The 576,716-nt window shown below is 41.3% G+C and overlaps 1 protein-coding gene across 1 annotated transcript; it reads right to left on the reverse strand.

Moving 5' to 3' along the window:
* Window positions 1–32,809: 32,809 nt before the first annotated feature.
* Window positions 32,810–364,474, reverse strand: SI (sucrase-isomaltase). The gene is made up of 70 exons (XM_082249620.1): window positions 364,339–364,474; window positions 343,677–343,774; window positions 337,665–337,782; window positions 335,351–335,460; window positions 322,180–322,334; window positions 316,179–316,350; window positions 311,849–311,948; window positions 298,581–298,693; window positions 297,203–297,328; window positions 293,912–294,043; window positions 293,168–293,284; window positions 291,930–292,043; window positions 288,868–288,952; window positions 282,304–282,421; window positions 273,241–273,412; window positions 259,481–259,597; window positions 251,211–251,365; window positions 240,006–240,090; window positions 239,431–239,487; window positions 238,633–238,757; window positions 232,682–232,770; window positions 229,182–229,231; window positions 218,233–218,400; window positions 216,799–216,960; window positions 213,622–213,828; window positions 210,298–210,452; window positions 205,841–206,009; window positions 203,915–204,011; window positions 194,425–194,537; window positions 194,221–194,346; window positions 188,540–188,668; window positions 186,291–186,401; window positions 186,123–186,185; window positions 179,111–179,227; window positions 175,783–175,867; window positions 174,501–174,639; window positions 173,275–173,408; window positions 172,955–172,989; window positions 167,145–167,261; window positions 166,057–166,205; window positions 165,882–165,966; window positions 161,945–162,001; window positions 159,538–159,668; window positions 158,509–158,597; window positions 158,094–158,143; window positions 143,912–144,082; window positions 140,802–140,939; window positions 131,475–131,675; window positions 127,404–127,558; window positions 123,797–123,965; window positions 115,530–115,626; window positions 97,321–97,433; window positions 97,116–97,241; window positions 92,097–92,225; window positions 91,162–91,272; window positions 70,055–70,117; window positions 66,856–66,972; window positions 64,180–64,264; window positions 62,955–63,093; window positions 57,042–57,175; window positions 55,634–55,668; window positions 55,431–55,547; window positions 53,526–53,674; window positions 45,037–45,121; window positions 41,657–41,713; window positions 38,374–38,498; window positions 37,042–37,130; window positions 36,770–36,819; window positions 34,751–34,915; window positions 32,810–33,017 (listed from the first exon to the last, which is right to left on the reverse strand). Exons 1-70 carry the CDS (start codon window positions 364,463–364,465, stop codon window positions 32,946–32,948), a joined length of 8,115 nt encoding a protein of 2,704 aa, XP_082105746.1. The 5' UTR covers window positions 364,466–364,474; the 3' UTR covers window positions 32,810–32,945.
* Window positions 364,475–576,716: the final 212,242 nt, after the last annotated feature.

Consider the following 576,716-nt stretch of genomic DNA (forward strand, 5'->3'; position numbering starts at 1 on the left):
CATGACCTGTGCCATGACCTGTGCCATGCCCTTACCATGACCTGTGCCATGCCTATACCATCTCCTGGACCATTACCTGTGACATGCCTGTACCATGACCTGTGCCATGCCTATACCATCACCTGTGCCATGCCTATACCATCATCTGTGCCATGCCTGTGCCATGCCTGTACCATCCCCTGTGCCATGACCTGTGCCATGCCCTTACCATGACCTGTGACATGCCTGTACCATAACCTGTGACATGATTGTACCATGACCTGTGGAATGCCTATGCCATCACCTGTGCCATGCCTATACCATCATCTGTGCCATGCCTGTACCATGCTTGTACCATCACCTGTGCCATGCCCTTACCATGATCTGTGCCATGCCTATACCATTTCCTGTACCATGACCTGTGACATGCCTGTACCATGACCTGTGCCATGCCTATACCATCACCTGTGCCATGTATATACCATCACCTGTGCCATGCCTGTGCCATGCCTGTGCCATCACCTGTGCCATTACCTGTACCATGCCCTTACTATGACCTGTGCCATGCCTATACCATCTTCTGTACCATGACCTGTGCCATGCCTGTACCATGAACTGTGCCATGCCTGTACCATCACCTGTGCCATGCCTATACCATCACCTGTGCCATGCCTATACCATCATCTGTGCCATGCCTGTACCATCACCTGTGCCATGACCTGTGCCATGTCCTTTTCATGACCTGTGCCATGCCTATACCATCTCCTGTACCATGACCTGTGACATGCCTTTACCATGACCTGTGACATGCCTATACCATCACCTGTGCCATGCCTATACCATCATCTGTGCCATGCCTGTGCCATGCCTGTACCATCCCCCATGCCATGACCTGTGCCATGCCCTTACGATGACCTGTGCCATGCCTATACCATCTCCTATACCATGACCCGTGACATGCCTGTACCATGACATGTGCCATGCCTACACCATCACATGTGCCATGCCTATACCATCATCTGTGCCATGCCTGTACCATCACCTGTGCCATGACCTGTGCCATGCCCTTACCATGACCTGTGCCATGCCTATACCATCTCCTGTACCATGACCTGTGACATGCCTGTACCATGACCTGTGACATGCCTATACCATCACCTGTGCCATGCCTATACCATCGTCTGTGCCATGCCTGTGCCATGCCTGTACCATCCCCTGTGCCATGACCTGTGCCATGCCCTTACCATGACCTGTGCCATGCCTATACCATCTCCTGGACCATTACCTGTGACATGCCTGTACCATGACCTGTGCCATGCCTATACCATCACCTGTGCCATGCCTATACCATCATCTGTGCCATGCTTATACCATCATCTGTACCATGACCTGTGCCATGCCTATACCATCTCCTGTACCATAACCTGTGACATGCCTGTACCATGCCCTGTGCAATGCCTATACCATCACCTGTGCCATGCCTATACCATCATCTGTGCCATGCCTGTACCATGCTTGTACCATGACCTGTGCCATGCCCTTACCATGACCTGTGCCATGCCTATACCATTTCCTGTACCATGACCTGTGACATGCCTGTACCATGACCTGTGCCATGCCTATACCATTACTTGTGCCATGCCTATACCATCACCTGTGCCATGCCCTTACCATGACCTGTGCCGTGCCTATACCATCTCCTGTACCATGACCTGTGACATGCCTGTACCATGACCTGTGGCATGCCTATACCATCACCCGTGCCATGCCTATACCATCATCTGTGCCATGCCTGTGCCATGCCTGTACCATCACCTGTGCCATGACCTGTACCATGCCCTTACCATGACCTGTGCCATGCCTATACCATCTCCTGTACCCTGACCTGTGTCATGCCTGTACCATGGCCAGTGCCATGCCTGTACCATCACCTGTGCCATGCCTATACCATCACCTGTGCCATGCCTATACCATCATATGTGCCATGCATGTGCCATGCCTGTACCATCACCTGTGCCATTACCTGTACCATGCCCTTACTATGACCTGTGCCATTCCTATACCATCTTCTGTACCATGACTATGCCATCACCTGTGCCATGCCTATACCATCATCTGTGCCATGCCTGTACCATCACCTGTGCCATGACCTCTGCCATGTCCTTTTCATGAGCTGTGCCATGCCTATACCATCTCCTGTACCATGACCTGTGACACACCTTTACCATGACCTGTGACATGCCGATACCATCACCTGTGCCATGCCTATACCATCGTCTGTGCCATGCCTGTACCATCCCCTGTGCCATGACCTGTGCCATGACCTGTGCCATGCCTGTACCATCACCTGTGCCATTACCTGTACCATGCCCTTACTATGACCTGTGCCATGCCTATACCATCTTCTGTACCATGACCTGTGCCATGCCTGTACCATGAACTGTGCCATGCCTGTACCATCACCTGTGCCATGCCTATACCATCACCTGTGCCATGCCTATACCATCATCTGTGCCATGCCTGTACCATCACCTGTGCCATGACCTGTGCCATGTCCTTTTCATGACCTGTGCCATGCCTATACCATCTCCTGTACCATGACTTGTGACATGCCTTTACCATGACCTGTGACATGCCTATACCATCACCTGTGCCATGCCTATACCATCATCTGTGCCATGCCTGTGCCATGCCTGTACCATCCCCCATGCCATGACCTGTGCCATGCCCTTACGATGACCTGTGCCATGCCTATACCATCTCCTATACCATGACCCGTGACATGCCTGTACCATGACATGTGCCATGCCTACACCATCACATGTGCCATGCCTATACCATCATCTGTGCCATGCCTGTACCATCACCTGTGCCATGACCTGTGCCATGCCCTTACCATGACCTGTGCCATGCCTATACCATCTCCTGTACCATGACCTGTGACATGCCTGTACCATGACCTGTGACATGCCTATACCATCACCTGTGCCATGCCTATACCATCGTCTGTGCCATGCCTGTGCCATGCCTGTACCATCCCCTGTGCCATGACCTGTGCCATGCCCTTACCATGACCTGTGCCATGCCTATACCATCTCCTGGACCATTACCTGTGACATGCCTGTACCATGACCTGTGCCATGCCTATACCATCACCTGTGCCATGCCTATACCATCATCTGTGCCATGCTTATACCATCATCTGTACCATGACCTGTGCCATGCCTATACCATCTCCTGTACCATGACCTGTGACATGCCTGTACCATAACCTGTGACATGCCTGTACCATGCCCTGTGCAATGCCTATACCATCACCTGTGCCATGCCTATACCATCATCTGTGCCATGCCTGTACCATGCTTGTACCATCACCTGTGCCATGCCCTTACCATGATCTGTGCCATGCCTATACCATTTCCTGTACCATGACCTGTGACATGCCTGTACCATGACCTGTGCCATGCCTATACCATTACTTGTGCCATGCCTATACCATCACCTGTGCCATGCCCTTACCATGACCTGTGCCGTGCCTATACCATCTCCTGTACCATGACCTGTGACATGCCTGTACCATGACCTGTGGCATGCCTATACCATCACCCGTGCCATGCCTATACCATCATCTGTGCCATGCCTGTGCCATGCCTGTACCGTCACCTGTGCCATGACCTGTACCATGCCCTTACCATGACCTGTGCCATGCCTATACCATCTCCTGTACCCTGACCTGTGTCATGCCTGTACCGTGGCCAGTGCCATGCCTGTACCATCACCTGTGCCATGCCTATACCATCACCTGTGCCATGCCTATACCATCATATGTGCCATGCATGTGCCATGCCTGTACCATCACCTGTGCCATTACCTGTACCATGCCCTTACTATGACCTGTGCCATTCCTATACCATCTTCTGTACCATGACTATACCATCACCTGTGCCATGCCTATACCATCATCTGTGCCATGCCTGTACCATCACCTGTGCCATGACCTCTGCCATGTCCTTTTCATGAGCTGTGCCATGCCTATACCATCTCCTGTACCATGACCTGTGACACACCTTTACCATGACCTGTGACATGCCTATACCATCACCTGTGCCATGCCTATACCATCATCTGTGCCATGCCTGTGCCATGCCTGTACCATCCCCCATGCCATGACCTGTGCCATGCCCTTACCATGACCTGTGCCATGCCTATACCATCTCCTATACCATGACTCGTGACATGCCTGTACCATGACATGTGCCATGCCTACACCATCACATGTGCCATGCCTATACCATCATCTGTGCCATGCCTGTACCATCACCTGTGCCATGACCTGTGCCATGCCCTTACCATGACCTGTGCCATGCCTATACCATCTCCTGTACCATGACCTGTGACATGCCTGTACCATAACCTGTGACATGCCTGTACCATAACCTGTGACATGCCTGTACCATGACCTGCGACATGCCTGTACCATAACCTGTGACATGCCTGTACCATGACCTGTGCCATGCCTGTACCATGACCTGTGCCATGCCTATACCATCACCTGTGCCATGCCTGTACCATGACCTGTGCCATGCCTATACCATCGCATGTGCCATGCCTATACCATCATCTGTGCCATGCCTGTGCCATCACCTGTGCCATGCCTATACCATCACCTGTGCCATGTCTATACTATCACCTATGCCATGCCTATACCATCATCTGTGCCATGCCTTTGCCATGCCTGTACCATGACCTCAAAGTCACACAGTTTTTACAGCGTTTTTTGCCGCAAAGCAATACCTATTACATTTTTCTTTTTGCGCCCCCCCCCCCCCCCAAAAAAAAATTTGAGCACCAGCCGCCACTGGTCAGAGTCATCATAGAGTAAACTCAAGGCCTTGAAAAATGTTTTGACTGACCCTCAGGCTGGGTCATCTGTGGGCAGACTTGTCCAAGACTGGGAGTCCCCCTGCAACTATGTAATAATCAGGTTACTCAGCTGTGCTTCAGAGGCAGAAGAGCATGCCTAAGCTTAAATTGTAGCATACAACTATTTTTAAAATTGGAAAACATATGGGGGTCACCAGAAAAAAATGGCCAGGAGGGTTAATCTTGGGCTCTGGCTTCTGTGTCACTGCTGGAGATGTGTTTGCCTGCATAGACAGTTCCTGGACTTGGCCTGTCATCTCCTCTGCAAATAAATGAGCCTGTGTAGAGTCCATCTTCACAAAAACATTTTCTTGTTAAAGGCTTGTAAAAATGTCACGCTTACCTCTAACGCAGGTGGTCAGACACTATAGTTAGCTAAGGTAGGTATTGCAATTAAAGCCAGGATGCTGGAATGAGACCAGCAGCTATCAAAGAACAGGAGAATATACACGCTCCTGACAGGTACAAGCTGAACCAATAAAACTATTTAGAAATATCTCTACCTGAAATTTGTCTCTAAATTATATGATTGGGGTTGCCTTACAAAGTAACTCCACTTCAGATAGTTAGGAAGCACATTCCTACATTTTGCTACTGTGAAGAAATAGCTGTTTGCTTCACCAGGCTAATTGCATACTGATTCTAAATAAGAGTGAATGGGTCATTATAATCAGCTGGTGCACATTCAGTGTTTCAATGAGGAAAGCTGCAGGGTCATCATCCTTTTTGAAGTATTTAACTCCTGGGGAGTATCTAACGAAAAACCTAAATTTCTATTTCAGTGAATGCCTAAAATTTGACTTGTATCCTAGTACAGACTTCTGAGAAAATGAGTGAACCAATCACACGAGTAGAACATGACATTTCTTGTACACCAGCAGTGCACAGAATGCCTTCAGGTTGCCATATTTCATTGGATTTTACAGAAAATGATGGTTCCTGTCGATTGAAAAGGAAAGGTGATGTCTAGTGTAGCAATTGTATATGATATATTTTTATTTGATATACTGTATCTATTTTTTAAAAAATGCAGTTAATCTTTAAAGCTATATATAGTTTTACAGTTCTTATGGACACCATCAAAATCACTGAATTGTGGCATCACTTAAATTGCATGTGTAATTATTTTGCTTTTACATTATTTGTTGGCTTACATAAAGTAGCAGCAACCCAATATGATTGATTTTAATACCAAAAAAATAGTCTTTATTAGGTACGTAGCCATCTCTAGTGTGTGTTAGGAGTGAGGGTAGGCAAACCATACTCTGACTAACATTTAAGCTGGTGAGTCCTAATTGGGTCAGGGTTTAATAGAGGTCAGGGCTGGGTGACTCATCCTGGCAGCTCTCTGGTGCCTCCCCCTGGTCTACAAGGTTGGAGAATCTTCTAGAACTAGAGGGTGGGGGTTGGGATGAGCTGCCTTGAATATTTATGAGTTCCCAGCCAATCCTTAGTAGTGGGCTGTCAGGGGAAAGAGTTCATCTGATAAATAGACATGGGCTATGTCAGCAAGGGCAGTCAGGTGGAAGATGGAGATGCAGTGTTGAGGAGGCCAGTGGCCTTGAGGGGTACCCCCTAGTCTGGGAGGGGTGTCCTGCTTGGGTTGGGGCTCAGGTGCTGGAAGGATCCTGCTAAAACTCAAAGTGGGAAGTCTTCTAGTGCAACACTGTTGGGGACTAACAAAGGGGGGAGGGGGGGAGACTGCCACATGTAGCCAGTCTCCCTTGAAGACATCTGTGTGCTTAAGTCTTCAGCCCTTCCCTTAGAGATCTCTTGAGAGTCAGCCGGGTGGACTGGTGAAGAGTCAAACCAGTGGACTGATGTGGAGAGGCAGCCAGGAGGGCTGGTGAAAGGGGCAACTGCGGTCAGATGAGTTGGCAGTGCCTGAAGAGGTGGTGCTGGGATCAGTGGCTGCAGAGGAGAAGTAAAATTCTGTTTAACTACAATGGAGCTACACTTAAAGGGGCCTAAGAGTTCCTGCCTGTAATGAGCTGTTGCTGAAATCTGACTAGGAACCTGTCAGATCATTTTTGGGCGATTCAACTGGAGCCAGAAAGTGTTTGGGGTGGTAAGGGGTCCTCCTATAGGTGGGGTGGTAAGGGGTCCTCCTATAAGAGGAGAAGAGGCTGTACATAGATGTAAACTGTGTGCACAATTATTAGGTAAGTGAGTATTTTGACCAAATTATCATTTTATGCATATTGTCCAACTCCAAGCTGTATAAACTTGAATTCTTATTGGATTTAAGCATATCAAGTAATGTAAAAAAAGGAGCAAGAAGTCAAACACTGTATTGGGTAATCAATCTCACTCACCCAGCGCTGTATACCAGAAAATTGATATAAAAAAGATTATAAAACAAATCCCTAAAGGCTGAAGCTGCTGCTGTAACCAAGTAATGTGCATTTGTGTAATGAGGGAGGGTGTGGCCTAGGGAGATCAACACCCTATATCAAGGTGTGCTTAATTATTAGGCAGTTTCTTTTCCTCAGACAAAATGGGCCATGCAGCACTCTTGAAATTGCTAAGATATCACAGAACCATCAAATGCTTTGTTGCAAATTGTCAACAGGGTCAAAAGAAACGTGTTGGGAAAAAAAGATCCACACACAGAGAAATTGTTTAATCCCATTAGCGGTATCCCCGACGTGACTCGGGTGGATTTTTTATACTACTATCGGTATCCCCGAGTCACGCTGGGGTGGATTGCAGAGCGTGCAGCGGTGTCTCTTACCTTCTCCTGTCGATCCAGCGATGATCTCCCATTGCTGTGATCGCCAGCCGAGATCCATGCCGCTCGTCCGTCGGTATGATGACTTCCTGGTTCCATTCCCTGCAGCAGCAATGGTGCATGGGAGCGGAACTGGGGGGGAAATTCAAATGTTACACAAACACATAACATTTATATTATAATATATATATATCTATGTATGTATATATATATATATATATATATATATAATGGAAAATTGTTACCAATACTTACCGTCATTTTCCTTTCCTGGCTCTGCGTCATGCCATCATACTACGGGTCAACTCCGCCCCATTGACCCCCATAGGTCATCCCTTTAAGAGCATAAAAGGCAGGCAGTACCTGGTGGAGGTGTTCTGTAACAGCTTGCGACGGACCAGGGAGGGTTTGTGCTGGCATGACGCAGAGCCAGGAAAGGAAAATTACGGTAAGTATTGGTAACTATTTTCCATTTTCCTGGCTCTGCGTCATGCCATCATACTACGGGACTTAACTAGCCCAAAACCCAGGGTGGGAAGAATAAATTACAAACACCAGGTGATGCTGCAGAGAAAAAAACATTTTAATGTCTTGCCAAAGCAGAAGACAGTACTGAAGCTCCCATATGAGCATACTGAGAAGACATCACATCCAACGTATAGTGTCTTATGAAGGTATTAGGAGATCTCCAACTTGCTGCCTTACAGACGACGTCTGCCGATACCTTTGACCAAGCTGCCCAGGAGGATGACACTGCTCTTGTGGAATGTGCTCGGATCTCTTGCAGAGGGGGGAGGCCTTCCATGGAGTAAGATGTTTGGATTGCTTTCACTATCCAGGTAGAGAGGACTCTTGGAGGGGCTGGCATACCCATCTTGGGACCCCTTGGAAACACAAAAAGAGCTTCTGTCTTTTTCCGGAACGAGACCGTTCTGGTCAGATAAGTCTGTAGGAGAGACTTCATATCCAGATCATGCCATCTAGACTCTTGCAAGGCTGATTCAGAAGATAAGAAAGCTAGGAGAATTAGATTCCCAATTAAAATGAAAATCTGACGAGACCCTAGGAAGGAACTTCAGAGAAGGTCGCAACACTACTCTGTCCGGTAGGAAGGTGCAGAACGGCTCCTTGTGGGAAAAAGCTGCAATGTCTGAGACTCGTCTGGCTGAGACTAGTGCCGTCAAAAAAACTGTCTTCAATGTCAGGCACCATAGAGGGCTGTCCCAAGCCGGGAAAAAAGGGCTCTTCAGCAACCCTGTTAATACCACTGGTAAATCCCATCTTGGAAAAAACGGACGAATTGGTGGGCGTATCTTGATTGCCGCCCGGAGGAACCGGGCCACTAGAGCCTGTTTTGACCATAAGATATCGGTAAGAGCCGAGAGAGCCGAAACTTGTACCTTAAGTTTGTTGAAGCTTAGTCCCGAAACGAGGCCAGACTGCAGAAAGTCCAATATAGGGGGAACGGAAACAAAACCCCTGTCGAACTGAGAAAGCCTTGAATCTCAGCCACACCCTATAATAAGTGGCCTTAGTAGAATTCTTCCTGGAAGACAGAATGGTGGACATTACCGAGTCCGAAAGATTCAGGGTTCGGAGCTTGCTCCTCTCAAATTCCACGCAGTCAAGGCCAGACGGGCCGGATTGGGGTGTGTCTAGTCGTTGTAAATGAGGAGATCCCTGGCCTGAGGGAACCTTATTGGGGGACACGCCGCCAGATGAGCAAGGAGGGAAAACCACGGGCTCCTCGGCCAAAACGGAGCTATTATAATTGCCGGTACTCCCTCTTCCATGATCTTCAGCAGAGCCTTGAGAATTAGAGGAAATGGTGGAAATAGGTAGACTCGTTTGAAGTTCCACCTCTGAGATAGTGCATCCCGGGCCAGAGCTTGCGGGCAGAAGAAGCGGGAGAAAAACTTGGGTACTTCACAGTTGAACGGTGTCACCATTAGATCTATTTCGGGAACTCCCCATTGGATGAAAATTTTTGACAGATATTTTGGATTTAGCATCCATTCCGCACTGTTCGCAAAGTTCCTGCTCAACTGGTCTGCTAGTGCATTCTGGGGACCCGGGAGATATGATGCGGAGAGGTCTAGCATGTGGGTTTCGGCCAAAGAGAAGATCTCCGCAGTTACCGGGAGGAATTGTAAACTTCTTGTCCCCCCTTGTTTCACGATGTACGACACCGCCGTCGTATTGTCCATGAGAGTCTGACCCTCCTGCCTTGGATTATTGGCAGAAATGTCTTCAGCGCATCCTTGGCCGCTGTTAGCTCTAGGAGATTCGAGGAACATGGTAATCTCTGGTCCCAAACTCCCTGTGCTTTCAGTTGTAGGCAATGCGCCCCCCAACCCTGGAGACTGGCATCTGACGTGATTGTGATCCAGTCTCCAGGGTTGATGGGCCTACCCAGTGAGAGGTTGCTGCTCCTGGTCCACCACCGGAGGCTGTTGGCCACAAAGCAAGGAACTTGGAACTTCTGAGAACCCCGGCGCCACTGGCTGAGAAGGCATAACCGGAACCTCCTCGTGTGCCACTGTGCCCAAGGCACTGCCGGAATACAGGCCGTCAGACGGCCCAAAAAAGTCATGCCGTGGCGAACTGTGATTTCCTTGGAGGACATAATCTCCTTGGCCTCCGCATTGACTCGCTTGATCTTTTCTTCTGGTAGAAAAATCCTGTATTGGACAGTGTCGAACACCATGCCTAGGTAGACTAGGCACTGGGACGGAACAAGCTGGCTCTTCTGCACACTCACCATCCACCCGAATTCTGATAGGGTTTGCAAGACTTGCTCTCGGTGGTCTACGAGAAGATCTCTGGAGTGGGCCATCACCATGATATCGTCTAGATAATGAAATATGCGAATTCCTCGTTCGCGTAGATGGGCAACAATCACCACTAGCACCTTCGAGAAAGTTCTTGGGGCCACGGGCAGGCATCTGAATTGGAAATGATTGCCCTGGAAATGAAACCTGAGGAACTGTTGATGACTTCGGGATACCGGAATGCGGAAATAGGCATTTTCGAGATCGATGGATATTAACCAATTGCTTCTTTGTACAACTGAAGCAATGGTTTTTATTGACTCCATGCGAAAAGATTCTTGCTTGATAAAGGTGTTCAGGAACTGGAGGTCCAGGACGGGATGCCACCTGCCTGATGCCTTCTGGACAAGGAACAACAGGGAATAAATCCTGCTGCCTTCTTCCAATCTTGGAACTGGCACTACCGCCTGTAGCATTAGTAATTCTGACACGTAGGACTCCAGCGTTGTCCGCTTCGCTGCAGCTGACGGAACCCTTGTTGAAATACAAAAAGTTTGTCGGAGGCTGATCCTTGAAGAGAAGGCGAAGTTCTCTGTGAACTACCCCCAGAACCCACGCATCCGATACTTCCCTCGCCCAAACCCTGCCAGCCTTGCCCCTACTGGCAACGTCTGGGCGGGCAAAACTTCAGAAGGATTTTGCCGCTGTCTTGAGGGGTTGAGGAGCCTTGGTCCTTGTTCGATCCAAATAGGAGTTGCGAGGTCGCCACTGAAAGCGGCTAAACTCTCTTCCCGGGCGATATGATCTTGCATCCCTAAACTGCTCACGTGGCTTTCTATTCATGCGAAAGGACTGCCCCCGGCGTTTCCGTTCCTGTGGATGAAGGCCCGATTTTCCTCCTGTCACCCGACGGATCGCATCCTCCAGTGTTTTGCCAAAAAGTGTGCCCCCTGAAAAAGGAATAGAACACAGACCCTGCTTAGAAGCCGAATCTGCAGACCAATGCTTCAACCAAAGGGCCCGTCTGGCAGTGACTGAATGAGTCATAATGCGTGAAGTAAGCCTCACCATATCCACAGCTGCCTCTGCCATGAATTCTGCTGATAACTTTAGGCCCTGGAGGCTCGACACTAAGGATTCTTCATCTGATTGTAACCCTAATGTTGTCTCAACATCCGTGGCCCAAACTCTGACTGCTCTTACATAGAAACATAGAATGTGTCGGCAGATAAGAACCATTTGGCCCATCTAGTCTGCCCAATATATCTGAATCCTATGAATAGTCCCTGGCCCTATCTTATATGAAGGATAGCCTTATGCCTATCCCATGCATGCTTAAACTCCTTCACTGTATTTGCAGCTACCACTTCTGCAGGAAGGTTATTCCATGCATCCACTACTCTCTCAGTAAAGTAATACTTCCTCATATTACTTTTAAACCTTTGCCCGACCGAAGTCAGGGCCACTGCTGGTCTACAGGCCGCTCCTGCTGTAATGAAGACCTTCTTGAGGTCTGAGTCGGCTTTTCTTTCCATGGAATCCTTGAATGATACTGACTCTTCTAATGGCAGTGTAATATGCCTGGCTAGATGCTGCAAAGAGGCATCCACCTTCGGAGGCGAATCCCATGACAATATTTCCGACGCCTGAAACCGGTAAAGTTTATTCACCCTATTTTGAAAAGGCGGCCTTCTATCTGGTTTTTCCCATTCCTCCTGCATGAGCTCCTTTATCTCTTCCATAAAGGGGAACTTAGGAAGATCTTTCTTCAAATAAGGGTAGTACTTCCTGTGGTCCTTTGGGGCCGCAGTATCTTCCTCCCAGTTAATGGCTTGTTTGACTGCTGGAATAAAAGAAGGAACTAGGGAGAAATCAAAGGAAAAAGATTCCGATTCTTCCTCCGCCAAATCTGCTTCCGAATCGGAAATAATAGCCCCTGGTTCAGATGAATTCTCTTCCTGAATCAGACGGTGTGCAAGCCTCTCTCTCCTGGATATAGTAGGAAGCAGACCCTGCACACTCTCCTGCACAGCCTCTTTAATGTACCGCATAATGTCTTCATTAATGACTTGGCCACCCTGGGAAGCCTCCCAGAAGCATGACTCACAAAGCCTCTTGGCCGGCATTGACACACCCTCACAGGCCCAACAAATACTGGATATCAGACTGCCTGGGGTAACCAGCTTGTGACCTGCCCGTGAATCCCCCCGATGATGGCTGGAAGATGGGCCGGGTGAGGCGGAGGGCGACCCTTGCTGTATATGGTGTCGCTTAAACTTCACCTTGGAGTGAGGTGCTTGCGGTGACAAGGAGTGGTGACTACTAGAAGAAGAAACGATCCTCTTGCGGCCTCTATGAGAAGAGCCTCTCCCCCTGAAAACAAGGAAGGATCGCTCAGTATCCATGAGAAATGAAGCATCATGTGAGAAAATATGCAGCTGTCCCTACCTTTCTGAAGTCTTCAGTGCCTTGTTTTCAGGAGCTGGAGTACTCATCCTGGGCTGAGAAAGGAGCAAGGAATAAAGAAGCTCAAGAATGCATCAGAGAGAGGGAGTTTGAAGAGCTGTAGCAGGAAATATCTGCACTCACCAACTACTGCAGATGGATGGATGGACGGATGGATGGATGGATATGAGCAAGACCAGACACAGTCCACTCGACAGAGAAGGAGAGGAGAGGAGATGAGACAGAGATCTTCCTGCAAACATATTGTAACTTCCCCCCTGCCCCCAGGGGAGCGTTCACTCACCTACAGCTGAAGATCTGCAGTCTGTGGCAGCAGCAGGAGAGGAGACGCTTGAATGGCCATTTAAAGGAAGCACCCTCTGCTCCTCCAATCAGAGCCCCTACCGCACCCTCCAATCGGCAGGTCCGAAAACCGGCCAATCAGAGGCCGTGCGATGACGTCATCACCCAGCGCCGCTGTAAAATAGACAGTAGGAGACTGGGACGGAGGGGAAAAGAGAGAAGGGGCGGGCGCAACCTAGCCAAGCTGCTCCTATAGGAAAAGTGGCAGCTGGAACGCATACTGATACCAGGAAGTAAGGAAGCTTGAGAGAGAGAGAGAGAGTGAAAGAGCCCAGGATAACAGTTACTTACCGCAACGGATGCCATGTGGATGCCATGCTCCGGCACCAGGAGCGTCCAAGATCAGGGGGATTTTCCCCCAACAAGAGGACCTTCTGCCGTGGGACCACTGGCAGGGAAATGAAACCAACAGGAATGTCCGGAGTGAGAACAAAATAAGAACACCTCCACCAGGCACTGCCTGCCTTTAATGCTTTTTATGCTCTTAAAGGGATGTCCTATGGGGGTCAAGGGGGCGGAGTTGACCCGTAGTATGATGGCATGACACAGAGCCAGGAAAGGAAAATTACGGTAAGTATTGGTAACAATTTTCCATTATGTATATAAAATTATATTATTGTTTAGATTATAATTCATGCATTATATATTATATATATATGTATATATATATATATATATATATATATATATATATATATATATATATGTGTGTATATATATATATATATATATATAATATATTATATAATAAAATTATATTATTGATTAGATTATAATTCATGCGTTTGTGTTTCAAATTTATCACATCTGGGATGTCTACTAGAGTCTTGTTTTGGTCAGGTTTAAGTCAGTAATTACTAAGAATTGTAGGCCTATAATACATAACGCCAAATTTCCATGCAAAAGATTGTACCGCTTTTGGTACATAATTCCTGACATAATCATACTGCCAGGAAGGTTAACAGAGGATTGGGGAGGAACGGACTGTCTTTTGGTTACTTTTATTGATTTTTTACTCTTTCAGTTGCACCACATAATTATTTTGTATTCTTTGATTTTACTGGTTTAATTTTGTTTTTTGTGCGTTATGGGTTGATTTACTAAAGGCAAAGAGACTGTGCACTCTGCAAGTGCAGCTGCTCCAGAGCTTAATAAATGAGGTATAGCTTCACATTAGGTAGCACTAAGGTAGAGCTTCACTTCCCTGCAAGGAAATAAAAAAAACAGCATTTTTGCTTGCACATGATTAGATGATTAAAGTTAGCAGAGCTTCTCCTCATTTACTAAGCTCTAGAGCAAATGCCCTTGCACATTGTAACTGCACTGGCAAAGTGCACAGTGTATTTGCCCTTATTAAATCGAAGCATATTATGTGATAAGTTGATTAGTTCACTTTATTCACAATTTCAATTTATAGTGGTAGCTCAGCATATTTTGCCAATTTTGCTAGCTTTGTTATCTGCAGCTTGCCAGTGCTTGCTGTGGATACTTTCTTAGATACCTTCTAGTTAGACAGCACTGGGTACATATATAAAACATCTGACAGGGACACAAACCTTATACCTCAGCAGCAGTCTTGAAATTTTTGCGATTCGGCACTGCGTGAATTTAAAGGACAATTGTGTGGTCGTGCGACGCTGTACCCAAATGAAATTGACGTCCTTTTTTTCCCACAAACAGAGCTTTCTTTTGGTGGTATTTAATCACCTGTGCGATTTTTTTGATCATGCGCTATAAACAAAAAAAGAGTGACAATTTTGCAAAAATAGCAATATTTTTCACATTTTTTTAATATGAATCCCCCCCCCCCCCCAAAAAATGTAAAAATCTAAATTTTTTAACATTTTAGGCCAATTTGTTTTATGCTACATATTTTTGGAAAAAAAAATCGCAAAAAGCGTATTTTGATTGGTTTGCGCAAACGTTATTGCGTTTACTAACTAAGGGAAAGTTTTTTATCATTTTTATTGTTTTTTTTTAGCGAATAATGGCGGCGATCTGCGTTTTTTTTGCGGGACCGCGACATTGAGGCGGACAGATCGGACCCTTGACTGACATTTTTGACACTTTTGGGGGTACCAGTGACATTACTACAGTAATCAGTGCTATACATATGCACTGTTACTGTAAAAATTACACTGGCAGGGAAGGGGTTAACATTATTTGAGAAGGAGGGGTTAAGTGTGTCCCTAGGGGCGTGTTTCTAACTGTGATTGGATGTGGCTTGTGATGTAACAGCAGAGATCTATGGTCCTACATAGCAGGACCGTATGATCTGTGCTGTTACACAGGGGAGAATGACAGATGGCTTTGTTTACATTAGCCGCATGCCTTTCTCCCGGTGTAACCGACGATCGCGAGTGGGAGTCCATGAGCGAGCGGGAGTGGGAGCGCACCTCCAGCGGCGCTCGCTTGCTCCCTATAGCCTCACAGGCTAGCGACGTAGTACTACGTCACTTTGCCTGTGAGGGGCTGACTGCCGACGTAAATCGTCGTTAGGCAGTCGGCAAGTGGTTAAAGATTGACGGTATCCAATCAAAACATGTCAGTATAGGCAGGAGGTGACATCACTAGTACAGGCGAATTGCTGAGAGTGTGCACTATCATCAGAGTTTTTTTACTATTGCATACATGCTGGTTGCCAGTAGCCAGGGCCCAGCCTGTTTGTATTAAGTTGATTAGTGTTCTTCTTCCTTGGTCTACTTCTACTATACCAGTCATTAGGAGAATACATGCTTGCACTGTATTAGCAACATTGAAGTAACATAGCTCAGAAGCAACATGCAGCTGCCTATATAGAGTGAGTGTCTTGTTTTATTGTTACACACGTTACTTATTACTTTATGTCCCTTTTTGCACAAAGGATTGTGTACGAACGCTGAAGGAATTGTTTATAGCATTTTTCTAAAAGTGCCTGAGTTTCCTTTCTAAATGAGTCAATAGGTGATTTTCCCAAACACTCCTCTAAAAAAAAAAAGAACTGGAGACCACAACGGAACATATGCATTTGCATTTCAGAATTTAGTGGTTCCAGCTTTAATGTTTTAAGTTTCATATATTTTCAAAAAACAAATGCCCTGGAGAATAAAACAGGTGATGTTGCAATTTTTTTATGTTACACGATATTTGCGCAACGGTTTATCAAGCGCAAATTTTGATGAAAAAAATACAGCCAAAATAATTTTAGTCATAAACACAATATAATGCCCCTTTTTAGTAAAACATAAGGAAAGGTGAACCTCTGCAACTGATCACAGACTGAAAAGAATAAACTGACAGGGATGGTAATCTTTCCCTACTATCAAAAAGAAAAAAAAAAAGTTTTGAATGTACATACACTTTAAATTCTATTATTTCTTTTACTAATTTCACTGGTTGCTATGAAAATACAGCACCTCATTAGCAAGACAAAAACCAAAGATAAAATAATTTTCCTCCTAACACAGTATGATATGTTTGAATAGGATGTAATTATTTCATTTTATTTATTTTGCTGCTTGTAGTTCTGTCAGAAAAGAAAGGTTTTATTTGAAGCTGTCATTGTACACCTTCTGCAATTTTATCAAATACACAGTAAAACCTCCAAAAATGTGAGTCTTTACATGATGTCCACTAATAAATGGTTTTAAAGCTCTAACAATGTGTTTGTTTTCTATCAGATAGACCCACGTTTTAAAGGATTACATCAAAGCAGATGTGTATTTTCAACTTATCAGCAAACTACTTTTTCTGACAGACCTTATTCACTGGAGGAATCTCATAATATTCTTCTTTGAAGTGTTTGTACCCTTGGTTGTCAATTAGCTGCAGAAACTGTCATTCTTTTTTACCAACATCTTTTTTGATGGGATGTTTTCAAGGAAAAAAATATTTGACAAAAATGTCACTTTTCCAGGGGTGCTTTATGTTTCTGAAATATTCTTTAAATATGTTATTTCAGTATCTAATGCATATTTAGGTCAAGAACATATGTTGGTTCGGGATTCATCTTGCTGACAAATAGAAAACACTGCAGGCAGAAAACTTTGATTTTGCAAAACAGTTGCATTTCCTTTCAAAATGTTTTTTATTTTTTTATTTTTTTTATTTTGGCCTTGTAAATAAGTAATCATTTCTATGTACACCTTTGATATGATAACATATCCCTACTTGAAAGAGCAAATGTATCTTGCAGTCAGATAATATTGATGTGGTACCATTTGTTGTAAACATTCAAATTGTTTATTACCATACCTAGAGAGGAATATACTATGTATAGTTTTTTTGTTCATAAAACTGTAGCAGTTGTGATCATTATTTATTATTTTAATTTTTTTATGTCTTTGATATGTATTATTACTTACAGAAAGATTTTAATTCTTTCTTCTTGGATACAGCCTATGGTACATTTTATGCTTCTATTTTTACCTGTATTTTTATATGTATGCATGTTTTTTTTTTTAAGTCATAATATAAGTAAACTGATTACTACACTGCAACATGATAATATACAGGTGCATCCCAAGATTTTTGAATATCAAGAAAATGTTAAGGAATTTAATTCAAAAAGTGAAATTCATATACAGGTCCCTCTCAAAAAATTAGCATATTGTGATAAAGTTCATTATTTTCTGTAATGTACTGATAAACATTAGACTTTCATATATTTTAGATTCATTACACACAACTGAAGTAGTGCAAGCCTTTTGTTGTTTTAATATTGATGATTTTGGCATACAGCTCATGAAAAACCAAAATTCCTATCTCAAAAAATTAGCATATTTCATCCGACCAATAAAAAAAAAGTGTTTTTAATACAAAAAAAGTCAACCTTCAAATAATTATGTTCAGTTATGCACTCAATACTTGGTCGGGAATCCTTTTGCAGAAATGACTGCTTCAATGCGACGTGGCATGGAGGCAATCAGCCTGTGGCACTGCTGAGGTGTTATGGAGGCCCAGGATGCTTCGATATCGGCCTTGAGCTCATCCAGAGTGTTGGGTCTTGCGTCTCTCAACTTTCTCTTCACAACATCCCACAGATTCTCTATGGGGTTCAGGTCAGGAGAGTTGGCAGGCCAATTGAGCACAGTAATACCATGGTCAGTAAACCATTTAACAGTGGTTTTGGCAGTGTGAGCAGGTGCCAGGTCGTGCTGAAAAATGAAATCTTCATCTCCATAAAGCTTTTCAGCAGATGGAACCATGAAGTGCTCCAAAATCTCCTGATAGCTAGCTGCATTGACCCTGCCCTTGCTAAAACACAGTGGACCAACACCAGCAGCTGACATGGCACCCCAGACCATCACTGACTGTGGGTACTTGACACTGGACTTCAGGCATTTTGGCATTTCCCTCTCCCCAGTCTTCCTCCAGACTCTGGCACCTTGATTTCCGAATGACATGCAAAATTAGCTTTCATCCGAAAAAAGTACTTTGGACCACTGAGCAACAGTACAGTGCTGCTTCTCTGTAGCCCAGGTCAGGCGCTTCTGCCGCTGTTTCTGGTTCAAAAGTGGCTTGACCTGGGGAATGCGGCACCTGTAGCCCATTTCCTGCACACGCCTGTACATGGTGGCTCTAGATGTTTCTACTCCAGACTCAGTCCACTGCTTCCGCAGGCCCCCCAAGGTCTGGAATCGGTCCTTCTCCACAATCTTCCTCAGGGTCCGGTCACCTCTTCTCATTATCGGGACTGTGGACCTCGCGCTTATGGGGTGTGTAATATTATCCAATTAAGTGCTTATAAATTAGCTGCCTGCTGCAAAGAAAGTGCTAGTGCTTTGAATGAGTGAAGGTCAGTGATTGCAGCGCTGCTATTTTAAATAGAAAATAAATAAGTGAGTGTTCATAAAACAATTATCCTGAACTTAGAAAATGGTAATTAAACCATTCATGTAAACCATCAATAAAGTGCCATTCAGTGCAATTATTGTGCAAAATACCGATCAATAAAAAGTGCAGATATTACAATGTAAAACTCCAAAAATGCAAACTAAGTGCAAACAGTTCTTTGAGGTAGCAGAAGCAGGATGCTTATTCTTGCAACTTCGGGGTCTCCCCCTTAGGGTATCTACTTACCACTACGTGGTGATTTTAAAGCAGATTAGAGTGGAGTGAGCTGTTGTTTCTTATTTGTCTCCTGCAAAGCTGTTTGGACTATGTTGGAAGCGATCCTTCTTCTTTAAGTGGTATTCTCAGGTGTCCTCATAAAATAAAGAATTGCTGGACATAGTGAGGACCGTTTAAACTGTATATTTATTAACCACTTAAGCCCCGGAAGATTTTACCCCCATTCCGACCAGGGGGTATTTTGCGATTCGGCACTGCGTGAATTTAACGCACAATTGCGCGGTCGTGCGACGCTGTACCTAAACGAATTTGACGTCCTTTTTTTCCCACAAACAGAGCTTTCTTTTGGTGGTATTTGATCACCTGTGCGATTTTTTGATCACGCGCTATAAACAAAAAAAGAGCGTCAATTTTGCAAAAATAGCAATATTTTTCACATTTTTTTATATGAAATTCCCCCCAAAAAAAATGTAAAAATCAAAATTTTTAAAAATTTTCGGCCAATTTATTTTATGCTACCTATGTTTGGTAAAAAAAATCGCAAAAAGCGTATTTTGATTGGTTTGCGCAAAAGTTATCGCGTTTACTAACAAAGGGAAAGATTTTTGTCATTTTTGTTGTTTTTTTTTTTAACGCGTAATGGCGGCGATCTGCGATTTTTTTTGCGGTACTGCGACATTGCGGCGGACAGATCGGACCCTTGACTGACATTTTTGACACTTTTGGGGTTACCAGTGACATTTCTACAGTAATCAGTGCTATACATATGCACTGTTACTGTAAAAATACACTGGTAGTGAAGGGGTTAACTTTATTTGGAAGGGAGGGGCTGTGTGTGTCCCTAGGGGCGTGGTTTCTACTGTGATTGGCTGTGGCTCTAGCTGTAAGGACACTGATCAACGGATCTACATACCAGATCCGTTTTATCAGTGTCTTTGCAGCGAGGAGAATGACAGGCAGTTTGTTTACACAAGCTGCCTGACATTCTCCCTCTCCCCCGCCGATCGCCGAGTGACCGGCGGACATCGGGTCCGCTGGTCACACGCGCGGGGGGGTCCGTGACCACGCGGGAGCGGGAGCGCGCCCCGGGGGGCGCGCGCTCGCTCCCTAGACCCTCACAAGCAAACAACGTAGCCCTACGTTAGTTTGCCTGTGAGGGGCTGACCGCCGACGTAGATAGTCGTGCGGCGGTCGGCAAGTGGTTAAGTTAAAATACAATGGAATACTCACAAACATACAACATGAAAAAGCCTGTAAGTGCCTATGCTAGGTACGGTGGTGTATCGCTCCTCAGCGTTCTCCTTTCCGACCTGAAGTCACGTGGCTGCCTCTCGGCCAATGGCTATACGCGTTTCGCTGTGAACACAGCGTCATCTGTAGCTGGCTAATTAGAGGTGCCATCTGTATTATATAGCCGCGCTAAGCTATCCTTCCGGTGTGTTGAATATTAGATTATGCTTGTTACATTTAATAGTGTCTGGCTTTGCTGGTATTATGACTCCGATGCAATGTATCTTTTATTGGTCTATTCAGATTATTTGTTGTATTATTGCTGGAATACCTTTCTAAATTACTAAATATAGCCTCTCTTGCGATAACAATACCAGATATGTGCTGAATAAATAAATGAATAATTCTAATTGTTGAATCGACCCCTAGTGGTCTTAATGGGTAATTGCTACCACAGATTGTGTGGTAGCCATACATACGTCAATTTATATCCGATTATTAACCAATAAAGTGCTGCAATCTTTCTATAAATAAATAAATAACAAATTGGAACAACTATGTAGTTATATATAAATCTAAGTTAATGTCAATTAAAAAGATAAATTATCTGGATATATTAAAAAGTTTAAAAGTCATTTATAAAACAATTAATATCTATTTCTACGTTTAAACCCTTCGGTGCCATACTTCCTAGTTTGTGTATCCACCATGTTTCGTTCTGTGAGATAGCTCTTGTCATGTGTGTGCCCCTCCAATGTTTGACAATAGTATCTATTCCACAGAATTTCAACTTGCTCGGATCTTTGTTGTGGCAGATGCGGAAATGGTTGGACAAACTATGCTTTTGGAATCCATTTTTTATATTTTTGATGTGTTCTCTTAATCTGATACGAAGTTCTCTTGTTGTGCGTCCCACGTACTGGAGACCGCATTCACATTCTAATAAGTACGTAACATGTGTGGTTCTACAAGTAATAAATTTATCAATTTTAAATTGTTGCCCAGTGACTGTGGATTGGAATTGTGTTTCCTTTCTTCGCTTATTGTTTTTTCTGCATGTGCGACATATAACACAGTCGCCGCATCTATAATATCCTTTTTGGTCTAAGAATGTATTTAATTTTTTTGGAGGGTCTGGTATATTTTTTGCCAGTTTATCCTTTAAAATAGGAGGTCTCCTATAAATAAAATGTGGTTTTTTGGGTAAAATTTTACTAAAGATTGGATCTCTCAATAAAATAGGCCAGTGTGTTTTAAAAATATTTTCCAACTGTTTATATTGTTTGTTAAACTCTGTGCAGAAAGCCATTTGGTAAGATTTGTGCGTTTTTAGTTTTGGTTTTAAGAGTTCCTTTCTATCAATTTTTAAAACTTTGCGTTGAATCTGCTGTAAAATTGTTGGTTTGTACCCTTTATCCTTAAATCTTTTAATCAGTACCCCAGACTGTGTAAGATAGTCTTGCTCTGACTTACAGTTACGTTTAATCCTAAGCAGTTGTCCTTTCGGTACTGCTGATAGCCATTTGGGATGATGGTTGCTGTTTGTTGGAATATAGCTGTTCCTATCAGTGCTTTTAAAAAATGTTTTTGTAGCCATTTGATTCCCTGTTTTGAAGATAGTTAGATCTAAATAATGTATCTCTGACTGGTTTATAGTAGCTGTAAACGAGATTTGATATTTGTTGTCATTCATGCGTTCTATATACTCTGCAAGAGATTCTTTAGATCCTTCCCATATTATTAAAATATCATCTATGTAGCGTTTGAAACCACGTAGCTGTGGGTGGGGGTTCATAAAAATATATTCCATTTCCCACTTACTCATAAAAATATTGGCTACTGTGGGTGCGTACTTAGCCCCCATCGCTACGCCTTTGATTTGTTTAAAAAAGTGCTTATTGTGCCAAAAATAGTTATTGCACATTGCCAATTCTAAAATATCTAAGATAAAATCAATTTGTGCTGGGGGTAGGGATTTATCTTCTTGCAGAGCCCATTTTACTGCTGTCAGAGCGTCTTTTTGCTTAATATTAGTGTATAGTGAATTCACATCCACACTTGCTAAAATAGTATTGTCAGTTGTACTCAGGCTTTCAATGTAATTAATTGCATCTTTGCTGTCCTTGAGGTAAGATGTAGTTTTTTGTGCAAGGGGCTGTAAATGGTAATCTATATATTCTCCAACTCTTGCGAATATGGATTCGATTCCATTTATGATCGGACGTCCTGGCGGTTTGATCAATCTTTTGTGAATTTTTGGTACTTGATATATGATGGGCATTTTAGGAGCCTCAGGTACCAAATATTTCAATTCTTTTTTGTTGAGTATGTCATCTTTATACGCTTTTTTTGTTTTTTTGACCAATTTAGCTTTTAATTTATTCAATGGATTGCTCTTTAGTTTGATATAAGTCTCACTGTCATGAACAATGCGATCCAACTCTTCTATGTAATCTTGTTTATCTAAAATCACAATTCCTCCCCCTTTGTCCGCTGGTCTTATTACAATATTTTTCTTTTTTTCTAATGCCTCTATGTTTTGTTGTAACTTCTTGCTGCCAGGGACAGGGTGAGTGGGGATATTTTCAATGTCCTGTTGTACTAACAGTTTGAAAACCTCTAAACATTGATTATTACTGGGTTTCGGGTTAAACGTAGATTTATTTTTTAAAATACTATGTGTGACTCCCGTTGGTGATGATATGGTAATTTCTTTGGTGTCATTTTTGTTGGCATAAAACTTTTTGATATTCAAAGTTCTTACGAATTTATGCACATCAATGTATGCTTGAAATTTGTTTATGTTTTTAGGAGGGGCAAATTTTAATCCTAAGGCTCCATGTACACGGGACGTTAGAAAAAACGTCCTGCAAAGCTATTTCTGACGCCGGGAAAAAGCAGCTGTTAAACGTGCTTTCAGTAGCTTTTTCCATTTGCGTTATTGCACGTTTGGCCACGTTGCTTTTAGCAGCGTTTTTCTGCCTCCATTCAAAATCAATGGCTCCCTATGGGAGCCTATTGATTTGAATGGAAGGCGCACCGCAAGTCAGATCAGGATGATCCGACTTGCGGCGCGACCTGCACTGTGAGAATCTTAAGGGGGAACTCCACCCAAAAATGGGAAAAAAATTGCGTGGGGTTCCCCCCCAGGTTCCAAACCAGGCCCTTCGGGTCCGGTATGGAATTTGAGGGTAGCCCCACGCCGAAAAAACGGCGTGGGGTCCCCCCCAAAATCCATACCAGACCCTTATCCGAGCATGCAGCCCGGCAGGCCAGGAAAGGGGAGGGGACGAGCGAGCGGCCCCACCCCCCCTGGACCACACCAGGCCACATGCCCTCAACATGGGGGGGTGTTGGTGCTTTGGGGCAGGGGGAGCTCTGCACCCCCCACCTCAAAGCACCCTGCCCCCATGTTGATGAGGACAAGGGCCTCATCCCCACAACCCTGGCCGGTGGTTGTGGGGGTCTGCGGGCAGGGGGCTGATCGGAATCTGGAAGCCCCCTTTAACAAGGGGGCCCCCCAGATCCCGGACCCCCTCCCTGTGTGAATGGGTATTGGGGTACACTGTACCCCTACCCATTCACCCCATAAAAGATAGTGTATGTAAATAATGACAGGAGACGTTTTGGAAAGTTTATTAAAAATCTTCATCCGGCTCTTCGGGGTCTTCTCCTCTCCGGGGGTCTTCTGCTCTTTTGCTGTCCGCCCTTCTGCTGTCCTCTCTTCTTGTCTTCTCCTCTCCGGGGGTCTTCTGCTGTCTTCTCTCCGTGGGGTCTTCTGCTCTTTTGCTGTCCGCCCTTCTGCTGTCCTCTCCTCTCCGGGGGTCTTCTGCTGTCTTCTCTCCGTGGGGTCTTCTGCTCTTTTGCTGTCCGCCCTTCTGATGTCCTCTCTTCTTGTCTTCTCCTCTCCGGTCTTCTGCTCTTGTGCTGTCGGCTGTCGGCTCTCCTTCTTCCTCCGGTCCTCCTCCGACGACGTCTCCAGCGATTATGCCGGCCTCTGGTCTCTGCAGCTTATTATATAGCCATTAGGGGCGTGGCCGCCAGATGACATCATCGGGAGACCACGCCCCTTGTGTCACATGTGACGTCACATGTGACACAAGGGGCGTGGTCTCCCGATGATGTCATCTGGCGGCCACGCCCCTAATGGCTATATAATAAGCTGCAGAGACCAGAGGCCGGCATAATCGCTGGAGACGTCGTCGTCGGAGGACCGGAGGAAGAAGGAGAGCCGACAGCCGACAGCACAAGAGCAGAAGACCGGAAGACCGGAGAGGAGAAGACAAGAAGAGAGGACATCAGAAGGGCGGACAGCAAAAGAGCAGAAGACCCCACGGAGAGAAGACAGCAGAAGACCACCGGAGAGGAGAGGACAGCAGAAGGGCGGACAGCAAAAGAGCAGAAGACCCCACGGAGAGAAGACAGCAGAAGACCCCCGGAGAGGAGAAGACAAGAAGAGAGGACAGCAGAAGGGCGGACAGCAAAAGAGCAGAAGACCCCCGGAGAGGAGAAGACCCCGAAGAGCCGGATGAAGATTTTTAATAAACTTTCCAAAACGTCTCCTGTCATTATTTACATACACTATCTTTTATGGGGTGAATGGGTAGGGGTACAGTGTACCCCAATACCCATTCACACAGGGAGGGGGTCCGGGATCTGGGGGGCCCCCTTGTTAAAGGGGGCTTCCAGATTCCGATCAGCCCCCTGCCCGCAGACCCCCACAACCACCGGCCAGGGTTGTGGGGATGAGGCCCTTGTCCTCATCAACATGGGGGCAGGGTGCTTTGAGGTGGGGGGTGCAGAGCTCCCCCTGCCCCAAAGCACCAACACCCCCCCATGTTGAGGGCATGTGGCCTGGTGTGGTCCAGGGGGGGTGGGGCCGCTCGCTCGTCCCCTCCCCTTTCCTGGCCTGCCGGGCTGCATGCTCGGATAAGGGTCTGGTATGGATTTTGGGGGGGACCCCACGCCGTTTTTTCGGCGTGGGGCTACCCTCAAATTCCATGCCGGACCCGAAGGGCCTGGTTTGGAACCTGGGGGGGAACCCCACGCAGTTTTTTTCCCCATTTTTGGCGTGGAGTTCCCCCTCAAGATTCTCACAGTGCAGGTCGCGCCGCAAGTCGGATCCGACTTGCGGTGCGACTTCCATTCAAATCAATAGGCTCCCATAGGGAACCATTGATTTTGAATGGAAGAAAAAAAACGTATAACGTGGCTGAACGTAGGTTCATCACGTTCAGTCACGTTTAGTCACGTTCGGCCGCGTTTCTGCGTTTGAAACGTCGGGAAACACACGTTCGAACGCAATATAATTGCGTTCTAAAAAAAGTCCCTGAACGCAACTGCCTGCAAATGACTGTAAACTACCATGTGTACATGGACAGATAAGATAACATGGAGCTGCGTTCAGGGACTTCTGAAAAAAACGCCCAACTGCTCCTAAACGTCCATTTCCAGCGTCCCGTGTACATGGAGCCTAAATCAAGTATACGGAGTTCCTCGTCATTAAAAGTTTCTTTACTCAAGTTATAGATTCCTGCTCCTAGTTGTTCCTTTTTCTTTTGTTTTTTCCCCCCTCTACATCCTCTTTTCTTTCTGGGTTTTGTGGGTAAGGAGGTGGATTGTAAAATGGCGGTGGACCCTGTTGGTATCCCCTGGGTCTCCAATAATATGGGTTGCCCCTTGGAGGGCCCCAATAAGACCCTCTGCCTCTGTTGCCTCTCCATGGTGGTCTCCCTTGTCCTCTGTTCCAAAAATCCCCTTGATATGGGGGTTGGTGTTGATACCCTTGATGGTACTGAGGTGGAGGTCTCCTCCCTCTAGGTGATGGGGTATATTGGTTTAAAGATTCATATCTGTTTTGTGTATCTACATTATACTGTGGTGAATCCGTCTCGTGTTGGGGCGTTTGGTTGGCATATGACGTACTAGCTACTGGAGTTTGTGTTGGAAAAGGAGAAAAAATATTCTCTCTTTCTGGTGAGGAGTCTCTGGAGGGAATCTGCTCATCCTCCAGTAACTCCTGCCATTTGTATATATTCCCCGCTTTATAGTCATTGAGGTCTCTCTGAAATTTTTTTATTTTTTTCCTTTGTGTGTCTTTATCTAATTTAGAAATGAATTCTTGTGTGCTTTTCATTTTCTCTTTGTAATCATTTGTATTAACATGCGGCTGTAAAGCTTCTTTCAAGTTTAGGATCTTGCTTTCCAACATTTTAAGTTTGCTTTTCCGTCTGATTAATATTAGATCTAACAATTTTTGCTCACATGTATTAAAGAAGGTGTACCAGTTATCATTCAAGTCTTTATTATCTAGACCATCATTGGGACCCAAGTCCCAACGTAGTCTTCTGGGTGTCATTCCTTCTTTTATGTACTGTTCAAGTGTGGTGATATCCCACCACACTCTTACCTGCTTGTCTAAAGTGTGTTTTAACGTTTTAAAACTTTGCCCCATATCAAAGGATGAGGGGTTGCCGGAAAATATTTCTTCGGTATTAATTTTCCTTTTACTTATGAAGTCAAAAAGTTCCATAGCTGCTGAGGTTAAAGTTTTACAATGGAGTGAAAAACTGAAAATATCGGGACTGTGGACCTCGCGCTTATGGGGTGTGTAATATTATCCAATTAAGTGCTTATAAATTAGCTGCCTGCTGCAAAGAAAGTGCTAGTGCTTTGAATGAGTGAAGGTCAGTGATTGCAGCGCTGCTATTTTAAATAGAAAATAAATAAGTGAGTGTTCATAAAACAATTATCCTGAACTTAGAAAATGGTAATTAAACCATTCATGTAAACCATCAATAAAGTGCCATTCAGTGCAATTATTGTGCAAAATACCGATCAATAAAAAGTGCAGATATTACAATGTAAAACTCCAAAAATGCAAACTAAGTGCAAACAGTCCATAAAACAGTTCTTTGAGGTAGCAGAAGCAGGATGCTTATTCTTGCAACTTCGGGGTCTCCCCCTTAGGGTATCTACTTACCACTACGTGGTGATTTTAAAGCAGATTAGAGTGGAGTGAGCTGTTGTTTCTTATTTGTCTCCTGCAAAGCTGTTTGGACTATGTTGGAAGCGATCCTTCTTCTTTAAGTGGTATTCTCAGGTGTCCTCATAAAATAAAGAATTGCTGGACATAGTGAGGACCGTTTAAACTGTATATTTATTAAGTTAAAATACAATGGAATACTCACAAACATACAACTCATTGTGCAGCGTTTTCTGCCACACTTTTTCCTTCCCACAGACTTCCCACTGAGGTGCCTTGATACAGCACTCTGGGAACAGCCTATTCGTTCAGAAATTTCTTTCTGTGTCTTACCCTCTTGCTTGAGGGTGTCAATAATGGCCTTCTGGACAGCAGTCAGGTCGGCAGTCTTACCCATGATTGCGGTTTTGAGTAATGAACCAGGCTGGGAGTTTTTAAAAGCCTCAGGAATCTTTTGCAGGTGTTTAGAGTTAATTAGTTGATTCAGATGATTAGGTTAATAGCTTGTTTAGAGAACCTTTTCATGATATGCTAATTTTTTAAGATAGGAATTTTGGTTTTTCATGAGCTGTATGCCAAAATCATCAATATTAAAACAATAAAAGGCTTGCACTACTTCAGAGTGTGAATCTAAAATATATGAAAGTCTAATGTTTATCAGTACATTACAGAAAATAATGAACTTTATCACAATATGCTAATTTTTTGAGAGGGACCTGTATTATATGGATTCATTACACACAGAGTGAAATATTTCAAGCGTTTTTTTTTTTCTTTTAATTTTGATGATTATGGCTTACAGCTATTGAAAACCCAAACTTCAGTATCTCAGAAAATTGTGAAAGAGTTCAATATTGTAGACTCATGGTGTCACACTCTAACCAGCTAATTAACTCAAAACACCTGTAAAGGTTTGCTGAGCCTTTAAATTGTATCCCAGTCTGGTTTAGTAGGTTACACAATCATCGGGAAGAGTGCTGACTTGACAGTTGTCCAGAAGACAGCCACTGACACCAAAGGGTTGAGACCTGAAGAAGGAGGCCACGCCTCTGAAACGTTGTCCTTAGCAACCCCATGAATGTCATGTCCTGGGTCCTGATCGGCGATCTCCCCTCTGTGTAACTGCACTGTCGGCTACAGTATCCGGCTCTTGCAGAGTGTGCAGCGATCGGCTGGACCGTGCACAGGCGCACCGCATTGAGTTACCTTGAGTCATTCGAGGTGGTTGGCTTAGCCGGACGTTATCCACGTACTAGTGCGGGAACAAACAGCTGAGCCGCCGGAAAGGAGGAGAGTACCCTATACACATCAGATTGAGGGATATAATTTCCATGCATGTCACTACACTTGTTTATGAGTACCTGTTTTTATGGCTTTAATTATTTTCATTAAATGGTGTTACACTAGGGCGGTGTGCGCTCTCTTTCTTTTGTTTTCTGTCTTGAAAGAAAGTACATTTTGGAAATCAAGGCCCCAGAGTCTGGAGGAAGAGTAGAGAGGCACAGAATCCAAGTCGCATGAGATACAGTGTGAAGTTTTCACAGTAAGTGATGATTTGGGGAGCCATGCCATCTGCTGGTGTTGGCCCACTGTGTTTTATCAAGTCCAAAGTCAGTGCAGCCCTCTAGCCGAAAATTCTAGAGCACTTCATTCTTCCCTCTGCTTACTAGCTTTATGGAGATGCTGATTTCATTTTCCAGCAGAACTTGGCACCTGCCCACACTGTCAAAATTACCAATACCTGGTTTAATGATCATGGTATCACTGTGCTTGATTGGCCAGCAAACTCGTCTGAAGCCCAAAGAGAATTTGTGAGGTATTGTCAAGAGGAAGATGAGAGCCACCACGCCCAACAATAAAGATGAGCTAAAGGCTAATATCAAAGCAACCAGGGCTTCCATAATACCTCGGCAGTGCCACAGGCTGATCGCCTCCATGCCACGCCACATTGATGCAGAAATTCATGCAAAAGAAGCCCCAACCAAGTATTGAGTGCATATTATACTGTACCTGGACATACAGTACTTTTCAGTAAGCCATTTTTATGTAATATTCTAATTTTCTGAAATACTGAATTTTGGATTTTCACTAGCTGTAAGTCATATTCATAAAAATTAAAAGAAAGAAAAGCTTGAAATATATCACTCTGTGTGTAATGAATCTATATAATGTATGAGTTTCCTTTTATGAATTTAATTACTGAAATAAATTAACTTTTTGATATTCCAATTTTTTGAGATGCACCTGTATATTGTTGTTTTTATCTTAATTTGAACTAAGCTTTCAATCTTTTGTTACACCTATGGAAACTCTGTACTGTCATGGAAGCAACAACAGAGTTTTTGCTGCGGGGGAAAAATAGATCAAACACAATGATTTTAATTATTAGCTCTCCCAGGGGTAGCCATCTATGACCAATGATGATTTGCAGCTACACCATTTTTATATAGTTACATAGTAGGTGAGGTTGAATAAAGACAATAGTCCATCCAGTTCAACCTGTGTAGGTGTGTGTGGCTGTAATCATCTTGCATAGCCCTGAATGTTCTAATCCTTGAGATGTACGTCTAAGAGTCTTTTGAAAGCCACCATACTTCCTAGAATATAGGGTAAAAAAAGTAATATTTCCTAGTTCTAGGAAAAAATAAATATAATCTGCTGGGCCCATAGCTAATACCAACCATTAGATGTGATGGCTGCATTCATTTTCTTTTTTAGGCCCCCCCCCCGTGTTTTCACCTGGTGATCAAGCCAGTAACACACCTCCTCAGATTCAGAATTCAGATTTGAAACACTTTTTTTAATCCCAAAGGGAAATTACTCCTGTATTAGAGTGCCCCACTCTGGATGAATGAGCACAGGGGGCACGTTTGGACAGCAGCATTGTCAGTCTGGGAAGCAGGGTAGTGTTAAATATACTAACCAATTAAAGCCAAACTTCAGCTCACACTTTATAATAAGTTACAGCAGTTTCTTTTTCCTTTTTCGATCAAGGTTTTACATGAATACATAAAAGCTGATCATTGTAAGCACCCCTGCTAGTGTTAAATGATTTTTCTCATCTCTGTAAACTAATACATCTGGAAGAGAGATGGCTCTTTTGAAAAACAACTACTAGCTGAATCACCAGATGAAAATAGAAGAAAGAAAGCTTGCTTGTAACCCTATAAAAAAAAAAAAAAAAACATGCTCCTGTCCCTTTAGACATGATATACAACTTAGTGCTTTTGTAGTGCCATTTATTCCTTTCCATTTTGTACAATACCTGGTTGATCCTGCCTGTTCCTATGTTCCCCTCTGTAATCTGACCACGCTTATTACGGCTGCTGATCCATACTAGTGTGGTCAGTTTATGTCTCTTCATCATACTGCTCTCTTCTCAGCATCTCTGCATCTCTCCATCCCTCTCTTCCTGTCATTTCTGTGGTCTGTGTGAGAGTTGATCTCCTCCTGGGCACTCCCCTCTCCTCCTGCCTTCATGGAGCTATTAACGGTCTTGAAGTTTTTGTTTTATGAAGTAGTCTTCTCAGGTAAGAGTTCCCTGCTGTAGTTTTCCTTGACTTAAAGCTTGGCCAGGTTTGCAAAGTACATATAAACTTCATGTTAACCACATGACCTACAGAAGATTTACCCCCCTTCATGACCAGGCCATTATGTAACAAATGTCTTCATAAATTTAGGCTAATATGTATTCTGCTACATATTTTTGATAATAAATCCCAATATGCGTATATTGATTGGTTTGTGCAAAAGTTATAGCATCTACTAACTATGGTTTATATACTGGATTTTTTATTTATTTATTTTTACTAGTAATGGCAGAGATCAGCCACTGATAGTGGGACTGCTATATTGCCGCGAACCTAATCGGACACTAACTGACACTTTTTGGAAGCCAGTGACACTAATACAGTGATTAGTGCTAAACATATTCATTGTCACTGTACTAATGACACTGGCTGGGAGGGGTTTAAATAGCTAGGGCAATCAAAGGGATGAATGTGTGCATAACCAGTGTTTTGGTGTACTATGTGTGCTGCTTTTACTAAGGAAACTGATACATGTATTCCCTGCTTTGTTTTTCCCTGCTTTCTGTCCTGTGAGTCTTCCTGATGATTGGCGGGTGCAGTCACCCATTGGCTAATCACAGCACAGCCAAGTTGCTGGCAGGGCACGCCCCCTACCCGGAAGTGGCAAGTCACGTACCTAGTATGTGATCCGATGCAGCAGAGCTGCCTTGCCACCATACATGTACAGTAAGTGATACAGTCGGCAAGTGGTTAACCAAACACTCACAAAGTGATACTCTCTGTAGAAAACACAATCAAGAAAGCTATGTACATACTCTAATTGCACTGGAACTGTATCGGTACTGTGCCCAGGAGCTGCTGACTGCACGTGTTTCCATGCCCAGGGAAAATGAAAGTTTTAGATGTGCATGATGACATGTAATTATACATGTCATGCCTGATCCACCCCTTTTGATCAACACTATTGTGCCAAATCACTCCATTTCTGTGCAGTTACTAGCCTGTGCTGTCCCAAAACACCTAGGAACACAAGGGAAACTTCCACATATCCAGCCACAGAAGAACTCACCATTCCTTGTCCTAGTGCCAAAAGGTTCATTCTTCACCCCTCACAGTGGGTGTGCCCCAGAGGGCCTTAAATGGACTCTACTCCCACCAAGGGGATCACTGCCATGGAAATGTACACCATCCTGCCAGAAAAGTTACTGGATACTGAGTACCCCAGAGATTGCTGCCCACAGGATCCAGTGCTTAATGGCAAAATTACAGGCCATTCCATCTCTTGTATGCAGGCTCAGGGTCTCAGGTGACTGATCTAGATGAAGCATTTACTTTCCCTAGAAAGGACATGCAGAAAAGACCATGAAATAGGAGTTACACCTACTGAAAAAGGTCTTCATAGAGACACTGCAGGCATATTCATTATCGAGGACACTACCTACAGCCTGAGGCTTAGCTTCGATAGGCAGGGTAATGCCTGGGCAGGGAATTCCTGTCCTGTCTTTTTTTTTGGCCAATGTCCATTTATCTGAAGGTAGCAGCATAGGTAGTCATAAACATGAAGCACCCTGTGTCTTGTGATGTACAGAAGGCCCTTCTGTCACCACTTCTCCATTAAAACCTAACTATACTTTCCCAAAGATAATGTAAGGCTCCCTTGATCTTAGTTTAAGGTTAGGAGCTCCATAGCAGAGGTGTTTACTGTTTTTAACTGGTTCAGTGCTTCACAGTGCTTTCTTTATACTCAATTTATACAAAGACAAAAAATCAATAGATTTGGTCACTAATTTTATTTGAGCAATATAAATTTAGTCAAAGAAAATGTAAGAAATCGTTTTATGGTATAAACATCTGTCATAGAGGAGATTAGCTGAAAATGCTATATTCTTGGATGCTCTTTTCAAATGGAGATTTTCAGAAAGAAGAGCTCAATCAAGTTAGATATTCCATGTAACACTAATTGGGTTTGCCAAGTTATATTGCTTGTTTGTGAGATGGATTTCTAAAACCTGGAAGAAAGTAAAGGATAAAAAATGTGTTACATTTCAAAATTCATATTGCTGATGTAAATGTCTAATCCTAATAAAATACTCTTATCAGTTAAATACAACATTTGTGTTGTTTAGACTGAATATAGAAAATCTATGCTTATTACAAGTTCATATAAGTGTCTACCTGGCACAATAGAAAGTTGGTGATATACTACAGTCATTCTATCTATTAAGTCACAAAGATCCAATTTGTAATAGTACCTGGGGCTTCCCTAAACCCTGGGTAGAAGTCCTAGTAAGCCAGCATGAATTTACACCAAAAAAAGCATAGACCATGTTGGCATGTCAAAAGGAAATTGTGCCTGGTCCTTTTCAGGCTACATACCAGTATATCAATATATATTTTCTTTTTTCTGTAAATATAGATTATATAGATATATGTATATATATATATATATATATATATATACACACACACTATATTACCAAAAGTATTGGGACATCTGCCTTTACACGCACAAGAACTTTAATGGCATCCCAGTCTTAGTCCATAGGGTTCAATATTGAGTTGGCCCACTCTTTGCAACTATAACAACTTCAACTCTTCTATGGACTAAGACTGGCATTAAAGTTCATGTGCGTCTTAAAGCAGGCTTCCCAATACTTTTGGAAATATAGTGTAGATACACACGTGTGTGTATATATATATATATATATATATACATATATATATTGGTTTATTTTAGCATTTTCAAGTAGTCTTGTAGCAACGTAGTAACAGGCAATCTGGTTCATTTGTGCGACAATCATACATCTATTGGGTCATATTGATCCTTTAGGGTGGTAATAAGCATTTTCAAGAATCAGGAGAGCTTCTTAATAAACCCATACATTTTCAAATGATCTGCTGTGGTGCTAATTTATGTTCTGGCATTTCATAGCTGAATGACAGGGGGAAGTTATAATGTGCAGGAAGCAGCAACATGAAAGAAAAAGGCACCAAGATTATCTATTTGAATAATATTAAAACATTTGCAAAACAGAGCACTCATGTGTATACACATACACAGGTTTATGCACCTGAATACACGAGGTCTTTACAGATCATAACTTGTCATTTTTACTCAGAATCTTTCTGCCAGCAAGATCCTGCATATAAATATTGGTAAATGATTATGTCCTTGTGCAAGAGGCCTTGGTGTTAGAAGGGGCCAGGCTTAGTGACGATTGGGCAGAAGTCAAGTACACATGTACAACCTGGGCCTGAGATTCAGTGATGCTACTCAGAGACACAGGAATTGATCGAAGACTTACAAAAGAACTTCAGCACTATTCCTACCTAATGTTTTAGGCCAGGTTACATTTATTTAGTACAATATTTTACGCCAAGGTTAAAATTTATGTGTGCAGTGGGAAGTTTGTTAAATTTTATATTCCAATACCATCTATTAGTTTTACACACCTGTAGTGCAAAACCACAATGACTCCATTAAAAAAAAAAAAAAGTTTTTCTAAGACTATCCATATATATATGTTTTATCCAGGAAATTTCATTACACATGTGCACACATTTCACTAATCCAATGATTAATTGGCACAACAAGAGCTATTTTTCCCTACTGCTATTCTGTGGGTTTTTTTTATCAATCAGATGTCAGTATTTCTTATATATTGCACGGTATACTTCTAATCATCGATGCCAAAAACAAATCAGTGCTCCCATTATTCCAGTTTTCTCAGATAGTCCTTACCCCGTTAGCTGCTGTAAAAGTTGAAATTGCTTCTGTACTGCCACCATATGTAACCGACACAGTTGTGGCATTTGTTCCAGGGCCCCAAATATAAACATGTCCAAGAAGTAAAGGATTTGTTGGGGATAAATAAGTATTTGTTGTTATTGCACTTGACACTGTGTTCTATGGAAAGGCAAATAAAAGTAAGACAAAAAAAAGGTTAAATTGCATACTTATTGTGTATCTAAAGACTTAATTTCGGTTATCAAAAAATAGCAACATTTTATTAGCACAAGTCATATTTTATTGTTTATCTTTGCAAGCAAGATTAGTTTTACAATTTCAGCTCCCCACCTTTTACAAAATAGGGAATTAATCCCACTAATAAGCTGGTTCAAATTTCTTTCTAGCACTCATACTGTAAAAGTACAATGTGTTGTATTACTCAGCAGTAACATATTAGCAAATGAGTGCATAACTAACTGTTGGTTTTTGCAGTATAAAAAGAAAAACAACAGGCTTCTTCTCTAGTTATCCAAGTGTCTCTTATGGGTTCTTCAAATGAGGGAACCTACTGTATATTTGAACATGCTTCAGTTATAAATAATAAAGCAGTAAACAGACAAAGCCATTTTTTAAAAAAAAAACTTTTGTTAATTGGGACACAAGGCCCATCCAAAGACTTGCAAGTAATGGAGTTTAAAGAGCGATGTGTAAAAAAAAAAAAAAACAAAGACCCTTGTTTTAAAGGAGGAGGATTTCTCTGCATATATTTTTTTACATCAACATTACTGTCTAATTGAAACTTTCCGAAAGTGTTAGTATACCTCCTTCAAAACACCTTAAAATCTTAGATATCGGAAAGATGCAAGTTTTTACAAAGGTAGGGTAAATATCTTGTTTTGTAGTTATGGCTGGTTTCTCAAAACAATATTTTCTGGGTTACTTATTTAATATAAAAACATATGCATGTAATGTTGCTCATACCAACAATACCTTAAAGCATATCTAAATCTTGCTGACTGGGGAAGGAGCAAGTATGCACGGCAAATGTTCACATTATGGCACACTGAACTGCTAGAGTGCCATCCTCCAGCAATGATAGATCCAAGCTCTAATCCCTGACACATTCATTGCACCACCATCTTAGCTGCTGATTCTTCAGGGTCTTCAAGTATTGTCTTAGCTATTAGGTAATCACTTATTATGTAACAACTGTGTATATATATGCAGAAGTTACATTGTCTCTGATGCCCACCTCTAATGTGGAAAATGAGCTTGGATGTAAACTGCACAGTGAATGTTCCATGCAGTGTACATGAAGAATCAACAATCACCAAGAGCATGGAGGAAAGGATTCTTCTTAAAAGTTTGAATGACTCTTCTGTCAAGAAACTCCCAACAAATGTTTTTACTATATGGCTTCCAAAGAGGTTTATAGCTCTGCCCTATCAATAGGCTCTACAATCAGAATTGTAATACTACTAGGTTTAACTAAGAATATTAACAGAATGTATTAGTATTTGCATGTGTATCACTTAAAGCGGAGTTCCACCCAAAACTGGAACTTCTGCTCTTTTGTTTCCTCCCCCCCTCCGGTGCCACAATTGGCACCTTTCAGGGGGAAGGGGGGAACGGTACCTGTTTTTGACAGGTACCCTTCTCCACTTCCGGGATACGGCACTGCGGCGCCGTCCCTCAGAAGTTTGGCCCCCTCCTCCCTCCTCTGCCACAGAGCCAATAGGATTGCACAGCGCGTTTCACGCCTGCATAGTAGGGACCCGCCCGTGAAGCGGCAAGGGTTCCATTACCAGCAATGGCGGCGGCAGCACCCGACAGCCGATGGATACTTTGGCTGTGGTTCCGACATTGCTGGACTCCAGGACAGGTAAGTGTCCTAATATTAAAAGTCAGCAGATACAGTATGTGTAGCTGCTGACTTTTAATTTTTGGAGGGGGAGGCGGAAATCCACTTTAAGCAGCTTTCTGTGATGATAACTGTCATTTCAATCATTTTGCAGCAGCATGATTATATACCTTATCAGCATTGAATGTTCCCAGAAAATATTCCTTCTTCTCTATTGAGTCTGCAAGAGAAAATACTAGCAGTCAGGCTAAATTATAACATAGATCTTGCCTTTGTTTTACCTTATTGACATTTACCACTTCTGAATTTTAAATTCCACAATAAACTGCTGCCACAACTCATAAAGGCTGCTTTTCAGGCAAACTAGAAATACTAAAATATTATTTCTCTTCTATTTTCAGTAAGAATCTTCAATTGTTTTATATTCAGCATTTGCACTTACCTATGCTTTCTCCATCATCCCAGAAAAGATTGCCATGTGCTTTTCCATAATCATCCAAGGCTACCAGAAGTCCCATAAACTTCTTACGACTGCAATTATAACATGAAAATAGCATGGGATATCATAGCTAAAGCTTTTCACAGCTTCAAATCATATTTTCCTATTACATATGTCTTCATTTTTGCCATATTATGAAATAACGTCCTGATGTGTAAAGGATTACATTTCATCCCTAGACTAAACAAGCATTTAGTCCTTTCAGTGTGGAAGGGAAGTAGAGAAGGGGGTTATTGATACTACCACAGGATCGATTTTGTCTCATTCTCAGAGTTCAGTCAAATCTTATTTGAAAAGTCTAAAGAAAAAAAGAATGGTTTAAAAAGAAAAAAAAAAAACTTCCTCAAAAAAAGGGGTCCATAACCTAAGGTCACTAGCAAAAAAACTGGAGTCTCAATGATGGGTTGGGTTAAATGAGCATGCACTAAAATCAGCCCTAGCAATGTTATTTGCCAGTGCTCTGTATATAACCTATGGTCTATGACTACAGTCCTGTACTGTGCGAGTAAGATATACTTTTTTATTTCCCTTGCTTGTGATTGGGTATTTTTTGCAAAGGGAATTCATCAAGTTCCTAAGCTAAGGGGAAATGCCCTTGATGAGTGTACACCCTGTTTGCCTTTAGTAACCAAACCCTGTATGTATAAAAGGCAAGATAAATGACTCATGACATTCTTCACTGCCGATTAAGTTTGTTGTACTTCAGCAAATAAGTCAGGCATCCTTGCACCCACACTGCTGAAACTTTATAGTCTTAAGGGGGTAATCCCAGCTTCTGTTTAATAAACAATAAAATATGTTTATAAGTGTGGTAATTCATTTTCTTTTCTGACTGTCATGATATAGCTAGTTGTAGTCTTTCACATTCAACTGAACTTGTTCGGTAATGTTGAAGATGTTTCTCAGCTTATCCAAGCAGATTTTTTGTATTCCTAAAAGTAACAGCAAAATACTCAAGCTTTTAAAGCCACGTGGTTACTTCAGCTATCCTAATCCAATCACAAAAGAATTTGCCAAGGCATTTTGCATTAATTAACCTGAATTACCCATGGGACTCTAAATAATGGTATGTTTTTGACACTTATTGTTGTTTAAAATTACTAGAACTGGAAAAGCTGCTTAAATAAGCTGCATAACCTCTAACATTACAGAAGAAGGCCTGTTAAAATGTGACCAACTACTACTAGCTATACCATGACCTGGATAAATAAGAACTTTCTTAGACCTAGTGCCATGATATTTGTTTTTGAAGCTATAGCTGTGGTTTTCACTCACCTGTAATCAGTATTGTTGGCTGTTTCCTGCCATGGTATGATGTATCCACCTCTAACATGGAGATTTATGTATTCCAGTGGAGCTGGCAAATTCACCCATGCACCTCTGGCTTTAACTTCTGCACCCTATGATAGCAAATATGTATGTTAAAAAAGAAAGCCAGAGAAGCAAAAATTAAATTTCATCTCCAAAATATAAAAAGTAATACAATTATCTACTATCATTTCACATGATGCATACTGAAAAATAACATTTTGAAATCTGGTAAAATCAATAAAGTTGTATGCTTAAAAAATAACTGAAATTTGTATGTTGCCTGTGTTAAGTAATAAAAAAAAAGACGATTCCTTTTTAACACATAATGCAACATCATGTAATACACCATGAAGATATACTGTAGCTTTAATATTAATATATGTAAAAATATTATAATTATAGTATGGGGCTGATTTACTAAAGGTATATAGGCTGTTCACTAGGGAGTTATCCCCAAAGCTTAGTGAATGATGTGAAGCTCTGCTGACTTCCATAATCACATTAGCAAACAAGAATGCAGGTTTTTTTTTTTTATTTCCTTGCACATGATTGGGTATTCTGAGCAAAGTGAATTTTCACCACATTCACTAAGCTAAGGGGAAATACCATAGCAAAGTGAACAGCCTATTTGCCGTTAGGACATTAAGCCCTGTGTGTCTTGTATTTGGCATTTTGTATTTGTAGGATGGTTCTGAACAAGGAACAAGCCCTATTTCTGTCCAGCGATGTCCACGAGTCACTCTGCCATCTTGGACTCTTCCTCCTCATTGGCTGAGACACAGCCACGGCACCATTGGCTCCCGCAGCTGTCAATCAAAGTCGTTAGCCAATTAGGAGAGAGAGGGGGTGAACGGCAGCTCCGTGTCTGAATGGACACTGGGAGCTGTGACTCGGTTTGGGTGCCCCTATAGCAAGCTGCTTGCTGTGGGGGTGCTCAACAGGAGGGAGGAGCCAGGAGAGCCGAAGAGGCACCTGAGAAGAGGAGGATCAGGGCTGCTCTGTGGATATCCAACTGCACATGGCAGGTAAGTATACCATGTTTGTTATGTGTCACAACTTATTTTGTGCTCTCCAGTTTTAGTAAATGGAATACCTGGCCTGGGGTAGGCAGTTCAGAGGGTGATGTCTTTGGCAGTAAGTGGAAATTATTAGGTGGCTGTAAAGCCATAAAAAATCACTTTAAAAAAAAAAAACAGACAGTCAGCTTGCCAACTACAGTAAAACATTGGATTGTGAGTAACTTAGCCTGCAAGTATTTTACAAGACAAGCAACATTTTTAAAATACATTTTAACTTGATAAACGAGCAATGTCTTGTAATATGAGAAGCAACTGAGTAGAAGCCTGCGGCCACACCGGGTACAATTTAAATTAGTGTGACTTAAAGCCCAATTTCAACCACTACTTCAGCACTACTTCTGTGAGATTTGTAACGATTTAATATGACTTCGGTGCTACTTCACATCTAAGTATGCAAGTATCCAATGTAAAGCTGTCCACATAGATTGTCCACCACCGACTCTCACCGCTGTCAGTTTGCAATTGTGACCAGGAAGACTACCCTGTAGTAGAGTGATCTGAAAGTGAGCCTTGAAGCACTCATGGAGCGAAGTGTGGAAGGGATGGCATCAATGGCGGTGGCAGTGTGGAGGACTGTCTATGTGGATAGCTTTACCCTAGATGCCTACATATTTAGATGTGCCTGTTTTAATCATCAACCATGTAAGTTTCTAAATGTTGTGCTTTCGTGAAATGTAACCATATTTCTACACTTAGAGGCGCCTCTCTTCTGTTTTATAATCTATAGCTCCTGCTGGATTCTGCTTTAAGCATTCCCTATTGACACTTTTTTTTTTTTTTTTTGTGGTTGGGGTTGTGGAATGAATCATCTGAATTTCCATTATTTTTTATGGGGAAATTTGTTTTGATATACAAGTACTTTGGATTATAAGCATATTTCTGGAAAAAAATGATGCTCCCAAGCCAAGGTTTTGTTGTATATAGAAACCAGAAATGTGTTTAAAAGCTCATGCTGCTGCCCATGTAAGCATTACTCAGTGGCAGTGAAATGTTTAAATGAAAATAGAGATATAAAAGGTCTCAGGATCATTTGGGACATGGGTTGTTTTCTGGATATTATGAACCTGTGCTCTACAACATTATACATTTAATAAAGAACAGTGGTCCTTGTGTAGATTTGATTGTTTAATACCATCCTAAACTTTAATAAATGTATGGAACCGCCAGGGTTTAAGTGTGTAAGGGTCCATTTTATTTGCCTTTGGATGTTGTCTAGAGTTTGTCCTTTGTTTATTTAATCCAGATGAAAGACCCCTTTTAGAGATGTGAAAGAAAGCTGTATGAAAGTATGGAATCATCTTATTGAGTTCTAATTTTCCCTATAGGGGGTTAAACAATATAGGGTTTTTTTTTCTTCTTCTGATTTACCATACATATTTTGCATTTGGTGCTGCATATTTAGTTTTGTGATGGTTATTCACTGTTCTTGTGGTTTATTGGTTTATTCAAAGTGCAGCATCATTTTTGCAGCAAAATTGATGACCCCTAAATAACTGAAATAGACATAAATCTCCCAGTTTACCAAATGGGTCAAAGAAACAAACCCCTTTTAGCAATACCATATAAATTATGGATACTATATTGTTAATTAAAATAAATGCTGTACATATGACAAAATGATATAACTGAATTATGTTTAATATGATTCTTTCCTATGATTGTAAGCACCATCTAGAGGCCACAATGCTGTATGATTCCTGAAACACCAGTAGATGGCACTGAAAATCACAGGAGATAATCATATTAGACAAAATATGGCAATTTGTTTTGTTACAGCTGTGAAAATGTTTGCCACATTCACACAGTGATTTTATTTTTTTTAAACCGACCTTCTTAATCCAAAAGTTGTTTTCTTTATGCGCAGTCTTAAAGAGAAACAACTCATTTACTTATCCCACACGGTGGTGTGTAAAATCCTTTAATACTGCTAGTAAATGCTTAGGTCGGCATTGTCCAAAATACCAGTTTGGTGTGTTCATTCTTGCAGCTTTACAGCAGCTTTAAAGTTTGTAAACAGTTAATCAGCGGTGGTGTGAACAAGAATTTCTTTGTTTATTTCAAGAGTGACATAGAGGAATGTATTCTTTTTTGCCAAGTTATTTATGTATTTATTTTTTTTAGCAGAAAGGACAGTTTTACAGGAGGCAAAGTAATTATTTAAGGCTTACCGTGTGATAGTCATACCAGCGAGTGTTTGGTATATATGCGTTGACTGATCTTTGTTTCTAAAATGTATAAACATATAATAGTAACAGTATTAACAAATGAATTAGCTTAAACCACATTCAAATTGAACACTAATTTATTATTTGGGTCCAATAAGTTTAAACAAAGCTTTTCAGATTACAGTAAGACCAGGCCTGTGCTTCTATCATTTACGTTTTTCTTGCACTTGACAAGATAAAGATATATATCCACACCTACACACTATGGTCTTTAACTGGGTCAAAGTAACAGTCTCTCATCATAATAAATAGACACATTATTTATTACAGGTATGTACTGTATATAGCACTGTCAATTTACACAGCACTTTACCTATGTAGCACCCTCCTAGGGTGTGTTGTCCTGTCTGCCTATCAGGGGGGCCTGATCAGTTAGTGAGGCTGTCATGTGTTTCCAGGTGTAGTCTGTTGAGTCTTGGGAGTCTCCCCACTGCATCCAATGAGGGCTCTTGTTGGACGGTGGAGGAAACCTGACCAATAGCGCACCAGGGTTTATAGCTGTCCCAGTGGGTGGAGTTTGCCACAATGCACCCTGGGATTGGGTATAAACCTGGCGGGAGCATGCGACAAGAGCGTCTTTGGCGGGGAGCAGAGTCCCAGGAGGAGGCTGACGGCTGTGAGGGTGTCCTGGGCAGTCGGCCTGAAGGACCAGAGGTTGAGCTGGGCTGCAGAAAGGGATACAGAGTGTTGCTGACCAAGTGGAGCTGCTGGGCAGAAGTTTCCAGGAAAAACAGTGTTGTGAGTACTCGAAATCTGCCTGGGGGTCTGCCTAAGAGAGGGGGCCACTCCAGAAGGTCAAAGGGATCCAGGAGCCAGCTAACCGGGAGTTGTGGCATAATAAGGGGGTGCCAAGTGTTAAGCCCTGAACATAAGGAAATTAAAGGGGGCGTCAGTGTGGGCCCTGAAGTGTTCAGCAGTGCAGCAAAGGTGTACAAGTAGCTACCTCAGGAAGGAGTACCTAAGGCAGCTAAGAGAGGATTTCTTTAGTTGAAGCTCAGTTACAAGAGTAGTTCAGCGTTAACTGGCTTCTGGCCAGCGTTAACCAGCATCAAGACAGCATTGGCGGGCATTCAGCCAGCGTCAAGCAAGCGTCAAACAGTACTTCTTAAGTGTCTCCGCCAAATTGTGCATAGTTGAGTTAAAGGAGTATCCCACTCATCCCTTCTCCCATCCAAGTTCCTAAATAAATCAAAAACCCAAAGATACTGGACTGGTCATTGTCTCAGTGCTCACACTTGGAGAAACATGCTTAAATGCTTAAATATAGTGTTGTTGTTAGCGGTAACCCAGGGGGACCCATATCCTGCAAAACGGCTGGGAATTGTGCTACACCTATATATTTTATATATTGTACATTCACATTAGTTCCTGCCCTCAAGGAGCTTACAGTCTAAGGTCCTTAACTCACATTCATACATGCCTGTAATAGGGCCAGTTTGGACAGAAGTCAATAGTCAATCAACCTACCAACATGTATTGAGTGTGAGAGGAAACACAGGGAGAACATGCAAACTTCAGGCAGGTAGTGCCATTGGATTTGAACCAACAACCCTAGCGCTGCAAGGTGAAAGTGCTTACCACTTAGTCACTGTGCTGCCCTCACATATTTTTTTAAGTGTATGTTTTAAAACCACTGGGTATTTCTACCTTAGTTGATCATACCCTGTACAATTACTCTGCCACCAAAGTGTACCTCCGCTACCAGACATCTTTCTGATGGAGGGGGGATTTTTAAGTGAATACATTAAACTTTTTTTTTTCTATATCCTCGCAAGTATCTGTACACCTAGACTTAGCTGTAATTAGGGGAGGATGAGCAACCCTAGATGCAGTCTGTGTCCCCCATTAGGAAGATCAGAAATCTCTCCAATGGGAATACCAACTGATATAAAACATTTTTTATTCAATAAACATAGTTTTATCTACATGGACTTAATAGGGATTAAATACTCTTTTAACTTAACCAATAATTATAATAAAATAAAAACTCCTCAAGAAGACAGCCACCAATAGTCCTTAACATAGTCTTAAGTTAGGTTATCATTTCTGTCTGTTTTTTTCTGTCATAGCGACAACTCTTCCATTAATTTCTTGTTCTACTGTCACAAGGAAAAGGTTGTTTTATCACTCACCTCTATCACAGACAAAAATAGAAACTTAATAAAAGCATTTACTCTTCCCAAGTCCCCCCCCCCCCCCAAAAAAAAAAAAAAAAATGGGGATGGAGTTGGGTTTTAAGGATCAAAGGACATGTTTAGGATTTCATAATAATCCCCCGCAAGGACCTTTTTTTTTGGGGGGGGGGGGTGGGGGTTGCTTAATATAGAGTATTTATGGACTAGATAAGGAGATTTTTTTGAAACCCTAAATTGGACAAAACCAGGAAATGAAAGTTTGGTTAGGGACAATGTAAGATGTTAGATTACTTCTCAAACAGTGAAAACTATTCCACATTGACCTTTACTAGGTGTCTCACTGATTTTGCTAATAGGCCAAGAAAAGGAGTCTTCATGCTACTAAATGCACTGTAATGTTATATAAATAGAAGAGCTGGGAGTAATACCCCCACCAAAAAGCCTAACACAAGGGGAGAAGAGCTGAGAATTCAAATACAGGTATCCTTTTTGCCAGAATATCCAAGAGATCTTAAAAGAAAATTTATATTAGTGACAAAATCCAACTAAAAAAGTTGGGTTTAGTCACTTTTATTGGAAATGGAAAACCATAAAATATATAGCAACACTATTTCTGTATATCATCAGCTGATTCTTCCTCTGTATAAAGGACAGTCAAAGTACAGCCTTGCAATGTGTAATAAATGGGCTGTACAATATACAGTATATCAGTATAGAAAGTGCAATTCATCACAATCTTTAGTGTTCTGGCAGAATTTTATAATTCCTGGTAATTTATCGCCCATGCTAGTAACAGGGATTCATTTTAAGATATAAAAACAGGAACTAGAAAGCAGACCTGGCATGTGTTGCACAAAATGGTACATTTGGATATGCCCCCCATACTTTATTAGAGCTGTAAATGTTACGTGTGCATGAGTCTCAGTTCAGTAAAGGGTACTAAATGGAGAATATTTAGTGATGCTCAGAGAACACACCTGGACACTTTTTTGGCTTAAACCTAGGCATTAAGTAGTTGGCATGCACTCATGCAGGTTTGAGTTTGAATAACACCTGGAATCTGCATGCTCTGGCCATGTTTCCTGTAAGTATCCTGCTCCCTCCTCAATTATACAAGGACATATTATGTGTTTTTTTCCTGGTGTTTTGATAAACATCACAGTTGCATAATGTATTATTTGTACTTACATCCTCTAGAGCAGGGCTGATCATAAATGCCGGTCCCCATAAGAACTGCTTGTGAACATCCCAGGTTACTTTATCAGATGTAAACCTAATAAGAGGAATAACAGAAACAAATTATGTAGGATTTTTGTCTACGTGTAAAATGTATTTATTTCTTAGAATACACTGCAGGATACGTGATGGTATTCAGAGACCACATTTTCTTTAGAAGATGTGGACAGTGGCAACCAAAGCTGTAAGACAGCCCAGTAAAACCCCACCCACTCCCAGCATGCCTCTATTTTGTTAGCAAGCAGTAATAAAAGTGGAACATAAACAGCAAAGGGGCAGGACCTGTGTCCTGAAATGTACTTTAAGAAAAGGATTTTAAACAGGTAGTACAACATTCCAATTTTCTTAATCGTACATTACAGGACATGAGATGGCATTCAGAGATGGTGGGATGTACTGTTTGGCATACAGAATGAGGTGGTGTGGAATAAGGAACATAAAGCATGGCATATGGAAAAAGGCGATTTGGAATAGTGAATATACAGCATAGTAAATTAAACCACTTAAGCCCCGGCCCTATTCCGGACACTTTATGTTTACAAGTTAAAACCAGTATTTTTTCCTAGAAAACTACTTAGAACCCCCAAACATTATATATATATATATATATATATATATATATATATATATATATATATATATATATATTTTTTTTAGCAAAGACTCTGGAGAATAAAATGTCGGTCATTGCAATATTTTTTGTCACACGGGCTGAGATGAGTGGGGGTGCCATTCAGAATGAATGGCAGCCCCACGCGTTTCCTAAGAACAGTGTGATTTTACTGAAGGTAGTTGCAGGTGTGGGAACAGAGGGGAAATAATTTCTCCAATAGCACCTAAATTTATGAGAATTCCTATGAAAAAAGTCTGAGTTTCCAATCAGAGAAGTCAGAGAACTGTGCTGTAAATGATGAAGAGTTGCAACATGAATGAAAGATTTGCAGAGTTGCCTCAATTAGGGGGCATTTCCAAGTTGGTTGGAAATTTTGTGTATACAAACCACAGTACGGTCTGTAATGGGTGAGTAGAACAGTCTTGTTCTATGTTAACCCCATGCCTCGTCATGTGCACAGAGGAACCAGTCAGAGATTTTCAGCATGTGACAGGCATAATAATAGTTTTTCAGATTATTTAAAGCTAGGCTGCTGTTAGTTTTAGAGAGATGCAACATGGTTTTACGGATTTGAGATACCTTATCTAGCATGTCTAGGCAGATGAAGTAATTGAATGCTGCCTCTAGTTGTTTGAAAAACTCAGGGGGAAGACATATAGGAATTGTCTGAAAAATGTAAAGCAGACGTGGTAATATGTTCATTTTTTTTAATTGCCATACAGCCTACATGTTTTTCAACGTTTGAATATCCTGTTTTATCCGTGGCAATAAAGGTGTATCGTTTAGGTCATACAAACTTCAGACTACGATCGGAATCTTAAGACCAAGTAGAGTGATATAAGATGTGATCCATCCAAATGGGTATTGGTGTTGCAGGACTTGGGGTACTGGCCCTGAAAGGTAGGTTCTCCTAGTTATGGATTTGTTATGGATTTGTTGAAATGTATTTTAAATTGGAGATTAGTGATGAGCCGAACACCCCCCGAACACTGCGAACAGGGAAAAAGTTTGTTAGAACATGCAAACTCCATTGAAGTCTATGGGACTTGAACATGAAAAATCAAAAGTCCTCATTTTAAAGGCTTAAATGCAAGTTATTGCCCCACAAAAATTGTATGGGGGTCCGGGTACTGACTTGGTGGACATGTACCAATGCAAACATTTTTTTTAAAAACTATAATTTTTACAGGAGCATTGATTTTGATAAGGCTTAAAGTGAAACAATAAAAATGAAACATTCCTTTAAATATCGTGCCTGGGGGGTCCCCTTAATCTGCCTGCAAAGTGGCGCATTTGTGCAATGTATGTAGCCTGCTGCAGCGATACTGACATTTCTAAAGGAAACAATGTAATTTAAAAAATGGTGTGCGGTCCCCCCCAAGATCCATATCAGACCCTTATCTGAGCAAGCATCCTGGCTGGACAGGGTAAGGGGGGGACGAGCGAGCACCCCCCCCCCTCCTGAACCATACTAGGCCACTTGCTCTCAACATGAGAGGGTGCTTTGGGGTGTCTTCCCAAAAACCCTGGGCTGTGGCGGTCTGCAGGTGGGGGGGCTTATTGGAATCTGCCCCCCAGATCCTGCCCCCCCATGTTAATGTATATAAAATAAAATATGAATATAAAATTAAATAAAAAAAAATTGTGCCCCCTCCCCCACATGTAAATCCATCGTCGCCCGCCGCACCCAAAAAATAGAGAAAAAATAGAGAAAAAAAAAAGAAGCTCCTGCTTCTCAAGATGCCTCCCACGTAATGAGCTGTTTGAGTTTGACAGCTCTTTTATAGGAATCTGATGGCACGAGCACCCCATAATGCACTGCTCAGGTACAGTGAATAAATTAATGACATCATCAGAAGGGGCGGTGCCACCGGGTGGTGTCCCCACCACTATCCTATAAAAGATCTGTCACAACTCCAGCCGTTCATTATGCCGGTGGCATCTCAAGAGGCGGGAGCGTGTTTTTTTTTCTATTTTATCGGGTGCGGTGGCGGGCAAACTTTCCGCAAACAGCCCCATTAGTTTGTATGTTCAACGAACACACAAGCGGCCGATGTTCGAGTCAAACTTACGTTCGACTCAAACTAGAAGCTCATCCCTATTGAAGATAGATGAAAAAAGATCAACTTTCCTGAGTAGGTTGGGAAGGATTATCTGAACGTCGGTTTAAAAGAAACAACATGTCATCCATGTAGGCATCAGTTTTATACATTTCCTTACAGATTTGAAATCCCTTAATGTCAGTTTCAGATCTCTGTGTGTTCCTATAGATTAACTCTAATTATTACATGCAATGGTGGCTCTATTGGATGCTGCAAGAGAAATGGGCCACCCTGAAACAGGAAACCTGAGTAAGTGATCATTGCACCAGCTAAAACTAGAACATTGGTAAGGATTAAAATATAAAGAAGCTGCATACTCGGTAAGTGATTAAATAATTTGCTGAAAACACAAAAAAAAAAAAAAGGTCTCATGGCTTCAACCGGTGTTTTATGAACATATTTTAGCTAAAGGGTTCTATGCATGTGCACATAAAGGAGATTTATCCTGGAGATTAGGCAGATAACATCGATCAGGCCATCCACACAATAGACCAGGGACCACTGACATGAGTTCCAGCTGCTGAAGGACAGAAGGTTCCAAGAGGATGGAATGCAGGTTGTTGGGCAATGGGCATATCCTTAGCCCAGACGGAATATATGGTATATGGACATAGCCGCAACAGTAGGCTGCAACAGGGACAGTTCACTTTTTGAAGAACCCTCCTTTCATGGGGCAATATTGTGCAAAATGCTTAAGAGGAGCAAAAACCTTTTCTGGATTAGGCTTAGACACCTACGGTTTTGTATATGGACAAAAATAAAGAGACACACATGGCAGGAAATGTAGGCTTTTAAAAGGGCTTCTAGCCTTTTAATCAATGGATCCTTGAATGCTGGAATGTCAGCCTACTAAGACAGCTTTTTAAAGAACTCTTCCTCCACAGGGTAAAACAGGTCCAGTTTTTTCTGGGTCCAGGCATGTGTGGACTGCATCATTTAAAATGGTGTCCTTAGGATTTGAAATTATTTGTGCATGTACCTCAGGTACCAAGTCATCTACCATAGAAAAGGTACCACCTCAATATCTTCAGCTGGCCATGCCAAGAAGCTGAAGCTATTGGGAAATCTAGGAGATTCTGAAGCAGAGGATGTGAAAACACGTTTGTGGCCACTGCTTTTTGAGTCAGCTCTCTTGGCTGAAATTTTCCTCAAACTCTGACACAGTGGCAATTAAATTCCTCCATGAAAAAAAACAGAGGAGGAAATTCCCCCTGAAAGGATTATAGAGGACTGTTGTAATTCAGGCAAGGGGCAGTGATACAAGCAATCTGTGTAAGGTCCCTTACATAATACACTGCAAGCCACTTCAGAGCTGCTGCCTTTGCACTTATGATCCAGGAAGCAGGAATGGTTAAATGCCGACCGCAACATTGTCAATGAAGGCAACAAGGATCCCAAGGACATTTCGAGGATTATTACATGGGTGTAGTCTGCTCAGCTTTCAGGAAGTGTCAAGTCAGCTGTGCACCCTCTGGAAAATGGCAAACCCATAGCCAGCTATCATCTGAGTTGTAACTATGGTACCAAAGAGTGTTCACTTAGCTCCTTGACCACAACAAACCACATTACAGAGCAACCTTGCTCCTTCCTCACAGCACAGGCTGGGTATGGCCTCCAAGACTATGCTTAAGATCAATTGATCAGGAAAGCTACAAAATGAGCCCTAACGTGTCTGCAGCAATTTATTAAATCTTGATAGAAGAAAACTAATCTTGATAACAATTAAAAATGGTTTACTTCTCCCAGAGGAGAGAGACGATAACCATCCCCTAAGAATACTGGCAACAAACTGTGGCATGCCAGTAGAGGGAGGGGTTATACTGGACTGTCTCACAGCTTTGGTTGCCAGTGTCCAAATCTCCAGAAGGTGCCAACATAACTCTACATCTCTGAAAACCATGTCACAGGTGCTTGGGAAACATAATAGTGCTCAAAAGATTAGATTTTGAAGACAATAGACCTAACTTTGTAAAGCTTATGTGCATATATGGACAAGCAGATTGTGTTGTAACATTTCTATGCACTTTTAATCCTTTCAGACATATGCACACAGCCTCCAGTGGCTTGCTTAAAATAAAATGTAATTTTTGGGTCTGACTGCTGTTTGATATTTTACAACCAAATCTGAGGCAGGAACAAAGCCACTTGAAGTGCATACTGATATCAATGAGTGACAGCAGTGAACACCAGTAAAATCAATCAGATCACATCGGACCGATTTGACATGTCAAATTGCATGCCAAATTGGAGCCTATTGCCAACAATAGCACCGGCTGAATCGGTGCAACGCCGACTTTGCGGCGCTGCACTGATACCCAAAAGTAGTTTCTGCACTACTTTTGGTGACTTTGAGGGCTATTTCAATAGAGATCTGTGCAGGGACCTGCACAGATGTCTGTCAAATCGCCCCCAACCTCGCACTGATATACGGGTTTGAGATCGTGCGAGCTCAGCTGAACTTGCACGCTTTCAAACCCACCCTCAGTGTGAACAAGGGCTAAATGTCATTGTGCACAATTTGCTTGGGGTATTACAGTGCACTTGCACAGATATGTTCATTGCCATGGCCTGGGCTTATACCTGATTTTCTACTCTGATAAATGAATGATAAATTTGAGCTAAAAACGCAAACAATGATGTATCGATGCTCTTGTTTCTTTACTTCAATAAATCATGCTAGATCTGTCTCCAAACTTGCACAAAAATTAAACAATATACATTATGCGACAACAGGAACTCAAAGGTCACACGCCATTATAGTATACTTTTAGGGATGCTTAACTAGACAAGCAAATTTATAAAAGGACAGATTCAAAGATGTGTAATGCGTTTAATTGATATAAGCCTTTCCATATTCAAAATCAAAAGTAAATTGCTTATCCTTCAGATGATTTTATGCACATTCTGTGTTTACACTAAAACCGTTTATTCTCCACCAAAGAGTCTCTCTAAAGGACTGCTGCTAAAGAATGCAAGAATATTAGGTCTCTGAAACCTACAACAGCACTCACGACGTGATCCATGTTGGTGATATATAGACACCTAGGCTCAAAGAGCCATTATATATTTTATTACTCTTAACCATTTACATGTCCATTTGAATATTAATGATCCATTCCTTTTCCCTATATGCACATCAATTTCAACATAAATCCTTGATATTGACTCCAATACTCAATTTAATAGGAAGGACCAATTGACATATTTTGGCTTTTAGGTATATTTGATGATAGACCATGTGAGTAAAAAGATAGAGCTTCATGGCCTCTTGCTATTTAAAGAGGAAGTAAACTTCCATCTTTAACTTTTACCTTTTGGTATGCCTATACTAAGGCTTACCTATAGGTAGTGTAAATATCTCTTAAACATGCACTGCTTAGGAGATATTTACTGAGCTAGCAACCAGTTACTTCACTGGTGCATGCGCTCTGAAGGAATGGCCAGTGTGACGTGACTGGCAGCTCATGCATGCCTTTTTGACTATAGTGACAAGAAAATTCATAGGAGCAGGATTGAAAATGTTTCTAAAAAAAACCAAAATAATAAAAACAAGAATTAAAAAGAGCGAATATGGTTTTAATTCATGAAAATCCATTCCCTCCAAAACTGAATGTTAAAAGAAACCTTTTTTTAGGTACTTTGTACGACATTCATTATGTCATCATATGTACGAATCAAAATTCAATTTTAGAAATGTCAATGCACAAAAAAATGTACCCACTCAGTAGAAGAGTAGCAGGAGGTAAAATCATTATAAAAATAGTAATATAAACATTGAAATGTATAAAAGGTATATTCATAACACAATAAAATGTGTCTTTTGTAAGACTTAACATTTTTTTGGGGTCCAAATCTTAGGATAGGCATATTATAGTCAGCCAGACTGAGAAAAAGGGAGGGGGAAGTGGGACTTCTTCACAAACCTTCACAATTATCCTAGTCTAGAGTGCAAAGTGGAGATTCTAGAATGCAAGGTTGAGTTAATGGATGAATGCAAGTAGGCCATTGGAAAGACTTCCAAAAAGCATATGTTTATATATTTATATATATATATATATATATATATATATATATAAATATATATATATATATATATATAGTGCCTTGCGAAAGTATTTGACCCCCTTGAACTTTTCGACCTTTTGCCACATTTCAGGCTTCAAACAAAGATATAAAACTGTAATTTTTTGTGAAGAATCAACAACAAGTGGGACACAATCATGAAGTGGAATGAAATTTATTGGATATTTCAAACTTTGTTAACAAATAAAAAACTGAAAAATTGGGCGTGCAAAATTATTCAGCCCCTTTACTTTCAGTGCAGCAAACTCTCTCCAGAAGTTCAGTGAGGATCTCTGAATGATCCAATGTTGACCTAAATGACTAATGAAGATAAATAGAATCCACCTGTGTGTAATCAAGTCTCCGTATAAATGCACTTGCACTGTGATAGTCTCAGAGGTCTGTTTAAAGTGCAGAGAGCATCATGAAGAACAAGGAACACACCAGACAGGTCCGAGATACTGTTGTGGAGAAGTTTAAATCCGGATTTGGATACAAAAATATTTCTTAAGCTTTAAACATCCCAAGGAGCACTGTGCAAGCGATAATATTGAAATGTGAGTATCAGACCACTGCAAATCTACGAAGACCTGGCCGTCCCTCTAAACTTTCAGCTCATACAAGGAGAAGACTGATCAGAAATGCAGCAAAGAGGCCCATGATCACTCTGGATGAACTGCAGAGATCTACAGCTGAGGTGGGAGACTCTGTCCATAGGACAACAATCAGTGGTATACTGCACAAATCTGGCCTTTATGGAAGAGTGGCAAGAAGAAAGCCATTTCTTAAAGATATCCATAAAAAGTGTTGTTTAAAGTTTGCCACATGCCACCTGGGAGACACACCAAACATGTGAAGAAGGTGCTCTGGTCAGATGAAACCAAAATCTAACTTTTTGGCAACAATGCAAAACGTTATGTTTGGCGTAAAAGCAACACAGCTCATTACCCTGAACACACCATCCCCACTGTCAAACATGGTGGTGGCAGCATCATGGTTTGGGCCTGATTTTCTTCAGCAGGGACATGGAAGATGGTTAAAATTGATGGGAAGATGGATGGAGCCAAATACAGGACCATTCTGGAAGAAAACCTGATGGAGTCTGCAAAAGACCTGAGACTGGGACGGAGATTTGTCTTCCAACAAGACAATGATCCAAAACATAAAGCAAAATCTACAATGGAATGGTTCACAAATAAACATATCCAGGTGTTAGAATGGCCAAGTCAAAGTCCAGACCTGAATCCAATCAAGAATCTGTGAAAAGAACTGAAAACTGCTGTTCACAAACGCTCTCCATCCAACCTCAATGAGCTCGAGCGGTTTTGCAAGGAGGAATGGGCAAAAATTTCAGTCTCTCGATGTGCAAAACTGATAGAGACATACCCCAAGCGACTTACAGCTGTAATCGCAGCAAAAGGTGGCGCTACAAAGTATTAACTTAAGGGGGCTGAATAATTTTGCACGCCCAATTTTTCAGTTTTCTATTTGTTAAAAAAGTTTGAAATATCCAATAAATTTCGTTCCACTTTATGATTGTTCCCCACTTGTTGTTGATTCTTCACAAAAACTTCTACACAAAAATACTTTCGCAAGGCACTGTATATATATATATATATATATTGTATAACTTGTTTCAAATAAATTCAGAAAATACAACTTACTCATGCAGCAAGGGGCGGATAACAGTGCTGCCTTGAGTGTGTGCTTCAAACATCAGAGTATATAGATATGGAAGAAGCTTGTATCTGATGTTCAGGACATCTCTCGAAAGGGTTTTAAAGTTTTCATCAAAACTAACAGGATCTTGCCTCTAAAAGAAATACAGAATAAATAAATTCATAAGAACATTTTTATTGGAAGAAATAATACATTTTAAAACATCAGTTTATGTTATTGATTACAATTCTAGTAATAATTTTGCAAGGCTACAAAGTTGACTTGGGATAAACCACATTTAGGTACATGTGTGTGTTATAAGATAATGCAGTTTGGAAAAAAGTAGAATGGATTCAGCAGTGGAGTTATTTAAAGCGGTAGTATACTCAAAAAAAAAAAAACCCCTGCAAGACAAAGGCATAATGAGCTAGTATGCATAGCATACTAGCTCATTATGAAATACTTACCTTAGAACGAAGCCCCTATACGGACCCCCGGACACCGCTGTGGGAGCGGACATGTTCCCTCGGCGTCTCTACCGGGTTCGGCGGCTCCGGCGCTGTGAGTGGCCGGAGCTGCGATGGCGTCACTCCCGCACATGCGTGCGGGAGTTTCACTTTCCGGCAACTTCCCGGCAAGGAACTCTGAAGGTCCGCCGGACCTTCAGAGCGCATGCGCCGCTAGCGTCAGCGGCTGCATGCAGTGCAAATATCTCCTAAACTGTGCAGGTTTAGGAGATATTAATTGTACCTACAGGTAAGCCTTATTGTAGGCTTACCTGTAGGTAAAAATTACAAAAATCGGTATACTACCACTTTAAATAGAAATGTCACTTGAACTTTGTGCAAATCTTTGTGAAATTTTTCACTGGCTGGTTGTATATATGTTGAAAGGCTTTTACATGGTCCAGCTATTTTTTAAGCACATATTTTAAGCACATTTAAGGAAATAATCTGTATTCTCTCTCAAAAAAAAAAAGATTTATATATACTTAAATTAAAAGTCCAGGTGCTTACCCACAAATAAATCCATTTAAATACAAAACTTGTTTAGAGGCATGCACAGGTCTTGTGAAGGAGGAAGATCAAAAACAGCAGTGCTTTTATTGTCAACATTACGATGAAGGTCCTTAAGAAAAATGGACTAAGCTTCTTTAAACCTTTTTTGATCTTCACCCTCCGCAAGACCTGTGAGTGCCTCTAAACCAGTTTTGGATATATATATATATTATATATATATATATATATATATATATATATATATATATATATATATAAAATATATATATATATATATATATATATATATATACACATACTGTATAAATATATTTATTATTATTACTAGTAAAAACAATAATAAAAAAAAATGCCATAAATCTATCTGATAGTTTGGAGACGCTATAACTTTTGCACAAACAAATCAAAATACACTTATTAGGATTTTTTTTTTACCAAAAATATGTAGCAGAATACAAATTGGCCTAAATTGATAAAAAAAATTAGATTTTTAAAAAAATTTTTGATTGGGAATGTTTTATAGCCGGATGTAAAAAATATTGTTTTTTTTTTTTTTCAAAATTGTTGGTCTTTTTTTGTTTATAGTGCAAAAAATAAAGACCGCAGAGGTGATCAAATACCTCCAAAAGAAAACTCTATTTATGGGGAAAAAAATACATCAATTTTTTTTGGGTACAGCTGCGCAATTGTCAGTTAAAACAATGCAGTGCCATATCACAAAAAATGGCCTGGTCATTAAGGGGGTAAAACCTTCTGGAGCTGAAGTGGTTAAGGAAGATTTTACAATAAAGGTCTAAAAGTATAAGTTGCAATACCAGATTACACATGGTTAAACAAATCATATACAGATTCAGAGTTATGTTACCAGTTTTAAATAATTAAGTGACTCACGATGTAATCTTTCCCATTATGATTTCTAGAATATGGGTAGAATGCACCCAGCTCCATCCAGCGAGCACACAGTTCGTATGTCGTATCTCCAAAGAAGCCACAAATATCTGCACCAGTCTACAAAAATACATACATATAGATAATTTGGTAGAATTTTCAAGAGATTATTTTTTATAATTTAAAATAAAATAAAATGTTCTTACATAAGATATTCCAAAAAGACTGAACTCCATCATGCCTGCAAAAAAGAGCAATATGTGCATAGCATACTAAATAATAAAGGTATATATTATTCATAAAAATATAAGAGTATATGTCATGACTAGCTTGCTAAACAAACATTTGCCAAGTTTTGCTTTTCTTTTAGAAAATAATATTTTGTTATTTTCCCATTCTGTTTTGTATACCAGTACTGTTTATGCCCCCTCAGCACTTTCAGGTGCTTTCTTTCTACATTCCAATGTCAGCTGCACATCATTGCTGTGGACCAGCTTCCTTATATTGACAATGGTGAACCATGCCTCAGCAATGTGCATCAGTGTGGTTGCTTGAAGCCCCACCAGGGAAGCCTGTGCCAGGGTTACAATGCAGAAGGACACAGTTGTCATCCTATAACAGGTATCTGAATGAATACCTTAATGGTAGGATCACCAGCAACTATTTTAATGAAGGCTGCAGATTTAAAGACTAAAGCTGGATACACACTATCCAACTTTTGTGGTTAGATTTCCTTCAGATTTACCTTTTCTATGTAGTGCAAGGGCCTGCCAGATTGCATACAAATTGAAAGTGTTTAGGTTTGACCTCATATTATATGGTTTTGGTAAGTCTAAAGGAAAAAGTCTTCAGAAAATATTATAGTGTGTATGGCCCACTCGTTGACCTTTTACTAAAAAACAATAAATTCTCTTTTTTTTTTTCAGGTTAAAAAAGCAGCAGATCATATAGGCAATTTTAGGCTTCTGCACACCCTCTCCCTGTACGGGCTGTCAGCTTGCAAACTGGAGTGAGTGTGAATGGACTACGAGTGGACTGATCAGTATGTTTGTGGCCTATTCAAACTACAAGTCCATCTGCTGTGGTGGAAGACAGGACTTGTAGTTTTCTCATTCACAGATTCTTGTGAATCAATGACAAGACTGTGTTGGCAGGGGGCAGTTTTCAAATTGTGACTGCTGGGGTTGGGAGAGATTCCCAATCCTGCTGTCGTGGGGGGGGGGGGGGGCTGGGGGGTTGCAGTGTGAGGGGTAGGTCTGTAGCATGTTATACCTTACACCATAAATATGGGTGTAACGTGTAAAATTCTCCAGATGTTGAACTTATCTGTTAAGATTATTGAAAATTGCTTTTGAAATGACAAAGTAACATGGTAAAGCTTTTGTGGGATTTTATTTGAATTTTTATGTGACTAGGTTGAATTACATTAATTACAGGTAACATTTTGTTGTCTTTGCCTTACAAACTACAGACCAAATTTCAGTAGTAATAAACAAAATTGCTTGTGCAAAATGATTTATATTTATTATTTGTTTTTTTCCCTTGCAGCCATTACCAATATCACTATAGTGAAAGGTGATTTTAGAAAAATACTACATTCTGAAAATGACTTACCAATGATAGATTTGTCTATCTGATCCCAGGCAGCAGTATTATCTCCAAGCCAGTGTCCTATCCATTGCCCAACTGTTGGGAAGGTGGAGCGGCTAACAATTATTGATCTTTTTCCTGTTATATTACGCACAATCCTATTTGCACAGAATGTAACATAAATTAGCAGAAGTATAAAGCCAATAATTATTAACAAATTAATAAAAGGACAGTAAATTTGCTTTTCAGCTGGCACTTTTTTATATGCCTTAAATAAATCTGCAGTTTACTCACTTGCACCCACTACTTTGGAGGTATATGTAGCAATGCTGTATAGTCAAATAACTATACAGTGGTTAGTACTAAATATCAGTATAACATTAAGAGATAATATTTGGTTTCATCAATATAAAAATGCCAACACACGGTCAGAGTTTTGTTTTAGGTCCATGAATATTAGATTTGCATTTTCCTTTATTAAACTGTGCTTGATGAAAAGGAACATTTTATGCACTAAAGTCTATTTTTCAAATTTTTATTAATTCCACCAATGCAAACAAATCAGACAGTAGCACGATATAGCAAAAGGATTCAGCAGTTTCTATTGTAAGTAGTATGGCAAAATTATAGATATATGCATCAATTTAGAAAGCCGTTTACTTGAACTTGTTCATAAAATAAATACCTACCTAATGTAGGTATTTGTGTAATCTGTGACTACATGCTGACTGAATATTGACATATTCATGTGAAATTTAATGTATGATGGAAACAATCTTTTCTATTTTTTGAAACAATAGGTGATTAGGGGAATATTCTAGTAATGAGTAAAGATTTACCTATCTGTTCTAGTATGAAAAATAAAATAAAAAAACTTTCCAGCCTAGCTTGTAAAAACTAGAGAAAAAAAAAAAAATCCTCATTAAAATGATATTCAACACAATGAGTATTGAATTAATTGCTTTTCAAAAAGACCACTTCTCCCAAAATTTTGGTTACTACATATAGGTTTCCATTTGAAATTTGAATTTGCATGAATGCTGCTTAGTTTAGTTATCTATTTATTTACTGCATTTGTGCATCAATTCCAGCATAACCATAAACCATATGGCTTTGAATCTGTCTGCGATTCCACCAATTTATAATATCTGACCTGCATTGGAGCTAATTTTAAAAGATAACCTTATTTGCACCAAAAACTGACTATAGATCAATTGTAAAATTAGTAAATGCACTTTTTTTATTAATAGAAAGCGGCTCAATATTCATCTATGGGTGAAATAATGAGGCTGGTTATTGCACTCTCATCATTTCTAAATCTTGGCTGATAATGGAACATTGGTTCTGTGCCAGATATAACCTTCTTTCAATCAAGAAAGGGAAGTGACCTTGATATTTTCTTTTATTACAGTTATATTTAAATTAGCAAAGATTTTCAGGTCATGGATACCCATAAAATGCTTCTTTTTTCAGCTTTTGTTCATTGGAGTGAAAATTAAACATCCCTAATGTACAGTCATTAAATCTTATATTAACTGCCAAAATACTAATTTTAGAAATGAAAATTAGCAGTGACTCAAATTTTCTATGGAAATAAAGGCTTATGAATAATTGAAAGAATCACAGTACAATAAATGCATATGTGCATATAGCAATTTAAAGGTAGTTTGTGTATTTATTTTGCAGTCCAAAACGTATTGTACCCAGTAAAAAAGAAACTGAATGAGCCAAATGACTCAGTTGGTAGAAATTAAGTTATATTATTAATGTTTCTAATTATCACACTACCTGAGGCAGAATGTTTTAGTGATTGATTATTTTGATTACTTGAAGTAATCAGAAGGTAATCAGGAGGTAGTTTTACCAGGAGAACACTCTAAGAGTACCAATATTTGAACATACGTTTGGATTATATAATGTGATGAGATATGATGGTCGAACATTTTGTCATAATATAATTTACTTGTAGGCTGCTAGGTTTTATTATTTCCTGATTAGATTGATTAAATATAGCTGAAATCTAATTATGCCTGTTTAAAGGAATCAGGGGGTTGAATTTATTCTGGAAAAAGATAATGGGAATTTTGGACTTGTTATGTAAACAGATATAAGTCAAATAGCTAGGAAAATAGTTTCATCAGGTATCAGAAAACTCCATTATTGCCTACAGATATCAGATGCTTATTATTATACAGGATTTATATAAGGCCAACAGTTTGTGCTTTACAATATCAATTAAAGCAGAGTTCCAGTCACCTGTAGAAAAAAAAAAAGTCGGCAGTTACAAAAACTGTAGCTACTGACTTTTAAAAAACAGCCACTCACCTGTTGCATGTTCCAGCGGTGTACTCACCCCAGTCGGTCCCACCCGCTGTCTTCGATCCCCGGCATCTTCACTATGGGCACCTGGCTGTAATAGCTTGTGGCTTCAAAGCCGAGTGCCCACTGCGCAAGCATGGGTAGCGCTGCGCATCGTGAATGGTGGATGCAGTCTTCTGGGACGTGTCATTGTCCCAGAAGACTGCAGGGGGAGGGAGGGAGGTAGGAGATTTTTCCAGATTGGAAATTCTGTCAAAAGTGCCAATTGTTCAAGAGGAGTGGGGAAAAAGTCCTTAAAGCGGAACTTCCTCATTTGGGTGGAGCTCCGCTTTAAAGAGTATGATGAATAATCATCATACTTTTTCATAATTATTTATGAAGATTCACCTTCATCTTAGGGCTTCTTCACATGGGCACCGAGACCTGTACAAATGTATGTTTATGTTATGGCTATGTTTACGGGAGTGGCAGATGTTCTTGGCAGCAACAGGTAGCAGCCTGTTAAAATTCAATAAGAGGAGCAGATCTTTCCACATATAAAGAGAAGAATACATTGCTCAGGACTAGATTTGTCTGTGTCTAGGGCCATGCATTACCATGGTACACATGCATTGTTGTTTGTTTGTATTTAAATAATTTTGCCCTTTCCTCACGCCATACTTAGGGGATGCTATATGTACTTAGTCCACCATTCTTCTTCATGCTTTAGTCTCCATTCATCACATTTGCTGTATTCTGCTGGAGCTGGGCACACTATGATTTTTTGACCTGATTTGATGTTAATCTATTATGATCTTCACAAGTTTTTGGAATAAAGGCCTCTACGGTCTGTGGGATGTTATTTGGAGGGGTCACTGTCTGCCAAGCTACTAACTAGACTGCATGCTAAGCTATCTCACCCCAACTGGATAAGTTCTAGAGATCACACTTTGAGTGGTTAAATTGCTAGTGCAGAACTGAAAAAAAAATCTAGTTTAACTCATTTTCGCTCCAAACCAAGAATCCTTTATAGATCCAGTCAAAAAGCATCTACAGCTCTGGGATATACTATGAAATGTGATGTCACCCAGGATATACAGCAGTTTAGGACAGTGCAGCCATTGTCATACAAACCTGTGCAGGCCTGCAAGCTAATCACAGCAGCTTACAGCCTACAAGAGAGCAATAATCCAGTGTATTTCTAATGGGACTGTTATACAAGTCATGGGGGGGGGGATTTACTAAAACTGGTGGACACTGAATCTACACAAGTTTTTGGATTAAAGCATTCTATGTTCTGCAGGATATCATTTGGATAGAGTCACTGTCTGCCAAGCTACTAGACTGTAAGTTACGTTCTCTCACCACAAATGGAACAGTTATAGAGATCACACTTTCAGTGCTTAGAATGATGAAGCAGAACATTCATCAATTCCTTTGCTGATATAAACATGTGGATGTGCAGAAAGGGCTGCACAGCTAATGTGTCTGTCAACCTGTCATTTACTAGGCTTCTGGCCATGGCTGTACAGACCATCTGTCACTCACATAAGCATGGTTATGAACACACTTATAAACACATGCTGAATGCTCTGTGCATTTTGAAAAGCCCTAAAACTTTATGTCAGGGCTAAATACTGTAGGTTTAGAAAATACCTGTTGCTCTGCCAAAAATCCAGTATGCTTCTAGTTTGAGCTGACAACACAGTGTCTCTTCTGCACTAAAACCCTCACCAGTGTTGTCAGGCCTGCCTGATGGACCAGAAAACTCAACCTTTCTACCCCACCCATTTCTGTCTCACGTGTACATATCAATTTATTTACTAGTAAAATGGTGCAAGTGCCTTGACTCCCAAGAGCTTAACTAGACACTGGGGTTTATTTACTAAAGCCAAATAGACTGTGCATAAATAAATAGATCTTAATAAATAGATACAAAACATAGGCATGACGAAAATTAAACAAATCAGTAGATATACAGTAGGTACCGGAAAATAAAAGCAAATCTTGACTTTAACCACTTCTCTACCAGCCTATTGTGGAATGACGTTCACAAGGTGGCTCTGTTATCCTGACTGGGCATCGTATGATGTCCCACGGGGGCACGCAGAGAGCCGATCGGTGGTGTGGTATATCACTCTGACACCCCACATCACTGATCTTGGTAAAGAGCCGATGACGTAGGCTCTTTACCATGTGATCAGTTGTGACCAATCACAGCTGATCACAGCGGTAATCAGGAAGTGCCGGTTAGCAGCTTTCCTAGGTTCGCGTGAGCAGAGGAGAGCGATCAGCAGCTCTCCCAACAGGGGGGGGTCTGCTCTGATGATCAGCACATTGATTATCAGTGCAGCCCCCACCAGAGTTGCCAATCACAGCAATCGATCAGTGCCCATCAGATTTTCATCAGATGTCAATCAATGCCTAAAAAAATGCCAATCAGTACCCAACAAAAATGTCAATCAGTGCCCATCAGTGATGTCTGTCAGTGCCCATCACAGATGCCAATCAGTGCCCATCAGTAATGCCTATCAGAGCCATCTATTAGTGCCCATCAGTGCCACCCATCAGTGCCCATTAGTGCCACCTATTAGTGCCCATGAGTGCAGCATATCATGGCCCATCAGTGCCGCCTGTCAGTGAACATCAGTGCCACCTAAAAGTGCCACCCATCAGTGCATCCTGTCAGTGCCCATCAGTTCTGCATATCAGTGCTACCTATCAGTGCTTCATATTAGTGCCTCCTCATCAGTGCCACCTTATTAGTACGACCTCATCGGTGCCCATCAGTGTTGCCTCATCAGAGCCTATCAGTGCAGCCTCATCAGTGCCCGTAGGTGAAGGAGAAACAAAACAAATGTTGGTCTTTTTCAATTTGTTTAGCAAAAAATAAAAATTCAGTGGTGATTAAATACCACCAAAAGAAAGCTCTATTTATGGGGGGAAATGATAAAAATGTAATTTGGGTACAGCGTTGCATGACTGTGCAACTGTCATTTGAAGTATGACAGCGCTGAAACCTGAAAATGTATCTGGGTAGGAAGAGGGTGAAAGTGCCCTGTATTGAAGAGGTTAAACCTTGTCAGTCCCCTACCATTTCCAAGGCTGTCTATTGTTAAACAAGACTGCCCATCACATTAAACCACTAATTGAAAAAGGCTTAGAAGGCAATAGAGACAGGATCAAATTTGACTTTTAAAGGAAAAGTTGAGATTTGCACAAAACTTCAACTGCATACATCTTTGGATCTGTTGATTTTTTGGAGCAATGAACAATGAGAAAGGTGAGTATTTATAGACTTTTTTTATTTTTTTATTGTTTTACTATTTATATTTCACAACACATTGACTTTAATTCTATCAATTAACAGCTACTTAAAATTGGCGGAAGTGATGGTGGGGGGAATCTTTGAGTGTCCTGAAGTGTCATTAGATATTTTACACATCATATTTTATGCATCTATATATTTGTTCTAGAGCTCAGTAAAAGCTTTATATTATGTTATTGTGATATTGAGAATAGAGAAAGAGTGGAGATAAAGAAAAAGAAAGGCAGAAATCACAGATAATTAAAAAATGTAAACAAAAATATAAAGAAGCATAAATAGGAATATTAATCAAATAAACTAATTTGACTTACTCAAATGTTGGCCTTGCATGTGACCATCCATACAGATTGTGCACATCATAGTGCCTCACTGGGGTGCCATCAGGAAGGAATTGTTGACTGTCCATGCATATTGTCTTGTGATGCAATCCCATATGTTTTGATTCCAAAACTACAAAACAATATATGTTAAACCAATATCTGTATTTAATTCGATTTTTTTACATCAGCACATTTAGAGCACATTGCATTGTTTTTTATGAGTTGTATGTTAAGGTTCAATGTTAAGTTCTATGTTAAGGGTTAAATTACTTAAGCTTACCAAAGCCACGTTTTTTGGGTACAGTGGGGAAAAGTTGAAACCCTTGTCCCAAAGGCACACTCCCTCCCATCAAAACAGGCATATTGGTAGTATAGTGTTTACCTTTGGTATACTTGCAATGCATTTTCCAAAACAAATATTTTATCAATATCTTAAAATAAATTAGATACTGGTGCTGTGGCACCTCCATTGGCTCACATGTCCACATTTTTTGGCAGTGTCCACAGATACTGATACAAAATACTCTTTTATGATATATGTGATGTAATAAAGTAGTTAAATTGTATTTTATATTAGACGCTTTATGCTTTAAATATAACATCTGTTTTTTTACCTCTTTTTGTCTTTTCTGCGTGAGATATATTTAGGAATGTGGCACGCTCATCCAAATTTAGGTTAACTTTGTGTATTCTCAAAAATACAATTATACAAGCAATATCAAACCATTTCTATATTTAGATTTTTCAGAAAAAGTAGAAAAAAACATTTTTAGCATGCACCTCTGTTTCACAACATGCTGGAAGATATACACACGCACACACACACACACATATAGATATTTATGCTGCATATATGCCAAAGCCACCTTTAGAATTTCAGCAGGTCTCCTAAGCATAGAGCTAAAAAATAAATAGACAGTCCAGTCAATTATTCACGCTGTCTCTTTGATCAGCTGCATCCCTAAACAGAAGTGCAATGGAGGATCAAGGGTGGAGTTCCAGTGCTGGTTAATCCAGGGGAACAACAACATCAATCAGGCAAGGATTTTTAATCCATCCCATGTCCTCTCTTTTCCAACAAGGAGTGCAGGTTTGTTGCAGTGTATCCCTTAACATAAGATTGTTTCTCAGGTGATGGCTACTGCCAAATTATTAACACGTAAGATTTTTAAAGCAAGTGCAAACTAAATAGCTAATATAAAGCAAAGATTTTTACATGGCATGTAAGGGGGGAAATTCAAAGTGTCGTTTCGGCAACCAGTGACTGATCCATGAACAAAGCTTGCTGGTTCATTCATGTCCTGAAAACAAAATATACAAAAAATACATAAACACACTAGAACACAGGAGCTCCCATTCACAAATATATGCAAAAGATACATAGAATGTCAAGTCTAGTTGAATTTGTAAAAGATTAGAGACTATTAATTTAGCAAAGTTAATGCTACTGAATAAGATTCTCCACATACATTAGAATTTACTTTACAAAGTGAGCATTCACTTTGCTAAGAGAACAGCCTCTACTATTTTAGTAAGTCAACCCTATTAAAGCGGTGCTCCAGGTTCCTTCAGAAAAAAATTAAAAGTCAGCAGCTACAAATACTGTAACTGCTGACTTTTAATATTAGGACACTTACCTGTCCACAAATCCAGCAGTGTTTTCACCCGAGCCAATTTTTCAATCTGTTCTCGGGTGCTGCCACTGCCATCTCGGCTAAGGGAAACTGGCAGTGAAGCCTAGTGGCTTCAAACCCAGTTCCCCACTGTACATGCACGAAGCATGCTTTGCTTTGTGAAAAGCCTGGTGGCGGGTGAAGCAGGAGGGGGGCAAACTTCTGGCTGAGTTCACTGCGGCAAGCTCAGCCGGAAGTGTGAGTGGGTTCCTGTCAAAACCAAGTAACCGTCCCCCCCGAAAGGTGCCAAATGTGGCAGCAGAGGGGGGAGAGGAGGCAAACAAGTGGAGCCTCCCCTTTTGGGTGGAGCTCCACTTTGGGTATTTGCAACATATGCATACACCACATCAGAGTTCCATTTCAAGTGTACTAACATATATAGCTGAATTGATGGAAAAATGCAAACATTTTTGGTGTTACTGATGCTACTTGCTAACAAATTCCAATCACATCAATATACTACTAAAGACACCTATAGGTACTCCTTACCAAAGATCAATATTGGCAATCACATAAACACCCAAGAAAACAGTGCTGTCCTCCACCAGAAATAGCTCCAAGTTTTCAAACGTCATCTGTGAAGAAACAGCGTAAGGACACGGCGTACTGACATCATCTTACTGCGATCAGGAAGTGCGGATGTGCGGAGCCATCTGGCCGGAGGCTTATACAAAACGATCACTTGTACTCCTGAATGTGAGTTTACCCCCTTTCTTTTTTAATAAAATTATATGCGGTTTTACACTATGGAGCTTCTCCTTTTTTTTATGGCGGTGATTACCTTGGGGTTATTCCTTTGAGCTATTTGGTCTAGAGCCTGCAACAAATAGAGGAGTTCTAGATACAAGTGCCATCATCTTTGGAGCTTTAGTTACCTGCAAGTGTTTACTACTTTTTTGTTTGGTAAGAGGCGATTTCATCTGATGGAGGACAGCACTGTTTTCTTGGGTGTTTATGTGATTGCCAATATTGATCTTTGGTAAGGAGTACCTATAGGTGGCTTTCTTTATGGGATCCTAATATCCTCTGATGTGTTTTTTGTGCACACCCATTTTGTGTTCTGGTAAGCAGCGCAACAATTGGTGGAGGTTTCACTCATTTCACTATTTGAGCACCATTTCCTTTTTCTAAACACTGGATAACCACATTGGTGTCATTAGTTTAATTTACCAATTTTTGTTGGGTTTTATGCTATTGCGTTTTTCCTTTTTTCATTATTTATGACCCAATGATCACACCATTATCACAAGCCTTATTGGTTTCCTTCTTCTATCAAGTGGATAAGATTTTGGTCCTGCTTTATTGTTCACCTTTCTGGTAAGCATATATCCATGAGGAGCCTGGTTTTAGAATCACGAATTGCATTACCTACAATTTATAGACTTTATATGGACTTTATTTGTTCCATTCTAATGTTTAGCGCGACTTAATTTATATATTGTTTCACTGGGGTGTGGTCACACTTGAAGTTGCAGCTTTTCTTTTTTTCTTTTCCACTAGCACGGTTACTATTTCTATTTTTCAATATACTAATATTTGATAATAATTATAACTTAAAGTTAATAAAAAAAAAAAAAGAAAAAGAAGCACGCTATTCAGAAACTGAATTTTAGAGCTGGGTTCACACCTCCACAGCAGGGGTCCCTGTATTAGGTCTAAATTCGGTCAGGAATTTTGGCTGAATTTGGACCTGAAATGAACCAGAAGACGCACGGAACTCCTGTGAAATTTGGTCCAGTGTAAATTCTGCCTCATAGTTGCTAATGATAAGTGCACCATGGAAATATAGCACATCTAAATTGGGAACCTGAATATTCGAGCAGCTAAACTTACTAATAATTGTTACACATAATAAAAAAGGATACTGGATAAATGCTACAAGTAATACAAATAAATTGAATCAAATCTTTAACTTTTTTAGCTTTGGCTTACCAGTTTAAAAGCATGTACAGAATAAGTCAAATGGAGCTCTACTTTCATGATTGGTAAAGAATAAATTTGTGCATTATCTACCTCTGCTTCTAATGAAATACTATGGGGTTCTAAAAATAGACTGCTTTTCTGCTGGAGCGAGCAACCCATCGGTAATAAATATCCATTAGTATGGAACATCCCAATAGTCTTCTGACTTTTAAAACAAATTTGATCAGCATTTCTATGGGTTTCCTTTTGTCATATACTCAAACAATGTAAATGTAATTAATAAAACCAAAACTTACAATCCATAGGCCATCAAACCTAATATATTTTTCTCTGAAGTCCCGCACTTCTTGTTTCCACCATTCTGCAGTGACATTCTTGAAAAAATCTGGGAATGCTGTGTGGGCTCTAAATCGCTAAAAGTAAATAAATAAAAAAAGACACAAAGATAAAAATAAAATCATTACCCTAAAATCTGTTAATTCGGTTAAGTGTATATGTGAATACACTCCAATCAATATAGGAGTATTTACATATACACAGCTAGATCTGAGGATTTTTGAACAAAATGCTAGTTTAAACTGCAATATACATTTATTGATAGGGTTCCATAAGTTATACAAATTACACACTAAACAGTATTTACAAATCGATATACACTATAAGTACACTGGGTTACATGATATATACAAATTACACACAAAACCATATTTACAATACAATGTACAGTACAAGTATGAAGTTAGTTTACCTCTCAGCTTCAGGTGTGGTCATACTGATTGTTTGTGTGTCCCAGCACAAAGAGAAAGCACAGCTTTGTAACAATTCATCATATCTCTCTCTCCTTTCTGCACAGCGGCTAACATAATGCACCCTAATTGGTCACTATACCTAGCAAGCTTATTCAGGGCACAACCTGATTGGAGGATTCAAAAGGATGCTGTTTATAACCCAAATGAGATGTGATAAGGAAAGACAATTGTCAGACCTTTGAAGTGGAAATATTTACAGTGACACCAACAGGGAAGCTAGGAATGGTTTGATGCTAAAACACACTAAATGATTTAAATATATTCCCATCTAATTTAAATACATTTCTAATTACAATATTATTTACATACTGTATGTTAATGAAGATGTCACATAAATTCATTATCTAACAAATCCAATCAATATACACAATATGTAATACATTTTGCTTGCTCTATTTATGTAGGTCACTAATCACTTATAGGTAGTAAAGAATCTTCTGATTTTTTTTTTTTTATTAAACTGAAAGGTGATGATTATTCCTTATAATAAACAACTATCATCTCAACACATTGTGGCATATACGTTATACTAAAGGAGTAAAGCTTGTTCACGTTGCAAAGTGAATTTTCACTACATTTGCAAAGGTAAGTGAAAATTCCTTTGCAAAGTGCACTTACTTCCTTTAGTAGATCAGCCACATTCTGGGGAATTCATAGACATCCCTTTAGAACTCCCATTGTGCCTCAGCATGACAAATGTTGCTGCAGGTGATAGATTCATGTACAGTTACATAAATTTAGGACAAACTTTGAATGTGGAGGCACAATGAGGCTTGAGTGCAGCTGAGCTTCCTCCAGTGCTGCAACCGTGTAGCTAGAGTCTGAAGGAAATTCAGAGGCACAATTATTTTATTGGGTCATTTACTGTGATGGGCAGCAGATAGTAGACAGATTTATAGCCGGTAGACAACCTGTTATTGGATATAGAATTCACATACTGTCTGCTGTCAATCATAAGTATATAGGGGACCTGACTGAAAAATTAGTGTCTCCACTTCCCTATCAGGCAATGACCTCTTTCAGCATCACTGGTGATGGTACAGAAGACAAGCCAACAGAAACCTTGACAATTTAGAGATGGTCCTGTTCACCTCCAATTTTGTTACCTAAGAACCGAAGGCAATTCTTTTTGAAATTACTGCAGCCATAGTGCCACTTTTTAAAAGTAAGATTTGAACTATTAAGAATTATCTGAATCTTCTGCACATTTCAGGAAAACTACAGAAACTAGTGTCAAGGATTTTTGAAGCTGGTGCAGATCACTTTAAATTGCTTTACCACCAGGAAAGTGCTTTATTGAATGCCCCCGATTGTGTGTTAATCTATTCTGCCATTGGGGTTTATTTAACCACTTGCCAACCGCCCCACACAGATTTACTGCGGCAGGGAGCCTCGGCTGCGCAAAATCACGTTGATCTATGTGTATTTGTGCACGCGGTCTCTGATTAGACACAGCGGGAGTCAGGCAGTGGGAGGAGCGGTGGCAATCACTGCCGGCCTCCCGCAATCATCAGAGAAACTGACAGAAGCCCCGCCTACTTATGTAAACAAAGCTAAGCTAAAGCCCAGAACTCTCTGTGCCTGTCACAGAGCCCCCCCCCCCACAGTCAGTAACCAAGTTAGGCATACATTAACCCCTTTTATCACCCCAGTGTTAACCCCTTCCATGCCAGTGTCATTTATACAGTAGCAGTGCATATTATTTAGCACTGATTACTGTATTAATGTCATTGGTCCCCAAAAAAGTGTCAAAAAATTTCTGCCGCAATGTCGCATTCCCGCTAAAAATTACTGATCACCGCCATTACTAATAAAAACAAAAATAAAAATAAATAAAAAGTCCAAAAATCTATCCCATAGTTTGTAAACGCTATACCTTTTGTGCAAATCAAAAAAATACGCTTTTTGGGATTTGGTTACCAAAAATATGTAGCAGAATACAAATTGGCCTAAACTGATAAAAAAAATTTGATTTTTTAAATGTTTTTATTATATTTTTTTGTTTATAGCGCAAAATCTAGAAACAGCAGAGGTGATCAAATACCACCAAAAGAAAGCTCTATTTGTGGGGGGAAAAAAGTACATCAATTGTATTTAGGTACAGCGTTGCATGACTGCACAATTTTTCATTGAAGTAACGCAGTGCCGAATCGCAAAAAATGGCCTGGTCATTAGGGGGGTAAAACCTTCCGGAACTGAAGTGGTTAATAAAGAAGCATTTTGACTTTGCAAAGGTATTTTTACAAAGCTTAATGAATGAGGTGATTCTGTGCTGACTTCAATCATCCAATTGTGTGCAAGCAAAAATCATGTCTTTTTTTTGCAAAGAACATTTTTGAAACATTTACTAGGCTAAATGAAAGTTTCCTTGCAAAGTGAACATGCAATATTACTTGTACTTAATCAACCCCATTGAAAGATTCATGGATACAAATAATAAAAGGTGGCTGAGGAAATGGGGGTTCCAGCCTTCTGTGTCACCAAACAAATATATTTGCAAAAATAGGCTTCAACTTTAGCATTAGCATTGAAAACAATAATGAGTAAGCAGCTATGATTTTTATGCCACCATTGCTTTCTAAAATGAATACAACTTCAACTATTCAATTCTCAGATTATGTAGGTGTCTACATTTATCCTATTGCTAGGTTATTATATTTAGGATGAACAGTGTTAGGTTACATACCTGAACTTGTGTGTCCCAGTCAAGTGAATTATCAACTTCAACATTAGGCAAATCTGGCCAGACCTGAAAATACCATAAGACAAAATCAAAATGAGACAACCTCGTTGGTTTTTCATGTAAATGGAGTTTCTATTTCTCACTCTAGCTTTCTCACCTTTATTTTCTTCCTCTCTCTAGCTCTTTCTCTTTCTGTGAAGTTTATTTACTAAATGAGAAGAGCATTTTTACTTTGCAAGGACATTTTCCCATTGCAAATTCCCATTCCCATTTAGTGAATAGGTATCTATGCCGACTTCAGTCATCCAATTGTGCAAACAAAATTCTTTTTTTTTTTTTCATTTTCTTTGTATATTCTTTGCAATGTGAGTTATACTGTATTCACTAAGCCCCTTAGTAAGAAATCTACTGCAGAGTGAACATGCTTTATTTCTTCAGTAAATTAACTCCATCTCTCTTTTACTCAAAACATTTTAAATAATTATTTTTATGATTGGGTCTCAACTGAGGTATTTACAACTTTCTTGCAATATGTCAGTTTATAACTTAATTAGGAGAAACCTGAAAATCCAGTGTACTTTCAGTCTCTAGGGAATTGCACATTTTCAATAGTACTTCAGAAATATCTATGCAACCGATCCCCCTGGGTTGTGAAACTATTTTATAGCTGTTTCTTGAAAATTGGAATTAAATGGTGTTTTAATATTAATTTCACTTAAATTCTTTTTATTGTTGGTACAGTTTCTGGTCTTTAGAACACAAATTTGAATCCACCTGAAAACTCATATTTGAATCAATATGAATTGATTTCCTTACTAATTTTTTATATATGGAAGAAACAGAAAGAAGTGAAATAAATTCATGTGCCAGTGCGCATGCGCAGGAGCTCCGAGATGGCGGCTTAGTCCCGGAGCTCCGCGCCTCTCCGGACAGTGTCAGCCCCTACTCCGGCACACTGCGCTCGGTCGCCCCGCCACTTACACCACCACCGCAGCTACGATCAGCGATCCGGCCCTGCATGTCTGCGGAATCCCGCAGGGAGGTCTCCCGCCGGCTGCTGTTCAATTCCTCACAGGGGGATCCGGACAAGATGGCGGCCGTCTCCTCTCTTCCCTCAGCCATCCGCAGTGACCAGGAGGTAGGGGACACTTCCAATACTCCTTTTACTATCAGACCAGCCACCCCAGAGCCCTGGCCCTCCCCAGCGACCCCCACCAGTCTCCCTCAAGCACAGCTCCTCTCACCAGCCTCCACTGCATCCCTGCTGAGCGGAGCCATGGAACAATCCCCTGGGCAGCCTGGCACAGTATCACCTGAGGCCCTGGCTCTACAGCATCAGCTAGGCCTCCACTCTCAGAGCCACTTCCCTGACATTTCCATGCTCATGCATAGATTTTCTGAGATGCTGGCTACTGGACTGGCTCATAATGCCGCGCAGATCACAGGATCTATCAAAGCTGACCTACAAAATTTAGGCTCCAGGATTGAGGCCATAGAGAATACTGTCGACCATGCCATGACAAGAACCAATCAAAATACTGCTTGTATCCAGACTCTTCAGGAACAATTGGACACTGCTTTATCCAAATTGGATGATTTGGAGAACAGGAGTCGCCGTCTAAATTTCAGAATAAGGGGGATCCCTGAGTCTGTCAAAGATATCCCCGATACAGTTAAAACATTTATCAGAGACGTTCTCCCAGATATTCCGGACCACCGCTTGGAGCTTGACAGAGCACACAGAGCACTCCAATTGCCCCGTAAGGACGGTCTTCCCAGGGATGTCATTGTGAAAACCCACTACTATGGGGTTAAAGAGGAGCTCATGAGGAAGAGCCGGGACAAGGAAAACCTCTCCATCCAGGGTCACAAGATTCAACTTTTTGCAGACCTGTCTCCTATGACCATTCAGCGTCGCAGAGCCCTGAAACCGCTGTTGTCAATTCTCTCTGCAAAATCTTTGAAATATTGGTGGTCCTTTCCCTTCCGACTGAACTTTCTCTTACAGAACAAAACCTACGGCTTTTCGTCCCTTCAAGATGGGGAACGCCTGCTTCTTCAATTGGGACTCATTTCCAGAGATCCTTCCCCCTCCTCCTCTCACCCGACACGGGAATCCTCCAAGCGACCTCCGCCAATCAGTCCTTCATCATCTGTTTGGAACAAGCAACAACATAAACGCCACCGTGATGTCAAGCCTCCCTGATGTTCCTGATTGATCCAGATTGTTACTCCAACCATCCTTAGTGGAGTGAGTGAGTAGAGTGAGTTCTCTCTCTCGCTGGACATTGTCTGTCGGAATTTTTATCCTGTGCCTGATTTTCATTTGTGTATTACCTTACAGTTTGGGGGTACCGATTTATGTTTGTTACTCTTTTTTCATATTGACCGGTCCCAAGTTATTGTGCCGTGATCGCATGTCTTGCCTTCACTTTTCCCTTTGACATACTATGGTGGCAGAGGCCTCCCCCTCCCCGTGTTCTTTTCCTTTCCCTGTTTCTCCCTTCCCCCTTCCTCTTCCCTCCCCCCCTTCCTTAGTCCCCCCCTTCCCTCCTCCCTCCCTTACCTTCTCCCTCCCTCCCCCTTGCTCCTCCCTCCCCTTTCCCCTTTATGCGCTTTTGCTCTGCCTCAGGTCGGGGTGACCACCATGTTTGTTCTTTTTTCTTATAATTGTCCGGGTGGGGGCTCCATGCCCGGAGAGGTTTTAGTGCACACACCCCAGTAGGAGCTTGGAAAATTTCTTTTTTTTTCCTGGCCCCTACAGGACAGCACCCTATCTGGTATAGGGTGCCTTTACGATTTTGGTTAGGGGGCATGGGACTTATCCCCTGCCTCCCTAACACCATGCTAGGCTCTGTCCTGGCATGTTTTTTGCCTTTCTCTCCCATCCTTACTATCCCTTTTCCTTCTTTTCTAATTCTCCTTCTCTTTTTCAGCATCACATGGTCTGATCCCATCGTTCAATTGAGCTCTCTGTTCTTGTCGCAGCCTTCTAGACTCCAGTCCGATTCCACCGACTACTGTTCCGCAGCTGTACACCGCGGCGCCCGAACCTCGCTTCTCCAATGACGGCAACCGTGAGTACCGATTTCTCTCTACAGGTGGCATCACACAATGTTCAGGGCCTCAATTCTCCAGTGAAAAGGCGAAAGGCATTCCAACATTACCATTCCCAGGGACTTGAGGTTCTCCTGCTTCAGGAAACCCATTTCCCGGAGTCTTATAGGCCTAAATACGTCCACCATAAATATCCAGTCTTTTTCCTGGCTAATGCACCCTCTAAACAGAAGGGAGTAGCAATTTTTTTTTCAAAAACTGTGGCCTTTTCACATACTCATACCATAGCGGACCCCCAGGGGAGGTACATTTTGGTGAAGGGTTACATTGGCGGTGTTTTATACACCTTTGTTTCCTTCTATGCTCCTAACAAGGGTCAGGCGGCTTTTTTTTCTAGGGTGCTCCCTCTTCTCTCCACCCATTTCGAAGGTAGACTCATTTTGGGAGGTGACTCCAATTTAGCTTTCGACCAAGCTCTAGATAAATCTAAACGAGGACCTCAACGCTTGCGCAGACCCCCTAAGCAAAGTCTTCGAGTAGCCAAGCTTCTCCATTCCTTGGGTTTAGTGGACATCTGGCGAGAACTTAACCCCTCCGCTCAGGACTACACCCACTTCTCAGCTCCTCACAATACACTCGCCAGAATTGATCATATTTTTGTCCCTACCATGGACATCCCCTCAGCACTTTCTTCGGTAATTAGAGACATACCCTGGTCTGACCATTCTTTAGTGTTCCTTAAACTCAAGAGCACACCCTTGCGTACTGGCCAGTCCCCATGGCGACTGAACGAATCTCTTCTCCACGAACCGGTGTGGAAATCCACTATAGGAAAAATGATCCTAGAATATTTCGCCCTTAACGACTCACAAGACATAACTCCCTCCTCCCTTTGGGGAGCCCACAAGGCTGTCATCAGGGGCCATCTCATTCAAGTGGGGGCTAAACTCAAGCGCGAACGACAGTTCGAAATTACTGAGCTGGAACGGGAATTTAAAAGGCTGAGTGGGGAGCATAAACGTAACCCGACCTTGACTTCTCTGGGCAAACTCGATGCGGTTAAGCTTTCCCTTAATTTGGCTCTAACCACCAAGGCAGCTAAGAGTTTACAGTGGCAAAATGCACGCCTGCTGGCCACGCAGGATAAAATAGGACCTAGGCTTGCTTCTAAATTGACTCCGAAATATAGGATTATTTCTATGCCCAAAATTAAGGCTAGGTCCGGGGAACTCACGAGGAATCCTGCCTCGATTATGGCTACTTTCCAATCCTTTTATTCTACCCTGTATGCTGACCCTAAGCCTTCCCAGGAACATGATATCGAGTCCTTTCTGGGACGGGTCCCTCTTCCACAACTTAGCAAGAAAGCACGCTCCCTGCTAGAAGAACCTTTTTCCGAGCAGGAAATTCTAATCGCCATTAAAGCTCTACGCACCAATTCCGCCCCGGGTCCCGATGGCTTCTCTAACATATATTATAAGACATATGCTGATACACTTGCCCCTTACCTGGCAAGATTCTTTAACTCCCTCAGAGGCACGGAACCTCTGGACCAATCCATGAATGCAGCTTTTATATCGGTCATCCCAAAACCGGGTAAGGATCACACAGACGTTAGTAATTACAGACCCATTTCCCTTATTAATAATGATCTCAAGCTCCTAACGAAAATTTTAGCTACTCGCCTCTCCAGCTTCATTCATTCTTATATTCACAAGGACCAGGTAGGCTTCATCCCAGGCCGACAAGGGACCGACCAAATTAGAAGAGTGATTGATGCGGCTACTCTCTTGCGTTCAGGCTGGGATGGAGCCCCTCCCCAAGAGGGCTTCCTACTATCCTTAGACCTACACAAGGCCTTTGACTCGCTCTCTTGGCCGTTTCTCTTCTCCACATTGGAGAGATGGGGTTTTGGCCCCTCCTTTTTGGCCATTCTCCGGGCCTTGTACTCCCACCCCTCAGCACGAGTCAGGCTGCAAGGCCTTTATTCTGATTCCTTTTCCATCCACAGGGGTACACGGCAGGGGTGCCCTCTTTCACCCCTTATTTTTGCTATTGCCTTGGAATCCCTAGCTATTGCCATCCGTCACCATCCTGATATACGTGGCATACACTGCGGCAATACAGTGCATAAATGCGCTTTGTTCGCCGACGACCTTATGCTGTTTGTCACGTCCCCCCTGATCTCGCTCCCCAACATCATATCACTCCTCCATAGCTTTGGGGCGGTCTCGGGACTGAGGGTGAATATGAGCAAATCCCTGGCTCTGAACGTCAACCTTCCACAATCCCTGGTCACTCGCCTAAAAGAACATTTTCCTTTTTCCTGGCATTCCGACTCAATACCCTACCTGGGGGTACATATCACTGCCTCGATTTCTGATCTGCATTCAGCCAATTTTCCACCACTTATTAATAAACTGAAAAAGGACCTAGAGGACTGGTCAAAATTTAACATTTCTTGGCTGGGAAGAATCAACGCAGTCAAGATGACCCTGCTCCCGCGTCTCTTATATCTATTTCGCGCTCTCCCCATTCCGCTAGTGAAGTCACAAGTTACTTCCCTTCAATCACACATATTTAAATTTATTTGGGGCAGGAAGGGTCATAGGATCAACAAATCCACGCTTTTTAGGTCTCGTAAAAATGGGGGTCTCGGGGTACCGGACATTTGGAAGTATTACTTAGCGGCCCAACTGGCACAATTTTCTGTTATTTATGTTAAAGGAGAAAAACCTGATTGGTATTACATGGAAAGACAGGCCATCCCTCTCCATACTGTGGACTTCTTACTTTGGAGCCCTCCTGCCTCCCGCCCCCCAATCCTGGCTCCTACTCTTTCACATTCATTTGCTCTTTGTGACCTTATTCATAAGTCCATAAAGATTTCCTCCCCCTGGGGTCCTCTCAAACATATTTTTCATAACCCTGACTTCCCTCCTGGAACTAACATTGAGGCTTTCAAATGGTGGACGGATAAAGGCCTTTATAGAATTGGACACTTTTTTGATGCCAGAGGTCCTCTTTCCTACTCACATTGTTTAGCTAATCTGAAGATGCCGCCTGCGGAGCGATTTCGCTTCTCTCAGATCTCACACTTTTTGCGCATGCTCCAGAGGGGATCTTCGGGCCCCCTCACAGTAACCCCCTACGAACAATGGTGCTCCAAAATTCAAGACATCAAGGGAGGGATTTCCCTCATTTATGCCTCTTTAATTTCTCCCGAAAATAAAACCTCCTACATGCTGAAATGGGAACAAGACCTGAATGTAGACTGGGACCTGGATGCTTGGCATACCTGTGTCGGAAGAGCCTTTCGTGGGATCCACATGGTGGGCCTCATGGAGGCTAATGTTAAAATTTTGCTGCGATGGTACATGGTCCCTTCTCGCTTGGCGACAATTTTCCCTAGCTCGTCCCCGGTCTGCTTCAGAGGCTGTGATCTTATGGGGAGCCTGTTACACGTTTTTTGGGAATGCCCAAAAATCCGTTCTTTTTGGAATCGGATGTTCCACACAATACGACGCATTACGGGGGTTTCCCTTGAGCAATCACCTTTATATGCCCTCCTAGGTCACCATCCTCCCAGGGTCCCCAAGCACACTCGGACTCTCATTTCTTATATATTCCTAGGAGCTAGAATCACAATAGCTAAGCATTGGAAACAGTCTAAGGTCCCCTTCCTGGTTGCGAAGCGTAAAATTTCATGGATGATGACACAAGAAAAGATGTACAGTATCTTGAATGATTCCAGGGCTATATTTGAGTCAGTCTGGGAACCCTGGGCGACATTTGTGAATGTAACACTCTAAGATGGGCTCGGTCGGAAGGACGCCTTTTTCCTTGGGGTTTCCCCCTTTTCTTTCCGTTTTGATACTCATCTATGGGTTGGGTGGGGTCGGACCATGGGATTGTTCTCCTCAACTCTTTCTTTACTCTCTCCCTTTCATCCCCTTCTTTTCTCCTTCCCCCTCTGATATCTCTCTTTCTACTCTTCTTCTTCCTACCACTTGTTCTATCCTGTTCCACGTTTAAGTCTGTTTATGAGGCATATGTGGTACCTCGTACCATAATTACACTAGTAGTTATTGACTAATACATGTTTTTTATTGGGGTTTGGCGGATGTTGCCTTTCCTCCCTTTAGGTTTTCAGAGACAAAGGCGGTTTTCTCTCAGCTGTCTTTAGCCACTTCTCTTTGGGGCACAGTATGAGCCCATTAGGGGTGCCCCGGGGCGATCGGCTCTCTATCTATCTTGGAATTCAGCCATAATGAGAATGTTTTTTATTGATCAGCAGTTTTTCCAGCACTTGCTGGCCTTGTTTTCTTGCCATGTCTATTAGTTCTTGTACTGTTCTGCACAACAGTTCATATGTAAGCAAGTTATTACTATGCCTCGTTTGTTATTGATCTTCTGTTATCTTTTTGAAAATTTCAATAAAAATTATTGAATATAAATTCATGTGCCAGATCAGACAAAATTCACAAATATCGGAGAACGTGTAAATTTTCTTAAGTCTGGCCTAATTTTTGTTTGAGTGACACTGTGGCATTCTAATGCACGTGTTGCAATGTGCTAAAAGGCATGTTTCCAACTTTCTAAAATAAAACTAATGTTTTCCTGTGCTCAGGTTTATCAATATTCCAAACAGAAGCAGCCAGTACAACAATTTGTTGGTATCACATTTCAACATGCAATAAACCAGGAAAATGCCGCATTTATAAATGAAATTGCATAATATGAGATGTAATACAAGTGAAAATTCACATAAAAATATATATACACATGTGTATATAAATGCATGGTGTATGTGACAAACACACAATAAGCAATATGAATGACATTAACACACACACAACAGTCTGTGACCAATCACAATGTGCCCAAGGATAAATCTAATGTTGAACATGTGAAAGCAAGACCTTAATGACCTTGATCCTTCAGTGCAAAAAGCCCAGTCTCTTGGTCTTAAACACCTCCACCTGAGACAAGGCAGCCAACATGTACTGCTTACCAGACTGACATGACCCCCAAAAATGAATGGTTATTAGTGCTTGACGGATCAGTCCCAAGCAACCAGGGAAAACATCACGTCTCCCTATATGGATATGAGGCTCATAAACAGCAAAAACAAAAAGGAAAGCATAGCCTCATAGTGTAGCAAGAAACATCCTTTATTAAAAAGCTAAATATATGCACTAACATAATTAATTTATGTACCATTTTTCCATAAAATGTATAATAAAAGTTCAACTTTGGCCTTAAAAACGAGTGTACGGTTCGATCTCAGTGCTGTAGTATAGTACATTTTGAAAAGGACAACATCTCTATTTTGTTCATGTTTTATGGTGCTGGAAATCCCATAGAAGTTAATGGAAGCTCACTAAAGGCAGATAACATGTGTTACGTTTCCAAAATGTATTAACAAGCCTTAGGCAATGGCTGATATCCCAATTCACTCCAAATTCTAAATTGAAAAATGCATTGAAAAAGCAGAACACCACAAATCAAAACATGTCAATACACAAAGAAAATGCACATTGACACGTGACAATGCACCTGCCTAACCTTACAGAAAACACACACCTACATGCTTAGATCTAAATGGGTTCTAAAAGACTTTGAGCCCCATTTAAACAGTGGTCATTTTGTTCCTCTAGTTGTACAGATTTAAACAATTATAGCAACATAGTAACATAGTAGGTAAGGTTGAATAAAGACACAAGACCATCCAGCCCAACCTGTGTAGGTTTTCGTTCATTATCATTTCCCGTATCCCTGTATGCTGTACTCGCTAAGATACACGTCCAAGAGTTTGTTAAAACTATCATCTGAAAATTATATTTTATAGAATGTAAAACCTGTGTGGCTGTACACGTTTTTGATTGGGATGCTCATAGATAGAAAAATATACAAGAAGTTTGTGAAAATAATAAAAAGTACAGTACACTTAAAAATCAATGCACTTAATTTTTGAGAAAAGTTCACAGAAATGTACTTTTACTGCAATTGTAATTTGTATACAATTTTGTATACAAATTACACATGTGCATGAAGAAAAAAATAGCTTAGTTTAGTTTAGATTTGTTAATCTAGTTATTTAGTGTTGGTAAATTGGGTTGATGCCTTCAATTCATAATCGGGATTCATATTCAGAATTCATATGCAGATTTAATTTTATGTCTTTTTCAAATTTTCTTTGAATTTACAATTTTTTTCGATTTGAAACGTTCGAATCAATAAATTTCAAATCGGTTGAATCAAAAATTTTTTTTTTCTATTTGAATGCGGCAAAGTTAACAAACAAAAAAAAAATCTTCATCAAATGATTACAATGACTCTTTATATCATCTTTGGCTTAACAAAAACAGCATTATTTCAAAATGGTACTCTAATAACACACATAGTCTTTGATTTCAGAAACATTTTTACAGTTCGAACGTAAAATTAGATTTGAATTTTAATTAGAATTTCAGAAATTCAGATGAATTTTGTTTTATTATTCTGAGCATTCGGCAAACTTTATTTCTACTATAATTTGGGTATTAGGACATATCCGAATCTCCGAATAATTAAAAATTGGTCCCAATATTTATTCAAAACGAAATGAACCACACATGTCTAATACAATTTACAATTTGTATTTTTCCACCAAAAGTAAAACTTCAAAGGGTTGAATAACCACATGAGCTTCACCTTAAAAAACTGGTATTTGGCTTCCACAGTGGTGTGAACATCTACCTAGTAGAACTTAGTAAATCTGTGAAAAGAAAACCAGGTAGCAGCCCTACAAATTTTAATAACAGAAACTTGACACTCCAGATGTAATGGGCCTTGAGTAGGAAAGGAGGAACCTTGCCCTAATGCTATAGGCTTGAGAAAAAAGGTAATTCATTCACCTAGAAAAATAGATTTAGAGGCAGACACATCCTTGGAGTACCCTTAGGTAGTACAAAACAAATTGTCAAAATAAAATTGTAGACTTTGGATATAGAGATGTCCCAAACTATTCGCCGGCGAACAGTTCCTGGCGAACATCGCTTGTTCGCGCTCGCCTCGGCGGGGAACATATGCGATGTTCGGTCCGCCCCTATACATCATCATTGAGCAAACTTTGACCCTGTACCTCACAGTCAGCAGACACATTCCAGCCAATCAGCATACCCTCCCTCCAAGACCCTCCCACCTCCTATAAAAAAGCAAGGACAGCATCCATCTTAGATTCATTCTGAAGCTGCAGTGTTAGTTAGAGCAGGGAGAGTGCTGCTGCTGCTGAATTAATAGGGAAATTGTTAGCTAGGCCAGTGTTCTGTGTCCACTCCTGCTCTAAGGACAGCATCCTGACAGCACCCCAAAAAGCCCTTTTTAGGGCTGGTACATCAGTCTGCTTTTACTTTTTATATATATATATATATATATATATATATATATATATATATATATATATATATATATTGCAGTTGCCTGCCTGTCATGTGTGAGAGGCCACAGACCCACAGACTGTACTGTGTGCACACAACTCATATCGGGTGGCACAGACCCTTGCAGATAAAAAAAGTCATTTAATTTTTTCTCTGTAATATAATTGCAGTTGCCTGCCAGTGAGTGTCAGCTTCCACAGACTGTACTGTGCCCACTGCCCACCACTCATATAGGGTGGCACAGCACCTTGCAGATAAAAAAATGATTTATTGTTTCCTCTGTAATATAATTGCAGTTGCCTGCCAGTGAGTGTCAGGTCCACATACTGTACTGTGCCCACTGCCCACCCTTCATATAGGGTGGCACAGCACCTTGCAGATAAAAAAAATAATTTCTTTTTTCCTCTGTAATATAATTGCAGTTGCCTGCCAGTGAGTGTCAGGCCCACAGACTGTACTGTGCCCACTGCCCACCACTCATATAGGGTGGCACAGAACCTTGCAAATAAAACATTCATTTAATTTTTCCTCTGTAATATAATTGCAGTTGCCTGCCAGTGAGTGTCAGGCCCATAGACTGTACTGTGCCCACTGCCCACCACTCATATAGGGTGGCACAGCACCTTGCAGATAAAAAAGTTATTAAATGTTTCCTCTGTAATACAATTGTAGTTGTCTGCCAGTGAGTGTCAGGCCCACAGACCGTACTGTGCTCACTGCCCACCACTCATATAGGGTGGTACAGCACCTTGCAGATAAAAAATGTATTTATTTTTCCTCTGTAATATAATTGCAGTTGCCTGCCAGTGAGTGTCAGGCCCACAGACTGTACTGTGGCCACTGCAAATGGACTGTTTGCGGTTGTTTGCGGTGCGTTAAACGGGGAGTTTGGTCTGTCAGAGTTTGGTCTGTCACTGTGAAGCGGGCGTAACCCTTACACTACCTGATCGATACAACATCATACCTGATCGTATTCACACACTGGATGTTTTAAAGCACGTTATTCCAAACAATTTAGGAATGTTAGGTGATTTATGCCCTTTATGAATTAAAACCCGACTCTGCGTCAACTACGTAATTTTCCATGGGAGTTTTGCCATGGATCCCCCTCCGGCATGCCACAGTCCAGGTGTTAGTCCCCTTGAAACAACTTTTCCATCACTATTGTGGCCAGAAAGAGTCCCTGTGGGTTTTAAAATTCGCCTGCCTATTGAAGTCTATGGCGGTTCGCCCGGTTCACCCGTTCGCGGAAGGTCGCGTTCGCCGTTCGCGAACGGAAAATTTTATGTTCGCGACATCTCTATTTGGATACATTTGAACAGCCTGAACATTCAAGGGGAAAAGTAGCTTCTCCTTAGAATGCTTAGGATTAGGATGAAAGTACTAATCAAGTGGAGTGGGGAAACCACCTTAGTTAGGAGAGTACAGAGGCCTCAACATCATCTATCTAAACATCCTAATTTTCTGACCCCACCAAAAATTTCTGTGATTTACCTTGGATAATCTGCATTACTTATTATTTCAGCCTGTTCACAGTTTCCAGAGTGTTTACCAAGGTGTTGGCTCTGGGGTTGTTGAGAACTCATGGCAACTCCATCATGGGTTACCTATACTACCTACTCCTCACAGATCAACTGGCTCAGAAGCTCACATCATATGTCCAACATATGGTACAGGTCTTGGAAAGGTTAAGTTGGGGGGTGAACCTTCTGAAGTCTGCTTTTGTTCCAAAATAGCATCCGTAGTATTTACTCTTACTTTCAATAATTTTTATTTGAAATAACCAGAAATGATTACAGAGAAGGACACTGCATCAAAATTACGTCATTGAGGCATGAACAGATTAAACCATGCAAGAAGGTAACAGTTGTACATTTCACAATAGTTTTAACAAAGATGTATATCTAAGGTACCACTTGGGAGATAATCCAGTCTCTGCTGAAAACGGGTCACAGGAGTGAAGCACAAACTTCACGAGATTCGGCTGAACATCTCCCTAAGGCTTGCTTCCATTAGTGAAACATTCACTATACCCTAAAGGACCTATGAAAGAGACTGATCCAGGTGTCCACCTCCCAGCTGGGTTCAAAATCACATTCCTAACTCAGTGCATATGAGGGTTTTTCTGTCATCTTTTTCTGGTTTGGAAATGACTGAAATTTAGGCCATATTAGCCACAGTGTCAAGGGTAGATCCCTTCCAAAGAGAGTTAAAGAAATGGGTCAAATACGGTGAGAGCGAGGATCCAAAAGTCTTGTAGTAGCAAGAGGAGAAACCGTCAGGGCCCGTAGCTAGTCCCATCTTAAGGTTTTTGATAACCCCCAGAACTTCTGCTTCAGTTACAGGTTTCTCAAGATCTGACCTGTGATCCCATTTCAATTTGGGAAAGAGGATGCCATCCAGGAATTCAGATATTTGGGAAAGATGGACTCCCCTGTTTGCCCTATAAAGCTTGGAATAAAAAATCATGGATCTCAGCCATAATCCGTTGTGGATTCTACGTTAGTGTCCCCCATGGAGGAACCTATTTTGGGTAAGGAGAAGGAATGTGCTTGGGGCGTCAGTCTGGCAGCAAACCTGGGACCTATTTTATCTTTATAAAGGTAGAAACAAGCACCAGACCACCAAACTTTTTTCAGTCTGAGTGGTAAGGGCCTTGTAGTATTTACTATTAGTCCTCAACATAGCTCGAGCAATAGGTGGGAAAGATGACTGCTGCATTCAGTGCAGTTCCTTATGCCCAGTTTCACTCCAGAGATGGTCAGATCCATCAATATGATAGATGCCAAACTGGCTAGGAAGGTGCCTTGGATAGTCTTTTGGTTGGGGGAACATAGTCCTCAGAGAACAGAAGTTGCAATCAATATCCTGGAACTTTGGGCCATTCAGCTGGCTTTCCTGCACTGGTTGGTCTACCTTAAGAGTCTCCCATCATTGTGCAGTCAGATAATGCCACAGCTGTGGCATAAATGAACCATCAAGGAAGTTGTGATGCTCAGGAAGAAGCAGGCCTGATTATGTTTTGGCCAGAAATTTACATTCTGGCCCTCTCTACTGTGCAAATTCCCAAAGTGGAGAACTAGTAGGTAGTTTTTCGCAGTGGAAGAATGAGCCCTTCACTCATAGGTGATTCTCAGGCATTTGCAGTGGATGCCCCGGTGACTCCTTAGATTGTAAGCCTTAATGAGCAGGGCCCTCTGATTGCTCATGTATTGAATTTTATTGTAACTATACTGTTTACCCTAGCATTGTAAAGCAAACTGCTAGCACTTTATAAATCCTATATAATAATATTAATAATCAGGTTTCTCTGATCTTTACCTCTCTTCAATCCAACATATTCCTGACCTGTTGCATATGATAGTGGGTGACATTCCAGTTATTCTGACTGATCCTGCTTAGCAAAGAAGAATCTGGTTGCAGACATCATACATCTCTTGGCAGATTTGCTGTCTATCCTGCTTTATGGTTGCTAGCTTTGATGGCATGGCAGTTGAACGCCAAGTCCTGAGGGATAAGGGTGTTTCTGATGTGCAGGCAGATATCCACTGATACCGGGAAGTTCCTTTGATAAAGCAAAGCAATCATTGACCTGGTAAACTCATTTCTGTATTTTTGTACTGGAACTTGTTAAGACCCTTGGTGAGGAGCTTGTTAGTTCCAGAATATAGTAGACATTCTCCATTTGGCTTGGGAACCATAAACAGGTTAGAATAGAAACCGTTAGATCTCTCTAGCATGGGTGCAAAGACCCTCTTGGACAGCAGCATTTCGAGAGCTGCAAAGAATATTGCTCTTTTTGTGGCTCTAAAGATACCCCTCAGCGCATAAAGTACAGAGGGGGAAAGTAGTGAAACTCCAGCTTGAAACTTGGGACAACATGCTGCAGAGCCAATTGCCTGACTCCCTAAGACCATATGAAAATGAAGGCCAATAAACATTTCCCCACCCTAACAAAATGGGGTGCTCCTTCACTGTGAAGTGGTCTTGCAGAACTAAGACATAGGCTTCTGCTTAGAGCCCAAGGCTTGTTTCTTTTTAAAGGAACTATTCTTGGATTCCAAAGGAACTTTTTTTGACCTATCACATTTGCGTTGTGCTTTTGGGGTTAGATTGTACTTTTTTCCTCACAGTCACCTTCTGAAAGAAAGTGTCCAATAATTGTCCAAGCAATCACTCACACTTAAAAGGGCAGCCTATCAATTTGCTTCTTCCAGAGAAGTCCAGACGACTAACACTTGAGCCACAGGATCCTTCTGATGTGGACAGACATTATGTCGACCGGGAAAACCTTACGTAATCTTCCGCAGCATCCACTGAGAAACTTAATGCTCTCAGAAAATCTTTTAGGAGCTTCCAGATGGATCAGATTCTCTGTAACGGTGTTTACCATTTTTACAAACTTTGAGGGCTTGGCACACTTCCGCTACAGTCCCCGCATGCTGCAGAGTCCCTTCTACTGGGTAGAAGGATTCCTAAAGAGGGCCAAACCAGTGTGAACACTTGAGGGCTGACCTTTCAAACCAGAAATTGATACAAAAATTCCCTCCTTTGATGCAAAGGAACTGGAGGACTGGGTCCCTGGGACAGTGTAAATACCAGATACGGTCAGGGATTCAGAGGTCATGTGACTATAGGTAAGCCATTACAGGAAGAACTGTGCAGGAGGTCATCCCTACCTCATAGAGGGATTCAGGAGCCTACCCATCATTTTTTGTCCTACCACTGTGTCTGCATTAGGTCATGGCTTGCTGAGGGTTAGTATGGCTTTTATGTCCATTAAATAGCATGGCCATCCAGCATAGAGGAGTGTCTGCACAAGTCAGAACACCTAAGTGGCAAGTCAACCCCAACAAACAAGTATCCCAATACTTGCTGTGTTCGGGGGCCAATGTGCTGTTGGCTGCTGTGGTGTGCAGTAGGGATGATCGAACGGTTCAGGTCCACCATCGGTTCGGCCCGAACATTGGGTGTTCGAGGTTTGGCCGAATTTAGAACTTTTTGCCCAAAAAGTTCGGAATTCGGCAACCAGAACCGACCAAAATGCAATGCTTCAGGAAATGGGCTTTAAAAGCCCGTGATTGGACCAGAACCATTAGCAAAAGCCAATTGAGGGGGCAGGAGAATGCTAGGAATGTGATTGGAGTGACTAGGGGGTCCCTAGACCAATCATTAGTGAATACGCCCCCCAGTATATAAGATAGCCCCCGCCATATTCCTAGCATTGTTATACTGGACATGGAAGAGAGTGGAAGCAGTTCTGTTAATTTTACTTTAAAAGTGTCATTTAGCATTTATTAGTGTGAGGAAAGGGATATCTAGTGTAGTTAGAGTGCTCCTTTACACTTAAGTTAGCTTCAAAAATTTAGTTTCTGTAGGGAAAGTGTTAAGTGTAAGGGGACCGTAGTGTAGTGTAGGGTTAACTGACAGTGACTGCTATGGAAGGGTGACAAAACCCTTCCATAGCAGGGTGACCGCTATAGAGAAATGATCATTTCTCTGAGTTGCTTCGGGACAGGAATATGGCTTCTCACCAGCAAGCATTTTTCATGCTGCAGGGGTTGCCACTGCCAGTGCTTTTTTGAGGACATGTTTGATGTCAGACATGACATCTGAACATGTGTATAGGGGGTATATATACACATATATGTCTGTATATATACCCCTAGACATATATAGGTGTGATAGTAGCAGAAATATATGCTTGCGCTAATGAAATAATTTACAGTAATGTATTTCTGCTACTATCACACCTATATATGGCTAGGTGTCTATATACATATAATTATGTGTGTATATATACCACTATACACAAGTTCAGATGTTTTGCCTGCCTCAAAAGAACCCAAAAAAATGCCAAAAAACCGCTAGCGTAAAAAAAAAATGCCCAGGTGTGTTTTTGCTGGCATTTTTTGGGGGGTTTTGGAGGCAGGCAAAACATCTGTACTTGTGTATAGTGGTGTATATACACACATACATATATTTATATACACACCTAGACATATATAGGTGTGATAGTAGCAGAAATATATGCTTGCGCTAATGAAATCATTTACAGTAATATATTTCTGCTACTATCACACCTATATATGGCTAGGTGTCTATATACATATAATTATGTGTGTATATATACCACTATACACAAGTTCAGATGTTTTGCCTGCCTCAAAAGAACCCAAAAAAAGCCAAAAAAACGTCAAAAAAAAATGCCCAGGTGTGTTTTTGCTGGCATTTTTTGGGGGTTTTTGGAGGCAGGCAAAACATTAGAACTTGTGCACAGTACCACTATACACAAGTTCAGATGTTTTTCCTGACTGCAAAGAACCCAAAAAATGCCTGCTATAAAACCGGCAAGGTGTGAAAACTCCTGTGCTGAAAGTGTTCTAATACAAACAATCTTTTTTTTATGGTTCTGGACATGCTACAGAGCTGAAACTTCACATGTACACTTTTTAGACCCCCCAGATACGAAATCCAAAAAAATCAATCAAAAAATCTCTTTTTTTTTTTTTTTAATTTTTCAATAATTGGCTTTTTTATCAAAAATGACAATTTTTAAGAACTTTTTTTGTGTGATTTTGTGTCTGGGGGGTCTAAAAGGTGTACCTGTGAAGTTTCAGCTCTGTAGCATGTCCAGAACCAGAAAAAAAGATCATATAGGTGTAAAAGGAGGGTCCCACATCCCTGTTCTACTGAAAAATTATCTTTTTTTTTTTTCATGGTTCTGGACATGCTACAGAGCTGAAACTTCACATGTACACTTTATAGACCCCCCAGATACTAAATCCAAAAATCTCTCTTTTTTTTTTCAATAATTGGCTTTTTTATCAAAAATGACAATTTTTAAGAACTTTTTTTTGTGTGATTAATAGTTAATGGGGCATGACCCAGAACCCTAGGGACTTTTTAGGGGCATTTATTGGGTTTTAGGGCTTAAAAATTGTGTTTTTTGATTACCGAAGTTCGGGTCCCATTGATTTCAATGGGGTTCTGAAATCCGGGCCGAACTTTCGGGAAGTTCGGATGTTCTGGCCGAACCAAACTTTTCAAAAGTTCGATCATCCCTAGTGTTCAGGTGCTGTGGCTAAATATAGCTGAACCATTGCATTGGAGTGTGTGTCTGGAGAAACATCAAAGTGGCAGGCAAAGCATGTCATCAAGCATGCTTACCATAGCAGTCCATCCCTTTTAAACATTGCCACTGTGCTATATTTCTCTGTCTGTAAAAAGCAAACTACACAGCTCCAATGCACATGAAACATTGAAGGGAAAAAACTACCACATCTTCTACCACTGAATAACTCACTAGTCTATGCAACAGGATCATCATGGCAGGCACACCACACAGGGCTGCCATCGGGAACTTGATTCCTCCATAGGATTCACTGCCCTGGAACTGCAAATTGCCCTGCCAGTGAGATTACCTGATACATAGTACCCTGGAGATCACAGCTCACATAATGCTGCACTGAGAGGCAACATTAAGCTCATCTGTGCTTTTGCATGTGGCGTCCTAGTACAGTTCCTCTTGGTCTCTGTACATAGGTGATTGATTCGGGTAATTTTATTTTCTACTTTAGCAGGGGTATTTAGAATAGACCAGAAAACAAGGGACAAAACCAATGAAGAAAAATCTTCAGAAACATATGCAGGCACATCCATCACCTAAGGGCACTAGCTAAAAACTGAGGCTTAGCCAGGCTGGGAGGGGTTTTAGCAGGAAGGGAATTTTTTGACCAGTGCACTATCATCTGAAGGTGGCAGAAAAGCCTAAGTAGTCATAAGTAGTAGTGTCCTGTGATATACGATTAAGAGTATATTCTTGCACAAAGTCCAATTTAAAGTTTAAAGTTCAAACTCTACATTTCAGAATCTGCAGAGATGTTTCCCAAACCCTTTAGAAGCAAAACACATCTTCATACCTTGGACCCACAGTGCAATGAATCCAGTGTTGCTTTCACAGTCTGAAAAATGTGGGATTTTGGGGTTTGTGCATTGGTGATTTTGAACAAAGACCGTTAGAGCATAATAAAATAATTTATTAAATAACACTTATTGAACCACTTCCCCTCTAGAGCATTTTTCTTTTTTCACAATGCAAAATAATTTTTGCTATAAAAATTACCCAAAACCCCCAGAATATTATATATTTTATGAACTCAGGGGGACCTTATAGAATAAAAACATACTAATTGCCCTGATCATTTCCGGGTTTAAACTACACAGAGGAGTCCAGGGAATAGATGCTCCTCTGGCTCTTCTGCCTGACATCCTTTTTTCACATTATGTAGTCTGGGGGTCCCGAGAAGAGCAGGAGAGACCAGGAGTGACCAAATGGGGCAGCAGCACCCATGAGCACAGTAAAAGCGATCAGGTGGTCCTAAAGTCACAGACATCACTTTTACACAAAGGCGTGGAACCTGGCCAACAACACATTTTGGATGGTCTAGATAAGTCCGAAATGGTAAACTAGGTAAAAATGTCTCTCTTTACCAACAATGTCACTGACAGTTAAAAAAAACTGAAAGGGATTGCTCAATAGAAGCATGCTATGAAGAGTCACACATGGTAAAATTTTGAGTGAAGTCTATATAGATAGCATGACAAACAGTCCCTGTAGGTCCAGGGCAGAGTCATGGGTGAAGTTCCACTTTAAGATAAAGTGGTGGTAGTGGTAGATCTATCCAGCAGTAGGTAGGGGGTTATGCTTGTCAAACCCTTTTCTATCCTGGAGCATAATTTAATTTTCACTGGAATAAGCAGGGCTTTGTGGTGTGTTAGTAAAAGACTGCATGCAGGCTGGGCTAGAACATCTTTCAGATCTAAGGAGACCCAAATTGTCTTACAGCTAGTTAGAATGCTGTGTTCTGTATTGTGCTGGCATCAACCCCCTGCAGTATAAACATTGGTGCTCTGTGTTTGATGCAATGTTGATGTATAAACACAGGCAGGAAGCCTTTGAATGCAGTTTGGCATCTTGACTAAGAGCTGGTTCACACTGGAACTCGCATGTGTGCACGCACACATTCTCGTGCAATCCCTCCTGATTTGACAGCCCATTCATCTGAATGAGCTGCTAAACATGCAGGGATGTGGAAAAAGTAGTGCAAGCACTACTTTTGCAAATCACACCACACCAAGCCATATGTTACTGTGGAACGATGCGGTTTGGTGGCTGGAAACACTCTGCGTTTGTGAAATGAATTTGGGGTACCATTAACAATTAATGTGAACTAACCCTAACTCTTTTCTAGCTCTAAATTTGAATCAGGCCCCTACGGTAGATATTTCACAACACTTACAGCACTTTCACACCTTGCCACACTTGTGCATTATGTTAATATACCTAATGTATGTTGCATGACACATTAATGTACTTTGTCGACAGCCTATTCAAAATAAATTAGCTGTCTAAACACACACAAGTACAGACAAAAAATGTTAATGCAGCATTTCTTAAATACAGTGCATTGTGGTAGTGTATTGCCATGAACTGTGGTGCATTGCAATTAAAGTCCTGCTGCTTTAGTGAGTTGTGGTACCATTTAAAATGCTAACATTACATAATGTTCCTTAACCACTTGCCGACCAGCGGCCGTACTTATACTGCGGCAGGTCGGCTCTGTCCCGTGAAAGGATGTACCTGTATGTCGCTTCGTGAGACAACTAGTGGGGGTGGGCGCACACGCCAATTGGCCACAGGGGGAGCCAATCCGCGGGTCAGGTGGACGCTATGTTCATCGGGCACCTGCGATTGCTCCCTGTGGAGACAGAACGGCGGTCTACCGGTGTAGACACAGCAGACCGCTGTTCTGTCAGTGATGAACACAGGGATCCTGTGTTCCTCCTATTTAGGAACACAGGTTTCTGTCTTCATTCAGCATGTCCATCCCCCACACAGTTAGAAAACACCACCTAGGGACACATTTAACCCTTTGATCGCCCCTGGTGTTAACCCTTTCCCTGCCAGTGTCATTAGTACAGTAACAGTGCACATTTTTATCACTGATCACTGTAGTAATGACACTGGTGCCCCCCCAAAAAATGTCAAAAATGTTAGTTAAGTCTCCGATCTGTCCACCGCAAAGTCGCAGTCCTGCTAAAAATTGCTGATGGCCACCGTTTTTAATAAAAAAAAAATTAAATAAATAAAATTGACATAAATCTTTCCCCTATATTGTAGACATGATAACTTTTGCGCAAACCAATCAATATACACTTAATGGGGATTTTTTTTACCAAAAATATGTAGCAGAATATATGTTAGCCTAAAACGATGAAAAATTTGATTTTTACATTTTTTCTATTGGGAATGTTATATAGCAGAATAATAACGCAAAAAATAAAAATCGCATTGGTGATCAAATACCACCAAAAGAAAGCTCCATTTGTGGGGAAAAAACAACATCAATTTTATTTGGGTACGGTTTTGCACGCCCATGCAATTGTCTGTTAAAATAACGTAGTGCCGTGTCGCACAAAATGGCCTTGTTATTAAGTGGGTAAAACCTTCTGCTCCAGAAGTGGTTAAAAATGTGACTCAGCCCCAAGTCATGCTTCAAACCTACATTTTTCTTTTTTTTACCATAGAATTGTGAACATTCCCCTTTATCAACTGAATTTCATAAATACCTTGCCCCACACAATGTCACTCTTGTCATCCCATTTTATAAAAACATCTTGATCTCTTCCTTTTGTAAAAGCTGGATAAGGCGCAGTCTCATTTCCTGCAATTGCTGGATCCTAAAACATGGTTTAAAAAAAAAAAAGATTTTTTATTTATGAACCATAAAGCCAGTATGTCTACTAGTATTTTTTTCTTCTATAAAACAAGGTCAATGTCTAAGAAACCCCATTAATTTTCATTCCACCTTTAGGGCCTGTTTACACCTCTGTATTTAGGGTGCCCTATACCAGATATACAATTATTCTTTAATTGCATGTAGTACGGTATAGTCTTTACCAAAGCATTTTAATGTGCAGCATGTTAAAAGGCATTCAAAACACTAAATGTAAAGTATTACATTGGAAAACATGCTTAAAAAGGTACAGTGACAATAAAAAGTATGTAAACCCCTTGAAATTAACTGGTGTTCTGCAGTAATTTGCTATCAAATGTGATCTGATCCTCATCTAAGTCACAACAATAGACAAACACAATAGGGTTGTTTAGGGTTAGTTATTTAGGCGGGTTAGCATAATGGTCAGGCAGATAAACTTTCATTAAGTAGTTATATGTAGTAGCCTCTACATTTCTCATATGGCAGATTTACTATAAAAAGAGTATGTGACCAAGTAAGAAAGTAAAAACATGCAAAATTAAAAAATTTAAAATGTAAGGTAAAAAGGCAATATTAACACAACTGATGTATGTCATATTGTCTATAACGTGAAAGCGTTCTTTGAAGGGATTACAAACTTACACATAATTATTTGAATATATGTGTTTTTTCCGTAATGTTAAAGGATTTAGTTAAAATGCTGTAATGAGGATTCTTATAGTTGTGTAAACAGTATTGCTACAAATGCTGGCTAAGCAATCCATAAATACTTCACATATGCCATACCAGCATGATGATGACTTTCATTCCATCCAATCGGATTTTATCGAAGATGTCAGGGAGTCTTGAAAAATTTTTGCCCAAAGTGAAATCCATTTGCCTTTCCATGTAATCAATGTCAGCATACTGCACATCCTAAGAGGACACAATACATATTCAGTGCACAACAATGAGCTTTTACAGTAATGCAAAGATTGTGACAAAGTGTACACTATGAATAAGAATGCATAGTTTAAAAAAAAACTACAATATATAGACAATACAATGTGCAATATCTCATAAAACCCACAGGTATCTTTCATTAGTTTGCCCATAATAAGCTATTAAAAGGTCACAGAGTAAAGTTCTTTACAGTATCTCCTATCAAGAAATAAAATACTTAATTTAGTAATGCATAGGGATGGGTGAATATGCCCAGGTAAATTTGTGCAGGGGGATAAATCACCAAATTCCGTTTGAAATTTTGTGAAAGGTAAACTTAGTAGCGAGTCCCATCAAATTCAATGGGGGTACATCTTGAAACTAAGTTCTGGCCATTTTAAAAGGCTAGTAGGCAAGCTACTGTAATAACAAAATCCATGAAACTGGACACTGCCACAGAAATTCTGTGCAAATGCCAAAGCAGGAAAAAAAAAATTACAGTGCAGACAGGCTTCTGTTCATGAGGCTTCGAAGACTACATAAAAAATGAAGGCAATGAACCAATGTGCTAACCAATAATTAAATTCAGTGAGGAACCAAATACAAGTAAAAAAATATTAACGGGCAATAGCAGCAAATTTCTGCAAGGTCACCACATACAATAAAGCTCAAATAAGGAAAAAAACAGTGTTAATGCAAAAAGCAACATGTGACATATAAGGACCAATAAATAAATCCAAATGCTCAAATCCAATAATGTGCATACATGAATAAAGTGCAAAACATGCTAAAAGTGAAAAACAGGTGAAAAATAAATCACGTATAATGAAAAATATTCTCAGGAGATATTAATAATCAAAGTCCATATAACGGTGAAAAAATATATCAAAGTTCATGTAAAGTCCACAAATATTAAGTGGTGATAATCAATAATAAAAAAAGGTGTCTTCTGTGCAGAATCTTGAAGAAAACGGGCACTTATCCAACCTATGAGTGCAATGGTCGCTCACCTTAATAAGGATGGATCTGTTATGACATTCAGCATAATGTTTAGAAATGCAGTGTTTTGGGTAACTTTTTGTATGTTCTGAATATGTTCTCTCAAACGCTTCCAAAAAGGTTACTTTGATTATTAATATCTCCTGAGAATACTTTTCACTTTTATTGCATCTATTTGTGATTTATTTTTCATCTGTTTCACCTTTAGCATGTTTTGCACTTCATTCATATATGCAAATTATTGGATTTGAGCATTTTGATGTATTTGTTGGTCCTTATTCGTCACACGTTGCTTTTGCATTAGCGCTGTTTTTTTTTATTTAAATGTACATAAAAAAACAAGCAGCTTATTATGGGGGCAACCAAGCCGAGCTGCAGCTCTGTGTATTCATTCAGACATGGAGCTTCCTTTTGGCCCTGCCCCCTCTCTTTCCCGATTGGTTAACTGAATTTGATTGACAGAAGCGAGAGACAATGGGGTTTAGGTAAGTAAGTATTAATATTCTCATCCCCCTCTCTTTTGCCTTTGTGAATGCCCTGGGAAGGTGGACAAACCAAAGGGGAGGCACCAGAACTGGTAGTGGAACGGTAATGCAGGGTGGATTGGGACAAGTAGGTGTCTGATAAACCTACAGACAGCATCCAATCTCCCAGATTTATCAATCATAGAATTGAATAGAGGTTCTCTATCTTTCATGACTCCAACTTTTTGTGCTTGTTGAGTTTTTTCAAGTTTAGCACTGGGAACAGATTGCCTGAGTTTGATTTTTTTTTTTTACTAGGAACAGAGGTGAACTAAATCCTCATCTCCCCTTGGCATTTGGAACATTCACGATGGCTTGTTTTTTATTTAATCTGGCTACAAACTGGACTAGAATGATTTACTTTTCCATCAAATCTGGTAGCCTGGCTGGCTGGAAGAGATAGGAAGGGGGACATCCCTTAAACTTCCACCAATGTCACATCACTATAGCTAATGTGGCCCACTGATCCTGAATATTTTCCATCCAGGTGTGTGTGCAAAGCTTCATATGGCTCTGGGTACTTCTCCAGTTCCTTTCGTAATCTTTTCCAGTCCATAGGATTTTGCCTCCTGGGTATCTACCTGGGAGTTGCAGCATGCATGCTGGACCTTTTTGATTTTTCTGTTTTTTTGTCAGATGATATCTCCCCTCACCTGCCAGTGGTCAACTTTGTGAAAGCTGTATCTTGTCTACTCCCAAATAGATTGGATCCATCATCTGGTATCGTGCACCAGTTTTATTTTTAAGGTTGGGTACGCCGACCATAGATTCAGCCATAATGCCCTCTTGCTGTGACTCTGGGCAACATCGCTCTTGAAGAACATCAACTGATGTCAGCTGACGCCTCTGCCACAGAGTCTCCCACCAATTTCAGGTCTTACAAAGCTATTACCATCTTGTCTCTCTCCACTTCCTACAGAAGGGCTTTTTTAAAATCAACCATCCAACTTGATATTGCTCTGCCTACCTCTTCCAATGTTATTGCTGGTCTTCAGGCACCTGCAGATGCTAGAGTATGTAAAAGCACTTCAGATCTAGATCTAATTTTCGGACTATGGTGTCTTTGATCGTAACCAAAAGGTGACGTGTTTTGCCAGTGGCATTAATGATGCATCCACCATTGGAGGAGATAGCAGTAGGCTGACCTTTGGCTCTTTTAGGGGTTAACGTTTTGACAACCTGTTGTTTATACAGGCCTTTTCCATTCTGGATTAACTCCTCCAGTCATTCAAAGAAGAGAACTGAGTACTTTCTAACCTTGTGGAGAGTTTCCTCCACTTCACCCTAGGCAATTGCGTCCTTAAAAACCCTTGCAAAAGGCTCTATTGGGCAAACGTCAAAGCCTGTGGTCCCTTTAATGTGTTCATCCTTCAACAAGCTTTCCAATTTGGACACCACCTACTGGCTCTGGTTGGAAGTGCTAGGCAATTCAGCCACTAAACTGAGGAGAACAGGCTTCATGTATCATTTATCTTAGTGAATTGATTCCATCAGGCATTATCACTATGTATTTTTATACAAGTGTTGAAACTCTTATTTATTTAAAGTGGAAGTGGACAGTGAAACATTTGGCAGTGAAACATTTTGAGAAGGCAACCATCTCCAATAATATAAGGATGTACTCCTGAATCATAACTATGCTTGCACACATTTTTTAACCCTTTGTATTAAGTAAAATGGCACAAGTAGTCTTTTAAAAGACAGATGTATGTTTATTTATGACACCTTAAAAGTTTAAATATTATAAGGAAGGATCCCAGGATAGCAGAAAAAAATAGACAAAATGTTCTAACCCTGCCTATTCCCATCTAATTAAAAATAAAAAGTTGTGGCACTACTAAATCCTGAAAACTACGTATAATGTTTTGTAATTTTGAATGCATTCAGTTCCTAACCATGTTGCCCCCTTTACCCCTGACTGTGTAGTAAATATTTTTCGCAACTGTTCAGACCTGGCTACCTATTTTCATACATCCTGGACCTGTCTGATGGCTCAGTTATTGTAGAAGTGAGTCATAAAATGTTAGCAACACTGTTTTTCTTCTCTATCACCATGCACCCAGATGACTCAATGCCTAATCTCAAATCAGAAGGTCTCTGGAAACAGTTTAAACTTATGACATGTTTTGATGGCCACAAAGCAAACTATAGAGAAGGCTTAGCTGTCCAGTTCTCGTTGACTTAAGTTAAAACTAGACTTAATTTGACATTTTCCAGTAGTTCAAAAAGTTCAAAAAGACTCATGGGCCTCACACTCACACTGCAGGCAATTTTGACAATCATCTGATAGACGTGTGACTTTTCTCTTTTGTAGACTAGGAACCTGGATCAGAAGCAGTCAGTAACCCCCCCATTGCTCTGCCTGTTTCTTTCCTGCTAATACTTATTTGCTTGAACTGCTCATGTTCAAACTATCTTTGGATCTATGATCTAACTTTATATTGGTCTTTCAACTGCATATTGAAACTTTTTTCGTTACTCCTGATATAGCCAAAAGGGCTTCATGTTATGTCATTTTTAGATATACAGTAGAATAGGTAATGAAAATGTATACTTTAACTCTTAATAAAAAGAGCTGAACAACAGGGGAAGAAAAAAACAAAAAACAAAGCAGAAGTTACAAAATAAAACAGTTTTCCCCTTAAAGTACGGTGTAATACAAGCCATAAGGTCCTTGGACACACATCTTGGGGTATTTGGCTCGATTGACACTGTGATAGATAGATAGATAGATAGATAGATAGATAGATAGATAGATAGATAGATAGATAGATAGATAGATAGATAGATAGATAGATAGATAGATAGATAGATAGATAGATAGATAGATAGATAGATAGATAGATAGATAGATAGATAGATAGAATATATTTCCTAACAAATTGCTGAGATAAGATACTAGTCACATAGGGTGTACTATTTTTAACAGACCCATACACTTGCACTGTGAGAAGAAATAGTAAAGCACAAACATTGTATAACTATGAAAAGCAAAAAGCAGAGTCTTCACATGTAGTGTAAAAATATGGTTAGCGCCATGTACAATTATATTTACAAGTTTAACACAGAAACAAGGTGTTGTAAACATTAACCGATACCTATAAGATTATTTACATCAAGCTTCTCTTTTTTACATTCTTCTAAAAAAAAAAAAATAAAAAAAAAAGGAAACTTCTTTTACTTTAAGTGTCATTTTCTAATGAGTACTCCGTTTTCATACAATTATATAAAAAAGATCATACTGGTCATTTATTAGTAAACCAACTCTATCTATTGCATATATCACTTTTATGCTAATACTAAGAATAGTTGTTGTTATACCACTGGTAACAATTTCTTATCAGACCTTAGCATTACTTACATATGGAATTTGGGCTGCCACCATGTCCTTATACAGTTGTTCTATTTCACTGTCACTCTTATATCCATAACGGCATAATTGGAAACCAAGAGACCAATAAGCTGGCATTACAGGGCGTCCTATGAGCTTTAAAAAAAAAAAAAAGTTAGAACCTTACTTGGAAAAAGAGCTGTACAAATAAGTATTAAATGTTTTGTATTCTTACTTTAGTGTACTGCTGAACTACACTTTCTGGAGTTGTACCCAGTATGATGAAAAAGTCTAAAATTCCACCAATTGTACGATATGTTATAGCTGGGGTTGGCTGCAGGGTCACATCTGCAAAATACAATATTCATTTGCAAATTAGTCATAAAAAAGGAAACAATATTAGGACAGATTTTACTATGTCATGCGGAGAAAAGTATTATGTTATGTGGTCAGCTGTTTGATCATTATATATACCAATTTATGTGGTCCGTTTGTGAAAAACTCCATCTTTGATAGGAAAAGTGCACTTGCAGGGACATATGTTTCACATCATCTGATTGTGCATTAATGGAATGCATAATAAATAAACTGCTGCAGTGCTGCACTCACTCATTGCAATAAATCACTACTGCAGTGCAGTCAGTGCAAAACTGCTAGAAAAAAAAGCTAAACAAGACAACATCTAGACAACAGCTACACAGTGGATTGGACTGGAGTCAGTGGACAACCTCTGCAGTAGGGCACTGACTGCAACTGCAGCAGTCAGTGGAAAACTGCTAGAAAAAAAGCTAGGCAACAGCTAGACATTGGATTGGACTGGAGTCAGTGGACTACCTCTACAGTAGGGCACTCACTGCAACTACAGCAGTCAGTGCAAAACTGCTAGAATAAAAAGCTAGGCAACAGCTAGACAGTGCATTAGATTGGAGTCACTCAGTGGACTACCTCTGCAGTAGGGCACTCACTGCAACTACAGCAGTTAGTGAAAAACTGCTAGAAAAAAGCTAGACAACAGCTAGACAGTGGATTGGATTGAAGTCACTCAGTGGACTACCTCTGCAGTAAGGCACTCGCTGCAACTGCAGCAGTCAGTGCAAAACTGCTAGAAAAAAAGCTAGGCAACAGCTAGATATTGGATTGAATTGGAGTCAGTGGACTTCCTCTACAGTAGGGCACTCACTGCAACTACAGCAGTCAGTGCAAAACTGCTAGAAGAAAAGCTAGGCAACAGCTAGACAGTGGATTGGATTGGAGTCACTCAGTGGACTACCTCTGCAGTAGGGCACTCACTGCAACTGCAGCCGTCAGTGCAAAACTGCTAGAAAAAAAGTTAGGCAACAGCTAGACATTGGATTGGATTGGACTCTTTGCAGTAGGGCACTCACTGCAACTACAGCAGTCAGTGCAAAAGTGCTAGAAAAAAAGCTAGACATTAGATTGGAGTGGGCACTACTCTTTTCAATACTCCCAGTTAAGTAGACCAATATTATAATGCAGAAAGCTGAACATTTCAGCATGCCCATGGTCATCTGTTAAAGGTCCTCTGTTTTGTTCTTACAATGCTGCCACTTCATAAACATGCTCAGGAGTAGGGTTGAGCGGACACCTAGATGTCCGTGTTCGACGGGTTCGGCCGAACTTTAAAAAAAAGTCCGGGTCCGTGTCCCGGACTTTTACCGAACTTTTCCCGGACACCGAACCCCATTGAAGTCAATGGGGACCCGAACTTTAAGGCACTAAAATGGCTCTAAAACACCAAAGGAAAGGGCTAGAGTGCTGCAAATGGCAGCAAAACGTAATTAAGAGCATGGCAAGTGCTCTGCAAACAAATGTGGATAGGGAAATAACTTAAAACAACAAAAAAAAACAGAAAAATAAAACAATGTTCTTCTTCATCTCTGAAGGACGAGGCCCATATGGAGTAGGAGGGAGGTTGAGGTGGTGGTGGATGTGGCGGTGACATAGGCGTGCGCACAGGGTGTGCTGGGTGTGCCTGGGCACACCCTAATCACCTAGGGCACATAGCATTGCCAGTGAGGAGATGGGAAAGATCTCCCTGGGACCTGCTCTGCTCTATTTCTCCTTGCCTACAGGTACATGGCCCCGATACATTACTCTCCCTGCTGGCAAACACATGCATGTGTATTTCAACTTTGGGGTGCACACCTTAATGCAATAGGCTGCGCACACCTATGGGCGGTGTAGGTGGAAGCGGCGGTGGAGGAGGACCAGGGCCGGATTAACAGCATCATGGGCTTGGTGCTGAGGATTTTGAAGGGCCTTAGGGCCGTGCCTTGCCATGCACCCAGAGGAGGAAGGGTGCAGCCATGCATGCCTAATTCAACATGGGATGCTGTCTCTGAAGCCCATAAACACATCCATGCATCGCCAACTGTCCCTCCTTGTCCGGCCTTCACGCTGTGTGGGGAGGTTCTGAGGGTGCTGCCTGGGGAAGCGAGCATAGAAGCCAGACTTCTGTGTTTACAAGTGACAGAAGAGCGGTAACAGTGAATATGGCCAACCCGGGGCCTATATAAAAGGTAGGGGCCTGGAGCTGCAGCTCCAATAGACCCTACATTAATCTGGCCCTGAGGAGGAGGACGAGGTAGCCAACACTGCTTCTTTTCACAAATTTTAAATGAGGGTACACCCCAAAAGAGTGAGAAAGAGCAAAAATGGAACAATGGGTGGGTAAGGTCGGTATCCATTGCTATTCTGCATAAGGTACGGAAAAGTCCCGTGGGATCCATGCCTGGTTCATTTTAATGAACGTGAGCTTGTCCACATTGTCTCTGGACAGGCGGCTGCGCTTGTCTGTTATAACGCCCCCAGCCGTGCTAAATACCCGTTCAGATAATACACTGGCTGCAGGGCACGCCAGCACCTCCAAGGCGTAAAGGGCAAGCTCAGGCCATGTGCCCAATTTGGAGACCCAGAAGTTGAAGGGGGCAGACCCGTCATTCACTACATGTAGGCGTGTGCACACATACTGCTCCACCATGTTGGTAAAATGCTGCCTCCTGCTAAGACGTTCCATCTGAGCTGCTGGTGCTGCTGTTTGTTGTGGCGTGCTGACAAAGCTTTTCCACATTTCGGCCATGCTAACCCTGCCTTCTGAGGTGCTGGCGGTGCCCTGGTTGCGTTGGCGACCTCCTCCTCCTCCTCCTCTGCCTTGTGCTTCCACTGTGGCCCCGCTGTCAGATGGGAATGCCAGCAGCATGGCGTCTACCAGCGTGCGCTTGTACTCGCGCATCTTGCGATCGCGCTCCAGTGAGTGAATTAAGGACGGTACGTTGTCCTTGTAACGGGGATCCAGCAGCGTGGCCACCCAGTAATCAGCACAAGTTAGAATGTGGGCAACTCGGCGGTCGTTGTGGAGACACTGCAGCATGTAATCGCTCATGTGTGCCAGGCTGCCCAGAGGCGACGAAAGGCTGTCCTCTGTGGGAGGTGTATGGTCCGTGTCCTCTGTATCCCCCCAGCCACGCACCAGTGATGGCCATGAGCTGGCCTGGGTGCCACCCTGCTGTGAACATGGTTCCATCTCCTCCTCCAGCTCCTCCTCCTCCTCATCCTCCTCATCCTCCAGAACTGTGCCCCTGCTGGACAATTGCGTCCCTGGCGTTTGCGTGTGCAGGAACCCACCCTCGGAGCCCCTTGCGAATGACTGCCCTGAAAGCCTTGGAAATGTTACCTCTTCATCCTCCTCCTCCTCCTCATCCTGTGCCACATCCTCTTCCATCATCGCCCGAATTGTTTTTTCAAGGAGGCATAGAAGTGGGATAGTTAAGCTGAGAACGGCGTCATTGCCACTGGCCATGTTGGTGGAGTACTCAAAACAGCGCAACAAGGCACACAGGTCTCGCATGGAGGCCCAGTTATTGGTGGTGAAGTGGTGCTGTTCCGCAGAGCGACTCACGCGTGCGTGCTGCAGCTGAAACTCCACTATGGCCTGCTGCTGCTCGCACAGTCTTTCCAGCATGTGCAAGGTGGAGTTCCACCTTGTGGGCACGTCACATATGAGGCGGTGAGCGGGAAGGCCGAAGTTACGCTGCAGCGCTGCCAGGCGAGCAGCAGCAGGGTGAGAACGCCGAAAGTGCGCACAAACGGCCCGCACTTTCTGCAGCAGCTCTGACATATCGGGGTAGTTTTTAAGGAACCTCTGCACCACCAAATTCAGCACATGCGCCAGGCAAGGGATGTGCGTCAAACCGGCTAGGCCCAGAGCTGCTATGAGATTTCGCCCGTTATCGCACACCACCAGGCCGGGCTTGAGGCTCGCTGGCAGCAACCACTCATTTGTCTGCTGTTCCATGCTCCTCCACAACTCCTGCGCGGTGTGTGGTTTGTCCCCCAAACAGGCAAGTTGTAAAACTGCCTGCTGTCGTTTACCCCTGGCCGTGCTGAAGTTGGTGGTGAAGGTGTTACGCTGTCCGGATGAGGAGGCGGTAGAGGATGAGGAAGCGGAGTAGGAGGAGTTAGGAACAGGAGGCAAACTGAAGCGCCCTGCAATCCTCGGTGGTGGAAGGACATGCGCCAAATTGCTATCCGCCTCAGGCCCATCCGCCACTGCATTTACCCAGTGTGCCGTTAGGGAGATATAACGCCCCTGACCGTGCTTACTGGTCCACGTATCCGTAGTTAGGTGGACCTTGGCACAGATGGCGTTGCGCAGTGCACACCTGATTTTTTCCCCCACTTGGTTGTGCAGGGAAGGGATGGCTTGCCTGGAAAAGTAGTGGCGGCTGGGCACGACGTACTGTGGGACAGCCACCGACATAAGGTTTTTAAAACTGTGCGTCTCCACCAGACGGAATGACAGCATTTCAAAGGCCAATAATTTTGAAATGCTGGCATTCAGGGCCAGGGATCGCGGGTGGGTAGGGGGGTACTTCCTCTTCCTCTCAAGTGTTTGGGAGATGGAAAGCTGAACGCTTCCACGGGACATTGTGGAGATGGTTGTTGGTGACCCAGGTGGTGGTGTTGCTGACAGATCGTCTGTTTGCGGGGTGGCAGGTGCCGGTATCACTACAGATGTGGCTGGAGCGGCCGAGACTGCAGCAGAAGAGGAAGCAGGATGAGCCAGAGACGTTTCTTGGTTTTGAAGGTGTGTACTCCACTGCAGCTCGTGCTTTGCACTTAGATGCCTGATCATGCAGGTTGTGCTCAGGTTGAGAAGGTTCATGCCTCGCTTCAAGCTCTGATTGCACAGGGTGCAAACCACTCGTGTCCTGTCATCAGCACATTTTCTAAAGAACTTCCACGCTAGAGAACTCCTTTGAGCTGACTTTGGTGCGCTCGTTCCCTTGCTGCGTTGGGCAGTAGCGGGCGTAGTGTCTAGGGCACGGCCGCTCCGCTTCTGCACCCTGCTCCCTCTTCTGCTGTGCTGGTGGCTCTGTGCGACCACCGCCTCTTCCTCCAAACTACTCAGTTCACCTGCATGACGTTCATTCCATGTGGGGTCGAGGACCTCATCGTCCTCCACATCATCTTCCACCCAGTCTTCACCCCTGCCCTCCTTGTCGGTCTCCACAATGCTGAACGCCGCAGCAGTTGGCACCTGCGTTTCGTCATCATCGGAGACGTGCTGCGATGATCCTTGCATGTACTCATCTTGAGGAATAAGTGGTTGGGCATCGCTGCACTCAATCTCTTCCACTTCTGGGGCAGGGCTAGGTGGATGGCCCTGGGAAACCCTGCTGACAGAGTCCTCAAAAAGAATAAGAGACTGCTGTATGGCTTGGGGCTCAGACTGCTGGCCTGATTTGCAAGGGGGTGAGGTGAAAGACGGTTGGACATTGGCTGCAGGTGCCAACTCTGACCTTTCTGCAGTAGACTGGGTGGGAGACAATGTGAAGGAACTGGAGGCACTGTCAGCAGCAAACCAATCTACTATCGCCTCAACTTGTTCTGGCCTCATCACTTCTAGGGGCGTTTGATGCCCTACCAAATACTGATGCAGGTTCTGTCGCCTACTCACACTTCAGGAAGGTGTTTCACTTGTGCGTGTAGCTGGCACAGATCGACCATGTCCTCTCCTTGCAACAGGAGCTCTACCAGCAGCACCACGACCCAGGCCACGGCCCTTATTTGACGGTCTCCTCATATTTCTGTAATTTAAGATCTTGCCCTAGAAAGGTTTTTATTGAATAGCGGAATAGAAAATATGATCCAAAAAAAGTGTATGTATATCACACGTACACAACCACACTAGGCCCCAATTACTATTGTTTGTACCCCTAAAAGGCTAGATGAGGAGTAGGGGGAGTATGGAACAGGCAGCACCCTCAAACCTTCAGAAGTATGAGATGAACCCCAACAACTTGGAAAGGTGGATCTCTCTCACACGTACCGACACAGACTATCCCGCAATTCAATTGATCCTCAAAGGTTTTTATTGAATAGCGGAATAGGAAATATGATCAAAAAAAGTGTATGTATCTCGCACGTACACAACCACACTAGGCCCCAATTACTATTGTTTGTACCCCTAAAAGGCTAGATGAGGAGTAGGGGGGGTATGGAACAGGCAGCACCCTCAAACCTTCAGAAGTATGAGATGAACCCCAACAACTTGGAAAGGTGGATCTCTCTCACACGTACCGACACAGACTATCCCGCAATTCAATTGATCCCCAAAGGTTTTTATTGAATAGCGGAATAGGAAATATGATCAAAAAAAGTGTATGTATCTCACACGTACAGAAACACACTAGGCCCCAATTACTATTGTTTGTACACCTAAAAGGATGGATGAGGAGGAGGAGGAGTATGGAACAGGCAGCACCCTCAAAGCTTCAGAAGTATGAGATGAACCCCAAAAACTTGGAAAGGTGGATCTCACACGTACCGACACAGACTATTCCGCAATTTAATTGATCCCCAAAGGTTTTTATTGAATAGCGGAATAGGAAATATGATCAAAAAATGTGTATGTATCTCACACGTACAGAAGCACACTAGGCCCCAATTACTATTGTTTGTACACCTAAAAGGATGGATGAGGAGGAGGAGGAGTATGGAACAGGCAGCACCCTCAAAGCTTCAGAAGTATGAGATGAACCCCAAAAACTTGGAAAGGTGGATCTCACACGTACCGACACAGACTATCCCGCAATTTAATTGATCCCCAAAGGTTTTTATTGAATAGCGGAATAGGAAATATGATCAAAAAATGTGTATGTATCTCACACGTACAGAAGCACACTAGGCCCCAATTACTATTGTTTGTACACCTAAAAGGATGGATGAGGAGGAGGAGGAGTATGGAACAGGCAGCACCCTCAAAGCTTCAGAAGTATGAGATGAACCCCAAAAACTTGGAAAGGTGGATCTCACACGTACCGACACAGACTATCCCGCAATTTAATTGATCCCCAAAGGTTTTTATTGAATAGCGGAATAGGAAATATGATCAAAAAATGTGTATGTATCTCACACGTACAGAAGCACACTAGGCCCCAATTACTATTGTTTGTACACCTAAAAGGATGGATGAGGAGGAGGAGGAGTATGGAACAGGCAGCACCCTCAAAGCTTCAGAAGTATGAGATGAACCCCAAAAACTTGGAAAGGTGGATCTCACACGTACCGACACAGACTATCCCGCAATTTAATTGATCCCCAAAGGTTTTTATTGAATAGCGGAATAGGAAATATGATCAAAAAAAGTGTATGTATCTCGCACGTACAGAAACACACTAGGCCCCAATTACTATTGTTTGTACACCTAAAAGGATGGATGAGGAGGAGGAGGAGTATGGAACAGGCAGCACCCTCAAAGCTTCAGAAGTATGAGATGAACCCCAAAAACTTGGAAAGGTGGATCTCACACGTACCGACACAGACTATTCCGCAATTTAATTGATCCCCAAAGGTTTTTATTGAATAGCGGAATAGGAAATATGATCAAAAAATGTGTATGTATCTCACACGTACAGAAGCACACTAGGCCCCAATTACTATTGTTTGTACACCTAAAAGGATGGATGAGGAGGAGGAGGAGTATGGAACAGGCAGCACCCTCAAAGCTTCAGAAGTATGAGATGAACCCCAAAAACTTGGAAAGGTGGATCTCACACGTACCGACACAGACTATCCCGCAATTTAATTGATCCCCAAAGGTTTTTATTGAATAGCGGAATAGGAAATATGATCAAAAAAAGTGTATGTATCTCGCACGTACACAACCACACTAGGCCCCAATTACTATTGTTTGTACCCCTAAAAGGCTAGATGAGGAGTAGGGGGGGTATGGAACAGGCAGCACCCTCAAACCTTCAGAAGTATGAGATGAACCCCAACAACTTGGAAAGGTGGATCTCTCTCACACGTACCGACACAGACTATCCCGCAATTCAATTGATCCTCAAAGGTTTTTATTGAATAGCGGAATAGGAAATATGATCAAAAAAAGTGTATGTATCTCGCACGTACACAACCACACTAGGCCCCAATTACTATTGTTTGTACCCCTAAAAGGCTAGATGAGGAGTAGGGGGGGTATGGAACAGGCAGCACCCTCAAACCTTCAGAAGTATGAGATGAACCCCAACAACTTGGAAAGGTGGATCTCTCTCACACGTACCGACACAGACTATCCCGCAATTCAATTGATCCTCAAAGGTTTTTATTGAATAGCGGAATAGGAAATATGATCAAAAAAAGTGTATGTATCTCGCACGTACACAACCACACTAGGCCCCAATTACTATTGTTTGTACCCCTAAAAGGCTAGATGAGGAGTAGGGGGAGTATGGAACAGGCAGCACCCTCAAACCTTCAGAAGTATGAGATGAACCCCAACAACTTGGAAAGGTGGATCTCTCTCACACGTACCAACACAGACTATCCCCCAATTTAACTGATCCCCAAAGGTTTTTGATTAAATAGCGGAATAGAAAATATGATCCCAAAAAAGTGTATGTATATCACACGTACACAACCACACTAGGCCCCAATTACTATTGTTTGTACCCCTAAAAGGCTAGGAGTAGGGGGGAGTATGGAACAGGCAGCACCCTCAAACCTTCAGAAGTATGAGATGAACCCCAACAACTTGGAAAGGTGGATCTCTCTCACACGTACCAACACAGACTATCCCCCAATTTAACTGATCCCCAGAGGTTTTTGATTAAATAGCGGAATAGAAAATATGATCCCAAAAAAGTGTATGTATATCACACGTACACAACCACACTAGGCCCCAATTACTATTGTTTGTACCCCTAAAAGGCTAGGAGTAGGGGGAGTATGGAACAGGCAGCACCCTCAAACCTTCAGAAGTATGAGATGAACCCCAACAACTTGGAAAGGTGGATCTCTCTCACACGTACCAACACAGACTATCCCCCAATTTAACTGATCCCCAAAGGTTTTTGATTAAATAGCGGAATAGAAAATATGATCCCAAAAAAGTGTATGTATATCACACGTACACAACCACACTAGGCCCCAATTACTATTGTTTGTACCCCTAAAAGGCTAGGAGTAGGGGGAGTATGGAACAGGCAGCACCCTCAAACCTTCAGAAGTATGAGATGAACCCCAACAACTTGGAAAGGTGGATCTCTCTCACACGTACCAACACAGACTATCCCCCAATTTAACTGATCCCCAGAGGTTTTTGATTAAATAGCGGAATAGAAAATATGATCCCAAAAAAGTGTATGTATATCACACGTACACAACCACACTAGGCCCCAATTACTATTGTTTGTACCCCTAAAAGGCTAGGAGTAGGGGGGAGTATGGAACAGGCAGCACCCTCAAACCTTCAGAAGTATGAGATGAACCCCAACAACTTGGAAAGGTGGATCTCTCTCACACGTACCAACACAGACTATCCCCCAATTTAACTGATCCCCAGAGGTTTTTGATTAAATAGCGGAATAGAAAATATGATCCCAAAAAAGTGTATGTATATCACACGTACACAACCACACTAGGCCCCAATTACTATTGTTTGTACCCCTAAAAGGCTAGGAGTAGGGGGAGTATGGAACAGGCAGCACCCTCAAACCTTCAGAAGTATGAGATGAACCCCAACAACTTGGAAAGGTGGATCTCTCTCACACGTACCAACACAGACTATCCCCCAATTTAACTGATCCCCAAAGGTTTTTGATTAAATAGCGGAATAGAAAATATGATCCCAAAAAAGTGTATGTATATCACACGTACACAACCACACTAGGCCCCAATTACTATTGTTTGTACCCCTAAAAGGCTAGGAGTAGGGGGGAGTATGGAACAGGCAGCACCCTCAAACCTTCAGAAGTATGAGATGAACCCCAACAACTTGGAAAGGTGGATCTCTCTCACACGTACCAACACAGACTATCCCCCAATTTAACTGATCCCCAGAGGTTTTTGATTAAATAGCGGAATAGAAAATATGATCCCAAAAAAGTGTATGTATATCACACGTACACAACCACACTAGGCCCCAATTACTATTGTTTGTACCCCTAAAAGGCTAGGAGTAGGGGGAGTATGGAACAGGCAGCACCCTCAAACCTTCAGAAGTATGAGATGAACCCCAACAACTTGGAAAGGTGGATCTCTCTCACACGTACCAACACAGACTATCCCCCAATTTAACTGATCCCCAGAGGTTTTTGATTAAATAGCGGAATAGAAAATATGATCCCAAAAAAGTGTATGTATATCACACGTACACAACCACACTAGGCCCCAATTACTATTGTTTGTACCCCTAAAAGGCTAGGAGTAGGGGGAGTATGGAACAGGCAGCACCCTCAAACCTTCAGAAGTATGAGATGAACCCCAACAACTTGGAAAGGTGGATCTCTCTCACACGTACCAACACAGACTATCCCCCAATTTAACTGATCCCCAGAGGTTTTTGATTAAATAGCGGAATAGAAAATATGATCCCAAAAAAGTGTATGTATATCACACGTACACAACCACACTAGGCCCCAATTACTATTGTTTGTACCCCTAAAAGGCTAGGAGTAGGGGGAGTATGGAACAGGCAGCACCCTCAAACCTTCAGAAGTATGAGATGAACCCCAACAACTTGGAAAGGTGGATCTCTCTCACACGTACCAACACAGACTATCCCCCAATTTAACTGATCCCCAGAGGTTTTTGATTAAATAGCGGAATAGAAAATATGATCCCAAAAAAGTGTATGTATATCACACGTACACAACCACACTAGGCCCCAATTACTATTGTTTGTACCCCTAAAAGGCTAGGAGTAGGGGGAGTATGGAACAGGCAGCACCCTCAAACCTTCAGAAGTATGAGATGAACCCCAACAACTTGGAAAGGTGGATCTCTCTCACACGTACCAACACAGACTATCCCCCAATTTAACTGATCCCCAGAGGTTTTTGATTAAATAGCGGAATAGAAAATATGATCCCAAAAAAGTGTATGTATATCACACGTACACAACCACACTAGGCCCCAATTACTATTGTTTGTACCCCTAAAAGGCTAGGAGTAGGGGGGAGTATGGAACAGGCAGCACCCTCAAACCTTCAGAAGTATGAGATGAACCCCAACAACTTGGAAAGGTGGATCTCTCTCACACGTACCAACACAGACTATCCCCCAATTTAACTGATCCCCAAAGGTTTTTGATTAAATAGCGGAATAGAAAATATGATCCCAAAAAAGTGTATGTATATCACACGTACACAACCACACTAGGCCCCAATTACTATTGTTTGTACCCCTAAAAGGCTAGATGAGGAGTAGGGGGAGTATGGAACAGGCAGCACCCTCAAACCTTCAGTATGAGATTGTGTTCACTGTACCCCACAAAGATTGAGTTCACTGCACCCCACAATGATTGTGTTCACTGCACCCCACAAAGATTGTGTTCACTGCACCTCACAAAGATTGTGTTCACTGTACCCCCCAAAGATTGTGTTCACTGCACCCCACAAAGATTCTGTTCACTGTACCCCACAAAGATTGTGTTCACTGCACCCCAAAAAGATTGTGTTCACTGCACCCCAAAAAGGATGTTGTTCACTGCACCCCAAAAAGGATGTTGTTCACTCCACCCCAAAAAGATTGTGTTCACTGCACCCCACAAAGATTGTGTTCACTGCACCCCAAAAAGATTGTGTTCACTGCACCCCAAAAATGATTTTGTTCACTGCACCCCAAAAAGGATTTTGTTCACTGCACCCCAAAAAGGATGTTGTTCACTCCACCCCAAAAAGATTGTGTTCACTGCACCCCAAAAAGATTGTGTTCACTGCACCCCACAAAGGATTTTGTTCACTGCACCCCAAAAAGATTGTGTTCACTGCACCCCAAAAAGGATGTTGTTCACTGCACCCCAAAAAGGATTTTGTTCACTGCACCCCAAAAAGATTGTGTTCACTGCACCCCACAAAGGATTTTGTTCACTGCACCCCACAAAGATTGTGTTCACTGCACACCAAAAAGGATTGTGTTCACTGCACCCCAAAAAGATTTTGTTCACTGCACCCCAAAAAGATTGTGTTCACTGCAGCCCAAAAAGATTGTGTTCACTGCAGCCCAAAAAGATTGTGTTCACTGCAGCCCAAAAAGATTGTGTTCACTGCAGCCCAAAAAGATTGTGTTCACTGCAGCCCAAAAAGATTGTGTTCACTGCAGCTCACACACAGAAAAATGGATGTGGATCACTGACACCTGCCTATCTCCAATCCCACACCACACAGCAATATCGATTGTAGTTTGTAGAACACAGTTTCCCTAAAATTCAGCAGACTCTGTCCCTAACAGGATTGAGAAGAGATCGTAGATCAGGATTGAGTGCAGATTCACCCCACCCCCCACACAGCAATATCGATTGTAGTTTGTAGAACACAGTTTCCCTAAAATTCAGCAGACTCTGTCCCTAACAGGATTGAGAAGAGATCGTAGATCAGGATTGAGTGCAGATTCACCCCACCCCCCACACAGCAATATCGATTGTAGTTTGTAGAACACAGTTTCCCTAAAATTCAGCAGACTCTGTCCCTAACAGGATTGAGAAGAGATCGTAGATCAGGATTGAGTGCAGATTCACCCCACCCCCCACACAGCAATATCGATTGTAGTTTGTAGAAGACACTGACCCTATATAATTCAGCAGACTCTATCCCTAAAATGCCTACAACTCGCCCTGCCTAAACACTCCGACCTGTCCCTCAATTCTATCCGGACACAAATGGTTTTTTCCTGCCTATCTTTCCCTAATCAGCAGCCAGCACGTTGATGTGTGCTCTGTCCCTGAATCTAAGCAGCATAATGACGCCGCTGCGGCTGCCTCGAACTTATAAAGACTTGGTCACATGCTTCAGACGGCCAATCACAGCTACTGAGACATTTGCAGGCATGGCTGGGATGGCTTAAGGCACACCAGTTAAACGATTGTTGATTGGCTGTTGAAAGCCCGCCATGAAAAGAGCGCCAAAGCATGCAAAACCCGGAAATAAAACGACCGAACACGGATTTTTACCCGAACATACAGTAAAGTGTCCGTGTCCGTGTTCGGGTACAAAAAATCCAATTATTCGGTACGAACACGAATAATACAGTCCGTGTTCGCTCAACACTACTCAGGAGGAGTGGAGGGCAGAGGAGCAGAAAGAGAGAGGTATCTTCTAGCATGGGAAGCAAGTCTTTTGTAGCATGCCTCATTTTCCTTCCGCCACTGAAGAGAATGACTTCTTCTGTCAATTACTGCTTCTTTCAAATAGAGATGAAGTTCATCATCCAGGCTCATATGTAGTTGCAGATTCAGAAGAAATTGAATCCTCCACATGAGGCCCCAATAAAACACTGAAAATGTCCTGATATATTTAACAACGATGACGAAGATTCTCTTCTGTCTTTTGATGTATTTTTGGACATTTTTCTGTTTTTGCAGAATGCTGCTCTTCATAAAAATAGTGTTCTGGACTTGTCTTTTTGGCAGGAACCTCCTGCACCTTCTCTGAAATATCTTCTGTCAGCCATTGTTTTGCCTAAGCCAATACATCATCAGAAGAGAGAGCATGGTTCTTGTATCGAGGATTCAAAAGACTTGCAAGCACAACATTTTTAATCTATTCATGCTTCTCAAAACATATATCATTCAAAGCTCTTTGGCTTGACAGACCATCATTTGAAAGTTGGAGGGTTTTGTGTGCCATGACACTGAGGTATGACTATCAGCAAGCCTCATTCCTTTCCACATGTTTGCTCCACTGTCTCGAAGTTGCTCAAGCATCACTCGGTCTTTGTTGATTCCCCATTCCTTAAGCATGCCTAGAAACATGTCTCTACTGTACTCAGCTGTGTAGGATCCTTGCATCACTTTTGTATTCAACACAAATTGCCTTTTTGTCCATCTGCTGTCAATGAAGTGGCATGTAAGAATCATTAGTGACTCTGAATCTGTTTGTGACCAGCAGTCCGTCGTGCATGAGAGTAAGTTGCCAGCATTCTATGGTTGCAGCATAGTCTTTACTTTGTCAATGACCTTTTTCTGAAGCTTTGCCAGCATTTCGGTTTGATAATACTGCTCACTCTTCAGTGTGTAGCTTGGCTCAAGTACGGACATCAACCGCTGAAATCCTGAGTCAGACACCATTGTAAATGGCTGGTTATCAGTGACAATCATCTCTGTAGATACTCTGTCCAGCAGTTGGGATCTTCAATCTGAATCTAGACAGTGACATGTGTTTTTTTTTCACAAACATATCTGTTGTCTGGGATAGTGGAGGAGGTATTGAATCAAAATCACATTGATATCCATTTTGTTTTTTCTGTGCTGCATGATACAATTCAATATGATGAACTCCTAGATGGGCCCAAAGATTTGACATATTTTTGTTTTTTCAGTTACTGATTCCATGCTTATATTGTTTGTACATGTTTTGCACACTGCTGCTTTTCCTGGAGAAGGTTGAGATGAGAAATAGTCCCAGACCACACTTTTACTTTTTCTCTCCTCATCCATCTCCATTTCAATTTGAAAGACACAAAAAAGATTTAAAAAATGGCTTGCTGAAGTTGCTGCTGCTGCTGGCTGGCAGTGTGGGTGGTTACTTGCTGGCACCCTGTTGTGGGTTGGTGGCTGATGGCTGGCAGTGTGGGTTGCTTGCTGGCACCCTGTTGTGGGTTGGTGGCTGACGCCTGGCAGTGTGGGTTGCTTGCTGGCACCTTGTTGTGGGTTGGTGGCTGATACCTGGCAGTGTGGGTGGTTGCTTGCTGGCACCCTGTTGTGGGTTGGTGGCTGACGCCTGGCAGTGTGGGTTGCTTGCTGGAACCCTGTTGTGGGTTGGTGGCTGACGTCTGGCAGTGTGGGTTGGTGGCTGACACCTGGCAGTGTGGGTGGCTTGGTGTCACCCTGTTGTGGGTGGATTGCCTGCCAGAACACTGTGGTGGCTGGCTTGGTGTCACACTGTTATGGGTGGCTGGCTTGCAGGAACACTGTGGTGGCTGGCTGGCTTGGTGTTACTCTGTTATGGGTGGCTGGCTTGCAGGAACACTGTGGTGGCTGGCTGGGTTGGCGTCACCCTGTTTGGGTGGCTGGCTTGCAGGAACACTGTGGTGGGTGGCTGGCTTGGTATCAACCTGTTATGGGTGGCTGGCTTGCAGGAACACTGTGGTGGATGGCTGGCTGGCTGGCTTTGTGTCACCCTGTTATGGGTGGCTGGGTTGGTGTCACCCTGTTATGGGTAGCTGGCTTATGTTATGGGTGTTATGTTATGGGTGGCTGGCTTGTAAGAACTCTGTGGTGGGTGGGTGGCTGGGTTGGTTTCACCCTGTTATGGGTGGCTGGGTTGGTGTCACCCTGTTATGGGTGGCTGGCTTGCAGGAACACTTTGGTGGCTGGCTGGGTTGGTGTCACCCTGTTCTGGGTGGTTGGCTTGCAGGAACACTGTGGTGGTTGGCTGGCTAGGTGTCACCCTGTTATGGCTGGCTGGCTTGCAGGAACACTGTGGTGGCTGGCTGGCTGGCTTGGTGTTACCCTATTATGGGTGGCTGGCTTGCAGGAACATTGTGGTGGCTGCCTGGCTGGCTTGCAGGAACACTGTGGTGGCTGGCTGGGTTGGTGTCACCCTGTTATTGGTGGCTGGCTTTCAGAAACACTGTTATGGGTGGCTGGCTTGGTGTCACCCTGTTATGGGTGGCTGGCTTGCAGGGACACTGTGGTGGCTGGCTGGCTTGGTGTCACCCTGTTATGGGTGGCTGGGTTGGTGTCACCCTGTTATGGGTGGCTGGCTTATGTTATGGATGTTATGTTATGTTATGGGTGGCTGGCTTGCAAGAACACTGTGGTGGGTGGGTGGCTGGCTTGGTGTCACCTTGTTATGGGTGGCTGGGTTGGTGTCACCCTTTTATGGGTGGCTGGCTTGAAGGAACACTGTGGTGGCTGGCTTGGTGTCACCCTGTTATGGGTGGCTGGCTTGCATGAACACTGTGGCAGCTGGCTGGCTGTCTGGCTGGCATCACCCTGTTAGTGGCTGGCTTCGAAGAACACCGTGGTGGGTGGGTGGCTGGCTTGGTGTCACCCTGTTATGGGTGGCTGGCTTGGTGTCACCCTGTTATGGGTGGCTGGCTTGCAGGAACACTGTGGTGACTGGCTGGGTTTGTGTCACCCTCTTCTGGGTGGCTGGCTTGCAGGAACACTGTGGTGGCTGGCTGGGTTTGTGTCACCCTCTTTTGGGTGGCTGGCTTGCAGGAACACTGTGGTGGCTGGCTGGCTTGCAGGAACACTGTTGTGGGTGGCTGGCTTGGTGTCACCCTGTTATGGGTGGCTGGCTTGCAGGAACACTGTGGTGGGTGGCTGGCTCGGTGTCACCCTGTTACGGGTGGCTGGCTTGCAGGAACACTGTGGTGGCTGGTTGGCTTGGGGTCATCCTGTTATGGCTGGCTGGCTGGCTTGGTGTCACCCTGTTCTGGGTGGCTGGTTTGCAGGAACACTGTGGTGGCTGGCTGGCTTGGTGTCACCCTGTTCTGGGTGGCTGGCTTGCAGGAACACTGTGGAGGGTGGCTGGCTTGCAGGAACACTGTGGTGGGTGGATAGCTTGCAGGAACACTGTGGTGGGTGGCTGGCTTGGTGTTATCCTGTTCTGGGTGGCTGGCTTGAAGGAACACTGTGGTGGGTGGGTGGCTGGCTGACTTGGTGTCACCAAGTTATGGGTGGCTGGCTTGCAGGAACACTGTGATGGGTGGGTGGGTGTCTGGCTGGCTTGGTGTCACCCTCTTCTGGGTGTCTGGTTTGCAGGAACACTGTGGTGGGTGGCTGGCTGGCTTGGTGTCACCATGTTATGGATGGCTGGTTTGCTGAAACACTGTGGTGGGTGGCTGGCTTGGTGTCACCCTTTTGTGGGTGGCTTGCTTGCTGGAACACTGTGGTGGGTGGCTGGCTTGCTGGAACGCTGTGGTGGGTGGCTGGCTTGCTGGAACACTGTGGTGGGTGGCTGGCTTGCTGGAACACTCTGGTGGGTGGGTGGCTGGCTTGCTGTAACACCGTGGTGGGGTGGCTGGCTTGGGGTCACCCTGTTGTGTGGGTGACTGGCTTGGTGTCACTCACTCACCCTGGCCTGTTGTGGGTGGCTGGCTTGCTGGAACACTGTGTGGTCATTGGTCACATTGGCGGGTGGCTGGCTTGGTGTCATCTGGGTGGCTGGTTTGCTTGATCGCTGGAACCCTGTTGTGGGCTGGGTGGCTGGATGCTGGCTGGCTGGCACCCTGGCCTGTTCTGTTGTTGTAGGTTGCATGGCTGGTGGCTGGCACCCTGTGGTGGGTGGCTGAGGGCAGGGCCTGTGGGTGGATGGATGGATGCCTGGCACCGTGACCGGACCGGACTGCAGCTGGCTGTACACGAGGCTGTCTGGTGTTCTTAAGGCAGAGAACGTGTGCATCGTACGGTGAAATGGCGTCACGTATGGGCCGCATAGGCGTAGGAGGCGGTGTTAGAAGACAGAACGCGTGTGCGCAACATACGCAATGACGTCACGAAAATATCGGCAATATCGATTAATCCAAAGGCCGATTCCGATATATCGGGGAAAGTGCATATCGGCCCTCGATATATCGGTGTTGCCGATAATCGGTCGATCTCTACTTTATTTACCAACTGAAATCATCTGAACCCCATGTATTGTATGTAGCAATGATCAAAAATTTAGGTCTAAACCGCCTATAGGCTAACCTTCCTGTATGTGTTAATTTGAGAAACAAATATTGGTTCAGCTTTAAAATGTAAAAATTATCATTTTGTATTGGTAATGTGTTTCAAAATCAAAATTCTCTCTTGTGACTACTTTTTCCTGAACTAGAATGTGGAAACCATATTTGTTCATTATTTTATTTTATATGCATTTCTAATCAACAGCAACAAACTCTAAGCATGGGACATTTGTTTTACAAGGCTGCAAAAGGCTGAAAAAAAATCTACTATTGGATAAAGGAAGTGTGTTTTATCAACCTTACCCATTGCATTGCTGTTAAGCAAGAACACTCCATAAGCATTTCCATCTTCTTCAAGTCCCATGTAGAATGGATGAACTCCATATGCATTTTTTTTGTACTGAAAACATAAGCATCAGAAGTGAAGTATGTGATATATAATTAGCCTATAAAACACACAATCAATGTACTTTCCTTCAAATTAACCTGAAAAAATGCTAATTTTGAAGATTATTGGTTTACATGGTATGAGGATGGGCTATACGAAGGTAAACATTACAGCACTACAGAACTGTGCTTGGGTTGTAAACTTCATGTGGCAGCATCATTCTGCATTTAAAGAGAAACTTTATGGTACTTTCAGAAAATATGCATTGGGGGGGAATTTTATCAAGCATTTGCAACACTTCCCTGGTAGTATGGTCTTATGAAAATAATGAAAAAGTGTATTAAAAAAATAAAACATATTCTAAAAAGTAAAGGCATCTGTAAAGGCATTTAAAGCATCACTTATGGAGGTTTTTGGGTATCACATTGTTTCACTATGTTGAGGTGCACATCATTTTACAAAACAAAATTTGGTATTGTACATGGTTTCCTAAAAGTCTCCATACATAGGAAAAAGTAACAAACTTATATTATGTTTTATATTTAATATGTTTAATATTTATATAATTTCTTTTATATTTTTTTTTATACACAGATACCCTAAAAGAATGTTATGTAAAAGAATGTGTGTAAAAAGATGTGGCCTACATATATTTTGTGAAATTTTGTAATTAATATTTTGTAACTAAAGGTACATTTAGCTCCAACTTTCTATTTTCCCTATGTATGGAAACTTTTGAGATACCCTGTACTGTGTGTTTACAATAAAATTAATTGTAATATATATATATATATATATTTATTTAAATGCAATTGATAAACAGTTGAGCAAAACGTGTTAAAAAAATCTAAAAACCTCTCCAATGCCAAAATGGTTAAACAGATCTATCCACTGTAGTTCACACAGTTTCCTGCACCATTATAATGGCGCAGGAAGCCTAGTTAACAGCCTGCCGCCCTGTAGCAGTAAATGTGCTATAGGGCGGCTGCACTGTGCAGGACCACATATATTTAAACATGATCCTGCACTTCTGGGTAGGGTGACGTCATCTGTGACATAAGGGGGCGGGGTCTCCCGATGACGTCATCTGGTGGCCACGCCCCTAATGGCTATATAATAAGCTGCAGAGACGGGCATAATCACCGGAGACGTCGCCGGAGGAGGACCGGAGGAAGAAGGAGAGCCGACAGCAAAAGAGCAGAAGACCAGAAGACCGGAGAGGAGAAGACAAGAAGAGCGGACACGGAGAGGAGAAGACAAGAAGAGAGGACAGCAAAAGAGCAGAAGAACGGAGAGGGAGAAGACCAGATGAAGATTTTTAATAAACTTTCCAAAACGTCTCCTGTCGTTATTTACACACACTGCCTTTTATGGGGTGAATGGGTAGGGGTACAGTGTACCCCATTCACATAGGGAGGGGGTCCGGGATCTGGGGGGCCCCCTTGTTAAAGGGGGCTTCCAGATTCCGATGAGCCCCCTGTCCGAAGACCCCCACAACCACCGGCCAGGGTTGTGGGGATGAGGCCCTTGTCCTCATCAACATGGGGGCAAGGTGCTTTGAGGTGGGGGGTGCAGAGCCCCCCCTGTCCCAAAGCTCCCACACCCCCCCCCCATGTTGAGGGCGTGTGGCCTGGTATGGTCCAGGGGGGGTGGGGCCGCTCGCTCGTCCCCTCCCCTTTCCTGACCTGCCGGGCTACATGCTCGGATAAGGGTCTGGTATGGATTTTGGGGGGACCCCACGCCATTTTTTCGGCGTGGGGCTACCCTCAAATTCCATACCAGACCCTAAGGGCCTGGTTTGGAACCTGGGGGGGGGAACCATACTCTGTTTTTGGCGTGGAGTTCCCCCTCAAGATTCTCACAGCGCAAGTCGCGCCGCAAGTCGGATCACCCTGAAAAGGGCAGAAAAAACGCTGCTAAAAGCTACTGTGGCCAAACGTGCAATAACTGTAATGGAAAAAGCTACAGAAAGCACGTTTTTACAGCTGTTTTTTCCCGGCGTCAAGAAACAGCTTTGGAGCTAGTTTTTATGACGCCCTGTGTGCATGGAGCCTTATATATAAACAAACTGCTAACAATTCAATGGTGAATATAAGATCCATTTGTACTACCGGAATGTATACTAAGTGCCAGTTCACATTTGTGCGATGCGGGAATGCTGCGAATATACAGAGTGTTCCTGCATCGCATCCGCACCCCTGGCAGTTCACACTGCCATATGCGATATGCTGGGGGTGTCAATTAAAAGTTAACGACATCCCCCAGATCAGATCGCATATCGCAGTGCGATCTGAAAGTTCGCACAAAATTGGATCGCACTAGTGTGAACTACAAAATGCGATCCGATTCTGCTGCGGACCAAAAAAAGGGTCCTGTGCATCTTTTAGTGCAATTGCGGTGCGAATTCAGCCATACAAACTGTATGGCTGAATTTGCACCGCACAGAGATTGCATGCAATTTTAGGAGCAGTGCGCTCCGAATTACATGCAATCTCTGTGATCTCACAAATGTGAACCGGCACTTAAACTCAAAACTTCAGTGACACAATGAAAAAAAATAGTATCAATACATAAAAAAGTGTCCATGTGTTAAATAAACAATGCAAAGTCCATAAATCAAAATATGAAGTGATGAATAAACTTGTTGGTCCACCAGTGCAAACTATATATTAATGTGCTGTTCTCGCCTCCACCAGTATGCTCAGGCCCCTGTTTCACCAGCTATCATGGCATATCTCACATATCTCCATTGACGTGAGGATCGCGGGATTACATCAATGGATGGGCTCCATCCTCTATATGCATTACATCAAAGCATAGACTTCTTCAGTAGGGATGTGTGAGATATGTCATGATAGCCAGCACTGCTTAAGTGCTATGCTTGTGAATGTTTTAAATTTATAATTTGTGGAGCATTAAACTTTTACCAAACAGAGAGCACTAGATTCTGCGTTTTGTTCCTCTCTATATCCAATAACTTCCAAGTGGCATCAGGGCTCAGGGAGCCAGCAGAAAGGAGTAGGTTATACAGAGGAGCAGCGCACCACCAGCACACCAGAGAGATCTCTATCATATTCCCAGAAAGGAACTGCTGATTTTGACCCACTGGTGAAACAGGGGTAAAAATATGAGGTGAGTGGCCTGAGCATACTGGTGCAGGCGAGCACAGCACATTGATATATGGTTTGCACTGTGGTGGACCAACAAGTTTATTCATCTCTTCATTTTTAAATTTATGAAACTTGGATTATTTAACACATGGACCCTTTTTTTTCGTATTGATACAATATTTTTTTTCATTGTGTCACTGAAGTTTTGAGTTTTAGTATACGTTCCGGAGGTACAAACAGATCTTATATTCACCATTGATGTGTTAGCCGTTTGTTTATATATAGGTAGCGCAGCACCGTTTTCTGTTTATTAATTGTATCAAGTGGAGTGAAAACGCTTTTTTGGTGACAGCAGCAACTTGGTTAACCTCCTTAGCGGTAATCCCGAGCGTGACTCGGGGTTGATTTTTCATATCAGGATCGGTAACCCCGAGTCAAGCTCGGGGTGGATTGCAGAGAGCGCAGCGGTGTTCTCTTACCTTATCCTGGCGATCCAGCGATGATCTCTCATTGCTGAGATCGCCAGCCGAGAGTCCCGCCGCTCCTCCGTCCCTCCGTCGGTCTGATCACTTCCTAGTTCCGTTCTCTGCAGCAGCAATGCTGCATGGGAGCGGAACTAGGGAGGGAAATTCAAAAAAAAAAAAAAAAACGTTGCACAAAACACAAAACACATTTTATATTGTGTATATATATATATATATATATATATATATATATATATATGCATATATATATATATATATATATATATATATATATATATATATATAAATATGCGCATATATATACCGGTATATATATATATATATATATGCATATATATATGTGTATATATATATATATATATATATATATATATATATATATGCACACACACATATATCTATATATAATATATAATGCATGAATTATAATCTAATCAATATAATTTTATTATATATATTATATATTAAATAATAAAATAATATTATTGATTCGATTATAATTCATGCGTTTGTGTTTCAAATTTATCACATCTGGGATGTCTACTAGAGTCTTATTTTGGTCAGGTTTAAGTCAGTAATTACTAAGAATTGTAGGCCTATAATACATAACGCCAAATTTCCATGAAAAGAATTGTACCGCTTTTGGTATGTAATTCCTGACATAATCATACCGCCAGGGAGGTTAATTATTTAAATTTTCTTCACTATTATTGCGCTGATTAAGGACTTGTTACTGTTTTTTGTTTATAGCGCAAAAAATTTAAAAAACGCAGAGGTGATCAAATATCACCAAAAGAAAGCCCTATTTTTGGGGGAAAAAAGGACATCAATTTTATTTGTATACAGTGTCACACGACTGCGTAATTGTCAGTTAAAATATAACAGCTCTGTACTGCAAAAAATGTCCTGGTCAGGAAGAGGAGTTGAAGTGGTTTATTCCCTGGTAAGTACTTATAAACTGTTAGACCCCAACTGTAGACTTTAAAGTTTCTGTTCTAGGATCTTTGAGAATAAATAATTTTACAGTAAAAGCAGCTAAGGAAGTCAGTTATGAGTTGTTTTAAAGGTCTTTTACTGCTTAATATTATGTAAATACTCCATCGCCTGGACACAGGTACACTTCAGGAGAAAAACAGTGTTGTTACATAATCTTATTTAAAAACTTGAAATGTATAGGATTTTTTTTTTTTTTTTTAAACATTTTATTGAGGTAAAATGGTATGACATAACAATTGAACATCATTTTTAGGCAGTACAAAATGCATCAAAAAGAAAAGCAAGGTAAACAGCAACAGGATGCACCATGAATAAGGTTGAGTAAACAAACCACGACGTAAACATACAGTGAAGTACAGTAATGTACAAGATCATCACAAGTCAGGCAGTGTAGACCGGTTAGTAAAGTGAAGACAATCTTGGTCCCCATACTCTTGGTGCCGGGCCATGGGGATAACACAGAAACAAAAACAACCCATGGCGACCTCCATCACGATTGGGCGTGTGACAGATAAGGCACCTCCAAGGGCAGTGGTGGCTGCCCCCACATGTCCGGACACCCCCATGGGGGAACATGCTGTATCCGGGCATAGGGGGCACCCATCAAAAACGTGTATGCCGTCTCGGGGTGGGTAATTCCGAAGAAACCCACATCAGGGGTCAGTGGAGGTAAGTGTTCTGGCCCATGGGCGGAGTCGGGTCTGCAGCTTGGGGGGGGAGCAAAGGCGCATCCGGGTGTGGGGGGGCGGTAGGGAGAGGAAAGAGGGGGTAGGAGGGTTGAGGGAAAAAACAAGAGGAGAGGATGTTAGATATGAAGAAAGAGAATAAAGGGAGAGCGAGGAGAGAGATACTCAGATGGGGGGCATGAGGCCCGTGGTATCCGTGAGAGGGACTCGACCAAATAAGTGTAATCATTGGCCGACGGGAGAAGATGTCCGAAGCGTCCCGCATCCGGTAGAACTTGCTTAGCATCTAGGATGTAGTGGTCAGTATCTGGAAGTCAGGAAGAGTTGTAAAGTGTATCCAGGAAGCCCAGGTCGTGTAATATTTGTGGTGGGTATCCTTAGCCTGCGCAATAGTGTCCTCCATTTCTGCTACCCTCTGAACCCTCTTCAGCCATTCCGCAACTGTGGGGGGGGAAGTAGAGCGCCAATGACATGGCACACACATCCTAGCTGCATTGATGAGGTGTAACGTGAGGGACTTTTTGTAACTGGAATAGGGTATGGACGTGTGATGGAGCAAATATTGCGCCGGCGTAAAGTCGGGAGTGTAGGTGGTGATTCGGGGAATCAGAGAGTGTACCTCCCTCCAGAACGGCTGGACGACAGGGCATTCCCACCAGACATGCAAAAGGGAGCCCGGATGTAGGCCACATCTCCAACATGTAGGAGAGTTAGCTGCTGAGAACTTGTGCAATAATTCAGGAGTTCTGTACCACTTAGCATAGAGTTTGTAGCCAGTTTCTTGGGCAAGAACATTCAGGGAACCCTTGTGCATGTGGTAGTAAATTCTCGTCCAATCGTCCTCAGAGAAGTCTTTGCCAAGGTCTCTCTCCCATCTAGACCTAAGTGCCTCCGTGTGTGCGTGGGCAGCCGGAAAGAGCATAGTGTACAGTATTGATATCAAATGACGATGTGGCCCCGGCGCCTCACAGAGTCGTTTGAAGGAGGTAAGGGAGCGGGTCCAATCCGCCACCGATTGTGCGCTGTGTAGGAAGTGTCTAACCTGTAAAAAGCTGTAGAACGGGATGTCAACCGACGGGTATTTGAGGCGAAGGGCTTGGTGTGTAAGAGGGCGAGAGTCGACAAAAAAGTGATGCGCTTGAAAGGGCATGTCTACGGTGGGCCCCGTGAGTGGGATGAAAGGGAGATCAGGTGGGAATTCTGGGGAGGCGCTTAGGGGTAGCAGTGGGCTAAGTTTCGGAGAAAGATCCAATTTGCGGCGTATCGTATGAAAAAGGCGCAGGGTTGCACCCGTAACGGGGTGAGCCAGAATTGAGCGTGGAGTCTTGGACGGCGTCACCCACGGGAGATGATGCGCGGGGATGGTAGATACCGCAGACTCCAAGGATACCCAGGCCTTAGAGCCAGCATGAGCGTGCCAGTCAATTATCCGGGTGAGGTGACAGGCCCAGTCATACTTAAGCAGGTGCGGCAAGCCAACCCCCCCTTCCGCTTTGGAGCGAGTGAGCGTATCCCACCGTATTCTCGACCTTTGGGACCGCCATACAAAGTCTGAACATATACGCTGGTAGGACTTGAAGAAGGCCGGAGGAACATGGATAGGGAGGGCATGTAGAATGTAGAGTAGACGGGGAAGAATATTCATCTTCACTATTGCGACCCTGCCAAGAAATGTATAGGATTTTTATAAAATAAGATTTTAACTTTTGGGCTGCCACAACCCAACTGTTCAGCTTGCCAAATTTTGATTTAAAAATTAAGAATGAAGTCTTGTGTATGTAAATGTAAAAGAGGAGCAGCCTGTTACCAGGGTGGGCCTTAGAACCTCATGGGTGTACCTCTAAGCTACAATGATGTGGCTTCTGGCCCATGGCTATGCCATGATCACGAGAAATGTCAGCAGTCATAGGGCATCCTAGTAGCCTTAATTATATAGTAGCTAAAGCCCATTTTCTTTACTGAATTCCAATAGGTTTTGGCTGACTAAAAGAACACCAATTCAACAAATATAGAAAACTAAGTAACCAATGCTACTTACAAACTGCAAAGTAAAATATTTTTTATTCATTGGAAATCATTGCTGGAAATGTTAAATACATTTTACTGGAAAGGGAACGGCTAATGTTAACATGATTTGCAGCAAGATTGGAAAGCTTAAATCTGACTGTGACTATCAGCTTACAGTCATATTGATTTGCAGTTTTAAAAATAGATGTTATAGACTTATCATACTGTCATCAACTCCAGTATGACAAAACAGATTTACTAAGAGTTATTCCTAACCATTATACTATGGGGTAATGCTTGAATTTGATGTATACATACTGTAACAGATGTGTTAAAGCATATCCTAAATCCCTTAAATATTTTTGCATTTGGTTACAATATGGCTTTATTTTACAGTTTAGAACATAAAATAAGGATTCAAAATTGTAACTGTAGGACTGGGCTGTTAAATATGACATGCTGACATGGGCCTCTTGATAAAAATTCCTGTGTGTCCTACTGACCGTGGCTGATGTTGACCTATGAGAAAATATCATACTGCCTTTAAGAGAATGCTGAATCTAAAAATGTAGCACAAATACTGACATAAAGCATTTATAAATGGCATATTGTAAAGCCTGAGACTTCAGGAATATTATCTCCTGATGACACCTCTTTTACGGTCACCTGAGAAATGTTTGCTTGGCATCAAAACAAATTTAACAGCTCTTTTTGACTTATGAAGAAAATAGAACTTAAACTGTACTCTTCTGCAATATTATGACATGTTGGGTAGTTTCTGACAGCGACACATTTAGCAAATTGAAATGTTAATATAAGCCATGTTAGTACATAAGATACATAATAAAGGGTGATTTTATATGGATGGAACTAGGGATACATGTTTAATGGTACTTACTGCAGGAGGTTGGTCTTTAGCAAAGTATCCCCAGGTGTGCCAATCCAGGTCAATTCTGTATGACTCATGCTCTGTTTCTCCAAGTCCATATATATAAGAAGATGGCAAGCGATTTGAAATTTGGATAAACATGTCTGAGAAGGTGAATCCAGGGAGCTGAGAATTCCAGCTGAAGAATAAAAAAGTCATTTGTAAAGTGCTAATTTGTACCCTTTAATGGACCCTGTTGCCTGATCTGTGTCTTAACAATACTTTCTTCTTCTTTTCTTATTCCTTCGATAGGTCTCTCCTGTACTTCTCTTTCCCTCCACTTTCCCATACCTTGGTTTCTTATCTTTTTTTTTTTTTTTCATATTTTCTCCTGATTTTTTTGTCCTGGAACATGCTCCCTAGAATTGTGGGCAGATTACCTCCCGGCGGTGTTGAGCCCACTTGGGCATTTGGCAATCACTCCCATTAGGGGGGATAATTTATACCTCATTAACAGTACCAAATTTACAATTCCCCTTTTGGTACCTTAGATTGATATCTTGGTTAATACTTTTGTGAAATATGCCACTCCTACCATCTCGATTGGTTTAATTTGTTCATGCATAAATGACGTTAATTTCAACGCAATGTCCTTGTCTATAATCTTTTTTGGATAATTCTAATAAAAAATACTGAAAGTATAAGTAATTTGTAAATTATGTGCATGGTATTCCTATAAACTGTTTCATGGGGCTATGCATTTTACACTCTTTTCATTAGTTTGATACAAAAGTGGAATCCCTGAGCTTTTTTTCCTGTTCTTTTTAGGCTTCATGTACACGGGAGGTTTTAAAACCTTTATGGAATGCTGGAACTTGGCAGCTAGTAACCAACAGTTAAGAACGTCCGTTTTGCCATGTTTAGGCGCATTTAGCGGTGTTTGTTTTTAGAAGCGTTTTTACATTGCAAAATGGTCAGAAATATATCCCCATTGAAAGCACCTATAAAGGAAACGCTTATAAACGTGAGGTACCGCGTTTATACGTGTTACAAGCTGTTACAAGCATTTGGCATTTCAAACGCCAATAAACTTCTGTCTGATGGCATATTTTTGCATTAAAAAAAATGCCACTAAACTCAACTACCTCTAAACGACTATAAACATACTCAATGTACATGGACAGATAAGATAACAGAGGAGAGTTCAGGGGCTGCTGAAAAAAATGCCCAACTGCTCCTAAACGTCCGTTTATCAGCAGCAGTGGGAAATTACATGATTACATAATCTATCTTTCATTACAATATCTATGACAACATTAAAAAATGGCATCTTGGCCAAGTTAAAATAACCATTTATATTTTACTTCAGCTTTGACACATAATGCATGTCTAAGATTAAATAACTAGGTTGGTCAAATTTGTATTAAAAAATATTATTACATATTCTATAACAGCACATACATTATAAAACAGAATATAATTAGTTATGAGGTTCCGGTCGGAAGTGCATCCTGTGGGTTGGAAATGTGCAGTCCTGGTGAATTTTTGTAGCAAAGCCCCTGCCTGTGTGACCTTGTCTCTAGTAAATTTGGACTTTGAATGGCTATTTAAAATTGTCCTACTGCTGGACAATTTTACACTCCTGCATCACTTGTGGTTTCTAATCATTATAGTAAAACTCCAAACTGTACTCTTTTTGTCCAGTACATTTCAGCAAATCTCCCAAATTAAAAATATCCTTTTGCTGGCTAATTTTACACTGCTTAAAAGAGATGTATGTCTTTTTTTGTTTGGTTTAGATTTATACTTACCTAGGTGGATGCAGCAGCGGTCCGATGCTGCATCTGTCCCCCGGCACCCCTAACACTGAGAACAGAGCAATCGGAGGTGTCTTACCCTGCATCTGCTGCTGCTCTCTGCTCTGCCCCTTCCTCAGTCACTGAAGCGATGGGCTGAGAGGCTAAGCCTGGTGCTGGTCCAGGCATGTGGTCGGATCTCAAATCTATGGTCGTGATGACGCTTTAGCCACCAGGATCGTGTGGGAAACTGACAGGCAGACTCCTGCCTGTCAGGTGAAAGCATTCGGGTGGCTGAGATGCCAACCGATTGCTCACACACACCCCCCTGCACATGTGTCCCTGTCATATTTTCTGGGCTCCCCTTGCCCATCTGCGGGTGCCAGCTGCTGGGGTAAAGAGGAGAGGAGTGGACACATGTCCACTCTCCTCCCCTTCCTGCTGTGACCCATAAAGCGATGTCCATGAGGTCAAATTCCACAGAGGTCTTCTGTTGTAACCAGGAGTATGCAAATGATGTAGTCCTAGGTGTGTCTTGTCTTTGTAGACAAGTACTGTATTTTCAAGGGTTGACAGAGGTCTGGTGAAAAGGTTTTAACTGTTATATAATAATTCCAGAACAACATACTCAAAGAGGTACTGTGGATTTTTAGACTTGCAAATGAAGTCTAGTCAGTTTAAGGAAAACTTCAAAATAGCTTTGGTGAGGCAGTTCCGACACAGCAAGGCTTCCCAATCTTGGTTGACTGTCGTACCATGTTCTATGAACTTGTACTGAACTATACCCTTGTGCTTAAAAAAATAAACATCTGTCCTTTGTATTTTTGGCTGCCCACTTATTGCGGAGACATCTTCCCTCCCCTCCCTAACTTTCTATGCCATTTAAAAGCACTTGATTTCTTCATGGAAGGTTCACCATAAGGTTGTTGTAACAGAGATAAAGTTTCATTAGCATTTTTGCCAATTTACATGCAAAATGTCATGCTAATCTGCTGCTTCAGATTCCTGTCGTGCATTTTCGGTCAACAGCTAAGTTAACAGGTCTGCAACCCAGGCTAGTGCAGGTTGAAAGATGTCAGAGCGTAAAGTGCAAATGGCTGTGACACTCACTGCCATAGTGCAATGTTGTGGGCATTCCAGCAATGAAATTGTCACACCTTGTACATTTGTCACTCCACATTCATAAGTGCGCTTTATATGAAGAGAGTGTGCTTTTTTTTGCACATCTTTTACAAAGTACTGGTAGTTTACTTAGCTTCCAAGGAGACTTATGTAGTACATATAGGAAAAAGACCTTAGAATATAAGATCCAAGGATGTGAAGACTTAAAAAGAACCTGTAAATGTAGAATGGTGGGAGGTGTCATTACTAATGCAAGCAGAGGGACAGAGGTCATCTGAAGTGTGGTTTATCGACTGCTTGATCTCACATAGTGGGCCTAATTTACTTATACAGTATGTAAAGTCTAGTGAAGATAGGATGAAGTGAACTGATCCTGGGCCAGTTTTCCAAAAGTGGAAAACGTGCTGTATTAAGCGTGTGTGCTTTTTACTTTAGTAAACCTGTCCAGGATCACTGTACTTCATTTTTCTTCTTCACACTTCATACTTCAGTAAATCAGTCTCCCTTATGAATGCACAGTATGTAAGCAGTCAGGTAGCAACTGTCAAAGTTCAGAAAACTTTGGAAGTAAAAAAAGGTTTGGTGAGGGGATACAAATCATTATTAACACAGTTATAATAATAAAGACTCAATTAACACATACATTTTTTTTAAGTAAGTGCATTGATTTTTTTTTATACAATAACTACAATGTGTGATTTGTAATAATAAGTACTTACATAACTGTTCCAGTGCTCCGCCTTCTAATCACAACTCCAAATGGATTGTTGGCGATTTCTACATCATACAGTCTTTCTTTCTCTGTACTCGTTGGACTGCTTGGGATATTTAGTGGAACTGGAACTTCATATCTTTTGTTGTTTGGATCAAATATCTGTAGATGTTAAATAGAAGTAGATAAACCTCTTTAAACACTTGTTAAAATATTAGACATTTAATTATCTATATTGTTTTATTACCCTTGCCAAGAAGTAAAGCAGCACATAGATGATTTGATTCTCTTTCCTTCCATCATGATTTCTCTCGATTTCCCCATCAACACAATCAGTGTTGATGGGGGAAATCTCCTCCTGCAGAGCTATTGTGGCCTGCTGGCTGGGGAGGGGGGGGGGGCAGGGAGCCTTCCTGGACACAGAACACAATGATTACTGCTAGTGGCTATAGCTGCTGACAGTACTTGCATGTTTAAAATCCTACAGGCTGGTTGTACCCAAGTCGATCGATGGATTGATTTGGGTACAATCGGCCTGCCCATGCATGGATCGAATCTCGGCCCACCCATGCTGAACCGGATGATTTTCAATCCATGTCTGCAGCTGCTGCACTTTTGCATTGGTTTGGACTTAAAATATATTGTTTTTAATGAGCTTGGGGGGAGTTTCATAACACACTGAGCATAAATTGTAAATAAAGTTACAAATAGCACATGCATGAACAACTGTGTGTGACTTTTCCAAAAGGTCTCCAACCTATTGTCTGTATACAGAACCTGGATTCTCCATGCCCACAGCCCAGAAGTCAAAACATTTTCACACCCCTCTCTTGGTATGTCATTATGCACATAGCATTCACAAACGATGATTGATATATATATATATATATATATATATACACACACACACAGTAGCTCACAAAAGTGAGTACAACCCCCATATTTTTATTAATAGTTTATTATATCTTTTCATGTGACAACACTGAAGAAATGACACTTTGCTACAATGTAAAGTAGTGAGTGTACAGCTTGTTTAACAGTGTAAGTGAGTGCACCATTAAGGTAAAATGTCCAAATTGGGCCCAAAGTGTCAATATTTTCTGTAGCCACCATTATTTTCCAGCACTGCCTTAACCTTCTTGGGCATAGAGTTCACCAGAGCTTCTTAGGTTGCCACTGGAGTCCTCTTCCACTCATCCATGACGACATCACAGAGCTGCTGGATGTTAGAGACCTTGCGCTCCTCCAACTTCCGTTTGAGGATGCCCCACAATAGGGTTTAGGTCTGGAGACATACTTGGGCAGTCCACCACCTTTACACTCATCTTCTTTAGCAAGGCAGTGGTCGTCTTGGAGGTGTGTTTGAGGTCTTTATCATGTTGGATAGTGCCCTGCAGCCCAGTCCCTGAAGGAAGGGGATCATGCTCCGCTTCAGTATGTCACAGTACATGTTGGCATTCATGGTTTCCTCAATGAACTGTATCTCCGGCAGCACTCATGCAGCCCCTTACCATGACACTCCCATCACCATGCTTGACTGTAGGCAAGACACATTTGTCTTTGTACTCCTCACCTGGTTGCCACCACACACGCTTGACACCATTTTTGCTAAATTTTAGTATAGTTCAGTGCAGAAAAAATGAATGATGTTCTATTTGTTTAATCTGGGCTGGAACGCACTGGAACGGACTGCACTGGTGTGAACTATGCCATTGGAATCTATGCAACCTAATGTCAATGCATTTTTGATGTAGAAAAAGAAAAAACGCACTGAATTGCATCTGATGTGAACCGGCCCTAAAACATATAAATAGTGACTGCACTGTACCCTTTTAGCAACACCCAAAAAATATAATACACCGTGTAACTTCCTGAAATGTGGGCAACATACAAAAAAACATAAATAGCCCGAATTGTAAAGTGTCCCAAAAAACTGAAAAGCAATGTGCAAATATTACAAATACCATGCAAAAAATACAAACATTGCATGAAAAAATTCATAAAGTGTCCAGCGCTATTATTTCTTATATTAAAGTGTCCTGTGCAATCAAGTTCATTCATTCAATAATAAAGTATTCAGTGCATTTCAAAGAGTAAAGTGTTCCATATAGTTAAACGAGCACAGGTGCAACAAAATCCACATACAATCCATGTATACATGTGGCAAAGTAGCTCATGGGACATTTTGGCATGCTGCAGGTTGCATGTTTTTTACTGTGCGTTTTGCTGCATTTTTCATTTGTTTTTTTCACATGGCAAAATGTGTGTTTGATTCCACGTTTGGAGAGCCATTAACAATTAATGGCACTGAAAGCATGACTAGTTCATTTAGGTGTATAAAGTTGGCCATACACTATACAATCTGACTGTACAATCTCCTTTAGATTTACCAAAACTATGGAATAGGAGGACCCACCTATCTATGCATTCACTCTGTATCCTATCAGGCCGGCCCTTGCACTTCATCAGGAGTGTCCAATGTGCAGCTCCAGAGAGTTTAACATGTGGCCCAAGCCCATCTGGAGGGATGCGGTGTATGATGTGCAAACATAACAGCTGTGGCAGCTTACATTGACAAGCCAAACAAATGCACGCGCTGAGAGATGCTGGGATGCCATGCAAACCTATTCGATGGGTGAAGGGTGTGTGCTAATGAGGTCAGCTGGTAAACTCCTGTGTCTTACTGGCTCTTCCGTCCCAAATCTACATACTAGGAAGTCATGAAGCTTTCCATGGAACACAGCATGAGCTAAGGTAAGGCCTTGTTCTGAAAATCTAAGAAAGCTTTTATTTTTCTGCAGCCAATGAATGTTAATGGTATATTGGTACATGGGGAGCTTCAATTTTAGGGAAAAACAAGATTAACATAGCCTTTAATAAAATAAATTATAGCACTTGAAACTTTATATCTTTGCAATGAGTAAAGTGTCCCATATAGTTAAAAACTAAATACAAAATAAAATTGCAGAACTAATTTTGCATTTTGTTTTTTTTTTCTCGTTGGTGTGGAGACACGCAGTATTGTTGGCAGCTACCCCCAGTGTGATTATTTATTATTAGTGAGGTGATGGTGTGCTATCTGTGCTTATATATTTTTGTCCCATATAGCTAAACAAGCTCAGGTGCAACGAAATCCACGTGCAAACAAAGTTTATCCAGGAAAAAGTGCTTGTGTTCCAAAATAAATCTCTCCCCCAATCTGTGCGACCACATTTGTTTGCATGTGGAATCTGTTGCCCCTGAGCTTGTTGAACTATTTAGGGCACTTTATTCATTGAAATGCACTAGATACTTTATTGAATATACTGTATTGCACAAAACACTAATATAAGAAATTATAGTACTGGATACATTATGGATTTTTCATGCAATGTTTTTATTTTTTGTATAGCATTTGTAATATTTGCAAATTGTTTTTCAGTTTTTTTTTTCACTCTTTTCAATTTGGACTATTTAGGTTTTTTTTTTTTTTTGTATTTTGCACAACTTACAGGAAGTTATTTGTATTATATTGTTGGGTATTGATAGAAATGGACAGTGCAGTCACCATTTATAGGTTATATTTTTAGTAACAACAGTTTTCCCCATTTACAGATATATATTTTTTGTTTGTTTGTTTCTTAGGGGACATTTTGGCTGGTATCTAAGTCTGGTTACAAAGCTAAAATGATACAAGGACATTAACTAGTTACTAGTTACAAGAGCTCTGCTTGCTCTAGCTTTCACTAAATACATTTGTTGTAAATTGTAATATAGTAAATACATCATGAGGGGAATTTACTAAGAATGGAGCAGAGAGAATCTAAAGCAGCTGTTCATGGTAACCAATCAGTTCTAGATTTCATTTTCAAAGCTTAACTGAAGAAGCTGAAGCTAGAAGCTGATTTGTTACTATGCACATCTGCTCCAATTTTAGTATAATGTTTAGACAAATATTATGAAACAAATAAAATACATTGACATTAGAATTTTGAGGAGCTTATATTATATTCATTTATAAACGAAATGTGTAAAATGTCATATGTGATAGCTCTTTCATCTGTTTATCTAAACTATTAACAATGTAACTCAACATTACCTTAAACTGCAGCATATTATCTTCATGGAAGGTGACAGTTAGACGAAGGTCATTTATTGATGGAGAGCTATCATAACGTGCAGATGCTGTAGGGTTCCCTAAATTTGCTGTTATTCCAGTAGCAGTGTTTTGAATATTGCTGGCTGTATATCCAAAGTTATCCGGATAGAAGCAGTTTGGTACTTTAGGATTACTAGAGCTCTATAAGCAAAACAGCAAGACAGAAAAAAACAAAGTGGTAAGTACACAAATGACATACCTGTGGCTTCTTGGCACAAACAATGTTGATTTAGATATTTTAGACCATTGTAACTATGCATATACCATAACTGGCTGATGTTCCTGGAAGCTGGAAATCACTGAAGTAGACACAGGTACGCCAGTGATCTTCATTTGCTTCTGTGTCCTGTACAGAGCCGCTGCCCTTACTGTTTACTAAACAGAGGAGGTCTGTTGCACAGCACAGGCAGCATTCAGAGAAAGCTTTGCATTTTCCAATCGAATGCAAAACATTATTTTATTGAATGAGGTGGAGAACCAAAATGATAACACTGCTGTCTCCACCACGTCCAACCGGAGAACACTTTGAATTCAATCAGAGAATGCAAAGCCTTCTTTAAATGCTGCCCATGCTGAGCAGCTGCCCTCCTGTGTTCCGAACGCTTGGCATGGGTCCTGGAAGCAAGTGTAAAATGTAAAAACTGTATTGAGGTGTAGGAACTAGGGATGAGTTCAACCGCTTGCCGACCGCCGCAAGTACATATACTGCGGCGGTCAGCTCCGTGCAGGCAAAGTGATGTATGGGTACATCACTCACCTGTGAGCCAATAGAAGGCAAGCGCGCCGCCGGAGGCGCGCTACCGCCCCCGCTCGTTCACAGACACCTCCGCGCGAGTGATCGGCGGACCCGATGTCCGCCGGTCACTCGCGATCATCAGTTACAGAGGGAGAAAGGCAGGCGGCTAATGTAAACAAAGCCGCCTGTCATTCTCCCCTGTGTAACAGCAGAGATCATACGGTCCTGCTTTGTAGGATCGTAGATCTCTGCTGTTACATGAAAAGCCACATCCCTGCACAGTTAGAAACATGCCCCTGGGGACACACTTAACCCCTCCTTCTCCAATAAAGTTAACCCCTTCCCTGCCAGTGTCATTTTTACAGTAACAGTGCATATGTATAGCACTGATTACTGCAGTAATGTCACTGGTACCCCCAAATGTGACAAAAATGTCAGTCAAGGGTCCGATCTGTCCGCTTTAATGTCGCAGTCCCGCAAAAAAAATTGCAGATCGCTGCCATTACTCGTTAAAAAAAAAATACCAACAAAAATGACAAAAATCTTTCCAGTAGTTAGTAAACGCAATAACTTTTGCGCAAACCAATCAAAATACACTTATTGCGATTTTTTTTACCAAACATATGTAGCAGAAAACAAATTGGCCAAAAATGTTAAAAAATTTAGATTTTTACATTTTGTTGGGGGATTACATATAAAAAAATGTGAAAAATGTTGTTATTTTTGCAAAATTGTCGCTCTTTTTTTGTTTATTGCGCATGATCAAAAAATCGCACAGGTGATCAAATACCACCAAAAGAAAGCTCTGTTTGTGGGAAAAAAGGACGTCAAATTCGTTTAGGTACAGCATCGCACGACCGTGCAATTGTCCGTTAAAGTCACGCAGTGCCGAATCGCAAAATAGGGCCTGGTCAGGAAGGGGGTAAAATCTTCCGGGGCTTAAGTGGTTAAGGTTCAGCTTAAACACAAGTTCGGTGATCTGATTGGTGGGAGCTGAACATAATGTATAATAGCATTATTAATTATGCTATTATACATGGCAGCTTCCAATTGTCAATGGGGGTTATGCTCGTCTTACTCTCTCCTACCAGACTGTATGCTGGAAAGGGGTCCAGTATGGATGTATTTTAGAATTTTGCATTTGGTTTCCCCTTAAAATTTAAAACAGACATAAAGGACCTAATATGAATAAGGGGGAACCCAATGGGAGTGCACGATCATCTTTCTCCCTTTCCTGGCCTGCCAGACTGCATGCTGGAAAAGGGTCTCGTATGGATTCTTTCTTGAATTTCACATGGGGTTTTCCCTTAATTTTTAAACCAAACCTGAAGGGTCTGGTGTGAATAGGAGGGATCCCCTACACCATTTTTTTCTTATTTATGTGTGGGGGTCCCCCGTTAACCACTATACCAGACTCTTATCTAGGATATGGGTCTAGTGTAGATGTATGAAATTCCCAGCTGCTTTATTTGCAGAATGAAGTGCCCAGGGGATGTACTTTTGCTAGCAATTAGAACACATTTTTTTCTTTATAAATGTCAGTGTTGCTGTATAAGGATTTATACATCACACAGATGTGCATGGTCAGTTTAGGAAAGTGGAAAAATATTGTTGGATTCATACGGTTATTGGTATTGCTATGCTAAAATACTGGTATTGTCGTAAGTAATCTGGTTCCCAGGCAGGCAGCTTCCACACCCTAGGATCTCCATGGTCTCCCTGGCTTGTAATGTAATGTAACAAAAATCTAAATTGGAGTGCCGCACCACTGCTAAAAAGTTCCAGAAAGGACTTTATTCCAATAAAGTTAGAGAGCATTACTAAGAGTATGTGTTTCAGGTGTTCAAAAATGCTCTCTTCATCAGGGCTTGAGACTGACAACTAAATACTGTAAATGGACTAGAAGTGCACAGGATCTTTAATGGTATTTATGACTCTCACTCCTATCCTCTCTTTATTACTGCACTCATCAACTCCAGCTCATTTTGAACCCACAGTCCCTTCATATAAATCACACATATTTCCTCCCTAACCCTTCTGCTTCTCCTAACGTCTGGAGATATATCATCATGGCCCTGCATCATTTACCTTTGACCAAACACCCAAAGCCCCTCATTCGCTGGCAGCAGCCACAATCCACACAATCTAGTCGCTATTCCTCGACTTCCCAGAACCAGCCTAACCTTCTCATTTGCCCTTTGCAATGCCTGCTCAACCTGTAACAGATTCACCTCTGTCCATGCCCTTTTATCACTAATTCCTTTAAACTAGTTGCTGTGACTGAAACCTGGCTTCAAGAATTTCACTGTTCCTCTCCTGTCATCCTCTTCCATGGTGGTCTCCTCTGGACTCTCCCAGCATGGAAGGGAGGTGTAGTTGGAATCCTTCTATCTCACCAAAGAACCTTTCAGGTTATTCACTTACCTACCTCTCCTCATTTAAAGCCTACTGTATTAATCTATTTTCTCCAGTTTCTTCAACAATCACTGTGATCTATTGGCCTCGTAGACTGGTGTCAAGCTTCTTGATTAATTCTCTGCCTGGCTACCCTAGTTTCTCTCTTCTTCAATTCCCACAAATATTCTTGGCAACTTGAACATTCCTGTTAACGTTAACACTCTGGCTACTTCTAAACTAGCTGGAGTTGCTATGGGATCCCATCGCTGATCTGCATCTCGCTCTCCAAGGAAGCTCCATCCTCAAGCATCCATAAACGTGGATGTTATGTCTCGCCTGTCCCTGCTCATGAAGACATAATGGACTGACAACCTCTCTACAAGCAGAGGACACTTCCCCCTTCACTCTCCTAGAGCATCCTCATGGGACTTCCACCTTATCGTAACTATACCCTGAAACCTCAGGTCTAATTGCAATATTCAATTACGTATTTTCGCTTAGCCTTTCCTCATATACCATATGTGAATTTATCCAAATTTCCTTATGCCACCTTCCTTCCCCACTCCCCCTTCCCTTTTACCCTTCCCCCATGCCTACCCTTTTCTCTCCCCTTTCCAATTGTACCCTAATGGTATTTTCTCTTTCACATATGTTTATATGTTTTATGGTTTATATTTTTGTGTAGCCTGAGTCACCGTGTCCAATTAGGAACATAGTGCTTCACAGATCACTCAGGCTGTATTTGTTGATTGTTTTTGCCATTATTTGCAGTTACTTTTACTTCTTAACATACTAACTGCCTTGGCTGGTTTAATGGCTGTTTGCCCCCCCCCCCCTCCCCTGCCCATGCAGTAATGTTCAAACTGAACTTTGAAGTTTATTAGTTGTTCACAAAATGTTGCAGGATGCCCTGCTGGCACCTTTCTTCACTAATGTTGGCCCATTTGTCAGATATGTTCCAGGGGACCACATACAGCTACCTAGGTCTCCTGCGGCATACCGTTATCAGGTTCTGCTATCTAACACATTCGATTATCTTGTTATGTTGGCTGTAAGAATCTTGGAGACTGTTCACTGCTCCCCCCACAAAGTCCACATATATCCCAATAGGGTATTCCACAGATCCATCTTTGTCATTGGTAGTTATTTTGCTGACTTACCAGTGGACATCTTTTCCACCCCATTAAGTGACATTTAGGTCTTTTTTGACCCTACTTAGTTCTCTCTTGTGCCCCTTCCTTCCCCTCCTCCTTCTTTAACCCTTTGCTGTGGTCCACTCTGCTATTATTGTCTCTTCCCTCTCTTACCTACACTCTTCCCCTACCCTTACTCCACCTTTCATACCTCCCCTCTAGGGGCATGTTGTCAGACCTCAGGCCATCAATTCTAGATAGTCCTTATACCTTCTTTATCTTGGTTATGGCAATGCTAAACATTCTTGCACTCAATGTCCAGGGCCTCAAAACCCCCAACAAGCGCACCAAGGCTTTTCATTCTTTTGCATCCGCTAAGGCACATGTGGTTTGTTTACAGGAGACACATTTTACAACTCAGTCCATGCCTAAATTCTTGGCCGCCAAAATCCTCAAGTGTTTACAGCCTCAGCATCCTCTAAAATTAGAGGGGTGCTCATTGTATTCCATCGCACTACACCCTTTATACTCCTGGCTGAGATCAGGGACCCAGATTGACGCTACCTCATCCTGACTGGGCAACTACTTGATAGCGAAGTTACAATAGTTTCATACTATGCCCTCAACAAGCACCCACCCTCATTTTTTTCCATCTGCTAACAGTTCTTGATTCACATAAAAGAGGCACCCTCTTAATCCGCGGTAACTCTAAGCAAGATTTTTACCATTTCCTTGATGAATCCCCAGTTACTTCCTCTCCTGGTCATACCCGCCTCTCTTTTTAGCAACTCCTTAACAAATTATTGCTCTCAGATGCCTGGAGAGACCAAAACCCTGCATGTCGCCAATATGCCCACATCCGCATAAGGTATTTTCCTGCATAGATCACATCTTTCTAACAGTTGGTTCCTCCCTTCTCCTGGCCTCATCTATTTTCCCAATATCCTGGACAGACCACAGTGCAGTACCCATGCCACTTTTCTCTCTCATCCCTAGGCCAACTCACACCGCCTGGTATATTAATAAGAAACGTCTGGCCTATCCAACCAAACGATTAGACATTGAAACAGCCCTCAAAGACTACATAACGAATATGTCTATTGACACATCTCCCCTAACCTTAAGGGAATCCCACAGGCCAGTCATCGGAGGGGTATGTATCAGTCAAGCTTTCTATCACTGTAAGGAGAAATGCCTTCAACACAAACATTTGGAGGATACCTTCTTTAAAGCCTCAGTGGCTTTCCAATTCTGCCCCTCTCCCGAATCTAAAAGTGATCTTGAAAAATCACGCCTAGAACTGGACCTTTTTTTGACAGAAGCGGCAGAAAAAACCTGCAAAGATCTAGACACACTTTTTACATGAAGTCGAACAAACTTGACACCTTCTTGGCCCTAGCGCTTCGCAGAGCCAAGCATACCCCCGAACCCATTAGGCTTAAACTATTTGCTAATACGTACTCCAGCTACCCCCTAAAAATCATAAGGAAATTCCACAGACACCTCGCACAACTCTACTAAGACCCCAAAACCTTTAACCAGGCCCAGGCGGACTATTTCCTCTCCTCTCCTCCCTCCATATGCCCGCTCTCACCTCTTCTTGTCGAAAGAATCTCAACTGGCCTATTATAGCTGAAGAAATACGCTTATCAAATCAATTAAACTATGCAAATGCCCAGGTCCCTATGACCTTTCTACAACCTACTATAAGAAGTTTGCTCACCTCCTCTCCCCCCTCTTAGTAGGAGCATATAACTCCCTCTGGGATGGGCACTGTTTTTGTGCTGAATCGCTAACGGCGGCTATCTCTATGATCCCCAAACCCCACACAGATGATTCCACCTGGTCTAACTTTGGACCCATTTAAAGCCTTAACTTAGACATAAAAATCCTTGCAAAAATCCTGTCAACCCATCTCAACTCCTATATTGACTCTTTAATACACAGAGACCAGGTGGGGTTTATCCACTCTCGTCAAGCTAGCGATAATGTTTGTCGCACAACTCTCCTGACATATGCTGCTCGCACACGCCACATCCCATCTTGCTTCATCTCCCTAGACATCTGCAAGGCCTTTAATATGCTTTCCTGGCCTTACTTGAACTTCATCTTGCGCTAATGGAGGTTTGGCGTGCATTTCTTGCAATGCACTTCAGCATTATACTCGAACCCACAGCCTGTCTCATATGCTGGCTTTCGCTCGCATTCATTCACTTTAGAACGTGGCACAAGGCAGGGTTGCCTATCTCCCCACTTCTCCTCGCCCTGGCTATCGAGCCCCTAGCCCTCCTTATCCACTCGAACCTCAGCCTAGATCTAGGTGGTCACCAGCACAAACTCTGCCTTTTCACGGATGATATCCTTGTCTTTATGACCTCCTCCCTAATCTCTGCCCCTAACTTGTTAGACACACTCTCCAGTTTTGGTCAAATCTCAGGCCTTATAGTTAACCCTCAGAAATAGACAGCTCTTAACATATTACTGAACCCTCTCCAAACCCACCTCAGTAAGGTCATCCCTTTTCCATGGGTCAATAGACACATCCCCTACCTGGGTATTAAACTTACCGCCAATCCCTCAGGCCTCTATACAGTGAACTATCCCCATATGCTTTCCCACCTCGCAGCCCTAATGTCCAATTGGGCCCGCTACCACTATCCTAGATGGATTGAATCACTGCTGTGAAGATGTCCATTCTCCCAAAACTCCTCTACCTATTTTGAGTAGAGTAGTATTCTCTCCCTATCACAGTACCCTCACACTACCTGCAAATTATGCAGCGCCACACATCTTCCTTTATCTGGAAAACAAACTGAGACCTGACTACCTAAACCTACTCTATATACTTCTAAAACTAGATGAGGCTTATGAGTACCTAATTCTCTGAAATACTATTATGCTGTGCAGCTGGCCCAACTCCCAAAATACCATGCCGCTACTGAAACCACATTATGAGTAGCCATAGAATCAGTGGACTGTGACCCCCTCTCCACAGCCAATCTCCTTTGGTTGGCCCCAGCCCACCGTAGATCCATTACCAACCCGATTATGAGACATAGCCTCGTTTTCTTGGATAGACTTAAGACTCGATTTGGCCTCCAGTCTCCTCATCACTTACACTCTTTTCTTCGCAACCCTTCCTTTTATCTAGCCTGGTCCTCCCTGGCCTCATTTACGGCCTAATCAAGGTCTGGCCTCATCAAGGCCCATCAATTCTTTGTGTCCACCTCTTTCAAACCCTTCTAGACATTCTGTGAGACCCATAACATTCCCTCCTCTGAACTCTTTTGATTCCTACAAGTCAAACACTTCTTTACACTTTATACCCCCTCTGATCCCTCAGACTAAGGTTTTACATCTTTTGAACGGGCGTGTAAGTCCGACCCCACAGGCGTTGGCTAATTTCGGATTATACCTTCCTAGTAGCCCCAAAAACAGTGAAACTACCAGATAATGTTAGCAGATGGGAAATAGATCTTAAACTTACGCCACGCTGATTGGTCATCCATCTGGCAGGCGATTAAACCTTCCTTCCCAAACATTGCCACCTTAGAAACTAACTTCAAGGTCCTTACTAGGTGGTACCTAGTCCCCTTGCAGGAACACACCCCTACATTTTGTCAGATTGTCTCATAGCGCAAGCCTTCTGGTCAGAGATTTTCTCAATCCTATCAAAACATTTTGCCACATTCCTATCACCGAATCCAACAGTGGCAAATCCATGTCCTTGATTCATCGCCAATTTAAGCTACTGCTCCATGTCACTTCTGCTGCCAAGCAGACCATAGCAAAAGCCTGGCAATCCTCTACCCTGTGTGTACTCGCAACAAAGCATATAATCACCCAAACTATGATCCACGCTAAGATAAAGGCAGCACTGTTGGATAAAATTCCAAAATTCGAGAAGCTCTGGAACCCATAGGTGACCCATTTCTTACCCCCTGCTTTTGATGAGACCCTATTGCGCCCATAAACTTTTTAACCATTTGGGTTTGCCAACATGCCCAATCCCCCTCCCTAGGGGGTCCCTCCCCTATCTTTCCTGCCATCTTCTCCCTCACCCCTCTAACCTCACCCCTCTTATCTTTTCCCTTGCCCTCCTTAGCTCTCCTCTACTCCCTTGTCCCCTATCTTTCCCTTTTCCTTCCAGTCTTAATCCCTCCCTAACCTTTCCCTGCAGCTTCCCTGCCTCTGGTTCGGATTCCTAATCAGGTTTACCCCCAAACATGCCCGCATCATCCTCCCCGTTCTACAGTTTTCCTGATCTGGTGCTCTTTGACACTCTCCTCTATTAGTGTGCCAATCTGCTGCCTCAATTATTAATGGCTGGGCATGGCACAAGGAGTAAAAACTGAACCCCCCCTCCTCCTTTCCCTCTCCCCACCAGTTCCCTACCCTTGCCGTTAATGTGCGGGTTGCCCATAACATTTCCACTTACTCTTATGCATCTTAGGGTAGATTATCCTTCCCCGTTATCTACTGAATGGCCACATGGCCTAATTTGATCATTTCAGAACTCCACTTAATGTCATATTGTACTTGCATTGTACCTATGGCACTAACACTATTACTTGCACCTTTACACCGGAACCTATTGTTTTTTTCATTAAAATAGTTTGAATAAGAACTTAAAGGTTGGCCGTGTTGTCTTCCCCTCAGGGTAGAGTTTGTTCTCAGATGGGGTGTCTGGGGGTGCTAGACAATACTCCGCAGCTTACATTCGGCACCCGGAATTGCTTACATTGTTCACGCACACTAGTATTGTTGTCCTGTCATTTACACCCTTTCATGTGATACTATTTACTATTTACTAGCTCCTAATGTATAACAGATACTATCCAATTTTTTTTGTTCTCTGTGATAAACCTCAATAAAAATATTGAACAAGAAAAATAGCTCTGGCAGCAAATGAGTTAAAAGTTGAGAGCCATAGAAAAAAACAGATAAATCTATTGTTTTACCAGCCACTTTCATGGATTCACTTACTAAATAAATACCTACCTTCCAGGTGCAACCACGCCTTTCACAAGATTGTTGACCGGCATTTTCTTCAGGATGGCAGTCAATTCTTACATTATCATTGAAATCTAGAGTATACGATTCTCCAAATGTCAAATTAAGTCCAGTGATATGACCAATCTGAGAACACACACATTTTATTATTTTCGTCTCAAGTTATTCCTTATTAACATAAAGCAAAAATGCTACCACAATCTATTGGCATAACAAAGAAAAAAATGAAGTACACTACATATCTGTATGTATTCTACTTGGAGGTCTCGGATAGGTCTGAGAAATGAATTAAAAGCTAAACTCTATGCACACAGCTTCAAAGTTAAAACTACTGTTATGACCAACAGATAAGAATTCTGTCTTGTGATCTTGGCACCTCTTCACAGAAGCAAATCTTGGACAAATTTCCATTAGAAAAAATGATCTTGTCTAGGACCCATTCCAGACTGACTGAAAAATGAGGGAACAAGCAGCAATCTGGAGAGGGCAGTGCTGCCTACTCCTGACAGCACTGATCTAATTGTGAGAAGAGAGATAGATCCGCGCTTAGGATATAGATTAGTCTGTAGGTAAAAGCTTGGCTGCTGCCTACCTCAAAACCTGTTCAAAGAAATGCACAGTAAAGAATTAAAAAGTATGTGGAGGCAGATGGCGCTGCCAGCAAAGTGTAAGGCGGAAGCAGGAGAATCCTGAAGTGTATATACTCAGGTTAGGCTTGAAAACAACTACTATAGGTAGGATAAATATATAAATGAGCTCTAAAGTACAATATAAAAAATATGCATATATATATAAGTCAATATAAATTATATAAAATCCCAAAATAAATAAGTGACTACTAGTGATAAATTAACCACTTGCAGTCTGCTTACGGTAATAGTACTGCAGCAAAGTGGCTCGTTATCGTCTGACGACGTAGCTCTACGTCATCAGACACTCCCCTGATGGCTTGCTCCCGCTGTATTAAGTCACAGCGGGAGTCGGGCCAGGGGAGGAGCAGCGGCGATCGCCGCTGCTCTTCCCTGATCATCGGGGATCTAGTGTGGAGATCCGCCCGCTTGTGTAAACACAAGTGGGCGGATCTCCTAAGTGACAGGCAGGGTCAGAGTGCAGGGTTCAGCATAGCTGAACCCTGGATCTGTCCTTGTGTCACTCAGTCACCTCCCCCCACACACGTCAGTAAGCACCAGGCATACATTAACCCCTCCCTCTCCAATAAAATGAACTTCTCTGCCAGTGTCATTTTTACAGTAACAGTGAATATATATAGCACTGATTACTGCAGTAATGTCACTGGTAACCCCAAAAGTGTCAAAAATGTCAGTCAAGGGTCCGATCTGTCCGCCGCAATGTCGCAATGCCACAAAAAAAATCGCAGATCGCCGCCATTACTCGTTAAAAAAAACCCACCAAAAATGACAGAAATCTTTCCCTTAGATAGTAAACGCAATAACTTTTGCGCAAACCAATCAAAATACGCTTATTGTGAATTTTTTTTACCAAACATAGGTAGCAGAAAACAAATTGGCCAAAAATGTAAAAAAATTTGGATTTTTAAATTTTTTTGGGGGGAATTTCATATAAAAAAATGTGAAAAATATTGTTGTTTTTTCAAAATTTACGCTCTTTTTTTGTTTACAGCGCAAAAAGTAAAAATCGCACAGGTGATCAAATACCACCAAAAGAAAGCTCTGTTTGTGGGACAAAAAAGACGTAAATTTCGTTTGGGTATAGCATCGCACGACCGCGCAATTGTCAGTTAAATTTGCACAGCGCTGAATCGCAAAAAGTGGCCCAGACGTAAGACAACAAAATCCTCTAGTGGTAAAGTGGTTAATAAAGTAACTCAGTGTCTCCAAGAATTGCACAGATCAAATTGTGCAAACAACAGGTGCAATAATAAAGTGCTAGCGTGCCTATATATATATATATATATATATATATATATATATATGTATATATATATATATATATATATATATATATATATATATGTACTGAAAATACATATATAAAGATCACTAAAAAGTGACTGTGGGTAACCAAAAATTTATAATATATAAAGTGATTGTCTTAAAAACAAAAAGAGGAAAAAAAAAACATGCGATACCAAATCGCAAAAAAGTGCAAGTTGAATCATCCAAAAGTGGTGAGATATATAATAATAAGAAGTATTCAAAAATAGTCCAAATCACACCACGAAGAAATATATTAAAAATTATATATATCCAGTGCACAGTGATATGTGATAGTCCCAAATCGGGGTGCTCCAATAAGGTGTTTAGTGGTGTAGTTTGCCAGCAGGAGTGACTGGTATATCTTCAGTGCTCCTTTCAGTGTGGCCAGTGTGGTGGGTCAGGGTGCTCCCCACTCTCCCAGGACCACACTTACCAGATGTAGTAACCCCTACAGGGGTATTGCGCCTTTATAATAAATAAAGTATGGCTCCAATATCCCTCATTGGTCATCAAGTAATACGTCTGGTCAGTGGCATCAAATATGGGTCCTAACATCCAAGGATAGATGTGAACAGTACTGGGGGTCCTATACTGTGTAATTTCAAGTGGCTAGGTATGATCCGGTTAACGTATGAGGAAGAAAAACTTGTATAGTGTAGTACTAAGTTATAACTTCAAAGTTTAATAGTAAAACGGTACTCACATAACAGTAGTTCAATCAGGCATTAGAATCAGACCTCTCGTTTTTTACTGATTCTAATGCCTGATTGAACTACTGTTATGTGAGTACCGTTTTACTATTAAACTTTGAATCTCCAAATAATAGAGGGCATATATATGGTCGTCTGCAATGTAAATCACAAATTAGATTCAATTACTTAGATGTGAATCAGCTAGTTTTAAAGATAAGACATTTCCAATGCAAAACTCTACTGGTCAGTTTAAGCACCTAGTTCAGAAAAATGTATGCATTGGCTGCTGTCATGAAACATACAGGTATATATATTCCTAAAATTCCAAGAAATGTATTAGGTTAGGAAAGAAAACATTGAAAAAACATACGCACAGATTAAAAGAAATGTAATATTGTCTAGAACTCAATAATTTCGGGTTGTAATCTGCAGTACACATTATATTTACCTTCTTGACAGCATCATAGGAAATGACATGGTTAGACGTTTGCACAACACCATTCTTTCTCACAACAATTTTCTCTATTTCTTTTGGCAATCCCAATATTTTAATTTCATCAAAGTTCAGATTATTTGGATCGGTATAATTTTTATGGGTTACCGTGAGTGCTATTGAATTCTATAATAAAGAAAAAACAAACCAAACAAACCAAACATAAATATATGCACGACAACAAAGTAATATGAAAAATACTGTTTTATTCTCTTTTGTCACAATGTTATGATTTCAGACAGAAAACTCATTAGCAGAAGGTTTTTAAAGCAGGCCATGATAATGCTTTATCTGATTTTATAAATGATACATCTAAAAAAAATAGATTTTTTTTTTTGTTTACCTGTTAAATCCATTTCTTGGAGTACATCACATGACACAAAGGAATTCATAAGTTCATACTACTTGGATTATATTGTTACCTTTAGGTGCGTGGACACTGGCCAAAAAAACGGCAGGAATCCCTGACCAGGCACACCCCCTTCCAAATTAGTTAAACCTTACTTTTCAAATGTATAAATTGAAAAATATTACATGCAGCAATAATCAATAATCAACCACAATGAAGCATCTGGCACGTGCCTCACTACCACATCATAACAATATATAAATCATAAAGTAGTGCAGCGCCTTTGATAGCTACTAAAATAAACTACATTACCCTATCGAATATCTAATTCTCCCTTTAACCACCTTTATTGGTTACCAAAAATCAGTAAATCCATACATTTATACATACAGTTTACTTATTTGCTAACAAGAAATCTACAAATGCATATATGAGCAGTATCTCACAAAAGTGAGTACACCCCTCAAATTTTTGTAAATATTTTATTATATCTTTTCATGTGACAACACTGAAGAAATTACACTTTGCTACAATGTAAAGTAGTGAGTGTACAGTCTGTATAACAGTGTAAATTTGCTGTCCCCTCAAAATAACTCAACACACAACCATTATTGTCTAAGCCGCTGGCAACAAAGTGAGTATACCCTTAAGTGAAAATGTCCAAATTGGGCCCAATTAGCCATTTTTCCTCTTCGGTGTCATGTGACTTGTTAGTGTTACAATGTCTCAGCTGTTAATGGGGAGCAGGTGTGTTAAATTTGGTGTTATCGCTCTCACTCTCTCATACTGGTCACTGGAAGTTCAACTTGGCACCTTATGGCAAAGAAGTCTCTGAGGATCTGAAAAAAAGAATTGTTGCTCTACATATAGATGGTCTAGGCTATAAGAAGATTACCAAGACCCTGAAACTGAACTTCAACACAGTGGCCAGGACCAAGCAGCAGTTTAACAGGACAGGTTCTACTCAGAACAGGCTTTGCCATGGTCGTCCAAAGAAGTTGAGTGCACGTGCTCAGCATCACATCCAAAGGCTGTCTTTGGGAAATAGACATACGAGTGCTTCCAGCATTGCTGCAGAGGTTGATGGAGTGGGGGGTCAGCCTGTCAGTGCTCAGACCCTACGCAGCACACTGCATCAAATTGGTCTGCATGGCTGTCGTCCCAGAAGGAAGCCTCTTCTAAAGATGACGCACAAGAAATCCCACAAACAGTTGGCTGAAGACAAGCAAACTAAGGACATGGATTACTGGAATCATGTCCTATAGTCTGATAAAACCAAGCTAAACTTATTTGGTTCAGATGGTGTCAAGCGTGTGTGGCGGCAACCAGGTAAGGAGTACAAAGACAAGTGTGTCTTTCCTACAGTCATGCATGGTGGAGGGAGTGTCATGATCTGGGGCTGCATGAGAGCTGCCGGCACTGGCAATATGTACTGTGACATACTGAAGCAGATCCCCTCACTTCAGAGACTTGGCTGCAGGGCAGTATTCCAACATGATAACGACCCCAAACATACTTCCAAGATGACCACTGCCTTGCTAAAGAAGCTGAGGGTAAAGGTGATGAACTGGCCAAGCATGTCTCCAGACCTAAACCCTATTGAGCATCTGTTGGGCATCCTCAAACCGAAGGTGGAGGAGCACAATGTCTCGAACATCCACCAGCTCTTGTCGTCATGGAGGAGTGGAAGAGGACTCCAGTGGCAACCTGTGAAGCTCTGGTGAACTCCATGTCCAAGCGGGTTAAGGCAGTGCTGGAAAATAATGGTGACCACACAAAATATTGACACATTGGGCCCAATTTGGACATTTCCACTTAGGGGTGTATTCACTTTTGTTGCCAGCGGTTTAGACATTCATGGCTGTGTGTTGAGTTATTTTGAGGGGATAGCAAATTTACACTGTTATACAAGCTGTACACTAACTACTTTACATTGTAGCAAAGTGTAATTTCTTCAGTGTTGTTACATGAAAAGATATAATAAAATATTTTAAAAAATGTGAGGGGTGTACTCACTATTGCAAGATACTGTATGTAAAAACTCTGTGAAAGACTATTTTTTTTTTTTTGAGGAAGTCTTTACCGGATGTAAGGTGTGGCTTTCTGTGTGTGCTTGCCGATTCACTGTGTGTATCACAAGGGATAGGAGTGCCGAGAGGAAGTAATTGGAGATTGCAGTTAGAAAAAGGATTTTCTGTCACTGTTAACGGTTTAAGTTCATGTGAGTGTTTTTAACCTGTTTTTTAATAATAATTGGGTATGAAGAGCAATATGGTTGTTTGATTTTTATTGAGAAAAAATCCCAATGAAACAGTTGCATGATTGAAATGCTGGGAACCAAGTTAAACTGCCTGGAAATAGCTGTAATTAGGGTCTGAGCCATTTTAGACCTCATAGAATTTAGAGGTCTGACTTAAGTGTGACCTTACATCCTCACTTGATGGTGGTGCCACACTGCACTTGGTGTGGAAGAAGTCATTAGTACAAAAGATAGGGGATTCACAAAGTGGTGTGTGAACACAGAAGAATGCATGTGTTTGTCTTCCGAGTGCTACTGAGGGTTATTTGATTACTAGCACATTAATATGGTGTATATGGACAAATGAATATTTTTTTGTTAGAAAAGTAATCACACACTGTTATATGAGCATTGAGGGATATTTTTTTTTTTTTTTTTGTATATGTATGCATGCTTTAGATTTAATGTTAGCACATGACCACATATGTATAAATGATTTACTGGTGTTTGATAGCATACAAAGGAGGCTAGAGGAAGAATTATAATTTTGAGTTATATGATTTGTTTTAGTAGATATCACAAGAGTTGCACTACTTTATGACTTATAAGTCTCAGTATTGTAGCATGCAATGAGGAACATAGACAAGAAGGGAGGGATCTTTGTGTCCCGTGATGTAGTCCAAGAAAAGGATTTTACAGGTATCCTAAAAAAATCCTAATTTCCTAATCGTACCTCAAAGGACACATTCAAATTCAAGACTACTTGGGATGTCCCAAAGCAATTACCATGAGGAATGGGCACACAGCAACAATGCCAAATATGGTAAAAACACAAAACAGAATAGAAGAAACCTTTCTAACACTACAAAGCCACCTGCAAGACCTTCCACTCAAAACTTGCTTCTGCAGAGGCATAAACATCTACCTGGTAGAAATTAGTAATAGTGTGTGACCAGGTAGCAGCCTTACAAATTTGAACAACAGTAGCTTAATGCCGAATAGGCAGATACGCACTAACACTCCTGTAGGAATCCGCTGCCCTCTAATGTTAGCTGCTAATATCACCATGGTATGAATATTTATATATTACCACTTCCTGTTCCTGGCTGGCTTTAAAAACCCCACATGAAGGAAGTAGATAGACAGGTTTTTGGAAATTGCATGTGTACACGCAAGGGCTGCTACTGCTGCTGTATTTTCGTCCAGACCAAAACAAGAGACTTTTAGGCAAGTTTTCCCAAGTTCTACTATAGCAGCCCATAGTTTCTCGAGAATGTATGTTAATCCTTTGGACAGACATATCTCTGTCCTAAATTTTGTTTTTATCAATTTAAGTTAGTATTTATTAGGTTTTTTAACAAGGTGTACATAAACCTCTATGGAAAAGTTTCAACATATCCACAAAAATAAGCCAAAGCCTGTACCTGTAAGACATTGTTACATTCTTGACATCATTAGGTAGTGTACAAAACCAACAAAAAGTACAAAGAGAAAGAAAAGTAAAGAGTAAAACAAAACCTAGCTTGAGTCGGAGTGTATCTCACACAAGGAACATCATACCTAATTTATTGCAATAATTTCACAGTAATGATATAATTGTCATACCATTCTTTCTAAGGATTCCATTTAACAACAGTGGTCTTCAAAGAGTCCGTGGCCAGTGAATACATTTTGTTGTATGTGTAATGTTTGTGAACTAAGGTTATTACCTCTGATGTTGTTGGGATTAGGGGAGATTTCCAGTGATGTGACCTGCTGTAGGAAGCTATAAGCTCCATCAAGAGAATAAAAATTATGAGGGACAGAGGACAACCCTGACGGGTGCCGTTAGCGATATAAAAAGGGTGGAATAGCATACCATTAACATAAACTTTAGCTGAAGGCACATATAGAATAATGGCTGTCAGAGTATAACCAGAAAAGCCAAATCTTTTAAGGACTTCAACCAGATACTGTCAGTGGTTAGGGTTAAACGCCTTCTCTGTGTCCAGCGCAAGGAGCAGAGAAGGCACTTTTTTTTTACAATTTAAATTTTTATTGGATTTTGAATAATACAATGAAGTACAAAACAGTGGTTTACAATACAAAATAAAAGTGTATCAATGATACAATGTTGGGAAGTTTAGTCATAGAGCCTCAGATAGCACATAATTGGGTTTGCGTATAGCATATCTTATCTTTACAGGGTACAAACTAGTACAGAGGAAGGAAAAAAAATAAGGAAGTCATAGATGCAATGTAAAATACTGTTATAAGAGCATATCCTTAAGATTTAGTCCAAGAGGACCATAGTTGCCATAGTTTTTCAACATTTTTAAATGTGTTTATACGTAGTGATAGTATTTTTTCACATTTGTAGGTAGTGTTGACAGATTCAACTACTTCTGATAGTTTAGGGGCTTCATCTGATTTCCAGTGGTTATTACCATTTTGGAGGCTTTGAATATGTGAACAGATAGGAAGCAGTAATGGGGAGGAATTTTTCCAATGCCTATGTTAAGTAGTGCCAGAGCTGGTTTTGGTGTAGATAGAATGCCAGTGACGGATGATATAAGACTAAATATCTTATTAGAGAAACTTATGCCTACTTGCCCACATTTGCGCCAGCATAGGGTAGATTGGGAAGGAAAGAACTGAGCTAGTTTGAATGGTGTGAGATACCATTGTGATATTATTTTGTGGGAGATCTCCCAATGATTTATGCATCATGAAACAGTATAGGTTGATATTAAAGATTTGAGCCAGTCTTCCTCTGAAAATGTTGTTTGTAAGTCCTCTTCCCATTTCATCATAGGGCTAGTTTTCCAGAATGTGGTTTTACTGTGTAAGGTGTTGTACAAGAGTGATATACATTTAGGGGTGGATGGTGCCAACTGTGTTGCCCAATAGTAGTCATTTAGGTCGACCATCCCAAACCCATCCACTCTTCTATGTTTGATCAGGTGGGCCCACGAGCATCTAGGGCATATGTTTTGCCAAGTATAATTTTTAAGGAGGTTAGTGAGAGATTTTAGGTAAGAAAGGGGTATCGGTATGGAGAGTGTACGAAATATATATAGAATTTGTGGAAGTACCATAATTTTAAATGCGGCTAATCAACCTACCCAAGACAGTTCCTGGTACGTTCTTTGGGACAGTTTTTTAAGTCGTTTTTCCATTAAGGGTGTATCGTTTGCCTCTGCTATCGATGAAATGGATAGGGTTAGGGTTATACCTAAGTAGGGAATCCCCCCAGATGCCCACGTGTAGGGGAATTGTGTGATTAGGTGGGTTTTGGTATTTGTTTGCACCCCCAAATCTAAAATTAAGGATTTCGTAAAGTTCACTTTATAGTAGGAGATGTCACTGAAAGCAGTCAATGTTTGGTGTGCAAAGGGCAGGGAGAATAGTGGTTTAGTTAGGGACAGGATGACATCAACTGCAAAAAGGCTTATTATATGGGATCTGCCTTGGAGTTTAAACCCTGAGATATATGGATGCGTGCCAATAGATTCCGCTAAAGGTTCAATCATGAGGTTGAACATAGAGGGGGATAGGGGGCATCCGTGATGGGACCCGGATGGAGATATGGCAGGACTTGAATAAAATACCGTTAATGAACACTTGAGCTGAGGGATTAGATTATAGTGTCAGTATGGCAGAAAGTATAGACCCCTAGAATCCAAATTTCTTCAAGGTAATTGACATATATTGCCAGTGGACTCTGATTCATAGGTGGTAAGAAACATTTTAGTAACAAAAGCATGTCAATGTATAACCAACTTGTGTTCCAACGGGAACAGTATAGCAGGTGTACTCCTATTAAGAAGCATAAAAAAGAAGCCCTTTTCATATAGGGGCTTCGGGCAGTCTAACTGCAACAAGAGTAGGGGTTTGAGTATGCTGGTGTGTACTCATAGAAAGGACCAGGGCTTGCCTATAGGTTATGTGTGGGTTGATAGGCTCAGGAGCCTCCAGAGGTAGATGGTTGTTGCTTCAGCGGGACCTCTGACCATGCTGGAGCTGTGTTTGGTCTGGGCGTAGACCCAGTGGCGAAGAGGTTGGTGGCCGAATTTTCCAATTTTTAAGTAGGGTAAGTCCTTCTTCTAGGGAATGAATGGTTTTTGATGACCCTTCATGAAAGATTACCAGGCTGGCGGGATATTTCCACTTGTAGGAAATGTCATGGTTGTGCAAGGCTTTCATTATTGTATGCATGTTGTTGCAGCATTGCATGGTGAATTGCAAATAATTAGGGAAGATTTGGAGGTGCCTGATATTTTCTGGTTTTCCTGAATGCATCCAATAACTTCTCTTTAACTTGGAAGAAGTGCATGCGTATTAGAACATCGCGGGGAATGTTGGTAGATGTGATGGTTTTGGGATGCGGTGTACCCGATCTATTGTAAGGTCAGTCGAGGTGAGGTTTGGCACAGCTGCGAGGAAGGTAGCTCTGATAAAATGTGGTAGTTGAGATGGGGTCGTCGATTCAGGTATACCTCTGACTTGTAAGTTATTGCGCCTGGACCTGTCTTCAAGATCTGCTAGTTTAGATTTAATCTAAGTTATCTCTTCTGAGTGCGCTTCTTGAGCATCTACCATTGTGTTAAAGGAGTTGGATGCATTCAGACACAAAAAAACAGCACTAAGATGGGGAGCAAGAATATTTTTCCCCACTGTACCCATCAGGTCCAGGAGATTTACCACTGGGTAGGTTAGATATGACCTTGAGAATTTCTATTTTAATGAAGGGTGAGTTAAGAACCTCCAACTGGGAGGCTGATAGTCAGATAGGGAGGGTTGGTCATGTTTTGCCCAGAAGGGTGGTGTAAGTGGGAGATTCTGATTTTGCTTCTATGGCCTTGAATTTTCCCAGTTAAAAAGTTGCCAGCCTTGTTACTACATACATAGTAGGTCATCTTCATACGTCTAATGGCCCGCTCGTGTACTTTCAAGAGCTCCGAGCGGAGGTCAGATCTGAGGGTAGAAAAGTTGGTGCTGAGGGTGGGGGTTGGACTGGATTTTGTGACTCTAGGTTTCTTATTTCTGATATGAAGGATTTTATGTGCTGTGGCCTTCTTTTCCTAAACCTAGACCCAAGCTTAATGAAGATTCCCCTCATAAATGCTTTATGAGCATTCCATAACATAAACGGGTCAGATACTGAGCCTGTATTCATGTTGAAGAATTTGGTTAATTCTTTTTCTAGGGTTGTTTTGGTTTCTGGAGTTTGTAGAAGGGTTTGATTAGTCCTCCACAGGTAAGCAGGATGTGGGGCCAACGAGTCTCCAATAGTCATGAGAACAGAAGCGTGGTCCGACCAAGATATGTCCTAATTGAAGAGTCCTGTATCCTCTGGAGGAACCATTTGTCTGTCAGAAACAGGTCTAGACGATAAAGGGGTTGTGAGCCACAGAAAAATATGAGAAGTCTTTTTCAGTAGCGTGTAGACAGTGCCATATATCAAACAGATTCTATGTACACAAGACTGATTGTAGAGATAGAGCTCCCTGCTTTCAGGGGGTAGTAGAGTCTAGTTGTGGATCCAGAGGAATGTTGAAGTAGCCGCAAGCAGAAGGGAGAATTGTTTGAGTTTTTCTACTTTTTTCCTTAGCTTGTGTAAATAATGTAGCTGGTGGGTATTCAGAGAATATTTGTGGACGATGATGTATCTAGAAGAGTTGATGTCACATATCAATATAATAATATATCGTCCGGTTGGGTCTATAGTCACAGAGATCAAATGAAACGCTAGGGTGTCTTGTATGGCAAACATTACATCTCTCTTCTTAGCAGGTATTGAGGCGAGTGTGACGTGTGGAAAACTGTTGTGTTGACACTTCGGGGAGATAGTTCATGAAAATGGGTCTCCTGTACACACAGGATATCAGCTTTATGTTGCAGAGCTTCTTTCCAGAGTGATCTGCCTTTTGCAGGCTTGCGACTAAAGAGAGTAAGCTTTCATAAAGATTTTATTTTTCCAGAAGCATTTGTAGCAATCTAATGTTGGATATATAACAGGTCTTTCCATCAGAGTGTGGATTTGTATAGGGATTCCACTCATGTGATAGATTATCCGACAGAAAAAAAAAAAAAAAAAGCAATCAAAAGAAAACGAAAAATTGAACTTAGCATAAACAACGTACTTAACATAGAAGAAAAATGGGGATCAAAGATCCGGTTGCATTATGGAGTAACAAAGCTGCTCCAGAGAGTGGGGGTAGAAGTCCACTAACTAAGGCATCAACGTGAACCCAGAGAAAATAATTGCACTAATTAGTGCTGGTTTAAGGTGGACGGAAGGTAATGGTTTTCAACAATTGTATCCAGTGGTAAATGGTTAGGAACCCTGACGGAGATTACCTCTTTTAGCTGATGGGGGGTTATCTGGAATTATACCCCAGGATTTTAAAAGCTGTAGGCTGAATTCCAGTGGGGAAATTGTATGGTTCTCGCTTTCTCTGTACACCATTTGCTTCATAGGGTTACCCCATTTGTATGTAATAAAGTGATTCCACTGAGCTTTGGTAATAGAGGTCAGTTTCCTCCTCAGCTGCATCGTATATTGTGTAAAATCCACAAAAAGTTGCAGGTTATTATACGGTTGTGGAAAGGATCCTGAAGAACGAGCAGCAAACATTAGCTTATCCTTTATATGAAAAAAATGATGTCTTATCAGCACATCCCTCGGTATATGCTCTGGTATAAAGGAGGGTTTCAGTATACGATGGATGCGATCAATGACCAGATCAAGGACAGGCGACTCAGGCAGTAAAGTTTTGAACAGATAAAGGTCTTATTGTCTCAAATCAGACGATGCAAGAAAAAGTATGTGAACCCTTTGGAATGATATGGATTTCTGCACAAATTGGTCATAAAATGTGATCTGATCATCATCTAAGTCACAACAATAGATAATCACAGTCTTCTTAAACTAATAACATACAAAGAATGAAATGTTGCCATGTTTTTTATTGAACACATCATACAAACATTCACAGTGCAGGTGGAAAGGGTATGTGAACGCTTGGATTTAATAACTGCTTGAACCTCCTTTGGCAGCAATAACTTCAACCAAACATTTCCTGTAGTTGCAGATCAGATGTGCACAACGGTCAGGAGTAATTGTTGACCATTCCTCTTTACAGAACTGTTTCAGTTCAGCAATAATCTTGGGATGTCTGGTGTGAATCGCTTTCTTGAGGTCATGCCACAGCCTATCAATTGGGTTCAGGTCAGGACTCTGACTGGGCCACTTCAGAAGGCGAATTTTCTTCTGTTTAAGCCATTCTGTTGTTGATTTACTTCTATGCTTTGGGTCATTGTCCTGTTGCAACACCTATCTTCAGTTGAGCTTCGGCTGGTAGACAGATGGCCTTAAGTTCTCCTGCAAAATGTCTTGATAAACTCAGAAATGAATTTTCCCTTCGATGATAGCAATCGATCCAGGCCTTGGTGCAGCAAAGCAGCCCCAAACCATGATGCCCCCACCACCATACTTCACAGTTGGGATGAGGTTTTGATGTTGGTGTGCTGTGCCTCTTTTTCGCCACACATAGTGTTGTGTGTTTCTTCCAAACAACTCAAATTTAGTTTCATCTGTCCACAGAATATGTTGCCCGTACTGCTGTGGAACATCCAGGTGCTCTTGTGCAAGCTGTAAACATGCAGCAATGTTTTGTTTGGACAGCAGTAGCTTCTTCTGTGGTATCCTCCCCATGAAATCCATTCTTGTTTAGTGTTTTACATATTGTAGATTCACTAAAAGGGATGTTAGCATTTGTCAGTGACTTTTGTAAGTCTTTAGCTGACACTCTAGGATTCTTCTTCACCTCATTGAGCAGTCTGCGCTGTGCTCTTGCAGTCATCTTTACAGGACAGCCACTCCTATGGAGAGTAGCAGCAGTGCTGAACTTTCTCCATTTATAGGCAATTTGTCTTAACGGGGACTGATGAACAGCACGGCTTTTGGAGATACTTTTATAACCCTTTCCAGCTTTATGCAAGTCAACAATTTTTAATCATAGGTCTTCTGAGAGCTCTTTTGTGCGAGGCATCATTCACATCAGGCAATGCTTCTTGTGAAAAGCAAACCCAGAACTGGTGTGTGTTTTTATAGGGCAGGGCAGCTGTAACCAACACCTCCAATCTCATCTCATTGATTGGACTCCAGTTGGCTGAAATCTCACTCCAATTAGCTCTTTGAGATGTCATTAGTCTAGGGGTTCACATACTTTTTCCACCTGCACTGTGAATGTTTACATGGTGTGTTTAATAAAAACATAGCAACATTTCATTCTTTGTGTGTTATTAGTTAAGCAGACTGTGCTTGTCTATTGTTGTGACTTAGATGATGATCAGATCACATTTTATAACCAATTTGTGCAGAAATCCATATCATTCTAAAGGGTTCACATACTTTTTCTTGCAGCTGTATAAGATCATTTATGGTATGATCAACTGCAGTGCCAATGGAGTGAATCTCCTCAGTAAAACGCTTGGTTAATTGCAGTATGTCTGCATGAATAGAGCTTCTAAGAGAAACTAGCATGTCTTTTAGAGTTGTATTTGATTTTGCTGGTTAGTAGTAGGGAAGGCTAGGATAGAGTCAGGTAACTCTGTAGTAAGGTTCAATGAATCAGGACATAGGGAGAACTCATCCATAGAGGCTGCTTGCTCATCTGGCTTTGATTTAGCTGAGGAAGGTAGAGGTGCTCTGCCCACTCGCCAATGGAAACTGGTTGCTGCCCTGTAAGGAGGAAGGAGAGCCAGCGCCATCCTGCTTCCCCCCGCCAGCCTGACGAAAGAAAGCCGTGAGTTTCTGCGGCCGAGACTGGTCTTTTCTTTTGCGGGTCATAATTCTGCTAGTGCGGGAAGTCAGATCGCTCTGAAGATGCTTGGTGCGCTTTTCTGAAGAGTCACGCCGGAGCCCCGAGGCTAAGCGTCCATCCTCTCATAATCAGTTTAATTTAAACATAAAGTGGTTTTCCATGCATTTAACAGAGTCAAACTTACATGCAGGACAAAGATTTAAAAAATAAAAAAAAAATGGAAAAAGGCCCATAAAGACCAAAGTACAGTGTTAAACACATGGGAGTATCATTCTGAAGTAAATCTGACACCCAAATATCTATATAATATAGAATAGGCTGACCAATGTCCCACAAGTAACAGTAAATACAGCATTCTCAGAAAAAAAAAATAATAAAAGGACGCATCATGTATATAGAGCTAAACAATTTTGCATCAAACTTACGTAGGGTATTAAGAAGGAGGTATGTATATCAAACAAGATATATCTGTGCCTTTTGGATTTCCATTCATCTACAGTTGGCAGATACCCATCGTAAAGCAATCCGTTTTTGTGCAATAAAGAGTAATCTTATGACCACTAAAGTTAGCTTAGTATTCAATATAGTGGATTCAACATAACCTAGGATACATAAACTGGGAGAGGAGCTAGGATAGTACCATATAGATTTACCATTTAAGGTTGATATAACCCCATTCCAGTAGTGTCTAAGCTTTGGACATCTCCACAATAAATGACCATGTGGGTGGTTGCATTTGGCACAGTGCGAGTTCTCCCTGAGACCTATTCTATACAGAAAATATGATGTGAGGTACACTCTATTCAAAATAGAAAAAAAAAGCTGTCACTGTATGGGGGTGATGTACTAAAACATGTTCACACAGAATCTAGTGCAGTTCTGCATAGTAAACAATCAACTTCTAACTTCAGCTTGTTCAATTACAGGGTTTGTAACCCTAAACCATTGCCTTGCTGCCAGCCCCTCTCTTTTAATCTCTTATGCTGCATTGTATAACTGTTTGTAAGAAACAATGACTCTAAATACCTTTTTAAGAAGTGTCTTTAGGCCTGCCACGTGACTCCCAACTCATCTGATAACACAATCTGGGCTACAGCAAGAGGAGCGGAGCTCTCTCTCTGACGTCAGCCGGGAGTCATGTGACTGCTGTGCTGGCTGCTTGGCTCCTCCTGTTTTAGCCCTGGATTGTGTTATCATAGCGGCCGGGAGTCACATGACAGGCATAAAGACACTTCTCAAAAAAGTATTTAGAGGCATTACTTGTTTCTTACAAGCAGTTATACAATGCAGGATAGGAGATATACAGAGAGGAGCTGGAAGTGACATTTGACTGGTTTATTATCAGCAGACACACAAATTTGACAAGCAGAGAGAAGAGAATCGAAGAGAGCTACGGATGACGGAGGCACGGATGACGGAGGCACACAGGCTGACCATGGTGGTCAGGGCTCTATAGCCATGATTATCGTGGTCAGCACAGAGAGGGGGAGACAGGAAGTGGCAGGATCAGCCAGGTTTTTTTACAGTTTCTAGAGGGGCAGGTTAGACAGCACAAGCACTGTGCTGTTTAACTTGCTATAAAAGAAACAGGATCTCTATATATTTTTTTTTTTTTTAGGGTATTTAGGGTAACAAACACTTTAAGTTCTGACAATAAAGCCTGGAAGCTGATTGGTTTCTATGCCCAGCTTCATCAGATTCTGTGTGCATCAGTTTTAGTATATCTCCCCGAGTGCGTTGGAGAGAGTAAAACTGTCTGGCCACTCTGCAATACTTCATCCCAAAGTTCATTAGAAAGGAGACCCAGATCCTCCTCCCATCTGCATTTACTGGGGAGAGAAAATTTAAGAAGAAATTTTGCTAACAACCTCCTGGAAGGAGGTCTACAGAATTGTCCCAATCCTCCTCTTCTTCAGGATTTTAACCAAAAACCTCATCCTACTACCAAAATAGAGGAGGAGAAGGAGAGGGCTCATGTTTGCATCCCAGAGGTTTCAAGATTAGAAAAGGCTGCAAAATTCCTCTCTTGATGCAAAGGAGGATTGTGCCCCTGAGAAAGTGGAAATATCTGATACAGGCAAAGATTCAGAGCTAATCTAATCCTAGGGAGTCATTGCTGGTGGAACTGTGCAAGGGGTCCTCCCTACATGATAGCCATAGCTTGCTGGCAGTCTCTAGGTCCTAATAATCTGCAGAAATCCCACCCCTCCCCCCTTCTGAAAGGCAGGCAAAAGCTAATCAGGTGTCCACAATATTTGCTGCACTTCATAAGCTGTATCCCAAGGAATTTCTGGCTTTATTGAGCTGCAGCTGTCAGACGTGCTTCTTTCATAAGCAACAAGTAAAAAGGCACCACAAAGAAAATGTGTATGGTCTACCCCTTTTGAACACCACTACTTTGGTGAAGCCCTCCTCTCTTAAAAAAAAAAAAAAGCAACACCTAGGTTCAGGAACACCTAGAGAAAAATGCCACAAACTCCACAAAACCTAGGGGCATTCACCAATCCAGTAACATGGCCAACAGGCAAGTCTTCACCCATCATGATGGGGGTACCCGCAAGGCCTTCAGGGACTTTATTTTCCTCCAGGGAGATCACCCTGCCAATGAGTCCACCTAGTTTGTGATACTCATGAGATTGCTGCCTGCAGGAGTTAGCACTGACTCTTGAAAGGGAAAATAAAGTTGTCTGTTCCTGTTTTATTCTTAATTTAAACAATATTAATATCTCATATACTTACAGGTCTTGCATGGAATTCATACAAAACATAAATGCCATGTTCAATTGAGTCTAAAAAAAAAAAAAAAAAAAGAATAGACATCTGAATTTAAAAAGGTATATTGTAAACAACAATATTAACTAACCAAATAAAATCAGCACAGAGAAAAGGGGAAAAATAAACACTGTGCATGAATGTGGAGGTTGTGATTTTTGTGAACATTTTGGATTGATAGCCAAAATGTGTGTAATCAGCTCACAGACTATAGTCTGTGCATGTTATTTTATTTGCAGTTAAAATATGTATAAATGGGTGATAAAAACGTGTTTCCTATGTGTAAACAGAATAAAATAATTTTATTTCTAAAATGTACACTATATGCCAGATAATATACTTTTTATTATAATCTCAAATACCAGATCAGACTGAAACCTACCAATGCTGTTACCATCATCCCAGAAAAGATGTCCATGTGCAGTCTCATTGTTATCCAGAGCAATCAGAAGTTTCATAGGGTTCAAACGACTAAGAAAAAAGAAAAATGAAACAGAAAAAGGTAAATTCAGAGAACGTAATTAAGTATAAAACTTTGTATTTTTTTTTTTTTTTTTTGTGCTTGGGACATACACTAGCCATTGAAATAAAATATTCTGATCAAAAAATGGACCCACGCACATTTTTATCAATTATCCTATCACAAGCTGAGAGGTAATTTGTAAACTTCACTGTAGATATGCATGCCGTTTATACTACTAAAGAATAATACAAGGAGCACATAGCTGGAAACTATTCTTGTTTACCTGCAATTACTTAAAATGTATATTAAGATAAAACAGTTTTGAGTCTTGGATAGAGTAGGAAATCAACCCTGTTAGGTTTATATTAAAGTTTATGTCGCAATTGGGGAGATTCAATCTGTCTATTTGTTCTAGTAACCTATGTCATTGGAACCAAAAGTAATTAAACATCCAAAATTTTGAGCTGTCACCAGAATAATTAAAATGCAATATTTTTCCCTTTTCACTTTAAGGACTTTACAGGGGTTTTAGCCCTTCTCACTCAATCCAAAATGTAAAAAAATAGCTTTATATACATTTTACCTGAAGCTATGTATTCCCTTACGAAACACATCTGAATCTATATATCTATGCAATCTATCACACTAAGACAACTTGTCAGGCGACTTGTCAGCCTGACAAGTCGCGGACCGTTGCGGTCCATTGTGTGGTACAGGAACGGTTTTAATAGGAGTGACACAAGTCGCTCCGACTTAGAAAAAGGTTCCTGTACTACTTCGGGGCGACCTGGAGCAACTTGCATAGACATTCACTTTATGAAGTCCGTGCAAGTCGCACCGAAAGTCGCACTGCACGCGACTTCACAGGTCGCCCCCGAAGTCGTGCCGCTTCAGTGTAAACCTGACACATTCATTCATTTTCTAGATTTAATCACAACAGATATTTACCTAAGATGTGTGTTAAATGCAGGAGCCTGTTGTGGTAAAATGTATCCACCACGCACATGAAGGTTAATGTGGTGAAGAGGGGCTTGCAGTGTTTTCCACTGATTACTTGACGTAACTTCTTTTCTAGCACCCTTTAGATAAAAAAAAAAAAAAACACTGTTTATAACATGTTCAAGAAACTGTGTATGCAAAGCAATGATTTTTACATGAATTCAAATATAGAATATTTTTTTTATTTCATGAATTATAGGTAGTTTCCAAAAAGTAAAGAAATTGTGTAATCAACAATAATTTAGAAAACATCTCTGCTATTTAAAGTCGCATCATCTTTAAAGTAGTTCCTGCGCTACTTTGGCCTGATGTTCATGTGACTTGAAGGCAATAAACTTCAATGTAAACCCTCGAACATTGCACAAAAGTCGCACCTGCATGATATACATGCAACCTGTGGAGGATTTGTGAAAAGAAAAGAATGCTGGCAATGACAAATGTAAAAAAAAATGTGTGGGTTCCCCTACAAAATCCATACCAGACCCTTTTCTTGTGTGCAGCCATTCCTTTCATAGATATCATTCTACGGCAAGAGAGCTGAGGCTAGCACCCTTTTGTGGAGTCAAATTCACTTAATTATCTCACCTGGAGTGGCACATTTCTTGCTCACATTACCCTTATCTGAGCATGCAACCACGCAAGTCAGAAAAGGGGGAGGAGCGAGCTTGCGTGTGCCCCCCTAAAGCACCTTGTCCCCTCTTCCCAAAGGGGCCTCTTCCCCACAACCCTGGCCAGTGGTTGTCAGCTTATCAAAATCTGGTAGTTTAACAAGGGGGCCCCCAGATCCCGGCCATCCCCCTCCCCCCATGTGAATAAATATTGGGTACATAGTATCCCTACTCATTCACCAAAAAAAAAAAAAAAAGTTTTTTGCAAAGAATGACAGTAGATCGTTTTTTTTATTTATTTATTTTTTCAGTCGGCGGTAGCAGCAGGCATCGTGATTGATGATGGATCTACACTGGAGGAAATTAATTTTGATTATTTAATAAAGGACTTGTCAAAAACATGTGTTGTGTTTTTATATACTTTTTTACAATTTTTCGGTGAATGAGTAGGGATGCTATGTACCCCATACTCATTCACATGGGGGGGGGGCCGAAACCTGGGGTCCCCTTGTTAAAAAGGGCTTTCAGATTTTGAAAAGCTCTCCACCTGCAGACCACCACAACCATCAGCTCGCTCACTTCCCCCTTGCCTGACCTGTCAGCCCGCATGCTTGGATAAGGATCTGGTAAGGATTTAAGGGGGGGGGGCTTAAAATCCATACCAAACCCGAAGGGCCTGGTATAGATGGGGGTGTATCAGAAAGACTGTCCGTGGCCATGTATTGAGTATCTTCACCAAGAATCATGCTCTGTACTTCATTCATTACACCATATACAAAAGACTTCCTTATAGAGGCACTCAACACAAAATAGTAAACAACCAATTTGAGGCTGATTTACCAAATCATATGAGTTTATGTGCCTTCAAATCAATGCATATGTAGAACAGGCCCCTGGACTTTATCTATGCAGTACTGTTATGATTGTTGGATGAACAAACCCTTTAAAGGGTTCCTTTATGTTTGCATTTAAAGTTAACATGACTCAAGTGTCCTCAGCAGATTTACAAACACTGTTCAGATTTGAAAAAAAGAGTGTGTCATACCTTGTGCTCTCTCCCAGAGCCTATCAGAAAAACTCCTAATGTGAGCGAGCCTCCCTGTGTTGCCTAAATGGCAGGAAACTCCATATGTTGAGCCTGTGTCCTCAGCACCATAACTATGAACGCAGTCTACCTCTGTCACAGCAGTAACTGAGCTCAGTGTTGTGTGATAGCGGGAGAGAGAGTACACTGCACATGTGTGGGTTTGGAATGTACTAGAGCACTTGTTCCTGATGTGCTAAGATTTTTTCTGACATGCTTGGGAGAGACTGCATACATCTTACAGGTATGATACCTAAAACAAGATCCTATTTTCAAAGCTGAAAAGTATTATTACCTCGAGACTCTTGTTTGCATGGTAACTTTTAATGGCCATATTAACTAGATTTCCAGACCTAGTTTTAAAGAAGAACCCGTTGCTCTTCCTTTCATGGAAAAAAGACACCTCCTTTATACTGTTGTTTTTATTTCTAAAAGTATGACACAGTGTGCAATGGTAATAATATTTTACTCCTGTATTTGATTTGTTTAGTCACATACTGTACAATGTTTCTCCTGCAGGTGTAGCAAAAGGGAAATGTGACAATCTGATTTAAACAACCTGATCAATCTCAAATTATCCATTATTTTCCCACAGTACTATGGAAGCATGTTTTTGGAATTTAAATTCAGGTACTGTATATTTTATGCTTAAGTACACACTTACCGTGTGATAATCATACCAGACTGTGTTTGGAAAATAGGCATTTACAGTTGTTGCATCCTAGGAACAAAGACATAAATGAATAAGGTATCTACAATATTTTGTATGTAACTTGATATTTAAAATATACTGCATTGTGTTCTTTGTAGAAAAAAACAGGCAATTTATCCTCTATAATTACTAGTGTTGACTTGATATTTACAATACAGTGCAATGTGCCTTTGTAGAAAAAATACAATTTAAAAGAGAAGTTTGGAAGTTGAAAAAAAAACAAAAAAACATTTATACTTACCTGCAGTATTGGTCTGATGCTACATCTGCCCACCGCTGCCTCAAAGACCACTGATCACTCAGTTCTCAGTCTTCAGTGAGAAGAGAAATGCTGACTGTCCGTCCATCTGCCCCTCCATCGCTCAGTGGAGTGTCGAGTTGTAAAGAGGGCAGGAGCAGCTGGCTCAGGCTCTCAGCAGCTGGCTGAATAGTTTTGCCAGTTGCCGGTCCAGGTATTTGGGTAGATCCAGGCATTGAAGTCAGGATCGATCCAGAGCCCACTGTCAGCTGAAAAACGGGTCACAGGAGTGCAGAATGATCTGCACTCCTGTGACCAATAAGAGAATTTACTTCTCCTTTAAGGTAGTACATAAACATTTTTCCTGGTAACCCAGCTACATGCTTTGTGTTATCTTCAGGTCAAATGTGTGCACAAAGCAAATTTTACAATTATAGTCTATGTTACACTGGCTATGATGACACTAGGAATATACTTTATATCAGCTCTAAAATACGAAGTGCACCACTAGCCAATTTCTGTTAATGAATAGACCATAATAGGCCTTATGGAACAATTATGTTACTTCTCAGCAGAGTTGCTGGCATTATTAAGAGTTAACATAAAAAATATATATGGGTAAATACAGCAATGCTGAATAATGCCAATTTGCTCATGTGATGTTATATAGATAAAATATTTAAGACATACCATTACTACTGGCAAATACTAGAGTATCTAGATTACCAGTCCAGACTTAGGCACATAGCCCTTTATGCTTCCCTAACATTGTGAAAATAAATGAATTATGAATGATAATGCAATATATTGAATACATAATGCTTTACACAATCTTTTGAAGAGGGAGGGCCACTTAAGTGATTTAGTAACTGGTCGTGGGCCACAATGAACTATAGTGTTTTACTGCCCACCAAAATGCAAATGTAAACAACCCCATACTGTCCTGAGCCCCCTAAAAGGCTGCTTTCCCACTAATGCTCTGCAGTTTACCCACACCGCGGTGCAGCGCAGTGCACCTGCGTCTTTCCTGAGGGTTAGCTGCTTTTTACCATTTATTATGATATCTATTACATTCTTCTGTTGTGGTGCACTTGCTGAAAGGGCAACAAAACACCTATATTCAGGAGTTTCCATGCACCTTCAGAAAGCGCACCAAACCTGCAGGATATAAAAGAAGTCTGTGGCTCAGTGCAGCTAACCCATAGGAAAGCCACAGGTGCACTGCACTGCACCTGCGGATCAGTGTAAAAACAGCCTAAAAGTTGTTAACTCTTTTATGGGTGATAATATGCCCATTGTAAATGCTATTATGCCAGTGTATGTGTTGTTTAATGCACCAACCTTCTTTTCCTCTTGCAGCTACTGCTGGCATCGCTCTCTAAGCTGATAAAAAAGGATAAAAGGCAGATTGCACTTGGTATTACTCTGCATGGGACAGGAGGCGGCACTGCAGAGGAAACATTGTCTTATGCGGCTCCTAAACATTCCACGCCTGCCTGCTCCCTCAGCTGTCAGAGGAATGGCTGGTCAGCAAGCCCAGATTGTGATCAATGAGTTGCCCACCCTGGGAATGAGGTTTCCTGGTTTGAGGCCCCGCAGGCCACGTGTAAGCACCCCTGCCCTACACAGTGTTCTGTAACTAATTATAAAAATGCACTTACTGAAATTTAAACATAAGCATGGTAGATCTGATTAGCTTGAGAAGCCACAAAAATGTTGTCATCTAACATGTGCATGCAAAAGTTTATTTTTTTAATTTCCATTGTTTGGGTATTCATTGCAAGGTTAATGTTCACTTATAAGCCAGACATACTCCAAAATGCTTTTCTGTCCTTTAAGTGCAAATCTGTTTAGAAGTGAACACACTCTTCCCTTTTTTTAAATGAGAAGTATGGCCACAGCTCTTTTGGCCATACTTCTCCTGTGGGTCATATGAATGCACTTAGTTCTGCGCTCCTGTGATCCAGATTCAGCTGACAGCGTGATAAAGCCTGCTGTCAGCTGAGGTTACAGAGCAGGACCAGGTTTGGCAGAAATCCCAACAATAATGTCCGGATCCCCCCACATGCCTGACAGGCAGCTAGCTCTGCCTTTCTGCGTGCTACTGAGATCCTGAGCCAGCCACTCCTGCCCCCTCCTCAGCCTGGCTCTCCAATGTCAACAGCTCTCTGCTCACTTAAGAATGAAAACTGAGTAATCAATGGCCTTTGACTGCTCAGTTCTTGGTGTAGAGGCAGTTGGGGACAGTAGCAGCATCAGATCGATGCTGCATCCACATAGGTGAATATGAAAGTTTTGTTTTTTGTTTTTTTGCATTTTTTTTCCTGCACGTCTCTTTTAAATCAACCCCAGTCTGTTCTATTCAGTCAGTTTTTCTTTTTCTGTTTTTTTTTTTCAGTGAGCATGCATTTTTCAGGCATGACAAAGGTGAATGATAACAAAATGAGAAATGGGGTAAAAAAAATGTTCATCTGGCATTAACTTAAGAACAGTCATTATTACAAGAGCAGGCCATTCACTCTTACTAAATTTAATATCAGCATGCAGTACTGACAAAAACAAAAAAACAATAAAAAACACAGATTTTGGTTTACTTAACTCTTTTGCTTCCACTTCCTTGCACCCCAGAAGGCAGTAGTGATGCAGCCCTGGCTGCACAGATGCCCCCTGGGAAGATAATGTCACTAATGCCTTAATGGAGATCCCATACTAAGCTGCACGATCTCACAGTATTCTGATGCTGCACATGTTTGACATGAAGCACATAATGTCATGCTCCTCATCTCATGCATGCACCATAAAGGCATTAGAGTAATTTGCTATTAAGGAAAAAAAAATATTCTCCCTGAGATCTCGGGGTAAGAAAAAGAAAAGGTGCTATGTCACATGGCACATGCACAACATGAAGCACATGATGTCATGTGTTCCTTCCCATGCATGCACTGGACAACATAATTTTCAAAATAGTGTGGGAAAATGGACATTGCCTGAATAGGGACAGCCTGAACAAGAATCCACAAGATGGAAAGGTAGTTTGGACATAGGTAAGAATGTTTGTTTATTTATAATGTATTATATTCAGTATTATTGCCATTTTTGTGGTGGTCCTCTTTAAAAATGTGCTTCATATGTGTTTGAATTCATTTTTTGGCCTTGTTCACATGGGCGTACCTTAGCCTACACCTGTGTAAGGGCAGTGTTTGCACACAGGATGCACTAGTGTTCCCTGCATTCATTTTCAGGCAGTCCCATTCTTGTCAACTGGGAGCAGCGGTTGCAGGGACACAGCCGCTACTCCCAATTTAACATCTGTGTGGGTGCGGGTCCATGCGGGTGAAAAGGGCTGTGTGCACGTGGAACACAGTACACCTGCGCATCCCTTTCAGGCAAACACAGCCATGACATGGGTGTAAGCTTAAATACATCCAAGTCAACTAGGCCTTTAGAAAAAAAAGCAAACTATATAAACTGCTCTTTAAATTCATCATTTTCAAACACATTCAGAATGCATGGCAACTGCCAGATCATTACATGTAATATTTAAACTCCTTTGCAAACAAGTATTTAGAAAGATGTGTCTACTATAGAATTAAACTTTACATTGATGTACAATTAGCCCTTAAATGTCTGTGTAAAGCTTAAAGGTCCAACCTGTTCAACCACAGCGCTGATCAAAAATGCTGGTCCCCATAAGAATTGTTTATACACATCCCAGGTGTTCTTATCTTCAATGAATCTAATAAGGAAACAGAATTTGTTATTGTGTTAACAAATGTTTGCATATTTTTCATCAATAATGTTAACATTGTCAGCAACAGATACTCACTCATGTAGAAGGGGTCTCACCACAGTGGATCCTTTAGTGTGAGCATCAAATAATAATGTGTACAAATAAGGTAAAAGAGTATATCTAATGTTCAAGACATTTCTTGATAAGTCTTCAAAGGCTGCATCAAAGCTTACTGGATCTTGTTTCTGGAATAAAATGTAGTACTACATAAATTAAAACATACATATTTACATGCATGCATTTTGTATACAGTCCAACGGCACATCAAGTCCTCATACCATCTGTACCATATTTCTAACTGACTCTAAGTCTTTTTACCTGCATCAGGTGACCCATGCCATTTCTGGCTATTGAGTGTTATACACTGATCCCTGGTCTTGACAGAAAGATGCACAAGTGAACCCACAGCAACTAATTGGAAATCTGATTTAATAAACTGATATTTGTTAACTGGCCTAGTAAGCTGACATCTGGCATTTTGCATTGCTACATTAATGCCCCCTAGCTGGACCAACAAAACAGAATTCAACTTCACTTATGAACTTTATGTGTTGCCCCATAACAATTTATCTGCTTTGATCTAAAATCTTTCCATTTGGACTTAATTGTTGAAAATATGATTCTAACTATTTTTTGGCCGGATTATTAGCGAATGGGCCCATATGGCTATCCCAGCTAATTTAAAAAAAATTTGTTATGGCAGTATATATTTTTTTTTTTTACCACAAATAGGGTCTTCTGTTAAATTTTACATATTTCGTTTGTCACAGTAAATGTCACAAATAAAGACTTAGCATGAATGTCCCAGCACAGCCACATTCCCAGACACTGAAAAAAGTTCTCTAGATATCAACTATACATCCTACTATAATTATTACAAATGAAAGCAATATTTGCAGTATGATTTTACAGTACTGTACATTTACTGTTATCCAACATTTGGTCCTGACAATTGTTTATAAATCACTTAATTGTCCATGCTGAATTATTGAAATAGTGACTGCTGTCATAGATAATATTCAGTGCTTGAAAGATGATGGGGTTTTCTTCATCATTTCTGAGCTGGGAAATAGTAAATGTGATCAATTTCTCTATTTATAGGAAAGAAATGTAATATAGTATACCTTCCATCCTTTTCCATTGTGGTTCCGCGAGTATGGGTAAAATGCACCAAGCTCCATCCAACGGGCACATAACTCATATGTGGTATCTTGAAAGAAACCACAAATGTCTGCTCCAGTCTACAAATATACATCCAAACTGTGTTATTTTAAACCGTTCTGCTAATTGAAGAACAAATTGCAAATTTCAACAAAATACTGTATATTTAAACAGTGTACCTTTACTTTAAAACTGGTCTGTATGTTTGTAAAGGTCATTATTGGGTACATTTATCTCTTTGGATTTAAAGCTATTTATTCTAACAATTACCAACCCCTTCTATATAATATAGAAAAAAAATTTGGAGGGCTGGCATGCTTGGGGTGTATTATAATCATTAGAATGAATATATTGCCGAGAATCCTCAAGTTATTTATTATAATAGTGCAAACAATGTACAACAGAGGTTCCAAAAGCACTGTGCAAACAAGTCATAATACAGTAGCAAGTATTGGAATAAATTGCATTACAGTAAGGCACACAAAGAACAAACAGTACATTTCAACAGTTCAGGGGTTACACCAAGTTACCCAGGGTTTCCATAGTTTTTCAAAAGTGGAGAGTGATGCAAATCAGACTGCCAGTGAACTTCCATATAGGTAATTCATTTTAATTAATGCAATAGCTTCAGGTGGGTTAAGTTTCAGCTGTGTCCCACGGGGCCCACAGGGTAGAACATGCGGAACTATGGCACAGTAATTATTCAGGAAATTTTCAATCCCTAGGTTCAGCAGGGCCAGAGCAGGACTAGGCATTGTCAATAGGCCAGTGTTTTTGGAAGTAAGCTGGAAGATTTTCTGACAGAAGCTAGTCAAGTATTTTCATGATCATAGGGTGTTAAACAGTGTTCCCACATGACCGCACCCCCGCTAGCAAAGTTGGGAGTTGGAGGAGGAGAATTGCGCCTATCAGTAAGGAGAATAGTATCAGCAGAGCATGATTCCACCAGCGTTTTCTTCTATCATTTTGTAGACTTATAATGACCTATTTATGGCAGGGGAAGCGCCCTCACCTAGCGAATAGTGGATTGGGCCTCCCTGATCTCTACTTGTATGATAAATCAATGTCAATGTTCTGCATCCTTAACTGGAATCACAACACTGTGGATAAATTATTTAGTTCCCATAGAGAAGTCTTTGGCAGGCCACAACCTAGCCGGTGCACCATAGATTCTGGCTAGTTGGATTTCTCCACTCACACTGAACACATTCAAAATCTGAGCTTAATGTACAGTATCTGGAGACCTGTCTCCACCATTTCAACCTTTTTTTTATTCAGAAAAAGCATTATTAACATTAAGCCAGTACAACATAGCCAAGCAGTTTGTTCCGTAAAAAGTGTACAGACAGACACAACTTAAACAGCACTAATTCACATTAAATATGCATGTACATGCGAGATCTTTGCCTTAAGTTTACTAACATAACCCCAAACATATTACGGTTTTATATGTGAATCACCAAAATTGGATATTAAACAACATTCAATCCTGACAGCCTTTCCATAACTAGATCTGCCGGAGCAAGCCCAGGGACTTTCAGCCACTGGGCCCATAACTATTCATACTTTCTTGAGCATCCCCTGTTTTGGTAAATAAGCTTTTCCATCCCTATAGTGTTGCCCACAGCCGTAATCCATTCCTTGTAGGAGGATTTTCAGACTTCCAGTGCACCATTATAAGCTTATGTGCCAAGAACAGGGTTCTCACAATAGCCGCTTTAGTGTAATTCTCCCAATCAAATTCATCCAATATGCTAAGTAAGCAAGGCTTGGGATCCATGGGTAAGGAAACTTGGTAGACTCTGTTCAGAGTGTCCTCCACCCCTTTCCAATACATATGCAACTTGGGGCATCTCCATAGTAGGTGTATAGATCTCCATGGTCTCGCTTACACCTTGTGGATATTGAAGTTGGTAATAAGCCTATAACATGCAATCTCTGGGGTGTGAGGTATACCCTCATGACAATGTATAGCTGGGTCAGTCTCTGCGTCACATTTAATGAGCTTGTCGCCACTGTTTGTAGAACTTCCTTCCATTGGTCCATTACTCCTGTAAGCTATTATAAGAAAAAGGGAAGTAGTTGGAGCCGGCGCTACCTATTAAATATTTGGTAAAATAGTGGTGTATCCAAAGCATAGGATATCACTTTAAAAATTATGTGCGGAGTAAAGTGCCAGTGCAAAGGCAACACGGTCATCACTAGTTTCTGCTATGGTGTTAGGCAGGAAAAAGTGATGCCATATGCAGACGACATGATGATACTGTTGGGGGGACACAGATAGATCTCTGAGGGAAACTATGGCCACAATCATGGAATTTGGGAACTATTCAGGACTCAAAATCAATTGGTTCAAGTCAGCCCTGATGCAGATCGATGAAATAGGTACAAATCAGGGGAACCCAGATAGCCCTATCCCAACTACCCCTTCCTTTAAATATTTAGTGTGGGTGTACCGTGTGGGTAGAATATATATAGTTGGATTATGAAAAACCACAGAGTGCTGGTGAAAATTATTTAATGTGAAGTGACAGAATACTATATGATAATAAATAGGTTGTAAATATAAAACCAATAAATAATGAATAAAAAATAGTCCAGACACAATAAAACTGTGCTTAAAAATATATGTGAAAGTGAATAAAGTGAACTTCAAGTGCTTGTGGTTCAACTCTCCACTAGAGGTCGCACTCACCCTTAAACGGAAAGGTACAAATAGTGGCTGTGAGGATATCCACAGGGGGGTTTAGTATCCAAGTACAAAATTCCCAGATCTGGCTCCTGAGAATCCTTACGGATAGGCGGATCTCATCTGGGTATTCAAGCATAAAAACCCCATAGTGCAAAACATCTGAACTTGTGTATAGTGGTATATATACACACATAATTATATGTATATAGACACCTAGCCATATATAGGTGTGATAGTAGCAGAAATATATTACTGTAAATGATTTCATTAGCGCAAGCATATATTTCTGCTACTATCACACCTATATATGTCTAGGTGTGTATATAAATATATGTATGTGTGTATATACACCACTATACACAAGTTCAGATGTTTTGCCTGCCTCAAAAGAACCCCAAAAAATGCCAAAAAAACGCTAGCGTCAAAAAAAAATGCCCAGGTGTGTTTTTGCTGGCATTTTTTGGGGGTTTTTGGAGGCACAGTACCACTATACACAAGTTCAGATGTTTTTCCTGACTGCAAAGAACCCAAAAAAATGCCTTCTATTAAACCGGCAAGATGTTACAGCAGCGAAGCCAACCCCCTGAGCTGAAAGTTTTCTAATACAAACTATCTTTTTTTTGATGGTTCTGGACATGCTACAGAGCTGAAACTTCACACATACACCTTTTAGACCCCCCAGATCCGAAATCCAAAGTAAAAATCAAAAAATCTCTTTTTTTTTTTACACAAGTTCAGATGTTTTGCCTGCCTCAAAAGAACCCCAAAAAATGCCAAAAAAACGCTAGCGTCAAAAAAGAATGCCCAGGTGTGTTTTTGCTGGCATTTTTTGGGGGTTTTTGGAGGCAGGCAAAACATCAGAACTTGTGCACAGTACCACTATCACAAGTTCAGATGTTTTTCCTGACTGCAAAGAACCCAAAAAAATGCCTTCTATTAAACCGGCAAGGTGTTACAGCAGCGAAGCCAACCCCCTGAGCTTAAAGTTTTCTAATACAAATGATCTTTTTTTATGGTTCTGGACATGCTACAGAGCTGAAACTTCACATGTACACTTTTTAGACCCCCCAGATACTAAATCCAAAGTCAAAATCAAAAAAGTCAATAATTGGCTTTTTTATCAAAAATGACAATTTTTAAGAACTTTTTTTGTGTGATTAATAGTTAATGGGGCATGACCTAGAACCCTAGGCACTTTTTAGGGGCATTTATTGGGTTTTAGGGATTAAAAATAGTGTTTTTTGATTACCGAAGTTCGGGTCCCATTGATTTCAATGGGGTTCTGAAATCCGAACCGAACTTTTGGGAAATTCGGGTGTTCTGGTCGAACCGAACTTTTCAAAAGTTCGATCATCCCTAGTCCTTACCCTGCTTTAATGCCATATTCATTTGTAGCCTATATTTTACCCAGGTTTAGACTACCATAGAAGTGCTGCTGTGATAACAAGTATTTATGGGATGGGCAAATTCAGTGTATATATGCCCCAACAAAGAACGTCTCTTACTTGTTTTCTTTTGGTCTTTTAAAGTTGAATTCCAATCAAATACTAACCAAGCTTAAATCTACTCCCACCCCTATTCTAAGCCTATCCACCCTGGGAAAGGAAAGATCTGTATACTTACTTATTCTGAGGGTGCTCCGGTCTGGTTACATGATCTGGTCCCAGCACCAGCTTTAGTGTAAAGGAGGGACAGCCAACAATGGATTGGATGCCCCATGGTAAGCTGGTAAGCAGGCTCTGCAGTCGTTGTCAGCAATCTCTCCTCTTCACTGAAGCTGACCGCTGGAGAGATCATGTGACCAGACCAGATTGCCCTCAGCATAGGTAAGTATAGACTTCTTTCCTGGGTAGGGAAGTTAAAAAGGCTTAGAATGGGATCCAGTTTAAATGAACATTTAAGCATTGTGTTATATCTGTGCAAAAATACCCACTGATCCTGCCAAAAATCCGGAGCTGTCATGTCTCAAGAAGCCTAAGCAATGTTCCCAGTTCTCCTCTGTGAAACAGAGAAAACAGCTGCACTACAGTGTATTATGAAGATGAAGTCTAGTTTAGAGACCCTGTAGCTCAGCAAAAAGAGAACTGGTTAGGGCTGACACCATTCTTTACGATTTTAGTACAGCAATAGCAGTGGGGTTGATTTGCTAAAACTGGAGATTGCAAAATCTGGTGCAGATGTGCATGGTAACTTCAGCTTGTTCAATTAAGCCCTGAAAACAAAAATGAAAGCTGATTGGTTTATGTACAGAGCTGCACTAGATTTTGCACTCTCCAGTTGTAGTAAATGAACCCCATTGTGTGGTCAGTCCATAACAGAAAATTAGAAACTGGATGTGTTTCTGCCAAGATCAACAGGTATAATTTTGAAATTGCAAAATTTTGAAAAAAAAAACATGGGAAATGTGCATGCATGTACTCCATATGTTTTTTTTCTTTTTCCTGCCCTGGCTCACACCTTAAAATGTGTGTTACCACCAACCTTTCATATTCCTGATATGTGCCTGCTGTGCCATGTACTTGTATGAGAAAGTATCCTGTTCTCTTTGTATTGCTTCCTTTGTGTGAAATCCTTGGTGTTCCTGTTAGTATCCTTGCTTTCCTGTTAAAAACTGACCACAATAAGCAGGGTGCACACCATGGTTAGTTATCTGGCTGTACTGGGAACCCCCAGTATGCCCTCCTCCAATGATCAGACTTGTCCTGACATGCCCCTGATGCACAGCCATTCACTGGGAAACTCACTGTGCTGCTACTTCTCCTCCCTGAGAACAGAGGGAATGTGATTACTTATAAAAAAAGGGGAAAAAAGGTATTTAAAATGTTTTTTTTTTTATATCTATACATACATGTTTTACCTTTCATTTCTATTTTAAACTGATTGGGTTGTTTTACAAGGTGATTGTTTACAATCACTTTACGTGATCTTATCCCAATGAGTCAATTTCTAAAAATAGGACCAGGAAGTTATGTTTTTAGTAACAGTCCAGAATTGGTTTATATAGCTCAATACTGCATATCTGGTTCTCTGTTATGTTATTTCAGAAGGTATGGAACACAATATATATATTTTACTACTTACATAAGAATATCCAAAAAGACTGAAATCCATCATTCCTACAAAAAAGAAAGAAATTAAGATAATGTGCAGCCATAATGCATTTTCCCTAATAATGTATTTTCAAATTAGCGCTCATTATAAAATGAGCACAAAAATAAACTGAATTTATTAGGTAGATGATTTAAGAATATAAATTTGTAACTAATAAAATTATATAAAATACATTTTAAAATCTGCATACAAAAACAACAAATATAATATTAAATTGAAAATATGTCTATTGCCCTCAGGGCAAATAACAGAAACCTAGCTCTGGCAGAATTTATTTTCAGGATGCTTACCAATAATAGATTTATCCACTTGATTCCAAGCAGCGGTGTTGTCCCCAAGCCAGTGTCCCACCCATTGTCCAGAGGTTGGATATGTGGACCGGCAGACAACTATTCCTCTTTGTCCTGTAAGACTGCGTAGAGAGCTGAAAATAGAAATGTTTTTAGCTTCTGTGTTTAATCAGCTGCCTAGCTTAGGACTGGACTTTAGATTTAGCACAAAGGATGCAGGATCATCTCTGATCTTTTAACAACATGCATTTCAAAAACTGATGGGAGGAGAGGGAAACAGAATGTTACTTCAACTAGACCAACTGGTTGATTTTTGCTCATAATATGTAATGGGAAGACTCGTACAACTGAATTGTGCCAAAGTGGAATTTAATTGCAATAACCACACTCTTGCTAGCATATATTGATCTTTTCATTCACAAGGTCTTTTAAAATTACCTTATGATTTTCTATAAGTTATACATACATTTTTTGTGACTCAAGTGTGGAGTTGCAATGGCATCACAATCAGAGGTGACTTTACTTTCAACACAAAGGACTGCGGAAACAGTCTCAGTGAAACAAATTAATTACACGTTTGAGGGTGAAAGTATTATAAAGTGTATTGTCACTAGATTAGCAAATTAGACTCTAAAACAAGTTCTTATGTAACAATTACACTTAACGGAATATGTTACCTTGCTTTATTATTCTATGTTGGATCAGAAGTTTTGTTTCCTGGACTCAGCACTGTAGTGTACTCAAACTGCATCTATTTTAGATAACCTGTATTCTTTATAAGATTTGTGTTTTACCAAACTCCTATATGAATTTTCTGCAAACATATGTTTCTGTAACTGCTTTGACCATCATTTTAAGTTTTTGGAGCAGTTCAAATCTCACTAAGAGGATTCTACCAGCACTGTGCTGCAGAGTTTTCTCATATGATTTGGAGTACTCAGAATTCTCTGGGACTTCTTTAGTGGAGGACAATGTCACCCCCTGCACCATGGAAATCAGGGAAATTGTGAGTATTATATATATTTTTTTTTATTTCCCTTACAGGTCTTGTTTATACCTTTTTGTTAAATCTTTCAGCAAAGAGAAAAGAGGGATGGCAAAGGTAAACAGCGGGCCTAGCATATAGTGCAAGGCCTGCTTTAAATCAATTCAGTACAACAAAAAAAATTATAGGTAACTATGGCTAAAAATGTTGCATATTATTGTTTTCATTTTTAAGGACTCACTCAAAAGTTGGTTTGGAGTGTGACCATCCATATAAATTGTGGACATCATAGTGGTCAACTGGCTCTCCAGTAGGAAGATACTGTCTACTTTCCATGCATAAAGTCTTGTGTTCTAAGCCCATATGAGATGATTCCAAACCTAAAAAGTCATAAGAGGTTCAACCATTGATTTTTTCATAAACATTGATTGATTTCATTGATTTTTAACATTAATTAACGATTTGTTGGTAAGGCAATCACATAGAAAAAGTGAAAGGTATTGTAGATTCTTCAAATGCACTTTAAATGTAATTCAAATGGTCAGGATGTCCGAAAATGTATGCTTAAAAGAATAATGCAGATTCAGATCTACCAACTCTTTACATATCTCCCAAATACTCAAGTGCTGAGATCTCTGAACATATGCCTTTAAACTATCATGGCTATTATACTGGAGTCTTGCTTTCTCTTTTAAATTTATGTAATATTAATGATATTGAAAATAGGAGACTATTTTATCTTTAGAATGTACATCCTGCATTATACCTACTACCAAAGTTGTTTAGTAAACAGCGGTGTATATATGCCATATATACAGTATAGGCAAAACATCAATTACAGCTTCTCTGGTCAATCCTTGGATTGTGTGTCAATAGGAAGGCATGGATGCTAGCAGGAGGCAGATAAGGCCTAAACATGGAAACCAAGGCAAATAGTGTCCCTGAGGTTCCTGAATAAGAACTTGGAGCTATGTTAGTGCCTGGGAGCACTTACGTGGATATAATGGATTGTCATGCAGGGGCCTAAAAAATCAAACTTAAAGATATGGAATCTTAACTACTTAAGGGGATCTTCACTTAAAAGGATACTAGGCAGAAAAACAACATATTTGTTTATAAACTGGTATAAACTGGTGATTTTTTTCCTTTGTTTTTCTACTGGGAACAAATGTATTGGGTCTGGCAACATACCTAACCCAATAACCGCTTTGTTGGTGCCAGTAGTTGATAAGAGCCTAGTCCCTGTAAAAATAGAGTTGGAGTTTGGAAGTGGTCCTATTTTTGAACCAGTTCCTTTAAGCACTGACCTAAAACTGATTGTAGTATAGGCTGTTATTAACACAACAGGTGGCCTATACTGCTGTTACCATTTTGTTCAGTGAGGAAAAACCTAACAAATTGGACTCCTGGACTGGATTCTTAAAAATGTGATTATCTTTAAACATGAAACAAAACTGTAACTAAGATATACACTATATTGCAAGAGTCAAATAATAAAAAAGTAAATCAGAAATGGTTCATACGTGGCATATATGGAGGTTTGTTTAGGGCTACATTTCCACAACCATTGACAGATCCGTGAACAAAACTAGCAGGCTCATTCATATCCTAAACAGAAAAAGTAATAACAAAGACTGATTAACTTGACAGGTCTTTGCTTCTGCAAGCTGATTCACCCCAAGCACAAAAACATTTCTTTGCATAATTACATGTCAAATGCTGTTGCTATGCTGGATAACTTTTTTCACAATCTGAGATAAGGGTTTCCCCAAAAGTCTTTTTCAAGTTAAATTTAAATTTACAAATATTTTTTTTACGTATTTGTATAGATAAAACTATGGTGAGCATACTGGCTTATCCATATGTCTAGAAACTAGGCATAAGGTAATGATAAAGCTGTAAATCAGGTAATAGTATATGCCATATTATATACAGTAGCACAGGGATAATCAGTAGCTCAAAGAATATATTTTGAGCTAGGTTATATTCTTGCCTGAAGTGATCCCCTTGTTGGTGCAATTGAAAGCAGCTTACTTAGAAGGAGAGAGGCATACAATTAGTCCTAAATTGAGCATGGGTACAGGTGACTAAAGAAAAGAGAATGATTAAAAATGATTTTTTCTGCTGAGCTCCAAGAGCAATACAAATTGGATCTCTGTAGGCCTGTTACCCTCTAAAACCCTGTAAGCTGGAAGCAAACTGGTAAGTGGTTCTTAAAATCAAATTGGCACTTTCCAGAGAACCCCAGATTCCAGTGTACCAACCAAATTCCATTTGTGTCAATAAAGCAGGGCAATTTTGTGGTCAGTGAAGTCACACCTCTGATTTGCATACATGAGTTACAGGTGTTTGACTCATGAAATACAGAAATAAGAGGGTCGACACAACAACAACTTTTCAGAAGAAAAGGTTTGACATAGCAATCTGTTCATTCTCAACAGGACAGCTTTAGTTTCAAATGTATAAAAAATGGCACTGTTGTATTATTTTAGCTCTTTTCAAATAATTTCTACTTGGGTTACACTCATCTTGCATTCTTTCTGTACTGATTACAGCTACAGACACAATACAATTTACCCTCAGTTGGTGAAATCCAAAATTCTTAGTGACTGCACTGTTACCAGCATGATTTCTCTAGAGCACATGGACAAGTCTAATGCTTCTAAACCATCAGCATGGGACTCATGCTGAAAGGCTAATTTCTTGCTAGAAACTAATAAGGTCACCGAAGCTGCTCAGAAGCATGCTGTGCTGCTGATTGTCACAGGACCTAAGACATTTTCAATTATTCACTTCCCTGTGTGTCCTGCTAAATCAAGCGTCTGATCTTTTGAGGGAATTATTGGACTTCTGAAGACTCACTTTTACCTGCTTCTGCTGTAAGTATAAGTAGTTTAATTTTAACAGTCTCAGTACATAATAGCATCGCTTTAGATGGAAGAGAGAAGTAGCACATAAAGATATTTTTTTTAGGTTTCTGCGTAGATTCTTCTTAACTCCTTTAAAACATTGAAAATGTAAATATAAATATTCTAAGACTCTATTTACTATCTCAGGTTATGCATTTTTATCACATAATCAGCATATAGTATTTTTCCTTGACATCAAATATCCCTCATTTTGTTACTAATACCACCACCACCTTTGCATCTATAACAGGTTCCACTATTCTTGGCAGGCTTTGCAGAAGATTTAGCGATTTTGTGTTTATAGGAATTTGTGGCCATGTTGGATAAGGAGATCTGATTCAAAGATGGTGTTCCAATGTATCCCAAAGGTGTTGAGGTTAGGACTCTGTGCAAGCCACTTGTGTTCCTCCACAAAAAAAAAACATGTTTAAATATGAAAATCTCTATGGACCTGCTTTTGTGCAAAGGGATACAATCACGCTGGAGCAGAAAAAGGCTTTGACCATAGGCGTGCGCACAGGGTGTGCCGGGTGTGCCTGGGCACACCCTAATCACCTAGGGCACGTTAGCATTATTGCTCTGTTTGCCAGTGAGGAGATGGGAAAGATCTCCCTTGGACCTGCTCTGCCATAAGAGAAGTGCCACACACTTCTATTTCACTTTGCCAGCAGGGAGAGTAATGTACCGGGGCCATATACATGTAGGCAAACACATGCATGTGTATTTAAACTTTGGGGTGCACACCCTAATGCAATAGGCTGCGCACACCTATGGCTTTGACTCTGTATGTTGTAGCATTACCAAAACCCTTCACTGGAAAAAATGACTAGTACAGTACCCCTTAATGGAAATGTGTTGGCCATGTAAATATGTGTAAGGGTCAAGTGTCCACAAAGTTTTGGTCATAGAATGTATTTGGGAAACTAGCATTTGCAGAAATAAAGGTTATCTTTGGTAACCTATGAATTTTCTGTCCTTACAGTTTTTTTTTTTTTTTTTTTTTAAGAATTAGCAGGGTAAATCCAGTTTAAAATGTTACATGGTAGCACAACCTTGTGATAAAAGATTACTTTTATGGTGAAATCACAAAACAACTTGTATTATGCTCAGTATAGATCTGGTGTGATGGAAAATGTGGTACACACCATGTGTGGTTTTTAACAAAGAAATTAGTAATTTAAAAAAAGTTTGTACAATGTTGATTATAATTCTCTGTATTGTTTTCTTCTTCTGTGACCGCTGCCTATTTGTACCACAGGATGCTAATAGTTTTTTAATCATAAAAGCTCTGACTGATGCACATAAACTATTAAGAATAATTTGCAGGAAACAATAAGGTTTTCTGTAATAGCATTTTCCTTCGTTAGTTTCTTCTAATTTAGATGTTTTTAGAGAATGTTTTCATCTGAGAATTACAGTACATCTTCACTCTTATACTCCCTTGGAACATAGTGCTAATTATAGAAAATTATACAACTGTGGGGGCGTTATGATTTATGATATAGAAAGCTCAATATGGTGACTTCTTTATTACCAAGATTCCCACACACACACCATTTCTAAGTACTTCTACCACTCTTTCCAGTTAAAGGCCCAGTATACCTAAAGTAAATTATGTTTGATAACATCGTACAGTAACTGTTTAAACACCACGTGATGTTCACATGCTATGTTTATACATTATATGGTTAAAACTGGTTTAAAGTCCAGAGACTGTTTCTATCTATATTTATTGCAGAGAGAGGGTTTAATATAACAGTGGTATTATGAAGAAAAAGAAAAAAAGAACGTATCAGAAGATTATTTGCCTAAAAGGGCTAAAGATAGTTCAAATTTTGAAGTGAAATGCAATGCTTTATATATATTTCCAACCAGTTCATTAGATATATAATATTATTACAAATGATTTGATGAAAAAGGTGTCACTATCAGTTTTACTTACAATCCACAGTCCGTCAAACCTAATATGGTCCCTTCGATATTCCTCAAGTTCCCGGTGCCACCACTTCGCAGTTCGTTCAAGGAAGAAGTCAGGGAATGCAGCATAAGCTCTATAAAGCTATGAAAAAAGAAAAGCCTTACATATCACCAAATTCTCTGTCTCAAAAAATCGTAAAGGTTGTTGTTCTAAAAATGTACAGTTTGAAGGAATAAGATGAGGAATTTGGCTTAAAGTGGTTGTAAAGGTAGAAGGTTTTCTATGCAGTAAGGTAAAAAAACCTTCTGCATGCAACTTCCCCCACAGTCCCTCTAAAAACATACCTGAGGCCAATTTTGATCCAACGATGTGCATGAGAGCCGAGGCTCTCTCCTCATTGGTTCAGATACAGCAGCAGGAGCCACTGGCTCCTGCTGCAGTCAAGCAGACAGTGATGAGGTGCTGGGGGTGGGGCTGAGTCCTGTCCATGGGACACACAAAGCAAGGCTCAGGAGCAAGCACGCACGGGTGCCCCCATTGCAATTGGCTTGCTTTGGGGGCACTTGGTGGGAGAATTGAGCCCAGGGTGGCAGTGGGGGACCGAAGAAGAAGTTTGAGGCTGCTCTGTGCAAAATCATTGCACAAAGCAGGTAAGCATAGCATGTTTCTTTTATTTTAATTAAAAAGAAAAGGGCCAAATCAGGCCTGGCTACAGTAGACTTGATCATGGATAGATTGCTTAGCTGAACCTCACTTTTTCAGTATTTATTTTATACTGTATGTGGAACCTAGTCGAAGGTGAATGAGATCTGTAGGGATGGGCCGAACACCCCCCTGTTCGGTTCGCAGCAGAACTCCCGAACAGGGGAAATGTTCTAACCCGAACGGCAAACCTCATTGAAGTCTATGGGAGCCGAACAGGAAAAATCAAAAGTGCCCATTTTGAAGGCCTATATGCAAGTAATTGGCCATAAAAGGGATACAAGGGTCTGGTACTGCCCTGGTGGACATGTATCAATATTTGTATTTTTATTAAAAAAAGAAACCACCCCAAATAAAATAAAAATTGGGCGTGGAGTCCCCCAAAATCCATACCAGACCCTTATCTGAGCATGCAGCCCAGCAGGTCAGGAAAGGGGAGGGGACTAGCGAGCGACCCCCCCTCCTCCTGAACCATACCAGGTGACGTAGTGGGGTCGCCCTGCTTTTTGCCTATATAAGAAATGTCAAAGGGAGAGTAGGTATATGGCGGGAGGCCTCCCAGGAGGCAAGAGCGTTTTGAATTATTTGAGTCCGGTGGGCGTTGTGATTGACGATAAATTAACATTGAGGGCCGCTATTCATTTTTTTTTTTTTTAATAAAGGACTTGTCAAAAACAGTTTTTTGTGGTTATTACTTTTTGACAACTTTGTGAATTAAAGATGAAATAATTTTCATATAGTGTAAAAAAAACTCCTCCAAGTGAAAAAACAACGCACTCCGTGGTACCACACCAGTGCCCAAATCAAAGGCTTAACCCTCACAATGAGAAGTCATATAGCGCTTGAGAGTGGTTAGCTTAGTTCCTGGATACAATTCACCATATATAGTCAACAGCCACTCAGAAAAATTTGCATGAAAAAAATGGAAATGCTCCAGATAATATAAAATCAATGGTAACCAATATTTATTAAAAACAATTAAATTCACATGTATAAAACAAACAGAGCTGTACAGTACAAATCAAAATCCCCAAGAGAATATACAGATAGCTTCCAGATGTTGTGAAGACATCTTGGCATGGGCCTTACCTCTTTCGTCAAAAATGACATCTTCTGGAGATTTTTAATTTTTATTTCACAGTAGGCTTTTTTGTTTGCATGGACATTGAACTGTTATCAGTTCTGTTTTTGTTTTATGAGCGCTACACTTTTGTATGGGTTTATTTGATATTACTATTTTGTATCTAATGGATATTTTGGTGTACTTCTCCAAACTGAAAAGAGGCAATAGAGGAGCTATTGGCATTATTGGACAGTTTGGAGGCTTTTGATTATCTTGCAGCATGAGACATGCAATTTCACCTGCTTGGTTGGATAATTATCTCTTACAGTGTCTCACAAAAGTGAGTACACCCCTCATATTGTTTTTTAAATATTTTATTATATCTTTTCATGTGACAACACTGAAGAAATGACACTTTGCTACAATGTAAAGTAGTGATTGTACAGCTTGTATAACAGTGTAAATTTGCTGTCCCCTCAAAATAACTCAACATACAGCCATTAATGTCTAAACCCCTGGCAACAAACGTGAGTACACCCCTAAGTGAAAATGTCCAAAATCCATCCCCACAACAGCCCCTATCAGCTCCCTGGGACCCCCGCTGTACCCTGCCACCACAGGAACTGTTCTGTAAAGCCCATAACAGCTTCTTCCACCTCGGGCCCACCTTAGCCAGCCGCCATCTTGGACCAGGCCGCACTCTCCACAACAGGTTCTCAGCCATCTGCTCCCATCTGCTGTATGTACCCAACCATCGACCCCTGCAAAGCCCTAGGGTGCCTGCCTTGTCCCCGTGGAGTTGGTCATCCTTTGCTTTTTCCCGCAAAGGTACCCGGAAACGGCCATGCCAGGCCCACGGCCTGCACTACCTACCCCGCACCACAGTCTTTTCACCTGAGGTCACCCGCTGCTTCTGTCCGGCCTTCAGAACTATACTTACTTTGGACCCCTCCCCAGACTGTACTACTGATAACTTTGCCTTGCATCCTGATCATTGCAATTACCAGTCACACGTTTCTACTATGGTCTATTAGCCCGTGGTGCGGTTTCAACATGGAACCATGCAGCCGTGCTTAGACGGAGCTCCAGCAGCCCCCCCAGCTATTGACCTCTAGCAATGCCTTCAAAGACCCCTCATCTATGCCCTCTGTCATGCAAACGTCCTGGGAACTCGTCCTCTTCAGCCTCTGGCTCCATCAAGCGATTTCTCTCTGCAGCAGGGCCGAAGCCTCCGTGTTGGGTAGAGCCTCTTCTATCCACTCCGCATTACCTCGAGAGTGCTCCCCTTCCTCCTCATACTTCTTGGATCATATGGAGGACCCTGCTTCTCCCGCAGCCTCAGACATGTCCTCCCTACTAGAAGGTCTGAAACAAGAGATAGGGGGCATGTTCCGCAACCTAGAATGTTCTCTGAAGAAAGAAATAACAGCAGTCCGCTCTGACATGTCCCACCTGCTGACCAGGGTGGAAGACACAGAGTGGCGACAGGACACCCAGGAAGGCACCATTAAAGAATTACAAGACAAGGTGACACAGTTGGCAGTGGCCCACCGTTCTGCACTCTACAAATTGGAAGACCTCGAAAATTGCAATCGCAGGAACAATCTACGTATCCAAGGTTTACCAGAGGCTGCCAGGGACAATGACCTTGCAGACTCGGTGAGGGGCAGCTTCAATTCCATTTTGGAATGCCCACCTACTGAGACTCTTCGTTTTGACCATATACACCATGTCATACGCCCTCGCAATTTATCTACTGAGAGAGAGACCCGGGACAGCAGAGGCTCCAGTGCACATCGCTGGATCGATAGAAGACTCAGGTGAGTGTAGCACCCAGAAGGTTTTATACCTTCATGCAAAGAATGTATGAAGGTAAAAAAACCTTCAGCCTTTACAACCACTTTAAAGTGGGTCTTCTGGAGAAACAAGCTTTGAAAAAAGAAGGTGGAAACGTAAAGAAAAAGAACAGGATGAGGACATGGAAAAAAGAAGCCATGTGCCAATGTGAATAGGCAGCAAAGAAAGGGACAAAATAAAAAGAAGGGGAAGGAAAGGGGTCCAATGAGGGCTGGACAGGGTACTAGGAAGGAACAGAGGTCAGGGGGAGATAGCAGAAGGACTATGAGGGGATCACTAAAAAACAGTAATCACAGAAAGATAAACCAAGTTTAAAACAAATTAAGCAGCTTAAAGAAAAGGATGATTGGTTGACAGAGTAATTTCCATGTAAGTAGTATAAAAGCTATACAGAATGAAGGGGGTCCTTTTGAATAACAATTTGGTAACAATAGGAGTCTCAGCAAGTCTCAGAATGGTTAAAGCCACAAAAGTTCCTTTTGTAATTTAAGTAGGCAGGTGTCAGGGATGAGCTTGCAGCAGCTCTCTTCTCTGTTCTCAGGCTGTTCAGCTGTCAGTTAATTGTCAGCACTCATTGTTTCCTCTGTGGCTCACCTGGTTATCATCATCTGCTTGTCAGTCCTGCCTACAGTCAGCCTCTTCTGACTATTTAAGCTGCCTTCACCTTGTCAACTTTGTCAGTCCTGCCTTCACCTTGTCAACATATCTGGAGTTTCTCTGCTGTGTTCTTGTGAAAGACTTTGCACGGCTGACGTCCCTTCTGAGTTCCTGATCCTGTTCCTCTGCCTCTGATTACGTTGATTTCTGGTTTTCTGATCACTGGCTTGTCTGACTTGCTGTTTTGGCTTCCGACCCCTGGCTATGTTTTGACCACATTTACTGTTCTGTACTAATTTTTACTATTACATTAAAGGTGTGATTTTACTGCATTTTCTGTTTCAGTCTGACTCATGGTTCCTGACAGTAGGAGGGTATGTAAGAGCAGGCAAGAAAATTGAAATATCCATCTCCTATCTCAGGGAGATGCAAGAACAGTGACATGTTCTATTGGCAGCGTATGTCCGGGCGAGTGCAGTTTGTGTGGGCAGGGTCTAAGTGCAGGCAATTAAACCAGCAAAGAATTGAGTTCAGGTTTCCAGCTTTAGAGGGGCCAATAAGTGACTCACTTAATAAGTTAGGTGAGGGTGCCACAACAAAAATCAGTAATCAGTCTAAACATATGAACTATGCAGTAAGTCAGTTAAACAATAAAGATACCTGTTGCACCATCCAGGGAGTTCCCAAGAAGGATGTCTGTTGCCATGGAGTCAGAAGAGAAATCGGAGGCCAAACAGGGGGAACCAGATCTGACCAGTGTTCAAATTTCACAGTAGGTACATCAAAGGCTTTCAGGAATGCCAGCAGGTCATTAGGAGTGTGCAGGATGTTTTCTACCACCCCTCTTGAGCTGACCATACATGGATCAAAATTCAGACGGTTCAGCTCTATCAATTGGCATCTCATGAACCAGCTTGTTCACAAATATTTCCTTAATCAGCAAATGTAGACAGTTGGCTGCAGCACTGATCAGTGTATTCTGATGGCGTGGGAGTCCTGCTGTCAGAATACAATGATACAGCAGGTGGGGAACCTGCATTTACCTCAAATGTGTGGCTAGGGGACTGAATCATGTATAGCCAGCCTATGTCAACAGATGGAACTGATTTCTACACCTGTACTGATTGTTGGTGTTCTATAGTAGTTTGTCTGCTTAGGGTATGACGAGAAACATTGGGAAATATCAAGACTTGCGCACCCTTAAAATCTAGGATTTCGTTATCCCCGATTTAAGTGAGGAACTTTTCCTTTTGTTTGTAAAAATAGACTCAACAGAGAATGTACCTAGGTTGGTGGATTCCTTATTCCTGGATTACACTCAGGTACCAGACAAGAAAATGTGGCCACAATCTTCAGGAATTGTTTGTTTTTCCTGACGTGTCTATTTTTGTTCTTTATTTTGTGTGACATACTGTAGAATACATTTTGTATAGTCAATTCCTCTGCACTAGTGCAAGCTTTTGTAGTCATATATTTGGTGTAATAAATGATTGTGAGCCCAGAGAGGTGAATCTTGTTTTGACTTCAGCTCTGTGGATTCCTGACTTTAGCTGTTATTTAATTAAACTTTCTCAGTTTGTTAGTCATACGTGCATCTAACAAGGGGCGGGGACACTTGAAAACATTGTGAAATAGTATTGGCATTGGAAATAAATGCCATTTATTGAGTAAAAACTAATTAGGGTGCAGTAACTCTCTTGGATCAGTTAATATGGGACAGTTTGGAGCCTTTTGGTTAACTTGCACCCTCTGCACAGGTGACGTGCAACTCACCTCCTTGGTTGGAGACTATATATATATATTTATTTATTTTTCTTGTTCAATGTTTTTATTAAAATATTTAAAAAGCTTACATACCAACAAAAGCACCAGAAACACTTAAGAATATGGGTAATCAGGGGCGTAACTACAGGGGTTGCAGGGGTTGCAATCGCTACCGGGCCCCATGCTCCAGGGGGCCCGGTAGCAAACCAGTGGGTGAACTTCCAGAATCGCAAAGGTCACACTTGCGACCGGACCCTGGCATTGCACCACTGTGGGGAGGCCCCAAGATTGCAGGAAGGGGGCCCACAAGATTGCAGGAAGGGGGCCCACTGCAGAACTTGTGAAAGAATCCTGCTGTGGGACCGTAATAAAAGGCCATGCAACAAGTGTAAAGAGCCCCAGGATTAGTGGGAAGAGCCCTGGGCTTGAAGGTAAGGGCCCCGGCCAGGGGTCTGGGGGGCCCTTCATGGTTTCTTGCATCAGGGCCCTGAAGGTTCTAGTTACGCCTCTGTGGGTAATGCACATAATCTGTGTACAAAAGTCATACAAAAAGTCATATGAACCAACAAGGCAATGAAAAGTGATGACCGAGTAATTGGTCATAGTTGGAAAAAAGAATGGAGGCTCAAAGTCTCCAAAAACACGTAATATTGGTCCATGAATCTGGAGATATAATACCAACAGTTTAGCCAGGAATGAAGGTCATGTGCTATACACATGGGAAAATCCCTAGGATCATACTAAAGAAACAGTGAGAAAATTTAAAAAAAAAAAGCAAATAATGAAGAAGAAAAAATGAAAAGAAGAAAGGAGAGGTCACTAGCTCAGACTAAGTCATGGTCGCAGTTTACAGCCTAAACACAAACCTGAGCGTCAGGGCTCAAGGAGGGAAGAGCCAAAACCAGGTGGAAGGAAATGGTCTACCCAGGTATTTATTTACTTTTTATATCCATATTATAATGTATATAAACTCAGTTCATTTTATAAAATATATATAGAATTCCAAAGAATTATCAAGCCTAATAAATTTACAGAAAAGTAATGGTTTATTACCTTCACTTGTGTATCCCAGTCCAAAGACTCATCAACATAGATGTCAGGTAAATCTGGCCAGACCTTAAACCAAACAAAATATGACTTAGTATAACAATCAAAATAGGCTCACAGAAATATTACATATTAATACATGAGCTTCTTCCCACTTGACATATTCATAAATACCTTTCCATATACTATATCATTGCTATTTGGCCATTTGATGAACACATTATCTTGAACACCTCTGGTAAAAGCTGGATAGGGTTTGGTTTCATTTCCTGAAATGGCAGGGTCCTATAAATGGTCCATAAAAAAAACAAAAAAAAAAACAAACAAAGGAAAGTGAATTTAAAGAATTAATTATTATTTCAAATTAATAAACTGGACAAATTTGTAATAACATAGCTGCTGCTAATATAATATGGGTCACAGCCGAACTCCTGGCAAATAGCTAAAAACACAGTTGAAATACATATAAGAGGGCTGTCATACCTTCTCAAAGATTTGCATTTCTGTTCATTCAGCTATGGAATGCTATGGAATGCATACAGCCCCGCACACATCCCAGCCCTGTCAGGCTGAGCCAGAAATGACAGCTCCGTCTCCGCTTGCAGTGCGGAGAGGGAGGTGTCACAGCCCCCGCTGCTCTCTATGGGGGATCGGATGAGAGCGGGCCGCCTGTCCACTCTCATCCGATCCCTGTGAGAGGGCCATGTTGGTATTGAGAGACTAAAGAGGAGATCCAGTGGGGAAAGTGGGGAAGAAAAGTTGCACAGGGAGGAGAGAAATGCTGAGATTGAATTCCAGAAAGGTTTGATATGCGTGCAGTCCCACCAGATATGTTGAAGTGATCCTATTCCTTGACAGCCTCGCCAGCATAACGGAGACGAGATGGGATACATAGTTGCCAGTCTAGAGGGGGTAAAGTACCATTTGTGGAATAGTTTTTGTAGAGATTCCCAATGGGATATGCACCTTTAAGCTTTTAATGGAAGGAGCAGTGCTCGGTGCCACACATGTGGGGGTGGTGAACTGGGCACCATCGAAGACCAAAAGACCATAGATGAAGAGGATGCATTTTGTGTGGATTGTAAGAGCGTATTGTATATAAGGGATATGTCTTTAACTGCAGGTTTGGGAGTGTTGTAGAATTTCATGATTGGAACCAATATGGAAGGTTCAGACGTCAGCTGAATTTTGGAGAGGAGTGAACGAGTCCTTAGGTATGGGAAAAGGGAGTTGGGCGGCAAGTCAAAGGACTTTTGAAGGTCATAGAAGGACTGTATGCCAGAGCTTGAGAGAATGTGGTTTAGGTTGCTTAGACCTCCATTTTCCTGTTTTTGCAGGCACTTAGATGCCCTGTTTCTGGACTCCCTTGTCTTCCCACTTTGAGGTTGTGGGGTAGACTTTCTGCCCATCTCCTCATGTACGTGTGCTGGGGACTGGCATTGTATTCCCTCTTTCTTCTCCCCTCCAGTTGGGGGGGTCAAAGTGATATGTGGGCTTCAATCGATGTCCCTATGGATGCACCACAGTCCATGGTGCACAAGGGTAGCGGGAGGTCCAGCCCACACATGTGCAGTCTCAGGGCGCCTGCATCATGTGTGATGTCACCCGCAGCACAGTTGAACATGCCAAGAGTATATGAGGGAGCTTGGGTGGCCCTATTATGGCATAACTGTGATGCATGGTGCAATTCTTCTCCCAAATACGACCCAGGTAACACTATATGGCATGTTAGACAACATTGTGGAGCATCTTTGATGGTCATTATTCTACTTAGTATGTGCTTATGTATACTTACAGGCAGATTTATTGCATATCCATGTTGATAGTTATATCTATGCTATAGGGGTGGGTGGTGGTGACCACCTACTATTTAGAGTAGCCACACATAAGAATTTTCTCTTATGCACCTACTAAATCCAAATTTGTTATCTATGTAGAAATATTTACCTGCAGATGAACCCCTGGCAGGTACATTAGACTCTAAGCCCTCCTATAGATGATTATTTTTTTTTTACTGTATATAGCTCAACATCTCTAAGAACACCATATGCTTAAAAATATTTTCATATTATGGGTTGCCTACTCTCTTTCTCTTTTTTTCTGTGGGGTCACTGGAGCCCCTCCTTTATTCCAGTGACTTGCAAATAGGAGTAGGGGTGTATTGTCTGGGGCAAAGCAGTGGACCTCTACATATTATTATTATTATTATTATTATTATTATTATTACTATCCATTTTCAATTGTAGGTTTTTCTTACTATAATATTCTTGCATCTTTTATTATTAAGTAATTGTCAATTATTAAGCCTGGGTTTAAACTATAAATAGAAAAAAAAATGCATATCCTTAATTTTTATATTCTTTTATTTATTTATTTATTTTTTTTCAACTGTCTCCCCTTTTGTTTACAAGCACATCACTCACCAAGAGAATAATAAATTTCATTCCTTCTCCTCTTATTCGGTCAACAAGGGCTGGCAGCCCCGAGAAGTTGGCACCAAGTGTAAAGTCCATTTGTCTCTCCATGTAGTCTATGTCAGCATATTGTACATCCTGTAGAGTCAAACACAAATGCACTTTATAAGATATAACTTTATTTCAAATATAAAAGCACTTCAGATTAAGAGTTAAAAGGTATAATGATATATAATTTATATAAAAAAAAAAAAAAAACCTTCTTTCTTTCTTTTTTCATCAAACCTTCTTAACTAGCAAATGCACTATTAAAACATATTTATTTATATACCTAAACTTGGATGACATTTTGATGAATGTATAATACTCACAATATTCCCTCTGAGTCTTGAGTGATCCCCGCTTGGTCCATCTTGTGCCCTCTATTCTCTGTTGTTTCCCTCCTCCCCCTCTCTTTTTTTTTTTACATTTTATTTTATCTCCCCCCTCCCCCATCTTCCCACACCCCCTCCATGACGAGAAGCACACATCCAACGCTGAGGACATCCCTCAGGCTCCTCTCTATTAATGCCCAGGGATTCAATGTACCGGAGAAGCGATCACAACTTCTTGCAGAAGCACGCAGACTGCGGGCTCATGTGCTACTGATACAGGATACCCATTTCAAGGAGGGTGATGTTCCCTCGTTGTCCAACAGGAGATATCCTGTGTGTTTTCACGCCCCCACCGAGGGGTCCAAAACCAGAGGGGTTTCTATCCTCTTTTCACACCAAGTTGCTTTTCAAGCTGAGGACATCCGGCGGGACCCGGGTGGCAAGTTTCTTTTTGTTAAACTGCGCTTGAATTCCCGCCCGGTCACTATTGCAAATTTATATGCTCCTAACAGCAAACAGGTACTGTTCTTCCCCTCGGTTTGTTAAGAGCTGCTAGACTTTGCTTCTGGGATGCTGATACTTGGGGGGGAATTCAATGCCCCTCTTCAACCTCACCTGGACTCCTCCACTGGCACATCCGTTCTTCCTTACCGAGCCTTGCGCCAAATTGCTATTCAGTTACAGTCGCTGCGACTTTAAGATTCCTGGAGGTTATTGAACCCCGAGACGAGAGATTACACATTCTGCTCTGCACCTCATGGAAAATTCTCCAGAACTGATTACTTCTTCCTTTCCCAGCCTGATATCCCAATGCTGACTTCGGCCACCATTGAACCACAGGTTCTTTCGGACCATAACCCCATTACGATGACCCTCACGTTCCCGCTTTTAGATACGGACGCAAATCCTGGCGCCTGATCCTTCTTTGTTGAAGGATCAGGCGGTGACCGCAAACCTTCGTAATGTCATATCTTCCTACTTTTCGGAAAACGATACTCCGGACTGTAGCCCACTCGGACAGTGGGAGGCGCACAAGTGCGTACTCAGGGGGAATTTTTGTCCCTCTCAGCCTCACACAAGAGAGCCAGACAGGTGATGATCGATGGCCTTTACAAAAGGCTCGGCGACCTTGAGAGGGCTCACAAATGTTCTCTTGCCGCTGCTACTCTTGCTGAACTCACGGAAGTTCGCCGTGAGATCAAGGAGATCCTAGAGGCTCAGAGTCACTGTAGATTAACCTTGGGTCATAAGATTTTCTACGAGCAGGGGAACAAATGTGGTCGTCTTCTGGCTCGGGCGGGCCAGGCCCAGAGGAAGTCCTCCAATATACATTTCATAAGGGAAGATATAGGCTCGAAACATTGCTCAAACGCGGATATTGCAAAACAATTTGAATCCTTCTACCACTCGCTTTATAATCTGAAATCTACATCTCTGTCTCCGGCATCGTCGTCCCATCGCCAGGAGGCCCTGAAGTCTTTCCTCGAGATGCACGGACTACCGCCCCTCCCCGCCTCAGCAGTATCCGCCTTGGAATCACCTCTTTTTGAGGAGGAATTTGATCGGGCAGTCAAGGAAATGAAACCGGGTAAATGCCCCGGCCCGAATGGCTTCTCCTTGCAATATTATCACACTTTCTCGGATATCACCAGACCGCACTTCTTGAAAGCTTTCCGGTCCTTGGCCGATGCTCCCCACCGCTCTTCGTCTCTATTGGAAGCACACATCACGGTGCTGCCCAAGGAGGGTAAAGATGCCGCTCTGGTGGGGAACTACCATCCCATATCCCTTCTGAACGTGGACGTTAAGATCTATGCCAAGATGCTGGCTAATTGCCCTCTCCCTCATCTGCCCTCTCTTGTCTCCCTGGACCAGGTGGGCTTTGTCCCGGGAAGGGAGGCTAGGGACTATCATTGGATGCAGAGAAGGCGTTCAACAGAGTGGCCTGGAACTATCTGATGTCGACCCTGGAGGCCCTGGGCTTTCAGACCCGTATGCTTTCGAGCATTCGGGCTCTATACACTAATCAGATAGCCAGGGTCCGTGTCAATGGCCACTTGTCGGACGCCTTCAGCCTTACGAATGGCACCAGGCAAGTGTGCCCTTTATCCCCAATATTGTTTATACTTTTGCTGGAACCCTTCCTCAACATGATCCGCTCTAACCCGGATATTCAGGGGATCCGTATTGCAGGCACCGCGCACAAAGTCGCAGCTTTCACGGATGACATGCTGCTTTTTCTTTCATGACCTCACCTCTCCCTTCCGCTCCTGTTACGCGACTTGGAACAGTCAAGCTCCTGTCGAACTTACAGATCAACTACACTAAATCTTTGGTTCTCAATGTGTCTCTCCCCCAGGCAGAAGTGGATCATTGTCGGTCCAATTTCCCTTTTAAATGGGCGTCTGAAACTATCCAGTATCTGGGCATTCTTATCCCTCATGGACTGTCCGACATATTTTGTGTGAATTACAAACCTCTCCTGCCTGAATAGCATCGGCTCTAATCTTCATGCGTGGGGATCCCTTCGGGTGTCATGGTTTGGACGAGTGGCCCTCCTAAAGATGACCATCCTCCCAAAGTTCTTTTTCAAACAATCCCGATCCATCTTACAAACTCGTTTTTTGCCTCATTTAAATCACATGCCCTGAAATTTGTCTGGGGAGATAAAAGGCCTTGGGTCAAATACACCCAGCTCACGGCCCCCAAGGTGTGTGGGGGTTTGGGGCTTCCTGACTTGCCCACATACTACAAGGCCTGCATTATGGGCAGGGTGGTTGACTGGAACTTACATTCATCCCTGAAGGCGGTTGTGGGTTTGGAAAATGCGCTCTTGCGGACCCCTCTTCATTTGCTTTCCTGGTTTCCCTTCTCAGCTCTCCCAGAAGAGCTTAAGGGACATCCCCTGATTGGTCCCCCATTGAAATTGCACTGCGCCTGGTGCAAAGCCAGGAAGATTGACCCAGCTTTTGGCCCTTTGACGTTGCTTCGCCTGAATACTGCTTTTGAACCGGGCATGTCTGCAAATCGTTCCTTCGTGATATTTGGCCGCACGGCGATGTCCTTGCCAAGTACCTTTTCCACAGGGGCTCCCAACTGTCCTGGGAAGCTTTAAATCGATGGCTTCAACCCCATTCTATTCCCTTATGGACGTTCTTCCAGATCCGCCATTTTCTTTCCGCTCGCCACCCCCTGACTCTTTGGACTAGACCCTCGTCCAGTATTGAAGCCATTTGCGAGCGAACCGGCCCCCAGTGGCATATTATCTCTGAACTGTGCCGCCTCCTCTTAGTGGCCCCGCCTGCCTCCTCATCCTCTTTTGTCCAGGCCTGGTCCAGGGAGCTGGACCTTCCTTTCATGGACGCCGATTGGACCTCCGTATGCCGCACCATCCAGCAAGCCTCTGTTAGCATAATCATCCAGGAAAATGGCTATAAGGTCCTCACGAGATGGTATCGGACTCCTGACCGGATTCATAAATTCTGCCCCGCTGTCTCTAGTGCCTGTTGGCGATGTGAAAATGACTTGGGCAGGATGCTCCGCGTATGGTGGTCCTGCCCTGTCCTTCAACCTTTCTGGGCGGAGGTACATGACACAATTAAAAAAGTAACGTTGAGGGATCTGGACTTTTCCCCGATGCAATACTTGCCACATTGGGCACCTTCCTGGAGGCACTCCTACAAGAAGTCCTTGGCCATGCATATGGTTAACGTGGCCAAGCTGTGCGTACCGTGCCATTGGAGATCAGCCAATGTTCTCTCCACCAAAGAATGGTTCCGTAGGCTGAATCATATAGAACAAATGGAGGAATTGATTAGCATCGCACATGACTCTTTCACTGACTTTATTGTTACCTGGTATGATTGGATCCGCTTCAAAGATACCGATGCTTATACCACAATTATGACCCCAGCTTAATACCAGGTTGCCCGTCTGACCTCCAAAGAAGTCTTCTCGTCCCTGTTATCCTTCCCTCCTTCTTCCCACACCCCTTCCCCTTTTTTTTTTCTCTTTTTCCTTCTTCTCTCTCCCACATCCTAGCTTTTGTCTCCTGTCTTTCATGTTGCTATCTTTCTCTATCTTCCCCTTCTCTTTCTATTTCCATTCTTGAGGCAGCCTTTCGCCTCTGGGCGTCTCTCTGGGCCATACCCACGTCAAGCTATCTTACACTGCCAATCGGCGGGTGATTTGTTTCTCCTCTGGTTTTTCATCATCCTTACCATCTTTCGTAGGTTCCCTTTGCTCCAGGGATCTGGCACACATCAACCTGGCTAATTATCGCTGTCTTTGTGCCGCAGTGGCACCTTATTGCTGTCATGCTTAGCCGTATTGGTTGCCTATATTACTCTAACAGTTTGATGTTTTGATTTTGTATGCATTTACTGGAGCTCTTGCCCTGGAACCGACTATGAGGAATTTTCCTTTAAGCTGTGTAGTATGGCCTGTATCACTGTTCATTTTATTTGCTGTTCTCTTGGTTTTTATTCTGTTTCACATGTCATTGAGCAGTTCTTTGTATTCACTGATTCTCAATAAAAATTTTATGGGAAAAAAATCTGCCTTCTGAGAATTTTACCAACCTCACCTCAAAATATCACCCAAATAGTCTTCTTAACTTCTCCCAAGACCTTTTGCTCTCTAGTTTTCTTGTCTCATTTCATGCTCATCTCCAGGACTTCTTCTAAACGTCTTCCCTTCTCTGGAACTACCTACTTCAATCTGTCTGGCTAACTGCTACTCTTTCTGCCTCTAGGCAATCCCTGAAAACACATTCCTTTAGGCAAAACATTTTATTTTTGAACAGATCCTCCCCACACAGTTATTGCCTTTTGTATCATTTTCCATCTCCTATTAGATTGTAAGCTATTGTGAGCAGGCCCCTTTTAAACCCTTTGTCTTAAATTGCATTGTAACTGTAGTGTCTCTTTTTTATCAATCCTGTATAATAATATTATTATTAATGTGTTAGCTTGAAAGGACAAAATCTATAGAGTTCCTCGATCCTATATCAGAAGAATATGCAGATTCCTATTCCTATTCCTAATTTTGTTATTAGAGACAGACAACTGTGATGCTTTTTTTTTTTTTTTTCTTTTCAAAACTGGTAGTGGCACCAGAAAATGTAAACATGACACATGGGTTGTATCTGCCCATGTTCATTGCTGTCAGCTCAACCTTATGCTTTTATGGTGGTCTTACTCTTCAGCATTTACCAAAAACTGAATTATTAATTTTCGGTCAACTGAAACTTAAATGTTTCTGGAAAAATAGAAAGACAGATCGGACTGCTTGCTAATGTGTAATTTCCATACTTACATAGGGAATATTGGCCCGTTTCATATTTTCATATAATTCAGCAATTTCTGTATCATTCTTGTATCCATAACGACACAGCTGGAATCCAAGAGCCCAGTAGGATGGCATTACTGGGCGTCCAACAAGCTGAGAAAAAAAAAAAGACTGTATAGAAGTTCCTGTATACGTACTAAACTATTCTGATCAAAATAAAAGGCTACTTACTGCTGTGTATTGTTGGACAACATCTTCTGGTTTGGGACCCAAGACTACATAAAAATCCAAAATTCCTCCAATAGTGCGGTATGTTAGAGCAGGTGTTTCCTGTAGTGTCAAATCTGACAGTAAAAAGGTAAATGTCACAGATTCAGGAAATCATAGTAATAAGTAATACTGAATTAAAAAAAAAAAAAAAATATATATATATATATATATATATATATATATATATATATATATATATATATATATATATATATATATATCTATATATCTATACATCTATATACAGTATATATCTATATGCAGTATGTATATAGATAGATAGATAGATAGATAGATAGATAGATAGATAGATAGATAGATAGATATAGATATATAATTTATATATCTATAATATATACTGTATAATAATATATTGTAAATAATATATTGTAAATATTTTATTATATCTTTTTATGTGACAATGCTGAAGAAATTACACTTTGCTAGAATGTAAAGTAGTGAGTGTACAGCTTGTATAACAGTGTCAATTTCCTGTCTCCTCAAAATAAATCAATACACAGCCATTAATGTCTAAACCGCTGGCTACAAAAGTGAGTATACCCCTAAGTGAAAATGTCCAAATTGGGCCCAATTAGCCATTTTCGCTTCCCGGTGTCATGTGGCTCATTAGTGTTACAAGGTCTCAGGTGTGAATGGGGAGCAGGTGTGTTAAATTTGTTGTTACCGCGGGGGGCATGGCGACCGCCAGACTGAATGGCCGCTTAGCAAAGGAGCTCCGCTGCACGCTCGGCTCAATCCGCATCTACGGCCCATCAGAGTGAGTGTTTCTACCTCACAGACACACGGATCTTTAGGGGAACGCTCCCTGCAACCGACGGACATGGCAAGACGGAAAACAGACCTGCCGGCGGTTCGTAAGCTGTCTGATTTCTTCTATCCGGCGGCCTCGGGTCACACACAAAATGGCGCCGGAGCCTCGCATCGCAAGAACGATACCCGCCCTCTAGTGTCTACAAGCCCCGGCGCAGCAGTGACGTCACCAGCACGCCGAGACACAGACGATGCTGGCAAACAGATGAGGCTGGCGCGCTCTGCCGATTCCTCCCCCTCCACTCCATCTACCCACAGCCCGGCGAAGTCGAAGCCGTGGTGGGAGGAGGGGCATCGCACATCTCGCCCCACGAATATGGAGGTGAGTGACCAGGACTCTGCCACGCTTAGTGCATGGTCATTTGTCCCTGAACCGGACCCCTTTGCCTCTATCCCCACAACAGGACAACCTATCTCCGATAGTGCCTTAAAAGACATGCTATCCATGATGCACAAGTCCATGCAGGCTACAGTATCTTCCTCCATTGCATATTGCCAGAAAGAGTTGCATGGCCTAGGAGAGAGGGTCAATACAATTGAATGGAAGATGGATGAGTTTACCGTATCATACAACACTCTAGTGGACTCGCACACTGCCCAACAAAATGATATCAGCCGCATACAGGCCAAACTTGTGGACCTGGAGGATAGGTCCCGACGCAATAACCTGAAACTACGCGGCATCCCGGAAACGGTTATGCCTAACCAGCTTCCTAACTTTGTGCGAGATCTTTTCCAACAAGTTGTACCTGCATTGACAAACTCTGATTTGACTATAGACCGGATCCATAGAATCCCTAAGCCCTCTTTTCTCCCCAATGATGTTCCTAGGGACGTCCTGCTCCGTATCCACTTCTTCCAAGCAAAGGAGAAGATCCTGGACGCATTCCGGCGCAGGGACCATCTACCAGAACGAGCAGCAGCGGTCCAAGTATTACCCGACTACTCTCAATACACCTTACAACAACGCCGCAACCTCAACACTGTAACAAAGGCCCTGCGCAACCACAAGATAATTTACAAGTGGAAATATCCGGCGAAACTGTGCATAACCCATCAGGGTTCCTCTTCTCAGGTCACCACCATCGAACAGGGAATGCGCCTGCTCCGCCAATGGGGTATTGTCCCCGAAGACGCAGGTCCATCGATCGCTACAGCTCTACCTCCATTACCTCCCCGTGTACAACCTGAATGGCAAGTTGCATCCAGATCCTCAAGATCTCGCAGCCGCCACAAGTGACACTCACTGTAAGATTTAGCCGGGCGTGCCCGGCCCTCCCTGCTTCTAAGGTGCACACCCCACCGTGCTCTTTTCCCCCTACAGTTTTTGTAGCTACAGCTACCCTTTTGGCCTTGAGGGGCCATGTCCTTTTTATTCCTAGACTGTTTTGTTTGTTTTGTTGTTGTCTTCAGTATTACCAATATTGCCGTACCACATGATGTGCCTTTTCTCTGCCCATATGCAGTCTTCACCTTCCTCAGCTGTTCCCGGACGAACATACACACCAAGTTGCTCGCTTCTACCATGCCCATGGAACTTCACAGCAGGACTTCCGTGATTATCCGCCTTACAAACTCGCATTGGTCACCTCTACAGCCAGGTTTGGAGAACTTCTCAGGTACTGTTTTCATAGCCCTTTTATCCCGTATCCTCCACTGGGTGTACCAGACTCTCCTCACCCTACCAAGTGCCACTTGTCCCCTTTGCTCCCGGCCCATCTACGTCCGCATGGACCCTTTCTGGAACTTAGATGGCTGTTAAATTCCTTTCCATGAATGTTAAGGGGTTGAACCACCCCGCAAAACGTCACTCGATGTGGAGGGAGGCTGGCGCAGCTACAGCCGATGTTTTGGCGATACAGGAGACTCATTTCCAGATCGGGCGCGTTCCCCGCTGTACCCACCCCGACTACCCGCATGTGTTCCAGGCTTATTATACAGCTAAAAAAAGAGGGGTGATGCTGGCTTGTCCTTCTCCTTCTCTAAGTTGGTGGAGGACAGGGAAGGCCGCTTCCTGATTATCAATTGCACTATCAATCAATGCCCATATACTATTGTCAATGTGTATGCTCCTAATGTACGACAATTGTCTTTCCTACGCAAATTGTGTTCCAAGGTATCCAAACTGACAGTAGGTAAATTGATAATGTGTGGGGACTTTAATCTGGTTGCCGATCATGCCCTGGACTCATCAGCTAGGCTCAAATCCAAGCCCCCATCCCTAGCTTCATTGTTACACTCAGAAGGCTTGCATGATGTTTGGAGGTACCAGCACGCGGAGGAGAGGGACTATTCCTTCTTTTCCGCGAGCCATAACACATACTCCAGAATAGACATGTTCCTTGTGGACTCTGCTACGTTGCCCTTCCTTACAGACACCTCCATATCCTCCATCACGTGGTCAGACCACGCTGCGGTCCACATGACCCTTTCTACAAGCCCACCCTCTACAACCTCCTTTATTTGGAGGTGCAATAATTCCCTTCTTTCAGACCCAGACTCCCTAAAACACCTACGAAAGCACCTGCGAGATTTCTTTCTCAACAACAATGTCTCTGACACTTCCCCCTCCACCCTGTGGAACACGCATAAAGCGTTCATCCGGGGTATGTTAATTCAAGCAGGCTCTAGACTAAAAAAGAAACGTAATGCTGCCCTTCAGCGCCTCACTGAGGAGATTCACTCCCTTGACGAGCTGAACAAAAAATCCCCCTCCCTGCACCATGCCTCTCGGTTGACTTCCCTTCGCACCGACCTCCGCAGATTGTTGACCGAGCAACATGACAAACTGCTGGCACGATTACGCATGACCTATTATTCATCACACAATAAAGCTGGCAAATTCCTCTCTTCTCGCATTAAAGCCAGGCGAACCCGAACTAGAATTGATTCCATTATACACCCTCACACTAACGAGAAACACTCCCATCCCCAAAGTATCGCAGACGCTTTTGCGGACTATTATAGTGCCCTTTATAATTTAAATACTGACATCTCGACACCTCAACCCACGGATGCGGACATACAGGCCTTCCTCCATCACCTGCATCTCCCGTCCTTATCTGCGGACTCTTTGTCATTTCTTAATGGTCCCATCTCCCCCTCAGAATTGTCGAAAACTATTAAGTCAATGCCTTCCAATAAATCTCCGGGGCCGGATGGACTGACTAATGAATACTATGCGGTTATGCAAGATATCCTTTCCCCTCACATGCTATCCATTTTCGCACAAGCTATAACCATGGGTTCCCTGCCATCTGAAATGCTTCAGGCAAACATTACTACTCTACCCAAACCAGGGAAAACACCCAATACACCGGCAAACTTTAGGCCTATATCCCTATTCAACACAGATATTAAAATCTATGCTAAAATCATAGCGAACCGCATGGCCACAATCCTCCCCACTTTGGTAGGGGCGGATCAGATGGGTTTTGTCCAGGGTCGGCAGGCCCCGGACGCTACAAGACGCGTGATTAACTTGATGCATCATGCGGAGCGCGCTCGAACGCCTTCTCTGCTACTGTCTATAGATGCGGAGAAGGCGTTCGACCGCGTTCATTGGGGGTACATGCATGCCGTTCTACAGAAATTTGGTTTTTCGGGCCCTATCTTATCCGCCATCCTTGCTCTGTATTCAAACCCCTCCGCTAGAGTACATCCTCCAATCCTTCAGTAACGTTTCTTACTACAAGGTTAACTTTAGCAAGTCAGTGATACTAAACATGGGAGTGCATCCTACTGCACGCTCTCACTTACAGGACACATTACCTTACACGTGGACCACTCACCCCCTGCATTACTTGGGTATTGATTTGACCTTCCCCACGTCTAACATGGTCACTGTGAATGCTTCCACCCTCATGAAATCGCTTACTTCAGATATTGCTAAGCTCAAATCGGTCGAACTGTCTTGGATGGGGCGCATAGCCGCATTCAAGATGGTCTGCCTGCCTAAGCTCCTATACCTGTTCCGCACTCTTCCTGTCCCCTTCCCTAAAAAGATCATTCTTCCCTTTTCCAAAATGTTGCATGCGTTTATATGGCAGAAGAAGAGGGCTAGATGCGCACGTTCCCACATGATCAAACACAAATCGGTAGGTGGCCTAGGGCTCCCTGACATACTTGATTACTGCACTGCCTCCCACCTTGCATCTCTGCGCCACTGGTTTGCAGACCACCCTACTACACCATGGGTCTCTGTTGAGTCTACCCTTTCCAAAACAACTACCCTCTCCGACCTGTTACTCGCTGACATGTGGAAACCGCTAGATATCCAATGTCTGCCCTTGCCCACTCAAGCCACACTGGCGGCGTGGAGATCCCTTCTTAAACAGCTTCCTGCTATGTCCCAGACCATATCCGTCCAGCTCCCAATATCCACGATACGTACGCTACTTCCTTACACAAACCTCGCAAACTTTCAAGCAGCAGGGATAAAAACAGTGCACCAGCTTCTCCAGTCCAACTCCCTTAAATCGTTTGAGGCCTTACGCTCGGAATTTGGCTTATCCCCACATACGTTGTACTCGTACAACAGCATAGCAAGTCTCGTGCGCAAACATCCCCCTCCGCAAATCAAGCTTCCCCTATCAGTGTGGAACTTCCTCACGTCCCCTTCTTCCTCGGTAAAAGGTATCTCGCTGTTCTACCACACCCTTGGTGACAAACAAGCCTTTTCTAAATCACCCCACATGTTGGCGTGGGAGAGGGAACTACAAACATCTTTCTCCGAGTCCCAGCGGAAAATTGCCATTTGTAGCTCTTATAAATTCACCCAATGTGTGAACCATTGGGAACAAGCCCAAAAACTCCTTACCCGATGGTATCTGACCCCATATAGACTCTCGAAGATCTTTGACTCCCATAGCCCTACATGCTGGCGCAATTGTGATCAAATAGGGTCACTGCTACACGTCTTTTGGTCCTGCAAGGGCCTATCTAGTTTTTGGAGAAAGGTGTTTGAGATCCTATCCACCACGACTGGTATTCTCAGGAAACCTGACCCTGCCCTGGCCCTGCTCCTGTTAGGCTTAGACTCGTTTCCACCCCCCCTAAGGATGGTCTCTGTACACATATTGGTAGCGGCCAAGACGGTCATAGCACGGTACTGGAAACAGCCCACTGCACCTCCACACATGGAAGTCACTCGCCAGGTGAACCTGCAGTGCTCGCTGGAAAAGGCATATGCATACTCTAAATCCCGAGGCCCTAAATTTCATGCTGAATGGCAACCATGGGTACAAAGCCCGTACTTCTCCCCAGTACCTGGCTGAGGTTGAGCACACAGACTAGTTTCCTTTTGGTTTTTCATGAATAGTTTTTCCGACTGCATTCCTATATGACTTTTGAATATACTATGCAATCTGTTCTCTTGTAATGTTATTCCATTTGCGCGCGTAACGTCCTTGTTTTTTGGGCTGCATGTGCATGCTTTTTCCTTCCTCATGCTTTGATACGGCTACTCACTGTTACTGTTATAATCTGAATTGGTTAATTGTATGTTTGTTTTTCTTTGTACTTCAATTTCAATAAAAATCTATTGAAAGTAAAAAAAATTTGTTGTTACCGCTCTCACTCTCTCATACTAATCACTGGAAATTCAACATGGCACCTCATGGCAAAGAACTCTCTGAGGATCTGAAAAAAAGAATTGTTGCTCTACATAAAGATGGCCTAGGCTATAAGAAGATTGCCAAGACCCTGAAAGTGAGCTGCAGCATGGTGGCCAACATACAGAGGTTTAACAGGACAGGTTCCACTCAGAACAGGCCTCGTCATGGTCGATCAAAGAAGTTGAGTGCGTGCTATCAGCATCATATCCAGAGGTTGTCTTTGGGAAAGAGACGTATGAGTGCTGCCAGCATTGCTGCAGAGGTTTAAGGGGTGGGGGGTCAGCCTGTCAGTGCTCAGACCATACGCCGCAAACTGCGTCAAATTAGTCTGTATGGCTATCAAGCCCACAAACAGTTTGCTGAAGACAAGAAGACTAAGGACATGGATTACTGGAACCATGTCCTGTGGTCTGATGAGACCAAGATAAACTTATTTGGTTCAGATGGTGTCAAGCGTGTGGGGTAGCAACCAGATGAAGAGTACAAAAGACAAGTGTGTCTTGCCTACAGTCAAGCATGGTCTGGGGCTGCATGAGTGCTGCCAGCACTGGGGAGCTACAGTTCATTGAGGGCACCATGAATGTCAACATGTACTTTGAAATACTAAAGCAAAACATTATCCCCTCCCTTTGGAGACTGGGCCTTTGCAGTATTCCAACATGATAACGACCCCAAACACACCTCCAAGATGACCACTGCCTTGCTAAAGAAGCTGAGGGTAGAGGTAATAGACTGGCCAAGCATGTCTCTGTGGGGCATCCTCAAACGGAAGGTGGAGGAGCGCAAGGTCTCTAACATACACCAGCTCCGTGATGTCATCATGGAGGAGTGGAAGTGAACTCCAGTGAAAACCTGTGAAGCTCTGGTGAACTCCATGCCCAAGAGGGTAAGGTAGTGCTTGAAAACAATGGTGGCCAGACAAATATTGACACTTTGGGCCCAATTTGGACATTTTCACTTAGGGGTGTACTCACTTTTTGCCAGCGGTTTAGACATTAATGGCTGTGTGTTGAGTTATTTTGAGCGGACAGCAAATATACACTGTTTTAAAAGCTGTACACTCCCTACTTTACATTGTTTATTATTGAGTTGGCCCACCCTTTGCAGCTATAACAGCTTCAACTCTTCTGGAAAGGCTGTCCACAAGGGTTAGACGTGTGTCTATGGGAATGTTTGACCATTCTTACAAAAGCGCATTTCTGAGGTCAGGGCTCGCAGTCTCCGCTCTAATTGATCCCAAAGATGTTCTATCGGGTTGAGGTCAGGACTTAGTGCAGGCCAGTCAAGTTCCTCCTCCAAAAATACTCACTCATCCATGTCTTTATGAACCTTGATTTGTGCACTAGTGCGCAGTCATGTTGGATCAAGGAGGGGCCATCCCCAAATTGTTACCACAAAGTTGGAAGCATGAAATTGTCGAAAATGTTTTGATATGCTGAAACCTTAGGAGTTCCCTTCACTGGAACTCAGGGGCCAAGCCCAACCCTTAAAAAACAACCCCACATCATAATCCCCCCTCCACTAAATGATTTGGATCAGTGCAAAAAGCAAGGTTCATAAAGACATAGATGAGAGGGTTTGGGGTGGGGGAACTTGACTCACCTGCACAAGACCTCAACCCGATAGAAAACCTTTGGGATAAATTAGGGCGGAGACTGCGAGCCAGGCCTTCTCGCCCACATCAGTACCTGACCTCAGAAATACGCTTCTGGAAGAATGGTCAAACATTCCCATAGACACACTCCTAAACATTGTGGACAGCCTTCCCAGAAGAGTAAAAGCTGTTATTGCTGCAAAGGGTGGGCTAACTCAATATTGAACCCTACGGACCAAGACTGGGATGCTATTAAAGTTCAAGTGCTTGTAAAGGCAGGTGTCCCAATACTTTTGATAATATAGTATATATAGATTTTTTTTTCAGTTTTGTTTAGATTATGCTATTGTAGACTCAGACACTTAAAGCATAATTCCAGCTTTCTAAAAAAAATCTAAAGTGCAGCTGTGAGCAATGGGTTTAATAAGTCATTATGTATGTAAAGCTGTGCAGGAAACAATGAAAATGGTAAAGTTGGAAAACTGACTTTGCTTGGAAACTTTGTGTGGGTCTAAGATGCAGTATGAAAGAGAGGGATGAGAATAACAACTATAATTTTAGGTAGTGGGTGTTCTGGTACATTATTGCTATGTTTGAATGAAAAACTAAAACCTTTTTCATGTAGACCACCTCATTTCTATGAATTTTAGGACTAAATGCAGACCTTGCAACCCAAGCAAACTTCACCAGCATGTTTCCCTCCTCCTTGCTAAGATGCTGCATTCAATTTAAAATAAAAAAAATAAAATAAAAAACTATAGGGAGAAAAGGTTAGATAATAAAGTTATCTTTCCCTAGTTCAACGGATGACATCACTAACCAGCTCGCAAGATTGCAGGGAATACCAAGAACTCCAAATCTCACAAGAAGACATGCAACACTGCAGAATCATCTTTCATGTTATTTAGGCTACTCAACATTCAAGATCTGATCAGTGATGTCAATCTCGTCTATGTAAAAAAGGTCAGAAGAAAGGGGAAAGGTATATCCACAAGCTTTGTGCTGAAGTTTACTTTTACTATCGTAGTAAAGTGTGTGTGTGTGTGTGTGTGTGGGAGGGGTACACTAAGCAAACAGACCATGCTATTTAGTTGAAAGGTCCACATTAAATTGCCATTTCATGTAATAATATTATCTCAGGTTCTCTATTATATGGTCCATCCATATGTTTTACAATACACTTGTCCATGCGCACAGTTTAACACACCTCTCAAAATCATGGGAATGATACTTTCCCAAACTGATGTGTGAGTGCTTGAAATAGATCAATCTTCTAAATTGCTGCAGCTTAAGTTTAATTTGTTCCATGTTTTCACTTAATCATTGGTGTCAGTTTGCTTCAATGTAATTGTTGTAGGGAAAAAACAAGCACTTTTTTTTTTTGGCATATCTCCTATATAAGCAGACTTACCCATAGCATTGCTGTTCAAAAGAAAAACACCATGGGCATTTCCTGTGTTATCAAGCCCCATATAAAATGGTTGAACACCATAGGAGTTTAGATGATCCTGGAGAAAGAGTAAAATTAAATATATTTGTTAATTGTTTGCATATTTACTTTTAAACATACCCAAAATCTTTTGCTTTTCAAGCTTGTATACAGTACATCTTTAAAATAAAATATCACAACACCACAAGGGTAAATGGAGTTGCTAATTCTCAGTGCTCACTGTCTCACTACTAATAGGGTGAGGGTGTGTATACCAAAACAAATTAATCAAAAACAGATATCACCTGTAAAGAACATACCGAAAAGAGTAGGTAATGAAAACACCCTTGCAGTTTTAGCTAATAAAATACACAACTTTATTGATTACAGGGATAAAAAACTCAATGAGATAAAAATGTATATAATTACCCTTTCTGCATGTATTGTCACACTATCTTTAAAAAAAAATTCAAGTTAAAAAAAAATGTATATAATTACACCTTCCAATGATTGGGTAACAATGTTGTCAGCCCAGGTACATCTATAAAATACCAAGAAATCATGTATTACTAATAGTGCATTTTATATAAAATCTGCTTTTGCTGCCCCATCAATGTGAATTGCATTTTCACTCTCCCATATTTCACTGGGAATACAATGCAAAAAAAATAACATTTGGTGACATAGTTTAAATGTGGTGCTGTAAGTTTATCTCCACTTTTGTTAGGAAAAATATAATCTCCATGTTTTTTAAATACATTACAAGGATTTTCATTGCAGAGTTTTACCTGCTGACGGTTAGCTAAAACCTTACCATTCTAGTCACTTCCTACTTCCTGAGGGTTAAATGGATGATGTCCTTCATAATCAAGTGAATCAGTGCCAGTGTTATAATAAGATTAAAGTGTCTGGAAAAGTTGTGCGCCAATCATATGAGCCTGAAGTTAAACTATGGGGCATCTTCCTCTCTATATTGCCATTGGGTGCTTTGGAGATAGCAGCTGATTGACATTAAAGCCCACAGAAAATGAATCTATACTGTTTGGTTAAATAACCCGCAGGTCTATGTAGTAGCACAGAGTACAGTTATCCAGAATTCCTTAGATTGTATGTATAGCGAACATTTTTTTTATATTTTTTAATAGAGTAGCAAAGGGTTCAAACCCCTGCCAGTTAATTTTTCAATGTCAGTGTACAGTTGGAGAAATTTTCATTTATTTGCAGTCCTAAAATGAGGGGAATTTCTCTCTTCGACGGCTGTCCCCAGAACCGATGGACCTATAAAAACATCTCCCCTTACCTTTTGTTCTGGGGACAAAATGTTGCATGTCCTCTTTCTTTCCAGATGGCAGGATATATATCCTCCCAAAAAGGACATCGACAGCAATAAAAACTTGAGAGAAGGCAAAACCCTTTCCCACTATATCACAAACTTTAAAAAAGTAATCCAGAATATCTTAAGTATTCTACATGACTGTATTATGTGCTAATAAATAAACCAACCAGTTTTCTAATTGTACTGTGTGGGTTCATCTTCTATGGAATTTGTATTGCAGTAAACTTAATAAGACTGTTGGGGTTGGGATGTAACACAGAGTGAAGCGTGCAGGATTCCCTGGTGGTAGCAGTTTTCCTATTCATCATTTATTTCCAAAATAATTTCTGTAGCAAGGATAAATTAAACACCACTTGTACACAAAACTAGATTTTGCCTTTACCTTATGATTGGCATAATGGAGAATATGTATTTATATGCTAAAAACAATACAGTATAAAAAAAAATCAAAGGACACAGATAAAACATTTTACACTAATATGTTTACATCTGTTTCTTTATTTCCTCCCCATCACTAAAATGTAAAGTTATACACTGCTGTATTGAGCGTTCAACACAATATATCCACTTACTCCGGGAGGCTGATCTTTAGCAAAAAGACCAATAGGTCTCCGCTTCATTTCTTGGCGGAATGTTTTATGTTCTGTTTCTCCAAGTCCAAAGACATAATCAGAGGGAAGTCGTGTAGAAATCTGAATAAACTGATCTTCAAAGGTCATTCCAGGCAAATCAGAGTCCCAGCTGGTGAACACAATATGAATATTACACTATATGTTACATATCATAGGCATATAGATTTCAATGCTCCTACTAAACAAGAACAAAATTATTTGAAGACCCAAAATATAACTATGGAATGAAAGTCCGCCTACGATGTCTGCCTTCCTTTGTATTGAAGGGCAAATTTCCTATTACAGCTCTGCCTTAATCAACATTCCCAACAAAAAGTTTGTTTTTATTTTTGGTTCCCTCTGCAAGTTACAAGAGTGTTTCAGATGGCTCTCCATTTTTCAAAGTATATAGGAAAATTCTCTGTGAATGCCTAGGTTTTATCATTTCTACATAAAATTATGTGGAGCAACAAGTTCAGTAAGCCTAGGTTCACGTTGATGCAGTGCAATTTTAATCCAGTTCCCAGTGCGATTTCAAGGGGCTGTTTTACTGAGATGCGATTTTTGTGAGTTTTTACTACTGCAACTCATCCTAGCTGTCAACAGCAGGGGCAGGGATGGGTCATCCATTGTTAAGAAGCAAACACCCACCAGCATCCTAACAGTGATTCATTCCTACTGTCAGCAGCAGGGATGAGTCATGCGTTGTTAAGGATCCCGCACCCGCCCCCTTCCTATCAACAAGGAGTCATCCCTGCTGTCAGCAGGATTCCCCACTAACAGCAGAATATAAACAAAAGAGCTGGCATTAACCCCTTGCTGACCGCCCCACGCAAATATACTGCAGCAGAGCGGCTCGGCTGCGCGAAATCACGTAGATCTATGTGATTTTGTGCACCCAGTTTTGGCAGCATAGGTGTGTCGCCGAAGCCACGCTGTATAGACACAGCAGGAGGCGGGCCATGGGAGGATTGGCTGGAATTGCCGCCGGCCTCACGCGATCATCAGAGAAACTGACAGAAGAACCGCCTGCTTATGTAAACCAAGCAGGCGAGTCTTCTGTCACACAGGCAAAGAGAGCTCAGGAGTTAGCTGAAACCCCGATCTCCCTGTGCCTGTCACAGAACCCCCCCCCCCACAGTGAGTTAGCACAGTTAGGCATACATTAACCCCTTTGATCACCCCCATGGTTAACCCCTTCCCTGCCAGTGTCATTTATACAGTAACAATGCATATTATTTAGCACTGATTACTGTAATAGAGTCACTGGTCTCCAAAAAGTGTCAGAAATGTCAGTTAGGGGTCCGATCTGTCCGCCGCAATGTCGCAGTCCTGCTAAAAATCACTGATCACCACCATTACTAATAAAAAGAATAAATAAAAAGTCCAAAAATCTATCCTATAGTTTGTAAATGCTATATCTTTTGTGCTTTTAAATGCTCCTAAAAAAAGAGTTGAAGCTGTAATAGCTGCAAAAGGTGGGCCAACTCAATATTGAACCCTACAGACTAAGACTTGGATGCCATTAAAGTTCATGTGTGTAAACGCACCCCAATACTTTTGACTGTATAGTGTATCTCTGTCTTCAGATGACTGGGGAGATTGCATTGTAAATGCTCTAGATCGCTTACTGTTCAATGATGGTATTTTACACTTACCAAACTGCATTCTATTTTTTCATTAGTCTCTCCTGCCTGTTTTCAGAGGGCGTCATTTCCCAGGCTCCTTCCCCCATATTTTTTGAGATTGTGAGAAGATATCACATATTTGGTGTAAACTGGAAGCTTTTTCTACAGCTGTAACTGGTAATCCTATCACCTTACCTTAGCCAGTTGTTTACTTTTTGCTCCTATTCCAGAGATTTCTATCCCTCGTATGCAACTTATCTATACTATTTGTGTTTCCATACACAGGCTTAGAGCTAGCTATTGGATATCTTCCTTAGTTCCCATAACACATTTGAAACAGATAGTAGACTCAATTTGTCGTATTGGAAAAAATATTTCATACCCTATACAGTTCTATGCCTTTTTTTAACACTAAATGAGATCCCTGGTTTGAACATTCTTATGTCCTTCACCTTACTGAACATTAGCTAAACCCTAATTAACTGCTCTTAAATGATCAGTCATTCACTGTTCACTCCTACAGCAGCTCTCTATATGGACATTTTGCATTCTTTATTTATTTCATAGCATTGTCTCGCCTTCTGTGCTTATGTTTTATTAACACAATTATTATTCCTCTATTATTTGTTTCTAGATGTATTTTTAGAAATACCCTTTTCATTATAGTGTACAAATGTGCTGTTTTTCTTGTAACACCAATTTTCATTTAAAAAAAGTTTGTAAACAAAAAAAAAAAAAATGAGCCACTGCTTAGAATTCTGGACTATTCTATATTAATTATAAATTATTTTCCAAGAATACAAAATGGCAAAATGCCACATTCTTGCATTTTGAATATTAAATTAAGCTTTTGGTCTAGTGTTTACTTTTTTTTTTTTTTTAAATCGTTAATAAAGGATTTTGTATTTATGAAAATAACTTTTAAAGTAGGGGGCACCAATGACACAGGTGTCATAAAGCATTATGGTTTTCTTAAAGCAGTAGTATACCGCTTTTTGAAACTTTTAACTACAGGTAAGCCTATAATAAGGATTACCTGTAGGTACAATTAATATCTCCTAAACCTGCACGGTTTAGGAGAAATTTGCACTGCATGCAGCCGCTGACGCGAGTGGTGCATGCGCTCTGAAGGTCCGGAAGACCTTCAGAGTTCCTTTTCCGGGAAGTGCCAGAAAATGACTTCATGGCGGCTCCGGCCACTCACAGCGCCGGAGCCGCCGAACCCGGAAGAGATGCCGAGGGATCATGTCAGCTCCCACAGCAGTGTCTGGGGGTCCGCATCAGGGCTTCGTTCTAAGGTAAGTATTTCATAATGAGCTAGTATGCGATGCCTACTAGCTCATTATGCCTTTGTCTTGCATGTTTTTTTTTTTTTTGTATACTACCGCTTTAAGGGAAAATACAGTAAACATTTTTGCTTTTTTTTTTTGCTTGCATATTATCTCTCTCTCTAATTACAAGTCTAGATATATTTTATTAATCCTTAAAAAAAATAGGAATATATACAAAACACTGTGCATTTACCCTAATTTGAAAAAAAAAATGACAAGACATCACTGATAGATAACAGATTAGCTAGAAACAAATCCTGTACTATCTTACTGGCATTTAATGCATCAGAAGTAAATATTGTTTATAACATGTGTATGATTCAGCTGTTTAGACGGTGCTAAAAAGACTATTTCGTAAAGTATATCAGCTCTAAGCATTTCTATCAACATCTCTAATCCGAGTGTCTCAAACATTTCAGACTCAAAGGACAGATGATACAAGCAATAATCCCCCTGGATGGAAGTCTAATTTCTTTTTGTTCTGAATTTGAGTGAAAGAGAGAGCCTGACATTTTGCAGAGGAATCAATTGATTTCAAAGCACAAATGAGCTTCTTAGGAAATGCTTGGAAATATTCCCTCTAGCTTACTAATGGTTCCCTAAAATACTGTACCTCTTCAAAAAATAGTAGCTTAATTAATTTACTTAAGAAAACACTTTTATTTCAGTAAAATTGTAAATATTCTAACTAGTAAACTCCAAAAGTGTATTAAATAAGTGTCAAAAACAGGTCCATGTTACCCTGATTTTGCCTACAAAAGCCAGTGATTAAAACGTAAAACCCATCATAAATTCTATTTATGTTTTTTTTTTTCTCATATCTTAGAAGATCATTTGAACTTGCTGGTTAATAACTAACATTTCTTCCTATCATTTTATAACATAATGATCTGCTCATGGCTGTCCTTTGGTTGCAGATAGTATATGGCTACAGTGTGTAATATATTTTGAGTTGTTGGAGTTGCTCTCCATCGCCATCTATTGAGAGTTCCTGGCACTGAAACACTGTCACTGTAGCCTGCACACCTGTCCCTCATTAATTTTCAATTAAAGAAACTGTACCTCCACATATGCCTGACTATATAGTGTTTGGATTGCTCTGGATATTTATCCTTTGCCTACATTTGGATCCAGCCTTCTGTCTTCTTTGCCTCTTTGGATGTTTGACCACATATATGTCTATTATTTGCCTGAACCCTTTTCCTTTATATGTTTTCATCTTCAGATCTGTACTTTTCCTGATTTTCTGCTGGTTGGCTATCACCACTAGATTCCCCATAAGTTGCACCTTGGGGCTTAACAGCACAACATTCACAACACTAGTGGCCCTGAAGAACACCTTCAGGCCCAGGATTGAAATGAGTCCAGCACTTATGTGACCAGGCAAGTATGCTAATCGTATACTGAAGACATAAAGTTTTTCTAAAGTTCTTGTCAGCATGTCATTTAGTTTACTTACATGACAGCACCATTGCTCTTCCTTATAATGCGAAGTCCAAATCTTTTCTCTTTAACCACAACCACCTCATACATTCGCTGATCTGTACTACTTGGACTGCCAGGTAGATTCAGTGGTACTGGAACTTCATATCGTTTGTTATTGAGATCAAAGATCTATGAAAAGTTGATAGGATAGCAATGTTAAATTTAATAACGTATACCCTGACATCAATTTGAAATATCTTTCCAATTCAGAGGCATTAAATACACTGCTCAAAAAAATTAAAGAAACCCTTTTTAATCAGAGTATAGCATCAAGTCAATTAAACTCCTGGGATATTGATCTGGTCAGTTAGGTAGCAGAGGGAGTTTTTGATCATTTTTAGCCTTCTTTTATGTTAATGAAATTAACAACAGGTGCACTAGATGGGCAACAATGAGATGACCTCCAAAACTGTAATGGTTTTACAGGTGGAGGCCACTGCCATTTTTTTTTCCCTACTCATCTTTTCTGAAGGTTTTTTACTAGTTTTGCATTTGGCTAGGGTCAGTGTCACTACTGGTAGCATGAGGCAATACCTGAACCCTATAGAGTTTAAACAGGCAGTTCAACTCTAGCAATTTATACCATTTAAAACCATTGAATGGCCCCCCATGCTCCCTTGCCTGAATACAATAGAACACCTCTGGGACATTATGTTTTGGTCCATCCAATGCCACCAGGTTGCACCTCAGTCTGTTCAGGAGCTCAGTGATGCCCTGGTCAAGATCTGGGAGGCAATACCCCAGGACACCATCCGCTGTCTCATTGGGAGCATGCCCCAATGTTGTTAGGCATGCATACAAGCACGTGGGGGGCATACAAACTACTGAGTGCCATTTTGAGTTGCTGCAATTAAATTTGTCATACTTTGATGATGTCTGATGATGTCATACTTTGATGAAACCGGTAGGGGACCGGTGATCGTCTGCTTTATGCACACCCTTTAGTGTCCTGTTACTTCACTCAGGAGACCGGGCTGCAGCTACCGCACATTTCATCTGGAGATCCCAGCAAGACCATAACTTGATGCCTATATGTCGTGATTCACATGTGAGTGTAAAATCTACTTCTTATTAAAGTAATATCTTGAACGTATTACACCATGCGAGGTCTCTTTTTCCTACATGTGACATGACTATATGTCCCCACGAGAGGATATTGTTTGATGGTACTAAGGCAGTTCTTTGCTGGAGGTGATCCTTTACATGTACAAGAATCGAGGAGTGCTGTGGAGTGTGAGGAGCCCTTGTTGCAAGCGCTATATGATCTCTGTCATGGGGATCATATAAGTCTGGTAAGAGGCTATTACTTTGGGTGTTTTGGTGAAGGTCACATCTATTCAACACACCACCTGAGCTTCCTGTTGGAAGTTTTTCCTCTCCACGGACTCTTCTTTCACTGTTTTTCTAGTGTACATTGATACATTGTGACACTATGTATCTAATATAGATTGCTCATTTTTTTGTGTTTTCCACCAAGCGCTGCATACTCTTGTTTTAATTAAATTTTAGCAAAATGGACTGGCCTGCTGCATCATTTTTTTTTCACTTTAATTTGTGGGTTTGTCTTTGGATTCAGCCCTCTGTAGGTTGATAATTTTAATTTCCATCAAACGATGTGGCATCCTTTGTTCCTAACACATTACCCAGTCCATATCAGTATATATAGCCAGCCATGATATTTTTTCCCCATTGAGATCTGATGTGTTTTCAAAGTATTCCTTTAATTGTTTTGAGCAGTGTATAGTTATATAGTTACATAGTGGGATCATTTTATAATATTGCGCAAAGAACAGCTGTATGCAGTAATCCATTGAATCCAATCTGAAATAATCTCTCAGCAGCCTAGAATGAACTTGTAAAAAACAAATAAAGAAAGCATGATTGTTATCTTTTTGGTAAAGGATAATCCGATGTTACTTTGGTATAGTCTGCAGGTGTGATGGCTACATTAGTTTCCTTTTTGTCAAGCTAAAAACATTTCCAGCAAGTGCAAAAAATGTCCGTTGATCTTGCTAGAAATTCAGTGTCATTATCATAGTGTTAATTTCTGTGGACTAATTAGAAAGCAAAACAATAACATTTTTGTTCTGCAGACTACTAATATTATCATCCTTAACATAATGGAAAAAAACAAAACCAGACATGTTTGATGTGCAGTCCTTTACAGCCAGGAACAAGAAGTATTATTTGCAGGAATATGAGGTAAAAATAAAGCGCTAAAGTCTGAAAAATTCAAAGGAATACAGCGATAAGCAGTTATATTAAATTTGTGTTTTTATGCTTAGATATCCTTCCCTCTCTTCCATGTGACTCACTGATGCAGAACAAGTATGTATAAATCTGGTGTCCCACCATTTCATTAACTGCATGCTTCGTGATTATTTCATATCAGTGACCTAGCCAGTAGTAGAGAAAACTTAAGTATAATAACTGATGCTTGCACCGAAAAAATAAAACAAAATTATCAGTGGTAGCTCCCTTATATCTATTAAAAGGTTTGCTGTAAATACAATGAGGTTTGCCTAAAAAATGTAAAAGGCCAACCACTTAATGTGCAATAAAGTAGGGCTAAACCTTAACTGAATGATAGTTTGCTAAGCACTGTATTGCAAACATGTATTTTTGACCTTTTTTGCATCCTGTCCTAGAACTCAGTACTGTTAATCTCCTCCATCCTCCTTTAGACACTCCCCTGTCTACATGCACTTTAATACTTTGGACCTTATAGTAACAAGTAACAGGGCAACAATGCAGGAGCACAATTAGGAGATGGCTGTCACTCCATAATAGAAAATATCTAAAAGAAATTACCTTCATAGCAAGATTTCTGTTTTTTTTTTTTTTGTTTTGTTTTGTTTTGTTTATTGTTTTAATAAAGACTATTTCAAGACTTGTTTAAAAAATCTGAATGCAACTTTTTACATACTTTTAACATGATAAAGTCGATTTGAAAGTTTAGATATTGTGTTTATATCTACTTTTCTTTTTTAGGACATCCAAATATGGAACCACAAAGATCTGTGGTCAAAAAGGGTAGACAAAATTATGTGGAGAACACATGGCTAAAAATGTGTCCCTACATAGTAGTATCATAATGTTTCCTAAGTTAATATGCAAGTTTAGAGATTGGCTTTAGATCTACTTTTCTTTTTTAGGACATCCAAAAATGTGGAACCATAAAGATCTGTGGTCATAAAGGGTAGAAAGAAATGATGTGAAGAACACATGACTAAAAATGTATCCCTACATGGTAGTATCATAATGTTTCCTAATGTAAACAGTTAAAAAGTACACTTACCTTAAACTGCAACATATCATTTTTATGGTATGTTACTTGAAGACGTAGCCTATTAATTGGTGTAGAAATCGCCCTGTGACGTTGCACAGCTCTGGGAGGCAAGGACAAGTCCACAATAATACCATCTGAGGTAGTCTGCTCATTGTCAACAGTGTAGCCATAATCTTCTGGATAATAACACCATGGTATGCCAGTACCAGTAGACTCCTGAAACAGAGAAGTATTTCATATAGTGAATGGCAAGAAACACACGGTTTCTTTTTTATTGTCTGTAATTGCATGTGAATGTGTAAACAGGGAAATCCGCAAATATTAATGCTGCCTTTTCCAAAAGAATCAATAAACATCAAATTATGTTCATCAAGAGCAAAAGCACCAATATGGAAACCTCTTGGTTATCTTGGTCTTACATGTCTATCTGAACCTTAAATGTTTTTACTAGTATACTCGAAGACTAAGCTCACTTTGTGGGCGCAATGCATTAGAGGCAGGGAACCAGATGGATTGTATACTGTAGATACCATGTGTGTCATTTTCAAGTTAAGAGAGCACTCGTTTGTCATTTACAATCAACTACAAACTAGTTAAAGAAAATCTCTCTTGAAACGCATGTAGCAATTCCAATTCAGAGATGTGAGTTTATGCTTCCACCTTCAAGAAATCTGAACACAGGCAAACAAAGCTGACAGATCACTAAGCTATGTGTAAGTAAACCTATTTTTCTATCACAGCAAAATATTTGATGGACCTTGTGGCACAACAAATAACAAATGGAACAAAATGAATGAACTCACCAATGATCTACTAACTGCCAAAACCAATGGCCACTACTCCATACTCTTACTACTTGACCTCTCTGCGGCCTTTGACACTGTTGACCACCCGCTCCTTCTTAATAAACTCTGTTCCCTTGGCCTCCAAGATTCTGCTCTATCTTGGTTCTCCTCCTACCTATCGCAGCGCTCCTTCAGTGTTACCCACAACTCTACCTCCTCCTCCTCCCCATTGTCCCTTTCTGTTCCCCAAGGCTCTGTTCTTGGACCTCTCCTCTTCTCTATCTACACCGCCTCCCTTGGTCACTTGATAACCGCCCACGGTTTTCAATATCATCTCTACGCCGATGACACTCAAATCTTTCTGTCTACTCCTCACCTCACTCCTTCAGTCTCCTCTCGCATTGCTAACTTACTTACTGACATATCAACATGGATGTCGCACCACTTCCTCAAACTAAATCTCTCTAAAACTGAGCTGGTAATTTCCCCCCCCCCCGTGCCCCCCTCCATGACTTTTTCATCAAAACTAGTTATGCAACCATCAATCCCTCCCCTCATGCCAGGGTACTAGGTGTAATCCTAGACTCTGACCTGTCCTTTCAGCCCCAAATCCAATCATTGTCAAAAACTTGTAGACTTCACCTTCGCACCATCTCAAAAATTTGCCCCTTTTTAACAACTGAAACCACCAAGCTACTCGTTCACTCCCTTGTTATTTATCGCCTCGACTACTGCAACTCCCTTCTCTTAGGCCTACCACTTCATATACCCTCTTCAGTCTATCATGAATGCTGCTGCCAGGCTTATCCACCTTACCAACCGCTCAGTGTCTGCCTCCCCTCTCTGCCAATCCCTACACTGGCTCCCGATTGCCCAGCGAATTCAATTCAAAATACTAACCATAACATACAAAGCCATTCACAACTCTGCCCCGAGCTACATCACCAATCTTGTCTCCAAATATCACCCAAACCGTCCTCTCCGCTCCTCTCAAGACCTCCTACTCTCAAGCTCCCTTGTCTCCTCCTCTCATGCTCGTCTCCAGGATTTTTCCAGGGCCTCCCCCATCCTCTGGAATGCTCTACCTCAACTTGTACGGCTATCTCTTATTCTAGCTGCTTTCAGGCGATCCCTGAAAACTCATCTCTTCAGGGAAGCCTATCACACCTCCAACTAATCTTCCATCAGCTCATTCCCTACTGTTATTACCTCTTGTACCACCTGCCCCACCCTATTAGATTGTAAGCTTTTCTGAGCAGGGCCCTCTTAATCCTCTTGTATTTTATTGTATTTTAACTGTATCCCTCTAACATTGTAAAGCACTGCGTAAACTGCTGGCACTATAGAAATCCTAAATAATAATAATAATAATAATAATGTTGGATTCATTTGTTTTGTTATGATTCTGAGATTCTGCTGGATTCACCTCTTTCCAACCCAACACAATAAGTAGGAAACGTTTTATTTCATTTTTATACCTTACAGTATTTATTGCAAAATGTTTTGATTTCCACTTCCTTGCAAAATGTTTAGTTTTCACTACCCTGCCACTTCCATCCGAATAAAACAAATGAATCCGAATGAATACATATTCATTCGTTATGTTTATGTTGAATTCATTTCCTTTTTTCCCAACTGGCTTTGTTTGTTGGGCCGCACATATACAAAATAAACTCTCAAGTTCAACCCCAAAACAAAAAGAATCTTATTAGAATATTCAAGCCATGCTTACTGAACTAAAAACAAATGGATCCAAATCAATTTAGATCATTCGTTATGTCGTTATGTTATTTGGCATTCTTTAAACATTAACAAAAGGCCCAAGCTATCACATCATGTCATCCGAAAGAAATGGATGAATACAAACAATTTCATTGCTTTTAATATCATTTATTTTGGATTCGTTGAAATTTATTTCAGATTTGTTGAAACTCATTATTATTGTGAACTGGAAATTCAGATGTATTTAGTCCAAATTTAGATTTGTAATGTAACGAATTGCACATGTTTAAAAAACATAATATATTGCAACTTACTAAGTCTTTGATAAGTTTACTGCATTATTGTTCTTCAGGTTAAGAACATTTTTAGCAAGTACAAAAAATCCTATTGTTTTTGCCAGGAGAAGGGAAGGCGTTCACAGCCCAAATCAGGAGATCAGCCCAGGATGACAACATTGATCCTCCATAGATACAGCGCAGTGAGTGAATATGGTCATTACAGGACAAGAAGTATGTTACTGACAGGGTCACCAGGTGTATTTAGGGAAAAAGGATCCCAATGCAACCAACATATCTAAGGACTGGTGAACTGCAATATAATAGATTTTTAGGAGGGGGGGGTTTAAACACACACACTTTAATACTAGTAATAACCAATTATAATATTTATTATTACATACTTCCCAGATGCAGCCACGGTCATTACATTTTTGTGCATCAGCACCAGATTCAGGGTAGCAATCAAACTTTTCTGAATCAGTTGTACCTCCAGGACCCAACTGATCCCATTCCACAGTGTATGATTCTCCCAGTGTCAGTTGGAGACCGGTTATGTGTAGAACCTACAGAGAGAAATTGCAGAGTAATTCCTAACCTTAAACCTAATATTTATTTTTTTATGATTAGAGAGCATAGGCAGTGTACTTGTTAAGTTAGCCTAATATTCCACAATTTATACTAGGATAACTGGAATAATATTAAATAATAATAATAATAATAATAATCATAATAATACTAACAACAATATATGCAACATTATCTCTGATTCTTATCAAAGTCAATTATGTGAGATTGGCCAATTGCTTCCTGGGACATTTACAATGTATCGTAGTGGGACATTAATAAAAAAGGTTATTTAGATGCTTTTGAAACATGTATTCTCATAGCATATTTGTGTATTGTATTATTAAAAGAACACATTTGTTACTAACACAGAGAAACAATGTGGTTTAATACATGAACTATATTAATGGGTTAATGTTTATTAGGGAAGTTTGCTCAACTTTGATCCTTAAATGAGAAGTATGGCTTTTTTTTTCAAAAATCATACTTACCTAGGTAGATGCAGCATTGCTCCGATGCAGCAACTGTCCCCCGCCCACTCTAAGACTGAGAACCGAGCGATCAAAGGCTGCTGATCGCTCGGTTCTCGGAGCTCCATGAGCAGAGAACTGGTGAGTTACCGGCTCTCTGCTCTGCCCCTTCCCCACTCACTGGAGTGCTGGGCTGTGGAGGGGGCTGGAGTGGCTGGCTCAGGCTCTCAGCGACTCACTGAGAGGCTGAGCCACGTGCTGGTCCAGGGTTGTGGGTGGATCCTGACTGTGCCTGGAACAGCTCTATGATGTCAGCCAACAGCGGATTTGCCTGCTGTCTGCTGAAAATGGGTCACAGGAGTGCAGAACAAATTGTAGTCCTGTGATCCACAGGAGAAGTACAGCCGAACAAACTTTGGCTGTACTTCTCCTTTAAGGGTCAGTATCAGTGCAGGATTTACCTAATTCCAAGAAGTGTCACAAAAACATGAATTATTAATCTATGTAAGAAAACAGCATGAATGAATCCTACCTGTAACTATAAAGGGAGCTGAACAACATTGGCACTGTTAGTGGGCTATGAGGATAGGAGCTGAGCACCATTGTTTTAGAATGTGTTACCTATGATTTAGAATAGTATGCTATACATAGAGTATGGTGTATAAGTACTAAACTGGACAAGGACACTGTAAGAAGATTTTGAATAATAGGGGGGCTTTGAACAATCAAGAAAAGTTAATTGGTCTCCAAATGTCAATGTTTATGCCAATAAATATGTAAAAAATGAAGATTATTTCTTGCCTTGTAGGAATCATATCTGAAGGCATGGCCTGAAGACTGAATGACACCACCTTTTTTTACTGTGACACTTGTGGTACCCGTGGGCAGTCCCATTATTTTTATTTCTTCAAACTTTAGATTGTTGGGGTCTTTATATACAGCTTGTTTTGCTTCAAGTGTTAGAACATTCTAAAAGATAAAAAAGAAGAAAATAAACCTGGAATGGTTAAATAAATAGTATTGTATACATAAATGGTATATACATTTTCAGGCAATACTGTCAATAAATGCACTACTTTCCAACCATGTTTGATACAGCTCAAGAAGGGATGAGCAAATATGAGAGATTTTTCTTAAATTTTAAGAAAATTAAATACATTTAGCTAAAATTTTGCCATTTCCAGGATGAATTGGAGTCAACGAAAAAGTGAAATCAAAAAAGTTTGCATTATTTGGATTTTGCAATTGGTTTGGCAATTGATTTTCAATTATTCTAAATGTTTACAGAAGCTCTTTTAAGCAACCTTGAACCTGTTTTGGAGCCAAAAAATATTAGCATTTATTCTTTGCTTATATACAAAGTGATGTCCTCCCTTTGACAGCCCTGTCAAGAGGAATGCCTCCAGATTATAATGCATTTATTCTTTACAATTTTACTATAGGTTTTACAACAAAGCAACTGATATGTAGGTTGATAGATAATACCCCTCTGCAATTTTAGATCCTGTATATAACTTGTACTCTAACTATTATACAGCAGTATTGCTTTCACTTCAGCTTTTTTATATCATAAACACCACTCATAGACTTAAAGCATAACTTTACCTTAAAAGGGAAGTTCCATTGATAACGCTTTTGCCACCTATTTTTGGCAGGTACCCACTCCTACTTAAGCTGCAATTACCTAAGTGATTGCAGCAGAAGATCTCACCCCCTGCCAACCTCCTGGAATATGTCACAGGCCCGAGGAGGATGTGGGACCATTCACAGAGTTCAACAAGGTTTGCACATTCACAGTGGGGAGCCAGCTGTGAAGCCACAAGGAATCACAGCAGGGTTTCCACAGTCAACATAGTAGCGCCAGGGACCTGAAGACCGGCAAAGAACAGGCCTGGTGAGGACAGCTCTGATCCCTGGACAGGTAAGTGTCTCTTTATTAAAAATCAGCAACTACTGTTACCTAAACCGGATCGGGATCACTCTTCATGGGCTAATTTTCGCCCAATTTCGCTTATCAATATTGATATGAAGCTATTAACCAAAATACCGGCTACGCGCCTAAATTCCTTCCTTCCTCGCCTGATCAAGAAGGATCAGGTTGGCTTCGTGCCCTGCCGGCAGGCTGGGGACGCTATTCGGCGAATTATTCAACTACAGCATTTTGCTCTTCAACGACGTATACCCACTATGCTTTTATCCCTAAACGTGACCAAGGCTTTTGATACCCTGTCTTGGCCTTATCTCATGACTGTTCTCCGCTGCTTTGGCTTTGGCCCCTCTTTTCTGTCCTGGCTCGCTGCCCTCTACGATTCCCCCGTATCAAATATTATGGGTTCGAGTCGCTCCCTTTTTCCATTGGCCGGGGTACGCGGCAGGGGTGCCCGTTGTCCCCCCTGCTGTTTGTCCTGGCCTTGGAACCCTTAGCTGAAGCTATACGTACCCATCATGACATCTCGGGCATTGAAGTGGCAGGCTCCCCGCATAAAATATCGTTATTTGCGGACGATATCTTGCTGTCCCTTACTTCACCTAGAATTTCGTTACCTAACCTTCTGGCTTTGTTAGATGAGTTTGCTGTTTTCTCTGGCCTGCATATCAACTCTGCCAAATCGAACGCGATGTCAGTTACTTTGCCTCCTGATGAGCCTTTCCCTTTAAATGGCACCCTGCTTTACCCTATTTGGGTGTTAAATTATCTCCCACATATGAAGGTCTTTATGCGGTTAATTATCCGTCTCTTTTTCACCATTTGACGTCCTTACTTTCCTCTTGGTCTCACCTTTCCTTGTCCTGGTTTGGCAGGATCACGGCCGTTCGTATGACCTATCTTCCTAAACTATTGTACTATTTCCGTGTGTTGCCGGTTCCGATCCCCTCTCATATCTTACGTATTCATCAACGCAAGATTCTGAAATTTATTTGGGGCTCTTCCAGACCCCACATTAATAAACGCGTTCTGTATGCTCGGAAGATTTCTGGGGGGTTCTCGGTACCGAACTTGAAGGCATACTACACTGCGGCGTCGATAGCCCCTCTCTCTCACTTACATGACACGTTCCAGTTGCCACTATGGGCCACGATTGACCTGGTGGATGCCAGTCCAGTCCCCCTTTCTTCTATTCCTTGGCTCCCTCCTAAATTTCGACCGCCGGACTTGCGCCCTTGCGCCCTTGCCTCCTCCATTCTCTCCGCCTCTGGGACTCCGTCAAGTACTCCGCTAACTTGATTTCACCCCACTTACCTTTACTGCGTCTCTTCCCTTGCCCTATGTTCCCACCTGGTCTCACTAATCCGCGTGTGTTTTCTTGGTGGACTGACCATGGCTTTGTGGATGTCCACTCGTTGTTTACCCCCACGAAGATACTTCCCTTTGGGGCCCTTCGCTCCTCGCATGATATACCTTTGCGGGAGCATTTTCGTTATATGCAACTCCATAATTTTCTTCAGCAACTTGTTAAGCATAGACCCTTACCCTATACGCTTACGCCATTTGAGAGCATCTGTAGGGCACGGCCCCACTCGCCGGGACTCATATCCCTTCTATATGCTTCTATTATCGCCTGCGATACACCCCCTTTCACGGCCTATCATTCTAACTGGGAACTAGAACTGGGGGGCAGTCTGGACAAGGAAGATTGGCAGCACATGACGGCGGCTCTCTCTAAGTGTTCCCGCAATGTCTTGATTCTGGAAAATGCTTACAAGGTATTTTACCGATGGTACTATACTCCGGCCAGACTGGCTAAATTTATACCCGCCTACTCCCCCCTGTGTTTCCGGGGATGCGCTCAGGAGGGGACTATGGCGCATATTTGGTGGACATGTCCCAGGGCGCGCAGACTGTGGATTAGGATTTATGCCTTACTCCGTAATATTTTTCAAGTCACCCTGAAGAAGGATCCGTATGAGGCTCTCTTGTGCAAGCCTATACCTGATTTGACTCGTGCACAGCGGCAGTTGGCTCAGCACTTGTTTACGGCTACGAAATTGACCATTGCTCGATCTTGGAAGACCCCGTTGCTTAGTTTTGAGGCAGCCAAAAACCGTATGAATGATATTCTCGTTAATGAAAAGTTGACTGCGATAGTTTCTGATTCTCACGCTAAGTTTCTTAAGGTGTGGGACCCCTGGATCTCTACCGTTGCCCCTTCTAGATTCCAGACCACCCTTCTCTCTCTTTAAATGCCTCCTGGGCGCACACCCCGCAGGGCCTGTCCCCCCCCCCCTATTCCTCTCCCCCTTCCTCCTCCCCACCCCTTCTTTAGCCTTTCTCTATTGTCGTCTCTCTTTTTGTTTGTCCTACTTTCTCACTCTTCCTTTCTTTTTTGTCTTTGTCTCGTACTGTTGTTTTCCTTCCCGGCTTGGTACTCTCTGGTCCAGCCTTTGTTTGCTCATTGGAACGTAATGAACCTTTTCCTTATGATGACCTTCCTACATTGTGACATAATAAGGGACTTTAGGTCCCCTCCTGTGCTCTTCTGCTTGTTGATGTTCATTATTTGGTCCGTGTTGTTTCCCGGTTGGCGCACGCACTATGTCTGTAACATGTTCTGCCAATATCTATTTCTCTGCGTTCCAGTTTATTCTTTACTCATTGTACACATGTATCGTGTATTTGATGTATGTTAATGCCTTTTTTTCAAAATAAAAACTTTTGTACAAGAAAAATCAGCAACTACACTATTCAGTTTTTGCCTTACCAATAGCAGATAAAAAAATGCATGACCATCAAATTATATGGAACCCTTCACACCAGTCAGTTGCAGGTCAGTTGTGTTTTTAAAAGTCCTGCATCCTTCATTTTTGGTGCGGTTAAAAAAAAAAAATGCCCCAAAAACTCACCTTCCCATTGAAATGATTCAAACATTCATCAAAAACATATTACCCACGGTATGTTTCTTGAGTCGTGTCCTTTTTGCAATGGTGCAAAATGCACTACAAATGTTGTGAAAACGCATATGCTCTTTTTACTGTGCTTTTGCAAAGGAGCAGAATGAAGGCAGCCTAAATCTATGACTAGAAAACTTGCACATCTTTTTAGGTTTACTGTTCCAGGTTTACTCCCTCTATAATGTATGAATGTATAATAAATGTATAATAAATGCATGTTCTACTCTAAAGGTACATACATTTACATTTATCCACATTGAACTAAATTTTCCACAGTGTTCCTCAGTCAAACATTACGTTAAGGTCTGCTTTTAGGTTTCACTACATAGCTTGGTGCCATCTACAGATTGTCCTTTTATTTTCCAAGCTCTATATAATTAATGAATAGGTTCAAAAGAAAGTGTCCTACACACTGAACCCTGGGGTTTACCACTAACAACATTGGATCATTCACAGTATGAATCAATATTCACTACTCTTTGAATACAGACTTTAACCACTTGCCGACCAGCCGCCATACTTTTACTGTGGCAGGTCGGCTCTGCCCTGTGAAACGATGTACCTGTACCTGAGACAGCTAGTGGGGGCGTGCGCCAATTGGCCACAGGGGGAGCCAATCAGCGTGATGCGATGTCCGCTTGGCACTCGCCGTCGCTCCCCGTGGAGACAGAACGGCAGTCTGCCGATGTAAACACGGCAGACCACTGTTCTGTCAGTGATGAACACAGGGATCCTGTGTTCCTCCTATTTAGGAACACAGGTCTCTGTGTTCATCCAGCAAGTCCATCCCGCACACAGTTAGAAAGCACCCCCTAGGGACACATTTAACCCTTTGATCGCCCCTGGGTTAACCCCTTCCCTGCCAGTGTCATTAGTACAGTACACTTTTGTACCAGTGCATATTTTTAGTAACATTACTAAACTAAACTACTAAACTACTAAGTAGTAACAGTGCATATTTTTAGCACTGATTACTGTAGTAATGTCACTGGTACCCCCAAAAGTGTAAAAAATGTCAGTTAAGTGTTAAGTGTCCGATCTGTTCGCCGCAATGTTGCAGTCCCACTAAAAATTGTCACTCATGTTTTGTTTAACAAAAAAAAAAAAATCTCTCAGGTGATTAAATACCACCAAAAGAAATCTCTATTTATGGGGAAAAAAAGGGCATCAGTTTTATTTGGGTATAGCGTTGCGCAATTGTCAGTTAAAATAACGCTGTGCCGTATCGCAAAAAATTGCCTGGTCATTAAGTGGGTAAAACCTTCCAGTCCAGAAGTGGTTAAGCAAGTCTTCTATCTGTTTCTAATTGTTTAAAATGTTTTAAGCCTTTATTAGCCTTCTGGGGGGAACAGCGTCAAATACTTTCGCAATGTCTATATGCTACATCCAAAGTTTCACCGTTGTTTAAAAGTGTCACTAAACCACATTATAAAAAAACTACAATGGTGTATTACATGCTGTTCATATTCACTATGGGATTAGTTTTCTCTATTCTGCAAAAATCCTGGTTGATTCTGCTGCTCTCTAGCTCCACCTTCTGTCTATATCCCCAATTCAGCTAGGGATTTTGCAGCTGTGGTGGTAACTCACACATGTGGGCTGTCAGGAGACTAGCTGGAGGAGAGTTGCCCATGGGCCTGGCACAGTGGGCAATTTCCAATATGGAATGTGCGTACATGTATTGCAAATGCAAGTTCGCCATGGCGCAGACATGTGCAAGCCGACATACAAATTCACGGCAGATCCTGGTGCCCTCTGGTCTTTAAAAGAGTGACTGTGGCACATGGACTTTGTTGACTGGCCTTCAGCTTCCTGCTTCCTGTTCCCCTGCTTTGCTTATGATTCTGATTACCCGTTACCGACGCTTGCTCTTGATTCCTCTTAGCTCTAAACTTGGATTTTCCATGGATCTGTTCTTGTCTCCTGTCCTGTGTATGACCCAGTATGTACCAGTTCAACATGAATTCTTTTTATGAGCTATGAATTTTTTACATGTCAGGTCTTCCTATCAGATGTTCTCAATGTAATCGGAAATTGTTATCATATACTTTATGATTATGGAATGTTTACAATGATTTTACAATACGTTTATGTACTTTATGTATTATTTCTTAAAAGTGACCTGCCTTATTTAAAGTCCCATAACCATTATAGTTTTGTTTCTATGCACATTAGGGATGGAGGCATGTTACTGTGGATGATGCAGGGTCACAATATTCTCTCTATGTAAAAATATATGTGGGTGGAAGACACCCTGGTCCCCAGTGATCTGTCGCACCACTATTATATATTATACATAATATCTACATTCTGGTCATATTGTTAACAGATCTTACTCTTGTACTATTCATGTACATTGTCAAGCATTTTTTTTTACATATTTTTCATATACACATTTTTGCCTTTTCCTTTCTCTTGTCATCTAGTAGTGAGCCCAGTCAGTGGGTAGGTGTTACTGGACCTTTGTCTATATCCGGGGGTTGCAATGCACGGCTCGTCACCTCCTCCCTAGTCCTACATTTGGCTTTGTTGGGTTGTGGGCATGGCATGTCTAGTTGCGTATGGGCGCCACGCTTGCTCACCCCACTCATGGTGTCCTATGGCACCACGATGCAAAGACGATTTTTGTCCATCTGACACCGTATAAGGAGGAGGGGGTTTGATGTGGGCCCATTACCGGCGCACGCACCGGATGTGAAGATTTTTATCCCTGCCTCCCCTCCAGGTGATGGGCATTTGCGTGACGCTGGCGGGGACCCGCTCTGGGTCTGGGGGCTACTAAGCGGATGTGGGTTAGGGGACCATTCTTGTCACTTCTTGTCACCTGGATGAGCACTGGGATCACATTCATTATGGTACTATACACCTAGGAATCCTAGGGTGATATTTATTTACAGGGATTACATTTCCTATCATTATTACACACATATGAATCTTAGGGGGATATTCACTCCCTAATACATATATTCTAATTGTTTATTTTTTGAGCACTATTTGGTTTCATTTTTTCACTTGGTGCACGATTGGGGTGCTTCACCTTCTCCTTTACTATCTCACTTTGTCCCATCCACCTTGTCATCTTCTTGGTCTCAAGAGGTTATGCTGTTATCTTTTCAATACTTTGGTGCTTCCCCTTGATCTGTTGGACATATCACCTATATAATATGATCAACACTTTATTGAGTCTACACTCTAGATTATTTTATTTTATATAAACACATATATTATATTTCTCAGATCAGTGTGGGCTAGATGTGTTCTCATACTGTATGGATTGCACCTTATAAACCTGGCCTGTCCTCTGGAAATTCCCTTGGCCTAGCAGGTTTTCCTGCCACAGCCCCGGGATAGACATTCTGTCGATGCCCATCTCATTCCTCTTTAGATGCTGGTTCTCGCTCCTTAAGCTCACTTGTAAGTACTTAGGTTTCTGGCCACTCAAACCTTCGTTTGTCTTGTTTCCCCCCCCCCCTTTTTAGGGAACTATTTATTCCTATTTCTATTACATATTTTTTCTTCTTCTTATTTACATTTATAGATACCTTGTTGCATCACACTCCTGATGAAGTGGACATTCATCCACAAAACGCGTAGAGTCTTAGGATGCCAAGATATTCTGTTTTTTTATACCTGTGTCAATCATGCATCTATATGTATTATGTACCAGTTAAGCATGAATTCTTTTTATCAACTATGGATTTTTTTACATGTCAGCTCTTCCTATCAGATGTTCTCAATATAATCGGAAATTGTTATCATGTGCTTTATGATTATGGAATATTTACAATGATTTTACAATAAATTTGAAACTATTATGTACTTTATGCATTATTCTTAAAAAGTGACCTGCCTCATTTAAAGTCATGTGACAGCTGTATATTGATTAATTACAAAAAAGTACTTAAATGTTTTTTTTTTTTAAATATAATTTATTATAATAGTTACAGTGCCAGCCATATACAGAAATAGAAGGGACAATTTAAATTAAATAGTGTGTGTTTAGTATTACTTTACGTTTTTGCTTACTTTGTAATTAAAGTTAAACCCAAGCAGTTAAAAAACTCCATGCCCCACCCCATGTACAACTCGGGGGCACCTACATACTAAAACATTGATTACACTACACATGTTATATATCACCATACTTGCCAGAGTAATAGCAGTACTTCATGTGACATAAAAAAATTTAGACATAAAAAAATTTAGACTACCACCATTTTATTCTCCAGGGTCTCTGCTTTCAGAAAACATATACTGTTTGAGGGTTTTATTCAATCTTAAGGCCTAAACAGTTTTTCCTTACATGCGTGAAAAAAATGCAAAGACAGCTCTGGAAGACTTGTGTTTACCATAACTTTGTTTGTAAAACAAATAGTACTGCAATTGCCAATTTTTTTGTAATATGGGAATCTCATGACTTGCCATAGCCCTCCTCCCATATTCCCCCCTTCCACCCCCCCCCCATTATTGTCTGACTCTTTCAACCTTCCCATAAATGTTCACCCTAGCTCAGCAGATCCCCTTTTATATATGTGCAAATCATCTTTAGCATATAGTAAGTAGTACAGTAAGTTGTACCCCAATGAAAAGACAGCCCAGTGTGCTAGAAACACAAATCTCTTCCTCTTATACAAAGCATTTAGTTATGCACTTAGCTCTTTTAAATTCGTTTTTATTCCATGTTGCGCATGACACAAAAAATAATCCATAGAATGTAACCTTGGAGGTCCTTCTCTTCAATTTGTAGCTTTGTTCATTAACCACTTCCATACCGAGTCATGTAAAATGACGTCGGCAAAGTGGTTGTAAGGATCCGGGCCGCCGTCATATGACGGCGCCCGGATCTCCCCTCTACTGCGCGCCCCCGGGGGCGCGCAGCTCGGCGATCGGGGGTGAGGCTCATCCCTCAGACATAGCCCATCCCTGATCAAGGTAAACAGCCAATAGAAATTGGCTGTTTACCACCTGATCGGCTGTGTCAATCACAGCCGATCATATGAGCGGCTCCAGCACGAGCCGCTCGTTCTCTCTGCAATGCGCGCCCCCGGGGGCTCGCAGAGCAGCGATCAGGGACTAGGCTCGTCCCTCGGACAGAGTCGATCCCCGATCTAGGTAAAGAGCCAATGAAATTGGCTCTTTACCACGTGACCGGCTGTGTCCAATCACAGCCAGTCACAAATGTCAACAGAGAACAGGGTAACTAGCTGTCACCGTGTTCTCCTCCTCACACACTGATCCTGTGTGAGGAAGAGAGTGTGGTAACAGCTAGTTACCAATTACAGTGCACCCCAAACACACTGATTCCCCCTCCCCCAATAAAGAGCACCTGTCACTAGCCCATCAAAGTACCAGAGTACCTGTCACCAGCAAACCTTTTGAGAACGCTCTGATTGGCGGAGCGAAACGCGTCAAGCCGTCCGAACACGTAGTACGTCATTTCCGGCTGCAACCTCTTCGGGCTTCCGGCTTCCGGTTACACGGGTGGAACGCACGGCCATTCGTTTGGCGTCCCGTGGGTTTGCTAAAGGCGGATTGATTTTCCACATATTGTAAGTGTATCTTTATGTTGCGTGTATAATAAACTTTTGGAACATATTGCACGATGATGGCCCTTTTCTTTTCATGATATTGGGGAGCATCAAATATTCAAAATTTTTGCTCTTTTTTTGCATATATCACGAAAACAAAAAAACCCCAGTTGTGATCAAATACCACCAAAAGAAAGCTCTATTTGTGTGAAAAAAATGGTACAAATTTTGTTTGGTTACAGTGTAGCATGACTGAGCAATTGTCATTCAAAATGTGAGAGTGCTGAAAGCTGAAAATTGGTCTGGGCAGGAAGGGTGTCTAACTGCTCTGTATGGAAGTGGTTAAATAGATTTTTAAGGATCATTCATCTTTCATTATTCTTTTTTTATTCCCAACATGGACCAAGAAAGCTAAGTCATGCCCAGTCTCTCCCAGTAATTTGTATAGCCGGTCCACATCATGCTGAACCCTGTCACCAGGGAGCTAGCAAGCAATTGGTTTGAAACAATTTGGGTGGCAAATTTGTCCTCCTGATCATAGAGTTTCCGAAAACCTCCAACTGTCTAGTCCAGCATTATCCTCACCACTCCTACTAGAAGAGCTGTTCCACCTTTGAGTTTGTCACCTACCTGCAGATCTTCATCCAACTTGACACATTTTTTTGGGTGCTCAAACACAGGATTGGCCTTCCTTTCCTGTGAGCCCCTGCCACAAACTACAGTAACCTTGCTTCCTACCAGATCATCCGTAATTTCTCTTTCGCATCAGCCCCATTAACTGCCTGCTGAGTGAGCAAGGTTCACGGTTCTCCTCAGTGTTGCAACTCGCCATTTTAGATCTCAAATGTGAGCTTCCAGGAGGGCAACCTGCCCACGTCTGTCACAGGATTTATCCTGGAGCTGTTGCTCTAATTGTGTATACTGTATATGTTCACACTGAGCATGGAGGAAAACCATCAACCTTGCTAGCACTCAGTATCCCAGTTACAATAGTTAGATTACACACAGGAAGTTTTAAATGTTACTTATAGGTGAAAACCCATGTGTTTTAAACATCACCTAAATCAAATTCCTTTAGTACAGAATCCCACTGTGAGAAAGTTTAAATGTGATTTGAGCAGCTAGTTATATGACAACTGTGGATACTTATCCACTCCACTTAACTAGCAAGCTTAAAAAGCTAAGTAAGTGACCAAAAAGGAGAGATATCTCACCAGATGAACAGATCCTATTTTTTAGCTGACCTAATTGAATCTTCTTAATTCACAATCTCACATTCCGACCTTTGATATAATTAATTCACTAAAGAAAAAATCAGGGAAGAATACTTACATTGGATACTGAAAAATCATATAAAATGTAGTTTCCTTTTTCTATGGTTTCTATAAAAAAAACAAACAATACAAATATACTTTAGAAATTATGAAAGACAACCTAAAATATTAGGAACTGTATGTGGTTACTCTCTTCCCTCAGCATGCTGTGGTCGAGCACGCCCCATCCAAAAAATCTCAACCAACATGATAAAATAGGAGATTAATTCATTCTGTTCTTTGTATAAAATATTGTTAGTCTACATGACTAATGGGAGGGGATGGACACACAATGTTTAGAATTACAGGCAGGGGAATGCTTATTAGAAACTCTTATGCTTCATGCAAAGAAAGAAAAATTGAATTGTGTCTTGGTTTTGTAATTCTTTCAACAACTCCTTCTTAAAAATGTTTTCTGCTTTTTCCATAGACTGAAGTTTGTACAGAGAATGTATCCAAATGTCTAAATGCAACTGTGAACACATAAGCAAAAATCATAAAATAATATATAATATAGTACAATATTTTATATTGTAGTGAAGTGTTATTAGTTTTGACCTATTTTACAGACTATAAATATTAAAATTCAAATGTAGGTACCTTAGGTGAATATTAGCAAATTTAAAAATTTAAATAAGAAGCTTACAGGTTTCCTTAATGTAAAGTTAGTGAGACTGTGCTACCATCATGCAGTATGGGTTATCATTTAAGTAAATCAATTTAATTATTCTGCTCTGTAGTGTGAAAAAAGCAATGCTTCATACATACATAAACTGAATTACATGCAGACTATACAGGCTTAAATACCCATTGCAGATAAATATGTTCAGCTGCCTTCCTTCCTCCACACTATTAAAGTAATCATTCAAAAATGTCCTATAAACTGGCTAGAAAATAGAAAGGATAAAGAGGTAATCGCCAGTTTTGTAAACAGATATTTTAACATATTTTATTTGGAACTGTATTTATTAATTTCAAGATTATTTTAATGCAATTATGAATACTTAGGAAAAGTCATATGGGACTCCACTTCAAATAATGATTGTGATTATGATTATGATTATACTATGCTCTATTCTTCTAACTGGGATTGGGAGTTAGGGGAAGGGAGATGGAGGGGGGGGGGGATATGGGATATCTGAACTATTAAATGAAACATGTGATATAAAAAACAACTGCAATGCACTGAAAACTGAAATAATACAAAAGAGTATACTGTAAATGGGGCTTTTTTTTCCCTCAGAGAAAAGTGCAGGTACTCCCTCCTTCCAAGTCAACCCAGCAACAATAGACCCCCTCCCCAGAAAAAATAGATCCCCTTGAAGGAAGCATCAATAGACCCACCAGCACACCCCAGCACCCCTTCCCATTACATACATTAAAGTAGGACTATAGGCTAAACGTTTTTTTTTTTTTTTTTCATTTTGGATAGAGCAAGGGAGGGTTATAACCCCTGTCAGATTTTTTTACCATCTGTGAAGATGGTAAAAAAAGATTTCCCTTCACTTCCTGTCCCATTGCCAAACAGGAAGTGAAAGGAAATTCCCAGGTCACCAGAACAAATGTCCCCATTGGACGATTTCCCCTCTATTACTTTTCTGTCACGACCCCTCTCTTTGAAAGTCGTTAAACTGCCATTCCTTCCACCCCACCCTAACAATTGTTTTGAATCAGTCATATATTGTATATAATGGCCTTTTGTGACACCATCCAATATCCCATCCTTATGTTTCTTATTCCTTATGTTTCTTATTCAGTGCCATATTGCAGATTCTAGGGGAACTGTCTCCCTACCACACACAAACCCGGGAGCCAAGACAGAGAGATTGTTTTATAGCATCCAGCCAGTAACTCTCTACTAAAATCCTGTGCTCTTATTGGTTGGTGATTGCAACAATAAGCCCACAATCAAAGATGTAGAGAAACTTGTGCCTGGTCAGTCCATCAAGGAATAACATAGTTGGAAGCCCCACCCTCTAGTAGCAAGAGGTGTGAGCACAGACTCCCATAGTGGCATGGCACCCCCCGATTTGAGAACCACTGTCATAAATCTTGATTGGCACCAGGAGCATAGAGCAAGACTAAACCTGGATCTGGTTCTTTTAGAGAAACTATCCTATTTGCTTGCAGTGCAGCTGCAGTGTCAGTGATTACAAAGGTCAAGTGCCTAAACGAGTAAACTAACTTGACCAGAGTTCTCTGCCGAAAGAAAAGAAAAGAAAGAAATGTACCATAATTTGACACAGATGGCATGTTTAGCCTAATGTAATTACTGTGGGGGAGTAACTCTTGTAAGCAGGATTTGCAGGTGCAGCACAGACGGTTCTTAGAGTAAATCAGGAGTGTTTTATTCACATTTCAGGAACACAAAAGTAACAGTCCTTTTTGGTGTTAATTCACACCCAACAAACAAGGAAAACGACAGTCTTTGAGGCAGGTTTAAACACCACAATAAATCCATTCACCTGTGTCTCTTTGGTGCTGCTCACACACAGTAATAGATCGGTTCACCTGTTTGTAGCCTTTCCGGCCTCAGCACCGACTTCTCCAGCCTTCTGGTGTGTGGAGATCATTCTCTCCCACCTGTTAGGCTGTCTGCCTTATAAACCTCAGGCAAGACCCGGCCTGGAGCGTGGGGAGCAGCCACCCACCCATACCTTAACTGCTCCCAATAAGAGCCGGCCCGGATTCGGCTTTGCAGTCACACTAAATATAGAAAAGTGTCAAGCAGCACTAGCTGCTGCTGACACAGAATTACCGGCTCTTATCTCACCGAGGCCAGGAACCACGGTGACACGTATCTTCCGTCGATCACGGATCCATGTGCCCTGCCACATTACCCACAAATATTTTTACATTTAGGCCTCTTTCACACGGCCGCTCCGTATGTCCGTATATCACGCCATCCGTTTGAGGGTGATATACGGACATAATGCATGTCAATGGGATTGCGGATGTCAGCGGATGACCATCCGCTGACATCCGATTTGCGTCCCTTCATGTTCCGTTTTTTGGAATGGAACAGAACCCTATTTTTCTTCCGTTTAAAAAACGGAACGGATGCAAAATCGGATGTCAGCGGTGTCATCCGTTGACATCCGCAATCCCCATAGACATACATTATGTCCGTATATCATCCGCAAATGAATGGGATGATATACGGACCGGATGTGTCATCCGTATCCGTGAAGAAAAAAAGTGCCGGAGCGGAGATAAAAAACGGAGCGGCCGTGTGAAAGAGGCCTTACTGTAGGTGTATAAGGAGCAGCAGCTGGACTCGGCTGCTCTATGTGTTTTTTTTTGTTTACTAATACTTTTAAGTTAAACTTTTGGAAAATGTATAGGAAATCTTAACTATTGCCATCTGGTAATCTAATTTTGAATATACTGTATACATACAGTACGTAGTCAATATATGAAAACAGGACATTTATCAGAATACTTAAATGGAAGCAAAAATAAAAAAGGCAACTTTATTGATGAAACTACAAGGAACACTAAATTATTTGCAGCATGTACCTCTAGAGTCTAGATCATCCCAGAAGAATTCTCCGTTGGCTTTCTGTGCATCATCCAAAGCAATTAAAAGGCCGAGGGGATTTTTACGACTAAAACAAATTGACAATAAAAGGTGTTAATATCATTTGCATTTTAAAAACAATTTTAGCAAGAAATATTGCATTTAAATAAGAATAAATAGGATTTAAATTAGAAGGAACAGGAAGCAATAAATGCATGTACTCTATATTTTATAGGTTTTGGTAAAAAAATCGCACATATTAGGATTTTTTTTTTCAATAAAATAGGATTTTTGGACTTACTGTAAAATATATTTCTTGGTGTGTAATAGGACACAGGATTTCATAGACTGTTAGGTTATAAAACAGCCTACAGGAGGATTTTGACATTCACAAACAAAAGTAAAAAAGTGACCAGCCTCAGTTTGAAATGGATTCTGCAGTACAACAATGCAATTTTACTTCCGCTGAGGAACACAGGAATTCACAAACTGTTAGAATGCCCAAAATTAATCCAGCTGAGGTGTGGATAACAACGGGAAAACACTAACAGGCCACCAAGAAAACATAACTGGGGTTTTTTGCAGCTCACAGAGCCACCTCAAGGGCCATATCCCCATGGAATATTTGGGAAAACATGTGAATTGAAGACCAGGTGTCAGTTTTGCAAAACTGGGAAACAGTAGCCTGATGATTAAAAACCTAGGAACCACTCATAAATCTAGAGTGCACATTGGTGGTAAAGAGTGGATCCTGATTCTTAAGCCCATAAGATTGAATGATGATCTGTCTGAGCTAACAAGAAATTGTGGAATTGGAAGCTGGTTCCCCCTTTACAGGGACCATAAGGGGTGGCAAAGAGAATGCCAGTCTTTCTAATGGAAAAAAGTGGCTGTGAGGCAGACATGCACAGCACAAAATATATCCAAGCAATGAAGTAGGATCTCCTTCTGATGAACTGGATTACTTTTTGAAAAGTTTCCTGTGAGTCTTGTCTGTCACCGCAGCAGAAGGCTTGTAGTTCTGAATGAACTACGAGGGCACTGATGAACACCCTTGTAATTCATTCTGAAAACTTACAGCTTTCAAACAGACAGATCATATGGAGGTATGGGCTGAAAGCTGTGGGCCTTGTCTGGAGAAGACTGACATTACACCCGTGATCCACTGATCTCAGATGCAATGCTTTCCAAGCCCCATTCCTATAAAAGGTGAATTTATACTTTGAGAGAAGTTGTGCAAACATCAAAATGCTTTAATGGACGGGTGCTAGTCTGGAGGGGTGAGCATTCCTAGGCAGACTGCATGCAATCCGTCCTAAGTAATGCCCACAGGTGATGCTGTTCTTCCATCATTGAAACTGAAATCCAGTGAATGAAAGAGGAGAGCCAGAGACAGTCAGGTTAGAGAGAATAGGCAAGATGAGGCTGGATGCCATCCAGTGCAGAAATGGGGTGGAATCTATCTGATTTGCCGCAGCATCTAATGCACGTGATGAGAAATCACACTAAGCATTTTTAGTACAGCAGAAGAACCTGTACAACTGAAGAAGAGTGAAGGTAAGGTTGGATTTCAGCTTCAAGGAATTGAAGCAAGGTAACCACCATGAACGCCAGGTAACTAGCATTGGTTGAATTAAACTTCAGAAATGGCAGCCTTCAAATTTTTCTAGCGAAAATTTTCTAGTTTTTTTTTTTCAACACGTGTTTAGGGAAAATCATTTAATAACACTTACATCTTAAATAATATAGAGCCAAAATCACACTCAACCTAATTTACTGAACTGGGCATGTATACAGACCAACTTGTGTGAATATACTCAGGCTAATAAAAAAAAAATACTGGTATTTAAGAATTTTAATTTGCATTCCATAACTACTGTATAGGTTACTATATACACTATTGTACATTTTATTTAGCACATATACTGTATATCCTAACAAGTTTGACAGTAATGTTATATATTTTTTCCAGGCAAGAAAAGACAATATTATTTGTAACAAAACCTTTTTTATGAGTGTCTAGTAGTTAAGGGAGATACTGGAAAATTCCTAAGACAACTTCTAAATCTTCCAATTACCAAACCAATGTTTTATAGGATCGTACCTAATTCTTATCTTTTCATGATCTGTAAAATGTTTTTTTACCAGGCTATGACAGGATAATAAAACTGTTCACCTTTCTCTGAGACATTTAACTCTGGCCAAATGTCAGGCTTGACACGTAACATTTCTTTTATTGTTGTGTTTTGGGATTATGCCTAGATCAAGTTCAGCTGCACAGGCAACACCGATACGAAGAGCATGTACATTCATCTCAACAAAACTTTTCTTCTCCTTTTTGCCCATTAAGTAGCTTTTTTATTTGCAAATGCCTAACAGACCTCTGGGGATGATTAATATCAGTCTGCTTGGAAATCTTTTTTTGTATTAAAGTCACTGTGTAATGCTGAGATGCTGACATAATGCATAATATTATATCTGTTTGACTATGTAAAGCAATATTTTATATAACTGTAAGAGAATGATCCTCCTAACATAATTACTGATAAGATGCATTAGCATTCTACTAACTATTGGGGATGAATTTGTAATAAATCTGAATCATCTTTTAAGTTCTTTTTACACACACTGTCACTTGGGTCATTTATGAAAAAATTACACACTATAAAAGTGAAACACTGAATATTATATGCTCATTTTTACAATAGATTTACGTTTTACTCGTGGTACTGCACCAAATCAATTTCAAGCATAAGTCTGATAGTTGCCATTTAGACTGGAAGCGAACTAGAGAACACTGAGTGCTTGTTCACACCTATTTATACACATGTTGCGCTAAAAAAGGCATTTATCCATGAAATGTGCATTGCAATGTGCAAGAAAACACAGTGTCTGCATATTTATTTTCTATGGGTTCTTAGCAAGATTAAACACACAAAATGTATCTGACTCAATTTTAGCCAAAGCAGCGCCCTACAACATATGTATCCACATACAGTCAGGTCCATAAACATTGGGACATCGACACAATTCTAATCTTTTTGGCTCTATACACAACCACAATGGATTTGAAATAAAACAAACAAGATGTGCTTTAACTGCAGACTTCCAGCTTTAATTTGAGGGTATTTACATCCAAATCAGGTGAATGGTGTAGGAATTACAACAGTTTGTATTTGTGCCTTCCACTTTTTTAAGGGACCAAAAGTAATGGGACAGATTAACAATCATAAATTAAACTTTCACTTTTTAATACTTGGTTGCAAATCCTTTGCAGTCAATTACAGCCTGAAGTCTGAAACGCATAGACATCACCAGACGCTGGGTTTCACCCCTGGTGATGCTCTGCCAGGCCTCTACTGCAACTGTCTTCAGTTCCTGCTTGTTCTTGGGGCATTTTCCTTTCAGTTTTGTCTTCAGCAAGTGAAATGCATGCTCAATCGGATTCAGGTCAGGTGATTGACTTGGCCATTGCATAACATTCCACTTCTTTCCCTTAAAAAAACTCTTTGGTTGCTTTCGCAGTATGCTTCGGGTTGTTGTCCATCTGCACTGTGAAGCGCCGTCCAATGAGTTCTGAAGCATTTGGCTGAATATGAGCAGATAATATTGCCCGAAACACTTCAGAATTCATCCTGCTGCCTTTGTCAGCAGTCACATCATCAATAAATACAAGATAACCAGTTCCATTGGTAGCCATACATGCCCACGCCATGACACTACCGCCACCATGCTTCACTGATGAGGTGGCATGCTTTGGATCATGAGCAGTTCCTTTCCTTCCCCATACTCTTCTCTTTCAATTACTCTGGTACAAGTTGATCTTGGTCTTATCTGTCCATACGATGTTGTTCCAGAACTGTGAAGGCTTTTTTAGATGTTGTTTGGCAAACTCTAATCTGGCATTCCAGTTTTTGAGGCTCACCAATGGTTTACATTTTGTGGTGAACCTTCTGTATTCACTCTGGTGAAGTCTTCTCTTGATTGTTGACTTTGACACACATACATCTACCTCCTGGAGAGTGTTCTTGATCTGGCCAACTGTTGTGAAGGGTGTTTTCTTCACCAGGGAAAGAATTATTCGGTCATCCACCACAGTTGTCTTCTGTGGTCTTCTGAGTCTTTTGGTGTTGCTGAGCTCCCCGGTGCATTCTTTCTTTTTAAGGATGTTCCAAACAGTTGATTTGGCCACACCTAATGTTTTTGCTATCTCTCTGATGGGTTTGTTTTGTTTTTTCAGCCTAATGATGGCTTGCTTCACTGATAGTGACAGCTCTTTGGATCTCATATTGAGAGTTGACAGCAACAGATTTCAAATGCAAATAGCACACTTGAAATTAACTCTGGACCTTTTATCTGCTCCTTGTAAATGGGATAATGAGGGAATAACACAAACCTGGCCATGGAACAGCCGAGCAGCCAATTGTCCCATTACTTTTGGTCCCTTAAAAAGTGGGAGGCACATATACAAACTGTTGTAATTCCTACACCTTTTACCTGATTTGGATTTAAAACAATAAAAACAATAAAAATCACATAGGTGATCAAATACCACCAAAAGAAAGCTCTATTTGTGGGAAAAAAAGGACAACAATTTTATTTGGGTACAGCGTCGCACAACCGCGCAATTGTCCGGTAACACAGTGCCAAATCACAAAATAGGGCCTGGTCACTAAGGGGGCAAAGCCTTCTGGTCTTAAAGTGGTTAATAGGAGTATCTGCAGAATACCTCTGACTGTAGGAAACACAAAAACAGTCACAAGTTATAGAATGAAACCCAATATGTCTGGAAAAGTGATGTTAAAAAAGGAAAAACATAGTTTCAAACCATGATAACATTCGTGACTTTGATGCCCAAGTTTATTAAGCGTGGATGCTGAATGGCACACGACTTGCTTTTTTCCCATTAAAATGATGACGATATTCATGTCAGTTATTTGGAGCTTCTGTTGATTTTCAGGGTTTCCTTATAAAAAAAAAGCAGCTGGAATGTTAGGCTTTGTTACCATGGGGCATACATAATCATCCACCTCTGGAGGACCTTGTTTACTTGCATGGGAATGCACAGGTGTCCCATGCATACTATGCAGGAAGTCCCATTGCTGTCAAGTGGGATGCAGCTGTTGCATAGACACAGCCACTGCTTCCAATTTGACATCTGTGTGGGTGAGTTCAGGGCCATGCACCCACACATGCACAGATGAGCATTGGGAACATTGGGAAAAGCATCTGTGTCCACCAGGCAGCTGCTGTGTCCCAACTGACAGAAATGGGACTTCCTGCACGAGACATCTGTGCATTTGAGTGCGAGTAAACATGGCCTTTAATGGGCGCATAGTTATGTACGCCCCATGTGAATGAGGCCTAAGTGGCCACTGATGGCAAACGCTTTTATTTCTAACTGTTTTATAAATCAACCCCAACATATTGAAGCTATGCTGCTGCAATTTGTTGTTAAAATCAGCATGCACAGAACATAATGACCACAATGTTGCTTATTTTAACACAGTCTACTTAAAAAAAAAGGAAGAAAAATAGTATTGCTAACTTAATGACTACAGAGGGTACAATCTGAGTTCCACAAAAGGTACAGCATTTTCTGTTATAAAGAATCCATCCAGCATTTGTTCTCTGATATCTGAAATTTAAGTTACATTATGTACTTTCTTTTCTAAACAGATGAGAGCATTAAGCAATTGAAGTTGGCCACAGAATGACAACAATAGTCTGTGATTAAAATGATAGAATGAGTCCAGAGGAAAGTTATATGAGGATACATAACAGACAGACTGGCAGAGGAAGCTGGTCTGAGGCCTTTCTCCTGCAGGTGCACAATTATCACAGATGATGATTGCATCTGACAGTCACTGAATTAAGTAATAGGAGTGTTATTGCTTGAGTGTGGTGCCAATAATAGCCACCACGCACCAATCAAGCTTGTTTTTATTACCTGTATTCTGTAGTGCTAGCTGGTTGTTGAGTGGGGAATATGTAGCCTCCTCGAAGGTGAAGCCCAAGTTTGTCTGCTGGGAGATACATAGACACGCGCTGCTTTCTAAATGAGGACTTTGCACCCTGTGAAAAGATGATTTTATGATATCGACAGTATGTTCACGTATAACTTCTTTTCAACATCACTGTGACCATAGAAATGGTAAAAGTGTGCACAACATTGACAAAAACTACCTTTGGAATTTATATGAATAAAGTCCAAATCTATCATCATCAAAACTGGCTCAGGACACGAGGGACCTGAGGGTGTCAGGGAAATACACAGGACGTTACTCCCAGAATTTATTTTAGTCCCATTAAAGTTGTAATATTTTACTTTCCAGTAAAAAAAAAAAAAAAAATGCCATATAATTTACTTATTAAACAGCCCTACTGCATAACTAATTGAAAAAAAAGGGGGGAAAAACTCTTAAAAAAAGAAAGAAAGTATGCTTACACATCTCAGGATTTACATATAAATATATATTTTTACATTTAGATATGTCTTAATCTTGGTATCGCCAGTGGGCAGAGCATTTAGCTATCAACTATATCATTCTTCTTAAGGGTTATTTTATGATTGCTGAAAAAATGAACAAAACTTCAACACTGTATATGTACAAATACAATACTACTGTATACTGGGTGTGTTATTAGGTCAGCTATTACAAGTGCCATATTATATTTTATATTCTATGCAGGAGACTATGGATTACAAATGAAATGTAATGCAAATGAGCAAAAAATGTTTGTTTACCGTCTCATAGTCATACCACACAGCATCAGGGATGTAAGCATCGGCCTGTTCTGAGCCCTAAATTAGCAAACAATAAGAATGCAGATTAAGAGATATATGGTTTAGCTTTGTAAAGTATATTATATTCAAATATGATTTGGTTTTGTATATTATATTATACCAAATTGCATGTGTATTTAGAGCCATCCAGAGTCATCAAGGGACGTCAGTAAATTACTACAATGCTAATAAGCAATGTCTGTATGAATATTGAAATCTGCCTTAGGTATAGTATTTTCTTGCATATCTGAATAGGTCAATACACAGACACTACACAGAGACTACACGGGTGTCACACAAAAAAGGAAACACATGCTAATTGTGTTTGTGTTCAGTTATACTTTGCTCAAGTTTACAGTTTCTATATAGCGCAGTGCCTCTAATTGCGTAGGTGCTTTTAGTAGTAGGTCTGCTCTAAATCAATTGTATATGAGTTCATTTAACTGAGGAGCTCCCAGATTTCAATAAAATAGAAAATTGAATGATGTTTAATGTACTGTATATGTTAAACTTTTAGCATGCAAAATTTGACATACCGAATTAAGAATAGGTGTAATTAGAAGACCAGGTCCCCAAAGAAATTGTTGATCTATTGCCCATGTTTCACTATCAGAATAGAATCTGAAAAAAACAAAGGTTAAGGTGAGTTTAGTAGCTCTGTAAGGCTAATTCTACATATGTACAGCCGTATTAATAGCATTACTGTGCAAGTGCTTGGGGCACTTCAGACAATCCAGGACTTTCACTGCAGTGAACAATGTGCTTCATGGCAGGTAATATACCAAAGTTATACTTTAATAAACTTCAACATTCAGCACAGAGATGCCTAAATAGGGCATTTTATACATGCCCATAGGTTTTATTTTCTCCCTGACATTGCCTAAGTATACAAGGGCCATTCTATCTCGCCCTATTTAGAAGCTCTCTAAATGCCCCAGTTTCTGGCTAAAAGACTTAAAGTGGTACTAAACCCCTTGCTTTTACTTTTACCTACAGGTAAGCTTATATTAATGTTTGAGAGCTTTGCACATTATTTCTGGTAGGCCAGTAATACAGAAATACATAAACTCTGAATCCTGGTTATCCTTCCAGTGTAAATAAACTATGCTTTGTGTAAATTGCGTTCTTGCTTTCCCAGAGTACTAAAGAAATACTGACACTTTAATCCCATGGTTATGAGTTTTGTTGGGAGATGAAATGTGCATATTTAGGATTCATTAAAAAATGTATTTGTAGAGGGGCGTGGTCGCGGCAGAAGAAGATGGCCGCATAAGCAGACGGCTCCATACACCAGCAGCGTACCGGAGCTAATTGCGATGCTTCTGAGCACCAACAACTGCCACTTTCAGCTGCCAGAGGGGTCAGGCACCCATGGGCTTTTCATCCCACAAGAGGAAGGACTGATCCCAGCCTGGAAGGATGTTAGACTTTTTTATGCAGCCCCCCCCCCCGCAGCAAGAGTCAAGATGCCGCCAGAAGCTCCTCCAGCTTTGCATACATATGGCACAGTCACTCCCCAAGCACTCCCCAACCCCACGGCCCCACTCTGCTTAAAATGGGCACACTCATCTACAGCATCTACAGAAGGGATTATTCTCCCAGGCTTCCTCTACTAATGACCAACCAGTCCTAAACACCACACTAAAAGATGTTGGTGTCCTTACGTTGCACTATACACTCAGATATCATGTCTCAGGCTCAGCAGTTTAAATGTGACCTCAGAGATGTAGGGGATAGGGTGAAAGACATCGAAGGAAAAATGGGGGAATTTGCGTCAACCTTTAACAAGCTGGTTGACTCGTACAATAAACGAGATGAGGATATGGCCTGCATCAAGTCAAAGCTGGTGGATGTTAAAATATGGGGAATACCCAAATCAGTCAAACCACCTGAGCCAAAAGCAAATTTTGTTAAGATCCTACAAGAGGCGATACCAGATGCGCCCTTGGAGGGATTGATAGTTGACGCATTCATAGGCTACCTAAGCCGAAACATATCCCGGCTCATTTACCAGGAAACACAATTGCCCGCATCCATTATTTTCCCATCAAAGAGAAGCTGGTGGCTTTTGCCAGAGATACTGATCATCTACCAACCTACCTTCAGGGACTCTCAATCTTTGTTGAAGAAGTGGCACTTCCTGAAGAGTGACCTGCCTATTCCAGGTTCGTCACACTCACCTGCTCGTGACCCTCAAGAACTTCAGGTAAATCTAATGACTGAGCCCCAGTGAACTACTGACTGCACAACATTAGATTTGGCTCCAGTGAGCCCATATAGTGTAACCACTAAACACCGTTTTTCTTGGCACCCTTTATTCAGCAGTTTTTGATCCACCCAGAGTTTAAAAAGGAAAAATGTTCTTATCTATTCTGCTGGACTTTGCATTTTGTTCTCTTTGCCCATTCCTAGTATCCTAGACCTACCTCTCCATCGCCATTCAGTACAAACATTGCTTTAATCTGGTCCATTTACTCCCTCTGCCAACCACATTACAGAGCTATGCCTGCCATTATTTCTAACACTTCTATTTCTCCAACACTTGGTCAAGAAAATCTTCCTGACGCATCTTTTTTTTTCAGATTGATGAAGCTTACATAGCTAAATCCTCCATAAGATCCTAGTGGAACGTGACCCTGCTTCTACAGAACTGAGCGAAGCCTGTAACATGCATTTCAAACTATCCTCTATGAACGTAAAGGGTCTTAACAGTCCCGCCAAATGCCACATGCAAAGAATCACTCAGGCTTAAGTGTGATGTACTTAGTCTGCAGGAGACTCACTTTAAGGCACAACATCCACCAAAATTCCTGCATAAAAGCTACCTGTACATTGTCTGCTCCAATGTACCCTCTAAAAAAGGGGAGTCTTAAAAGCAATTAAAGACACCATCACCTTCCAACTTGAACTAACAACTTCTGACTCACAAGGTTGCTACTTGGTGCTAGTGTGTACGAATAATGCCACCAAGTACACTATCATAAAGGTATACCTCCCTAATGTGATAACTGTCTCCACTCTGAGAAAAATCTGGAAGAAAGTGCAACCACTATGTAAAGAACATGTCATCCTCTGTGGAGACTTTAATTTTGTTCCCTGAAAATTGATGGATACCTCTGACCGGCTCGACAACCACTCCAACAGAGCAATTCTAGCTCACTTTCTTAACACTTCCTAGTTGTATGACGTGTGGCGGTGTCAGCATGCAACAGAAAAGGACTATACCTTCTTTTTACATGCCCACCATACATACTCATGTATAGATCTATTTATGGTGGACACATTTTTGCTTCAAAATGTTAGCAGATCTGATATAGATTGTATAACATGGTGGGACCATGCTCCGGTGTCTATCACGGTGGGAGGGACCCCGGTGAAGACGAGGGCTGGTGGCAAAATGATGTCTTATTGATGTTACATCCTGAAAATAAGCTAAACATACAAGAATTACTTATGGAATCCTTTAAAATGAACACCCTCTCTACTGGAGACCCTTTTATCTGGTGGAACTCACACACGACCTTTATTCAAGGCCATTTGTTTAAAATGAGCTCAAGTGCACGGAGGCGCAGAACGCGGCAGCTTGATCACCATCAGCATTCTATAAAACATCTAGAACAGGCACATAAGCAGAACCCATCGTCCTTAGCTCTCTTTTGTTATCCCAGCATCACAATAGAGTTAAACATATGCAATCTAATTGGTATCATCATGGCAACAAAGCTAGCAAACTTCTTTCACAACAACTGCAAGATAAAAGGGGTTAAGCAAACCATTCCTATTTCATCCCTCTACTGGAAAAAAAAATGATCTTCTAGAAACTGGGTATGCTTTTACTGTGTACTATGGATCCTTGTACAATCTCCAACAGGATTCCTCATTCCCCAACCAACCACAAAGAATATTCCAACAGTTTTAGACTCGGTCTCCCTCCCTAAATTTTAATCAGAGGAGATGAGTAAGCTTAATCAGCCTTTTAGTACTAAAGAAATCACAGATGTCATTCAAACCCTCCCCTACAATAAATTCCCTAGACCAAATGGGTTCTCATCAGAGTATTATCAGATGTTTCAAACCATATTGTCCCCACATATGGAGTCAGTGTTCAGTGCTGCCGTGTCAAAGACCTCCTTCCCGTCTGAAATGTTGGATGCAGCTATTGTCACCTTGCCCAACCCTGACAAAGACACAGAACTTTAGGCCTAAATCACTACTTAATACAGACCTATAGATCTATGCCAAACTCATAGATAACAAGCTTTTCAGTTATCTGCCGTCACTAGTAAGACCTGACCAGGTGGGATTGTACCAAGATGCCAGCCTCCTGACACCACTATTACACCGAATTGGAAAAAAGGCCTTCTTTGCTCCTTTGTTTGGATGCAGAGAAGGCCTTTGACAGAGTCCATTGAGGCTATCTCTCACAGGTTTTACAAAAATTTGGATTGTATGGGAGAATTTTCTCAGCAAACTTGGCATTATACACAACCCCCTCGGCCCATGTATACAACGAAGGCCTATTCTCTAAGAGCTTTTCAATTACCAATGGTACAAGACAGGTGTATCCGCTTTCCTGCTTAAATATGCACTGGTAATGGAAACCCTTTGCGAAAAAGATAAAATCTCATCCCCTTATCAAAGGGATGACGGTTAAAAGATGTGATTACGCTTTTCACTGATGATATTATACTGACTCTGGCCGACCTGGCTCCATCCCTTTCTGCAGTACAGGAACTGTTATCAATATTTAATTTGGTATCATTTTATATGGTGAACAAATCCAAATCTAACATTCAGGGTCTTCATACGTATACCTGTACAGATGAAAGCTCTCCTCCAGGCCACCCCATACCCGTGGGCATCCTCCTCGCTCCAATATCTGGGAATAACCCCTAACCTCACCCACATCTAACCTATATAAAGCCAACTACCTGCCGGTACAAACAGCTATCCAACAGGGCTTAGCTAAAATGCGAAAACAATATTTATCATGGGCAGGCAACCTCACTGCTTTCAAAATGTTAATCCTTCCCAAACTCTTGTATGTGTTTAGAGTGCACCTTATACAAATTCAACCAGCCTTTTTTGTAAAGAGATACATTGAATAATAACAAAATACTTATGGATAAACAGGAAGGCACGCTGGGCCCATACAATTTTAATGAAGCATAGGAGGGTGGGGGGAATAGGTCTACCTGACATATATGACTATTATATAGCCACTTTACTAGACCCCATTAGGTTCTGGTTTCAGAACACATGCTCAATCTACTGGTGTTCACTGGAAAGGGAATGGGTAGGTATAGAAAATTTGTGGACACTACTACTGGCAAGCGCTCTCCCACAAACTCATGTGATTAAGCCTCCAAACCCTGTAATTTCAGCAACATTGGTGGCATGGCAATACTTCCTTCACCACAGTTCTGAGAATAAGCAAGCCCAAAAGATACATTTACAATTGGAAGTTTTTAAATTCCTCTTTAGAGTTGATAGAACACCTGGATGTCCGGGTTTGGCGGGTCCGGCCGAACTTGAAAAAAAAGTCTGGGTTCGTGACCCGGACTTAACCCAAACTTTACCCCGATCCCGTACCTCATTGAAGTCAATGGTGACCCGAACTTTTGAGCACTAAAATGGCTCTAAAAAACACATGGAAAGGGCTAGAGGGCTGCAAATGGCAACAAAATCTTCTTAAGAGCATGGCAAGTGCTCTGCAAACAAATGTGGATAGGGAAATAACTTAAAATAACAGAAAAAAAACAGAAAAATAAAAAATAATAATCTTGAATGATGTAGGAGGAGGACGAGGCCCATATGGAGTAGGAGGTTGAGGTGGCGGTGGATATGGCGGTGTAGGTGGAAGCGGCGGCGGCTGTGGAGGAGGAGGACGAGGCCCATATGGAGTAGGAGGTTGAGGTGGCAGTGGATGTGTTGGTGTAGGTGGAAGCGGCGGTGGAGGAGGACGAGGTAGCCAACACTGGTTTTTGTTTTTCATTTTATTTATTTTTAAATTAGGGTATACCCCAAAAGAGTTAGAAAGATCAAATACAACAATGGCTGGGTAAGGCCGGTATACATGTCTATTCTGCACAAGGTACGGACAAGTCCTGTGGGATCCATGCCTGGTTCATTTTAATGAACGTGAGCTTGTCCACATTGGCTCTGGACAGGCGGCTGCGCTTGTCTGTGATAATGCCCCCAGCCCTGCTAAATACACGTTCAGATAATACACTGGCTGCAGGGCAGGCCAGCACCTCCAAGGCGTAAAGGGCAAGCTCAGGCCATGTGCCAAATTTGGAGACCCAGAAGTTGAAGGGGGCAGACCCGTCATTCAGTACGTCTAAGCGTGTGCACACATACTGCTCCACCATGTTAGTGCTGGGTCGTGGTGCTGCTGGTGGAGCTCTTGTTGCAAGGAGAGGACGTGGTCGATCTGTGCCAGCTACACGCACAAGTGAAACACCTTTCTCAGCTGCGAGCACAGAGGATCTGCCAGCAACACCACCACCTGGGACACCAACAACCATCTCCACAATGTCCCGTGGAAGCGTTCAGCTTTCTATCTCCCAAACACTGGAGCGGAAGAGGAAGTACCCCCCCTACCCACCCATGATCCCTGGCCCTGAATGCCAGCATTTCAAAATTCCTGGCCTTTGAAATGCTGTCATTCCGTCTGGTGGAGACGCAGAGTTTTAAAAGCCTTATGGTGGTGGCTGTCCCACAGTACGTCGTGCCCAGACGCCACTACTTTTCCAGGCAAGCCATCCCTTCCCTGCACAACCAAGTGGGTGACACAATCAGGTGTGCACCGCGCAACGCTATCTGTGGCAAGGTCCACCAAACTACGGATATGTGGACCAGTAAGCACGGTCAGGGACGTTATATCTCCCTAACAGCACACTGGGCATATGCAGTGGCGGCTGGGCCTGAGGCAGATAGCAGTTTGGCGCATGTCCTTCCACCACCGAGGATTGCAGTGCGCTTCAGTTTGCCTCCTGTTCCTAACTCCACCTACTCCGCTTCCTCATCCTCTACCGCCTCCTCATCCGGTCAGCATAACACCTTCACCACCAACTTCAGCACAGCCAGGGGTAAATGACAGCAGGCAGTTTTAAAACTTGCCTGTTTGGGGGGAAAACCACACACTACGCAGGAGTTGTGGAGGGGCATTCAACAGCAGACCAATGAGTGGTTGCTGGCAGTGAGCCTCAAGCCCGGCCTGGTGGTGTGCGATAATGGGCGAAATCTCATAGCAGCTCTGGGCCTAACTGGTTTGACACACATCCCTTGCCTGGCGCATGTGCTGAATTTGGTGGTGCAGAGGCTCCTTAGAAATTACCCCGATATGTCAGAGCTACTGCAGAAAGTGTGGGCCGTCTGTGCGCACTTTCGGCGTTCTCACCCTGCTGCTGCTCGCCTGTCAGCGCTGAAGCGTAACTTCGGCCTTCCCACTCACCACCTCATATGTGACGTGCCCACAAGGTGGAACTCCACCTTCCACATGCTGGCCAGACTGTGTGAGCAGCAGCAGGCCATAGTGGAGTTTCAGCTGCAGCACGCACGCATGAGTTGCTCTGCGGAACAGCACCACTTCACCACCAATAACTGGGCCTCCTTGCGAGACCTGTGTGCCTTGTAGCGCTGTAACATATGCAGACTAGGCCGCAATTTTTTTTCCCCCTAAATGGGTTTTTATTGATAAGCGTAATACAACAACAGTATCCAATGGGTGTATCTCACTGTAACATATGCAGACTAGGCCGCAATGTATTTTTTTCCCTAAATGGGTGTTTATTGAATGGCGGAATAGAACAACAGTATCCAAAGGGTGTATCTCACAGTAACATATGCAGACTAGGCCCCAATTTAATTTTTTTCCCTAAATGGGTGTTTATTGAAAAGCAGAATAGAACAACAGTATTGAAAGGGTGTATCTCACACGTACAAATACAGACTAGGCCGCAATGTAATATTTTTTCCCTAAATGGGTGTTTATTGAATAGCGGAATAGAACAACAGTATACAAAGGGTGTATCTCACAGTAAAATATGCAGACTAGGCCGCAATTTTTTTTTTCCCTAAATGGGTGTTTATTGAATAGCAGAATAGAACAACAGTATACAAAGGGTGTATCTCACAGTAAAATATGCAGACTAGGCCGCAAATTATTTTTTTTCCCCTAAATAGGTTTTTATTGATAAGCGGAATACAACAACAGTATCCAATGGGTGTAGCTCACTGTAACATATGCAGACTAGGCCGCAATTAATTTTTTTTCCCCTAAATGGGTTTTTATTGATAAGCGGAATACAACAACAGTATCCAATGGGTGTAGCTCATTGTAACATATGCAGTCTAGACCGCAATTACATTTTTTAACTCTAAATGGGTTTTTATTGTTAAGCAGAATACAACAACAGTATCCAATGGGTGTAGCTCACTGTAACGTATGAATGGAAAATTAATTTTTTTCCCTTTAATTGGTGATTTTTGAAGAGCAGATTTGAACAGCAGTGTCTAAACGCTGTATGACAGTGTCACAGTAAAGTATGAATGAAAAACTGAAAAATATATTTTTTTCCCTAAATACTGAAGAATAATTATTTTTCCCTTACATTGGTGCATTTGAAGAGCAGATTAGAAAAAGCAGTGTCTAAACAATGTATGTCAAAGTAAAATATGCAGATTAAGCAGACACATATGCACTGAGCTTGCATTACATGGCCGCTACACACTGCACGCCTAACAGGTTGGATACTGTTTTTGTTCTATTCCGCTATTGAATAAAAAAAAAACCCATTTGAATGAAAAACTGGAAAATCATTTTTTTCCCTAAATACTGAAAAATAATTATTTTCCCCCTACATTGGTGCTTTTTGAAGAGCAGATTAGAAAAAGCAGTGTCTAAACAATGTATGTCAAAGTAAAATATGAAGGAAAAAAGTTTTTTTCTTTTTTAAATGCAGATTAAGCAGACAAATATGCACTGAGCTTGCATTACATGGCCGCTACACACCGCACACCTAACAGGTTGGACCCTTTTTTTTTTCTATTCCGCTATTGAATAAAAAAAAAAACATTGAATGAAAAACTGGAAAATCATTTTTTTTCCCTAAATACTGAAAAATAATTATTTCCCCCCTACATTGGTTCTTTTTGAAAGCAGTGTCTAAATAATGTATGTCAAAGTAAAATATGAAGGAAAAAAAGTTGTTTTCTTTTTTAAATGCAGATTTGCACTGAGCTTGCATTACATGGCCGCTACACACCGCACGCCTAACAGGTTGGATACTGTTGTTGTTCTATTCCGCTATTGAATAAAAAAAAAACCCATTTAAATGAAAAATTGAAAAATATTTTTTTTTTTCCATAAATACTGAAAAATAATTATTTTCCCCTTACATTGGTGTTTTCTGAAGAGCAGATTAGAAAAAACAGTATCTAGACAATGTATGTCAAAGTAAAATATGAAGGAAAAAAGTTGTTTTCTTTTTTAAATGCAGATTAAGCAGACACATATGCACTGAGCTTGCATTACATGGTCACTACAAACCGCACACCTAACAGGTTGGATACTGTTGTTGTTCTATTCCGCTATTGAATAAAAAAAAACCCATTTGAATGAAAAACTGAAAAATATTTTTTTTCCCCTAAATACTGAAAAATAATTATTTTACCCTTACATTCGTGCTTTTTGAAGAGCAGATTAGAAAAAGCAAAGTCTAAACAATGTATGTCAAAGTAAAATATGAAGGAAAAAAGTTTTTTTTCTTTTTTAAATGCAGATTAAGCAGACACATATGCACTGAGCTTGCATTACATGGCCGCTACACACTGCACGCCGCCCACCTAATAGACTGAGGTTTTTATTTTCTCCCTCCTCCTCCTCACTGGGCTCAGGTCAGGGCATAAAGATTGTGCACTGCACCCCCACACAATACAATATGTAGATCTCTGTCTGATTAAAGAAGATTCTTCCTATTCTTTCCCTAAAAGCAATATCCAGCCTGCCCCTACAATAATCTCTGATCTCTCCCTCAGGGCAAAAAGATTGTGCACTGCACCCCCACACAATCAAATCAATGTAGATTGCTGTCTGATTAAAGAAGATTCTTCCTTTTATTTCCCTGAATGCAATCTCCAGCCTGCCTCTACAATAATCTCCTATCTCTCCCTCAGCAGCAGCATCAGGAACCTCTCCCTAGTATAGTTATAGCAGAGTGATGTGCGGCGCTATGTGACTCCAGCTTATATAGGGTCTGGGTCACATGCTGCACTGGCCAATCACAGCCATGCCATTAGTAGGCATGGTTGTGATTGCTTCTAAGGGCACACTAGTTAAACACTTGCTGATTGGCTGCCTTGCACCTGTTGAAACCGCGCCATTAAAACCGCGCCAAAACAGCAAATAACATTACCGAACAACGGACAGTATCCCAAACATACAGTGAAATGTTTGGGTCCGTGTCCGGGTACCGAATACCCAAAAGTTCGGTACGATCCCGAACAATACAGTCCAGGTTCGCTCTTTCCAGATACAGTACTCGCAGAATTGATAAACAACGGGTTACACAAACTGTCAGATCTATTTCATAACAACAAACTTACTCCCTTTGGAAGGCTGTCATCCCAATACGCTCTGTCAGACAAGTGTTTTCTAACATATGCTCGGGTGGCCTCATATCTCCAAACGCATCCTATCACAGAACTGAATGTTCTCAGAGCAGTCTGGCTGCACTGGACATGATCAGCTCCCAAAGCTAAGGGAATCTCCCTATTCTACAACTTAACTAATGCTAAACTGCAGTTTATTAAATCCAACCCCCTACACAAATGGGACTTAGAATTACAACATAATATTTCTAACCTCCAGTGGCAAAAGGCCATTAATATCAAACTGACATCCTCACGATGTACAACAAACTGGGAAATGGCACAAAAACTCCATCTCAGATGGTATTTTTCAGCCTTTACTGTATCCAAAATACAACAAAAACATCTCTAATTCATGTTGGGGAGGCTGTGTTCAAATTGGCACTTTATACCAAATGCTCTGGTAGTGTCACAACTTGAGACGTTACTGGAACTGCAGCAAAGTTTAACTGATCTAATATAGCCCCGAATGTAGGAGAAGTCATAAGGCACGTGGCTGAAACTTATGCTCTAAAACTAATTATAGCATACAAGGAGAGTAGACTGACTAAGTTTTATAAACTTTGGGACCCCTGGAGGACATATAGGAAGGACGTTTAAAATTCACCCTATATGGACTTGGCATGGTACAGTTGTTTGAACGCTTAACTTCTTTTTACTCTTTATTTTTTGTTCAGTTAATTAGAGTGTTGAACAGGGTGTAATATGCCTTAGTAATGGATAATATTAATATTGAGGACAATAACATTTAGATAGTATGGCCGGCCAAACTCAACTTTTATTTGCTGACCTTCAGCTGCCTTTCTCTCGCTATACCCATTGAATCCACTGATGGACTGTTCCGTTTGCTACACTGGTTTTTGCGTGTACCTTTTGAATCTATGGTTGTATTGTACCAATTACTGTGTATGTGATTTGCAGTCGTACCGTTCTTTGCACTTATTTGTTGATTTTGAAAATGCTAATTAAAAAAATCTGAATTAAAAATGTATTTGTACATATTAAGACAATGGTCATTCAAAGATAAATTGTGCTTTAGCAAAATCTAAAGTTCTTGAAAGTTGAAATGAAAGTTTTTAAAGACTTACTCATGGAGTAGAGGCCTCACCACAGTCTCTCCTTTAGTGTGAGCTTTGTAAAACAGAGTGTAAAGGTATGGTAGCAGGGTGTAGCGGATGTTTAGGTAATGTCTTGATGAGTTCACAAGAAGAGAATCAGCACCATAAGAAGCAGGGTCTTGTGGCTGAAAAAACAGTAGATAACCAAAACTAGCTTCATTTAAAAATCCAAAATCATAATACAAATAAAGCAAATTGACATATACAATATGTAATACAGTGCTTAATAGAGTAATGAGAACTAAAATACAGTTAAAAAAACCTTTTTACTGCTCGCCAAGGATTATGGTAAAGAATAGGTACAAAATCTTAGTGGTTAAAACAAAGTAATATTAATGAACAGTTACTTACAAATAAAAGGTAACAGCTGCCTAATATTACAAATTGATAGGGATCAATACAGCCAGGTCCTTAAAGTGGTATAAAATCTAAAACCAAAAATGGAAAATGTTGTAGCTTACCAATCGTTAGATATAATGACTGTATTCGATTTTAGGCTTTTTTTCCCTGTTTTCACCTGGTGATTTGGCCAGTAACACACCTCTTGTATTATACAGATGCCACCCTGGATAAAGGAGCACAGGGGCACCTTTGTACAGCAGCAACTCCTGCTGCTTACTCCAGCGTACAATTTTGAATCAGTTACAGCAAATATTCCTTTTTTATTCTTTTGGGATAAAGGTTTTACATAATTAAATAAAATCTGATCATTTTAAGCACCCTTGCCAGTGTTCAATGGTCTATCTCATCCCTGAAACTGCAAGAGAGCTTTTCTACTGAAAAGCAACAGACTTACTGTCTGGATCACCAAAGAACACCTAAAAAACAAAAAAAAAATACAGCCATCACATCTTAGAATTGGTAAGCTAAAATATGTTTGCTTTTGGGTTTAATACTAAATTAGGGGGGAGAACAGGAATTATCTTCATAAAGGAAAGCCACTTTTATATATACACTCATTGTCCACTCTATTAGTTACACCTGTTCAATTACTTGGTAACACAAATTGCTAATCAGCCAATCACATGGCAGCAACTCGATGCATTTAGGCATTTAGATGTAGTGAAGATAACTTGATGAAGTTCAAACCGAGCATCAGAATAAGGAAGAAAGGGGATTTAAAAGACTTTGAATGCGGCATGGTTGTTGGTGCCAGACAGGCTGGTCTGAGTTTTTCAAAAACTGCTGATCTAGATTTTCACACACAACCATTTCTAGGGTTTAAAGAGAATGTTCCAAAAAAACAAAAAACTATCCAGTGAGCGGCAGTTGTGTCGATGAAAATGCCTAGTTGACGTCAGAGGTCAGGGGATAATGGGCAGACTGGTTTGAGATGATAGAAAGGCAACAGTAACTCAAATACCCACTCATTACGACCAAGATATGCAGAATTACATAATGAATAATGAATGCACAACACATGGAACCTTGAGGCAGATGGGCTACAGCAGAAGAAGACCATGCCAGGTGCCACTCCTGTCAGCTAAGAACAGAAAACTGAGGCTACAATTCACACAGACTCACATAAATTGGACAATAGAAGATTGGAAAAACTTTGCATGTTCTGATGAGTCTTGATTTCAACTGCGACATTCAGAGGGTAGGATAAGAATTTGGCTTAAACAACATGAAAGCATGGATCTATCCTGCCTTGAATCAACGGTTCAGGCTGGGGTGGTGATGTAAAGGTGTGGGGGATACTTTCTTGGTACACTTTGGGCCTCTTAGTACCAATTGAGAATAATTTAAATGCCACGGCCTACCTGAGTATTGTTGCTGACCATGTAAATTCCTTTATGACTACAGTGTACCCATCTCCTGGTGGCTACTTTCAGCATGATAATGCACCATGTCACAAAGCTCAAATCATCTTAAACTGGTTTCTTGAACATGACAATGAGTTAACTGTACTCCAATGGCATCCACAGTCACCAGGTCTCAATCCAAACGAGTACCTTTGAGATGTGGTGGAATAGGAGATTTGATTCATGGACATGCAGCTGACAAATCTGCAGCAACTGATTGATGCTCTCATGTCAATATGGACCGAACTCTCTGAGGAATGTTTGCAACACTTTGTTGAATTTATGCCAAGAAGAATTAAGGAGGTTATGAAGGGGAAAGGGGGGTCCAACACGATACTAGCAAGGTGCACCCAAAAAAGTAGCCAGTGTGTATATATATATATATATATATATATATATATATATATATACACAATGCCTTGCGAAAGTATTCGGCCCCCTTGAACTTTTCAACCTTTTGCCACATTTCAGGCTTCAAACATAAAGATATAAAACTGTAATTTTTTGTGAAGAATCAACAACAAGTGGGACACAATCATGAAGTGGAACACAATTTATTGGATATTTCAAACTTTTTTAACAAATAAAAAACTGCAAAATTATTCAGCCCCCTTAAGTTAATACTTTGTAGCGCCACCTTTTGCTGCGATTACAGCTGTAAGTCACTTGGGGTATGTCTCTATCAGTTTTGCACATCGAGAGAATGAAATTTTTGCCCATTGCTCCTTGCAAAACAGCTCGAGCTCAGTGAGGTTGGATGGAGAGCGTTTGTGTACAGCAGTTTTCAGTTCTTTCCACAGATTCTCGATTGGATTCAGGTCTGGATTTTGACTTAGCCATTCTAACACCTGGATATGTTTATTTGTGAACCATTCCTTTGTAGATTTTGCTTAATGTTTTGGATCATTGTCTTGCTGGAAGACAAATCTCCGTCCCAGTCTCAGGTCTTTTGCAGACTCCATCAGGTTTTCTTCCAAAATGGTCCTGTATTTGGCTCCATCCATCTTCCCATCAGTTTTAACCATCTTCCCTGTCCCTGCTGAAGAAAAGCAGGCCCAAACCATGATTCTGCCACCACCATGTTTGACAGTGGGGATGGTGTGTTCAGGGTGATGAGCTGTGTTGCTTTTACGCCAAACATAACGTTTTGCATTGTTGCCAAAAAGTTCGATTTTGGTTTCATCTGACCAGAGCACCTTCTTCCACATGTTTGGTGTGTCTCCCAGGTGGCTTGTGGCAAACTTTAAACGACACTTTTTATGGATATCTTTAAGAAATGGCTTTCTTCTTGCCACTCTTCCATAAAGGCCAGATTTGTGCAGTCCTATGGACAGAGTCTCCCACCTCAGCTGTAGATCTCTGCAGTTCATCCAGAGTGATCATGGGCCTCTTGGCTGCATCTTTGATCAGTCTTCTCCTTGTATGAGCTGAAAGTTTAGAGGGAAGGCCAGGTCTTCATAGATTTGCAGTGGTCTGATACTCCTTCCATTTCAATATTATCACTTGCACAGTGCTCCTTGGGATGTTTAAATCTTGGGAAATCTTTTTGTATCCAAATCCGGCTTTAAACTTCTCCACAACAGTATCTCGGACCTGCCTGGTGTGTTCCTTGTTCTTCATGATGCTCTCTGCGCTTTAAACGGACCTCTGAGACTATCACAGTGCAGGTGCATTTATAGGGAGACTTGATTACACACAGGTGGATTCTATTTATCATCATTAGTCAATAGGTCAACATTGGATCATTCAGAGATCCTCACTGAACTTCTGGAGAGAGTTTGCTGCACTGAAAGTAAAGGGGCTGAATAATTTTGCAAGTCCAATTTTTCAGTTTTTTATTTGTTAACAAAGTTTGAAATATCGAATACATTTCGTTCCACACTTCATGATTGTGTCCCACTTGTTGTTGATTCTTCACAAAAAAATTACAGTTTTATATCTTTATGTTTGAAGCCTGAAATGTGGAAAAAGGTTGAAAAGTTCAAGGGGGCCGAATACTTTCGCAAGGCACTGTATATATATATATATATACACATATATATATACACACACACTGTATTATCAAAAGTATTGGGGTGCCTGCCTTTAGACACACATGAACTTTAGTGGCATCCTAGTCTTAGTTAGTAGGGTTCAATATTGAGTTGGCCCACCCTTTGCAGCTATAACAGCTTTAACTCTTCTGACAAGGCTGTCCACAAGGTTTAAGAGTGTGTCTATGGGAATGTTTGACCATTCTTCCAGGCACTAATGTGGATGAGAAGGCCTGGCAAGCAGGCTACTCTCTAATTCATCCCACAGGTGTTCCATCAGGTTTAGGTCAGGACTCTGTGGAGGCCAGTCAAGTTCCTTCACCCCAAACTCGCTCAGGAAATAGGTTGTAGCATCTTATGCCCAAAACTGGAATCATGGGAGTCTTGAACATCATTTCCCTAGGATGCTTCAGACAGGACATAAAAAATGGCCTTAGGCCTCAAGACACTCTTGTCCTTGTGTAAGGCTAGAAAGGGTTTTTACAGGATAAAGCAGCCAACTCAGAGACCCTTTTTGAAGAGGAGATAGCCATAGCAAAGCATCCCTTATGGGTATGGTCAGAAAAGGGAATGTCCCTGATAGGCTCAAAGAGCAACTTTTGAGGAGCCAAGAGAACTGGCTTAAGATTCCAATGGGATACAGGGAAATGAACAGGACATGTGAGTTACTACCAAAATGAACACCTTAACTAGAGAGTAAAAGACCAAAGGTCCCTGAAACAGAATTGCCAATGCTGTGATTTGTCCCTTAATGGTACTCAAGGCCAGTTTCTGGGACAGGATATGTCCCACAGAGTACTTTCCAGGATGAAAGTTCCCACACCAAGAAAAGCAGGCCCTGCAGGAGTTAACTTACTAGCCTTCAAGAGGGTAGGGATGAATAAATCTGAAAGGCCCCTGCCCTCAGGACCATGGCTTCAACAGCCATGTAGTTTAAGCCAGCATCCAAAAAGCAGAATGATTTGGAAGATTTTGCAGATTGTCTGGCAGGAGACTGAGATTGAGTCAGAATACCATGTCCTTCTGAGCCAAAAGCATAGATCAGACATAAAAGCATAGATCAGATTACGCTGACCCACCACGCCATTTACTCAGTAGCATAGGGCTGAAGACAAACGTTCCAGCTGACCATGAACAGAGGGATCCATAAGGATGGAGCTAAGGTTCCTGGCCATACTCTTAGACCAGACAGCAATAATCTGGTAGACTGCCAAAATCACAGATGCGGATTGCATAACAGGACCCACGAAGGCAAAGATAGCCTTAGGGATGCCTGTCAATCTTTAAGATACTCGGTCTTCAAAACACTGGGTTATCTTTCACGAGTGAATCAAGGATTTTGTTTGAATAAGAAAGAGCAAAATCCACTACAGAGATAGCCCATATAGCATATTTGTTTGTTTTTTTCTAATAAACTATTTGTATTTAGTTTTTTTGACCACCTGCATGTCCCCTTTAAATGTAATTTGAAGTTTGGGCAGGAAGTGTATTTAAACACGGTCCAGCTAGGGGGTGCCACGTCCTGAAGAAGCTGGCCTATCAGCGAAACATGTAGACACTTTGCTCTAGTGCTCCAGATGCCATTGATCACGTGGGTCATTATTTTCACCACCAATTTGGGAGCGTGCCACCGGAGCAGCCACAATAGGAGCAGTAGGAGATGTAATGTAGAGCGGTGACTACACATCCGGTTTCAAGAATTGTGGGTTTGCATTCATGATATATTCTGATGAGATGGTGGTGACATACTGAAGGCATATGAAAGAAGGAGACTCGGATATACCAGGGACCAGGTTTGGTTTGGCTGTGACTATTCCCACTCAGACTGAGGTATAGGATTGGCTTTTTACACTCGGACTGTTAGGTTTATGATGGAGTGTAGACCTTGAATCCAGACCCATACACTATGGGCTAAAGCCTATCAATCTGAGTGGTCATCCTGCTGAATTCTCTATATTTTGCCTATCAGTGCTGTACCCTGCTGCAACTATTCAATTGCTCTGCCACATATCCTCCTTTGCTGTTTATCTGCTGCTCTCACTATCCCTGCTGCTCTGACTGATATATTCTGCTCACTGGCCACTTATGCTGTTACTAGATATGATGAGTTTATGACGCTCCGGTCTATGGTTAAAACTGCTGCATTGACAGTCACTGCTGATGTTCCAATGCCTCTTACCTATTATTTTGTGCTACAGCTGCTGTATTTAGCCTTACTGTATGTCTTGTCAATTACCTCTCATTAGATGGACACCTGTTGTCTAGCAGCCCAGTCCATTGTTAAGACTTTCACTTCTCTGGGCTGTGCCTGAATTACTGCTTCACTATATGTATCCAGCAGGTTTAGTGTCCATGATAAGCTATTGTTTGGTGCGCATTCACTGTCACAGCATCATTAGAACACTGATTACCTATATTTTTGGTGGCCATATTCATTGATCTGTATTTGTTCTATACTTGCTGCACCATTCAAGGAGTAATTTTTGGTGAATACCATGCACCTTTATTGAATTATTGCTTATTGCTTTACCAACATTTATGATTTGATTTCCTGTGTATGTGAGCGTGTGGCATCTGGTGCACCGTGTGGTCTTTTGTTTTTAAGACAATGTTGTCTTTTTTAATGGTGATGGCGGGAAGGTGTTTTGTTTTACATAGATTCTCTACATGTTGCATTTGCTTATATTGTATTTAAAATAAAATGTGATACTTTTTGCTACACTTTTGCTACTATTGTAGGTTGATATGTTTTTGTAACCTTTCCCCGGTTGCTCATCAGATATGGTGCTTTAGGCTATTCTTTCTATTTGCCTATTTTCCTTGTATGCTGTTTTTTTTTTTTTTTTTGCCATAGAGCCCCACTCTTTAGTCTACTGTATATTTAAGAGTGAGTGGGTAGGTTACTAGAGGGTGTTCACTACATCCTAATTTATTAGCAATTCCCATTTTCTTTTTTTTTCTAATCATATGCCTTCTTCCTTCTTCCTTAGGACATTATTGGGCAAAACATTTGGAGGAGATCAAAAAAAAAAGAAATTCCTCATGAAGCCAGGCACCATACAGGACAGGATCAACCAGCACATGGACCAGAAAGGTATTAGCTGCTGAAGGTAAGGGAATTTTAAACAACACATACTGGAAATCTTTGGGCCAGCAGACTCAGGCTGCTCTCCTGCTAAATAAAAGGCTCACAGCTTAGCATTGGTTAAGGCTAGCAATAGTGTCCTTGAGTTTTTGAAACAAATTTCTGTAGCATGCATATGCCTCAGAAGGCGAAGAATCTTTCCCTTGTCTCCTCCTGCTGCACTGTATCTAGCACGAGGGCAAAATTGAACAGCAATTTTTCCATTACTACTGTACATGACAGCTTCCTTTTGATCGTTGTTAGGGAATTAGTGGATGCTGCACAGGTTCAGTGCAGTGCCAGCAAGTAAAAAAAAAAAAGGCACAGCACAACAGCACCACAGCACCACACCATGCATCCCCCAGCAGGAAACTGACAAAAAAAACAGCATAAACCCTGCCCTCCTATAACACCCTAGGATACATGTTTAAAGGGCTTCCACCTTGTATTCAGTAGCAGGAATAAGGAAGATTTAACCCCTTCCTGCCTTTGCCCTCCCCGGTGGGCAAATGCCAACCAACCAGGTTCTGGACCTATAAAGCACCCTGCAGCTAACCCCACACACTGCACTACAAACCAAGCAGAGCATCCACAGCAGGATCCCGAGAAGAAGAAACACTACAGAACCACATCTTTCACTAGGAAGGGTCCAGGTACAATCTCCCAGGGCTCTGCCAAGTCAAGTGATCCAAAAGCTGCATAGAAAGCAGCAGTGTCTATGGTGCAGCTGAGTGATGAAGGAACAGTCTTCAAAGAAAAGAAAAATGGAACATGAAGTCCATCATCTGAGGACACTAGCAAAAAACTAGACTAGCTGGCAGTAGGAGGTTTATATAGGTGATGTCCCTGAAGCCTCTCTTTTTGTTTGTGTCCAGTCACCGAAAGGGAGCTGCATATAACCCCGGTATAATGATTTAAGAACGCTCCTGTCCTGTACTATATGATAAAGAAATCATTTTATAGGGTGTATAGTTATACAGCCTACAAAGTTATAACTATAATTTATAGTTATAAGTTATAATATTAATGATTTCTTGTTTTGGACAGGGTGGTGAAACACAGAGCTATTTTTATTCCTGTTTATTGGCCCTTTGAGGAGATTTACCCCAACTTTCTGCCACCAGGATAGTATGTGATGATAAATTCACCTAATGGCAAAATACACAACAGTAAAACCCCAACAGAAATTCTAACCCAACGCCATTCTGCTAAAAACAAAGCTTGACTGAAAGAATATAAAATATCCAACATGATATTTGTTTTAAAAGTCAGAATTACCTTGTAGTTTTCAGCATTGTGATTTCTAGCGAATGGATAAAAAGCACCAACTTGCATCCATCGTCTGCATAGCTCTTCAGAGCAATCATCAAAAAAGCCACAAATGTCAGCTCCAATCTAAAAAGGTAATGATAAAACACATATATTATAGTGTAACTAATCAATATTTTTCACACCTACTCACAGCATATTGGCTTGCAATCAGACAAAAATATGAGTTCTGTTTATTAAATGCCTAATATTTTGTGAATTTTCTCAAATATGATCACAAACAAAAAAATGAATTGATTTTACATATTTTACTACTGGAAAATATGTATACAGTATGTACCCACAATCATCTAATTTTCTAAATAAATATTTGATGTGAAGTTCAAGACCTGTTAGCAGCTTAATAACTTTGCACGGAATACTTCCTGACAATATGCATGAATATGTTACAATATGAATCAGCAGTATACAAAATTTAAAAACGTTATCACTAAAAGCAATCTTTGAGCTCTTTTGACTGGTCCTAGGTCTGAGTACAGCATTTTCACAAGTTCACATGTGTACAGAGGAGTAAGGTGTAGGGGCAAGGTATTGTCTCTATGCCATGCATTTTAGGACTATATGTTATCTTGGGATTCATTCTAGATTGCACAAATGTGAAAAAAAAAATGGAAAATCTTTTTCTGTGACAGCAGGGTGCGCACTGTGCATGCGCGAGTCGCGCGGCACATTCTGGATTGGTGGATGCAGTCTTCTGGGACCTGTCAGTATCCCAGAAGACTGCAGGGGAAGGGAGGTGAACTTCTGTTGCCGAGCAAACAAAAGTGGGAGCAGGTATCTGTCAAAATCAGATACCTGTCCCCCCCCCCCCCGGTCCTCAAAAGTACCAATCGGAAAATTGTGCAAGAGGAGTGGGGGTCTAGTCCTTAAAGCAGAACTTCCCCTTTTGGGCGGAGTTCTGCTTTAATCTTACCTAAAACCTACTGACCCTGACCTTGACCCTGGCATTAACCTAGACCAGGGGTCTTCAAATTACTGCCCTCCAGTTGTTCGGGAACTACAATTCCCATCATGCCTAGTCATGTCTGTGAATGTCAGAGTTTTACAATGCTTCATGGGATGTATAGTTGGCTGGAGGGCCATATATTTTTAGGATCCCTGAGCTAGACCAAGCCATGATCTAGCAATTTTTATCTTTATTTATTTACTTTTTACACAGGCTTTGGTTTTTTGTTTACATTTTCTCTGTTTGATATGAGATACGAAGTACCTTTTTCTCCATTCAGAGGAGAAATTGAGTACAGGGTCAGGTTAAGGCTCGTTCACACCTGTATTCTTTATGAAGAATGAAGCAAGGGTTCATTTACACTGGAAAGTGGTGAGGGAAGCCCACGTTCCATGCACATTTCCCGCACCGCATTCAAAATGCACTGGCTGTGCGTTCTGCTGCAAATGTCAAAATAATCCTAACAACACCCAAAAGCAGTGCCTGCACTGGATTGCATGTTGCTGCAGTACAATGTGATCTGGTGCAGTGCTTTAAATAATTACACAGCACTGAGTTGCACAGGAATCAGTGTGTACACCAGCCCTTAATGTGCTTATAGCATTTATGATGTGTTTTTGGCACATTTTTGAAACATTGAAAAATAATTAAGAATACTTGTTTAATGCCAATCTAAGTGTTATTTAACTAGTGGCATGTGCCTAAAAGGTAAGCATATAGAAGACATGAACGGCTTTGAGGTGTGGTTAGGCTGTGGTGTGATAGCAAGGACAGATCTAGGGGTGGCTGGGTTGGGCTATGCTCCCCTAAATTTCAGTTGTGCCCCCCCATGATGTTCTGGAGCGGGATCACCTGTCTGCAGAGCTCTTCTGAAATTCTCTCCCGGTCTTTGGCCCGGGTACCGACACCACTTGCCAGTCACAGTTCATTGCACAGTGCCACTGCATAAGGAAGGAACTCAAAGCAGGGAGCGTGCTGTGTGGTTAAAAAAAAAAAAGCCTGCACTGGTGGCTACCTAGTAGAGCCATGTCGGCTGCTGTGTGGAGGATCCAAAAGATAAAATCAATTCAAAGGGTATCCATAATACAGTCAGAGACAAGAGATGAACGCATAGTAGTTGACGCGTTTCACGGATAAACGTCCGCTTAGTCGCATGGTTACGACTTAGCTTGCATGTGCTCCCACTGTGGAGACTCTTTAAAATTCATTAGAGTTAGGACTGCAGGTAACAGGGAGCCTTGACGTGGCCCTGCAGCTTTCACATGCGTTTGCAAATGTGTGCTAACTAAACCCCTGTATTGACGCAAACTGTTAGACAGGCCAATTTGGTTGGTAAGCAGACTGGTTGGCAAATTGAACTGGGAATTTTATCTTTGTTTCATGTGCGTTGCCCTTCCATGTGTTCTTTGCTATGAAGGCCAGTTATAGGTGGGGGCAGAGGCCATTTTCTTTGTTGTATATGTGTACTGGTGAGTGGACATACTGGTGCCTTTGCTGTAATACTATCAGCTGGGCTTCCATTATGCCCCCAATTACCTTTCAGGAGGGATGGGCCACCTCCAGGCTCACCTGCCCCCTATCTATCCATTAGCTTGCATGTGCTCCCACTGTGGAGACTCTTTAAAATTCATTAGAGTTAGGACTGCAGGTAACAGGGAGCCTTGACGTGGCCCTGCAGCTTTCACATGCGTTTGCAAATGTGTGCTAACTAAACCCCTGTATTGACGCAAACTGTTAGACAGGCCAATTTGGTTGGTAAGCAGACTGGTTGGCAAATTGAACTGGGAATTTTATCTTTGTTTCATGTGCGTTGCCCTTCCATGTGTTCTTTGCTATGAAGGCCAGTTATAGGTGGGGGCAGAGGCCATTTTCTTTGTTGTATATGTGTACTGGTGAGTGGACATACTGGGTGCCTTTGCTGTAATACTATCAGCTGGGCTTCCATTATGCCCCCAATTACCTTTCAGGAGGGATGGGCCACCTCCAGGCTCACCTGCCCCCTATCTATCCATTAGCTTGCATGTGCTCCCACTGTGGAGACTCTTTAAAATTCATTAGAGTTAGGACTGCAGGTAACAGGGAGCCTTGACGTGGCCCTGCAGCTTTCACATGCGTTTGCAAATGTGTGCTAACTAAACCCCTGTATTGACGCAAACTGTTAGACAGGCCAATTTGGTTGGTAAGCAGACTGGTTGGCAAATTGAACTGGGAATTTTATCTTTGTTTCATGTGCGTTGCCCTTCCATGTGTTCTTTGCTATGAAGGCCAGTTATAGGTGGGGGCAGAGGCCATTTTCTTTGTTGTATATGTGTACTGGTGAGTGGACATACTGGGTGCCTTTGCTGTAATACTATCAGCTGGGCTTCCATTATGCCCCCAATTACCTTTCAGGAGGGATGGGCCACCTCCAGGCTCACCTGCCCCCTATCTATCCATTAGCTTGCATGTGCTCCCACTGTGGAGACTCTTTAAAATTCATTAGAGTTAGGACTGCAGGTAACAGGGAGCCTTGACGTGGCCCTGCAGCTTTCACATGCGTTTGCAAATGTGTGCTAACTAAACCCCTGTATTGACGCAAACTGTTAGACAGGCCAATTTGGTTGGTAAGCAGACTGGTTGGCAAATTGAACTGGGAATTTTATCTTTGTTCCATGTGCGTTGCCCTTCCATGTGTTCTTTGCTATGAAGGCCAGTTATAGGTGGGGGCAGAGGCCATTTTCTTTGTTGTATATGTGTACTGGTGAGTGGACATACTGGGTGCCTTTGCTGTAATACTATCAGCTGGGCTTCCATTATGCCCCCAATTACCTTTCAGGAGGGATGGGCCACCTCCAGGCTCACCTGCCCCCTATCTATCCATTAGCTTGCATGTGCTCCCACTGTGGAGACTCTTTAAAATTCATTAGAGTTAGGACTGCAGGTAACAGGGAGCCTTGACGTGGCCCTGCAGCTTTCACATGCGTTTGCAAATGTGTGCTAACTAAACCCCTGTATTGACGCAAACTGTTAGACAGGCCAATTTGGTTGGTAAGCAGACTGGTTGGCAAATTGAACTGGGAATTTTATCTTTGTTTCATGTGCGTTGCCCTTCCATGTGTTCTTTGCTATGAAGGCCAGTTATAGGTGGGGGCAGAGGCCATTTTCTTTGTTGTATATGTGTACTGGTGAGTGGACATACTGGGTGCCTTTGCTGTAATACTATCAGCTGGGCTTCCATTATGCCCCCAATTACCTTTCAGGAGGGATGGGCCACCTCCAGGCTCACCTGCCCCCTATCTATCCATTAGCTTGCATGTGCTCCCACTGTGGAGACTCTTTAAAATTCATTAGAGTTAGGACTGCAGGTAACAGGGAGCCTTGACGTGGCCCTGCAGCTTTCACATGCGTTTGCAAATGTGTGCTAACTAAACCCCTGTATTGACGCAAACTGTTAGACAGGCCAATTTGGTTGGTAAGCAGACTGGTTGGCAAATTGAACTGGGAATTTTATCTTTGTTTCATGTGCGTTGCCCTTCCATGTGTTCTTTGCTATGAAGGCCAGTTATAGGTGGGGGCAGAGGCCATTTTCTTTGTTGTATATGTGTACTGGTGAGTGGACATACTGGGTGCCTTTGCTGTAATACTATCAGCTGGGCTTCCATTATGCCCCCAATTACCTTTCAGGAGGGATGGGCCACCTCCAGGCTCACCTGCCCCCTATCTATCCATTAGCTTGCATGTGCTCCCACTGTGGAGACTCTTTAAAATTCATTAGAGTTAGGACTGCAGGTAACAGGGAGCCTTGACGTGGCCCTGCAGCTTTCACATGCGTTTGCAAATGTGTGCTAACTAAACCCCTGTATTGACGCAAACTGTTAGACAGGCCAATTTGGTTGGTAAGCAGACTGGTTGGCAAATTGAACTGGGAATTTTATCTTTGTTTCATGTGCGTTGCCCTTCCATGTGTTCTTTGCTATGAAGGCCAGTTATAGGTGGGGGCAGAGGCCATTTTCTTTGTTGTATATGTGTACTGGTGAGTGGACATACTGGGTGCCTTTGCTGTAATACTATCAGCTGGGCTTCCATTATGCCCCCAATTACCTTTCAGGAGGGATGGGCCACCTCCAGGCTCACCTGCCCCCTATCTATCCATTAGCTTGCATGTGCTCCCACTGTGGAGACTCTTTAAAATTCATTAGAGTTAGGACTGCAGGTAACAGGGAGCCTTGACGTGGCCCTGCAGCTTTCACATGCGTTTGCAAATGTGTGCTAACTAAACCCCTGTATTGACGCAAACTGTTAGACAGGCCAATTTGGTTGGTAAGCAGACTGGTTGGCAAATTGAACTGGGAATTTTATCTTTGTTTCATGTGCGTTGCCCTTCCATGTGTTCTTTGCTATGAAGGCCAGTTATAGGTGGGGGCAGAGGCCATTTTCTTTGTTGTATATGTGTACTGGTGAGTGGACATACTGGGTGCCTTTGCTGTAATACTATCAGCTGGGCTTCCATTATGCCCCCAATTACCTTTCAGGAGGGATGGGCCACCTCCAGGCTCACCTGCCCCCTATCTATCCATTAGCTTGCATGTGCTCCCACTGTGGAGACTCTTTAAAATTCATTAGAGTTAGGACTGCAGGTAACAGGGAGCCTTGACGTGGCCCTGCAGCTTTCACATGCGTTTGCAAATGTGTGCTAACTAAACCCCTGTATTGACGCAAACTGTTAGACAGGCCAATTTGGTTGGTAAGCAGACTGGTTGGCAAATTGAACTGGGAATTTTATCTTTGTTTCATGTCCTTGGTTACCCACCCTAGGCAGAAATTTATTGTGCTAATGTGGTATGCTTATCAGCAAGTCCCAAAAATACTCTGCCGGGGGTTAATTAGATGGCAGCAAAATATAAAAGGTCTAGGTGCAAAGCAAGTGGGTGAGTTCTGGGTACCCCTTAAACCATGTAGGGATTAGAATAAGGGAGGATAAAAGATAAATGTAACCCGCGCCCCTGTGAAGCTAAGGCAGCAAACTTCTAACTCTGGTAAGTTAAAGGTAAATAGTGGAAGAAAAAGGGAGTTGCGCTATAGCATATAAGGCACAAAACATACAAGAACCAATGACTGGAAAGTATTTGTTAAATATCTCTGGACTAAAATATACAATGGATAAACTGCACAGATCTATCACAGTCTCAAGATCAAATGAGTGTAAGCATGGATCATAGACCAATATGACCAAAAATGGAAATGATAAACAGATAGAACACAATAGGGTATGCACTCACCCACAGATGGATAAAAAGATCATATAAGCGCTATAGTAAACCGGAGGCTTTTGGCGAGTAAACTTCCTGGTACCACCAAAAAGATGGCCGACCTCGGGCTTCCGGGTGTGACGTGGTGACGCTGAACTAGCTCCTCCCAATGCGTTTCCTCATTACGACGTTGTCAAGGGGGCGTCTTTTTATCCATCTGTGGTGAGTGCATACCCTATTGTGTTCTATCAATAAACTGTATTTGAGGTATTACACTATGGGCATGTCCCGTTTGTTTATTGTCCCCTACTCCATGTGAGACACCCTGTGAGGGATATACTGTCGGGATCTCGAGGGGAGCCAGTGCCGGTCTCTTCAGGCGGTTTGGATATCCTTGGAGCAGTCACACTTGGGAAATAGGCTGTAGTAGTCCTAAAACTACTCGATGCGCTTATCCTACTGATTTCTGGTAAGAGGCTGTGAATGGTGGATGGGACCTCACGTTGTCTGTCATCTCCTTAATCACCTGGGTGGATGACCTTTGCTGTATATCTATTTGGACTGTCCACTACCTGTACTATAGACTTCATTGGCTGGGTGGATCATCTTTATAATACATTTGTCTAGACTGTTTTTCGTTTCCATTTTTGGTCATATTGGTCTATGATCTATGCTTACACTCATTTGATCTTGAGACTGTGATAGATATGTGCAGTTTATCCATTTGTATATTTTAGTCCAGAGATATTTAACAAATACTTTCCAATAAGGGAGGATGACACTGGGGGATTCCTCCTGATCCGTGGGAATTGACCCATTGGGATTCCCCGAATCAGGGCACTTGGGTGATGACTTTGGGCTAGCAGGAGAGTATTAGCCGCAGTTTATTTAGTAAAAGTTTTAGTAATGATTTTAGTTTCATCTATAGAGATTTGTAAATCCAGGAAGGAAAGTGTATTTTCACTGTGGGTATAGGTGGTCCTAATATTCCTCTCATTCTGATTTAGCTCTTCTATAAATTCTATCAAGTTTTCAGTCGACCCAATCCACACCATAAGCACGTCATCGATGTACACAAGGCACAATGGCTGAGGTACATCGTGGATAGATAGACTAGCTCCACTTCCCAGAGGCCAAGATGGAGACATGTGTAGGCAGGAGCCCACGGTGCACCCATACTCGTCTCTCTCATTTGTTGGTAATTCACACCCAAAAATTTAAAGTAATTGTGATTGAGCATGAAATCCAGCAGTTCCAAGATAAATTCAATATGGGCACCTAGTAGGGGGTGTTCTTCTACCTGCAAAAAGTGGGCTACCACTTTTAGCCTCCACTCATGGGGAATTGATGTATATAAAGTCTCCACATCTTTTCCGACCAATTTGGCTCCCTCTGGAACCGTTAGGTGGAGCAACTTAAGAAGTGCATCTCTAGTGTCCTTGATGTAAGAAGGAAGTTTGTATACCATTTCTTTAATCAGGGAATCCACATATTTCCCTATTTTTTCCAGGGGACCTTTAATTGCGGAAACAATTGGTCTCCCTGGGGGTTTGGTCAAGGGCTTATGTAGTCTCGGGATAGTGTAGAAGGTTGGAATATTATCTTTGCCTACTTTCAGATATTCTGCTTTTTTTTAGAGAGTAAGTCTGCTTCTAGTCCCAGTTTAAGCTAGTGATTAAGTGCAATGACAAGGGTAGGGGATGGGCTGAGAGTAGAGAGGTGAGAGCAGTGGAAGGAGGGAGGGGATGCTAGGTGTAGATAGGTGAGAGCTGTGTATATGGGGATGAGAGGTGTGGATGGGGGGTGCTAGGTGCAGGGGGCTGAGAGCTGTGGAGAGGACGTTCGGTGCATAAAGGTGAGAGCAGAGGAGAGCAGTGGATGGCGGGGGGGGGGGGGGGTGCTAGGTAGATAGGTAAGAGCAGTGAATGGGAGGTGCTAGGTGCAGATCAGTTACGGCCATAGATTGGGGGGGGTGCTAGGTGCAAAGAAGTGAGAGCTTTGGATAGAGGGGTTGTTAGGTGAAGATGAGTAAGAGCTGTGTATATTGAGATGTGAATGTGGGGGGTTCCAAGTGCAGAGGGGTGAGAGGTGTGGGGGGGGGAGGAGGGGGGCTAGGTGCAGAGGGGTGAGAGCTGTCAATGGAGTGGGAATGCTAGGTGCAGAGGGATGATAGCTGTGGATGTGGGGGAGCTGCTAGCAAAGGGGTGAGAGCAGTGGATGTGGGGGGAAGCTAGGTGTAGAGAGGTGCGAGCAATAAATAGATGATGTGGTGCTAGGTGCAGAGATTTGAGAGCCGTGGATTGGGGGGGGGGAGATGCTAGGTGTAGATGGGAAAGAGCTGTGTATATGGGGACGAGAGCTGTGGATGTGGGGGGTTCCAAGTGCAGAGGGGTGAGAGCTGTGGGGGGGGGGGGCACTAGGTGCAGAGGGCTTAGAGCTGTGGATGGAGGGTGGTGCTAGGCGCAGATGAGTGAGAATTCTGGATGGGTGATAGCTAGATGCCAAGGTAAGAGCTGTAGATGGAGCTGGGGTGCAAAGGGTAATGCTGTGGTCAGAGGGTACAGAAGTGAGGTGTAGAAGTGCGCAGAGACAAGATGTGGAGGGGGGGGGGGTTGATGAGGTGAGCTATGGACAGGTAAACCAAAGGTGAGCTGTGAATGGGGAGTGCAGAAGTTAGTTGTGAATAGGGACCCAGAGAAGATCTAAAGACAGGGGGCAAAGATGGGTGGATGGTTACTTTACTGGGGTGTTGCTTAAAGAAGGAGTTATTTAGTAATAACAGCCCGTGGCCTGTACCCATGACTGTTGTTCTCAGTACTGTGTGGTGTACATTACATATTTTTAGCCCTGCTGCATATTACATACTTTTGATCACTGCACTCTGCACACTGAAATGTATATTACATACTTTGTCTGCCTGGCTATTATACATTATATCACTCATCACTCATCACTTTGTACACTCGAATTGCAGCAATCAATTGTGTGCAAAGTACACTACAGTATACAGAGTGCCACAGTTAGAAGTATATAAAATACAGCACAGCTTACAGAGTGCAATGGTCAGAAGCATATAACACATGACCTAATGTAAAGAGAGCAGGGGTAAGGATTATATATGTGTAGCACAATTCCCAGCCGTTTTGCTGGATATGGGTCCCCCTGGGTTACTGCTAGCAACAACAGCACATTTAAGCATGTTTCTCCAAGTGCGAGCACTGAGACAATGACCAGTCCATTATCTTTGGGTTTTTGTATTTATTTTGTAACTTGGATAGGAGAAGGGATGAGTGGGATACTCCTTGAACTGAACTATGCACAATTTAGCAGAAACACTTGAAAAACGCTACTTGGCGCTGACTTGATGCTGGCTGAATGCCTATCAACACTGGCTCAACGCTGGCTTACACTGGCTGGATACCTTTTAACACTGGACTGACTTGTGGCAGCTTTCTGACTAAAGAAGTCCTCTTTGAGCTCCCTTAAGCACTCTTGCTGAGGTAGGTACTTGTATACTGCTGCACTGCTGAACATTTCAAGGCCAACACTGGTGCCCCCTTTCTCTCAATTATCTTCAGGGCTTAGACACTGGCACCCCCTTTTCTAAGCCTCCTCTACTGGTTAGCTGGCTCCCTGATCCCTTTGACCTTCTGGAGTGGCCCCCCTCTCCTAGCCAGACCCCTGGGCAGTTTTGAGTACTCACGACACTGTTTTTCCTGGAAACTTCTGCCCAGCAGCTCCACACGGTCAGCAACACTCTGCATCCTCTTCCTGCAGCCCAGCTCAACCTACAGTCCTCTAGGCCAACTGCCCAGGACACCCTCACTTGCTCTGACAGGAGAAGAGACAGCCGTCAGCCTCCTCTTGGGACTCTGCTTCCCACCAAAGACCCCCTCTCACATGCTCCCCTCAGGCTTATATCCAATTCCAGGGTGCATTGCGGCAAACTCAGCCCACTGAGACAGCTATAAACCCTGAAGTGCTATTGGCCAAGCTTCCTCCACTGTCCAACAAGAGCCCTCATTGGACACAGTGGGGAGACTTCCCAGACTCAACAGAACACACCAGGAAACACATGACAGCCTCACTAACTGAATCAGGCCCCCCTGATAAGCAGACAGGGCCACATATATGCTTTTCCTAGCACCTACCTAGGAGGGTGCTACATATGTATAATTCATATAATGTATAGCACAATATTGTTCATCGTCTTTGTAAAATTACATTAGCAGTTTGTTATCTATCATTTTTTTAGTTCAGAAAGCAAGCCCCTTGACTTTTTTTTTTACTGCACCTCCAGATCAGACAGCCTAGATCCAGCCCTGTGTGAAACAACAAAGTTCCAGAGTTGTCACCGCGGCAAACAAACTGTGGAAGCTCCCAAACCAACCATCAGTGCTGCTACCAAGAGAATGCTGTTGCCAGCCTGAAAATTGCCAAAAGAGAAAGAGGCAGCGCTGTCCAATGTTGGTATTATGAAGTACTGTAAAAGCAGCCAATAGATATGAAAACACATTTGTTGACAAGAAGCAATAGGTAAAATGTGAAGGACACAATCAATAAAAGGAAATCAAACTAGTATAGTTCCAAGCCGATTATGTAGGTGGTGGTGGGTGATAACCTTCGGGACTACTGGGTGAGGAGAATGTAGGTGGTGGTGGGTGATAACCTTCGGGACTACTGGGTGAGGAGATCCAATCTTTAGAGTGAGCTGGAACAACACCATCCAGAGTGTAAATGCAAGCTGTGGAACACGAAAGCCGAGCCGGACCAGCCGGCGCTCAGCGTGTGACGTGTATAGCAATGCAGAGCGGAGTGGAAGTCTCAAACCCGGAAGTAGAACCAGCTTGGAACGCATGGAGGAGAATGTTGCAATGACGACATGTTTCGCACGCATGCGCTTTGTAATATTCATGGCAGGCATTGAAGGGTAGGTATGAGACTTTAAAAATACTGCATAAATGCAGCATAAACACAGGGTATTGAGGCATATGTGAACGAGCCTTTACTGAATAATTAGAGTGATAGCCAGATCATAGTATGAGAACCTAAGTTGTTGGTGGCAGTTCAGTCTCAATGCTGGTAGTGCTCTGAAAAAGGCCCACTTCCGTGACACCACATTTGGTGTTACATTGGCGTTATTGGGTTAACCATTTAAGCCCCAGACCTATTTAGTTAAAATCAGTATTTTTTCCTAGAAAACTACTTAGAACCCCCAAACATTATATATATTTTTTAGACTCTGGAGAATAAAATGGCGATCATTGCAATATTTTTTGTCACGCGGTATTTGCGCAGCCATCTTTAAAACGCTATTTTTTAAAAAAAAATTAGAAAAATCACATTTCACTGTATTTAAAAAAAAACTAAACAGTAAAGTTAGCCCATTTTTTTTTTGTATATTGTGAAAGATGATGTCACGCCGAGTAAATAGATATCCACCATGTTACGGTTTAAAATTGCGCACACCCGTGGAATGGAGACACACTACGGTCAATAGAAATCTCAATAGGCGATGCTTTTAAATTTTTTAATGGTTACCAGTTCAGAATTAGAGTGTAGCGCTTTTTTTTACATTATTGCTCATGCTCTGGCAATCGCGGCGATACCTCACATGCATGGTTTTAACAGCGATTTCATTTGCGGCTCGACTTCCATATACGTTTTCTTTCGTGCGCGAGCTAACGGCGACGGGGCGGTTAATTTTTTTTTTCCTATTTATTTATTTTTTTACTTTATCACAGGTTTTTTAAAAAAAAAAAAATCTGATCACTTTTATTGCTGTCACAAGCAATGTAAACATCCCTTGTGACAGCAATATGCAGTGACAGGTACTCTTTATGGAGGGATCGAGGGTCTAAAAGACCCTAGACCCCTCCACTACACTTCCATGTATTCAAAACGCTGAAAACAGCATTTTTTAATACACTCGTTTTTTGAATCTGCCGCCTTTAGCAGCAGAGTAACCCGTGATGTCATGGACGCCGCCTCCGAGTTACGTCATTGGAGACCCGATCAAAGCCACATCCGGCTTAGATCGGGACTCCATCCAGCCGGCGGACGTGCCGGCTGGGTGCTCGGGTCTCCCGGTGGGACGGGAGACCCAGGCAAAGCTGCGGAAGGCGGCAGGAGGGGGGGGATGTCCCCTCCTGCTCGCCGGGGTAACGATTGAGCGGCTCCCGAGCCACATCGGTCATTACCGCTGGAAAGCCGACTGCCGGCTCTAAACAACAGTACCAGGGTGATGCCTCTAGCTAGAGGCATTACCCTGGTATAACACCGCAAAGTCTGCCGACGTAAATATACGTTACTTTGCGGTAAGTGGTTAAATAATATGTACATTTTAAGGTTTTGTGTCCAACTTTAACTTTTTATCTCTTTACTATTGTAGGGTTCCTGGTCACACCCTATGAAAATAAATTCCTCCCTCAGAAACTCAGAGTGGCCATACCTGATGAGACAGAGGTAGCTGGGGAAGTGATTTGTAGCCAGAGAAGAGGCCCTTTACTAACAGTGTGGGCAACTGGGCCAGAGCCTAATAGCACACAGCTTATCCAACATTTCAGCTGTGTAGTAAACTGCAGCTTACAGTTATTCTGTCCGATCATTTGGCTGATTACCCATTCTGTTAACCTCTTGGAGCTGACAGTGCACATATATGTGGCCTCTCAGTGGACAGGCCTTGATGCCGAGTGGTCACAAATATGTGGTCCTGCATAAACAACTTACCACGCTGAGAGCAAGCTCCCTGCATGTTCCCAGCACAGTAGCCAGTAGGGATCTGTAAGCTACCGATGCATATATGCGATCAGGAGCTTTCTGATCATGTGACCACTGTGGCAGCCAATCACATCAGTCACATGAACCGAATGCCCGCCTCCGCTTCCCAGCTTTTAGAACTCTTAAGGGGCCGGGAGGCGGTCAGTGCCAAAGGGTTAAATTAGTTCACTGGTTGGATAAGTTTCCATAACCCCCACAATATTTCTGCTTTTGCTCTGGTGTGGTAGAGGAGCTCATAAAAAAAAAAAAAATCCCAGTGTTTGTGTTTATTATGCCATAAATTGTTTCGATCCTCTATTCCTGCAACAACCTGATGAGGGGCTAGTATTAGCACAGAAGGAGACAGGAATGCTTAGGTATGTGGTACCATTTGATGGGGAGAAGGGCAGAAATGATTTATTAAAAAAAAAAGGAGATGCACAAAAAATGCTAGAACACTGGGAGACATTTGTTGACAAATTCTGGCCACAAATATTTCAATCCATGTCAAACTAGAGCCCAGATAATCAATTCATTCCTTTCTAGTTTTGGCTGGCTTTGTCACTTATTTTTTTAGGTCTGCTGTCTAGTTACAAGGCTAAAATATTTCTCTCTAACCATTGCTTATTTTTCTGCTGTTCTCAGTGTTGTCTGTCACAGAAACATCCAATTGGCAATAAAATGGATCATGTTGTTCTACACAAATAAACACAATTTAGTGCTAATTCCCATGGATGACCATTTGTTTTACAGGCTTATTTATGTAATGTGCTTACATAAGGTATTCCAAAAAGATTGAACTCAAGCATTCCTGGTATAGCCCATTTAATATCATTCCAGTTGGCAGCATTATCTCCAAGCCAGTGTCCTGAGTGTTTGCCTGATCCAGCAAAAGTAGATCGAGAGAAAATGATGCTTCTTTTTCCAGGGAAAACAGCTTTGATGGCTCTGAAATTGAAAACCCATTAGAACAATGTAGTTTCCTGCAACTGTTTGCCTAATTACATTTATGTTATAATGATGCCTTAGTTTCAATAAACCTTAGTGAAACCTACAAGTGCAGCAAAAATTCTAGCAATTTATAATGCATGTACGGAAATTACATTCAGGACTCCACATGGTTTACAAATTTATGAATACAATACAATCCATCTATATTTTATTATTGCAAGCATACTTAATCCAGTCAAATGCTTCTTAAAGATGATTTTTATAATGAATGTTTTACCTCAAATGGGTTTAATTTTGGGGAACTTTGAATTGGGTTACCTGTTAGAAACTGTAATTATAAATGTCCATGACAGGATGAGAACTGTATTGAAAAATAATACAGATGAAAGAATGATTTGCTAAAAGTAGATTTTATAGGGGTCTTGGAGACCTGTTAGCTGGACTACAAGTTGGACTTTTTCATATTGTAAGTGTGGGCTTGATAAACACGTATGTGAAGGTTCTCATTTATCCAGGTTATGGTATATCTAGTAGTACAGACATTCCCCAGGTTACAAACACAATAGATTCTGTAGGTTCCTTCTTAAGCTGATTTTGTATGTAAGTTGGAACAGGTTAATTTTTAAGTGTAACTCCAGACAATTTTTTTCTTTTTTTTTTACGTTTTGTGGATAGCATAGGGAAGGGTTAACACCCCTGTAATGTTTGTTTTGCTCAAGAAAAAATTGAGGGGATTGGTTCCAGAAAAGAGGCCTCAATATATCCCAAGAAAGAACACTCAGACTGAACCGTATCTAAATGAGTACCTATTGATCCCAAATTGCCATAATTAAACAAAATGTGTGAATGTGGTGAAAACAAGGATTGCTTCCACCCCTCTTCACAGTACAAGGGTGATCAGATATAGGCACCAAGGATACACTGTGATGACTGAGTGATGGTGAAAAAATGCAAACAATTTATTAAGGCACTTATGCCTGGTGAATGAACTGGAGACATACATGGACACAATACATGGTTAAAACATTAAAAACATGTACATACAGTGGATTGCATCAACCTAGACCACAATTAGAAAATTGTACAGGGGTGGTTCAATGACTGATCAGGGATGGGGGGCCCAACCCGTGCATAGAGATATGCAATGCCTGCAGAGTTCTTGGATGTGATCACAGATATGCCTGTGTAGAAAAAATTTGGTTGAAATACGTGTGGATACTGTGGAAAAAATCTGCAGGAAAAAGAAGGTTGAGAGGAAAGTCCACTTGAGCAATTCCAATCCTGATTAAAGGGGGTTGGGATGGTGCAGTAATTAATGCTGTGAAGGGATTCTCCGAAGTGGATGATATGGGCACCAATAAATGATACTGTCCCTGAACATATGAACCGGCCAAAAAGCAGGTTGCGGTTTCCTCCTGTAAAGATCGTGAGCACTATTAAAGGAGTTACAAGCTATCCGCTCAGTAATTGCATGTCATGCCCCAGTGATAGCGGGAAAAGAAAGCGGTTAGGTCCTCCGTGCCGATTGTGGAAGGGGATGTGCACCATGCGATAATGAACCAAGTTAAAGAAAGTTCATACCTCCGTGTGTAAGGCAGCAGGACCCCGGCGGCTCGTGCGGACTGCTAACGGCGTTGTCCCATCGATGCTTGCTCCAGCCTTGTTTCCATGTAGTGACGAACGGGTCCGAGATGGCCGGCCCTACGTCACATCCGGTAGTGGCGAGCAGCGGAATCAGGGGAGCCGTGACCGAGCCAATGCTGCAGGAGCTCCGATGAAACCGACGTAAGGTCGGTGAAACGCGTCAGCAGGCTTCACCAGTTGGATTGCACCACCCGGACCCACCTCTTTGAAGTGTCTATGCGACCCCTGCAGCATTGGCTCGGTCACGGCTCCCCTGATTCCGCTGCTCGCCACTACCGGATGTGACGTAGGGCCGGCCATCTCGGACCCGTTCGTCACTACATGGAAACAAGGCTGGAGCAAGCATCGATGGGACAACGCCGTTAGCAGTCCGCACGAGCCGCCGGGGTCCTGCTGCCTTACACACGGAGGTATGAACTTTCTTTAACTTGGTCCATTATCGCATGGTGCACATCCCCTTCCACAATCGGTACGGAGGACCTAACCGCTTTCTTTTCCCCCTATCACTGGGGCATGACATGCAATTACTGAGCGGATAGCTTGTAACTCCTTTAACAGTGCTCACGATCTTTACAGGAGGAAACCGCACCTGCTTTTTGGCCGGTTCATATGTTCAGGGACAGTATCATTTATTGGTGCCCATATCATCCACTTCGGAGAATCCCTTCACAGCATTAATTACTGCACCATCCCAACCCCCTTTAATCAGGATTGGAATTGCTCAAGTGGACTTTCCTCTCAACCTTCTTTTTCCTGCAGATTTTTTCCACAGTATCCACACGTATTTCAACCAAATTTTTTCTACACAGGCATATCTGTGATCACATCCAAGAACTCTACAGGCATTGCATATCTCTATGCACGGGTTGGGCCCCCCATCCCTGATCAGTCATTGAACCACCCCTGTACAATTTTCTAATTGTGGTCTAGGTTGATGCAATCCACTGTATGTACATGTTTTTAATGTTTTAACCATGTATTGTGTCCATGTATGTCTCCAGTTCATTCACCAGGCATAAGTGCCTTAATAAATTGTTTGCATTTTTTCACCATCACTCAGTCATCACAGTGTATCCTTGGTGCCTATATCTGATCACCCTTGTACTGTGAAGAGGGGTGGAAGCAATCCTTGTTTTCACCACATTCACACAATTTGTTTAATGTTTGTTTTGCTGTCTGTGCCCCTGTTCTTAAGATTTCACCTCACTTTCTGTCCCTTTGACAATTAGAGATGATCAAACTTTTCAAAAGTTCGGTTCGACCAGAACACCCGAACTTCCCGAAAGTTCGGCCCGGATTTCAGAACCCCATTGAAATCAATGGGACCCGAACTTCGGTAATCGAAAAACACCATTTTGAAGCCCTAAAACCCAATAAATGCCCCTAAAAAGTGCCTAGGGTTCTGGGTCATACCCCAGGGACTATTAATCACACAAAAAAAGTTCTTAAAAAGTGTCATTTTTGATAAAGAGCCAATTATTGAAAAAATTAAAAAAGAAAAAAAAAAGAAAAAAGAAAAATTTCTTTGGATTTAGTATCTGTGGGCTCTGTAGCATGTCCAGAACCATAAAAAAAAGATTGTTTGTACTAGGTCATTTATAGAACAGGTTAGTGGCTTCTCGCTTTTCACACCTTGCTGGTTTAGTAGCAAGCATTTTTTGGGCATTTTTTGGGGTCTTTTCAGGCAGGCAAAACATCTGAACTTGTGTATACAGGTATATATACCACTATACACAAGTTCAGATGTTTTGCCTGCCTCCAAAGAACCCAAAAAAATGCCCAAAAAAAAGCCTGCTACTAAACCGGCAAGGTAGGAAAAGCGAGAAGCCACTAACCTGTTCTATAAGTGACCTAAAACAAACCATCTTTTTTTTATGGTTCTGGACATGCTACAGAGCTGAAACTTCACAGGTACACATTTTAGACCCCCCAGACACAAAATCACACAAAAAAGTTCTTAAAAGTTGTCATTTTTGATAGAGAGCCAATTATTGAAAAAATAAAAAAAATAAAAAAATTATTTGGATTTAGTATCGGGGGGGGGGGGGTCTAAAAAGTGTACCTGTGAAGTTTCAGCTCTGTAGCATGTCCAGAACCATAAAAAAAGATTGTTTGTATTAGGTCACTTATAGAACAGGTTGGTGGCTTCTCGCTTTTCATACCTTGCCGGTTTAGTAGCAAGTGTTTTTTTGGGCATTTTTTGGGTTCTTTGGAGGCAGGAAAAACATCTGAACTTGTGTATAGTGGTATATATACCCGTATACAGAAGTTCAGATGTTTGCCTGCCTCCAAAGAACCCCAAAAAATGCCCAAAAAAACGCTAGCGTCAAAAAAAAAAAAAACGCCCAGGTGTGTTGTTGCAGGCATTTTTTTTAGGGTTTTTGGAGGCAAAACATCTGAACTTGTGTATAGTGGTATATATACACACATACTTATATGTATTTTACACTTAGACATATATAGGTGTTATAGGAGCGTAACCATATTAGTGTAAATGATTTCATTAGCGCAAGCATATATTTCTGCTACTATCACACCTATATATGTCTAGGTGTGTATATACATATAAGTATGTGTGTATATATACCCGTATACACAAGTTCAGATGTTTTGCCTGCCTCCAAAAACCCCCAAAAAAATGCCTGCAACAACACACCTGGGCGTTTTTTTTTTTGACGCTAGCGTTTTTTTTCGCATTTTTTGGGGTTCTTTGGAGGCAGGCAAAACATCTGAACTTCTGTATACGGGTATATATACACACATACTTATATGTATATATACACCTAGACATATATAGGTGTGATAGTAGTAGAAATATATGCTTGCGCTAATGAAATCATTTACACTAATATGGTTACGCTCCTATAACACCTATATATGTCTAAGTGTAAAATACATATAAGTATGTGTGTGTATATACCACTATACACAAGTTCAGATGTTTTGACTGCCTCCAAAAAAACCCAAAAAGTGCCTGCAACAACACACCTGGGCGTTTTTTTTTACGCTAGCGTTTTTTTGGGCATTTTTTTGGTTTCTTTGGAGGCAGGCAAAACATCTGAACTTGTGTATAGTGGTATATATACACACATACTTATATGTATTTTACACTTAGACATATATAGGTGTGATAGGAGCGTAACTATATTGGTGTTAATTATTTCATTAGCGCAAGTAGTTTTTTCTGCTCCTTTCACACCTATATATGTCTAGGTGTGTATATACATATAAGTATGTGTGTATATATACCCGTATACACAAGTTCAGATGTTTTGACTGCCTCCAAAAAACCCCAAAAAGTGCCTGCAACAACACACCTGGGCGTTTTTTTTTACGCTAGCGTTTTTTTGGGCATTTTTTTGGTTTCTTTGGAGGCAGGCAAAACATCTGAACTTGTGTATAGTGGTATATATACACACATACTTATATGTATTTTACACTTAGACATATACAGGTGTGATAGGAGCGTAACTATATTGGTGTTAATTATTTCATTAGCGCAAGTAGTTTATTTCTGCTCCTTTCACACCTATATATGTCTAGGTGTATATATACATACATGGGTGTGTATATATACCCCCTATACACATGTTCAGATGTCATGCCTGACTCCAAACATGTGCTCAAAAGATCCCTATAGACGCCTGCAGCCAAAAAGAATGCTGGCAGGGGGGGAAGCCATATTACTGCAGCGAAAGTGACACAAGAGAAACTAGCTTTTCTCTATAGCGGTCACCCTGATATGGAAGGGTTTGGTCACCCTGCCATAGCAGTCACTGTCAGTTAACCCTACACTACACTACGGTCCCCTTACACTTAACACTTTCCCTGCAAAAACTGAATAAATTAAAGCTAACTAAAGTGTAAAAGAGCACCCTAACTACACTAGATATCCCTTTCCTCACACTAATAAATGCTAAATGACACTTTGTAGCAGAAGTCCACAAACTGCTTCCACTCTCTTCCATGTCCCTGTATAACAATGCTAGGAATTTCCCGGGGCTATCTTATATACTGGGGGGCGTATTCACTAATGATTGGTCTATGGACCCCCTAGTCACTCCAATCACATTCCTAGCATTCTCCTGCCCCCTCAATTGGCTTTTGCTAATGGTTCTGGTCCAATCATGGGCTTTTAAAGCCCATTTCCTGTCCCATTGCATTTTGGTCGGTTCTGGTTGCCGAATTCCAAACTTTTTGGGCAAAAAGTTCTAAATTCGGCCGAACCTCGAACAGCCAATGTTCGGGTCGAACCGATGGTCGACCGGAACCGTTCGATCATCCCTAGTGACAATAGGATTTCAAAAATGTTAGGTTTTTGTGGAAACAAGGATTGGTGATAAAGCTTCAGTGCAGATACTTTTTCACCATGATAACTCTTACAAGAGTGAATTTCCTTTCCTTGGGTTAGATTTCTTCTCACTTCCTGGTGTCTCCCTTCATTTGTTAGTATGAGTTATTTGTAAGCTGGATGTTTGTAACTTGAGGACTGCCTGTAGTTAAATCACATTCACCTTGACTTGTTCTGTAATGTTGAAGAGGTGTTTTAGCTTATCCAAGCCACTTATTGTGTTCTAATAAGTCACTGATCACTCACTCCTTCGGTCTCCTCTCACATTACTAACTTACTTACTGACATACAGTGCATCCAGAAAGTATTCACAGCGCTTCACTATTTACACATTTTGTTATGTTATAGCCTTGTTCCAAAATGGTTTAAATTCATTTTTTCCCTCAAAATTCTACAAACAATACCCCATAATGACAACGTGAAAGAAGTTTGAAATCTTTGTGAATTTTTTAAAAAGGAAAAACTAACAAAAAAAATCACATGTACATTAGTGTTTACAGCCTTTGCCATGACACTCAAAATTGAGCTTCCGGTTTCCACTGATCATCCTTGATGTTTCTACAACTTGATTGGAGTCCAACTGTGGTATATTCAGTTGAATGGACATGATTTGGAAAGGCACACACCTGTCTATATAAGGTCCCACAGTTAACAGTGCATTTTAGAGCACAAACCAAGCCATGAAATCTAAGGAATTATCTGTAGAACTCTGAGACAGGATTGTATCGAGGCACAGATCTGGGGAAGGGTACAGAAAAATTTCTGCAGCATTGAAGGTCCCAAATGGAAGAAGTTTGGAACCACCATGACTCTTCCTAGAGCAGGCTGCCTGGCCAAACTAAGCAATCGGGGGAGAAGGGCCCTCATCAGGGAGGTGACCAAGAACCCGATGGTCAGTCTGACAGAGCTCCAGCATTTCTCTGTGGAGAGAGGAGAACCTTTTAGAAGAGCAACCATCTCTTCAGCACTCCACCTATCAGACCTGAATGGTAGAGTGACCAGACGGAAGCCACTCCTCAGTAAAGGGCACATGACAGCTCGTCTGAAGTCTGCCAAAAGGCACCTGAAGGACTCTTAGACCAAGAGAAACAAAATTCTCTAGTCTGATGAAACAAAGATTAAACTCTTTGGCCTGAATGGCAAGAGTCAAGTCTAGAGGAAACCAAGCACTGCTCATTACATGGTCAATACCATCCTTATAGTGAAGCAGGGTGGTGAAAGCATCATGCTGTGGGGTTGTTTTTCAGTGGCAGGAACTGGGAAACTAGTCAGGGTTGAGGTAAAGATGAATGCAGAAATGTACAGAGACATCCTTGATAAAAACCTGTAACAGAGCGCTCTGGACCTCAGATTGGGGCAAAGGTTCATCTTCCAACAGGACAACAACTGTAAGCACACAGCCAAGATAAAAAATGAGTGGCTATGGGACAACTCTGCGAATGTCCTTAAGTCGCCCACCCAGAGCCCAGACTTAAACTCGATTGAACATTTATGGAGAGATCCTGAAAATGGTTGTGCACCGACGCTCCCCATCCAACCTGATGAAGCTTGAGATGTTCTACAAGGAAGAATTAGATAAGATGCCCAAAAATAGGTGTGCCAAGCTTGTAGCATCATTCTTAAAAGACTTAGGGCTGTAATTGGGGCCAAGGGTGTTTCAACAAAGTATTGAGCAAAGGCTGTGAATGTTTATGTACATGGGATTTTTTATTTTTAAGTTATAATAAATTTGCAAAGATTTCAAACACACTTCTTTCACATTGTCATTATGGGGTATTGTTTGCAGAATTTTGCGGAAAATATTGAATTTAATCCGTTTTGGAATAAGGCTCCTCTTGACAGTTTTGAGTTTGACGGTCTGTTAATTAAGTCACTTTTCAGCTTGTTGCAAAATGTTTTAATGTTACTAGATTTTCAAGGGAGGATTTGAATCTAGGTATTTTATTAGGAACACAGCAAAAAATCTGCACCAAATCTTACAAAGAACCCTGCCAATTTTCAACAGTGGATTAGTGTCAGGCATTTGTGATCTACAGATCTGTAGCTTCAATGCCCTGCCAGTAGCATTTCCAGGTGACCGTTTACCATAATGTGTCATTCTGAAAACCTGTACCTACATCATAGAACTGAGAGTAGGTAAAGTCCAACTGAAGTCACAGAAATAGATGCACAGTCTGACATTGTACTAACACTCTTCAATTTCATATTTGTACTTTACAGCAGTTGTGTAAGGTGTCTAAATTTGACTATGTATTCCATTAGGCACGAGAGTTAGGCCAGGAAACACAGATCAAAATTTGGCCAGTTCAGCAAGGACCAGCAAATTGACAGTTTTGATCCAATGTGGATTGGAGAATCCTTCCCACTGAGTTATTGTATTCTGACAGTGGGCAGACTTATCGGCTGTCAGAATACTCTTATTAGTGCTGTCAGTGCCACTGATCAAATCAGAAAAAACTGACAGGGTGGTTGTACAGAAGTCAGATCTTTTTTTCTTTTTGTTCAACATGTTGGCTGAACGGAAACAAAAACAAAAGATTAATGTTTGGGCTGTTTTAGACTTGACTGCCTTCTCTGCAATGTAAATCTCTTTGAGTAAGCTTGTAATGAGAGGTGTGGCCATTACTTAGCTCTGCCAACACAGAGCACTGAAGAGGTTAAGCATAAGCAGCATTTTTACTGAGGATATAAAGTACTTTCCAAGCAAAAGACAGTCTTAAATCATAACATGAAGGGGTACTAGACTTTAAGGAGATAAAATGGTGAGAGACTTCAGCTAAACTTTAATGGCTGGAGCTCTTAGTTGAAGTAAATATTGGTCAATATATGTATATGTCATAATATAAAATAATACATATAACCTTGGTAAAAGAATTAAGTGAATAAATCTTACTCTTCAGTAGAAAGAATCATTGAATATCCGTATAAACTGTGGACGTCATAATGATTGCCCCAGGTTTGCTTCGCATCCATGCAGAGTGTCTTGGAATACATTACTTTGTCCAGAATTGCTTTATGGGAAATACAAAAATATGCTTTGTGAACAATAATTCAGTGCACTTTATGTATGTCTAATTTCTACAAAGATTGTTTTCTTGGAGAAAGGAATTACAATTGTGCTATTTCTTTGATACAGTGCCATGTAGCTTTCACAAATGCTGTTTAATGAACACCACAGTTCACAGTGATCAATAAGTCAAGCTACAAACAAACTCCGCCATTAACCTTTACGGCCACTATTAAAATATTTTGGAAACACTTGTGCTGTGACAGAAAAAGTGTTTCAGTTTAGATCATGTTTAGCTGTCTTAAAATAAATTCCAATTTAAGAATGAAGATACATTCTAAGATCAGTTTAGATAATCAGCTTAAGTAACTGTGATTTTTGTGGTGAGAAGTGAGCAGTTAATTTTTTTTTAAGCAAAATTAAACAAAGAAAGGACTAGGTATTAATGTTGGTAGACCGTAGAATGTGATTCTGACATTATTTTTATACATGCTTTGCCTTACTGTTCATGTATTGCATTAAAAAACGTAGTACACGCTATAAATAATCAATAATAAATACATTTATTGCACATTTAGGTTTTGTCTAATGGTGATTAAATGTGGTTCAAATGGATGAATTAAACTGACAGCCCTAAAAAAAATATACCCAGTTTGGAAGATGCTTACAAATAGTGTTTTAGATATACTTTTGGACTGTCCATGGCAATGGTAGGAGTAAAAAAAAAAAAGGTAAGGCTGAATGTAAGAAGGTCTACAACCCTCTGGGCCCTAAAAGTGGGCATCACACATTGTTACTGTGTTAGTGGAGGATCAGGATGCCAATATCCATAGTCATGAGCAAGTTTCTTAGGTACTTGTGTGGGAGCTAGTAATTCAAGTCCACAATGAGCGAGATAAAATGTAGATATACAGCAGGGTTGATTAAAGGAGTATAGATTATGAATGTTCACTTAGCTTATAAAATAAAGTGGAAATGTGTTAACTTTAAAGACCTGATTGTGCGCAAGGATATACAGTACATACATAAATAAATAAAAAGGTATTTTGAGTGGATATTCAGCATATTCACTAATCTGAGTGAACAAACATGAACATTCTTTAGTCCTTTTGTAATCAATTATTCAAAATATTTAAATTATTTGATGCAGATGTAGTCTCACACTATGTTTATTTTATTGTGTCAAGTAGTAACTTAACAGGAAATAGGTTTGTGCACAGGCCAATTTTAAAGTTAAGGCGATACTAATTCCTTATTTGCCAAAAATAATTCAAATACATCCACTTCATAGCTACTTCCTCTGAAATTGCATTGCTATCCATTTTACCCAGGCCATTGCATTTTCAAAAATGGTGGCTACTGAAGTACTTCCTCTCCACATCCAGACATGTTTTATCTACCTTCTGGGGGTCCCTCATTATACCTTTCTCTATCAGTGTGGGTATCTGTGGTTAACAACCACACAAAGAATGGAAGAGTTGTTTACAATGGATTCTGACTCTTACAAAAATTCAAAACTCTTTGATTAGTGTGGATCAATTTTGCTACCTCTGACACCCTAAAGGATATCGTCTCCACTCAAATGGCTCCCTCCTTCTTCTCCACTGTTATTCTATTCCCCTGAAGTTGAATGATAGAAAACCCTTGGTGGTTGCACATGTTTATCGCAGATTCATGTCCTCTTACACCTTCATTTTTGTTTGCGTGCTTATTCTCCCTCTCCATATAATATATATATATATATATCCTCCTTTTTCCTCTATACCTTTTTTGCCTCTTTTACCTCCTTCTTCCTATCGTACTTACTTTCTTCTCTCCCAAAAGCAAACCTGCTTGTTGCGGTAGTTTTGAGTAGACTCTTCAAATATACCAAGCCAACCATACATGGTCTACTTTATCCTTTACCGACTATTTGGCATATTGTCAGTTTGGGATGCCATTAAAGTTCATGTGCGTGTAAAGGCAGGTATCCCAATACTTTTGGTAATATGTTGTGTAAATATATTGTGTATTTTATATATAAATGTATTATTATTTTTATTATTATTTAGGATTTATATAGCTCCAACAGTTTATACAGCGCTTAACATGAAGGCAGACATTACAGTTATAACACACTTGGTACAAGAGGAATCAGAGGGCCCTGCTTGTTAGAGCTTACAATCTAAGAGGGTCAATTGATACAGAAGGTAATAGCTGTGGGGGATGAGCTGATGAAGAAAGTGAAACAGTGTTATAGTTAGGTCTGGATAGGCTTCTTTAAAGAGAAGGGTTTTCAAGGATCGTCTAAAGATGTATAGATCAGCAAACAGTCGGACAGATTGGGGTAGGGAGTTCCAAAGGATGGGAGAGGGAGAGGAGTGGAGGACACTGAATGGTTCTAAATATAGATGAGTCTTGAAGCAGCATTCATAATGAACCAGAGGGGGGGGGGGGATAGTCTATGTAAAGTTAATCCAATGAGGAGGGAGTTGCAGTAGTCAAGGCAAGAGATAACCAGGGAGTGAATTAGAAGCTTGGTGGTGTCATTGGTTAAAAAGGGGCATATTCTAGAGATGTTGTGGAGGTTAAGGTGGCATGATTAGGACAGGGATTGGATGTGGGCCTGAAAGGACAGTTCAGAGTCCAGGATTACCCCTAGCACCCTGGCATGTGTAGAAGGACTGATAGTTGTGCCATTGATCTTGACAGAGAAGTCAGGGGAAGGGACACGAGGGGAAAGAAATATTATGAGCTTGGTTTTAAAAAGATTCAGTTTGAGGAAGTAGTGCGACATCCAGGCTGATATGTCTGTTAGTAAGTAAGTGATGAGTGAGGAGACTGATGGGGTGAGCTGTGGGGTAGAGAGATAGATTTGGGTGTCATCAGCATAAAAATGGTTGTGGAAGCCATGGGAGGCTATCAGCTGACCCAGGGAGGAGGTAAATATTGAGAAAAGTAGAGGACCGAGGACATCATCTTGGGGGACCCCAACAGTAAGAGGAGTTGGAGAGGAGGAAGCGAAGTTGTAAGTGACACTGAAGGTGCAGTGAGATAGGTAAGATTCAAACCAAGGAAAAACACAGCCAGTTTTAGGAGAACAGTTTCTGTGGAGTGCTGCGGGCGAAATCCAGACTGAAGGGGATGAAGAAGCTTATTCTCAATGAGGTGATTGCTCAGATGGTTGTAGACTAGACGTTTAAGGAGTTTGGAGGCAAAAGGGAGTAAGAAGATGGATCTTAGGTTGTTAAGATTACTGGGGTCTAGTGAGGCCTTTTTTGGTATGGGAGTGACTAGTGCATGTTTTAGAGGGTTGGGGAAGATGCCAGAGAGGGAGAGGTTGAAGATATGAGTTAAAGAGTGTAGGATAGAATCAGTGGGTGACCATAGAATTTGAGAAGGAACAGGGTCCAGGGGGCAGGAAGTTAGGTGGGCGTTAGAAAAAAGTTTAGTGACTTACTCTATAGTAGCTAAGTTAAACAAGGGAAACATTCATTGCACAGGAGGACAAGGAGTGTAAGGTAAGGGAGATATCTGTAGAGTGGTGATCTCGTCACAAATCATATCAATCTTATTTTTGAACTGATCGGCAATCTCATGGGCAGTGAGTAAGTTAGTGGGTGGAGGTGATGGAGGATGGAGTAGAGCGCTAAAGGTAGAAAAGAGTTGATGGGGACTGTGTTAGAGGGTGTAAACGAGAGTGATAAAGTAAGTCTGTTTGGCAGTGAGGAGGCAGGAATTGTATTTTTGGAGGGCAGATTTATATTGGGTGAAATCTTGTTGTGATTTGGTCTTACACCACAGATGCTCAAGAGCGCAGCTACATATTTTGAGGCTTCTGGTATTGTCTGTCTGCCAGGGTTGTAGAGTTTGGGGCCTGATTTTGTGTGTAGTGAGGGGGGCCAAGGTATCCAGGGTGGATGACAGTGAATTGTTATAGACAGAAGTGGCTAGGTTGGGGCAGGACAGGGATGAGATTTTGCCATAGAGACAATCTGTAGCAGAAAAAAGAAGCAAAGGGGTAAGAAGGCGAAGGCTTCTATGGGTGATTGTTTGGTAGTTTGAAGGCAAGGAGATAGTGAAACTAATAGGGTGGTGATCAAAGAGATGGAAAGGAATGTTGGAGAGGTTGCGAGGAGTGAAAAAAGTAGGTAGAACATGAGGTCAAGGCAGTTGCCATCAGAGTGAGTAGAAGTGTGTGTCCATTGTTTTAGGTCAAAAGAGGAGGTTAGGCTCAGAAGTTTAGAAGTAGAAAGAGTGTTAAGATAAACATGGATGTTGAAGTCACCAAGAATAATTGTGGGAATTTCAGAAGAGCGAAAGTAGTGTAACCAGGCAGAGAAGTTACCAAGGAAGCCTTATACTGGTCCAGAAGGCCGATAGATCTCAGCAATTCTCAATGAAACTGGAGTAAAAAGACAAATATGGTGAGCTTCAAATGAGGAGAGGGACAGGGGGGGGGGGGGATTGGGGGTCTTTGAAGAACCTGAAAAGTGCTTTGAAAGGAAAGGAGGATTCCAACCCCATCTCCCTTCTGTCCATTAGGCCTGAGAGAATGAGTCCACAGGAGGCCACAGAGGGAGAGGGCAGCTGGAGAAAGAAAGTCAGATTCTTGAAGCTGGGTCTCAGTAACTGCAAGTAGGTTGAAGGAGTTTGTGAAAAAGAGGTAATGGACAGAGGTGAGTTTGGTAGAAACGGAGCGGTATTCCAAAGGCACAGGAAAAGAGAGTGTCAAAGTCTTACCCTGCCCTCCTGTTGGCAGCAATCTTGGACATGTGCAGACTGCTGCCTCTTATAAACTCTGATTGCATCATCTCTTGCCTGCTGCCTGGGCATCACACAGTGATGATGCTGCACACCTGACTATATCTATCACCTGATGGGGTGCAGTCCTTGCTCTTGTGCCTCTCTGCTCCAAGGTGCATCTCTGATATCAGTCTTCTGTTCTCCGTGTTCCTCCCTATATGATCTGGCTTTGGCTAATGACTTTCCTGGCTCTCGACCCTGCATCGGCAGACGACCCGCTTCTGGACTCGACCCCAGCTTGGATGACTACCCGCTTCTGGACTTGACCCTGGCTTGTTCCTACTCTCACTTCTTCACTCTTGCTGTGCATTTATTGTAATTTGCTCCAATAAACTGCTTTATTTTACCTGCATTCCAATGTGGTCTGGTTTCCTGGCACCCTGACAGGGAGGCTGGTTCTAGGTAGGAGAGGAATAGAAACCAGATTGTGTGGATTGCGACTGCTGTCTGATAGCAGTCTTCTGTTCTCCGTGTTCCTCCCTATATGATCTGGCTTTGGCTAATGACTTTCCTGGCTCTCGACCCCGCATCGGCAGACAACCCGCTCCTGGACTCTACCCCAGCTTGGATGACTAGCCGCTTCTGGACTTGACCCTGGATTGTTCCTACTCTCACTTCTTCACTCTTGCTGAGCATTTATTGTAGTTTTCTTCAATAAACTGCTTTATTTTACCTGCATTCCAATGTGGTCTGGTTTCCTGGCACCCTGGCAGGGAGGCTGGTTCTAGGCAGGAGAGGAATAGAAACCAGATTGTGTGGATTGCGACTGCTGTCAGAGGATAAGGGGTGATGGGTATGTTGGCTAAAGGTAAATGATTGAGGTCCAGGATTTGAGGAAATATCTCCAGAGGTTAGGAGGACCAGAAGGGTGAGAGAGGTGATATAGGAGTGTGACTTATGTGGGGGGACATATCCTAGTGTCCTGGAGGTTTTATTTGTGTAGGTTCAGAATTAACAGAAGTTGATGAGTGCAGTAATAGGTGAGAACAGGAGTGAGGGTGATATATATAAGCTGTGGGGTGGAGAGGAGGGGTGAAGGAGTGAGAATTTAAGGAGAGAGGATGCAAATATGAGAAGGAGAATTAGGAAGTCTGTAGTCTGTTTAGTGTTTTGCAGTTGTTTGCTGTGGATTTTCGCTTTGTGCATTCGCTGAAATGCTGAGTGGAAGTGTAACACCTAATCCAGTATTAATACTTTATCCAAGATGTTAATTGCCAATGCAATCCCTGCCTGTGTGCGACCCCTGCCTTTGCATCCCCTAGAAAGGACCTAAATTTATACTGAGTTGGGTGGAGGTGTTGCCATTGGGTTAACTGATATAAAATCTTTATAGTATTATAAAATCTTGATAGTATATATATATATATATATATATATATATATATATATATATATATTACAAACTAGCAAGATTTTATATCAGTTAACCCCAAGAAAATGCAAGTTAATAAGCTTTAAGTTAACATTTCCTATTAGTTATGTGTTTAGATTTAGTAGGAACATTTGCGTATGAAATTTGCCAAGGTTGTTCCACATACAAAAATCTCAACTTAACAGGTTCTGTATTATGTACATAAATGTATATAAATTTACAAAGCTCAAATTTGAATTTGCAAAGCTCAATAAAACATTATTCACTCATTCTACATATTTGCATGGTCTTACCTGGTGTATATGGAGGATAATTCAAATTGTTGATAGCACAGCCTTTGCTTGATCCTTTCACAAAACTGGATACTTCATTCATGTCCTGTTTAAATAATTATCAAACACTTTAAGAATGCAGTAACATTTTAATAGCATTTTATCGAGAATACCTTCTAATTATATATTCTGACATGAAACATTCAAATGACTGTAATGGTCAGAAATCCATTTCAAAATATGCTAATAATGCTTTGTATTTTGCATTAATGGTGTATACGTGTCAATATTTAAAGAGACACTGTCAATGCCAATGCAATCTCCTGATACCTCATTCTACCCACTTCAGCAAGGTATTCTTACTGATCAATGCTCACTCATCATCATGTTTCAGGAGCCCACCGTGATGAGGTTTTGGTGTTAAATGGTGTCAGAGTTTACTCAGGTGGAAGATCTCCCAACCTTCAGGATAGAGGCTGGCAGTGTCGAGGCCCAGGAAGCCTTAAAGTGATTGTAAAGTCTCATGTTTTTAAAAAAAACAAAAACACAAAAAACAAACAGGTTATACTTAACTCCTCTGTGCAGTGGTTTCGCATAGAGTGACCAGGATCCTCCTCTTCTGGGGTCCCTCTTCGCTGCTACTGGCTCCTCCCTCCTGTAGAGTGACCCCACAGCAAGCACCTTGCTAAGGGGGCACCTGAGCCAAGCTGCAGCTCTGTGTGTCCATTCAGACACAGAGCTGCCATTCGGCCTCATCCCCTCTCTCTCCTGATTGGCTAACTGACTTTGATTGACAGGAGCGGGAGCCAATGGCGCCTGGAGGGTCCCCTTAGTCTACCTGTAAAGTGGAACATTGTAGCATGTATAGAACATACTGCAGTAAAAATGAAATTTCTAAAGAAGAAAAAAAATGAATGAAATGGCATTAAAAGTGCCGGCAGTACAATACTATTGCTGGCAGTAAAAAAAAGGTTAAAAAAAATGGCGTGGGTTCCGCCCCAAAATCCATAATAAACCCTTATCCGAGCATGAAACCTGGCAGGCCAAGAAGGGGGGGGTGAGTGAGTGCCCCCTCCTGAACCATACCAGGCCACATGCCTTCAACATGGGGGGTGGGTGCTTTGCATCCCAAAGCACCTTTTTGATGGGAACATGGTCTTCATCCCCACAACTCTGGGCTGTGTTTGAGGGGGTCTGCGGGCAGGGGGATTGTCAGAATTTGGAAGCCCCCTTTTATAAGGGGGAACCCAGATCCCCCTACCCCCATGTGAATGAGTATGGGGTACATTGTACCTCTACTCATTCACCAAAAAAGTGTCAAAAAGTAATAATACATAGAGACAGTTTTTGACAACTCCTTTATTAAAAAATAAAAACAGTGTCCCCCAATTTAAACCCATTGTCAAACACGACACCCACCGCACCGTCAGACCTGAAAAAGTAAAAAAACATTGCTCCACAAATGCCTGGCTTGCCATTTAAGAGTTCTTATATAGGTAAGGTCGGGGCCATCTAGTTGACGACAGAGCAATTTTTTTTTCCTTTTACCGGTTCGGCGGTGGTGGCCATGGTGTGATTGACAATCAGGGAACACTGTTTTTTTATTTTTTAATAAAATAATTGTCAAAAACTGTCTCTGTGTTTTTATTACTCTTTGAAAATTGTTGGTGAATGGGTAGGGGTACTAAGTACCCCATACTTATTCACATGGGGGGGATCAGGAGGCCCCCTTGTTAAATGGGGCTTCCAGATTCTGATAAGCTCCTTGCCCGCAGACCCCCACAACCACAGTCCAGTGTTGTGGGGATGAGGCCCTTGTGGGGAAAAGGTGCCTCATGGTCCCCATGGGGAAAAGGTGCTTTGGGATGAGAGGCAGAGTCCCCTTGCCCCAAAGCATCCATCCCCCCATGTTGAGGGGACATCTCTTAAATGGAAACCAGATAGCAAAATCTCTTAAATGGGAACCAAATAGCAAATCCTGCCAGAGATTATAACCCTTTTTCCCAATCTAGATAAAACTTTAAAATGTTTTGGTTGGACTACAGCTTTAAAGTTACCTTTCATTAAATGATATTCTATTATGATATTATGATATGTTGTGCTGTTATTTGTTATGAAGGGATAGATCTTTTTAGGTTTGTGTTTCCCTCTTGGTGATATTGTTTTTTTTTCAGAAAGATATTGTCACTTACTTCCTGTACTAATGTCATCTGCACATAATATGAGTGGAAATCTCTCCAACAGGGATATGGCAGCAAAAAAAACACTTTTTTATTTTTTATTAGGTCACATTCACACTTGTGAGTGGGCTCAACAATGATTACATGCAAAAACTTGAGTGGAGAATTCAGGCTATTAGCTGCAGGAGGCTGCCAGTTCCTACAGCTAATTGTGGCCACTTGTTCACCTAGCGATTGATTAGTCCTGGATGCTTGTAATTGTTGTCAGGCCCTTTCGGGGTGTGAATGTAGCCTTGGATAAGAAAATAGTATCCCCAACAGGGATAAAGACACACTTAACACCTGGCAGAGATTTAAACCATATCCCACTCTATTCAAACCCAATTTAAAAAAAATTTGTGCAACATTTACACAGGATCTCTCAATTCTGAAAAGCAGGGGGTGAGGAGCTAAAGTTACACTCTGCAGAGCTCAGTGAGAGGGAAGGAACATATCCCCCTTCACACAGCACACAGGAACTGAGGCTGTCAATCAAACTGTGTGCTTAAGCTTCCTCTCGTGTCCCCTTTTTTCTCTTGGTGTCAGGAAAAAGTGTAAGAAGCGACTTATGCAGATAGAAGAGTTAAGAGGCAGCAGACAAAAATTACACTTGGTGCTCTGGATTGAAACAAGTACACATTTTAGCAGATATGCTTCCTTACTCCTACTGCCAAGAGAAGGATCAGCTCTGTGCAAAACCATGGCACAGAGCAGGTAAATATGACATGTTTGTTGTTGAAAAAAGAAAATATGGGTTTACAATCACTTTATGTTCAAGATGTATTTATTCTGGTTGCCACAAATACAAAAAATATATATTTTATGATCACAATAAAATATATGTATGAATCATATTTCACTTACAATCCATATGCCATCATAGTTAACTTCGTCATAGAACCGCTTACACTCATCAACCCACCACTGTGTGCAAGCATCATTGGTATAGTCAGGAAACACTGTAACTCCAGGCCAAACCTATTATCGAGATAAATAATATTGTTATGTTATGCACAATCGACCATGTTTTCTGTAAAAAAAAAAAATGTATACCGTATACTTATTATGCATGCATTATGGCTAGTATGCATTTGTCCAATTCCAAGATATAGCATTATGAGTTAAAGATGATCTACTTAATGCACGAGGTGCCATGTATGCTCTCTGCCTTAATACAAGCTTGTTCACTCTCTAAATTTTTATTACATGCATAGACAACAAGCTAGAAACACGACTAAGAATGTTCAGATCACACTGGAACACTTTTCAATATGCAAAGACCAGACATGAGTAAAATAATTATTATAAAGAAGGAAATGTGATTAGGAAAACTAGTGACATATTCAATTTCATACCAGCATTTATTGAAAAATCATGCTGCCCCATTATTTAGTATTATAGTATATGTACCGTGTTTTGTGTATTTGGACCCTAGGCCTGCATTCCTAGGCAAGCAATTTAGACATACAGTATTTGCTTATTGGTATGATCGATTTACCACTGTAGATGAAAGATTTTCACCTAAAACACACACACAATTAGGAAGTAGTCAAGAGCAGGATTTTTATTTTCCCATCAGAGGGAGGAATTAATAAATAAAGCTGCAAAATTTAAGTAAATCTCTCATGCAATCTGTCTCTTTTCTCCTGTTTAGCATTGCCATGCTGTGTGGCAGAATTGATACATGTCTGGCTTGCTTTCTCTGAATTCAATCCGGGCTCAAAAATTATTATGGGAAGAGGAATCCTTTAGTGCTTGTTTACAGCTCCTGCTTTGCGTTGTTGTTGAGATGATACACTTATCGCCATTGCACTAATTATTTTTATTTTTAAAAAACTTTATTGAACTGTCACGCAGACGTGTCATAAGGTTCAATAGGGGGTAACAGGGTGCGCTGTGCTGGCAAAAGTACTGCATGCAGTACTTTTTATCAGTGCTACGTTCCCACACACCAACACAACTCAGTGCTGGGCACACAGGAGACAGAGTATTTTGCCTTGTCATGATGTGCTGGAATAGTAGCTGCCTAACACAGTCCCACGGTATATGGTGTGAAAATACCCTTACTATTTAGCCTTACTATACCCTTACTAATTATTTACCTCTCCAACAAGTGGGGTTTTTCCATCTGATTCATTTACCCAAACACCTAGACTGTTTCCTCTTTCATATGCTCCATACGGACCATTAATAAGGGGTGTATTGGCAATAGCAGGATCCTGGAAAGAAGAATAGAGTACTAATAATCTGAAAATCTGGTAAACATTTAAAAAACAATTGAAATAACAAAATGTATACATTTTTACTGGATGTGAGAAATTCACTTAAAGAGGAAGTAAACCCTCCTCTACAAGTTGTACCTATAGGTAGGCCTATGATAAGGCTTACCTATAGGTACTGTAAATATCTCCTAAACATGTACCGTTTAGGAGATATTTACCTTACATGCCGCCAGTTACGTCACTGGCGCATGCGCTCTGAAGGAACGGCCGATCGTGCCGTTCTTTCAGAGTCCCGTGCCGTGATTGTCGGCTCCCGCGCGCGTGCGCGGGAGTGACGTCACCGCGGCTCCGGCCAATCAGATGGCCGGATGCCGCGATCCCGGAAGACGGGCGACTGGACATGTCGCCCGTCATAGAGGTGAGTGAGCGGCACGGCGGGGGCTCGTTCTAAGGTAAGTATTTCATAATGAGCTAGTATGCGATGCATACTAGCTCATTATGTCTTTCTCTTGCAGGGTGTAAAAAAAAAAAAAAACAAACGAGTTTACAACCTCTTTAATATTGGTAAAATTAAAAAATAAATCCTGTTCTAAACTTACCTATTGTAAATTAAAAGTAACTTACCAATATGATAATGTATTTTTGGCCATTGGCATGAAGATTTTGAGAAAACTGAGGGAGGTCAGCAAACTTTTCTTTATCATAGGTGAAATCTTTTCTGTTTTCCATGTAATCAATATCAGTAAATTGAACATCCTAAAAATAAAATAAATAAATTAAGGCTAATGCCCTTGTCATTTATATTTTGAGTATTAGTTGGCTCTACATTTGAGGCTAAGTTTGCAAAGAATAAACAATCAAGTATTATTAAAAACATCCATGAAAAAAGCTGTGGTATACATATTCCCTTTTGTTGTGGAAATAACTTTGCATTGCATTGTTCAAGCATATATATCTAGATGGACTAGTTTAAACAAGAGCAGGATAATCCAGAAATAGATTGTGGACAGCAGACAGTCAATAAAATGTATATTAAAAGGAAAATTAAAACCTGTGATTTTTTCCTGTAGTACATTCAGTAGAAAATGTGGTTTGAAAAAAAAAAATGATAATTTTCATTTAAACTGAAAATCAACTAAAATTGGATACAGACATTCTTAGAAATTGTCCTTGCAATTGTTAATCAATCTCACAGGTGGTCATACACACATAGTTTTCTTTCATTCAGCCTGCAGGCTAAAAATATAGAAATCTAAACAGATTCTTCCATCAGTGCTAAACAGCACAGCTGCACAAATCTCAGCTGCCAAATATTGTATTCTGACAGTTGGCAACCACGGCCGTAAGAATACCTGAACCGTGCCTGCATCTAAATAGATGCAGTCACTGTTGTGCCCACATTTTTCCAACAGGCTACGTCGGCAAAAGTCTAAGAAAGTTATTGAGCCTGGTGGTAACACAAGGATCGCCCATGGCTCCAATTTCTGAACCAGACGTGTTTTGGGTGGTGTATGGCAGCCAAAACACCAGTTCCAATGCCTAATACTTTGTAATTATTCAAACTGATATTCTATTGTTAATGAAGCGGAAATGTTTCCATTAGTTGGTTTAATATTTGACAGTTTTTCAATTGTTTGTGATTGTGTACAACCTTTTAAAATATTTAATGTACTAAGGGTACAATAATCTAATAAAAAAGAAATACAATTTCACAGCTTATCTAGGGGAGAGGGGAGATGGTAGAAAATGTTTAGACTGGTAGGGCCCTTTCACAGGGGCATCCAGTCTAGATTAGTCTGTCAGATTTTCAGACAGATGCAGACTGAATGACAATGTACTGTATGTCTTTGGGCGGGTGAATATATTTCCCCTCAGGTCCATTTTTTTGTGTCCTTTTCCGTTTTGGATCTGAAAGGATGTAAGCAGATGTAAACAGATGTCATTGGTTTACATCCGTTGCTAGACACATATGATTTGTTTCTTCAACAACTGAAAAAAATGGATGCAAAATCAGATGTAGACTAATGTGAACTGAGCTGAACTGATGTGCAACCTTATGTAAGCTGATGTAAACTGATCTGAAGACAGATGTGCAAACTACAGTAAAATAATGTAACTTGAAACAGTATTCATCAGTCTTTCCGTAGCAAAAAACATGCCTAAACTGATGATGCCCATCTGAAACAGCCCATTTAGTCTAGGACTGTCTGTCAGTTTTTCATACAGATCCAGACAAAACCACAGTCTATGTCTATGGATGAGAAAATGTAAATGGATGATCACCTTTTTACATCCGCCTACATCCATATCCATTCAGGTTCATTTTTTTTTAAGCAGAACAAGGCCTTTTCCATTTAGACAGATCTGAATGATTGTAAATGGAAGCCGTCCATTTACATCCATTACATTTATGTCCATTTTTAAACAAGAAACATTTTTTGTTTATACTTTTGTCATTCATGATTGGTTTTTGCAACAACTAAAAAAACTGTAAAAAACTGATATAAACGTAATCAGTTGTTTCTTAGAAAAATCGTGACTAAACGGGTAACTCCCATGTGAAAGGACCTTTAGGCCCCTTTCACAAAGATGTTTTTATCAGATCCGCCTGTCAGTTTTTCAGGGGTCTGAATACTCAAATTTAAATGGCAACCATTTAAAGACGTGATATTTTGTTTGTTACGAGTTTTGGCTCCCCTAAGCACCTCCTTGGCTTTGATGTGCAGTGTCACATGACACAGTCAAGAAGAGGATTATCCTTCACTGTACACTATAGCTGTATCTTATGGGTAGACTTTAGGTAAACAGGGGGATCTGTATTGGAGAGGAATTTGGGGGAGGAGAGGCCAGTACTGGATCGGGTGGATCGGGGGAAGAACTCTGTATTGTGTACACTGGCCTTTGCATTTTATATTTTTGACCCCTAACCTCTGCGTTATGCACCCCTGACTCCTGAAGTTTGTGCATTATCCACTCCTGATCCCTGTGTTCTGCAAATGACACCTTGCAGAAACTGGAAATTTGTGCCTTATATACTTCTGACCACTGCAGTCTGATCCCTACGATCTGTGCGATTACAGACTCCTGGCCTCGGACCTCTGTACATTATATACTCCTGATCCCTGAGCTCTATGTCTTACACACTCTGGATTTCCATGTTCTGCTTTACGTACTCCTGGCACTTGCATTATGTGCCTTACACACTTCTGACCCCTGCACTTTGTGAATTCTGCATTGCTGAACCCTATGGACTGTGTATTATGCACTTCTGGCCCTTGAACTCTATGCTTTATACATTTCTGATAACTGTAGTCTGCGCATTTTGCAATCCTGGCCCCTGTTTTCTATGGATTACATACTCATGACCCTGCACTATATACACTATGTTGTATGCTCATACTCTTGACCACTGTACTCTAAGTACATTATATACCCCTGATCCCTGCACTTTTTATGCTGTATTATACATTACATACTCTTGACCAAAGTGTTTATTATCTGAACAACTGCCAAATAGTCATTGACTAGTTTACTAACATTCTTCTTTAAAGTAGGTTGTATGCAGAAAAGCATATGTAATTAATATATGTTTCCTTTAGATGATTGTGCTCATCAATGTACATGTTAGAATCTCACTTGTAGAACAGTAATTAAGGCATATTTTTTAAGTACAATAATTGTGACATATGTTACTGTTTATACAATGAGTACACTAGGTTTTATTTAATCATGTCCCTCTAAACCCCTTCCACTGTTAGCACAAATTAACCACACCAACCATTCAATGCAGTGTGCATAAATGCTTCATTCCTCTCCTTTTGAAATTCAAGGGTGTCCTAGGTCCTTCACAATCCTAGCAACATTCTGAACAAGACTATGCATGTGTAGTGTGTATGTGAAAATTGGCTGACTTACATAAGGGATATTAATGGCTCTGTTTCTTTCAACCACGTCTTTCACCTCATCCAACGACTTGTATCCCCATCGACTTAAATGGAAGCCAAGAGTCCAATATGCTGGCATGTACGGCTTACCAATAAACTATTAAACAAAAAAAAAAAAAAAGAAGATAAATGTAAGCTTTGATCTGTTTCTTTGTCTTTTAAAATAATAATAAAATGCATAGGGCATTTTTCGCAGATCAGTGATTTAGCAGGAAAAGGCATTAATGTAGCTTGCTGAAGTGGGCTAAAACATTTATGGAAAATAGGAAAGAAGCAAGAACATGGGTTGAATTACTGTAGTTGAAAGACTACTGCTTTTACAAGGAATATGTTAATAAATATTTATGAGAAATTCTTTTCGTCTTCTTTTATCCTAGTATCTGATGAAGTAACTTTAGGAAAGTGAACCTGTCACAAACTTGGAATATTCAAACTAAGCATATCATATACAAATGCATTAGCAGCGGTTACATTCATAAAACTGCTTGTCAAATGATAAATATATCAAAAGATATAGGCAGCTCAATTTACACATAAATCTTGACAGTTCCTCTAAAATACCAGCGTTGTCCTATGCACTCTTACTCTCAAGCCCTTCTTTTGGGACACATTAAAGACCCCCAGAAAGATAGAAGAGTAGAGTAAAATGCTAGATGTACAGGAAAAGTCAATTTTTGCATATACCAGAAGGCTATATTTGATTGGATCCAATTATAGTTGCAGTTTGATTATAACCTCATACATTCATTATATATGCCACATATTGACACTGCATAGTCACTGCGTTCAATTACTATTTATTCACCAGGCTTGGCAAAGTGTGGCCCATGAATGTCATGTAGTTGTTTTTTTTTTTTTTTCCCAAGAACTTTATTTGAAAATGAAAACAAAATAAACAGATAATGACTTTACAATGAGATTGACAAGCCTTGGAAAATAAGTCTCGCATATAAAAACAGGAAATAATGATACAAGACAAATCTCTGTAATTGAGGGATTTCCCTAACAATAAGATCAGTTTATGCATAGAACGTTTATATCGCATAGTAAGGGATAATAACTAAAGACATAGCAATGAACATACTAATCAGAAGAGACAACAGGATACAATCTGAATAGTGTTGATGCTCAGTCCTCCTGGAGGGCTGTAATAAATATATCCAAGTGTAATAAGGATAGCAAGACCTCGGAAAACCGGGTAAGCAGTAGGATTAGAGAGGTCAGCTGGTGAAGTCATCTGGTTGTGTTTTATATGCAGTTGATTCTATTTATTTCACGTCTGACCATTTCTGACATTCCAAGAACCCCCAAAAATTTAAATTATTTTTATTCCCACCAAAAAAACTTACCTCTAGGTACTCCATAACGACCTCTTCTGGAGTGTTACCCACAAAAACATAGAAGTCAAGGATTCCTCCAATAGTCCTGTATGTCACTGCTGGAGCAGGCTGAATTACTACCTCTGTAATAATAAATAAAGAGGCCCATTACTAAACAGACATATTTTACAAATTCAGGAAACTAGCTGATTAATTTAACAATAAACCTGATGAAATGATGCACAAAAGCAACAGAGAGGAGTCACCAGACTCTAATTGTCGCCGGACTTTATAAAGTACCTTTGATTTACGCAGCACCTTTACATACTTAACTTTAAAATCAGTCCTTGCCCTCAAGGATCTTTCAATCAAAGGTCCCCATCTCAGATGCATACATACTAGGGTCGATTTAGACAGGAGCCAATTAACCAATCAGAATGTCTTTGGAGTGTAGGAGGAAACCAGGGCACAGGGAGAACATGTGTTGCCATCACATACTTATTTATAGGTTCTATCTTGAACATACAGTACCATTTAAAAAAAATAAAAATAATGTACTGCAGTAGCATACTACATGTTTTACTTTGTTAATGTTCATATAACACAGTATGTGACTATATGGAGGAGACATTTCAAAATTAGAGTTATTCCTCATATTTGCAAAGAGAAGCATGCATTCTATATTTAGGACTATGTCGGATGATATTTACTAAGTCTAAAAAAATTGGGTCTGTAAAATTCAGTCCTAGCCAGTATGGATATATTAGTAAGGGTACCCTTGGTCCCAAGAAGTAGTATACAGACAAGAACTCGACAGCAAATCTTTTTACTGTATGGTACTTTATAACAGGAGCAAGACAAGAACTGCATAAATCACAGACTAGCTTGCAAATAGCTGTTAACATGACAGATGCGCAGAGCACACATAAATAGGCTGTGACAGTTGTATTCACTACTATAACAATGAGAGACAGGCTCACACTACAAAATACTTTTTGGATGACAGGTCAGTAACTACAAAATTATACTATTTAATTTTCTTTACAGGATATTCAGTATGTCACACCAATAAAGTTTCAGATAATGACCCCTACATTTACATCATAGTGCTGGTAATGCCTGTAGTGCCTCATTACTTTATCATATTGTATGGATTTGCACTAAAATAATACACTTTTGATTGGTAGTTACAAGTTTATGTAAGACTTTACAGTTATTTGTATACACATCAACACTCAGCTTAATGAGATATACTGCAGATTGCATACATGTACGTGATCCGCTTCTTCCCTCCACACCGACTGTGCTGCCATTCGCTGCATTACAAGCAGATCAGTGATATATGACTGGCATCTGCTGATCGGCTGAGCGAATGACAGAGGAGAGCTCTGTGTAGGTAAACAAAACAGAGCTCTTTTGTGACAGTGGCTATGTGTCAAAACCGGCATTTCACTTAGTGAAAATACAGGACATACAGTAAACATTGTAGTAACATAGTTAACCCTTTCTACATGTTAACCCCTTCCCAGCCAGTGTCATTAGTACAGTGACAAAACAGGAAAATGGTCTGGTGCCATCTGTATACCACCTCCATCCCGAAATCAACAGAAAAAGAGAAAATTGGCCCGTGGGACTTTAGATGAGGTGGGTACATGTGGCTGGAAATAACAAAAGATGGATATTTGGAAAAATAATCTTTATTATAAAGAGTTGGATTAAGTATAAAAGTCAATATCATTATGTGCCTTGAGGACGCTTGTAATGGCAAACTTGGTTGAAGATCATACAATACATAAATGCATTTGAATAACATACATAATGATATGCGTACGGGTACAATACATCTTGGTCTCAAAAGTAAAAACATGGTAATATAATATTAACATGGCATATACATGTAATGCATCTTGGACTGATGCATTTCACGAGTTAAATGCTCGCTTCTTCAAGAGTAAGTGCATTGAAAACATATCTAGTACAGTGACAGCGCATATTGTTAGCACTGATCAGTGTATTAGTGTCACCTGTAATGTCAATTGCAGTCAATTAGTCCCCCCCCCCAGCATCAGATTGACCACCCCATCACACTCCCATTAATAGTCGCTGATCTCCGCTATTGGTAGTATGAAAAAAAAAAATCCAGCATATATCTAATAGTTTGTAGACACTATCATTTTCATGCAAATTAATATACACTTATTGGGATTTTTTTTTTTTTTTTACGAAAGACATGTAGCAGAATATATTTTGGCCTAAATGTATTATTGAAATTCTATTTTTTTTCTGATGTCAACTGTCCTTGCGATAGGAAGTAAGGGGAAACTTCCCCAGTGTTACAAAACAGCAAAAAATAAACTGACATGAGTTTTGACCCATCCTTACTCTAGCCAAAAACAAAAAAAAGTTTTGGTTATACATATACTTCATTTTTTGGTCTCCTATGTAAGGAAAGCTATTGCGACAAATCTGCTGTAAAGCTCTAAATTGCTTGAAACTCTGACACTGGGAGTGTAGAAAACTGGAAACCACCTTCAGAAGGAAGGATGGATATGGACGAAGAACCACTTTATCCCTATGAACCACCAGATAGGGGGAATGACAGGACAACGCAGCCAGTTCGGACACCCTGCGCGCATAAGTAATAGCCACCAAGAAGGCCACCTTCTGGAATAAGGTAAGCAGGGGAATTTCCCTAATATTTTCAAAGGGAGGTTTCTGGAGAACTGACAGCACCAAATTAAGGTCCCAGGGTGGCAATGGAGGGTGCACCGGAGGTACCATGTGCCACACCCCCTGGATGAAATTTCACACCAGGGAATGAGTGGCCAGTGGCCTCTGGAAGAAAATCACCAAGGCAGAGACCTGAAGAAAGACCAAGATCCGAGCCACTGAGTAAGAACGTGGAGGAACCCCAAGGGACTCACATCACGCAATATATACGACTTCCAAGTACGATGATAGATCTTCCTGGAAGTTGCTTTCCTCGCTTTAAGCAGAGTAGGTATAACTGAAGCAGACAATCCCCTGTCCTTCAGCACCTGGCTTTCAGCAGCCAAGCCATCAAAGCCAGCGACCGTAAAACAGGATGGAAGACTGGCCCCTGAGACAGTAGATTCTCCCTGAGAGGAAGTCCCCATGAAGCATCTGCAACTAGCCTGACCAAGTCGGCGTACCAGGCCCGACGAGGCCAGTCCAGAGCCATAATAATGACTGGAATTCCTTCCACCTCTATCCTGCACAGAAGTCTTGGTAGCAACTTGAGAGGAGGAAAGGCATACAGCAGCTGATACTTCCCCCACGGGGCCACAAGCGCGTCTGTGGCGTCTGCCAGAGGATCCCGGAAGTGGGCTACAAACCTCTGCACTTTCCTGTTGATCTGGGACGCCAACAGATCCACATCTGGGGTACCCCAATGAAGGCACAGCTGGTGAAACACCTCCGGATGGGGAGACTATTCCCCTTGAGCAAAGGTCTGTGGGCTGAGGAAATCCGCCTGCCAATTTTTCACGCCTGGAATGTGAACAGCAGAGAGAGCTGGAATTAAGCGTTCCGCCCATCGGAGGATGCTGGCCACTTCCAAGGCCGCAAGGACACTTTTGGTACCCCCTTGGTGATTGAAATAAGTCACAGCCGTGGCATTCTCCGATTGAATGCGCACTGGACAACCCCGAAGATGCTCGGTCCATTGAACCAGGCAAAGCCTGATTGCTCTCAGTTCCAATACATTCATACAGTCATCAGAGCCTGTGGAGACTCCGCATGGAGAAGGAGGTCGTCCAGGTAGCCCAGGACCGATATCCCCCGTTGTCGCAACAGCGCCAGAACCGGAGCCAAAACCTTTGTGAAGACACAGGGAGCAGAGGCGAGACCAAAGGGTAACACCACAAACTGAGAATGGTCCTCTCCCACTGCAAATCGCAGAAAACGTTGGTGTCCTGCGTAAATGGGAATGTGAAGGTAGGCATCTTTGATGTCTATGAAGGCCAGAAAATCCCCCTGATGCAGGGAGGCCACCACTGTGCGAATGGATTCCATCTTGAGATTTTGCACCCGTACGAAACAATTCAGCACCTTTAAGTCCAGGATTTATGCACCTTGCCCTCCTTCCTGGGCACTGTGAACAGATTTGAGTAAAAGCCCTGAAAACGTTCCGCACACAGAACCGGAACTATTACTCCCTGTTGTACCAAGTCCTTTACTGCCCCCAACAGAGCCCGTAAGCGATCCGGGGACAAATTGGAAGGGAAGAACCTTACTGGTGGAACTGATCAAAACTCTTGTACCCCGACCATATGACCTCGTGAAACCATTTGTCTTGAATCCGGCAAACATGTCCCCCCACCCCTGATATGGGTGGGGGCGCACCTTCAGGCCGAAGTGGCCTTGTCCTCAGTTCTGGAGGAACTTGATTTTTGTTTTCCAGACCAGGGTTGCTTGGAACCCCCCGAGGGGGCCTTGAAGGGCTTCGCCTTGTCGACTGATCCAGAGGGATGAAAAAACTTCTTGTGTGCTGAAAAGGAGGGTCCCCGTCTGCGACGGGGGTCCTTACCCTTGGCAGCTTGCGGGAGAAAGGTGCTCTTGAACCCAGTGAGACCTTTGATAATATCATCCAAGGTAGCTCCAAACAGGGGATCCCCCTGAAAGGGGAGATCAGTTAGGGCTTTCTTTGAAGCCTGATCCACAGACCAGCATTTCAGCCACAGCATGCCCCGGAGGACCACCGCCGAAACTGACAAAAAACCCCAAGCATTGGAGCAGTATCCAGTGCGGCATCTCAAACAAATTGCAGCCCTTGCACCATTTGGTCCAGCAGTTCTGAAATGGCAGGGGGAAGGTGTCTCCCCTCCAGGTCACGGCATAGCAACCTAACCCATTCCAGTAATGTTTGTGAAACCAGGGCAATGGTAAAAACCGGTCTTAAGGCAGACCCCGTTAGGGAGAACATAGTGCGGGACACAGACTCTGCCCTACGATCCACCAGATCCCTAAAGGACGGGGAATCCTCTGCCAGGATCACAGTAGCTTTATTCAGTCTGGAGAACGGCGGATCCACCGTAGGTGGCACCGTCCACTTTTTAATGAGGGACTCTTCAAAAGGGTAGCGCCTAGCAATCCGCTTAGGCATCCCAGGGGAGCGTTTCGGACGGTCCCATTCTTTCTTAATTATATCGCCAAAGCATGCGGGAAAAGGAAAAACCTTTTTTCACCATTTGTGAGTGCCAAAAGCAACCTGCGCATCAGTTGCAGTTGCGTCCTCCATCTTTAGGGTATCACGTAAAGACACAATCAGTGCGTGCACTAGCGCCTTGCCTTGCGCGGCAGCGGAGGCAGAAAGGTCATCCTCACTATCAGAGGAGATGGGGCGCTAGACAGTAGACCCGGAAGGGAGACTTGTGTCAGCACTGACTGATTCACACTCAGAGTCTGAGGCATCAGACGAGGCAGGGGTTAGGCGGAGGGCGTTTTCTAGAAACTCACCCCTGAAAGACCACCTCCACATGGGACACAAATGAATCGTATGCGACCTGGCGAGACTTTTAACTCGCGGGCCAGTCCCCCTCCAGTGGGACTATGTCATGGCCGACCCATCGCGGAGCTAGGGCCTGCATGCGCTCGTTAGCCGCCTGGAGTGACCACTGGATTTCAACATCCAGCCAGTTGCCCAGATCCGGCATAATTGCTTGTAGATCTCACAGGAACAATCCAGAGAAAACAACCAGCGAAAAAAAATCTTGCAACGACCAGAGATCCCAGCAAGGAACTTAGGTCCTTACTCCTGACTAGGCAGAAAAAACTGACATCCTATAGCAGGAAGAGAGAGGGTATACCCTCTGGGACTGCCCATAGGTGTAGCCAGAAGTTTTTTTCTGCCTAGTGTCCTACTCCTGAAGGGGGCAGCAATACCCTACTGATATCAAGATATGAGTCCTGCATCTGTCAATAAGCGACAGAGAAAAAATAAATAAAAAAATAAGGGTATGTACACAATGGGGTTTATTTACTAAAGCTGGATAGTGCAAAATCCGATTGACTTCTGCTTCAAAACCAATCAGCTTCCAGGTTTTATTGCCAAAGCTTAGTTGAACAAGTTGAGGTTAGGAGCTGATTGGTTTCTATGCAGAAGTGAGCCTGATTTTGCATTCTCCAGCTTTAGTAAATAAACCCCATGTCCCAGTGACAAAGTCTCAAAGCCTTTCTTTAGCTTTGAATGCTGTTGTTCACTCACATACCTACTGGATAGCTTCAGCATGCATTACATTTTCCAATAGGCTATACATTCAGCTCTGAATAGCAGGTCATTTTTTTTACCACACCTATATACTTGCAGTTTAAGAATAAATCAATACCCTTTCTTTCCAGTGAAATGGGACAACTTCTGAATATGTACATTTATGTAAATATTGTCATATTCAAGACAACTTGCTACTTAATAAATACAAGCCACTATACACATTGCAATCCATCCATACAATCAACTTTAGATTTACCACAATTGTGTACCGGTAATATGAGGATCCACTTTATTATGCAGCCTCGAGATGTGATGTTCCTTAACCTCCCTGGCGGTATTCCCGAGTGTGGCTCGGGGTGGGATTTCACTGCCATAAGCGGTAGCCCCGAGCCACACTCGGGGTACCACCAGGGAGCATCGCTGGATCCTTTTAGAGGGTACTTACCTTGTCGCCGGGATCCAGCGATGTGTCCCTTCAGCATACGGCGGCCGGATCTTCCGCCCGATGCTTGTGAGCCCCAGCTTCCATCTCCTGCGACGTGACGCTCGCAGGGGGGTGGAATCGGCAGCAAATTTGAAAAGTAAAAGACACAAATACACTGATTTCATTGCAAAATAAAATAAATTGACATTAGTTTGCCCCCCAGTGCCCTTTCCTGCAGTTTTACTGTACTTTTATATATATGTATATATACAATATATATATACACATATATAGAGTGATTTGCAAAATTATTCGGCCCCCTTGAACTTTGCGACCTTTTGCCACATTTCAGGCTTCAAACATAAAGATATAAAACTGTAATTTTTTGTGAAGAATTAACAACAAGTGGGACACAATCATGAAGTGGAACGAAATTTATTGGATATTTCAAACTTTGTTAACAAATAAAAAACTGAAAAATTGTGCATCAAACTCTCTCCAGAAGTTCAGTGAGGATCTCTGAATGATCCAATGTTGACCTAAATGACTTTGACATAAAGCAAAATCTACAATGGAATGGTTCACAAATAAACATATCCAGGTGTTAGAATGGCCAAGTCAAAGTCCAGACCTGAATCCAATCGAGAATCTGTGCAAAGAACTGAGAACTGCTGTTCACAAACGCTCTCCATCCAACCTCACTGTGCTTGAGCTGTTTTGCAAGGAGGAATGGGCAAAAATTTCAGTCTCTCGATGTGCAAAACTGATAGAGACATACCCCAAGTGACTTACAGCTGTAATCGCAGCAAAAGGTGGCGCTACAAAGTATTAACTTAAGGGGGCTGAATAATTTTGCATGCCCAATTTTTCAGTTTTTTATTTGTTAACAAAGTTTGAAATATCCAATAAATTTCGTTCCACTTCATGATTGTGTCCCACTTGTTGTTGATTCTTCACAAAAAATTACAGTTTTATAAGCCTGAAATGTGGCAAAAGGTTGCAAAGTTCAAGGGGGCCGAATACTTTTGCAAGGCACTGTACGTATACTTTATCTTTTTTATAGTTATTTATTATATTATAATTTTTGATTTTGTGTTTCAAACTTTATCATACCCGAGATGTTATAAAGAAAAACGCACAGTAAAAAAAAAAATCATTTGTAAATAGTTGGTTTGGGCTGCTCATTCTTAAGAATTACTAGCAAAATAATTGTACCGCTTTCAGCACCTAGAATCGTAAAGAATCATACCGCCAGGGAGGTTAATATAAAACATTTTTTTCATCATATTTGTTAAGGTAAAATGATACATTTCCAGAATTAGTTTCATATATTTTGATTTGTTTCATATATTTATATATATATATATATATATATATATATTTTTTTTTTTTCAAATAAATTTGTATTTTGGAACAATAGCTATATTCAACTAAACACAATAATTTCTTTGTTTTGGGAGATTTACGCACTCCGTTTGGGTTGGATGGAGTTGGATTCATCAGACTCTCTGAATAATAATATTAACAAATGGGACCAAATTACTGCGGCAGGGCGGCCCTTAAGTGCAAAATCACATAATATACGTCATTTTGTTTTAGGGCTCTGCGATTAGACACAGCGGTAGCCAGTCCATGGGTCCGGCAGCCGCGATCGCCGCTGGCCACCTGCGATTGTGAAGGAGACTGACAGAACAGCCATATGCCTATGTAAACAAGGCAGACGGCTGTTCTGTCAGACAGGAAGGAAGAGATTGTGTGTTCCTAGTAATCAGGAACACCGATCTCTCTCTTACTGCAGTCAGTCCATCCACCCAAAGTTAGAAAACATTCCTTAGGAACACACTTAACCCCTTGATCGCCCCTGATGTTAACCTCCCTGGCGGTATGATTATGTCAGGAATTACATACCAAAAGCGGTACAATTCTTTTCATGGAAATTTGGCGTTATGTATTATAGGCCTACAATTCTTAGTAATTACTGACTTCAACCTGACCAAAACAAGAGTCTAGTAGACATCCCAGATGTGATAAATTTGAAACACAAACACGTGAATTATAATCGAATCAATAATATTATTTTATTATTTAATATATAATATATATAATAAAATTATATTATTGATTAGTATAATTCATGCATTATATATTATATATAGATATATGTGTGTGTGCATATATATATATATACATATATATATATATATATATATATATATATATATATATGCACACATATATATATATATATATATGCATATATATATATATATATATATATATATACCGGTGTGTGTAGGTGTATATATATATATATATATATATATATATATATATATATATATATATATATATATGCATATATATATATATATATATGCATATATATATATATATATATATATATATATATATATATGCATATATATATATATATATATATATATATATATATATATATATATATATATATATATATATATATATATATATATATATATATGCATATATATATATATATATATATGCATATATATATATATATATATATATATATATGCATATATATATATATATATGCATATATATATATATATATATATATATATATATATATATATATATATATATATATATATATATATATATATATAATATAAAATGTGTTCTGTGCAACGTTTTTTTTTTTTTTTTTTTTCAATTTCCCTCCCTAGTTCCGCTCCCATGCAGCATTGCTGCTGCAGGGAACGGAACTAGGAAGTGATCAGAGCGACGGAGACCGACGGAGGAGCGGCGGGACTCTCGGCTGGCGGTCACAGCAATGAGAGATCATCGCTGGATCGCCAGGATAAGGTAAGAGAACACCGCTGCGCTCTCTGCAATCCACCCCGAGCGTGACTCGGGGTTACCGCTCCTGATATGAAAAACCAACCCCGAGTCACGCTCGGGATTACCGCTAAGGAGGTTAACCCCTTCCCTGCCCAGTGTCAGTGCATATTATTTAGCATTGATCACTGTATTGGTGTCACTGTTCCCCAAAAAGTGTCACTTAGTGTCAGATTTATCCGCTGCAATGTTGCAGTCCCGCTAAAAATCACTGATCGCTGCCACTTACTAATAAAAACAATAAAAAAAATAAAAAGACCATAAATCTATCCCATAGTTTGTTAACGCTATAACTTTTGCGCAACCCAATTAATATACGCTTTTGGGTATTTTTCTTTGCCAAAAATTTGTAGCAGAATACAAATTGGCCTAAACTGATAAAAAAAAAATAAAAAAAATTAAAATTTCTTTAAGCGTTTATTGGGAATATTTTAAAGCTCCATTTGTGGGGGGAAAAAAAGGACATCAATTTTTTTGGGGTACAGCGTTTCACAGCCGCGCAATTGTCAGTTAAAGCAATGCAGTGCCGTATCGCAAAAAATGGCCTTGTCATTAGGGGGTAAAACCTTCTGGGGCTGGTTAAGTTGTTGTCATAAAGGGAATGGTTGGAGGAGACCCACATGGGATACAGGTATACATTATTATAAGTGCAATGATATAATTTGTTGTTTTGTTTCTCTTCTCTGCACTCTTTGGTGAATTAGTCTGCACCATGAAAAAAGGGGACTTGTGCAATATTTTTGTATTGACAAATTTACTTGTATTTGCTTAACAATAACAAGTTTTATTGTGCGCAAAAAAAAAAAAAAACAGTGTGACTCCCCCACTTATATAAAATTATACCCCCATGCATAGTTGATAGTAGTATTAGTATGGTTAATATGATGACTAAAAAATATGTGTTTTAATAATTATTATACATCACACTATTAAGGCCACGATGAATATTTATTTAGATAACCACTTGGGCTCCGAAAGATTTTACCCCCTTCATAACCAGGTCATTTTTTTCTTTTCAGCACTGCACTAGTTTAACTGACATTTACATGATCATGCAACGCAAATTACATTTTTTTTTTTTTTTACACAAATAGAACTTTATTTTGGTGGTGTTAAATCAGCACTGAGTTTTTTATTCTTTGTGATATAAACAAAAAAAAAGAACATTTTTATTTTCTGCTATAAAACATATTTGATAAAAAATGTAAAAATTCAAATGTATTAATGAATTTATGTCAAAATGTATTCTGCTACATGTCTTTGGTAAAAAAAAAAAAAAAATCCCAATAAGTGTATATTATGTGGTTTGTGTGAACGTTATAGCGTTTGTTATAGATACTGGAATTATTATTATTTAATGTCGTTGATCAGCGACCTGTAGTGGAACTGTGATAGTGTGGCTTGCAATCTGACACTAGCTGATGCTGGCTGGGAGGTACACTGACTAACTGACACCAATAATGACACTAATACAGTGATCAGTGCTAATTAGTATTATTATTATTATTATTATTATTATACAGGATTTATATAATGCTGACAGTTTATTGCAGCACTTTACAACATGAGGGCATGCAGTACAATTACAATTCATTTTAATACAGTAGGAATCAGAGAGCCCTGTTTTTTAGAGCTTACAATCTAAGCGTGGGGGGGGTCAAGAAATACAAAAGGTGATAACTGTGGGGCATGAGCTGATGGAGAAAATAAATGTACAGTTGTTAGGTGGGGGCCAGATAGGCTTCTCTGAAGAGGTGAGTTTTCAGGGATCGTCTTAACCAATTTCAGACAGGAAGGATTTTCACCCTTAATGACCAGGCCCTATTTTGCGATTCGGCACTTCGTTATCTTTAACGGACAATTGCACAGACGTGCGACGCTGTACCTAAATAAAATTGATGTCCTTTTTTTTCCACAAATAGAGATTTCTTTTGGTGGTATTTTCTCACCTGTGCGATTTTTATTTTTTTGCGCTACAAACAAAAAATGAGCGACAATTTTGCAAAAAAAAACAATATTTCACAAATTCTGCTATATGACATTCCCAAAAAAATTAAAAATCAAAATGTTTTAACATTTTAGGCCAATTTGTTTTCTGCTACACATTTTTAGTAAAAACTCGCAATAAGCGTATTTTGATTGTTATTGCGTTATTGCGTCTACTAACTACGGGAACGATTTATGTAATTTTTTATTGTTTTTTTTTTTACTAGTTATGGTGGCAATCTGCAGCTTTTTGCGGGACCGAGACAGACAGATCGGACCTCTAACTGACATTTTTGACACTTTTGGGGGGACCAGTGACATTACTACAGTAATCAGTGCTAAAAAAATGCACTGTTACTGGAATAATGACACTAGCAGGGAAGGGGGTTAACAGTTTAGGTGATCAAGGGGTTAAATGTAAGCCTAGGGGAGTGATTCTAACTGTGGGGGGGGGGGGTTTGGCCTTGTGAGATGATCGCAGAGACAGGCGATCCTATATAGCAGGATCGCATAGCCTCTATGATCATCCGAGGGAGGACGGACGGCTGTGTTTACATCAGCCATCTGTTCTTCTCTGTCAGTGGGGGAAGATCGCCGGTGTTAGGCGGCAATCTGAGCCATCTGACACTTGCACTGGCTTCCCCGCTGACGATCGGGGGCGGGAGCGCACTTTCGGCGGTGTGCGCTCGCCCCCTAGCTCCCCCCAGGCAGATGACATTTATTAACGTGATTCTGCCTGGGAGAGCCACTTTGCCAACGTAAATATACAGTGCACAGTCGGCAAGTGGTTAAAGTGGACAGAGTTGGAGGTAGTCGGAAATATTGGGGTAGAGAGTTCGAGAGGATGGGAGAGGCTCTAATACTATATAATGTACTAATGACACTGGCTGGTAAGGGGTTAACATCTAGAGGCAATCAAGGGGTTAAATGTGTGCCTAACAATGTGTAATGTGTGTGTTAAGAGCTGCGTTTACTAAGTGATCTTGCTATTTATTTCACTGCTTTGCAGGAAATAAAAAAAACAAAAAAAAAGATAACACAGAGCTCCCTTCTGTGAATGACCGAGCTGATCAGCTTGTCCTGGCGATCAATTATTGGCTGGGACCCGCTGATCGGTTTGTAGTGTAACAAATCACAGCACAGCTAGGGCGGCAGGCACATGTGGCAGGTGCGCACACCCCCCCTACCGGAAGCGCTGATCACGTACCAGATACATGATCCAGCACAGAGCGGCTGCCCTTCACAAGTATATCTGTGTGTGGTAGTCGTCAAGTGGTTAGTTAGGCTGCATTCACATGTCAGCTTATAATCGCGGGCAGAACCGCCGCGGTTCCGCCCGGGATTCCGCCCGCGATTCGGAGATTTATTGCAAATCGCGGGACGCCTAGCGTTGCCCGTTGATTTGCAATAGCCCCCCAAACGCCGAGCGATGTTGCCGCGATTTACGCCCGCCGAATCGCGGCAACATCGCGCAAACAAAATCGCGGGACGCAATACGCTCCAAAAAAGTACAAGAGCTTCTTTGGAGCGTATTGCGTCCCGCGATTTTGTTTGCGCGATGTTGCCGCGATTCGGCGGGCGTAAATCGCGGCAACATCGCTCGGCGTTTGGGGGGCTATTGCAAATCAACGGGCAACGCTAGGCGTCCCGCGATTTGCAATAAATCTCCGAATCGTGGGCGGAACCGCGGCGGTTCTGCCCGCGATTATAAGCTGACATGTGAATGCAGCCTTAGAGTCAATTTTCCATCATAGAAAAAAAATGAATACTTACCCATTGCATTGCTGTTCATTAGAAAGACTCCAAATGAAGAACCCTTTTCATCTTCCAAACACAGGAAAAATGTCTGAGCGCCATACAAGTTATATCCATCCTACAGAGTAAAACACAGTGATGGAATCATGCATTTTTACATACAACTGCACATTGCATTAGATAGATTAGGACTTAGTTATGCAAACTAAACAGTTGCTCTTAACATCCAAAGAGATGTTAATTTTGAAGCAGGGTAAGTAAGCACCAAGACTTGATTTGGGACAAACAGCACAACATGAATTTTCATGTTTAGGTTATAGATGGACTATGGTGGGCCAGGTCAGTCTTAGGATTCTTAGATGATTTCCTGCCATAACTTTCGACTCTGTTTCTGTCTACCTGGGAGTTTTAGGGTGTTCCATTTCACCCTTGCATATTCGAGCATCTCCTGCTGCATTCTCAAAAAAAAAAAAAAAAAAAAATACAATAGTATTCATAAACTGAATAGTAGGACTTGTTCATAATGGCTACTGCATTGCATCTTAAGAAATACAATAAATTGTTATGTAGTTCAGTTCTTCAGCATTTACCAACAGCTGAAATATTGGTTCTGGATGGGCTGACCCTTTAAGCACTGATGGTTAAAACGGTTGTTAAAGTACATGACTCTACACTGACCAGATTTGTTGAAAAACATTTTTCCTGAACTGATATCTTATTTTGAAATAAGATTCTAGCTCATGCTGATATGTGATTAAAGTGGAAGGAAGTAAGGATTTGCAAAGCAGATTCAACAATAGCACCAGAACAGTTAACACCTTTTACTATTCTTTTATTTAATTTTTTTTATAAATTTTTATTTAATTTTCATGAAAAATAAACATACACAAAAAACAATAAGAAGAAAGAGAAAGGCAAAAATACAATTCTGTTAAGTTTAGTACAAACAGCATTCTTATAATATTCCAATAAATTCCATGTATCAACAGCACTAAGTGCCCATTCACACTACCGCGACTTGTCAGGCAACTGGTCAGCCTGACAAGTCGCGGTCCATGCAGTGCTACAGGAACCGTTCTAATAGGAGCGACTCAAGTCGCTCCGACTTACAAAGTAGTTCCTGTACTACTTCGGGGCGACATCAGAGCAACTTGCATTGACATTCATTATATGAAGTCCGTGCAAGTCGCACCGAAGTCGCGGTGCACGCGACCTCACAGGTCACCCCCGAAGTCGTGCCGCGGTAGTGTGAACCGGCACTTAACCAGCTCAAATTACTAAACAAAACAAAAAAAAAAAAATATATATATATATATATATATATATATATATATATACACAGTGGGTACGGAAAGTATTCAGACCCCCTTAAATTTTTCACTCTTTGTTATATTGCAGCCATTTGCTAAAATCATTTAAGTTCATTCTTCTTCCTCATGAATGTACACATAGCACCCCATACTGACAGAAAAACACAGAATTGTTGACATTGTTGCAGATTTATTAAAAAAGAAAAACTGAAATATCACATGGTCCTAAGTATTCAGACCCCTAGCTCAGTATTTAGTAGAAGCACCCTTTTGATCTAATACAGCCAGGAGTCTTTTTGGGAAAGATGCAACAAGTCTTTCACACCTGGATTTGGGGATCCTCTGCCATTCCTCCTTGCAGATCCTCTCCAGTTCTGTCAGGTTGGATGGTAAACGTTGGTGGACAGCCATTTTTAGGTCTCTCCAGAGATGCTCAATTGGGTTTAAGTCAGGGCTCTGGCTGGGCCATTCAAGAACAGTCACGGAGTTGTTGTGAAGCCACTCCTTCGTTATTTTAGCTGTGTGCTTAGGGTCATTGTCTTGTTGGAAGGTAAACCTTCGGCCCAGTCTGAGGTCCAGAGCACTCTGGAAAAGGTTTTTGTCCAGGATATCCCTGTACTTGGCCGCATTCATCTTTCCCTCGATTGCAACCAGTCGTTCTGTCCCTGCAGCTGAAAAACACCCCCACAGCATGATGCTGCCACCACCATGCTTCACTGTTGGGACTGTATTGGACAGGTGATGAGCAGTGCCTGGTTTTCTCCACACATACCGCTTAGAATTAAGGCCAAAAAGTTCTATTTTGGTCTCATCAGACCAGATAATCTTATTTCTCACCATCTTTCTCAACACCTTCAGGTGTTTTTTTAGCAAACTCCATGCGGGCTTTCATGTGTCTTACACTGAGGAGAGGCTTCCGTCGGGCCACTCTGCCATAAAGCCCCGACTGGTGGAGGGCTGCAGTGATGGTTGACTTTCTACAACTTTCTCCCATCTCCTGACTGCATTTTTGGAGCTCAGCCACAGTGATCTTTGGGTTCTTCTTTACCTCTCTCACCAAGGCTCTTCTCCCCCGATAGCTCAGTTTGGCCAGACGGCCAGCTCTAGGAAGGGTTCTGGTTGTCCCAAACGTCTTCCATTTGAGGATTATGGAGGCCACTGTGCTCTTAGGAACCTTAAGTGCAGCAGAAATCTTTTTGTAACCTTGGCCAGATCTGTGCCTTGCCACAATTCTGTCTCTGAGCTCTTCAGGCAGTTCCTTTGACCTCATGATTCTCATTTGCTCTGACATGCATTGTGATCTGGAAGGTCTTATATAGACAGGTGTGTGGCTTTCCTAATCAAGTCCAATCAGTATAATCAAACACAGCTGGACTCAAATGAAGGTGTAGAACCATCTCAAGGATGATCAGAAGAAATGGAAAGCACCTGAGTTAAATATATGAGTGTCACAGCAAAGGGTCTGAATACTTAGGACCATGTGATATTTCAGTTTTTCTTTTTTAATAAATCTGCAACAATGTCAACAATTCTGTGTTTTTCTGTCAGTATGGGGTGCTATGTGTACATTCATGAGGAAGAAGAATGAACTTAAATGATTTTAGCAAATGGCTGCAATATAACAAAGAGTGAAAAATTTAAGGGGGTCTGAATACTTTCCGTACCCACCGTATATATATATATATATATATATATATATATATATATATATATACTATTCTAATTTGAAATTAAAGTGTCACTAAAGGCAAACATTTTTTTTATTATTTTGGATAGAGTAAGAGAGGGGTTTATGCCCCTGTAATTTTTTTTTTGCCAACTGTGTCCCTTCCAGCAGATTTCCCTTCACTTCCTGTTCCAAAGCCTGAATTGGAAAGTGAGAGAATACCGGGTTGTCACAAGGGTCACCAGAACTAGTGTCCCCCATTGGAAGATTTCCACTCCATTTATATTACAGCACAAAATTGTGTAATTTCTGTTGCTTTCACATTTAAATGAAAAGAGAAAACAGGACAAACGGAGCGGGTGAATCTTCCTAAGAGGAGCAATAAAAGAAAAAAAGAAAAATGGACAGGTATTATAGGCCTTCTACTCTTGCTTGTATATTACCCCTTCTTAGTAAATAAACCAGAAATATTTTTGAGAGTTTCCTGATTTTTACCATACTGTCCAATGTATTTTGAGTTAGCAATGCTTTTAATAAAAGCTACTGTTAGCAAATTAGGAAGACCTGGGCTACTGTTAAAACCTAAAAACGTACCTTTAGTTATCTGCAATCTTGCCCTGACAAAGCATGACTTATTTACATTTACAGCCTTCTGATGCTGCTGCCCTTATCTGCAAACCACTTCAGGTTCTCAGCAAGTGATTATATCTGCCTTGGCCCACTTGTTAGCAGCTTGTGTACACAATGGGGTCTATACATAGGGCAACTAAACTGTTAACACACTATGCAAGGTATTCTGTTTGAGTACGACATTATTGGCAAATAAAGGTGAATAAATCTGTAAAGGCAGACCAGCTATGCCTGATCTGTGAATATTTATTTGTTTTAATGAAAGTAAAGCTATTCTTTAAATGGGTTTAAAGGATCAATGTAAATTTGTACTTGGAGCTGTCACCTAAGAAAAAACACATTTTTGTTCTCATTTGATGTTACAGAAATACAGGAAGCCAAATTTTAATTTCACAACTCAAATGTTGGTTAATCCTATATTAGCTAAACCTCTGCACACTACAATCTACTTAATTAAGCTTACAGAATTATTTCTCTTAACTCAGCATATTAATTACAATATGCACTAATTAGAAATATAGAATTCATCCTACAATAGTTTAACAAGCTTTAAGGTAGAGTAAGCCTTTCTTTGTTTATAATTGCTTATTGAAAACAGCACATTTGCGTACTTACTCAGGTACATTGCTTTGCCTATAATTACTGAATGCAAGCTACTTACATGTGAAAGGGAGATACTGTAAACAACGTGTGTAATGAGCTTGTAATCATTAAATGAGAGATTATAATAACAAGCACTTACTCCGTTGGGAAACCAGTCTCTGGTAAATATTGGCCATCTTCTCCAGTTGGTATCATGCTTGTATTGCCGGTGAACATGCTCCCCCAAGCCATAGATATTGCTGCTTGGCAGTTTGATGGACAGTTGTAGGAACTGGTCAGCATAATAAAGTGGTCCAATGGTGGTGTCAAAGCTGGTTTAAAATTTAAAATTAAGTAATGTTAAAATTTCAGCACCTTAAAAGTTCTACATCAATGGGCTATTGGTCATGTTAGATGGGTTTTGCAACCCCATACAAGTCTTTGGGGATGCAAAACCTGCTTGAAGAAGGTCAAATGCAGGTCAGTAAGAAATCAACAGCAGATTAATTACACCTGTCAGTAATACTCTGATCCACAAAGCATAATAAATTGCTCACATAGGGGTTCTGAACAAAGTGGGAATTAATCAAGTGGTAAGTTAGAAAGTTACAAAAGGACAAATGGAGTCTTACCTGTAAGTAGAATTTTAAACTTCCTGGAAAAATATTATTATTGTTACTAGGATAATGAGTGCTAGTAATGTTAAGGGTTTTGCTGAGTGCACAGTGTAAACAAAAATGGAGCAACCGCTCCAGGATGAATACTGCTGGGGCAGATGTGAGCAGGTTACCCTTCTATTATTTCCTATTAGAGATCCACAGGAGCAAATTACAACACAGAGGTAAACAAATAACTTGGAAAGGAGTCTTCTCAACAGGTGGTTATTGGGGTATATCTGAAGGGTGGAGGGGTAAGTCTGGATGACCAGTTAGAAAGATGGGTTACTATTGTTAGAGGGAATGTTAAGGGCTTACAGAAAAAGAAGTGTTTGAGCACCCAAACTAATTTGCCAATTTGGGTGATGAGGTTCAGGTGGTAGTCCTAGATGTCACTTGTAGAGGATAGAGGATATTTAAAAATCAATTTAAAGAACTATTCTGAAAGTTAAATAAAAGGACCTCCAGGGTTATATTCTCTGAAACATTGCTTGTGCCATGTGTAATACCGAGAAAGGCAACAGGGGAGGGGGGTACTTGGAGAATTGAATGTATGGTTAAAGTGTAAGAGGGAAGAATTTTGGTTTCTAGAGCACCAGGCTGACTTGTCAATTGAGACCAACCTACATGCTAAAGATGGTTTGAAACTAAATGGAAAGGGGTCTGCTGTGCTAGGGGAGAGTTTTTTGATGAATGCTGGGGTAGCATTTAAAGGAGTTTTAAAGGCAGAAGGCTTTTTTTTTTTATCTTAATGCATTTTATGCCATTAAGATAGAAAGCCTTCTGTGTTCAGCAGTCCCCCTCAGTCCCCCAACACTTACCTGAGGTCCCTCTCTGTCCAGTGATGCCCACGAGTGTCTCAGCCTTCCAAGATTCCCCATCTTGTCAATAAAAGTCACCTAGCCAATCAGGGGAGAGAGGGGGTGGGGCCGGGTTGGGGCTCTGTGTCTGAATGGACACAGGGAGCTTTGACTCGACTTGGGTGCCCCCATAGCAAGCTGGTTGCTGTGGGGGCACTAAGAAGGAGGGAGGGGCTAAGATCACAGAAGAGGGGCCCGAGAAGAGGAGAATTCAGGCTGCTCTCTGCAAAACCAACTGCACAGAGGAGGTAAGTATAACATCTTTGTTATTTTTATAGGAAAAAAAATTGAGACTTTACAATCACTAAACTAGGATTTAGAGGGGAGGGAGGGTTAGAATATAATGGGGCAGATGAGCCAGAAAAGGACCAGAAACACATAATTTTTAAGACAAATTTTCTGAGGCCAAGGGATGCACTTCAAGACTAAAGCCGTGTATACACTAAGTTCTTTTGTTATTTAAATGCTGAACTGAATTTATTACATTTTGAGAAATAGCAATTAGGGAGAATAGATCACCATGAGTAAAAACAATAGTTGATCAATATAGTGAACTTGGTGTGGAGTTATTCACGTTAGGTCATGGGCGTCCTCAAGGGCGGGCCTGCCCCCCCTGGAATCTCAACTTCCCCTTTAAAGTGGTTGTTAAGCCACTTTATACCATCCTGTCTGATCTGTTTATTAAACCTGTGTGCCCGTACCCCTGTACTGTGTTTTAAAAAAATAAGCCATTCTTTACCAGTTCACGTGACCCCCAGCTCTCTCCTCTCCCCATCTGACAGCTGCCTGCAGTGGGCGGGGCCAATGATTTCCTGCTGATGTCAGTCGGGAGGGGAGGAGGAGAGGCCAAAAGGAAAAGAGAGGAGGTGGGTCACGTGAGCGGCGATCAGTGCTCTGAAAACTGGTAAACCTTATTTTTATGAAACACAGACACAGGGGCACACAGGATTATTAAACAGACTATAGACAGGATATTAAACTTTAAAGCCTAAAAAAAAAAAAAAAAACATTCCCCTCTGAGTGATCTTTCTGTACATTGCAGGGATTATAACAACCTTTGTTACAGATTCCTACCTTTTGTTATTCCAAATAAATCCCTGTTTGTTCCTTTGTGCTGAGTGGGTCTAATCAGAGTGGTTTCATAATTATCTATCAGCTGTGCACCTACAAAGCTCTAATGAGGAAATCTGTTGGGCCTCCATCCCTTTAGATGTGTTCCTATTGGGAGTATCTCACCAAAAAATAACATTTTTTGTTGCAGGGGATGCCAGAAATCGGACTTGTATCTTAGGCAGACTTCTGGGAAAATCAGTAAGCCAATCACAGAAGCAGGAAATTATGTCTCTGAGGTGTATTCAGTACACATTAAGTGCACAGAAGACCTCCAGGTAGCCATATTGCATTGCATTTTCAGATAATTACAGCTGCTGCAGATTGAAGCGGTCATTGTCAATAACATTCAATTATAATATGACTTGTGTCGCAATTGAATACGCTATATTAGTTTTTCTTCATTTGCTATTTTTTTTCCCTATGAAAGTGGAGTTACCCTTTACATGAACCTACAGCAGTAGGAGGGGGGGGGGCAAACTGACACACCAGCACTGACTGAGGCACGTAGACTGACCACTGTGTCAGGGCTCAGCAGCCTTGGTATGTCGTGGTCAGTTTACAGGGGCAAGGACATAGCCAGGGAGCATCAAACAGGTATTTTAGTTGATAGAATGGACCAAATTACACAGCACAAGCACTCTGCTGTAAACATTCTTTAAGGGAACACAATCTATATATATATATATATATATATATATATATATATATGTTTTTTTTTTTTTTTTTTTTTTTAGGTTAACAGACGCTTTAAAAATAAATTCTGCCATAAATACTCGTGAGTTGCGGTGACTGATGTCGCTTTCATTACATTGTCAAAAAGGGCCAGAGCATGGGTGACCTTAAAATGATGCCCCCCCCCCCCCCCCTGAAAAAATTTCTGCGGACGCCCATGCATTAGATCATTACAAAGGACAAGGGGGCACATTTTACATCTTGAGGAAAAGATATTGGGTCTGAACACCCATGCGATCCAATTCCAGTGCAGACAAAAAAGGGATCCTGCACTTTATTGGTGCGGATCCAGTGTGAGTTGAGACATACATAATGTATGGCTCAATTCGCACTGCACTGAATTTGCTATAGAAATAAATTGGATGTTTCTATGTTGCTGGTGTGAAGCCCGGTCTTTTCTTAACTAGTGTGCAGTTTCGGAGCAGAGTCATGCTGCTGAACTTCGGCACACAGCTATACTGAAGGATGGAGGAACGCAGTGGGATGCTTTCGAGCAGTGGTGCAACTCAGCTTGTCTACCTAGCTCATTAGATTGTTTAAAAAATAGCTGGTGCATTTCTAAATGCACAAAATATAACTGGATATTAGCATTTATAGGTAATAACACTAGATATGGTTGATCCAGGGAACATTCGATTGCCTTCTGGGAGATCATGAAATAATTTTTACCCTACTGGAGAAAATTGGGCCATGCTCTGTAGGGTTTTTTGATTACTTCCTCTGGAGCAATTGTGGGTATAGGACTCTATATATGGAGGTTTTCTATTTATTTATTCTATGTATTTAATTGTTTTTCCATTGGTTAAACTAGATGGACTAGTAACTAGTTACACTAAGTATGTAACTATGATGTCAAACTGATGCCATCCACGCAAGACAAATAAGTTCACTGACCAAGGCTCTAAAACTGAACAGCTAAATACACAGATACAATATTTATGTAAGAGTTGCTTACCTGCCATAAAATTGTATTTCTGTCCATCTATTTCTGATATTTATCCTGTTCTGATATTTCATACAGCTCTATTACATGACCTGACTTTCTCTACTGCTGTTTCACTTTCAATGTGTCCTTCACACCCACCCTGTGACTGGTTTGTGAAAGATGAAACAGCACACTGATGAGCTCACCTCTATACCACTCTGATTTAGCTTGCTATCTGCATGCTTCTTGCATTGCAACATACGTAATTGGCTTCTTGTGCTGTTTTTTCCTCTCTATCTCTAAGCTCAATAGTACAGTCTGTACAGTGGAGTGCAAAAGGCTGATACCAAGTCAAATTCAGTTACTTACACTGCTTGCATGAAAAAAAAAAGAGTAATGTTGTTTTAAAAAACAAAAAACTGCACTCAATTATGTGATTTATTCTGCTTTGGGTTTAGTTTTAAAAATAGTACTGTGAAAAAAAAAAAATGATTAGTGCGAATTGGAAATATTCTTAAAAGTTTCTGCAAATAATTTACCCGCGAACTGACAAAAATGATTGAACTGTAAAAAGTATAACAGACAGACATGAAATGATATTCATATACAGTATATACATACATAGGAGGAAGTGCATCATTACCTATCTCTTGTTCTATTATATACACTATATTACCAAAAGTATTGGGTCACCTATCTTTACACGCACATGAACTTTATTAGCATCCCAGTCTTAGTCCATAGGGTTTAATATTGAGTCGGCCCACCCTTTGCAGCTATAACAGCTTCAACTCTTCTGGGAAGGCTGTCCACAAGGTTTAAGAGTGTGTCTATGGGAATGTTTGACCATTCTTCCAAAAGCGCATTTTTGAAGTCAGGCACTGATGTTGGACGAGAAGGCCTAGCTCACAGTCTCCACTATAATTCATCCCAAAGGTGTTATATCGGGTTGAGGTGCAGGCCAGTCAAGTTCCTCCACCCCAAACTCACTCATCCACGTCTTTATAGACCTTGCTTTGTGCACTGGTCAAAACAAATTTAGTGGAGGGGGGTATTATGGTGTGGGTTTTCTTTTCAGGGTTTGGGCTTGGCCCCTAAGTTCCAGTAAATGGAACTCTTAAGGCATCAGCATACCAAGAGATTTTGGACAATTTCATGCTCCCAACCTTTTTGAAACAGTTTGGAGATGGCCACGTCCGGTTCCCAATGACTGCGCACCAGTGCACAAAACAAGGTCCATAAAGACATGGATGAGTGAGTTTGTGGTGGAGGAACTTAACTGGCCTGCACAGAGTCCTGACCTCAACCTGATGGAACACCTTAGGGATGAATTAGAGCAGAGACTGCAAACCAGGTCTTCTCATCCAACATCAGTCCATGATCTCACAAATGCGCTTCTGGAAGAATGGTCAAACATTCCCATAGACACACTCCTAAAGCTTATGAACAGTCTTCCCAGAAGAGTTGAAGCTGGTATAGCTGCAAAGGGTGGTTCTATTCAATATTAAACCTACTGACTAAGACTGGGATGCCATTAAAGTTCATGTGCATGTAAAGGCAGGCCTCCCAAAACTTTTGGTAATATTGTGTATATACATATTTGATTTACAGTCAAAACCATAGGATCCACCAATTTGAGACCTGCCCCAGCAATCCTACTGCATTTTATACTGAATGTTCTCCTTCAAGCCAAAAGCAATAGATCAGCTCAGCCTTCAAAAATTCCTATTTCTTTTTGATGGGTCATTTAGGAATTGGAGCTATCGTGTTTAGCAGTGCACTAATCCAACCTTCCCTTGGCAAAGAAAAAAAAACTTCAAAAAGCAAATCTATTAATATGCATTCCTAAAATAAATTATAAGAACTCTTTCTTACATGACTCTGGCATCTGGTGTTTTTCTATGAACTTTGATTCCAAAGGGCTTTTTAACCAATTCAACATTATAATTTGGGTTTGGTTCCGCTGACCCAGCAAATTCTTTAACATGTTCATGAGGAACTTCAAATCTCTTGTTAAAGTGATCTACGATCTACAGAGGAAAAAAAAAAAAGTTTTATGTGTTTGTTCATTTCAAGATCAGACTTTTAACTAAGGTACAAGTCCATTATTTCATTACAGAAAAAGACAAGGCTGTATAAAGGAATTGCACACAAACATAAGGCAGGCAAACCAACTCACCAAAGATTAAAAAATTATCTTTATTATGTAGAACTTAAAATAGTAATTATTATATTATCCTTTTATCTTAAAATAAAAGCCCCGTAAGGTTAAGAAGTAAAGTTCAATTCCTTCTTTATCTACCCATAATACTGTCATAGACGAGGCGTTCTACAGCATGAAAGAAAGGTTTGAAAACTGAACCTACCTATGCTGATTAAAGCTAAAACCTAGAGTATCAAAAAAATGCCCCCCGCCCCCTCGTATAAAGTACTATTTTACTCTTTAACAATATTTGCTGTTTAGCGTTTCTCATTTCCCCCTAGTCCTTTGCATCCTATCTTTGTCTGCATGCACCTTCTACAGCATTGGCTGAACATCTCTGATCTACACCAGCATGCTAAAAATGAAGATGACAGGTGAACCCTGCCTATGCAATGTGTGAGCATAGCCTCTTATAGGCTCAACCAGAGGCACTAGTGACAAGGTGATTGGGTTTGCATTCGTGCCTGTCCAGGATTGATGCATACTTTGCGAGTTCACTATTTGGTAAACTAAAATGTGTTTGCCAACCTGTCAAGGCACACCTCTAGCTGCAACAGGAAGCCCCTCATTTAAAGGTGGTAATTCCACCACCAGTAAATGACAACTTCCTGCTGTGTGGGCCACAGGCATCTTTGGTTGCTAGGACTCAAGCAGCTATATGGTTGTTATTTTTATGGTGCACCATAACAATCAATGACACTTTCCAAAAAAAAAAAAGACATGAGTTCCATACGAGACTCCTATTCTAGAGGGAGGTATGCATTTTAAAGGAGTTTCCAACACAAAAGAAAAAAACAGGATGGGGTCCCCTATGATCCAAATTAGACTCTTATCGTGCAGCCTTGTGTGCCACGATATGGAGGGCTCCTCACTTCTAAATTATTCTAGGCCAAATGCTCTCAACATGAGTAAGGTACCTTGCCAAGGGGGTGCGTCTCTTTGTAAAACAAGGGGACCCCCAGTACTGATTTAGAAAAAAAAATTGAAGTACATAATAACCACACCACACATTTGACAAAGTTCTTTATTTAAAAAAAGTCCTATAGTGTAAATCAGACATGATCTGCATCGAATGGCATCCTCCCCACAAATAATTTTCCCCAGCCCCACAACTGAATGTAAAGGTGTTTGTAAGGTGTGGCTCATGTCCATGGCTCAGTGTGTTTTTTTGCAGCAGGTATGAATTGATGTGGATCTTCAACACTGGAGAAAGTGATTGACAATGGATTGAAATAATTGGACTTTTTTTTTTAAAATAAAGGACTTTGCCGAATGTGTGGTTTATTGATTAATATTTTGTGATTACGTAACCAGGGGTACTATATAACCTTATATGTAAGGTAGGCGAATATCTGAGGACCAGATTGTGATAAGTCCCCCTGAGACCCCCAAATCCACTGTGCCAGGGATGTAGGGAGCAGGCCCTTGTGCTTGTCAACATGGGGAAAAGATTTTTTCCCAGGGGTTTTTGGCACCCCTGGCAAGGTCTCCTCCCCATGTTCAAGGCAAGTAGCCTGGTATGGTTCATGCTTGAATAAGGGTCTGGTATAGATTTTGGTTAAAATCCATACAAGACATTCACCCAAGACAAGTTTCTGGTATGCATTTTTAGGGTAAACCCCACATCTTGTTTTTCTAGAATAGGATTTTGGATAAGGGTCTGGTATAAACGAAGGGAATCCCTGACCACTTTGTTTATAAACAGAACAAAGACTCTGGGAAATGTCATTAAGCATCCAGCGGTTTAAATGTTTTTCTTTTTTTGTTTTTCTTTGTCGCTTTAAGTCATGTACATCCTACAGGGGCATTACTTTACAGGAAGGTTTAAGACATATCCTAAGCCTTATTTAAGAATGTTTCTCTTTTAGGCCTCTTTCACACGGCCGCTCCGTTTTTTATCTCTGCTCCGGCACTTTTTTTTTTCACGGACACGGATTGTGTCATCCGGTCCGTATGTCCGCATATCATCCCATCCATTTGCGGATGATATACGGACATAATGTATGTCTATGGGCATTGCGGATGTCAGCGGATGACACCGCTGACATCCGATTTTGCATCCGTTCCGTTTTTTAAACAGAAGAAAAATAGGGTTCTGTTCCGTTCCAAAAAACGGAACAGAACTGAAAGGACGCAAATCGGATGTCAGCGGATGGTCATCCGCTGACATCCGCAATCCCATTGACATGCATTATGTCCGTATATCACCCACAAATGGATGGGGTAAAATACGGACATACGGAGCGGCCGCGTGAAAGAGGCCTTAGCCTTATTTAAAGTACTGAACTTTTATTTGTTTGTTTTGTTTTGTTTTAGGACAGTGCCCAGCTCCACATGGTATTTTTTTTGATCTTGTAGACCCCATGCTGTTATTAAAAAAAAAAAAAAAAACACATGATTTAACAGGAAGTGTCCAGCTCCTCATGTCCTGTGTTGACCAATCCCTTGCCTATCAGTCTATAAAATGAAAATAATTATTTTTTTTAGGACATGTCTCCCAAAGACTTGGGGTTTGCTTTAATGTTTAAAATTTGCAGATTTTTGGACATGTTCACTAAATATGCCCTCAGATCAACCCCAAGCAGATTTGTCCATCAATAGTGACAACACAGGGGCATACCTGCGACACAGTTGTTAGCTTATAATAGAAAATGCCTGAGGAAGCATCTTCCTGGTGGGAGTATTATTTGAATGTAAGCTACATACTGTATTTAAAAGTGCTGAAAAGAACTATTGAAATGATCTGTTAGAGCTTCTATGATTGATTTAGCTTAGATTTTCCCTAAAGTGGTTGTAAAGCTTTGTTTTGTTTGGCTTTTTTTTTTTAATAACAAACATGGCATCTTTACCTGCTCTGTGCACTTGTTTTGCACAGAGCAGCCTTGAACTTCCTCTTCTATGGTCCCCTGCCAGCGATCTTGGCTACTTCTCTACTCTGAGTGCCTCACAGCAAGCCACTTGCTATGGGGCCACTCATGTAGGCTCGATCCCAAGCCGGGCTGTGTGCATCCATAGACATACACACCTTGGCTCAGCCCTGCCTCCTGCCTCCTCCTCCCAGCAGTGGGAGTCATTTGCCAATTCTCATGTGAGAAGAGAGGGAGGGGAGAAGAGCTGCTGCTGACAAGCACAGCCCAGATTGAGATTGGGCTCTGGTTAGTGTTTATGGGGGGGGGAGCAGCTTTTGAACGTTTTTTTTAACTTAATGCGGAGAATGCATTAAGGTAAAAAACCTTTTGCTTTTATAGCCACTTTAATAACAGCCATAAAAAATGATGTGCATTTGTAGATCCTTCTTTTAGCGTATCAAACTTTACTGTTAGATCATGTACCAACATTTCAAATGTCATCATACTAAAAACACATATGAAATGGGACTTTTACATCATAGACATAACACAAAAAGTTTTTTTTTTTTTCCAATATAAGAAGCTCATTAAAAAGGTAGAAAAGACAGATTTTTGTATTTTTCATAAAAATACACTACTTTTCTCAATAACTTTCCTACACATTAAAGTGATTATAACACTATATTTTTTTTAAATAAAATAATAAACACCTGATCACTCATCACAGAATTTGATTGACAGCAGCAGGAGAAAATGGATCTCGCTGCTATCAATCTGGCCTGTGATCTGTAAATCTGCCCTGTGATCTACTGCTACCATGCTCACCACTAGATCGAGATCAGGCTCAGGTAAGGAATGATGGGATGGGGGGGATCCTCTGGCACAGAAGGTTTTTGTACCTTAACACATAGAATGCATTTAGGTAAAAAAAAAAAAAAAAACTAAAAAGGCTTTAGAACTATTTTAACTCCATGAAAGACTAATTTGTAAATTCAAAACATATACTGCATATATTGTTTTTCCATCAGTGGTGGCAGGAAAGATGAATGGTGCATTTCTCAGATCAACATCCAGATTATAGGGGTTGATTTACTAAAACTGGAAAATGCAACATCTGGTGCAGCTATGCATGGTAGCCAATCAGCTTCTAACTTCAGCATGTACAATAAAGCTTTGACATAGAAAACCTGGAATCTGATTGGTTTCTATGCAGAGCTGCACCAGTTTTTATTAGTTTTCAGTCTAGTTTTAGTAAATCATCCTAATAGTGTCCTAAAACTAAGCTTTTTTTAAAAGAAGCCCAGATGCTTTGCACGCAGAGATCAATATAGGGGCTTAGGCCCAGCATATTTCCAGGCTGCATAAAGCAAAAAGGACTAGTTTCAAACTCCGAGGAATCCCGCAATATCACCTACTGACTCTTTCCTTTAGTCTGTCGGAAAGGAATAAAAGAATTGTAAAAATAAAGAGACTCTAATATGATGACAATGTACAGGCCTGCATCCTTCCACATTGTGAGTATAAGTATAGGGTCACTAAAATTATAAGTGTGTATTGGTATTTAGTAGAAAAAAAAATGGACCCCCATTTTAAAATTCATCTTGCCCCCTATATCAAAATGGACTTCAGGAGAGCCCCCTGCCTTCAAGATATTCTCATGAATTGTTGTCTGTATGAAAATAAATCACTCTGTGGGCTTTTTCCATGGGACAGAAAAGATTTTATGAGATGCAGAGATACTAACTTTATAGACATATCACTAATAATAGGAAACATTTTGACACTTTTAAATATAATTTTATTGGGCCAGCTTTTAATATTAAGCAATTCAGTGTGCAATTGGAATAGGGTAATTTGCAGACTGCAGTACATTGGATGCACCTGAAAAAGCATGTAGAAAAACATGAATGCAAAATTAAAAATGGCAAGAAAGATGATAGTGTACCAACGCATTTTTGAAAGTGTTACAACAAGGATCCTAAGAGATTTGTCGTTTTTCAAAAAGTCCAGGCATATTGGAGAGGGGGCAAAATAATGAACCTCCTTAATCAGAAAGGGAGCCGTTGTATATAACCATAAGAGCTTTAAATAAATTGTTATCTATGATTTTATTGGTTTAATTTCATTTTAGTGCACTCTGTTTAAAATATGGATTACATTTTAATGTCTTCAAACTTTGTATGTATGCCTGAAGGTTCATTTAAATTTGTATTATTAATAATCTGTGTTTATCGGTTTACATTGTTTTTAATTTTTACACGTTTTTAAAAATGTATTTATTATGGAAGTGATTAAGTCTATTTATATTTTGTACCATTAGGGTTATTGGACACTATGGAAATACTGGAGGAAGCAGTTAAAAGGAAGTTGAGTTTTACCGCAAAAATGAGGAATAAAAATAGACCTTCAAAATACATTGGGTTAGAGAGAGACAGCAGAGCACTACAGAACTATGAAGAATGGGTGCCCTGGGATATTAGAAATGAATACCACCCTCTAGTGGGAAGGTTCTGTTGGGGAACCATATCTAACTTGCTGATAGTACTCATTTCCTTGTGAGTATGATAGACTTTTAACATTTGTGTGATACTAATCAAGGAGATGTTTTCTTTTCCACCAGAAAATTAAAGGCAGGGAGTCTATTAAACTTCAGGTGAGAGTTGTAGACCAGAACTGAATTGGAGCTGAGGGGAAGAAGGACCTATGAGTGATGTTCGGTTAGCTTGGGAGATGGTCCAGTGGAGCCAGAGCAAGGCTTGGTGAGTAGAGGAAGCAGAGAGATGCTGAAAAGGGGTTAGTGCAGTGGGGAATGCACTGTAATGGCTGGATCTATAAGACTGAGCCGAGTTACTGGGAAACTGTACACTGGACAGGGGAATTTTGAGGTAGAGTTTTGTTAATTATTACGGCTTTGTTTGTGTGCTGAAGGCTGATTAAGAGAATTGGAAAAAACCTTACTGTATTATTATTAGTGACAGCCAGTTCTACCTCTAGAATTTGGCCAGGTTAGAGATGTTTTAAGGGTTTTATAATACAGAGCTGTACAACTCTTTTTTTTTTATTTCTTGTCATAGTGCATAAATGTACCCAAGAGTTGCAGTGGGGCAAAATAAATTCAGGTTTAATGAATGGTTAAAGCTGCATTAAGGATTTGAGATCTTATAGGCGATATGAGTGTCAAATCAAAAAATAAACTGGAAGAACAACTGAATAATGGGTTTAGTAATATATTTTTTTCTGTTAAAGGAGAATAAGGGCCAAAGTTTTTATGGCTCTACTTCTCCTATGGATCACAGGAGTGCTTTTCGTTCTGCGCTGCTGTGACCCATTTTCAGACTAATACCTGCATATCACTTAGCTTGGATCAGCAGCTTGTTCAGCCTCTAGACTGTGCTGCTGGGAGACTGAGCCAGCTGCTCCCTCTCCAGCCCAGCACTCCAGTGAGCACTGAAGGGGCAGGGCAGAGATCTGGTGACTGACAGTCATGGCTCTCTGCTCAGAGAAATTAGCAGTGTTTGATTGCTCAGTTTTCAATGCAGAGGTGGCGGGGGGCAGATGCTGCATTGGATAGATGCTGCATCCACCTATTTTTATTTTATACCCCATACATTTCTTTTAAATATATTTTGGTACACTTTGTGGAATGGTTGAAAGAGCTGCTTCTTTATAAGGGTAGTGAGTGGATCACATTTTATGTTTTTCAAGTGTCTTGAACTATTATTGGCATAAAAGCATCATTCTTTCATGTATTGAAAGTGTACTTTACGATCACAATTTAATAGTGTAGACAATTTTGGGATGAATCCCCAACCTGCACAAACTGGTTAACAACTACCTTAAATATAGGGCAGCCTCTTGTATGGATAATTATAGCCTATAGTGAAAAACTATTATAAAACCACGCTCCCAAAAAAATATATTCATACAAGTGCTACAAGTGCATATAATAGTGTGGTGTCACTTTAAATTGAATATAAAAAAATGATAAAAATGAAATATAATCATATAAAATAGTGCAGTGTCCATAAAATGCAATGTCCACAAAAAACACCAGGTGTCTCCAAACAAATGTGAATCTTCTTATAGTTTCCACCATAAGTAAGCCAGTAATCCTATGTCTTCCTTCACCAACATAAAGCACACATCCTACTCACCAAAACTAGACAACCCCCATTACAGGCAGTCAAACAAAGAAAAGTAAAGATGCCACGTTCTTGATCCAGTTTCCAGGGGCAGGGTTCAATAGTGGCAGTCACCAGTGTCGAACAAACCCTCGTTATTCCAATTAATATGGGAAAGTAAAAGCAAATGTCACGGTGCAGTGTATCAAACCTTTGTTCAATTAAGCACATACAATTCCACTTAAAATGAGGACAATTATGTAAAGGCCTGTTAAAAATCCAGGACACCGGTTTAGATTCCAACTGTGCTCCAATCAATGGCGGAAGTGATGTGTTATGCAAGGCCCACCCAACGTGTTTCATCAGCAACGTCTGACGTCATGAGGGGTCATGTGATTGGACACATCACTTCCTTATTTATATGATACCACTATTTTCAGATACCCAATCCGATTCAATCCTTTCAGTACTTAATTAAAAAAACATTAATCTACATAGTGACATAAATGCATACACATACCCACAGAGGTTGAACTGGATGGAATGATGTCTTTGTTCAACCTTACCAACTATGTAACAGTGAACTCATATGTACAGTGCCTTGCGAAAGTATTCGGCCCCCTTGAACCTTTTGCCACATTTCAGGCTTCAAACATAAAGATATAAAACTCTAATTTTTTGTGAAGAATCAACAACAAGTGGGACACAATCATGAAGTAGAATGAAATTTATTGGATATTTCAAACTTTTTTAACAAATAAAAAAACTGAAAAATTGGGCGTGCAAAATTATTCAGCCCCCTTAACCGCCTTAGCGGTAAACCCGAGCGTGACTCGGGGTAGGAATTTTCTGCTATTAGCGGTATCCCCGAGTCACGCTCGGGGTCAATGGGCAGAGCGTGCAGACAGCGCAGCGGAGCGTCTCTTACCTTATCCTGGCGATCCAGCGATGAGCTCTCATTGCTGTGACCGCCAGTGAGATCTCCGCCGCTCGTCTGTCGGTAGGAGGACTTCCTAGTTCCGTTCCCTGCAGCAACAATGCTGCATGGGAGCGGAACTAGGGAGGGAAATTCAAAAAAAAAAAAAAAAAACGTTGCACAAAACACATAACACATTTTATATTATATATATGCATATATATATATATATATATATATATATATATATATATATATGTATATATATATATATATATATATATATATATATATGTATATATATATATATATATATATATATATATGTATATATATATATATATGTATATATATATATAAAATTATATTATTGATTTGATTATAATTCATGCGTATATATATATATATACACACACATATATATATATATATATATATATATATATATATATATATATATATATATATATATATATATATATATATATATATATACACATATATATATAATATATAACGCATGAATTATAATCTAATCAATAATATAATTTTATTATATATTATATATTAAATAATAAAATAATATTATTGATTCGATTATAATTCACTTGTTTGTGTTTCAAATTTATCACATCTGGGATGTCTACTAGAGACGTGTTTTGGTCAGGTTTAAGTCAGTAATTACTAAGAATTGTAGGCCTATAATACATAACGCCAAATTTCCATGAAAAGAATTGTACCGCTTTTGGAACAGAATTCCTGACAGAATCATACCGCCAGGGAGGTTAAGTTAATACTTTGTAGCGCCACCTTTTGCTGCGATTACAGCTGTAAGTCGCTTGGGGTATGTCTCTATCAGTTTTGCACATCGAGAGACTGAAATGTTTGCCCATTCCTCCTTGCAAAACAGCTCAAGCTCAGTGAGGTTGGATGGAGAGCGTTTTTGAACAGCAGTTTTCAGTTCTTTCCACAGATTCTTGATTGGATTCAGGTCTGGACTTTGACTTGGCCATTCTAACACCTGGATATGTTTATTTGTGAACCATTCCATTGTAGATTTTGCTTTATGTTTTGGATCATTGTCTTGTTGGAAGACAAATCTCCGTCCCAGTCTCGGGTCTTTTGCAGACTCCATCAGGTTTTCTTCCAGAATGGTCCTGTATTTGGCTCCATCCATCTTCCCATAAATTTTAACCATCTTCCCTGTCCCTGCTGAAGAAAAGCAGGCCCAAACCATGATGCTGCCACCACCATGTTTGACAATGGGGATGGTGTGTTCAGGGTGATGAGCTGTGTTGCTTTTACGCCAAACATAACGTTTTGCATTGTTGCCAAAAAGTTTGATTTTGGTTTCATCTGAGCAGAGCACCTTCTTCCACATGTTTGGTGTGTCTCCCAGGTGGCTTGTGGCAAACTTTAAACGACACTTTTTATTGAACAGCAGTTTTCAGTTCTTTCCACAGATTCTTGATTGGATTCAGGTCTGGACTTTGACTTGGCCATTCTAACACCTGGATATGTTTATTTGTGAACCATTCCATTGTAGATTTTGCTTTATGTTTTGGATCATTGTCTTGTTGGAAGACAAATCTCCGTCCCAGTCTCGGGTCTTTTGCAGACTCCATCAGGTTTTCTTCCAGAATGGTCCTGTATTTGGCTCCATCCATCTTCCCATAAATTTTAACCATCTTCCCTGTCCCTGCTGAAGAAAAGCAGGCCCAAACCATGATGCTGCCACCACCATGTTTGACAATGGGGATGGTGTGTTCAGGGTGATGAGCTGTGTTGCTTTTACGCCAAACATAACGTTTTGCATTGTTGCCAAAAAGTTTGATTTTGGTTTCATCTGAGCAGAGCACCTTCTTCCACATGTTTGGTGTGTCTCCCAGGTGGCTTGTGGCAAACTTTAAACGACACTTTTTATGGATATCTTTAAGAAATGGCTTTCTTCTTGCCACTCTTCCATAAAGGCCAGATTTGTGCAGTATATGACTGATTGTTGTCCTATGGACAGAGTCTCCCACCTCAGCTGTAGATCTCTGCAGTTCATCCAGAGTGATCATGAGCCTCTTAGCTGCATCTCTGATCAGTCTTCTCCTTGTATGAGCTGAAAGTTTAGAGGGACGGCCAGGTCTTCGTAGATTTGCAGTGGTCTGATACTCCTTCCATTTCAATATTATCGCTTGCACAGTGCTCCTTGGGATGTTTAAAGCTTGGGAAATCTTTTTGTATCCAAATCAGGCTTTAAACTTCTCCACAACAGTATCTCAGACCTGCCTGGTGTGTTCCTTGTTCTTCATGATGCTCTCTGCGCTTTAAACGGACCTCTGAGACTATCACAGTGCAGGTACATTTATACGGAGACTTGATTACACACAGGTGGATTCTATTTATTATCATTAGTCATTTAGGTCAACATTGGATCATTCAGACATCCTCACTGAACTTCTGGAGAGAGTTTGCTGCACTGAAAGTAAAGGGGCTGAATAATTTTGCACGCCCAATTTTTCAGTTTTTTAGTTGTTAAAAAAGTTTGAAATATCCAATAAATGTCGTTCCACTTCATGATTGTGTCCCACTTGTTGTTGATTTTTCACAAAAATTTACAGTTTTATATCTTTATGTTTGAAGCCTGAAATGTGGCAAAAGGTCGCAAAGTTCAAGGGGGTGAATACTTTCGTAAGGCACTGTACTTACTTAACCACTTGCTTACTGGGCACATATACCCCCTTCCTGCCCAGGCCAATTTTCAGCTTTCAGCACTGTCACACTTTGAATGACAATTGTGCGGTCATGCTACACTATACCCATATAAAGTTGTTATCATTTTTTTCACACAAATAGAGCTTTCTTTTGATGGTATTTATTTACCACTGGGTTTTTTATTTTTTGCTAAATAAACATAAAGACAGAACATTTTGAATAAAAAGTAATTTTCAAACAAGTAATTTTTCTCCTTCATTGATGTGCACTGATGAGGCTGCATTGATAGGCTGCATTGATGGGCACTGATAAGGCGGCATTGATAGGTGACACTGATGGGCACTGATGAGGCGGCACTGGTGGGCACTGATCAGGAGGCACTGCTAAGGCTGTACTGATAGGTGGCACTAAAGGGCTCATGGGCACTGAAAGGTGGCACTGATAGGTAGCACTGATGGGCACTGATAGGTGGCACTGATTGACACTGATAGGTGGCACTGGTTGGCACTAATAGGCTGCAATGATATGTGGCATTGATGGGCACTGATCAGGAGGCACTGATATGGCTGTACTGATAGGTGGCACTGATAGGTGGCACTAAAGGGCTCTGATGGGCACTGAAATGTGGTACTGATAGGCGGCACTGATGGGCACTGTTAGGTGGCACTGATGATAGGGCACTGTCTAGCAGTACTGATGGGCACTGGTAGGTGGCACTGGTGGGCACTGGTAGGTGGCACTGGTTACCAGCACTGGTGGGGACAGTGTGGGACCAATGTCCCTCTTATATAAGCCTGTGATCTGTTTCTCCTCACTCTGTCAGTGTGAGGAAAACAAAAAGCTCATGGCCGGCTTCTGTTTACATTGTGTGATCTGCTGTCATAGGCTGACAGCTGATCACGTGGTAAAGGGCCGTAATCGGCCCTTTACTACGATCTGTGATCATCCGGGTCCCAAGAACTCGGCGATCACACAACACACCACCTGCACACTTCAGGGGGAAGAGCAAGAACAGGAGGACTTCCAGGTATGTCCTCCTTGTATTTTAGGCCTGCACTGTAGCCGTCTTTCAGCTAAAGCACGGGTGTGAAATGGTTAATTTGCTTTTCCTTCTCAATTAGATACATACAGTACCTGCTAATTTTGTCCGGTTCTTCATTAGAAAAAGATAGTAAAAGTAGAAATGAAAAGTTAGCAGAGTAGAAGTAAAACTTTTTTTTTTTTTTTTTTTTTTAACTTACATCTAATGTGAAGATTGTTTAAATAAAAAATACTGAATGTTTGCAATTTTGCAAGCTAAATAATGAATTGACTGAAACAGTCCAATAACTTTACCAATGTATAAAAAAAGAAAAAATCTAGTTAGATTTGAGGTAAGTTCCTTTTGCTTAAGCAATACAGCCCTGAAATAATTGAATTTTAGTCTAAAAAAAAGTAAAGGTGTTACAGTGTCCTGTGCCTTGGCAACACCTGGAAGTGCAGGATATTTTTATTTATTCCCAACTGCAAAACTAAGCCAGCAGGGACGCAAAAGGGAGGTAAGATTAAGTTGCTGACTGGACTTTCATAAAAGAGAGGTATGGCCAAAGCTTTTTTGGCAATACTTCCCTTCTGGTCACAGAAGTGCATTTACTTTTACTGTCCTGTGATACAGAGTCAGCTTATAGCCGGCTAAAGCCTGCTGTATGCTGACGTCATGGAGCTGCTCCAGGCTCTAGAAGGATTCCAACCACATTGTCTAGATCCACTCAGCTGCCTGATTGACAGGTGACTTTGCCCTTCAGCGCGTGGCTGAGAGTCAAAGCAAGCTGCACCTGTGTCCTCTACAGCCCAGCACTCCTAGAGGGCAGAGAACTGAGCGATCAGTGGTCATGAGATCACTCAGTTCTTGGGCTTACATCCGACATACGACAGATGCAGCATCACACCAATGATGCTACACAATATAAAAGTTTTCAGAAGAAAAAAACCAATACATAGCTTGATTGAATATAATTGGTGATAACTGTATTTAAAAAAAAAAAAAAAAAAAACATGAATGAATGTATAGAACAAAATCAGTAGAATTGATTATTTAACATTTTTAAATACACTGTATACAGTAGATAACACCATTTAGAGAGTACACTTTAAACCCCTAACTTTGTCAGTTATAAATGAATGAGTGATTCCAAGATCTTTTGTCAAAGCAGTTTTGAAATATCAGACCAACCCCTATTTCATTTGACATGTAGTAACAACTGAAAACACAAACCTTAAATCTGAACCGATTTTTGCTCTGTATTTCTGCAGTGAGATGCAACTCCTCTACTTCTGTCCCAAAAACAGTAGGAGTAGCCAGTCTTTTTAGATGAGCGTCAAATCCTGTTGGAAGTCATTCAAAAGTTATTATCATGTATTTATACAAATAAAAAAAAAATAAAAAAATGACATTAGGTAAAGCAATAAATGTAAATGTTCTATATTTCCAACACAATATATTGAAGAAACTAGTTGCAGCTCCTATATGGTGGAACTTCAAAATAATTACCCGGTCTACAATGTTTCATTCTACCTCCTCTGTCAATGATAGTACATGTTTTCATCCTGTCAATTTTTTTGTTTTTGTTTCTAGCAGATTTGTATTTTTAGACCCCGTTCACACTGGGGCGACCTGTCAGGCGACCTGGTCGTCTGACAGGTCGCCGTAGGTCGCCTGCCATAGAGAAGCTGTGGACCCGTTCTAATAGGAGCGACACAAGTCGCTCCAACTTAGAAAAAGGGTCCGGAGCTTCTTTGGGGCGACCCGGAGCGAACTGCATAGACTTCAATGAAATGAAGTCCGTGCCGGCCGCTCCGAGGTCGAGGTGTGAGCTGCGCACCGCGGCCTGTGAGGTCACCCCGGCAAGTAGCGTCGCCCCAGTGTGAACGGGGTCTAAATCTATTCCCATCATTTGACAGGAAGCAACCCACAATCCCAGATCAAACTTGTAAAATACTTGAAATATTTTCCAAATCAAGTTCTTATAGGTTTGTCATCATGCACCTCTTCCAACCTTATAAAATGCAAGTGAATATACATGTTATGCTTTATTTGTATTGCGCATTCCAAACATTGTATTAGGATTGATTATCTCTCGTGTTATATTGGCAAGAGCAATGAGTGACAGACAGCCCAGAAATCTCAAAGAACTGGAAGACTTTTGTAAGTAAAAATGGGCAAAGATACCTCAAACAAGAATTGAAAGACTCTTGGCTGGCTACAAAAAGCGTTTACAAGCGGTGATACTTGCCAAAGGGGGCAGTACAAGATATTAACTCTGCAGGGTGCCCAAACTTTTGCAGATGCCATTTTTTTGTTTTCTGTAATTTAGAAAGTGTAAATGATGGAAATAAAATCTAACTTTTGTTGACATATTATAAGAATGTCTAATCTGTAATTTGTGATTTTTCCATCTTTCCTTGGCTTCTTTATGCACATTAATACAAATTTTTACCTGGGGTGCCCAAACTTTCGTTCACCACTGTACATCCATTAACAGTCTTGTATTTTTAACCACTTTTGGCCCGGAAGATTTTCCCCCTTAATGACCAGGCCATATTTTGCGATTCGGCACTGCATTACTTTAACTGACAATTGTGCGGTCGTGCGGCGATGTACCCAAAAAAAATTGATGTCCTTTTTTTTTTTTTACCACAAATAGAGCTTTCTTTTTTTTTTCTTTTTTCTTTTTGACCCCAGATCTTACAATAAAGAGACCCTGTCCTGCTTATTTCTATTACAAGGAATGTTTACAGTTGACAGTGATCCATTTTTTTTTTAAAAGGGACAGTGTAAAAATAAAAAATAAAAGGTAAAATAAATAGGAAAAAAAAAAGTTAAAGCGCCCCGTCCCTCCACGCTCACGCGCAGAAGCGAACACAAGTCGTGCCCACATATGTAAACATTGTTCAAACCACACAGCTCTTCAGCGCTGTGGTAGTTCATTGAGAACTATAAGCTGACAGCCACTAAGAATGTCGGGGCTTGCCGTTTATTCAGACACACAGAGCTCTGTGTATGAATGATGCGGCTGGAACATGTAACATGTTCCCAAAGGTGAACTTATCCTTTAAGCTTTGATAAAAAAAATCCTGGAAGTTGATTGGTTTCTATGCAGAGCTGCCCCAGATTTTGCACTCTCCAGTTTTAGTAAATCAAACTCATTGTGTCTAAATAGATGCAAAAAAAAAAAAAGGCTGCTGAAACACTACACAAATCCTTACATTTTATTGTACATTGTAGAAGTCAAACTTAGCCCTCCTACCTCCCAAGCCACCTCTATTGAAGAACGAGGACACCCATCACTATATCACTACATGAGTTATAGTTTTGCTAGTATACATAACTATTTTCATACTCAAATGTTAATTATAAGGATAAAAAAGATCAATGCCTATTTAATTTTGTTTTAGTAAGCACTCAGGGCTTAGGACCGAAGTGCCTACTTTCTGTCTTATGAAAGATATACATTTAAAAATAAAAATAACAACACATTCTGGCATTTTGTTAAATGGATATTTAATCAATGTACTTTTATTCTCTCTACCTTTTGTGGTGGACGTGTTGCCAACAACTTCATACCCATGATTTTGGGAGAAGAAACACCAAGGTGCAGCTCTTTCACTATAAGGACTCCAGCAACATCCACGTTGTTTACAGGAAGCCTGAAAAAGAAAGGTAATGTCAGCATGTCAGAAAAAGAGTTCTAGAGAAACCGCTAATGCAACCATGAAAACACTGCAGCTGTGCTAAACTCAGAAAGTTCTTTTCAATTTTTTTATTAAAGGCCACTTTTAAAAAATATTAAATGAACATTTATTTACAGGAAAAAAATGTGCGTTTTTCAAGTGTTCCCACATAGGTCCAACTGTGAATAATTGAAAAATAGTGAAGCAAATAAACAAACAAATTGAACAAATAAAATGTGAGTGTTATAAATGTTAGAAACGAATAGTACTGCAGATATACATGATGCAATCAAACATAACAGTGGTGATAACCCCCAAAAATCCAAATTAAAAAATTCCACTTAATAATAACGTGCAAAAAACTGGTGTGATCATATGTACATATCCAATACATGACAATAAAGTAAAATAATGAGGACAAGGTGATGGTGACACCTCCTAGTGGTACCACTCAGTGTATCAAATGCTCTGATGACAAAATTAAAAAAAAGTGAGCAAAGTCCTTCAGATTAACACACTTCTGTAAGTGCTGTGTGCTCAGTAGGCAAAAAACGTGTGCCTCTCCACCGATCAATGTATGTGCTCATCTAGTGCGGGTTCATATAAGCCTTCCCTTTAAGGGTTTAACTCCAGTAACTGGCGACTTGCCTCCTGTTTAAAATACTAAAATGACACTCACATTTTAAATGCACTTCCTCCAGTGCACTTGGACATATAGCTTGACACATTAGGGGTGCATAGCCCCCTTTGTCTAGGACCTAGGTGACTGTAAAAGAAGGCTATGCACCCCTAATGTGTTGATCTATTTCAAGTGCACTGGAAGTAGTGCACTTTAAAATGTGGGTATCATTTTAGTATTTTAAAAAAAGCATTGAATTTATACAGCTTAGCACGATGTCAGTATTTTAATTCTTTGAGCACCATCTGCAAGAGGATCACTGCAAGTCTCCCTAAGGCTCCTTTTAGGGCCCTTTCACACAGGCGATCCGATCAGATCCGTCTGTCAGTTTTTTTAGGCGGATCTGATCGGATCCTCCATGCAGCTCTATGGGGCAGCGGATGTCAGCGGAGACACCTCCGCTGACACCCGCTGCCATCCGTATCTGATCCTGTCCGTGAAATCTGGACAGATGAAAACCCTATTTTTCCATCCGTTCAGGGATCGGATCGGATGAGAGCGGACAGGAGGTCCGCTCTCATCTGATCCCCCATAGAGAGCAGCGGGAGCTGTGACACCTCCCTCTCCACACTGCAAGCGGAGACGGAGCTGTCATCCGCCGGCTCAGCGGGGATCGGCAGATCGATCCTCGCTGAGCAGCACGGATCTGCCTACGGAGGCAGACCGTGTGAAAGAGCCCTTACACTTGTGCGCTCTGAAAGTCACACGACTTTGACGCAACTTGAAGCAATGCATGTGTGATATTGAGGTCTATGAACCTCAAGTCACATCAAAGTAGTGCAGGGACTACTTTGAAGTTGCACAGATATGAACGGTACTCATTATAAATCACAGGGAACGACTTGTCATGCGATTTTGCAGTCCCAAGTCGCAGGACAAGTCGCACAAGTGTGAAAGGGGTCTAAAACAGAAGGAAAGTTGCCAGTTACTGGAGTTAAACCCTTAAGGGGAAGGCTTATATGAACCCGCACTAGATGAGCACATACATTGATCAGTGGAGAGGCACATGTTGTTTGCCTACTGAGCACACAGCACTCACAGAAGTGTGTTGATTTGAAGGACTTTGCTCACATTTATTATTTTGTCATCAGAGCATTTGATACACTGAGTGGTACCACTAGGAGGTGTCACCATCACCTTGTCCTCATTATTTCCCTTTATTGTCACATATTGGATATGTTCATTTTATCACAATAGTTTTTTGCATGTTATTAATAAGTGAAATGTTTTAATTTGGATGTTGGGGGTTATCACCACTGTTGTTATTTTTGATTGCATCATGTATATCTGCAGTAGTATTCATTTCTAAAAGTTATAACGCTCAAATGTTATTTGTTCAATATTAGCGGGCTAGTGCTTCACTATTTTTCTATTATTCACTTGTCAAAATATACAACCAATTTTGGGGGGCACAGTTACATGTACTACTTTGTCTAAATACAATCAGCTGAGCTAAGAATACCTAAAGTATAATGTCATAGCTTTAGTTTTATATTTTGGACAGATTAGAGAAAAAGTAAACCCCTATCAGTTTTTCACACCATCTACGTCCCAGGGGGGAAATATACCTTCACTTCCTGTTCTGTAGAAATGAAGAGGACATCTCTCAAATGTAATGCAAAGGAAATGTGCTTAGACAGTTGTCTTTTGAATGGTGTCACCAATAGAAGATGTTCACTCTATTCCTACTTTGGTGACAATTGTTTTTTTTTTTGTATTTTTTTTTTATCCGAGTACCATTGGTCACCAGAAGGGATGGGCTCTATGTGCGACTCGAACATCAGCTGTTCATGTGTTCTCTGAACACACAAACAATTGTGATGCTCGGCGGGAAGTTTGCAAGTTTGCATAATGCACTACGCGATTGCAGTGCATTGATTGCTTGCTCACCCCCCCCCCCCCCATCCTGGCTTGCCCGGATGCATTCTTGGATAAGGGTCTGGTATGGATTTTGGGGGGGACCCCACTTCGGTTTTTTTTTCATGTTTTTTTATCTGTATTGCTGGGACCCGACAATGCATTACAACGGCAAGCAAGTTTAAATGATATTTTTTCCTTTAGAAATGTTAGTATTGCTGCAGCAGGCTCCATAAATCATACAGATGTGCCACTTTACAGGCACATTAAGGGGACCCCCCAGGCATGATATTTGAAAGAATTTTTCATTTTTATAGTTTCACTTTAAGCATTAATAAAATCACTGCTCCTATAAAAATTATAGTTTAAAAAAAAATTTCTATTTAACATGTGCCCCAGGACAAAACCCAGGTCTCCATACCCTTTGTATGGCAATAACTTGAATATAAGCATTTGAAATGAGGACTTTTGATTTTTCAGTTCGTATGCTATAGACTTTAATGGAGTTTGCAATGTTCGCTAGAACTTTTCCCCTGTTCAAGATGTTCTGGTTCGAACTGAACAGGGGGGTGTGCGGCCCATCACTAGTCACCAGGACAAAGAATACCTTTACCCAAAAGGAACACAACAATAGAAACCTGACAAGAGGCCATGCTCTTCCCCCCTCTATCCCAAAGCATTGTTGTTCCTAAAACATCCTTGGGGAATTATTAAAGGTCCCTGAGCCATTATAACTGGCATTTGTGGTGTGCGAGAAAACAATAACTAAGCAGACAGACCTATTTAAAACAGTATTAAACCAAAAATGTAATATATTGCAGCTTAGCAAATAGTAGGTGTGGAGGCTGTATTAGTTTTCTTTTTTTTAGGCTTCATTCCTTATGTTTTCACCTAGTGATCTGGCCAGTAACACAGCTTTTCTATTAGAGTGCCTCCACTTTGGATGAAGGAGCACAGGGACACCTTTACAGCACTGTCAGTTCGAATGTGAGGGAAGTGTACGATGTATTAGCAGATTTAGTTACACTAAACAAATTGAAGCCATACTCCAGCTTACTTTGCAGTTACACAAGCAGATACAGCATGAGTGTTTTCATTTTGGGAAAAAGGTTGAACCCAAATAAATAAAAGCTAATCGTTGTAAGCACCCCTGTCAGTGGTAAATGTTTTGCCTCATTCCTGTAACTGCTACGTTTGTAGCAGAACGTGTTTTGTTGAAAAACAAACTTACTAGCCAGCTCACCAGGTGAAATAAAGGGAAGAAATCTTCAAAAAGAAAGCAAATGCAGCAATCACATCTATTAATTGGTAAGCCTCAATAAAATAAAATGTGTTTGCTTTTAGGTTTAATACTACTTTGAGATCTATCTATACCACCCATGCCAGTATCTGTTTCAGAGTGAAATTAAAACTGGTGCGGTTTCTGCTCCTAATTAAAGGTCTATACTTACCTGCTCTGTGCAATGGAATTGCACAGAGGGGCCCTGAACCTCCTCTTCTTGGGTCCCCTGCAGGCACCCCTGGCTCCTTCTATCTGTCCCGTGCCCCCACGGGAAGCACTTGTGCATGCTTGCTCCCGAGCCCCGCTGTCTGTGTCAATGGACGCAGCAGTGGGGTTCGGGAGCGAGCACGCACAAGTGCCCCACCCTCTGCTCCCTCATCACTGGAGTTGATTAACAGGAACTCCCACTGCTATCAATCTGCCCGATGAGGAGGGAGACAGCAGTGAGATCCACTGCACGTCGCTGAATCGGATCAGGCTCAGGTAAGGATGAGGGGAAGGGGGGGGGGGGATCCTGAAGCAAAGAAGGTTTCTTACCCTAATGCATACAAAGCATTAAGGTAAAAAAAAAAAAAAAAAAACCTTTGGGCTTTAGAACCACTTTAACAGAAGGATTGTGGCGGTTTTCAGTATAGAAAACAACTGCAGATACCAGGTTGGACCTGGCATACAGTATTTAAACCATGCAGGCAGCTCACATCCCTCTCTTTGCTTGTGTAGTGATTACATTGTATGAGTAAAGCCTGTAAGGTTAACAACCTTCTTCCTGCCTCTTACACTCAGCTGACCCAGGAAGCAGAGGAAACGCAGCATGCAGCTCCAGCTGAACTGGTCTGTGCTGTGTCTGTTACAGACACAGCATAGGACACAATGCAGTTCGCTCCTCAATAATAAAAGGGCCTGCACCCCTTTTGTTAATTAGCAGCAGCATTTGCTCTTTTTTCAGCTTAGAACATTGGAGCAGACATAAAGCCTTCACCAGTCTTTGTTAGTGTCTGTTACTACCAGTGGGGTGATTTTATGTAGGTGTTGGCATTGCAGGTTTTGTGAGTTTCGGGCTGATGGGGGTGGCATTGAGGCTTCCAGAAGCGCATTTGTGAGGTCAGGCACTGATGTGGACGAGAAAGTCTGGCTCGCAGTCTCTGATCTAAATCAGGCCGACCATGGAATCCACTCACTGCGGTTAATCCCAGGGAAGATGGACCTGATGGAGAAAGAGTCAGTCAAGCACCCTATCAGGCTCTGCGCACTGTCTGTTCAGCTCCGTGCCACTGGTTGCTAGGTTTCTGGCAGCCTACATCATAGTAACCAATAAATCTAATACCTAACACAATAATGGAATATATTAGTCCCACTCTAACAACTCTGGCCTGTCTCTGTATGTTGACTTAGTTTGAGTCCTAATTGCCACCAGTTTCCTTGCCTACAAACTGGTGGTAATTATTTTTGAATTTGTCTCAGCCATAGCAATACTTTGTGAAAGTGGCACACAAAGGTATAATCTAAATCTGTCGCATGTGTCCGAACTCATACTGAAACTGTTTCAAGGCTTGAATTAGGTGCAGGATTTTTGGACCATACCACCAGAAAAGTGCCATACATTCCCCTAATTGGATTTTCCACTGGTTTGGTGAAGGGCTTTTTAATTTGTTTAAATCCACCCTAGCATATCCTGTCTGATAATGGCCAAAACAGTCACTAAAAAAAGGGCCTAGAACAGCTGTATGAGGTCTAGACAAATGGCTGTATAAATATTAAGCTGTATCTGTTTAGCAAGCCAATGGTTTAGGAAACAGCGTTGGCCCAGGAGGAAAAAGCTATAGTCTGCATTGCTGTTTCCATTATTCTAGTAAAGGCTAAACCTTTATGTTTTTTTTATTTGGGTTTGTTTTTTCTTTAGTTTTTTTTTTTTTGTGATGGTAAGACTAATGTGATTTTTACTGGTTTACTGGAGAACTTTATGGTTCCTTCAAATCCACCTCACCATAATCTACCTGGTTATGCAAACTGAATATATATCACTGAATCACTAAGAACTGGATGGTTTCTTACCTCTGAAGCTCCTTCCTCTGGATGACAGTCTATCCTGGAATCCACATGAATGTTAATGCACTGGGGTTCAAATGGAGGTGGTTGTGATGTAGGTGCATCTGTTTTTGAGAAAGAAAAATAGACATTTATTCTTATTATTCTATTTTACCAAGTAAAGAGTAAACTGATGGACAGATTTATCATTAAAACAAATCATGTGCAGAAAACATATTAAAAACTGGAATTTCTTCTTTGAATAATAATTTTTACTGACCACTGAAATTAATTAATGCTCAAGTGGTAGCGTTAATACGCGTTTCGGCACGTCAAGCATTTTTTCTGCCAAAATGCTGCTGCACCGGAATGCACTGACAGTGGGTTTTTTTCTGCCTTTAAATGTATTTAATTGCCAATGTGCATGGACAAAGAGGTTAACATTAAGTGGAGATTAAAGGCAGAAAAAAAAAAAAAAAGTCAAACACTCCTAAAAATGGCTTTTTTGACATCCAGAGACCTAAACTGATGACCTATATGGGTTTTTTAACCATTGCCTTTGTAGAATATAGGTAAAGATGTTTGTTCCCTTTTCATGGGTGCATGGCTTGACATGTTGGGTATCAACTTACTTGCCATACCCTTATCTTTTATATCTTGCCAGAAAAAAAAAAAACCTGGGTAACTTATTGCATTTACGTGCCCTAAATGTAACCTTAGAGTATTTTTTTGCTGAATTTTTGTGTTTCGTTAAATCGCTGCGCTAATATTGTGTGGCATTAAAAAAATTGAACTACAGTTACATTTTATTCTCTACGGTGTCTTCTTTCAGAAAATACCTCATGTTTTGGTGGGTTTTAGGTAATTTTTAGGGAAAAAATTATTTTTAACCATATGTGCGGAAAAACAAAAAACAGCTTTATAAGGCTGATTACTTTTACATAATTTGCAGGTAAACCCCCTGTTCTGTGGTTTGCAGGCTCTCCTGCTCCTCCCAGGAGCCTGGAACTCCAATAAAAGCAGTTAGAATGAGGTCTGAAGTTTCCATAAACAGTACTTGTCAACTTCCCAATGCTATCACAGAGGGGAGTCTTGTTAGACACATTTGTGATAACAATAAAGGTAAATGAAAAAAATAAATAAAAAAATTAGATAAAAATAAGATAAAAAAAGCACCCCCCTTGCGCACACAAACATGGATGCCAACGCACACATAGGGCATGCATCTACATCTTATGTATGTAAATGATTGCATAACATACAGTATATTGGGAATCAGCGTGCACGCTCAAGTGAGAGAAATAATTTTAGGTCCCTCAATTATAGTTACCTCTAAACTAATGAGCTGAAAAAGCCAGTTACAGCATCAGCTATTGATCATTTTGGGTACTGCAATTTGTAAACCGTTTTACAAGTGCACACACTTTTGAGGTTTGACGTATTTGTTATTTACTCAACTCTACCTCATCTTTGTATTTTGTACAAAAAAAATGGAGATTCAATGTGTTTGTGGGCAGTAAAATCTTTTTTTGTGTATTGTCTTTCCTGAAAATCTATTCCCGATAAACAGTTGCGCAAATAGCATGCAACATTAAAAAAATGTAACCAACATCTTTTTATTGTACAGGGCCTCTGGCTTCAGAAAATATATAATATTCTGGGAGTTTAAATTCATTTTATACCCAAAAATGCTGATTTTAAGGTGTGTGAAAAGAATGAAAAACATTTCTCCAGAGGGGAAGTGGTTAAATAAAAAAGGCTGGACATGACCATGACATTACATAGTCATCTATTTGTTTAGGATTCAGTATTCAGTCAATTATTCACTGATTTGTAAAGCCAAGTTCACACAGCTGAGGAAGTTGAAGAAGCTGCACTGTCTCTGTAAATAATAGTAATAATAATAATTATTATTATTATTATTAATAATATTAATATTATTTTAAATGAACTATTTTAAACACACCTAAACCCAATATCAGGTGGATTCAGAGTTTTATTCTCAATATCTCTTTACTGAAAGGTTTTGGTTAAACAAACAATAAACTATTTAAAGTACCATCAAATCAAATGTTTGTCAGGGATTCCGTGTTTTACAGGGGAGGGAGAGCAGTGTTTTATGTGTGGGGGGGGGGAGCAGGGTTTTAATGTGGAGGGTGCAGTGTTTTAGGGGGGATGCAGTGTTTTTATGTGGAGGGATGGTGCAGTGTTGATATATAGGGGGATGCAGTGTTTTAAGGAGAATGCAGTGTTTTAATGTGGGGGGGGTTGCAGTTTTTTAAGAAGGGCGCAGAGTTTTTATGGGGGAGGATGGTGCAGTGTTGTTATATGGGGGATGCAGTGTTTATATGAGGGGTTTCGTGTTTTTTTTGGGGGGATGCAGTGTTTTTAAATGGAGGGATGTAGTGTTTTTATTGGGAATACAGTGTTTTATATGGGGGATTCAGTGTTTTTATAGGGGGTTCAGTGGTTTTCACCTGGGGGTCGCAGTTTTTTTATATAGGGGGATGCAATGTTTTATTGGGGGTTGCAGTTTTTTATGCAGGGTTTGCAGTGTTTTTATATGGGGGTGCAGTGTTTTTATGTAGGGGTTTGTGCAGTGTACTTATTGTGGGGGTGCAGTGTTTTTATTTGAGGGATGTAGTGTTCTTTATTTGGGAATAAAGTGTTTTAATGTGGGGGTAAAGTGTTTTCATATGTGGGGATGTAGTGTTTTATGTGGGGGGTGAGGTGTTTTTATATGGGGGTTACAGTGTTTTTATTTATATGGGGGAATGCAGTGTTTTATGTGGGAAGATGCAGTGTTTTCATATGGGTGATGCAGTGTTTTTTATGTGGGTTTACAGTGTTTTCATGTTGAGGAAACAGCGTTTTCATATGTGGGGATGCATTTTTTTGTGGGGGTGCAGTATTTTTATATGGGGCATGCAGTGTTTTATGTGGGAATACAATGTTCTTATGTGGGGGGTGAAGTGTTTTATGTGGGAAGATGCAGTGCTTTTATATTGGTAATCCAGTGTTTTATGTGCGGGGTGCAGTGTTTTTGCATGTGGGGGATGCAGTGTTTTATGTGGGATTCCAGTGTTTTATGTGGGGGGTGCAGTGTGTTATGTGGGATTCCAGTGTTGTATGTGGGGGATGCAGTGTGTAATGGGGGAATCCAGTGTTTTATGTGGGGGATGCAGTGTGTTATGTGGGAATCCAGTGTTGTATGTGGGGGATGCAGTGTGTAATGGGGGAATCCAGTGTTTTATGTGGGGGATGTAGTGTGTTATGTGGGAATCCAGTGTTTTATGTGGGGGATGCAGTGTTTTATGAGGGAATCCAGTGTTTTATGTGGGCGATGCAGTGTTTTATGTGGGAATCCAGTGTTTTATGCGGGGGATGCAGTGTTTTATGAGGGAATCCAGTGTTTTATGTGTTGGGATGCAGTGTTTTAATGGGGGAGGGGGTTATATGTGGGGATGCAGTGCTTTATGTGTGGGTGCAGTGTTTTTATATGTGGGTACAGTGTTTTTATACTTGGGGGTGTAGTGTTTTCAAGTGGGGATGCAGTGGTGTATGTTGGATGCAGTGTTTTATGTGGGATGTGGGGGGGGGGTGCAGAGTTTTTATGTAGGGGTGCAGTGTTTGTATATGGGGGTGCAGTGTTTTTATGTGGGGATGCAGTGGTTTATGTGGAGGGTGCAGTGTTTCAAATGTGGGTGCAGTGTTTTAATACATGGGGGTGTGTTGTTTTCACCTGGGTATGCAGTGGTTTATGTGGGATGCAGTGTTTATTTATGAAGGGGTGCAGCTTTATATGGGGGGGGGTGCAGTGTTTTATATGGGAATGCAGTGTTTTTATTTGTGGGGGTGCAGTGTTTTATATGGGAATGCAGTGTTTTTATTTGTGGGAATGCAGTGGTTTATGTGGGGGAAGCAGTGGTTTTATATGTGGTGATGCAGTGTTTTATATGGGGGTGCCGTGTTTTTATATGTGGGGATGCAGTGCTTTATATGGGGGTGTTGTGTTTTTATATGTGTGGATGCAGTGCTTTATATGGGGGTGCAGTGTTGTGATATGTGTGGATGCAGTGCTTTAAATGGGGGTGCAGTGTTTTTATATGTGGGGATGCAGTGCTTTATATGGGGGGTGCAGTGTTTTATATGGGAATGCAGTGTTTTTATTTGTGGGGGTGCAGTGTTTTATATGGGAATGCAGTGTTTTTATGTGTGGGGATGCAGTGGTTTATGTGGGGGAAGCAGTGGTTTTATATGTGGGGATGCAGTGTTTTTATATGGGGGTGCCGTGTTTTTATATGTGGGGATGCAGTGCTTTATATGGGGGTGCTGTGTTTTTATATGTGTGGATGCAGTGCTTTATATGGGGGTGCAGTGTTTTGATATGTGTGGATGCAGTGCTTTATATGGGGGTGCAGTGTTTTTATATGTGGGGATGCAGTGCTTTATATGGGGGGTGCAGTGTTTTATATGGGAATGTAGTGTTTTTATTTGTGGGGGTGCAGTGTTTTATATGGGAATGCAGTGTTTTTATTTGTGGGGATACAGTGTTTTATATGGGAAAGCAGTGTTTTTATATGTGGTAATGCAGTGTTTTTATATGGGGGTGCATTGATTTTATATGTGGTAATGCAGTGTTTTTATATGTGGGGATGCAGTGTTTTTATATGGGGGTGCAGTGTTTTTATATGTGGGGATGCAGTGCTTTATATGTGGGCGCAGTGTTTTTATATGTGTGGGTGCAGTGCTTTATATGGGGGTGCAGTGTTTTTATGTGTGGATGCAGTGCTTTATATGGGGGTGCAGTGTTTTATATGTGTGGATGCAGTGCTTTAAATGGGGGTGCAGTGTTTTTATATGTGGGGATGCAGTGCTTTATATGGAGGGTGCAGTGTTTTATATGGGAATGCAGTGTTTTTATTTGTGGGGGTGAAGTGTTTTATATGGGAATGCAGTGTTTTTATTTGTGGGGATGCAGTGCTTTTATATGAGGGTGCAGTGTTTTATATGGGAATGCAGTGTTTTTATTTGTGGGGATGCAGTGCTTTTATATGGGGGTGCAGTGTTTTATATGGGAATGCAGTGTTTTTATTTGTGGGGATGCAGTGCTTTTATATGAGGGTGCAGTGTTTTATATGGGAATGCAGTGTTTTTATTTGTGGGGATGCAGTGCTTTTATATGAGGGTGCAGTGTTTTATATGGGAATGCAGTGTTTTTATTTGTAGGGATGCAGTGCTTTTATATGGGGGTGCAGTGTTTTATATGGGAATGCAGTGTTTTTATTTGTGGGGATGCAGTGCTTTTATATGGAGGGTGCAGTGTTTTATATGGGAATGCAGTGTTTTTATTTGTGGGGGTGAAGTGTTTTATATGGGAATGCAGTGTTTTTATTTGTGGGGATGCAGTGTTTTATATGGGAAAGCATTGTTTTTATATGTGGGAATGCAGTGTTTTTATATGTGGGGATGCAGTGCTTTATATGGGGGTGCAGTGTTTTATATGGGAATGCAGTGTTTTTATATGTGGGGATGCAGTGTTTTTATATGGGGGTGCAGTGTTTTTATATGTGGGGATGCAGTGTTTTATATGGGGGTGCAGTGTTTTTATATGTGGGGATGCAGTGCTTTATATGGGGGGTGCAGTGTTTTATATGGGAATGCAGTGTTTTTATTTGTGGGGGTGCAGTGTTTTATATGGGAATGCAGTGTTTTTATTTGTGGGGATACAGTGTTTTATATGGGAAAGCAGTGTTTTTATATGTGGTAATGCAGTGTTTTTATATGGGGGTGCATTGATTTTATATGTGGTAATGCAGTGTTTTTATATGTGGGGATGCAGTGTTTTTATATGGGGGTGCAGTGTTTTTATATGTGGGGATGCAGTGCTTTATATGGGGGTGCAGTGTTTTTATATGTGGGGATGCAGTGTTTTTATATGGGGGTGCAGTGTTTTTATTTGTGGGGATGCAGTGTTTTATATGGGAAAGCAGTGTTTTTATATGTGGGGATGCAGTGATTTTATATATGGGAAAGCAGTATTTTTATATGCGGGGAAGCAGTAATTTTTTATATGGGGGAGTGCAGTGTCTTTATATGTGGGGATGCATTGTTTTTTTATATGGGGGACAGTGTTTTTATATTTGGGGACAGTGTTTTTATATGTGGGGGTGAAGTGTTTTATATGGGGATGCAGTGTATTTATATATGGGGGTGAAGTGTATTTATATATGGGGGTGCAGTGTATTTATATATGGGGGTGAAGTGTATTTATATATGGGGGTGAAGTGTATTTATGTGTGGATGCAGTGTTTTACGTGGGGATGCAGTGGTTTATGTGGGATGCAGTGTTTTTATATATGGGGGGGGGCAGTGTTTTTATGTGGGGGTGTTTTACCAGGGAGGGTGGTTAGTGGTGGTAGGTATCCGCACAGACTTGTATTGGACAGTGGAAGGTAATTAGCACGGCTCCCTCTCTCCCTCCCGGAGATAATGGGACACGAGTCTCACAGACAGAGACAGTCTGTAAAAGTTGGAAGAAGCAGGCAGCGCTCCGACACCACAAATCCTCCGGAGTGACGACACCTACCATCTCCTGTCAGTCTGGACGCTCTCCAGCCCTTCACACTCCCGAGCGAAAGCAATCCTCCATTGCAGAAGCTTACAAAGATGATGGTGAAAAGCACCGACAAATACATTGGGGCTCCGCAATACTTCAGAGGGTTATCCAGAACTGCTGAGAGGCAGCTCAGTGACGGTGTAGCATGAAGATATGTTTCTTCATGCTACACCGGACCTACACTATATACAGTACCCACAGTACGGGAGGGGGAGGGACTGAGGGAGCAGGTAAGTAACACCCCCTCCTGGGTGGGGGTTAGATAGAGCGTCACTGACCTCCAATATGGGGGGGGGGGGGGGTAAATAGCACTAGCACTGAGCAAGCATGGTGGAAACATTTTCATTAGCACTGTCACTGACTACTAACAATGGTGAAAGGATATGTTCAATAGCACAGGCACTAACCACCAATTGGGGAGTATTTATAATATAAGCCGCTGTACTTATACATCTCTCTGATCAGTACAGTGTCACCAAACCAGTGTTGCCAGACAATATCCCTCATCACTGCCATGCCAGTCATTGTCCCTAATTACTGCCACCCACTCACAATGTCCCTTATCACAGCTGCACCACGCACAGTGTCTTTGACTAATGCCACGCCACTCACAATTTAAGTTTTGAAGGGATTGGAGCGCCACACCAGCTTGTACAAACTTTTCAAATATACAGTGCCTTGCGAAAGTATTCAACCCCCTTGAACTTTGCGACCTTTTGCCACCTTTTAGGCTTCAAACATAAAGATATAAAACTGTAATTTTTTGTGAAGAATCAACAACAAGTGGGACACAATCATGAAGTGGAACGACAATTATTGGATATTTCAAACTTTTTTAACAAATAAAAAACTGAAAAATTGGGCGTGCAAAATTATTCAGCCCCTTTACTTTCAGTGCAGCAAACTCTGAATGATCCAATGTTGACCTAAATGACTAATGATGATAAATAGAATCCACATGTGTGTAATCAAGTCTCCGTATAAATGTACCTGCACTGTGATAGTCTCAGAGGTCCGTTTAAAGCGCAGAGAGCATCATGAAGAACAAGGAACACACCAGGCAGGTCCGAAATACTGTTGTGGAGAAGTTTAAAGCCGGGTTTGGATACAAAAAGATTTCCCAAGCTTTAAACATCCCAAGGAGCACTGTGCAAGCGATAATATTGAAATGGAAGGAGTATCAGACCACTGCAAATCTACGAAGACCTGGCCGTCCCTCTAAACTTTCAGCTCATACAAGGAGAAGACTGATCAGAGATGCAGCCAAGAGGCCCATGATCACTCTGGATGAACTGCAGAGATCTACAGCTGAGGTGGGAGACTCTGTCCATAGGACAACAATCAGTTGTATACTGCACAAATCTGGCCTTTATGGAAGAGTGGCAAGAAGAAAGCCATTTATTAAAGATATCCATAAAAAGTGTCGTTTAAAGTTTGCCACAAGCCACCTGGGAGACACACCAAACATGTGGAAGAAGGTGCTCTGGTCAGATGAAACCAAAATCAAACTTTTTGGCAACAATGCAAAATGTTATGTTTGGCGTAAAAGCAACACAGCTCATCACCCTGAACACACCATCCCCACTGTCAAACATGGTGGTGGCAGCATCATGGTTTGGGCCTGCCTTTCTTCAGCACGGACAGGGAAGATGGTTAAAATTGATGGGAAGATGGATGGAGCCAAATACAGGACCATTCTGGAAGAAAACCTGATGGAGTCTGCAAAAGACCTGAGACTGGGACGGAGATTTGTCTTCCAACAAGACAATGATCCAAAACATAAAGCAAAATCTACAATGAAATGGTTCACAAATAAACATGTCCAGGTGAATGGCCAAGTCAAAGTCCAGATTTGAATCCAATCAAGAATCTGTGGAAAGAACTGAAAACTGCTGTTCACAAACTCTCTCCATCCAACCTCACTGAGCTCAAGCTGTTTTGCAAGGAGGAATGGGCAAAAATGTCAGTCTCTCGATGTGCAAAACTGATAGAGACATACCCCAAGGTGGCGCTACAAAGTATTAACTTAAGGGGGCTGAATAATTTTGCACGCCCAATTTTTCAGTTTTTAATTTGTTAAAAAAGTTTGAAATATCCAATAAATTTCGTTCCACTTCATGATTGTGTCCCACTTGTGGTTGATTCTTCACAAAAAATTACAGTTTTATATCTTTATGTTTGAAGCCTGAAATGTGGCAAAGGGTTCGAAAAGTTCAAGGGGGCCAAATACTTTTGCAAGGCACTGTATTTATTTCGGCATAGCCAACACATTTTGGGGGCTCAGCAATCCCCCTTCATTAGGGCTAAAAACAGGATGATGCAGGCACTTGGATTGGAAAGATTTCTAAGTCCATCCTTTGTGCCAAGGAGCTTATTTGTGCCTTTTTCCCACAACCATCCAGTGAAAGAAAGCCAATTGTGAATCCAGGGGTTGCTCATAGGAAGTGGACAAGGTCAGGGAATTGCTGGCCATAGTGCAAATGAAGTTCCAAGGCACACAGATGTGCAGGCCTGCGGGTGCTCATCTTGCTGTGCACAGGTACGCATATGGGTGAGCGCATCCACCATGGATATTGGTGCCAAGTGGGCTATATACATTAAGTGCAGCAACTGTACTAGTTAGTTGTTGTCTGAGCTCCAGCATTCCCTTTGTTCCTGTATCTGACCTCTCTTGAACTCCTCCTGTCCTAACCTCAGTTTGTCTCTGGATCCTGCTCTCTAGGGATGAGCTTCGAGTTCGAGTCGAACGTACGTTTAACTCGAACATCGGGTGTTCCTTTGTTCGAAGAACAATGAACAAACGTGGCCGTTCGCTGGAAATTCGCCCCCCATAATGCAATGCTTGTGATTGGCCAAAGCATGCACCTTGACCTGTATGCTTTGGCCATTAACAGCACAATGTCCCATCAGAGCCATGATTGGCCAAAGGCAGGGTGCCTTTAGCCAATTATGATTCAGGAGCTAAGTCCACGCCCCACACTATATAAGGCTGCTGCCTCTACGGCAGCTGTTGTGTGTTAGAGGACGAGATAGCAGTGAGATAAGGCAGGTAGTTAGTGAATTGTGCATTTTATATATGAATAGATCAGCCAGTGTACTATGTATATATGTATATATATATTCGCTTTTGCAGGATGTACCAGATAGTGGCATATGTTATTGCAGGATAGATGTCAGATAGTGCAGTATATATATATATATATATATATATATATATATATATATATATATATATATATATATATATCAGTTATTGCAGGATAAATATCAACCAGTGCAGTGTAATGTAGGGCTGATTCTTATGTTACACAGTGTACTGCAGTCAGTTTTGTGCTGTGCTGTGATTGTTGTAGTGGGGCCACTGAAGTGTATTGTATACAACACATCCGTGTCACCCCACTGATACCCATTTTTATTCCATTGATATATATATATATATATATATTGCTTTTTAATTTATTTATTTTTTGCAGCATCGGGCTCTGTTGCTGCAATATTAGTTCTCCCCCTTCTTTGTCGCTAGTGCGTCCTTTCTGTGTCAGCAGCGTTTTTTTTTTTTTTTGGTTTTGCGCACCAGCACTACTAATATCAAGGGCATAATTGCTGCCCCCTTGTGCATCTCAAGTGCTATTCCTTCTGCTCCAGACGTGGGTGTTTTTGTTGTTGGCACACCAGCACTAATAATATTAGGGGCACAATTGCTGTACCCCCCTTGTGCATCTCAGGCGCTATGCCTTCTGCTCCAGGCGTGGGTGTTTTTGTTGTTGGCGCACCAGCACTAATAATATTAAGGGCACAATTGCTGTACCCCCTTGTGCATCTCAGGCACTAGTCCTTCTGCTCCAGACGTGGGTGTTTTTGTTGTTGGTGCACCAGCACTAATAATATTAAGGGCACAACTGCTGTACCCCCTTGTGCATCTCAGGCGCTATTCCTTCTGCTCCACACATGGGTGTTTTTGTTGTTGGTGCACCAGCACTAATAAATAATATTAAGGGCACAATTGCTGTACCCCCTCATGCATCTCAGGCCCTATTACTTCTGCTTCACACGTGGGTGTTTTGCCAATCTGCTAGTAATACACCACCTGTTGATTTCACCAGCAGGCAAATTTAATTACCCCAATTGCTGAACTGTAACAAAAAAACTGTCCCAGCCATCCATGTGCTCAGCATCTAAATGCTAGCTTGGCCAAATTGCTAACACTACAGCTGCTGCCTTTTCATCTGGTAGACTCTGCCCCCTTTCATGAATTTGTGGAATGTGCTGCACCACCATGGCAGGTTCCAAAAAGACATTTATTTTGGTAAGACCATTCCAGCTCTCTACCATCAGGTGGAAGGTGGTGTTTTGGCCTAGTTGGACAGAGCAGTCAGTAGGAAGGTTCACATTACTGGTGACACTTGGTCCAGCAGGCATGGACAGGGAGGTTATATTTCTTTCACGGCGCACTGGGTAACTTTGCTGGCAGCTGGGAAGGATGTAGGACAATGTTCAGTGCTAGAGCATGTTCTGCCACCATGCCTCCAAAAAGCTGTTGCTAATTCTGCCTCATTTGTTTACTCCACCCCCTCCGCTTAATCTTCCTCTATGTCCTCTTCTGCTGAATTGTCCTCTGAACCAGCAGTGCTCCCTAAGTGTTCAAGGGGCTACGCAAGCAGTCAGGATAAAAGATGCCATGCATTGCTTCAGTTAGTCTGTCTAGGTGACAGAAGACACAATGGGCCAGAGATTTTGTCAGCTCTCCAGGGGCAGGCTGAGAGGTGGTTGATGCCACGGCAGCTTGAGCCAGGAATGATTGTATGCAACAATGGCACCAACCTTCTCTCCGCCCCCTGACAGAGACACTTGACACATGTTCCATGCTTGGCACATGTCCTGAATCTGGTGGTGCAGTGTTTCTTTAACAGGTACCCAGGATTACAAGATTTTCTGAGGCAGGCCAGAAAAGTCTGTGGCCATTTCCAGCAGTCATACAATGCCAGTGCTCGGGTATCTGACATTCAAAGGGAATTCAACCTGCCCACCAACCGCCTCATTTATGACATGCCCACCAGGTGGAACTCAACATTGGCAATGCTGTAGCGGCTGCACATGCAGCAGAGGGCCATCAATGAGTACCTGTGTGAGTATGGCACAAGGACAGGTTCAGGGGAGCTTGGCTTCTTTTTGCCATGCCAGTGGCTGCTGATAAAGGATGCATGCACTGTCCTGTCACCATTTGAGAAGGCCAGAAGGATGGTGAGCTGGCATGATGCATGCATCAGTGACACTATCCCTCTAGTCTTCCTACTGGAGCACACACTTCATGGAATCATGGACAGGGCACTTGAGGCAGACCAGCGAGAGGAAGAGGAGGACTTCCTTTCCTCACAAGGCCACCTTTATGCAAATATCATTCCTGCTGGGCCACAAAAAACACAGGAGCAGGAGGAGGAGGAGGAGGAGGATTGTGGCAGCATGGATGTAGAGGATAACATATAACAGTCTTCAAGAGTTGGGTGTCATTCCCCAGAAACCCCAGGAGTTGTACGTGGCTGGGGAGAGGTTGCTCCTGCTGACAATGTCATCCTTAGTGACCCAGAGGACTCAGAATTGCATGCCTGCAAGGGCTTCCTGATTCTGCAAAGCCTGCGAAAGGACCAGAGGATTCATGGTATCAAGGAGAGAGATTATTACTGGTTGGAAACCCTTCTTGATCCACATTGAAATGGTAAAGTTGCAGAGCTCATCCTGCCTGCACAGAGGAAGCAGAGGATAAAACATCTTGAGGATGCCTTGAAAAAAATTTGTGTAACACCTTTCCAGACACTGGGAGGTTGACGTTCTCTGGACATGTTTCGGTGGCATTGTTCAGCCAAAGATGGAGAGGTGGAGAAGGTGGCCAATGCCTTTAAACAATTGCTGACCATAGCCTTTAAACAATTCTTTAGTCCTCAGCACCCAGGGCTGTTAGGTTTAAGCAACCACCAGCAGCATCTCCATCATATAGTGCAGTATTATCTAGGGGCAAGAGCAGGCTTGGAGACCTTTCCAACTGAGCCTCCACTGGGTTACTGGGTCTTGTGGATGGACCACTGGCCAGAACTTGCTCAATATGCAATCGAGCTACCGCCCTGTCCTGCTTCCAGCGTGCTTTTCGAATGGACATTCAGTGCTACTGGAGGTTTTGTGATGGATAAAAGAGTGCGCCTGTCCACAGACTCTGTTGACCAGCTGACATTTATCAAAATTAATGAGTCCTGGATCAACAGCAGCTATCAAGCCCCTGATGCTGATGTAATTGATTGAATTTGCTAGGGGTCTGGCATCCCTTAAAGACTGCATATGCTGCCTATCCTATTCCTGAATCTTGATTATGCTAGCTTCCAACAATGTTTTTGGTTTAGGGCACCACCAACACAAAGGCCCAATTTTTCTGCACCTGTATGACAAGTACATTCGATTTGAATTTTGTATGTAATTTTTAACAGAAGGGCCCCTTCCTGTGCCCAGGAAGAGTAACTGTGAGGGGTTGCGTTCTTCAGGCACCACCAACACCCAATGCCCAATTTTTCTGCACCTGTATGACAAGTACATGCAATTGGAATTTTGTATGTAATTTTTACCAGCAGGGCCCCTTCCTGCACCCAGCAAGTGTAACTGCGAGGGGTTGCATTGTTCAAGCACCACCAACACCCAAGGCCCAACTTTTCTGCAACTGTATGACAAGTACATGCAATTTCAATTTTGTATGTAATTTTTAATAGCAGGGCGCCTTCCTGGGCCCAGCAAGAGTAACTGCGAGGGGTTGCATTGTTCATGCACCACCAACACCCAAGCCTAATTTTTCTGCACCTGTATGACAAGTACTTGCGATTTGAATTTTGTATTGAATTTTTAACATCAGGGCTCTTTCCTGCGCCCAGCAAGAGTAACTGCGAGGGGTTGCGTTGTTCAGGCATCACCAATACCCAAGGCCCAATTTTTCTGCACCTGTATGACAAGTACATGCAATTTAAATTTTGTATGTAATTTTTAATAGCAGGACACCTTCCCAGGCCCAGCGAGAGTAACTGTGAGGGGTTGCATTGTTCAGGCACCACCAACACCCAAGGCCCAATTTTTCTGCACCTGTATGACAAGTACATGCGATTTGAATTTTGTAGCGAATTTTTAACAGCAGGGCTCGTTCCTGCGCCCAGCAAGAGTAACTGCGAGGGGTTGCGTTGTTCAGCCACCATCAACACCCAAGGCACAATTTTTCTGCACCTGTATGACAAGTACATGCGATTTGAATTTTGTATTGCATTTTTAAAAGCAGAGCACGTTCCTGCACCTTGCGCCTACGCTTTTCTTTTTTTATAAAATTGGCGTACCAGATCCAAATCTATACCAGACCCGAAGGGACTGGGGGACCCTGCTCTGTTTTTTTTCATGTTTTTTTATCTGTATTGCCGTGAGCCAACAATACATTACAGCCACGAGCAAGTTTAAATTACATTTTTTCCTTTAGAAATGTCAGTATTGCTGCAGCAGGCTACATGCATCGCACAGATGCCCCACTTTACAGGCACATTAAGGGGACCCCCAAGCACAATATGTATAGGAATTTTTCATTTTTATTGTTTTACTTTAAGCATCATTAAAATCACTGCTCCTTTAAAATAGATTGTTTTTTTTAAAAAAATTGCATTGGTACGTGCCCCCCCAGGGCAGTACCCGGACCCCCATACACTTTTTTGGGCAATAACTTGCATTTAAGCTTTTAAAATTAGGACTTTTGATTTTTCATGTTCGAGTCTCATAGACTTCAATGGAGTTGGAATGTTCTGGTGTGAACTGAACCGGGGGGGGTGGTCGGCCCATCACTACTGCTCTCTTGATTATCCGCCTGCTCTGATGATACTGACCTTGGCCTGTACCCTGCCCATTCTTCTGTCTGCTATCCATGCCTGATCTGACTGTCTATTACGGACCTAGCCCACCTCACCATACACACTGTCTTATCTGCCTGCTCAGCATCTCTTGACCAGCATGTTGCCTACCTGGTCATCTGCCAGCCAGTACCTGCCACCCTGTTTGTTACCCGCAGAAGTCTTCTGCCAGCCTGCCATCTTTCAAGTCAAGGGTCCACTGTTCCTGCTGCCATCTGCTGTCCGGACGATCTGATCCATTGCTAGTGAAGCACCAGCCAACTCAGTGCTTGACACCCCACGGGCACTTGTACCTCACCATGCTCTTGCGGCCACTCAATACCAGTGGCTCTTGAGCTGGAACTGTAAGAGAGGCCATCCTTATCATGTCAGGCTCTATAACCAGGTACGTGACAGGAGGGATGTTAAATAGCATTGCCTTGACCATCAATGTAGAGATGGTAAACAGCCCTGACACAAATCAACAATAAGGGGGGGGGGTGTTTAATTGGACTTACGCTGACCACTGATGGGGGGATGTTGAATAGGAATGACAGTAACCACAATTAGAGGCATGTTAAAAAGCACTGACACTCACCATCAACGGGGGATGTTATGTAGGAGTGTCATTGACCACCAACTGGCATGTTAAATAGCCCTGACATTGATTATCAATGGGAGGATGTTAAATAGGGCTGCCACATACCACCAATGGGGGGTGGCATTAAATATCATTACAACTGACCACCAATAGGCACATGTTAAATAGGACTGCCACTGACTACCAATGGGGAGTAGCATTAAATAGCACTGGCACTGACCACCAATAGGGGCATGTAAAATAGGACTGCCACTGACAACCAAAGGGGAAGCCAACTAGACTTTATTTTTATTTTTTTTAATTTTGGCTAGAGCAAGGGAGGATATAACCCCTATCAGATTTTTTTTTATTTTTATTTTTTTACCATCTATGTCCAATTTTGGATATTTCCCTTCACTTCCTGTACCATAGCCAAACAGGAAGTGAGAGGAAATCCTTGCAAATTAAGGGAAACCCTTGGGGGCCCCCAGAACTAGTGTCCCCATCAAAAGAGTGCCCTCTAGTTATACGTGAAGGACAGAAGATTACATTTCCTGTGATAACATTGCTGATGGTGATTCTATGCATGCTGTTATTATTTGTAGAAAACGGTTCCAATAACAGAAAAATTACTGAATCTACTGTTACAGGTTATATATTGTTATTTTTAAGTCTATGCTGTTGGGTAGAAAAAGGAAGGGACTCTGTGCCCTCAGTTGTAGAACCAGGTTGCAATATAAGAGAATAAGAGAAGATAGCCAGTCCAAAAGAAGGAGAATAAGCTTGCCCAGGATAAGCCCAGGTTTGCCAATCGATCATGATCTACCTGCTGATTACAGACAGATAATGGGTAGATCATGTTTGCGTCCCTTCCTTGTTGAACCTCAGCCTAAAGTGTTTCTCCTCCACCTGCAGAGCAGTACAGGGAAGCAATGAGCTCAGGCATGCCTTGACATAATCCTGAGCTTATCCAAGCTCTCCCACCAGGAAGCTGCCAAATCCAACAGCCAATCTCAGGCAGTGAAGGCATTCCCCGTTCTTCAGTGTGTCACTTGCATACACACAGTTGCGCATAATGCCTCTGCCCCCTATGATTTTCTATCAGCTTTGACAGCTTTCAGGTGGGATAGCTCAAGTGAATTTGGACTCTTGTTCGAACCCATCTGAGCTCATCCCCTCCATTTACTGTGCTGATACCCAAATAAGATGTTTGGGGGTGACATTATGTAAGATGGAAGAGAGAGGGTAATCGGCAGGGTTCAGCCTGCAAGAATGGGTAGATCTGTCACAGCAGGTTCCCTGTGCTGCTCTGCGTGAAGAAACTGTTTACTTACCATATGCTACTGCCCCCTGTACTGTTCCCCCCTGACCGCTTAGGTAGTTTACCCTCCTGACCAATCGGTATCATCTTCTCCTGACCCCCTGTACCACACCTTTTGGTTCCCCCTGTACCGTGCTCTCCTGTTCTCCCAGTATCATGCACTCTTGACCCCACCTACACCATGTCCAACCCTTCTTTACTGCGCCCTCCTGACCTCCCTGTACTGTGCCTTCCAGACTTCCCTGTCGTGGGCTTTCCTGACCCCGTGTCCTTTGCCCTGCCCCTGTCCTGCAATATTCTGCACTCTCCGTACGCAAATAGCATAAAGCTGTAGCCCTCCTTTGGTGTGTAGGAGAGGCTGTGAGAAATGGCCTTCCCGAACAGGATATTGCATTAATTTTGTGGGTAAACAAGAGAACCAGAATCTTATAAGAAGAGATTAATAATAGTACATACTTCCAATGTACAAACATATATGATCAACAAAGGGCCTGGTACGAGTCCTGATGAAATTATGCACATAAACTACGGTATATCTACAGTAGTTATTAATAGAAATACCTCCAAATGAATGTTGCAGCAAAATCAAACTGCAGGGACACTGGGAATGATGCGGCATCTGCTTTGTGTCAAAAACCTGAAGACAGAATCTGCATGGAGAGAGCTTCCAACTGTTGCTCAACCAGGCTGGTAAGCAGCTTCTCACCTGCTTAAGCTGTGGGGTGGCACTGGAATTCAGAGTCAGCCTATCCACTCTGCACTTTAGTCTCTCCCTAATAGTTTCTAATCTGATATGCAACTGGAGCTCTAAACTAATGATCCCAAAGTGGCAGTCGGAAGCCTAACCTGGCTCTAGCCTATGCTGGTTATGGAGCCCTAAGCTAAAACTAGCTATAGAATCCCAGACAGGACAGGATTAACTAAAATAACAGGAGATGCAAATAAACTATATTGCATTAAAAAGGTTCACCTACCAGTATACTGGAGAGAGCCCGCTATGAATACAATAGCACAGACCTGGTTATCTGGCACTGTGCATATGAAAAAATAACAAGGGTAGAGGATATATGTTGCCTGTCATGTGGATTTAGATATACACTCAGCTGCTGCAGTTAAACTATTAGCTCATAGCAATACATCTGTAATAGTATCTTCTGGCTTGAGCTTTAACAGCATTGACAGAACATGTGGCTGAGCCTTTCTCTCTCTCTCTCCATTTCCCTCTTCTGGGGTTTCAAAGCCAACAACCCAGGGACAGTAAGTGCATACATAATATATTTAGAGGCAGACAGTAGAGAGTAGCAGATACCTACAATAGCAATACCAACAATAGTTATATTTGACCACCCAATGTAAGCGTACTTAAGAAATCTCCTTTAATGTTGTGAGTGCTGCCTGTCTACTGCCCATCTCTTTCCCCAACTTCCTGGATTAAATGCATGCTTTGCAAATTCTCCTCTACTGTTTTCATTCAATTTTTAAGGACTACATATCCCATACATCTGCAAGCAATGGTTCCTGTACTGATTCTGTTTCCTGAAACTCTTCCTCTCAGTTCAGTCTCAGTTCCAAGTTCCGAAGGCAAGCTTCGTGAATTCTGTGACACAGCAGTGCCTTCTCACAGAGGCATACTAAATACCTGTAACAGGATTCAAGAAAGTAATGTATGACGATCTTCACAAAGTTTAAAAATGTCAAGATCATTCAAACAAGCTGTTTTTGTGTGGCCTGTTCAAAATGTCTGGAGCCACAACTGAGGCCCGCTATTATTTTTCAGTTGACTACCACTGTATGAATAATCAGCTGGGACAAGTAATAAAGTGGGGGATGGGCATAATCTTTACCTAGGACAAACTAGAAACCAACATTACAGAATTGGGGAATTAAATAAATAGCCTGCTTTTCTTTTAAACTTAGAGCCTTAAGATATCCACTTCTTCAATGAAAAATATTTATCTTTTAAATAAATTGTCTGAAATGTATCTTCTAAAGAAATTGCACAAAAATGTTGCATCCATAATTTCAATTTATGATGGAAAAAAAGGAAAGCTTCTCATTACTTTTGATACTCTATATGTTATAATATTTTTCATAACCACATGACATATGCTAACAGCATATACATTGTAACGCTGAGATAAAAGGAGAGGTGTGCGTAGTTCAGACTCAATAAAATAACACATTCCTGCATGTACTTCCACACACATTTGACACTAATAGGAAAAGAGATAACACTGTATAGTTGTTGAAAATGTAGAGTATTTTAATATGTTTTGTGCTATATAAAGATAAGGTAGCAAGTATTTATACTAACACTGTTTGTCTTGAAACGTAGTGCAGAGCAGTCATGTGATTTACTGGTCCTCTGATACAATTAAAGGATGCCTTTTGGTCCTTTTCCTCTTGCTCTGGCCTCTCTCCCAAATTAGCCTTTTTCCCATGAAAGAATCACTATAATTGTGAAGAGGCTGTCCAATGTTAAGATTCATAATAGATAGCCCTATCCATAGGAATGACTAAAAGCTGTTTCAGACATATTGGGAAAAATAAGACCCAAGCTCCATGGGGCCACACAGCCCAGATCTTCTAAGAGGAAATATACCACTTTGGGTTGCTTGGAACATTTCCTGTAAAATGTACAGTAAGCCCCATATTTTGGCTTTCTAAGTTTCCCAATTTGTGAGTGAAGCTGTCTATCACTTTTAAGTACAAGTAGGTAAAATTGGGAGACAGGAAAAGGAAAACAAAGTCTGATTTATAAAAAAAAAAAACAGATATTTTCTTATAATTTCAGATTCCCTTATCTCTGGATATACTAATTAAATTTTCTCTTAAGGTAATCTTTCCTTGTGCATTTTTTTCTGAAGGTAACCACCTATTTTTAAGCTCCACGGCATGGTGCAAACCCTCAAAGCTAACACCAGGTGCATAGAGAAAGGACCCTGTCCCTGATCCCCCAGGGCACAAGACTCCTGACAAAAACTGGGGTACTTGTGGTCCAACTAGCAAAAACCAGGCAGACCCAATTTTGTGGGGGACCTGTCAAGGCAAGGCCTGCCTAAGTACTGGGTGGGGCTTCCCTGAAAGGAGACCCCACGGGAGGGGGAGAACCTGACCAAAGGCCATGTGTCCTCCCTCCCAAGACTTTCAGGGCAAGTCTGAGGACCTGTACCGTACAAATTTGAGGGGAGTTATGGTGCAAAGTACTGTGCAAAAAGTGCAAAAATAAAAAGGTTAAGTGCTTTGGGTGCCAAAGTACAAGACAATGGCTAGCCTTCTGGCCAGTATAAAAATACCTCTACTCCCAGGCAATAGACCCTTCTCTACCAGAAAGGCATTTGTACTTAGGAAAGACATTTCAGTTAACTGGGGTCAAGCCTGGTAAACCAGGCTAGATGCAACATTGAAGGAAAAGAGCCTTCACACCATACCCACCTTATTACATCAGGAATTACTAACCAGGGAACTAGCGTTTTTTCTCCCTGAAAACTGATAAAAACACTTGATCCTAACCAAAAGGCCAAGAAGCAATAAATATTACGTTATCACATGTTTTGAAATTAATGTGTTTATGACAGGCTTACTTTAATCCGAGTTATTTACAGTGTTCTTCAACCATATCATAGGGCTCCTCAAACAATAGGTGTTTCTACTTTCTAGATTTTAAATCTTTCTATGCAATGTAATCATAAAATAACAATGCAGCAAATATTGAAAAAGTGAAAGTTACAAAATAAAAATACATGGGAATGATTTATTAAAAATGATTACAATTTAGATTAGTGAAGAAAAAATTGCAAATGCTTTAAAAATCCAATACTGTACAATTAAAAATCTTGTTTTTATTTTGTAATTACATTTGCACATGAATAGGTATTTAGACTGAACATAACTTTTCCAAATTCACCTACGCTGTATTAAAAAATCATCCCTTCAATAACACGTAAATGTAAAGAACGGGGGAACTCAAACTTTCTAACAAAGATTTAGTTCCTGTGATTAGTGAAAGGAATAATGCCCCACTTTTAAATTCAATGGAAGGAAAAATGCCTCATCATTGGTATTGGTGAGAGTAATAGTGCCCCATCATTGGTATCAGTGGGAGAAATAGTTAAAGGCACATGAAAGGCTGCAGTTTGGAGATCACTTGTAAAGGGCAAATACATTATGTACAACAAACTAAGAAATAGTTTGCAATTTTAAATAAAGGTTACTTTGCATAGCAGTAATTAGCTTACATACAAAATTGACATTTTTTGAAGACAGTCTCTTACCTGTATCCTTGAGTCCAGGTGTTTTTGTAGCAAAAAGTACAATAAGGACTATCGCTATTATTGTAACCAAAATGAACAGAACAATTAGGGATATTTCCAGAGAACTAAATTTTCGTTTCTTCCCCATCTGAAACAATAAAAAAGGTGTAAAAGATTCAGTTCCTTTTTCAATCGCAGAGATTGAATAGTTGTTTGCAAAGTTGTATTAGCCATTATACCTGTTAATATATTACACATTTAACACATATCTGGATAATTAATGAGTAATTGAAGGGCACTGGCCTGTCTCTTCATTCCAATGTACAATCAAGGTAATCCTCTATAGGCTCTTAAAACACTTTTTTTTTGTAGTAGAAGATGCCAGTGGTGTTAAATATAAGATTTATGTAAATTAACAATGAAAATACGCATGCTTAAGGTTTTATTTTTTTAGCTTCACTGTTAGCAATATAAATTAAATCCATAAATATAGTTTACTTTACTTCTCCTCTTGCAACTATTACTAACAATAATTTAACAACAATAAATATAGTTACAGAAATAAAATAATTACATTTCCAAGAATACCATCCTAAATACCTACCAGCTATTTATTTGCAATCCATATACGATTAAGTGAGTAGTGGATGCCATAGACACAGCCAAGGCATTTGAGCCAAAGTGAGCAAAACTTCCTCTGGTAGACCTGCAAAGGTTTGGGTTAGCCCTAAATTTTCTAGATGGCTGTGAGTCCTATCTTTGGATAGGAGGCTTGCATTAGTTTCAACAGTTGGACCTCAGACCTTTTTTTTTTTTTATCTAGAGGTACACGCCAGAACTTTAAACTCAGTTCCCTGCTGTTTGCCCTGGAGGGTAAACCATAGGTCACTATTCTGCATAATCTCTCATATATACAAGACCTGAGTTGGGGGGGGGGGGGCAATTTGCACCTATGCCAGATCAGATCAGTGCTCCTTAATACACTTGGAAGTGCCTAAATTTGATCACTTGATTGATTATCCAGATTTGTAAGGAATCAATTTAATTCACAAATTTTACCATTTGATCTTGCTCAGACTTAAGGCCCGTACACACGATAAGAAATTCGGAAGGGAAATTTTGTCCGACGACCGATCTGACGATTTTTGGATTGTTAGTATGGTGCTTTCCACAACCGACTCCGACTTTTCGGCTGACAATATCCTGATGTTCAAGCATTAAAATGTTTGTCCTCCGTCAACACACATCTGATTTTCATCTCATTAGTACAGATTTCGACTGGGAAAAATCTTAAGAGCAAGACTAGGCATACTCAGAGATAAAGGAACACATAGAAAGCAATCCAACACATGACATCACTTCTGAAGTAGAATTCTGTCGGACGACAAAATTTGTGTGCAGTCTAGAGCACATTCCAACTAACAGACACCGATCTGGACAAAAGACGGACGACCGGTCGGCGTAGATTCCTAGCATGTGTACGAGGCTTTACTCAAGAGCAGGCCCACTTACCAGTGATTTGAACTAATAATATTAATAACTTGGGGATAATAATCTTAAAGGACGTTACAGACTACCTACCCCTTAATATTCATCAAATCTAAAATGCAAGTATGGTGGAAACAACCCCTGGGTCAAGCAAATCTAATAAGAAAGATTCTCCTGCCTAAAATGTTTTTACATCCTTTGACACTCACTGTTATACATATCCCTTAAATATTTTAAAATCATGGAATCTGACTATCTTTATAAGTTTAATGTTCGGATATGATTGTCATGTGCGCCTGACAGAAATTGTAAATATGAATGGATCACCCCATCTAGAGTTATTTGCTAATCCTGTTTACATGTAAGTGGTATACTGTTTGATGTTGTTTACTATGTACCTTGTACTTTGAAAAACCCAATAAAAATGTATTTAAAAAAAAAAAAGAAATCATGGAATCACTGTCAAACCATTTATGTGGGGCAAGAAGAGGCATAAGGTAACCTGATTAATGCTCAAACGACCTTTGGATTTTGCAGTCCTGTACATTATATTACATAACTTTCCAACTATCTTTCATTCCCCGCACAATGATAAGTGAACTGGTGAATCTTTCCAGAATATAGGAAGTGGAGAAGTAACCAGATGGCTTGCACTTAGGCCGGCCATACATGGTTTGAATCTTCAGCAGAAGATTGGAACCATTAATGAGCAAGCTGAATTTAATGAACAAGCTGAATGTACCAAGTTGATCAATTGAAAAAAATACAAATAAATGTTGCTGTGCCTGTTCCTTTACATGTGCATAGTGATTATAACCTCTCGCCATAAAAATGAAAGTAAAAATAAACCATCCAAATCTTCCTTGGTGTTCCAATAGGTATGCTAATGGTAAAGAATAATAATAAAATTAAAAACATATTTGTTTTATATGAACAAATGTGCTATGCAATATATATATATATATATAGTGATCCATTTATCACTTCCAAACCAAACGTGTACAAAATAGTGAAGATGCTGATATGCAACTCTCCAAATGTCCTTCATTAATCCAAATATGTGATACAGTTCATAATGCACTTAAATAATCCACACTATTGTACCGTTTCTAAAAAGGTATTCAGTGACTCCCACCACCGTTCAAAATTGCGCTCACCTCCACATTTTACCTGTCATAACTAATTTAAAACACACTTTCCCCACTCTAGGCACGCATGTACTCCTCCTTCTCCAATGCAATCCTAGATGTCCTGGGTTGCTTTACATAATCAGGTGTATGGCCCTTTAAATCTGCCGTCCTGCCACTGCATATAAACTCATGCGACAGAATGCATCCTCATAGTGTAGTAAATTGTGTAAAGCATTTATTACAATTTTCAGCTCTTACATTAAGGTTTAAAATCAACAGCTGGTATTGACAGTAGGGCTCAGAGGCACCCATGTCACTTCCAGTTTCGAGGGGTCACCTTTAGGGTGGAGCCAGGTGATGCTGCCAAAACTGGAAGCCTCCTGGAATGATTTTGATTATCGGAAGCGGCCGCTAGTGATAGTCACTGTCTTCTTCAGGAGAAGACAGTGGCCTGGAAGGAGGGATTCCCCTGTCAATGCGGTTTAGGCTTATGGGGGAATCGTGCAAATTTATTTTCTGCAACCCGTGGCTGAAGGAAAGAAATTCGCACCATCTATGGCACACTATAGAGACTGTGGTGGTACTTTCCCTAGACCTTTGACAATAAACTGCTTTAGCCCAAAATCAATTAAAGTGGTAGGAAAGTTTTTTTTTTTTTTTTTTAAGTTGTACCTACAGGTAAGCCTATAATAAGGTTTACCTTTAGGTACAGGGAATATCTCCTAGACTTGTGGAGTTTAGGAGATATTCACACTGCATGTAGATGGTGACCTCACCGGTGCATGGGCTCTGAAGGTCTGACATACCATGCCAGACCTTCAGAGGCTCCGTGTCACAGCCAAGACCACAGCCCCGGCTACCATTACAGTCCACGAACCCGGGAGGAAGACGAGACGGGAAGATGGAAGCCCTGACAGTGGTGACTGTGTCCCGCCAGAGGGCTTCGTTCTAAGGTAAGTATTTAATAATGTGCTAGTATGTGATGCATACTAGCACATTATGCAATTGCCTTGCAAGGGATTTTTATTTCAAATTCTGTGGATTACTACCACTTTAAGCACTAACATGGATACCCTTTCAGATATCCCTATCTATGAGGCACAGTTGCGTTCACCCCTCTCTAAAGTTTATAATAAAGGCTCCTTGTTTTGCGTTTACCACAAAAGATGATTTGGGAGTCAGATGCTGATCCTCTTGATAATGATAATTCAGATGAGGCCTTTTCAGACCTTGGGTTGATAATCCTTTAGGCCTTAAATAAGATTATTCAACAATATGTTCTTCAAGGAGACTACTTAAACTTGTACTTACAGCAAAATATAAGCCACACCATAGCCTGTCCTAAGTTCTAAGTGTCAACAGGCCCCAGCAGACACTTTATTGTAAGTCTAATATGGATTCCTGGAAGCAGTTTGCAAACGTTTTGCATTATCATATGGGCCCCCCAGTAGGGCTGCACCCCAAATGTTGCCTACTTGGAATACTTGACAACTTTTGACTTGATTGCTATACTAAGATCTTCCTCTATAACACGTTTTACATAACTAATAGCTAGGACCTAGAAACAGGCCCATTCTCATACAGTAGCTCTCTGGTTGAAAACTATCAATGACATCCTACATCTCAAGAAGGTGACATGAACACAAATGATACCCTACCTCTTAGGAAGGGGACATGAACACAAATGATACCCTACCTCTTAGGAAGGGGAAATGAACACAAATGATACCCTGTTACAAATGATGGGATTTGGGGCAGGTGGCTCTCCTCTCCTCCTGGTCAGCTACTTCAGGAACTGTATTGAAGTGTATTATGTTTTTGTGGGGTTTTTTTGTCACACATTCAATTATCTATGCACCACTTGATATGTTATGTGACCTTTCCATATGCGAGGATGTTGACGCATGCAGATGCAGTGGCTGGAAGTTCTGTACAACCGTGTGAGAAGAGGACTGTTTGCTGCGAGTGAGAGGGGCTGCTGGCTATTTGCTGCAGGCAGGAAAATGCTGTGTTAACTGCGTGTATTATTGGAGGTCAGGACTACTCTCTACTGCCTTCGGTTTCGTGTCCTTTTCTGCCACTTGCTTTGACACTGACTGCCTCAGTTTGTGCCCTGTGTGTCCTGCTAGGAGCTTTGCTAGAGATTCAGCACTTTGGGAAGTGTGCTGGGACTTCTATCAATGCCATGACAGCTGCTCCAGTGCTGACAGGAAAACAAAAAAGGTAGTGGAGGAAGAGCAAGCAAAAAGCTTCCTGTGACCATGCTAGGGCTGCTGCAGCTGTTTCAACTAGGGCGGCTTTTGATGCAGCTGAAGTTTTGGCAGAGGAACAAGCTAAACAGTGGAGGAGCAGCACACTAAAACGTCCCCTGGAGAGCTCATGTTTAGCTGAGTGTGCTGGGGCTGATGCTAAATAGAGATGTGCTTGAGCATGTTCGGGATCTCACCTGCCCGATCCCACCAGGAAGCTTACACTGCACACAGTTAATCAGAGGCAGTCAGACATTTCCAGATCTGTGCAGCTGCGAATTTGGAAATGTCTCACTGCCTCTGATTAGCCGTGTGCAGTGTCAGCTTCCTGGCGTGATCGGGCAGGTGGGATCCCAAACACACTCAAGCCTATTCCTGCTGCTAAAGCATTCAAAAGAACTATTGGGGGTGCTGCTGTTTTTCTTGGGAGACAACAGAGGAAACTGAGGTATAGGAAACAGAAACAGGTCAAGAGAGCAGGTATAAGATTAAGACTGGAAGCTCGCCCGTATAGACCTGTGTTGACAAGTCTTCTCCTTAGTAATTGCCAATCTCTTTAAAACAAGATGGATAAAACTCAGGCTAAGGTTTACTACACACAAATTAAATAGCTGTGTGAAGGTCCTTACAGGGACTTGGCTGGATGGTTACATATCTGATGAGGCCATTGAGCTGGCAGGTTGCTCTATCGAGCGGATAGGACTGCAGACTCTGGAAAGATTAAAGGAGGTGGTCTGTGTATATATGTTAACAATAAATGGAGCACAACTGTCAATAATGTCGGGACATAGTGTTCACCTGATTTGGAATATCTTATAATAAAATGTAGACCTTTTTTTATACCAAGAAAAATTTACTAATGTTATAATTGTGGCTGTGTACATGCCTCCACAGGCTAATTCTAAGCTGGCTCTGGAAAAATGATATGATGCCATTAACACTTTTTTATATGAGGTATATACAAATGTTTCCAGTGCATATTTAGAGTTTTTTGTTGCCGCATATTGGTCTATCAGATCACACCTCTTTAATGATGATTCCATGTTATAAGCCTATTGTTTGCAGAATAAAACCAGATATTAAAACTATACAAGTTTGGAGCAAGGAGTCAAATTCACTCTTTGCTTTGAATCAACAGATTGGAATGTATTTGCACAGGATGCAGGCTTAGAGGAATATGCTTCATCTGTTCTAGCTTATATTTGCTTTTGTATGGAGATGTTCCTGGTTACAAAAACTATTAAGGTATTCCCAAATCAAAAGCCATGGTTGGATGGTAAAGTGAGGGCTCAGCTTAGAGCAAGCTCGGAATGAATTAAAGAAAGGCATCAGGGAGGCTGGGCGTAGATAGATTCAGCCCATTGAATTTTATTTTGGAAATCCTAATTCTTGTAGCATGTGGAAGGGGATTAAAGCAATGGTAGATTTTAAATCCAGCAATACACAGGCTTGTAAAGTGCTCCCTGACACCTTAAACCAATTTTTTGCTGGCTTTGAGGATCAAAATCTGAGATTTGAAACCCATAGTAAAAAAATAGCGGAGGACGACCATTTATTGGTATTAAAAACACTCGAGGTCAGGTCAAATTTCAGGAAGATTGACATCAGAAAGGCAGCAGGACCAGACGGGGTGTCAGGCTGAATACTGAGGGTATTTGCAGACCAGTTAGCAGGTGTTAGTACTGATATATTTAATCTGTCATTGAAGAAGGCTGCAGTACCTTCTTGTTTTAAATCTACTACTATTGTTCCAATACCTAAAAAATCAGCAGTAACATGCCTAAATTATTATTGTCCAGTTGCCCTAACTCCTATAATCATGAAATGTTTTGAGAGGGTTGTATTATCACACCTTAAGACCCCGTTCACACTGGGGTGACTTGTCAGGCGACCTGGTCGCCTGACAAGTCGCCTGCCATAGAGAAGCTGTGGACCTGTTCTAATAGGAGCGACACAAGTCGCTCCGACTTAGAAAAAGGGTCCAGAGCTTCTTTGGGGCGACCTGGAGCGACCTGCATTGACTTCAATGTTATGAAGTCCGTGCCGGCCGCTCCGAGGTCGTGGTGCGAGCTGCGGGCCGTGACCTGTGAGGTCGCCCCGGCAAGTCGGATCGCCCCAGTGTGAACGGGGTTAAGCAAGCATTCTTGTTGATCTGGATAAATGATACATTATACTTATATCAGTATAAGTAAACAGATCAACAGATGATGCAATTTCTATTGCATCGTATACTGCCTTGTCACATCTTGTGCACTCAAACACATATTTTAGGATGTTAGTCATTGATTTTAGCTGAGCATTTAACACAGTAAACCCTGACAAATTAGTGAAAAAGTTAAAAGCTTTGGGCCTATGTCCATTGCTGTGCTCATGGATTATGGATTTCCTAACAAACAGGCCATAAATCGTGAGAATGGAAGATCAGGTATCTAATACTATTATTTTGAATACAGGGGTACCACAGGGATGTGTGTTAAGTCCAGCCCTGTTTACATTGTTTACGCACTCCCATACATGCATCTAACACTATAGTGAAATTTGCTGAGGAAACCACTTCAGTGGGACTCCTACAAGATAATGATGAGACAGCTTAAGGACAGGAAATTCAACATTTGGTTAAGGGTGTAAAGAAAATGATTTAATACTCAAAACTGCAAAAACTAAAGAAATAGTGGATTATGGGAGATCAAGAAAGATCAATTATTGCCTGGTATATACAATATAGGTGGCGAGGAGGTGGAAAGGGTGGACTCCGTTAAATTTTTGGGAGTGCATATTACAAGGGAGTTGTCATGGTCTCAAAATACTTTTTTTCTAGCGAAAAAAGCGCAGCAGAGACTGTTTTTCCTTCAGAGACGTAACCAGGCTGGATTGCCCTTAAGGCTTCTGGTGAATTTCTATCATTGTACCATTAAGAGTATGGGCCTATAGTCTGGTATACCAGCTGCAGATCAGAGGATAAGAAGTGCTTGTCTCGTGTGGTGAAAACAGCCTAGAGGATCATTGATACAAAGCTACCGAATTTGGACACAGCATATGCCAGCCAATTAAAATAGCTATTAGTAGTAGTGATCCATCCCACCCAAGTTACAGTTTAATTGTCCGGTTGCCATCAGGGAAAAGAAATAGGACACTTAAAATGCACTAATCAGTTAAAGTATAGTTTTTTTTCCTAGGGCTGTATTGTCCATAACCCTACCAGGTACAGCGTTTTAGGAATTTTATGTGCAATTTTATTTTTTTAAATAATATTTTATATTTTTTTATATTTAAATAGATATGTGGGCATGTGCTAGGAGTAGGCACGTGTGGTTTTGTTGATAAGTATTATTGCTGTAGTAAAGAGTATCCTGATAAATGTTGTTGTAGGTGTACAATGACAATAAAGTATATCTTATCCTATCTTTCCTTATTTTATACAAAATGTGTAAATTGCATTTCCTAAAGTTTTGCAAGTTTGTAATCAACTATGCTTTCATATATTCTATGCAATGTTAGTACAACGATCTCCCCGCTGAGCTATTGTATTGCGAGTGCTGATCGGATGCTGGTCGAATACTGGTTTTCCAGAATGTCCATTTGACAGAAGCCGGACAGAAGCCTGTACACACTGGCCAAATGTCGGACGGTTTCTGTTGAACCTGGTGATACCAGTCGACTTTTGGCCCATGTGTACCAACCTTAACTGTAATTTACAGTTTAATGAACAGGTGCAAAGATAAAAACAATAATGTAGGATGACCAAGAGCATGAAAACACTGCTGAATTATACAAAAGAGATTAGAAAAGCTACACAAACATATAGCTTCTTTACAACAAGGTCTCTGTAGTTCACCTTAGCTGGCCACAAATGGATTGAAATTCCATCTATCTATGGCCGGTCCTGTTTGAGAGCAGTCAATCTACTGATCGACTGATGAAGAACTGGCTTGCTGAACTCCTACTGTTGTATCAGTAGTGGTATAACTATTTTATTTTTTATTTTTTAGGTTTGCTTTGAAGTCACAAACATCAGCCTAATTTTTTTTTTTTGTCTGTCCCCACTAAGAATGTCAGAAATATTCCTTACCAGGAAGCAGGGCAACTGTATTTGCCAGCCCAATAAGGTTTACCCACCCTGCAGCTTCATGAATACAAAGGAGCAGGCATAATCATGAGATCATTGACCTAACATTGCCACACTTTATGTTTTTTTTTTTTTTCACTTTGTCTACCTTAGTGGAAGAGAGTGAGTGAAATTACTCAGGTGGTTGCGCTCAGGATAGACCAATGATATGTGTAGGGGAAATTGAGTTGTTTGAAGGTGAATTTTATACAAGCTGCTAGTTTAAACAACAGTGGGTTGTAAGGAATAGGAATAAAAATAGTGAAACAGCGCTCATAAATATCAGAAATGTTCCCTTTCATGAAATAAATAATGTGTAATAATGTGTATAAATGGAGTCAGTGTCTTAAAATACCAAATAGGTGAATCCAATAACACAATATAATAGTGATTCGTGCACGATTGAATAAATATATAAAATATATATATATAAATATAAATATTGCAATAATAACAATCCTTGTGCAAACTGCAACCATTGACTGTGTGTGCTAATAAAGTGATGGTGCTTCAAACGGTGATAATAATCATCAAATAAAGTCCAAAAAAAGTGCAGATTCTTGCTCTGTAAACAGGTGACTTTGGTGGGTATCTGAAGCGTGAGTATCCTCCACCTTTTATGCTACCCACTTACCAGATGACCCCTTGGGGTCTCACGTAGGTAAGTGGTCTTTAAGGGTCGTCTCTCAGGGGTCCCTCTCCTCAGGATAGTATGCCAAGGGATGTTCTTCTCGGGTTGTTCTGACCATTCTCACAAAACTTTGCAGTCAGTCTTGACACCTGGTCCTGAGAAACATCTAAAAGAATAACGACCTATGATCGATCAATATGTAAGAACGTAAACAAGGGACCTGAATGATAATTTATTTTCAACAATGTCCAATTCAATAATTTTCGTTACAAGCGACCTTGTTAATGTCCTCTAAGGACAACCCGAGGAGAACATCCCTTGGCATACTATCCTGGGTAGAGGGACCCCTGAGAGACGACCCTTAAAGACCACTTACCTACGTGAGACCCCAAGGGGTCATCTGGTAAGTGGGTAGCGTATAAGGTGGAGGATACTCACGTTTCAGATACCCACCAAAATCACCTGTTTACAGAGCACGAATCTGCACTTTTTTTGGACTTTATTTGATGATTATTATCACCGTTTGAAGCACCATCACTTTATTAGCACACACAGTTAATGGTTGCCGTTTGCACAAGGATTGTCCTTACTGCAATATTTATATTTATATATGTTATATATTTATTCAATCGTGCACAAATTACTCTTATATTGTGTTATTGGATTCACATATTTGGTATTTTAAGACACTGACTCCATTTATACACATTATTTATTTATTTATTTCATGAAAGGGAACATTTCTGATATTTATGAGCGCTGTTTCACTATTTTTATTTCTATTATCTACTTTAGTAAATCAGACCCCAAAATGTACAATATGAATATCTGGTTTGAAATTTTGACTTTTAAAGCCCATTTGGGAGCTAGTAGCCTAATACTCAATAATGCCTAGTGTTAAAGAGAGGAAACCTCTTTTAATCAGATCTTTGATAAGACAACAAACAAAATCACCTATTGTTAAAACAACAATTGATCAATAATTGATATAATGATTTACTCTTCTGAACTGGTGTAAAAAAACAAGCACAAATAGGCTTAAATTTGGAGAAGTGAATCCAACTCTGTCTTCACCAATGTGGTGTTTGTCATCCTAGCTTAACGCATATATACAAAAAATACCCTGTACAGAAACAGGAGAAAGAAGCTATATGGTAGACAAAAAAAATTGGCAGAGGGATACTCCAATGAAAACTGGGAACTTTAATGAGTCAATTGTAGTCAAATAGTCAAGATACCTGGCTGCAGCATGAACCATATGCTAACATATATGTGAGATGACAACCATGCATCAAATTAGTCTGCATGGCTCTCACCCCGGAAGGAAACCTCTTCTAAAGATAATGCACAAGAAAAACTTCAAACAGTTTTCTGAAGACAAGTAGACTAAGGACATGGACTACTGGAACCATGTCCTGTGGTCTGATGAGACCAAGATAAACTTATTTGGTTCAGATGGTGTCAAGCATGTGTGGCAGCAACCAGGTGAAGAGTACAAAGACAAGTGTGTCTTGCCTACAGTCAAGCATGGTGGTGGGAGTGTCATGGTCTGGGGCTGCATGAGTGCTTCTGGCACTGGGAAGCTACAGTTCATTGAGGGGACCATGGATGCCAACATGTACTGTGACATACTGAAGCAGAGCATGATCCCCTCCCTTCAGGGACTGGGCTTAGGCAGTATTCCAACATGATAGCAACCCCAACCACACCTCCAAGATGACCACTGCCATGCTAAAGAAGCTGAGGGTAAAGGTGATGGACTGGCCAAGAATGTCTCCAGACCTAAACCCTATTGAGCATCTGTGTGCCTTCTTCAAATGGAAGGTGGAGGAGTGCAAGGTCTTGAACATGAACCAGCTATGTGATGTCATCATCGAGTGGAAAAGGACTCCAGTGGCAACCGTTGAAGCTCTGATTTAACTCCATGCCAAGAGGGTTCAGGCAGTAAAATAATGGTGGCCACACAAAATATTGATACTTTGGTCCCAATTTGGAAATTTTCATTTAGGGGTGTACTCACTTTTGTTGCCAGCGGTTTAGACATTAATGGCTGTGTGTTGAGTTATTTTGAGGGGACAGCAAATTTACACTGTTATACAAGCTGTACACTCACTACTACTACATTGTAGCAAAGTGTCATTTCTGCAGTGTTGTCACATGAAAAGATATAATAAAGTATTAAGGGGAGTGTACTCACTTCTGTGAGAAACTGTATATATATATATCTATATACACACACACAGTAGGTGATCATATAACTTGCTTTTGCTTAACTTAGTTTTGATTTAGTTTATTTTATTAGTCCAACATGCACTGACATGTTGGCACTTGCTGAACATGAATTATGTGAAGCATTTCTTTGTGGTATAAGCCTATTACTGTACTTGCATCCATATCTTCAGTTTAACAAAACCAGCTCAATTAGTAGGAATTTACAGCCGAATAGGCGTGTTACTGCTGTCATTGTTCATGAAGCTCCATAAGGTACCATTAGTGGATAGCTATTTTTACTAGCACAATGCAAACGTCTTCAACATTTTTTAATTTAACTTACCTTAAATGAAATAATATTTACAATTTTTACATATTTTATAAATTTGGCTAACATCTCCCCCTTATTCTTAAATCAAGGACAGCATTAGTTTATTTAGGCTAAAATAAACATCTGGTTTGCTTAGCAACAAAACACATTGCAAAATAGACATTTATGATAATCAAACATCCATTAAGAAAGAAATGCTCTTTTGCTCTGGGTAGCTTACATTAGAAATTGAACATTGCATAGACTGCAGTGCACATATTCTTAATTGTGTCTTTTTTACAGGGTAAACCATTTGTAAAAAACACCTGAATCAGGTAAAGTATCTCAAGCATTTAGGCCATATATAATTACATAGTTTGTCTGGTTAAAAAAAGACCATCTAGTTCAACCAATAAACTGGTATATGGGAGTTTATATCACAGGAATATTGCTAACAAATTTTGAAAGCATTTATCATGATCAGCAATCTTCTTACATTTACATTATACCATTAGGCATCCTTAGGGCAAATGCGCAATTCGTTTAGTTATTATTCGGACATTCGGATGTATGTGAATCTCCGAATTCCAATAGTAATAAAGTTCAACGAATCTGAAATTAATTATAAGGAAATAATTAAATTAATTTGTTTCATTTAGATCCAAAATAATGGGACAACAAAAACAAATGATCCAAATTGATTTGAATCCATTCATTATTATAAAAAATGCACAACGAATGTAAATGAAAGCATTTTCCAATAAATTCAGAAAGGTATAAAAGATACAGAAAAGAAAAAAGATGATGATTCCTACTTATTGTGTTTGGGTTGGATGGATATGGATCCATCAGAATCTTCAAATCATAACATAACAAATGAATCCAAAATTTATTTAGTTCCATTCGTTATGTTATGATTTGGAGATTTTAGTAGATCCACCTCTATCTGACCCAAACAGATTACATAAGTAATCTCTCGAAGTAACGAATAAATACATGAACTACTTGCCGACTGGGCCGAAGACAAATGAAGGCTACAGTGGGGTCGGCTAGTTCTGGGAGGGCGTACTAAGACATCCTCCCAAACTCACGCTTTCCTGGGGTATGCACCTGGAAGTGTCCGTCCCATATGTGTCCACTCATGGCTCATCGGTGTCTCATCCATACTACATCAGTGTTCATCCATGCCCACCAATGCCTCATCCGTGCTCATCCATACTTCATCCGTGCTCATCCATGCCACATCAGTGCTCATCTGTGCTCATCCATACCTCATCCGTGCTCATCCATACCTCATCTGTCCTCATCCATTTCACATCTATGCTTATCCGTGCCTCATCAGTGCTCATCCATGCCTCATAAGTGCTCATCCATGCCTCACCCATGCCCCGTCCATGCCACATCCATGCTCATCCATGCCTCATCTGTGCCACATCAGTGCTCATCTGCACCACATCCATGCCACATTAGTGTTCATCCATGTTACATCAGTGCTCATCCATGCCACACCAGTGCTCATTTGTGCCACATCCATGCCATATCAGTGCTCATCCGCGCCACAACCGTGCTCATCTATGCCACATCAGTGTTTAGCCACGCCACATCCATGCCACATCCGTGCCTCACTTATGCCACTTCAGTGCTCATCTGTGCCTCATCCATGCCACATCAGTACTTATCTGTGCTGCATACATGCCACATCAGTGCTCATCCTTGCTTCATCAATGCCACATCAGTGCTCATCTGTGCCACATTCATGCCACATCAGTGCTCGTCCGTGCCACTTCAGTGGTCATCCGTGCCACATCAGTGCCCACCTGTGCTACTACAGTGCCCATCAGTGCCACTACAGTGATATAGTGCTTTTCAGTGCCACTACAGTGCCTCACAAAAGTTTAAAAGATAGTCAGGAAATTAGATGTGTAATTTATGTCCTCTAGAACACCTGACAGTGCTCTCTGCATGTTGGTCCTTTGTATGTAGCCAGGCTGTGTAAAAGGCTCACACATGTGGTATCTCCATAATCTGGAGGAGTAGCAGAATGTATTTTGGGGTGTAATGTTTGCTAAGTACATGCTATGTGTTAGAAATATCTTATAAGTTGACAACTTTGTGTAAAAAAAAAAAAGTGTTTTCATTTTCTTTCCACATTATCCAAAAGTGTTTGGGAAAAAAAAAAAAAAAGGACATGTTAATAATACTTATTGTGTCACCTAGATTATGTGTTGAGGCGTTTGCTTTCAAAAATTGGGTCATTGTTTGGGTGTTTCCATTGTCCTGGTACACCTGGGCCTTCAAAAGTGTAATAAGTAGTCAAGAAATTAAATGTGTAATTTATGTCCCTAGAACACTTGAAGGTGCTTCCTGCATGTTGGGCCTCTGTATGTGGCCAGGATATGAAAATGTCTCACACATGTGAAATTGCTATACTCAGGACGAGTAGCAGAATGTGTTTTGGGGTGTAGTTGTAAGTATGCATATGCCGTGTGAGAGAAATACCCTGTTAATATGACAATAAAAAAACTCACCATGCCTTTTACTAAATACCTTGGATTGTCTACTTTCCAAAAAGGGGTAATTTGGGGGGTATTTGTACATTCCTGGCTTGTTGGTGTCTCAAGAAATGAGATAGACCATCAGTACATCATAATATTAAAAGTAGGTGTAGCGCTAAGCAGGTGACATATATAGTCCTTATATAGTCCACAGAGAAAAGTGAGTGCAGAGACCAGTGATCAACAAATCCTTATGGTAGTGCTTACTTCGGGGACCACCACCAGCAACAGCACCCAAGTGGCAGAGCCTCTTACCAGATAAGACTGGCCCTCATTACAAAGGCCAACCAACTACAGGAACACATTACACCAGGAGAGCTCCCAAACAGTCCCCTTCGCGGTCCTCGATCAATAGCCAGATAAAATCAATACCAGACCTCAGATCAGATAGAAGAGGGAGAGACTCCTCATGGTGCAGTATGTATCGCAAACTATTTATTTAAAAATGGTAGGCAACTTACAAGCAAATATGGCAAGCAGGCTCTCATGTGGTAAGGCAGCTGGTTCGATAACCAGCAAAATGGCCTATGGCTTATGAGAAGTGGTGCTCTCAAGCCCCTGTACAGAGGCTGTATGCCCAGTTGTGGGAACGGGAACTCAAGTTGTCATGGGGGCCTGAGATTTGGAACACCCTGTTTAGGAGGGCATTTAAAGGGATTTTGAACACATCTCTGATAGAAGCTAATGTTAAGATTATCACCCCTTGGTATCTCGTACCTACTCGCTTAGCTAGAATGTATCCCGGCACTTCCTCATTGTGTTTCCGGAATTGTGGACACCAGGGCACCCTCCTCTACATCTCTTATGATTGCCCATGCATCAGGGGTTTCTGGAACAAAGCATGATATGTAAAGTCACCGTGCTGGTAATTCCCAAAACTCCTGAACTTGCCTTACTAAATAGCGAAATAGGTGAAATGCCCAAAGCCTCTCATGAAACTGATACATTCCATGCTGCTAGGAGCGAAACTTACATTAGCACGGGCATGGAAGTCACCCTCGATCTCTGTGACAGCCATCAAAAGAAAAATTTCCTGGATCATGACCCAGTAAAAGGTTGTTAGCATATATTTAGCGAAACAGGATGAATTTAATTCATTTTGGGCGCCCTGATGTTCATATATCACTCCCACACCACCATAAACAGATGCATCTGCTTCTTTTCCACTCAGGCATCTTTCCTCTTTATCTAACCTTTTCTTCCTTTCTTGATTCTTCTTTCTCTTTCACTTCATGCTCTCAACCTAGTTCTTTCTTTTCTCTGGTCTTACGGGTATCATCATTATCCCAACACTCCCATCTTCAGTAGCTCCACACGGCGGATATCAATGTTCTATGTGAATATCTTCGATCGGGAGCACTATGTTTGAACCCCTTTGTATCCTTAGAGGTTCTTGACGTGTTTAGAGTGATATTTCCACTCACCTTATTGTAGTTTATACAAGGTTTTTGAACTGTTTATCATTATCACAAGGTATGTGGGGCTCTCTCCCCTGTGGTTATATGGAAATTTCTTTTATTTTTTTGTTCATGTATTCTTACTCTCGCATAATGGGACTTTGTATCATCTCATTGTTATGCCTCTGTTTTGATACCTGTTCATGTTTAAGATTTTGAAATAAAAATTATTGCAAGCAAAGTAACGCAGTGCCAAATCGCAAAATAGGGCCTGGTCATTAAGGGGGCAAATCCTTCCGGTCTTAAAGTGGTTAAGTACACCTGTTTTGAGATCTGCATGGAAGCTATTGTTGTAGGCCTCCTTCTGAAAATGGTAGTTGTCTGGGTATGTCTAGTTTCAATCACAGAACCAGTGTAAGCATGGCAAAAGACAGTGTAAGAAAATTGTCAATATTCTTTAACCTTATATTTTTTGGGGATAAAAGATATAGAAAGTGGTGAAGCCAAAGCAATAGCATAAAGGGTATGGAACTAATGTTCTAAAATACAAAGGTCAGCAATGACAACTTACATAATTTTCCCCTAACTGGTTTATTTTAAACTGGACATAAATGAATAAGTAAATAGCAGTGTTGTAATTTGCAGCTTCTACCTGCATTGTATCAGCTGTTGTAAAACTGTCAGGCCGGTTTCACATATGTGCGAATTGGATGCAGGTTTCCCCAGATCCAATGTGCATGACATGCAGGTGTGACTGACTCTCACAGGTTCAGGACAGCCGTGGTCTGCATTCCAAAAGGGTCCTGTGCGTGTTTGGGTTTGGTTCAGGTGTGAATTCAGGCAAAAATTCAGACCTGATTGGCACCTGATTTGGTGTACAGCAACACACCAGGCTCCATGCTGAGAACCGCGCCCGCACAAACTGTATGTGAACCTGGTCTCAATCATTCAGGTACTACATTTGTGAATAAATTAATGAATTGTTACAGCTTCTCCCATTCTAGCTGGTGGAGTTTCACAAGTTTATGGGTTGAGCTTAACCATAGTGGCAGTTACTAACTGCCATTTTTAAGAATTTATGTTTTTTTTCATGTCACCCCTGAAGTCACATAATAAATGGACATTAAAGTAGCCTGCATAAATTTTGTTGATTGCAAAAAAACAGATAAGTAAAAGTCCATATGCAGCGCTAAAAACAAAACACATAATAGTATGTGTTCAGTGATGAAAAGAAAACATGAGATCCCAACACCAGCTTCAGTGTGAATGAGCAGCACACCACAGTGTCAATCAAATCTCCTTACCAGAACAAAGGAAGAACATAGACATATATGAGATTATGAAACACTAGAAAAGGAACAGTGCACAGGAGGGTCAATCAGGTGTCAAAAGAGAATCTCCAGTCAGCAAATTATGTAAAAAGGTTTAATTTATTGGGATCCCTGTAGAGGAAGGGAGGATCCAAGTCGGTCGCCACCAGCACAAATCTGCCGTGTAGTGGAGCCGCCAAGGGTTGCGATGACTTGACAAAGCGCATGCAAGTCCTCGTTCCACCTAGTGACGTCACTTCCAGGCATCACACAACCCTCGGCGGTTCCACTACACAGCTGGTTTGCGCTGGCGGCGACCGGCTTGGATCCTCCCTTCCTCAACAGGGATCCCGGTATGTTGGACACCCCCACCACTCTGAGAGGTTTAGCATCGCAGTAACCATTGGCATTTATCATCCCACAATGCCCTCACTGCCACCCACATACCAGTGGTAACATGCCTTTCTTGGTTTTATTCACCAAATAAATTAAACCTTTTTACATGGTTTGTTGACTGGGGATTCTCTTTTGACACCTGATTGACACTCCTGTGCGCTGCTGCCTTTTCTAGTGTTTCATTCCATTGCATTTGCATCCCATGCTTGGGACTGGCAGCACAAGGACTGTTATATTGTGGATTTTCCAGTGTCCCAATGGTAAGCCTCCTGCAGGGAGTTTTGATTAATAGCGCTTGGATTTATTTTATATATGAGATTATGCGTGGTCAACATTAGCAATCAGATGAGCAGCTTCACATCAGACACCTTCAATTGAGGAAGAATTTTAAGGATTCCTGCCAATTGAAGGTGTCTGATGTGAAGTCGCTCATCTGATTTTTGATGTTGACCACACATAATCTCATATATGCCTCATGTTTCCTTTGTTGTGGTAAGGAAAATTGATTGGCACTGTGGTGTGGTGGGCTGCTCATTCACACTAAAACTGGTGTTGGGATCTCATCTCTTCTTTTCATCATTGAATACGGACTATTATGCGTTTTGTTTTTAGCACTGCATATGGACTTTTACTTATCAGTAAATTTTTACCTTTCTGTTCAACTGGCCTAGGGTTACTTTGTTCATTCCATATTATATTGAAGTGAATTATGTCATGCTGACCTATTCATATTCTAACAATATACGTATTGCCTTTTTAAAAAGAAACTGTATTTTACATTTCCTGTCCCAGTTCAAAACTGACTCCATTAATTTTAATAAATGTTTATTTTTAGCATTGGTATTAATGTCCCAGCATGTAAATCTGATCTTTTTAGCATGTGATTTACAAGGATATGTACACCAGCTGTTCATCTCCAGCATAATCCCCAGAGATGCAGGATGCTTACTGAACTTAGGAAACATGCCACAGCTGACAAACAGTGCAAGGCCTTGTACAGCCAACTGCTCAATCTTCTGTAATGTACAACACCATTACTGTTTAACTCTACACCAGCAACAAAATTCATTAAAACTAATCTTCGCTTTCCAGATCAATACCCTATTGCCGTAATTGCATCTTCCATTGGTTTAAAAGCATTCTAGATGACAAAATACAAGTACACACAGAAAAATAAACCTAATTCACCATCTATGTGGGAAAAAAACTACAAGGTAATTCAAGCTATATAATTGGCACATTAATACACATTAACGTTTATTGTGTTTACTTTTAAATACAGAGTTTCAATGTAAGAACTGTGCAGAGTATGCTACAAAAGAAAATATGTGTTTGCTGTATATCATTTATTGCATCTATAGAATCAGATAAAAGAAGGAATGCATATTTCAGATAAAGAAGCCCATGGAATTTTGAAACGTTCGTGAATTACAATAGGGCATAAATGTAAAGCTTCTTTGGAAAATGGGTCAGTTATTAAAGTGTATCTTAATGCTAATATTTATAGAATTATATACAAATGAATGATTCATACATCTACTACTTTTTCAAAAGTAAACAGTTAGCACACATTACTGACCGTCACTGGCATTCATTGTAGAAAGGACAGTTTGGCTCAAAACACAAATGCTCAGAAAAGCAGATGCTTTGGTTAAAAGTTGAATCTAGTGTCTGTGTGTCTATATTTAGTGATGCTGTCCCACACTTTTACATCAATCATATACAGTATGTGTATATAGTCTTAAAAATAAATGCTTTTGAAAAATGAACCTCTTTTTAATAGATTGGAGAAAATACTAGTATTCAGGAAGATTGAAGATCGGAAATTATTTTCTCTGCAGTGGATACATTTCTAGTCTATAGTTCATCTCTTCCTTTAACAATCTGAGATCTCTGTACTCTCTAATATCCCATACCCTCAGTTCACTTTGTTATTGCCTATCTGTCCTCAATCCACTGACTATCTCAGATCTATGGCTGCTTATATCAAGAGGATGCTTAAACAAATCACCGTCAGGACCCTTGATCTCTGCATTAGAAGTCTCAAAAGCTGATAAAGAGGCTGATTTACTATAGGAATTAAGAATATTTACTCAAGAAAGTGTGCAAATATTTAGTTTAGTTATCCAATCATATGAAAAGCATATTCCTGTTCACTTTGAACACCCAGACATGTGCCCATCAATTAACCAGTTCAGCTCTCTGGACATATGTAATATACGTGTGAGTGAGGGGTTAAGCACAAGCTCATTGTTTGTGGCAACTATAAGCTTCTGCACATTTTGTTTAGCCAGCTCCCACCTGTAAAGTAAAAGTGATCTAGGTGGCTGCATAGTGTAAGCGGTGTGGTTTCCCCCACCATGGTTCCTGGGCTCTCCCACTCTTTCTGGGAGCCCAGGACCACATTAAAGGGCTTCAGGATGATGAGTGGGAGGTGACTGAGGAACATCCATCCCTCAATTATCTCTGTAGTGAATGAAGCCAGAAGTGACAATGATTTCATCACTTTTTCTGAGCTGTCATTCAGTCAAGGAAGCAGCTAATCAAGCATGATCTGTACTTTTTTTTTTTTTTTTGGTGCATTGGCCAGGAATCGAACCCGGGGTGTCCGCATGATCTGTACTTGGTTAGCTGCTTTGGAGGACAAGGGAGACATTGAGGGTCTAATAGAGTCTATAAAGAATATCTGTCACCTACCTAATTCTCTCACATGGGGGTTTGTTAATCCCCTTGTGATAATAATAAATTTAGATAAAAAAAAAAACCTAAATGAAATTGGATTTAAATTTAAAAAAAGTTTAAAATAGCCCCTATTGTCCTGCATACATCCACAAATCACACAGGATGTGCACATGTATGTACACCGCAAGAGTACTAACTCTAGCTTAATAACTCACATTTAAACCCCAAAATGATGAGCAGTAAAGGCCTTTAAAGCATCATCTATGAAGATTTTATGCGTACCGTAATTTTTCCCAATATCATGGGCGTACAGAATTTAGAGTCCAACATCTTTGGTATCTTTTTACTCAACACAGCCCGATCTTTTATATTTTAGTAAAAAAAACTGGGTATTACATTGTGTATTGGAATTAAAATTTGTTTTATTGTATTTTTTTCCTGAAAATACGTGTTTGATAAACAGTTAGTCAAATATTGTGCAACATAAAAAAATTGAAACTACTATCTTTTTATTCCACTGCTTTCAGACAATATACAATGTTCTGGGGGGTTTACGTAAATTGATAGTAAAACAAATGCAGAATTATACATATGTGCAAAAAAAAGGGTAAAATTACTCTAGAGATGAAATGGTAGACAAGAATTTAAATTTTCGCACAAAAGATAATTGAAGTGAATATTCACTCAATTTATTGAGTGAAAATTCTCAGCTCCTTTGGTAAAACAGCCTTACTGCATACCATTAAATTGGAATAATTTATGAATAATGAATCCTCTTTGATCTTTGCACTGTTTTACTTTGCCCTTAAGTGACATTTGAATAAATGATTTGAGAACATTAAACAGCTCTTGATAGTTTGGCAAACCATTGTTGAATATTTTTTTCATCTTTATTTTATCTGCAGAATGCAATAAAAGCACCTTTAATATCAACAGGCTCATATATCTGTATGTAACACATAAAACCATTATTGTTAACTTAATAGTTTACCATTAAGATTAAACATGTTAGATAAAAGTAGCTAACCCTTGAAACTAAAGTCTAACTGCTAACAACATGATGACATTATTAGATTATGAGTTCATCACTCACTAAGGTCTATGTTAGGTTGCTACCTCTATTATTGTAGAAAATAAGAACACAGTTAAATGTAATCACCCTACTGTTTCTGAGAAAAAAACAAGCTTACCATATGTGTCTGTTTAACTAGGATTTTCTATGTATTTAACATTGGAAATCTTTAACCAGTTTACAACATGCTGTTTGCACACTGATTGGGTCAAGCAGGTAGAGACAAAAATAAATGATCTTTGCATTTCTATTAACGTTTCATATGTAGAGATTTTAGAGCATTTAGGCATTATGGTGTTTTCTAACATTAACTATTAAACTCTTGAAAAACGTGATCTTTGATATATCTTAAGAGCATTTGCCAGTTTTCATATTTTTACATACAGAAATTTAAAATGAATTAGAGTGTTAATACACCATGCTATGGAATGCTCATTATTGATGTTGAAAACATGGACCCTGTTACCTAGCGTATATACTGTAAGCAAGCACATACACAACTAGGTTTTTTTTGTAAGACATTATGAAGAGCAACCCTGGTTCATAAAGTACAAAAACTTACTGTACATCAATAAACAAGATTGTGCCTGTCTGTACAGAAGTAATTGAGAAATGTTGGTTCCAAGGACAACCAATCACATCCACATCCTTAATATTAATTCAATCAGAAAATAAAAAGAAGAAAACCCAGGCAGTCTGGGAGTTTTAGGGAAGTTAACCTCAAAGGAGTTGACCCACACTTTCCTATAGGGTTTTGGACTTTTAAGGCTGTGAGGTTGTCATAAACTGGAAAAGCACATAATGTTTAAAATAACATCTTTATTCAAATATAAAAAAGTAAAAAACATTATATGTATAAAAATAGTTGTACAACCACATAATTTGGGCTCATTTGCCTAAATACATTCAATGTAGATACAGTCCTGTGCATTTCACAGAGTGATCTGCTCATTCAGTTGCTTCCTCAGGGACCGCATATAGACCCTATTTGGGGTTAAGTTACCTGACACTCCCAGGCTGCCTGGGCTTTTCTTCTTTATATTTTCTGATTGAAAGATTTTACCTGTCATTAGTTTAGACCAATGCTTTAGTGGTCCTTTAACTGTTCCACAAAACATCCAATAGTGTGCCTAAATAGGAAATATCTGTTATTCCCCCAATACATTTTAAAAGAAACATCATTTTTCAATAAAAGAATGTGTATGTTGACACAACCCATCACACTCTATGTTATTTTTAGACCTTATTATGCTACACCACCACATTCTACTGGCCCTCTGTTCTGCCCACCAGACTTCTATTCAGTACTTATGTTTATGTTACTTTAAAACAACATGCTGGGTTTTCTTGATTTACAGTTATATGCAGAGTGCAGGTGCCACCTACTGTTCTTTTTTGGTATAGCTTCAGTTGTCCTGCTGTTGTTACATAAACTCATAGAATGTGTTAATAAAGTAGTTAGGAACCAGTGCATTCTGGGAGAATTCTAGAGGAAGTGAATCAGCCACCATTTTGAGAAGCTACAGCAAGGCAGCAAGGCATGTTTCCTCAATTTCTCGCCATCACCCCTGAGACAGCTTAAAAAGCGAGTTCTTGTTCTCCCATCCTGTATTTTAGAGCATTGTTTCTTTCTTGTATGCACTTTTGTACTGATTGATGTTTATTTTATCAATTTGTAGTTTCACCTGGCTTGTTCTAATAAATTTGAGATCAAAGAAATATGGTATCTGAAGTTTATGAAGCAGGAAGGTTTAGCTCTCTGTCCTAGAGACAGAACATCCTCTCAAATATCATATTCAGTTAGATCTTGTCAGTATAACAATGTTGCATAACCAAAGTATCAGCATAATTAGTACAGTCAGACCAGTGTGGTGAGGGTGTTTTTTTAATAAGCGTAAATTAGCCTCCTTCTTCAAGAGAGCATCAGAGGTGATTGGTGTTGCTTTATTCCTAAATTGCACCAGAAGACTGAATCACAGAGACTTTAGGGGGCAAATACAGGTGCAAAATATGAATGAGCAAGGTACCAAAGTTTAATATAAAATCCACAGCCACTTCAGGGGATAATTGTAGGCTCTGGGTAAGTATCTTGTATCCGAATGTAGACTAAACCATCATTTTAGCTATAGAGGATCAATAAATGCTTTTCCCCTTCTTAAAGTGGTTCTAAAGGCAGAAGGTTTTTTTTTTTAACTTAATGCATTCTATGCCTTAATATAAAAAAACCTTTTGTGTGCAGCAGCCCCCCTCAGCCCCTCTAATGCTAACCCGAGCCCATCTCGTTCCAGCGATGTTGCACAACAAGCTCAGCTGTCCTTGACTCTCCTTTCTCATTGTCTGAGACAGCAGCAGAAGCCATTGGCCATTTGCTGTCAATCAAAGTCAGTGAGCCAATGAGGGGAGAGAGGGGTGGGGCCAGGCCATGGTTCCATGTCTGAATGGACATACAGAGCAGGGCTCGGTTCAGGTGCCCCCATAGCAAGCGTGTGGGGGCACTCATCAGGGGGGGAGGGGCCAGAAGCGCCAGTGAGGGATCCAAGAAGAAGAGGATCTGGGCTGCTCTGTGCAAAACCACTGCACAGAACAGGTAAGTATAACAGGTTTGTTATTTTTAAACAAGACTAGACTTTAGTATTACATTTACTATATCCACCCTAAAAGCAGAGCACTGGAAATGGCTAACCTGTAGGTTAATATGTGGAGACAGTGATACTGAAGCCTCCTTTGTCACTTGTACTCAATGCAATGCCCTATATGTTACAAGAGTACTATGATGTTTAGCATTTGTATTGTCAATCAGCAGTCAGGTATGGTAGCATAAGGAAGTTCAACATTAACCACTTGCTGACCCCCTGCTGCATATATACTGCAGCAGGCTGGCTTGGCTGCGCGAAACGACGTATGGGTTCATCGGTTTGCGGGATTGGTGCTGGGGGGCAAACGCGCGCCACTAGGCAGTGGGGATCCATGGGGCCGGTAGCCAAGATTGACGCCGGGCACCCGCAGTCGCTTCCCGATGAGAGGGAAGGACGGTCAGCTGTTGTAAACATAGCAGACCATTGTTCTTTCTGAAATGATCACAGAGCGCCTGTGATCCTTCTATATAGGATCACAGGTCTCTATGGTCATTTCAAAAGCTCACCCCCCATACAGTTAGAAAACACTCCCCTAGGCTCAAACTAAACCCTCTGATCACCATTGTGTTAACCCCTTCCCTGCCAGTGTCATTATTACAGTAACAATGCATATTTGGAGCACTGATTACTGTAGTAATGTTACTGGTCCCCCCAAAAGTGTCAAAAATATCAGTTAGGGGTCTGATCTGTCCGCCGCAATGTCGCAGTCCCGCTAAAAATTGCAGATCGCTGCCATTACTAGTAAAAAAAAAAAAATGACATAGATCTTTCCCCTAGTTTGTAGACGTGATATTTTTTGCGCAAACCAATCAAAATACGCTTATTGCGATTTTTTTATTTTTTTTTACCAAAAATATGTAGCAGAATACAAATTGGCCTAAAAGGATGAAAAATTTTGATTTTTACATTTTTTTTTATTGGGAATGTTATATAGCAGAAAAGAAATCAGGTGCGCTAAAATTCACTGGTGTCACAAATCAGGAAAAGGTGAGACACTATAATGAGTGTCCCCCATATACCTGTGATGTGTTTCCAAAATTGATGTGCACTTGAACGGGTGTACAGTAAATACTATACACCCTGGTGCATATACTTGGGTGTGTTATGGTGAATAGGTGATGTTAAATGGATAATGTGATACCAACATAAACCAACAAAGTGCACAAGTAATTCAAAGAAAAAGTGTCCAATATTTCAATGGTTGCCACCTCAGTGTATAGTCCATATACAAATAAAAGTGCATAAAGTCCCAATCGTCCCCTCACAGGCTAAAGTAAAATCCACTCTGTGGGTTCCTCTAGATCCGTGGGGTGCAGATGGGTTCCACCATCTTTGTAGGGATTAGCCCCTTACCATAGAGAAAAGAGGTTAAGGACGGATAATCAGCCCAGTAGTGTCTTGGGAATTCAGGGAGGTCACCGTGAAATAATCAGATAGTAAGTGTGGCCTCTTACCAGATCGCTCAAACCAAAAGGCGACTGTCTCACTGATCTTTCGGTGTCTCAACCCAATCCCGGTCCACTCTTGTTCTGGGTGTTACTCTCCGCACAGGTGAGGGCTTCCACGTGTATCTCACAGAAACAGAATCAGACCATAGCGCAGTACCTTTGACAATTTATTAAAACAAAAGTATCCAGTGCACTTACAGTTAGATGTTAACTCCTATTTCCGTAGACGACTGTTTAGTGGAAACGCGTCACAGAGGAGCGCCGCATCGTCATCGCAAGTTGCCGAGGACCGCACTGCAGGTGGCCACGGCCTCTCCAATATCGGTATCGGTTTCCTGTGTCCATTAGTTAACATATAACTGTAAGTGCACTGGATACTTTTGTTTTAATAAATTGTCAAAGGTACTGCGCTATTGTCTGATTCTGTTTCTGTGAGATACACGTGGAAGCCCTCACCTGTGCGGAGAGTAACACCCAGAACAAGAGTGGACCGGGATTGGGTTGAGACACCGAAAGATCAGTGAGACAGTCGCCTTTTGGTTTGAGCGATCTGGTAAGAGGCCACACTTACTATCTGATTATTTCACGGTGACCTCCCTGAATTCCCAAGACACTACTGGGCTGATTATCCGTCCTTAACCTCTTTTCTCTATGGTAAGGGGCTAATCCCTACAAAGGTGGTGGAACCCATCTGCAACCCACGGATCTAGAGGAACCCACAGAGTGGATTTTACTTTAGCCTGTGAGGGGACGATTGGGACTTTATGCACTTTTATATGTATATGGACTATACACTGAGGTGGCAACCATTGAAATATTGGACACTTTTTCTTTGAATTACTTGTGCACTTTGTTGGTTTATGTTGGTATCACATTATCCATTTAACATCACCTATTCACCATAACACACCCAAGTATATGCACCAGGGTGTATAGTATTTACTGTACACCCGTTCAAGTGCACATCAATTTTGGAAACACCACAGGTATATGGGGGACACTCATTATAGTGTCACACCTTTTCCTGATTTGTGACACCAGTGAATTTTAGCGCACCTGATTTCTTTTCTACACATTTTTATCACCATTTGGTTCGAAGGTTGCAGCTATTCACACTACTGATCCTGTGCACTTATTTAATTTTATACACAATGTTATATAGCAGAATGTGAAAAATAGTGTTCATTTTTTCAGAATTGTTGCTCTTTTTTTGTTTATAGCGCAAAAATAAAAATTGCACAGGTGATCAAATACCACCAAAATAAAGCTCTATTTGTGGGAAAAAAGGACATTCATTTTATTTCGGAACAGCGTCGCACGACCGCGCAATTGCCCATTAAAGTAATGCAGTGCCGAATCACAAAAAATGGCCTGGTCATCAGGGTGCTTCCGTTCCAGAACTGGTTAATATTGAGTGTGAAAAATTGTGGCAAGATACACATTCTATTATTGGAAAAATTGTATATATCTTTTAAAATTCAATGCGGTGACTAATAAAAATTACATTTTAACCATACTATTAAATATTGTTAAAGTTTAGCCTTTATGTTTATAAAAAATTATGCTTATTATGCTCTGCATATTTTACTAAGTTCTTTTCAGATTTCTTATGTCAGATTTGTCTCATATTGCAGGCAAATATAAACTACAGTTTGAGGAATTAGGGGTTGTTCTTGCTGTTTTATTGAAAAACACCATAAATCATATCCGTCTCTGTCCCTCTCTTTTGAAGTGCACTGTATTTATCTTTTTTTCTGCAGTTTGTCTGAGGATTGCAGTCATTTATTGGCCTCCTGGACCAATGTCATGCTTTCTCGATGATTTTTCTGCATGGCTACCCTACTTTCTCTCTTCTGAAGTACCCACCCTCATCCTTGGTGACTTTAACATTCAAGTTAATGTTAACATGTCAGCCACCTCTCAACCTAACCTCCTCCATTAACTGATCACAGTGGACACAACCCACCACTCACTGAAAAGGCAACACTCTCAACCTTGTACCCTCCCACCTCAGCACTCGTGCAACCTCTCTAACACCCTCTTTGTTCTCTCCAATCACAACATTATCAGATTCACATTCTCCTAGTCTACAACGTCCTATGTCCAACCAGAAAACAGTGCTAGATGTAATCCTAGACTCTGATCTTTCCTCACATCAAATCACTAGCTAAGTCTTGCTACCTTAACCTCCTCAACAGCTCCAGAATTTGCTCCTTCTTAACTACCTCAATACTGGGCACTTAACCCCCTTCCTTCCATGACCAATTTTCATCTTTTAGCGCTGTTGCATTTTGAATGACAATTGCGCGGTCATGCAACATTGTACCTAAACCAAATTTGTGTCATTTTTTCCCCACAAATAGAGCTTTCTTTTGGTGGTATTTGATCACTGTCAGGTTTTTTCTTTTTTGGTGCACAAATAAAAAAACACAGAAAAGTTTGAAAAAAAAAAAAGTTTTTTTGTTAAGGTTATAAAATTTTGTGAATAGATACGTTTTTTCCTGCACTGATGATGCCGCACTGACAGGCACTGATGAGGAGACACTGATTGGGTGGCACTGATGGGGTGGCACTGATGGGGTGGCACTGATATGCAGCACTGATAGGTAGCAATGATATGCAGCACTGATGGACACTGATATGTGGCACTGATAGATAGCACTGATATGTAGCATTGGTGGGCACTGATAGGCAGCGCTGATGGGCACTGATAGGCAGCACTGATGGGCACTGATCGGCGGCACTGATGGGCACTGGTGGGCACTGATAGGTGGCACTGATCGGCACTGATGGGCGGCACTGATTGGCACTGATGGGGGGCACTGATGGGCACTGATGGGGGGCACTGATGGGCACTGATAGGCAGTACTGGTGGGCAATAATGGGCACTTGTGGGCAGCACTGGTGGATGGCAATAACGGGCACTGGTGGGCAGCACTGATATATGGCATTGGTGGGCAGCACTGATAGGAGGGCACTACTGGCAGGCTGTTTGCCATCCCTGGTGGCCATGGTGGGCATCCCTGGTGGTCATGGGTGGGCATCCCTGGTGGCTCTAGTGGCATCCCCTCCCCCCCAGGGCTGCACTGGTAATCAATCATCTGATTACCAGCACAGACCCCCCCTGTGATCAGTGAGTACTTAGAAATACTCACTGATCACCCCAGCTCCAGTATCGATCCTCTTCTTCTCCTCCCTGACAGGATCTGTCAGGGAGGAGAAGAGATCGAAGCCGTTACAACGGCTGTATTTACATTGCATGACGGCTGTGATTGGACACAGCCGTCATGTGATCAGGAGGGCCAATCACAGGGCCCTCCTGACGCATCTTGTTGCGCTGTGTCCGAGGGACACAGGCACATCGGGATCGCGCCGCTGCGCGTGCCCGCGGCGGCGCGATCTCGCTCCTTCTGAAGGACGTTTCGGAACGTCCATTCAGAAGGACGAGACTCCCACCCGGCCGTATATGTACAATGGCCCGGGTGGGAGGTGGTTAACTAATGACATCAGAATGAAACAACGTATTTACTCCCTGGTTACACCCTGGTTATCTCCCGCCGTGACCTCTGCAACTCCCTCCTCACTGGCCTACCTTTTCACAGGCTATCCCCCCTTCAGTCTTTCATGAATGATGCTGCTAGACCTATATACCTTACTAACCTATCCATGGCTGCTGCCCCTCACCACCATTTCCTTCACTGGCTTCCACTAGCCCAATGTATAATATTCAAAATACTAATCACAGCATACAAAGCCATCCACAACACTGCCCCCAGCTACATCACCAACCTCATCTGCAGATATCTCGCAGATTTCCACCCATCCCCTCTCAAGACATATTGCTCTCTAGCTCTCTTGTTATCTCCTACCATGATTTAGTCCAGGACTTCTCCAGAACCTTTCCTATGCTCTGGAACTCCCTACCCCAGTATGTCTGGTTAGCTCCTACCCTGTATGCCTTTCAGGTAGTCACTGAAAACGTATAGCAAATATCCCTTAGTTGAAAAGGAAAACAGAGCTTGCCAATATTATACATAAACAAAAACAATATATTGCTGTTCAATAACACCAAACCAAAAAAAAAAAAGAAATGTTCTTAAAGCGGAACTTCACCAAAAGGGGAAGTTCCACTTTTATTCCTTCTCCCCGCCCCCACTCATTTCTAAAAAAAATTGTGGGGGGGGGGGGGCGCAGGTACCTACTTTTGACAGGTACCTGCTCCAACTTCCAATCAGATCGCTGCGCCAATCTCAGTAGAAGTTCGGCCCACCTTCCTTTCCCCTACAGCCTCATTTTTAACTTGTGAACAGTTAAAAAAAATCTGCAAATCCTGAACATAGCACATGAACTCTATGGGAGTCAAATCTTATAATTTGTTTATTACCTTTTTTCAAGGCAAATTTTTGAGCTTTCGGTAAAAAAGGGTAATAGCAGTGGCGGCCGGTGTGTTGGGGGCGCAGTGGCGCCGCCCACCCTATCCATGCATCTGGCCCCCTAATCTGCATGCGGGGCGCCAGACGCATGGAGTTCAATGGGGTTTTTTTTTTCTGAGTCACCTGATTAGAGCCAGAGGCTCTAATAGGCTTCAGAAAAGGGAGGACCCGGGGTGCAGAGCAGTGCGCCCCGAGCCCACCCATTGTGTGACAATAGCGAATGAAAATTGAAAAGGGGCACGCTGGTCATTCTGAATTGAAAGGGGGCACGCTGGTCATTCTGCATTGAAAGGGGGCACGCTGGTCTCTCTGCATTGAAAGGGGGCACGCTGGTCACTCTGCATTGAAGGGGGCACACTATACCTTGATTACTGAAGGCCCCTTTCACACTTTTTTGACCTCAAAGTCACACAAATTTTTACAGCATTTTTTGCCGCAAAGCAATGCCTATTACATTTTTCTGTTTCACCTGCATTGAAGGGAGGCACACTAATCTCTCTGCATTGAAGGGGGCACACTGATCTCTTTGCATTGAATGGGGGCACACTGATCTCTCTGCATTGAATGGGGGCACACTGGTCTCTCTGCATTGAAAGGGGGCACGCTGGTCATTCTGCATTGAAAGGGGGCACGCTGGTCATTCTGCATTGAAAGGGGGCACGCTGGTCTCTCTGCACTGAAAAAAGGGGGCACGCTGGTCTCTCTGCATTGAAAGGGGGCACGCTGGTCTCTCTGCATTGAAAGGGGGCACGCTGGTCACTCTGCATTGAAAGGGGGCATGCTGGTCACTCTGCATTGAAAGGGGGCAAGCTGGTCACTCTGCATTGAAGGGGCACACTATACCTTGTTATAGACTATATTGACCAGGCAACGCACTGACATCTTTGCTGCCATTGTGCAATAGGCTGGATGTTCAGTGTGCCCCTGTGCCTTTAAGAAGGGGTGAGCTCCCTTCAGGTATATCTGTCCTACACCTGTCCATTAAATGCATGTGCTTCCATTGTTGTAGACTCTCAGAATTTAGAGTTAGGACCACAGATAATGGGGTTCCTTGACGGGGCTCTGTGGCTTACGCGTGTATTTGCAAATGTGTGCAACTAAACCCCTGTTTTTAACGCGTACTGTTGGACAGGTCAATTCGGTTGGTCGCAGATTGGTCGGTAAGGAGAGCTTGGAAATCTTTTTGTCTTGTTATATGCATTGCCCTTCCAATGCTCCTTGCTGCAGAGACCAGTTACAGGTGTGGACAGTAACCAGTTGTTTTTGTTACTCTTAACAATTACAGCGATTGGACACTGACACTAACTGACACAACTAAAAAAGCTAATCCTACCTAAAATAGATTAACCAACACGTTTTGGGGGACCAAGTGAGTCCTTCATCAGGGCATGACTGGTAATAATGTGAGGAAGTCAAACGTGAACTGTACCTACAATGGTATTTTTTCCAGTCTGAAAGACAAAACAGGCCTTATCGGTATCTTGTTTGGCAACCCATAACGATGATAAGGCCTGTACTTGTATTTTACACTGGAAAGAAATACCATTGTAGGTCCAGTTCACTTCTGGTTTGTTCACATTGGCTACTTATTTGGATTGTACCGCTGGCTTTTAATGGAATAAAGTTTTATCTGGGCCACTTAGCACTTGGCGCTTCAATTTCAATTGTGGCAACATCAATACATTAAAGCCGAGCTCCACCCAATAGGAGAAGCTCTGCTTGCTTGCCTCCTTCTCCCTTTTCTGCCAAATTGGGAACCTTTTTTTGCGGGGGGAAAGGGGAGAGGGTACCTGGTTTTGACAGGTACTCACTTCCACTTCCGGCTGACTTCGCTGCAGCGACCTCTATGTTGATATCCCCATCAACATAGAGATATGTGTCTTCCCAAGAAGGACAGGGTACTGTGGCCTTGTATAGTTCGGGGGGGAGGGGGGTTACCCCCTTCTTTCTTGACCAGCCAGGTTTCATGATCTTTGTGTACAAAAGTTATGTTAAACATAATTATTTAACTAGTTTATAAATATATCAAGTTATCAATATATTTCTGTATATTATAAAGAATCTATTCTATAAAATGTTAAAAAAAATTATCACAGATTTGTGTGTGGCTGTGTCATATTCTAACAGGTTCTTGACATAAAATTCAAATTTTGACATGGTCTGAAAAAGGTAGGTTGTCTGTCACTAAAACATACGCACAGTCAGTTGGTATAAAGTGCAGGTACCTAGAGGTTTGTGCAGATACACGCAAAAGCCTTTAAATTTGCTTGTTTTAGAGTCATATTACAAACTGCTCTCCTTCATTCCCCACTCCTATGGTCAATAGAAGTGTGCAGGTGGTAGAATAGGGGTAGCAACGATTCAGCAAAATCAGAAAGTGCAAAAAGCATTACCTATCAGAAGAACCTGATATTCAGCCATAACATGTGGCTTTGGGTGGCCCCATTTTGTAGGCTCTTTGCATGTGTTAATGTATAAATGTAATACAATATACAAACGCAAGAGATTCAAAAACCATATGCTAGTTCTCCAAGTATGTAAGCATATATTTATCAGAATAGGGGTTTTATGAAGTATTCCTTTAGACCTCAAAAATGCAAATCAGATTTTTTGCTAAAACTAAAAATATTCAAACTGATGTACTGAACTGGCAAACTATAATACAACAGTCCATCCCCAAATATTTAATAATCACTAGCATACAAGAATATTGAGTTATAGATGATAACACACTCAAACTACAATTTTTATTTATTATGAGAATCTAAGCAATTTCCAGTATAGCAACCTCCACTCATGTTGTCCTCCTAGCTCTTGCCTTGAAACCTAACCAATCACCCAACTTTGTTAGGCAGGCAGCAAGACAATATACAACATAATAATATCTCTGATTGCTTTGCAAAAAAGGTCAGTAGTATGAGCGGGGTTGATATACTGCATAATTGGAACTTCATAAAAAAAAAATCAGAGGTGTCAAAGTGATCTATTTTTCCTAAACACATATATTCAAACTTACTATCTGCTTTTGACCTAAACAAAAAGTGTGTAATTTTTGGCAGTACAGGTTTATAAAGCTGACTATTGACATAACTTAATTGTTGTCATATTCATCTCATTTTAGACTAAGGAACAACAGAGTATCTTTATGCCTATTAGTTCCAGCAGACACCTTCAAATGACTTGACTTTTGGGAAAAAAAATTCCATGTTAGATAAGCTTCTCTAAATGTAATTGTTTGCCCTGAGATAACCTTGGAGGAACCTAAATACTTCCTCACCCTCCACAGAAATTGATATATTTATATTCATACTCCAAAAAAAAATCCCTTTCTCTTGTCAAAAGGTCTGTGGTCACTATTACCCATATATTTTTTAAAACATACAAGATTATGGCATATGTTGTAAAAATTCATCACAAAAGAGTATATAAGTCAATTTAGAAAATTATTTTCTGAATATTAATTGATGGCACACTGATGGAAGAATTTTAAACTACTGCAATACATAGGACCACAGAGCTTGCAACAGTAGCTAGGTAACTATATCAGTATTGGGCTGCTTGGTACAGATTAAAATATACCTTATCTACTCAACATTTGCAAAACCATCATAGTGTTACCTTCTACCTCATTTCGCATCATTTCAATTTTAACTTCCATATTTCTGCTTCTGACAGCTGAGTTTAAATTTTTCAATTGTCTGGCTTTGCATTTTAATATCTTTTAAATCAAACAATAATTCCGCATATATGCATTTTGCAGCTAAAACAAATAATTAATGTGAATTGATTCAGTGCATATATTTACCAAGAGTTCATTTATGGATCTAGAAAAACTAATACAGTTAGTGATTTTCCCTGGTTTTCCTCACATTGTCTATTTCATACTGCCCATATTTAGAGACACATGAATAGATATTGACAATGCAATTTAACATAATGGTAGGGAACAAATGCACAAACCTTGGCTTCTTGTGCTCTTCTCTTCCCTTGTGTTGCTTAACCAAATGAAGAGGACTTTAACCGGAGGAGTTATCTCTTTATACTCCTGGGAATATTACTTTTTTACAGAAGTATGAGCTAGCTAGCCAATTAGTGATATTATATCTGTAAAATGATTGTTAAAAAAAATTACCTTGCAAAATTGTTGCCATATGGAATGTTACATGGTTAATAATCAATCTTTAAAAAAAAAAAAAAAAAATTACAGTATAAGGAGAAAACAGTGGTGCAAAAAGTTATTTAAGTTGTTCATAAAGAGATTCATGCAAGAAGAATTTGCATACTGTTAGCTTCTTCACAAATTGAGGCTATAATGAAAACAGTGTCAACTTTTAATTACGTACACCCATGAATTAACAGCAGGTGAATTATTTAAATAACAATAAGGTCATTTGAAATATCACTGTGAGGTTTTAGAAAGTGAGAAGTGGAACATGTCTCTATGCATCTTGCTATATTAGGGAAATACTGGAGCAGAACATTGACATAAAGATAATGTATATATATTTATATATACAGGGCCATCTTACCGAATGGGCAGTTTCCGGGGGGCCCCACTTGCCCGGGGGGGCCCCACCTGCCCAGCGACCTAGCCCCAGCCAAGCATTAGTCCTGATTCCCGTGTGCATCCCGCTGCCAAACTTAGCAGGTGGCAAGCACCTTTTGGCCCTGCGCTGCTGTCAAGCCACTGGGGCCGTGAAGGGGGAGCCCACAACTGCAGGAATGCCTGTCCGCCTCCACGGGAACAGGAACACAGAGGACAGTCGAATCTGACTCCTGTCCGTGTGTGTGTTCACGGGACCCAGCCACCGAACTTGGAAGCTGTCATTAGCCTGACACTGCTGTACCAATACATATCGCCTTATCGATAATTTGCCTTTTTATTCTCGTGGGAGATTGCTTAGGCAGGGCCCCAGTGTACTGCATTGCCCAGGGGCCTATAATGCTCTTAAGATGGCACTATATATATATATATATATATATATATATATATATAGTATAAATATATAGATATATATATATATATATAGTATAAATATATATATATATATATATATATATATATATATATATATATATACACACGAGGGGCATTTAAGTCAAACCAGAACTTTTAATTATAAAGGTAAAAACTTACTGATAGGTGGCGTACATGTCGCAGGCCAGTCCAGAGACCGTTAATCAAGATGGCAGACAACAGTGTTAGTGCGTGCATAGAACAGTGTGTGGTGATGAAGTTTCTTTTGAATGAAGGCGTAAAACCAGCAAATATCTACAGAATATTTCAAGCATAGTATGGTGATGAAATGCTCAGCTACAGTAGGATGTTTGAATGGTGTAAACATTTCAAAGATGACCGTACGTCCATCAATGATTATCCTGGCCATGGTGCTTCCCAACCCACAGCAGTCATTTTTGTGAACATGTGGCGGGCATTTGTATTCAGCCCCCCTGAGTCAATACTTTGTAGAACCACCTTTCGCTGCAATATCAGCTGCAAGTCTTTTTGGATATGTCTCTACCAGCTTTGCACATCTAGATATTTTAAGATAGACATTTTTTCCCATTCTTCTTTGAAAAATAGCTCAGGCTCTGTCAGATTGGATGGAGAGCATCTGGGAACAGCAATTTTAAAGTCTTGCCACAAATTGGATTTAGATCTGGACTTTGACTTGGCCATTCAAACACGTGAATATGCTTTGATCTAAACCATTCCATTGTAGCTCTGGCTATGTGTTTAGGGTCATTGTCCTGCTGGAATGTGAACCTCCGCCCCAGTCTCATGTCTTTTGCAGACTCTAACAGGTTTTCTTCTAAGATTGCCCTGTATTTGGCTCCATCCATCTTCCCATAAACTCTGGCCAGCTTCCCTGTCCCTGCTAAATAAAAGAATCCTACAACATGATGCTGCCACCACCATGTTTCATGTTAGGGATGGTGTGTTCCGGGTGATGTACAGTGTTCGTTTTCTGCCCCACATATTTTGGTCTTATCTGACCAGAGCATCTTCTTCCACATGTTTGCTATGTCCCTCAAATGGCTTCTCACAAACTGCAAACGGGACTTCTTATGGCTTTCTTTCAACAATGGCTTTTTTCTTGCCACCCTTCCATAAAGGCCAGATTTGTGGAATGCACACCTAATAGTTGTCCTGTGGACAGCATCTTCCACCTGAGCTCAGGATCTATGCAGCTCCTCCAGAGTTACCATGATCCTCGTCAGTTTAGGTGGACAGCCATGTCTTGGTAGGTTTTCAGCTGTGCCATACTCTTTCCATCTTCAGATGATGGATTGAACAGTGCTCCATGAAATGTTCAAAGCTTGGGATATTTTTTTACAACCTAACCCTGCTTTAAACTTCTCCACAACTTTATCCCTGACTTGTCTGGTGTGTTCCTTGGCCTTCATGATGCTGTTTGTTCACTAAGGTTCTCTAACAAACCTCTGAGGGCTTCACAGAACAGCTGTATTTATACTGAGAATAAATTACACGCAGGTGGACTCTTTTTACTAATTAGTTAGGGATATCAGAGTAAAGAGGCTAAATACGCCACACTTTTAATATATTTATTTGTAAAAAAAATGAAAACCATTTATCATTTTCCTTCCACTCCCCAATTATGTGCCACTTTGTGCTGATCTATTACATAAAATCCGAATAAAATACATTTATGTATTAGGTTGTAACATGACAAAATGTGGAAAAGTTCAAGGGGTATGAATACTTTTTCAAGGCACTTTAAGTGTATAAATGTGGCAGGGGAGTATGTTGAAAACAAAATGCAGTTTCCACTACTTGAAATTTGTTCTCTTGTTATATAAATGTAAAAGTTCTGATTTGACTTAAACAACAACAACAAGGCAATAGCTGTACTAAACCAAAACATAAAAAAATGACAGGTGCCTGGAAAAATAGGAAGAGATAGAGGGGAACTATGTTGACATCAATATACAGAAGTGAAACCCTAGGAGTCGCAAATACTTGTGACTTGTGAAAGTTGACGAATTTATTTTCCAGAACCAGCATTTGGCCTGGCAGTTCAAGTTATTTCTGAAATGTATTACATTTTTCATTTTCCATGGTATTTATTTGTCACCTTAACAGTTTGGGTATATGGACATGGTGAGCACTAATTTTTAAATATGTACCTGTATATTTTTACTTGAACAACAATAAGCAATTAAAAAGAAGGAAAACGACTTGTAGTTCTAATAGAATATTTAACCTCTTTCATACTGTAATCCAAAAATGATAAGCACAATCAATACTGTGTATCAAAAATATTGAAAAATACAAAACATCTAAAGCCACTTAAAATAGGGCTCTATTTCATTAGGATATCCACAATAACGGGTAGGAATAATAATAAAAGTTTGGGTATTTCACATCCAAATTGTAAGCCAAAGGAGGGATGCATCCAACACTTGGCTCTCCATATATTGGTAAATGTGCATTATAGTTATGTATATCATACTATTCACTTCTTTAATAACTTTCCAGAAAATAATTGCTCTAATATTGCATCAAAAAATGTTGTACAAGAGTTCATAAAGTTTTTGTGCAATGTTTATCTCCTCATATGAAAAAATATTAGCTTCAAGCACCACAACAACTTATCTGGTATGTTGTAACCCTAAGCTTTAATGAAGTCCGAGGGTTAGTATAATAACATGAATCATTTTAAGTGATGATTTGATATTTTGAAACTTTGAGCTAATGATAAACACCATCTTTGATTACAGTATAAAACAAGATAAATACTCATGTAGACCCATGACTAATTTTTCTTCTTTTTCATTGCACATTGTTGTTTTTTTTTTTTTTTTAAATCAGGTCAGTTTTTCAAAGAATACCTTGATCTCATGCATTCAGATTGTATATACGTTATTTGATAGTAAACAGTGCTTGGCACATTTAAAGTGCAACTAAAGGCAAGTGAAGAGGAATTAGAACACCTGTCAGTTTTTTTATTGCTGTCTGTGCCTCCATTTGGGAGATTCACCCTCTCTATTTGTCCTGTTTACCATTATTGTAGAAAGTAAAAAAAAAAAAAAAAAAAAAACACATTTTGGTTTGACACCAGAACAGTAATAGAAGAAAAATCTTCCAATGGGGACACTAGTTCTGGGGAATCTGGCAACATCCCTGGATTCCATTATTTTGTAGGGGTTTCTGCTTACTTTCTGTTTTGGCTATGGGACAAGAAGTGATAGGAATCTCCCCTATAGGACACATATTTCAAAAAAATACTGACAGGGGTTATAACTAGCGATGGGCTGAACACCACCCTGTTCGGTTTGCACCAGAATATCTTAAGCAGGGAAAAAGTTCTAGCAAACATGCGAACTCTATTAAAGTCTATGGGACACGAACATGAAAAATGAAAAGTCCTCATTTTAACCACTTTACCTCCAGTCACATTGCTTCTACTGCAGCAATGTGGCTCGTTCCCATCCAGCGACGTAGACCTACGTCGCTGGACTCCTCCCCCTGTAGGCGGCGCTCGCGCGCCTCCGGAGGTGCGCTCCCGCGCCGCCGGAGGTGCGCTCCCGCTGTTTTCAGTCACAGCGGGAGTCGGGCCAGGGGAGGAGCATCGGAGATCGCCGCCGCTCTTCCCCGATCGTCAGGGAATCGAGTGAGGAGATCCGTCCGCCTGTGTAAACAGAGCGGGCGGATCTCCTAAGTGACAGGGAGTGACAGATCGGAGTGTTCAGCATAGCTGAACATCCGATCTGTCCTTGTGTCACATAGTCACCTCCCCCCCCACACGTCAGTAAGCACCAGGCATACATTAACCCCTCCCTCTCCAATAAAATTAACCCCTTCCCTGCCAGTGTAATTTTTACAGTAACAGTGCATATTTATAGCACTGATTACTGCAGTAATGTCACTGGTACCCCCAAAAGTGTCAAAAATGTCAGTCAAGGGTCCGATCTGTCCGCCGCAATGTCGCAGTCCCGCAAAAAAAAACGCAGATCGCCGCCATTACTCGTTAAAAAAAAAACACCAAAAATGACAGAAATCTTTCCCGTAGTTAGTAAACGCAATAACTTTTGCGCAAACCAATCAAAATACGCTTATCGTGATTTTGTTTGCCAAACATAGGTAGCAGAAAACAAATTGGCCAAAAATTTTTTAAAAATTTGATTTTTACATTTTTTTGGGGGGGAATTTCATATAAAAAAATGTTTAAAATATTGTTATTTTTTCAAAATAAACGCATTTTTTTGTTTATAGCGCAAAAAGTAAAAAGCACACAGGTGATCAAATACCACCAAAAAAAAGCTCTGTTTGTGGGAAAAAAAGGACGTAAATTTTGTTTGGGTACGGCGTCGCACGACCGCGCAATTGTCAGTTAAAGTCGCACAGCGCCGAATCGCAAAAAGTGGCCTGGACGTAAGACAGCAAAATCCTCCGGTGGTAAAGTGGTTAAAGGCTTACATGCAAGTTATTGCCATAAAAAGTGTATGGGGACCTGGGTATTGCCCTGGGGGACATGAATCAATGCAAAAAAAAAAACTTTTTAAAATGATCGTTTTTACAGGAGCAGAGATTATAATAATGCTTAAAGTAAAACAAATAAAAATAAAAATGATTTTAAATATAGTGCCTTGGGGGTCCCCTTAATGTGCCTGTAAAGTGGCGCATCTGTACAATGTATGTAGTCTGTTGCAGCAATGCTGACATTTCTTAAGGAAAAATATGTAATTGTCAGCTCCCAGCAATACAGATAAAAAAAAAAAAAAAAAAAAACGGCGTAGGGCCCCCCCCCCCCCCCCCCCAGTCCATGGATTTTATGGGGAACACCCAAAATTTTAAAAAATCCTCATGGGGTGCCCCTACAATCAATACTAGACCCTTATCAGAGCATGCATCCTGGTAGGCCAAGATAAGAAGGGGACGAGCGAGCGCCCCCCCCCTTCTGAACAATACCAGGCCGCTTGCTCTCAAAATGAGAAGGGTACTTTGGAGTGCCCCCTAAAGCACCTTGTCCCTATGTTGATAGAGACAAGGGCCTCTTCCCAACAACCCTGGGCTGTGGTTGTGGGGATCTGCGGGTGGGGGGCTTATTGGAATCTGGAAGCCCCATTTAACAAGGGGGCCCCCAGGTCCCGCCCCCCCCCTATGTGAATGGGTATCGGTTACATCGTACTACTACTCATTCACAAAAATGTGTACAAATAAATAGACACAAAAGACAGTTTTTGACAAGTCCTTTATTCAAAAATAAAAATACAAAAATAGTGTCCCTTGATGTAAATCCATCTTCAATCACGACGCTCATCACAACCGAAAAATAGAAGAAATTCAAAGACGCTTTCACCTCTTTAGAGGCTACCCACTGAATGATGCTCTTGAGCTTTGACAGCTCTTTTATTGGCAAGGGGTGGGGCCAACCGGTTATGTCAACCGCTGGCACCTCCCCCGTCTGACATCATGCAATGTCATGTGATGTCAGAAGGGGGCGGTGCCACCAAGTGATGTAAGCAGGTGGCCACGCCCCTTGCCTACAAATCAGCTGTCAAAGCTCAAGAGTGTCAATAGCCTCTGAAGAGGCAGTGGTGTCTTTGAATTTTTACTATTTTTCGGATGTAGCAAGCGTTGTGATTGACGATGGATTTTCATCGAGGGACACTATTTTTTATTTTAATTTTTGAATAAAGGACTTGTTAAAAACTGTCTTTTGTGGGAGGTTTTTTGGTACACTTTGTTGGTGAATGGGTAAGGGTACGATATACCCGATACCTATTCACATGGAGGGGGGGGGGTGAGATCTGGGGGCCCCCTTGTTAAAAGGGGCTCCCAGATTCTGATAAGCCCCCCACCTGCATTCCCGCACAACCGCAGCCCAAGGTTGTCGGGAAGAGGCCCTTGTCCCTGTCAACATGGGGACAATGTGCTTTGGGAGGCACCAACACCATTTTTTTTTTAAATTTTGGTGTGGAGTTCCCCTTAACCGCTTGCCGACTGCGCACAGTATATTTACTGTGGCAGTCAGCCCCAGCCAGGCAGAGTGACGTAGATCTACGTCGCTAGCCTGTCACCGGGTTTTGAGCCAATCACAGAGGAGTCCGGGCGTGTGACCGGCAGACCCGATGTCCGCCGGTCATACTACGATCGTTGGTAGAGCGGGAGAAAGGCGGGCGGCTTATGTAAACAAGCCGCCTGTCATTCTCCCCTGTGTAAAAATGGAGATCAGACGGTTCTACTATGTAGAACCGTTGATCTCTGTTTTTACAATAGGAGACATGTCCCATCACAGTTAGAAACACGCCCCTAGGACACACTTAACCCCTCCCTCTCCAATACAGTTAACCCCTTCCCTGCCAGTGTCATTTTTACAGTAACAGAGCATATGTATAGCACTGATTACTGCAGTAATGTCACTGGTACCCCCAAAAGTGTCAAAAATGTCAGTCAAGGGTCCGATCTGTCCACCGCAATGTCGCAGTACCGCAAAAAAAATCGCAGATCTCCGCCATTACTCGTTAAAAAAAACCCACCAAAAATGACAAAAATCTTTCCCTTTGTTAGTAAACGCGATAACTTTTGCGCAAACCAATCCAAATACGCTTTTTGTGATTTTTTTTTACCAAACATATGTAGCATAAAACAAATTGGCCGAAAATGTTAAAAAATTTTGATTTTTACATTTTTTTGGGGGGGAATGTCATATAAAAAAAAGTGAAAAATATTGTTATTTTTGCAAAATTGACGCTCTTTTTTTGTTTAAAGCGCATGATCAAAAAATCGCAAAGGTGATCAAATACCACCAAAAGAAAGCTCTGTTTGTGGGAAAAAAAGGACGTGAAATTCATTTAGGTACAGCGTCGCACGACCGCACAATTGTTCGTTAAAGTCACGCAGTAAAAAATCGCAAAAAAACCCCCTGGTCAGGAAGGGGGTAAAATCTTCCGGGGCTTAAGTGGTTAAAATCTGTACCAGACCCAAAGGGCCTGGTATGGATTTTGGGGGGGACCCCATGCTGTTTTTTTATAGGGTTCCCCTATAACCCCCTTTAACCACTTAAATACAGGGCACTTTCACCCCCTTCCTGCCTAGACCAATTTTCAGCTTTCAGTGCTCATTGGCATCTATGGGAAATCTCGGTCAGCTTTGGCATAGTACTGCTCCCTGTCTTTGACATTGGCATCTATGGGAAATCTTGGTCACCTTGGCAGGGCACTGATCCCTGTCTAACATTGGCGTCTATGGGAAATCCTGGTCAGCTTGGCATCACACTGCTCACAAACTATAAATGACAGGGACACAAAACCTGGGGAGCACCGAAAAGGGACCCAGGACTACAACATATCTGTACATAAAAGTGGGGTATAACCTGAACACTACACTAACTGCACTAAACTAACTCAACACACTATCCACTAATTATCTGCCTAACCTCTATTATGACACACTGTGGGGTGTGGACTTAGCCCCTGTGCCATGATTGGCTAAAGGCAAACTGCCTTTGGCCAATAATGGCTCTGACAGAACATTGTGCTGTGATTGGCCAAAGCATACAGGTCAGGTGCATGCTTTGGCCAATCACGAGCACTCAATGCACTGCAATCGTGCAGTGCATTATGGGGCGCTCAATGGCGGGCAACTTGCTGCCGAGCTCCCCGAGTGTTCAAGTGGTCGGCAAACACCCGATGTTCGAGTCAAACTTACGCTCAAACATCCAGCCCATCCCTAGTTATAACCCTCCTTTACTAAATCCAAAATAAAAGGAAAAAATTGCATTTATTACACTTTATAGATATGTATTTATTTTCATTTTATTGAATTTGATTTTCATTGTAGTATATTAAGCTACAGGAATTACCTGGTAATCTGCAGTTACAACAGGTCTTATACTCTAAATTAAAAGGACCCTGAAATAGCTGCAGCCTCTTCCATTTTTGAATGGGAATGGAACAGGAATGAGGATAACCCTATGTCCACCCACACCCTCCTAAAATGTTCACATCATACTTAAAAGGAACAAAGAGCTCCACACTTCCCAGCACTTTTAAAGGTGGGATCTGAATTTCAGGACTGAAAACACAGAGCTTGTCAAAAGTAGGTGTGATCTCTCAAATATATTCAGATCATTTGATTAGGCACAATAAAACATAATTTAGAATGCCTGTACAGTTGCATTTAGATTCACCAAAGCTATATAATGTAAAGGCCTACCTAAAAATCCATTAAATTTGCATTCCACCAGCTGGCATTTTTACAATAAAGTTGTTGATAGTTCTAAAGGCAATTGAATGATATTCTTGTGATGTGTTTAAGCTTTGAGCAATGAGGTTGGGCTATCTTATTTTAAATGTACTGTATTAATAGCCCAAGATTTTTTTTTTTTTTTTTTTTTTTGCAGTAAACAGTTAACACTCTGTCTTTTTTTGTACCATTGGAGGAAATTTCTATTCACTTCCTGTCCCAGAGATGCATCAGGAAATGGGAGAATATCTCCCAAAGTGAGGGGAATTCCCTTCTTGGAAATCTGTCCCCAGAACAAGTGTCCTTGTTGGAAGATTTCCAATCAACTCTTTTTCTGGGGACAACTCTAAAATTTTGATTTGACCCTCACTTTCTTTCTTGTTAACAGTAGTCTCAAGGACAAAAAGCATGATAACTCACTGCAGCGGGGACAGAGACAAAAATAAAACTATAACGGGGTGTAATCCTTCCTAACTTACCTAGCTCACCTAACTCACCCTTCCTGATACACACAACAACGTGAAGGTTCAAAGAGCAATGAGGGGGTGCAAAGTGCAATTTTCTATAAAAGTTCACTTCAGCTTGGTTATCATGAATTACTATTAGTGTTGAGCGAACACGGACTGTATTATTCGTGTTCGTACCGAATAATTGGATTTTTTGTACCCGAACACGGACACGGACACTTTACTGTATGTTCGGGTAAAAATCCGTGTTCGGTCGTTTTATTTCCGGGTTTTACATGCTTTGGCGCTCTTTTCATGGCGGGCTTTCAACAGCCAATCAACAATCGTTTAACTGGTGTGCCTTAAGCCATCCCAGCCATGCCTGCAAATGTCTCAGTAGCTGTGATTGGCCGTCTGAAGCATGTGACCAAGTCTTTATAAGTTCCAGGCAGCCGCAGCGGCTTCATTCTGCTGCTTAGATCAGGGACAGAGCACACATACGTGCTGGCTGCTGATTAGGGAAAGACAGGCAGGGAAAACGAATTGGTGTCCGGATAGAATTGAGGGACAGGTCGGAGTGTTTAGGCAGGGCGAGTTGTAGGCATTTTAGGGATAGAGTCTGCTGAATTATAGGGTCAGTGTCTTCTACAAAGTACAATCGATATTGCTGTGTGGGGGGTGGGGTGACTCTGCACTCAATCCTGATCTACGATCTCTTCTCAATCCTGTTAGGGAGAGGCTGCTGCTGCTGAATTTTAGGGAAACTGTGTTCTACAAACTACAATCGATATTGCTGTGTGGTGTGGGATAGGAGATAGGCAGGTGTCAGTGATCCACATCCATTTTTCTGTGTGTGAGCTGCAGTGAACACAATCTTTTTGGGCTGCAGTGAACACAATCTTTTTGGGGTGCAGTGAACAACATCCTTTTAGGGTGCAGTGAACACAATCTTTGTGGGGTGCAGTGAACAACATCCTTTTAGGGTGCAGTGAACACAATCTTTTTGGGGTGCAGTGAACAAAATCATTTTTGGGGTGCAGTGAACAACATCCTTTTTGGGGTGCAGTGAACACAATCTTTTTGGGGTGCAGTGAACAAAATCCTTTGTGGGGTGCAGTGAACACAATCTTTGTGGGGTGCAGTGAACACAATCTTTTTGGGGTGCAGTGAACAAAATCCTTTTTGGGGTGCAGTGAACAACATCCTTTTTGGGGTGCAGTGAACACAATCTTTTTGGGGTGCAGTGAACAAAATCCTTTGTGGGGTGCAGTGAACACAATCTTTGTGGGGTGCAGTGAACACAATCTTTTTGGGGTGCAGTGAACAACATCCTTTTTGGGGTGCAGTGAACAACATCCTTTTTGGGGTGCAGTGAACATCCTTTTTGGGGTGCAGTGAACACAATCTTTTTGGGGTGCAGTGAACAAAATCCTTTGTGGGGTGCAGTGAACACAATCTTTGTGGGGTGCAGTGAACACAGTCTTTTTGGGGTGCAGTGAACAAAATCCTTTTTGGGGTGCAGTGAACAACATCCTTTTTGGGGTGCAGTGAACACAATCTTTTTGGGGTGCAGTGAACAAAATCCTTTGTGGGGTGCAGTGAACACAATCTTTGTGGGGTGCAGTGAACACAATCTTTGTGGGGTGCAGTGAACAACATCCTTTTTGGGGTGCAGTGAACAACATCCTTTTAGGGTGCAGTGAACACAATCTTTGTGGGGTGCAGTGAACAACATCCTTTTAGGGTGCAGTGAACACAATCTTTGTGGGGTGCAGTGAACAACATCCTTTTAGGGTGCAGTGAACACAATCTTTGTGGGGTACAGTGAATAGAATCTTTGTGGGGTGCAGTGAACACAATCTTTGGGGGGTACAGTGAACACAATCTTTTTGGGGTGCAGTGAACAAAATCCTTTTAGGGTGCAGTGAACACAATCTTTGTGGGGTGCAGTGAACAAAATCCTTTTTGGGGTGCAGTGAACACAATCTTTTTGGGGTGCAGTGAACAAAATCCTTTGTGGGGTGCAGTGAACACAATCTTTGTGGGGTGCAGTGAACACAATCTTTTTGGGGTGCAGTGAACAAAATCCTTTTTGGGGTGCAGTGAACATCCTTTTTGGGGTGCAGTGAACAAAATCCTTTTTGGGGTGCAGTGAACAACATCCTTTTTGGGGTGCAGTGAACAAAATCCTTTTAGGGTGCAGTGAACACAATCTTTGTGGGGTACAGTGAACACAATCTTTGTGGGGTGCAGTGAACACAATCTTTGTGGGGTACAGTGAACACAATCTCATACTTCTGAAGATTTGAGGGTGCTGCCTGTTCCATACTCCTCCTCCTACTCCTCATCCATCCTTTTAGGGGTACAAACAATAGTAATTGGGGCCTAGTGTGGTGGTGTACGTGTGAGATACATACACTTTCTTTTTGATCATATTTTCTATTCCGCTATTCAATTAAAACCTTTGGGGATCAATTAAATTGCGTGATAGTCTGTGTCGGTACGTGTGAGATCCACCTTTCCAAGTTTTTGGGGTTCATCTCATACTTCTGAAGATTTGAGGGTGCTGCCTGTTCCATACTCCTCCTCCTACTCCTCAACCATCCTTTTAGGGGTACAAACAATAGTAATTGGGGCCTAGTGTGGTGGTGTACGTGTGAGATACATACACTTTCTTTTTGATCATATTTTCTATTCCGCTATTCAATTAAAACCTTTGGGGATCAATTAAATTGCGTGATAGTCTGTGTCGGTACGTGTGAGATCCACCTTTCCAAGTTTTTGGGGTTCATCTCATACTTCTGAAGATTTGAGGGTGCTGCCTGTTCCATACTCCTCCTCCTACTCCTCAATCATCCTTTTAGGGGTACAAACAATAGTAATTGGGGCCTAGTGTGGTGGTGTACGTGTGAGATACATACACTTTCTTTTTGATCATATTTTCTATTCCGCTATTCAATTAAAACCTTTGGGGATCAATTAAATTGCGTGATAGTCTGTGTCGGTACGTGTGAGATCCACCTTTCCAAGTTTTTGGGGTTCATCTCATACTTCTGAAGATTTGAGGGTGCTGCCTGTTCCATACTCCTCCTCCTACTGCTCAACCATCCTTTTAGGGGTACAAACAATAGTAATTGGGGCCTAGTGTGGTGGTGTACGTGTGAGATACATACACTTTCTGTTTGATCATATTTTCTATTCTGCTATTCAATTAAAACCTTTGGGGATCAATTAAATTGCGTGATAGTCTGTGTCGGTACGTGTGAGATCCACCTTTCCAAGTTTTTGGGGGTTCATCTCATACTTCTGAAGATTTGAGGGTGCTGCCTGTTCCATACTCCTCCTCCTACTCCTCAACCATCCTTTTAGGGGTACAAACAATAGTAATTGGGGCCTAGTGTGGTGGTGTACGTGTGAGATACATACACTTTCTTTTTGATCATATTTTCTATTCCGCTATTCAATTAAAACCTTTGGGGATCAATTAAATTGCGTGATAGTCTGTGTCGGTACGTGTGAGATCCACCTTTCCAAGTTTTTGGGGTTCATCTCATACTTCTGAAGATTTGAGGGTGCTGCCTGTTCCATACTCCTCCTCCTACTGCTCAACCATCCTTTTAGGGATACAAACAATAGTAATTGGGGCCTAGTGTGGTGGTGTACGTGTGAGATACATACACTTTCTTTTTGATCATATTTTCTATTCCGCTATTCAATTAAAACCTTTGGGGATCAATTAAATTGCGTGATAGTCTGTTTCGGTACGTGTGAGATCCACCTTTCCAAGTTTTTGGGGTTCATCTCATACTTCTGAAGATTTGAGGGTGCTGCCTGTTCCATACTCCTCCTCCTACTCCTCATCCATCCTTTTAGGGGTACAAACAATAGTAATTGGGGCCTAGTGTGGTGGTGTACGTGTGAGATACATACACTTTTTTTTTGATCATATTTCCTATTCCGCTATTCAATAAAAACCTTTGAGGATCAATTGAATTGCGGGATAGTCTGTGTCGGTACGTGTGAGATCCACCTTTCCAAGTTTTTGAGGTTCATCTCATACTTCTGAAGATTTGAGGGTGCTGTCTGTTCCATACTCCTCCTACTCCTCATCCATCCTTTTAGGGGTAGAAACAATAGTAATTGGGGCCTAGTGTGGTTGTGTACGTGTGAGATACATACACTTTTTTGGATCATATTTCCTATTACGCTATTCAATAAAAACCTTTGAGGATCAATTGAATTGCGGGATAGTCTGTGTCGGTACGTGTGAGATCCACCTTTCCAAGTTTTTGAGGTTCATCTCATACTTCTGAAGATTTGAGGGTGCTGTCTGTTCCATACTCCTCCTCCTACTCCTCAACCATCCTTTTAGGGGTAGAAACAATAGTAATTGGGGCCTAGTGTGGTTGTGTACGTGTGAGATACATACACTTTTTTGGATCATATTTCCTATTCCGCAATTCAATAAAAACCTTTCTAGGGCAAGATCTTAAATTACAGAAATATGAGGAGACCGTCAAATAAGGGCCGTGGCCTGGGTCGTGGTGCTGCTGGTAGAGCTCCTGTTGCAAGGAGAGGACGTGGTTGATCTGTGCCAGCTACACGCACAAGTGAAACACCTTCCTCAAGTGTGAGTAGGCGACAGAACCTGCATCAGTATTTGGTAGGGCATCATACGCCTCAAGAAGTGATGAGGCCAGAACAAGTGGAGGCGATAGTAGATTGGTTTGCTGCTGACAGTGCCTCCAGTTCCTTCACATTGTCTCCCACCCAGTCTACTGCAGAAAGGTCACAGTTGGCACTTTCAGCCGATGTCCAACCGTCTTTCACCTCACCCCCTTGCAAATCAGGCAAGCAGTCTGAGCCCCAAGCCGTACAGCAGTCTCTTCTTCTTTTTGATGACTCTGTCAGCAGGGTTTCCCAGGGCCATCCACCTAGCCCTGCCCCAGAAGTGGAAGAGATTGAGTGCAGCGATGCCCAACCACTTATTTCTCAAGATGAGTACATGCAAGGACCATCGCAGCACGTCTCCGATGATGACGAAACGCAGGTGCCAACTGCTGCGGCGTTCAGCATTGTGGAGACCGACAAGGAGGGCAGGGGTGAAGACTGGGTGGAAGATGATGTGGAGGACGATGAGGTCCTCGACCCCACATGGAATGAACGTCATGCAGGTGACCTGAGTAGTTTGGAGGAAGAGGCGGTGGTCGCACAGAGCCACCAGCACAGCAGAAGAGGGAGCAGGGTGCAGAAGCGGAGCGGCCGTGCCCTAGACACTACGCCCGCTACTGCCCAATGCAGCAAGGGAACGAGCGCACCAAAGTAAGCTCAAAGGAGTTCTCTAGCGTGGAAGTTCTTTAGAAAATGTGCTGATGACAGGACACGAGTGGTTTGCACCCTGTGCAATCAGAGCTTGAAGCGAGGCATAAACCTTCTCAACCTGAGCCCAACCTGCATGATCAGGCATCTAAGTGCAAAGCACAAGCTGCAGTGGAGTACACACCTTCAAAACCAAGAAACGTCTCTGGCTCATCCTGCTTCCTCTTCTGCTGCAGTCTCGGCCGCTCCAGCCACATCTGTAGTGATACCGGCACCTGCCACCCCGCAAACAGACGATCTGTCAGCAACACCACCACCTGGGTCACCAACAACCATCTCCACAATGTCCCGTGGAAGCGTTCAGCTTTCCATCTCCCAAACACTTGAGAGGAAGAGGAAGTACCCCCCTACCCACCCGCGATCCCTGGCCCTGAATGCCAGCATTTCAAAATTATTGGCCTTTGAAATGCTGTCATTCCGTCTGGTGGAGACGCACAGTTTTAAAAACCTTATGTCGGTGGCTGTCCCACAGTACGTCGTGCCCAGCCGCCACTACTTTTACAGGCAAGCCATCCCTTCCCTGCACAACCAAGTTGGGGAAAAAATCAGGTGTGCACTGCGCAACGCCATCTGTGCCAAGGTCCACCTAACTACCGATAGGTGGACCAGTAAGCACGGTCAGGGGCGTTATATCTCCCTAACGGCACACTGGGTAAATGCAGTGGCGTATGGGCCTGAGGCGGATAGCAATTTGGCGCATGTCCTTCCACCACCGAGGATTGCAGGGCGCTTCAGTTTGCCTCCTGTTCCTAACTCCTCCTACTCCGCTTCCTCATCCTCTACCGCCTCCTCATCCGGACAGCGTAACACCTTCACCACCAACTTCAGCACGGCCAGGGGTAAACGACAGCAGGCAGTTTTACAACTTGCCTGTTTGGGGGACAAACCACACACCGCGCAGGAGTTGTGGAGGAGCATGGAACAGCAGACAAATGAGTGGTTGCTACCAGCAGGCCTCAAAACCCGGCCTGGGCGAAATCTCATAGCAGCTCTGGGCCTAGCCGGTTTGACGCACATCCCTTGCCTGGCGCATGTGCTGAATTTGGTGGTGCAGAGGTTCCTTAAAAACTACCCCGATATGTCAGAGCTGCTGCAGAAAGTGCGGGCCGTTTGTGCGCACTTTCGGCGTTCTCACCCTGCTGCTGCTCGCCTGGCAGCGCTGCAGCAGCCTTCCCGCTCACCGCCTCATATGTGACGTGCCCACAAGGTGGAACTCCACCTTGCACATGCTGGAAAGACTGTGCGAGCAGCAGCAGGCCATAGTGGAGTTTCAGCTGCAGCACGCACGCGTGAGTCGCTCTGCGGAACAGCACCACTTCACCACCAATAACTGGGCCTCCATGCGAGACCTGTGTGCCTTGTTGCGCTGTTTTGAGTACTCCACCAACATGGCCATTGGCAATGACGCTGTTCTCAGCTTAACTATCCCACTTCTATGCCTCCTTGAAAAAACAATTTGGGCGATGATGGAAGAGGATGTGGCACAGGATGAGGAGGAGGAGGAGGATGAAGAGGTAACATTTCCAAGGCTTTCAGGGCAGTCATTCGCAAGGGGCTCCGAGGGTGGGTTCCTGCACACACAAATGCCAGGGACACAATTGTCCAGCAGGGGCACAGTTCTGGAGGATGAGGAGGATGAGGAGGAGGAGGAGCTGAAGGAGGAGATGGAACCATGTTCACAGCAGGGTGGCACCCAGGCCAGCTCATGGCCATCACTGGTGCGTGGCTGGGGGGATACAGAGGACACGGACGATACACCTCCCACAGAGGACAGCCTTTCGTTGCCTCTGGGCAGCCTGGCACACATGAGCGATTACATGCTGCAGTGTCTCTACAACGACCGCTGAGTTGCCCACATTCTAACTTGTGCTGATTACTGGGTGGCCACTCTGCTGGATCCCCGTTACAAGGACAACGTACCGTCCTTAATTCACTCACTGGAGCGCGATCGCAAGATGCGCGAGTACAAGCGCACGCTGGTAGACGCCATGCTGCTGGCATTCCCATCTGACAGCGGGGCCGCACTGGAAGCACAAGGCAGAGGAGGAGGAGGAGGAGGTCGCCAACGCAACCAGGGCACCGCCAGCACCTCAGAAGGCAGGGTTAGCATGGCCGAAATGTGGAAAAGCTTTGTCAGCACGCCACAACAAACAGCAGCACCAGCAGCTCAGATGGAACGTCTTAGCAGGAGGCAGCATTTTACCAACATGGTGGAGCAGTATGTGTGCACACGCCTACATGTAGTGAATGACGGGTCTGCCCCCTTCAACTTCTGGGTCTCCAAATTGGGCACATGGCCTGAGCTTGCTCTTTACGCCTTGGAGATGCTGGCGTGCCCTGCAGCCAGTGTATTATCTGAACGGGTATTTAGCACGGCTGGGGGCGTTATAACAGACAAGCGCAGCCGCCTGTCCAGAGACAATATGGACAAGCTCACGTTCATTAAAATGAACCAGGTATGGATCCCACGGGACTTTTCCGTACCTTATGCAGAATAGCAATGGATACCGACCTTACCCACCCATTGTTCCATTTTTGCTCTTTCTCACTCTTTTGGGGTGTACCCTCATTTAAAATTTGTGAAAAGAAGCAGTGTTGGCTACCTCGTCCTCCGACTCCTCCTCCACCGCCGCTTCCACCTACACCGCCCATAGGTGTGCGCAGCCTATTGCATTAAGGTGTGCACCCCAAAGTTGAAATACACATGCATGTGTTTGCCTACAGGTACATGGCCCCGATACATTACTCTCCCTGCTGGCAAAGAGAAATAGAGCAGAGCAGGTCCGAGGGAGATCTTTCCCATCTCCTCACTGGCAAACAGAGCGATAATGCTAATGTGCCCTAGGTGATTAGGGTGTGCCCAGACACACCCGGCACACCCTGTGCGCACGCCTATGACACCGCCACATCCACCACCACCTCAACCTCCCTCCTACTCCATATGGGCCTCGTCCTTCAGAGATGAAGAAGAACATTGTTTTATTTTTCTGTTTTTTTTGTTGTTTTAAGTTATTTCCCTGTTTGCAGAGCACTTGCCATGCTCTTAATTACGTTTTGCTGCCATTTGCAGCACTCTAGCCCTTTCCTTTGGTGTTTTAGAGCCATTTTAGTGCCTTAAAGTTCGGGTCCCCATTGACTTTAATGGGGTTCGGTGTCCGGGAAAAGTTCGGTAAAAGTCCGGGACACGGACCCGGACTTTTTTTTAAAGTTCGGCCGAACCCGTCGAACACGGACATCTAGGTGTCCGCTCAACCCTAATTACTATACAATACATGTTTTTAATGCTCTTTTCACTGCCATGCTAATCACCTAGGGCACATTAGCATTATCGCTCTGTTTGCCAGTGAGGAGATGGGAAAGATCTCCCTCGGACCTGCTCTGCTCTATTTCTCTTTGCCAGCAGGGAGAGTAATGTATCGGGGCCATGTACCTGTAGGTAAGGTATATGTCTAACTTCTATTTCATTTTTAAGTCTGGGAGGAATTTTTTTTCACTTGCGAGAAATGTATATATAAAAAAAAAAAAAAAACCTCTAACAATATCCACTGTATTTATATTTTATAGGAACATAATTGATTTTTCTCATTTGTATTAAACATAATCCTGGTTATATGTACTTTAATGGTTTTGGTAGTCAAATGCTTTGCTCTACATACTGAAAAAGGGGGAAATAGAGGATCCAAGCTTTAGCTGTTAAAATTTACCTGCTCTTTCCTTTTAAAAACTTTTTTTTTATTCTCCTTGTCAGAAGGTCAGCCAAGTCTGTGTTTCTAATAAACTACTGAATGTTCCAGACTGGAATGGAAGCCACAGAAAATAAAATTACCTAATCAGAGCCTCACATTGACAGTTCCCTTTCCTTCCCGAAAACAGCATTGCTGGCAAAAGAAAAATGTAATATTTTAAAAGAAACTTCATGAAAGTAAGGGGAAAAGTTGAGTCCAACATAAAGTGTTGCTAATTAAAGAAATTTGGATCCATTTATATGAAATGCAAACTCAATTAGCTTGTGCTCCACTCCTTGATGAGCACAATTTATTTTTAAATAGATATGTTCTTTGCAATAATTTACAAAAGGTAGGATTGTTATTAAACTGGGAAACTACAATTAGTTATGCAACTCAGGCTTTTATTAAAATGAAATGAGTAAGTCCAGACATATTACATTGACTGGGGAAAAAAAGTTAATAATCTTGCTAAAACTAAAATGCTTAAATTCATTTTGGAATGCTCAGAAAATATTTGTAATATTTGTGTATATGTAAAGCCAATCACTAAAATTTTCATATACGCTTTAAAAATCAAACTTGAGGATGAGAAAATACTGTCTAAATACAAAAGGTATTTGTAATTGTACTTAAATCTCGGTGTGCTTTATTTTTTCTTCCATATCTGTGCAGTAACCCAGGATGAAATTTTGGGGTTGATCTAAAGGCAAACAGACTGTTCACTCTGCAAGGGAAGGTGCATTTTACAAGGACATTTTTTGTATTATTTACAAAATAAAATAATGCAAATACCCAATCATATGCAAAGAAAATAAAAAAATAGTGAATGTAGTGAAGCTCATGCATCACGTGCAATCTAAGTTCTCAGGGAAAACAGTCTTTCTTTTCGTACATCACGGGACACAGAGCCATAAATCATAACATATGGGTTATATAGGCCACCTATAGGTGAATGACACTGGCAACCAATCAGAATTGATGACCCCCTATATAACCCCTCCCACAGGAGGAAATACCTCCATTTTTTTGCCAGTAAAAAAAGGTGAATGTTGCTGTGGAGAGGTGCTCCACATGTTTGTTGTGTTTCAAACAAGAAGAAAGAAGATTAAGCTATCATACCCCAATCAAAGATCATTGAATCTAATGGGTTAGCTATCGGATCCATCTAAAACAGTCAATGGACTAAAAAGATGGTACCCGAGCCTCAGGAAGCAGATATGAGGTTTTGCCTGTAACGCTGTCCTTTTTAGGTGCTGGACCCTGGGATCCGGACCCTTGGAATGCCAAACCCCAAAGGCGCTCCATGCAGGGTGCTCTACAGGTCCAAGACCGTGGCCCCTCTTATATAGGGGACCCAATCCTTGAAGGTCTTTAAGACCATGCTCACCGTGAGGAGTGAAGATTGGAATCTTGCTTATAGCAGTTTCCTGCGGCAGGACTGGTGAGTCAATTTTAAATATTTACACAGCAAACAAAAAACCTTAAAGGGTTAAAAATTGCAAAATTGTAAATATTGTATGCACTGTTACCTTTATTAAAATTATAGAGACTTGTGCCAAGTTTATTATTGCTTGTATTCACATTGCAGCAGGTTTATGCAAAGTATGTTTAAAGTATTTTTTAAAGCATATTGTTACACTGTTTTTCTTTTTTTTTTTTTTTTTCTTATCCTGTGCTGATTATCTGAAAAGCTTCAGCTATGGCAAACAATATTCAGCCTAAACTGCTATCTCCCCATTTGTTTGGATTAGCCCAGGCGCATAAGCGTTCGCATGGTCACCTCTGCTGGATCGCGTGCCGTGTGTCTATGGCGTTCGCCCATTCACGCGCGCATAGGCATTAGCCGCGTGGTAGGCCTGTTCTAACGTAGTTTGGTGTGCACATGGACGCCACACACCATGCCGTCCATGCATAAAGAGGCACATTCTGCAAGGAACTGTTTCCAACACACTAGCCTTTGCCAGGCTGAAAGGTGGCACAGAGCAGCAGCAGCTGGGTTGCGTAAGTCACTGTGGGTGTATGTTACTGGCACACAAAGGTCCTGTATCTTTGGTAAATCAGTGTTGTGTGCATTAGCCTGTATAAGCTTGGCACAGACCTTGAGTACACTTTAAAGGTAGTACCTCAAGTTTGTCTTGCTATAAAGCAATGTCTGCCTGAAAAAGGGCTGGAGGGTGCACAGTCTTAAAAAGGCACTGTGATGCCACCATCAGGCCCTGAAGGCCCTAGTCATGCTTCCACTGTGTCTACTCCTCCTGATAAGCCAGAGGCAAATAGCCAAGCTGAGCCATTATGGTTGTCAGGCATAGTAGCTACTCCGTGTACTTCTGCCACAGCCTATGTTACCAAGGACAATTTGGCATCGGCATTAGCCAGCCTAGAGGGTAGGATTGCTGACATTATTGCAGCACCACATGGAGGAAAGAAGCGGGTTAGATCCTCCTCTCCTGAGCCGCCCCCTGAATCATTTCAGAATTGGGCAGAGGATGTGGAAGATGTAGCAGAAGATGACCCTATAGAAAGTCAAGCTGAAACGTCCTCTTCCGGGGAGTCAGAGGAATCTCTATCAGTCTCTCAATCCCAGAGATTGTATATCCAGTCTCTTGCTAAACTCCCGCCCCTTGAGTCAACTGAAAACTCTATTTCCTCCCTTGGCTCACTGCGCCCTCCTCAGTGTCCTCTATCATTTTCCATGCTTCCATTCTTGGAACAAGAAGTGTATAATGACTCGGATCATCCACATAGGATGTTTGTTCCTCCTAAAAGGTTTTCTTTGTTATATCCCATGGAAGATAAGTTTTCTATGAAATGGAATATTCCCACTGTGGATGCAGCCATTTCTTCGGCTAACAAGAATTTAACCTGTCCTGTGGATAATGCCCAGGTTTTTAAAGATCCAGCGGATAAAAAGTTGGAATCTATATTGAAAGCCTCCTTTGCAGTTGCAGGTTCTGCAGTACAACCAGCAGTAACAGCCATAGGAGTGTGTCAGTCTTTGAAAGACCGCATAAAGCGAGCATCCAAGACAGTTCCTTCTCAAGGAAAGTCTGTGGAAGATCTGTCAGATCTACCTCGCACTATGTGTTTCACAGTAGATGCTCTTACGGACTCCATAAGGCAAATGTCACTGTGATGACAGTGCATATGCACAGAATCCTGTGGTAAAAGGGCTGGTCTGTGGAATTACCATGTAAAAAATTACTGGCTAGCTTCCACTTTAAGGGAGAACGCCTTTTTGGTGATGATCTGGAAAAGTAAATAAAAAAGATCTTGGGGGGAAGAGTACATTGCTACCTGTAAAGAGGAAGAACAGGCAGCCTTCCTTTAAGATCCCCAGCACACATAATACCAGTGCTTCCAGTTCCAGGCAGTGGCGACGGCCTCAACCGTCTGCATCCAGACCCAAGCCCTCGGGGCAAGGTCAGAAAAAGCCCTGGGACCAGAGACCAGCCAAGTCTTCCTCTAAGCCCTCTCAGTGAAGGGGTGCTCCCACTCACCTGGGGGGGGGGAGGCTCCTGTGGTTCTCAGGGGCATGGATGGAGTTGATTTAAGACAACTGGGTTGTCTCCGCCATTTCACAGGGATACAAGCTGGAATTCCGGATGTTCCCGCATCCTCGGTTTGTGAGGTCAAGCATACCAACAGATCCCCTAAAAGAAAGCGCTCTCATTCAGGCATTGGACTAGCTGAGGGCTCAGAGGGTGATAACAGAGGTTTCAGAAGACGAAAGGTTCAAAGGATTTTACTCAAACGTATTCGTAATCCCCAAACCAAACGGCATATGAGACCTATTTTGGATCTCAAGGCGCTGAATCAGTTTCTGAACGTTAGTTCTTTCCACATGGAATCAATTCGTTCAGTCGTAACCTCCCTGCAGGGAGAGGAATTCCTAGCATCCTTAGACATCAAGGATGCATATCTTCATGTGCCTATATTTCAGACCCATCAAAGGTTTCTTCGTTTTGCGATTGGAAACCATCACTTTCAGTTTGTGGCCCTGCCCTTCGGGTTGGCCACAGCACTAAGAGTGTTCACAAAGATCTTAGCTCCAGTATTGGCTGTTCTAAGATCCCGAGGGATATCAATAATAGGATATCTAGACGATCTATTACTAATAGATCTATCGGCGTCAGCTCTAAGCCAAAATAACCTTCAGACTGTACATTTTTTTAAACGGCTGGGTTGGATACTGAACTTTGCAAAGTCAGCATTACAGCCAGTCCAGCGTCTGGAATATCTGGGGCTTCTTGTCAACACAGTTCAGGCAAAGATATTCTTGCCAGCAAGAAGGGTCTCAAACCTGAAGGATCAGGTTCGGTCTTTAGTAAGAGATATCCGTCTATACGTCTTTGCATGAGGTTATTTGGGAAAATGGTGTCTGCATTCGAGGCAATTCCCTATGCTCAATTCCATGCCAGACCCTTGCACAACAACATTTTGTGTGCATGGAATGGAAAAATTCAGTCTTTGGACCAGCTCATATCTCTGCTACCAAGAGTACGACAGAGTCTGAATTGGTGGTTGTTAACCAGAAATCTGGAGAAGGGGAAACCCTTTCTTCCAGTGACCTGGAAGGTGTAGACTACGGATGCAAGTCTCTCCGGCTGGGGAGCGGTTCTAGAGGAAACCTCTGTCCAGGGGAAATGGTTGGGTAGAGAGTCATCTCCACATCAACATTTTGGAAATTTGTGTCGTCAGTCGGGTGCTGAATTCGGGGTCACCCTGTCAGGGTGCAATCCGACAATGCCACAGCCGTGGCTTATGTCAACCATCAAAGAGGCACAAGGACTCTATCAGTCCAGAAAGAGGTGGATATCATTCTGTCCTGGGCAGAGAAGTTTGTGCCATGCCTGACAGCAGTGTTCATTCCAGGAATAGAGAACTGGCAGGCAGATTACTTGGGTCGTTAACAGATGTTTCCGGGGGAATGGACCTTACATCCTGAGATCTTTTAATTGATCTGCCTACGCTGTGGAGTCCCAGATGTAGATCTGTTGGCATCCAGGTTCAGCAACAAATTGGAGAGATTTGTGTCCAGGACCAGGGATCCACTCGAAGTCGGAGTGGATGCTTTGGAGACTCCTTGGGAGGAGTACTCCCTGATCTATGCCTTTCCTCCGGTACAGCTGATATTGCGTCTGTTGCGCAGGATCCAGCTGGAAGGGAAACCAGTAATTCTGGTAGCTCCGGCTTGGCCGAGGAGGATTTGGTATGCACAAATCCAGAGGCTGGTAGTGACGAGGCCCTGGGTCCTTCCACTGAGTCCAGACTTGCTCTCTCAAGGTCCGATATTCCACCCTGCTATACAGTCTCTAATTTTGATGGCTTGGCTATTGAAGCCTTAATCTTAGAAGAGCAGGGTGTGTCTGGCCCAGCAGTTCATACACTGATAAACATTATATAGCAACCACCAATATGATGATCAAAATCAGGAATACATGTAAATATACAAAAAGTCCAGAGTGCAAAGCCAGAAAAAAGTGAAGGAGAAAGTCCTTTGGTGTGGAGGATGGAAAGCCCAAAAGCAGACTGGTGGACAAATTCAATGAAGTGTGCCTTCTACCTCTGCAAAGGAAATTAAACAGGATCTAGTGCTCTCTGTTTAATATATATATATATATATATATATATATATATATATATATATATATATATATATATATATATATATATATATTGTGACAGGAAGTCAGGTAAATCTGTGGATGTAGTCACAGACAGGAGATACATTTCCACCTGATTTAGAAAGTTCACCAATTACTATAGGGTGTTGGCTGCAGAGATGGCCAGCAGGAAGTTGAAGACCATTCAGCTGTTCAGAATGAGGAAATGAAGGCCTCTATAATTTGTCCAAAGGAAGTCTAAGGATTGCTGCCTCCAGTCGCCGTGTGGGCTGGGAGAGGAGGTCAGTCAGATGTGTGCCCCCTGAAAGCTGTGTGAGCATGGGGAAGACCTCCTGAAGCGATGTGAAGCTGAGGAGGGTAACAAGGGTGAAGACTACTCGAGGTGAGGTCTTGGATCGTTTCTGTGAGGAAAGAAACCAATGGACATTTCCTGTGTGAAGGGGAAATTAACAAGTGTGAAGACTACTCAAGGTGAGGTCTTGAACTATTTCTATGTGGAAGAAATAAATGAACTGTTTGCTATGTGAAGAGACAAGACAGGGACAGGTTCAATGTGAAGAGGAAAAGGGACATAATCAATGGACATTTGATGTGGAGTGAAAAAAAACATGGACTATTGAGAGTCTGCCGTATGATCAGCCAAGTCTGCCCAACAGTAGGTTGGGGACAGACTTCATTAGATAGGTTCCAGTGTGAGAAGGTAGCCGCCCACAGTGGCAAGGATATATTTTGTGTTTTATTTTATTTTGGATGTTTTTGCTGCATGCACTTGTTTGAAGAAAATTGCATGAATAAACCAAACTGTTGTTTGCAACCACTTCTCGGCTATCTCCCTGTGTAAACGCACCCCCCAAAGGGGTCATCCACGCCTACCACCGAGCTAGTCACCCCACAATATATATATATATATATATATATATAATATCAGAGACGGCCGCGGGTCACATGACTTCCCCCTGTACGCGTTGCGTCCTTACGCTGACGAAGTCCCAGCCGTCTCTGATGCGAACATCAGGAAGTAACACAGCACGATGCACACTCTGCATTTTAGCTGGTTTGTCTGTGATTAAATGTAAATGCATATTTATTCATCCTCTATGCATTAAAGTATATATTAAACAGAGAGCACTAGATCCTGTTTAATTTCCTTTGCATATTGCGGAAGAATTCCAGAATTGGTATATCTGGCCAGTGGAGATATCATGCTGAGTGACCTCGCAGGGCCTGCCTAGTGTTTTCCTTGGAAGCTGTGTCCCCTGATAGTGGATGATTTAAGCTGTTTGACCCTGCAGGGTCTATGCCATAAGGTGAGAGGCAGAAAATGCCTGATGGTGGGATTTTGTGAGCACTGAGAGGGCACACTTCATTGAATTTGTCCACCAGTCTGCTTTGGGCTCCTTTTCCATCATCTATACCAAAGGACTTTCTCCTTCACTTTTTTCTGGCCTTGCACATTGGATTTTATGTATATTTGCATGTATTCCTGATTTTGATCATCATATTGGTGGTTGCTTTATAATATTTCGAGGATTGCGCTGCACTTTATTATCATATGCTTATTGGAGGTTTTTTAGGTTGCCCTTGAGTATTCAGCTGCTTGTCCATTTATCATCATTTTTAGGTTCAGCGCTGAATGTTTGTTTATTTTATATACACTGATAAACGCCAGGAAGCCAGTCTCTAGAAATATTTATTACAGTTCTGGAAATCCTACATTGCCTGGTTAAAGCCAGGAAATGGCATCCCTGCACATAAATCATCGGGAAAGTTCTATCCTTCCTGCAAGCAGGGGTAGATATGAAATTAGCCCTGAGCACAATTAAAGGGCAGATTTCAGCTTTATCTGTTTTTTTTTTCCAGGAACCGATCGCTTCCCATTCGTTGGTTCAAACCTTCGTCCAGGGAATATTGCGTTTGCTTACTCCAGTAAAGCCACCGTTGTGTCCTGGGACTTAAATTTTGTGTTGACAGTTTTGAAAAAAACAGCCTTTTGAACCTCTGGGGCAGGTTCCCCTGGTTCTTTTGACCAAGAAACCGGTCTTTTTGATTGCGATAACTTCGGCTAGAATATTATCGGAACTAGCAGCTCTTTCTTGTAAAGAGCCATTCTTGATATTTTATCAAGATAGGGTGATTTTATGTCCTCACCCAGATTTTTTGTCCAAGGTAGTGTCCGCCTTTTATTTGAATCAGGACATTATATTACCTTCTTTTTTTCCAGATCCTCACTCAGAGGAGGAAAAGTTATTGCATTCCCTTGATGTAATGCGTGCACTTAAATTTTATTTACAGGAAACAGCTCATATTCGTAAGACTGAGAACTTGTTTGTGCTGCCAGAAGGCCCTAGGAAGGGGTTGGCCCTTGGCAGCATCTAAATCTTTGATTTCCTTTTGGATTCACCAGGTTATTACCCAGGCGTATGGTTTAGTAGGAAAGGTTCCACCTTTTACTGTAAGGGCACATTCTACCAGAGGAGTAGTTGCCTCTTGTTTTCCTTGGAAGCTGTGTCCCCTGATAGTGGATGGTTTAAGCTGTTTGACCCTGCAGGGTCTATGCCATAAGGTGAGAGGCAGAAAATGCCTGATGGTGGGATTTTGTGAGCACTGAGAGGGCACACTTCATTGAATTTGTCCACCAGTCTGCTTTGGGCTCCTTTTCCATCATCTATACCAAAGGACTTTCTCCTTCACTTTTTTCTGGCCTTGCACATTGGATTTTATGTATATTTGCATGTATTCCTGATTTTGATCATCATATTGGTGGTTGCTTTATAATATTTCGAGGATTGCGCTGCACTTTATTATCATATGCTTATTGGAGGTTTTTTAGGTTGCCCTTGAGTATTCAGCTGCTAGTCCATTTATCATCATTTTTAGGTTCAGCGCTGAATGTTTGTTTATTTTATATACACTGATAAATGCCAGGAAGCCAGTCTCTAGAAATATTAAAAGGTCCCTCTTCTTCTATGGGGTCTTTTATTGCTTGCTACAAAACTGAGGTACTTCCTGTGTGGGAGGGGTTATATAAGGGGTCATCAATTCTAATTGGTGGCCAATATCCTTCACCTATAGGTGGCCTATATAACCCATATGCTCTGTGTGCCATGATGTATGAATTAAAAATCCATTTATTTACCTTTAGTAAATAAACCTCTTTACCTCTGAACATGAGCTTCCTGTAATTAAGACTGGTCATTACTGCTCTCTCCCCTTGTACAGGGTGATTGGTCTTATATATGCCCCTTCTTGTAGATTTCTGCAGGCAGCCTGTAGTGGCTGAGTTTGTTTTGGTCCCTCCCACAGCTTTGCACTTTGGATAGGTTGTGCAGCATGATGATGGTGTCATTGCTACTTTTATATGGTAATGACTGGGTTAGCAAAGTCATTTGATGCACACAAAGTGAATTGATACTATATCCTTTTTTTGCTTTTAAGGAATATATTTAAATTTCATTTTTTTGGGCCCAGAATTCAACATGCTAACATAATTTCGATTTTTTTTTTTAATTATTTGAAATTTTCTGCTTTTGTTAAAATAATACCTAGTGATCCTGCTATTGAGGATCTTGTTCAAACACTTCCAGTTAGGGGCGGCAACACTTTGTTCCTGCTTCCCGGTTGGGCTTTTGTATTATCACCCTTACAACATTTTCTGGTGAAAACTACAAGTGGCAGTTGAATGTGGCTTTGACATGTTACACTTATCACAATCAGTAAACCCATGTAGACACAAGTGACTGCAATAGGACTGCAAGAGATGATCAACACAAAAGGTGAGACTAAGTATTTTTTTTAAAAAAGGGCAATTTCATTTTACAATAAACCATGCTTTAGCAAGCTAAATGTAGCCAGGTGCTGGGCTACAGCAACATGGAGAAGGAGACAATTCCCTATATCGCTCTGCTTTTTACTGTAATGCTGATGTTATGCTACACTATCCCCTCCAACCAGCAGGGGGAGAGCATAGTCATGCCAGCCTATTGACTTCTATGCAGAATGCTGTAAATCATCAATCATCTTGGCGCCACAGACTCAGGGCGCACACACACGCAGCCGCTGACAGATTGTAGCAAACTTGATCCTTGGGATGGAGAAGATAGAGCAGAGGTCCAGGAAGAGAGAGATGCCCTTGCTGCATATCACCAACCGCAGTGATTGCAATGCATCATTGCTGCAAAGGGAGTGTCCTCTCACCCACTGCTTCCCACCGCTGGATTCCGGAGACATTTCAGAGAGAGAGAGCGTGGTGCCTCAAGTTCACAGAAACTTTGCAAGGACATGTGAAAGAGCTCATCACCCGTCATTCGCACTGCTAGCAGGAACTAAGCCAATGGAGATAAGACATTAAATATATCACATCCACACTGCACCTGTGTTTTACCTAAATTGCACGCATACACCTCTGGACACTGCATCTATGTCATATACATTGCGCCATTACCACCCTATATTGAATGGTGGTTGGTTAGAAAGACCTATAAGTGCACCAATGCTTCTGAAAGGGCCCCAATGATAGCCCGAAGAAAAATAGTTTGAAGGACTGCCCCATCCTTAAATCATCCTACAAGCCTCTTTTAGTTCTCCTTTCTACAATTTTATCAGGGACAGTGCATAGCAGTCAGTCTAGACCTAGCATAACTGCCATCAATGCACTCTGGCAGTAAACTTCCTGTATTTGATAGCTTAAGTTGTATTACTGCTCACTGCTGCACTTAAGATGGTGTTGCTACTGTTTATGCTGATCTGGACACCAAACATCATCTTGTGCTTAGTCCACTCATCATTCTGTACACTTAAAGGTAATACTACCATCGTTTATACAACTTTATGTTTGCTTTGTCATCAACTTTGTTAAGTGATAGTACACCCACTTTGCTATGATTAACTTGCTTAGTGCCTTCTTCTTTGACAAGGTATTAATGCTGAGTGCTCAGTGATTTTCTGTGCTATTGCATGTTTATACATTCAACCTAGCGTGTCAGAGGGGCTGAGGTTCTTGAGGAGGTCAAGGTATGTAACAAGGGACCCATTATATCCAGCGTGTAGCACTACAAATATGTCATACACTTGACAATAATAATGAATAATGGCTCAAAAAAAGGAAGAGGTTAATCATGTGGAACAGAGAGACACCCATATGAGGGCTCTTTCTTCCTCTTAGTAATGTTTATTTTTGGCCCCCCTATAAATACACCAGGCTCCTTGTCATAGGATTGTGTTCATTGCCATGTCAGTTTTCACATTTAATTACCTTCTTCCCTGTATAGTGCTCCTGGTTCCTGGTTCATTCACCTTTGGGGAGGATCAGCAAATAAATGTTCACTGAGCTCCCTCCACCCTACTGAGGTTCAGACAAAGTGTCAAAGGCAATAATGGTCATTTTAGCAAGGTAAAGTTGTACAAAATGTTGCATTGTGGCATACAACACATTGGCAGCATTGGCATAAATATTGGCAGCTGTATAAAAAGCAGATAAAATTGTGGTTTCCTTGTGAGCTACTGAAGAACATATCTTAGTTAAACATGCGGAGAAAATCAACAGCATCACAATTTGCACAAACCACTTCTTTACCAAGGGCTCCATGTATGTTTTCACAATTGGCATACGCTATTTAATCATGCTCTCTACATATCCAGAAATCTGCAGTTGTGTAACAGAAGTTTCTTCCATTAAAGTGTAACCCAAAAGATAATCTCTTATTTGTTCCCTTTGGTTTGTTAAATCTACCATAGAAACGTGTTTTGTTACATCTATCCATTTGATAAATCCACAAGAAACCTCTTGATTCTACAAAAAAAAAAAAAAATCTGGTGAGTTGATAGCTTCTTGTGCTCTTGGCTTGTGTTGCAGAGTGCAGAGTTGTTACTTAAATTGTTCCCAGTGCTCATATGTAGACTTTGTGATCTCTTTTGTACTCTGTGGAATATAGAAAATATCTTCCCTATATTATAGATATGAGGAGAGTTGGAGTTGTTCTGTAGTCCTAAAACATCTCCTATCCTAGGCTGACAACACTGTCCCTGCACAGATACAATGAGTGAGTGGGCAATTTCATGCCAGGACAGAAAGTGTGTTACTGGCAGGATCAGCAGGTATAAAAAGTAAAAATGTGTAAAAGGAAGGGTTGTTTGTAGACGCCAACAGCGGCTCATGAAAAAGAATGACATTGCAGGAGCACATGCACATTTGGGACATCATTTTTACTTCATAACAGAAAGTGCCTGAACAAGAACTTTTATGAAAGTTGAACAGGTAATACTTTAATTAAAGTTGCAGATTTGAAAAGTTTGAAAACAACTTTTTAACCACTTGATTACTGGGTACTTATACCCCCTTCCTGATCAAGCCAATTTGCAGCTTTTAGTGCTCTCACATTTTGAATGACAATTGCGGTCATGCTACACTGTACCCATATGACATTTGTATCTTTTTTTCCCACAAATAGAGATTTCTTTTGGTGGTATTTAATCACCACTGGGGGTTTCTATATTTTGCTAAAGAAACAAAAAAAGACAAAAAATTTAGAAAACAAAACAAAAAATGTTTCATATTTTAAACATAATATTTTTAAACAGGTAATTTTTCTTCTTTACTGATGGGTTCTGATGAGGTTGCACTGATGGACACTTTATGTGACACTGATTGGCACTGATGAGATGGCACTGGTGGGCACTGTATAGGAGGCACTGATGAGGCTGCACTGATGGGTGGCACTGATGGCCACTGATAGGCAGCACGGAGAGGCAGCACCGATAGGCGGAACGGATGAGCACTGATAGGCGGCACTGATAGGCACTGATAGGTGGCACATAAGCACTGATATGTGGCACAGGTGGGCACTGATAGGCACTGGTAGGCAGCACTGATAGGTGACACTGATGATGAGCACTGATAGGCACTGATAGGTGCCACTGATGGGCACTGAGTAGCAGTACTTATGAGCACTGATAGATGGCACTAATGGGCATTGATTAGCAGCACTGGTGGACACTAAGGGGACCGATGTCCCTCTAACAAAAGCCGGTCAACGGCTTTCTTCTTTTCTTCACGCTGACAGCGTGAGGGGGAAAAAAGCTGATAACCTGCTTCTGTTTACTTCTGTGATCAGCTGTCATCCTGCTGTGATTAGCTCTTAACCCCGATCTCTGATCAGCTGAATCCCAACGAGCAGGCAGCGTGAGAATGGGAGGACATCCATGTATGCCCTCCCATTATTTTAAGCCCATGCTGTAGCCATCTTGTGGCTATAGCGCGGGTGCCAAGTGCTAAAATTGTATTGTTGGAGTTTATATGGTATTTTAGTGATTAGGGTTAGGTCTGTCATACCAACAGCTATCAAGAACATACCATAAGTAGAGCTACGCCACTGATTTGTACTATAGGTCTTCTATGGCCAAAAAAGGAGGAACATAGACCAGATTAGAGATCAACATATACATTGTACTTTTACAGACACAATAAGGGAACCAGAGACAAAGCTGAAAACACAGAACTGGTACCTTGACAGCAAGCTTTTGAACATACCTCAAGTCAAAACGTATCGACAAGACAAGGAAGGGCATTTGTGCGTGGGTATGTTTTGAGAGGTTGTGTATGTGTATAAATCTGTACATATTTAAATATATTTAAATATAAATGTACATACTGCACATCTACGTGAGCACATACACATACACACTCCTATATCCTCCTCCCAGCTTTATTTCTGTGTGAATCAGCTGCTTCAAAATATAATCCAGCTTTAACTCAAACTAAAATAACATTTTGAAATGCAAAGATTAGAAATGTATCTGCCCATCTCTCTTGTGTGTTTTTTTTTTTTTTTTTTTTTTAATCCTGGCTTAGTTGGATTTATGCAGTGGAAAACAGCATTCTACTGAATGGGAAAACACAGGAGAAAACCAATCAGCCTCAACTGTTTCTGAGAGTCTCAGTTGCTTTTGAAGACACAGGTTCTGCTATACCTATCAACACTTCATTGCTTAGTGAGTTATTAGCCTAGACCAGAGATGGCCTAGACCAAGTACCCTTTTAACAAAGTTTTCTGGCATTATATTAGCTAAATAGTTGTTCTAATTAGGGAAACACGCAAAGAACACCAGAAAGAGCCCCACAGCCCATAGCTTGAAAATCAGTCAGCAATGGCAGCCCCCTTATTTCTAGTCTAAAATATTTATTTTAAATTCAATATAGCACATGCGTCAGACATACTAGTGCCAAGCCCTACCAATACCCACCTCTCCTCTCTAATTCTTTGAAAATTTTAAAATAATGAGGTAGTATCTGTCAAACTTCCCTCCCTGTAGCAAAGTAAAGTAGAAGTCAGCCAGCAAGAGCAAACCAGAAATCAGCAATACAACATAGAAGCTTGATAAAGACTGCGACTTTCAGTTCACACTGCTTAACAATTTTATGAACTTTTTCAAGACTCATAGCATGGGAAAAGTATGCAATACTGGAAGGGAACAGGAATCTCTACACTACTCCAATTCTTCTTTCCTGGATAATGGATTTATTGACTTCACAGGCAATACTGAATATACACATTTATCCTTATGGACAGTAAGAATGTATCTGGAATTTTTAAGGGAATTGCCTCTCAGAAAATGTGACAAACACAAAATGTATATAAAATCCAACATTTGTTGCGCTCAACTCAACCTGACATTAGCTGTGGAGGCGCTCCAATACTTTAATGAATTTTGCAAAAGTGCTTCTTCAGGAGAATGGTGTTCTGGAGATGAGAAAAAGGAATACATAACATATAAAAATTCAGAATGTAAGCACGATTTGGTCTGGTGCAGTCATGACATGCCGCTATCAGTACAGTCCCAGCTCATAAAGAATAAAGAGTACAAGCACCATATATTATAGTCAAAAACTCATGAAACACCCCAAATGCAGAAGAACTCTGTGGGGAGACACAGCCTCATGAAGATGCCTCCCCAGATGTCATTCCAATCCTTGCAATTAACTAGACAATGATACAAAGCAGTGGCTAAATATTTTCACATCATATAGATTGCTTGATAGCTTCCAAAAGGCATAAGGGCACAGCAACCAATAAATATAAATCAGAAAGAGGGTTCTACTTGAATACAATGAAGATGCCATGTGTCCCTGCCAGATCAAAATATGCAAACCGTGTCTTAAAATAATGTATTAATGGCCCATGTTCAAATATGGCACCGGTGGGTGATGCTCTGCCCCCATGCCATCCTCTCCCACATCCCACAGGAGGAAGAAAGATGGAGAATTGTGTAACCTGGCCCGCCATTGGGCATGTGCGGAGGCTGGTCTGGAAGCTGCACCACGCATATAGCCCAATGTAGCCGCCCAACTCAATATGATGGTGTCAGCTAGTGGGCGTGCATGTGCTGATCCTATCACTGGAGCGGTCAAGAACACACATACCCAGTGCGGTGAAAGAAATGAGTAGCCACACTGCAGAGGAGCCAAAGCAAGGCATGGCATCCGGGATGAAAGAAACGGGGAAGGCCATGTCAAAAGAACCCCCGAATACCAAGGTCCTGAACTTACAAACCTGCACAACCCCCCCCCCCCCCCCCACACACACACACACAAACGCTGGGACTCCAGACAAATTGTCCTAACAAAAATAGAAACAAAAACAGAAAGAAAATAAACATACATGAAAAGAAAGGAACCAGCCAAACAAGAACACATGTAAATAAAAGAACAGAAAAATAAACAAACAAGAATAAATAAAAAAATAAAAACAAAAAATAAATATAACAATGAGGCATTCCAGAGAGCTCAAAGGAAGTCTGGGGACTCTCTTGTATATGGGATTGTGAAATGGACTTCCTCATACAACACAAGCAATTCTCTAATCAGCAGGTTCATAAGCCCTAAGCTTGAAATTACTATTAGAGGGGCAACATCAATCAGAGACGGGTAGCCACTTCATGGATGGAAAAAAAAAGTGCACAAGTAGTTGGTTGCCAGAGGGGTACCTTCCCAGTCCCTAGATACATAGTGGTGGATATATCCAGCTGCCCAATTCTCAGTATAGAATTGATTGCCAGACAGAGGAAGGTATGTATCTCATGATTTGTTGATGATATGCTTTTCACGAGATGCCCTTTCTGGAAACGCATTCATGACCACCTCTCTCTTATCCGTAAAAGGGAAAATTGTGTCACCTATTAGTCAACATACAGGTTTGTGCCATCAATTCAATACAGAATATATTAATTTTTATGTCATCTTGTGTTTTGTGGCTGCTTCTGGCTAGATGATTTCATGATTTTTTCACTATAATATGTGGTGCTTGATCCGCCCTGAGTGACGTAGGTGCATTCATGGTCCTGTTTTTGAGTTTTATCTTTAACAGTACCAACATTTTGATTTGTTTTGTCATTTTCTTGTACATTTTCTTATTTTTTGATGCTTTTTTTTCTTCTTTTTTTTTAAAGACTGCTTTTTGACACCTGCCCTTGCTGTCATTCCCCTCCCCTTCTGTGTCAAGGATATAGTGCCTTCCATGTGATTCCTATAGATTATTTACTTTGGTACATCCCATATAAATATCTTTTAGTAATATAGGAAATTACCATGGTAATCCTTTTTAAATGCAATATATTACATTTATGCAGCTAGGCGTGCTAGACTACACCAGTCCATATCATGTTTGCATTTTGAATTTTTATATGTATTATGTTCTCTTTTCTTTTGTGTCTCCAGAACACTGCTCTCCTTAAGAAACAATTTTGCAAAACGCGTTGAGAAATTGGAACTCCTTCACAGCTCATACTGTCTACTGTGCTGTAATATACTATGTACTGTACATGTCAGCTATAAATCTGTGTGGCCAAGCCCATGGCCTTTACTGGAGCAGATAAATATAAATTATGCTCACATTTATGCTGTGGGTGAGCTAGTTTTTAAGGGGTTCTATTCATTTGAGATTTCATACCATGAATGTTTTTATTACTCTTTTTCCTTTTTAATATGACCAACCTGATGTTGAGTTCAGTAGAGCACAGTAAGTGTTGGATTTAAAACAAACATTTGTGTTTGTCACATTTTCTGAGAGGCAATTCACCTTAAAAATACCAGATACTTTCTTGCCATCCATAGGGACGGATGTGTATTTGCTATGTGAAAGAAATGTGTTTAGTGTTGGCTTCAAGTATACCCTTGGCCTATGACTAGGTTGGCAATACTGCAATAATTCAGGTAACAGGTGAAATGAAATAAGCATATGGAAGAAGTTCGACAACGCAATTTTTTTGTCAAGTTTAGAGGCTATGGGGTTGATTTACTAAAAATGGAGAGGGCAAATCTTGGTACAGCTGTGCATTGTAGCCAATCAGCTTCTTACTTCACTTTACTTCTACTTTCCTTGCCTGGACCTGGCGGCAGAGGAGATCTGCTGTAAGTGCAATTTTTATATTCTCTACAATAAATATTGAGGTTTTACCCTATAACAATTATTATCATTTTTCTATGGGGAATGACATCTCTGTAAGTGCGGTGGTGTTTCCTCGACCTAATAGAGGCCCTGGTGGGGTACACCACAGGTGTTGTTGACCTTTACAGGTCTCCTTGTTATGGTAAGAGGCCATCTTATCTTGTGGAGGAAATTCACATTGGGTGATAATAATCATACACTTGCAGGAGGAATATGTTTGAAGATACTCTTCACTTCACTGGTGTTTTACATTGATGGACCATGGACATTTTTTCACTATATTGAATTTCACATTTATGATTTGCATTGATTTATTTAGTGCAACTTTTCTTTTTCTTATTGTCTATTTTTGTTGTCACACATGTTGTTGCTGTTTGTTTCTATAAGTGCAGTTATTTTTTCTATTCCAATAGCTTCTTACTTCAGCTTATTCAAGTAAGCTTTGACAAAAAAAAAAACCTGGAAGCTGATTGGTTTCTGTGCACAGCTGCACCAGATTTAGCACTCTCCAGTTTTAGTAAATCAACCCCAATGCATACAAATTCATAAGCAAGATTACACATTTGAGATTGAGCATGTCAGAATTGTATACAAGATGCAATACTATCTAGCACTAATCCTGAATGATTTAAGCGGAGCACCAGCCAGTATAATTTTGTTTAATCTTGTACAGAATTAGGTAAAGAATTTCTGTTGTTGTATCCCTGTTGAAGTTTTTATTGATATTGTGAACAATGTCACTGAGATCAAATCGATCAGTAGGGGCCTAGACAATAAAAATCTACCAGAGGTTTGGCTGTAGTTTCTTGTAAAAAACTGAGCTGTTCTATGGTATTGTTCTATGAAAAAAAAAAACAATACAAGCCACCACATTTTAGGACTAAAAAAGCTACAATAAATAAAATGTATGTCATTCTGAAGCTTCCCTCCAACCACTTTGCAAATTATTTTATATATACTGTGATTCTATACTTACTAAATATGCTGAGAAGAGGGGGGTTGTGGGACTTTGAATGAGGCGTGTGATAGAAATGACCATAAACTATACAAAGAATTATATGTGCGTACACATCAAAACAACCAACATGAATAGGTGCACATGTAAATTGATTTATTTGTATGCACAGTTGTAGCATCATAAAAACAGTATATGACATACAGTAAGTCCCAATGAACAGAGCATGTCGAGAGATATATAAACACATGTCATAATAAGTATAAAATTGATTGTAAAAACATTGTTTAACAAGGTAATTACATAATCCATAGAAATTGTTTAGATGTGGTTTAAAGAGGAACTGCAGTCTGCTCACGTCATTTGTAATAAGAAACATATTTGTCATTCTGAAGCTTTCCTCCAACCACTTTGCAAATTATTTTATATATATACTGTGATTCTACTTACTAAACATGCTGCAGAAATCTCCCTCCACTAAGTCTGGCCGCAGCCATTTTAACTGTGGGCAGCTGAAACTACTGCCTGTTCACTTCCTGGATTTACACAGACACACACAAACATATACATATTTACAGACACACACACACACACACACACAGACACACTCATACCACTACTTGCCTGCATATTTCTCCTCTCTGGATGAATACTCATGGATCTCTGCAGTCTCCTATTATCTCCGCCCTCATACAACCCCCTCCAGCTCTGCAGCTCTCCCTGGTTCTCCTGTGATTTATCCCTCCTCAACTCTCCTGCCCCCTCCCTCCCTTGCTGGCAACCTGTCATAAGAGTGCGAGAGAGAGCTGTGCATGATGTCATTAGTCTAGGCTTATTACCAGACAAGAAAGAATAAGTGGGCTGTAGAAGGTATTTACTGTCAGAAAAAAATGTTTTACTATCCGAAGTTAAAACAACAAGGGCAGAGGATTTATTAGATGGAAAGATGAAAAAATTACTTAAGAGCCGCTTTAAGAATACTAATCTGTTGAGGGGGGTCCAATAATGTAATCATTTTGCAGCCCAACTTAAATATTTAATATACAAAATACCCAAATGTTTCAATTTCACAAAGGAATCTTTGCAGCGAAAAACCCAAATTATTACTCCTAGCTGCCAGCTAAGGAAAAATGAGAGTATGCACGTAGGCAGTGTGGATATATGACTGTACTGGAGTAACATTAAAATCACTCACATGATCAGATAAACTGCATTGCACTTCACCTCTGTATAATCTACATAAATCCACTTCTGAAGCTAATGGTTTCTCCCCAGGTGCTCCTCCACACTGGTGTTTGGAAAACGTTACCATAAGTGATGTCTCCCAGGATTTCACCTACCATCTTGAAAAACAGGTGGCTGGTGTAATTGCTGTGTATCTTTGAATGTTATTGCTAATGTGCAAGTAATTGAGATTTTGGCTTCTCAAAGTGACACAAGGTGTTCCCTCAGTGCCACTCAATTTTATTAGTAAAGAGCATAGCAACAAGTCCTGAAATTTCATATTACCATAGACGGATGCTTCTCAAACAAATGTGTGGAGTGTTTAGAGCAAACTAGCTTAGTAAGAATGTATCAAAAGAAAGAATAGGTCCTACTGCTGCTAACAAATTAATTATCTACTAACATCTATTTAATATCTACAAAGTTGTACTTCATTTTTGGCTATCATTCTTTTATTTTCACCTGATGATCCAGCCAGTAAGTCTGTTGTTTTTCAACAGAACAAGCTGTCCTGCAGATGTAGCAGTTAGATATTTGAGACAAACCATTTTCCACTGACGAAGGTGTAGGCAGGTAGGGGTTACTGTTGCCTTAGTGGGAAATTAGGAGGTGACTGCACTTCTGGGTTTACTGTCTCGGCAGGTTTTTCTCGGGTCTGACCCTCCGGTCCCGTGTGCTATAAAAGGGACAGGGGGTCGGCATCCAGCGTAGTGTGAGGTGGTGTGGGGGAAGAGAAGTCACATACGCAGTCTGTATGAGAGGAAAGACACAGACAGCCAGCAGGATGTAGGAGGATTGTTGGAACTTGCCGTCCTACCTGAAGATGCAATCCTGGATTTTTTCAAGCATGGACTCTATGTTATGCAGGTATGCTGGGGCAGCCACAAGCCTGAATTAGGGACTAGTGATGTTAGACAATGTCTGCACTTTATTCTGACCTGTTACTTGTGACTGTATTCATATAAATTTACTCTTTAAGTAAAGCTTTAGAAAGTTTGGCCTTGCCTTGTCTGAAGTTGCTAAAGGGGTGCAATGTAAGTAAACGGCACATATAGTCTACAGCTCGGGTCACTAAACACTCTGAGGTATGAAGACAGAGGTATGAGGAGTTAATACAGTTTGGAGACACAAGTGGTTACAAAGGGTAATGAAAGTTTCTCTAGCAGCCTGTTGCTAAGTGTGTATATGTGACAGGTGAGATAGTCTCACCTGTCACATGTACACACAGGCAGTGAGGGAGATTTTGTTGGCATTCCTTCAGCCACAAACTGTCTCCCCTAGCAACAGGAGCAGATCTGCACCATTGGGGCCCTTATCCTGTCAACAGGTAGAAAAGAGAAAGAATTAAGTGAAGTCAAGTGCACACATGGAGTCCACACTAGATGCACAGCGGGACCCCATACCATTACTAGGAGTGAGGTAGTGGTGATATGCTGGAAAGGTGGAGATGGAATTGGCTCGGTGTGTCACTTCTAAATGCACAAGTAATCATGGTGATGCTTGCTACAGCACTAGAGTTTATTCATGTTTGTCATCTATTGGGCCATGAGAGTGGCCCAAGTAATGGTACCTCAGATGTATGGCGGCGACTCTGTACAAAGTTTCTAGCGTAGCCCAGAAGAGCCTACCCCAGGGTAGGCCTCTTATGTGACCCTCGCTTGGAGCCCAACAAGGATGGAAGCATGGAGGATGGGATGACCAGCCTGTCGCCTTGACCTTCCTTACAGAGGTATTTGTTCATTTATGTAAAACCTTTATCCCAAAAGGAACAAAAGTGTTGCTGTAACTGCTTTTAAAGTGTTAGCTGGAGTTTGGCTTCAATTTGTTACTGTATCCAAATCTGCTAGTGCTTCTAACACTCCACCCCTCAGACTGACAATGCTGCTGTCATAAAATATCTGTGTTGCTCCTTCATCCAAAGTGTAGGCACACTAACACGAGAGGTGTGTTACTGGTCAGACCACCAAGTGAAAACAAAGTCCTAAAAAATTAAAACGAACATGGCCACCACATTTCATAATATGTAAGCTACAATATATTAGATTTTTGGTTTTGGGTTTAATAACATTTTGAAGCAATCATTTCCTTATAGCAGCAAGGATGACTTCCCATTTTTTTAATCAGCTGACAAGGAGGGACTTGGTTTTGTCTCCCTGGTTATACAACATTGAGCTAGTTCAATAGTATTACAATTTAAACTACAGATTTGGTAATTCTCTGCCTTATGGCTTCATCTCCATTGCATGCAGATCTGGCTATATACATAGATTATATATTATGTTGTTCTATTCATACTTTTAGCACTTTAATGCTTTACTAGCTTTTGGATTACAATATTTGTCAATTTACTCATTGTGTATATTATTTGTACTCTGGTTGTCTAATTTGTGTCCCTTTTAAAAAAAAAAACCTAAATAGCTGACCCCCTCTCCATCCTGCATGGGCTGGAGCTCAGCCACAGCCGAGGGAGTGCACCACAGGAAACTCAGAAATAACCAAAAACAGGTGTGCAATTCCTAACAGATAAAAAGGTGCATACATATATATATATATATACTGTTTATATATATATATATATATATATATATATATATACAGTACCTCACAAAAGTGAGTACACCCCTCACATTTTTGTAAATATTTTATTATATCTTTTCATGTGACAACACTGAAGAAATGACACTTTGCTACAATGTAAAATAGTGAGTGTACAGCTTGTATAACAGGGTAAACTTACTGTCGCCCTCAAAATAACTCAACACACAGCCATTAATGTCTAAACCGCTGGCAACAAAAGTGAGTACACCCCTAAGTGAAAATGTCAAAATTGGGCCCAAATTGTCAATATTTTGTGTGGCCACAATTTTTATCCAGCACTGCCTTAACCCTCTAGGGCATGGAGTTCACCAGAGCTTCACAAGTTACCACCGGAGTCCTCTTCCACTCCTCCATCATGACATCCCAGAGCTGGTGGATGTTAGAGACCTTGCACTCTTCCACCTTCCGTTTGAGGATGCCCCACAGATGCTCAGTAGGTTTAGGTCTGGAGACATGCTTGGCCAGTCCATCACCTTTACCCTCTGCTTCTTTAGCAAGGCAGTGGTCATCTTGAAGGTGTGTTTGGGGTCGTTATCATGTTGGAATACTGCCCAGCAGCCCAGTCTCCAAAGGGGGGGCTTCAGTATGTCAAAGTACTGTTGGCATTCATGGTTCCCTCAATGAACTGTAGCTTCCCAGTGCCGGAAGCACTCATGCAGCTCCAGACCATGACACTCCCACCACCATGCTTGACTGTAGGCAAGACACACTTGTCTTTGTACTCCTCACCTGGTTGCTGCAACACACGCTTGACACCATCTAAACCACATAAGTTTAACCTGGTCTCATCAGACCACAGGATATGGTTCCAGTAATCCATGTCCTTAGTCTGCTTGTCTTCAGCAAACTGTTTGCAGACTTTCTTGTGCATCATCTTTTGAAGAGGCTTCCTTCTGGAATGACAGTCATGCAGACCAATTTGATGCAGTGTGCGGCGTATGGTCTGAGCACTGACAGGCTGCCTTCAACCTCTGCAGCAATGCTTGCAGCACTCATATGTCTATTTCCCAAAGACTACCTCTGGATATGTTGCTGAGTACATGCACTCAACTTCTTTGGTCGATCGTGGTGAGGCCTGTTCTGAGTGTAACCTATCCTGTTAAACCACTGTATGGTCTTGGCCACCGTGCTGCAGCTCAGTTTCAGGGTCTTGGCAATCTTCTCATAGCCTTGGCCATCTTTATGTAAAGGAACAATTCTTTTTTTCAGATCCTCAGAGAGTTTTTTGCCATGAGGTGCCATTTTGAACTTCCAGTGACCAGTATGAGAAAGTTAGAGCGATAACACCAAATTGAATACACCTGCTTTATTAATACACCTTTTTTTTCGAGGGGACAGCAGATTTACACTGTTATACAAGCTGCACACTCACTATTTTACATTGTAGCAAAGTGTCATTTCTTCAGTGTTGTCACATGAAAAGATATAATAAAATGTTTACAAAAATGTGAGGAGTATACTAATGTTTGTGAGATACTGTATATTTTTATATTTTTAATATATATATATATATATATATATATATATATATATATATATATATATATATATTTTTTTTTTTTTTTTTCTCCGTGACAAGTCCACCAATAAAAGTCCCAAAATTCACATCACGTAGTGTGTTATATTATCTTCACCGTGACTTTCATGCATTTAATTATTTTAATGTATGATCAGACACCACCACAGTACACAAATGGGTGTACCCTCACCTTCCAGGTTGGAACGCACTATGTTGTTGCTTTAAATCGATCACTTTTGCACACTTCAGGTCCTTTTCCGCAGAGTTAAGATCAATTACTTTTCAGCTAGAGAGTTTTCATTAAAGAAGCAATCAAGGGCTGTTAAAGAAATATTAAGTAAAATCATTTTTATTTTTATCTCGGCAGGTAGGTTGCTCCAAACATCTTGAAGAACTAACCACAGATCTTCTGCAGATGTAGGCTGCTGCCTCATATACTTTTGTCTCTTTGTGTAATCCTAGGCAGACTCGAAGATGTTGATATCAGAACTCTGTGGGGGCCAAACAATCCCTTCCAGGACTCCTTGTTCTTCTTTATGCTGAAGATAGTTCTTAATGACATTGGCTGTATGTTTGGAGTCATCCTGCTGCAGAATAAATTTGGGGCCAATTACATGCCTCCCTGATGGTATTGCATGATAGATAGGTATTTCTCAGCATTGGGGACACCATTGATCGGGCAAAGTTGAGAATCGTAGATGCAGTGGTTGGCCAAGGAAAATTAATGCAGCAGATGAAAGACACATCATGAAAGATGGCCATCAGCACAGAACTGGCAGGAACCAGTGGGAACCATGTGAGCTGCGGACAGGGGGAAGAAGTGGTGAGCTGTGGACAGAGGGAAGAAGAGGTGACCTGCAGGCAGCGGGGAGAAATAGTGAGCTGTGGATAGAGGGAGAAGTGCTAAGCTGCAGATGGGGAGAAGAAGTAGTAAGCTGCGGACGGGGGGGGGGGGAATTTGTGAGCTGTGGATGGGGGGAAGAAGAGGTGAGCTGTGGACGGGGGAAGAAAACGTGAGCTGCGGATGAGGGGAAGAAGAGGTGAGCTGCGGATTGGGGGAAGAAGAGATGAGATGTGGAAGGGGAGAAGAAGAGGTGAGCTGCAGACAGGTGGAAGAAGAGGTGAGCTGCAGATGAGGGGAAAAAGAGGTGAGCTGTGGACAAGGGAAGAAGAGGTGAGCTGAGGATGGGGGGGAAGAAGAGAGGAGCTGTGGATGGGGGGAAAAAAGACCCCAATCATATAGCCAATGTCATTAAGAACTATTTTTAATGTAAAAAAAGAACAAGGAGTCCTGTATGTGTTGGCCTGATCTCTACATCATCGAGTCTGTTTGGAATTCGGAATTACATGAAGAGACAGAAGGATTTGAGGCAGCCTACATCCATAGAAGATTTGTGGTTAGTTCTTCAAGATGCTTTAAGCAACCTACCTGCTGAGTTCTTTAAAAACTGTATCCCAGTGTACCTGAAAGAATTGATGCTGTTTTAAAGGCAAAGGGTGGTCACACCAAATTCTAATTTGATTTATATTTTCCTTCTGTTCATTAACTTTTAATTTTGTCAATTAATAAAATAAAATAACCTATCAAAACTTCTATTTCTGAAAGCATTCTTTAGTTACAGCATTTTTTTCACACCTACCTAAAACGTTTGCACAGTACTGTATACATGAACCCTTTTATATGTTTAGGAATCACACACTTGTTTATTTGTGGTTTTGAGTTTTTGGAGAAAGTCACTATATATTTTTATATCAAACTGGATACAGGGTAGCTTCTAGAGAGGTTAATAAGCTGACCTTAGGAGGACTATACTTTTCTGGCAGGGGTGGAATTTTAATGAATTACTGCACACACACCTATACTGGTTAGGTAAGGTTGCAACATTATAACAGCTTAAAAGTTGAGATTTGTTTGGTACAAATGCTCATCATAAAGTAGTTGCATTTACATCTCTTTATTAATAAAGATAAACCCCTAATTTAATTGCATTATTTTGCAGTTTGTAAATTAGGGAACATTTTTTATAAATGCACTACAGGTTGTGGACCACTATTTGGTTTAATTCTTGTCCATGATCTTGGCTAGAGATAAGCAATCCTCCATAAGGGCTCTTTCACACAGGCAGATCCGCCTGTCAGTTTTTTTGGCGGATCATGAACGGTCCCCCTATGCATCTCTATGGGGCATCGGATGTCAGCGGAGACATGTCCGCTGCCATCCGATCCAATCCGATCCATCAAATCTGGACAGATGGAAACCCTATTTTCCATCCGTCCAGCGGATCGGATGGGATCAGATGAGAACGGACCGACGGTCCGTTCCCATCCGATTCCCCCATAGAGATGTATGGGGCTCTGACAGCTGTGTCTCTGCACACAGTGCGGAGAACAGCTGTCATTCTCCTGCTCAGCGGGGGATCGGCGGATCGATCCCCCCGCTGAGATAAACGGAGTCCGCCGACGGAGCAGACTGTCTGAAAGAGCCCTTATGCACTATACCTGTGCTGCATTCCTTTGTGTCTAGTCTAGTTTACATGTTTGATAGGAGATATGATCCAGGTGTGATAGTGGAATATAAGGGGAAATGGGGAAGGGAAAAATGGTGGGAAAATGTATCTATCAGACCTGGACAGTGGGGATTTGAATGTGCCTCCTAAATGTTAAAAACATATGCATCCACATAAAATATAAAAGAAAAATAAATATTTATTTATTTATTTTATTACAATCCACTAAAATGGATACAATCAAAATTGAAAGTACATATACATAACAGGTTAAATGGCCTTAACCTCCCTGGCGGTATGATTATGTCAGGAATTACATACCAAAGCGGTACAATTCTTTTCATGGAAATTTGGCGTTATGTATTATAGGCCTACAATTCTTAGTAATTACTGACTTAAACCTGACCAAAACAAGAGTCTAGTAGACATCCCAGATGTGATAAATTTGAAACACAAACACGTGAATTATAATCGAATCAATAATATTATTTTATTATTTAATATATAATATATATAATAAAATTATATTATTGATTCGATTATAATTCATGCATTATATATTATATATAGATATATGTGTGTGTGCATATGCATACATATATTATATATATATATATATATATATATGCATATATATATATACACCGGTGTATATATATATATATATATATATATATATATATATATATATATATATATATATATATTATATATATGCGCATATATATATATATATATATATATATATATATATATGCATATATATATATATATATATATATATATAATATAAAATGTGTTTTGTGCAATGTTTTTTTTTTTTTTTTTTGAATTTCCCTCCCTAGTTCCGCTCCCATGCAGCATTGCTGCTGCAGGGAACGGAACTAGGAAGTGATCAGAGCGACAGAGACCGACGGAGGAGCGGCGGGACTCTCGGCTGGCGATCTCAGCAATGAGAGATCATCGCTGGATCGCCAGGATAAGGTAAGAGAACACCGCTGCGCTCTCTGCAATCCACCCCGAGCGTGACTCGGGGTTACCGCTCCTGATATGAAAAACCAACCCTGAGTCACGCTCGGGATTACCGCTAAGGAGGTTAATATGAATAATGTGATCTGCTGATATTGATCCATCAGCAGATCACATTTTTCATATCAAGGCCATTTAACCTGTTATGTATATGTACTTTCGATTTTGATTGTATCCGTTTTAGTGGATTGTATGTATATTCTAATACAATATTTATTTTTCTTTTATATTATATGTGGATACATATGTTTTTAACATTTAAGAGGCACATTCAAATCCCCACTGTCCAGGTCTGATAGATACATTTTCCCATCGTTTTTCCCTTCCCCATTTCCCCTTCTATTCCACTACACCTGGATCATATCTCCTTTCCTGCTACTATATAGGGGACGGTGCCATTTAGCTGTCATGCAGTCCATCCCTCTCCATACAATCTCAAAATAGTGTACACATTTCTGTTAGTTAATATGCTGAAAAATATGAGTTAAAGAAGAGTTTCAGATGTGTCTTACTAAATTGGCAGCATCATCTCATAATTATATACTGTAACTCTAAGGTTGACTATGTCATTGTTATATAATCTGATTTGAATTTATTAGAACAAAGCGTTCAGTCACGTTACCTATGTCTAAATAAGCATGTAGACATGAGCAAGCAAAAAACACATTATATAACAGATGTTCTGAGCTTTGGAGTCATAAAAAATAATTATGTACTTGACCTCTGTATGACATCTGCTATAAACAGTTAACTTCTGATCATTTTTGGTTATCTTTGGTTAATGCTATATGAAGGGGTGTGATCATATGATAACAAGCTCTGTTAACGTATTTACTTCAAAACTTCAAGACTTGCAGAATTGGTTATTTCCTAACCTTTACAACACCCCATTTCTACATCTTTTAAATAATCATAGTGGGAAGAACAAACATCAGATGATTTAAAGGACCAATAAATTACAAGTTGTTATCACATGAAAAAGATTTGCCTTCACAAACATAAAGATGAAACGCTTTATAGCTTTACAGCGCTTACAGTGCGTTTCACTGACACTTTGTAACTACTGTATGTAACTATTGCCAATAACTTCAAAAAACGTTTAGCTATATTCCTCAGGAAGAAGAGTATACAGGGCTTTGGGAATAGTTAAGGAATAAAAATGACACACACATACAGTGGGTTGAACTGGGTGGGCTGGTGTCTTTTTTCAACCTTATAAACCACAGTATGTACAGTGCCTTGGGAAAGTATTCGGCCCCCTTGAACATTGCGACCTTTTGCCACATTTCAGGCTTCATACATAAAGATATAAAACTGTAATTTTTTGTGAAGAATCAACAACAAGTGGGACACAATCATTAAGTGGAAAGAAATTTATTGGATATTTCAAACTTTGTTAACAAATAAAAAAACTGAAAAATTGGGCGTGCAAAATTATGCAGCCCCTTTACTTTCAGTGCAGCAAACTCTCTCCAGAAGTTCAGTGAGGATCTCTGAATGATCCAATGTTGACCTAAATGACTAATGATGATAAATAGAATCCATCTGTTTGTAATCAAGTCTCCATAAAAATGCACCTGCACTGTGATAGTCTCAGAGGTCCGTTTAAAGCGCAGAGAGCATCATGAAGAACAAGGAACACACCAGGCAGGTCCGAGATACTGTTGTGGAGAAGTTTAAAGCCGGATTTGGATACAAAAAGATTTCCCAAGCTTTAAACATCCCAAGGAGCACTGTGCAAGTGATAATATTGAAATGGAAGGAGTATCTTTCAGTTCATACAAGGAGAAGACTGATCAGAGATGCAGCCAAGAGACCCATGATCACTCTGGATGAACTGCAGAGATCTACAGCTGAGGTGGGAGACTCTGTCCATAGGACAACAATCAGTCGTATACTGCACAAATTTGGCCTTTATGGAAGAGTGGCAAGAAGAAAGCCATTTCTTAAAGATATCCGTAAAAAGTGTTGTTTAAAGTTTGCCAAAAGCCACCTGGGAGACACACCAAACGTGGAAGAAGGTGCTCTGGTCAGATGAAACCAAAATCAACCTTTTTGGCAACAATGCAAAACGTTATGTTTGGCATAAAAGCAACACAGCTCATCACCCTGAACACACCCTCCCCACTGTCAAACATGGTGGTGGCAGCATCATGGTTTTGGCCTGATTTTCTTCAACAGGGACAGGGAAGATGGTTAAAATTGATGGGAAGATGGATGGAGCCAAATACAGGACCATTCTGGAAGAAAACCTGATGGAGTCTGCAAAAGACCTGAGACAGGGACAGAGATTTGTCTTCCAACAAGACAATGATCCAAAACATAAAGCAAAATCTACAATGGAATGGTTCACAAATAAACATATCCAGGTGTTAGAATGGCTAAGTCAAAATCCAGAACTGAATCCAATCGAGAATCTGTGAAAAGAACTGAAAACTGCTGTTCACAAACGCTCTCCATCCAACCTCACTGAGCTCAAGATGTTTTGCAAGGAGGAATGGCCAAAAATTTCAGTCTCTCGATGTGCAAAACGGATAGAGACATACCCCAAGCGACTTACAGCTGTAATCGCAGCAAAAGGTGGCGCTACAAAGTATTAACTTAAGGGGGCTGAATAATTTTGCACACCCAATTTTTCAGTTTTTTATTTGTTAAAAAAGTTTGAAATATCCAATAAATTTTGTTCCACTTCATGATTGTGTCCAACTTGTTGTTGATTCTTCACAAAAAAATTGTTTTATATCTTTATGTTTGAAGTCTGAAATGTTCAAGTGGCTGAATACTTTGGCAAGGCACTGTAACTCTGTAATGATGGCAATACTATTGTGCTAGTCTCACATAAGGGACACATTAGCAGAATTTAGTTTTATTTTTACTTTTTATAGTTTATTCTTTCTTTATTAGAGATCACAAAAAGGTATAATACATGATAATCATAGTTGATGTCATTGCAGGTACAGAAAGATAATATCCAAATCACAAGTTACAGGGTACAAACCAAATAAAAATCAATGATAACAAGTGGTGTTAGGTGTGTGTCAGGAACACAGAGATATGTAATCCTGTATTAACCAGTTCCCGCCTGTAGGACGTCATATGACATCCTCAGATTGAAATGGTTATACTAGGATGATGCCTGCAGCTACAGTATAGGCATCTTCTCGATATCAACATTTTCAGCCAGTAATTCTCTTTATTGTAGTTATGATTTAAGTGACTATACTTCTACAGGTGGTGGAAGGGGGTCCTCCCCTCCCACTGCACCTTTCCTGCGCTCTCAAGTGCCATCAAGAAGCCCAGGAGCGATCCAACCAGTGGCATTCTGTTCACTAAACAGAGAGGAACTGATGGTGCTCCTCCCTCTCTGAGAGACCAGAAACCAGAAGCAACAAGGATTTTGTCACTTCTGGTTTTGGTCTGATGTAAACAAGCTGTTGTCAGCTTGTGAAAGCATCTGATCAAACTGATCTGAGTTTGTGAACCGATGTGTGAATCAGTTATTTGTAAATCCAGCGTTTTGGTCTTAAAAGGTACTTAAACCAAAACAAAAATGTAATATAATGCAACTTACCAGTTCCTGGATGAAGTGGCTGCATTCATTTTCTAAAATCTTGCTTTTAGAATAGGATAAGTGTAAGGGCTCTTTCACACGGAGCGGACCGCATTGTGATCTGCTCCGGCACTTTTTTTTTTTTTCTCGGACACGGGTGACACTTGTGTCAATCGATCCATATGTCCGCATATCATCCCATCCGTTTGCGGATGATATACGGACATAATTTATGTCTATGGGCATTTCGGATGTCAGCAGATGACACCGCTGACATCCGATTTTGCATCCGTTTCGTTTTTTAAACGGAATAAAAATAGGGTTCTGTTCCGTTACAAAAAATGGAACAGAACTGAAAGGATGAAAATCGGATGTCAGCGGATGGTCATCCGCTGACATCCGCAATCCCATAGACATTCATTATGTCTGTATATCACCCGCAAACGGATGGGGGGATTTACGGACATATGGAACGTCCGTGTGAAAGAGCCCTAAGGCTCATTTCGCATGAGTGTTTTGCCACTGTGCCAATCACAGCAGCGATCGCTGGCTATGTGGACAGGCACACATAACTGTGACCAACAGCAGCCTGTCATTCCAGTGTATGGGCTCGATGGCTGCAACTAACTGTTAGCAAGTGTCAAACCCAGCAGTAGGAATCAGTAAATTTCTGCTGCTGGGATTCACACCGTAGCAAAATGCCCATCCGAATAGAACCTTAGGGTTGTGGCTAAGTGCTGAGGTTTGTTTAAAGTAAATGTAAGCCCTAACAGAATGTCATTTAGTTTGCAAGAGCACTGTTTATCCTCAACAACTGCTATTACTACCCTTATTTTTTATTATATACTTGTTTTAACCTTTTTTCATCCTCAGTTGTATCTCAGTGCTCCATCAGGCTCTTCACAGTCATGACCAGTTCTACTTTTATACAGCCCAGTAATGGAATTGCTCAGAGTGGTTTCCCTGATGGTGACAATAGTGGACCATGCCTGCCCAATTTGTTTTGAAACAGCAGATTGTGGTCTCCATCAGAGGCCCGTGTGACAAGAAAATGCAGGAGCAGGGACAGAACATTGTCACCCTATAGCAAGAAATGCCTGAATGTTTATTGTGGAACCTAGAAATATTATTTTAATGAAAGCTTCAGATTTAAGAAAAAAATAAAAAAATTAAAAATAACCCTTGAGCTTACATGTTAAAGTTTATTGAGATTTAAGTGACTGGGTTTACATAAGCTTCAAGGATTAAAGGGGAGCCAAGAAAAATTCAGTGTCATGGCTTCAGGTGCCTAGGAGGGGTAATTTTTAGAGGAAATATGTCCAGTTGAGACACAGACAGGAATATGAACACTGATTATTGATTTACAGACCCTTTGGGAGGATTTTTTCTTAATTCCTTTGAGGTCCAAAAACTGTTCATACAATTACTCTTTTAGGGTGTATTCACACTTGTGAATGCACCAGCTCAGCAATTAGATATGAGAAACTCAACAGGGGTTTCCACGGTTATCTGTGAGAGGCAGACCAATTGAAAGCTATTCGCGCCAAAAATCGCTCATGCAGTGATCACATGCAAGTGATTGGCCTTATATGCACAGTCTGTGTTCAGGGCCAACTACTCACATGTGATCACTGCATGAGCAATTACATGTGAGTGGGCCCGATTAGCTGCCAGAGCTGGTGCTTCCCGTTGCTTTCAATGTGGCTGCCTCTCACAGCTAATCATTAAAACCCCCCGATAGGGTTCTCTCACCTTATCACCAAGCAGGTGCTGCAGTAATGCTTGTAGTGAAACCACTTAGTGAGCTAATTCATTAGAGCACATTACAGCTGTGCTACAATTTTAATTTTTACTCGATTCGCTTAAGGCTACATTCACATTTAACTGTTTTTAAATACATGCAAAATTGTTTGTTTTTGTGCCACTGGCATAGCCCATTACTTTCAATGGGTTGCCCTATGTGCCACGAATGCAGCAAAGTACCTGTAGCTCATATGTGTTTTTGACCATGGAACTTTGTGCATTTTTTAACCACGCATATTGCCACATTTGACATCCACTTTTCTTTTACCAATGTTACAAATGTGCATCTTTATTTCCCTTTTTATGATGTTATTAAAGTGGAGTTCCACCCTATTTTTATACTTACCTCCATCTTCTCGCTCCGGGTCACCTGAAAAAGAAATGGATAATTGCATATTTTTTTTTTTTTTACTTACCTCGTAGCGAAGAAAAAATACTTACCTTACTTCCTTCTTCCTCCTTCCTCGGCCGCGGCCCGTCATCACTTCCTGGCTCTACAATGATTCCTGGGAGCTGAACGTCATAGCTCCCAGGAATCATTGCGCCTACACCGGCCCGACGTCAGTTCCGGGTCGCGCGCGTCATCCCCTTCTAAACAGCTTCTGGGCATGCCCAGAGGCTGTAGAGGGATGACGCGCGCGACCCGGAAGTGACGTCGGGGCCGGCGCAGAGCATCGCGGGACCAAAGAAGGCGGAAGAAGACGCCGAAGGGGATCTCGCTGGCTTCAAGCTGCCCACATCTGAGATGGCAGCGCTGGACAAGACGTTTGCAAGGTAAGTATTTGTCCTAACAGGTAAGTGCAACCCGGGACAGATCAGAGGCTAGCCATTGTGGAATGCACTAGCCCTGACTGTCCCGAGGGGTATTAAAAAAAAAAAAAAAAAAAAATCCAGGGTGGAACTCCGCTTTAACAATGAATGGCAAAATCCAAGTACGTCAAGTGTATTTTGCGCGTCTCATATTCGTGCACAAAATCACTAGATTTTGCACATGTTCACAAAATGCTGAAGTGTAACTGCAGCCTCATCTGAGTTCTGTGTGTTTCACGTTATGTCCAAAAGAGAAAGCAACTCAGGGAATCAAAAGGAGATCAGAAAAAGTGTACTTTATGATGATTGTGCAGTGTGACCTTTTCTCTACCTGATACTTTTATCTCTCCTTTTTGTACCTAAATTTTGGGTGCAAAAGCTGAACTCCATTGGATATGAATGTTAAACAACAGTAATGTCCATTTTCTAGGCTAGTAGGCAAGGAATTGTCAAACAAATGATATGCAAGCTGCCTTGAGGAATATGTACCAAAGTAAAAGAGGATGGCTGCTCAGTAACTGCTGCCGTGTTCTTAATCCGTCTGTAAATTGTAATACTGGTTCTAAAATAGATCTGTGAAGTCACAGATTTCTCTCAGTCCATCCAAGTTTCATCCTGTGTTGTGCCCTGCCAAAGAAGGAGTAGTGTTGACCATGAAACACATTGATTGTTTTTATTTCACTTTTTTACCAACAATTAAAGTTATCTTGGACTCTTTTTTCTGATTTTGATCTGGCGCTCCTTTCTGTATTTCTGTAGTTTAAGCTACTGTTGGCTGCTCTTTAAAGTAAGTCTTGTTGTGTTGGAGCTGCCACACCAAAGCTATCTAGTTTGTTAAAGTTTTCCTTCCTCTGACTATACTTGCAAGTCTAAAAGTTTTGAGTGCCTCTTTCAATATGTTGTTCTTTTGTCAAAAACTGTATTAGTGTATTTATTAATTTTCACATTTTTGGGAATGAGTAGGGGTACTCATTTACATTTGGGATTGAGCAAATATCTGGTGGACTCTTTGTTATTAAAAGGGGCTTCCAGATTCTGATAAGCCCCCAACTTACAATCCCCCTCAAGCATTGGGCCTAGGTTTGGGGAAGAGGCCCTAGTCCTAATAAACATGTGGACAAGGAGCTTTGGCATGACCCCTGGGTAAGCCCCCCCCCCCCCCATTTTGAGAGCATGTGGCCTAGTATGGTTCAGGTGGGGGGAAGCTTCATGCTCATCCTTTTCCTGGCCCGACTTGAAGGGCCTAGTATAATTATTAGGGGAGCATCCTTGTTTTGTTTTGTTTTTACACAAAACTAACTGGGTGAGCTGGGATACAGTAAATCATGACTGTTAAGACACTGGATGCCTTTCTAACAATCAGATAAAGGGGAAGCTGTCACATTTAGTAGGGGTAGTAATACTGTATATCAAAAGGAAATAAAACCTCTGTGGCCCAAACCCGCATGGACTACAGTAAAGAAAATGTGAGCCACACTAACACTGATACGTCAAAATTATATGGGGTACCTCCACACCTAGTAACTATTAGTACAAAAGAAAATAAACCACACAGGGGGACGGAGTCACCCTGAGAAAAGTAGTTGTATACGGAGGATCAACCACGGTATATAGTACAAAATGTCTTTATTGAACAAGGCTTACAAAACAAGGACAGTGTAATGTGTATGCAAACCCCCAATGTCCTCAATTCAAACTAATAGACAATGTTGTCACATAGTACATTCGCCCATGGGCCCCACACACTCTCCGAACCACTAACATAGCACTAACATAGCACTAACTATGTAGCTAAACCTGTTCCAAAGCAATTTCTAATCGGTGATGCCGTGACACAGCATTCAACCTGCAATTGACATAAAAAAAAGGAGCTGTTATATGTAGAGGAAATAAGTGGAGCTTAAAGAAGTCAACTGTTCCATAAAGTCAGCTTATGGAAAGGAAGAACCAAATGGCCAAAGTCAATATGCGGGAACCTCAATACATTTCAACTTCACACATAGCCATGATAGGATATGATATTGATAGTCCCAAAACAGACAATGAGGTAAGTGGATGCAACAGCATGGACCTGTTATAAGTATCACAGTTAACTGATGTAATGGGAGTCAAAATGACTTATGCAGGTATAGTGCCACAATAAGGCATTTACAGCTTCTCCAGCCCAATGCATAAGGTGACAGTGCAAAAAGACTATGCACTTGGAGATGCATATGGGGATGAGGTTTGCACAGGTGCCCCGAAGACTCTCACCACTTTGTTGCACCGTATGTCAGAGAATACCATCTCTGTTCCAGTGGCTGTGAAGTTAAATGCTTGAAACTGGGTCCCGGTCTCTCATATTTCATGTGGATAGTCTAAATGCCAGTGGCTCAGTTTCCTCATCCATGGCGCAGTTCCAATCCAAACAAACTGGCAGTGGAACTAGCGTCATATGGTAGTGAAGCACATGCTGGACCGTGGCATGCGTGCAGCTTACGTCAACGCATTTCACGTACGTCACGTACACTTCGTCAGGACGTAATGATGCTCCCATTCGTGGTTTACTAATAGCAGTAATCAACCAATCCAATTGCTTGAATCAGAGCATCTATTGAATGCCATCTAGTGGTGTAACATGAAGACTAATTCTATATTGGAGAAAGTACCATTATATAAAATCTAATACCACTTCATTCATTTGCACACAAAGCAGAGGTGTGTTCATAAGCAGACAGCTCGGCCCTGGCCTAATAGATTTATACTAAAGTGCGAACAGATAAAAGAAGAGAAACAGAAAGAAGAAGAGAAATAGAAAATAGTCAATTGGAGGAGATGTATACAGTAGAATAGAATAAAATAAATTAAAAGTGTGACAGTGTGGCCGCTCTCGTCCCCTCCACAGCCCAGCACTCCAGTGAGAGAGGAGGCGGCAGAGCAGAGAGCAGTGACTGACCTTCAGCAGCTCTCTGCTCACGAAACTGTGAGAACCGAGCAATTTGCAGTGTTCAATCGCTTGGTTCTCAGTGTTAGAGGCGCTGGGGGACAGATGCAGTATTGGATCGATGCTGCATCCACGAAGGTAAGTGTTATTCTAAAAAAAAACCCATACAATTCCTATGGATCAATAATTCACATTACATTTAGAGTTTAAATATTTTTTTCTCTACAGAAGAACTACACTCAGCAAACCCTTTTTATTACTAAGACAAGGGAAAGCACAGGGGGCCAATATTTTTCTGTTAGTAACAGTATGTACTGTGTTCAGAAAGCCAATGAACAAAGCTCACGCTTTTCTAAATAGATATAGTGAGAAATGTGTGTACCTTCAATGGTAATATTTAAATGAATTGATTTTTTCTTTCAAGATCACTTAGCTTACAGAGAATAATGCTGGATCTCATATTGCTCACAATGTTTTCTTATAGTGACATCCCTTCATGGGTAATATTCAATACCTCCTTTCTAAAATGATTAAGCACGTTATCTACCACTATATTGATAACCTGAACAAAGTCCCACAATCACAACACAGTAATCCCTTTTATATTAATATTTAAATGGATTTACTACCTTACTAATGATACCAAAGCCAACCGACAGCAAAGTTGCCAGAAAAACTGAACAATATATTTTTTTGATAATATGTTCTAGAATGTTATATCCACAGTTGCAAGAGCAGACAAAACGCTTATTCTATCTATCCTTATCTTAAATAAAAAAAGTTCATGGGTGTAAAAAAAATGTGGCATTACTTTAGATTTTTTTCTGCATTGATATTGCTTAAATTAGAGAATTGTCCTCTAACCACATTAAGTAGTTTAAAAAAAATGATAACAAAGGGTGTAGCGCCAAATAAAATGCAACACAGCATAAAGTCCAAATATTAGAGATGACACTGATGTTAAAAAGGATCCCCACACCGACTTCTGTGAAAAAGTGCACACATCACCACTGTGAGAAAAGGGGCAATCCTGCTTACCAAATAAAATTGACCCTCAAGTTATAGATAGGTCAATAAATTCATATAAGAAGCCAAGGCTCGATGAATCAGCATCTGGGCCAGGTGCACACTACATTATCCACTGCAGTTGCCAGGGCCAAATAGACTTCACACTCAATCACAGTGGGCTTCCAGTCCAGAAGCGGCATGTAGTACCATAAGCCTTTTCCTCAGGAATTCAAAAATGCTACAATAGTGTACAATAGTAATTCTTGCAGGGCTAAAATAGCTATTTATTTGTAACAATATCACGTTAGTTCAAAGCATTACAAGGTTGTCAGCATGGATAAAAAGATGGCCACGGCGTATAGCGTGCTTACCTCATGTAAGTTTAACTTTTTTTATTGCATTGATTTATCTTTTTAGCCATATACAATTTTCAATGAAAATTACTTGCTTTTTTCTCCGTATGGAGCGCATTGTGAAGCGCAATCTGATGAGGTATATCCTGTGTCAGTCATTTACATGCTGGTTGCTATTAAGAGCATGCTTAAAGCCATTTGCCCTGCCTCTGATGACGTCAGTTTATGACGAAACGCGTAAGTTGGACACCGGACGACATGAAGTAAGCATGCTTTACGCCATGGCCATCTTTTCCGAACCTAACTTAACCACTTGCCTACTGGGCACTTTTACCCCCTTCCTGCCCAGGCCAATTTTCAGCTTTCTTTGCTGTCAAACTTTGAATGACAATTCAAAGGATGAATGCAACACTGTACCCATATTAAGTTTTCATAATGGTTTTCACACAAATAGAGCTTTTTTTGGTGGTATTTAATTACCACTGGGGTTTTTTATTTTTTGCTCAAAAAATAAAAAAAGACTAAAAATTTTGGGGGAAGAAATCATAGTTTGTTATACAATTTTGTAAACAGGTAATTTTTCTCCTTCACTGATGTGTGCTGATGAGGCTTCATTGATTGGCACTGTATATCTGTACTGATGAGGTGGCACTGGTGGGCACTGGTGAGGTGGCACTGGTGGGCACTGGTGAGGTGGCACTGGTGGGCACTGATGAGGTGGCACTGGTGGCACTGATGAGGCTGCACTGATAGGTGGCACTAATGTGCACTAATAGGTGGCACTGATGAGCACTGATAGATGGAATGGAATGGCTCTGATAGGTGGCACTGATAGGCGTCACTGGTAGGCACTGATAGGCAGCGCTGATGGACACTGATGGGCATTGATAGGTGGCACTGATAGATAGCACTGATAGGTGACACCAATGAGGGGGCACTGATTGGCAGCACTGATGGGCACTGATTGGCAGCACTGATGAGCACTGATTGGCAGCATTGGTGGACACTGTTTGGCAGCATTGGTGGGCACTGTTTGACAGCAAAGGTGAGCACTGATTGTCAGCACTGGTGGGCACTGTTGGGACTGCACTGATAATAAGGACACTAATTATCAGTACCCTGATTATCAGTGTCAATATCCCTTTAACAAAAGCTGGTTATCGGCTTTCTCCTTCTCTCCTCACACTGTCAGCAGAATATAATTACTTCAACCACCAATTAGAGCATAAGAAAAATGGTGACACCCCCTTCCTCTGACTTCAAATTACAAAATATACCAAAATATTGCTAGCATCAAAGTTAGATAAGGATACATATATAACATATTTTTATTAGGGGATGGGAACCAGGTAAAACCATTGGTGCTGATAAAAGTAATGTGGATCGGACACATCAGCCAAATGTATCTGATTGTAACCCCCGGGCAGTAGGACCCAGCGTTCTCCCTGCTTGCGCGTGTAGCAAGGCCAGCTACCAATTAAAGCGTGCCATGCATGCCGTGCATGCGCCATCATGTGAAAAAAAATCAAATTAAAAAAAAGAAAGAAAAGAAAAAAAATTGATAAATAATGAATGATGAATTAAACAAATATAAATAATAATAAAAAAAAATAGAAAAAAAATAAAATAAATAATGCCAAAAAAAGCAAGGAAAGAAAAAGGATATGGGGAGGGGGGAATGAGGGAAAAAGGGGAGGTTGTCTGAAATGAGGGAGAAACTATAAGTGTGAACTTTAGGGGAGTGGTTCCTTTGTGGATTTTTGATAGTCCATAGATGACTGTCATACGAGGATGGTCATTATGTAAGAAATCAGCCACCTCATCAGTTATCCAACCATTCAGCTGCCCCATGTTGATCAAGTTCTTTAAACTATTTTTAGTGCCCTGTGAGGGATCCCTCCCCAATACTGTGTAACTAATGGTGTCTGCCAGCATAGAAAGCATGCAATCCCTAAAGCCACTGTAATTCATGATCACAATGGAATGGGATCCCCCACCCTGCACAACCAGGTACACCAAATTTCCACAGGCACTCAGTGTCAGAGAAAAATCTTTGACTTTTTTTTGTTTTTGTTTTATTGAGGGTTAGTTACTTACATAGGGATTGGAAAGTTATGAGATGCCCACTTGACTTCAGAACAACTTCAGGGATAACTCTTCCTATATACAGTCCTATATACAGTCTTTATATACACTCCACTTCTTCCTCCAGCACTTATTTGCTTTCAGAACTCAAAACTGTAAAGATCTGACAAGCCAGATATGGTTATGTAGCAAAATGTTTAGTGTCCAGCTCACCTCTTCAGACACTGCCAACCCACCTGGCTGCAGCTGTCCCCTTTACTAGCCCTCCAGGCTAACGTCTCTCCACAGTCCTCCAGACTGACACTCTCTCAACAGTCCTCCAGATTGACACTCACCTGTCCTCCCAGCTGACTGTCAGGAGATCTCCTGGACGTGCTGACATGATCCTGGTGTCCTCTCCTTGCTACCATGCTTTTAGGAAGGGCTTCCTCCATGTGTTTTCGGGGATCCCTTCAGCACCTGAGCCCAAGACCCAAAATCACCCCCATTTAGACTAGAGGGCCACCGTCAGCCTCCCCAGCACTCCATCTCCATTTTCCACCCAACTGCTGTTGCTGGCATGACTCATACCTATTTAAAAGGAGTCATCCGTATTTATTGGGATTGGCTGAAGTCCTCAAAAAATTCCTAACATCCCCACCTAGCTTCCACCCACTATGTCTAGAACATTCTCCAATGTTCCAGAGAACAGAGGGAGGCACCAGAAGAGCTGTCAGGATGGGTCATCCAACCTCCCTAAGTCACTAAACCCTGACCCAGATTCACAACCCAGGCCTGGCTCTCAGCAAAGTCAATTTGCCTACTTTAACAACTAACCTGTTTACACTAGCACACTAGCTGGAGGGTGCTGCAACCCTGTGAGGAAAAACCCATGTTTTGTTTCTGGAACTCTCTTTTAATAAAAGTGGGCAAGAAAAGCCCTTAAAAAAGGAGAAGAAAGTGAGTCCTTAAAGATCTACATTTGATGCAAGTTCTCTCATATGGTGGCGGATGCAGCAAGCTGAAGTTGGGATACCTGACATGAAGTAAGTTCATCTGTTATATGAACTGTGTTTTGGTGCATGAGACTGCGCAATCTGTGTGTGCAGGTGAGGAGTAGAGACGGGCTCAGGCGTGTTTGAGATCCTAGTCCCAGCCCAACCCCGCCATTAAGCTGACACTGCACACCACTAATCATAGGCATTGAGACATTGCCCGGTCTATGCAGCTGCAGACCAGGAAATGTCTCACTGTCTGTGATTAGGAGTATGCAGTGTTGGTTTCCAGATGGGATCGGGTAGGTGGGTTGGGACTAGGATCCCAAACATGCCTGAGCCCATCTCTAGTGAGGAGAACCTGCAAGAGGAAAAAAAATAGCCCTGAAGTGATAGTGCTCCATTTTGTTGCTGAACTGTGCAAAACTGCCCTGGAGTCACTGCAAGAATGAGACATACAAAGAGAAAGGACATTACTCTAAGACATGAGGAACCACCAGTTTTTGAGTCAGCTGTGGAGTGGTGTCAGTGCCTGGTGGCAGCAGTGACCCCAGTTAAAGGGGAACTGCATGCTTTTATCCCTGGCAACTCTGATGAAGGAAGACCAGCATTCTTTGTGCAGAGTCCTAAGCTTGAAAGAGAATGCAGTGTTGGAAGCCCTGTCAAGAGGCAAAAGAGATGTTTGCAGTGCAGTGACAGGCATGCTGTCTCCAAGTGCCCTTTATCCCAGTTTCCATTACAAGGTGGCACAGCAAGACAAAGATCTGTGTGTGAAATTGGGATGCCAGCTTTGAATGCCAGGGGTGATCAAAAGGCTGCCAAAAAGTTTAAGAGGAGTGTGGTTGCTGGTAGCAACGTCTATTAAGCAAGGTCTGTTTACTGAAAAACAAAGATATAAGGAGAGAGAAGAAGTCTTCATGTTTGGGAGAGTCAACATAGCAGCAGGAGAAAATTAGCCAATCAGAAGGAGGAGCTACAAGGCAGATGTGGCTCAGCGTCCCAATAAAGTTGGGTGTGGAAATGTACCATGCCTGGAATGTGGTCAGTTGGGGCACAGTGTCTTCACCTGCCCCCAATTCTGGTATACCTCTGGAGATATTGCTACTGGGAAAGAGTCCTTATCCGCAAGCCCAGTTTCTTGTTTAAAAGTGTTTGCTGTTCCTCCTGGCAACAGTGCTATTGTGCCTGCAGGGGGTGGTAAAGAGAAGGAGATGCCTGTTGTAACTTCATTCTGTAGCCACATCAGGGAGTTGGCCAGTATAAGAGCAGCAAAATAAAGTCAACAAACTAAATATGAAGGTGGCAATACCTGTTACACTGATGGGTAAGACTGTTGCTTGAAAAGTCATGGAAAAAACTCTCTATGGGACTGTGCACACTAGAGTGGAAGTGACCCCAAATAGGAAATCCACTGTCTGTTTGGAAAAAGACTTGCCTCGTTGCAGTGCCCTGTCCATTGGGGAGGCAAGTGGCAGTGGGGAGATAACATTTATTGAATATGATGTGAAACTTACTAAGGAGTATAAATTGCTGCTGTGTATACACCTGTCTCAATTGAACAAGGTTCTAAATTGAATGAGGTAGGGGTGACCGCTAAGCAGAGTATGCTATCTCCCTTAGCAACAGAATATAAGGCCACAGAGGTGCCCTTCGAAACCTCCAGGGAGCTCTGTGTGTTGGAGCTGGAGGTTGCCCGAGATAACTATGGTTCTGCTCTGATGGACAAGAGGATACTGATGATGAAAAAATGTTAAATGCTAAAACTGAAATGTCTGAAAAGAAATTTGGTGATAATGGGTTAATGCAGTCTGCCAATGCTGACAATGAAAGTGTTCATGAGTTTAATGAAGATCCACCAGAGCAAGGTGGTGAAATGATGGTATTGCAGCCTGCTATGGTTAAAAATGTATTGCCCCATTTAGTTTAAACAAAAGTGATATGTGCAATGTATCTGCTGCTAAACTACTCTGTCCTGTGTCTCCTTGGGGACTTGGAATGGTACTGTAGTATCTCTGATTGGAGCACAGAGAAGTAGACTGGGACAGATGGGCAACAAGCCTGTTGGCTTTAATTAAAGAGACCCCTGTTTGTAACAGTGGAGCAGACACAATTTCTGCTGTGCTAAGATACTGCAGAGTAGCTTATAGACAAGGCCTTGCTTGCTGCTGCTGCAGATGTTATCCCTCACAATACAGAAGGGCCAAGTGAGATTGAGCACATAGCAGAGGTTGTGCCCACAACCCACAAAGGATATATTGATGTGGTAATAAATAATGTGATGCTAAATGAGTTGGTGTTGGTGGAAGTGTCAGATGGCACAAATATAAATGAAGTGGTTGTGGTTACCAATCCAATGTAGAATTATGAAATGGTGGTCAGGTGTCAGGACAGTTGCAGGAAGAGGGTCATGTGCCAATAGAATTGGTAGATAGTGGCGTTGCCGTGGGAGACAACCACTCTGCTTTGTGCAATTGCTCTCCAGATGCTGCTCTATCGAACACTGAAATGAGTTCTGATAAATGTGTTGATATTTCTGACAATTAGGAAAAGTAGTAATGCACTGGTCAATGTTGATGATTTAGTTACCAGGTGTCACAATAAGAATAATGGTAGACCTGAGGGTCAAGTTAACATGGTTACTGCTAATCTTGGAGAAATTAATGAGATGGGTAATGGCCCAACAGACACAACAGAGGTAAACAGTGCAATAGAAGTATGCCTCTTACAGGTTCAGGTGGGTAATCTCAGAAAAGTTATTTTGCAATTTAAAAAGCACCAGAAGGAAAACTTGGATAACGAGCTGGGTATATTAAAGGTGGCACCACCAGCACACTAATTGGTCGGGTGTGTGTTGGGCTATTAGTAGTGACCTGACCATGGTTCTGGGCTCCACCCTGACAGACAGAGAAGGTCGTTGCCCAGGAGTCAGGAGAGCTTCACGTAGGAGAGAGGTGGAAGCCAGTACAGCAAGGGGCTGCTAGCTGTGTGCACAGAGTTGTGTAGGAAGATGGTCTGTGGGACACAGACAAAGACCTAAAGCGTAAGCGCAGAGCAGGAGTGTTGCATTTATAAGCCAGGAAGCTAAATGTTTGTTTGCTTTTGATAGAAAATAAATGCTGAAAACTCATGTTTTGTGTTTTCTGGAACATTATTTTAATAAAATTGGGCAAGAAAAGCCCTAAAAAGGAGAAGACAATGAGTGGCTGAGTCCTTAAAGCTCTACTTTAGATATGAGTTCTCACAGTGTGTGTTAATATGTATGGATTTGTGTTTTTATATCTGCTTGTATATGTATGCATTCCACCCATCCAATAACGCACTGCAGAACATTATACCCATCCCATGACACACTGCAGAGCATTCCACCCATCCCAAGGCACACTGCAGAGCATTCCGTCCAACTCATGACACACTGCAGAGCATTCCACCCATCCATGGTATACTACAAAGCATTACAACTATTCCATGATACACTGCAGAGCATTCCACCCATCCCATAACACTTCACAGCATTTCAGCCAGTGGTGGAAATACCAGGGTTGTAAAGGTCACATTTGCGAGCAGTCCCTGGCATTCCACCACTATCGGGGCACCCCAAGATGACAGGAAGGTGGCCCATTGCAGAACATGTGAAAGGGTCCCACTGTGGGACCGTAATAAAGTTCCCCAGAATGGAAGTAAAGGGCCCAAGCTCGGGAGGAAGGGCCTAGGGATCAATGGAAAGGACCCTAGGACCAATCATAGATTATTGTACTGGGCCCTGAATGTGCTAGTACCCAAAAATGACTGTTTGAATATTTCTCAGTAAAAGCTTACCATTCAGTGTACACTCTTCAAAATGTTTAAAGTGTGAAAAAAATCTATTTTACTGGCATTAAAAATGTGTGTGGTATCTACTTTTTACAGTGCCTTGCGAAAGTATTCGGCCCCCTTGAACTTTTCGACCTTTTGGCACATTTCAGGCTTCAAACATAAAGATATAAAACTGTAATTTTTTGTGAAGAATCAACAACAAGTGGGACACAATCATGAAATGGAACAACATTTATTGGATATTTCAAACTTTGTTAACAAATAAAAAACTGAAAAATTGGGCGTGCAAAATTATTCAGCCCCTTTACTTTCAGTGCAATAAATTCTCTCCAGAAGTTCAGTGAGGATCTCTGAATGATCCAATGTCGACCTAAATGACTAATGATGATAAATAGAATCCACCTGTGTGTAATCAAGTCTCCGTATAAATGCACCTGTACTGTGATAGTCTCAGAGGTCCGTTTAGAGCGCAGAGAGCATCATGAAGAACAAGGAACACACCAGGCAGGTCCGAGATACTGTTGTGGAGAAGTTTAAAGCCGGATTTGGATACAAAAAGATTTCCCAAGCTTTAAACATCCCAAGGAGCACTGTGCAAGCGATAATATTGAAATGGAAGGAGTATCAGACCACTGCAAATCTGCGAAGACCTGGCCGTCCCTCTAAACTTTCAGCTCATACAAGGAGAAGACTGATCAGAGATGCAGCCAAGAGGCCCATGATCACTCTGGATGAACTGCAGAGATCTACAGCTGAGGTGGGAGACTCTGTCCATAGGACAACAATCAGTTGTATACTGCACAAATCTGGCCTTTATGGAAGAATAGCAAGAAGAAAGCCATTTCTTAAAGATATCCATAAAAAGTGTTGTGTAAAGTTTGCCACAAGCCACCTGGGAGACACACCAAACATGTGGAAGAAGGTGTTCTGGTCAGATGAAACCAAAATCGAACTTTTTGGCAACAATGCAAAACGTTATGTTTGGCGTAAAAGCAACACAGCTCATCACCCTGAACACACCATCCCCACTGTCAAACATGGTGGTGGCAGCATAATGGTTTGGGCTTGCTTTTCTTCAGCAGGGACAGGGAAGATGATTAAAATTGATGGGAAGATGGATGGAGCCAAATACAGGACCATTCTGGAAGAAAACCTGATGGAGTCTGCAAAAGACCTGAGACTGGGACGGAGATTTGTCTTCCAACAAGACAATGATCCGAAACATAAAGCAAAATCTACAATGGAATGGTTCACAAATAAACATATCCAGGTGTTAAAATTGCCAAGTCAAAGTCCAGACCTGAATCCAATCGAGAATCTGTGGAAAGAACTGAAAACTGCTGTTCACAAACACTCTCCATCCAACCTCACTGAGCTCGAGCTGTTTTGCAAGGAGGAATGGGCAAAAATTTTAGTCTCAGATGTGCAAAACTGATAGAGACATACCCCAAGTGACTTACAGCTGAAATCGCAGCAAAAGGTGGCGCTACAAAGTATTAACTTAAGGGGGCTGAATAATTTTGCACGCCCAATTTTTCAGTTTTTTATTTGTTAAAAAAGTTTGAAATATCCAATACATTTCGTTCCCCTTCATGATTGTGTCCCACTTGTTGTTGATTCTTCACAAAATATTACAGTTTTATATCTTTATGTTTGAAGCCTGAAATGTGGCAAAAGGTCGAAAAGTTCAAGGGGGCCGAATACTTTCGCAAGGCACTGTATATATACAAATACTGTACCGCCATATTCACTACACCACATCCCAAAATAAAGTAGAGAATACATATATAAAGCCAGATAAAGGGTCTTTTTAACACCGCTATTTTCTGAACACAGGTTGGCTGGTGGTTTGTTTGGAGCTCAACAATAATTCTGATATTATGAACAAAGCCTGAAAAAAATGGAAGATTGATGTTTGCTTTATCATAAGCTACACTTATATATACAGTAATCCCAATTCCTCACACACATTCTAAAAACTTTCCCATGGCACTATAGCCAATGAACACAGGCTATGCAATAATAAACATCCAGCCAAGACACGTTTGCTGCTTAGAGGAATAACTGGAATTGCAAGAAGTATATGCCAAAAAATAGGCGTGACAGAGATAGTGAACAAACTTACAATTTAGCTAGTACAAGCAAAAAAAAAAAGATTAATCCAAATGTGTGGCTTTACAACAGTCTGACATACTGTATATGGGCTTATTGCAGAACAAAGTACAAGAGCATCATTGTTTAGAAACACATGATAGCTAATCAGAAAACAGCTTTCAGAAGTAGATAGAAGGCAGTTGAGTAAATATTTCCATTGACAGGTATGATTACTTTCCTTTTTTTATTTTTATTATGATGGTGAACTCCAGCAAAATGAACTAGCTGGAGGGAATTCAATAGCCTTATCTATCATAGAGTAGAATGTATCGAGCAGCGTATTTGATGTTGCACAGAAGAATGAACATGGAACTTTAATTTACTCTTGCATGGTAGAATGCACACGAAAACTTTACATTAGCTGGACAGTAGCATGGAGTCAAATCCTGATGGTTGCTATACAGTCTGGAAGTAAGTGATGATCTTCCCTTCCACTTTTATTCAACCTGTAACGTCCTCTGAAAACTGCTATGGTAGCTAACACATACGCAGAATAATAGTCTTTTGGAACAACTTGAGCTTTCATTTTTTAAATGTTACCAGTAAGCCAAGAAGCTTCATTGCTTACAATAATAATTTGAATAATAATAAATATGACAAGCAGAATAACTATATATGCTTATAAGAAAATTTGAGCACTTAATGAAGAAATTACATGCAGGGGATATAGGTTAGGCAAGCATGTTGTGAGGATGTTTGTTGATTGAGCCACCCAGGAGTAATCCCTATGGCCAACACAAGAGCAAATAAATCTAGGTGTAACGGTTTATTAAAAAGAATAAAAGACAATAAAAATGCACTCACTAGTTAAAGGGATTGTAAAGTCAGAAGGTTTTTTATCTTAATGCATTCTTTGCATTAAGATAAAAAACCTTCTGTGTGCAGCAGCCCCCCTCAGCCCCCCTAATACTTACCTGAGCGCCCTCTCTATCCAGCGATGTCCACAAGCCCGGGACTATTTCTCCTGATTGGCTTAGACACAGCAGCAGCAGCCATTTGCTCATGCTGCTGTCAATCAAACTCAGTTAGCCAATCAGGGGAGAGAGGGGGAGAGGATTAACACCAGATTAATGTCTGAACGGATACACAGAACTGCAGCGCGGCTTAGGTTCCCCCATAGCAAGTGGCTGTAATGAGCAGGGCCCTCTGATTCCTACTGTTTAAAATTGTATTGTATTTGTACTGTCTGCCCTTATGTTGTAATGTGCTGCAAAGACTGTTGGCCTTAACCACTTGCCGACTGCCACACGACTATTTACGTTGGCAGTCAGCCCCTCACAGGCAGAGCGACGTAGGGCTACGTCGCTAGCCTGTAAGGGTTTTGGGAGCGAGCGCGCTCCGCCGAATCGGTCCCACTCCCGCTCGGTCACGGACCCCCCCCCCCCGCGCGTGTGCCCGGCGGACCCGATGTCACTCACGATCGTCCGTGACAGCGGGAGAAAGGCAGGTGGCTAGTGTAAACAAAGCCGCCTGTCAGTTCTCTCTGTGTAAGAATCATAATCAAATGGTTCTACTATGTAGGACCGTTGATCACTGTTCTTACACATCAAGCCACAGCCAATCACAGTTAGAAACACGCCCCTAGGACACACTTAATCCCTCCCTCTCCAATACAGTTAACTCCTTCACTGCCAGTGTAATTTTTACAGTAACAGTGCATATGTATAGCACTGATTACTGTAGTAATGTCACTGGTAACCCCAAAAGTGTCAACAATGTCAGTCAAGGGTCCGATCTGTCCGCCCCAATGTCGCAGTCCCGCAAAAAAAATCGCAGATCGCCGCCATTACGCGTTTAAAAAAAAAAACAACAAAAATGACAAAAATCTTTCCCTTTGTTAGTAAACGCAATAACTTTTGCGCAAACCAATCAAAATACGCTTTTTGTGATTTTTTTACCAAACATATGGTGAAAAAAAAAATTGCCCTAAAATGTTAAAAAATTTTGATTTCTATATTTTTTTTTTGGGAATTTCATATTTAAAAAAATGTGAAAAATATTGTTATTTTTGCAAAATTGATGCTCTTTTTTGTTTATAGCGCATGATCAAAAAATAGCACAGGTGATCAAATACCACCAAAAGAAAGCTCTGTTTGTGGTAAAAAAAGGACGCCAATTTCCTTTAGATACAGCGTCGCACGACCGCGCAATTGTCCGTTAAAGTCACGCAGTGCCAAATCGCAAAATAGGCCCTGGTCAGGAAGGGGGTAAAATCTTCCGGGTCTTAAGTGGTTAAATAAATCCTGTATAATAAATAAATAATAATAATAATCGCAAGTATGAGCAATAAATCATGTACAATAAAAAAAATAATAATAATAGTAAGTACGGACACTTAATTAACAAATTACATGCAGGGGCAATAGGTTAGGCAAGCATGTCGTGAACATGTTTACGGATTGAGCGACCCTAAAGTAATCCTTATCCCATAGCAACCCTTTTGCCCACTTCAGGTTCACTTCAGGTTACTTGCACATTTTCCATCTGTCCAGGGGATCGGATCAGATGGGAACGGATGAGAGCGGACAGGCGGTCTGTTCTCATCTGATTCCCCCATAAAGAGCAGCGGGGCTCTGACACCTCCCTCTCCGCATATAGTGCGGAGACGGAGCTGTCATCCGCCTGCTCAGTGGGGATTGGCGGATCGATCCCCGCTGAGCAGAGAACAGACCACAGCAGGCAGCTCAGCATGTGAAAGGAGCCTAAATGTCTTTTTTTTTACACTGAGAGATTTGACAACTGTGACAAAACTTTGGTAATTTTTTTATCTCTAGATTTTTTTTCTTAGGCGCAGCCAAAGTACCTATAGCTTGAGTTCCAAGAATTTTGGCTTGGACCCTGAGTTTTTGGTTGGGTCTACCTTTTATATGATGCCTCTGAAGCCAGAATCTTTTTCAATGGATGGCTGTTGGACAGTTTATTTCTTACACAGAAGGTAAAAAAATGTTGTTTTTTATTCAAAATTGTCGCTGTTATTTTGTTTATAGCGCAAAAAATAAAAACTGCAGTGATGATCAAATACCGCCAAAAGAAAGCTCTATTTGTGGGAAAATATGACATCAATTTTTATTAGGGTACAGTATCTTTCAGTTAAAATAACACAGTGTGTATCGCAAAAATGGCCTGGTCGTGAAGGGGGTACGTCTTTTGGAGGTCAAGTGGTTTATTAGACAAAACTTTGGAATTTCCTGAGGGATGATAGATAGATAGATAGATAGATAGATAGATAGATAGATAGATAGATAGATAGATAGATAGATAGATAGATAGATAGATAGATAGATAGATAGATAGATAGATAGATAGATAGATAGATAGATAGATAGATAGATAGATAGATAGATAGATAGATAGATAGATAGATAGATAGATAGATAGATAGATAGATAGATAGATAGATAGATAGATAGATAGATAGATAACCAAAGGACAGCTGAACCTAGCTCTAATCTAAACACATCCAGTTTCAGGGGCTCTGGCAGGATTATAGTGGAGGAATAAAACAGTGCATCAGTAATGTCATTTTTTTGGGGGGCTATTACTTCTGCCAGTCAAACCATCTTAAATAAAAGTATTTTTCAAACCATTATCAATCAAGTGCAAGTAAATTAGGGTGCTGCACTGCCTATAATTTCTCTGTCAAAAATAAGCTGCTGAAATATCCTGAGACAGAGAATGTCCCTTAAAAACCATGGTAGTTCTGAAATTTAACATATAGCTTCAGGACATTTCTCAAACATGCTATTTAAAACCTTTGTTTTTTTTCCATGTCGCTCTCAAAGCCTCTCAAGACCCTAAACAGGATCCTGTCCCCTCTTTATTTTTTTATTTATTTTTGGCTTTAACACATGTTCTTCATAAAAGTGGCCAGTTTCCTATGCCTTTTCTTTCTACAATAGCTTGCCTATTAGCCCTAGCTCCCCTATGCACGTAATACCTTCAGCTAGGACCTCCACAAATTTACTTTAGACCAATGGAGATGAGCTATCCACACTCTATTTCTCACTGTGCAAATCACTGGGAACTCTCCTATAAAGTTCTATCCAGATGGTATTTGACCTCCTACAAACTACACACTTTTTACCCGTCACACTCCCTTCTTTGTTGGAGAGACTGTGGTCAAGTGGGAAACCTCCCCCATATCCTATGGTCCTGCAAAAACCTTACAAGCTTCTGGCACCAGATTTTCAAGCTCACATCTTCTGTCACAGGCATTCTCACCCCTCCAGATCCTGCTTTGGCCCTCCTTAACCTCCAAATTGACAACTTCCCCCCTCATTTCAGGACTATAGTGGCACACATTCTCCTTACATCCAGAGTGCAAATCACTAGGAAATGGAAATCATCCTCCATTCCCAACATTTCAGAGGCTGTCACTTACGTAAACCTCACGTACGAACACGAACGCCTTATAGCCAACAGATTAAACAAGGCATCGGCATTCCAACGTGCTTGGGAATCCTGGCTACCAAGGATCGTTAAATGATTGTCTCATGCACATTTCCATGCTCATGTAACTGTGCTCCCTTGTGTTGATGGATCTTGTATATATGTATAATTGTAACCCACCCACCCCTTCCCCCCCCCTTAATTCCTGTTATGTACTGTTTTTCTTGAAACCTGAATAAAAATTGAATTCAAAGAAAAAAAAAAAAGGATACCTTCAGCTAGATATTGTTATGCTGTATCATGTTCTAGCTCCTGCTAAACCCTAATGCATCCCTCTGATTGGTAATAATTAAAGATGTAGATTTAGCCCTGTAGGTGTTCAAGTGGGCAATTTCAAAGAAAAACTATTGCTGTTCATTTTATTAAGAACAGTTTCACTTTTATGATAGATTACACTGTATTGGAAGTCGAACTTTGTCTTGCAACATTTAGGTAGCTTGCATTTTAAACACTTCCAGCCCAAGGAGGTCATATGACATCCTGAACTTAGAGTTGGAGATATCTGCAGGCATCATTCAGATATCATATTTTTCAGCCGGTGTCTCCTTGCACCGTAAGAATTATCATAGCGGCAGCTCAGCCACTTGATCGTTCTTACAGGCGGCAGGAGGGGATGCCCCCCCGCTGCCCTCCAGTGCTTCTACCCGCTGGCCCGTGTGATCGGCGAGCCGGAGAAGGAATCGGCCTGTGGCAGAAGTTCACCATAGAACCAGATGGTTCCTAACAGTCTCTATGACCTTTGAAGGCCCGGGTGTGACATTATGATGTCACATCTGGCTCGGCAGTTGTAAATACTTCCGCTTACTCGGCTGGAAAGGTCGAGATTTTTTTTATCTCAGTCTTTCCTGCCTAGAGGAGAGATGTGGTGCAAGCAGCCTGGTATGATTCAGGAGGGGGGCGCTTGCTCACCCCCCCTTATCCTGACCTGCCAGGCTGCTTGCTCGGATATGGGTCTAGTATGGATTTTGGGGGGACCCACACCATTTTTTTTTTCAATTTTGGCATGGGGTTCCCCTTAAAATTTCTACCAGACCCGAAGGGCCTAGTATGGACTGGAGGGGACCCCACGCCGTTTTTTTTATTTTTTTCTATCTGTATTGCCGGGAGCCGACAATGCATTATAGCCGCAAGGAAGTTTAAATGACATTGTTTTCCTTTAGAAAAGTAAGTATTGCTGCAACAGGTTACATATATATATACTACAAATGTGCCACTTTATAGGCACATTAAGGGGACCCCCCAGGCATGATATTTAAAGGAATTTTTAATTTTTATTGTTTCAAAGCATTATTAAAATCACTGCTCCTGTAAAAACGATAGTTTTAAAAAAAAAGTTTTTTGTATTGATACATGTCCCCCAGGGCACACTTTTCATGGCAATACCTTGCATATAAGCCTTTAAAATGAGGACTTTTGATTTTTTATGTTTGTGTCCTATAGACTTTAATAGAGTTTGCATGTTTGCTAGCACTTTTTCCCTGTTTGAGATGTTCTGGTGGGAACCGAACAGGGGGTGTTCAGCTCATCACTACTCCTTAGGAATGTTTTCTAACTGGGGGGGAGTGGACTGACTGCAGTAAGAGAGAGATTGGTGTTCCTGATTACTAGGAACACACAATCTCTCCCTTCCTGTCTGAAAGCTGTCTGCCTTATTTACATAGGCAGATGGCTGTTCTGTCAGTCTCCTTGACAATTGCAGGAGGCCGGCGGCGATCATGGCCGCCGGTCCCCCTGACTGGCTCCAACTATGTCTAATCACAGTGGGAGCGCGGCTCCAGCTGCGCGCACCCCCTAGAGCCTTAAAGCAAAATCACATACATGTACAGTACATGATTTTGAGCTTAAGGGCCGCCCTGCCACAGTATATGTACAGTTGGCAGTCCTTAAGTGGTTAAGGGCTCATAACTAGGTGCATCAATACCATGTGTTTAAGCTGCATTTATTCAGCATTTATAAAGCCTCATAACTGCAACTTCCTGCCATGAATATTACAATGGGCACCACACAGTGCTGTTCACACAGGAGCGGTAGCATTGTGTTAAAAAAATTAGGCAGCAAGATGCTTTCATGAGGTGTCAACATTTGTCAGCTGCCTCCATTGATTTCAATGATAATGCTCTGTAAATATACCTTAAGAGTACCTATATCATTTATAGCATGTTAGTAAAGCATTTATAAAGTGTTAGCTGGGCACTGGGGGAAAGACAGTGGAGGTTTCTGTATCCCAGAATGCACTGAAAAATAATAGAGATACTCGGACAGAGCAGCTCCAGTCACTTCCTGCTTGTACAGAGCAGCTGTGTGGTAACACCATTTGCTGCTGTGTGCAGACAAAAGCATCATCCAGCCATCAATACTGACAGTGCCAGGTAGGAGCAGAGGAATCAGGCATTATTCTCAGTGGTAAATCTTTTTGTGTCGGCAAAGCTAAGCTGGGACAAGCCAAGTGTCAAAGAGATCATAGTATACACATCCATCTTACAGAGAGCTCACAAAAATGTCTGCTATCACACAACAACCTAACCACACCTCAAAGTAGATCATTTTCTCTACATCACTTCACCTTTAAGCACTTCAACTCTAGAAAAGCAGCACTTTCATGGGCATTTATCAAGAATTCTTGAAGCCCTTTCAACGTTTCAAAAACACAACAAAAACACGTCATTAATGCTACAGGCACATTTTTGAGCATTGTTTCATTCTTTATAATTAACATGTGTAACCCTAAGTAAAATGTGGACTAAAAAGAATTCAACTGAAATAGACATCTGTGATCACTGATAATACATTTAACATAACTTAGTATAGAAACATGTTTTAAGCTATGCAAGTTGCAACAAGGTACTTTATTGGATAAATATCAACCTGCTCAAATTAATCATGTAGATATCTGACTCATCCAGCATTTACCACTAGCTTTCTGAATTAATTACCGTGGGTTCAATTAATTGATTAATTGATTGGAAAGCACGTTTGAAATGAATTAATTGAGACCAGGTCAATTCAGTCGGAAAGTCAGTGGTAAATGCAGACAAATAACTTATTAATTAAATGGTTACGCTGACAGTCCTGTCAGCCTCAAGCATTGCAATCTCAGCTGATCCCGTGGTTCTATATGGTAAGGTAAACCACAGGGAAATTTAATTTAAAATATGTTTATTTAATTCAACAATGACAAAACATCTTTCGAAAAAATAAAACAAACCAAAAAGTCCTATAGCAAAATCATCACAAGCCCTTCTGGATCTTCAGCCTTTCACTATTTGCAAGTATGTACCTAATTCTGATTGATCTATACCCTCTAAAGTCTTTTATCATCTAGCTAAAATCAGTTTAGCTGCTTAAACTGCTTTTTTTTTAAATATACTATAGTACTATGTTATTGTACTGTACTGCTGGACCTAATAGGAGACATATTGTTAGTTATTAATCTGGTTGCTTCTTTGAAGTGAACACACCCAACTTAATTAATAAATCTTTTCTCATTTTAAGATGAATCAAGTGTTCTTTAAAAGATCATTTGCTGAGCTGCAAATACATAAGAACTAACAAACACCTGGAACATTTACAACATATTTAAATTTGATAAAGTGCCACGTGTAATCATTTCTATCTTAAAGTGTAATAGTGCAACAATAAACCAAAGTGCAAGTGTGAAATTATGCAATGTAGCAAAATAGCAATATAGTAAAAAGCATATGATTCTCAATGTAATTCCAAAGTTCAAATAAATATATTAAAGTGCAAAGTCCACATAATGTGAATATATAGTGTCCAAACAGAAAGTTGAGATCCGTATCCAAGAAGACAGATATTCTGTGTTCCAGAATGAGAAAAGGAATCACCACAGGTGCATCTGTCACCATAAGGGGAAATCAGGAGTGCTTGCCAGAAATGATGGACTCTATAGCCAACATCAAAGAGTCAAACAAGCGGTAGGCTATGAGCCTTGTAAATACGACCCTTGATTGTCTGCCCTTTTCAGATCTCCCAAGTGCTCAGAAAAACAAAAGATCTCCACATAGTGGAATACCGTTAAAAAGTGTTTTTATTCAAACAGTAGAAAACTTAAGTTTTCCATGTAAATAGTAGGCATTCAAATTGTGATCACAAGACAGTCTCTTATGGGTGCAATATCGGTTTGGATTGAGCAGATTCCAGACCCTTTGGTATAAATTTTAAGGGAAGCTCCATGCCAAAATTAAACAAAAAAAAACACTGTAATGTCCCCCTCCAAAATCCATACCAGACCCTTATCTGAGTATGCAGCCTAGCCTGGCAGGCCAGGAAGGGGGGGGGGGAGGGGGTAACATGTGAGCCATACCAGGCCGCTTTCCCTCATTGTTGATGGGAACAAGGGCCTCTCCCCGACATCCCTGGGCTGTGGTTGTCAGGGTCTGCAGGCTTATCCGAATCTGGAAGCAACTTTCACAAGGGGGCCCCCAGATCCCGCCCCCCCCCATGTTAATGGGTATCGAGTACATAGTACCCCTACCCATTCACCAAAAAAGTGTCAAAAAGTAATAACCACAACAAACATTTTTTTACACGTCCTTTATTAAAAATGAAAAAAATAGTGTCCCTTGATGTAAATCCTTCGCCAACCACGACGCCAGCCGGAACCGAAAAATAGAAAAAATAAAAAAATGCTTCAGCCTCTTGGGAGGCATCCTGCAGTCTGCCCGTTCTGCATTTTAACAGTTCTTATATAGGCAAGGGGCAGGGCCATCCGGCTACGTCACCCGGTGGCACTGCCCCTTCTGACGTTGTGTGAAGTCACTCAACGTCAGAAGGTGGCGATGCCACCGGGTGAAGTAGTCACTTGGCCCCACCCCTTGCCTATATATAAGACCTGTCAAAGTGCAGATCGGGCAGATGGCGAGATGCTTCCCAAGAGGCTAAAGCGATTTTATGTTTTCTACTTTTCGAATCCGGCAGGCGCCATGATTGACGATGGATATACATTGAGGGACACTATTTTTTTCTTTTTTAAAAATAACTTGTCAAAAATTGTTTCCTGTGTTTCTTAATTTTTACACTTTTTTTGGTCAATGGATAGGGGTACGATGTACCTGATACCCATTCACATAGGGGGCCAGGATCTGAAGGCCCCCTTGTTAAAAGGAGCTTCCAGATTCCCTAAAGCCCCCCCACCCACAGACACCCACAACCACAGCCCAGGGTTGTCAGAAAGAGGCCCTTGTCCCCATAAACATGAGGACAAGGTGCTTTGGGGTGGGGGTTGGCCGAGCCCACCATATTTAAAAGAAAATTTAAATTTTTATTGTTTCACTTTAAGCATCATTAAAATCACTGCCCCTTTAAAAACGATCATTTAAAAAAAAATGTTTGCATTGATATATGTCCCCCAAGGCAGTACCCGGGTCCCCATACACATCTTTATGACAATAACTTGCATATAAGCCTTTAAAATTAGGACTTTTGATTTTTCATGTCCCATGGTCTTTAATAAAGTTTGCATGTTCGCTAGAACTTTTTCCCTGTTGGAGATTTTCTGTTGCGAACCGAAGAGGGGGGTGTTCAGCCTATCCCTAATCATAATGGACAATTCAAAATTGGTATCGCTAGGTAGGACTAATTAAACAGGCAGGCACCCATATCCTATATTAGAGCTCATTTAGCAGCTGCTTTCATGTTAATATAATAAAAAAATAGATATGCTCTCATTGTGGGTTTTGTTCATGACCTTCTTCTATGGGTAATTGCCACAGTTGTGTACTGCAATAATACAGGTATTTATGGGGTTTGTTCTCAGACAAACAGTTAAAGTTTAACCACTTAAAAACTTTTTCTGGCATTTCTCACATTCATTAAAAAACCTTCATTTTTTTATAGAAAACTGCCTAGAACTTCAAACATTATATTTTTTCTGAAAGCAAAGGCCGATATTTGTGCAGTGGTTTATCATAAGCAAAATTTTATGAGCAATTACATTTGAATGAATTTTAGGACACACAGACACAATATTATACCCAAAAGGAAGATGTTATGTTGAGTAAATAGAGACCAAACATGTCATGTTTTAAAATTGCATACACCTGTGGAAAGATGACGAACTATGGTACAATAAATAATCCATAGGCAATGGTTTAAAGGCCTTTATAGGTCATCAGATTAGAATTAAACAGGAGGTCTTGAGCTAGAATTTATTGCTCTCACTTTTTTTGTATAACATTTTATTGAAATTCAACAGTACAAGAGAATTAAACAGTGAGCATGGATACACCATTACCAACATAGGTGATACAAATACATACAACGATGATGTGCTCTGCTAAATGAAACCGTCTTACCAAGGAATTTCGAGGGTCGACCTGTCAGGGTTACCTATGCAGAGTCAAGAGTATTTTGGGTATTATTTCTGGGTGGGGAAGGAAGGGAGGAGTAGATATGGGAGGGGAGGACGGGCATGTAATCAGGTAAGTCGAGTCCCCCTTGGGATTAATTATGAAAGTGGTCTGAGAGGATGTACAACCGTCAGGGGGGGGGGGGGGTGGAGAGCAGGAGAGGGGAGAGATAAAGAGGTGGGGAGGTTATGGGGGGGGAGGGAAGAGTGCACCTTAATATAAATCCGTAGCAGGATGGTCATGGACTAAACTGAAACAGAGGAAGGATAGAGATCTTTTACCACGAACAGCACATATGAACTGCATATATAACCAACATATACTCTATTATTTCCTGGGACACTAGATTGGTTCAAGTATTAAATTTGACACAACATTCCACTAAGGTAGTAATGAAGACCTAGATCCAAGTAATAGTCGAGGAGGGGGCCAAGTGCCCATTAGTGTGAGGGGTGGGGTGGGTGATAGGCAAGCAAGACCATTTGCGTGTAAATTTTAGTCGGGACTGGAGCGGGTCCACTGAGAGGCCCACCAACTCTGTAGATCTCAGAGTGCATAAATCAGCAGACAACTCTGTCACTGTGGGGGCAGTGTCGGACATCCAATGGCACAAGATCAGACTGCGGGCCACCATCAGGCAAGTCACTATCCAATGTTTATGGAGGAAGAAGGATTTTCGGGAGTAGCTTGGCAGTGTGACAGTGTCCTTGTCCAAGCAGTTAAATAGTAAAGGGTAGATGTCCAGAGGGAGTAGTACTCCTGTCAATTTTGCTATGTAGCGGGACACTTTGCTCCAGAAGGATGCGATTGGGGGACACGTCCATAACTTGTGCAATAGGGAAGGGAAAAACCATCGCCCGGGTAGCAACATGGCCTTTAATGAGTTTCTGTTGGGCAGTGGAAGAATTTAGGGTCTTATTCCAGGATTTGGCTACTGAGTGCGAGGCTCCCTTCGAAAGTTCCTGATTGAGAGGTTTGTACAGCTGTGATATCCTGTGTTTACCCTGTTGTATCCAGGAGTCCAGCAAAGTAGTTCGGAAACGTTGAGAGGGGGCACGACACAAATCTGATACATAGCTAACACATTGCCTATAGTATAAATAGTGGCTTTTGGTCAGACCGTAGGTCTCTGCAAAGCATGAGAAACTCAGCGGTTTGCCCGTGCTCATGTCAAAGAGTTGTGACATCAGCTTTATCCCCTTGGATGACCACGTCTCATAGACCGAGTGTTGCTGCGCCTGTGGGAATCCGGGGTGACCGCGAATGGGTAGGTATCTGGATATTCGCTGTGGCGCTCCCAGCTTCTTCCGCACCTCTCTCCAAGCCGCCACTGTATCTCGGATCAATATGTTGTTGCGGAGAGAGACGGGAAGATCCCCGATCCCGCAGTGCAGCATTGCAGTCAGATCATGCGGGGCGGCCATCTGGGTTTCTAAAAGTAGGTTAGTATAGCGTGATTCCTGGCCGAGCCAGTCTAAACACCCTCGCAAAAGGCATGCTAAATTATACAGTCTGGTATTAGGAAGGTCCACACCCCCATCCCGTTTGGACAAATAAAGTTTGCTGAGAGAGATGCGGGATATCTTTCCCCTCCTAAGGAAGCAAGAGAGTGCCTTATGTAGCCTATTGACATCAGTATGTTTCAGTAATAATGGAATCATTTGTAACGGGTTCAACAATTTCGGGAAGGTGGTCATCTTGTACAGGTGGCATCTACCGAAAAGAGATAATGGTAATTTGGCCCAGGAGTTAATCTCCGCTATCATTTTGTCTAGCACCGGCGTGTCATTTAATTGGTAAATGGAGGAAGGGAATCGACCTATCTTGACCCCTAGATAGGTAATGTAGGACGGCGTGACGCGTAGGTTTGAGGAGGTCGCCCACGTTGGTGTACCAGTGGTATTGAGGGGCAAAATTTTGCTTTTGGTAAAATTTATGCGCAGACCCGAACACAGACGATATTCCGCAAATATGGTTTGTATCAGGGGGATGTCCCGTCCCGGGTTTGATGTAAAAATAAGGACGTCGTCCGCAAACATGGCAGTGCGGAGTTCTTCCGTGCCCGCCCTGATACCCTGCAGATTTGGGTGAGCCAATAAATACCTGGAGAGTAGTTCCAGAGCTAGATTGAACAGCAGGGGAGAAAGAGGACATCCCTGTCTCGTCCCCTTGAAAAGCCTAAAGGAGGGAGACGTATGCCCTGCAATCACTACTTGCGCCTCCGGGGAGGCATACATCATTCTGACCAGATGTAAAAATTTGCCAGTAAAGCCTGCGTGGGTAAGGACACGGTCCAGCCATTGAATATTAACGTTATCAAAGGCCTTTTCGGCGTCTAGGGTGACAATCGCTGCGTCGGTGTTCGGGTCATGTTTTGTTACCTTGAGGGCAAGTAGTACTTTTCTAATATTTGAGGTGGCCGATCTGCCTTTCATGAAGCCCGACTGCGTGGGATGTATAAGTGTGGGCATGATGGACGCCAACCTGTCTGCCATTAATTTGGAGAGCAGTTTGGAGTCCACATTCAGTAGGGAGATTGGTCTATATGAACCTGGGTCCAGTGGGTCTTTCCCTTTTTTATAGATTAATTTTATATGTGCTTGGTATCCCGTTGGGAGATATGGGTGGCCGTCCAGTATATAATTGAAGACAGACTGTAGCGTCGGTGCCACCGAGTCAGCCGCCAATTTATAAAAATCCGGGGTGTACCCGTCAGGGCCCGGTGAGAATTTCCTCTAGGATCAGTGGTGCACTCAGCTGCTCTAATTGGTCCGGTGTGATAGTAGGGAGGTGGGTTTTGGTGAGCCAGTCCGATGCTACCTTCTCATTTATGGGATCATGACTGTACAGATTCTGGAAAAACTGTGCGAATACCTTATTGATATCCTGCGGTTTGTCATTTATGAGGCCGTTGGCATCTCTGAGGGCGGGTACCTGTGTGGGTGTAAACGGTCCTCTACATAAAGAGGCCAACAAATTTCCCGGTTTGTTACCATAGCAGTGGAATTTCTATTCCAGATGTGATTTATAGAGTTGTTCCCATTTAGCGGCCCATTCATCAAAGTGCACCTTGGTGGATTTCCAGCTTTCTCTATTTGCAGCGGAGTTATGGCTATGCAGCGCGGCTTGCGCTGTTCTCAGAGATGAGCTGGCTGTTTCAAACAATTTAGGGAGGTTCCGCTTGTATGCCGCGGCATAGGAAATAATACGGCCTCTCATTACGTCCTTCCCAGCCTCCCACAGAAGGGTGGGAGACACCGAAGGAGACTCGTTCTGCGAGATAAATTCCGACCAGGCTTCCTTGATGAAGGAGGTAGCTCCGGGGTCCTTGGTAAGAAAGGAGGGGAAGCGCCAACATTTAGCCGCTGGGGTGGATGTGTAGAGGGTGAGGACTATTGAGACAGGAGCGTGGTCAGATATGGCTATGTCGTGAACCCGGGGGGAAACAGTACACGGGACCAGGCTCGAATTTGCGAAGATATAATCTATCCTGGTAAGCGTCTGATGAGGATGCGAGTAAAAGGAATATTCCTTGCCCTCTGGGTTGTGTAAGCGCCACACATCGGTTAGTTGCAAGCTAGCTGCAAAGTCGCGCAGGAGCGGTGAATGTCGGATGCGTGTATGCGAGTGCTGGGGCGCAGCCGACGAGCGGTCTTCAGTCGGGTGCATGAGCTGATTGAAATCCCCCGCAACAAGCAGCGGGAGATGTAGATACGGAGCTAGAGTCTGCGTTACCGATTGAAAGAATTGCGCTGATGGCGTGTTAGGAGCATATATTCCCGCTAACGCCCATTCCCGTTGCGCTGTGGCCAGGTGAACCACTGCCACTCGCCCCGCGTCATCTACCACCAAATGCTTCAAGGTGGTGGGCAGATTTTTATGAATAAGTATGAGGACGCCCGCTTTGCCCTTTACTGCAGGAGACCCATAAACTTGGCCCACCCACAGTTTGCGCATGCAATGAAAATCTTTCGCCTCCAGGTGGGTTTCCTGTAAAACCGCTATGTCAGCTTTCAGCCGTTTAAGGTGGCGGAGAATTGCCATGCATTTGTTAGGTGACCTAAGGCCTTTAACGTTCCACGATATCACACTCATGGCGGATCCCAGTGAGGTTGTAATGTCAGTACGTTATTCGCCGTGAGTGAAGGTGTCCCTGTGTTAGAGTCCCGTGTCGGCAAGCATGTGAAGCAGTCTAGGGTGTTCCGCACTTGCGCAAAGTAATGAGGTGCTGTGGGAATAGAGAAGGAAGGATGGGAAGGCCCAATTGGGGCCAACCGAGTACATGGGGATAAACAACGGATTGAGGTGTGGAACTTCACTTTTTTCCTCATGCAAGCTCGCTCATGCATCGGACAGCGTTACCAGGTCCAGTAGTTGTGCCCCCATAGCAGCTGAACAACAAGTAGTAACTAATCAACGCTGCATTAGCGACTGAGCAGGGATCCCTGCCATCGGTCATGGGTGCGGTAAACTGGAAAGGCAAGGCTGTGCAGGCATGGTGGCCAGCACGCATAGCGTAAAACATAAACCGATAGAAACTTAAACAAGGGATACAACAACCATAGAAAGAGATTAGTGTCATGTGAGCCCCAGAGGGGCAAGATACCCACAGCGGTCAGCATGCAAATCAATGGGAGCATAACATTTAAGTAAACCGTAAACATAGAATAACACAGTGCCCATAACATAGTTACCCGTCACCGAAGCGGGTAGCGACCGTAGATAAACACAGGATATGCACAATGTGTGACCGTTGGGGTAAGAAGAGAGGATGACCAACCGGCCTCAAGCAAGAGTTCAACGTGCATTGCGGCGATGGGAAGGACCGTGTACTCGTCGCTTTTTGGCAGGGTCCCTCCTGGGACTTTGTTGCTCCCGGACACCTTGAGGGCGCTGGGGAGAAGGAGTGAAGGGAGGGTCCAGAGCGATGTGGAAATGGCGCTGAAGGAAGTGATAGGCTTCTTCTGGTGCTGAGAACGATTTTTGTTCACCGGACAGATCCGCAAGGCGTAACGTTGCCGGGTATGCCAGCGTGAATTTAATTGATTTGTGAAATAGGGCCTGGCAGATTGGCTGGAAAGCCTTCCTGCGTCTGGAGACTTCCTGGGAATAGTCTGCAAATATTAAAAGTTTATGACCGTCGACTTGTAAGGACTTGGCGTTGCGGAAAGATTTCAGGATATTCTGCCGGTCCATGTAATTCAGGTACCGCACGATGATTGAGCGCGGAGTGCGTCTGTCTTGGAGGGAGCTCCCAGGCGATGTGTGCGTTCCACGGAACATGGCGACTGGATTCCCCAGAGCTGCAGGAAGGCGGGAAGAGGCTATTTCACAAAGGGATTCCACTCCATAAGATTCCGGCAAGCCGATGATCCGGAGGTTATTTCCCCGATCAGCCTAGCCTGCTGAATTACTGTAAATGACCCCTGCAGCTCGTCCTCCAGGTCAGATACCCTATGCTCTACCTCTGTGATCCGGTGAGCGTGTTCGCCCATCTCCTTCCGGATCCGGGCTATCCCCTCCGAGATAGCTTTGTCCACTGCCTCCTTTATGGTGGGTGAGAGGAGAGTGGCCACCGCCTGGGCCAGTGAGGATATTTGGGTGTCAGGAATAGGGCTGATGGACTGACCTTGGGCCGCTGGTGGTGGAGGAGGGGCGGCGTCCGCCATTTCAGCTTCGCTGGAGGCCGCAGGTGAAGCCGCGGTCTTTCCTAGTGCCTGCGCCGGAGCCCCGCCGTGGTGCAGAAACGTATCCATGGCCGCCTGATCCCGGAAAACGGGCCAGTATGGCAGCAGCATCTGCGGGCTCTGTGGGGCGGTGTATGCAGGTTAATGTGCCGGTGTAGCCTGGAGCCGATGTCCCGCGCTGCCGACTACATGGGCGCTGGAACCGGAAGTCTATTGCTCTCACTTTGATGTCTGTGGCAAAACGTCACGTGTGGTGTGATTACCATTTACATATGCATGCAGGACCCACCTGCGCATTTTTATTTGCGTGTGAGGGGGATGCGGACACTTTAATTTTTTTCAAATTGTATTTTATTTTTTTGTAATTGTATTTTTACACTGTCTCTATTTGACAACAAATTCTCTTATTCTCCTAAGGAAGTGGCAATATATGACTCACGTCAGAACATGAGTTGAGCAGCCAATTGTATGTGGTGGAGGATTTTTTGATTTCTAAAGCTTTACTCTCAAGCACCAGCACTTTCTGGCTTTTGTAGTCCACATCTTGACATTTTTGCACAAAGACTCTTTTATGCACTGGACTTTCATATATTTAGTTTTATATATATATGAGGTTTTGAGATTTTTACATAAGTTTGAATATTCTAATTGTTTTTTTATATACTTATCTTGTGCGATTTTAAGGAACAATATTTTTATGCATAAGTAATTATTTTTATTTTGTTTTCCAAAAATGCACAATTTATATTCACATAAATTGTGAATTTGTATATCTATGAATGGCACTTCCTCACTTTATTTGCTCTTATTAATGTTGCACATTTAATATTAATTTATTTTTAATTGGCGCTGAACTTCTCTTTATTATTAAAATTATAGAATGGACTTAAGAATGACATGGAATTAGATGTATTTGTCAGCCTGAAAATTAAATTTAAAGAAGAAAAAAAGTCATTTTTTTATGTATGTATAATAGATGTGTGAATTGTGTACACAAAATGTCTATACTACTGTATTACCTGTTATCTGTCTATAATATTACCTGGTGGTACTCAGTACTACCTGCTGTGATCAAATAAAAAAAAAAAACAAAGTAGGTCAAACATAGCCATCTACACTACACAATTGAAGTAAATGGTAATCTGCTGAACTGTGTTTGAGTTCACAAACAAGGTCCATAAAGACATAGATGAGTGAGTTTGGGGTGGAGGAACTTGACTGGCCTGCACAGACTTCTAACCTCAACCCGATAGAACACCTTTGGGATGAATTAGAGCGAAGACTGCGAGCCAGGCCTTCTCGTCCAACATCAGTGCCTGACCTCACAAATGTCCTTCTGGAAGAATGGTCAAACATTCCCATAGACACATTCCTAAACCTTGTGGACAGCCTCCCCAGAAGAGTTAAAGCTGTTATAGCTGCAAAGGGTGGGCCAACTCAATATTGAACCCTACAAACTAAGACTGGGGTGCCAATAAAGTTCATGTGCGTGTAAAGGCAGGTGTCCCAATACTTTTGGTAATATAGTGTATATTAGGTTATATAAAGGATTTCCTGGTATTTCTAAAATACAAACTTTTATAAAACTGCTCTTTCCTGGTCTTCCTAGGTCTCTTACGCTGTCCAAAGAATAACAGGTAGAAATATTTATTGTAAACTTCCGTCTTAACTTCAGGCTTGCACAGTTGCACAGTTTCTTCTCCTTCACTGAAAGTTTGGGCCTTTTGTTAATGTTTGAAGCATCCGAAATATTATAATGAAATAACAAATGATCCGAATTGATTCAGATTCATTTAATTTTTTTGTTGCATTAACATTTTTTATTATTATAAAAAAATCACTATATATGCAATAGAAACATTTTGCAATAAATACAGTAAGGTATAAAAGTGAAATAGGGTGATGATTTCTATATATTGCATTTGGGTTGGATGGAGGTGGATCCGTTAAATCTCTGAAACATACTTTACCAAATGTATCATAATGAATTTTGTTCCATTCATTATGTTATGATTCAGAGATTCCAATGGATCCAGACTACAAAAGTAATATAGGCATTTATATATTATAATTAATATAGCCAATCTTTGACTTCCGAAATACAAAACTGTTTTTGAACAACGAATATACAAAACAAAATGAAATATACATAGGAAATAAGGATATACAAAACAAATTCCCAAAGCAAATCATTCTAACATAACGAATATGATGAAACAAAATGAATATCTTAACTAACTAATCAAAACATTAGAAGTCAGATACAGCCCATTTCATTTCTTGGCTGGAGGATGTCCAGCATCACCTAACCCTTTCTACCCAGACTAATTGTTCCTGGCCCTTCACATTCATCTATTGGATTTCAGTTCTTCAATCATAGAGGCTCAGTCAGAATCACATGTGGAATTTACTGAGGGTACTCTGCATGCATATGCAACCTGCTTATGAAAGCCCACTCCTCTAGACTGACATCCACCTATCAATGCATTTTAATATTTGCAGAACTCCTCCCAAGAGCCAGTTCACTGCTTGCATCATGGCTTAGGACTCCTAGAAGGAGAGCTGAGGCAGCGTGCTGGAATGTTTTTTGAAAGCTGTGCACAGCAACCTGCTGGCCCCTTCCACCAGCAAAGATCTGCCTTCATTGCATAGAGAAGCACAGAAACCCAGTGATGACATCATTGGGTCTAATATAAGATATATCATAACAACAGAAATATTTTTATATTTGATAAAGGGGGGTATGAGGAATCAGATGTACAAATGTATGTCCTAAAATGTCCAAAAATATACTTTTTTTTTTTTTTTTTCAATATTCATTTTCAGTTCAGAGCTTCCTCCCTTGCTGCCCTCACCACCGGCAACTGCTAAATTAGGCAAATTAAAACGTACACACTGCAACCGGTAGGAGAGAGGGTATAGCGTTAGGGAACAAAAGACAGGCATTTTAGAAATCTAAGGTTCAGCTTTAAATTAGGTAACGGATTCTATGTACAAAGTTAGTAAATTCATTGCCCCACTTTTTAATACTATAACATATGCACAGAGGTAGAATTACTCTTTAATGGGTTAGTCTACACCCGGGGTAATGAATTAAAATTCAAGGAGGTCCGGTGGCTAAAATTTTCTTTGGTCCGAATCTGAAGTCTGTGCTATGACTCAGAAAGATGGGCAAAACAAAACGTGTCCATCAGAGTTGCTCTTAACATAAAATATGCCCATTTAAGTGCCCCTTAACATAAAATGTGTCCATTAGCATAACATTTGCCCATCAGCGTGACCCTTAACATAAAATATGGGGAACGCTGATGGGCACATTTTATGTTAGGGGGCACTCTGATGGACACATTTTATGTAAGGGGGCACGCTGATGGGCAAATTTTATGCTAAGGGTCACGCTGATGGGCACATTTTATGTTAGGGGGCACTCTGATGGGCACATTTTATGTTAGGGGGCACTCTGATGGGCACATTTTGTTAGGGGGCACGCTGATAAGCAAAACAAAACGTGTCCATCAGCGTTGCTCTTAACATAAAATATGCCCATTAGAGTGCTCTTTAACATAAAATGTGCCCATCGGAATGCCCCCTAACATAAAATGTGCCCATCAGCGTGACCCTTAGCATAACATTTGCCCATCAGCGTGACCCTTAACATAAAATAAGGGGAACACTGATGGGCACATTTTATGTTAGGGGGCACTCTGATGGGCACATTTTATCTTAGGGGGCATTCTGATGGGAACATTTTATGTTAAGGGGCATGCTGATGGGCAAAACAAAACGTGTCCATCAGCGTTGCTCTCAACATTAAATATGCCCATTAGAGTGCCCCTTAACATAAAATAAGGCGCACGCTGATGGGCACATTTTATGTTAGGGGGCACTCTAATGGGCATATTTTATGGGGCACTCTAATGGGCACAAATGTGTGCCCCTTAACAAAATATGCCCATCAGTCTGCATTTTATAAAAATAAGCAACCCCCTAAAAAAATGTGCCCCACATACCTTTGGGAGCGGAAAATGCCAGAGCCAGGAGCCGTGAACATCAGGGGGGGCAGGGCGTGCATGTTATGTCACGCCCCAGCTCGCGGCTAGGCTGAGTGTGAGAGTCAGGACTCAGGAGCCGCAGTTAGGAGCAGGGGTCGGGCGCGCACGTGACGTCATGCACCAACTCACGGCCGACTGGGAGCAAACCGAAGAAAGAAGCAGGGGGCGGGGCGCACATACGGGATGTCACTGGTTGCTGGGACACTAGCGGTCCCAGCAAACCATTGACTACTTACAGTGGCAGCCTGACGGGTCCGGGCGGAAGCAACGTGCAGGCCCTTCCTGGACCGTGGGCCGCCATTTAGTGACGGCTGGTCTACACTTCTATCAAAATGGTATTACACTTTTATTAACGTGATTGTAAAGTCTATTTTTTTTTCCTAATGAAATAACAAACATGTACCTCCTCTGTACAGTTGTTTTTGCACAGAGCAGCCCAGATCCTCCTCTTCACGGGTTCCTTGTTGCAGCTCCTGGCTCCTCCCTCCTGTTGCGTGCCCCCCCCCCCCAGCAAGCAGCTTGCTATGGGGGCACCTGAGCTGAGCTGCAGACATGAAACTGTCGTTCGACCCCCACCCCCTCTCTCTCCTGATTGGCTAACTGAGTTTGATTGACAGCAGTGGGAGCCAATGGCGCCTCTGCTGTGTTTTAGCCAATTAGGAGAGAGAATCCCGAATGGCTGAGGCCCTCGTGGACAGATAGGGGGCTCAGGTAAGTATTAGGGTGGCTGGGGGGGAGGGGGGCTGCTGCCCACAGAAGGATTTTGTATCTTAATGCATTAGGTTAGAAAACCTTCTGAGTTTACAACCCCTTTAATTTGCAGCTTATCAATTCTTAGATGTGATGGCTGCATTTGTTTTCCTTTTTAGACTTTCTTTCTTTTATTTTTACTTGGTGATACTGCAAGTAAGTCTGTTGATTTTCAACAGATTAAGCTATACTGTAGATGTAGCAGTTAGAGTTTTGAGGCAAACCACTGACATGGGTGCTTACATTAGTCAGCTTTATTTCTTTTTTCTTTTTCTCAAAGGGAAAAAAAGTTTGATGTCACTGCTTAAATTATTTTCAGCTGGAATTAGGCTTCAGTTTGTCATATAAATCTCTAGTTCATCTGACACTCCCCTTCCCCCTAGACTGACAATGCTGCTTTCCAAAGGTGTCTCTGTTGCTCCTTCCTCCAGAGTGGAGACACTCTAAGGCCCCGTTCACACTGGGGCGATCCGACTTGGGGGGGCGACCTCCGAGGTCGCGGTGCGAGCAGCGCGCCGCGACCTCGGAGCTGCCGGCATGGACTTCATAACATTGAAGTCTATGACGGTCGCTCCGGGTCGCCCCAAAGAAGCTCCGGACCCTTTTTCTAAGTCGGAGCGACTTGTGTCGCTCCTATTAGAACGAGTCCGCAGCTTCCCTATGGAAGGCGACCTACGGCAACCTGTGAGGCGACCAGGTCGCCTCACAGGTCGCCCCAGTGTGAACGGGGACTAATATTGAAAGTGTGTTATTGGCCAGATCACCGGGTGGAAACAGAGCGAAAAAAATCTAAAAAAATAAAAATAAAACAAATGTAGCCACCACATCCAATGATTGGAAAGCTTCAATATAAAGTTTGGTTTTGGATTACATACTATTTTAATTTATAGACACAAGTGGGCTTAAAGTGGTTGTAAAGTCAGAAGGGTTTTTATCTTCATACATTCTATGCATTAAGATAAAAAAAACCTTATTTGTGCAGAAGCCCCCCTCAGCCTCCCTAATACTTACCAGAGCCCTCTTTAATACTTACCAGAGCCCATCTCTATCCAGTGATGTTGATGGAGTGTCTCAGCTTCCCAGGACTCTCCCTCCTGGCTGAGACAGCAGCGGAGTGCCATTGGCTCTCACTGCTGTCAATCAAAGTCAGTGAGCCAATGAGGAGAGAGAGGGGGTGCAGCCTATCCATGACTCTGTGTCTGAATGGACAGAGGGAGCTGCGGCTCAGCTCAGGTGCCCCCATAGCAAGCTGCTTACTGTGGGGGCACTAAACAGCAGGGAGGAGCCAGGAGCGACGAAGAGGGACCTGAAAAGTGCAGGGTCCCTCCAACTGCACAGAGGAGGTAAGTATAACATGTTTGTTATTTTTAAGCAAAAAACAAAAACAAAACAAGACTTTAATATCACTTTAAGCTTCAGCTTTTTTAGGTATTAATCTTGCAGCAGGTCTACCCCTACTTGATCTTTCTGTATTGCTGCCAAGTAACATTGATGAAAAATCCAGCAGGTACAGTAAGTAAAATCCTGTCTATAACATATTGGCACACATAGAATCTCAGGTGCAGAAATCTAGCTGCTGGACCCCTTGATGGAACTAAGTGGTTGAATAAACTTTGTATCTGGCAATAAAACAAATGCCAGGTTTACATGAAATTTCTGTTTTAATAACACACATTAATATATAATTTTAATTTGTGCATTAAAACGAAAAAAAAAAAAAGTATATAAAGTAATGTTTATAAGTTTATACTAGATTCTTGCTGCTTTTTACTGTCCATGCATCAGAAGAATCGAATTACTAAATCCCCGTTCTATGACAGTTGTCTAAATCATAAAGTATGTGTGCAATGTTTCTATTAGAAATCCCAAAACAAATACTCACAGTTTGCTACGGCAGTGCAGTTACAACATGGAAATCAGCACCTCCGACTGAATGTTAATTATAAGAAGTAGTGAATCACACTGACTGCAATCTAAGGAAGTGATGAAAGCAACAAAACTCATTCACGCTATACTAACAGTGCTGACCAGCATTGTTGGCAAATAAACCTTCCTGTTAGAACATATTAAAAAAAAAAAACATGTTTGTTTAATATATTAACACAGGATTGAAAAAGTCAAATGATATTTATTTTTTGTGCATGGCTGCCTTTTAAAGTTTGCTTTCTGCAAGTACCAATAAAAATGCAAATACAAAAATGTACAATAACCGTGATTTTGTTTTTATGTGAAAACTTTTGTAGGGGACAGCGAGGAATAACAGATGTTCCCTTTCATCTCCACTGTTATAATAGCCATTTAAAGCAAGCCCAGCTGTTCACTGCCAAACTAGGACCAGCACTACTACTCTATATCTGTCTTTATTACTCAGGGACAATGTAGTAAATTGCAAACCTCTGTCACTGACATACCGATTTTATTGCTACGCTGATTTTCTTTTATGTAATAAGGGCTCATAGCGTGTGTGGCTATTACTGACCAGACTACAATTTTGTTCTGCCTTATGAGCTACTGCTGACCCTTACTTTAACACGAAAAATAGGAAATGTACCTTCATAAAATAAATCTGAGGATTTCAGAGCTTTTTATTTCAATTTCTCTGTACAAAATGAATATGAGTGTAAACTATATTTAATAAATTAAAATCATAGAATTAAAGTACCTAAAGCAGGCCTAAAATACTGGCATAATGTATTATGCTTTATATATAAATGCAAAAAATGTTCTTAAAAAAGAGAGAATCATACCTGGGAGTGATGATTGGCCATGTTCCCACCCGGACACAGTTTGTTCCCATTGGGATGTTTGGACGTACTGGTGACATGACCTATATCACTATTCTGTTGTGAATTTATCATTATACAATGTTGGTTTAGTTATATTATAATTTTTTGACATTGTTTGCATTATGTAGACCAAGTTTTATCTCCATGTTTCTATCTTACTATTGACAGAAAATGAAACATGTTTTATTCGATTGCTTGTAATTTTAATTTTTAAAAAAATAAAAAATTAAATGCAAACATGGTAAAAGTAATGCAAAATATGACTAAAATTACTGAATATACAGTATACTGTATGTATAATTGTTTTATACATACAGTATAAAAATATATAATAACCAGTGTCCAAAGAATTTTGTTAATTTCAGAGCTACTTCGCTTTCCATACAAGTCTTTGGGGCACACAAAAGAAGCTAAAGCAAAAAAAAAAAAAAAAAAGAAGAAGCTGAAGCAGGTGTTAAATATATCTGCAAAGAATTCTGAATAATCTCAGAAGTTTATCATACTGTTGTCAAAAGCATACTGCATTTTTGCCTCAAAGCCCATTGACACTGACCCTAAAACACATTTTAGTAAACCTTTTTATCCATTACTTTAATCATATTTTAAATTATGCTCTTATAATTATTGAAACCTATTTCTATATTAATTTGTCATAATCACTTGCATATCAGGTTTTGAGCTGAGCTTAGATACTGTATATCACTCTGTGAGGCAGGTATGCTCTACTGAGTTGTGTGTGCTGTGATTCTAAGATGCTTAAGGTTTTTTTTTTCTCATTTTCTATTCTCCAATTTTAAAAAATCAGACCATTTTTAGGGGTTATTTTATTTAATGTTTTTTTTTTGTCTTTTTTTCTTTTTCTTTTTAACCTTTTAAAAATGTTGTTCTTCTAGAGTGAGCTAGACCAGGCTCTTGAGTACCAGATGCAGCCACCTCGCCATGCAAATATATTTTGCAGAATCTGAAGTAGGTATTTGGAAGTCTTCTTTAATCCAGGTCTAATTTATTTTTCAATTAGCTAGCCAGTGTTGTGTGGGGGCGGATAAAAGCATTTCTCTGACTTAAGGCCCTCTTGAATGTCACACTTGGAAGCCAGGCCAGTGCCTCCAAAACATATTAGGTGCATTCTGGCCAGTGATCCATTCTGGACACCCAATAGTATGTTGGGTCCAACTCACTTTTTTATAAATTCTATTATTAGTAGGGTTGAGCGAACACCTAGATGTCCGTGTTCGACGGGTTCGGCCGAACTTTAAAAAAAAGTCCGGGTCCGTGTCCCGGACTTTTACCGAACTTTTCCCGGACACCGAACCCCATTGAAGTCAATGGGGACCCGAACTTTAAGGCACTAAAATGGCTCTAAAACACCAAAGGAAAGGGCTAGAGTGCTGCAAATGGCAGCAAAACGTAATTAAGAGCATGGCAAGTGCTCTGCAAACAAATGTGGATAGGGAAATAACTTAAAACAACAAAAAAAAAACAGAAAAATAAAACAATGTTCTTCTTCATCTCTGAAGGACGAGGCCCATATGGAGTAGGAGGGAGGTTGAGGTGGTGGTGGATGTGGCGGTGACATAGGCGTGCGCACAGGGTGTGCTGGGTGTGCCTGGGCACACCCTAATCACCTAGGGCACATAGCATTGCCAGTGAGGAGATGGGAAAGATCTCCCTGGGACCTGCTCTGCTCTATTTCTCCTTGCCTACAGGTACATGGCCCCGATACATTACTCTCCCTGCTGGCAAACACATGCATGTGTATTTCAACTTTGGGGTGCACACCTTAATGCAATAGGCTGCGCACACCTATGGGCGGTGTAGGTGGAAGCGGCGGTGGAGGAGGACCAGGGCCGGATTAACAGCATCATGGGCTTGGTGCTGAGGATTTTGAAGGGCCTTAAGGGCCGTGCCTTGCCATGCACCCAGAGGAGGAAGGGTGCAGCCATGCATGCCTAATTCAACATGGGATGCTGTCTCTGAAGCCCATAAACACATCCATGCATCGCCAACTGTCCCTCCTTGTCCGGCCTTCACGCTGTGTGGGGAGGTTCTGAGGGTGCTGCCTGGGGAAGCGAGCATAGAAGCCAGACTTCTGTGTTTACAAGTGACAGAAGAGCGGTAACAGTGAATATGGCCAACCCGGGGCCTATATAAAAGGTAGGGGCCTGGAGCTGCAGCTCCAATAGCCCCTACATTAATCTGGCCCTGAGGAGGAGGACGAGGTAGCCAACACTGCTTCTTTTCAAAAATTTTAAATGAGGGTACACCCCAAAAGAGTGAGAAAGAGCAAAAATGGAACAATGGGTGGGTAAGGTCGGTATCCATTGCTATTCTGCATAAGGTACGGAAAAGTCCCGTGGGATCCATGCCTGGTTCATTTTAATGAACGTGAGCTTGTCCACATTGTCTCTGGACAGGCGGCTGCGCTTGTCTGTTATAACGCCCCCAGCCGTGCTAAATACCCGTTCAGATAATACACTGGCTGCAGGGCACGCCAGCACCTCCAAGGCGTAAAGGGCAAGCTCAAGCCATGTGCCCAATTTGGAGACCCAGAAGTTGAAGGGGGCAGACCCGTCATTCACTACATGTAGGCGTGTGCACACATACTGCTCCACCATGTTGGTAAAATGCTGCCTCCTGCTAAGACGTTCCATCTGAGCTGCTGGTGCTGCTGTTTGTTGTGGCGTGCTGACAAAGCTTTTCCACATTTCGGCCATGCTAACCCTGCCTTCTGAGGTGCTGGCGGTGCCCTGGTTGCGTTGGCGACCTCCTCCTCCTCCTCCTCTGCCTTGTGCTTCCACTGTGGCCCCGCTGTCAGATGGGAATGCCAGCAGCATGGCGTCTACCAGCGTGCGCTTGTACTCGCGCATCTTGCGATCGCGCTCCAGTGAGTGAATTAAGGACGGTACGTTGTCCTTGTAACGGGGATCCAGCAGCGTGGCCACCCAGTAATCAGCACAAGTTAGAATGTGGGCAACTCGGCGGTCGTTGTGGAGACACTGCAGCATGTAATCGCTCATGTGTGCCAGGCTGCCCAGAGGCGACGAAAGGCTGTCCTCTGTGGGAGGTGTATCGTCCGTGTCCTCTGTATCCCCCCAGCCACGCACCAGTGATGGCCATGAGCTGGCCTGGGTGCCACCCTGCTGTGAACATGGTTCCATCTCCTCCTCCAGCTCCTCCTCCTCCTCATCCTCCTCATCCTCCAGAACTGTGCCCCTGCTGGACAATTGCGTCCCTGGCGTTTGCGTGTGCAGGAACCCACCCTCGGAGCCCCTTGCGAATGACTGCCCTGAAAGCCTTGGAAATGTTACCTCTTCATCCTCCTCCTCCTCCTCATCCTGTGCCACATCCTCTTCCATCATCGCCCGAATTGTTTTTTCAAGGAGGCATAGAAGTGGGATAGTTAAGCTGAGAACGGCGTCATTGCCACTGGCCATGTTGGTGGAGTACTCAAAACAGCGCAACAAGGCACACAGGTCTCGCATGGAGGCCCAGTTAAATTAAATAGCGGAATAGAAAATATGATCCAAAAAAAGTGTATGTATATCACACGTACACAACCACACTGGGCCCCAATTACTATTGTTTGTACCCCTAAAAGGCTAGATGAGGAGTAGGGGGAGTATGGAACAGGCAGCACCCTCAAACCTTCAGAAGTATGAGATGAACCCCAACAACTTGGAAAGGTGGATCTCTCTCACACGTACCGACACAGACTATCCCGCAATTCAATTGATCCTCAAAGGTTTTTATTGAATAGCGGAATAGGAAATATGATCAAAAAAAGTGTATGTATCTCGCACGTACACAACCACACTAGGCCCCAATTACTATTGTTTGTACCCCTAAAAGGCTAGATGAGGAGTAGGGGGGGTATGGAACAGGCAGCACCCTCAAACCTTCAGAAGTATGAGATGAACCCCAACAACTTGGAAAGGTGGATCTCTCTCACACGTACCGACACAGACTATCCCCCAATTTAACTGATCCCCAAAGGTTTTTGATTAAATAGCGGAATAGAAAATATGATCCCAAAAAAGTGTATGTATATCACACGTACACAACCACACTGGGCCCCAATTACTATTGTTTGTACCCCTAAAAGGCTAGATGAGGAGTAGGGGGAGTATGGAACAGGCAGCACCCTCAAACCTTCAGAAGTATGAGATGAACCCCAACAACTTGGAAAGGTGGATCTCTCTCACACGTACCAACACAGACTATCCCCCAATTTAACTGATCCCCAAAGGTTTTTGATTAAATAGCGGAATAGAAAATATGATCCAAAAAAAAGTGTATGTATATCACACGTACACAACCACACTAGGCCCCAATTACTATTGTTTGTACCCCTAAAAGGCTAGATGAGGAGTAGGGGGAGTATGGAACAGGCAGCACCCTCAAACCTTCAGAAGTATGAGATGAACCCCAACAACTTGGAAAGGTGGATCTCTCTCACACGTACCGACACAGACTATCCCGCAATTCAATTGATCCTCAAAGGTTTTTATTGAATAGCGGAATAGGAAATATGATCAAAAAAAGTGTATGTATCTCGCACGTACACAACCACACTAGGCCCCAATTACTATTGTTTGTACCCCTAAAAGGCTAGATGAGGAGTAGGGGGGGTATGGAACAGGCAGCACCCTCAAACCTTCATAAGTATGAGATGAACCCCAACAACTTGGAAAGGTGGATCTCTCTCACACGTACCAACACAGACTATCCCCCAATTTAACTGATCCCCAAAGGTTTTTGATTAAATAGCGGAATAGAAAATATGATCCCAAAAAAGTGTATGTATATCACACGTACACAACCACACTAGGCCCCAATTACTATTGTTTGTACCCCTAAAAGGCTAGGAGTAGGGGGAGTATGGAACAGGCAGCACCCTCAAACCTTCAGAAGTATGAGATGAACCCCAACAACTTGGAAAGGTGGATCTCTCTCACACGTACCAACACAGACTATCCCCCAATTTAACTGATCCCCAAAGGTTTTTTATTAAATAGCGGAATAGAAAATATGATCCCAAAAAAGTGTATGTATATCACACGTACACAACCACACTAGGCCCCAATTACTATTGTTTGTACCCCTAAAAGGCTAGGAGTAGGGGGAGTATGGAACAGGCAGCACCCTCAAACCTTCAGAAGTATGAGATGAACCCCAACAACTTGGAAAGGTGGATCTCTCTCACACGTACCAACACAGACTATCCCCCAATTTAACTGATCCCCAAAGGTTTTTGATTAAATAGCGGAATAGAAAATATGATCCCAAAAAAGTGTATGTATATCACACGTACACAACCACACTAGGCCCCAATTACTATTGTTTGTACCCCTAAAAGGCTAGGAGTAGGGGGAGTATGGAACAGGCAGCACCCTCAAACCTTCAGAAGTATGAGATGAACCCCAACAACTTGGAAAGGTGGATCTCTCTCACACGTACCAACACAGACTATCCCCCAATTTAACTGATCCCCAAAGGTTTTTGATTAAATAGCGGAATAGAAAATATGATCCCAAAAAAGTGTATGTATATCACACGTACACAACCACACTAGGCCCCAATTACTATTGTTTGTACCCCTAAAAGGCTAGGAGTAGGGGGAGTATGGAACAGGCAGCACCCTCAAACCTTCAGAAGTATGAGATGAACCCCAACAACTTGGAAAGGTGGATCTCTCTCACACGTACCAACACAGACTATCCCCCAATTTAACTGATCCCCAAAGGTTTTTGATTAAATAGCGGAATAGAAAATATGATCCCAAAAAAGTGTATGTATATCACACGTACACAACCACACTAGGCCCCAATTACTATTGTTTGTACCCCTAAAAGGCTAGGAGTAGGGGGAGTATGGAACAGGCAGCACCCTCAAACCTTCAGAAGTATGAGATGAACCCCAACAACTTGGAAAGGTGGATCTCTCTCACACGTACCAACACAGACTATCCCCCAATTTAACTGATCCCCAAAGGTTTTTAATTAAATAGCGGAATAGAAAATATGATCCCAAAAAAGTGTATGTATATCACACGTACACAACCACACTAGGCCCCAATTACTATTGTTTGTACCCCTAAAAGGCTAGATGAGGAGTAGGGGGAGTATGGAACAGGCAGCACCCTCAAACCTTCAGAAGTATGAGATTGTGTTCACTGTACCCCACAAAGATTGAGTTCACTGCACCCCACAATGATTGTGTTCACTGCACCCCACAAAGATTGTGTTCACTGCACCTCACAAAGATTGTGTTCACTGTACCCCCCAAAGATTGTGTTCACTGCACCCCACAAAGATTCTGTTCACTGTACCCCACAAAGATTGTGTTCACTGCACCCCAAAAAGATTGTGTTCACTGCACCCCAAAAAGGATGTTGTTCACTGCACCCCAAAAAGGATGTTGTTCACTCCACCCCAAAAAGATTGTGTTCACTGCACCCCACAAAGATTGTGTTCACTGCACCCCAAAAAGATTGTGTTCACTGCACCCCAAAAATGATTTTGTTCACTGCACCCCAAAAAGGATTTTGTTCACTGCACCCCAAAAAGGATGTTGTTCACTCCACCCCAAAAAGATTGTGTTCACTGCACCCCACAAAGGATTTTGTTCACTGCACCCCAAAAAGATTGTGTTCACTGCACCCCAAAAAGGATGTTGTTCACTGCACCCCAAAAAGGATTTTGTTCACTGCACCCTAAAAAGATTGTGTTCACTGCACCCCACAAAGGATTTTGTTCACTGCACCCCACAAAGATTGTGTTCACTGCACACCAAAAAGGATTGTGTTCACTGCACCCCAAAAAGATTTTGTTCACTGCACCCCAAAAAGATTGTGTTCACTGCAGCCCAAAAAGATTGTGTTCACTGCAGCCCAAAAAGATTGTGTTCACTGCAGCCCAAAAAGATTGTGTTCACTGCAGCCCAAAAAGATTGTGTTCACTGCAGCTCACACACAGAAAAATGGATGTGGATCACTGACACCTGCCTATCTCCAATCCCACACCACACAGCAATATCGATTGTAGTTTGTAGAACACAGTTTCCCTAAAATTCAGCAGACTCTGTCCCTAACAGGATTGAGAAGAGATCGTAGATCAGGATTGAGTGCAGATTCACCCCACCCCCCACACAGCAATATCGATTGTAGTTTGTAGAAGACACTGACCCTATAATTCAGCAGACTCTATCCCTAAAATGCCTACAACTCGCCCTGCCTAAACACTCCGACCTGTCCCTCAATTCTATCCGGACACAAATGGTTTTTTCCTGCCTATCTTTCCCTAATCAGCAGCCAGAACGTTGATGTGTGCTCTGTCCCTGAATCTAAGCAGCATAATGACGCCGCTGCGGCTGCCTCGAACTTATAAAGACTTGGTCACATGCTTCAGACGGCCAATCACAGCTACTGAGACATTTGCAGGCATGGCTGGGATGGCTTAAGGCACACCAGTTAAACGATTGTTGATTGGCTGTTGAAAGCCCGCCATGAAAAGAGCGCCAAAGCATGCAAAACCCGGAAATAAAACGACCGAACACGGATTTTTACCTGAACATACAGTAAAGTGTCCGTGTCCGTGTTCGGGTACAAAAAATCCAATTATTCGGTACGAACACGAATAATACAGTCCGTGTTCGCTCAACACTAATTATTAGCCCTTGCTTGAGGTGATTGTAGCTGTATTAGTGCACTTTCGACAGAAACACCTGAGTACTATCTGTGATACTTTTTTTTTTATTTGCACTAGCATACAATTTTTCAGGACAAGCTTTCAGGGTATGTCCCCTTCTTCAAGGTCCAAGCAGTACTAGTTCAACTAATTCCAAATGGTTTTAGATGTTAAAAAAAGACGATCTCTGAGGGAAAGGAAACCACACGCATCACACACACACAGAAACAAACACATGTACAGGGAAATGGTAATAACACTAGCTTAGTTATTGAGATATGACAGAGGAAGAGCTATGGTCTGAGGGGAGGGTGAATGACAGTCACAGAGGGGGTCGTATAGTCAGGGATCATAAGGTTCTGCTTCCAGCTGCTGCTAGTAACCAAGTCTACCATTGTGGCTTGAAATACGTTGCTGCTCCCTGCCTGTTGTCCTATGACTCTAGCATGTCTGAGTCTCTGTCCTCCTCTATGGTCATCCCACTATCCTTCCCATTGTCAGAAGAACATAAAGCTTGCACATTACTCAGATCTTCTTTTGGGTGCAAACCTGCTATATTATGGTCAAATAATTCTACAAATTAATTTAATATGCAGAGGAAGAAGAGGGTACATTTGTAATGAAATTGACTGCTTTGTGCCTGGTAGGATGCTGGGTGTCTTGTGAATATTTGGGTTGGCCACTTTGGAAAAAAAGGAACACATGCCCCACCTCCAATATCTGTCACCCTACCATAGCTAAGTCTTGAAGGAATCGCTTGCTTTCTACTACCAACATGCACAATACCTTTGCCATTTATTATAAACCTGCCCTACTACTGCTAGGTCCTGCATGACTTGTTTGCTTCCTACTACGGCCATGCACAGCACCTCTGCCCCTCATTTAAAATCTGCCTACGCCTAGAACATCTAATCCCCTGTCTATCCCTGCAGAGATGGACAAAGGCGGGCATCCATTTAGCTGACCTCCTATACCAAAACGACCAAATAAAACCGTTTCCTTTGCTACAATCAGAGTCTGAACTCCCTAAAACTTCTATCTACTCTTATATGAGATTAAGAAGTTTCCTAACTAAACACCCTCCCCCATGGATTGCAATCCCGGCTCCCCTATGGACCTACTTTCACACACCGAGCGACAAAAAGAAAACAGGCCTCTCTCCACTTTATAATTATCTCCAAAAGAAATCAATATTCTCATAATCACCCCCATTCTCAAATGGGAATCTGACCTGTAATCACAATTCTCAGATTCCCAATGTCTAACAGCTATCCGAGCCACATAACAGCCATCTCAATGTGTAGCGCACTGGGAACAAATGCAAAAATTACTTACACGCTGGTATCTCACCCCATACCACCTGTCAAAATTCTCAAAATCGCACTCCCCTCTATGTTGGAGGGAGTGCCGACAAATAGGCAACCTGCTACATATCTTCTGGACATTCAAAAACCTCACCAGTTTCTGGAGACAGATATTTACGATCATTTCAGACACTACAGGGATTATAACCAAACCCACTCCGGCCCTGGCAATACTTCACCTAGGCATTGACATCTTCCCTCACAACCTTAGGACACTCGTACTACACATTTTAATAGCAGCGAAAACCGTGATAGCCCCACATTGGACTCACAATCAAGCTCCTAACCCTTCTGAGACCCTAAATCTCATAAACACACACTTCTCTTATGAAAGAATGTATGCTTCTACTATTAACCGCAGAGATAAATTCTCTTAACATTGGACACCTTGGGTAGAACGTAAATACTTTGTCTCAGTCTTTTGACACTCTTTTTCTAAACTGACCTTACAAACTTACTGTATATGTTGATATTTTGCCTTCCATTTATGGCTTACTTTTGACTTTTGTACACACTCCACTGTTTAAATGCTGCTTGCATTGTTCTATATAATGTTATCGGTGACCTGTATCCCTTCCTTGTTATACTTAATAAAAATATTGAAATAAAGTCTGCCTACCATTATAGTATTTTTAAGGAGCCTTTACTGAAACTAGGAGGAGGGGAAGTGAATTTTTCATGCTTTGATGTCATGATTTCCACCTTAGCCAAACAGAAGAATCCAATGCAAAAATTCTCCTGAAAGGTGAAGAATCCCAAATTCTCCACTATTTTTAGCTTGGCCCAAACAAAACAGTTAAAGCACATTGAAACTTAAATTTTACATTAAACCTTTCAGTTAGCAACTTTTATATTTGTTTATGTAATCCTGACAGCATATTTGTTATATGCCTTTTTTGAGGGTTTTTTTAATCTGCACTGGAGGGGCAGGAAATAGCCACTATGGTAATTTCTAGTCTGACACTTCTGCTCTGACAGAGAGAGAATACATGTTAAAAAATCAAGAAATCAAGAGAGAAGGGTAAACAATTTTAACAAACTCACAGATTCGTATTATTATCAATACCAGGTTGTGACAGGTTCTCTTTAAAGCACTGAACAAAGTTAGATAGGGCTTGATTGCTTCATTTTTTGCAATATTGTATGATGAAATATAATGTCTCATTACTGGAAGTTAAAGAATTGTATTTGGTAAATGAGGCATTTGATGGGAATATTGAGAAACTTTCCTACTAATCCATGTACACAAAATTCAGCAGATTAAAATTACAAAAGTGATTGACCTTTTCATACCCTTTTAAAGAACAGTTTGGCTAAAATCTTCCTTCATGTAATGATATTATAACTATATAAAAAGTAATAGATGTATCGCTTTAATATATAAGTAAATCAACACATCTCACAACCACTAATAATATAAAGTGCATATGCTAAACCACTAAGTATTATTAACAAATATAATGTATAAACTTTCATCACTAAATCAATATTGTAAAGAAATGTTTAATTTAATCCCAAAGTCCTTTTTACTGTATATTATGATAAAGTCTATCTAGTGCAAGAATAGTAGCAGGTGTTACAATGATAATCAGCTAAAAACCTTCTGTGCTGAATTTTCAATAATAAACTCTTTGGCCTCGTTCACATGGGTGCTGAATCCCCTATACCATGAACGGCCATTTTTTGCAGCATGTTTGGACTCCAGATACTGCACGCATGCAGCTCATGTAAGTTTATTTGGACATTGTGGCTGCACGGGTGCAGCCACTTGCCCCAAATGCAGACAATGGCCGTGGAGCCGCTGCATCCAGGAGTTAACAGAACTGTTTGCACCCAGCACCTGAAGTCTAGACCTGTTCACGGTATAGGGGTCTCGTCGCCCATGTGAACAAGGAATTCATGTTTTAGGTGAATTCTCACCTCCACCTAAAACTGAAATGTCACTCACCAGATAACTTTACTGTTTCCGGAAAGGTAAATAACACTTTCTAGGACATCTGGGATTCTTCTGGTAGAATCTGCTAAGCCTTTAATTGAACTCTCCCAGGATCTAGATCTCAGACTTTACCAATACTGAAGTTTAATACCACTTTGGCAGTGCTGCTTAAGTTGAATCAACTCTGCCTCTTCATTGCACCCTACCAGGACCAGAATCTCAGTAAAAATTAGAGAGCAGGGACCACAACGTCACCCACATAAACTATCTGCAACTAAGCCCATTGTTTAGAGCATGCACAGCAGAAGACAAATTAGAGCTTCCCACAAGCATTGTATCTGCTGATCTCCTAGTTAATTTTTTTCCTGGTACATCAAGCTGCAGCACTGTGTGAGACCACCTCCTTTCTGATGCCACCAGGCTCTGAACCAATGCATTTTGTCTAGCCATATGTTTTTAAAGGACTCCTATTACTGCAACACTGGCTACTAATATTGACCTAGAGATGCTTTATCTTGTAATAAGAGACTTTGAGATTGATTTATATATTTGTTTAAGATATTAATGTTTGGTGAAAGTTTATACATTATATTTGTTAATATTATTTAGTGGTATAGCATTTGCACTTTATGTCATTAGTGGTGGCGAGGTGTGTTGTTTTACTTATATAGAAAACGGCTACGTCTGTTATTTAAATGTTAAACATTTGTGTCAAGTGGGTTTGGCACATTTTCACATTGATCACCTAAGAATAGTTTTAATGCTATATTCCTACTTTTATAAAGCTATTATAGGGTCAATTGTTACACAAAAAATATTCTCCTGCTACAGGAACACCAGCCTTATGTACTTCAACATTAGAATTGGTGCTTTGGGAAAAGGTCATACAAAAAAATGATATGCTGCCAATAAGGGGTTAAAAGCAAGTAAGTCGGGGAAAATTCTTTTGAACTGGTGGAACAGAAGCACTCCTTGTTATTAGCCATGGTTGTGCACTGGAAGAACCAAAGAGGTACCTTCAGTCATTAGTATCTTTGGAGAGGTACCCTCTTTTTTGAAGAACCCCTCTCAAAGTTCCCTCTAATGCTGAAGGGCATTTCTATGCTGATATTACCATAATAAGAAGCCTCATACTCCATCTTCCTTACCATGGAGATATATCAGCCTGTATGTTACAATTTTTGCAATTTTGTATGCAATTTTCTTTCATTTTTATTTTTTATGTAAAAAGTTTTTATTCTACCCTCAATTGCGCAGTCATTCCTACTAAGTTCTTAATAAAAAAATATATTTACTAAAAAACTGGCATTTATTTAATAAAGGCAAATAGGCTGTTCACTTTGCAAGGGAAGATGCACGTTACAAGGGAATTTTCCCAAGGCTTAGGGAATGTGTTGAAATTTCAAATTCCAAACAATATCCAATCTTGTGCAATGAACATAAAAAAACTGCAATTTTGCTTGCACATGATTGGATGATATAAGTCATAAGAGCTTAACCTCATTCATTACGCCCAGGGAAAAATTCCCTTGCAAAGTGCAACTTCCCTTTCAAAGTGAACAGCCTATTTCCCTATAGTAGATCAACCTCTATATGTATACAAAAAAAAGGTCAACCAGTCAGTTTTCCACTGACATTTTCTCTTTTTTTTGTTGGAATAAGTCGAGGAAGTTGACTGGTTTTCTAAGAGCTAGAGATGTTCAATCATTCCAAAAAGTTACTCTTCTATCAGATTAGGATTTGTGGACCCAAAACTTGATCTACTGGTGAAACTTACAGACACAAAGAGGTTTATTTACTAAGCTAAAGCGGGCAAAATCAGTCACACTTTTTCAGAGAAACCAATCAGCTTCTAACCTCAGCTTGTTTAATAAAGCTTTGGCAATAAAACCTGGAAGCTGATTGGTTTCTTTGCAGAAGTGTGACTGATTTTTCCCTCTTTAGCTTTAGTAAACCCCAAATTGACAGGTAGTCTAAATGACTTAACATTCTGTTTTAAGATGTTTGTAAAGGTCTATTTTTCATTAAAATAAGCAAGTAATACTTACCTGCCCTGTGCAATGGTTTTGCACAGGGCGGCCCTAAACCTTCTCTTTTGGGGTCCCCTACCGGAGCTGTTTACTCCTTCTTTTCTTCATCTGCCCCAATACCAAACCACTTGCTATGGGGTATGGGCTCAATGCCGAGCTGTGTGCATCTATTGACAAGCACAGTGTGGCACAGCCCAGCCTCCTGCTCTCTGCTCACAGGATTTGATTGACAGCAGTAGGAGCCAATGGCTACCTTTAGCTTAGTTGCATAATTCCTGCATAAAGTCCAGGTTTAATTTTAATGGCAGATAGCTGAAAATGGGCTACTGGATGAGATTTCAGAAATTTTAATCAGTGACAAAAGTAAATTTGAGGGTCTCTACAAAGATTAAATCAATGTGGGTAATATGATTTACACTCCTGTGGTATATCAGTTATGGAAAAAATATCAATATTTCAATGACTTTAAAATGCAAAACCTATATCTTTCTCTGAAACCTGTATTTCATTATTATAAATACTGTATTTCCCCCCCTCTCCACCCTCCCCCCCACCCTCTTTGCCAGCAGACGTTATCTGCAAAGGACATCATTCTGTTTAGAGTATAAGAATATTTTTGTTACAGATGTTGTTGTATTTCGTGTACTGTATGGAAAAATTTTAAATAAAAAAAATAAATAAAAAATAAATACTGTATTATTATACAAGATTTATATAGCACCAACAGTTTGCGCAGCACTTTATAACATGAGGACAGACATTACAGTTACAAAACAATTCAATACAGGAGGAATCAGAGGGCTCTGCTCGTTAGAGCTTACAATCTAAAAGGGAGTGTCAAGTTATACAAAATGTAATAACTGTGGGGGATGAGCTGACGGAGAAAATAAAAGTTTGGATGGTAGGGGGAGGCGGGATAGGCTTCTCTGAAGAGAAAAGTTTTCAGGAAATGCCTAGAAGTGGAAAGAATAGGGCATAGTAGGACCGATTGGGGTAGGGGATTTCAAAGGATGGGAGAGACTCAGAAGAAGTCCTGGAGGTGAGCATGGAAGGAGGTGACAAGGGGACTAGAGAGAAGGAGGTCTTAGTTGGTATTCTGAGACTAGGTTAGTGATGTACCTGGGGGCCAAGTTGTGGATGGCTTTGTAAGTTATTGTTAGTATTTGAATTTCATTTGTTGGGTGAGTGGCAGCCAATGAAGGGATGGCAGCAGCATTCATGATGCAGCAAATAGAGGATAGCCTATGTAAAGGTAAGCCAATGAGGAGGGAGTTGCAGTAGTTGACGTGAGAGATAATCAGGGAGTGGATTAGGAGCTTTTTGGTGTCATTGGTTTAGGGCGTATTTTGGAGATGTTGCCGAGGGTATGGTGGCAAGCTTTGGAAAGTGATTGGATGTGGGGCGGAAAGGAGATTTCAGATTCCAGGACTACACCTAGTACCCTGGTATGCGAGGATAGGTTGATGGTTGTGCCATTGATCTTGACAGAGAAGTTAGGGGAAGGGGCACGTGGAGGAGGAAATATTATGAGCTTGGTTTTGGACAGGTTAAGTTTGAGGAAGTAGTGTGACATCCAGACTGATTTGTCGGTCAGTAAATTAGTAATGCGTGATCAGACTGATGTGTGCTTATAATGATTTGTTTCTGATCTATAAACAGATTTAGAAAGTGCAGCACTTAAGTCTAGCACCAAAGATTTTTTGGATGTATTTGGGATGTAAATTGTTTAAAACACATGATAGTAAAAATGATGCAATTCATTATAGAGCACAGTGTTAATGGTACACGGTATGTTAGCTTCTTCTCTCTCAACATAGGTCTGCAGTATGGAGACAGGCATACTAGCTGAAAATTAAAGCCGCATAGTCAGAGATTGATTTCTAAATAGGCCTTGTAGGCCATTAGAGACTTCACCCATCTGCTCAGGCCACCTTACAATTATAGTGACTGCTGTAAATGATACTTTGACATAGCTTAACTCTAGGGTATAAGTAGATATTTCGTATCCTTGTCCAGCTTTCCAACAGCCAGGCCAAGTCTTCAGGTTTTTTCCAATGTCCCCAGTGTGTTTATTTATGCTGCAGGAGGTAAGAGTGGCAGTTTCTTTCTCTTCTATCTACACTGGTAGTACCCTCCAATGTATGCAAGTGTAAGGCGTTGCTTGATGATGCTAACCAGAAACAATTTCATTATTACAGGCTTAATGCTTGCTTTCTTAAGAGTAGGAACATTTAATTTGTGCAAGAGAATTTACCTGTCTGCTTGTTGATTTCATGTTTACATGGTAATACATAAATACCAAGTTGGGACTTATAATGAGCCAAACTACCCAGGGGTTCTGTGAACTTTTAAAAAAAATCTGATTCTAAACCCATACCCTATTACAATTTTCAGCTCTAAACCTATCAAACTAAAAATGCCAATTTTCTGGGCTATTGGGAAAGGGAACGTCAAATTATAGCATAGGGGTGGCACTGCCCATAGTGGTGGGCAGTCAGCGATGCAGATCCACATCAATCACAATGTCTGCTGGCCTACAACCCAATAAAAGAAGAAAAACGCTGCTGCAGAGACATGTTCCTATCATTGGTTTGTCACCCAACAAATAGAAGGTCCAATAGATGACAGCTGTTATATATAATGGGGTGGGGTCCCCCAGTGACATCATTGATGATATATGGGTGTGACCATATATGGGATCCTGGGAATCCTGCCCCTTTGTTTACACCGCCAGGGATTCACAGCCATATACGTGAATGGGGCCTGTGACATCACTAGTTAGTGGACCTGAACCCACAGGCGTCTTTAACAATCATTGACAGCGCAAAGCTGTCATGCATAATAGCAATAGTAATTTCGGGACATCAAGCACTTGAGCATTAATTCATTCCACTTGCCAGAATAGTAATTTATTCTGGTTATTGAAATAAATTAAAGCTCAAGCGCTCACTGCGTGTTTTGGTGCGTTTTCATACATCTACACAAGTCAAGCTTTCTTTTTGCTAAATAGTGCTGCTCCTGGATGTGCTGGCAGTGTTTTTGTTTTTTTTCCTGCCTCTAAATGCCCCTGTCTCAAAACGCCCCTAAACACATAGAGTGTGTGTGCATGGACATAAAGGCTAACATGCAGAGGGTGTTTAAGGAAAAAAAAAAAAACACCAGACGCCCCTAATAGCAGTGTTAAAAATGTCCAGTGTGTATGAGGTCTTAAACATCCTATCAAAATCCAAGCAAACCCTCTGCCGCTATTCTCTCTCTCAACAACACACTTGAAATGTGGCCAGACACTTCAACTCTGCTGATTGACTACTGTTCAAAATGTTCAGGATGAGGAATAGAGGGGGGGTTGGATAAGCCCACCTATGTCACAATAAAATTCATACAGGATAGCAAAAAAATATATATAGAAGCAGTGCACAATACCATGAATCTGCCTCTTGAGGAAAGGTCAGATATCTCAAATTAATATGGATCGGGTTCACTCATCCCTACTAAAGGCACATTTTTCAGATGTTAGGCTCATGTTTGGTGAATGTCCACAATGAGAAATAATGCAATAATAGAAAATAGGATAAATATGACACACAAATCATGTACTGTATGACAGAAAAACTATACATGTGAAATATGATGCTGGTTTAGGTTCCTAAGGCTTTAATTACTTTAGAAACATCAAATCTGAAAAAAACAAAAAAAAATTTAAGAAGTAAGCATTGTTATAATATAAATTAAATGTGATGGCATATGCAAGGTCCAACTGTATAAATGCAGAGAAAAAATGCAGCAGGAAAAAAACTAGACAACAAGAGGACAACTAATTACAAATAGGCCCTATTTTTCCATCCCATTTTGAGATGTATATTATAATATTCTGCAAATGAACATCTTTATAATATTGTAATGTTTGCAGAATACCCATTTCATTTTAGTGTTGTGTAATGCTTGTTTAATAATTAATAAAATTCTGTTTATTTTTACTTCTGTAAGTTGTTCTGAAATTAATTAAGGAATAGTGGCTTGAAGTGATTCATTTATTTCCACATGCCAAAGTAAAAATAGATCCTGACAATCTTTCCCTAAAGGCAATCTGTATATCTGAAAGACAATTAACCTCAGTTTTTACTTACAGCAATGTGTTTTTCAGAGATGGGCTGATAAACTTTGGCTGGGTGGCCAGCAGGAATGACCTAGAGTGCAACTCTACGTTCATAGATTACATGTAATTCATTCCAGGATGCAAGACACCTGCCATGCTATAATAATTGAAATATTTTTATTTTTCTAAGCGCTGGGTCTCACAGAATTGCTTGGGGATGGGCATTTACTCCCTATAGAGCTGGAATGTTTCTTCTGAGTTAAAGAAATGTGTCAGCTTTATGTCAAATGACTGTTTGCATCCATAGTCTATCCTAACAACTCATGCATTTTCTTCAGGACAGATTGAAGTTTAACGTGGCATCAGATATAGATACATTAATTTTTCTATGTTTTAATTGGGAAGTGATAAATTGATCTAAGAAAAAAATTGACAGTAACATTATTTTTACTTACTTTAATCCACATAATCTCAGAAATTTGCCCCAAAAGTTTAGCAAAGACCTGAATATATGAATGCCCCAGGTACATATGAAAATGCCCATATTTTTAAAAGTAGATGCATTTTTAATTGTATTTTTTTTACTTTTTATTAAGGTTTTTAGCATACAAAGAATAATCTGTATCAAGTTAATCACTATATGTGAAAATAGGTGGGTAGCAGGGTACCAATGTTGAACATTTGGCAAAGGTACTACATAGACTACAGAAATGCCAGTCTGGAGTATAGAGAGCAGAGAGGCATTACTTTATACGTATATTGCTAAATAGACTATAGGGGAGAAATTGGTTGTGCAATGTGCAAACTGCATTGCTGGGGTTGGTAACTTATGTCATCATGTGTATGAGGATCCTAGAGAAAAGTCTCCATTGTTAGATAAAATTGTTAGCTCTAACATCTGATAACCAAGGGTTTCAATCAGAGAGAAATTTCAGAGTGGTTAAAGTCACCTTGGTGAACATATATTCCATGTACATATGTTAGTTGAGGGTACTAATAACTTGTTGGATAGAAGGGGGGGGGGGTGATACTTTTCCATTTGCGGGCAATAGGTAAGTGAACAGCTATGAAGATGTGTGTTCCCATAGGGTAGTAGTGTTTGGGCCAAGTTTCTTACCCCAGCCCCAGCAAAGCCGTCTGTGGTGTTACCTCCTGGGAGTGCCAGTTATGCTAGTTATTAGGGCATGTATGTCCTTCCAAAATAGTGATAGGTCTGGGCATGTCCACAAAATGTGTATCACTGAGCCATGATCTCCCTAATTCCTCCAACAGTAAAATGAAACTGAAGGGAAGATATGCGAGAATTTCTTTGTTGTGTAGTACCAATGATGCAGGAGTTTTTGTGCCAACTCCAAATGTTATAGAGACTTCGAGAAATTTAGCATGCTGAGTGCTGCAGAGTTCCATTGGTTTATATTTGCCGAATACTAAAGAATGTGTTCCCACTTCCTCATAGATGAGAGTTTCTGTTGAGATATTGCAGAATTCGGTAGATGATAAAATGCAGGATCACTTTGATTTTAGGCTATGTATGTTCATAATAGTGTAAAATTTTTGAGGCTAGGATATCGTCCGACTGGTCAATGAGCAATGCGTGCCGTATTTGGAGGTATTTATAGAAGTCCCGGTTGGGGATATCATATGTTGTGTGCAGCGCATGAAAAGAGCAGAGTTCTTAAATTTCAAAGAGCTCCCCTATGGAAGCTATTCCAGCTGATTCTCATGCAAGTAGGGAGAGATCTTCACAGAGAAGGCCCAATGAAGAGACAGGTAGGGCTGGTAGAAGAAGTTTTGAGAGGCCATTTTATTGTTGCAGAATGGATCTCCAAACCTTTATGGTTGCATTAACGAGTAGATGCATTTTTATTTACATTTAGCATGACTACCTAAATCTGTCTTGACATCAGCCTCTGTGATTCCCTGCATGGCAGCCCTAAGACTCGGAAAGAAAACACTATAGGGGACTATTTATAAAAGTTTTAAAATATTTCACAGTTTTCTCTCCAGAGCCACACTTTTTTTAAATTGTATTCAGTTAGACTAATGTAAGAATCCTGGGCAAAAGTTGTGTTGATCTTGTTTTAAAACATTTAATAAAAAAACTAGAAGTCAAACTAGACTGACAGAGATGATGACATATTGGTGATAAATTGCACATTTTAGTGTCCAGTCATAAGATAAGACAAGATTAGATATAGAGATAAGATAAAAGACAGCTTTGCCAATCATGCCTCTGATCTTCAAATCTCTGAAAGAGGAGTAGTGATAGCATTGGCTGTCTCAGCAATACTTTTAAGTCCTTTTTCCAACCATGGTAGACAGGCCCAGCAGGATGCAGCATTAACAGGCAATGACTAAACCATATGATTGCCAACTACTTGGGGTCCAGGGCTGATAAAAGTACTCTTTGAAGTGAGGGTTCCATAGACCAGGTTGTCCAGGCTAGACCATTGGCTGAAGCTCTCACAGTATGTGCTGGAGTTTCTGGCTTGTCAGTAAATCATGATAAGTGTCTAATAGTTTGTGCCCTATTCCAGTGCTCTGGTAGTAAGCAAGCTGAATATACATCCCCCATATTTTTACACCAGAATGTGGTCTCCAGAAGTGATGCCTTCTAATTATCTTGAAATTTCCCTTATGCATACATCTTTCCTCCACAGGCCCTGGATCTCAAATTGATAATTTAATAATACCATGTTTCTCTAAATAGGAACTTGCAGTGGTAATTCAAACTCTCACTTCATCATCTTTCTTTCCATTGGGTTATTGACCTTTATGACAGTCTTTCAGCAAGTATAGTGTTGATAGTGCAAGCATTGCCTTCTAGTGAATATTTTAACATTTGAGGCCTAGACATCTAGAATGTGTTTCTATTTTCTTTCCTTTTTTAGAAGAATTAAATTATTGGTATAATCTATCTATAGTCAGATATAGTCAGATTGTTATATTATGTGAATAAAGGTTTTAAGCCAGTGAACAGATGCCTTCTTTCATGACTCTTTCTTCCTGAATTTTCAGAACAACTTTACCATAATAGGTTAGAGCTCATTCTTCCAGAAGCATATAAGCACCTTGCCCTTTCCTGGTTAATGTCTAAGCAGATGTATTATTACTTGAAAAAGTGTGGTGCAATCACAATATAATCAAAAGAATCACACTACTGAAATCCATTATTATGCAACTCTAACTCTAATGCAATAGAGTTAACAGTTAAGAGTGAAACTATATAAATTCATGTGCAAACAAATGACATGTGTTAAGATGTATCAAAAATCATACCAACTAAAATACTACAATGTAAAATGTATATATAAACGGGAATAAAAGATAATATGTACAAATGTGCAGTTTAGTTTACATACTCCAAAAGTGCTAAATTTCCAAAAACAATCTTCAATGATAATGGTTCAAGGTAAAATATTGTATACATCCAGTGTGATCCTCCACCAATTACACTACCTGCTCACCTTAATCATGTATATACAAGCACCATGCCCTTTAACCAGCCTGCAATAGCTCTCCAGATCTTTCCAGATGTGCTCAGGAACATAATCCTCCTACACACAATGAGAAATTTGGCCAACTAATCGTTCATTTTTTTTTTGCATGCAAATCTCATATTGCATCCGAGAATGCTACTCAAGCAGACAAACTTTCTTGGATGATCCCAAAGAACTTTCCCTTTTGCGTGCCTTCATTGCATCATGCATTGAAAGTGATGTCGTGTGTGTGACCCTGTTTTGCCATGCATTTTCCCTATATCCTATACATACAGATATTTGCTGTGAATTGTTGAATTGATCAGTGCACATTCGTTCATTCTTTCACCTATTCACACGGTGTCATATATCAAATGGAGTACTGGACAGAAGATATTAATGGCTCAGCACTTGCAATTTCCATTTTTGCAATAAATAATATTCTTAAGAAAAAAAAGCCCAGAAGAAGGACATGGTCCAAGCAATGGGTTATTAACTGTCAGAAGTACTCTCATATGTCTCTTCTGAAAGAGCTGAGGAACAATCCATATGATTTTAGGAATTACTTGCAGATGAGCGATGAGTGTTTCCAACATCTACCTCAATCGGTTACACCGTTAATCCAAAAAGTGGATACTGTTATGCGGGAACCCATTAGCCTTCATGCCGAACTACGTTACCTGGGGACAGGGCGAAGCCTACAAGATTTAAAATTCTCAGCAGACATTTCACCAAAAGTTCTTGGGAAAATAATACCAGAGACCTGCAAGGTCCTCATTGACACAATAAAGGATACATATATTAAAGTAATTTGCATTAAAACTGTATCATTTTTTTTTTAGCTGTGTAGATCTGTTTCAATCTGGTTAACAATACATGTTTTTCCCTTTCAGTTTCACAGCAACCCACAAAAGTGGAAGGTGGTTACCAACAAATTTCTACAACAGTGGGACTTTCCAAATTTTCAGGGTGTTCGCTGGTTGTTCCCCCCGACAAACACCCTGCAATGTTGTGCCCTGATTGGGCGCAGTATAAGCTGGTTGTTAAGAAGCAGGCCGCTGCCTCCCTAAAGCAGAATTCCACCCCAAAATGGAACTTCTGCTTTAAGGCCTCCTGACCCCCTAACATGCCACCTTTGGAATGTCATTTTTTTTGGGGGGGGGGTAACTACATTTGACAGGTACCCACTCACACTTCCGCTCGGGCGGGCCACCTAGGCAGCTCAAGTGGAAGTTCTCCTCTCCCCCTCCCTTCCTGAAATCTTCTGGAATACGTCACAGGTCCCAGAAGATTGCCCCTCCATTCAGGATGTGCAGCGCGATTCACTCATTTGCAGTGCGCAACCGGCTGTGAAGCTGTAAGCTGTCACAGCCAGGTGCCCACACTAGCGATGCCAGTGCCACGGGGAGAGGAGGGAGAGACATGAGGCTCCCGCCCGCCGCATTGCTGGATTATGGGACAGGTGAGTCAGCAGCTACACTTTTTATAGCTGTTGAATTTCATTTAACACAAAAACATGTGGAACTCCACTTTAACTTAGATGATTCATCAGCTGTCAATGGGTTTCCCTGCTGACAGTTCAAAAAAGTGCTGGTTAAAAAAAATTATATATTCCTTTAAATATAGTGTCTGGGGGGTCCCCTTAATGTGCCTCTAAAGTGGCCCATCTGTATGAAGTATAGATCGGTCTACAGCAAAAATTACATTTCTAAAGAAAAAAATTTAAGAGGTTGTAAACCCCTCCAAAAAAAAAAAGAAAGAAAGAAAAAAAAACCCTGTAAGACAAAAGCATAATGAGTGAGTATGCATTGCATACTCAGTCATTATGTAATACTTACCTTAGAATGAAGCCCCCGCAGCAGCGCCCGCACATCGGTGTCACCGCTGACATTTTCCCTGGGAGCCACCGTTCATGGCACGGGACTCGAAAGGAACAGCACCCGTGGCCGTTTCTTCAGAGCGCATGCTCCAGTGATGTCAATGGCTACATGTCATGTAAATATCCCCTAAAAGGTACATGTTTAGGAGATGTTTACACTACCTAAAGGTAAGCCTTATTATAAGCTTACCTAGAGGGAAATGTTTGCAGAGGAAGTTTACTTCCTCTTTAAAATGACTCGCGGTTACAATTTCCGACTCCTGGCTATTAAAAAAATGAAAGGAAAAAAAAAACAGAATTCATACCAGACCCTTATCTGGGCATGCAGCCTGGCAGGTCAGGAAAGGTGGGAAGCGAGCGAGCGCCCCCCTCCTAAACCATACCAGACCATCCCAGAGCACCTTGTTGATGGGGACAATGGCCTCTTTCCGACAACCCTGGGCTGTGTTTTTTGGTGCCTGCGGGTGGGGGCTTATCTGAAAGCCCCCTTTGACAGGGGGTTCCAGATCCCGGTTACCTCCCCCCCCCATGTGAATGGGTTTTGGGTACATTGTACCCCTATCTATTCACCAAAAAAGCATACAAAAAAAATTATATTGTCCCCTGATGTAAATCTATTGTCAATCCCGCCACCCGTCACACCCGCCAAACCAAAGAAAAAAGTTCCGCTCTTGTTCAGCGCTTCCTGCACTCTGCCAGCTGTGGGCTCTTATATAGTGAATGGGCGGGGCCACACTGGTAAAATCACCGGGTGGTCCCGCCCCCCTCGTGACATCACTGACTGATGCATGCTGGGTCAGTGACATCACGAGGGGCGGGACAGCCAGATGACCTGGCCAGTGTGGCCCTGGCTATTCATTAAATAAGAGCTGTCAAAATGTACAGCTGGCAGACCGCAGGAATCGCTGAACAAGATTTTTTTTTTTTCTTCGGGTCGGCACTTTAAGCATCACTAAAATCACTGTAATTTTCCTTTTCTGGTTCAGTGTAAGATTTCCATCTCCTTTTTATTTTGAGGACTTTTGTGTGTACATGAGGAGAAACCTAAAAAGAAAAATGGTGGTGAGTTTTGTTTCTGGTTTACTATTGTTTATATTCTCAGAGACTGACCTTTATTCCTCGTCTTAGTGTCCATTATAGATGAGTAAATCTGCCTGGATTTAGTTCCTAAACAGCTTTGCAAATCTTGCTTGTATTTAAAGAACTTTGTTGTGAACTTTATTGAAGGCAATAAAAGGGTGAGGGGGCAACTCTTGTCTCTGTCCAATTATAGAGCTAATATGCAAGCTATTGTTAAACAAAAGGCAAAGGAAGCTGTGCACTGCCATATGGGACATGAACCAGTGCTAAAATCAATATAAAAAATAAAAACCATATCTCTCCCTATGTAGACGTGTTAGATCTCCCTAACAGCTCCAACACAGTCTGACAGTATGGCTGCTTTAAGCCAACTCTTTGACAGAAAGTGGAACAGTTATCTATTTTTTCAGATATTGCCTCTTGCTCCCCAGGTGACTAGGTAATGGGTATGCAATGCATTAAAGTTTGCTCCTGACTTCAAACTTTTTTTGCCAAAAGTTTGTGATTTGTGAACTGCACACATTCCAAAGGATTTGATGCAAACTCATGGCAGCAACAAACCCAAATCTTATTCCTTGTGTCTATGTCCCAATTTGTTTCATAGACAATAAAAACCTGACTGAGGATCTTTGTTGAAATCTAATACTTGACTCATTATTTATAAACCAAAGTCATGGATGAGCAAGTTTGAGGTGGAGAAACTTGACTGACCTGCACAGAGTCCTGACCTCAACCCAACAGAACACCTTTGGGATGATTCAGAGCGGAGACTGCGAGCCAGGCCTTCTTGTCCAATATCAGTGCTTGACCTCACAAATGTGCTTCTGAAAGAATTATTAAAAATTCCCATAGACACACTTCTAAAACTTTTGGACAGCCTTCCCAGAAGAGTTCAAGCTGTTGTAGCAGCATAGGGTGGGCTAACTCAATATTGAACCCTACAGACTAAGACTGGGATGCCATTAAAGTTCATGTGCGTTTAAAGGTGATCAAATACCACCAAGAGAAAGCTATATTTGTGAGAGAAAAAGTATATCAATTTTATTTGGGTACAGTGTCGCATGAACGGCCAATTTTCCGTTTCAATTTTTTCCGAATAGCAAAAAATGACCTGGTCATTAGGGGGGCAAATCCTCCAGGTCTAGAACTGGTTAATGAGACAGGAAAAATGGAAAAAAAATTATTTAACATTTTTTAATTTTAAAAATCATTTTTTGTGCCTAGATCATCAAGCGAGGTTTGATAAACTAGGTGCGTACGGGGAAGAGTCTGCCTGGAGCAGGATAAAGAGTGTGTTGATTAGGGAGTGCAGATGTTTCCCCTAAAGCCATGCCTAGTAAAACCATTGAGCTCACATTGACAATGTGGTAGTGGTGTCTGAAGAGTGGAGAGTTGTTGTGTGTCCTGGATCCCTGTAAAAATTGACATAGGGCTCACTGAAAGACTTTTGAGGACTTTCCTGCTCGGTCGGTAAGGCCATTGTGTCATATTTTAAGTCTTTGCTGAAGCTAAAGCTTATTTATGCCTGCTGTTTAAAGACATATTGTGCTGACAAGCTGTAATTTGTTTACTTGCACGGACGCCAAATGAAAGCTGGTGTTTGTTTTATGTTTGCAGAGCAATAAAGCAGATTTTAAGTTTACCAATTGCCTGAGAACGTCTGTTTCCCCTCTGGTCCTGACAGTATATATGACCCTACTGACTATGTAATTATAATGTATATAAAAATGAGTTCTCACAATTCAAAACCATTCAAATATTCACAGAGGAAAAATATTTAAATTGGTATTTAACCACAGATTATCCAGTTTCTAATTTGACCCAACTTGTAATTTTCCCTGTACTTTATCCATGTATTGAACACAACTGCGGCAGACGGCCCCGCCTGCGGGAACCGACATAGAACTACGTCGGTCGGGCGCCTAGTGTTAGGGGGCGAGCACCAAACGCCGGTGGCGCACTCCTGCCCCCACTAGGCAGTGGGGATGCTGATGCACGGGGCCAGCGGCAGTGATTGCTGTCGGTTACCCGCGATCGCTCCCAGCTGAGACCCTACTGACTATGTCATTATAATGTATATAATAATGAGTTCTCACAATTCAAAACCATTCAAATATTCACAGAGGAAAAATATTTAAACTGGTATTTAACCACAGATTAACCAGTTTCTAATTTGACCCAACTTGTAATTTTCCCTGTACTTTTTCCATGTATTGAACACAACTGTGTGTTAAATCTGAAGGAAAAAGAAAATGTTTCCTTCATTCCTGTTATTATCAATATTCTTCACATAGAATTAAATTACCAATTTATTTTCTATGGCATGGAATCCCACCAGTCAAGACACCTCTGAATTTACCGCTGTTACCACAGCTGTCAACTCACCTTGACTATAGAAAACAGCATGGATCACAGACCTCATGAAAAGAGAAATACTTCAAACATGCATAATACAATTATTTAAAGACTATATGACTTTAATGATGACAGTCTCTTCAAATTAGATTTTTTATATTAGATTGTATGGTAGTGCAGACTTTTAAATACATTTTTTCATTACAGCACATTGTCAGTTTATAGTAAGAATGTATGCCTGTTCATTAAATACTACAAGTAATGTTCACTTGCTCTTAAACTGGTAGTAAACTGCAAAAGAAAAAAAAACTCCCCTGCAAAATAATAGCATAATGTGCTAGTATGCATTGCATACTAGCACATTAGGAAAGACTTACCTAAGAACAAAGACCTCCAAAGGTCTTCCATCTTCACTCAGTCTTCCTTCTGGGTTTGCAGGCTTCGAATGTTTGGCTGGCTGAGCTATGTTGACATCACTCCCGCTCATGCACGCAGGAGTCATGGCTGTGGCATGGCTCTCTCAATGGACGGCACGTCGTCCGTTGAGAGCACGATGCGAATGCGCTGGTGATGTCACCGGCTGTTACTATAGAAAATACCTCCTAAATGGTGCATGTTCGGGAGGTATTTACTGCACTTACAGGTAACTAACAAGTAAACAATGGAACTTTACTACTACTTTAAAGGTTAGGTTCACCTCTAAAGAAAAAAACTTATAAAAGCACATGCATGCATTTTTGCAGGAAGAAAATGTTCATTTACAATTTTTTCTTACAGGAGTGAGGGGATCATAGGTGCAATGTTGGCTCCTTCAGACATGCCCTCCAGCTTTCTGCCCGTACATCCATGCAGGCTTTGAGTCAGAAAGCTGAAGGAAGAAAGCTGAAGGAAGTGTCTACAAGTGTGCTGAACATGTGATGAAGTTATATTTTAAATTAATCTTCTATGCTTACCATTGTTTTATGAGTAGAATAAACTAAAATATGATTGTGGTTTTATGGGCTGCTATACTTTATACTTCACCTAGCAGTTTATTCTAGGCATACAGATATTGAAGCGGCACTCCATTTTTTATTATTTTTTTTGCTGAACTGAAACAAACTTTATTGATACCAGACTGGTCAGACATAAATTCTAAATCTAACCCCCTTTTTTTGGTATAAAGGGGCCTTCTACAGGCACTTGAAGGACTCTGCTTTGGAGTCATGTATTCACCTTGTTTTGCCAGCTTACCTTGTAGGTAAGTTGAAAGAGAAATATTTGAGGTGTCAATTTAAAGAAAATCTCTGCATTTGGAGGACAAGTATAGATGGATGTCTCTCTTTTGGAAATAAACAAGCAATCTTCAAGGAAAATCATAAACAACATTATAAATAATGATATATACATACATGTATAACAGTGTAAATTTGCTGTCCCCTCAAATTAACTTAACACACAGCCATTAATATCTAAACCACTGGCAACAAAAGTAAGCACACCCCTAAGTGTAAAATGTCTAAATTTGCCAATTTAGCCATTTTTCCTCCCCGTGGTCATGTGACTTGTTAGTGTTACAAGGTCTCAGGTGTGAATGGGGAGCAGGTGTGTTAAATTTGGTGTTATCGCGCTCACTCATACTGGTCACTGGAAGTTCAACATGGCACCTCATGGCAAAGAACTCTCTGAGATCTGAAAAAAATAATTGTTGCTCTACATAAAGATGGCCTAGGCTATAAGAAGATTCCAAAGACCCTGAAACTGAGCTGCACCATGGAGGCCAAGACCATACAGAGGTTTAACAGGACAGGTTCTACTCAGAACAGGCCGCGCCATGGTCAACAAAAGAAGTTGAGCGCACGTGCTCAGCGTCATATCCAGAGGTTATCTTTGGGAAATAGATGTATGAGTGCTGCCAGCATTGCTAGAGAGGTTGAAGGGGTGGGGGGTCAGCCTGTCAGTGTTTAGACCATACGCCGCACACTGCATCAAATTGGTCTGTATGGCTGTCGTCTCAGAAGGAAGTCTCTTCTAAAGATGATGCACAAGAAAGCCCGCAAACAGTTCGCTGAAGACAAGTAGACTAAGGACATGGATTACTGGAACCATGTCCTATGGTCTGATAAGACCAAGATAAACTTATTTGGTTCAGATGGGGTCAAGCGTGTGTGGCGGCAACCAGGTTAGTAGTACAAAGACAAGTGTGTCTTGCCTACAGTCAAGCATGGTGGTGGGAGTGTCATGGTCTGGGGCTGCATGAGTTCTTCCGACACTGGGAAGCTACAGTTCATTGAGGGAACCATGAATGCCAACATGTACTGTGACATACTGAAGCAGAGCATGATCCCCTCCCTTCAGGGACTGACCAACAGGGCAGTATTCCAACATAAGTACCCCAAACACATCTCCAAGACGACCGCTGCTTGCTAAAGAAGCTGAGGGTAAAGGTGATGGACTGGCCAAGCATGTTTCCAGACCTAAACCCTAGTGAGCATCTGTGGGGCACTCTAAAACAGAAGGTGGAGGAGCTCAAGGTCTCTAACATCCACCAGCTCCGTGATGTCTTCATGAAGCAGTGGAAGAGGACTCCAGTGGCAACCTGTGAAGCTCTGGGGAACTCCACGCCCAAAAGGGTTAAGGCAGTGCTGGAAAATAATGGTGGCCACACAAAATATTGACACTTTGGGCCCAATTTGGACATTTGGGTGTACTCACTTTTGTTGCCAGTGGTTTAGACATTAATGGCTGTGGGTTGAGTTTTTTTGAGGGGGCAGCAAATTTACACTGTTATAGAAGCTATACACTTACTACTTTACATTGTAGCGAAGTGTCATTTCTTCAGTGTTGTCACATGAAAATATATAATAAAATATTTACAAAGATGTGAAGGTGTACTCACTTTTGTGAGATACTGTGTGTATATATATATATATATATATATATATATATATATATATATATATATATATATATATATTTATTTATTTTTTCTTTTTGGATTCCAGTGCAGTAAAGAAAAAAAAGAATCCACTTCTTTGACTTAAAAATATTGTGTGGAGGGGGGTAACCTTAATTATCAAACCTTTTTTAAAAGCTACTAGCCTAAACAATTTTATTCCTAGAAATGGGTGCCATTTCAAACCATGGCTGGATGATGTTCTTAAACGTCAGCCTAACAGACTTATTAGATGGTGCTTTTTTTTTTTTTTTTTTTCCTGCAACCATGGATCAGTGTCAGTGTTGATGGGGGAAAGCCTCCTGTGGAGCTATTGTATTCTAATTCTTGAGCCCTGTGTTATAGCCGCTGGCAATAATCGTATGACAAATTCAACAGGTTGGTTGTACCCAAGTTGATAGATCGATCAATTTGGGTACAGTCAGTCTGCCCATACGAATTTCGACTGGTCCCTGCTGAACCGGATGATATTCGATAACTGGCTTTAGAGGAAACAATACTTATAACGACTTTTTAGAGCAGGCAAATACAACTAAGGAACTGAGAACGTATATCAAAAAGAATGATGAGGGAAAAAAGAGGTGAAGAAAGTCTTATTAGAAGGCAGGGATAGGAGATTGGTAAAACAATTCACCTTAAAGCATGCATTTCTTTATTCAAGAATGTGAATATGGTCTAAAAAAACAGTTTTAGGAAGGAAATTGGCTAATACTCATGGAAATAAGAGGATAACAGACCAGCAAGATCTGTTGAACCCGACAGATTTACTAAAATCTTGCATCTATAAATGATGAAATGTTATTAGTCACATATTTTAATTCATATACACAGTAAAAACACAATGCATAATACATAAGAAAAGCCCAAAACTAAGCTCAAAGAAGATGCAAGTTATAATAGTAAGACCAATGTTTGCAAAAAAATAAATTGATTTTAACAATGATTGCACAGGCTAGTAGGGTTTGTCAATTCTTTGGCCATAATAACAAAACTATATTGAGAACATCTAGAGAGACAGGAAAGGTAAGGAGGAAACACCAACCCTCAAAAAACCTGGCTAGTTTTCTGGATCTGTGGAATTATCCTCTTAACTGCCTGCGTGTCTGAATACTATGCCAATAATTGGATAGTCAAGGCGGAGAACACAGATTGTGAAGAGTATGGAGGAGGCATCTGCAAAAACACATGTAGCAAGCTGTTCTTGTAAAAACACAACAGAATATTCATGACTAACCTGTTATCAATTGGTTACTCATCTTTTTTTTTTTACATTTTTACTTTACAGTCCTTTCTTATTTAAATTGTCCAGTTAATTTTTACTTATAAGATAATAAACAACCTAACAGAGACTCATGGCTATAAAGAGTTAGCTTTACTATCCTTAATGAAACAATATATATTAACTATTTAAAAAAAAAACCTATATAGACTCATGGCTATAAAGAGTTAGCTTTACTATCCTTAATGAAACAATATATATTATCTATTAAAAAAAAAAAAAAAAAAAAAAAAGACACCTCTTCAGGTCTTATGCATTACAATAACAAATTATTTAATGGAATCTGCCACTGCAAACGCATACGTTCTGTCTTGCTTATTGTTATTTTCTTGCTAAAGATAATAGTAACCAGTAATAAACAAGCAAATAAACAAAAAAAATAAAGCCTAAATCTGCAACATAATCAAATCCTTCAGCTGTCTAATAGCCCATTCTGTATTATGTGCCTACTTATAATTACTTATATGCAGGTGCTTAATTCCCTCTGTGATCCCCAACAATTAACATTATTGCTTGCCCTATCATAATTATAGAAGTGTTAACGTCATCTTTTTTATTCATGCTGCATGTGTAAAATAAATGCATTGTTGATAATTGTTTATCATAAACAGCATAATGATTTTTTCATTAAAATAAAAAAAGTATGCAAAAATGTTAAGTGTTAGCACAGACGTGGAACAATAACAAATTGTTTACATCTTTAAGAATGAGCTACATAAAATGATTGCATTTTTAAATACCCATACAAAATATTTTGTCATCTTATTAACCTTTTTAATCTTCATATGCATTGAAGCAGAACAAACATCACCCCAGGCCAAAGTAAACAAGCATGAGTTTGTCTAAAAAGAGGCATATTAATTGTGCTTTAGTGCACAGATACTGATTGTATAGAACTATAAAAGTGTTATATTCTGTTTACAGAGCCTTTTTCTGCATGGGAATTTTAAGATTTTTGGCAACCATAGTGACCATCCTAATTTTCTTAAATTGTGTTTGTTTGTTTTTTCTTTAATTATTATTTTGTGCTTTCATCTAAAGAGGTAGGCAAATGTATGAAAATATGCTCTGTCAGAGCTTTGGCCAAAAAGCAGCTGCAAACTGTACTTTGGGGTTATGTGTCTTGCCATCTGCCTGCTGTCGTTTTTTGTTTTTTTTGGCTCTTTTTCGAAAATAAAGTCTTGATCCCTCACTAGAGGTATCGAGAAACATATAGTGGGCATATCCACTAATTAGCCATAACATTATGATCACCCTTTTGTGAGGTGGGTCCTCCATGGATTGGACTTGTTTTTTCAGTACATCCCACAGATACTTGATAGATTGAGATCTGGAAAATTGTGAAGCCAAGTCAACACCTCAAGCTTGTTGTTACCTTCCTCAAACCAGTCTTGAACCTGTTTTGCAGTGTGGCAGGGCTCATTATACTGCCGAAAGAGGCCACTGCCATCAGGGAATATTGTTTCCATGAAGGGGTGGAATTGATCACTAACAATGTTTAGGTAGGTGGTACATGGCAAAGTAACATCCACATGAATGGTGGGAGCAAGGTTTTCCAGCAGTACATTTCCAAAAGCATCACACTGCCTCCACTGGCTTGCCTCCTTCTTTACATTCTGGTGCCATCTTTTGCACCAGGTAAGTGATGCACATGCATCGGCCATCCACATGGTGCCACAAAAAAAATGTCTATAAGGCAACGTTGCTCCATGGCCCAGTTCTGATGCTCTTGTGCCCACTACAGGTGCTTTTGGCTGTGGACATGGGTCACCGTGGACACCCTCACCAGTCTGCCGCTACGCAGCCCCATACACAACAAACTGCAGTGCCCATTTTTTCACTTTCAACACATCAACTTCATGGACAGTATGTTTACTTGCTGCCTATAAATATCCCACCGATTTTCACATGCCATTGTAACAAGATAGTCAATATGTTTCACTTAAACTATCAGTGGTCATAAAATTATGGCTGATCAGTGTAAGCTTGTACCCTAATTGCTATGGGACTATAAGTGTATAGGTGCCCTGCCATGCATCCTATTCAGAAAAAAAAAAGTTGGAAGTATTTTGTTGGTACAATGATTATTTTATTTCTTTCTTTCTTTTATTTGATTTTTTTTTTTTATTGAAGAAAAAAAAAATATTTTTTAAATGGTGTACAGTAAGACAACAAAAAAAAAGTCACACAACCTTTAGCGCAAGCTATAATGTACACTGACATAGTGGTGATATAAGTCCAGTGGTATAGACATAGGAAACACAATTATCCAAAAACATTTCATGTAAGTATTGGCATATAATATTTTGACTGTCAAAACCTGAGTGGAGGGTGCTCAGGAGATACAAGTAATAACAGTAGCAACACTACTGCCTACAGCTAATATGCCAAAGCTTATGATGACAAATGTCCTTAGCTTAAAATTCATTGTGAACACACATCATTATAAGGCTTCAGCAATTGATCCTAACCCTGAGGTCAGTCACATCCCCTCCATACAGTACACAGCAGAACCAGCAATGATCTTACAGCTCAAATGGAATGAGTTTCAGATTATAACAAAACAATGCTTCCTTACTCTAGATGCTGTATGTTTGTGGCAGCAATCCTCATTAATGAACCACTTTTCATTGAGCTGTGTGTTATACCCACCAAAAACATACAGTTGTATGGTGTTGTTTCTAGCAATGATTTACAGATCTAAATGTTTGCTCCCAAGCATTCAACTCAATTCTTCCTCCTCTCCTGCTCCCTCAGATTGAACCCCCTGAAGAAGTTGGAAGGCAAAACCTGGTTTTGGAGAGCGCGGCATGTGATGAGGATTTGATATGATTTTAAACGTATACCTACTGGGTGTGCAATAAATTTCTATTCATTTTAAATTGAATTGCATTCTGCAGAATCTCTCCTATGCTAATTACAGATAATGTATACCATTTGCCTTGTGGAACAGAGAAGGTAGGAATATTGGGTCATGTGGTTGTTTTTAGTGATTAGCATTGGCATATTAGCTGTAGAAAGCAGTGATTGCAACTGTTTACAGAGCAGTTTTTTTGTTCTGAAGGTGTGGCTGACCTCTGTCCACTGCAGCTTTCTAGTACTATCTGCCACAACTTTTTTTTTTTTTTTTTTATCTGTAAGACTAGATTGCAAGCAATGGGCCCAAAAGCCATGTTTATTTGACCATGGACAACCTATCATTTAAATGACTGCTTGACATATTAAAACTGATTAAAATAATTTTAGAATAGAGTAAATGTCTACAAACTGAGAGGATACCACCAGGTCACCGTTTTTCTGGGAATAGCCAGGCAATCTAGTCAACATTTTCCTTAACAATAATCTCCTTGAACTGTCTGAAAAGGACAAAAAAGTGCATATAAACATACTGATTGATGGCTGATTTAAAAAAAAAAAAAAAAAAAGTCCCTAGTTTACTATCATAGGAAAACCTATAAATATTTGATTACTTTTGGCAGATGACTTAGCCATTCAATTCTAGTTATATGATAGTATCTTTGCCTGTTCTATCACAGAAAGGAAAATATCAGTGCATGCTTTCAGGGACACTGCAACTCAGGGCAGTAGTTGTGGGGGTCTGTAGGCTTCCAGATTCCAATAAGCCCCCTTTAGCAACGGGGAACCCGGATCACCCCATGTGAATGAGTAGGGGTATATTGTACCCCTATTCATTCACCAAAAAAAGTGTCAAAAAGAAATAAACACACACATTTTTTACAATCCTTTATTAAAAATAAAAAAACAATGTTCCCCGATGTAGATCCATCATTAGCCACTATACCTGCCCTAGACAAAGGTTACGGTCATCTGCTTGCTCTGCTGTCTAACAGGCCAAAGGGCTTGGTATGAATAGGAGGGGACCCCCACGCTATTTTTTTTCCTTCACCTTGTTGTATTGCCGGCAATGTTTTTTTTTTTTTTTCATTTAGCTTTTAGCAGGGAAGCCCCTCTGACAGCTGATGACTTATTCATTGTTAAGGACACGGTGGCCCGCTCCTTAACATCCAGCTATTCACTGTGCCCTGATTGGCAAAACCTTGCATCTAACCAGAATTGCTGAAGCCAATCAGGGCTTAGAATGCACTGTGCAGCAGTGGGGTGCTAAGTGGGTAAACATTCTGCCAAGAGCCCCGTAAATTCGGGTATTCAGTGAACATGGGAATTGGCACTGTTCATTGCCAAACTGATGTTCAGCCTAAACCATTCACCCATCAAGGCTGTTAATAGATCAGTAATTTTTATGGTGAGCATTCTGTATCTATCTTTAGTGTTGGACAAGGAGTGTTGTGTTTTCTAAAAAAAGTAAATCATATACCGTCTGTGTGAGTAGAATATTACATTTCAAAGTTGCAGCTGATCCTGCTTCTAAACAAGTATAAAACATTTAAAAATAATGAGTGCAGCGCAATTTCACAAGTCTCCTATAATGCTTATATTGATGAGAATGCTCTTATATAGTGCAACTAAGTCCATCACAGAGAGTCCAATGATTCAAGATAAAACTGGTGTAACAGGAAGGTCCTTAGTATTACACTCAAAAACCCAGGTGCTGGAAAAACTTGAAGTCATGCAAAAGGACATACATGAGGTGTACTCAATCCCACCACCACAGCTATCTCTGCCTCTCACCTCCAATAAGCGACCCTGCAGGGTCTATGTGCATGTAAGCATGTATAACAGAAAGCGATCCTCCAATATTTTCCTCTATTTGTTCCAATGGATCCAAAGCGGACAACACTTCACACCATATATATGCATGGGAAAACAATAAAGGGAGATCTAAGTGCTCTCTATTAAATAAGCACATATTTATTGATAAGAAAAAAACCTTTTGCACTCACATTGTAATAAAATTATTCATGCGTCTCACATAAACATGAAGCTTCAATGGCGTTGAGGTCAGAGTCTCCCTGCCTCTCTCCTGCACACTTCCGGGATGGCTGGCGGGTCATGCGGAGTATAAAACATTGACTTTCACAAAGGAGCAAGTAACAAACCTATCAATACATAGCAAACAGAGATTTCACTTAGTAGTCAGATTAGCTGAGAACAATTTTTGACTGGTTGATATGGTTTTATGCACTTTGCCCATCATCATTACTCTTTGCACTGCTTTATTAAATAGCTCTGTATTGTGATGACTGTGTTACATTTTACTGGCTTTCAGATCTCTTGCACATCAGCAGACATTTAAAATATCAAATTATATGGCCTTGTTGAAGGTAATGAATCCAAATGCCTTGTTATAATGACTAAAAGTTTCAACACATTGCCATAATATTTACAAGGTCGAATAGTGTCAGGTACTTCGAATGGTTTCTTCATCAAGGAATTAACTGGAAATTGCAGCTGCAAGTCAGAGTGACAATTCATTGTGCCCATGAGTGTGTGTGTGTGTATGTGTGTGTGTGTGTGTGTGTGTGTGTGTGGGGGGGGGGTTGAGGGAGGAGGAATGCAGAGATGTAGATAAATGACTTTAAGGAAATCTCACTAGTGGTGTCAAGAAAAGAAAAAAAAAAATGCCATATGATTAAATCTATCACGCACCCAAAAATATGAGTTTTCAGTCAAAATAAATTCTAAGTTATATAGCATTACTAATATACATTCTGCAATTGACTTTTTTTCCAGTCTAATGGGAGGAATTCAATAAAGCTCTAACAACAAATTTCTGGTGGTATGGCTCCCTTAAAATAGCCTTCCCCAGATTTAAAAATCCCTACCACCAGTTTCCGTAGCTCTACTGACATAATCAATAGAGTTCACTAAACCCTCAGAAGAATGTACCTCCTCATTTCAATGATGCTGTCATTTATTCTTTTACTACCACTGTCATATTCTCCCTGGCTACTTTCTGGGTGCTGGTATTATTACATCATCATTACATCATCTCACACATGCGCATAGGAGTACACTATTCCAGCACAGCCAGAGTGCTCCGGGAATGCATACTAATCATGTAAATTCAATAGAAGACTGCTAAAAGGCAGGTAAGTATTTGATTTTGCAGAAGAGACATAGAATATATTAGTTAGATAAATCCACTTTAATATCACCACTTTTACAAAGTGGCTCTATGGATGCACTAAATTAAAAAAAAAAAAGACCTTCAAATCATACATAATAAAACTGAATGTTATTAAGACTCACTCTAATCTGGCATACAAAGGCAGCTGTGTGTCAATCTCGGTACACTGTGTAGCAGGGCAGCATGTTTGCAGCTGCTATCCCCTCCCCAATTGTCATCAGTTGTCAAGGTTTCCATCTGCTTCACAGTTGACAGGCACCTAGCAACCACTGATGCTAACAGTGAGCGAAGCCTGATGGGGAAGCTGAGGGACTACTTCTCCATCAGGTCTGCTCTTTTCTTGTGATTAACAGTGGGCATATTATTTAGCCAATAGCAAAATATATGGCCTTGTTGTTGTCTCTGGAATCTGCCCACTACCTGCTGTCAATCACAAGGGCAGTGGAGCTGATGGGGGAATTTGTGTTTCTAAATCTTTATCGGGCTTCGCCCCCACCCAGCTTCAAACATGTTCTCCTGTTTCTCAAAAAAGTCCCCCTTTGGACTTAAGATAAACATAATTGATGTGGATTATTTAGGAAAAGCTGAGACATTGTCCATGTGAGTTTGTACATGCAGTGTTTTCTTACCCATTAATCCTTTATTGTTGTTACAGATATACTATATGCACAGCAGCAAACAGTCTTTTGTGTCTGTTGTCATAGCTAGACAACCTTTTTTCAAGGTTCTAGACATTCATAATGGTTTTAAGAATGAACCAACCTTACCCCAAATCTATCTTAAGTGAAACTGCTGATTTTGGGATCATTCTTTAGCCCAAACAGTTCTTTCAATGAATCATTTAATTAATAAATTAAATGATTACCTTTAGAAAATCCTGGTTATGGGTTGTAGCCCTAGTTATACATTCTTTAGACAGTTTCTGATATATTATTTTCTTGTATAATATGTTTATTAGTTTAAAAAAAAAAACAGGTGCAAAGGCACTTGGAATACAGAAGGAGGTGACAATCAATTAGCAAACGGTTTATGTAAAAAGCCAAAAGGAGGAAAAGAAACAATGATCAAGATAACACCGATGATATATAAAACGAACAAGTTATATGGTGAAGGTCAGCTAGCTAGAGCGGATATTATCAGGAAAAATATATGCATTGTATAAAAAGTGTAGTTATCTTGGAGCTCAATCTTTATCGACTTAGGGGTAGCAGAAGATTGACAGAGATAAGGCTTCCAAATGTATACATTATAAAGGGAGGAGTAAACAGGAGCACTGGGAAGGGGAGGGCAGGTGGAAGGTGGTAGGTAAGGGGGGGGGGTTCCCAGGGGTCATCTGTGTTTGAAGATGGGAAATCAAAAGAAGATTAGCTCAAGAAAAACAATACATTTTTAATAAACAATATTTTCAGAACTGATAAATACCTCAAACCTATTCCGAAACATTACAGAATACAGTAAATACATGCATTTTAACCTTTCAAATGTCATATTATATTTTAAAAATGTTAACGGGTTAACTGTAAGCAGATAACTCATTGGAAAAATAAATACAGGCATAATAGGTAGAAAAAATGTATATCTTAATTTTCCCGGAACACATTTACTCTCCAGTTTAGTAAGCATTTATTAAAACAGATATTCAAGATCTTAATTACTGTAAGCAGTAAATAAAAAAGTTTTAATATATGATTACCAAAGGGTTCGGTACATTGAAGAATTTAGCAGAAAAGAAAGTACAAAACACTTTTAGAATAAAAAAAATCTTTGCCCACAATAAAGTTGAGTTTTTTCTTTTTATTTTAGCATTGCATTTTAACATTCCTAGCACAAACATTTTTTTTTAAACCTTCTCTTTATGTTAGCAGTAAATGAAATAATGGAACACATCATTTAGAATTATTAATTTAAAATAGTCAAATTTCCTTAATTTAGACTGTCCCATATATGTATATCACCCAAACCGTCCTCTCCGCTCCTCTCAAGGCCGCCTACTCTCAAGCTCCCTTGTCTCCTCCTCCCATGCTCGTCTCCAGGATTTCTCCAGGGCCTCCCCCATCCTCTGGAATGCTCTACCTCAACCTGTACAGCTATCTCCTACTCTAGCTGCTTTCAGGCGATCCCTGAAAACTCATCTCTTCAGGGAAGCCTACCTCTTGTAACACCTGCCCTACCCCATTAGATTGTAAGCTCTTCTGAGCAGGGCCCTCTTAATCCTCTTGTATTTCATTGTATTGTAACTGTATTGTCTCCCTCTAACATTGTAAAGCGCTGCGTAAACTGCTGGCGCTATAGAAATTCTGAATAATAATAATAATAATAATAATAATAATAATAATAATGTATAGGTTAAATGCCTTATATTTTTTTCTGTAGGTATGGCCTGGACCTCTTTGTCACAGCTGATGACAGAAGGCTCCAACTGAGATGAAGGACCTAGAAATGGGTTGTCTTCTCCTGAGCACAAGCTGCAGAACAGCTTCAAGAATGGGATTGAACTTCTGGGATTGTCTGACTTAATCTCAAAAACAGTGGATTACAAACAACTATGACAGTGGTCAGTGAATTAAGCTTTCTAAAATCTAAAGCCAAATCGTTAGTGTGATAGAGTAGCCATAAGTTAAGCCCCCTATCAGGGTTTTTTTTTTTTTTTTTAAGCAGTTTATCTTAGCCTCCAGGAAGTAATAGGAACCTACAGGAAGTGAGTGGAAATTTTACTGAAGTAAGGGAAATCTTTTCTCAGACAGTTGTCACCCCAACAAGTAACATAGTAGTTAATGTTGAATAAAGAAAATAGTCCATCCAGTTCAACCTGTGTAGGTGTGTGTGTGTCAGTGACGATAATCATTTCCCATATCCCTGTATTTTGTGTTCTTTGAGATGCACATCCAAGAGTCTTTTAAAAGTATTAATACTTCTCCCTGATACAACCAATTGTGGAAGAGAGTTCTACATTCTTATTACCCTGACAGTGAAAAAACCCCTATGCAGCTTAAGGTTAAACCAATTCTCCTCCAATCTCATTGTGTGGCCATGTGTCCTCTTACACTCCCTGAGACTGAATCGTTTTTTTTCCTATGCTGGGATCACCATTGAGGTATTTGTAAATTGCTATCATGTCCCCCCCTCAGGCATCTCTTCTCCAGCGAGAATAAATTTAGTGCTTGTAGTCGCTCCTCATAATTAAGGTCCTCCAATCCCCTAATTCATTTAGCTGCCCTTCTTTGGACTCTCTCCAGCTCCAGCACATCCCTTCTGAGGATTGGTGACCAGAACTGGATGGGAATACTCCAGATGTGGCCGGACCAGAGTTTTGTAAAGTAACAGGATTATAGTTTTATCTCCAGTGTATTCCCTTTTTTATGCATGCCAATGTTCTGCCAGATTTGGCAGCTGCCGCTTGACACTGAATGCTATTGCTTAGTCTGTCTTCTACTAGGACCCTTAGATCTTTCTCCATCCCTGATTCCCCCCAGTAGTCCCCTCCCCCCCAGTTAGTAGTTTGCGCTTATGTTTTTAGCCCCCAAGTGCATAACCTTACAGGTTGATGCCTGCAGACCTTAGCTTGTAGATTAGGCGTTTATGGGGAACTATATCAAATGCCTTTGCAAACTCCAGATAAAGCACATCCACAGGCCTCCCGCTATCTAGATCGCAGCTCACTTCCTCATAGAATGTGAATAGATTGGTCTAGCAATAATCTTTCTTTTGTAAACCCATGCTGATTACTACTAATTATACTGTTTTCCTCAGCAAATTCTTGGATATAGTCCCTTATCATCCCCTCCACAAATGTACCTACTATTGATGTCAGGCTGACTGGCCTGTACCTCTCCGGAATATGTCTCTGCCCTTTTTTGAATATTGGTACTATATTTGCTTTTCTCCAGTCAAATTTACAGTTCCTGTCAGTATGCTGTCTGCAAAGATTAGGAACATTGGTCTAGCTACAACCTGACTGAGTTCTTTTGAGGACTCTTGGGTGTAAGCCATCTGGTCCTGGTGATTTATTTGTGTTAAACTTATCAAGTCTTTCCTTGATTCCAGCCTCTGTTAGCCACATCGGTTTGTCCTGTGATGTGCTACTAACAATATTGTTGTGGTCAGTATACCCCTCTTTTTCCTGTGTAAAAGCAGGAGGAGAAGAAAGCATTTAGTACAGTTGCCTTCTCTGTGCTATCTGTAACCATCCTCCCTTCATCCTTTTTTTATGTGTGCAACGTGCTCTGAGTTTTACTTTACGGTTGAGCCAGCCAGGTTTGACTTTCGTTCTTTTATATTTATTTTCAATTGGAATGCACTGTGTCATAACTTTGTTTAATATTTTCCTAAAGCATTCCCATTTTTCCTCCGTGTTCAATGTCTCTAGGGTTAGGTCCCAATTAATGCTCTCTAGTATTGAGCACAGTTTAAAAAGTTTGCTCTTCTGAAGTTTATGGTTCTTGTGCTCCCCTCGTGCCTTCTTTTCCTATGATTGACACTAAATGTCATCATCCTGTGATCGCTATATCCCAAGTTGTCCCATATTGCCACATCTGAGATCAGACTTGGATTATTCATAATAATTAATAAATCTAGCAATGCATTCTTTCTAGTAGGAGAATCCACCAATTGAGACATGAAGTTGTCCTGTAAGACATTCATAAAATGACAGGCCTTTAATGAGTGAGCTGTCTCCTCTGCCCACTCAATATCGGGATAATTGAAGTCCCCCATTATGATGACATTTCCCTGCTTTGCCACCATTCCGAACTGTGATATAAGGTCCATCTCCTCCTCCTTCTTCAGGTTGGGGGGGGGGGCTATAACATACCCCCACTATTAATTTCCCACTTACTCCTTCCCTGTGGATTTCTAACCATACAGATTCAAACTCCCCCCTAGTCCCATTGACAATGCTGTTCCTCTCTACCACCCTGACATCATTTTTTATATAGAGACATACCCCTCCCCCTTTTTTAAATTCCCTGTCCTTCCTATACAAGGAATACCCTTGTATATTTGCCAGCCAGTCATGTGAGCAGTCACACCATGTTCCTGTTATTTCCACGAAGTCTAAGTCCTGGTTGTGTAATAGCAGTTCCAGTTCCTCCATTTTGTTAGCTGTGCTCCTGGCATTTGTGTATACTCCTCTCAGTGTTGTATGAGTGGATATTGATTTCTCTTTAAGTATTCTGATGCTTTGTTTGTAATTTCACCACTCATTCACCCCGAGATTTGACATTATGGTGATCCCATTGTACCCTTCAAGTCCCGTTCTGAGGGTTAACTCAAAATTTGGGATTTACCCTTACTTTCAGTCCTGCTAAGATAAATAGAGATGACAAATCTTCTCAATGGGAACATTTGCAGATTTAACATGGGGTTCTAACCCCTTACCATTCAATCCAAAACTAAAAGACAGTTGAAGTGTTTGTTGAATAACATTGATAGCTTACAAGTTCATTTCACGTGTTGCATGGAATTGCATATACGTAATTGTTCTTACATATGTTCTTGCCAATGGATTCTGTCCTTCTTTGGATTTCCTCTTTTAACTAAAGTAGCAGACACATGCAATAGTCATTATAAAAGTTGGAATTTGCCTGTTAATATTTTCCAAACCTGTCATTTACAGATAAACGCCTTTAATCTTATCGGTTATCTACATGACCTAACCTTGTCCTTTCCATATTGAAATTTGTGATATGAGTGCATTAAAAGTTATATTATTTTAACTTCTTTTTCTAAAGAGAAAAGGTCTCTCTAAGAATTTATACATTTTCTGAATTTATATAGATGTCTCCTAAGATGTGATATAACCTTCTTCAAAGTCAAAATGATAAAGATAGTTGCATTACACAAACAACAATTTTTATACTTAACCACCTCCCATCCACCATATAGACAAATGATGGCGGAGCGGCTCTTGTTCTGGAACAACGTCATATGACGTCTGCCCAGTATAGCTGCAATCGCGTGGCCACAGCTCTTTACCCATGTGATAGGCTGTGTCCAATCACATCTGATCACATGTAAAAAAGGAGATGCCATGTATGGGCTCTCCTTGCCTCACACTGACGGAGTGTGAGGTGGGGAGAGCCGATCAGTGGCATCTCCTCACAAAGGAGGTGTGTAAAGGTAATCAGGGAACTGATTACCAGTGCCCTGATTACAATGCAGCCCCAACAGTGCCTATCAGTTATGCCACTCTATGCCCATCAGTGACATCACCCTGTGTCCATCAGAGACACCAGTCTGTGCCCATCAGTGATGCCAATCAGTGCTGCCTTTTAGTGCCCATCAGTGCCTACCCATCAGTGCTGCCCATCAGTGCCCATCAATGCTGCCAATCAGTACCACCTACCATTGCCCATCAGTGCCACCCATCAGTTCCACCTATCAGTGCCCATCAGTGCCACCTATCAGTACCCAACAGTACCACCTATCAGTGCCCATCAGTGCTGCCTATCAGTGCTCATCAGTGCTGCATATCAGTGCCACTTTTCAGTGCTGCATATTAGTGCCTTCTCATCAGTGCTACCCCATCAGTGCCCTTCAGTGCCTTCTCTCTAGTGCCCATCAGTGCTGACTCATCAGGGCCTCTTCATTAGTGCTGCCTCATCAGTGCCCATCAGTGCAGCCTCATCAGTGCCCATCAGTGCAGCCTCATCAGTGCACATCAGTGGAGGAGAAAAATTACTTATTTACAAAATTTTCTGACAGAAACTAAGAAAACCATTTTTTTATTAGGTTTTTGTTTTTTTTTTTTAGTTTTTTTGGGAAAAGATGGTTAAACAATCAATGTAAACAGATTAAACAAAACATTAATGGAATAAGTATGTGGGTTTCTCTTGAGAAATTAATATCTAGGGTATATTTTCAAGGAAAAAAAATGGGACCTTGTATTCTGCAAACTCTACCTATTCAAGTATTAGATACTAATACCCATAGAGATGATCCCCTAATGAAAATTGGAGACACTAATTGCAGAGAAAGTATATATGCTGTCCTAATGAGATTACAAAGGTTTGATACAAGTCAAATACAATATATGTACATGTCTTAAGCCTAGGACACACAGGCCGAATGTTGGCCAGCATCGGCTGGTTTATTAGAAGCTGGCCAACATTCAACCCATGTGTACGGAAGCCAGTCCGACAGAAACTGGATGTTAGGCCAACTTCTGACAAAGGCTCATGACCGAAAAAGGTCTGCCAACCTGAGTCAGAACACAATAGCACAGCAGGGTAAATTGCTGTACTAATATCAGATTCTTAGTACAGCGGCTCCGACCTGAGCTGTCAGTTTTTTTTTCATTCATATGTTGTTCATGATAACTTATAATACAATTCCTGCTGTATTGCAAACATATGTTTTAATTCAATCATTGTGTGCTTCTTTTTTCAAGATTGTACCAAGGAAATTATGAACAAGAGGTTGAAACAAAGAGCAGTGATTCAATGTCTGAGGAAAGAGGGTTGTTCTGTTGTTGAGATCCATACATGTTTGAAGAATGTGTATGGTGATGCAGTAATTGATGCGAACAATGCTAGGCAGTGGGTAAAGAAGTTTTAAAAAGTGAGAGACTGAAATTGTTGACAAGCCAAGGAGTAGCTTTCAATCAACTTCAGCCATCAATGACAACTGCAGCAGTGTTGATGAGCTCATTCGACAAGAAAGATGCATCACCCTACCCAAAATGTATGATGCAGTGCATACATCTTATGGGTCAGCACAAGCAATGGTGGACAGTCTGGAATAAAGTGGGTTACAAGCAGATAACACCCACAAGACATTCATGCCATACAATTGCATCATGATAATACACACCTACACCCTTCTTATGCCACCAGTCAGGGATTTGACAAAATGGGCTGGTCAGTGGTCCCTCATCTACTCTTCTACTCTACACTTAGTAACATCTGACTTCTACGTGTTTTGACCAGTACCCAGGATTTAGGGCCTGGGTAAAATAATAGCTTAAATGCATTGAATGTTATGTGGAAGGGTAACTCTAAATATGTATAGGTTATTATCTATGTGAATGCTCATTATTTTCAAACTTTTTGATACCCCTTGTATATATAATGTTTGTGCAGGGAAATCTTTTATTAAATTGGATTTATTTTTTGCATGTTCATGACTCAGATAGGAACATCTTCATTGCTGGGATAATTATACATTTTAGTATTGTTTTAAAGCAGTGAATGTGATCAACAAACATTTGCTGCAGGTGTATTATTTTGATGGATATATTGTTGTGGACATTTTATTAGGACTAGTGTGGACATTTTTCAGGATGTGTTTTATTTAGCTTGTCATTATGGCTCCTGTTTTCAGTTTGCTTGCAATACGCTTATTAGAGCGTGTACAATTGAACCGGCATTGACGAAAGACTACTGGCAGTGAAAACCTTCCCTTAGATGTGTAGACGCGCTCGCTCTACATAGACATCTCCGCCGGCGAAGATTCCATACCATAGGCGCGGGTCTGTTTACCGGTAGAGGTCTATGTGTATTGTGGTACAGAGTCAATATCTTTTTGATATCTATTTGCCTTTATGAAGGGATACATGCTCATGTCTTTCTAGTGTGCCCGATCACCATAGTGGAAACAGCATGGCACTTTCTCTGCAGATAGCCTCACGTCTATGGGAACAGTAGTACAATTCTATTAGGCATTGTTCTCTGAGCTTTGCTGAATGGGATTCACGCCAGTAGTAGTGGCTGAAATACATGCACGAGTTTGATCAGAGAAGCGTTCACACGCTGGTTTCATCTTGTAGTGTTAGGCACAAATTCCGCTACACGTGGGTTTTATTGTTAACCCCCTGATGGTATGATTATGTCAGGAATTTTGTACCAAAAGCTGTACAATTTTTTGCATGGAAATCTGGTGTTATGTATTGTAGGCCTACAATTCTGAGTAATTACTTACTTAAACCTGACCAAACAAGACTGTAGTAAACATCCCGGATGTGATAAAGTTTGAAACACAAAATCATAAATTATAATATTATAAATCACTATAAATAGGTTAAAGTATGTATATATATATATATATATATATATATATATATATATATATATATATATATATATATATATATATATATACGTATACACATATACATACATATATAAAGTACATTAAAACTGCAGGCAAGGGCACTGGGGGGCAAACCAAGGTCAATTTATTTTATGTAGTAATAGTAATAGTATAGTAATGTAATCCAATAGGATTACAATATATCAGTGTGTTTGTGTGTTTTACTTTTTGAATTTGCCGCTGGTTCCACCCCCCTGTGACGCGACGCTCGCAGGGAAAGGAAGCCGGGGCACACAGCATCAGGCAGAAGATCTGGCCACCGCACACTGCCGGAATACATCGTGGGATCCTGGGGACAAGGTAAGTAACCTCTTCCAGGATCCAGCGATTTCTCCCTGGCGGTACCCCGAGTGTGGCTCGGGGTTACCACTAATTGCACTGAAGTTCCACCCCGAGCCACACTCGGGAATACCGCCAGGGAGGTTAACTATGGTGTGCGGATTTCCACACACCAACAGCAGGAAGCTGTGCACGCTGTTCTGCTCGTTCACAATTGCGTACTCCCCTTTTCTATTGTATATTTGAATGTATACAGGTGTGTCATTGGCTGATTCTATGTGAGTAACTTATGTCATGTGACTGTACATTTGGAGCTATCACTTCCTGCTGCTGTCCCTTTGTTGTCTCATAAATAAATGGAGCTTAATGCTTTAAGCAGGAGAGTCTATCGAGCATCCAATGTGATAGCAGCCTGTGTGTCTGTATTACTGGGTACTGCTGAGCGCACTCAAATACCTTTATACAAAAGAGCTGAGAAATGTGCTTTTTAGAACAACGAGATTGATTGCGCTTGTCATATATATACATATCCAAAAGTGAACTTATTAGCGCAAAGGAGTTATTTGTGTCTCAAGAGTATATTAGGTGCCAAGATAGTATTTTAAATAGATTTATTCACCTATGGTGAATGGTTGGTAATTATTCAAAAAAAGAGCAACCAGAGTTGCGCTGCTCAGATTTGTAAATATCTGCTTGTGTATGCTTTCCCAAAACATGCATTTTCTTCATGACTGTAAAATGTTTCATCCCAGGTCACAGTTGACAGCTGAGATTCTTCCGGCATCTCTTATAGTACATTTATGTATGTGTGGGTGGTTCCTGCGCTATCTGAGGTAGTTTAGGTCCCTTCTTATTGCTGCACCACGAGACTGGTACAAGGAACCAGTTGATACAAAAATTTAAATATGGGGGTGTGTGGCGCGCTTCAGAAGTGGAAAAAAGTTAAAACTATTAATTGTGGTTAAAATATATGTGTAGTGTAAAAAATGTGCTGTTACACAATTCCTTATCCTTGTGATTGTGGATATGTTGAACTTCAATCAAACCAAAAATATAAATCTATAAAGTGTTAAACCAGGTATTCCAAACTATAAAGTGCTGGGTGCTTTCAATCTTCAATAAATACATATCATACCAACAAAGTCTTTAAACTCATTTAAATTAATAAAGTGCAATGTCCGTTTTTTCCTTCCACCACAGAAAAAATATTCAACTGTGTATCTTCAACTTAAATCACAAAGTGCTTCCGTGCAAAAAAAGGTGCTGTCACTTGTTCCTCCACCAGGTGTCACTTCTAGGTGCTCTAAACTCTCGGGACCACGAATAGGATTCTGGAGACAGGACACACAAGCCGTTGATCACCTAACCGGGGGTCAAATATATATACACAGGCGATTTATACACTCCATTAAGGTGAGAGTTTAGAGCACCTAGAAGTGACACCTGGTGGAGGAACAAGTCACAGCACCTTTTTTTGCATGGAAGCACTTTGTGATTTAAGTTGAAGATACACAGTTGAATATTTTTTCTGTGGTGGAAGGAAAAAACGGACATTCGCTGATATTGCACTTTATTAATTTAAATGAGTTTAAAGACTTTGTTGGTATGATATGTATTTATTGAAGATTGAAAGCACCCAGCACTTTATAGTTTGGAATACCTGGTTTAACACTTTATAGATTTATATTTTCGGTTTGATTGAAGTTCAACATATCCACAATCACAAGGATAAGGAATTGTGTAGCAACGGCACATTCTTATAGTACATTACTATTTCTCAACCACTGACCACGGGTCAGTAACCTTTCCACAGAACTGCAGCTTAACACCTGTACAGTGCATTCTGTGTATTTGCAGAGCCTGTGCTTAAAGTTTCTGTTTACCAGCACCAAAGGCTTTTCCTCTGCTTCTCCCGCTGTTCCGAGGCTCGACAGCAACAGCACTGTTTATTTACAATCTGCATGCCTGCCATGTAGGCAGTGCCTATTTTACAGGATGCTACACAGATCAGGATGTGGCTTGGGAGGAACTGCAGCACCCATTGCACAGTGCAATACAGGCACCACAGTGCAGCGCTGAATTTATAATCATTATTTTGTTAATTGTTAATGGTATCATTTGCCCATATATAATGGGCTGTAGTCCTGCTATTATGTTTATGCAGCTAAATAAAAATAATTAAATAAAGAATTAACAATAACAATGTACTTACTTACTATATATAAAAACATTAAATGTATTCATTTGTGCCATTTAATTTTCTTTAGTATTTTGGAAATATGTAGAACAATCAATTTGCATTTGATGTATACAGCCCTATATGTAATCTTTATGGAGTGCATGAGAAACAGATTTGTGGGAAAAATGTGTATTAGGATTGATTTTAACTGATTTTTTTTTTTTGTCTACAGGAAACATCCTTTTCACAGCATTACACTGACAGTAGCAGGATGGGAGCAGGTTTCCCTATGAAGCTTAACTATATTTATGGACCCATTACTATTGTTGATATTATGAACTATTAAAATAACTATTAACTATATTCTAATCTTTTTGATTTATAAATGCAGTTACTTGATAGTTCACATCCTTTACCAGATGGATATTGTGGCAGACCAGCAGTTTGCACCCACTTTGATATATCTGGAGAGAAAGGTGCAAAGCTTAATGGGCAGAGGGGAACTTTTGTGGAATCATGAGATAGTACATATATCAGAAATACATGTAAATTACAGTAATTCATATTTTTAATGAATTGCTCACATTTTAACACATTTTAAATACATATTTTGTGTTCCCATATTTTATTCTGTGTGTATAAACTTTCACTGTTGGGCCATTTGGGGAGCGTCCAGAAAGAATTCACTAGGCTCTGGTCCCAAGGCTGAGAAAGACTACACTAGATAATACCTGGATTCCTGGGATTCCTGCAAGAATGGTGAGACACAAATTTAACATTTCAGTAAATGAGCATTATGTAGACAAAACAAAATAATGTATACAATACTTACATTAGTTTTTAAGTATAGTGTAGGGAGGTTGTGGTCAATTTGGTAAATACACAGTGGCTCAAAGGTGCTTTCTGATGTATCTAAGGGGCTGCACAACAATTCAGACTCAGACCCTTAGGATGTTTTTAATAAGATATTCAAATAAAAGTGCTCTAATTGGTTCTTTTCTGAAATGTTACTATTTGTGTGGTTCTCTCCTCATGTGACAAAATATAATTTCTAATTTAGGACAACTTTTTTCCCTTTTCAACCTTACAATGCAACGCTTACAAGAAAAACATCTCTCTTGATACATTTTTAGAGTAGAATTACATTTGCTCGTACATGAGCTTGTTTTTGCTAAAATTCTGAATGACAAAATGCTCACTCATGTGAGTGATTGATGCTCACGCAGTCAAAAGCAAATGTCATCCAGATCATCCAACATCATCCAAATGTTTGCCCTTTTTACATTGAGTGGATCTGAATCAAGTCAAGGAAGGCCCCTACAATTTCCCTCCACAGGAATACACCACTTATAGTAGTGATTTATTGCTTGCTGTTATCAGCATGCAATAAATCAGTAATACTCAAGCAAAAAGTGACTGAGCAAGGTTGACCCTATTAAAAGCAGCCTCGGTATTCATTACACCAGATCGATTAGTCATATAACAACAATTAGAACATCATTACTCCTTTCCCCTAGGCTGATTCACAAAGGATAATGTCAATCTTTTTCCTGATGTTTATTATTAAGAAAAATCACTCATAGTTTCAGTGACATGTCCTCCAGCAAAGGGATTAGATCCATACCTTTCTCACAATGTCCTGTTCTCTTATTAGCAAGCCAGTTTGCACTTGAATGTAGCCCATAGATTAATCAGTTTTTCATTCAAACAGTAGTTTGAATAAAAGAAACTCGACGTGGATGTGGGAATACTCCCTACTGAGTCATTATATTCTGACAGCAGGGCAACATGCTTGCCATCAGAATACACTGATCAGCGTAGCAGGCTATTGCATGCAGTGCTGATCATGCAGGGAAAATGTGACAGGTGTGACAGGGCTAGGGTTGCCACCTCATCCCTTGATGAAAACAGAACACATATTAATTACACAGGTTCTGTGGCTGGTTAAGGTGATAATTAAACTCACTTGGAGCCTTCTCTGCATTAAATTAGCCTCAGAACCTGTGTAATTAATTTTGTTCTGTTTTAAAGGGATGAGGTGGCAACTCTAGACAGGGCGGTTGTACAGAAGTGGATCGGTAGATCCGCTTCTGTGCAACCTCCCTGCCCATACAATACATGGATCAAAATTTGTCTGGTCCTTACTGAACCAGCCAAATTTTGATCCATGGATGGGCAACTTGAGACTGCTGGTGATTGCTTCCTATATCAAAGCCATGCCATAATTCCCTCTCACTGATGAAAAATGTTCTTGCACTAACCTGAAACAGGGTATATCAAGTATAGTAAATGACAATCCCTGATAATTGTATCTTGCTAAGAGGCAACTCTAATCCAAGGTAAATAAGGCTTTACTTGTCTCGGTCTTTTGATACAACCACTGCTAGACTGTCTTCATTGTAGAAGATGGGGTGGAGAGCCACCTAAAAATCACTCTCTTAAAATAGAATCATTAACCCATACAGCCATAAATCCTCCCCTTGCTGAGTAAAACCACTAGTTATTATTCACATTAACTCTTTGTATAACAGATCATGCATCAGTAAAAATAATCCTCTGAAACACATTATCAATTCTTTATTAGTTCAACCCTTAAAACAGATAACCCTTTTTTTTTCTAGATAAAAACACTATTTGGTTTTCTTCCTACAAAAGATCAAACATCACTATGGATATTGCACATATCCCTTCTGGATGCCTAAAACAAAATTATGGGGTGGGCAACTACATGGCAGATGGGGTTCAATGTTGAAAAATGTAAAGTAATGCACCTGGGTGCCAGAAACCACAGAAAGCAAGCTACTCACTGGGGGGGGGGGAACCTCTGGGTGAGTCTAGGATGGAAAAGGACCTGGGGGTACTGGTAGACAACAGGCTTGGCAGTGGCAGGCAATGCCAAGCCACTGCAAGCAAAGACAACAGAATACTGGGATGTATAAAAATGGGGATTCAATCCAGAAATAAAGAGATTATTCTCCCACTCTACAAGACTCTGGTCCGGCCACAGCTGGAGTATGCTGTCCAGTTCTGGTCACCGGTCCTCAGGAAGAAAGTGCTGGAACTGGAGAAAGTCCAGAGAAGGGCAACAAAAATGATTAGGGGAATGGAGGACATCAGCTATGAGGAAAGACTACAAGCACTGAGCTTGTTCTCTTTGGAGAAAAGACGATTGAGGGGGGATATGATATCAATGTACAAATATTGTACTGGAAACCCTAGCATATGGAAAAACCTATTCAGAGAAAGGAAATACAATAAGATGCGTGGCCACTCACTAAAACTAGAGGAAAGGCGGTTTAACCTTAAAATACGCAGGTGGTTCCTCACTGTAAAAGCAGTAAGGATGTGGAATTCTCTTCCGCAAACAGTTGTATCAGCAGGGAGCATTGATAGTTTCAAAAAACTATTAGATGGGCACCTTAAAGACCACAACATACAGGGGTATACAGTGTGTGGTTAACAGTAGACACACACACACACACACACATCATAGGTTGAACTGGATGGACTGATGTCTTTTTTCAACCTCACTAACTATGTAACTATGTAACAACATCTGTATTATACATGTACTAACGTAAGCACATAGATAATTACATGATAAAAGGAACATAACCCCTGTACTGAAAATAACAATTAATACTAACGTCAACGTTTAATGTTAGGGATAAATGTCCTTGGTCTAAAAATCCACTCACCCTTTGTTTAAAAACTCAATGGCCTCTCAACCTCTCCCCTTTTCTTCAGGCTTCTGGATAGCCATACATTTAAATCTGCTCGGGCAGGGGCATTTTATGAAAGCAGTGGGCTTGTTTGCAAGATCACAACATGGGCCTTGCTGGTAGAGTAAAATAAAGTGTGACATGCATAGGCAGGAATTGGGTCTAGTTTTCAGTGATTTTAGGCAGTACTTGCTGGTTACATAGTAAAGATGGCCAATGGTTGTGGGATTATTTGCCTTGTGCAGCTGTTTGACTCCCACTCGGTTCCTTTCTAACAGGGTTACCAATCCCCCCCAAAAGTTTTTTTACTGACAACATAGTGAAAGTGAAGTGTTCCCTTAACCTCGGGACCATGGGTTCCAGCACTGTTGAATTTTAACGGCATGGATTTAGAAAAGTTTACCCGAAGTCCCGAGATCACGCTGAAGTCATCCAACAGGCTACAGATTTTGGGAAGAGAAATTAGAGGGGAAGTGATCAAAAAAAGGATAACATCTGCAAAGAGGGCACAATAACTAGCTTTTCAATGGCTATGGCAAAGATCAGGGGGGACAATGGACATCTATGTCTGGTGCCCTTAAAGATCCGGAAAGAATCTGAGTAGTATCCCTGTAGCTGCACCTTCACTTTGGGATCTGAGTAGAGAGCTCCTATCACATTTAGAAAGCTTTGACCGAATCCCTAGCATTGTAGAATGGAAAACAGATAGGTCCAAGAGACAGAGTCAAAGGCTTTCTAAAGGTCTAAAAAGAGGAGGAAGCCTTCTTGAGAAGGGCGGTCATCCAAGCTGGATTTTAAAAGAGAGACAATATCAATCACTCTCCTGATCTGGTCAGGACCTTGCCTACCCAGTATAAAACCTACTTGATCCCTGTGTATATAAAGGCCAATAAAGGAGGAGATGCAGTCAGCAAGGATCTTTGTCAGAATCTTTAGATCATTATTTTTCAAGGCTATGGGGCCGTAATTAGCAACTGAGCTCAGGTCTTTGTCCGGTTTGGGGATTACAGACATGAAAGCTGAGTTTAATGACCTGTCCAGCTGGGTCCCCCTGTGTAACACATTAAACAATTGGGCCAAGTAAGGGACCAGTTTGGCGACAAATTTTTTATAATAGGGAACAGAGATACCATTGGGACCAGGGCCAGAATTACTTTTCAAATTCCTAATAACCTGAGAGACTTCTTCAGTAGAGATTGAGGAATCCAGTCTGCCACGGTGATGTGAATCAAATTTCGAGACTCGGATTGAGTCCAGAAAGGAGTTCAAGGTGACGCCAGACACCTCCTTATCAGTGCTATATAGTTTCTTAAAAAATGAATGGAAGGCTTTCATAATATGTGGAGGATTATGTGATAAACTGCCTCCTGAGAGCTTGATTTTAGGCATAGTATGAGACCACTGTTTAGGGAGTAAATTTATCCACCAACATAGATCCCGTTTTATCCTTCTGGAAATACTCCATCTTAGGCACAGCATCTAATCTATCCATTGCTACTGATTTAGGATTGTCAAGAGGAAGGGGGTTCTGCATGTTTTCACTCTTTTCACTTTCCAGAGCTCAAATTTGCTGCCTGCACATGCCCACACAGCAACCCCTTTCACTATCAGTTTGGCATGCCTGGGGATGGAGTTTGTGGTGGGGCAGACACAGCAGGGAAAGGATAGGAGGAAGAGCAAATCTTGCCTCCTCTGTCCTCTTTATGTAGCACACGATGATGTGCTAAACCTGCATCTCACTATGTGAGTGAGATAATAATTACAGCACAGTGTACCCACCCCTAGTTCCATGGCAGTGCCAACAATGACAAGGAGATTAAGGAAGCAGCAAATGCTGTGCTACGGATAAAATGTGATGGATTACTCCCTCTGTGCAGTGTGTAAAAGGGCATAGTGGCCCCTCCTTCCCTTAAAGGCATTGCAATCATTATTATTTGCCACTTTGCTGGGGTCATGATTTTGGTGGGCACCTACATTTTTGTGGGCACACTTCTACTCATTTTGCTAAAGTGCGCTTAGTGTGACCCACATATTAGAGTCCACATTCACACTCAAAGAAGTAGACAATGATATTGATATTGCACATTATAAAAAAATAATTATTTTAAATGTCCTTCCAGTGGTATTTGATTTTAACTTATAAATGTTTTTTCTATTTTCTTTCATGTGCCTGCAGGCAGACAACACATGTGGCAGCACCAAAAATCCCTCTTCCCAATAAGGAAGGTGTTAGAGAATGTTTCTACTCCTGCGGATTACTTTTACCTAAAATATCCCTCTGGGAGCCCTTTTAAAAACTATCCTGTGTACCGCTGAGATATTTTTCAAAAGTATGTCTTTCCTGGCTATAATCCAGTGCTTTCTGATTATCATATTGACCTTTCCTTTATCCTCAAAATAGGGTAGAATTCCCAGTAAGATCTTTTTTTTTTTTTTAATCAGTTTTTATTAGGAATATTAAGACACAAATTACAATGAGGAACATCATGTATCCTAAAAAAGTCTGAACAGTGAAGAAGAGAATTTTCTAGGTAAAATATAGAATGTAATGTTACATACAATCAAAAGGTGACCAAAAATTTGAGATGTACAAAACGTTCTTAGGAATCAGTTAGACCACATAAGGGGCATTGTGCCCAATAAAAAAGGGGAAGGTGAAAACCATGAGGTGATTATGTGTGTTTGTTAACAGCCTGGGAGGTCTGGAAAGGCTCACTGTCAAAATGTGAGAGACAAACCCAGTTGCAATGGAAAAAAATCACCTCTAAATATGACAGATCCAAAACAAAGACAAGAGGAAAATAAATGGTAACACTGAATGCAAAACCGACTGGAAAATTTGGCATGAATTTGTAGAATCAGGTCAAGGCTGTCTTAAGTTGAGAACCAGGGACCAGGCAGGCAAGACCAAACAGATTACTAGAAAAAGAAGAAGATAAGTACAAAAGGAAAGGTATAGAAAGAAAAATGAATGAAGATAAGACATATCAGAGCACAAAAGGTGGGAGGGGACTTTGCCCTCTGCATCTTTAAATAAAAAAAGTTCTAGCAAAGAGGAGGAATTCCTGCCCAGGAAAGAAAGAAATAACTGCTGCGTTGCCAGGGCAGAAAGAGATGCTTGAGTACCACTCCAGGCATAGCACTCCCCTGTGAACCAAAATGATTAGTAGCAAAAAAAAAGAGGCATCAAAAGTAAACCAACACATAAAACCACTAAACAAAACACCTAGGTGGGGCAATTAGGAGGCTTACAGGGGATAAAGAGGAAGGGAGGAAAGGGAAGAAAGGGTAGGTAAAGTGGATAGGGAATACTATAGGGGGGGGGGCAAAGGGAGAAGGGGAGGACAGAGTGTCATGGGAATGAAATCAACTGTCCCCCAGTGAACTTGGAGACCAAAATACCGTTATGTACACTTATGTTGAGGTAGAAAAAGAAGACTGGGGAAAATGTGGCAGGTCTGGGCATAAGAGAACAGACAAGTGCTAACCAACAAACAATAATAATGAATTGGACAGTCCCAGCATGCAGTCTGTGTTTCAAGATGTAGAACTGAGTCAAAAAAAGACCAGCTCAGCCAGCTCCAGCTGAATAGGGCACTGAGCAGATCTGCCTGAATTGGAAAGGGGAGCAGATCTGTATGAAAAAACAATTTGTGCAAAAATAGTAACCACAAAAAATTTGATAAATTTGACGGGAACATAGTGAGTAACAAGGATCCAAAAAATGTAGTCAGAGTCCAAATGGAGGGTAAGTGAAAAGAGGACTATGACCCTAAACAATGAAGGTGTAGATGATCCAGACTTCAGGGGATCAGCATCATGGATGTTGTCCATCTTTAGCTTTCTTGGTCTTGGGTTTTTGTTAGACCGGAGTGAGGGGGTTGAAGGAGACTGACATTTTGCAGCACCCAAGGAGGATACCCGCAAGGGTGGCAATGGTTCCCTTAAGAGAATGCCCAACTTCAACAGTAGGTTTTCTCCCTCAGTAAAGGATGAGAATCTGAAGGATGTGTTTTTTAGCTCAAGTTTAAGGCTGAAGGGAAAGAGCCACCAGTATTTTATGTGCTTCTGCATCAGCACTGAAGGAAGGGGTTTAAGTTATCATATCCTCTGGATTATTGTGGGGGAGATGTCAGCATAAATCGGAATAGGATGACCCCGTAGCTTGAGTTGGGTTGAGTGGGCTCTTTTCATCACTTCTTTCTTAACTGTGTAAATATGTGGTTTTACCAGGATATCTGGAGGGAGGCCATCCAAGCGAGGAGGACCAAGGGCCCTGTGGGCTCGATCAAGTTCTAGCCTATGTGGTTGAATGTCTGGGATGAGTTTTTTGATAAGAGAACACACTGCATCAAGTATATCTGTGATGGTTTCTGGCAGACCCCTGATTCTAAAATTGTATCTCCTGGACCTGTTTTTAAGGTGTTAGATTTTAGCTAGGGCAGTCTCAAGTTGATTGTGCAGATCTTGGATACAGTCGGTGTTCTGATTGGCCTGTGGGACTGCGGCATCCAGTTTGGAGTCAATAACTTCCATGCGTGAACCAAAATTCTGGATATCAGCTTTAATTTCAGATGTAATTTTGGTAGCTGTACGAGACAAAACCACAGCTCATAATTTTCGCAAATTGAGTAAATATCAATGTTGTGTCTAAGTCATGTGAGGGATGGTGAAGAAGAATCCATAGAGGTCAACAAGAGATCCTCTGGTGTTTTGTTGATAAGGGACTCCGTCAATGCTGGGGAGGTGGACCCTATGTGGGGAGTACTTACAGGTGTTCCCACAAAAGCAGTTGTCTGCTGGGGGTCCTGTGGGAAGTCAGAAGCAGTATCCCCTGCTTGAGCTGCCTCATGGTACTGCTGAAATGCCGCCATCTTGGAAATCTCAGCTGAGAAAAGGGCCCGGCAAGCTGTCAGCAAGAAGAGGACTGGGGAAGTATCTCTGCTTTTAGGCAGCTGGGCAGGTATGTGTCAGAAGATGCCACTGGTTACAGGGAGTGCTGGGCAGCCAGACTGGGATGGAGCTCCCAGACTACGCGTTCATTATTGGGGCCTCCATACATGTGCCTTTCTCCCAGTAGGATCTTATCCTCCTTTCTTTCTTCTCCTCTCTTTCAACAAGCCATTTCTATCTTGTTCCAATGCATGGTGAAAGTCTTCCTCCACTATCATACTTCATCTCCAAAAAACACTGTCTTTTCCATTGATGTACAGTGGATATAAAATGTCTACAAACCCCTGTTAAAATGTCAGGTTTCTGTGATGTAAAAAAATGAGACAAAGATAAATAATTTCTAAACTTTTTCCACCTTTAATGTGACCTATAAACTGTACAACTCAGTTGAACAACGATCTGAAATATTTTAGGTGGAGGGAAGTAAAAATAAAAAACTAAAATAATATGGTTGCATAAGTGTGCACACCCTTAAACTAATACTTTGTTGAAGTACCTTTTGATTTTATTACAGCACTCAGTCTTTTTGGGTATGAGTCTATCAGCATGACACATCTTGACCTGGCAATATTTGCCCACTCTTCTTTGCAAAAACACTCCAAATCTGTCAGATTGTAAGGGCATCTCCTGTACACAGCCCTCTTCAGATCACAACTCAGATTTTCAATCGGATTCAGGTCTGGGCTTTGGCTCAGCCATTCCAAAAATTTAACCTTCCTCTGGTGAAGCCATTCCCTTGTTGATTTGGATGTATGCTTTGAGTCATTGTCACGCTGAAAGATAAGGTGCCTTTTCATGTTCAGCTTTTTAGCAGAAGGCTGAACGTTTTGTGCCAATATTGACTGGTATTTGGAACTATACATAATTCCCTCTTCCTTGACTAATGCCCCTGTTCCAGCTGAGGAAAAACAGCCCCAAAGCATGATGCTGCCACCACCATGCTTCACTGTGTGTATGGTGTTCTTTTGGTGATACACAGTGTTCTTTTCGCGCCAAACATATCTTTTGGAAATATGGCCAAAAAGTTTAACCTTGGTTTTATCAGACCCTAACACATTTTCCCACGTGCTTTTGGGAGATGTGTTTTTTTTATTATTTACCCCCCCCCCCCGGAAAAAAAAGATTTCAGTTGGTTTTTCAATTGAGTTGTACAGTTTATAGGTCACATTCAAGGTGAAAACATTTTTGCAATTATTTATCTTTGTCTTATTTTTTACATCACAGAAACCTGACATTTTAACACAGGTGTGTAGACTTTTTTATCCACTTGTATACAACTATTTTTATCAGAGCAGTAAAAAATTCCCTTATGAAACACCATTGATTTATGGTCTGTGATGACAACTATCTACAGGCACAAAGTTGTTGCAGTCAATCTCCTTCTGATTGACTTGTGTTTTGATTCTCTCATCATTAACCCTAATAACTAAATCTAGAAATTTCACTTCACCCTTACTGTAGAAGGTGGGGAACTTTAAATTCCAGTCAGGATTGGTCAGCGATGAACTTAATGGGTAAATAGCCATTGTAAATATTATAATATAAATCATAAATCCCATTACCAGGGCAAAAACAGGATCTAAGGCAGGTTGTAACTACTTTAGCCAGCAGTTAAGAAAATAAACATTCTAAAAGCTGGTGATTTTGTAAATGGCTGTAATTAGGCCATCATAAAGACATTTAGCAGTCCTACACTTGAGATCTGACAGGATATGATCTAGATAAACTAGAAATCCATTTCATACAATTCATCTCTCAAAATCCACATATACTGTAATTTGTAAATCCTAGTATGACAAAGTTGCATAACAAGAACAATATAGTCTATCCATGGACCATGATATGTAGAAGAAAATACAAAACAATTCAAGATCAAACATGATTAGACTACATTGTACAATAGGCAGAGTAGAATTATGATATCTACTGCGTGAGCTTGACATCTGATGTATATAATATTTATTCTCTACAAAATGGTAATTTAATGCTGTAAAATTGTAATATATGGATTATCAGACTGTATCATTATCAATCATGTCACTTTTGCAAACATCCTCCTCAGGGACTACAAAAAGCTGTTACAATTGCAGCTTGATAGCTCTCCCTTTCCCATCATAATGATGCACATATGTCAAGAGTCATTCAGAGGGCCAATGGTACACTGGATTAGATTTATGCTTCACTGAACTGAATTATAGAACCACAGAGCAGGCAACACCTTGTTAAGTACTTTCCTTTATTTATTCCAGTTTATTCTGTTGTTGCTACTATTGTCTAATTTGTGTATAATATTGTTTCTGTAAATATTTTGAGTGCCTCTTTCCTGGGAGAATACGTTTATTGTTTGTAGTCTTTCATCATAACTGAGGCCACCTAGTCCACTTATTAGCTTTGTTGCCCTTTCCTGGACTCTCTCCCATTACAGTACATCCTTCCTATGGACTGATGACCGGAACTGGATGGCATACTCAAGATGTGACTGAACCAGAGTTTTGTAAAGCTGTAGACTTATAGTCTTATCTCTTATGTAAATGTTCATATTAATGCATGCTAATAGTCTTTCTGGCATTACATGCAATTGATGAGTCTGTGATTCACTAGGACCCTGAGATTATTTTCATAGAATGTGTCGGCAGATAAGAACCATTTGGCCCATCTAGTCTGCCCAATATATCTGAATCCTATGAAAAGTCCCTGGCCCTATCTTATATGAAGGATAGCCTTATGTCTATCCCATGCATGCTTAAACTCCTTCACTGTATTTGCAGCTACCACTTCTGCAGGAAGGTTATTCCATGCATCCACTACTCTCTCAGTAAAGTAATACTTCCTCATATTACTTTTAAACCTTTGCCCCTCTAATTTAAAACTGTGTCCTCTTGTGGTAGTTTTTCTTCTTTTAAATATGCTCTCCTCCTTTACCGAGTTGATTACCTTTATGTATTTAAAAGTTTCTATCATATCCCCTCTGTCTCTTCTTTCTTCCAAGCTATACATGTTAAGGTCCTTTAACCTTTCCTGGCAAGTTTTTTCCTGCAATCCATGTACTAGTTTAGTAGCTCTTCTCTGAACTCTCTCTAGAGTATCTATATCCTTCTGGAGATATGGCCTCCAGTACTGCGCACAATACTCCAAGTGAGGTCTCACCAGTGTTCTGTACAGCGGCATAAGCACTTCTCTCTTTCTACTGCTTATACCTCTCCCTATACATCCAAGCATTCTGCTGGCATTTCGTGCTGCTCTATTACATTGTCCTCCCACCTTTAAGTCTTCTGAAATAATTACTTCTAAATCCCTTTCCTCAGATACTGAGGTCAGGACTGTGTCAAATATTCTATATTCTGCCCTTGGGTTTTTACGCCCCAGGTGCATTATCTTGCACTTTTCCACATTAAATTTCAGTTGCCAGAGTTCTGACCATTCTTCTAGTTTTCCTAAATCCTTTTCCATTTGGTGTTTCCCTCCAGGAACATCAACCCTGTTACATATCTTTGTGTCATCAGCAAAAAGACAAACCTTACCATCGAGGCCTTTTGCAATATCACTTATGAAGATATTAAACAAAATTGGTCCCAGTACAGATCCCTAAAGGTACCACACTGGTAACATGACCTTGTTCTGAATGTTCTCCATTGACCACAACCCTCTGTTGTCTGTCACTCAGCCACTGCCTAATCCACTCAACAATATGGGAGTCCATGCTCAATGACTGCAGTTTATTGATAAGTCTTCTATGTGGGACAGTGTCAAAAGCCTTACTAAAATCTAGATATGCAATGTCTACTGCACCATCCTTGATTTCCAAAGAGATTCTTCTCCCAGGGATTAACTTGAATTCATATTTTTTTCCCTCAAGTGCATTACTTTACGTTTAATAATATTAAACCTAATTTGCCATGTAGTTGCCCACTCCTTTATTTTATCAAGGTTTTGTGGTAAAGTTTCTCTATCCTGTTGTGAGTTTTCTTTACCTGCTTAGTTTTGTACTGTCAGCAAACACTTAGGATTATTTTTTTTCCAACATTTATATAATTTATGTACAAAGAGAGCCTTGGGGCACCCCATTCACAATTTCAGACCATTCCAAAGATTCACTATTTACCGCCATCCTTTGAATATACTCCTTTAACCAGTTTTCTGCAATATCATGAATGGCAACAGTACTTAATTTGTAAATTAAGTGTTTATGGGTACAGTATCAAATGCTTTGGTGGTGTCCAGATACACCACATCTACAGGCCTTCCTTTATCCAAATTACAGCTTACCTCCTAATAAAATGTTCACAGGTTGGTCTGACAACAATGATCTTTCATAAACCCATGCTAATTACTACTTATGATACTATTTTCATCTGAAAATTATTGGATGAAGTCTATTATCATCATCTCTAAAAGTTTACATACTAGTGATGTTAGGATGAATGGTCTGTAGTTCCCAGGTATATATCTTGGCCCTATTTTGAATACCGGTATCACGTTAGCTTTTCAAAGGTAAGGAATAATGGTCTAGTGGCTCTTTTAGTTCTTCAAGGAATCTGGTCCTGGTGACTTAACGCGCTTTTCCAGTGCATGGTACGGATCGGTTTGGCTCGGTTTGGCGCTTTTCCACTGCATGATACCGCATGGTACGGGTTAGAACGGTTCGGTACGGTTTGGTAAAGCGGCACTTTTCCACGACATGGTACGGTGTCGGTACGGCTCACTTAAACAGTACCACCTTGGTTGGGGTTCCAAGCAGGCTGTACCGATACCATATCCCACAATCCTTTGCATGCAGCATTGATTGTTTGTCACTACTAGCCACTGATTGGTCAGAGAATCGTTATAATCCCACTTAGTACTAAGTACTACAACAGTGGAAAAGCAAACCGAGCCGGGTAGAGCCTATACAGTGCTGAAAGGTGCCGACTCGTACCACGCAGTGGAAAAGCAAACTGAGCCGAGCTGGGCCAAGCAGTGCCGAGTGGAGCCGAGCCGGTACTTGCAGTGGAAAAGTGCTATTATTAACATTAGGTTTTCCCAGTCTTTAGTGAACACTAGCTTTTGTTAGCCACAAGGGTTTATTTCATGCTGTGTTACTGAGAATACTGCCTTGTCTATTATACCTTTTCTTTTATGAAAACTGAGAAGGAGAATATGTTTAAAACAGTTGACTTCTCCCTGTCATTTGTAACTAAATTTCTCAGACTTTCTTTTATGAGGCCAATATGCCTTTTACCATTAATATATTTTAAAACATTTTTAGGATTTCTTTTAACTCTCCTATGCGATGTGTCACTTATGATGTATTTTCGCTGTCCTGATCGTGCTTTTACATTTCTTTATGCGTTCTTTGTAGTTTTGGAATGATAATGGAGACCCATCTGCTTTTTCTTTTTTTTAAAGAACGTTTTTTAATCTTTAATATGCTCTTTTTTGCTCAAATATAGCCACCCAGGTTTAACATTCGTTCTTTTATATTTGTTGCCAATCAGAATACACTGGCTGATGCTATTAATTAATATGCTCTTAAAGCACTCCCACTTTTCCTCTGTGATTTTTATTTCCAATTTAATGTCATAAGGTATGGAAAGCAGCATAATAATGTTGGCTCTCTCGAAGTTTAATGTTCTTGTAGTACCCTTGTGTCTCCTTTTCCTGTGATTTACGGTGAACATAATTACCCGGCAATCGCTGTTTTTCAAGTTATCCCTTTCTTCCATGCCTACAATCAGCTCTGTGTTGTTTGTAATTTACAGGTCTAGTACAACATTGTTTCTAGCTGTGGCATCCACCAATTGACCATGGCCATGAAATTATCCCTTAAGATATTCAAGAAATGGCAATCCTTAGATGAATGAGCAGTTCCGTCTGCCCAGTCAATATCTGGATAATTGAAAATCCCTATGATAATAACATTGCCCTGCCTTACCACCATTTCTACCTGTGAGAGGAGATTGGTCTCCTCTTCATCGTTCAGGTAAGGGGACTGTAGCATCCACCCACTATTCATTTCCTGTTTGTTTTTTCCCTCTGAAGTTCCAGCCACAGGGAATCCACCTCTTCCCTTCACTAGCATCTTACTCTTGACACCCTTCCCCCTCTTCTATTTACCCTGTCCCTGCAATACAAGGAGTACTCCTGGACAGTCGCATGACAGTCTTGTGAGCTGTCAAAACAGGTTTCTGCGGGGGGCGGTACCGGAAGCCGCGGAAGACGGACGCTTTAGAAAAGAGCTCCGCCGGAGACACACAGAATCGGTGTCCATCCACCTCTAATAACACACCAATTGCCCCCAAAATCGGTGGAGGCACCCTCCGGGACCCACTTCACGATCCTGGAAAGTTTGAAAAAAAACGGACCACGATTTCCGCGATCCGGATTTGAGGCCTACAAAACAGCCGAAGCCGCGGACTTTCCTGCGGGATCCCGCGATCGGGCGGCCAGCTCTCCGGTAAGCGGCGGCGTTCTGCCTTGGAGGACAAGTGCACATTACCCCCTGCAATCAGGCCACATCACCCCCCGACCTCTACCAACACAAAACGATAGACATATCCCCAGGCAATTGGACACTAGCAGCCTTATTGCCCCCAGGTATTGTGGGGCACAACCAACCAAAATATACACCTCCAGTCAGGAAGGGGGTGACTGGAAATGACCACTTGAAACTGTAACTCATTACCGCCTGAAGGGACCGTGACATCTGCCGCACAAACCAACCATAGCATCACTACACTGACAGGATCACAAATATACTGGGCCATAAACAAGCATGGGCAGAAGAAGGAGAGATCCTCCAAAGCTCAGCAAAATGAACAAACCTGTGCTTCATCTCAGCCCCGGATCTTTCCAAAATAGCAGCTCTACGCAGCAGATTAGTGGCAGCTCTTCTCAGCACTGCAATCCGGCTCAATCCATCCATCCTCTCTACCAGATAGGCAATCCAGATAGTGAGGGATCCTCTGGCTCAGCCTCTCCTATCTCCCCATCCTCCAAAAGTCCTGCCAAAGCTAAGCAGAGGATCAACTCTCCAGCTAAACAGTGGCATAGCATGGACAGTAACCCCTTGCAAAAGACAGGCCTCAATACTAACCAATTACCACATTCTCAGGACCCCTTTGAATCCTTCCCCACTGGTGGCCAACCTGCCTCAGAGACTACTTTGAAGAATATGTTATATACACTCAAAGCTTCGATGCATTCGGATATGATGTCTTGTATGCACCAGATTAGACAGGAAATGTCCAGTATGGGGAATAGAATCCATATAGTTGAAGAATCTTTGGGGAACCATGCTCTATCCTTCAATACTATGGTGGACGCTCACAACCACCACTCTGATGATATTGCCTGGCTGAAGGATAAAGTGGCAGACTTGGAGGATAGGTCGAGACGCAACAACGTCAAGCTGCGGGGTATACCAGAAACGATACAAGCCCCTGACCTAATGCAGTATGCGACTCGTCTATTTACCACCCTAGTCCCCTCACTCTCTGCTGCAGATCTGGCCATTGACAGAATACACCGTCTACCAAAACCTGCATTCTTAGCAGCAGAAATCCCTAGAGACGTCCTGCTGCGAATACACTTTTTTCAAACGAAAGAAAAAGTAATGTTAGCTTCCCGCCAAACCAATGACCTGTCAGGAGAGTTTGCAGGCCTGCAAATCTTGCCGGACTTATCGCGGTACACTCTACAGAAACGACGCAACCTGTCAACCATAACTAAAGCGCTTAGGAACCACAAAATTCCACACAAGTGGAAGTACCCCGCTTCCCTGGTCATCACCTATAATGGGAACTCTACCACAGTCACAGCGCTTGAAGAAGGGATTGCCCTGCTTCAAAAATGGGGGATACTCTTACCAGCGGAGACAACCAACCCCCACAGGGGGCCTGGCCCTTCTCATTTACCCGAGGAGTGGACAGTTGTGTCCAAAAAGAAATCGGAAAAACAAAATAACAAATCCCACGCGGATGGTTTTCCCACTACTCATCCTCAAATTCACGGTCCCCAGGCCCATGGATCTTCCTAAATCCATATGGCCTCTCACCCAGAACTGTTATTAACTGTTTCAGTTAATCACGGACCTATACTATGGTCCCTTTTTTTACTAGTTCATACCCTTCTCCCTTGTTCGTTTTTGTTTTGCTCTTCCAATGCACATATTGCACACACTGGTTATACCTTCATTCCTCTCTCTCATGTAGTCCACCAAACCATCAACCGGGCTATCAATTACACTAGCGCCACATCGCCCCTAAATGAATCAAAATATCCACCGTAATGCCTTTCAAGTGTCTCTCAATCAATGCTAATGGACTAAACCACCCGGTTAAGAGATTCGCAATGTGGAAAGAAGTGAAATCCTCAAACGCTGACATCCTTTCAGTCCAGGAGACACATTTCCAAACCGCAAACCATCCCAAGTGTTCCCACAGAGATTTTCCCAACATTTTCCTGGCAACATCCCCAGCTAAGAAAAAAGGAATCCTTTTTGCCATAAAAAATACTATCACCTTTCACCTGAAGGAAGAGATTGCTGACCCAGAAGGCCGCTACCTGATCATTACAGGAGACTTTAATAATCTTCAAATGACCTTTGTCTCAATCTATGCGCCAAATACACATCAGCTCAGATTCCTGCGTAGACTTTTTAAGCTCATTGCCAAGAAGAAATATGGAAACCTGGTAATCTGTGGAGACTTTAACCTCACAGTAGACCCGGACATAGACACCTCTACCTCCCCAAAAGGTCGTAGGATTTCTCTGCTCAACTTACTCAATAGTGAACATCTCTACGACACGTGGAGGTGCCTTCATGCATCAGAAAGAGACTTTACCTTCTACTCAGCACGACATAAATCGTATTCCAGAATTGACCTCTTTCTGGTGGACTGGCACCTCCTGGGAAGAACTACCTCTGTAGAGATTAAAAACATTACATGGTCTGACCATGCAGCAATAGAAATGACTGTGAATGAAGGAATCCCGAGATCTGCTGGGCAAGTATGGAGATGTAACATCAGAAACCTTCAGACTGAAAGGGTTGGTAAGTGTGTATCCCAGCACCTGCAGGAATTCTTTAGACTAAACGAAAACTCGGTCTCTAATCCATGGTCCTTATGGGGTGCTCATAAGGCATTCATAAGAGGCATATGCATCCAACAAAATTCTATAATGAAAAAATTGTACAACCAAAAACTCTCTAACCTCCTATCCCAAATCAACACCCTAGAACAAAAACACAAAGCTGTACATGACTCATCCTTAGGCAATACCCTTCACAACCTGAGACATGACCTACGTCAACTTCTGCTTACACAACACGACAAAATATTCCGTAAACTCAAGACATCATACTATGCTCATGCTAACAAACCTGGAAAGGCACTGGCTAACAGAATCAAAGCCAAACAGGCTAAATCCAAAATCTCCCACATGACTAACCCTCAGACGAACACTAAATATACCCATCCTCAAGACATAGCAAATGAATTTGCAACCTACTACCACTCACTATACAATCTTGACCAGGACAGTTCCATCCACACCCCGACTACAGCTGAAATATCTGCCTTTTTGGATAAATTAGACCTACCGACCCTTACCGATCAACAATTGTCTACGCTCAATGAGCCATTCACGCGTGACGAAATTAGGAAAACTATTAACTCACTTCCCAACGGTAAATCCCCGGGACCCGACGGGTTCCCAAGTGAATATTATAAATTATACAGCGATACCCTAATACCGCATCTACTGAATGTTTATACTAAAGCTACAACCGAGACGAGTTTTCCTGCAGATATGCTCGGAGCATACATTGTTACCATACCAAAACCAGGGAAGGACCCATCTCTCCCGGGCAACTACCGCCCTATATCTCTGTTGAATACAGACATTAAAATTTTTGCCAAAATGCTTGCAGGGCGCCTACAGGAGATGGTTCCCTCCCTCATAGGAAAAGATCAAATGGGATTCATACCAGGTCGTCAAACCTCAGACGCTACGAGACGAATTGTAAATGTACTACATATGGCCGAAAAAAGTCAAACGCCTTCTCTCCTCCTTTCCCTGGACGCGGAGAAGGCGTTTGACAGAGTCAATTGGAGCTACATGTCGGCCGCCCTACACAAATTTGGCCTTCGAGGCAATATATTTTCTGCCATTATGGCACTTTATTCACAACCTTCTGCCAGAATCTTTGCTTCAGGAGCATTGTCCAAACCGATCACCATATCCAATGGTACCAGGCAGGGATGCCCCTTATCCCCTACAGTCTTCAATTTAATTATAGAACCACTGGCTGCAACCCTACGCTCTGACAGACATGTCCATGGCTTTAAAACTGATGGTTATGACCATAAGATAAATTTATTTGCAGATGACATTATATTAATGCTGACAAAACCCGAAATCTCTCTACCCGCTGTATACCAAACTTTGACTAAATTCAGTAAAATTTCATTTTATAAAATTAACACCACGAAATCGATAATCCTTGACCTAGGAATATCTCCAGAAACTAAACAAACCCTAATCAACTCCTGTCCCTTTCCCTGGACTACAGACAAAATTTCGTACTTGGGGATTTACATTACCTCCAAAACCACAGATCTTGTCAAAAATAATTTAGGCCCCCTCAGACAAAAGCTAACATCTGAATTAGAAAGGATAGCTACCCTAAACCTATCATGGGGGGCTAGAATATCTGCTATTAAGATGAACATCTTACCACAAATCCTCTACCTATTCCGAGCCCTCCCCGTCCCATTCACCAAAACACAATTACACACTCTTGTAGCCACACTGAGGAAATTTCTATGGCTGGGTAAAAAAGCAAGAGTTGCATATAATATACTCACAAACCATAAACACCTAGGAGGAGCGGGACTACCCGATATTTCCGCTTATTACTGGGCCGCTAGACTCGACCAGCTTAAACACTGGACCCCCCATGATGATACCCCCCTATGGTCAGATATCGAAAAACACCTAGTACCTACCTCTAACCTTAACCTCATGCTGCTAAGAGACCTTTGGATCCCATGGAACTTAGCCAAACTACCACCTACGGTTAAGGCTTCTCTCCAAGCCTGGAGAACAGTAAACAAAATAGAACCAAGAGCCATACCTACTGACATCCACAACTTACCACTATCCATCCTCACGACTATATACAGTAATCTGAAAGTCTCCAAATTAAAATACCTAGGACTAACACAAATCTCACAACTCTGGTCACCTCTAGGTCTTAAAAACAGGGAAGACATAATGTCAGAATTTAAACTACCGCCCGACACATCTTTGACCCTATCAAGAATACTTCTTCTACTTGGGAAACACTCCCTAACCTCCACCCATGTTAATTTAACTACATGGAACTTCCTGGTATCAAACCCCCCGGCCAATAAAGGCATAACCACCTTCTATAATATCCTAACAGGTGATACACCCTCCCAGAAAACGGTAAATATGCTTAAATGGGAGAAGGATCTGAAACTGAATCTTACCTTCAAACAGTGGCACACAGCACTGTGCTCTATATATAAATTTTCTAAATGCACTAACCACTGGGAAACTACAATTAAAATTATCAATAGATGGTATTACACACCATACAGGCTGGCCAAGATGGCACCATCAATACCCTCACTCTGTTGGAGGGAATGCGGCAAAACGGGTACTTTGCACCATATCCTGTGGGGCTGCGCATCACTCACGAGTTTTTGGCATAAAATATTCCAATGTATTTCTTCATGCACAGGGGTACTTTCTCCCCCAAATCCAGAACTGGCAATATTAAATATTAACATTGATATATACCCTCACAACCATAGACAAATGGTAACTCACATACTGTTAGCAGCCAGAACCCTTATTCTCCGCAATTGGAGATCTACTACCACTCCCAATCTATCTGAGGTTATATCTCTTGTTAATGACAATTATCTCCTAGAGAAATCTCTAGCAATCAATTCCCTATCACATGCAAAATTCCAAAAGTCTTGGGAAAGCTGGCCCTATCTAAATCAGGCATTAAGACTCTCTTGAAATAATAGTACCTGCCTATTGACCATAATGATAGTAGGGGTGCTCCTTCCAACCGGGCCTAGTGACAATGCTCCTTAGGGTTCTAGGTCCGGAATGGTGGAGATTCTCACTCCAATTACATTCCCAAATAAGAACATAACTAATGCCAAATTGAAGTTATATAGTGATGTTCTTTTTTTTACTTGTCATACCTCTTTACAACCTGTAATGCTTTGGTTATACCTGATCTCTCTTTGTTATAGTTCATGTATTTGTGTACATGCATTGGAACCTGTTGAAAAATTGGAATTTCTGTTGTATCTGTTCTGATATTTTCTTATGTAAAAATTCAATAAAAACTTTGAATGAAAAAAAAAACAGGTTTCTGCTACTTCCACACAGTCAAAATAATCCCCATGTATCAGTAGTGCTAGTTCTGACATTTTCTTCCCCAAATTTCAAGCATTTTGTGAATATACCTTTTAATTTTGTATGGGCGCATATATTATTTTCTCCTTGTGTGTACTGAGGCTGCAATATGATTCTGCCAGTCTTTGCAGATTAATCTTAGGCACTCTAGCTGTATTACCAACACTGAACACAGTAGCACCCTCCGATCCTCGCTCACTGCATGGGATAGCTCCCTTTGATCCTTCCCCTCCACCAACTAGTTTAAAAGCTTCTCTAACTTTTTGCCCATCTTCTCCCCAAACAGAGATACACCCTCCCCAACTATTACCCTTGAACAGTTGTTCCAGGAACGTATACATGGCGTATACATGTGCCCTGAGTCGCATTACCACTCCTGTTGGACATGTTACCCACTAACTTAATAGGAATAAGCCTGGAAAAATTTACAATTTTATTTTATATATTAAGTATTAACCTCCTTCCTGACTTCCTACCTTTATTCTTTTCTGAGCACCAGTTGTTTTCTTACTGTTTGGATTATCCTACCCACTGATCATGTCTCCAGCATACTTTCTTCCTGATTCTGGTCACTGATCACAAGGCTCCAGCATTTTTTCTTCTCTTGGTCTCACTAACTTATCACAAAGCTCTTGATATCCTTTCCTCTTGCTCCTGCTTACTGATCACAGAGCCCCTGGTGTCCTCTTGAACCCGCTTACTGATCACTTGGTGGCCTATCTTTCTGCTTACCAGACTTGTATAAAGTACTCGAAATTTCTACTTGAGTAAAAGTACAAGTCCTCAATCAAAAAGTGACTTGAGTAGAAGTGGAAGTGCTCGCAGAAAAAGTTACTTAAGTAGAAGTACTAAAGTATTCAACATTTTTTTTACTTAAGTATTGCAAGTAGTTTTTTCAAAAAATTTGCTACTTAAGTACTAAAAGTAAAAAGTACCAGTAGTTTTGAAAAAAAATTTCTACTCAAGTACTGAAAGTAGAAGTACAAGTACTGTGTTATGTAGTTATTAAAGAAATAAGTCAAAAGTTTGAACATCATATTGTTTTTTATTATTTCAAATGATTTATTCAAATGATTAACCTAAAGGACAATCACAATTCCTTAGGCTGTAACTTTTGTAAACAAAAAACAGATAAAGTATGTCCCTCCCTTCCCCTTTTAAAGCATCCACCTTTTAAAGCCAGGGGTGATCTCCTTCCTGAGCTTCCTCACTCTCACAGCCAGGCAGATCACTTGCAGTTGAAGGGCCAGGGGTGGAAGGTGTGTTTTTGGTTCGTCCATCTTTTCAGCTGATCAAAAGGCAGAACAGGAGCATGCGCAATCTTCCTAATCGCGGTTTGATTTGATTTGCTCAATTGATGATGATGTGCCAGGTCAGCTTCATCAAACCTACAACGCTTAAAATGAAAATGCATCAAAAACTACTAACAAAGTGGCTGTGCTAAAAATGCTAATAAAGTGCCTGCAATTATATATATATATATCCTTCTTGTTTTCGAAATCATCGCCCACAGTATCAAAAATAAAGTGACATGTCTGTGCTAAATGCAGTGCAAATTATTCCCACAATGTAAATTTAATTCATATAAAATATATATGACAATACCACAATAAAATAAGTTGTGATTGTGAATAAGTTAGGTGCAAGTTTAAGTGTGTAAACTAAACTTTATAATGAAAAGTCCATAACTGAATTCCAGTGTGCAATCTAAGAAGTGCTTGTCACTTGCTGTCAGATGCTTCCACCTTTCTTCTGTGATCTGCTCAAGTAAAGTGGTGGACTGGATAGCCTCTCTCTCTGCCTCTCACCTTAGTAGCACTGGCACTGCACTGGTTTAAAAAGCTGTCTATATTATTTTCATTATAAGAACTTGTCAGAACATGCTTCCACCACCTGTCCTTCACACTAGTAGTGCTCATTTGCTTTGCTTAAGTCAAGTGCCACTGCCAGTGGCCACTGCAGTGCAGGCACAGCCGCACAGGCAGAGGCAGGCCGCAGGAAGCACAGGCACCAGTCCACCACACAACACTTATGGTCCATGGACCATGGATGGTCAGATAATCATCATAGCCGTCAGTCTCACTCTTCTTGGTTCAAAAAAGCCACCCATGACCCGTGTGTATATAATATATTAATATCCTGCTCCCGCATCCCGCCGCCCGTGTCACAACTCCTCTCAGTAAGGGCCCTAAGGGGTGGAGTTTGAGTGACACACAACAGGTTTAGAGGCGGAGACCTCGAGCGGGAAGACGGCAGCAAGGCTCCTCCAGTGCGGTCTTAACTTGATGATCATGACAGTGATTCTGCAGGCCGCGGCGCGAGCGAGGCTGTGGGATTGATTGAATTGAGTTGTGCTGCCTACTGCTACACGCTACCTACTACTACTACTAAATTGTGAGTCAGTATATTTTATTTCATTTTTATATATAAAAGCGGTATTGTTGAGCACTACTAGCCACTAGATCTCCTGGCTGTCACTTTGTCGCATGTTGGAGAATCACAGCGGCACGGCTCCAGAAGTGGCGGGTGTCCCCGTCATCCTGCCAGGGCCGCCAAGAAGTTCATCAACTAATCTTAAGTTATTAATATCTTATGAGGAGAGGACCTATGGGATTGAGAATTGAAATAATTAAATATATATGGCATTTTGAACCAGTGCAGTCAGTGCCAGTGCCACAGTGCCACCCAGACGCTATCCACCAGTGCCACCACCATTAAGTGTGTTGGTCGGTCACTCGAGCACTGAAGGAGGTGGAAGCATCTGACAAGTGAAGTGACACTTTAGATTTGCACAATGGAATTCATTTATGGACTTTTCGTTATAGATAGGTTTACACACTTCAACTTGTTGCACGCACCTGACCTAACTTATTTCATAACTTATTTTATTGTGATTTATTGTCAAATTTTATATGAATTGAATTTACTGTTACATTGTGGGAATAATTATTTTCACTGCATTTAGGCTACATTCACACCTGAGCATTTTGGGGCGTTTTTGGGGACTTTTTCTGCTCTGGGATCAGCTCTCATAACGCCCAACAAGACAAATCCTATTCATTTCAATGGCCCCTGTTCACATCTGAGCGTTTTGACGATGTGAGCAAAACGCCCAACGCTCAAAAAAGTACATGAGCTTCTTTTTGGGCAGATTACAGGCGTTTTCCATTGGTCTCTATTCAATCTAAAAACGCCTGCACAAAAATCGTGGTAAAAATCGCGGTAAAATCGGGGGAAAAATTGCGGAAAAATCGCGGTAAAATCATGGTAAAAACCGTGCGAAAACGCTACGCTCAGGTGTGAATGTAGCCTTAGGCTTTAGCACATTCATGTCACTTTATTTTTGATACTGTGTGGAGTGTGGGCAGGGCACTGGGGGCAACGATGATATTATATCGATTGCACAGGCACTTTATTCGCACAGCTAAGTTGTGTTTGTTAGTAGTTTCTTGATGCACTGTAAGCGCTGTAGCACAATTTATTTGTTTGTTTAATATTTTCTTTTTATTGGAAAGATTTGGTATAGCAGCTTTTATTATACACAGCCTTTATTTTCGTATGCGCTGATTTACAAATGACATTATACACATTTTTTTGAGCTTTATGCAATCTGCCATCTACTGTTCTGGCAGTGGTAATTTTTTTAAAAGTAACGAGTAACGATGCAGCACAAAAAAAAAATATCGGAGTAGAAGTATAGAAATCATCGAAAAAATGTAGTGAAGTAAAAGTAGAAGTAGGAGAAAAAAATTCTACTCTAGGAAAGTACAGATACCGCATTTCGGTACTTAAGTACAGTACTTAAGTAGTTCTACTTCGTTACTATACATCTCTGCTGCTTACAGATTTCATAAACTCCGGCATCCTCTCCTCCTGCTCTTGCTCACTGATCCTCTCTTCCTGCTCCCACTCACTGATCACATGGTCTCTGGGTCCCTCTCCTTCCGTTTACTGGTCACCTGACCCCCTGCGCCCTCTCTTTCTGCTCACTGATAACATGACCCCTGATGTCCACTCATCTTGCCCACTGATCCGCACAATGCTTCAGTACTCACCAAGCCCAAGTCACAATACTTCAGTACTCAACATGCCACAAGCCACAATAACTTAGTTCTCACCGAACCCCAAGTCGCAATAGAAGTCAGAATAGTTATAACAGATACTGTAAATGGTGCACTCAGGCAATAACCAAATCTATTAGCTGTTTATTATGGTCCTCTTTAAACCAGAATTAATTATTTCCAGGAGTAAGCCTAATAGCTTTTATCAAAAACATACACTTCATCTCACCCATTTTGGCCTCTCCCAAAGTTCTTTTGACTGCCTCTACTCCCTTATCATGCATTTTTTAGACAGGGAGAGCTTTCTTTTGGTGGTATTTAATCACCACTTGGTTTTTCTTTTTTCTTTTTTTTGAACAAATGAAAAAAGACAAAAAAAATGTCTTAGTTTCTGTTATAAAATGTTGTCAATAAGTATTTTTTTTCCTTCATCGATGTGCCCTGATGAGGCTGCACTGATGTGCTGCACTGATGAGGCAGCACGGATGAGGCTTCACTGATATGCGGCACTGATAGGTGGCACTGAAGGGCACTGATAGACGGCACTGATAGGCATCCCTGATGGACACTGATATGTGGCATTGAAAGGCGGCACTGATTGGCAACAATAACAGGTGGCATTGATAGGCATCACTGATTGGCACTAACAGGCATCACTGATGGGCACTGATTGGCAGCACTGCTGGTTACTGATTGGCACAGATTGGCAGCACTGGTGGCACTGTTGGGGCTGCACTGATTATCAGAACACTGATGATCAGTACCCTGATTGTCAGTGCAGATGTCCCCTGTGTAGATTTGCCAGTTTTCAGCTCTCCTCTCCTCTTGCACTGTCATCATGAGGGGAGGATTACTGATAACTGGAAAATCCTCTTTACATCCATGATCAGCTGTGATTGGACACAGCTGATGATGTGGTAAAGAGCTGCTGTGATTGGCTCTTTACCCTGACCTGTGATCAGCTGTGTCTGAAGGATGGCGCAATTACAGGTCAATGCTGTTGCTCGCCACCACCAATCAGCTATAGTGCGGTCACAAAGGAGTTAAAGCAGTAATAAACCCAGTAGCAAATATGTATTATATTGCAGCTTACCAATTCTTAAATGTAATGGCTTTATTTGTTTATTTTTTAGACTTTCCTTCTTCTATTTTAATCTGGTGATCTGGAAAATAAGCAGTTTTGTTTTTTACAAGCTCAAGCTCTCCAGCAGAATGTATCAGTTTACATGAATGAGACAAACCATTTGACACTGGCAGGGGTAATAAAATGATCAGCTTTTATTTAAACATGCAAAACCTTTATCCCAAAAGGAAAACAAAAAGAAAAATGTTTGCGCTAACTGATTATACTGTAAAGTGTGAGCTGGAGTTTGACTTCAATTCGTTAGTGCATCTAAATCTGCTAATACATTTACCACTACCTATGCTCATTCCTCCAGAGTTGTGACTCACTAATACAGGAGATATGTTACTGGCCAGATCACCAGGTGAAAACAGCTGCAAAAAAAAAAAAAAAGCCAAAGAAAATTAAACTGATGCAGCCACCATATATAATGATTGATAAACTGCAATATAATACATTTTACGTTTTGGGGTTTAATACCACTTTAACCACTTGCCGACCGCCGCAAGTAGATTTACTGCGGCGGTCAGCCCCTCACAGGCAAAGTGACGTAAATTAACGTCACTAGCCTGTGAGGCTCTGGGGAGCGAGCGGGCGCCGCCGGCGGCGCGCTCCCGCTCCCGCGCGGTCACGGACCCCCCCGTGCGTGTGACCGGCGGACCCGATGTCCGCCGCTCACTCTGCGATCGGCGGGGGAGAGGGAGAAAGTCAGGCAGCTTGTGTAAACAAGCTGCCTGTCACTCTCCCCTGTGTAGAGACACCGATCATACGGTTCTACTATGTAGGACCGTTGATCAGTGTAACTACAGCTCAACAGACATCCAATCACAGTTAGAATCACGCCCCTAGGGACACACACAGCCCCTCCTTCTCAAATAAAGTTAACCGCTTCACTGCCAGTGTATTTTTACAGTAACAGTGCATATATATAGCACTGATTACTGTAGAAATGTCACTGGTAACCCCAAAAGTGTCAGTCAAGGGTCCGATCTGTCCGCTGCAATGTCGCAGTACCGCAAAAAAATCGCAGATCGCCGCCATTACGCGTTAAAAAAAAACAACAACAAAAATGACAAAAATCTTTCCCTTTGTTAGTAAACGCAATAACTTTTGCGCAAACCAATCAAAATACGCTTTTTGCGATTTTTTTTACCAAACATAGGTAGCATTAAGTGGTTAAGTAGGATGGGAGCATGTGTACAAAAAGTTTAGGTTGAAGGTCAATGTACTCAGACAACCTAAAAGTATAGGAATCCATGACTAAAACTATGGGTTGTCTTGCGGGATTGCTTATATTGATGCAAATGCAAGGTGCTTCCTGAAAGGCTGAGATGTCAGATGACTGCCTGTGTTCTTCTTCTGTGGCATGTGCAGATAAATATGGCTTTCCCTGGAGTGAAGACTCGCAAAAACAGCTCTCTTCTGTTTTTAGGCAGGGATATAGGGGAAGTATAAATTTACCTCTTTCATAAAAAATATTATTTCTCCTTCTTGTTGATAACAAGATCATATACCTTTCTTGTTGTTTTGTGTTTTTGGATCTGTTTTCAGTGTTATATACTGTAATGTCTCCTTTGTCTGCCAATTGCCTTTTAACTACTTCCATACAGGACACTTTCACCCCCTTCCTGCCCAGACCAATTTTCAGCTTTCAGCGCTCTCACACTTTGAATGAGAATTACTCAGTCCTGCAATGCTGTACCCAATCACATTTTTTATCATTTTTTTCACACAAATTGAGCTTTCTTTTGGTGGAATTTTTAGTTTCAATAAATTTTTATTAGAGAGTAACAAAGACAAATAACAATGGAAGTGGTACAATAATGAAGGCTATTTTACAACAAATAATGGTTGAAAAATGTAGGTCAACTGTAGCAGGTGGGTACCCAGCCATCAATGCTATTATAACATCTAGGGTTAAGTCATGAGAAAAGTAGACAAACCTACGCGCTATAAGAGAACAAAAGGTGATCGCCATCTAGTAAGTGCAGGGGATAGCACCCAAAACCGTAGGGAGCCCCCACCCAAGACACCCCTAAAGGGAGCAAACTGTGTCTCGGAGGAGGCGCACCACGTGTGAACTGCAAAATCGTATAGTGACCCAAAAAATAGAACTTCAAGGGAGAACAACCTATAAGTATGCCATCTACCAACCCTAGATGAATGAGGCACGGGGCCCAAACTTCAGGTGTGTAAAGTTACGATGAAAACAGAGTCTCCAAACCACTTCCTAGAGACCTTAACAATTCAGATAGTCAACAGTTAGCTATAAGTACAGTAAAACCAAGAGTTGAACAGGCAGAGAATAGGAAAAAGAAAAAGAGAGAAGAAAGAAGGCAGACAGAATGCGAAGAAAGAAGAAAGAAAAGAGAAGGGAATGCAAAGAGGGGACGGAGGTTCCTGCGGACTAACTCCTGAAGACACTGTGAGACAAATTGGTAAGAGGGTAATGGGAGGGAAAAGGAAATAAAGGGTTAGCCCTCAGTCCAGTGCAAAGAAAACATCAAATAGTAACATTCATGTATGCTGCCCAGGGTTCCCAGATACTTTCAAACTTCTCTCTGGAGTCGTCCAGAATACTATACATCTTCTCCTGTGCCATTATCCACGAAATCTTACACTTAGCCAAATGGAGTGGAACCGAAGGCATCTTCCACTGCCTGGCTATCGCCATCTTGGCACCGAGGAAGATGTAGAAAATGAGGGATTGGGTATGTTTAGGGAGCTTAGGGATGCGTTGGCTCAACAGGGCTTGAGCTGGGATGGATGCACCGTGAGACCAGAAATCCGACGAACAATACCGTAAATGCGCTGCCAAAACGACCTGAGTTTGGGGCATTCCCAAAAGATGTGGAGAATGGTGCCAGCCAAGTCACATCCCCGGAAGCAGGTTGGGGATGTGGAGGGAAAGATGGTGGCCAATCTGGCCGGCACCATGTACCACCTCAAGAGAACTTTAGGATTAGCTTCCATGAGACCAATATTGTGAATACCCCAGAAAGAGCGCCCAACATTAACGTGCCAGTCAGAGAGGTCCCAGTCTAATTTGAGGTCCTGCTCTCATTTAAACATATAGGCAGATTTGGTTTGTGCATCGTTCAGTAGAGCGTAAATGAGGGAGATTCCCCCCTTGACATCAGAAATTTGAGCACACCACTGTTCATAAGGCATTACCCTTAGGGGTTCAGAGAATTTGGACCTAAGAGAGTTAATAAAGTGCGAAATTTGGGTTAGACGGAATTTCTCTACAGGCGCCATCTTCAACTTTGTGGTACAATGAGAAAGAGTGATAGGACCCGAGCTATCCAAAAAGTGGCCAATTCTGTACATGCCTTTGTCAGTCCACCATTTAAATGCCCCTATGTCTTCACCTGGAGGGAAGGCCGGATTATGGAATAGGTGAGAGAGGGGAGCCCAAGGCGAAGTGACTTTATGCGTTTTGTGTATGCGATCACAGATGGATAAAGAATGTGAAAGAGTAGGGGCCAGCACCGGGGGGCGGGCTTGAGCAGGTCTCCAAAGCAGGTAGTCAATGGTGTGTCGAGGGACTGCTTGGCGTTCCATAAAGTACCAGTCAGGCTTCCCCCCTCTGGAATAGATGACGAAAACTGAGTCAGCTGCGCTGCCAGATAGTATTTCCAAAGGTCCGGAACTCCTAAGCCCCCCTGTTTCCGGGAGCGTAGAAGCGTAAGTCTATTAATTCTATATCCCTTCGTTCCCCAGATAAATTTAAAGATGTGTCCTTGTAAGTTTTGGATGTGGGATTTCCGCACCGGGATTGGGAGCGACCGGAAAAAATAAAGAATACGTGGCAAGAGAGTCATCTTAACTGCATTGATTCTCCCTAACCAGGAAATGTGACAGCGAGACCAGTCAGAGAGATCCTGTTTTAGTCGTTTTATCAGGGGCGGATAGTTGGTCGAATAGAGTTTGTCTATGGTGGGAGTCAATGAGACTCCAAGGTAAGGAATAGAATCCGATTGCCAGGAGAAGGGGAAATGGTCTTTCAGACGATCCACCAGTGGCCCAGGGAGAGTGATATTAAGGGCCAGTGACTTAGTCATGTTTACTCGCAAGCCAGAAGCCGCCCCAAAGGTGTCCAAGAGGGAAACGATATTGGGAAGAGAGATCAATGGGGACGTAACAAAGAGCATTATATCATCCGCGAACAACGCGCATTTGTGGACCTCGGACCCCCATTGTATGCCATGTATATCAGGGTGAAGACGGATCACCGAAGCAAGAGATTCAAGGGCTACAGCGAAAAGGAGCGGGGAGAGGGGGCATCCCTGTCTCGTTCCCCTCCGGATCTGGATATCTGCAGAGTAGTATCCCTGCATTCTGACCTGAGCTGCCGGCTGGGAGTAAAGGGCTCGTAGTGTAGTGATGAAAGAGGGACCAAAACCCCATCGTTCAAGGGTACGGAAGAGGAACGGCCATGAAAGGGAGTCAAAGGCCTTTTGTAGGTCCAATGACAGGAGAAATCCAGGTTGGGAAGGGCCACAGTCCCATCCTGAATTTAGCAGAGAGACAACATCAACCACCTTCCTTATCTGGTCAGGTCCCTGCCTACCCGGAATGAACCCCACTTGATCCTTATGAATGTATTTGGCAATAAAGCTGGATAAGCGATTAGCATAAATTTTGGTCAATATCTTGAGATCATTATTAATGAGAGATATCGGTCTGTAATTGCCCACATCAGAGGGATCCTTCCCCGGCTTGGGGATAACCGAAATGTAAGCTTTATTAGAGGCTTCATCCAGACGAGCTCCGCCCCTGAGGGCATTGAAGAACCTGACCAGATAAGGAGATAGGACCGACGCAAATGTCTTATAATAGGAATTGGAAAAACCATCAGGACCTGGGGTGGAATTGGGTCGAAGAATCTTGATCACTTCCAGCACCTCCCGTTCGTCAACAGGGGATTCCAAAAGGGATCTATGCATATCCGTGAGGCGGGGGAGAGGCACGTTGTCTAGGAACGAGTCAGGATCGTCCCTCTTATGGGGGGTGGGGGCCGCATAAAGTCGGGAATAGAAGGAATGGAAGGAGTCCATGATGGACTTAGGGTTGCTCGAAAGAACACCAGAGGGGGATTTTATTTTGGGCATGGAAATCGCCCGAAACTTTGGGGAGAGCTTCGTTGCCAATTTCGTACCCATTTTATCTCTAAAAGCATAAGCGCGAGCCCCTTGCCAGTGCAGGGCCTTTTCGGCCCTGGAAGTTAGGGCCAGGTTAACCGGTTGCCGACCGCCGCACGACTACATACTGCGGCGGTCAGCCCCGGCCAGGCAGAGTGACGTATCGGTACGTCACTCGCCTGTCACTGACTTGCGAGCCTATCGCGGGCGGGCGCGCGCCTGCCGCGGCTCGTTCACAGGCAAGTCAGTGCGTGTGACCGGCGGACTCGATGTCCGCCGGTCACACTGCGATCGCTCCTGTGAAGGGAGAAAGACAGAGCGGCTTGTGTAAACAAGCTGCCTGTCAGTTCTCCCTGTGTAAAAGTGAAGATCTGTCCGTTCTACTATGTAGAACGGTTGATCTTTGCTTTTACACCAATAGGAATGTCCCTACACAGTTAGAATCACGCCCCTAGGACACACTTAACCCCTCCCTGTCCAATAAAGTTAACCCTTTCCCTGCCAGTGTCATTTTTGCAGTAACAGTGCATATGTATAGCACTGATTACTGCAGTAATGTCACTGGTAACCCCAAAAGTGTCAAAAATGTCAGTCAAGGGTCCGATCTGTCCGCCGCGATGTCGCAGTACCGAAAAAAAATCGCAGATCGCCGCCATTACGCGTTAAAAAAAAAAACACCAAAAATGACAAAAATCTTTCCCTTTGTTAGTAAACGCGATAACTTTTGCGCAAACCAATCAAAATACGCTTTTTGCGATTTTTTTTACCAAACATAGGTAGCATAAAACAAATTGGCCGAAAAATGTTAAAAAATTTTGATTTTTACTTTTTTTTTTGGGGAATTTCATATAAAAAAATGTGAAAAATATTGTTATTTTTGCAAAACTTACGCTCTTTTTTTGTTTATAGCGCGTGATCAAAAAATCGCACAGGTGATCAAATACCACCAAAAGAAAGCTCTGTTTGTGGGAAAAAAAGGACGTCAAATTCATTTAGGTACAGTGTCGCACGACCGCGCAATTGTCCGTTAAAGTCACGCAGTAAAAAAGCGCAAAAAAACCCCTGGTCCTTTAGCAGCCAAATCCTCCAGGGCTTAAGTGGTTAAGTGACAATTTAATCGCATCCAGTTCAGCAAGAGAGGAGAAATTAGGGGAGCGCTTGTGGGCTCTACGGAGGCAAGTATATTCTGTCTCCAAGCAGGTGATATCAACTAGTCTTTCCTTTTTAATTTTTGCCCCCAGCTGGATAAGGTAGCCTCGTAGGACAGCCTTATGGGCCCCCCATAAGGTAGTAGGGGACGTGTCAGGGAGATCATTAAGCGTGAAGTATTCGCGAAGTGCAGTGTCTATCATGGAGCATCTAGCTGGATCGCTCAGAATAGATTCATTAATTCTCCATGGAGAGGGGCCGCGGGGAAATAGGGAGCAGGAGAGCTGAAGAGTGACCATGGAATGGTCCGACCAAGGGACGTCTCTAATTTTAGACTTCTGGGCAGAAGGGATATCAGTCGTGGGGATGAAGATGTGGTCAATACGTGCAAACGTATGATGAGGGGCCGAGAAATGTGTGTAATCTCAAATAGATTGGTTCAACTCCCGCCAAATATCAATCAGACCCAATGCATGGAGCGATCTAGCCACCCGAAGGCTCTGCTTCGAAGGTCGGCGAAGCTTACCACCAGAGGATTGGGATTTATCAAGGGAGCAGTTGAGGGCTAAGTTAGAATCCCCCCCTATGAGAACGCGGCCCTCGAAGTGGGGAGAGAGAAGGAGAAACATCTCGGAGAGGAATTTTGCCTGACCCTTGTTAGGGGCATATTAAGAAATAAATGTGTATAACACTCCTTGTGTGTGGCCCTTGACCAGAATAAATCGACCCTTTGGGTCCCTTACGGTGTGCAGGTGCGAGAAGGGAAGGGATTTAGCAAAAAATATGGCCACCCCTCTCTGTTTGGAGGGGGCATTGGCTAGATAAAACAAGGGGTATTTATGGTGGACATATGTCGGTTGGTAGGATTCCGGGAAGTGAGTCTCCTGAAGCAGGAGGACCCCCAATCCTTGAGAATGGTAATGTTGAAATGCCTTTCTACGCTTAACAGGCAAATTTAAGCCCTGGGTGTTATGTGATGCCACCTGTAGAGAAGAGACCGTACTCACATTAGGCTGCATGTTGCGCGGGGAGGAGGCACGCTGGTGTAGGTGATCCGGCGGGATCCCGAGAACATGCCCGGAGGAGACTATTCACAGTGTCAGCAGGCTTGTCAGGAGCAACAGGGAACCAGAAGGACCGCAGGAACCTGAGGGGAAGAAAAAGACACCAGTAAAGGGAGAAAAAAGAAGACAACAGAGGAAGAAGAAAGTAGCAAGTCCAAAGACTTGCCAAGGGATGAGACAGCCGCAGGAAGGACCCGCAGCTCCTCATCACGTGTAAGGATGCGTCCTGAACCAGTCAGGGCACATTCCTGAGGGAGGCCAGATGAAATCATCTAACGTCCGACAGAAGGAGGCACATTAAAGCCTCTCCGGCCATAGGGCACCAGCCCGGCACCCTCGTAAAAAAAAACAAAAAACAGCAAAATTCGAGCACGAAAATCACCCCTAGGTGTAGAATATGGGGAGCTGCCCCAAAAGCACTAATAGGAAGTTAGGTCTAGGGGGGACGGGGGAAAAGGACAACATGGGGAGGGGAAGGTAGGCAGGGGAAGAGGGAGGGGAAAAAAAAAGGGGGGGGGAAATAAAAATAAGGGGGGGGGAGGGAGTACTGGGGGGAGGAGGGGAGCTGCAGGCTTTTCGACAACAGAGTAAGCAGTAATTACAGTCCCAGCATTCAAAAAGAACCTGACCAGCGTGAAGAAAATAGATGAGGTAAGTCAGATCAAAAATTGTAAAATAGATAGTTCGCTGGAAAAAAAAAAGGGAACAAAACAGTCCGGAGACAGACCCAAAAAGGGGGGCCAAAAAATGGAGGTAGGGATCATCTCGGACCCCTATCAGGCGAGGAGGGACGAACTTCGACGACTGAAGAAAGAAGATTCCAGAGGATCAATGCAGATATCAGGGAGGCTGGACATCACGGTGGCGCTTCATTTGCTGCTTGTTCAAAAAAGAGGAGACAGGGCTGATCGGAGGGGGTCGCTTGGAAGATTCTCTCCTGGAAGTGGACGGGGCAGGGTCCCTGGTGATGATACCCAGATGCAGGAGCATGCCTTCACCCTCCTGGAAGTTGGTGAAGTTGTACGTCTTGTTTTGGAATTGAAAATTCAGCCGGAAGGGGAAAGACCACCAATATTTCAGCGCCCGGGCAGGAAGAGCTTGTGTAAGCGGCTTTAGAGCTCTGCAGCGTTGAATAGTGAAGGGGGAGAGGTCCGCGAAGAGTTGAATCTTGTGACCTTGGATGGATAGGTCCTCTCTACCCCTACTCACTTTCATGAGCTCCTCTTTAACCCCATAAAAGTGAGGTTTGACAATAACATCTCTGGGAAGGCCATCTTTGTGGGTCGGTTGTAGGGCCCTGTGAGCCTGGTCAAGCTCCAGGCGATGGTCCGAAATGTTCGGAATGAGATCCCTAATAAAGGCTTTAATTGTGGTAGGAATGTCCGTGATGGTTTCTGGGATCCCTCTGCCTCTAAAATGTAGGCGTCTGCTTCTGTTTTCCATATCATCCAGCTTACTAAGCGCTGTGTCTAGCTGATCTTGGATAGTCTGGATGCATGCTGTATTTTGATTGGCCCTTGCGACCGTCTGATCCATAGTGCTCTCAATCGCTTCAATCCGGGTGCCTAGGTTCTGGAGTTCCGCCTTAATGGATCCCGTGATTTGTGAGGCATTATGGGCCAGGCCAGCAGCTAGCATCTCCGAGAACCTAGTCATTAATAATGTAATGTCCGGAAACTGTCCTGGGGAGGTGAGGCCTAGTTGGTGAGGGAAAGCCAGGGCCTCTGGTGAATGCAGCCCCGGGATCCCTGGGGCTTGCTCAAGGTGTCTGCTGAGGAGGGATTCAGTGGAGGCTGGTGATATTAATGGGGGCTGTGGCAGGTATGCAGGGGTCGCTGGGGATGACCAGGGATCGGGGGAGGCCGAGGGGGTGTCCATAGCACAGGCTGATATGTCTCCTACCTCCTGTGCGCCGTTGCCATCTTGGCTGGGTCCCGCTCCGGGGATAGGAATATCAGACGGCGGGAGACCTCGCTCCAGGGACCCGCCGACATCCGAGGGGGAACCGCTGGAGGAAGGAGCAGCTACCGGTGCCGATTGCGGTGCTTCGTGCGCTCCGATGTCGGTGCTAGTGCCCGAATGAGACCGGGGAGGCGCGGAGCTCCAGGCTAAGCTGCCATATCGGAGCAGAAGCGCATGCGCACCCGCTTTTGGTGGAATTTTATCACCACTGGGTTTTTATTTTTTGCAATATAAGTGAAAAAAGAGCGGAAATTTTGAAAAAAAAAAAAAAAATTGTTTTAGTTTCTATTATAAAATTTTGCAAATAAGTAATTTTTTTTCATAAACTTGGGCCAAAATATATACTGCTACATATTTTTGGTAAAAATAACCCAAATTAGTGTCTACACTAATGGGCCATACACACTATAAGATTTTCTGAAGACTTTTTCCTTTAGACTTACCAAAACCATATAATATGAGGTCAAACCTAAACACTTTCAATTTGTATGCAATCAGCCAGGCCCTTGCACTACATAGAAAAGGTAAATCTGAAGGAAAAAGTCTTCAGAAAATCTTATAGTGTGTATGGCCCTTTAGTCTACAAGTCTACAAGCTATGGTGACAATCATTGAAAATTGATCACACCTAATCACACCTGATGTACCGACGGCCTAATTTCTTGAGACCCTGAAATGTCAGGACAGTACAAATACCCCCCAAATGACCCTGTTTGGGAAAATAGACATTCCAGGGTATTTACTAGGAGGCATTTTGAGTTTTTTTAAATTATAATTTTTTTTCCCCACAATTCTTGGGAAAACTAAGAAATCTTTTTTTTTTTTTTTTACACAAAATTGTCATAATAACAAGTTATTTCTCACACACAGTATATGCATACTTGCAATTACACCCCAAAATACATGCTGCTGCTCCTCTGGAGTATGGCAATACCACATGTGTGAGACTTTTACACAGCCTGGCCACATAGAGAGGTCCAACATGCAAGGAGCACCGTCAGGTGTTCTAGGAGCATAAATTACACATATAATTTCCCTAACGACCTATCACACTTTTGAAGGCCCTGGAGCACCAGGACAATGGAATTACCCGCACAATAATCCCATTTTGGAAAGCAAACACCCCAAAGTATGATCTATGAGGCATAATGTGTCTTTCGAACATGTAATTTTTTTCCCAGAAGTTTTTAGAAAATGTGGAAAGAAAAGGAAAATGTATTTTTTTTTACACAAAGTTGTCAATTTATAAGATATTTCTTATACATAGCATGTACATAGAAAAAATTAAACCCCAAAATACATTCTGCTACTCCTGAGTAGGGAGTAGTCGGGTCGACCATCGGTTCGACCCGAACATTGGGTGTTCGAAATTCGGCCGAATTCCGAACGTTTTGCTGAAAAAGTTCTAAATTCGGCAACCAGAACCGACCAAAATGCAATGGGACAGGAAATGGGCTTTAAAAGCCCGTGATTGGACCAGAACCATCAGTAAAAGCCAATTGAGGGGGCAGGAGAATGCTAGGAATGTGATTGGAGTGACTAGGGGGTCCAGAGGCCAATCATTAGTGAATACGCCCTCCAGTATATAAGATAGCCCCGCCAAATTCCTAGCATTGTAATACAGGGCTGTGGAAGAGAGTGGAAGCAGTTCTGTTACTTCTGCTTCAAAGTGTCATTTAGCAATTTTTAGTGTGAGGAAAGGGATATCTAGTGTAGTTAGGGTGCTATTTTCCACTTTAGTTAGCTTTAATAATCTAGTTTCTGTAGGGAAAGTGGTAAGTGCCAGGGTGACCGTAGTGTAGTGTAGGGTTAACTGACTCTGACTGCTATGGCAGGGTGACCAAACCCTTCCATGTCAGGGTGACCGCTATAGAGAAAAGATCGTTTTTCTTAGGTCACTTATAGAACAGCGATATGGCTTCTCGCCGGTCAGCCTGCTTTTTGCTGCAGGCGTTTATAGGGCTTTTTTGAGGACATGTTTGGAGTCAGGCATGACATCTGAACTTCTGTATAGGGGTATATATACACACACGTAGCGTTAAAAAACTTATTAGGGGAAAAAAATTGGTCTTCAGGAAATATAAATCAGAGGGCACAGTATCAGCTTTCGAGCAATACAAGGAGGCAAATAAGAAAAGTAAACACGAAATCAAGATGGCTAAAATCAACTTTGAGAGACAAATAGCGGAGGATAGTAAAAAAAACCCAAAGAAATTCTTTAAATATATCAACAGCAAAAAAACTAGGGCAGAGCATATTGCACACATAATTAGCAATGATGGGGGGATGGTTACAGAGGACACTGAAAAAGCAACCGTGCTGAATGCTTTTTTCTCGTCAGTCTTTACACAGGAAACTGAGGGGTACACTGACCATGACTGTATGGTTAGTAGTAATACACAGGACTTGCCACTATGGCTAACAGAGGGTGAAATCAGGGAAAGGCTGGATAAACTTAACACAAACAAATCACCAGGCCCGGATGGCGTACATCCGAGAGTACTCAAGGAACTCAGTAAGGTTATATCCAGACCACTGTTCCTGATCTTTGCTGACAGTATTAGGACAGGAGATGTACCAGGGGATTTGAAGAAAGCTAACGTGATTCCGATATTCAAAAAGGGCCAGAGGCATATCCCGGGATATTATAGACCTGTCAGTTTGACATCAATAGTATGTAAACTTCTGGAGGGGATGATAAGGGACTATATCGTAGAGTTTGCTAAAGACAACAACATCATCAGCAGTAATCAGCACGGGTTTACAAATGGGCGTTCTTGTCAAACCAATCTCTTAGCATTCTACGAGGAGGTAAGCTGTGAGCTAGATAGGGGGAGACCAGTGGATGTGGTGTACTTGGATTTCACTAAGGCGTTTGATACAGTTCCCCACAAGCGCTTAATTTATAAAATAAGGTCTGCAGGCATCGACCGCAGAGTTTGCTCTTGGATACGGAATTGGCTTAAAGGGCGTGTCCAAAGGGTGGTAATAAACAGCGCATACTCAGACTGGTCTGAGGTTGTAAGTGGGGTGCCCCAGGGCTCAGTCCTGGGACCAACCTTGTTCAATTTATTCATAAACAGCATTGAGGACGGGATCAGTAGTGCGTTATCAGTTTTTGCAGATGACACAAAATTGGCCAGGGCAATAACTGCACAGCATGAAGCAGATATCCTACAGAATGACCTGGACAAAATTACAGAGTGGGCACCGACATGGCAAATGAGGTTTAACGTGGAGAAGTGTAAGGTTTTGCACTTGGGGACTAAAAACATAAAAGCACAATACACTTTAGGAGGGGAACCCCTGGGGGAATCAAAAATGGAGAAAGATCTGGGAGTCTTGGTTGATGATAGATTAGGCAACAGCATGCAATGTCAAGCGGCAGCTGCCAAAGCCAGCAGAATATTTGCATGCATAAAGAAAGGGATGTATTCCAGAGATAAGACTATAATCCTTCCACTTTATAAAACTCTGGTCCGACCGCATCTGGAGTATTCTGTCCAGTTCTGGTCGCCAGTCCTCAGGAGGGATGTGTTGGAGCTGGAGAGAGTCCAGAGAAGGGCAACTAAACTAATTAGGGGATTGGAGGACCTTGACTATGAAGAGCGTCTACAATCGCTCGATTTATTCTCCCTGGAGAAGAGACGTCTGAGGGGGGACATGATAGCAATTTATAAATATCTTAATGGGGATCCCAGCTTAGAAAAAAAGCTGTTCATTCGAAGGGATTGCATGAGGACTCGAGGGCATACAATGCGATTAGAGGAGAAGCGTTTTAACCTCAGGCAACGTGGGGGGTTCTTTACTGTTAGGGCTACAAGATTGTGGAATTCTCTACCACAAGAGGTGGTTTCTGTGGGTAGTATAGTGGCTTTCAAAAGACTCTTAGACTTACATCTCAAGGATCAGAACATTCAAGGGTATGTGAGATGATTACAGCCACACACACCTACACAGGTTGAACTGGATGGACTATTGTCTTTATTCAACCTCACCTACTATGTAACTATATGTAACTATGTAACATGTATGTATATATAAACCTACACATACATAGGTGTGAAAGTAGCAGAACAGTATGCTTGCGCTAATGAAATAATTAACAGGCATAGGGCTCCGCTCCTATAACACCTATATATGTGTATGTGTATATATACAGATAAGTGTGTGTGTGTATATACACCCCTATACAGAAGTTCAGATGTTTTGCCTGCCTTCAAAGACATTTGGAGACATATGCCTGTTAATTATTTCATTAGCGCAGGCATAGTGTTCTACTATTTTCACACCTATATGTGTGTATGTGTATATATACATACATGTGTGTGTATATATACCCCTATACAGAAGTTCAGATGTTATGCCTGCCTCCAATAACACCCAAAAAAATGCCCAAAAAAACGCTTGCTACAAAACCGGCAAGGTGTGAAAATAGCGGAGCCATATCCCTGTTCTATATTAATGCTAATACAAATGATCTTTTTTTTCTGGTTCTGGACATGCTACAGAGCTGAAACTTCACAGGTACACTTTTTAGACCTCCCAGACACTAAATCCAAAGAAATCTCTTTTTGTTTTTCAATAATTTTTTCAATAATTGGCTCTCTATCAAAAATGACAATTTTTAAGAATTTTTTTTTGTGTGATTAATAGTCCCTGGGGCATAACCCAGAACCCTAGGCACTTTTTAGGGGCATTTATTGGGTTTTAGGGCTTCAAAATGGTGTTTTTTGATTACTGAAGTTCGGGTCTCATTGATTTCAATGGGGTTCTGAAATATGGGCCGAACTTTTGGGAAGTTCGGGTGTTCTGGTCGAACCGAACTTTTGAAGACCCCACATCCAAGTAGCACCTTCAGGCATTCTAGAAGCATAAATTACACATCTAATTTCATTACAACCTTTTACACTTTTGAAGGCCCTGGAGCACCAGGACAATGGAAAAGCCCACAAAATGAGCCCATTTTGAAAAGCAAACTACCCAGCAGATAATCTATGAGGCATGGGCTGCAGATAGGTACTCAGGTACTCTGATGGGCTGCAGACAGGTACTTAGGTACACTGATCAGCTTTAGAAAGGTACTGGGGTACTCTGATGGGCTGCAGAGAGGTACTTGGGTACTTTGATGGGCTGGAGACAGGTACTTGGGTAATCTGATGGGCTACAGATAGGTACTCGGGCACTCTGGGCTGGAGACAGGTACTCGGGTACTCTGGGCTGGAGACAGGTACTCTTCCTCTTTCACCAGCTACTCAGTAAGCACTTAGTGGTCAGTTGCTGCAGCTGGAGACAATGTAGAACTTCTCAGCTCTGCCCTGATTGTGTGAAGTCACAAATGATTTCAAGGCATACAAATAGCCAGGGAGCTGGATCAATAAAAAGTAATCTGGAAAGCACTTTAGAGCTGAAATGGTGAAGCTGTAAAAAGCAGACACAAACCAGGGACCACTGAGCTGGATGGCGGTATGCCACACTGCTGTGGATCAAGAAGCTGGTAGCATGTGTACAGAGGAGGGCTGGTAGCAATGGACTCGGAACACCAAGGTGAGTGGGGAATCAACTCAACAGCAGTGTGAGATGTAGGACCCCTTGGCCAGGAGATGGAATGTCAGACCTACAGGGGTACAGACTACTGTCAGTGTGTGAGGTTTCTCTTTGGGCTGTTGGAAGTGCCCCTTTGTCAACATCTTCTGATTTCTAGGCACTTTCTCTTTAAGCAAAATGTTGAAAAATTGAGTTTCACAGTAATGCTGTGGAGCAAGATATGTAGCAGGATCACAAGCAA

Source organism: Pelophylax lessonae (assembly GCF_965119305.1).
Source record: "Pelophylax lessonae genome assembly, chromosome: 3".
Classification (NCBI taxonomy): Eukaryota; Metazoa; Chordata; class Amphibia; order Anura; family Ranidae; genus Pelophylax; species Pelophylax lessonae.

Coding starts and splice junctions, on each gene's coding strand:
- SI (XM_082249620.1), bottom strand. CDS start 364,465: ATGGGGAAGAAACGAAAATTTAGTTCTCTGGAAATATCCCTAATTGTT. Junction 343,775..364,338: donor ACCTGGACTCAAGGATACAG/GTAAGAGACTGT, acceptor TCTCAAAAACAG/ATGCACCTACATCACAACCA. Junction 127,559..131,474: donor ATAATATGCTGCAGTTTAAG/GTAATGTTGAGT, acceptor TAACATCTACAG/ATATTTGATCCAAACAACAA.